The sequence below is a fragment of the Taudactylus pleione genome, unplaced genomic scaffold (genome assembly GCF_031769625.1).
Source record: "Taudactylus pleione unplaced genomic scaffold, aTauple2 ptg000798l, whole genome shotgun sequence".
Taxonomy (NCBI): Eukaryota; Metazoa; Chordata; class Amphibia; order Anura; family Myobatrachidae; genus Taudactylus; species Taudactylus pleione.
The window spans coordinates 209,120-785,835 of NW_028285200.1; the positions used below are offsets into that span (position 1 = coordinate 209,120).

The 576,716-nt window shown below is 45.0% G+C and overlaps 2 protein-coding genes and 1 pseudogene across 3 annotated transcripts; 1 reads left to right on the forward strand and 2 right to left on the reverse strand.

Annotated features, from left to right (window-relative positions):
* Positions 1 to 67,464: 67,464 nt before the first annotated feature.
* LOC148474935 (T-cell leukemia homeobox protein 3-like) lies at positions 67,465 to 386,807 on the reverse strand. The gene is made up of 3 exons (XM_088457970.1): positions 386,429 to 386,807; positions 181,207 to 181,444; positions 67,465 to 67,951 (listed from the first exon to the last, which is right to left on the reverse strand). Exons 1-3 carry the CDS (start codon positions 386,805 to 386,807, stop codon positions 67,762 to 67,764), a joined length of 807 nt encoding a protein of 268 aa, XP_088314096.1. The 3' UTR covers positions 67,465 to 67,761.
* On the forward strand, positions 111,553 to 112,799 carry LOC148474936 (uncharacterized; annotated as a pseudogene).
* An 83,704-nt stretch (positions 386,808 to 470,511) lies between the features above and the next one.
* LOC148474937 (kazal-type serine protease inhibitor domain-containing protein 1-like) lies at positions 470,512 to 537,559 on the reverse strand. Of its 2 annotated transcripts, XM_088457969.1 has the most exons (4): positions 537,115 to 537,559; positions 534,701 to 534,861; positions 520,900 to 521,047; positions 470,512 to 471,215 (listed from the first exon to the last, which is right to left on the reverse strand). In XM_088457969.1, exons 1-4 carry the CDS (start codon positions 537,557 to 537,559, stop codon positions 471,109 to 471,111), a joined length of 861 nt encoding a protein of 286 aa, XP_088314095.1. In that variant the 3' UTR covers positions 470,512 to 471,108. The 2 variants fall into 2 exon arrangements, 1 of the variants encoding a protein (XP_088314095.1); XR_015872812.1 differs by lacking the exons at positions 520,900 to 521,047; positions 534,701 to 534,861; positions 537,115 to 537,559 and adding an exon at positions 491,316 to 491,573 and having other exon boundaries at positions 471,130 to 471,215.
* Between the last annotated feature and the right edge of the window lie 39,157 nt (positions 537,560 to 576,716).

Sequence of the window (576,716 nt, forward strand, 5' to 3'; positions counted from 1 at the left end):
AGCCTGTCCCATTAGTGCTCCAGCGCTCGGTTGTAGTGTTTCCTGCAGCCTGTCCCATTAGTGCTCCAGCGCTCGGTTGTAGTGTTTCCTGCAGCCTGTCCCATTAGTGCTCCAGCGCTCGGTTGTAGTGTTTCCTGCAGCCTGTCCCATTAGTGCTCCAGCGCTCGGTTGTAGTGTTTCCTGCAGCCTGTCCCATTAGTGCTCCAGCGCTCGGTTGTAGTGTTTCCTGCAGCCTGCCCCATTAGTGCTCCAGCGCTCGGTTGTAGTGTTTCCTGCAGCCTGCCCCATTAGTGCTCCAGCGCTCGGTTGTAGTGTTTCCTGCAGCCTGCCCCATTAGTACTCCAGCGCTCGGTTGTAGTGTTTCCTGCAGCCTGCCCCATTAGTGCTCCAGCGCTCGGTTGTAATGTTTCCTGCAGCCTGCCCCATTAGTGCTCCAGCGCTCGGTTGTAGTGTTTCCTGCAGCCTGCCCCATTTGTGCTCCAGCGCTCGGTTGTAGTGTTTCCTGCAGCCTGCCCCATTAGTACTCCAGCGCTCGGTTGTAGTGTTTCCTGCAGCCTGTCCCATTAGTACTCCAGCGCTCGGTTGTAGTGTTTCCTGCAGCCTGTCCCATTAGTGCTCCAGCGCTCGGTTGTAGTGTTTCCTGCAGCCTGTCCCATTAGTGCTCCAGCGCTCGGTTGTAGTGTTTCCTGCAGCCTGTCCCATTAGTGCTCCAGCGCTCGGTTGTAGTGTTTCCTGCAGCCTGTCCCATTAGTGCTCCAGCGCTCGGTTGTAGTGTTTCCTGCAGCCTGTCCCATTAGTGCTCCAGCGCTCGGTTGTAGTGTTTCCTGCAGCCTGTCCCATTAGTGCTCCAGCGCTCGGTTGTAGTGTTTCCTGCAGCCTGTCCCATTAGTACTCCAGCGCTCGGTTGTAGTGTTTCCTGCAGCCTGCCCCATTAGTGCTCCAGCGCTCGGTTGTAGTGTTTCCTGCAGCCTGCCCCATTAGTGCTCCAGCGCTCGGTTGTAGTGTTTCCTGCAGCCTGCCCCATTAGTACTCCAGCGCTCGGTTGTAGTGTTTCCTGCAGCCTGTCCCATTAGTGCTCCAGCGCTCGGTTGTAGTGTTTCCTGCAGCCTGCCCCATTAGTACTCCAGCGCTCGGTTGTAGTGTTTCCTGCAGCCTGCCCCATTAGTACTCCAGCGCTCGGTTGTAGTGTTTCCTGCAGCCTGCCCCATTAGTGCTCCAGCGCTCGGTTGTAGTGTTTCCTGCAGCCTGCCCCATTAGTGCTCCAGCGCTCGGTTGTAGTGTTTCCTGCAGCCTGCCCCATTAGTACTCCAGCGCTCGGTTGTAGTGTTTCCTGCAGCCTGCCCCATTAGTGCTCCAGCGCTCGGTTGTAGTGTTTCCTGCAGCCTGCTTCAGTTGTGCTCCAGGCATCCAGCTCCAGGATAATTGCAGTCTGCTCCGAGAGCCTGCACTTGTTTTCAATATCTTATTTTTTTATTATTTTATTTTATTAACAGTTTCTTATATAGCGCAGCATATTCCGTTGCGCTTTACAATTGGAAACATTTATAGAACAAAACTGGGTAATAACAGACAGACATAGAGGTAAGAGGGCTTCTCTGCTAATCACCCTTCAACATCAGTCCTCTCATACTCCTAGTAACCTGCATGAGGAAAAGCTACTTATCATTTATCTAGCACCTTCTAGAAAATAATAGCTAAAATCTGGTTGCTATGGGCAACAACTGCACTTTAAAAACAGCACTTTTGTAAATATACCTCCTAGAATAAGACTAGAGAGGTCTTCACCTATAGCAACCACTGTTCCCATGGAGTTTAATATTCCCATAGGTCCTTGGATGCCCCAGGACATACTGAAGATAGTTGAAGCTTATGTAAGAACCCAGGTGGCCACAAGGAGAGAGTCAGGAGTAGATAGAGGGTAGCAAGTACCCTTAGTCAGGAGATGAGTATTGCCAGACAGGTACCAGGGTGCAGGCACGGTGGAAGGTCTGGATGTAGAGACCAGACATTAATATACACCAAGGACAGTATCAGAGGCAGGTGAGGACTGTTCCTTGTTTGGTTAGGGAGGTAAGGAGAGCAACCAGAAGAGAAAAAGGATGAATAAAATATCTATAATAGTTAGTGAAACCTAAGAATCTCTGGATTGCTTTTAAATTGGTGGCTAGAACCCAATGAAGAATAGGCTGAAGTTTGCTTGAGACCATAGCAAAGCCACCTGGGATGATGCCATATCTAAGGAAGTACTCCTGTCCAAATGTCAATTTGCATTTTTCTAGTTTAGCAAACAAATGATGCTCCCAGGGTTTCTGGAGTACTTGTCTGACATGGCAGTGATGGAGATCTGTGGACCATGAATAAATACAGATATCCTATAAGTATATGCAGTGGTGGCTCCAGGGGTGGTGCTGCAGTATAGTCCAAAATCCAGACAGGGGAGCCACCCCAACTGCCAGTGAGTCCCGGCCATCTATGTTTGGCAGTGGGTGTGATTTCCCTATTTCAATTTTGGACTGTGCTGCAGCCTCACCTCTGGAGCCGCCACTGAAAGACTGCTGTGGCGTTACAAAGCCCAAAGGGCATGACCAAATGCTCATAGCGACCGGACTTGGTAATAAAAGCTGCTTCTACTCACCCCCCTCCTTGATGCAAATTAGGTTGTAGTCTCCACAGAGAAAGAGAAAATGGAGGCACCCCTAATTTGGTCAAAGAGAACTGAGGTCAAAGGTAAAGGGTAGGTATTTGTGACCCCTGTAGCCAATGCATGGCCACAAACTCCCAACTTTCTTGGACAAATAACCTGCATAGCTTCCCTATCTAACTCCCTTGTAATAGTATACACCTATAACATCTTCTCTCTGTCACATCCTCCTTACCCTAACCTTCATAGCTTCCCTATCTAACTCCCTTCTTATAGTATACACCTATCACATCTTCTCAGTGTCACATCCTCCTGACACTAACCTTCATAGCTTCCCTATCTAACTCCCTTCTTATAGTATACACCTATCACATCTTCTCACTGTCACATCCTCCTTACCCTAACATTCATAGCTTCCCTATCTGACTCCCTTCTTATATTATACACCTATCACATCATCTCACTGTCACATCCTCCTGACACTAACCTTCATAGCTTCCCTATCTGACTCCCTTCTTATAGTATACACCTATCACATCTTCTCACTGTCACATCCTCCTGACCCTAACCTTCATAGCTTCCCTATCTGACTCCCTTCTTATAGTATACACCGATCTCATCTTCTCACCGTCACATCCTCCTGACCCTAACTTTCATAGGTTCCATATCTAACTCCATTCTTATAGTATACACCTATCACATCTTCTCAGTGTCACATCCTCCAGACCCTAACCTTCATAGCTTCCCTATCTAACACCCTTCTTATAGTATACACCTATCACATCTTCTCACTGTCACATCTTCCTTACCCTAACCTTCATAGCTTCCCTATCTAACTCCCTTCTTATAGTATACACCTATCACATCTTCTCACTGTCACATCCTCCTGACCCTAACCTTCATAGCTTCCCTATCTAACACCCTTCTTATAGTATACACCTATCACATCTTCTCACTGTCACATCCTCCTTACCCTAACATTCATAGCTTCCCTATCTGACTCCCTTCTTATATTATACACCTATCACATCATCTCACTGTCACATCCTCCTGACCCTAACCTTCATAGCTTCCCTATCTGACTCCCTTCTTATAGTATACACCTATCACATCTTCTCACTGTCACATCCTCCTGACCCTAACCTTCATAGCTTCCCTATCTGACTCCCTTCTTATAGTATACACCGATCTCATCTTCTCACCGTCACATCCTCCTGACCCTAACTTTCATAGGTTCCATATCTAACTCCATTCTTATAGTATACACCTATCACATCTTCTCAGTGTCACATCCTCCAGACCCTAACCTTCATAGCTTCCCTATCTAACACCCTTCTTATAGTATACACCTATCACATCTTCTCACTGTCACATCCTCCTGACCCTAACCTTCATAGCTTCCCTATCTAACTCCCTTCTTATAGCATACACCTATCACATCTTCTCACCGTCACATCCTCCTGACCCTAACCTTCATAGCTTCCCTATCTAACTCCCTTCTTATAGTATACACCTATCACATCTTCTCACTGTCACATCCTCCTGACCCTAACCTTCATAGCTTCCCTATCTGACTCCCTTCTTATAGTATACACCTATCACATCTTCTCACTGTCACATCCTCCTGACCCTAACCTTCATAGCTTCCCTATCTAACTCCCTTCTTATAGTATACACCTATCACATCTTCTCACTGTCACATCCTCCTGACCCTAACCTTCATAGCTTCCCTATCTGACTCCCTTCTTATAGTATACACCTATCACATCTTCTCACTGTCACATCCTCCTGACCCTAACCTTCATAGCTTCCCTATCTGACTCCCTTCTTATAGTATACACCTATCACATCTTCTCACTGTCACATCCTCCTGACCCTAACCTTCATAGCTTCCCTATCTAACTCCCTTCTTATAGTATACACCTATCACATCTTCTCACTGTCACATCCTCCTGACCCTAACCTTCATAGCTTCCCTATCTGACTCCCTTCTTATAGTATACACCTATCACATCTTCTCACTGTCACATCCTCCTGACCCTAACCTTCATAGCTTCCCTATCTGACTCCCTTCTTCTAGTATACACCTATCACATCTTCTCACTGTCACATCCTCTTTACCCTAGCACCACTTTCCAGTGTGACTGGATCATACTGCCACTAATAATCTCTATATCTGGGCTGGACCAATGTGTAATATGTAGCACCTATCCTTGGGTATCAACACCTAATTCCCTATAGATTGTAAGCTTGTGAGCAGGACCCTCTTACCTTTATGTCTGTCTTTTACAACCCTGTCTTGTTCTATTAATGTTGATACAAATTGTAAAGCGCAATGGAATATGCTGCGCTATATAAGAAAATGTTAATAAATAATAATAATACTAAACCAAAAGGAACCCTGCACCAGTGGGAGATTTGGAGGCCTATTAAACCCTTTTCTGAGGTTCTCTTCAATATATTCCTCCAATGCTTTAGTGTCCAGAGCAGACAAGGCATAGAGTCTACCTTTAGGTAGTCTGGCCCCTGGAATTAAATCAATGGCACAATCGCAGTTCTAGTGTCTGATTCACTGTTAGAGAAGATCATGGTAGTGATGAGGAAGATTGAGACCCCCGGGCTTATCTATACCACATGTTAGTAAGTGACTGAAAATATACCAGCAGCCAATATACAACAAGTGAGGTACAGTATGCCAGTCCTCACAATTACAGAGAAATAGCGCAAAATATGTTATGGCGCTTAGAACTATACACAAACCCTATACACAATTGCATAAAAACAAAGAGTTTATTCACACAAATAAGATACCAGGGGTGTACAGTGAGAACAGTAAACACTTATTTGCTATTAATAATACTACCAAAGGAAATAATTGACAGCAGTATCACATTACAATGTAGCACTACAGCAGTATCACATTACAGCAGTATCACAGTACATCAATATCACAGTACAATGTAGCATTATAGAAGTATCACATTACAGCAGTATCACATTACAATGAAGCACTACCACAGTATCACATTATAATGTAGCACTACAGCAGTATCACATTACAGCAGTATCACAGTACATCAGTATCACAGTACAATGTAGCATTATAGCAGTATCACATTACAGCAATATCACATTACAATGTAGCACTATCGCAGTATCACATTATAATGTAGCACTACAGCAGTATCACATTACAGCAGTATCACAGTACATCAGTATCACAGTACAATGTAGCATTATAGCAGTATCACATTACAGCAGTATCACATTACAATGTAGCACTACAGCAGTATCACATTTCAGCAGTATCACATTACAGCAGTATCACATTATAATGTTGCATTACAGCAGTATCACAGTACATCAGTATCACAGTACAATGTAGCATTATAGCAGTATCACATTACAGCAGTATCATATTACAATGTAGCACTACAGCAGTATCACATTACAGCAGTATCACATTACAACGTAGAACTACAGCCTGAACGGATTGTGTAAACTTCAGTCATCAAAAGACACATTGTTAATATAAGGGCATAGAGTGTAATAGGTTCTCCAGCACTTGAATAGTGGTCAGAAAAGATGAGCAGTATTTTGCAATTAAAATATTTACAGAATGTAACTTGCTTATGTAGTTAGTTCATGGTCCGATAGTGGCATTAGAGAATTCGAAATAAGCAACTATATCCAACTATGCTGGCCGCAAAAAGGGCAATATAAATGCACCCGCTCTACTATAAAGATGTTAAATGGCTTCTTATTAAAGTCTTTCTCACTGCAAAAGAGTCCTCTGATTCCAGCAACATCCAATGTTGTATAGAGCTCTGATACTTCCATAGCTATAAGCGGACAGTAGCCACGGGGATGTATCATCATCGGAGGGGGACCTTTTCTGCTGCAATAGACTAGACAGCGGTAGGTGAATAGAGCTCCGGTATGTATAACAGTCATCACAGTTGGGATATACACTGCTGTAATGAGGCAAACCTCAGCCAATGAAAGGAGTTCCGGTGAATTTATATCTTGCCTAAATATCATTGGTATGGAGAGAGGTGGAGAGTCTTATAGGGAGGGGGAGAAAGTTCCAGAAGGAGCACCAGGGGCAAAATCTTGGAGGCGGGAGTGGGAGGAAGTAATGTACCTTCAACACGTTTCACCATACCAATGACAGCAGGTGTTTAACAAATAGCGCTAAGCCAACATCGGTAGGTGCAATGCGTTGAAGGGACAATCTATGTGCCCTGAGCTGCATTGGCTTGGTGGGATCAACAGCAGCAGAAGATGATATAGCAGATGAGGTAGAAAACAGTAAGTCCTATATCATCTTCTTTTCTTTAAAACATCTCTTGATCTTCAATGTAAGTTGCATGCGCCTCTCCAAAAAATCAGGGTCATCATAAAAATAATGCATCAACAGTCCATAATGCTGGATGGTCTGTGTGAGGATCCCGGGTTTATGGTTTATGCGTGTGTTATTTTTGCCCTTTCGCCGTATACCGCCTTGAGTAAGGCAGAAAGGTTATAGGTCCCTTTCGCACGGTACCCCGGGTCCTTTATGAGTCTCTTTAGATCGCACAGGAAATGACACAATAGCAAAGGTATAATGATACCTTTATATTACACATACACTACTTCTACATGTAACATCAGCAACTACAACTATATACAGTATATATAGAGATGCCAGTAGTATTAGCTAAACCTTGGGGAACCCAGAAATAAGTTCTTATAACAGAGGCCCCGTTAGTGTTAGAAAGGTGGACAGCTACTAGGTCCGCCTTACCCGCCTTGCCTGGGGACACCCCACTTGCGTGCGAGGCTGCTATGTGGCTCCACGCTTCTCCAGGAAATGGCTTCTCCATCCCTGACTTGCAGTTCCCGGTCGCTTGGCCTTATCGTCCTCTGCTCACCAAGAGCAGGGCTTGCAGACCAGTCACTCAGCTCCAGCTGGAACACCAGTCCCACACCACGGGACTGCTCAGGTGGGAGCATACGCTTGGGCAGAATCTCCCGACTCCTGCCCAGTCTGGGTCCTGCCACTTAGGCTAGGACCTCTACTTCCCTCAGGTCTCAGGTCAGAACTCCCTCCAAACCTCAGCACCTGCCATTATGAATCCTCTGATGTTCCCATGGTTAGGTGCCACCCCTGATCCCTAGTATTGGTTGGTTTGAATGCAGGGGCTGGGTACTGAGCATGTCATTCCCTGCTGCCCCCCCTTGTGGATATCGGTGCCGGCCTGTCTTGCAATGGCCACTTTGGTACAAAGGAAACTTAATCATGTTGATAAGAGGCTGGCTCCCCTGGGGCTATAGAAGGAGTCCCTGTTACCCCCTCATAGTCATTTGTGATGTCACATGCCATTCAGCTGACTATAGCTTCCTGTCTAGAGCTTAGAGAGAGGGGGGCTGTGGGGATATCAGCAGGCATACACAGATACCAGGCTTTAGAGATATTACACACTGATAGGCACAAACACTTGTATATACAGTTTCTACATATTACACACAGTAACACAACATGATCAGATGCCTTGATATAAGGTCCTATTTATGTCCAAGACACAGGAAAGCAGAAACAGGCTGTAAAAAGTATACCATTTTGGGATGGGCTGAATAGCAGGCTTGTTTCACGCTGGGGGAGGGGTACATAGGCTGTCACACACCACCCCTACTTTTTCCAGCTGCTGTTTTTAAGTGTCTCTAACATTATTCTACCCAGTTGGTAGAGATCACACCTGGGTCAAACATTTGCAGACTCAATTTGCCATCTGAGCCCACCAGCCCTTTCTCTGGATCTGGGGGAGTTCAGCTCAGCAGTTCACAGTTTTTACAACTCCCTCCAGAGTCCCAGGCCCTGGGTTCAATCACCCTCTTCAGTGGGGTGCATTCCACCTCAGAGATTCATCCTTTCTCCCCCTCTTCTTTCTGGGACCTCACTCCAATCGCCTCTGGCGCATCAGGGAGGATTGTTATCTGGGGCACTTGGCCCATGTCAGGGAGCCTGTCAGGGGTAGGCCATGACTGGGGGTCTCTCTCTGCATCCAATAACAGGGCTGAAGTGCAGGGCAGCAGGGAGCTTTTGCACTTTTTCTCCCTGGGCTCCCTCCTCAAAAACCTCTGTCCCCTTCCTTAGGTATATTACATCTGCTACCCCCTCAGGGATTAATAGTTGGGCCTCACCTGGGGTGTTCTCCATCTTGGTCACTGTTGCTCTCTCCTCCCCAAGCCTGGACGGCTGAGGGACTGGTGGGATCTTATCATGGGGCTGGACTTCTGGCGTCTCCATCACGGCCCTGGATGCTTCATCCCTTTCACTCAGATGCCCAGAGCTGGGAAGCCATGAGTCTTCCTGGGCATCTTGTGGCTGGTTCTGAAAAAACTCCTTTTTCAGTATACTGCCCAGCGGGTCAAAGAATACTGTTATCACTACTCCAATCGCATTTTCCTCTGAGCCTGCTTCACTGATCTGCTCAGGGCTTTTAACAGAGTTGAGTTCTGAGTTCCTCTCTACCAGTGTTATACTGTTCTGAGTCCCGGGGGTCACCCTTGTTGCTGGAGAATATTCCTGGCCTTCCTGCCCCTCATGGGTCACTAGATGAGGGGTTGCCCAGTGGGCCTGGTATGTTCATCCTGCTTCCAGTCCATTATCCTTGCATATCACTAGTCTGTGGTTCCTACACTGTTACTAGTGTACCTAAGCTCCTTTTCCTACCCATGGGCCAAAGTTTCATCAACCCACCTCGTTTCCTATGCACGACAGTCAGACTTAAGGGTCCTGAGCCAGATCTATATAAAACGCAGACTGTGACAGTTTGTTCAAGCCCAATGTATCAGGCAGGAGAACATACCCTAAAGGTAGACACTATGGCCCTCATTCAGAGCCACTCGCTATTTGCGGTCGTTCGTTCTAAAACAAGGGGTGGCTATTCAAATGAACCGCTCACTGTTTACGGTCTGTTCATGCCTCTAGGTCTGAACGAGCGAACAAAACTTGCGTTCATTTTTTGGAAAAATACGCCCACTGGCCGCTCGCATCCTACGTCATGTCCGCTATTTATTAGATTAATCGAGTACATCGAACAGGGTATGAGCTGCTCGCTATTCTTGTGGTTGGTTTTTGCTACCACAATTTTGCGAGCAGTTCTGGCTATAAAAGAACCCAGTGACATGGTCAATGACGCTGCTGTTTTAAATATGCACACCCATAAAACGCCCGTTTTGACCTTTAAGCACGCCTGCGATCGGATCTCCACTCCCCATTTTCAAGCACCTTCCCCTGTTACCACCCACATACGCCTCTTTCTGTCACTCAAATTATCAGGCATTCGCTATTTTGCGAGCACATGAATTTCGGCCGCACTGAGTGGTTCGCGCATGCGTATAACGATCCGTACGCATGCGCAGTTGGGCAAATTTCGCTCGGAGCGAACAAGCAGCCACTTGCGTCCGGCTCTGAATCAGGGCCTATATCTAATTTAACCAATCATGTGAACCGACAGGAAACAGTGCAACAACAGATCATGCAGTATCTTCAGGAGTTATCTGCTCAGATAAAAAATGTTCAGGCTGAAAATCTCAGGACTGTCCGTCCTCCTCCTATGTCCAACCTCGGGTTACCTACTCCCGATAAGTACAATGGTAGCCCTAAAAATTGTCAATGGTTCTCATCCAATGCAGCATTCATTTCAAATTACAAGTTACTAAATTCCCCACTGAAAGGTCTAAGACTGCTCACATCATTTCCCACCTGACGGGTCAAGCTTCATCCTGGGCTTCACCATTGTGGGAGAGGTCGGATCCTATTCTATCAGACATTTCTATCCATGTTGCACAAAATTTTTGATGAACCAGGCAGATCTTCTTCAGCAGCATCTGACATCTTATGTCTGAGCTAGGGTCATCAGTCAGTGGGGCAATATGTTATTAGCTTGATGAAATAATCATCTAAGCTATCGTGGAATTATTTATTTATTCATTGACAGTTTTTTATATAGCACAACATATTCCATTGCGCTTTGCAATTGGAAACATTGAACAAAACTGGGTAATAACAAATGGATATTTAGGTAGATAGGCCCTGCTCACAAGCTTACAATCTATAGGGAAATAGGCATTGATACACAAGGATAGGTGTTATATATCACATTTTGGTCTAGCCAGAATGGAGAGTTTCTTGGTGGGCTGCATGATCCAGTCACACAAGAATGTCAGCCAAATGTCAGGAGGATGTACAAGACAATGTGTGAGGTTTTGTGTGGACTGTGAGAAGGGATGTAATTAGATATGGAAGCTATGAAGGTTATGTGGGAGGTTCTGGAATCTGATAAGCTTGCCTGAAGAGGTGAGTTTTCAGGGAACGCTTGAAGGATTGGAGACTAGAGGAAAGTCTTATTGTGCATGGGAGAGCATTCCACAGAGTGGGTGCAGCCCCAAAAAAGTCCTGTAACTGTGAATGGGAGCAAGTAATGCGTGGGGATGAGAGACGCAGATCTTGTGCTGAGCGGAGAGGTTGGGAGATATTTTGAGATGAGTGAAGAGATGTATGTTGGTGTGGTTTGGTTAATAGCCTTATGTGTAAGTAAAAGTATTTTATATTGAATACTGTATAAAACCGGCAACCGATGGAGGAACTGACAGAGAGGGGCAGCAGACAAAGAACATTTGCCAAGGAAGATAAGCCTCACAGCTGCATTCATAATGGATTGTAATGGCGAGAGCCTGTTTTTGGGAAGACCAGTAAGGAGACTATTGCAATAGTGAATGCGGGAATTAATGAGTGCATGGATTAGAGTTTTTGCAGTGTCTTGTGTGAGATATGGTCGAATTTTGGATATGTTTTTTAGATGTATGTAACATGATTTTGGGACAGATTGAATGTGGGAAACAAAGGACAGTTCAGAGTCAAGGATGACACCAAGGCAGCGAGCATGTGGGTCAGGGTAGAATGTCGAGTTATCAACAGTGATAGAGATATCAGGTTGGTAACTGTTATTGGCTGGTAGAAATATTAATTCTGGTTTAGAAATATTAAGTTTGAGGTGGCGAGATGACATCCAAGATGAAATGGCAGAGAGCCAGTCAGTGACACGGACCAGCACAGATGGTGACAAATCAGGGGAGGATAGACAGATTTGAGTATCATCCACATACAGATGGTACTGAAATCCAAAAGATCTGGTAAGTTTGCTAAGAGAGGTGTTATAGACTGAGAAAAGCAGAGGACCTAAGACTGAGCCTTGAATAATGATGCCCTAGTGGCAGTTTTCTGACAAGGACTATCTGATCCAGTTAAAGATGAACTGGCATCCCTAAAATTACCCACCAACTTGGATGATGTACTGTCATTACCATTTGCAGTCATGTGAATATTCGCTTAAGAGAGAGACAGTTGGAGAGAAATAAACAAGAGCATCCTAAAGTTCAATCCATTTCATGTGGGAGGTCAACGTCCCCTTCAGTAGACTAAGCCATGCAGATTATCATGGCTTGCCTTTATGCTAAAGAACGTGAACAACATGTTAAAGAGAAATTATGCATTTATTGTGCAGCTTCTGATCATTCTTTGAAAAATTGTCCCCATAAGTCGGGAAACGCTTCTTCCTAGAAAATTATGGAAAGATTGATCTAGGAGGTCTATTATTTGGGGACTTTTGGTAAACTTTTTTTTGCGAGTCTGAAACAGACCCTATTACTATTACATTGGGCGAGTTGATTGTTTTCAATGTGAAAACATCTGGATGCGAGTTTGAGAATGGAGAGTTTTAGTAACACTGAAAAATGTGAGTTTTAGTGAACAGACCCCCTATTACATTGGAGAGTTGTGAAAAATTGCGAGTTTAGCACCAAACTTGCAATTTACCAAAACAGACACCCCATTACATTTGGCCCTATATCCTTTTTAGTGATTCCTGAGTCTACTAGTCCAATTGTCCTGAGCTACAGTATCCCTTGTTACAGTATAATAATCCACACATTGACTGGTCATTGGTCCTGAGAGTTTATTGAGACATCAGTCCAAGACAAATATACAGCAACGTTTCGTGCAACCAAGTGCACTTTCTCAATCCTATATTTATTTTTATTCTGGCACCCTATATAAGTTGTTGCTATTGTTTTGAATTTACCCATTTCCCTGAGGCACCAACTGACATTGCTCAGCAAGTTGAACTTCCCTATCTTTAAAAAGGGGCATATTTTGGGCAATTACTAAAAAATGGTAAATTTCTCAATTACATAAACCACAAAAGGCCCTACACTGGAACAAGAGCTACCTAACAAAACAAACCTCACTTCTACCCGTCCATGCCAAATTTCAGCTCAGTATGTCCAATAGCATTTGAGGTGTAGCCCCTTAAACACCCCATCTCAGGAATTCCCTATGGGAGAATTCAATTTTTCAGATTCAGCCTTAATATAAGGGGACGACCCTTATATCTCCATATCCCACTGTGCTCCCCCATCTAACACTATACTCGCTCGTACCTCATCCCACAATGTGCTCTCCTATCCCCCATTGTGCTTCCCAACCCTATCCCACATTTTGTGTTCCCCCCTCCCCCAGGCTGCACTTACCTGCTGGTTCTTTCCTGTCCGTGACATACAGGCAACTTCTGCTGAGTCCGACTCCTGATGGCTGCTGGGTGGGACTGGAGATAATGGAGAGGTAGAGAACTGGGGTGGGGGCGGGGCTTCCTGATGACTCCTCAGATCTCTCAGCCAGTGATCCTAGGAGACAGTTCAACTTCCATCAGACTTTTCCTATCACTGGCTGAGAGATCAGAGGAGTCATCAGGCAGCCCCGCCCTCACCCCAGTGCTGAGCTTCTCCAAGCCCCGGTGGCCAGCAGTGAGTGACACAGACCGGGCTGCACCTGCTGCTCTGTGTATATGCAGCGTGTGGGCTGGCTGGAGATAATTTCTACACAACAGGTGGCAGATGGCTCCCTGCTCCCCCTCCCCCCAGACTGCCAATGGACTTGCTGCAGCAGTAATCAGCAGGGGCCCTGTACATGTCTGCACTCTGCTGATCACAGCGCAGGCAATGGGACACTCCGGGGCCCCTTAGGACCATGGAGCCCGGTAGCTATACCCCTGGGCACCCCTGTCACTGGGCCTGCACCTGTGTACTAACACATTTCTTTTCTTGCCTGTGTAGTAACACATTCCCCTCTCTCATCTCTGTAGTAACACATTCCTTCCCTCACACCTGTACTAACACATTCCCTTCCCTCACCCAATAGTAACACATTCTCCTCCCATAACTATAATTTCCCTCTCTCACCTCTGTAGTAACACTGTTAGGATCTGCAGTTAGCAGATCCTATTGCTTGGACTTCCAGCCTTTGTTGCTACTGAAGCACTGCACTAATTGCTGCCCCTGTGCAGTGTCAGGTGCACTAATTGATTCTCCTCTCTGGACTGCCCAGGTGCAGAGTAATCTGCCATTAAGGGAAAGTTGCTTGGATTGGATTCTGTCTCTGTTAAATTGCACCCAGCCCAGCAATCCATGCCGGTGATAGAAGTTTGTTCGTACTTCCGGTTCCTGTCTCCTGCATGTCAGGCGAGTACCTGTGTCAGTCTTGCTGTGTTTCATGTGAGCCGTTTATTCCATCCAGGCGGCTCCACCTGCATCTCGTCCATATGTGCTGCTTGTACCATCTGGGCAGCACGGAGCACTTCCTACCCCAGAAGCATCTGTCGTCATTTAGTGAATTGTCAGCTCAGCAGCACTAGTCGCAGTTTAGCCTTCCAGGTGGGCAACCTAGCACACCGTCACCACTGTCATCCTGGCGGTGCTGGTAGCAGCTCTGCTTTCCAGGTGCGCAATCCAGCACAACGTCACCAGCGTCATCCCGGCGATGCTGGTAGCAGCTCTGCTTTCCAGGTGCGCAATCCAGCACACCGTCGCCAGTGTCATCCCGGCGGCGCTGGTAGCAGCTCTGTGTTCCAGGTGCGCAACCTAGAATACTGTTGCCAGCGTCATCCCGGCGGCACTGGTAGCAACTCTGCGTTCCAGGTGCGCTATTAAGCACACCGTCACCAGTGTCATCCCGGCGGCACTGGTAGCAGCCACCAAGCCTGCTCCAACAGCCCCAAGACTGCTTCACATCACCAGTCCCTTGGCCACGACTATAAAGGCCACAACCAGCCCTCAAGGCTGCTCCTACTGCCCACAGGTGGCATCTCATATTCTATACTTAGCCCCAACTAGTCAACTGGCAGCAGTCCTCTTACAACTCTTACCTGATTAACCATCCCACCCATAACATTATCACCGGCCAAAAGAAAGTAGGTTAATCATGGAGCCCAGTTAGAATCTGGCGCAAATCCGGGCCACCCAGATTCAGGTGTTAACTCAAAAAGTCCAGGAACTCTCCCTTACAGTTGAGGAGCCACGGTCCGCTCCCCTTCTTGCCAAAGTTTGTGAACCCAAACTTCACTTGCCCGATCTCTTTTCTGGAAGCCGTAAAGACTTTGGCAATTTCAACAGACCTGGGCATTTGGGCTACCTCCCACTTCTTCTGCACTCCAGACGGTGGATGCCATCATAAAGCTGCCTTGGGACTGCTTTATGATGATACTGACAAAACAGCTTTGGCAGAAGCCTGCCTCCGCTCTCTGAAACAGAGAAGCCAGGCAGCAGAGGATTACTGTACAGAGTTCCGGAAGTGGGCCGTGGACTATGGATGGAATGGTCCTGCGCTGCATAGTCAGTTTTGGTGAGGGCTGTATGACCAGATCAAGGATGTCCTTGTCCAACATCCCACCACAAGCACCCTGGATGACCTCATGAGTTTGCCTATCCAGATAGACTGACGTCTCCGGGAGCACAAGCTGGAAAGGAACCTGCCATCGCAAGCTCCTCATTCCTCTCTTCAAATTCCGGCCACCGAACAGGATGAGCCAATGCAACTGGGAGCCTACCGTCTTCCAGCAGAAGAAAAATGGAGAAGGCGCTGCTGGGTCTATGAATGTATTGTGGAGGCAAGGGACATTTGGCCCAACACTGTCCTGTAAAGGCAGGAAACAACAAGGTCTTGATGTTTGTGGAGAGATACATCTGGGCCTTGCATCCATCTCTCCAAAAAATTCAGACCTTTTTCCTGCGTTGCTAAAAACCTCTCATGGCCAGATTCCTGTCTCTGCATTTATTGACAGTGGAGCTGCAGAAAACTTTATGGACCAGTCATTTTTTGAGAAATTGGGTCTACTTCCCGAACCTCTAGATACTCCAGTTGTTGTCATTGGTCTGGATGGGAAGAGTCTGTCTTCAGTCCCTGTTACTTCCCAGATGCCACCTATTCTATTGACAGATAGGTGCCTTGCATCAAGAAGAGCTTTAATTTCTTCTCCTCCAGTGTCCCATGGCTCCCATTGTGTTAGGCTTACCATGGCTGAAGAAGCACAACCCGGTTATTCAGTGGCAGACGGGGGAGATTCTACAGTGGGGTCCTTCTTTTTTTGTCCATTGCCTGTCCCATCCGGTTCGTCTTGCCACTGTCATCTCCATGGACTCCCCTAAGATTCCTGCTCCATACCGTGATCTCGCTGAAGTTTTTTCTAAAAAAAAAGCTTACGTCTTGCCATCTCAATGCCCCTTCGACTGTGCAATCGATCTGCTACCAGATGTCAGACTTCCTAAGGGTAGGCTGTATGCACTATCAATCCCTGAGGATAAGGCAATGCAGGAGTACATTCAAGATGCTCTTGAAAAGGGGTTCATTCGACCATATAAATCCCCAGTGGGTGCAGGGTTCTTCTTTGTTCAGAAGAAGGACAGATCCCTCTGGCCCTGCATTGACTTTCGTTGCCTGAACAAAATATCAGTGAAGAATGCATACCCTCTGCCTCTGATCTCAGTCCATTTTGATCAATTATGGGGGCCTCAATCTTCTCCAAAATTTATTTACGTAGAGCTTACAACCTCATTTGCATCCGCAAAGGAGACGAGTGGAAGACAGCTTTCAACACCAGCTCAGGGCATTTTGAGTACTTGGTGATGCCATTCGGTCTGTCCAATGCCCCTGCTGTCTTCCAAGATTTTATTAATGACGTCCTGAGGGATTTTCTGGGAGTTTTCACTGTGGTATACTTAGATGATATTCTCATTTTTTCTAAGTCCCTGGAGAAACACTGACAGCATGTCAGGCAGGTGTTACAAAGACTCCTGGAGAATAGTCTTATGCCAAATTGGAGAAGTGTGAATTTGAGGTGGAACAGATCTCCTTCTTGGGTTATATTATTTCCTTGTCAGGGTTCTCTGTGGACCCAAGTAAGGAGAAGGCAGTTTTAGACTTTAGACTAAACAACCCACATCTCTCAAGGCCATTCAGCGGTTCCTAGGATTCTCAAATTTTTACCGCCGCTTCATCAAATCATTCTCGACTATTGTATCTCCGATTGTGGAACTTTCTAATAAGGGGCCAGATGTCTGTAATTGGCCTCACAAAGCCATATTGGCTTTCAAACAACTCAAGTCAGCCTTTGTGGGTGCACCCGTCCTTCATCATCCTGAACCTGACCTCCCTTTTGTGGTGGAGGTAGACGCCTCGGAAGTCGGAGTTGGGGCCATTCTTTCTCAGAGAGATCTGAGAGACAACAAACTACATCCTTGTGCCTTCTTCTCTAGGAAATTTCAAGTAGCTGAGAGAAATTTTGATATGGGCAATCGTGAGCTCTTGGCTATTAAGTGGGCATTTGAAGATTAGTGACACTGGTTAGAAGGGGCTAACCATGTAGTGTCTGTCTTGATGGATCATAAAAATCTGGCATACATTGAGTCCGCCAAGAGATTGAATGCCAGGCAGGCATGATGGGCCTTGTTTTTCACGCGGTTTAATTTCAACAACTCTTTTCGGCCTGGGTCTAAGAACATTAAGGCGGATGCTCTGTCCCAAAGCTTCCCCACTGGCCTGTGTTCTTCAGCTAAAGAGGAGACCATCATCCTTTCTACTCAGATCCATTTGGCCATAAAAAGGACCTTGGCAGACTCTCTGAGACAGCATCAGGCTGAAGCTCCTCCGGAAATGCCTAGAGGGTTAATGTTCATTCCTGTAAGGTCCTGCAAGGCAGTCCTTAAGGATTTCCATTCATCCAAAGCTGGGGGTCATCCAGGTGTTGCCAAGACTCTAGATCTTATGTCTTGTTGCGTTTGGTGGCAGTCCATGTCTCGAGATATCTGTGAGTTTGTGGCTGCTTGCGATGTCTGTGCCAGGAATAAGACTCTCCGTACTGCGCCTACAGGTCTATTGTGTCCATTGGACATGACCCTTAAACCATAGACACACATCGTCATGGACTCTGTGGTGGATCTTCCATCTTCTGCTCACTGTACAGTTATCTGGACTATTGTCGACAGATTTTCTAAAATGGTGCATTTCGTCCCTCTCCCCAAATTACCCTCAGACAAAGAATTGTCAAGTCTTTTTGTGCAACATGTCTTCAGAACACATGGACTGCCTTTGGATATCGTTTCTGACCGTGGTACCCAGTTTGTTGCTAGGTTCTGGAGGCGCTTCTGTGCTGATCTGGGTATCAAGGTCAGTCTCTCATCAGGATATCATCCACAGTCCAATGGGCAGACAGAGTGGGCCAATCAGTCTTTGGAGCAGTATCTGAAGTGTTTTATTGCTAAATGCCAGGACAATTGGGTGTCCCTCTTGCCATTTACGGTATTCGCCTACAACAATTCTTGCCATTCCACATCTTCTGTGTCCCCGTTTTTTTGTAATTTTGGAATCCATCCCAAAAGCAATTCTTTTGAGTCTTCATTAAATTCCTTCATCTTCATCTATTTCCAGATTTCGATCCGTCTGGAAGAAAGTGCATCAGTCCCTTCGGCAGGCAGCTGGTCGCTCCAAGGTCTGGGCAGATAGACATTGTAGGCCTTGCAAGCTGAAGGTGGGGGATTTGGTCTGGCTGTCCACCAGGAATATCAATCTGCACCAAAGGTCACAAAAATTGGGTCCCAAGTTCATCAGACCTTTCAGAATTATTGCACAAATGAATCCTGTGGCATTCCGTTTGAAGCTACCCCGGACTCTCAAGATCAATAGTACCTTCCACTGTTCTCTCCTCAAGCCAGTGTACTTCTCCACCAGATACTCTCTCAGACGCTCAATCAAACCACAACCAGTTCTTGTACAGGGACAGGGACAGGGACAACAAGAGTTTGTGGTAGAAAAAATCTTGGATTCAAGAATTTCCAGAGGCTGTCTTCAATTTCTGGCACACTGGAAGGGGTATGGTCCTGAGGAGAGCTCTTGGATTCCGGAAGACTCTTTGCATGCTCCTATCCTGAGGAGGACATTTTTTGTGGACTTTCCAGACACACCTGGGTCTAGGGGTTCCTTAACCCCTCGTCAAGGGGGGGTACTGTTAGGATCTGCAGTTAGCAGGTCCTATTGCTTGGACATCCAGCCTTTGTTGCTACTGAGGCACTGCACCAATTGCTGCCCCTGCGCAGTTTCAAGTACACTAATTGATTCTCCTCTCTGGACACAGCCCAGGTGCACAGTAATCTGCCATTAAGGGAAAGTTGCTTGGATTGGATTCTGTCAAAGCTGGATAATTGGATGAGACAAGATCAGCTTAAAATTAGATCGTAAAGACGCCATCTTACGACAGGCCGCAAGACGCCATTTTAGAAAATGAGATCGCAAGACGCCATTTTGCGAATGGCCGCCTAAGCGCCATTTTAGGTAAACTCACACTTAAGTACATATGGTGATATTGCTATTAGCATCATGCGATTGCATCTTTCACCATTTCTCATACACACAGTAATACGCACAATTGCGCTGTTAACTAGTCGCATATTAGCATAAGATCCTGTATGAAAATGCTGTTTATTAGCTTCATGCGCACGCATCTGCCCCAAGTTAACTAGCATCTTTATATCAAAGTCCAAATACTTACACAGTACATATTCACATAAAAGGTCCCATAAGCTTTAAAGTATAAGACTCAAGTTTGTTCATTTATTATAATTGCTGAGAAATAAAGGTTATTTGGTAGCTAAGGTTTAATACATGATAAGTAAGCCATGTTTGATATTATACTGATCTGCACTCTTTCAACAGCATTTTGATATCGTCAGTGTGAAGATCGCAACATGCATTCTCAACTTATGGACCGCAGAGACTTAAAGCACCAAAATGTACATTATATGACCAACTGTTAGGATGTGCATGAGGCAGGAAACCAGAGACAACCAGTTGTTAGAGGCTGGACTGTGTCTATTTGAATCAACCTGTTAAATGCTCTGCAACAGATGCATCCTCCTTGGGAACCAATGGCATCAGCGACAAGCCTCTCTATTGTGTTGTCTGTTTCTGTGAGAGTATAAATGTGTGTGTTGTGACCCCAGTCTGAGTCTTCTTGCTGATTGCTGATTGATGGGGGTTTCTTGCTGATGCCTACATCTGGTCCAGAGCGCTTGCGTATGTATACTGTACTTGGGTCTGTATAATTCTTTGCGCTAAATTGTACTTAGATCATAGCGTGTAACTGACTGTACTTTTACTTGAAATATCACTTTGAGCGTACACAAAATAGCATCATCCTTAGAGGTGTATAGGCAGGATATTAGAAGGTATAGGCAGGATATTAGAAAGTATAGGCAGGATATTAGAAGGTATAGGCAGGATATTAGAAGGTATAGGCAGGAGTCTATAGAGGTTCTAATTCAATATCCTTAATTCTGTCTCTGTTAAATTGCACCCTGCCCAGCAATCCATGCCGGTGATAGAAGTTTGTTCGTACTTCCGGTTCCTGTCTCCTGCATGTCAGGCGAGTACCTGTGTCAGTCTTGCTGTGTTTCATGTGAGCCATTTATTCCATCCAGGCGGCTCCACCTGCATCTCGTCCATACGTGCTGCTTGTACCATCTGGGCAGCACAGAGCGCTTCTTACCCCAGAAGCATCTGTCATCATCCGGTGAATTGTGTCAGCTCAGCAGCACCAGTCGCAGTTTAGCCTTCCAGGTGCGCAATCCAGCACACCATCGCCAATGTCATCCCGGTGGCACTGGTAGTTACTCTGCGTTCCAGGTGCACAACTTAGCACACCGTTGCCAGTGTCATCCCAGCGGTGCTGGTAGCAGCTCTGCTTTCCAGGTGCGCAATCCAGCACACCGTCGCCAGTGTCATCCTGGCAGCGCTGGTAGCAGCTCTGCGTTCCAGGTGCGTAACCTAGCACACAGTCGCCAACATCACCCCGGTGGCGCTGGTAGCAACTCTGCGTTCCAGGTGCACAACTTAGCACACCATCACCAGTGTCATCCCGGTGGCGCTGGTAGCATCTCTGTGTTCCAGGTGCACTATTAAGCACACCATCGCTAGTGTCATCATGGTGGCACTGGTAGCAGCCACCAAGCCTGCTCCAACAGCCCCAAGGCTGCTTTACAATACCAGTCCCTTGGCCATGACTATAAAGGCCACAACCAGCCCTCAAGGCTGCTTCACATCACCAGTCCATTGGCCACGACTATAAAGGCCACAACCAGCCCTCAAGGCTGCTTCACATCACCAGTCCATTGGCCACGACTATAAAGGCCACAACCAGCCCTCAAGGCTGCTTCACATCACCAGTCCCTTGGCCATGACTATAAAGGCCACAACCAGCCCTCAAGGCTGCTTCACACCACCAGTCCCTTGGCCATGACTATAAAGGCCACAACCAGCCCTCAAGGCTGCTTCACATCACCAGTCCCTTGGCCATGACTATAAAGGCCACAACCAGCCCTCAAGGCTGCTCCTACTGCCCACAGGCAGCATCTCATATTCTATACTTAGCCCCAACTAGTCAACTGGCAGCAGTCCTCTTACAACTCTTACCTGATTAACCATCCAACCCATAACAAACACATCCCTTCCCTCACACCTTTACTAACAAATTTCCCTCCATCACATCTGTAGTAACACATTTCCTTCCCTCATCCTATAGTAACACATTTGACATTGCCCTCCCTCACCTATGTAATAACACATTTGACAATGACCTCCCTTCCCTGTGTAGCAACACATGCACCTCCCTCCCCTGTGTAGTAACACATTCCACCCCTCCCCTGTGTAATAACACATCCCTTCCCTCACACCTGTACACACATTACCCTCCCTCACCTGTGTAGTAATATGTCCCCCTCCCTCTCCTGTGTAGTAACACATTCCTTCCCTCACACCTGTACTAACACATTTCCCTCCCCTGTGTAGTAAAACATTCCCCTCCCGCCCCTGTGTAGTAATACATCCCTTCCCTCACACCTGTACACGCATTACCCTCCCCCACCTGTGTAGTAACACATCCCCCTCTTTCCCCTGTGTAGTAACACATTCCTTGCCTCACACCTGTACTCACATTACCCTCCCTCACCTGTGTAGTAACACATCCACCTCCCTCCCCTGTGTAACACATCCCTTCCCTCACACCTATACACACATTACCCTCCCTCCCCTGTTTAGTAACATGTTCCCCTGCCTCCCCTGTGTAGTAACACATCCCTTCCCTCACACAAGTACACACATTACCCTCCCTCCCCTGTGTAGTAGCATATTCCTTCCCTCACACCTGTACTAACACATTTCCCTCCCCTGTGTAGTAACACATTCCCCTCCCTCCCCTGTGAAGTAACACGATCCCCTCCCCCCCCTGTGTAGTAACACATCCCTTCCCTCACACAAGTACACACATTACCCTCCCTCCCCTGTGTAGTAGCATATTCCTTCCCTCACACCTGTACTAACACATTTCCCTCCCCTGTGTAGTAACACATTCACCTCCCTCCCCACACATTCCTTCCCTCACACCTATACACAAATTACCCTCCCTCCCCTGTGTAGTAACACATTTTTCTCCCTCCCCTGTGTAGGAACACATTCCTTCCCTATTATGGTGTTGTATTTACACTATACACTATGCTAGTAATGTATTCTGCTCTGTACTATATAAAGCAGTAAGATTGCACTGTACTGTATGATAATTTCATAGTATGTAACTCCTGCTGTTACCTACAGCTGCATTCATGGACAATTACTGCTTTCATGTAACTAAATTTGGTTTATTTACATATCTATCTCACAATATTAATAATAATATTTAAGAAGATTTACGTTAATAAATAATAATGTACCTATGATGTAGACCAGGGGTGGGGAACCTTTTTTCTGCCGAGGGCCATTTTATGATATATACATAATATTATTTGCAGGCCCGGTGCAGGCCATACCCCCTCAATGTGATGTCACACAGGGTGGGGCCATGATTGACGGTGATTACTGCCAGGCCTGGTGACAGGGGGGACTAAGGGTACACCCGTAACGGGCACTAAGCGGGCTGCGGAGGGCAACAGCAGCAGAGCGCTGCACATACAGGACGGGCCAGGAGGCAGCAGCTGGCATGCGGTGTATGATGAGACACTGAGCCGCTGCTCCTCCACACTGTCCCACAAACCAGCTCTTCTCTCCACCTATGGGCATCCGCCTCTCACCGCTGGGGATCGGGGTGTTCTCGGTGCTCTATTACGTGTAGTCTGGGGGTCCTGAGTTGGCAGGTTCCCTCCTTCTTGCTGGGGGAGCGGGCGGTGGACACTCCAGACCTGGGGGAATGGGCGGGCAGTACCACGGACCTGCATGAGCTGCTGGCAGTGTCGGTGCAGACTGCAGAGCTGGGTCATCGTGGAGGTGAAGACCGTGTGAGAGAGCACCAAGCTGATTGAGAACCTGTGAATGGGAAGACTAGGGAAGGAGCACCAAGGTGAATGAGAACCTGTGGAGGTGAAGACTGTGTGAGAGAGCACCAAGCTGATCGAGAACCTGTGAATGGGAAGACTAGGGAGGGACTACCAAGCTGAACAAGAACCTGTGAAGGGGAAGACCAGGGAGGGAGCACCAAGCTGAATGAGAACCTGTGAAGGGGAAGACTAGGGAGGGACCACCAAGCTGAACGAGAACCTGTGAAGGGGAAGACCAGGGACGGAGCACCAAGCTGAATGAGAACCTGTGAAGGGGAAGACCAGGGAGGGAGCACCAAGCTGAACGAGAACCTGTAAAGGGGAAGACCAAGGAGGGAGCACCAAGCTGAACGAGAACCTGTGAAGGGGAAGACCAGGCATGGAGCACCAAGCTGAACGAGAACCTGTGAATGCGAAGACCAGGGAGGGAGCACCAAGCTGAATGAGAACCTGTGAAGGGGAAGACCAGGGAGGGAGCACCAAGCTGAATGAGAACCTGTGAAGGGGAAGACCAGGCATGGAGCACCAAGCTGAACGAGAACCTGTGAATGCGAAGACTAGGGAGGGAGTAGATAACTCGAGGGGATCTGCTCTCCAAACAAGAAGATGGGCAATGTCCTCAGGAACACATTCCCTGGGGTCCAAGTGAGTGTACATACATGTAATATGTCTATGCTGTATGTGTACATACAATCCATCTATAGCTGTGCACTGAGTGTGCACATACATGTAATATGTCCATGCAGTGTGTGTATATTCACGACACATGTATGCCTGCAGTAAGTGTGTACATATACAGCATATAAATCTCTGCTGTGAGAGTGTACATGTGTCAAATATATCCTGCTGTGACTGTATACTGTATGTACAGTATGTATGTATATGTGTGTATATATGTGTGAATATATGTGTGTCCGTATGCATATGTGTGTATATATATATATATGTGAGTATATGTATGTATGTATGTATATGTGTGTATATATGTGTGTATGTATATACAGTAAATGTGTGTATATATGTATGTATGCATGTTTGTGTATATATGTGTGTATATACAGTCAGGTGCATAAATATTGGGACATCGACAGAGTTTTCATATTTTGGCCTCTATTCACCACCACAATGGTTTTGAAATGAAACAAACAAGATGTGCTTTACTTGCAGACTTTCAGATTTAATTTGAGGGTAATTACATCCAAATCGGGTGAATGGCGTAGGAATTACAACAGTTTCAATATGTGCCTCCCACTTTTTAAGGGGCCAACAGTAATGGGACTATCAACTCAAAAGATATCTCATGGACAGGTGTGGGCTATTCCCTCGTTATTTCATTATCAATTAAGCATCTAAAAGGTCTGGAGTTGATTCTAGGTGTGACATTTGCATTTGGAATCAGTTGCTGTCGACTCTCAATATGAGATCCAAAGAGCTGTCACTATCAGTGAAGCAAGCCATCATTAGGCTGAAAAATCAAAACAAACCCATCAGAGAGATAGCAAAAATATTAGGTGTGGCCAAATCAACTGTTTGGAACATTCTTAAAAAGAAAGAACGCACTGGAGAGCTCAGCAACACCAAAAGACCCGGATAACAACTGTGGTGGATGACAAAAGAATTATTTCCCTGGTGAAGAAAAACCCCTTCTCAACAGTTGGCCAAATCAAGAACACTCTCCAGGAGGTAGATGTATATGTGTCAAAGTCAACAATCAAGAGAAGACTTCACAAGAGAGAATATAGAGGGTTCACCACAAGATGTAAACCATTGGTGAGCCACAAAAACAGGAAGACCAGATTAGAGTTTGCCAAACAACATCTAAAAACACTATTACAGTTCTGGAACAACATCCTATGGACAGATGAGACAAAGATCAACTTGTACCAGAGTGATGGGAAGGGAAGAGTATGGAGAAGGAAAGGAACTGCTCATGATCCAAAACATACCACCTCATCAGTGAAGCATGGTGGTGGTAGTGTCATGGTGTGGGCATGTATGGCTGCCAATGTAACTGGTTCCCTTGTATTTATTGATGATGTGACTGCTGACAAAAGCAGCAGAATGAATTCTGAAGTGTTTCGGGCAATATTATATGCTCATATTCAGTCAAATGCTTCAGAACTCATTGGACGGCGCTTCACAGTACAGATGGACAATGACCCGAAGCATACTGCAAAAGCAACCAAAGAGTTTTTTAAGGCTAAAAAGTGGAATGTTATGCCATAGCCAAGTCAATCCCCTGACCTGAATCCGATTGAGCATGCATTTCACTTGATGAAGACAAAACTGAAGGGAAAATGCCCCAAGAACAAGCAGGAACTGAAGACATTTGCAGTAGAGGCCTGGCAGAGCATCACCAGGGATGAAACCCAGCATCTGGTGATGTCTATGCATTCCAGACTTCAGGCTGCAATTGCCTGCAAAGGATTTGCAACAAAGTATTAAAAAGTGAAAGTTAGATTTAGGATTGTTTAGTTTGTCCCATTACTTTTGGCCCCTTAAAAAGTGGGAGGCACATATAGAAACCGTTGTAATTCCTACACCGTTCACCTGATTTGGATGTAATTACCCTCAAATTAAATCTGAAAGTCTGCAGTTAAATCACATCTTGTTTGATTCATTTCAAAGCCATTGTGGTGGTGAATAGAGGCCAAAATATGAAAATTCTGTCAATGTCCCAATATTTATGGACCTGACTGTATGTGTATATATATATATATATATATATATATATATATATATATATATATATGGAAACCAACACCAACACTCTGTCCCTAGGAGCAAAGACGCGTAATCAAGCATTGCGGTTGTACACTCTCTGCTGTGCCTGTTGGGCCTGTTCCAATTGCTCTCTCACTATCGGCACCACAGCAGCAATTCTTTCTTGCATTTGGGAAACATGCTCAATAATAGTTTTATACGGACTATCAGGGTCCACGAATTTACCATCAATCACTTTTACATTTTCCCCGGCTTTTACCAGAGTAGGGTCATTTAACTGCTCCATGGCAAGAATTGCTGGGTGGCTACGTGGAGCGGCTGGATAGCCATGGGTAGACGTTGGTAGCTGGGTGGCTATGTGGAGCGGCTGGAGAGCCATGGGTAGACGTTGGTAGCTGAGTGGCTACGTGGAGCTGCTGGATAGCCATGTGTAGACGTTGGTAGCTGGGTGGCTACGTGGAGTGGCTGGATAGCCGTGGGAAGACGTTGGTAGCTGGGTGGCTACATGGAGCGGCTGGATAGCCGTGGGTAGATGTTGGTAGCTGGGTGGCTACGTGGAGCGACTGGATAGCCATGGGTAGACGTTGGTAGCTGGGTGGGTATGTGGAGCGGCTTGATAGCCGTGGGTAGACGTTGGTAGCTGGGTGGCTACATGGAGCGGCTGGATAGCCGTGGGTAGACGTTGGTAGCTGGGTGGCTATGTGGAGCGGCTGGATAGCCGTGGGTAGACGTTGGTAGTTGGGTGGCTACATGGAGCGGCTGGATAGCCGTGGGTAGACGTCGGTAGCTGGGAAGCTACGTGGAGCGACTGGAGCACAGTGGGAAAGCTCACTTGGAAACTAGTTGCACTGGCAACTTGTGTCAGCATTGGGGAACCTTATATAGTGGACGCTGGGAGCTGACAGGCTGAGAGAGAAGGAGAAGACTCCTCATTGGTGGTAGCGTGTCACATCGGCAATCCAAGATGGCCGCGCCCATGGACCGGAGGACAGCACTTCTCAGAAGAAGTCAGCGGGGACCAGCGACCAGCAGGAGCCAGTGTGGGAGCAGCAGAGCAGCGGGACCTTCCAGAGGACAGCGGAGACCGGCCAGAGAGAGAGGGAAGCAGCGCACAGCACGGGAGCCGGAAGACAGCGAGGGTCAGCACACGCAAAGGTAGGTGACGGGGTCTGATTCTGGGGTCTCCAGGGCGGCGTGTGACAGTACCCCCTTCTTCATGAGTGGCCACCGGACACTTCCTTGGTTTATGAGGAAATTTCATATGGAACGCTTTGACCAGACGGGGCGCATGGACATCGGAGGCATTTATCCAGATTCGTTCTTCCGGACCATAATTTTTCCAGTCGATGAGGTATTGAAGACGATTGTATCAACAATGGGAATCTAAGATTCTGTCAACTTCGAACTCCTCTCCTTGTTGTGTTTGAACACTAGAAGCTTTGGGAAGGACCTTCTGAAATCGGTTTAAGACCAGTGGTTTTAGAAGAGAAATATGGAAAGAACTTGGAATGTGAAGAAAAGGAGGAAGTTTTAGCTTGTAGGCCACAGGATTCAATACTTTGACAATTGGGAATGGACCAATGTACCGCGGGGCAAATTTCATTAAGGGAACTTGGAGTCTTAGGTTTCGGGTAGAGAGCCAGATCATATCCCCAGGTTGGAAATTGGGAACCGCTCGTCTTTGGCGTTCAGCAAATCTCTTGTACCAGGCTGAGGTTTTAGTCAGAGAGGAATTAACCTTTTCCCAGATGTTTGAGAACCGTTGAAGAGACATCTTGGCCGCGGGCACATCTAATGGAAATCTGGCACTCAAGGATGATGACCAAAAACTGTAAAAAAAGGAGTTGAGTTGGTGGACGTGTAATAATGATTATTGTGAGCAAATTTGGCCCAAGGAAGAAGGTGAATCCAGTCATCTTGGGAGGAGGAGACAAAAGTGCGCAGGAATTGTTCCAGGTCTTGATTGACCCTTTCGGTCTGACCATTGGTCTGGGGGTGATAAGCGGTAGAAAATTTTAGTTTAATTTGAAGGGCTAAGCAGAGTGACCTCCAGAACTTCGCTACGAACTGTACTCCCCTGTCTGAGATGATCTCTTGAGGAAGGCCGTGGAGCTTGAAGATCTCTTTTATAAAACTCTGGGCGAGTAGAGGTGCAGACGGGAGCCCAGTAAGAGGTACAAAATGAGCCATTTTAGAAAAGCAATCCACGATATCCCAAATGGTGTTGTGGCCCCGAGATGGAGGAAGCTCAGAGATGAAATCCATAGAGAGGTGAGTCCATGGCTTAGATGGAATTGCTAGAGGCTGGAGTTGACTGTGTGGAACCCGCCGAGGTATTTTGTGTTGAGCACATTTGATGCATGATGATATATAAGACCTGACGTCCTTTTTCATTGAAGGCCACCAATAGGATGAATTCAAGGGTTTTATCCATACCCAAGTGTCCAGAGAACCGGGAAGCATGACCCCAATGCAGCAACTTCTTGCGGAGTTCTGGAGTGACGAAGGTCTTCCCAACCGGGGGTATAGAAGATAATTTGGTGGAGGCGAAGAAAGCTGGATTCAGGATTGGTTGGGGCTGTTCCATGGGTAGATCAGGGTCACTTGTCATGGAACGGGAGAGTGCATCTGCTTTGAGGTTTTGTGAGCCAGGGCGATAGGAGAGTTTGAAGTTAAACCTGGAGAAAAACATTGCCCACCGGGCTTGACGAGGGTTCATGCAATTTGCGGATTTAAGATAAAGCAGGTTCTTGTGGTCTGTGAAAATGGTAATGGGGTAATGGGCTGCTTCTAGAAGATATCGCCATTCTTCGAGGGCTAGTTTCATGGTGAGTAACTCTTGATCCCCGATGGTTTAGTTTTTTTCTGCAGGCAAAAACTTCCGTGAAAAGAAACCACAGGGATGAAGTTTTTCATCTTCAAACCGCTGGGAAAGCACAGCACTGACACCTTCGGAGGATGCGTCCACCTCCAGGATAAATGGCCGGGTGGAATCCGGTTGCTTTAAGATGGGAGCGGAGATGAAGGCTTGCTTAAGGAGTTGAAATGCTGAGGTAGCTTCGACGGGCCACTTAGTTGGATCTGCTCCCTTATGGGTGAGAGCTGTAATAGGAGCTACCAGTGTTGAAAAACCTTTCACAAACTTGCGATAATAGTTGGTGAATCCTAGGAACCTTTGTATGGATTTTAAGCAAGAAGGAAGAAACCAATCAAGAATGGCTTGTAGTTTTGAGGAATCCATTTGAAGGCCTGTTCCGGAGATGATGTACCCCAGGAATGGTACACTTGAGACTTCAAACAGACACTTCTCTAATTTGCAAAAAAGTTGATTGGACCGCAATCTCAGAAGGACATCCTTCACCTGGTCTCGATGAGTTTGGAGGTCTTGAGAAAAAATCAAAATGTTGTCCAAGTACACGACCACACTCTTGTACAAAAGATCCTGGAAGATTTCGTTGACGAAAAACTGGAAAACGGCTGGAGCATTACAGAGGCCGAAGGGCATAACGAGATATTTGTAGTGCCCATCCCTGGTGTTGAAGGCCGTTTTCCATTCATCGCCTGGACGAATACGAATTAAATTATAGGCCCCTCTTAGGTCGAGTTTGGTAAAAACTGTGGCTCCCTTGATGCTATCAAATAACTCTGTAATGAGAGGAAGAGGGTAGCGATTCTTAATAGTTATTTAATTAAAACTCCGGTAGTCAATACACGGGCGCAGCCCACCGTCTTTCTTTTTTACGAAGAAAAATCCAGCCCCGGCTGGAGACGTGGAGGGTCATATGAAGCCTTTACTTAAGTTCTCTTTAATGTACTCTGACATAGCTTGAGTCTCAGGGAGAGATAGAGGGTAGGTTTGGCCTCTAGGAGGATTCTTCCCGGGAATCAGATCTATGGGGCAGTCCCAATCACGATGGAGAGGTAATAGGTCGGCACTCTGTTTGCTGAAAATCATCCAAAAACCCACCATAAGCTTTGGGCAGGTCAGTAGAATCCTGTATGACAGAAGATTGGGCAGGTACTACCTGCTGAAGGCAGCCTTTGAAGCAATTGGAACCCCAAGAGGTTATTTGCATGGTGGTCCAATCAATTTGTGGTGAATGTCTCTGTAGCCAGGGTAGTCCAAGGACTAAAGAATGAGAGGCTTTGGGAATCACTAGGAAGGACAGTTGTTCGGTATGGAGCACCCCAATGGTAAGTCAAAGTGGTGCTGTATGATGGGTGATGGTTCCACTAGTAATGCGACTACCATCGATGGCGGTTAAAGTGATGACCCGAGGCAACGCTTCTATGGGGATTTGATGTTTCTGGGCAAAGTCCATAGTGACAAAGTTCTCTGCTGCTCCAGAATCCAGAAGAGCTAATACAGCTTTGGAACCTCGGGGAAGCTTTAAGTGAGCCTGGATGGTGGAATCAGACTTCCTATGTGATTCAATGGCAACTCCTAACTTAACCTCTCTGTCATAAGTTAGGAGGAGGCATTTCCCGGATGAATTGGATAGATGGGACAGGATCTAACTAAGTGTTGAGGAAATCCGCAGTACATACAGAGGTTCTGTCTCTGCCTTTTCTGTCGTTCCTCAGCCGATAGATGAGAGCGGTTGACCTGCATGGGCTCTTTGCCCATAGGAGGAGAGGGTAAATGGGAAGCTGGATGTGGCCTTCCGCGGTCAAGTTTGCCTCTTTCCACGGCACGCTCCCTGTGACGAAGATCCACCTTGTTGCAAAGGGAAATTAAATCATCCAAATTGTTTGAAAGGTCACGGGAAGCTAGGTCGTCTTTGAGTCTTTCTGAAAGACCAATCCAGAAGGCAGCGATGCGAGCATCCTCGTTCCAATTGAGTTCTGAGGCCAGAGTTTGGAACTGGACTATATATTGACCGACGGTCCTGCTACCCTGACGGAGGCATAGAATATCAGCTGATGCGGAAGTGGTTCTTCCAGGTTCGTCAAAGATCTTGCGAAACATGGAAATAAATTCAGGGTAGTTGGAGAGCAAAGGATCCGATTTCTCCCAAAGGGGCGAGACCCAGTCGAGTGCTTGGCCAGAGAGCAGAGAGATGATATATGCCACCCTGGTTCTGGCTGTTGGAAAATTGGCTGATTGTAGCTCGAACTGGATTTCGCATTGGTTTAAAAAACCCCTGCATAATTTGGGGTTGCCATTGAACTTGCTCAGAGGGGAAAGCTGAAGATGAGCAGGAGGTAGAAGCGGGGGAGCAGGTGACACCACAGGAGGAGAGGTGGCTTGGGAGCCAGCGGGAGTGGGATGAGCCAATAGGGACGGAATGTTGTCTAAGCATGACGACATATCTTGGATGAACTGGATCAACTGGGCCTGAGAGGTCTCCTGTCTTTCCAGATGAGATAGTACATCCTGCGAGGGATCTACCCCAGATCCTTGACCACTTGCCGAGTCCATCTGGCCAGTGCAAACTGTCACAATCGTGGGATTTAAAGACTGTGTTCCCGGACTGGGCTTTGGACCTGTATCACTTGGCGCAGACGCCCGCAGGAGGAGACTTGGTTTAATAAAGTTCTTCCGCATGAGAGGAAGCAGTGAACTAATAGGGAATTTGAGTACTGCTAGAAGTGGTGTGGTAGCTTGGAAGCCACTTGGAAAGACTGGATAGCCTTGTGTGGACGTTAGGAGCTGAGAAGCTACGTGGAGCGGCTGGATAGCCGTGGGTAGACGTTGGTAGCTGGGTGACTACGTGGAGCGGCTGGATAGCCATGGGTAGACGTTGGTAGCTGGGTGGCTACGTGGAGCGGCTGGATAGCCGTGGGTAGACGTTGGTAGCTGGGTGGCTACGTGGAGCTGCTGGATAGCCGTGGGTAGACGTTGGTAGCTGGGTGGCTACGTGGAGCGGCTGGATAGCCATTGGTAGACGTTGGTAGCTGGGTGGCTGCGTGGAGCGGCTGGATAGCCTTGGGTAGACGTTGGTAGCTGGGTGGCTACGTGGAGTGGCTGGATAGTCGTGGGTAGACGTTGGTAGCTGGGTGGCTACGTGGAGTGGCTGGATAGCCGTGGGTAGACGTTGGTAGCTGGGTGGCTACGTGGAGAGGCTGGATAGCCGTGGGTAGACGTTGGTAGCTGGGTGGCTATGTGGAGAGGCTGGATAGCCGTGGGTAGACGTCGGTAGCTGGGTGGCTACGTGGAGCGGCTGGATAGCCGTGGGTAGACGTCGGTAGCTGGGTGGCTACATGGAGTGGCTGGATAGCCGTGGGTAGACGTTGGTAGCTGGGTGGCTACATGGAGCGGCTGGATAGCCGTGGGTAGACGGTAGCTGGGTGGCTACGTGGAGCTGCTGGATAGCCGTGGGTAGACGTTGGTAGCTGGGTGGCTACGTGGAGCGGCTGGATAGCCATTGGTAGACGTTGGTTGCTGGGTGGCTACGTGGAGCGGCTGGATAGCCGTGGGTAGACATTGGTAGCTGGGTGGTTACGTGGAGAGGCTGGATAGCCGTGGGTAGACGTTGGTATCTGGGTGGCTACGTGGAGCGGCTGGATAGCCGTGGGTAGACGTTGGTAGCTGGGTGGCTACAAGGAGCGGCTGGATAGCCGTAGGTAGACGTTGGTAGCTGAGTGGCTGGATAGCCGTGGGTAGACGTCGGTAGCTGGAAGCTACATGGAGTGACTGGAGCATAGTGGGAAAGCTCACTAGGAAACTAGTTGCACTGGCAACTTGTGTCAGCATTGGGGAACCTTATATAGTGGACGCTGGGAGCTGACAGGCTGAGAGAGAAGGAGAAGACTCCTCATTGGTGGTAGCGTGTCACATGGGCAATCCAAGATGGCCACGACCATGGACTGGAGCACAGCGCTTCTCAGAAGAAGTCAGCGGGGACCTGCAACCAGCAGGAGCCAGCGTGGGAGCAGCAGAGCAGCAGGACCTTCCAGAGGACATCGGAGACCGGCCAGAGAGAGAGGGAAGCAGCGCACAGCGCGGGAGCCGAAAGACAGCATGGGTCAGCACCCACAAAGGTAGGTGACGGGGTCTGATTCTGGGGCGTGTGACACACCTGAGGGGTTGTTCCAATACAAGATGTTGCCCTTTGGGTTACATGGGGCACCTGCTGCCTTTCAAAGAATGATGGATAGGATTCTAAGGCCCCATAGACAGTATGCTGTCTATCTTAACCCCAGTAGTACCCCTTATACAGTACCCCCAGTATGCAGTTATGGTCCCTCTTATGCAGGCCCATAGTAGTGCCCCTTATACAGTATCCCCAGTAGTGGTCCCCCTTATACAGCCCCCAATTAGTTCCCCTTACTCAGTACCCCCAGTAGTGACCCCCCAAATGGAGTGCCCCATGTAGTGTTCCCCCTTATGCAGTGCCCCCAGTAGCAGTCCACACAATGCAGTGCGCCCAGTAGCGGTATCCCCTTATGCAGTGCCCTTTATATGGTGCCCCCAGTAGTAGTCCCCCCCCTATTCAGTGCCCTTTATATAGGGCCCCCAACAGTAGTACACCATGCAGTTTTCCCAGTAGTGGTCCCCTTATGCAGGCTCCCAGTAGTGATCCCCCCTATCCAGTGCCCCCTGTAGTGGCCCTTCCTATTATTGCCCCCAGTAGTGGTCCCCCGAGTGCAGTGCCTCTAGTAGTAGGCCCCTTTTATAATGCCCCCAGTGGTAGTTCCCCCCCCAAGTAGTAGTCCCCAGTAGAGGTTCCCCCTCCCGATTAAGTGCCCCCAGTAGTAGCCCCCCCAGTAGAGGTCCTCCCAATAATGGTGCCCCCAGTAGTAGCCACCCCTCCCCCATTGTGCCCCCACCCCCAGTAGAGGTCCCCCCAGTAGTAGCCACCCCCCTCCCCCGTTGTGCCCCCAGTAGTGCAGATAGGTTAAAAAAATATAAAAATATACTTACCTGAATCCATGCTGCTGCTGCTCCGGTCCGCACCGCCGCTCCCACCGCCGCCCACCAGTCCTCCTGGGCTGGCACGCTCAGCATTATGGGACAGACGTCATGATGTCATGACGTCTGTCCCATTACCCACTGCAGGAGCTGGATGGAAATCCGGCTCTTGCAGTGGGTGCTGCAGCAGTCAATGAGAGTCTATCTGACTCTCATTGGCTGCTGTTTAACACACGCATCGCTGCCAGCGCTGGCGGCGATGCGTGTGTTATGCACAGCCTGAGCCCACCTCCTGGCGCCATTGGGCAAGCGCTCAGGGGGAGGGAACGGGCTCAGCTGTGCAGCACAGGACCGGCGCTGCAAGCCTAGCGCCGGTCCTGTGTAAATGTGTAGCGCTTACTGTACTCATTGCGGTCGGCGCTACACTGGCTAACTAGGGTGGGCGGGCCAGTACCATGACCGGCGGTGCCCCCCGCACCACCGATCCAACGCCACCCAGGGCACGCACCCGACTCATCCTGCCCTAGTTACGCCACTGCAGCCAACCCAAAAATATGTTGTCTGGGGATGGAGGAAGTAAAGTATCTTGGATACAACATTGGCAAAGGCTTGATAAAGCCACAAATTAAAAAAATTGAGGCAATACAAAACTGGCCACGACCCCTGAATAAGAAGCAGGTGGGAGCCTTCTTAGGGATCACTGGGTATTATAGGAGGTTTATACCCAATTTTGCCACCATTACAGTCCCACTGACTGACCTTACCAAAGGCAAACAGAAAATCATGGTGGAATGGGGTCCTGAAGCAGAGAAGGCTTTCCAGGGGTCAAAAATTGCATTGTGTACCCAACCAGTTCTGATGACCCCTGATTTTGACAGGGAGTTTGTTGGGCAAACTGATGCATCAGATGTAGGTATAGGAGTGATTCTGTCCCAGAGTAAAGAAGGTGAGGAACACCCTATTTGTTACTTAAGCTGGAAGTTGAATGTCCATGAGAAAAACTATGCTACGGTCAAGAAAGAAGCATTGGCCATAAAATGGGCATTAGAAATTCTCAGGTACTACTTGATGGGTAGGAAGTTCAGGCTGATCACTGACCATGCCCCTTTGAAAAGGATGTCAGAGAACAAAGAGAGCAATGGGAGAATAACAAGGTGGTTCTTGGCACTGCAGAACTTTAAGTTTACAGTCAAACACAGGCCACGAAGCCAGCTGGTCAATGCAGGTGCTTTGTCGCGTGTTCATTGTTTGGGGGCTGCAGTTGTTCCACCCTACAGGTTGAAACAAAGGGGGGGGATATGTGATAGAAATACTGGAGAAGTCTGGGATGGCATAAATGTGTGTCCCAGATTCCTATCATATGTGTTTTAAAAACCCCAGGAAAAGTCTGTTATGCCAAACAGAACAGAAGTGTCGGCTTTTGGTAAAAGCCGGATAATGGGTCCTAGGGGTGTGGATGTGAGAAGATAAGGGAGGGCTCCATCAACAGGCCATTCCAGGTGTTGGGCCTTTCAGTCTGAGAGCAGGCTGATTAGTAGTTGCACCTGGAAGTGGCTCAGATAAGCTGTGTTAGGTTTTGGTTCAGTGTCTGACATATCCTGGGGAGAACAGATACTGAGGTTTGTTCAGAGACACTGTGATATTTGAAAGTGCTGTGTTTGTGGTAAGGCAGTAGGCCCTGCCACTTGTAGAGAGGGAATAACCTGTCTAGTTAGTGCCCAGATGAGCTAGGACTTATTTTTATGTTTTGTTTATTTTGTTGTTTATATTGCACAATAAAACTGGTTCCGACCAGCTTACACGAAAACCCTGGATTGGTGTGCTGTTTCCTGGATGCTGTGTGTAAGAAGGTGTCCATCTACACCTACCCCGACTATATCACAGTATACATGTGTGTATATATGTGTTAGTATATGTATGTATGCAGGTGTGAGTATATGTGTGTATATATGTGTGAGTGTATATGTATAAGTCTATGTATGTACTCCTGTGTGTATATATGTGTGAGTATATGTATGTATTCATATGTGTAGACATGTGCGAGTACATGTATGCATGTGTGTGTGTGTGTATATATGTGTGAGTCTATGTATGCATGTGTGCATATATGTGTGAGCATATGTATGTATATGTGTGTGAGTATATGTATGTATGCATGTGTGTGTGTATATGTGTGATTATATGTATATATGTGTGAGTATATGTATGCATGTGTGTGTATATATATGTGTGTGTATATGTATGCATGTGTGAGTATATATGTGTATACTATGTGTATGCTATGTGTATGCTATGTGTATACTATGTGTATGCATTAGGGGTGTGCACCGGCCACTTTTCGTGTTTTGGATCTGGATCTTTCTTCGTGTTTTGGATCTGGATTGGTTTTGCCAAAACCACCCTTCCGTGTTTTGGGTTCTGGGTTTTGTGTTTTGGATCTGTATTTTTTTGAAAAAAAGCATAAAAACAGCTAAAATCACAGAATTTGTAGGTTTTTCTGCTCCTATGCTATTATTAACCTCAATAACCTTAATTTCCACTCATTTCCAGTCTATTCTGAACACCTCACACCTCACAATAGTGTTTTTATGTCCAAAAGGTTGCACCGAGGTAGCTGGATGACTATGCTAAGCGACACGAGTGGGCAGCACAAACACGTGACCCATCTAGGCGTGAAACTGCAGTGGCAGACAGGATGGCAGTTTGAAAAACTAGGCCCCAAACTGTACATAATGCAAAGAAAAAAAAGAAGTGCAAGATGGAATTGTCCTTGGGCCCTCCCACCCACCCTTATGTTGTATAAACAGGACATGCACACTTTAACAAACCAATCATTTCAGCGCCAGGGTCTGCCACACAACTGTGGCTGAAATGATTGGTTCGTTTGGGCCCCCACAAAACAAGCTGGCAATTAATGTGTCCCTGCACAAACTGGCTCTACGGAGGCAAGATGTCATCCTCATCCTCCTCATCCACCGATTCCTCACCCTCTTCAGTGTGTACATCCTCATCCTCACAGAGTATTAATTCATCCCTGCTGGAACCACAGGTCCCTCTGTACGTTCTGGAGGCTGGTCTCCCTGGAAGAGTTGATAATTCATTTTATGAACATCATCTTCTCCACATTTTGTGGAAGCAACCTCCTACGCCTTTCGCTGACAAGGTTCCCGGCTGCACTAAACACTCTTTCGGAGTACACACTGGAGGGGGGGCAACTCAGGTAAAATAGAGCCAGTTTGTACAGGGGCCTCCAAATTGCTTCTTTTTCCTGCCAGTACAGGTATGGACTGTCTGACATGCCTACTTGGATGCTGTCACCGATGTAATCCTTTAACAGACAGACGCACGCTTGTCGCTGCTGCTTTGAGGATTCAAGTGCGGCTACAGCCCACACAATTCACAAAGACAGAAAAAAAAGAACTATTTTAATTGTTTGTGTAGCACACTTTGAGGGTGTCACCACCCTTTAACAGACAGACGCACGCTTGTCGCTGCTGCTTTGAGGATGCTGGTGGAATCTAGACGGGATTTGGAACCGAGGACACACTACCTCCATCAATTGTCTAAATCCCACTGCACTAATGGCGGATACCGGACGCACGTCTAACACCAACATAGCAGTCAAGGCCTCAGTTATACGTTTTGCTTCAGGATGACTGCTGTCGTACTTCATCCTCATCGCTAGGGACTGTTGGAGGGTCAATTATTTAGTAAAAGTAGTGATGTTCCTACTTCCTCTCTGGGATGATGAACAACTCCCAGCAGCAGCAACAGCACTAGGAGGAAGTGGTTCTTGATCTTTCCCTATTTTATTTTTATCGGAGAAAGTTTGGTCCTCCATTTATGTTATATTGATATATACGTGCGGCTAAAGCGCACACAAACACAGAAAATATTTTTTTATTTTTGCTGGAGAGTAGTGCACTTTGTGGGTTACACCACCCTTTAAGAAATGAGCCAGCCGGCTCTTTACTTATGGGACACAGGCGCACGCTTGGCGCTGCTCCTTTGTTGATGCACGTGCAGCCACAGTGCACACAAGTCACAAACACAGAAAATATATATTTTTTTGTTTTGGAGTGTACTTTGGGGGTTACAGAACCCTTTAACCGTCAAGCCAGCCGGCCCTTTACTTATGACACAGGCGCACACTTGGCACTACTTTGTTGATGCACGTGCGGCTACTGCGCACACAATTCACAAACACAGAAAATTAATTTTTTTTTGGTTTGGACTGGAGTGTACTTTGGGGGTTACAGCACCCTTTAACAGTCAAGCCAGCCGGCCCTTTACTTATGACACAGGCGCACGCTTGGCACTACTTTGTTGATGCACGTGCGGCTACTGCACACACAATTCACAAACACAGAAAATATATTATTTTTTTAGCACTTGGGGGAAGCACCCCTGATGGACAGAGCACCCCCTGGACAACACAACAGCACCCCTTTAGGACTGGGACACTGCACAGGACTTTGGAGTGGACACAGCCCCTATAGAGAACTGACTGCACAACACAGTCCAGCCAGCCCCTATGGACTTTGAAGTGGTGGACACAGCCCCTATTAACAACAGCAGCACAGCACAGCACAGCACAACACAGCCAGCCCCTATGGACTTTGAAGTAGTGGACACAGCACCTATGGACAACAGCAGCACAGCGCAGCGCAGCACTACACTACACTACACTACACAGCCCAGCCAGCCCTAACTCCCACCCTCCCTCTTCACTGTCCACAGCCGAGTGAGAAAATGGCGCCGACGCGGGTACCTTATATAGGATCCAAAACCCGCGAGACTCGGAAGGCGGGATGTTGACGTTTTGCCTCGATTTCAGATCCGAGTCAGGCGGGAAAAGTCGAGCCTGACTCGGATCGGACTCGGATCGGGGGGGCTCGGGGGGGTTCGGATTTCAGAAATCCGAACCCGCTCACCCCTAGTATATATGTGTATATATGTGTATGCTATGTGTATATATGTGTAGCTATGTGTATGCTATGTGTATGCTATGTGTATATATGTGTATGTATATTAGGGGTGAGCGGGTTCGGATTTCTGAAATCCGAACCCCCCCGAGCCCCCCCGATCCGAGTCCGATCCGAGTCAGGCTCGACTTTTCCCGCCTGACTCGGATCTGAAATCGAGGCAAAACGTCAACATCCCGCCTTCCGAGTCTCGCGGGTTTTGGATCCTATATAAGGTACCCGCGTCGGCGCCATTTTCTCACTCGGCTGTGGACAGTGAAGAGGGAGGGTGGGAGTTAGGGCTGTGTAGTGTAGTGTAGTGTAGTGCTGCTGTTGTCCACTACTTCAAAGTCCATAGGGGCTGGCTGTGTTGTGCTGTGCTGCTGTTGTTAATAGGGGCTGTGTCCACTACTTCAAAGTCCATAGGGGCTGGCTGGACTGTGTTGTGCAGTCAGTTCTCCATAGGGGCTGTGTCCACTCCAAAGTCCTGTGCAGTGTCCCAGTCCTAAAGGAGTGCTGTAGTGTTGTCCAGGGGGTGTTCTGTCCATCAGGGGTGCTCGCCCCAAGTGCTAAAAAAATAATATATTTTCTGTGTTTGTGAATTGTGTGCGCAGTAGCCGCACGTGCATCAACAAAGTAGTGCCAAGCGTGCGCTTGTGTCATAAGTAAAGGGCCGGCTGGCTTGACCGTTAAAGGGTGCTGTAACCCCCGAAAGTACACTCCAGTCCAAACCAAAAAAAAATTATTTTCTGTGTTTGTGAATTGTGTGCGCAGTAGCCGCACGTGCATCAACAAAGTAGTGCCAAGCGTGCGCCTGTGTCATAAGTAAAGGGCCGGCTGGCTTGACCGTTAAGGGTGCTGTAACCCCCGAAAGTACACTCCAGTCCAAACCAAAAAAAAAATTATTTTCTGTGTTTGTGAATTGTGTGCGCAGTAGCCGCACGTGCATCAACAAAGTAGTGCCAAGCGTGCACCTGTGTCATAAGTAAAGGGCCGGCTGGCTTGACCGTTAAGGGTGCTGTAACCCCCGAAAGTACACTCCAGTCCAAACCAAAAAAAAAATTATTTTCTGTGTTTGTGAATTGTGTGCGCAGTAGCCGCACGTGCATCAACAAAGTAGTGCCAAGCGTGCGCCTGTGTCATAAGTAAAGGGCCGGCTGGCTTGACCGTTAAAGGGTGCTGTAACCCCCAAAGTACACTCCAGTCCAAACCAAAAAAAAATAATATATTTTCTGTGTTTGTGAATTGTGTGCGCAGTAGCCGCACGTGCATCAACAAAGTAGTGCCAAGCGTGCGCCTGTGTCATAAGTAAAGGGCCGGCTGGCTTGACCGTTAAAGGGTGCTGTAACCCCCGAAAGTACACTCCAGTCCAAACCAAAAAAAAATTATTTTCTGTGTTTGTGAATTGTGTGCGCAGTAGCCGCACGTGCATCAACAAAGTAGTGCCAAGCGTGCGCCTGTGTCATAAGTAAAGGGCCAGCTGGCTTGACCGTTAAAGGGTGCTGTAACCCCCGAAAGTACACTCCAGTCCAAACCCAAAAAAAATTATTTTCTGTGTTTGTGAATTGTGTGCGCAGTAGCCGCACGTGCATCAACAAAGTAGTGCCAAGCGTGCACCTGTGTCATAAGTAAAGGGCCGGCTGGCTTGACCGTTAAAGGGTGCTGTAACCCCCGAAGTACACTCCAGTCCAAACCAAAAAAAAATTATTTTCTGTGTTTGTGAATTGTGTGCGCAGTAGCCGCACGTGCATCAACAAAGTAGTGCCAATCGTGCACCTGTGTCATAAGTAAAGGGCCGGCTGGCTTGACCGTTAAGGGTGCTGTAACCCCCGAAAGTACACTCCAGTCCAAACCAAAAAAAAAATTATTTTCTGTGTTTGTGAATTGTGTGCGCAGTAGCCGCACGTGCATCAACAAAGTAGTGCCAAGCGTGCGCCTGTGTCATAAGTAAAGGGCCGGCTGGCTTGACCGTTAAAGGGTGCTGTAACCCCCGAAAGTACACTCCAGTCCAAACCAAAAAAAAAATTATTTTCTGTGTTTGTGAATTGTGTGCGCAGTAGCCGCACGTGCATCAACAAAGTAGTGCCAAGCGTGCGCCTGTGTCATAAGTAAAGGGCCGGCTGGCTTGACCGTTAAGGGTGCTGTAACCCCCGAAAGTACACTCCAGTCCAAACCAAAAAAAAATTATTTTCTGTGTTTGTGAATTGTGTGCGCAGTAGCCGCACGTGCATCAACAAAGTAGTGCCAAGCGTGCGCCTGTGTCATAAGTAAAGGGCCGGCTGGCTTGACCGTTAAAGGGTGCTGTAACCCCCGAAAGTACACTCCAGTCCAAACCCCAAAAAAAAATTATTTTCTGTGTTTGTGAATTGTGTGCGCAGTAGCTGCACGTGCATCAACAAAGTAGTGCCAAGCGTGCGCCTGTGTCATAAGTAAAGGGCCGGCTGGCTTGACCGTTAAGGGTGCTGTAACCCCCGAAAGTACACTCCAGTCCAAACCAAAAAAAAAATTATTTTCTGTGTTTGTGAATTGTGTGCGCAGTAGCCGCACGTGCATCAACAAAGTAGTGCCAAGCGTGCGCCTGTGTCATAAGTAAAGGGCCGGCTGGCTTGACCGTTAAAGGGTGCTGTAACCCCCGAAAGTACACTCCAGTCCAAACCAAAAAAAAATTATTTTCTGTGTTTGTGAATTGTGTGCGCAGTAGCCGCACGTGCATCAACAAAGTAGTGCCAAGCGTGCGCCTGTGTCATAAGTAAAGGGCCGGCTGGCTTGACCGTTAAGGGTGCTGTAACCCCCGAAAGTACACTCCAGTCCAAACCAAAAAAAAAATTATTTTCTGTGTTTGTGAATTGTGTGCGCAGTAGCCGCACGTGCATCAACAAGTAGTGCCAAGCGTGCGCCTGTGTCATAAGTAAAGGGCCGGCTGGCTTGACCGTTAAGGGTGCTGTAACCCCCGAAAGTACACTCCAGTCCAAACCAAAAAAAAAATTATTTTCTGTGTTTAGCCGCACGTATATATCAAATCGATATAACATAAATGGAGGACCAAACTTTCTCCGATAAAAATAAAATAGAGAAAGATCAAGAACCACTTCCTCCTAGTGCTGAAGCTGCTGCCACTAGTCATGACATAGACGATAACATGCCATCAACGTCGTCTGCCAAGGCCGATGCCCAATGTCATAGTAGAGGGCACATACAATCCCAAATGGCAAAGTTCAGGAAAATGACCTTGAAAAAGACATTTAAATCAGCTGAAGAGAAACGTAAACTTGCCAATATGCCATTTACGACACGGAGTGGCAAGGAACGGCTAAGGTCGATCCCTAGTATGTTCATGACTAGTGGTTCAGCTTCACATGACGATGGAAGCCCTCCTCCCACTAAAAAAATCAAAAGAGTTAAGCTGGCAAAAGCACAGCGAAGATCTGTGCTTTCTAAGAAGATATCACAAATCCCCAAGGAGAGTCCAAGTGTGGTGGTGGTTGCGATGCCTGACCTTCCCAGCACTGGACGGGAAGAGGTGGCTCTTTCCACCATTTGCACGCCCCCTGCAAGTGCTGAAAGGAGCACCCACAGTCCACTTGCTGATATGCAAATTGAAGATGTCACTGTTGAAGTACAACAGGATGAGGATACTGGTGTAGCTGGCGCTGAGGAGGAAGTTGGCGAGGAGGATTCTGATGGTGATGTGGTTTGTTTAAATCAGGCTCCGGGGGAGACAGTTGTTGTCCGTGGGATGAAAAAGCCCATCACGGTCATGCCTGGGCAGAAGACCAAACATTCCACCTCTTTGGTCTGGCAATATTTCTATCCAAATCCGGACAACAACTGTCTTGCCATATGTACCATATGTAAAGGTGAAATAAGTAGGGGTAGGGACGTCAACCACCTAGGAACATCCTCCCTTATACGGCACCTGCAGCGCGTTCATAAAAAGTTACCGTCAAGTTCAGAAACTTTGGCTAAGACCGTAAGCAGTCCAGGGACACCTAAATCCCGTTGTCCTGTTGTATCCAAGCGCCTGCAAACCACACGTTCAACTCCCTCCTCGTCAATTTCCTCCTTAGTCAGGATCGGAAGTAGTCCTGCAGGCCATGTCACTGGCATGACTGACTCTCCTATCCGGGATTCCTCTGGAGGATCCTGCATTGCTACGCCTACTGCTGCCGCTGCTGCTGTTGCTGCTGCTGGGAGTCGTTCATCATCCCAGAGAGGAAGTAGGAACACCACTACTTTTACTAAACAATTGACCCTCCAACAGTCCTTAGCGAGGAGGATGAAGTACGACAGCAGTCATCCTGAAGCAAAACGTATAACTGAGGCCTTGACTGCTATGTTGGTGTTAGACGTGCATCCGGTATCCGCCATTAGTGCAGTGGGATTTAGACAATTGATGGAGGTAGTGTGTCCCCGGTTCCAAATCCCGTCTAGATTCCACTTCACTAGGCAGGCGATACCGAGACTGTACAGAAACGTCAGAAAAAGTGTCCTCAGTGTCCTGAAAAATGCCGTTGTACACAATGTCCACTTAACCACGGACATGTGGACAAGTGGAACAGGGCAGACTAAGGACTATATGACTGTGACAGCCCACTGGGTAGATGTATCACCTTACGCAGCAACAGCAGCAGCGTCACCAGTAGCAGCATCTCAGAAACGCCAGCTCGTTACAAGGCAGGCTACGCTGTGTATCACCGGTTTCAGTAAGAGGCACACCGCCGACAACCTCTTAGAGAAACTGAGGGAAATCATCGCCCAGTGGCTTACCCCACTTAGATTTGTGATATCTGACAACGCCACCAATATTGTGCGGGCATTACATCTGGGCAAATTCCAACACGTCCCATGTTTTGCTCACACAATAAACTTGGTGGTGCAGAATTTTCTGAAAAGCGACAGGGGCGTGCAGGAGACGCTTTGGGTGGCCCGAAAAATTTCTGGCCACTTTCGCCATTCAGCGACTGCGTGCCGAAGACTGGAGCGCCAGCAAACACTCTTGAACCTGCCCCGCCATCACCTGAAGCAAGAGGTTGTGACACGGTGGAACTCAACCCTCTATATGCTTCAGAGGATGGAGGAGCAGCAAAAGGCCATACAAGCCTATACATCCACCTATGACATAGGCAAAGGATTGGGTATGCACCTGACTCAAGCGCAGTGGAGAATGATTTCCGTGTTGTGCAAGGTTCTCCAGCCCTTCGAACTTGCCACACGTGAAGTCAGTTCAGACACAGCCAGCTTGAGTCAGGTCATTCCCCTCATCAGGCTTTTGCAGAAGCAGCTGGAGAAAGTGAAGGAGGAGCTAAGATGGAGCGATTCCGCTCGGCATGTGGGACTTGTGGATGAAGCCCTTCATTCGCTTTGCCAGGATTCCAGGGTGGTCAATCTGTTGAAATCAGACCACTACATTTTGGCCACCGTGCTTGATCCTAGGTTTAAAGCCTATGTGGTGTCTCTCTTTCCGGCCGACACAAGCCTGCAGAGGTGCAAAGACCTGCTGGTGAACACACTGTCAGCTGAAGCGGAACGTGACACGTCAACGGCTCCTTCTTCATTTTCTCCCGCAACTGGGGCTGCCAGGAAAAAACTTAGGTATCCTAAGCAACCCGCTGGCGGTGATGCAGGGCAGGCAGGACCAAGTTTGGACATCTGGTCCGGACTGAAGGACCTGGCAACAATTTCTGACATGTCTACTGTCACTGCATATGATACTGTCACCATTGACAGAATGGTGGAGGATTACATCGGTGACAGCATCCAAGTAGGCATGTCAGACAGTCCATACCTGTACTGGCAGGAAAAAGAGGCAATTTGGAGGCCCCTGTACAAGCTGGCTCTATTTTACCTGAGTTGCCCCCCCTCCAGTGTGTACTCCGAAAGAGTGTTTAGTGCAGCCGGGAACCTTGTCAGCGAAAGGCGTAGGAGGTTGCTTCCACAGAATGTGGAGAAGATGATGTTCATCAAAATGAATTATCAGCTCTTCCAGGGAGACCAGCCTCCAGAAGGTACAGAGGGACCTGTGGTGGTGGATTCAAGTGGGGACGAGTTAATACTTTGTGAGGATGAGGATGTACACACTGAAGAGGGTGAGGAATCGGTGGATGAGGAGGATGAGGATGACATCTTGCCTCCGTAGAGCCAGTTTGTGCAGGGACACATTAATTGCCAGCTTGTTTTGTGGGGGCCCAAACGAACCAATCATTTCAGCCATAGTTGTGTGGCAGACCCTGGCACTGAAATGATTGATTTGTTAAAGTGTGCATGTCCTGTTTATACAACATAAGGGTGGGTGGGAGGGCCCAAGGACAATTCCATCTTGCACTTCTTTTTTTTCTTTGCATTATGTACAGTTTGGGGCCTAGTTTTTCAAACTGCCATCCTGTCTGCCACTGCAGTGTCACTCCTAGATGGGTCACGTGTTTGTGCCGCCCACTCGTGTCGCTTAGCATAGTCATTCAGCTACCTCGGTGCAACCTTTTGGACATGAAAACACTATTGTGAGGTGTGAGGTGTTCAGAATAGACTGGAAATGAGTGGAAATTAAGGTTATTGAGGTTAATAATAGCATAGGAGCAGAAAAACCTACAAATTCTGTGATTTTAGCTGTTTTTAAGCTTTTTAAAAAAAAAATACAGATCCAAAACCCAGAACCCAAAACACGGAAGGGTGGTTTTGGCAAAACCAATCCAGATCCAAAACACAAAGAAAGATCCAGATCCAAAACCAAAACACAAAACACGAAAAGTGGCCGGTGCACACCCCTAGTATGTATATATGTGTATGCTATGTGTATATATGTGTATGCTATGTGTATATTAGGGGTGAGCGGGTTCGGATTTCTGAAATCCGAACCCCCCCGAGCCCCCCCGATCCGAGTCCGATCCGAGTCAGGCTCGACTTTTCCCGCCTGACTCGGATCTGACATCGAGGCAAAACGTCATCATCCCGCCTTCCGAGTCTCGCGGGTTTTGGATCCTATATAAGGTACCCGCGTCGGCGCCATTTTCTCACTCGGCTGTGGACAGTGAAGAGGGAGGGTGGGAGTTAGTGCTGTGTAGTGTAGTGTAGTGTAGTGCTGCTGTTGTCCACTACTTCAAAGTCCATAGGGGCTGGCTGTGTTGTGCTGTGCTGCTGTTGTTAATAGGGGCTGTGTCCACTACTTCAAAGTCCATAGGGGCTGGCTGGACTGTGTTGTGCAGTCAGTTCTCCATAGGGGCTGTGTCCACTCCAAAGTCCTGTGCAGTGTCCCAGTCCTAAAGGGGTGCTGTAGTGTTGTCCAGGGGGTGCTCTGTCCATCAGGGGTGCTCCCCCCAAGTGCTAAAAAAATAATATATTTTCTGTGTTTGTGAATTGTGTGCGCAGTAGCCGCACGTGCATCAACAAAGTAGTGCCAAGCGTGCGCCTGTGTCATAAGTAAAGGGCCGGCTGGCTTGACCGTTAAGGGTGCTGTAACCCCCGAAAGTACACTCCAGTCCAAACCAAAAAAAAAATTATTTTCTGTGTTTGTGAATTGTGTGCGCAGTAGCCGCACGTGCATCAACAAAGTAGTGCCAAGCGTGCGCCTGTGTCATAAGTAAAGGGCCGGCTGGCTTGACCGTTAAGGGTGCTGTAACCCCCGAAAGTACACTCCAGTCCAAACCAAAAAAAAAATTATTTTCTGTGTTTGTGAATTGTGTGCGCAGTAGCCGCACGTGCATCAACAAAGTAGTGCCAAGCGTGCGCCTGTGTCATAAGTAAAGGGCCGGCTGGCTTGACCGTTAAGGGTGCTGTAACCCCCGAAAGTACACTCCAGTCCAAACCTAAAAAAAAATTATTTTCTGTGTTTGTGAATTGTGTGCGCAGTAGCCGCACGTGCATCAACAAAGTAGTGCCAAGCGTGCGCCTGTGTCATAAGTAAAGGGCCGGCTGGCTTGACCGTTAAAGGGTGCTGTAACCCCCGAAAGTACACTCCAGTCCAAACCAAAAAAAAATTATTTTCTGTGTTTGTGAATTGTGTGCGCAGTAGCCGCACGTGCATCAACAAAGTAGTGCCAAGCGTGCGCCTGTGTCATAAGTAAAGGGCCGGCTGGCTTGACCGTTAAGGGTGCTGTAACCCCCGAAAGTACACTCCAGTCCAAACCTAAAAAAAAATTATTTTCTGTGTTTGTGAATTGTGTGCGCAGTAGCCGCACGTGCATCAACAAAGTAGTGCCAAGCGTGCGCCTGTGTCATAAGTAAAGGGCCGGCTGGCTTGACCGTTAAGGGTGCTGTAACCCCCGAAAGTACACTCCAGTCCAAACCAAAAAAAAAATTATTTTCTGTGTTTGTGAATTGTGTGCGCAGTAGCCGCACGTGCATCAACAAAGTAGTGCCAAGCGTGCGCCTGTGTCATAAGTAAAGGGCCGGCTGGCTTGACCGTTAAGGGTGCTGTAACCCCCGAAAGTACACTCCAGTCCAAACCAAAAAAAAAATTATTTTCTGTGTTTGTGAATTGTGTGCGCAGTAGCCGCACGTGCATCAACAAAGTAGTGCCAAGCGTGCGCCTGTGTCATAAGTAAAGGGCCGGCTGGCTTGACCGTTAAGGGTGCTGTAACCCCCGAAAGTACACTCCAGTACAAACCTAAAAAAAAATTATTTTCTGTGTTTGTGAATTGTGTGCGCAGTAGCCGCACGTGCATCAACAAAGTAGTGCCAAGCGTGCGCCTGTGTCATAAGTAAAGGGCCGGCTGGCTTGACCGTTAAAGGGTGCTGTAACCCCCGAAAGTACACTCCAGTCCAAACCAAAAAAAAATTATTTTCTGTGTTTGTGAATTGTGTGCGCAGTAGCCGCACGTGCATCAACAAAGTAGTGCCAAGCGTGCGCCTGTGTCATAAGTAAAGGGCCGGCTGGCTTGACCGTTAAGGGTGCTGTAACCCCCGAAAGTACACTCCAGTCCAAACCTAAAAAAAAATTATTTTCTGTGTTTGTGAATTGTGTGCGCAGTAGCCGCACGTGCATCAACAAAGTAGTGCCAAGAGTGCCCCTGTGTCATAAGTAAAGGGCCGGCTGGCTTGACCGTTAAAGGGTGCTGTAACCCCCGAAAGTACACTCCAGTCCAAACCAAAAAAAAATTATTTTCTGTGTTTGTGAATTGTGTGCGCAGTAGCCGCACGTGCATCAACAAAGTAGTGCCAAGCGTGCGCCTGTGTCATAAGTAAAGGGCCGGCTGGCTTGACCGTTAAAGGGTGCTGTAACCCCTGAAAGTACACTCCAGTCCAAACCAAAAAAAAATTATTTTCTGTGTTTGTGAATTGTGTGCGCAGTAGCCGCACGTGCATCAACAAAGTAGTGTCAAGCGTGCGCCTGTGTCATAAGTAAAGGGCCGGCTGGCTTGACCGTTAAGGGTGCTGTAACCCCCGAAAGTACACTCCAGTCCAAACCAAAAAAAAAATTATTTTCTGTGTTTGTGAATTGTGTGCGCAGTAGCCGCACGTGCATCAACAAAGTAGTGCCAAGCGTGCGCCTGTGTCATAAGTAAAGGGCCGGCTGGCTTGACCGTTAAGGGTGCTGTAACCCCCGAAAGTACACTCCAGTCCAAACCAAAAAAAAAATTATTTTCTGTGTTTGTGAATTGTGTGCGCAGTAGCCGCACGTGCATCAACAAAGTAGTGCCAAGCGTGCGCCTGTGTCATAAGTAAAGGGCCGGCTGGCTTGACCGTTAAGGGTGCTGTAACCCCCGAAAGTACACTCCAGTCCAAACCTAAAAAAAAATTATTTTCTGTGTTTGTGAATTGTGTGCGCAGTAGCCGCACGTGCATCAACAAAGTAGTGCCAAGCGTGCGCCTGTGTCATAAGTAAAGGGCCGGCTGGCTTGACCGTTAAAGGGTGCTGTAACCCCCGAAAGTACACTCCAGTCCAAACCAAAAAAAAATTATTTTCTGTGTTTGTGAATTGTGTGCGCAGTAGCCGCACGTGCATCAACAAAGTAGTGCCAAGCGTGCGCCTGTGTCATAAGTAAAGGGCCGGCTGGCTTGACCGTTAAGGGTGCTGTAACCCCCGAAAGTACACTCCAGTCCAAACCAAAAAAAAATTATTTTCTGTGTTTGTGAATTGTGTGCGCAGTAGCCGCACGTGCATCAACAAAGTAGTGCCAAGCGTGCGCCTGTGTCATAAGTAAAGGGCCGGCTGGCTTGACCGTTAAAGGGTGCTGTAACCCCCAAAGTACACTCCAGTCCAAACCAAAAAAAAATTATTTTCTGTGTTTGTGAATTGTGTGCGCAGTAGCCGCACGTGCATCAACAAAGTAGTGCCAAGAGTGCGCCTGTGTCATAAGTAAAGGGCCGGCTGGCTTGACCGTTAAAGGGTGCTGTAACCCACAAAGTACACTCCAGTCCGAACCAAAAAAAAATTTATTTTCTGTGTTTAGCCGCACGTATATATCAAATCGATATAACATAAATGGAGGACCAAACTTTCTCCGATAAAAATAAAATAGAGAAAGATCAAGAACCACTTCCTCCTAGTGCTGAAGCTGCTGCCACTAGTCATGACATAGACGATAACATGCCATCAACGTCGTCTGCCAAGGCCGATGCCCAATGTCATAGTAGAGGGCACATACAATCCCAAATGGCAAAGTTCAGGAAAATGACCTTGAAAAAGACATTTAAATCAGCTGAAGAGAAACGTAAACTTGCCAATATGCCATTTACGACACGGAGTGGCAAGGAACGGCTAAGGTCGATCCCTAGTATGTTCATGACTAGTGGTTCAGCTTCACATGACGATGGAAGCACTCCTCCCACTAAAAAAATCAAAAGAGTTAAGCTGGCAAAAGCACAGCGAAGAACTGTGCTTTCTAAGAAGATATCACAAATCCCCAAAGAGAGTCCAAGTGTGGTGGTGGTTGCGATGCCTGACCTTCCCAGCACTGGACGGGAAGAGGTGGCTCTTTCCACCATTTGCACGCCCCCTGCAAGTGCTGAAAGGAGCACCCACAGTCCACTTGCTGATATGCAAATTGAAGATGTCACTGTTGAAGTACAACAGGATGAGGATACTGGTGTAGCTGGCGCTGAGGAGGAAGTTGGCGAGGAGGATTCTGATGGTGATGTGGTTTGTTTAAATCAGGCTCCGGGGGAGACAGTTGTTGTCCGTGGGATGAAAAAGCCCATCATGGTCATGCCTGGGCAGAAGACCAAACATTCCACCTCTTTGGTCTGGCAATATTTCTATCCAAATCCGGACAACAACTGTCTTGCCATATGTACCATATGTAAAGGTGAAATAAGTAGGGGTAGGGACGTCAACCACCTAGGAACATCCTCCCTTATACGGCACCTGCAGCGCGTTCATAAAAAGTTACTGTCAAGTTCAGAAACTTTGGCTCAGACCGTAAGCAGTCCAGGGACACCTAAATCCCGTTGTCCTGTTGTATCCAAGCGCCTGCAAACCACACCGTCAACTCCCTCCTCGTCAATTTCCTCCTTAGTCAGGATCGGAAGTAGTCCTGCAGGCCATATCACTGGCATGACTGACTCTCCTATCCGGGATTCCTCCGGAGGATCCTGCATTGCTACGCCTACTGCTGCCGCTGCTGCTGTTGCTGCTGCTGCTGGGAGTCGTTCATCATCCCAGAGAGGAAGTAGGAACACCACTACTTTTACTAAACAATTGACCCTCCAACAGTCCTTAGCGAGGAGGATGAAGTACGACAGCAGTCATCCTGAAGCAAAACGTATAACTGAGGCCTTGACTGCTATGTTGGTGTTAGACGTGCGTCCGGTATCCGCCATTAGTGCAGTGGGATTTAGACAATTGATGGAGGTAGTGTGTCCCCGGTTCCAAATCCCATCTAGATTCCACTTCACTAGGCAGGCGATACCGAGACTGTACAGAAACGTCAGAAAAAGTGTCCTCAGTGTCCTGAAAAATGCCGTTGTACACAATGTCCACTTAACCACGGACATGTGGACAAGTGGAACAGGGCAGACTAAGGACTATATGACTGTGACAGCCCACTGGGTAGATGTATCACCTTACGCAGCAACAGCAGCAGCGTCACCAGTAGCAGCATCTCAGAAACGCCAGCTCGTTACAAGGCAGGCTACGCTGTGTATCACCGGTTTCAGTAAGAGGCACACCGCCGACAACCTCTTAGAGAAACTGAGGGAAATCATCGCCCAGTGGCTTACCCCACTTAGACTCTCCTGGGGATTTGTGATATCTGACAACGCCACCAATATTGTGCGGGCATTACATCTGGGCAAATTCCAGCACGTCCCATGTTTTGCTCACACAATAAACTTGGTGGTGCAGAATTTTCTGAAAAGCGACAGGGGCGTGCAGGAGACGCTTTGGGTGGCCCGAAAAATTTCTGGCCACTTTCGCCATTCAGCGACTGCGTGCCGAAGACTGGAGCGCCAGCAAACACTCTTGAACCTGCCCCGCCATCACCTGAAGCAAGAGGTTGTGACGCGGTGGAACTCAACCCTCTATATGCTTCAGAGGATGGAGGAGCAGCAAAAGGCCATACAAGCCTATACATCCACCTATGACATAGGCAAAGGAGGGGGTATGCACCTGACTCAAGCGCAGTGGAGAATGATTTCCGTGTTGTGCAAGGTTCTTCAGCCCTTCGAACTTGCCACACGTGAAGTCAGTTCAGACACTGCCAGCTTGAGTCAGGTCATTCCCCTCATCAGGCTTTTGCAGAAGCAGCTGGAGAAAGTGAAGGAGGAGCTAAGACGGAGCGATTCCGCTCGGCATGTGGGACTTGTGGATGAAGCCCTTCATTCGCTTTGCCAGGATTCCAGGGTGGTCAATCTGTTGAAATCAGACCACTACATTTTGGCCACCGTGCTCGATCCTAGGTTTAAAGCCTATGTGGTGTCTCTCTTTCCGGCCGACACAAGCCTGCAGAGGTGCAAAGACCTGCTGGTGAACACACTGTCAGCTGAAGCGGAACGTGACACGTCAACGGCTCCTTCTTCATTTTCTCCCGCAACTGGGGCTGCCAGGAAAAAACTTAGGTATCCTAAGCAACCCGCTGGCGGTGATGCAGGGCAGGCAGGACCAAGTTTGGACATCTGGTCCGGACTGAAGGACCTGGCAACAATTTCTGACATGTCTACTGTCACTGCATATGATACTGTCACCATTGACAGAATGGTGGAGGATTACATCGGTGACAGCATCCAAGTAGGCATGTCAGACAGTCCATACCTGTACTGGCAGGAAAAAGAGGCAATTTGGAGGCCCCTGTACAAACTGGCTCTATTTTACCTGAGTTGCCCCCCCTCCAGTGTGTACTCCGAAAGAGTGTTTAGTGCAGCCGGGAACCTTGTCAGCGAAAGGCGTAGGAGGTTGCTTCCACAGAATGTGGAGAAGATGATGTTCATCAAAATGAATTATCAGCTCTTCCAGGGAGACCAGCCTCCAGAAGGTACAGAGGGACCTGTGGTGGTGGATTCAAGTGGGGACGAGTTAATACTTTGTGAGGATGAGGATGTACACACTGAAGAGGGTGAGGAATCGGTGGATGAGGAGGATGAGGATGACATCTTGCCTCCGTAGAGCCAGTTTGTGCAGGGACACATTAATTGCCAGCTTGTTTTGTGGGGGCCCAAACGAACCAATCATTTCAGCCACAGTTGTGTGGCAGACCCTGGCGCTGAAATGATTGATTTGTTAAAGTGTGCATGTCCTGTTTATACAACATAAGGGTGGGTGGGAGGGCCCAAGGACAATTCCATCTTGCACCTCTTTTTTTCTTTGCATTATGTACAGTTTGGGGCCTAGTTTTTCTAACTGCCATCCTGCCTGCCACTGCAGTGTCACTCCTAGATGGGTCACGTGTTTGTGCCGCCCACTCGTGTCGCTTAGCATAGTCATCCAGCTACCTCGGTGCAACCTTTTGGACATAAAAACACTATTGTGAGGTGTGAGGTGTTCAGAATAGACTGGAAATGAGTGGAAATTAAGGTTATTGAGGTTAATAATAGCATAGGAGCAGAAAAACCTACAAATTCTGTGATTTTAGCTGTTTTTATGCTTTTTTTCAAAAAAATACAGATCCAAAACACAAAACCCAGAACCCAAAACACGGAAGGGTGGTTTTGGCAAAACCAATCCAGATCCAAAACACGAAGAAAGATCCAGATCCAAAACCAAAACACAAAACACGAAAAGTGGCCGGTGCACACCCCTAGTGTATATATGTGTATATATGTGTATGTAGCTATGTTTATATATGTGTATATATGTGTATGCTATGTGTATGCTATGTGTATGCTATGTGTATACTATGTGTATACTATGTGTATGCTATGTGTATACTATGTGTATGCTATGTGTATATATGTGTATGCTATGTGTATGTAGCTATGTGTAGCTATGTGTATATATGTGTATACTATGTGTATATATGTGTATGCTATGTGTATGCTATGTGTATGCTATGTGTATACTATGTGTATACTATGTGTATGCTATGTGTATACTATGTGTATGCTATGTGTATGCTATGTGTATGTAGCTATGTGTAGCTATGTGTATATATGTGTATACTATGTGTATATATGTGTATATATGTGTATGCTATGTGTATATATATATATATATATATATATATATATATATATGTGTATGCTATGTGTATATATGTGTATATATGTGTATGCTATGTGTATATATGTGTATGCTATGTGTATATATGTGTATATATGTGTATGCTATGTGTATATATGTGTGTATGCTATGTGTATATATGTGTATATATGTGTATATATGTGTGTATGCTATGGGTATATATGTGTATGCTATGTGTATATATGTGTATACTATGTGTATACTATGTGTATATATGTGTATGCTATGTGTATATATGTGTATATATGTGTATATATGTGTATACTATGTGTATATATGTGTATATATGTGTATACTATGTGTATATATGTGTATACTATGTGTATATATGTGTATATATGTGTATATATGTGTATATATGTGTATACTATGTGTATATATGTGTATATATGTGTATATATGTGTATACTATGTGTATACTATGTGTATATATGTGTATATATGTGTATATATGTGTATACTATGTGTATATATTAGGGGTGTGCACCGGCCACTTTTCGTGTTTTGTGTTTTGGTTTTGGATCTGGATCTTTCTTCGTGTTTTGGATCTGGATTGGTTTTGCCAAAACCACCCTTCCGTGTTTTGGGTTCTGGGTTTTGTGTTTTGGATCTGTATTTTTTTGAAAAAAAGCATAAAAACAGCTAAAATCACAGAATTTGTAGGTTTTTCGGCTCCTATGCTATTATTAACCTCAATAACCTTAATTTCCACTCATTTCCAGTCTATTCTGAATACCTCACACCTCACAATAGTGTTTTTATGTCCAAAAGGTTGCACCGAGGTAGCTGGATGACTATGCTAAGCGACACGAGTGGGCGGCACAAACACGTGACCCATCTAGGCGTGAAACTGCAGTGGCAGACAGGATGGCATTGAAAAACTAGGCCCCAAACTGTACATAATGCAAAGAAAAAAAAGAGGTGCAAGATGGAATTGTCCTTGGGCCCTCCCACCCACCCTTATGTTGTATAAACAGGACATGCACACTTTAACAAACCAATCATTTCAGCGCCAGGGTCTGCCACACAACTGTGGCTGAAATGATTGGTTCGTTTGGGCCCCCACAAAACAAGCTGGCAATTTATCTGTCCCTGCACAAACTGGCTCTACGGAGGCAATATGTCATCCTCATCCTCCTCATCCACCGATTCCTCACCCTCTTCAGTGTGTACATCCTCATCCTCACAGAGTATTAATTCATCCCTGCTGGAACCACAGGTCCCTCTGTACGTTCTGGAGGCTGGTCTCCCTGGAAGAGTTGATAATTCATTTTATGAACATCATCTTCTCCACATTTTGTGGAAGCAACCTCCTACGCCTTTCGCTGACAAGGTTCCCGGCTGCACTAAACACTCTTTCGGAGTACACACTGGAGGGGGGGCAACTCAGGTAAAATAGAGCCAGTTTGTACAGGGACCTCCAAATTGCTTCTTTTTCCTGCCAGTACAGGTACGGACTGTCTGACATGCCTACTTGGATGCTGTCACCGATGTAATCCTTTAACAGACAGACGCACGCTTGTCGCTGCTGCTTTGAGGATTCAAGTGCGGCTACAGCCCACACAATTCACAAAGATAGAAAAAAAAAAGAATATTTTTATTGTTTGTGGAGCACACTTTGAGGGTTACACCACCCTTTAACAAACAGACGCACGCTTGTCGCTGCTGCTTTGAGGATGCAAGTGCGGCTACAGCCCACACAATTCACAAAGACAGAAAAAAGAAGAAGAGTATTTTTATTGTTTGTGTAGCACACTTTGAGGGTGTCACCACCCTTTAACAGACAGACGCACGCTTGTCGCTGCTGCTTTAAGGATGCAGGTGCGGCTACAGCCCACACATTTCACAAAGACCGAAAAAAAAAGAACAATATTTTAATTGTTTGTGTAGCACACTTTGAGGGTGTCACCACCCTTTAACAGACAGACGCACGCTTGTCGCTGCTGCTTTAAGGATGCAGGTGCGGCTACAGCCCACACAATTCACAAAGACAGAAAAAAGAAGAATATTTTTATTGTTTGTGTAGCACACTTTGAGGGTGTCACCACCCTTTAACAGACAGACGCACGCTTGTCGCTGCTGCTTTGTGGATGCAAGTGCGGCTACATCGCACACAAGTCACAAACACATTAAAAAAATAGTTTTTTATATTTTGGAGCACTTTGAGAGTTACACCACCCTTTAACAGACAGACACACGCTTGTCGCTGCTGCTTTAAGGATGCAGGTGCGGCTACAGCCCACACATTTCACAAAGACCGAAAAAAAAAGAACAATATTTTAATTGTTTGTGTAGCACACTTTGAGGGTGTCACCACCCTTTAACAGACAGATGCACGCTTGTCGCTGCTGCTTTAAGGATGCAGGTGCGGCTACAGCCCACACATTTCACAAAGACCAAAAAAAAAAGAACAATATTTTAATTGTTTGTGTAGCACACTTTGAGGGTGTCACCACCCTTTAACAGACAGACGCACGCTTGTCGCTGCTGCTTTAAGGATGCAGGTGCGGCTACAGCCCACACAATTCACATAGACAGAAAAAAGAAAAAGAATATTTTTATTGTTTGTGTAGCACACTTTGAGGGTGTCACCACCCTTTAACAGACAGACGCACGCTTGTCGCTGCTGTTTGAGGATGCAAGTGCGGCTACATCGCACACAAGTCACAAACACATAAAAAAATAGTTTTTTATTTTTTGGAGCACTTCGTGAGTTACACCACCCTTTAACAGACAGACGCATGCTTGTCGCTGCTGCTTTAAGGATGCAGGTGCGGCTACAGCCCACACAATTCACAAAGACAGAAAAAAGAAGAAGAATATTTTTATTGTTTGTGTAGCACACTTTGAGGGTGTCACCACCCTTTAACAGACAGACGCACGCTTGTCGCTGCTGCTTTGAGGATGCAAGTGTGGCTACATCGCACACAAGTCACAAACACATTAAAAAAAATTTTTTGATTTTTTGGAGCACTTTGAGAGTTACAACACCCTTTAACAGACAGACGCACGCTTGTCGCTGCTGCTTTGAGGATGCAAGTGCGGCTACAGCCCACACAATTCACAAAGACAGAAAAAAAAAGAACAATATTTTAATTGTTTGTGTAGCACACTTTGAGGGTGTCACCACCCTTTAACAGACAGACGCACGCTTGTCGCTGCTGCTTTAAGGATGCAGGTGCGGCTACAGCCCACACATTTCACAAAGACAGAAAAAAAAAGAACAATATTTTAATTGTTTGTGTAGCACACTTTGAGGGTGTCACCACCCTTTAACAGACAGACGCATGCTTGTCGCTGCTGCTTTGAGGATGCAGGTGGAATCTAGACGGGATTTGGAACCGAGGACACACTACCTCCATCAATTGTCTAAATCCCACTGCACTAATGTCGGATACCGGACGCACGTCTAACACCAACATAGCAGTAAAGGCCTCAGTTATACGTTTTGCTTCAGGATGACTGCTGTCGTACTTCATCCTCATCGCTAGGGACTGTTGGAGGGTCAATTGTTTAGTAAAAGTAGTGATGTTCCTACTTCCTCTCTGGGATGATGAACAACTCCCAGCAGCAGCAACAGCACTAGTAGGAAGTGGTTCTTGATCTTTCCCTATTTTATTTTTATCAGAGAAAGTTTGGTCCTCCATTTATGTTATATTGATATATATACGTGCGGCTAAAGCGCACACAAACACAGAAAATATTTTTTTATTTTTGCTGGAGAGTAGTGCACTTTGTGGGTTACACCACCCTTTAAGAAATGAGCCAGCCGGCTCTTTACTTATGGGACACAGGCGCACGCTTGGCGCTGCTCCTTTGTTGATGCACGTGCAGCCACAGTGCACACAAGTCACAAACACAGAAAATATATATTTTTTTGGTTTGGAGTGTACTTTGGGGGTTACAGAACCCTTTAACGGTCAAGCCAGCCGGCCCTTTACTTATGACACAGGCGCACGCTTGGCACTACTTTGTTGATGCACGTGCGGCTACTGCGCACACAATTCACAAACACAGAAAATAATTTTTTTTTTGGTTTGGACTGGAGTGTACTTTCGGGGGTTACAGCACCCTTAACGGTCAAGCCAGCCGGCCCTTTACTTATGACACAGGCGCACGCTTGGCACTACTTTGTTGATGCACGTGCGGCTACTGTGCACACAATTCACAAACACAGAAAATAATTTTTTTTTTGGTTTGGACTGGAGTGTACTTGCGCTGGTTACAGCACCCTTAACGGTCAAGCCAGCCGGCCCTTTACTTATGACACAGGCACACGCTTGGCACTACTTTGTTGATGCACGTGCGGCTACTGCGCACACAATTCACAAACACAGAAAATAATTTTTTTTTTGGTTTGGACTGGAGTGTACTTTCGGGGGTTACAGCACCCTTAACGGTCAAGCCAGCCGGCCCTTTACTTATGACACAGGCGCACGCTTGGCACTACTTTGTTGATGCACGTGCGGCTACTGCGCACACAATTCACAAACACAGAAAATAATTTTTTTTTTGGTTTGGACTGGAGTGTACTTTCGGGGGTTACAGCACCCTTTAACGGTCAAGCCAGCCGGCCCTTTACTTATGACACAGGCGCACGCTTGGCACTACTTTGTTGATGCACGTGCGGCTACTGCGCACACAATTCACAAACACAGAAAATAATTTTTTTTTTGGTTTGGACTGGAGTGTACTTTGGGGGTTACAGCACCCTTTAACGGTCAAGCCAGCCGGCCCTTTACTTATGACACAGGCGCACGCTTGGCACTACTTTGTTGATGCACGTGCGGCTACTGCGCACACAATTCACAAACACAGAAAATAATTTTTTTTTTGGTTTGGACTGGAGTGTACTTTCGGGGGTTACAGCACCCTTAACGGTCAAGCCAGCCGGCCCTTTACTTATGACACAGGCGCACGCTTGGCACTACTTTGTTGATGCACGTGCGGCTACTGCGCACACAATTCACAAACACAGAAAATAATTTTTTTTTTGGTTTGGACTGGAGTGTACTTTCGGGGGTTACAGCACCCTTTAACGGTCAAGCCAGCCGGCCCTTTACTTATGACACAGGCGCACGCTTGGCACTACTTTGTTGATGCACGTGCGGCTACTGCGCACACAATTCACAAACACAGAAAATAATTTTTTTTTTGGTTTGGACTGGAGTGTACTTTCAGGGGTTACAGCACCCTTAACGGTCAAGCCAGCCGGCCCTTTACTTATGACACAGGCGCACGCTTGGCACTACTTTGTTGATGCACGTGCGGCTACTGCGCACACAATTCACAAACACAGAAAATAATTTTTTTTTTGGTTTGGACTGGAGTGTACTTTCGGGGGTTACAGCACCCTTAACGGTCAAGCCAGCCGGCCCTTTACTTATGACACAGGCGCACGCTTGGCACTACTTTGTTGATGCACGTGCGGCTACTGCGCACACAATTCACAAACACAGAAAATAATTATTTTTTTGGTTTGGACTGGAGTGTACTTTCGGGGGTTACAGCACCCTTAACGGTCAAGCCAGCCGGCCCTTTACTTATGACACAGGCGCACGCTTGGCACTACTTTGTTGATGCACGTGCGGCTACTGCGCACACAATTCACAAACACAGAAAATAATTTTTTTTTGGTTTGGACTGGAGTGTACTTTCGGGGGATACAGCACCCTTTAACGGTCAAGCCAGCCGGCCCTTTACTTATGACACAGGCGCACGCTTGGCACTACTTTGTTGATGCACGTGCGGCTACTGCACACACAATTCACAAACACAGAAAATATATTATTTTTTTAGCACTTGGGGGGAGCACCCCTGATGGACAGAGCACCCCCTGGACAACACTACAGCACCTCTTTAGGACTGGGACACTGCACAGGACTTTGGAGTGGACACAGCCCCTATGGAGAACTGACTGCACAACACAGTCCAGCCAGCCCCTATGGACTTTGAAGTTGTGGACACAGCCCCTATTAACAACAGCAGCACAGCACAACACAGCCAGCCCCTATGGACTTTGAAGTAGTGGACAACAGCAGCACTACACTACACTACACTACACAGCCCTAACTCCCACCCTCCCTCTTCACTGTCCACAGCCGAGTGAGAAAATGGCGCCGACGTGGGTACCTTATATAGGATCCAAAACCCGCGAGACTCGGAAGGCGGGATGATGACGTTTTGCCTCGATTTCAGATCCGAGTCAGGCGGGAAAAGTCGAGCCTGACTCGGATCGGACTCGGATCGGGGGGGCTCGGGGGGGTTCGGATTTCAGAAATCCGAACCCGCTCACCCCTAGTATATATGTGTATATATGTGTATATATGTGTATGCTATGTGTATATATGTGTATACTATGTGTATGCTTTGTCACCATTCCCCTCAGTAATGTATGGCAGTGCTGCTCTCTGGACATTTCTTGATGAAGTTTCCTGGTGAATCATTGCTAATTAGTATCATGCACTACACCTGTCTGCCAGCCTTATATATGGGCATGGAGCGCTGGTCATTGTTTGTTATCCTGGCATTCAGTTCGGGCAGTGCTCCTGTTCTGCCTGTATAAGTCATTGGCATCTCCCTGTCTGTCAGATGAAGGTCTCCCTGTCTGTCAGATGAAGGTCTCCCTGTCTGTCAGATGAAGGTCTCCCTGTCTGTCAGATGAAGGTCTCCCTGCAAGCTCTGTGTGTTCCCAGCACATGGATGTGTCAGGACTTATGTCTATGTGATCCGTTATATCAGTGAGGATTTAGGAACGTGTATGTACCGATTAGTCTGCAGCTTATTCCTCTGCATAGCTCAGGGCTCGTGTCCCTGATAACCAGCCGCGGTCAGTTTGTTTCCGTTCTAGCTCTGGTCCTCTGTATCCTGCTTAGGGCTCTATTTACTATAATCCACATATTAAATGCAGATTGTAGTGTGATATTAACGACTGAATTCGCATTGCGAATATCACAGGGATTTACTACACATCCCTTGCAGGTACAGAGCTTGCAAATCCCCTTCGGAGCCTTATCACGGTATTTTCGCAAATAGCACCGGTCGCTGCTGCTATCCCCCTCCCGGCGCTAAGCCCTGCACCTGGCACTAAGCCCCACCCCCCGCAATCATGGATCCCCCCGCGACCCCTCTCTTCCTTAATTACACTTACCTGCAAGCTCCGGGCTCCGGTGATGTTATCCATTCCTCCAGTCAGGTGATCTCCCATATTGCACAGGGGGCCCGATCAACTGATGACTGGGCAACAGTGCACTATGGGAGACCAGCTGACCAGAGGGGAGACATCACCGGAGGCCCGATCACCGGTCCCTGGAGTCAGGTAAGTACATTTTTTTTTTTACTATTTTTTTTTTCTTTTTTTTACAGTGATCAGCGTGTGGTGTGTGTAGCAGTGATCGGCGTGTGGTGTGTGTAGCAGTGATCGGCATGTGGTCTGTGTGTAGCAGTGATCAGGGTGTGGTGTGTGTAGCAGTGATCAGCGTGTGGTGTGTGTAGCAGTGATCAGCGTGTGATGTGTGTAGCAGTGATCAGCGTGTGATGTGTGTAGCAGTGATCAGCGTGTGGTGTGTGTAGCAGTGATCAGCGTGTGGTGTGTGTAGCAGTGATCGGCGTGTGGTCTGTGTGTAGCAGTGATCAGGGTGTGGTGTGTAGCAGTAATCAGGGTGTGGTGTGTGTAGCAGTGATCAGCGTGTGGTGTGTGTAGCAGTGATCAGCGTGTGGTGTGTGTAGCAGTGATCAGGGTGTGGTGTGTAGCAGTGATCAGCGTGTGGTGTGTGTGTAGCAGTGATCGGCGTGTGGTGTGTGTAGCAGTGATCAGCGTGTGGTGTGTGTAGCAGTGATCAGCGTGTGGTGTGTGTAGCAGTGATCAGGGTGTGGTGTGTAGCAGTAATCAGGGTGTGGTGTGTGTAGCAGTGATCAGGGTGTGGTGTGTGTAGCAGTGATCAGCGTGTGGTGTGTGTAGCAGTGATCAGGGTGTGGTGTGTAGCAGTGATCAGGGTGTGGTGTGTGTAGCAGTGATCAGCGTGTGGTGTGTGTAGCAGTGATCGGCGTGTGGTGTGTGTAGCAGTGATCAGCGTGTGGTGTGTGTAGCAGTGATCAGCGTGTGGTGTGTGTAGCAGTGATCAGGGTGTGGTGTGTAGCAGTAATCAGGGTGTGGTGTGTGTAGCAGTGATCAGGGTGTGGTGTGTGTAGCAGTGATCAGCGTGTGGTGTGTGTAGCAGTGATCAGCGTGTGGTGTGTGTAGCAGTGATCAGCGTGTGGTGTGTGTAGCAGTGATCAGCGTGTGGTGTGGGTGTAGCAGTGATCAGCGTGTGGTGTGTGTGTAGCAGAGATCAGCGTGTGGTGTGTGTAGCAGTGATCAGCATGTGGTGTGTGTAGCAGTGATCAGCGTGTGGTGTGTGTAGCAGTGATCAGCGTGTGGTGTGTGTGTGTAGCAGTGATCAGCGTGTGGAGTGTGTAGCAGTGATCAGCGTGTGGTGTGTGTAGCAGTGATCAGCGTGTGGTGTGTGTGTAGCAGTGATCAGCGTGTGGTGTGTGTAGCAGTGATCAGCGTGTGATGTGTGTAGCAGTGATCAGCGTGTGATGTGTGTAGCAGTGACAGCGTGTGGTGTGTGTAGCAGTGATCAGCGTGTGGTGTGTGTAGCAGTGATCAGCGTGTGGTTTGTGTAGCAGTGATCAGCGTGTGGTGTGTGTAGCAGTGATCGGCGTGTGGTGTGTGTAGTAGTGTGGTGTGTGTAGCAGTGATCGGCGTGTGGTCTGTGTGTAGCAGTGATCAGGGTGTGGTGTGTAGCAGTAATCAGGGTGTGGTGTGTGTAGCAGTGATCAGGGTGTGGTGTGTGTAGCAGTGATCAGCGTGTGGTGTGTGTAGCAGTGATCAGCGTGTGGTGTGTGTGTAGCAGTGATCAGCGTGTGGCGTGTGTAGCAGTGATCAGCGTGTGGTGTGTGTAGCAGTGATCAGCGTGTGGTGTGTGTGTGTAGCAGTGATCAGCGTGTGGTGTGTGTAGCAGTGATCAGCGTGTGGTGTGTGTAGCAGTGATCGGCGTGTGGTGTGTGTAGCAGTGATCAGCGTGTGGTGTGTGTGTGTAGCAGTGATCAGCGTGTGGTGTGTGTAGCAGTGATCAGCGTGTGGTGTGTGTAGCAGTGATCGGTGTGTGGTGTGTGTGTAGCAGTGATCAGCGTGTGGCGTGTGTAGCAGTGATCAGCGTGTGGTGTGTGTAGCAGTGATCAGCGTGTGGTGTGTGTGTGTAGCAGTGATCAGCGTGTGGTGTGTGTAGCAGTGATCAGCGTGTGGTGTGTGTAGCAGTGATCAGCGTGTGGTGTGTGTGTAGCAGTGATCAGCGTGTGGTGTGTGTGTAGCAGGGATCAGTGTGTGGCCTGTTTAGACCACACAGCTGATTACATGGACCGACTCCCGGCTCTGCTCTGCCTGTTAGAGCAGGGCTGGAGTCCGGTAATCGGGGGAGACCCTTTATCACTTTATTTTAGTCAAAATAATGTTAATAAATAGAGCCCTTAGTCATTTTAATATTTCACATTCGTCTGCATTAACCTGCGTCATTTTCCAAATAGACATTTTGTGTTTTACTATTCTATTTCATGACCTTGTGATTCTGCCGTACTGCAGGGGTTTCACCAGGCTGGGGGCTGGGGGGATGTGCACTTGTGTAGGGGGCATTCATGTCTGCCGTTGATGGTTACACAATACTTGCCGACTATCTGGCTGTTCCTTCCAGGAGGGAGCAGCCAGATCGGCAGGGCAGGGGGCATGGCTGGCAAAAGGGGGCGTGGCTTGGTGAGCAGATGTCATTGGCGGGCATGATGGGGCCACGCAACTGCGTCATTTTGGCGACTTCCCCGCTACACAATGCCGATAAAACGCATTGTGTAGCAGGGGGCGGGGCCAATATGATTTGGTTCAGCGTAAATCACGTCACCGCCCCCCCTGCTGAGGGGGTTTAACAGGTACTCGCAGGGGGGGATCAGTGGCAGTCAGGAGGCATGCCTGCCTTTCCAGGGGGTCAGTAGCTGCTCCCGTTTATTGGGAGGGTAGGCAACCCTGGGTTACACATTGATTAGGAGCTTTGGTTTGCTGCTTGTTAGTAAATGTCTGTGTTATATTGTCTTCTATGGAACGTACTTGTGAGTTTGGTTATTATGAATTTGCTAACAGAATTCACTGCCGCGTGTTTGTGCCGCTGCTCTGTCGCTTACTTTAGCCGGCTCACTGCGCCTTTTGGCATAAATTGGTGAAAAGTGGTGAAAACAATATTGTGAGGTGCTTAAAATTGCCTGGAAATAATATATATGAGGTTAATACTGAAGGAACAAAAAAACCCAAATTATGTGATTTCAGCTATTTTCATCAATTTGTCTGCGCACATCGCTACCTTTGATGCCTTTCCAGGGCCGAATTATGGGTGGGGTGGTCATCCTGGGGCCCCCACACCTTTGTGGGCCCACACACAGCAGCAAACATTGCCCCAGAGCTCTGTACCCTCCCTGGCCGGCTCCCGGCAGCATCAGACACAGACACAGCACTGATGGACTTAGTCCCTGCCTCCACAGGGGGGTCCGGCCATGACTAATGATCGAAGCCCCACCCCCTCACTGATCATGCAGTGATTTGCAGGTGTATGGGTAGGGGGCCTAATGTTGTGGTATGCCCGTCCTCATCAGAAACCACCTGATCCTGAAACAGGCAGCCAGGTAGTGTGTGTGTCTGTCTGCGCATTCTCTCTCCCTCTGTCTCTCCCCTCCCTCTTTCTCCCTCTCTCCCTTTCTCTCCCTCTCTCCCTTTCTCTCTCTTTTTCTCTCTCTCCCGCTCTCCCCCTTTCTCTCTCCCTCTCTTCCCCTCTCCCTATCTCCCTTTCTCTCTCTCTTCTCCCTCCCTTTCTCTCCCTGTCTCTCTCCCCCTCTCCCCCTCTCTCCTCTCTCCCTTTCTCTCCCCCTTCTCCCTTTCTCTTTCCCTTCTCCCTCTCTCCTCCCTCTCCCTCTCTCCTTCCTCTCTCCGCCCTCCCTTTCTCTCCCCCTCCCTCTGTCTCCCTGCCCATCTCTCCCCCCTCTCCCTCTCTCCTCCCTCCCTTTCTCTCCCTCCCCATCTCTCCCCCCTCTCTCCTCCCTCCCTTTCTCTCCCTCCCCATCTCTCCTCCCTCCATTTCTCTCCATCCCCATCTCTCCCCCCTCTCCCTCCCCATCTCTCCCCTTTTCCCTCCCCATCTCTCCCTCTCTCCCCCCTTTCTCTCCCCACTCTCCCTCTCTCCCCCCTATCTCTGCCCGCTCTCCCTCTCTCCTCCCTCCCCATCTCTCTCCCCTCTCCCTCTCTCCTCCCTCCCTTTCTCTCCCCCTCCCTCTGTCTCCCTCCCCATCTCTCCCCCCTCTCCCTCTCTCCTCCCTCCCTTTCTCTCCCTCCCCATCTCTCCCCCCATCTCCCTCCCCATCTCTCCCCCCTCTCTCCTCCCTCCCTTTCTCTCCCTCTCCATCTCTCCCCCCTCTGTCCTCCCTCCCTTTCTCTCCCTCCCCATCTCTCCCCCCTTTCCCTCCCCATCTCTCCCCACTCTCTCTCTCTCCCCCTCTCCCCCTCCCCCCACTATCTCTCCCCACTCTCCCTCTCTCCTCCCTCCCCATCTCTCTCCCCTCTCCCTCTCTCCTCCCTCCCTTTCTCTCCCCCTCTCCCTCCCCATCTCTCCCCTCTCTCCCTCTCTCCACCCTTTCTCTTCCCACTCTCCCTCTCGCCCTCTCTCCCCCTCTCCCCGCTATCTCTCCCCGCTCTCCCTCTCACCCCCTCCCCATCTCTCTCCCCTCTCCCTCTCTCCTCCCTCCCCATCTCTCTCCCCTCTCCCTCTGTCTCCATCTCCATCTCTCCCCCTATCTCTCCCCGCTCTCCCTCTCCATCTCTCCCCTCTCTCCCTCTCTCCCCCATCTCCCTCTCTCCTCCCTCCCTTTCTCGCCCCCTCCCTCTTTCTCCCTAGTTCTCAGTTTCCCTGTCTCTCTCGCTTTCTCATCCACCACACTAAACTTGGATACACACGGTACGATGTGTTCCTACCAATGCAACTGATGACCCCAGGGCTGACATATCGGGCGGTCCCTATACACTGAGCGATCTGGTGCCCGACCATCCAATATGCCGCCCCTGCCCCCCGCGCACATACCCGCATGTCATCATCAGTCGCTTCTCCTGATCTCTTGTACATGCAGAAAGATCAGGAGAAGTTATGGATGACATTGTGCATACACACGGGCCCTCATTCAGAAGCGATCGCTCACTCTGAATGAGGGCGGGCACTTCTTGTTTTGAAGTGCTGCCTCCAGGTCGCAAGCTAAGCTGTGGGTTACCACCCACAGCTTAGCTTGCGATCAGGGTGATGGTCACAATGGTCATCACCATGGCGACCATCAGGGCTTACGACCAGACCCTAAGGTTGGGTCTGGGCTCTCGTAAGCCTCAGGGAACTTCCTGCTCTGTTTGAGCAGGAAGTTCCCCACTGACATCATCAATGATGTCAGTGGGACCGCCCCCAAACAGCAAGCGTTCCGACTGGAATGCCTCCGTTTGGCCGGGCACGCCCCCGGCCCGCCCAGCAAACGTGGCGAGCTGTCACTCAACATCAACAGCTCTCCCCATTTGCTACAAGAGCCCTAGCGGCAGAGTGCCCATCGCTAGCCGGGTCTCGCGCATGCGCAAGATGGAGCCGGTTCGGTCATGCGTATGCTCTGTGGGGACCATCGACCCAGTTGTGAGTGCTTCGGCGCTTGTGACCGGGTCTGAATGAGATCCACAGAGCGCTATAGCTGCTATATTGATCCGATCCATCATATCAGCAGATATATCGTTCCGAGTGTCAGGGCCTTAAATCCTGAATTTGCCCCTGACCATGTACTAGATTATGGGGTCTATTTACTAAGCAGTGTTAGGAGACAGAGTGAAAAGTAATAAGAAAGTGATAAGGTGCCAGCCAATCAGCTCCCACCTGCCATTTTTCAAACACAGTCTGTGAGATGACAGTTGGGAGCTGATTGGCTGGTACCTTATCACCATACATGCCTACTCTCCCGGGAATCGCGGGAGGCTCCCGATTTTTCGGGTAACCTCCCGCGATCCCGGAAGAGTAGGCATATCTCCCGCATCCCGCCCACTTCCTAGTGAAGTGGGCAGGATGGGGAGATTTTACCTAAATTTATCGGGTCCGTCGGGAAGGGGCTAGGCTAAATTAGGCAAATCGCGTCATTTAGCCCTGCCCCCTCCTCACGGACCCGCGAATCACGGGGGTTTTCTGTAATGGGGGCGGGGCCTACTGTCATCTATCGTCTGGCCCCGCCCCCCGAAGAGGAGAGCAGCAGGTCCCCTCTTGCTGCTCCCGGAAAGCTGCCCAGCAAAGTAGGTAAGTATGCTTATCACTCTTCACTCCATCTCCTAACACTGCTTAGTAAATAGCCCCCTATGTCCGCAATGCTGCCGGGAGTCGGTTCCTAGTAGTGTCGCAGACGCGATGTAGTTCGCTGCCACCTTGGTCATCTGAGAGCCCAGAGCCAAGGTAAGGGGCATAGGAGTGGCTGCGGGACCCATAGCAATTTTATTGATGGGGCCCCCACAGCTTAGTTGCCCCGGGGCCCCCACAAGCCTTAATCCAGCTCTGTGCTTTTTGAGTAACATCTGGGACCCCCTGTCTGTAAGATGAACATCTATTATGACTATGGAAAGACCCCTAAGACTAGCTGAGAATTTGTAGATGTCCCAATATCGGAGGCAACTAAAATGGGAGAAAAAGAGAAATACTGTATCAAATCCCCAGAATTTATTACAGCAGTTATTACTGGTACAAAGCGTATCTTGTGTCGCCGTCTGACGCTGAGCGTTTGGAGAGGGAATAATAAGCGAGGTACTTCAGCAACTGATAAAATATAAGAACATAATTCAATGTTCCCTCTCTGCGCCATTATCTGTCTCTCGGGTCCATAGAGTCAGTGATGTTCGGGTCCATGTTCCTCATAGTGTTAAATCCAAGAAATCAATATTTATTTAGTCTTTTATTCACCATCATGTGAGAAGTTTCCCAACGAGACCTGAGAACAGGTGACCCCCCCGGTGCAGGTGTCGGCTCTGCGGCCTGAGGGTCTCACCAGTGACTATATACAGCAGTGACTATATACACCAGTGAATATATACAGCAGTGACGGAGAACGTCTGTATATCGCCCTATCCTCTCAGGCCATGTGACCATTGTGCATCTCCATGGAAGCGTCATAAGCTTGGCGTCTCATCCACCCATGGCTGCAGGCTCTGCAGTGCACAGAGCGAGGAATTATGGGTGCAGAGAGCGTCACGTGGCAGAGATTGCGGAAGACTCTTCTGGAAGGCCTCCTGTTGGAGCTGCATCATCATGCGGTTTGTGTGCTGACGCTCCGATTCCCGTTCTTCTGCTGTCTGGCGCCTGTAACCATGGAAGACAGAGACAACGTTATAACCAGACACAAAGGAGCACAGAAAACATGCAACTGAAGATCAGCCACCATCTATGACGCCCCACATGTCACTGCCGGATCTGTGGTGAATGAGCCTTGATAAAGAACATATGGTACGAAACGCGTCGGCTGGCTGAGAACATCGGCACTTTCAGGGCGACCATACCCATACGTTCTGCACATTAAAGGTACTTCTGAACTTTGCTCTGTAACAAGTCCGGACGGTTTACATTTGCGCAGATCTTTACCTCCTCTTACAGCGTTTCCTCTGGTGTTTTGTGATTATATTGTGACCATTAAATGTGGTAATAAATGTATTTTTATGGATATGTTGAATTTTATATGAGTTACTGAGAGATTAAACCTACCCCATACCCTGATGAGAAAGACCATGATGGGAGAAATCGTCATGACCGTGATGTGAGTACGGTACAAAGACCTTTATTGAACATAAAAATATACTTTGTGTTATAACCATCGTGTCTGCGTAGCGTACGCCCCTTCCTATTACATTTCCGCTGGAGGCACCACATGTTGAGGCATTCTTTCTGGTGTACACAGAGAAGCCACCTGTCTGAGCGAGTGTGGTACGTGGTTATTATAGTGTTGTGATAGTGTTGTTATAGTGTTGTTATAGTGTTGTGATAGTGTTGTTATAGTGTTGTTATAGTGTTGTGATAGTGTTGTGTTATGATAGTGTTGTTATAGTGTTGTTACAGTGTTGTTATAGTGTTGTGATAGTGTTGTGTTATGATAGTGTTATGACAGTGTTATGATAGTGTTGTTATAGTGTTATAGTGTTATGACAGTGTTATGACAGTGTTGTGATAGTGTTGTGATAGTGTTGTGTTGTGATAGTGTTGTGATAGTGTTGTTATAGTGTTGTTATAGTGTTGTTATAGTGTTGTGATAGTGTTATGACAGTGTTGTTATAGTGTTGTTATAGTGTTGTGATAGTGTTATGACAGTGTTGTTATAGTGTTGTGATAGTGTTGTGATAGTGTTGTGATAGTGTTATGACAGTGTTATGACAGTGTTGTTATAGTGTTGTTATAGTGTTGTTATAGTGTTATGACAGTGTTGTTATAGTGTTGTGATAGTGTTGTGATAGTGTTGTTATAGTGTTGTTATAGTGTTATGACAGTGTTGTTATAGTGTTGTGATAGTGTTGTGATAGTGTTGTGATAGTGTTGTTATAGTGTTGTTATAGTGTTGTTATAGTGTTGTGATAGTGTTGTTATAGTGTTGTGATAGTGTTGTGATAGTGTTGTGATAGCGTTGTGATAGTGTTGTTATAGTGTTGTTATAGTGTTGTTATAGTGTTGTTATAGTGTTATGACAGTGTTATGACAGTGTTGTTATAGTGTTGTTATAGTGTTGTGATAGTGTTGTTATAGTGTTGTGATAGTGTTGTGATAGTGTTGTGATAGTGTTGTGATAGTGTTGTTATAGTGTTGTTATAGTGTTATGATAGTGTTGTTATAGTGTTGTTATAGTGTTATGATAGTGTTATGATAGTGTTGTTATAGTGTTGTTATAGTGTTGTTATAGTATTATGACAGTGTTATGATAGTGTTGTTATAGTGTTATGATAGTGTTGTTATAGTGTTGTTATAGTGTTGTTATTGTATTATGACAGTGTTATGATAGTGTTGTTATAGTGTTGTTATAGTGTTATGATAGTGTTGTTATAGTGTTGTTATAGTGTTGTTATAGTATTATGACAGTGTTATGATAGTGTTGTTATAGTGTTATGATAGTGTTGTTATAGTGTTGTTATAGTGTTGTTATAGTGTTATGATAGTGTTGTTATAGTGTTATGATAGTGTTGTTATAGTGTTGTTATAGTGTTATGATAGTGTTGTTATAGTGTTATGATAGTGTTGTTATAGTGTTATGACAGTGTTATGACAGTGTTGTTATAGTGTTGTTATAGTGTTGTTATAGTGTTGTTATAGTGTTATGACAGTGTTGTTATAGTGTTGTGATAGTGTTGTGATAGTGTTGTGATAGTGTTGTTATAGTGTTGTTATAGTGTTATGATAGTATTGTTATAGTATTATGACAGTGTTATGATAGTGTTGTTATAGTGTTGTTATAGTATTATGACAGTGTTATGATAGTGTTGTTATAGTGTTATGATAGTGTTGTTATAGTGTTGTTATAGTATTATGACAGTGTTATGATAGTGTTGTGATAGTGTTGTGATAGTGTTGTTATAGTGTTGTGATAGTGTTGTGATAGTGTTGTGATAGTGTTGTTATAGTGTTGTTATAGTATTATGACAGTGTTGTTATAGTGTTGTTATAGTGTTGTTATAGTGTTGTTATAGTGTTATGATAGTGTTGTTATAGTGTTGTTATAGTATTATGACAGTGTTATGATAGTGTTGTTATAGTGTTATGATAGTGTTGTTATAGTGTTATGATAGTGTTGTTATAGTATTATGACAGTGTTGTTATAGTGTTGTTATAGTGTTGTTATAGTGTTATGATAGTGTTGTTATAGTGTTGTTATAGTGTTGTTATAGTGTTATGATAGTGTTATGATAGTGTTGTTATAGTGTTGTTATAGTGTTGTTATAGTGTTGTTATAGTATTATGACAGTGTTATGATAGTGTTGTTATAGTGTTATGATAGTGTTGTTATAGTGTTGTTATAGTGTTATGATAGTGTTGTTATAGTGTTATGATAGGGTTGTTATAGTGTTGTTATAGTGTTGTTATAGTGTTATGATAGTGTTATGATAGTGTTGTTATAGTGTTGTTATAGTGTTATAATAGTGTTGTTATAGTATTATGACAGTGTTATGATAGTGTTGTTATAGTGTTGTTATAGTATTATGACAGTGTTATGATAGTGTTGTTATAGTGTTATGATAGTGTTGTTATAGTGTTATGATAGTGTTGTTATAGTGTTGTTATAGTGTTGTTATAGTATTATGACAGTGTTATGATAGTGTTGTTATAGTGTTGTTATAGTGTTGTTATAGTGTTGTTATAGTGTTGTTATAGTGTTATGATAGTGTTATGATAGTGTTGTGATAGTGTTGTTATAGTGTTGTTATAGTGTTGTTATAGTGTTGTGATAGTGTTGTTATAGTGTTGTTATAGTATTATGATAGTGTTGTTATAGTGTTGTTATAGTGTTGTTATAGTGTTATGATAGTGTTGTGATAGTGTTGTGATAGTGTTGTTATAGTGTTGTGATAGTGTTGTGATAGTGTTGTTATAGTGTTGTTATAGTGTTGTTATAGTATTATGACAGTGTTATGATAGTGTTGTTATAGTGTTATGATAGTGTTGTTATAGTGTTGTTATAGTGTTGTGATAGTGTTGTGATAGTGTTGTGATAGTGTTGTTATAGTGTTGTTATAGTGTTGTTATAGTATTATGACAGTGTTATGATAGTGTTGTTATAGTGTTATGATAGTGTTGTTATAGTGTTATGATAGTGTTGTTATAGTGTTGTTATAGTGTTGTTATAGTATTAGGACAGTGTTATGACAGTGTTGTTATAGTGTTGTTATAGTGTTGTTATAGTGTTGTTATAGTGTTATGATAGTGTTATGATAGTGTTGTTATAGTGTTATGATAGTGTTATGATAGTGTTGTTATAGTGTTATGATAGTGTTATGATAGTGTTGTTATAGTGTTGTGATAGTGTTGTGATAGTGTTGTGATAGTGTTGTTATAGTGTTATGATAGTGTTGTTATAGTGTTATGATAGTGTTGTTATAGTGTTGTTATAGTATTATGACAGTGTTATGATAGTGTTGTTATAGTGTTGTTATAGTGTTGTGATAGTGTTATGATAGTGTTATGATAGTGTTGTTATAGTGTTGTTATAGTGTTGTTATAGTGTTGTTATAGTATTATGACAGTGTTATGATAGTGTTGTTATAGTGTTGTTATAGAGTTATGATAGTGTTATGATAGTGTTGTTATAGTGTTATGATAGTGTTGTTATAGTGTTGTTATAGTGTTGTTATAGTATTATGACAGTGTTGTTATAGTGTTGTTATAGTGTTGTTATAGTGTTGTTATAGTGTTATGATAGTGTTATGATAGTGTTGTTATAGTGTTGTTATAGTGTTGTTATAGTGTTGTTATAGTATTATGACAGTGTTATGATAGTGTTGTTATAGTGTTATGATAGTGTTGTTATAGTGTTGTTATAGTGTTATGATAGTGTTGTTATAGTGTTATGATAGTGTTGTTATAGTGTTGTTATAGTGTTGTTATAGTGTTGTTATAGTGTTATGATAGTGTTGTTATAGTGTTGTTATAGTGTTGTTATAGTGTTGTTATAGTGTTGTTATAGTGTTATGATAGTGTTGTGATAGTGTTGTGATAGTGTTGTTATAGTGTTGTGATAGTATTATGACAGTGTTATGATAGTGTTGTTATAGTGTTGTTATAGTGTTGTTATAGTGTTGTTATAGTGTTATGATAGTGTTGTTATAGTGTTGTTATAGTGTTATGATAGTGTTATGATAGTGTTGTTATAGTGTTGTTATAGTATTATGACAGTGTTATGATAGTGTTGTTATAGTGTTATGATAGTGTTGTTGTAGTGTTGTTATAGTGTTTTTATTGTATTATGACAGTGTTATGATAGTGTTGTTATAGTGTTGTTATAGTGTTGTTATAGTGTTATGATAGTGTTGTTATAGTGTTGTTATAGTGTTGTTATAGTGTTGTTATAGTATTATGACAGTGTTATGATAGTGTTGTTATAGTGTTATGATAGTGTTGTTATAGTGTTGTTATAGTGTTGTTATAGTGTTGTTATAGTGTTGTTATAGTGTTATGATAGTGTTGTTATAGTGTTATGATATTGTTGTTATAGTGTTGTTATAGTGTTATGATAGTGTTGTTATAGTGTTATGATAGTGTTGTTATAGTGTTATGACAGTGTTATGACAGTGTTATGACAGTGTTATGACAGTGTTGTTATAGTGTTGTTATAGTGTTGTTATAGTGTTGATATAGTGTTATGACATTGTTGTTATAGTGTTGTGATAGTGTTGTGATAGTGTTGTGATAGTGTTGTTATAGTGTTGTTATAGTGTTATGATAGTATTGTTATAGTATTATGACAGTGTTATGATAGTGTTGTTATAGTGTTGTTATAGTATTATGACAGTGTTATGACAGTGTTGTTATAGTGTTGTTATAGTGTTGTTATAGTGTTGTTATAGTGTTGATATAGTGTTATGACAGTGTTGTTATAGTGTTGTGATAGTGTTGTGATAGTGTTGTGATAGTGTTGTTATAGTGTTGTTATAGTGTTATGATAGTATTGTTATAGTATTATGACAGTGTTATGATAGTGTTGTTATAGTGTTGTTATAGTATTATGACAGTGTTATGATAGTGTTGTTATAGTGTTATGATAGTGTTGTTATAGTGTTGTTATAGTATTATGACAGTGTTATGATAGTGTTGTGATAGTGTTGTGATAGTGTTGTGATAGTGTTGTGATAGTGTTGTGATAGTGTTGTTATAGTGTTGTGACAGTGTTGTTATAGTGTTGTGATAGTGTTGTGATAGTGTTGTGATAGTGTTGTGATAGTGTTGTTATAGTGTTGTTATAGTGTTGTTATAGTGTTATGATAGTGTTGTTATAGTGTTATGATAGTGTTGTTATAGTGTTGTTATAGTGTTGTTATAGTGTTATGATAGTGTTATGATAGTGTTATGATAGTGTTGTTATAGTGTTGTTATAGTATTATGACAGTGTTATGATAGTGTTGTTATAGTGTTATGATAGTGTTGTTATAGTGTTATGATAGTGTTGTTATAGTATTATGACAGTGTTGTTATAGTGTTATAGTGTTGTGATAGTGTTATGATAGTGTTATGATAGTGTTGTTATAGTGTTGTTATAGTGTTGTTATAGTGTTATGATAGTGTTATGATAGTGTTGTTATAGTGTTGTTATAGTGTTGTTATAGTATTATGACAGTGTTATGATAGTGTTGTTATAGTGTTATGATAGTGTTGTTATAGTGTTGTTATAGTGTTATGATAGTGTTGTTATAGTGTTATGATAGTGTTGTTATAGTGTTGTTATAGTGTTGTTATAGTGTTATGATAGTGTTGTTATAGTATTATGACAGTGTTATGATAGTGTTATGATAGTGTTGTTATAGTGTTATGATAGTGTTGTTATAGTGTTATGATAGTGTTGTTATAGTGTTGTTATAGTATTATGACAGTGTTATGATAGTGTTGTGATAGTGTTGTGATAGTGTTGTTATAGTGTTGTGACAGTGTTGTTATAGTGTTGTGATAGTGTTGTGATAGTGTTGTGATAGTGTTGTTATAGTGTTATGATAGTGTTGTTATAGTGTTGTTATAGTGTTGTTATAGTGTTGTTATAGTGTTATGATAGTGTTATGATAGTGTTATGATAGTGTTGTTATAGTGTTGTTATAGTATTATGACAGTGTTATGATAGTGTTGTTATAGTGTTATGATAGTGTTGTTATAGTGTTATGATAGTGTTGTTATAGTATTATGACAGTGTTGTTATAGTGTTGTTATAGTGTTGTTATAGTGTTATGATAGTGTTGTTATAGTGTTGTTATAGTGTTGTTATAGTGTTATGATAGTGTTATGATAGTGTTGTTATAGTGTTGTTATAGTGTTGTTATAGTGTTGTTATAGTATTATGACAGTGTTATGATAGTGTTATGATAGTGTTGTTATAGTGTTATGATAGTGTTGTTATAGTGTTGTTATAGTGTTATGATAGTGTTGTTATAGTGTTATGATAGTGTTGTTATAGTGTTGTTATAGTGTTGTTATAGTGTTATGATAGTGTTATGATAGTGTTGTTATAGTGTTGTTATAGTGTTATAATAGTGTTGTTATAGTATTATGACAGTGTTATGATAGTGTTGTTATAGTGTTGTTATAGTATTATGACAGTGTTATGATAGTGTTGTTATAGTGTTATGATAGTGTTGTTATAGTGTTATGATAGTGTTGTTATAGTGTTGTTATAGTGTTGTTATAGTATTATGACAGTGTTATGATAGTGTTGTTATAGTGTTGTTATAGTGTTGTTATAGTGTTGTTATAGTGTTGTTATAGTGTTGTTATGATAGTGTTATGATAGTGTTGTGATAGTGTTGTTATAGTGTTGTTATAGTGTTGTTATAGTGTTGTGATAGTGTTGTTATAGTGTTGTTATAGTATTATGACAGTGTTGTTATAGTGTTGTTATAGTGTTGTTATAGTGTTATGATAGTGTCGTGATAGTGTTGTGATAGTGTTGTTATAGTGTTGTGATAGTGTTGTGATAGTGTTGTTATAGTGTTGTTATAGTGTTGTTATAGTATTATGACAGTGTTATGATAGTGTTGTTATAGTGTTATGATAGTGTTGTTATAGTGTTGTTATAGTGTTGTGATAGTGTTGTGATAGTGTTGTGATAGTGTTGTGATAGTGTTGTGATAGTGTTGTTATAGTATTATGACAGTGTTATGATAGTGTTGTTATAGTGTTATGATAGTGTTGTTATAGTGTTATGATAGTGTTGTTATAGTGTTGTTATAGTGTTGTTATAGTATTAGGACAGTGTTATGACAGTGTTGTTATAGTGTTGTTATAGTGTTGTTATAGTGTTGTTATAGTGTTATGATAGTGTTATGATAGTGTTGTTATAGTGTTATGATAGTGTTATGATAGTGTTGTTATAGTGTTATGATAGTGTTATGATAGTGTTGTTATAGTGTTGTGATAGTGTTGTGATAGTGTTGTGATAGTGTTGTTATAGTGTTATGATAGTGTTGTTATAGTGTTATGATAGTGTTGTTATAGTGTTGTTATAGTATTATGACAGTGTTATGATAGTGTTGTTATAGTGTTGTTATAGTGTTGTTATAGTGTTGTGATAGTGTTATGATAGTGTTATGATAGTGTTGTTATAGTGTTGTTATAGTGTTGTTATAGTGTTGTTATAGTATTATGACAGTGTTATGATAGTGTTGTTATAGTGTTGTTATAGAGTTATGATAGTGTTATGATAGTGTTGTTATAGTGTTATGATAGTGTTGTTATAGTGTTGTTATAGTGTTGTTATAGTATTATGACAGTGTTGTTATAGTGTTGTTATAGTGTTGTTATAGTGTTGTTATAGTGTTATGATAGTGTTATGATAGTGTTGTTATAGTGTTGTTATAGTGTTGTTATAGTGTTGTTATAGTATTATGACAGTGTTATGATAGTGTTGTTATAGTGTTATGATAGTGTTGTTATAGTGTTGTTATAGTGTTATGATAGTGTTGTTATAGTGTTATGATAGTGTTGTTATAGTGTTGTTATAGTGTTGTTATAGTGTTGTTATAGTGTTGTTATAGTGTTATGATAGTGTTGTTATAGTGTTGTTATAGTGTTGTTATAGTGTTGTTATAGTGTTGTTATAGTGTTGTGATAGTGTTGTGATAGTGTTGTGATAGTGTTGTTATAGTGTTGTGATAGTATTATGACAGTGTTATGATAGTGTTGTTATAGTGTTGTTATAGTGTTGTTATAGTGTTGTTATAGTGTTATGATAGTGTTGTTATAGTGTTGTTATAGTGTTATGATAGTGTTATGATAGTGTTGTTATAGTGTTGTTATAGTATTATGACAGTGTTATGATAGTGTTGTTATAGTGTTATGATAGTGTTGTTGTAGTGTTGTTATAGTGTTTTTATTGTATTATGACAGTGTTATGATAGTGTTGTTATAGTGTTGTTATAGTGTTGTTATAGTGTTATGATAGTGTTGTTATAGTGTTGTTATAGTGTTGTTATAGTGTTGTTATAGTATTATGACAGTGTTATGATAGTGTTGTTATAGTGTTATGATAGTGTTGTTATAGTGTTGTTATAGTGTTGTTATAGTGTTGTTATAGTGTTATGATAGTGTTGTTATAGTGTTATGATATTGTTGTTATAGTGTTGTTATAGTGTTATGATAGTGTTGTTATAGTGTTATGATAGTGTTGTTATAGTGTTATGACAGTGTTATGACAGTGTTATGACAGTGTTGTTATAGTGTTGTTATAGTGTTGTTATAGTGTTGATATAGTGTTATGACAGTGTTGTTATAGTGTTGTGATAGTGTTGTGATAGTGTTGTGATAGTGTTGTTATAGTGTTGTTATAGTGTTATGATAGTATTGTTATAGTATTATGACAGTGTTATGATAGTGTTGTTATAGTGTTGTTATAGTATTATGACAGTGTTATGACAGTGTTGTTATAGTGTTGTTATAGTGTTGTTATAGTGTTGTTATAGTGTTGATATAGTGTTATGACAGTGTTGTTATAGTGTTGTGATAGTGTTGTGATAGTGTTGTGATAGTGTTGTGATAGTGTTGTTATAGTGTTGTTATAGTGTTATGATAGTATTGTTATAGTATTATGACAGTGTTATGATAGTGTTGTTATAGTGTTGTTATAGTATTATGACAGTGTTATGATAGTGTTGTTATAGTGTTATGATAGTGTTGTTATAGTGTTGTTATAGTATTATGACAGTGTTATGATAGTGTTGTGATAGTGTTGTGATAGTGTTGTGATAGTGTTGTGATAGTGTTGTTATAGTGTTGTGACAGTGTTGTTATAGTGTTGTGATAGTGTTGTGATAGTGTTGTGATAGTGTTGTGATAGTGTTGTTATAGTGTTGTTATAGTGTTATGATAGTGTTGTTATAGTGTTGTTATAGTGTTATGATAGTGTTATGATAGTGTTATGATAGTGTTGTTATAGTGTTGTTATAGTGTTGTTATAGTGTTATGATAGTGTTATGATAGTGTTGTTATAGTGTTGTTATAGTGTTGTTATAGTGTTGTTATAGTATTATGACAGTGTTATGATAGTGTTGTTATAGTGTTATGATAGTGTTGTTATAGTGTTGTTATAGTGTTATGATAGTGTTGTTATAGTGTTATGATAGTGTTGTTATAGTGTTGTTATAGTGTTGTTATAGTGTTATGATAGTGTTGTTATAGTATTATGACAGTGTTATGATAGTGTTATGATAGTGTTGTTATAGTGTTATGATAGTGTTGTTATAGTGTTATGATAGTGTTGTTATAGTGTTGTTATAGTATTATGACAGTGTTATGATAGTGTTGTGATAGTGTTGTGATAGTGTTGTTATAGTGTTGTGACAGTGTTGTTATAGTGTTGTGATAGTGTTGTGATAGTGTTGTGATAGTGTTGTTATAGTGTTATGATAGTGTTGTTATAGTGTTGTTATAGTGTTGTTATAGTGTTGTTATAGTGTTATGATAGTGTTATGATAGTGTTGTTATAGTGTTGTTATAGTGTTGTTATACTGTTGTTATAGTATTATGACAGTGTTATGATAGTGTTGTTATAGTGTTATGATAGTGTTGTTATAGTGTTGTTATAGTGTTATGATAGTGTTGTTATAGTGTTGTTATAGTGTTATGATAGTGTTGTTATAGTGTTATGATAGTGTTGTTATAGTGTTGTTATAGTGTTGTTATAGTGTTATGATAGTGTTGTTATAGTATTATGACAGTGTTATGATAGTGTTATGATAGTGTTGTTATAGTGTTATGATAGTGTTGTTATAGTGTTATGATAGTGTTGTTATAGTGTTGTTATAGTATTATGACAGTGTTATGATAGTGTTGTGATAGTGTTGTGATAGTGTTGTGATAGTGTTGTGATAGTGTTGTTATAGTGTTGTGACAGTGTTGTTATAGTGTTGTGATAGTGTTGTGATAGTGTTGTGATAGTGTTGTTATAGTGTTGTTATAGTGTTATGATAGTGTTGTTATAGTGTTGTTATAGTGTTGTTATAGTGTTATGATAGTGTTATGATAGTGTTATGATAGTGTTGTTATAGTGTTATGATAGTGTTGTTATAGTGTTATGATATTGTTGTTATAGTGTTGTTATAGTGTTATGATAGTGTTGTTATAGTGTTATGATAGTGTTGTTATATTGTTATGACAGTGTTATGACAGTGTTATGACAGTGTTGTTATAGTGTTGTTATAGTGTTGTTATAGTGTTGATATAGTGTTATGACATTGTTGTTATAGTGTTGTGATAGTGTTGTGATAGTGTTGTGATAGTGTTGTTATAGTGTTGTTATAGTGTTATGATAGTATTGTTATAGTATTATGACAGTGTTATGATAGTGTTGTTATAGTGTTGTTATAGTATTATGACAGTGTTATGACAGTGTTGTTATAGTGTTGTTATAGTGTTGTTATAGTGTTGTTATAGTGTTGATATAGTGTTATGACAGTGTTGTTATAGTGTTGTGATAGTGTTGTGATAGTGTTGTGATAGTGTTGTTATAGTGTTGTTATAGTGTTATGATAGTATTGTTATAGTATTATGACAGTGTTATGATAGTGTTGTTATAGTGTTGTTATAGTATTATGACAGTGTTATGATAGTGTTGTTATAGTGTTATGATAGTGTTGTTATAGTGTTGTTATAGTATTATGACAGTGTTATGATAGTGTTGTGATAGTGTTGTGATAGTGTTGTGATAGTGTTGTGATAGTGTTGTGATAGTGTTGTTATAGTGTTGTGACAGTGTTGTTATAGTGTTGTGATAGTGTTGTGATAGTGTTGTGATAGTGTTGTGATAGTGTTGTTATAGTGTTGTTATAGTGTTGTTATAGTGTTATGATAGTGTTGTTATAGTGTTGTTATAGTGTTGTTATAGTGTTATGATAGTGTTATGATAGTGTTATGATAGTGTTGTTATAGTATTATGACAGTGTTATGATAGTGTTGTTATAGTGTTATGATAGTGTTGTTATAGTGTTATGATAGTGTTGTTATAGTATTATGACAGTGTTGTTATAGTGTTATAGTGTTGTGATAGTGTTATGATAGTGTTATGATAGTGTTGTTATAGTGTTGTTATAGTGTTGTTATAGTGTTATGATAGTGTTATGATAGTGTTGTTATAGTGTTGTTATAGTGTTGTTATAGTATTATGACAGTGTTATGATAGTGTTGTTATAGTGTTATGATAGTGTTGTTATAGTGTTGTTATAGTGTTATGATAGTGTTGTTATAGTGTTATGATAGTGTTGTTATAGTGTTGTTATAGTGTTGTTATAGTGTTATGATAGTGTTGTTATAGTATTATGACAGTGTTATGATAGTGTTATGATAGTGTTGTTATAGTGTTATGATAGTGTTGTTATAGTGTTATGATAGTGTTGTTATAGTGTTGTTATAGTATTATGACAGTGTTATGATAGTGTTGTGATAGTGTTGTGATAGTGTTGTGATAGTGTTGTTATAGTGTTGTGACAGTGTTGTTATAGTGTTGTGATAGTGTTGTGATAGTGTTGTTATAGTGTTATGATAGTGTTGTTATAGTGTTGTTATAGTGTTGTTATAGTGTTGTTATAGTGTTATGATAGTGTTATGATAGTGTTATGATAGTGTTGTTATAGTGTTGTTATAGTATTATGACAGTGTTATGATAGTGTTGTTATAGTGTTATGATAGTGTTGTTATAGTGTTATGATAGTGTTGTTATAGTATTATGACAGTGTTGTTATAGTGTTGTTATAGTGTTGTTATAGTGTTATGATAGTGTTGTTATAGTGTTGTTATAGTGTTGTTATAGTGTTATGATAGTGTTATGATAGTGTTGTTATAGTGTTGTTATAGTGTTGTTATAGTGTTGTTATAGTATTATGACAGTGTTATGATAGTGTTGTTATAGTGTTATGATAGTGTTGTTATAGTGTTGTTATAGTGTTATGATAGTGTTGTTATAGTGTTATGATAGTGTTGTTATAGTGTTGTTATAGTGTTGTTATAGTGTTATGATAGTGTTATGATAGTGTTGTTATAGTGTTGTTATAGTGTTATAATAGTGTTGTTATAGTATTATGACAGTGTTATGATAGTGTTGTTATAGTGTTGTTATAGTATTATGACAGTGTTATGATAGTGTTGTTATAGTGTTATGATAGTGTTGTTATAGTGTTATGATAGTGTTGTTATAGTGTTGTTATAGTGTTGTTATAGTATTATGACAGTGTTATGATAGTGTTGTTATAGTGTTGTTATAGTGTTGTTATAGTGTTGTTATAGTGTTGTTATAGTGTTATGATAGTGTTATGATAGTGTTGTGATAGTGTTGTTATAGTGTTGTTATAGTGTTGTTATAGTGTTGTGATAGTGTTGTTATAGTGTTGTTATAGTATTATGACAGTGTTGTTATAGTGTTGTTATAGTGTTGTTATAGTGTTATGATAGTGTTGTGATAGTGTTGTGATAGTGTTGTTATAGTGTTGTGATAGTGTTGTGATAGTGTTGTTATAGTGTTGTTATAGTGTTGTTATAGTATTATGACAGTGTTATGATAGTGTTGTTATAGTGTTATGATAGTGTTGTTATAGTGTTGTTATAGTGTTGTGATAGTGTTGTGATAGTGTTGTGATAGTGTTGTGATAGTGTTGTGATAGTGTTGTTATAGTATTATGACAGTGTTATGATAGTGTTGTTATAGTGTTATGATAGTGTTGTTATAGTGTTATGATAGTGTTGTTATAGTGTTGTTATAGTGTTGTTATAGTATTAGGACAGTGTTATGACAGTGTTGTTATAGTGTTGTTATAGTGTTGTTATAGTGTTGTTATAGTGTTATGATAGTGTTATGATAGTGTTGTTATAGTGTTATGATAGTGTTATGATAGTGTTGTTATAGTGTTATGATAGTGTTATGATAGTGTTGTTATAGTGTTGTGATAGTGTTGTGATAGTGTTGTGATAGTGTTGTTATAGTGTTATGATAGTGTTGTTATAGTGTTATGATAGTGTTGTTATAGTGTTGTTATAGTATTATGACAGTGTTATGATAGTGTTGTTATAGTGTTGTTATAGTGTTGTGATAGTGTTATGATAGTGTTATGATAGTGTTGTTATAGTGTTGTTATAGTGTTGTTATAGTGTTGTTATAGTATTATGACAGTGTTATGATAGTGTTGTTATAGAGTTATGATAGTGTTATGATAGTGTTGTTATAGTGTTATGATAGTGTTGTTATAGTGTTGTTATAGTGTTGTTATAGTATTATGACAGTGTTGTTATAGTGTTGTTATAGTGTTGTTATAGTGTTATGATAGTGTTATGATAGTGTTGTTATAGTGTTGTTATAGTGTTGTTATAGTATTATGACAGTGTTATGATAGTGTTGTTATAGTGTTATGATAGTGTTGTTATAGTGTTGTTATAGTGTTATGATAGTGTTGTTATAGTGTTATGATAGTGTTGTTATAGTGTTGTTATAGTGTTGTTATAGTGTTGTTATAGTGTTGTTATAGTGTTATGATAGTGTTGTTATAGTGTTGTTATAGTGTTGTTATAGTGTTGTTATAGTGTTGTTATAGTGTTATGATAGTGTTGTGATAGTGTTGTGATAGTGTTGTTATAGTGTTGTGATAGTATTATGACAGTGTTATGATAGTGTTGTTATAGTGTTGTTATAGTGTTGTTATAGTGTTGTTATAGTGTTATGATAGTGTTGTTATAGTGTTGTTATAGTGTTATGATAGTGTTATGATAGTGTTGTTATAGTGTTGTTATAGTATTATGACAGTGTTATGATAGTGTTGTTATAGTGTTATGATAGTGTTGTTGTAGTGTTGTTATAGTGTTTTTATTGTATTATGACAGTGTTATGATAGTGTTGTTATAGTGTTGTTATAGTGTTGTTATAGTGTTATGATAGTGTTGTTATAGTGTTGTTATAGTGTTGTTATAGTGTTGTTATAGTATTATGACAGTGTTATGATAGTGTTGTTATAGTGTTATGATAGTGTTGTTATAGTGTTGTTATAGTGTTGTTATAGTGTTGTTATAGTGTTATGATAGTGTTGTTATAGTGTTATGATATTGTTGTTATAGTGTTGTTATAGTGTTATGATAGTGTTGTTATAGTGTTATGATAGTGTTGTTATAGTGTTATGACAGTGTTATGACAGTGTTATGACAGTGTTGTTATAGTGTTGTTATAGTGTTGTTATAGTGTTGATATAGTGTTATGACAGTGTTGTTATAGTGTTGTGATAGTGTTGTGATAGTGTTGTGATAGTGTTGTTATAGTGTTATGATAGTATTGTTATAGTATTATGACAGTGTTATGATAGTGTTGTTATAGTGTTGTTATAGTATTATGACAGTGTTATGACAGTGTTGTTATAGTGTTGTTATAGTGTTGTTATAGTGTTGTTATAGTGTTGATATAGTGTTATGACAGTGTTGTTATAGTGTTGTGATAGTGTTGTGATAGTGTTGTGATAGTGTTGTTATAGTGTTGTTATAGTGTTATGATAGTATTGTTATAGTATTATGACAGTGTTATGATAGTGTTGTTATAGTGTTGTTATAGTATTATGACAGTGTTATGATAGTGTTGTTATAGTGTTATGATAGTGTTGTTATAGTGTTGTTATAGTATTATGACAGTGTTATGATAGTGTTGTGATAGTGTTGTGATAGTGTTGTGATAGTGTTGTGATAGTGTTGTGATAGTGTTGTTATAGTGTTGTGACAGTGTTGTTATAGTGTTGTGATAGTGTTGTGATAGTGTTGTGATAGTGTTGTGATAGTGTTGTTATAGTGTTGTTATAGTGTTATGATAGTGTTGTTATAGTGTTGTTATAGTGTTGTTATAGTGTTATGATAGTGTTATGATAGTGTTATGATAGTGTTGTTATAGTGTTGTTATAGTATTATGACAGTGTTATGATAGTGTTGTTATAGTGTTATGATAGTGTTGTTATAGTGTTATGATAGTGTTGTTATAGTATTATGACAGTGTTGTTATAGTGTTATAGTGTTGTGATAGTGTTATGATAGTGTTATGATAGTGTTGTTATAGTGTTGTTATAGTGTTGTTATAGTGTTATGATAGTGTTATGATAGTGTTGTTATAGTGTTGTTATAGTGTTGTTATAGTGTTGTTATAGTATTATGACAGTGTTATGATAGTGTTGTTATAGTGTTATGATAGTGTTGTTATAGTGTTGTTATAGTGTTATGATAGTGTTGTTATAGTGTTATGATAGTGTTGTTATAGTGTTGTTATAGTGTTGTTATAGTGTTATGATAGTGTTGTTATAGTATTATGACAGTGTTATGATAGTGTTATGATAGTGTTGTTATAGTGTTATGATAGTGTTGTTATAGTGTTATGATAGTGTTGTTATAGTGTTGTTATAGTATTATGACAGTGTTATGATAGTGTTGTGATAGTGTTGTGATAGTGTTGTGATAGTGTTGTTATAGTGTTGTGACAGTGTTGTTATAGTGTTGTGATAGTGTTGTGATAGTGTTGTTATAGTGTTATGATAGTGTTGTTATAGTGTTGTTATAGTGTTGTTATAGTGTTGTTATAGTGTTATGATAGTGTTGTTATAGTGTTGTTATAGTGTTGTTATACTGTTGTTATAGTATTATGACAGTGTTATGATAGTGTTGTTATAGTGTTATGATAGTGTTGTTATAGTGTTGTTATAGTGTTATGATAGTGTTGTTATAGTGTTGTTATAGTGTTATGATAGTGTTGTTATAGTGTTATGATAGTGTTGTTATAGTGTTGTTATAGTGTTGTTATAGTGTTATGATAGTGTTGTTATAGTATTATGACAGTGTTATGATAGTGTTATGATAGTGTTGTTATAGTGTTATGATAGTGTTGTTATAGTGTTATGATAGTGTTGTTATAGTGTTGTTATAGTATTATGACAGTGTTATGATAGTGTTGTGATAGTGTTGTGATAGTGTTGTGATAGTGTTGTGATAGTGTTGTTATAGTGTTGTGACAGTGTTGTTATAGTGTTGTGATAGTGTTGTGATAGTGTTGTGATAGTGTTGTTATAGTGTTGTTATAGTGTTATGATAGTGTTGTTATAGTGTTGTTATAGTGTTGTTATAGTGTTATGATAGTGTTATGATAGTGTTATGATAGTGTTGTTATAGTGTTGTTATAGTATTATGACAGTGTTATGATAGTGTTGTTATAGTGTTATGATAGTGTTGTTATAGTGTTATGATAGGGTTGTTATAGTGTTATGATAGTGTTGTTATAGTATTATGACAGTGTTGTTATAGTGTTGTTATAGTGTTGTTATAGTGTTATGATAGTGTTGTTATAGTGTTGTTATAGTGTTGTTATAGTGTTGTTATAGTGTTATGATAGTGTTATGATAGTGTTGTTATAGTGTTGTTATAGTGTTGTTATAGTGTTGTTATAGTATTATGACAGTGTTATGATAGTGTTGTTATAGTGTTATGATAGTGTTGTTATAGTGTTGTTATAATGTTATGATAGTGTTGTTATAGTGTTATGATAGTGTTGTTATAGTGTTGTTATAGTGTTGTTATAGTGTTATGATAGTGTTATGATAGTGTTATGATAGTGTTGTTATAGTGTTGTTATAGTATTATGACAGTGTTATGATAGTGTTGTTATAGTGTTATGATAGTGTTGTTATAGTGTTATGATAGTGTTGTTATAGTATTATGACAGTGTTGTTATAGTGTTGTTATAGTGTTGTTATAGTGTTATGATAGTGTTGTTATAGTGTTGTTATAGTGTTGTTATAGTGTTATGATAGTGTTATGATAGTGTTGTTATAGTGTTGTTATAGTGTTGTTATAGTGTTGTTATAGTATTATGACAGTGTTATGATAGTGTTGTTATAGTGTTATGATAGTGTTGTTATAGTGTTGTTATAGTGTTATGATAGTGTTGTTATAGTGTTATGATAGTGTTGTTATAGTGTTGTTATAGTGTTGTTATAGTGTTATGATAGTGTTGTTATAGTGTTGATATAGTGTTGTTATAGTGTTATGATAGTGTTGTTATAGTGTTATGACAGTGTTATGATAGTGTTGTTATAGTGTTGTTATAGTATTATGACAGTGTTATGATAGTGTTATGATAGTGTTGTTATAGTGTTATGATAGTGTTGTTATAGTGTTATGATAGTGTTGTTATAGTGTTGTTATAGTGTTGTTATAGTGTGGTTATAGTGTTATGATAGTGTTATGATAGTGTTGTTATAGTGTTGTTATAGTGTTGTTATAGTGTTGTTATAGTATTATGACAGTGTTATGATAGTGTTGTTATAGTGTTATGATAGTGTTGTTATAGTGTTATGATAGTGTTGTTATAGTGTTGTTATAGTGTTATGATAGTGTTGTTATAGTGTTGTTATAGTGTTGTTATAGTGTTATGATAGTGTTGTTATAGTATTATGACAGTGTTATGATAGTGTTGTTATAGTGTTGTTATAGTATTATGACAGTGTTATGATAGTGTTATGATAGTGTTGTTATAGAGTTATGATAGTGTTGTTATAGTGTTGTTATAGTATTATGACAGTGTTATGATAGTGTTGTTATAGTGTTGTTATAGTGTTGTTATAGTGTTATGATAGTGTTATGATAGTGTTGTGATAGTGTTGTTATAGTGTTGTTATAGTGTTGTTATAGTGTTGTGATAGTGTTGTTATAGTGTTGTTATAGTATTATGACAGTGTTGTTATAGTGTTGTTATAGTGTTGTTATAGTGTTATGATAGTGTTGTGATAGTGTTGTGATAGTGTTGTTATAGTGTTGTTATAGTGTTGTGATAGTGTTGTGATAGTGTTGTTATAGTGTTGTTATAGTGTTGTTATAGTATTATGACAGTGTTATGATAGTGTTGTTATAGTGTTATGATAGTGTTGTTATAGTGTTATGATAGTGTTGTTATAGTGTTGTGATAGTGTTGTGATAGTGTTGTTATAGTGTTGTTATAGTATTATGACAGTGTTATGATAGTGTTGTTATAGTGTTATGATAGTGTTGTTATAGTGTTATGATAGTGTTGTTATAGTGTTGTTATAGTGTTGTTATAGTATTATGACAGTGTTATGACAGTGTTGTTATAGTGTTGTTATAGTGTTGTTATAGTGTTATGATAGTGTTATGATAGTGTTGTTATAGTGTTGTTATAGTGTTGTTATAGTGTTGTGATAGTGTTGTGATAGTGTTGTGATAGTGTTGTTATCGTGTTATGATAGTGTTGTTATAGTGTTATGATAGTGTTATGATAGTGTTGTTATAGTGTTGTTATAGTATTATGACAGTGTTATGATAGTGTTGTTATAGTGTTGTTCTAGTGTTGTTATAGTGTTGTGATAGTGTTATGATAGTGTTATGATAGTGTTGTTATAGTGTTGTTATAGTGTTGTTATAGTGTTGTTATAGTATTATGACAGTTATGATAGTGTTGTTATAGTGTTGTTATAGTGTTATGATAGTGTTATGATAGTGTTGTTATAGTGTTATGATAGTGTTGTTATAGTGTTGTTATAGTGTTGTTATAGTATTATGACAGTGTTGTTATAGTGTTATAGTGTTGTTATAGTGTTGTTATAGTGTTATGATAGTGTTGTTATAGTGTTGTTAAAGTGTTGTTATAGTGTTGTTATAGTGTTGTTATAGTATTATGACAGTGTTATGATAGTGTTGTTATAGTGTTATGATAGTGTTGTTATAGTGTTGTTATAGTGTTATGATAGTGTTGTTATAGTGTTATGATAGTGTTGTTATAGTGTTATGATAGTGTTGTTATAGTGTTGTTATAGTGTTGTTATAGTGTTATGATAGTGTTGTTATAGTGTTGTTATAGTGTTGTTATAGTGTTATGATAGTGTTGTTATAGTATTATGACAGTGTTATGATAGTGTTGTTATAGTGTTGTTATAGTGTTGTTATAGTGTTATGATAGTGTTGTTATAGTGTTATGATAGTGTTGTTATAGTGTTATGATAGTGTTGTTATAGTGTTGTTATAGTGTTGTTATAGTGTTGTTATAGTGTTATGATAGTGTTGTTATAGTGTTGTTATAGTGTTGTTATAGTGTTATGATAGTGTTGTTATAGTATTATGACAGTGTTATGATAGTGTTGTTATAGTGTTGTTATAGTATTATGACAGTGTTATGATAGTGTTGTTATAGTGTTATGATAGTGTTGTTATAGTGTTGTTATAGTGTTATGATAGTGTTGTTATAGTATTATGACAGTGTTATGATAGTGTTGTTATAGTGTTGTTATAGTATTATGACAGTGTTATGATAGTGTTGTTATAGTGTTATGATAGTGTTGTTATAGTGTTATGATAGTGTTGTTATAGTGTTGTTATAGTGTTGTTATAGTATTATGACAGTGTTATGATAGTGTTGTTATAGTGTTGTTATAGTGTTGTTATAGTGTTATGATAGTGTTATGATAGTGTTATGATAGTGTTGTGATAGTGTTGTTATAGTGTTGTTATAGTGTTGTTATAGTGTTGTGATAGTGTTGTGATAGTGTTGTTATAGTATTATGACAGTGTTGTTATAGTGTTGTGATAGTGTTGTGATAGTGTTGTGATAGTGTTGTTATAGTGTTGTGATAGTGTTGTGATAGTGTTGTTATAGTGTTGTTATAGTGTTGTTATAGTATTATGACAGTGTTTTGATAGTGTTGTTATAGTGTTATGATAGTGTTGTTATAGTGTTGTTATAGTGTTGTTATAGTGTTGTTATAGTGTTGTGATAGTGTTGTTATAGTGTTGTTATAGTGTTGTTATAGTATTATGACAGTGTTATGATAGTGTTGTTATAGTGTTATGATAGTGTTGTTATAGTGTTGTTATAGTGTTGTTATAGTATTATGACAGTGTTATGACAGTGTTGTTATAGTGTTGTTATAGTGTTGTTATAGTGTTATGATAGTGTTATGATAGTGTTGTTATAGTGTTGTTATAGTGTTGTGATAGTGTTGTGATAGTGTTGTGATATTGTTGTTATAGTGTTATGATAGTGTTGTTATAGTGTTATGATAGTGTTATGATAGTGTTGTTATAGTGTTGTTATAGTATTATGACAGTGTTATGATAGTGTTGTTATAGTGTTGTTATAGTGTTGTTATAGTGTTGTGATAGTGTTATGATAGTGTTATGATAGTGTTATGATAGTGTTGTTATAGTGTTGTTATAGTGTTGTTATAGTATTATGACAGTGTTATTATAGTGTTGTTATAGTGTTATGATAGTGTTATGATAGTGTTATGATAGTGTTGTTATAGTGTTATGATAGTGTTGTTATAGTGTTGTGATAGTGTTGTTATAGTATTATGACAGTGTTGTTATAGTGTTGTTATAGTGTTGTTATAGTGTTGTTATAGTGTTATGATAGTGTTGTTATAGTGTTGTTATAGTGTTGTTATAGTGTTGTTATAGTGTTGTTATAGTATTATGACAGTGTTATGATAGTGTTGTTATAGTGTTATGATAGTGTTGTTATAGTATTGTTATAGTGTTGTTATAGTGTTATGATAGTGTTGTTATAGTGTTATGATAGTGTTGTTATAGTATTGTTATAGTGTTGTTATAGTGTTATGATAGTGTTGTTATAGTGTTATGATAGTGTTGTTATAGTGTTGTTATAGTGTTATGATAGTGTTGTTATAGTGTTGTTAAAGTGTTGTTAAAGTGTTGTTATAGTGTTGTTATAGCGTTGTTATAGTGTTATGATAGTGTTGTTATAGTATTATGACAGTGTTATGATAGTGTTGTTATAGTGTTGTTATAGTATTATGACAGTGTTATGATAGTGTTGTTATAGTGTTGTTATAGTGTTATGATAGTGTTATGATAGTGTTGTTATAGTGTTGTTATAGTGTTGTTATAGTGTTATGATAGTGTTGGGATAGTGTTGGGATAGTGTTGTTATAGTGTTGATATAGTGTTGTTATAGTGTTGTGATAGTGTTGTGATAGTGTTGTTATAGTGTTGTTATAGTATTATGACAGTGTTATGATAGTGTTGTTATAGTGTTATGATAGTGTTGTTATAGTGTTGTTATAGTGTTGTGATAGTGTTGTGATAGTGTTGTTATAGTGTTGTTATAGTGTTGTTATAGTATTATGACAGTGTTATGATAGTGTTGTTATAGTGTTATGATAGTGTTGTTATAGTGTTGTTATAGTATTATGACAGTGTTATGACAGTGTTGTTATAGTGTTGTTATAGTGTTGTTATAGTGTTGTTATAGTGTTATGATAGTGTTATGATAGTGTTGTTATAGTGTTGTGATAGTGTTGTTATAGTGTTATGATAGTGTTATGATAGTGTTGTGATAGTGTTGTGATAGTGTTGTGATAGTGTTGTGATAGTGTTGTGATAGTGTTGTTATAGTGTTGTTATAGTGTTGTTATAGTGTTATGATAGTGTTATGATAGTGTTATGATAGTGTTGTTATAGTGTTGTTATAGTGTTGTTATAGTATTATGACAGTGTTATGATAGTGTTATGATAGTGTTGTTATAGTGTTGTTATAGTGTTGTTATAGTGTTATGATAGTGTTGTTATAGTGTTGTTATAGTATTATGACAGTGTTATGATAGTGTTGTTATAGTGTTGTTATAGTGTTATGATAGTGTTGTTATAGTGTTGTTATAGTGTTATGATAGTGTTGTTATAGTGTTGTAATAGTGTTGTTATAGTATTATGACAGTGTTGTTATAGTGTTGTTATAGTGTTGTGATAGTGTTGTGATAGTGTTATGATAGTGTTGTTATAGTGTTGTTATAGTGTTGTTATAGTGTTATAGTGTTGCTATAGTGTTGTGATAGTGTTGTTATAGTGTTGTTATAGTGTTGTTATAGTATTATGACAGTGTTATGACAGTGTTGTTATAGTGTTGTTATAGTGTTGTTATAGTGTTATGACAGTGTTGTTATAGTGTTGTTATAGTGTTGTGATAGTGTTGTGATAGTGTTGTTATAGTGTTGTGATAGTGTTGTGATAGTGTTGTTATAGTGTTGTTATAGTGTTATGACAGTGTTGTTATAGTGTTGTGATAGTGTTGTTATAGTGTTGTGATAGTGTTGTTATAGTGTTGTTATAGTGTTATGATAGTGTTGTTATAGTGTTGTTATAGTGTTATGATAGTGTTATGATAGTGTTGTTATAGTGTTGTTATAGTATTATGACAGTGTTATGATAGTGTTGTTATAGTGTTGTTATAGTGTTGTTATAGTGTTATGATAGTGTTGTTATAGTGTTGTTATAGTGTTATGACAGTGTTATGATAGTGTTGTTATAGTGTTGTTATAGTGTTGTTATAGTGTTATGATAGTGTTATGATAGTGTTGTTATAGTGTTGTTATAGTGTTATGATAGTGTTATGATAGTGTTGTTATAGTGTTGTTATAGTGTTGTTATAGTATTATGACAGTGTTATGATAGTGTTGTTATAGTGTTATGATAGTGTTGTTATAGTGTTGTTATAGTGTTGTTATAGTGTTATGATAGTGTTATAATAGTGTTGTTATAGTGTTGTTATAGTGTTATGATAGTGTTGTTATAGTGTTATGATAGTGTTGTTATAGTGTTGTTATAGTGTTGTTATAGTGTTGTTATAGTGTTGTTATAGTGTTATGATAGTGTTGTTATAGTATTATGACAGTGTTATGATAGTGTTGTTATAGTGTTGTTATAGTATTATGACAGTGTTATGATAGTGTTGTTATAGTGTTATGATAGTGTTGTTATAGTGTTATGATAGTGTTGTTATAGTGTTATGATAGTGTTGTTATAGTGTTGTTATAGTGTTGTTATAGTATTATGACAGTGTTATGATAGTGTTGTTATAGTGTTATGATAGTGTTGTTATAGTGTTATGATAGTGTTGTTATAGTGTTATGATAGTGTTGTTATAGTGTTATGATAGTGTTGTTATAGTGTTGTTATAGTATTATGACAGTGTTATGATAGTGTTGTTATAGTGTTATGATAGTGTTATGATAGTGTTGTTATAGTGTTATGATAGTGTTGTTATAGTGTTGTGTTGTTATAGTGTTGTGATAGTGTTGTGATAGTGTTGTTATAGTGTTGTTATAGTATTATGACAGTGTTATGATAGTGTTGTTATAGTGTTATGATAGTGTTGTTATAGTGTTATGATAGTGTTGTTATAGTATTATGACAGTGTTATGACAGTGTTGTTATAGTGTTGTTATAGTGTTGTTATAGTGTTATGATAGTGTTATGATAGTGTTGTTATAGTGTTGTTATAGTGTTGTGATAGTGTTGTGATAGTGTTGTGATAGTGTTGTTATAGTGTTGTTATAGTGTTATGATAGTGTTGTTATAGTGTTATGATAGTGTTATGATAGTGTTGTTATAGTGTTGTTATAGTGTTGTTATAGTATTATGACAGTGTTATGATAGTGTTGTTATAGTGTTGTTATAGTGTTATGATAGTGTTGTTATAGTGTTATGATAGTGTTGTTATAGTGTTGCTATAGTGTTGTTATAGTGTTGTTATAGTGTTGTGATAGTGTTATGATAGTGTTGTTATAGTGTTGTTATAGTGTTGCTATAGTGTTGCTATAGTGTTGTGATAGTGTTGTTATAGTGTTGTTATAGTGTTGTTATAGTATTATGACAGTGTTATGATAGTGTTGTTATAGTGTTGTTATAGTGTTGTTATAGTATTATGACAGTGTTATGATAGTGTTGTTATAGTGTTATGATATTGTTGTTATAGTGTTGTTATAGTGTTGTTATAGTGTTATGGTGTTATAGTGTTGTTATAGTGTTATGATAGTGTTATGATAGTGTTGTTATAGTGTTATGATAGTGTTATGATAGTGTTATGATAGTGTTGTTATAGTGTAATGATAGTGTTGTTATAGTGTTGTTATAGTGTTATGATAGTGTTGTTATAGTGTTATGATAGTGTTATGATAGTGTTATGATAGTGTTGTTATAGTGTTATGATAGTGTTATGATAGTGTTATGATAGTGTTGTTATAGTGTTATGATAGTGTTATGATAGTGTTATGATAGTGTTGTTATAGTGTTATGATAGTGTTATGATAGTGTTATGATAGTGTTATGATAGTGTTGTTATAGTGTTATGATAGTGTTATGATAGTGTTATGATAGTGTTGTTATAGTGTTATGATAGTGTTATGATAGTGTTATGATAGTGTTGTTATAGTATTATGATAGTGTTGTTATAGTGTTATGATAGTGTTATGATAGTGTTGTTATAGTGTTATGATAGTGTTATGATAGTGTTATTATAGTGTTATTCTCCAGGTGTGGAGGACGTACTACACTTTGTTTTTTCCTTTTTGTTTATATTCATGGGAATGAAACGAAAGCATCAGAACATCCTGTAATGAAGGGACACACCCTGAGGAACACACCCGTCTCTTTCTATCTTCTGTTTTTGTTATTAGGCCAAGCTCCTTTGATTACCGCTCATCATCTGTATAGTATGTTGCATATGTTTTGGGATGAGTGTGTTGATTGGGCCTCATCCTTTCTTATTGGTGTCAGTTTGTATTTGCACCGGCTGTTACATTGTATCCGTATTACTTGCTGTGTCTGTGCATTAATACAGTCAGAGGGGATCGGTTCAAATCCCGATGCTGGAAGACCGGCAGTGAACATCCCGACAGGTAAGTATTTTAACTATTCACTAACCTAACCCTCCCTTAGGGGTGCCCAAACCTAAGTCACCCGGGAGGGCGCCTAACTCTAACCTCCCCCCGGTGGTCCCTAACCCCCCCTTCCCCTAGCCTAACCCTCCCAGGAAGGGGGTACCTAGCCCTATGCCCCCTCCCCCCCCCGTGGCTGTCCGTGCCCGCCGCCTGGTTTACCTTCGATCGGTATGTCGGGCTCCCGGCTTAGGTAAAATGACAGGCGTCAGGATTTCGATGCCTGTCATTAGACCCCTGCCGGGATTATCAACAGTTGGGAAGCTGGCGGTCGTCATTTCGAACGTCTGCTTCCTGCCTGCATCCCGGTCAGTGGGCGTACTGATATTGCACACAGGATTTCCAATAAGTAACATAGGGCATCTGCTGTTGCAGTCTTGTATCTTGTTAGCCCTGTTGAAGCCAGCACAGAGGTCCCAAGAACAGGCAGCAGCTGCTGTGTTTACACTATGAAAGGGATCAAATTTATTGATTTTCTATTGTTTCCATCTCACTGAGGGCCTGATTCAGACCCGCTCGCTAGGATGCATTCGCACATAGCCTGCCGATTGTGCAATCTGTGAATACGTATAATATGCAGTGCGCAAATCAGTCCATGCGAACGCGAAGTGTTCGCACCCTGTACACAGACACCCCGCTAGAACGAGTGACAGGACGTGCCGTTTGTGGGTGGTGACCAGGGGTGGTCGATGGTAACGGGGGGGTGGTTGTACGAACGCAGGTGTGTCTGTGCGCATGAACGCCATTTCAGGGGCGTGCATAATTAAGACTCAGCGTACACGTCACATGGCTGAATTACACACAGCAGCACTCGCAGTGCTTGCGGTAGGGTATGGTCAGCGTAAGTGCTGCGTATGGGTCCGATGTTACTCGATGTTACCGATTGTCTCATACACTTCCTAGAGATGACAAATGTCCGGCTGGTGGGCGTCTAAATACACACCGCGATCACACAGCAAGACATAGTGGGCATGCTAAGGTCTTGCTAGCGATCGCGGGATTTGCATACTCAGGCTGCTGATGGCTGTGAGCGAACGCATCTAGCGAGCGCGTCTGAATCAGGCCCTGAGATGTATACTGTATACTGTACCTGCTGACGTTCCCACCTGTTATGTGACTATGACCTAATGCTCTCATCATTATCATTGTTACATTACTTGTCCCTCAGAAGTGATTTTCCACTCAGGGAAAGTGCAAATATTAACATAAGAAATATAGCTGTATCCTAGAGGAAAACTCATTTAGCCGTGATTTACTGGTTGCTAATGACAACAGACAGAGTGACAATATACAGAATTATACTGCGTATTAGGAGATACAACCATATAAGGTGAATTTGTGGATATGTGTCATTATGGAGACACGAGTGATATACAGTTACTATCGGAGGGTCCCCGCCGGACAACACAGTCCCAAGTCCCCAGGCAGGGGGCTACCTGGAGACTGGCTGCAGCGTGGAGCCAGGTACTAACCTGCACTTCCACTATGCCTCTGGGACAGCGGGCCGTGGCTGTGCAGCAAACGTCTGGCATCCCAGGGGTTAAATGCAAGCCGGGGGAGCATGCCTTCCCTGTTCACAGCCAGCGCCTCCCCCGCTGCACACAGCCTCTCCACAGCGGTCTGGTCCGTCTGTGTAAGCGCTCCTCCCCCGGGCCCACCTCCCCTCTACTCCTCGATGGCCATCTTCAACAGGACTTGGGAAGCGCTGCTGGAAGCTGAAGTCCGGTGGCATCGCGGTCCGGGTCCCCCTGCATACCTCTCCTCCGCTGTAAGGTCAGTGTATGCAGCGCTGTTTTCTACCAGACTCTGGGCCTGATTCAGAGCCGGACGCTCTTTCAGGGTGCTCACTCTGAATCAGGGCCCTCCCTCTCTTTTATAGAGCGGCCTCCTGGCCGCTCGCATAGCTGTGGGTGACCACCCACAGCTTTAGCGAGCGGCCAGGAAGATGGTCGCGATGGTCAAGACCATCGCGACCATCGGGCTTGCGACGAGACCCTTGTGGTAGGGTCTCGTTGCCGCAAGCCCAAGAGTGCTTTCGGCTCTATCAGAGCTGAAAGCACTCCCACTGACATCATTTGTGATATCAGTGGGGCTGGCCCCAGACGGTAGGCGTTCCCATGGGAACACCTCCGTCTGGGCAGCAACGCCCCCAGCACGCCCACCGAAGGGGGCGTGCTGTCACTCACCATCGACAGCACGCCCCCTTTGTAGCGAGACCCATAGCGACGGCTTGCCCGTTGCTGTGCAGGTCTTACGCATGCACACGATGGAGCTGGCTCCCTCATGCGCATGCGCACTTGGCCAACATCGACCTGCTTGCCGGCACTCAGCGCTCGTGAGCTGGTCTGAATCAGGCCCTCTGTGTCTGTGTAGCTGAGCTCAGCGCTGATAGTGCAGGGATATCTTCTGCATTGTATGTGACTATCTGCTAGCGTTGCTGCTGTACTTTCACTTTCTGACTGTCAGCCATTTTACTATCCCTGTCTTCCTCTGCTAAAGCCCTTGCAGTGCAGTGTTGCAGGGGGCTTATTGCCTCACTATACAAGTATTTGCCTGTCAGGTGTGTCACATACATTCCGTTCATCATGTCTGAGAGTGAACATGACTTTTCTCTCCAGCTAAAGTGTACTACATGTAATATACCAATAGCGGAGGGTGATGGTAACTCGGATTATGTAGGGCGTGTTATTTAATATCGCGCCCAATTTCTGCCACTGCGCCAGTGCAGGAACCACCCTGGGCTTGTTTTGATAAGGCATTTACAACCCTTGTGGGTCAGCTAGCAACGCCCCCTACGTTCCCCCAGGTGGGGTTATCATAGCAGTCAGTTGTATCGTCACCCATGCAGGGGTTCCCCAGACAGTTGATAGTACCCCAGTGTTTCCCACTGTCGCCCCCCCAGGTCTCACAAGAGCCTGCATGGGCAAATTCCTTGTCCACTACGGTGCAACACCTGTCGGACATTTTACAGGGGGAGTCATCTTTGTGGCCGCATAAGCGACCATTAGCGTCTCAGACTGCTCAGTATGAAGATGATGTGTTGTCTGATGACTGAGATATTTGACCTTTCTGACCAGGAGCTCCTCCATACTAAGGAGTCAGAGGCCAAGTCTAAAGTTTATATACCTGGCCTTATACGTGCTGTTCGTACGGCCTTGGTTATTGAGGATGACGATCCCCCCGTGACCAAATCCAAATACGCCTTCTTTAAGGATGTTAAGGGTGATGCCACTGTTTTTCCTCTTTCTGGTCAGCTAGTGGATCATTTAGAGGAGGCGTGGAAAAATCCGGGTAAACGGTACCAGCCTCAAAAACGTTTGGCTTTTGCATATCCATTTGCAGATAATTATTTTTCCAAGTGGGAATCTCCTCCACAAATGGATTCTCATGTGACACGCCTAGTGAGAAGTGCTACTTTGCCCATGCTCTCTATGTCCTCCTTAAAAGATGCTATGGATCGCAAATATGTCTTAAGTCCATTTATTCCCTTGCTGGAGGGGCGGCCAGACCGGCTATGGCTGTGTGTTGTGTGGCCAGAGCCGTGGAACTCTGGGCTGATAGTTTGGAGGCATCTCTGGACTCTGACTCTTCTGTGGAGCAATTTTAGTCAAAAAATGAGTTAAACCAATTTGCGCAAAAAACAATCCTGCAGCTATAGAAAACACAAAATGGAAGTAACACCAAACTTCCAAAACAGAATATTCCAAACAAGAGAGTGTGTCTATTAGCGCTTATTGTAAAAACCTATTAAAATAGGATAATGGATAAATTACCCCCAGTGTGAAAAAACAATCATTTATTACACACTTAATATAAACATGAATAAAAATATGTCACATACAATGTCTTATATACCAATACTGGCACATGAAATAAGGGTTCCAGAAGGAGCCTCTCACCAGAATAAGGTGCTGCGGTGGGCAAGTGCTGATTAATAACAAAGGGTCCCGGGCCTCAATAGCTCGGCACCACCGCAGGGAGCTTCTAACAATACCAGGATGACTGGATTCCCGAATTTCAAGTTCCTTCTTATTCCACAAAACACCTCCTGCAGGGGACCCTTTGTTATTAATCAGCACTTGCCCACCGCAGCACCTTATTCTGGTTTTTACAATAAGCGCTAATAGACACACTCTCTTGTTTGGAATCTTCTGTGGAGCAAACTGAGTTAGTTGGCAATCTCAGAGACTCGCCCACTTATATTAATGAGGCGACCTTGGATATCGGTCTCCTCACCTCCAGAATCTCCTCTGCAGCGGTAGCCGCTCGTCGCACCTTGTGGTTGCGCCCTTGGAAAGTGGATGCAGATTCCAAGAAGGGCTTAGAATGCTTGCCTTTTAATGGACAGGTCCTATTTGGCCCTGATTTAGACAAGATAGTGGCCACGCTGGCAGCGGCCAAGTCTGCGTGTCTCCCATCGGCTACAGTTCCATCAGGAGCAGGTCCTTTCGGCCCTACAGGACCCAGGGTAGGTTCAAAGCACAGTCTTTTCCAAGACAGGCCGGCCCCAAAAAGGCTACCAAGCCAAAGAAACAAAATTAGAGTGCTAGATGCCCTGCCCCTAAGTCGGACGACAAGCCTTCTGCTTGACAGCCCGGGCCTCCCTTTGGGGGATCCCAGAGTGGGAGGCCACCTTCTTTGGTTCACCCAGCATTGGTGTCTGACTACCACAGACACTTGGGAACACAAGGTGGTCTCTCGGGGGTATGCCCTCTCCTTCCGGTGCAGGCCCCCCAGCAGGTTTTTCACCCAGGCCTTCTGTCAGATCAGAACAAAGCCCTGGAACTAAAGATTGTAAGCTTGCGAGCAGGGCCTTCCTACCTATATATCTGTCTGTTATTACCCAGTTTTGTTCTATTAATGTTTACAATTGTAAAGCGCAATGGAATATGCTGCGCTATATAAGAAACTGTTAATGAATAAAATAAATAAACTACAGAAAGTGTTGCACTCTATGCTCCAGGCTGGAGTTATAGTGCCTGTTCCATTCTCCCAGAGGGGCATGGGTTTCTATTCCAATATCTTTTTGGTGCAGAAACCCAATGGGTCTTACCATCCAATCCTCAACCTCACATCCCTCAACAAGTCCTTGAGGGTGCCCCGGTTCCGGATGGAGATCCTCCGTACATCCATGAGAATGGTCTCTTCACCAGGAGGTGTTTCAACTCCTGGTGGACAAGTGGGGCCTTCCAGAAATAGACCTCATGGCTTCCAGACACAACAACAAACTGCCTGTGTATGGGTCAAGAACAAGAGACAAGGAGGCATTTCTGGTAGACGCTCTATCAGTCTGGTGGACCTTCCAGTTTGCGTATCTCTTCGCTCCGTTCTCCCTTCTTCCTCGGGTAATCCAAAAATTCAAACAAGAAGGCAGCATGCTCCTGTTGATAGCTCCGGAGTGGCCCAGACGTCAGTGGTTCCCGGACCTTCGGGCTCTCTCCGTAGATGCTCCACTGAGGTTGCCTCTATGTCCGGACCTGTTGTCACAGGGTCCTTGTCTTTACCCGGACCTGAGTCATCTGTCTTTGACGGCGTGGCTGTTGAGGTTCCATGCTCTGTTAGGGCTCATTCCACTCAGTCTGTGGGTCCTTCGAGGGCAGCTTGATGTGGCACCTCAGCAATTCAGCTGTGCAAGGCAACCACGTGGTCCTCTGTCCATACTTTCGTAAGGTATTATGCTTTTGATACTTTTGCCTCTCAGGATGCTTCCTTCGGGTGGCGGATTCTCCTTACAGCACAGGAGCGTCCCCACCCTTAAAGGATACTGCTTTGGGACATCCCCAAGTTATCCTGTGGATACCTTATGGACCCTGATGTAGAAAATATGAGATATGGTAAGAACTTAACCTTGTTATCTCTATTTCTACAAAGTCCATAGGGTTCCACAGGACTCCCGCCCTGTCACACCTGTACTGCAGATGGGATTTAATCTGGTCACTGGTGTTTCCATCTCCTTCTGGTGAGAATGTGATTCTTGTGTGTTCCAGATCTTTCTTCTCTCTCTTTCCTCTCCTCCTCCGACCTGGGGCTTGTTATGTAACTGATGTGCCTTGGCTCATGGGTGGGGTATAGGAGGGGGACCAGTGCATCCTTGGAGGCTTGAAAACTTAACTCTGTGGAGACCATGCCTGACATCATCACCTATACCCCAAGGTATCCTGTGGAACCCTATGGACTTCGTAGAAATAGAGATAACAAGGGTAACTTCTTACCATATCTCATATTGTGTCATTTTGGAGGCACGAGTGATATACAGTTACTATTAGTATAGAATTGTGGATATATGTGTCATTATGGAGGCACAGAGGCGTCACTAGGGTTGGTGTCACCTTGTGCTGTAATGCGCGGTAACACCCCCACCCCCCCTCCACCAAAAAAATAAAACAAATCAGGACCAAAGTGCTCAGCTCCGTGAACTCTTCCACCTTATCAGTCCAGCAGTCACACTTTGCTCCTCACAGAATGCCAGGTGCACCCAGCAGGCGTGACTATGCCACGCCTGATATTCTGGGTAGCAGTTCTTAAAGTGGTCCTAGAGATGTGGTGGAATGACCTCCCACTCCCCCAGTGATTTATCAATAAAAGGACAGTGTGCGCCTAAGGTGTGTGGCACAAAAAAGGGGCGTGATCTTGAAAGAAAGCGACATGATCATACAATACTATTCCCAATTCAAATTACGCCACACAGTAGCACAATCTTATCCACATAACACCGGGCATAGGGCCTGATTCAGACTTGGAAATAGTGGGCCTGATTCAGAGCCAGACGCTTTGACAGAGCGCTCGCTCTGAATCAAGGCCGGCCTGGTCGTCGCTATCCGGGTCTCGCGCATGCACACGACGGAGCCGGCTCCGTCGTACGCATGTGCTCTGGGCCAACATTGACCTGCTTGTGAGCACTCAGCGCTCGCAAGTGGGTCTGAATCAGGCTAAGTGTGAGATCTCTCTCTCTCAGCTGATCATCTTGCTGACACCAGGCTGCACTGGAGGGGGGGCAGATGTACAATGTGCAGACAGAGTTAGATTTGGGAGGAGTGTTTCCAAACTGACATCCAAATTGTAGAGTAATAATAAAGCTGTGCAGTATTTGTGAGCTACATGTAAATGCAGCCAGTATTTACCCCACATGTAAAAATATGTGTGTATGTAATTACACCCCTTCCATTACAATATGGTTTGTTCAGGTTCACAGTTGAAAAAGATATCTCACTCTATTCCCAAGTCTGAATCAGGCCCATAGTGCCCCTGATTCACATTGCACCATAAAGTAGTGTCCCTTATTTGTTCTGACACACAATAGTGCCCATTTTACACAATGACCACATTACTGACCCTTACACACAATGCCCACAGTAGTAGTGCCCCTTATTCAATGCACCCAGTAGTAGTGCCCATTATGCAGTTCCCCCTTTAGTAGTACCCCTTTATGCATTGCCCCCTGTAGTTGCGCCCAATATGCAATTCTTCCTGTATTATAGCCCTATATGCATTGCCTCCTATATTAGAACCCCTTACGCTGTGCCCCCAGTAGTGTTCCTTATACAATACCCCCAGTAGTGCCCGTTATGCAGTGCCTCCTATAGTGCCCCTTATACAGTACCCCCAGTAGTGCCCCTAACACAGTACCCCCAGTAGTGCCCCTTATACAGTACCCCCAGGAGCTCCCCTTATACAGTACCCCCAGAAGGCTCCCCTTATGCAGTGCCCCCAGACAGTAGTGCCCCATATGCTGTGCCCTCAGTAATGCCCTTATGCTGTGCCCCCTCTACAGTACCCCCAGTAGTGCCCCTTATAAAATACCCCCAGGAGCTACCCTTATGCAGTGCCCCCTATAGTGCCCTTATACAATACCCTAGTAGTGCCCCTTATACAGTAGCGCCCCTTATACAGTGCCCCATATAGTACCCTTATACAGTACCCCAGTAGTGCCCATTATACAGTGCCCCATATAGTGCCCGTATACATTACCCCTAGGAGCTCCCCTTATGCAGTGCCCCCAGACAGTAGTGCCCCATATACTGTGCCCCCTATGCAGTGGCCCCAGAACGCCCCCAGTAATGCCCCTTATGCTGTGCCCCTCCCCTGTGCAATACTACTTACCTATCTTCAGGATGTCCAGGCTGGACTCCACTAGAAGTGTCCGGGCGCGCACCTCCTTATTCCTCTGTCATGCCACATGCGTGATGATGTCACTGCTGCTGGTGTCCAAAGCAACACACAGGCACAGAGAGATGCTCTGTGTCTGTGTGTGGCTCTGGACGCCGGCCACGGTGAGAGAATCAAGTGATCCCCGGCAGCGGCGTGCAGGGCCTTGGGGTCGTCGGTGGTGCTGGGGAAGGTGGTGTGCTGGCAGCAGGTGCGGCCCGCGGGTCTGTATGCTGCTCCTTTTGGTGTCACCCCCTTGAAGGGGGGGGTTTGTGTGTGTGTGTGTGTGTGTAAAATATATATACTGTATATATTTCCTCAATGTAGGCACATTGGGCCTGATTCAGAGCCGGACGCTCTGACCAGAGTGCTCGCTCTGAATCAGGGCCCTCCTCCATTAAAATGGAGCATCCTCCTGGATGCTCGTACAGCTGTGGGTCACCACCCACAGCATATACGAGCGTGCAAAAGATGGTCGCGATGGTCTTGACCATCGTGACCATCGGACTTGCGAAGGAAACCCTGCAGTCCGGTTTTCCAGCCACAAGCCCTGGAGTGATTTTGGCTCTATCAGAGCCAAAATCACTCCCACTGACATCACTAGTGATGTCAGTGGGGCCGGCTTCAGACCTTAGGCGTTCCCATGGGAACACCTCCATCTGGCAGGCACGCCCCCGGCACGCCCACCAAAGGGGGCGTGCTGTCAATCAACTCCCTCCGTCGTGCGCATGTGCAGTGGGGAACATTGACCCACTTGCGAGCGTACTGCCGCTCGCGAGTGGGTCCGAATGACCCCCATTGTATGCATACACTAACATATGATCTGTGAGCCTGATACTGTACGGATCACAGCAGCAATTATGCACGCCTAACATAAGGACGCCCACCTTACCGTACACACATCTGTAATACTTAGCAAGACTGTGCAACCATCGGTAACTACACAGCCTCACACACAACCTCTGACCTTACTCTGGAATTACTAACCTCATCACACACAGTGATTACACAAGACTGAGACACCATCAGTAACATGGAGTACCATCACAGCCTCACACACACTTACACAGGCTCTGACCTTACTCAGGAATTACTAACCTCATCACACGCAGTGATTACACAAGACCGAGATACCATCAGTAACATGGAGTACCATGAAAGCCTCACACACACTTACTCAGGCTCTGACCTTACTCAGGAATTTCTAACCTCATGACACACAGTGATTACACAAGACTGAGATACCATCAGTAACATGGAGTACCATCACAGCCTCACACACACTTACACAGGCTCTGACCTTACTCAGGAATTACTACCCTCATCACACACAGTGATTACACAAGACTGAGATACCATCAGTAACATGGAGTACCATCACAGCCTCACACACACTTACACAGGGTCTGACATTACTCAGGAATTAATAACCTCATCACACACAGTGATTACACAAGACTGAGACACCATCAGTAACATGGAGTACCATCACAGCCTCAGACACACTTACACAGGCTCTGACCTTACTCAGGAATTACTAACCTTATCACACACAGTGATTACACAAGACTGAGATACCATCAGTAACATGGAGTACCATCATATCCTCACACACACTTACACAGGCTCTGACCTTACTCAGGAATTACTAACCTCATGACACACAGTGATTACACAAGACTGAGAGACCATCAGTAATATGGAGTACCATAACAGCCTCACACACACTTACACAGGCTCTAACTTTACTCAGGACTTATTAACCTCATCACACGCAGTGAATACACAAGACTGAGAAACCATCAGTAACATGGAGTACCAACACATCTCACACACACTTACACAGACTTTGACCTTACTCAGGAATTACTAACCTCATCACACACAGTGATTACACAAGACTGAGATACCATCACTAACATGGAGAACCATCATATCATCACACACACTTACATAGGCTCTGACCTTACTCAGGAATTACTAACCTCACCATACACAGTGACTACAGAGAAACCATCAGTAACATGGAGTACCATCACAGCCTCACACACACTTACACAGGCTCTGACCTTACTCAGGAATTACTAACCTCATCACACAGTGATTACACAAGACTGAGATACCATCAGTAACATGGAGTACCATGAAAGCCTCACACACACTTACACAGGCTCTGACCTTACTCAGGAATTACTAATCTTATCACACGCAGTGATTACACAAGACTGAGATACCATCAGTAACATGGAGTTCCATCACAGCCTCACACACACTTACACAGGCTATGACATTACTCAGGAATTACTAACCTCAACACACACAATGATTACACAAGACTGAGAGACCATCAGTAACATGGAGTACCACCATAGCCTCACACACACTTACACAGGCTCTGACCTTACTCAGGAATAACTAACCTCATGACACACAGTGATTACACAAGACTGAGATACCATCAGTAACATGGAGTACCATCATATCCTCACACACACTTACACAGGCTCTGACCTTACTCAGGAATAACTAACCTCATGACACACAGTGATTACACAAGACTGAGAGACCATCAGTAACATGGAGTACCATAACAGCCTCACACACACTTACAAAGGCTCTGACCTTACACAGGAATTACTACCCTCATCACGCACAGTGATTACACAAGACTGAGATACCATCAGTAACATGGAGTACCATCACAGCCTCACACACACTTACACAGGCTCTGACATTACTCAGGAATTACTAACCTCATCACACACAGTGACTACAGAGAAACCATCAGTAACATGGAGTACCATCACAGCCTCACACACACTTACACAGGCTCTGACCTTACTCAGGAATTACTAACCTCATCACACGCAGTGATTACACAAGACTGAGATACCATCAGTAACATGGAGTACCATCACATCCTCACACACACTTACACAGGCTCTGACCTTACTCAGGAATTACTAACCTCATCACACGCAGTAACTACACAAGACTGAGATACCATCAGAAACATGGAGTACCATCACAGCCTCACACACACTTACACAGGCTCTGGCCTTACTCAGGAATTACTAACCTCATCACACACAGTGATTATACAAGACTCAGACACCATCAGTAACATGGAGGATCTTCACAGCCTCACACACACTTACACAGGCTCTGACCCTACTCAGGAATTACTAACCTCATCACACACAGTGATTACACAAGACTGAGATACCATTAGTAGCATGGAGTACCATCACAGTCTCACACACACTTACACAGGCTCTGACCTTACTCAGGAATTACTAAACTCATCACACACAGTGATTACACAAGACTGAGATACCATCAGTAACATGGAGAACCATCATATCCTCACACACACTTACACAGGCTCTGACCTTACTCAGGAATTACTAACCTCACCACACACAGTGACTACAGAGAAACCATCAGTAACATGGAGTACCATCACAGCCTCACACACACTTACACAGGCTCTAACTTTACTCAGGACTTACTAACCTCATCACACGCAGTGATTACACAAGACTGAGATACCATCAGTAACATGGAGTACCTTCATATCCTCACACACACTTACACAGGCTCTGACCTTACTCAGGAATTACTAACCTCATGACACACAGTGATTACACAAGACTGAGAGACCTTCAGTAACATGGAGTATACCATCACAGCCTCACACACACTTACACAGGCTCTGACATTACTCAGGAATTAATAACCTCATCACACACAGTGATTACACAAGACTGAGACACCATCAGTAACATGGAGTACCATCACAGCCTCACACACACTTACACAGGCTCTGACCTTACTCAGGAATTAATAACCTCATCAAAGACAGTGATTACACAAGACTGAGACACCATCAGTAACATGGAGTACCATCACAGCCTCACACACACTTACACAGGCTCTGACCTTACTCAGGAATTACCAACCTCATCACACAGTGATTACACAAGACTGAGATACCATCAGTAACATGGAGTACCATCATATCCTCACACACACTTACACAGGCTCTGACCTTACTCAGGAATTACTAACCTCATGACACACAGTGATTACACAAGACTGAGAGACCATCAGTAATATGGAGTACCATAACAGCCTCACACAAACTTACACAGGCTCTAACTTTACTCAGGACTTACTAACCTCATCACACGCAGTGATTACACAAGACTGAGAAACCATCAGTAACATGGAGAACCATCATATCCTCACACACACTTACACAGGCTCTGACCTTACTCTGGAATTACTAACCTCATCACACACAGAGACTACAGAGAAACCATCAGTAACATGGAGAACCATCACAGCCTCACACAAACTTACACAGGCTCTGACCTTACTCAGGAATTACTAACCTCCTCACACTCAGTGATTACACAAGACTGAGATACCATCAGTAACATGGAGTACCATCACAGTCTCACACACACTTACACAGGCTCTGACCTTACTCAGGAATTACTAACCTCATCACACACAGTGATTACACAAGACAGAGAAACCATCAGTAACAGGGAGTACCAACACATCTCACACACACTTACACAGACTTTGACCTTACTCAGGAATTACTAACCTCATGACACACAGTGATTACACAAGACTGTGAGACCATCAGTAACATGGAGTACCATAACAGCCTCACACACACTTCCACAGGCTCTGACATTACTCAGGAATTACTAACCTCATCACACACAGTGATTACACAAGACTGAGAGACCATCAGTAACATGGAGTACCAACACAGCCTCACACACACTTACACAGTCTCTGATCTTACTCAGGAATTACTAACCTCATCACACACAGTGATTACACAAGACTGAAATACCATCAGTAACATGGAGTAACATCACAGCCTCACACACACTTACACAGGCTCTGACCTTACTCAGGAATTACTAACCTCATCACACACAGTGACTACAGAGAAACCATCAGTAACATGGAGTACCATCACAGCCTCACACACACTTACACAGGCTCTGACCTTACTCAGGAATTACTAACCTCATCACACACATTGATTACACAAGACAGATACCATCAGTAACATGGAGTACCATCAGATCCTCACACACACTTACACAGGCTCTGACCTTACTCAGGAATTACTAACCTCATCACACGCAGTGACTACACAAGACTGAGATACCATCAGTAACAGGGAGTACCATAACAGCCTCACACACACTTACACAGGCTCTGACCTTACTCTGGAATTACTAACCTTATCACATGCAGAGTTTACACAAGACTGAGATACCATCAGTAACATGGAGTACCATCATATCCTCACACACACTTACACAGGCTCTGACCTTACTCAGGAATTACTAACCTCATGACACACAGTGATTACACAAGACTGAGATACCATCAGTAACATGGAGTACCATCACAGCCTCACACACATTTACACAGTCTCTGAACTTACTCAGGAATTACTACCCTCATCACACACAGTGATTACACAAGACTGAGATACCATCAGTAACATGGAGAACCATCATATCCTCACACACACTTACACAGGCTCTGACCTTACTCTGGAATTACTAACCTCATCACACACAGAGACTACAGAGAAACCATCAGTAACATGGAGAACCATCACAGCCTCACACAAACTTACACAGGCTCTGACCTTACTCAGGAATTACTAACCTCCTCACACGCAGTGATTACACAAGACTGAGATACCATCAGTAACATGGAGTACCATCACAATCTCACACACAATTACACAGGCTCTGACCTTACTCAGGAATTACTAACCTCATCACACACAGTGATTACACAAGACAGAGAAACCATCAGTAACAGGGAGTACCAACACATCTCACACACACTTACACAGACTTTGACCTTACTCAGGAATTACTAACCTCATCACACACAGAGACTACAGAGAAACCATCAGTAACATGGAGAACCAACACATCTCACACACACTTACACAGACTTTGACCTTACTCAGGAATTACTAACCTCATCACACAGTGATTACACAAGACTGCGACACCATCAGTAACATGGAATACCATGAAAGCCTCACACACACTTACACAGGCTCTGACCTTACTCAGGAATTACTAACCTTATCACACGCAGTGATTACACAAGACTGAGATACCATCAGTAACATGGAGTTCCATCACAGCCTCACACACACTTACACAGGCTCTGACCTTACTCAGGAATTACTAACCTCATTACACACAGTGATTACACAAGACTGAGACACCATCAGTAACATGGAGTACCATGAAAGCCTCACACACCCATACACAGGCTCTGACCTTACTCAGGAATTACTAACCTTATCACATGCAGAGTTTACACAAGACTGAGATACCATCAGTAACATGGAAAAACATCACAGCCTCACACACACACAGGCTCTGACCTTACTCAGGAATTACTAACCTCCTCACATGCAGTGATTACACAAGACTGAGATACCATCAGTAACATGGAGTACCAACACAGCCTCACACACACTTACACAGGCTCTGACCTTACTCAGGAATTACTAACCTCATCACACAGTGATTACACAAGACTGAGATACCATCAGTAACATGGAGTACCATCACAGCCTCACACATACTTACACAGTCTCTGAACTTACTCAGGAATTACTAACCTCATCACACACAGTGATTACACAAGACTGAGACACCATCAGTAACATGGAGTACCATGAAAGTCTCACACACACTTACACAGGCTCTGACATTACTCAGGAATTACTAACCTCATCACACACAGAGACTACAGAGAAACCATCAGTAACATGGAGTACCATCATATCCTCACACACACTTACACAGGCTCTGACCTTACACAGGAATTACTAACCTCATGACAAACAGTGATTACACAAGACTGAGAGACCATCAGTAACATGGAGTACCATAACAGCCTCACACACACTTACAAAGGCTCTGACCTTACTCAGGAATTACTACCCTCATCACACACAGTGATTACACAAGACTGAGATAACCTCAGTAACATGGAGTTCCATCACAGCCTCACACACACTTACACAGGCTCTGACCTTACTCAGGAATTACTAACCTCATCACACACAGTGATTACACAAGACTGAGATACCATCAGTAACATGGAGTACCATCACAGCCTCACACACACTTACACAGTCTCTGAACTTACTCAGGAATTACTAACCTCATCACACACAGTGATTACACAAGACTGAGACACCATCAGTAACATGGAGTACCATGAAAGTCTCACACACACTTACACAGGCTCTGACATTACTCAGGAATTACTAACCTCATCACACACAGTGACTACAGAGAAACCATCAGTAACATGGAGTACCATCATATCCTCACACACACTTACACAGGCTGTGACCTTACTCAGGAATTACTAACCTCCTCACACGCAGTGATTACACAAGACTGAGATACCATCAGTAACATGGAGTACCATCATAGCCTCACACACACTTACACAGGCTCTGACCTTACTCAGGAATTACTAACCTCATCACACTCAGTGATTACACAAGACTGAGTTACCATCAGTAACATGGAGTACCATCACAGCCTCACACACACTTACACAGGCTCTGACATTACTCAGGAATTACTAACCTCATCACACACAGTGATTACACAAGACTGAGAGACCATCAGTAACATGGAGTACCATCACAGCCTCACACACACTTACACATGCTCTGACCTTACTCAGGAATTACTAACCTCATCACACACAGTGACTACACAAGACTGAGACACCATCGGTAACATGGAGTACCATCACAGCCTCACACACACTTACACAGGCTCTGACCTTACTCAGGAATTACTAACCTCATCACACACAGTGATTACACAAGACTTAGAGATCATCAGTAACATGGAGTACCATCACAGCCTCACACACACTTACACAGGCTCTGACCTTACTCAGGAATTACTAACCTCATCACACACAGTGATTACACAAGACTGAGATACCATCAGTAACATGCAGTACCATCACAGCCTTACACACACTTACACAGGCTCTGACCTTACTCAGGAATTACTAACCTCATCACACACAGTGATTACACAAGACTGAGACACCATCAGTAACATGGAGTATCATCACAGCCTCACACACTTACACAGGCTCTGACCTTACTCTGGAATTACTAACCTCATCACACACAGTGATTACACGAGACTGAGAAACCATCAGTAACATGGAGTACCAACACATCCTCACACACACTTACACAGCTCTGACCTTACTCAGGAATTACTAACCTCATCACACGCAGTGATTACACAAGACTGAGAAACCATCAGTAACAGGACTTACTCAGGAATTTGTGTGAGGCTGCATGAAGGGGGCTACTACTGGGATCACTGTATTATGGGTCTGCTACTGGGGGCACTGTATAATGGGGGCTGCTGCTGGGGGCACTGTATAATGGGGCTGCTACTGGGGGCACTGTATAATGGGGCTGCTTCTGGGGGCACTGTATAATGGGGCTGCTACTGCATGCACTGTATAAATGGGGCTGCTACTGTGTTCACTGTATCGTGGGGCTGCTACTGCAGGCACTGTATCATGTGGCTGCTACTGCGGGCACTGTATCATGGGGCTGCTACTGCAGGCACTGTATAAAGGGGGCTGCTACTGGGGGCATTGTATAAAGTGGGTTGCTACTGGGGGCACTGTATAAAGGGGGCTGCTACTGGGGGCACTGTATAATGGGGCTGCTACTGGGGGCACTGTATAAAGGGGGCTTCTACTGAGGGCACTGTATAAAGGGGCTGCTACTGGGGGCACTGTATAAAGGGGGCTGCTACTTGTGGCACTGTATAAAGAGTGCTGCTACTGGGGGGACTGTATAAAGGGGCTGCTACTGGGGGCACTGTAGAGGGGTGCTGTTGCTGGAGGCACTGTATAGGGGGCTGCTAATGGGGACACTGTATAAAGGGGGCTGCTAATGGGGGTGTGAGGACGCAATGGAAAAGGACTTCAAGGACTTGCCTGCATGTTGAAAAGAGTTAACCCCATGACCCATTTCTGTGTTCTTAAATTGAAGCCCTCAGTCTGCATGTCTCATACAGGAAGTTTGTGAGCAGCAGACAGCAAGGGAGTGTTTCTGTTACAAATTCCTCCTCCTTCCTCTCCGGAAAGACTGACACCAAGGCCCACCAATGAGAGAGAGAGGGAAGTAGGGTGGTGCAGCAAGGGGAATTGTGGGATAGTGTGTGAGTACAGTGTGACCCTGGAGGTTGGAGTGTTATCCCCTCTCAGTGTCTTTAGATATATAGCAGCTCTGTGTGCCTTGCTACAGCTGCCATTGCTGTCCTGGTTGGGAGGAGATATATAGCAGCTCTGTGTGTCCTGCTACAGCTGCCATTGCTGTCCTGGTTGGGAGGAGATATATAGCAGCTTTGTGTGCCCTGCTACAGCTGCCATTGCTGGCCAGGTAGGGAGGAGATATACAGCAGCTCTGTGTGCTCTGCTACAGCTGCCATTGCTTTCCAGGTAGGGAGGAGATATTGAGCAGCTGGAAAAGACTTTGCTGAACTCTGATTGGACTGTAATGATATAACCCTGCTTACTGTTTGCTGGATTTCTGTGTCTCCATGAATAAAGTTCATCTTGCCTTCATTATAACCTGCTCCACTGTGTGATCCTTGAACCCCAGGATACCCAGGTCACCCTGTATCCTCACATTTGTTGGCAGCGGTGGGATGTCACACAGTTCCTGCAGTAATTACAGGGGAGTGAGTAGAAGCAATGCTAACACCAGACAATATCAGCATGGAGAGTCAGTCAGGAGTTGCAACCGGTGGCCAAATTGAAAACGTTATGAGAGAGCAGGAGAAGTTTTACAGGAGAGCCCAGAAACCGCAACTGCAAGGATTTTGCTGGATGAAGGGAATTGTGTATAATGGGACTGACACCCAGGAGATTCTGGTACTGTGGTTGTTGGAGTGGGATCATGCACACCCAGAGGATCCTCACCACCTGAGTGATGATGAAGGACCGACAGGCAGTGGAAGCATTTCTTCCAGTCGGTTACCTAAGTCAACCACCGCTACTCCCGTCCTACTACAGAGCTGGCTGGGGGTGCAAGGTGAAAGCGCAACTACACAAGAGAGAGCTGGAGTGATCCAAGTGATATTAGGGGTACAAATCCCTACTAGCAGCAGAACTGGGCTGTCGCCCAGAGGGGCTGAACATGAGAAGGGGTGCTTGGGATTTAAGGATGTTCCCACATTTTGAGAGAATGAAATCGACATTGACACTCACCTCCAGATCTTTGAGAATCTCATGGGAGTGCATGGGATAGAGCCAGCTGAATGGCCCAAGTACTTGGCGCCTAGTCTCACCAGTAGGGCTCTGGAAGCCTATAGGGCAATAACTCCCCAGGAATGTGGAGTCTACACCTGTATAATTGTATAAAGAAGGCAATGCTGGCTAAGTTTCAGATCACTGCAAAATCTTATTGTCTCAAATTCAGGACACTGAGCAAAAGTGGGACTGCTTCCTACCAAAAGTTTGCCAGTCAGCTACAGCAAGCTTGTGGAAAATGGCTTGAGGGTAGACAGGCCTTTACTGTGGAGCAGATCGTCAACCTAATCGTGGTAGAACAACTAATGATTAAGATGGCACCAGAGGTACGGGAGTGGGTCGCAGAACGGAAGCTCAGCACACCTGAGCAAACTGCAGAATGGGCTGATGAATATATAGCTAACCGTCCCCAATGGAGAGTCTTCAGTGCAACAGGTGGTACAAGAACCCCACGAGTGGAGAAGCTCCGTGACAGAGAACCGCGCATCAATGATAGTAGTAAAGGAGGCCCTATCAAAAATATTTCTTATCAACCACCCAGATTCAAAGTTGCTAACCCAGAACCTCGGAAGTGTTACCACTACAATCAACCAGGACACTTGTTGAGGGACTGTCCATGCACGCGAGGGCCATTCCCTGGGGCTAGACTGGCCCCAGTCTCTGTGGTATGTTACCCCATGGAGGATTATTGCGAGTCAGTCAACCAGTGAGATGCAGTTGAGATATTGGATGTGGTGTATATTGTAGACCTGGTTCTGGGACTGGTGACACGATTCGTTCAAGTGGTGACCCGGAGCCAAACCCAAAGAGCAGTCACCCAGGTGACAGATTATGAATCACAGAACCAACCTACCCCGGCCACAATAGTGAGCGATTCCAGTCCCTTGTCCAGTACTTCAGAGATAGACTTGGGGGAGGTGGACCAGAGCGAGTTCGACAGGCCCAACGGACAGACCCTTCTCGAAGTAAATTAAGGAGCACAGCTGACCTGGAATTGGAAACAGCCGATGGGAGCAAGACAGTTTGAGAAGAGGAATTGCTGTACCGAGTGGTCGTTTCTCAGTCTGGATAACAGTGATGCCCACTAAACAGTTGGTGGTACCTACACCATACAGAGCACAATTACTAGCCCTTGCTTATGACATTCCACTGGGCGGGCATTTTGGCATGCGTAAAACACTGGCCCGACTGTTGCGGAATTTCTTCTGGACACGGATCTCAAGAGACATTAAACAGTATCGAGACACCTGCGATACCTGCCGGAGACTGAGGAAGCCCCAGCGAAAAGTTCCTCTGCACCCATTACCTATTATAGGGGAGCCCTTTGCCCATGTTGCCATAGACCTAGTCAGACCATTAGCTATTCCCAGTCATATGGGAAAAAAGTACATTCTAATGCTGGTGGACTTTGCTACACGTTATCCTGAGGCTGTGGCCCTATCATCTATTGACACAGAACATGTTGCGCTAGCATTGACAGACATATTCAGTCGGCTTGGATACCTGCAGGAAGTCGTCACCAGATCAAGAACCCCAATTCCAAGATGAACTAATGCAAACCCTGTGGGGAAAGTGGGGGGTTCGACCTCTTCGGACCACAACTTATCATCCGCAGATGAACAGACTCTGTGAATGTTTCAATGGAATGCTAAAAAGACTTCTACAAGCTTACATGCAGTCCAAAGGGAGGGATTGGGAGAGAGCCCTGCAACAGCTTCTATTCGCTTATCGGGAAGTCCCACAGGCTTCTACTAGATATTCCCCATTTGAACTTTTGTACAGCTGGAAAGTGCGGGGGCCTCTAGACCTGGTCAAAGAGAGCTGGGAGGGAACTTTCCAAGAACACCTGCAGCCCATTTTACAATATGTAGAGAATATGCGGAACCGCATGAGAAGATTGCTACAGTTAACCCAAGAGCATCTCAGGGATTCACAAGAGAGACAAAAGGAATGGTATGACGCCCATGCTCAAGACCAAGAGTTGCATCCAGGGCAAAAAGTAATGGTGGTTATCCCAGTGCGAAAAAACAAACTGCACGCTACGTGGGAAGGACCGTATACTGTGGTAAGGCGCACCGGACCGGTCAATTAATTGATTGCACTGGATAAGGGAGGGAAGTGCCTATGCACCTGCCATGTAAATCGAATTAAGGCCCTCATTCAGAGCCGCTCGTAAGCGGCAGTACGCTCGCTCCGAGTGATGTTCGCACTTCTGCGCATGCGTACGGTTTATAATACGCATGCGCGAACCAGTCAGTGCGGCCAAAAATCGTTTGTTCGCTATATAGCGAATGCCTGCTACTTTGAGTGACAGGATGAGGCGTATGTGGGTGGTAACAGGGGAAGGTGCTTGAAAACGGGGAGTGGAATTAAGAACACAGGCGTGCTTAAAGGTCAAAACGGGCATTTTATGGGTGTGCATAATTAATACAGCATCGTCATTGACCACGTCACCTGGTTGTTTTATAGTAAAAACTGCTCGCAATATAGTGGTAGGAAAAACCAACCACAAGAATAGCGAACAGTTCATAAGCTGATCGATGTACTCAATTAATCTAATAAATAGTGCACATGACGTATGATGCGAGCAGCCAGGGGGCGTATTTTTCAAAAAAACGTCCGCAAGTTTTGTTCGCTCGTTCAGACATGGAGGTGTCAACAGACCGCAAAGAGCGAACGGTTCATTTGAATAGCCACCACCTTTTTCTGAACGAGCGAGCGCTAATTGCGTCCGGCTCTGAATCAGGCCCTAAGGCCTATCGTGATCGTCAAGTAGTGACAATGGCGGTATGATGTCCTCCGATGGAGACACCAGAAACTGATCCATTGCTTGACCTTTTGGGAGCTGCTAAAGAGAAGAAAGGAGTGTAATCAGTCCAGATGGGACAACAGTTGAATGCAGCCCAGCAGCAGGAGATGTGAAGGATCTTAGAGGCTGAACAGGCCCAGTATTCTTATATACCTAGTTGAACTCGTCTGACCATGCACCATGTGGACACTGGGAGTGCTAGGCCCATCCAACAAGTCGCTTACCGGATGACTCCAGGTGTCATGAGGCAGGTATAGGCTGAGATCGAGGAGATGCTAGCTTTGGGGGTCATAGTGCCATCTAAAGCCCATGGGCTCCTGGGGTTGTGTTGGTTCCCAAGAAAGATTGAACCACACGGTTTTGTGTGGACTATTGCAAATTGAATGAAGTCACCACCACTGACGCTTACCCTATGCCCCGTGTTGATGAGCTACTGGATCGGATTGGAGGGGTTGAGTTTGTCTCAACACTGGTAAGTGGGATTTGCCAGTAGCCTTTGCTCAAGTCCAAAGAGGCACAGGAGCGTTCTGCCTTCATCACATCGGAAGGACTCTGAGTGGACTACCATGCCTTTTGGGATGAAGAATACCCCAGCCACATTCCAGCGAATGGTTAATGACCTCCTGAAGGGGAGTCAAGACTTTTCCCAAGCCTACCTAGAAGACATTGCCATCTTCAGCCATACCTGGGAGGAGCATTTAATTCAGGTGACAAAAGTGCTCAAGAGGATTAGACAGGCTGGACTCACCATTTGCCCAGATAAGTGTCAGATGGGGATGGCTGAGGTTCAATACCTAGGACATCGAGTCAGAGGAGATGCTAACAGACCTGATCCGGCAAAGGTGGAGACTATTGCCAATTGGCCCCAACCTGTCAACCAGAAACAAGTGCGGGCATTCCTTGGAGTCGCTGGCTATTACAGGAAATTTATACCACATTACAGCACCATGGCCAAGGCTCTGATGGACTTGACCAAAAAGAGGTATGCTCGAAATATTGAATGGACTGTTGAGTGTGAGCAAGCTTTCAACACCTTAAAAGACTTGCAGACTCGAGCCCCAGTGTTGGCTGCCACTGACTACAACAGAAAGTTTATTGTGCAGACAGATGCATCAGGGTGTGGACTTGGGGCAGTGTTGAGTCAAGTGGGAGAAGACGGTAGGGAACAACCAATTGTGTATCTATCCCGTAAACTAGCTGACCAAGAGAGAGCCTATGCCACTATCGAAAAAGAATGTCTAGCCATTGTCTGGGCCTTAAAGAAGCTACAACCATATCTTTATGGGAAAGAATTTACTGTTGTCACTGACCATAACCCATTGAATTGGCTAAACAGAACCTCGGGGGAAAATGGGAGGTTGCTGAGGTGGAGTCTGGCGTTACAAAGTTTCAACTTTTCCATTTCTCGCAAAAAGGGACAAGAACATTACAATGCTGACTGGCTATCCAGATGTGAGGAAACAAATATCAAGCTTCGCAGACCCTCGGGCCGAATCGACAGTCAGGACTCCAACATTGGGACCATGTCTGTCTCCTCAATTTAAGAAGGGGGAGGTATGTGAGGAGGCAAGGGAAAAGGACTTCTAGGACTTGCCTGCATGTTGAAAAAAGTTAACTCCATGACCCATTTCTGTGTTCTTAAATTGAAGCCCTCAGTCTGCAATAGTCTCATACAGGAAGTTTGCCAGCAGCAGACAGCAAGGGAGTGTTCCTTTTACAAAGCCCTCCTCCTTCCTCTCAGGAAAGACTGACACCAGGGCCCACCAATGAGAGAGAGAGAGAGGGAAGTAGGGTGGTGCAGCAAGGGGAATTGTGGGATAGTGTGTGAGTACAGTGTGACTCTAGAGGTTGGGGTGTTGTCCCCTCTCAGTGTCTTTAGATATAGAGCAGCTCTGTGTGCTCAGCTATAGCTGCCATTGCTGACCAGGTTGGGAGAAGATATATAGCAGCTCTGTGTGCTCAGCTACAGCTGCCATTGCTGACCAGGTTCGGAGAAGATATATAGCAGATCTGTGTGCTCAGCTACAGCTGCCATTGCTGACCAGGTAGGGAGGAGATATATAGCAGCTCTGTGTGCTCAGCTACAGCTGCCATTGCTGACCAGGTAGGGAGATATATAGCATCTCTGTGTGCTCAGCTACAGCTGCCATTGCTGACCAGGTAGGGAGGAGATATATATAGAGCAGCTCTGTGTGCCCTGCTACAGCTGCCATTGCTGGCCAGGTAGGGAGGAGATATATAGCATCTCTGTGTGCCCTGCTACAGCTGCCATTGCTGGCCAGGTAGGAAGGAGATATATAGCAGCTCTGTGTGCCCTGTTATAGCTGTCATTGCTGGCCAGGTAGGGAGGAGATTTAGAGCAGCTGGAAAAGACTTTGCTAAACTCTGAGTGGACTGTAATGATATAACCCTGCTTACTGTTTGCTGGATTTCTGTGTCTACATGAATACTGTTCATCTTGCCTTCATTATAACCTGCTCCACTGTGTGATCCCTGAACCCCAGGTCCCCCGGTATCCTCACAGTCTATATACCAGTATACCACATGCCCAAGGGCTAGAAGCTACAAGGAGACTATAGATCAATAATCCCCATGACACGGGCCCGGATATCTCGTTCTTTATTGGAATTATTTCTTACCCGATGGCAACCATTATCTCCAATTATCATATTGTGACCTGGGATCGTGCGTAGTTCCAACGTACACAAATTCACTTATGTTCACTATTGAGAGAGACCTGTTTTTCTGCAGACCTGTTACTATTCATGAGATACATAGATGACATCCTGACAGGAACGGAAGCTTAATTAATGGAATCCCTGGAGTACGTTAACGTATCAGATGCCAATATCAAGTTTACATACAACTTCAGTAATGCAGTAATTCATTTGCTGGATGCTCAGATAGAAAGTGTATATACAGTAACCGGCAATATGAGCTCCTGTACTGCGTATATACAGTAACCGGCAATATGAGCTCCTGCACCGTGTGTATATACAGTAACCGGCAATATGAGCTCCTGTACCATGTGTATATACAGTAACCAGCAATATGAGCTCCTGTACCGTGTGTATATACAGTAACCGGCAATATGAGCTCCTATACCGTGTATATACAGTAACTGGTAATATGAGCTCCTGTACCGTGTATAAACAGTAACTGGTAATATGAGCTCCTGTACCGTGTGTATAAACAGTAACTGGTAATATGAGCTCCTGTACCGTGTAAATACAGTAACCGGCAATATGAGCTCGTATACCGTGTATGTACAGTAACTGGTAATATGAGCTCCTGTACCGTGTATATACAGTAACCGGCAATATGAGCTCCTGTACCGTGTATATACAGTAACCAGCAATATGAGCTCCTGTACCGTGTATATACAGTAACCGGCAATATGAGCTCCTGTACCGTGTATATACAGTAACCGGCAATATGAGCTCCTGTACCGTGTATATACAGTAACCGGCAATGTGAGCTCCTGTACCGTGTATATACAGTAACCGGCAATGTGAGCTCCTGTACCGTGTGTATATACAGTAACTGGTAATATGAGCTCCTGTACCATGTGTATATACAGTAACCTGCAATATGAGCTCCTGTACCGCGTATATACAGTAACCTAAAATATGAGCTCCTGTACCGTGTGTATATACAGTAACCGGCAATATGAGCTCCTGTACCTCGTATATACAGTAACCGGCAATATGAGCTCCTGTACCGCGTATATACAGTAACCAGCAATATGAGCTCCTGTACAGTATGTATATACAGTAACCGGCAATATGAGCTCCAGTACCGCATATATATAGTAACTGGCAATATAAGCTCCTGTACCGTGTATATATAGTAACCGGTAATATGAGCTCCTGTACCGCGTTTATACAGTAACCGGCAATATGAGCTCCTGTACCGTGTATATACAGTAACCAGCAATATGAGCTCCTGTACAGCATATATACAGTAACTGGCAATATGAGCTCCTGTACCGTCTATATACAGTAACTGGTAATATGAGCTCCTGTACCGCATATATACAGTAACCGGCAATATGAGCTCCTGCATCGTGTGTATATACAGTAACCAGCAATATGAGCGCCTGTACCGTGTATATACAGTAACCGGCAACATGAGCTCCTGTACCGCGTATATACAGTAACCGGCAATATGAGCTCCTGTACCGCGTATATACAGTAACCAACAATATGAGCTCCTGTACCGCGTATATACAGTAACCGGCAATATGAGCTCCTGTACGTGTGTATATACAGTAACCAGCAATATGATCTCCTGTACCGCGTATATACAGTAACCGGCAAAATGAGCTCCTGTACCGTGTATATACAGTAACCAGCAATATGAGCTCCTGTACCGCATATATACAGTAACCGGCAATATGAGCTCCTGCATCGTGTGTATACACAGTAACCAGCAATATGAGCTCCTGTACCGTGTATATGCAGTAACCGACAACATGAGCTCCTGTACCATGTGTAGGGGAGCAGGAGAGCCGCCCTGCGGAACGGGAGCAGGAGAGCCGCCCTGAGGCTGGAGAGCAGGAGACCTGCCCTGAGGCTGGAGAGCAGGAGAGCCAACCGGAGAGAAGGAGAGCCACCCTGAGGCAGGGGAGCAAAAGTGCCGCCCTGAGGCAGGAGTGCTGCTCTGAGGCAGGGGAGCAGGAGAGAGAGCCACCCTGAGGCAGGAGAGCAGGAGATAGAGATGCCCTGAGGCAGGAGAGCTGCCCTGAGGCAGGGGAGCAGGAGAGAGAGCCAACCTGAGGCAGGGGAGCAGGAGAAAGAGACGCCGTGAGGCAGGGGAGCAGGAGAGAGAGCTGACCTGAGGCAGGGGAGCAGGAGAAAGAGACGCCCTGAGGCAGGTGAGCAGGTGAGAGAGCCGTCCTGAGGCAGGGGAGCAGGAGAGAGAGCCGTCCTGAGGCACGGGAGCCGCCCTGAGGCAGGGGCGCAGCAGAGAGAGCTGCCCTGAGGCAAGGGAGCAGGAGAGAGAGCTGCCCTGAGGCAGGGAAGCAGGAGAGAGAGCCGACCTGAGGCAGGGGAGCAGGAGAAAGAACCACCCTGAGGCAGGAGAGCAGGTGAGAGAGAAGCCCTTAGGCAGGGGAGCAGGAGAGAGAGCAGCCCTGAGGCAGAGGAGCAGGAGAGAGAGCAGCCCTGAGGCAGAGGAGCAGGAGAGAGAGCCGCCCTGAGGCAGAGGAGCAGGAGAGAGAGCTGCCCAGAGGCAGGAGAGCTGCCCTGAGGCAGGAGAGCCGTCCTGAGGCAGGAGAGCCGGAGAGCCGCCCTGAGGCAGGAGTGCCGCCCTGAGGCAGGGGAGCAGGAGAGAGAGCTGACCTGAGGCAGGGGAGCAGGAGAAAGAGATGCCCTGAGGCAGGTGAGCAGGTGAGAGAGCCGCCCTTAGGCAGGAGAGCAGGAGAGAGAGCAGCCCTGAGGCAGAGGAGCAGGAGAGAGAGCTGTCCTGAGGCAGGGGAGCAGGAGAAAGAGCCGTCCTGAGGCACGGGAGCTGCCCTGAGGCAGGGGCGCAGCAGAGAGAGCTGCCCTGAGGCAAGGGAGCAGGAGAGAGAGCTGCCCTGAGGCAGGGAAGCAGGAGAGAGCCGCCCTGAGGCAGGGGAGCAGGAGAGAGAGCCGCTCTCAGATGGCAGGAGAGCAGGAGAGAGAGCCGCCCTGAGGAAGAGGAGCAGAAGAGAGAGCCGCCCTGAGGCAGGGGAGCAGGAGAGAGAGCCGACCTGAGGCAGGGGAGCAGGAGAAAGAACCACCCTGAGGCAGGTGAGCAGGTGAGAGAGAAGCCCTTAGGCAGGGGAGCAGGAGAGAGAGCAGCCCTGAGGCAGGGGAGCAGGAGAGAGCCGCCCTGAGGCAGGGGAGCCGCCCTGAGGCAGGGGCGCAGGAAAGAGAGCTGCCCTGAGGCAAGGTAGCAGGAGAGAGAGCTGCCCTGAGGCAGGGGAGCAGGAGAGAGAGCCGCCCTGAAGCAGGAAAGCAGGAGAGAGAGCCGCCCTGAGGCCGAGGAGCAGGAGAGAGAGCCGCCCTGAGGCAGAGGAGCAGGATAGAGAGCTGCCCTTAGGCAGGAGAGCTGCCCTGAGGCAGGGGCGCTGGAGAGAGAGCCACCCTGAGGCAGGGTAGCAGGAGAGAGCCACCCTGAGGCAGGGGAGCAGGAGAGCTGACCTGAGGCAGGGGAGCAGGAGAGTCACCCTGAGGCAGGGGAGCAGAAAAGAGAGCCGCCCTGAGGTACGAGAGCCACCCTGAGGCAGGGGAGCAGGAAAGCCGCCCTGAGGCAGGGGAGCCACCCTGAGACAGGGGAGCCACCCTGAGGCAGGAGAGCCAGAGAGCCGCCCTGAGGTTGGAGAGCCGGAGAGCCACCCTGAGGCAGGAGAGCCACCCTGAGGCCCGGAGAGCCGCCCTGAGGCAGAAGAGCCGGAAAGCCGCCCTGAGGCAAGGGAGCAGGAGAGAGAGCAGCCCAGAGGCAAGAAAGCAGGAGAGAGAGCAGCCCTGAGGCAAGAGAGCAGGAGAGTGGCAGGGGAGCAGGAGAGTCACCCTGAGGCAGGGGAGCAGAAAAGAGAGCCGCCCTGAGGTACGAAAGCCACCCTGAGGCAGGGGAGCAGGAAAGCGGCCCTGAGGCAGAGGAGCCACCCTGAGACAGGGGAGCCACCCTGAGGCAGGAGAGCCAGAGAGCTGCCCTGAGGCAGGAGAGCCTGAGAGCCGCCCTGAGGCAGGGGGGCCACCCTGAGGCAGGAGAGCCACCCTGAGGCAGGAGAGCCACACAGAGGCAGGAAAACCGGAGAGCCACCCTGAGGCCCGGAGAGCCGCCCTGAGGCAGGAGAGCCGGAAAGCCGCCCTGAGGCAGGAGAGCCGTCCTGAGGCAGGAGAGCAGGAGAGAGAGCAGCCCTGAGGCAGAGGAGCAGGAGAGAGAGCCGCTCTGAGGCAGGAGAGCTGGAGAGCCGCCCTGAGGCAGGAGAGCTGGAGAGCCACCATGAGGCAGGAGAGCCGTCCTGAGGCAGGGGAGCCGCCCTGAGGCAGAGGAGCAGGAGAGACAGCTGCCAGAGAGCCGCCCTGAGGTAGGAGAGCCGGAGAGCCACCCTGAGGCAGGAGAGCCACCCTGAGGCAGGAGAGCCACCCAGAGGCAGGAAAACCGGAGAGCCACCCTGAGGCCCGGAGAGCCGCCCTGAGGCAGGAGAGCCGGAAAGCCGCCATGAGGCAGGGGAGCAGGAGAGGGAGCAGCCTAGAGGCAAGAGAGCAGCCCTGAGGCAAGAGAGCAGGAGAGAGAGCCGCCCTGAGGAAGAGGAGCAGAAGAGAGAGCCGCCCTGAGGCAGGGGAGCAGGAGAGAGAGCCGACCTGAGGCAGGGCAGCAGGAGAAAGAACCACCCTGAGGCAGGTGAGCAGGTGAGAGAGAAGCCCTTAGGCAGGGAGCAGGAGAGAGAGCAGCCCTGAGGCAGGGGAGCAGGAGAGAGCCGCCCTGAGGCAAGGGAGCAGGAGAGAGAGCTGCCCTGAGGCAGGGGAGCAGGAGAGAGAGCCGCCCTGAGGCAGGAGAGCAGGAGAGAGAGCCGCCCTGAGGCAGAGGAGCAGAAGAGAGAGCCGCCCTGAGGCAGAGGAGCAGGAGAGAGAGCTGCCCTGAGGCAGGAGAGCTGCCCTGAGGCAGGGGCACAGGAGAGAGAGCCACCCTGAGGCAGGGTAGCAGGAGAGAGAGCAACCCTGAGGCAGGGGAGCAGGAGAGCTGACCTGAGGCAGGGGAGCAGGAGAGTCACCCTGAGGCAGGGGAGCAGAAAAGAGAGCCGCCCTGAGGTACGAGAGCCACCCTGAGGCAGGGGAGCAGGAAAGCCACCCTGAGGCAGGGGAGCACCCTGAGACAGGGAAGCCACCCTGAGGCAGGAGAGCCAGAGAGCTGCCCTGAGGCAGGAGAGCCTGAGAGCCGCCCTGAGGCAGGGGGGCCACCCTGAGGCAGGGGAGCCGCCCTGAGGCAGGAAAGCCAGAGAGCCGCCCAGAGGTAGGAGAGCCGGAGAGCCACCCTGAGGCAGGAGAGCCACCCTGAGGCAGGAGAGCCACCCAGAGGCAGGAAAACCGGAGAGCCACCCTGAGGCCCGGAGAGCCGCCCTGAGGCCCGGAGAGCCGCCCTGAGGCAGGAGAGCCGGAAAGCCGCCCTGAGGCAGGGGAGCAGGAGAGAGAGCAGCCCTGAGGCAGAGGAGCAGGAGAGAGCCGCCCTGAGGCAGGGGAGCCGCCCTGAGGCAAAGGCGCAGGAAAGAGAGCTGCCCTGAGGCAAGAGAGCAGGAGAGAGAGCTGCCCTGAGGCAGGGGAGCAGGAGAGAGAGCCACCCTGAGGCAGGGTAGCAGGAGAGAGAGCCACCCTGAGGCAGGGGAGCAGGAGAGCTGACCTGAGGCAGGGGAGCAGGATAGTCACCCTGAGGCAGGGGAGCAGAAAAGAGAGCCGCCCTGAGGTACGAGAGCCACCCTGAGGCAGGGGAGCAGGAAAGCCGCCCTGAGGCAGGGGAGCCACCCTGAGACAGGGGAGCCACCCTGAGGCAGGAGAGCCAGAGAGCTGCCCTGAGGCAGGAGAGCCTGAGAGCCGCCCTGAGGCAGGGGGGCCACCCTGAGGCAAGGGAGCCGCCCTGAGGCAGGAAAGCCAGAGAGCCAGCCTGATGCAGGGTAGCAGGAGAGAGAGCCACCCTGAGGCAGGGGAGCAGGAGAGCTGACCTGAGGCAGGGGAGCAGGAGAGTCACCCTGAGGCAGGGGAGCAGAAAAGAGAGCCGCCCTGAGGTACGAGAGCCACCCTGAGGCAGGGGAGCAGGAAAGCCGCCCTGAGGCAGGGGAGCCACCCTGAGACAGGGGAGCCACCCTGTGGCAGGAGAGCAAGAGAGATGCCCTGAGGCTGGGGAGCAGGAGAGCCGCCCTGAGGTAGGGGAGCAGGGGAGCCGACCTGAGGCAGGGGAGCAGGAGACAGAGACGCCCTGAGGCAGGTGAGCAGGTGAGAGAGCCACCCTTAGGCAGGAGAACAGGAGAGAGAGCAGCCCTGAAGCAGAGGAGCAGGAGAGAGAGCCGTCCTGAGGCAGGGGAGCAGGAGAGAGCCGCCCTGAGGCAGGAGAGCCATCCTGAGGCAGGACAGCTGGAGAGCCGCCCTGAGACAGGAGAGCCGGAGAGCCGCCCTGAGGCAGGAGAGCCGTCCTGAGGTAGGAGAGCTGGAGAGCCACCCTGAGGCTGGGGAGCCGCCCTGAGGCAGAGGAGCAGGAGAGAGAGCCGCCCTGAGGCAGGAGAGCCGGAGAGCCACCCTGAGGCAGGAGAGCTATGCTGAGGCAGAGGAGCAGGAGAGAGAGCCACCCTGAGGCAGCAGAGCTGGAGAGATGCCCTGAGGCAGGAGAGCCATCCTGAGGCAGGAGAGCCGAAGAGCCGCACTGAGGCAGGAGAGCCGGAGAGCCGCTAAGGCAGGAGAGCCGTCCTGAGGCAGGAGAGCTGGAGAGCCGCCCTGAGGCAGGGGAGCTGCCCTGACGCAGAGGAGCAGGAGAGAGAGCCGCCCTGAGGCAGGAGAGCCGTCCTGAGGCAGGAGAGCTGGAGAGCAGTCCTGAGGCAGGAGAGCCGTCCTGAGGCAGGAGAGCCGGAGAGCCGCCCTGAGGCAGGAGAGCTGTCCTGAGGCAGGAGAGCCGGAGAGCCGCCCTGAGGCAGGAGAGCCGTCTTGAGGCAGGAGAGCCGGAGAGCCGCCCTGAGGCAGGAGAGCCATCCTGAGGTAGGAGAGCTGCCCTGACGCAGAGGAGCAGGACAGAGAGCCGCCCTGAGGCAGGAGAGCCGCCCTGAGGCAGGGGAGCAGGAGAGTTGTCCTGAGGCCAGGGAGCAGGAGAGCCGCCCTGAGGCAGGTGAGCAGAAGAGAGAGCTGCCCTGAGGCAGGAGAGCCGCCCTGAGGCAGGGGAGCAGGAGAGTTGTCCTGAGGCCAGGGAGCAGGAGAGCCGCCCTGAGGCAGGTGAGCAGAAGAGAGAGCTGCCCTGAGGCAGGAGAGCCGCCCTGAGGCAGGGGAGCAAGAGAGCCGCCCTGAGGTAGGGGAGCAGGAGAGCCGTCCTGGGGCCAGGGAGCAGGAGAGCTGCCCTGAGGCAGGTGAGCAGAAGAGAGAGCTGCCCTGAGGCAGGAGAGCCGTCCTGATGCAGGGGAGCAAGAGAGCCACCCTGAGGCTGGGGAGCAGGAGAGCCGCCCTGAGGCAGGGGAGCAGGGGAGCCGCCCTGAGGCAGGAGAGCAGGAGAGAGAGCCGCCCTGAGGCAGGGGAGCAGGAGAGCCGCCCTGAGGAAGGAGAGCAGGAGAGAGAGCTGCCCTAAGGCAAGGGAGCAGGAGAGCCGCCCTGAGGCAGGGGAGCAGGGGAGCCGCCCTGAGGCAGGAGAGCAGGACAGAGAGCCACCCTGAGGCAGGGGAGCCGCCCTGAGGCAGGAGAGCAGGAGACAGAGCCGCCCTGAGACAGGAGAGCCGCCCTGAGGCAGGGGAGCAGGAGAGTCGTCCTGAGGCCAGGGAGCATGAGAGACACCCTGAGGCAGGTGAGCAGAAGAGAGAGCTGCCCTGAGGCAGGAGAGCCGCCCTGAGGCAGGGGAGCAAGAGAGCCGCCCTGAGGTAGGGGAGCAGGAGAGCCGTCCTGGGGCCAGGGAGCAGGAGAGCCGCCCTGAGGCAGGTGAGCAGAAGAGAGAGAGCTGCCCTGAGGCAGGAGAGCTGCCCTAAGGCAGGGGAGCAGGAGAGAGAGCTGCCCTAAGGCAGGGGAGCAGGAGAGCCGCCCTGAGGCAGGGGAGCAGGGGAGCCGCCCTGAGGCAGGAGAGCAGGAGAGAGAGCTGCCCTGAGGCAGGGGAGCAGGAGACCCGCCCTGAGGAAGGAGAGCAGGAGAGAGAGCTGCCCTAAGGCAAGGGAGCAGGAGAGCCACCCTGAGGCAGGAGAGCAGGAGAGAGAGCCGCCCTGAGGCAGGGGAGCCGCCCTGAGGCAGGAGAGCAGGAGACAGAGCCGCCCTGGGACAGGAGAGCCGCCCTGAGGCAGGGGAGCAGGGGAGCCGCCCTGAGGCAGGGGAGCAGGGAACCCGCCCTGAGGCAGGAGAGCAGCCCTGAGCTGCAGTGCACAGGCTCAGAGTGTTTATTTTTAAAGGGTGTATAATATATATTAAATCTATGTATTTTAAATGTATAAATGGCTCTGTTTGGGTTGCTGGATTCCCCCAGGCACTTCCAGGGAAACAGGCTGCCCTCTCATGCAACCTCATGCCAGAAAGTGGTATGGAGAGGTGCATGTGGAGCTGGCCAGTGCAGCCAGCTAATTTTGTTTTCAGGGAGCTCCAAAAAGCTTCCCCTTCATGGCCAGGAAACCGTGCCTGGGGACTCTGCTTGCCAACCTCTGAAGCTCAGACGCGAGCTAGAGGTTGCAGGCTTGGTCCAGTAGCAGATTCCTGGTAGTACATTTTGGAGGGAACAATTTGTTCATTCCAGACGTGACTGAGGCTGTGCGTCACTGAGCCCTGTGGGTGGGCTTAGGAACAGGGGATTGACCACTACCCACAGTCCAAGGGGGCATTCAAGGTACATGCACTTAAGTTGATTGGGTAAAAACCACAGCGTGAACTTACTCCCTACGGTAATGTGCATTGGAGTGGCATGAAAGGAGGTCTGCGTGCCTTGTTATATATATATTTCTTCTTGGAATATCCAGAAGGATTGTACTGCTGTGACATGTGTATGCTGTAACATCTCTGTACTGCTGTGACATCTCTATGCTATGACCTCTGTATGCAGTAACATCTGTATGCTGTGACATCTCTGTATGCTGTGACATCTCTGTATGCTGTGACCTCTGTATGCTGTGACCTCTGTATGCTGTGACATATCTGTATGCTGTGACCTCTCTGTATGCTGTGACCTCTGTATTGCAGTGACCTCTGTATTGCTGTGACCTCTCTGTATGCTGTCACATATCTGTACTTCTGTGACCTCTCTGTATGCTGTGACCTCTGTATGCTGAGACATCTCTGTATGCTGTGACATCTCTGTATGCTGTGACCTCTGTATGCTGTGACATCTCTGTATGCTGTGACATTTCTGTACTGCTGTGACATCTCTGTATGCTGTGACATCTCTGTATGCTGTGACCTCTGTATGCTGTGACATCTCTGTACTGCTGTGACATTTCTGTATGCTGTGACATCTGTATGCTGTGACATCTGTATATGCTGTGACATATCTGTACTGCTGTGACATATCTGTATGCTGTGACATCTCTGTACTGCTGTGACATTTCTGTATGCTGTGACATCTGTATGCTGTGACCTCTCTGTATGCTGTGACATCTGTATGCTGTGACATCTCTGTACTACTGTGACCTCTGTATGCAGTAACATCTGTTTGCTGTGACATATCTGTATGCTGTGACATCTGTATATGCTGTGACATATATTTTTGCTGTGACATCTCTGTACTGCTGTGACATATCTGTATGCTGTGACATCTCTGTATGCTGTGACATCTCTGTACACTGACATCTCTGTATGCTGTGACATCTCTGTATGCTGTGACATATCTGAATGATGTGACATCTCTGTATGCTGTGACATATCTGTATTCTGTGACATCTGTGTATGCTTTGACATCTCTGTATGCTGTGACATCTCTGTACGCTGTGACATCTCTGTACGCTGTGACATCTCTGTATGCTGTGACATCTGTGTATGTTGTGACATCTCTGAATGCTGTGACATCTCTGTACTGCTGTGAAATCTCTGTATGCTGTGACCTCTGTATGCTGTGACATCTCTGTACGCTGTGACATCTGTATGCTGTGACAACTCTGTACGCTGTGACATCTCTGTATGCTGTGACCTCTCTGTATGCTGTGACCGCTCTGTATGCTATAACCTCTGTATGCTGTGACCTCTGTATGCTGTGACACCTCTGTATGCTGTGACCTCTCTGTATGCTGTAATATCTGTATGCTGTGACATATCTGTACTACTGTGACCTCTGTATGCAGTAACATCTGTTTGCTGTGACATATCTGTATACTGTGACATCTGTATATGCTGTGACATCTCTGAACTGCTGTGACATATCTGTATGCTGTGACATCTCTGTACTGCTGTGACATCTCTGTACTGCTGTGACATCTGTATGCTGTGACATCTGTATGCTGTGACATCTCTGTATGCTGTGACATCTCTGTATGCTGCAACATCTGTATGCTGTGACATCTCTGTACTACTGTGACCTCTGTATGCAGTAACATCTGTTTGCTGTGACATATCTGTATGCTGTGACATCTCTGTACTGCTGTGACATATCTGTATGCTGTGACATCTCTGTACTGCTGTGACATCTGTATGCTGTGACATATCTGTATTGCTGTGACATCTCTGTATGCTGTGACATCTCTGTATGCGGTGACATCTCTGTATGCTGTGACCTCTGTATGCTGTGACATCTCTGTATGCTATGACCTCTGTATGCTGTGACATTTCTGTATGCTGTGACCTCTGTATGCTGTGACATCTCTGTATGCTGTGACATCTCTGTACTGCTGTGACATTTCTGTATGCTGTGACATCTGTATGCTGTGACATCTCTATACTGCTGTGACATCTCTATACTGCTGTGACATATCTGTATGCTGTGACATCTCTGTACTGTTGTGAAATTTCTGTATGCTGTGACATCTGTATGCTGTGACCTCTCTGTATGCTGTGACATCTGTATGCTGGGACATCTCTGTACTACTGTGACCTCTGTATGCAGTAACATCTGTTTGCTGTGACATATCCGTATGCTGTGACATCTGTATATGCTGTGACATATATTTATGCTGTGACATCTCTGTACTGCTGTGACATCTCTGTATGCTGTGACATCTCTGTACTTTTGTGACATCTCTGTATACTGTGACATCTCTGAATGCTGTGACATCTCTGTATGCTGTGACATCTCTGTATGCTGTGACATATCTGTATTCTGTGACATCTGTGTACGCTTTGACATCTCTGTACGCTGTGACATCTCTGTACGCTGTGACATCTCTGTACGTTGTGACATCTGTGTATGCTGTGACATCTCTGTATGCTGTGACATCTCTGTACTGCTGTGAAACCTCTGTACGCTGTGACATCTGTATGCTGTGACATCTCTGTATGCTATAACCTCTGTACTGCTGTGACATATCTGTAGACTATGACATCTCTGTACTGCTGTGACATTTCTGTATGCTGTGACATATGTTTGCTGTGACATCTCTGTATGCTGTGACATCTCTGTACTACTGTGACCTCTGTATGCAGTAACATCTGTTTTCTGTGACATATCTGTATGCTGTGACATCTGTGTATGCTGTGACATCTCTGTACTGCTGTGACATTTCTGTATGCTGTGACATATCTGTATGCTGTGACATATCTGTATGCTGTGACCTCTGTATTGCTGTGACCTCTGTATTGCTGTGACCTCTGTATGCTGTGACATCTCTGTATGCTGTGACAACTCTGTATGCTGTGACATCTGTATGCTGTGACATCTCTGTATGCTGTGACATCTCTGTATGCTGTGACCTCTGCATGCTGTGACCTCTCTGTGCTGTGACCTCTCTATGCTGTGACCTCTGTATGCTGTGACCTCTGTATGCTGTGACATATCTGTATGCTGTGACCTCTCTGTATGCTGTGACCTCTGTATGCTGTGACCTCTGTATGCTGTGATCTCTGTATGCTGTGACCTCTGTATGCTGTGACATCTCTGTATGCTGTGACCTCTGTATGCTGTGACCTCTGTATGCTGTGACATCTCTGTATGCTGGGACATCTCTGTATGCTGTGACCTCTGTATGCTGTGACATCTCTGAATGCTGTGACGTCTGTACTGCTGTGACCTCTGTATGCTGTGACATATCTGTATCCTGTGACATCTCTGTATGCTGTGACATCTCTGTATACTGTGACATATCTGTATGCTGTGAACTGTATGCTCTGACATATCTGTATCCTGTGACATCTCTGTATGCTGTGACATCTCTGTATGCTGTGAACTGTATGCTGTGACATATTTGTATGCTGTGACCTCTGTATGCTGTGACCTCTGTATGCTGTGACATCTGTACTGCTGTGACCTCTGTATGCTGTGACATATCTGTAGCCTGTGACATATCTGTAGCCTGTGACATCTCTGTATGCTGTGACATCTCTGTATGCTGTGACAAATCTGTATGCTGTGAAGTGTATGCTGTGACATATCTGTATACTGTGACCTCTGTATGCTGTGATTTCTGTATGCTGTGATCTCTGTATGCTGTGATCTCTGTATGCTGTGACCTCTCTGTATGCTGTGAACTCTCTGTATGCTGTGACATCTCTGTATACTTTGACCTCTGTATGCAGTGAACTCTGTATGCTGTGACATCTGAATTGCTGTGACCTCTCTGTACTTCTGTGACCTCTCTGTACTTCTGTGACATCTGTGTAAGTGGTGAACTCTGTGTATGCTGTGACATCTGTATCCTGTGACATCTCTGTATGCTGTGACATCTCTCTGTATGTTGTGACCTCTCTGTATGCTGTGACCTCTCTATGCTGTGACATATCTGTAAGCTGTGACATCTCGGTATGCTGTGACATCTCTGTATGCTGTAACATCTGTATGCTGTGACATCTCTGTACTACTGTGACCTCTGTATGCAGTAACATCTGTTTGCTGTGACCTATCTGTATGCTGTGACATCTCTGTACTGCTGTGACATATCTGTATGCTGTGACATCTCTGTACTGCTGTGACATCTGTATGCTGTGACATATCTGTATTGCTGTGACATCTCTGTATGCTGTGACATCTCTGTATGCGGTGACATCTCTGTATGCTGTGACCTCTGTATGCTGTGACATCTCTGTATGCTATGACCTCTGTATGCTGTGACATCTCTGTATGCTGTGACCTCTGTATGCTGTGACATCTCTGTATGCTGTGACATCTCTGTACTGCTGTGACATTTCTGTATGCTGTGACATCTGTATGCTGTGACATCTGTATATGCTGTGACATCTCTATACTGCTGTGACATATCTGTATGCTGTGACATCTCTGTACTGTTGTGACATTTCTGTATGCTGTGACATCTGTATGCTGTGACCTCTCTGTATGCTGTGACATCTGTATGCTGGGACATCTCTGTACTACTGTGACCTCTGTATGCAGTAACATCTGTTTGCTGTGACATATCCGTATGCTGTGACATCTGTATATGCTGTGACATATATTTATGCTGTGACATCTCTGTACTGCTGTGACATCTCTGTATGCTGTGACATCTCTGTACTTTTGTGACATCTCTGTATACTGTGACATCTCTGTATGCTGTGACATATCTGAATGCTGTGACATCTCTGTATGCTGTGACATCTCTGTATGCTGTGACATATCTGTATTCTGTGACATCTGTGTACGCTTTGACATCTCTGTACGCTGTGACATCTCTGTACGCTGTGACATCTCTGTACGTTGTGACATCTGTGTATGCTGTGACATCTCTGTATGCTGTGACATCTCTGTACTGCTGTGAAACCTCTGTACGCTGTGACATCTGTATGCTGTGACATCTCTGTATGCTATAACCTCTGTACTGCTGTGACATATCTGTATACTATGACATCTCTGTACTGCTGTGACATTTCTGTATGCTGTGACATATGTTTGCTGTGACATCTCTGTATGCTGTGACATCTCTGTACTACTGTGACCTCTGTATGCAGTAACATCTGTTTTCTGTGACATATCTGTATGCTGTGACATCTGTGTATGCTGTGACATCTCTGTACTGCTGTGACATTTCTGTATGCTGTGACATATCTGTATGCTGTGACATATCTGTATGCTGTGACCTCTGTATTGCTGTGACCTCTGTATGCTGTGACATCTCTGTATGCTGTGACAACTCTGTATGCTGTGACATCTGTATGCTGTGACATCTCTGTATGCTGTGACATCTCTGTATGCTGTGACCTCTGCATGCTGTGACCTCTCTATGCTGTGACCTCTGTATGCTGTGACCTCTGTATGCTGTGACCTCTGTATGCTGTGACATATCTGTATGCTGTGACCTCTCTGTATGCTGTGACCTCTGTACTGCTGTGACATCTCTGTATGCTGTGACCTCTGTATGCTGTGACATCTCTGTATGCTGGGACATCTCTGTATGCTGTGACCTCTGTATGCTGTGACCTCTGTATGCTGTGACCTCTGTATGCTGTGACATCTCTGTATGCTGTGACATCTCTGTACTTCTGTGACATCTCTGTATGCTGTGACCTCTGTATACTGTGACATCTCTGTATGCTGTGACCTCTGTATGCTATGACATCTCTGTAAGCTGTGACATCTGTGTATGCTGTGACATCTGTGTATGCTGTAACATATGTGTATGCTGTGACATCTGTGTATGCTGTAACATCTGTGTATGCTGTGATATCTCTGTACTTCTGTAACATATCTGTATTCTGTGACCTCTCTGTATACTGTGACTTATCTGTATGCTGTGACCTCTCTGTATTCTGTGACATATCTGTATGCTGTGACATTTCTGTATACTGTGACATATCTGTATGCTGTGACCTCTCTGTATGCTGTGACATATCTATATGCTGTGACATTTCTGTATGCTGTGACATATCTGTATGCTGTGACCTCTGTATGCTATGACCTCTGTATTGCTGTGACCTCTGTGCATGCTGTGACCTCTGTGTATTGCTGTGACCTCTGTATGCTGTGACTTCTCGGTACATCTGTGACCTATCTGTATGCTGTGACCTATCTGTATTTCTGTGACATCTCTGTATGCTGTGACATCTCTGTATGCTGTGAACTCTGTATGCTGTGACATATCTGTATGCTGTGACCTCTCTCTATGCTGTGACCTCTCTCTATGCTGTGACCTCTCTCTATGCTGTGACCTCTGTATGCTGTGACATCTCTCTATGCTGTGACATCTCTGTATGCTGTGACATCTCTGTATGCTGTGACCTCTGTATGCTGTGACATCTCTCTATGCTGTGACATCTCTCTATGCTGTGACATCTCTCTATGCTGTGACCTCTCCGTATGCTGTGACACCTCTTTATGCTGTGACACCTCTGTATGCTGTGACATCTCTGTATGCTGTAATCTCTGTATGCTGTGATATCTCTGTATTCTGTGTCCTCTGTATGCTGTGACATCTCTGTATGCTGTGACATCTCTGTATGCTGTGATATCTCTGTATGCTGTGATATCTCTGTATGCTGTGACACCTCTGTATGCTGTGACACCTCTGTATGCTGTGACACCTCTGTATGCTGTGACCTCTGTGTATGCTGTGACCTCTCTGTATGCTGTGACATCTCTGTATGCTGTGACATCTCTGTATGCTGTCATATCTCTGTATGCTGTGACATATCTGTATGCTGTGACATATCTGTATGCTGCGACCTCTGTATGCTGCGACCTCTGTATGCTGCGACCTCTGTATGCTGTGACCTCTCTGTATGCTGTGACATCTCTCTGTATGCTGTGACATCTCTCTGTATGCTGTGACATCTCTCTGTATGCTGTGACCTCTCTGTATGCTGTGACCTCTCTGTATGCTGTGACATCTCTGTATGCTGTGACATCTCGGTATGCTGTGACCTCTGTATGCTGTGACATCTATGTATGCAGTGACCTCTGTATGCTGTGAAATCTCTGTATGCTGTGACCTCTGTATGCTGTGACATCTCTGTACGCTGTGACATCTCTGTACGCTGTGATATCTGTATGCTGTGACATCTCTGTATGCTGTGACATCTGTGTATGCTGTGACATCTGTATGCTGTGACATCTCTGTATGCTGTGACATCTCTCTGTATGTTGTGACCTCTCTGTATGCTGTGACCTCTCTGTATGCTGTGACCTCTCTATATGCTGTGACATCTCTGTATGCTGTGACCTCTATATGCTGTGACATATCTGTATGCTGTGACATCTCGGTATTCTGTGACATCTATGTATGCAGTGACCTCTGTATGCTGTGAAATCTCTGTATGCTGTGACCTCTGTATGCTGTGACAACTCTGTACGCTGTGACATCTCTGTATGCTGTGACATCTCTGTATGCTGTGACATCTGTATGCTGTGACATCTCTGTATGCTGTGATATCTGTGTATGCTGTGACATCTGTATGCTGTGACATCTCTGTATGCTGTGACATCTCTGTATGCTGTGAACTGTATACTGTGACATATCTGTATCCTGTGACATCTCTGTATGGTGCGACATCTCTGTATGCTGTGACATAACTGTATGCTGTGAACTATATGCTGTGACATATCTGTACGCTGTGACCTCTGTAAGCTGTGATTTCTGTATGCTGTGATTTCTGTATGCTGTGATCTCTGTATGCTGTGACCTCTCTGTATGCTGTGACATCTGTATGCTGTGACATCTGTATGCTGTGACCTCTCTGTATGCTGTGACATCTGTATGCTGTGACCTCTGTATGCTGTGACCTCTCTGTATGCTGTGCCATCTCTGTATGCTGTGCCATCTCTGTATGCTTTGACTTCTGTATGCTGTGACATCTGTATGCTGTGACATCTCTGGACTGCTGTGACATTACTGTATGCTGTGACCTCTCTGTACTTCTGTGACATCTCTGTACTGCTGTGACATCTCTGTATGCTATGACATCTCTGTATGCTGTGACCTCTGTATGCTGTGACATCTCTGTATGCTGTGACATCTGTGTATGCGGTGACATCTGTATGCTGTGACATCTCTGTATGCTGTGACATATCTGTATGCTGTGACATATCTGTATGCTGTGAACTGTATGCTGTGGCATATCTGTATCCTGTGACATCTCTGTATGCTGTGAACTGTATGCTGTGACATATCTGTATCCTGTGACATCTCTGTATGCTGTGAACTGTATGCTGTGACATATCTGTATGCTGTGACATCTCTGTACTGCTATGACATTTCTGTATGCTGTGACCTCTGTATGCTGTGACATCTGTATGCTGTGCCATCTCTGTATGCTGTGACACCTCTGTATGCTGTGACATCTGTGTATGCGGTGACATCTGTATGCTGTGACATCTCTGTATGCTGTGACATATCTGTAGGCTGTGAACTGTATGCTGTGGCATATCTGTATCCTGTGACATCTCTGTATGCTGTGAACTGTATGCTGTGACATATCTGTATCCAGTGACATGTCTGTATGCTGTGAACTGTATGCTGTGACATATCTGTATGCTGTGACATCTCTGTACAGCTATGACATTTCTGTATGCTGTGACCTCTGTATGCTCTGACCTGTGTATGCTGTGACATCTCTATATGCTGTGACATCTCTGTATTCTGTGACATCTCTGTATTCTGTGACCTCTGTATGCTGTGACCTCTGTATGCTGTGACCTCTGTATGCTGTGACGTCTATGTATGCTGTGACCTCTGTATACTATGACATCTCTGTATGCTGTGACCTCTGTATGCTGTGACATCTCTGTATGCTGTGACCTCTGTCTGCTGTGACCTCTGTATACTGTGACCTCTCTGTATGATGTGACATCTCTGTATACTGTGACCTCTCTGTATGCTGTGACATCTCTGTATGCTGTGATATCTCTGTATGCTGTGACATCTGTATGCTGTGACATATCTGTATGCTGTGATATCTCTGTATGCTGTGACCACTGTATGCTGTGACATATCTGTATGCTATGACAACTCTGTATGCTGTGACCTCCGTATGCTGTGACATCTCCATATGCTGTGACATCTGTATGCTGTAACCTCTCTGTATGCTGTAACCTCTGTATGCTGTGATATCTCTGTATGCTGTGACCTCTGTATGCTGTGACATCTGTATGCTGTGACATCTGTATGCTGTAACCTCTCTGTATGCTGTGACCTCTGTTTGCTGTGACATCTGTATGCTGCGACATCTGTATGCTGTGATATCTCTGTATGCTGTGACATCTCTGTATGCTGTGACATCTGTATGCTGTGACCTCTCCGTATGCTGTGACATCTGTATGCTGTGACATCTCTGTATGCTGTGACACCTCTGTATGCTGTGACATCTGTGTATGCTGTGACATCTGTACGCTGTGACATCTCTGTATGCTGTGACATATCTGTATGCTGTGAACTGTATGCTGTGACATTTCTGTATGCTGTGAACTGTATGCTGTGACATCTCTGTACTACTGTGACCTCTGTATGCAGTAACATCTGTATGCTGTGACATATCTGTATGCTGTGACATCTGTATATGCTGTGACATCTCTGTACTACTGTGACCTCTGTATGCAGTAACATCTGTATGCTGTGACATATCTGTATGCTGTGACATCTGTATATGCTGTGACAATTCTCTGTGCTGTGACATATCTGTACTGCTATGACATCTCTGTATTCTGTGACATCTCTATATTCTGTGACATCTCTGTATACTGTGACCTCTGTATGGTGTGACCTCTGTATGCTGTGACCTCTGTATACTGTGACATCTCTGTATGCTGTGACCTCTGTATGCTGTGACATCTTTGTATGCTATGACCTCTGTATACTGTAACATCTATATGCTGTGACATATGTGTATGCTGTGACATCTGTATGCAGTAATATCTATATGCTGTGACATATCTGTATGCTGTGACATATCTGTATGCTGTGACATCTCTGTATGCTGTGACCTCTGTATACTGTGACATATCTGTATGCTGTGACATCTGTATGCAGTAATATCTATATGCTGTGACATATCTGTATGCTGTGACATCTGTATGCAGTAATATCTATATGCTGTGACATATCTGTATGCTGTGACCTCTCTGCATGCTGTGACCTCTCTGTATGCTGTGACATCTCTGTATACTGTGACATCTTTTTATGCTGTAACACCTGTACTGCTGTGACCTCTGTATGCTGTGACATCTGTATGCTGTGATCTCTCTGTATGCTGTGACATATCTGTATGCTGCGACCTCTCTGTATGCTGTGACCTCTCTGTATGCTGTGACCTCTGTATGCTGTGACCTCTCTGTATGCTGTGACCTCTCTGTATGCTGTGACCTCTCTGTATACTGTGACATCTCTGTATGCTATGACATATCTGTATGCTTTGACCTCTGTATGCTGTGACATATCTGCATGCTGTGACATCTGTGTATGCTGTGACCTCTGTATGCTGTGACATCTATGTATGAAGTGACCTCTGTATGCTGTGAAATCTCTGTATGCTGTGACCTCTGTATGCTGTGACATCTCTGTACGCGGTGATATCTGTATGCTGTGACATCTGTGTATGCTGTGACATCTGTGTATGCTGTGACATCTGTATGCTGTGAAATCTGTATGCTGTGACATCTCTGTATGCTGTGACATCTCTGTATGCTGTGAACTGTATACAGTGACATATCTGTATCCTGTGACATCTCTGTATGCTGTGACATAACTGTATGCTGTGAACTATATGCTGTGACATATCTGTATGCTGTGACCTCTGTATGCTGAGATTTCTGTATGCTGTGATTTCTGTATGCTGTGATCTCTGTATGCTGTGACCTCTGTATGCTGTGACATCTGTATGCTGTGACTTCTGTATGCTGTGACTTCTGTATGCTGTGACCTCTCTGTATGCTGTGACCTCTGAATGCTGTGACCTCTCTGTATGCTGTGACCTCTCTGTATGCTGTGACATCTCTGTATGCTGTGACATCTGTATGCTGTGACATCTCTGGACTGCTGTGACATCTCTGGACTGCTGTGACATTACTGTATGCTGTGACCTGTCTGTACTTCTGTGACATCTCTGTTCTTCTGTGACATCTCTGTACTGCTGTGACATCTCTGTATGCTGTGACCTCTGTATGCTGTGACATCTCTGTATGCTGTGACATCTCTGTACTTCTGTGACATCTCTGTATGCTGTGACCTCTGTATACTGTGACATCTCTGTATGCTGTGACCTCTGTATGCTGTGACATCTCTGTAAGCTGTGACATCTGTGTATGCTGTGACATCTGTGTATGCTGTAACATATGTGTATGCTGTGACATCTGTGTATGCTGTGACATCTGTGTATGCTGTAATATCTCTGTATGCTGTGACATCTCTGTATACTGTGACATATCTGTATGCTGTGACCTCTCTGTATTCTGTGACATATCTGTATGCTGTGACATTTCTGTATGCTGTGACATATCTGTATGCTGTGACCTCTCTGTATGCTGTGACATATCTATATGCTGTGACATTTCTGTATGCTGTGACATATCTGTATGCTGTGACCTCTGTATTGCTGTGACCTCTGTGCATGCTGTGACCTCTGTGTATTGCTGTGACCTCTGTATGCTGTGACCTATCTGTACTTCTGTGACATCTCTGTATGCTGTGACATCTCTGTATGCTGTGAACTCTGTATGCTGTGACATATCTGTATGCTGTGACCTCTCTCTATGCTGTGACCTCTGTATGCTGTGACATCTCTCTATGCTGTGACATCTCTGTATGCTGTGACCTCTGTATGCTGTGACATCTGTCTATGCTGTGACATCTCTCTATGCTGTGACATCTCTCTATGCTGTGACCTCTCCGTATGCTGTGACCTCTTTATGCTGTGACACCTCTGTATGCTGTGACACCTCTGTATGCTGTGACATCTCTGTATGCTGTAATCTCTGTATGCTGTGATATCTCTGTATTCTGTGACATCTCTGTATGCTGTGATATCTCTGTATGCTGTGACCTCTCTGTATGCTGTGACCTCTCTGTATGCTGTGACCTCTGTATGCTGTGACATCTCTCTGTATGCTGTGACATCTCTGTATGCTGTGACCTCTCTGTATGCTGTGACATCTCTGTATGCTGTGACATCTCTGTATGCTGTGACATCTCGGTATGCTGTGACCTCTGTATGCTGTGACATCTATGTATGCAGTGACCTCTGTATGCTGTGAAATCTCTGTATGCTGTGACATCTGTATGCTGTGACATCTGTATGCTGTGACATCTCTGGACTGCTGTGACATTACTGTATGCTGTGACCTCTCTGTACTTCTGTGACATCTCTGTACTGCTGTGACATCTCTGTATGCTGTGACCTCTGTATGCTGTGACATCTGTGTATGCGGTGACATCTGTATGCTGTGACATCTCTGTATGCTGTGACATATCTGTATGCTGTGAACTGTATGCTGTGGCATATCTGTATCCTGTGACATCTCTGTATGCTGTGAACTGTATGCTGTGACATATCTGTATCCTGTGACATCTCTGTATGCTGTGAACTGTATGCTGTGACATATCTGTATGCTGTGACATCTCTGTACTGCTATGACCTCTCTGTATGCTGTGACCTCTGTATGCTGTGACCTCTCTGTATGCTGTGACCTCTCTGTATGCTGTGACATCTCTGTATGCTGTGACTTCTGTATGCTGAGACTTCTGTATACTGTGACATTACTGTATGCTGTGACCTCTCTGTACTTCTGTGACATCTCTGTACTTATGTGACATCTCTGTACTGCTGTGACATCTCTGTATGCTGTGACCTCTGTATGCTGTGACATCTCTGTATGCTGTGACATCTCTGTACTTCTGTGACATCTCTGTACTGCTGTGACATCTGTGTATGCTGTGACATCTGTGTATGCTGTAATATCTGTGTATGCTGTGACATCTCTGTATTCTGTGACATCTCTGTTTACTGTAACTTATCTATATGCTGTGACCTCTCTGTATGCTGTGACCTCTCTGTTTACTGTGACTTATCTGTATGCTTTGACATTTCTGTATGCTGTGACATTTCTGTATGCTGTGATATATCTGTATGCTGTGACATATCTGTATGCTGTGACCTCTGTATGCTGTGACCTCTGTGCATGCTGTGACCTCTGTGCATGCTGTGACCTCTGTGTATTGCTGTGACCTCTGTATGCTGTGACATCTCTGTACTTCTGTGACATCTCTGTATGCTGTGACATCTCTCTATGCTGTGACATCTCTGTATGCTGTGACCTCTGTATGCTGTGATATCTCTCTATGCTGTGACATCTCTCTATGCTGTGACATCTCTCTACGCTGTGACCTCTGTATGCTGTGACATCTATGTATGCTGTGACCTCTGTATGCTGTGACCTCTCCGTATGCTATGATCTCTGTATGCTGTGATATCTCTGTATGCTGTGATATCTCTGTATGCTGTGACCTCTGTATGCTGTGACCTCTGTATGCTGTGACCTCTCTGTATGCTGTGACATCTCTGTATGCTGTGACATCTCTGTATGCTGTGACTTCTGTATGCTGAGACTTCTGTATACTGTGACATTACTGTATGCTGTGACCTCTCTGTACTTCTGTGACATCTCTGTACTTATGTGACATCTCTGTACTGCTGTGACATCTCTGTATGCTGTGACCTCTGTATGCTGTGACCTCTGTATGCTGTGACCTCTCTGTATGCTGTGACCTCTCTGTATGCTGTGACCTCTCTGTATACTGTGACATCTCTGTATGCTATGACATATCTGTATGCTTTGACCTCTGTATGCTGTGACATATCTGCATGCTGTGACATCTGTGTATGCTGTGACCTCTGTATGCTGTGACATCTATGTATGAAGTGACCTCTGTATGCTGTGAAATCTCTGTATGCTGTGACCTCTGTATGCTGTGACATCTCTGTACGCGGTGATATCTGTATGCTGTGACATCTGTGTATGCTGTGACATCTGTGTATGCTGTGACATCTGTATGCTGTGAAATCTGTATGCTGTGACATCTCTGTATGCTGTGACATCTCTGTATGCTGTGAACTGTATACAGTGACATATCTGTATCCTGTGACATCTCTGTATGCTGTGACATAACTGTATGCTGTGAACTATATGCTGTGACATATCTGTATGCTGTGACCTCTGTATGCTGAGATTTCTGTATGCTGTGATTTCTGTATGCTGTGATCTCTGTATGCTGTGACCTCTGTATGCTGTGACATCTGTATGCTGTGACTTCTGTATGCTGTGACTTCTGTATGCTGTGACCTCTCTGTATGCTGTGACCTCTGAATGCTGTGACCTCTCTGTATGCTGTGACCTCTCTGTATGCTGTGACATCTCTGTATGCTGTGACATCTGTATGCTGTGACATCTCTGGACTGCTGTGACATCTCTGGACTGCTGTGACATTACTGTATGCTGTGACCTGTCTGTACTTCTGTGACATCTCTGTTCTTCTGTGACATCTCTGTACTGCTGTGACATCTCTGTATGCTGTGACCTCTGTATGCTGTGACATCTCTGTATGCTGTGACATCTCTGTACTTCTGTGACATCTCTGTATGCTGTGACCTCTGTATACTGTGACATCTCTGTATGCTGTGACCTCTGTATGCTGTGACATCTCTGTAAGCTGTGACATCTGTGTATGCTGTGACATCTGTGTATGCTGTAACATATGTGTATGCTGTGACATCTGTGTATGCTGTGACATCTGTGTATGCTGTAATATCTCTGTATGCTGTGACATCTCTGTATACTGTGACATATCTGTATGCTGTGACCTCTCTGTATTCTGTGACATATCTGTATGCTGTGACATTTCTGTATGCTGTGACATATCTGTATGCTGTGACCTCTCTGTATGCTGTGACATATCTATATGCTGTGACATTTCTGTATGCTGTGACATATCTGTATGCTGTGACCTCTGTATTGCTGTGACCTCTGTGCATGCTGTGACCTCTGTGTATTGCTGTGACCTCTGTATGCTGTGACCTATCTGTACTTCTGTGACATCTCTGTATGCTGTGACATCTCTGTATGCTGTGAACTCTGTATGCTGTGACATATCTGTATGCTGTGACCTCTCTCTATGCTGTGACCTCTGTATGCTGTGACATCTCTCTATGCTGTGACATCTCTGTATGCTGTGACCTCTGTATGCTGTGACATCTGTCTATGCTGTGACATCTCTCTATGCTGTGACATCTCTCTATGCTGTGACCTCTCCGTATGCTGTGACCTCTTTATGCTGTGACACCTCTGTATGCTGTGACACCTCTGTATGCTGTGACATCTCTGTATGCTGTAATCTCTGTATGCTGTGATATCTCTGTATTCTGTGACATCTCTGTATGCTGTGATATCTCTGTATGCTGTGACCTCTCTGTATGCTGTGACCTCTCTGTATGCTGTGACCTCTGTATGCTGTGACATCTCTCTGTATGCTGTGACATCTCTGTATGCTGTGACCTCTCTGTATGCTGTGACATCTCTGTATGCTGTGACATCTCTGTATGCTGTGACATCTCGGTATGCTGTGACCTCTGTATGCTGTGACATCTATGTATGCAGTGACCTCTGTATGCTGTGAAATCTCTGTATGCTGTGACATCTGTATGCTGTGACATCTGTATGCTGTGACATCTCTGGACTGCTGTGACATTACTGTATGCTGTGACCTCTCTGTACTTCTGTGACATCTCTGTACTGCTGTGACATCTCTGTATGCTGTGACCTCTGTATGCTGTGACATCTGTGTATGCGGTGACATCTGTATGCTGTGACATCTCTGTATGCTGTGACATATCTGTATGCTGTGAACTGTATGCTGTGGCATATCTGTATCCTGTGACATCTCTGTATGCTGTGAACTGTATGCTGTGACATATCTGTATCCTGTGACATCTCTGTATGCTGTGAACTGTATGCTGTGACATATCTGTATGCTGTGACATCTCTGTACTGCTATGACATTTCTGTATGCTGTGACCTCTGTATGCTGTGACCTGTGTATGCTGTGACATCTCTATATGCTGTGACATCTCTGTATTCTGTGACATCTCTGTATGCTGTGACCTCTGTATGCTGTGACCTCTGTATGCTGTGACGTCTCTGTATGCTGTGACCTCTGTATACTGTGACATCTCTGAATGCTGTGACCTCTGTATGCTGTGACATCTCTGTATGCTGTGACCTCTGTCTGCTGTGACCTCTGTATACTGTGACCTCTCTGTATGATGTGACATCTCTGTATACTGTGACCTCTCTGTATGCTGTGACATCTCTGTATGCTGTGATATCTCTGTATGCTGTGACATCTGTATGCTGTGACATCTCTGTATGCTGTGATATCTCTGTATGCTGTGACCTCTGTATGCTGTGACATATCTGTATGCTGTGAACTCTCTGTATGCTATGACCACTCTGTATGCTGTGACCTCCGTATGCTGTGACATCTCCGTATGCTGTGACATCTGTATGCTGTAACCTCTCTGTATGCTGTGACCTCTGTTTGCTGTGACATCTGTATGCTGTGACATCTGTATGCTGTGATATCTCTGTATGCTGTGACATCTGTATGCTGTGACATCTGTATGCTGTGACATCTCTGTATGCTGTGATATCTCTGTATGCTGTGACACCTCTGTATGCTGTGACATCTGTGTATGCTGTGACATCTGTACGCTGTGACATCTCTGTATGCTGTGACATATCTGTATGCTGTGAACTGTATGCTGTGACATTTCTGTATGCTGTGAACTGTATGCTGTGACATCTCTGTACTACTGTGACCTCTGTATGCAGTAACATCTGTATGCTGTGACATCTGTATATGCTGTGACATCTCTGTACTACTGTGACCTCTGTATGCAGTAACATCTGTATGCTGTGACATATCTGTATGCTGTGACATCTGTATATGCTGTGACAATTCTCTGTGCTGTGACATATCTGTACTGCTATGACATCTCTGTATTCTGTGACATCTCTATATTCTGTGACATCTCTGTATGCTGTGACCTCTGTATGCTGTGACCTGTGTATGCTGTGACATCTCTATATGCTGTGACATCTCTGTATTCTGTGACATCTCTGTATGCTGTGACCTCTGTATGCTGTGACGTCTCTGTATGCTGTGACCTCTGTATACTATGACATCTCTGAATGCTGTGACCTCTGTATGCTGTGACATCTCTGTATGCTGTGACCTCTGTCTGCTGTGACCTCTGTATACTGTGACCTCTCTGTATGATGTGACATCTCTGTATACTGTGACCTCTCTGTATGCTGTGACATCTCTGTATGCTGTGACATCTGTATGCTGTGACATCTCTGTATGCTGTGATATCTCTGTATGCTGTGACCTCTGTATGCTGTGACATATCTGTATGCTGTGAACTCTCTGTATGCTATGACCACTCTGTATGCTGTGACCTCCGTATGCTGTGACATCTCCGTATGCTGTGACATCTGTATGCTGTAACCTCTGTATGCTGTAACCTCTGTATGCTGTAACCTCTGTATGCTGTGATATCTCTGTATGCTGTGACATCTGTATGCTGTAACCTCTCTGTATGCTGTGACCTCTGTTTGCTGTGACATCTGTATGCTGTGACATCTGTATGCTGTGATATCTCTGTATGCTGTGACATCTCTGTATGCTGTGACACCTCTGTATGCTGTGACATATGTGTATGCTGTGACATCTGTACGCTGTGACATCTCTGTATGCTGTGACATATCTGTATGCTGTGAACTGTATGCTGTGACATTTCTGTATGCTGTGAACTGTATGCTGTGACATCTCTGTACTACTGCGACCTCTGTATGCAGTAACATCTGTATGCTGTGACATATCTGTATGCTGTGACATCTGTATATGCTGTGACATCTCTGTACTACTGTGACCTCTGTATGCAGTAACATCTGTATGCTGTGACATATCTGTATGCTGTGACATCTGTATATGCTGTGACAATTCTCTGTGCTGTGACATATCTGTACTGCTATGACATCTCTGTATTCTGTGACATCTCTATATTCTGTGACATCTCTGTATGCTGTGACCGCTGTATGCTGTGATCTCTATGAATGCTGTGACCTCTCTGTATACTGTGACCTCTGTATGGTGTGACCTCTGTATGTTGTGACCCCTGTATACTGTGACATCTCTGTATGCTGTGACCTCTGTCTGCTGTGACCTCTGTATACTGTAACATCTATATGCTGTGACATATCTGTATGCTGTGACATCTGTATGCAGTAATATCTATATGCTGTGACATATCTGTATGCTGTGACATCTCTGTATGCTGTGACCTCTCTGTATGCTGTGACATCTCTGTATACTGTGACATTTCTTTATGCTGTAACACCTGTACTGCTGTGACCTCTGTATGCAGTAACATCTATATGCTGTGACATCTGTATGCTGTGACCTCTCTGTATGCTGTGACCTCTGTATGCTGTGACATCTCTCTGTATGCTGTGACCTCTCTGTATGCTGTGACCTCTCTGTATGCTGTGACATCTCTGTATGCTGTGACCTCTGTATGCTGTGACATATCTGCATGCTGTGACATCTCGGTATGCTGTGACCTCTGTATGCTGTGACATCTATGTATGAAGTGACCTCTGTACGCTGTGAAATCTCTGTATGCTGTGACCTCTGTATGCTGTGACATCTCTGTACGCTGTGACATCTCTGTATGCGGTGATATCTGTATGCTGTGACATCTCTGTATGCTGTGACATCTGTGTATGCTGTGACATCTGTATGCTGTGACATCTCTGTATGCTGCGACATCTCTGTATGCTGTGAACTTTATACTGTGACATATCTGTATCCTGTGACGTCTCTGTATGCTGTGACCTCTCTGTATGCTTTGACTTCTGCATGCTGTGACATCTGTATGCTGTGACATCTCTGGACTGCTGTGACATCTCTGGACTGCTGTGACATTACTGTATGCTGTGACCTGTCTGTACTTCTGTGACATCTCTGTACTTTTGTGACATCTCTGTACTGCTGTGACCTCTGTATACTGTGACATCTCTGTATGCTATGACCTCTGTATGCTGTGACATCTCTGTATGCTGTGACATCTCTGTACTAATGTGACATCTCTGTATGCTGTGACCTCTGTATACTGTGACATCTCTGTATGCTGTGACATCTGTGTATGCTGTAACATATGTGTATGCTGTGACATCTGTGTATGCTGTAACATCTGTTAATGCTGTGATATCTCTGTACTTCTGTAACATATCTGTATTCTGTGACATCTCTGTATACTGTGACATATCTGTATGCTGTGACCTCTCTGTATGCTGTGATATCTGTATGCTGTGACCTCTGTATGCTGTGACATCTCTGAATGCTATGACCTCTATATGCTGTGACCTCTGTATGCTGTGACCTCTCTGTATGCTGTGACATCTCTCTATGCTGTGACCTCTCCGTATGCTGTGACCTCTTTATGCTGTGACACCTCTGTATGCTGTGACATCTCTGTATGTTGTGACATCTCTGTATGCTGTGACCTCTGTATGCTGTGGCATCTCTGTATGCTGTCATATCTCTGTATGCTGTGATACCTCTGTATGCTGTGACATCTGTGTATGCTGTGATATCTCTGTATGCTGTGATATCTCTGTATGCTGTAATCTCTGTATGCTGTGACACCTCGGTGTGCTGTGACACCTCTGTATGCTGTGACACCTCTGTATGCTGTGACCTCTGTATGCTGTGACATCTCTATATGCTGTGACCTCTCTGTATGCTGTGACATCTCTGTATGCTGTGACCTCTGTATGCTGTGACATATCTGTATGCTGTGACATCTCGGTATGCTGTGACCTCTGTATGCTGTGACATATCTGTATGCTGTGACATCTCGGTATGCTGTGACCTCTGTATGCTGTGACATCTATGTATGCAGTGACCTCTGTATGCTGTGAAATCTCTGTATGCTGTGACCTCTGTACGCTGTGACATCTCTGTACGCTGTGACATCTCTGTATGCTGTGAGATCTGTATGCTGTGACATCTCTGTATGCTGTGACATCTGTGTATGCTGTGACATCTCTGTATGCTGTGACATCTCTGTATGCTGTGACATCTCTCTGTATGCTGTGACCTCTCTGTATGCTGTGACCTCTCTGTATGCTGTGACCTCTCTATATGCTGTGACCTCTGTATGCTGTGATTTCTGTATGCTGTGATCTCTGTATGCTGTGACCTCTCTGTATGCTGTGACATCTGTATGCTGTGACCTCTCTGTATGCTGTGACCTCTCTGTATGCTGTGATCTCTGTATGCTGTGACCTCTCTGTATGCTGTGACATCTCTGTATGCTGTGACATCTCTGTATGCTGTGACTTCTGTATGCTGAGACTTCTGTATACTGTGACATTACTGTATGCTGTGACCTCTCTGTACTTCTGTGACATCTCTGTACTTATGTGACATCTCTGTACTGCTGTGACATCTCTGTATGCTGTGACCTCTGTATGCTGTGACATCTCTGTATGCTGTGACATCTCTGTACTTCTGTGACATCTCTGTACTGCTGTGACATCTGTGTATGCTGTGACATCTGTGTATGCTGTAATATCTGTGTATGCTGTGACATCTCTGTATTCTGTGACATCTCTGTTTACTGTAACTTATCTATATGCTGTGACCTCTCTGTATGCTGTGACCTCTCTGTTTACTGTGACTTATCTGTATGCTTTGACATTTCTGTATGCTGTGACATTTCTGTATGCTGTGATATATCTGTATGCTGTGACATATCTGTATGCTGTGACCTCTGTATGCTGTGACCTCTGTGCATGCTGTGACCTCTGTGCATGCTGTGACCTCTGTGTATTGCTGTGACCTCTGTATGCTGTGACATCTCTGTACTTCTGTGACATCTCTGTATGCTGTGACATCTCTCTATGCTGTGACATCTCTGTATGCTGTGACCTCTGTATGCTGTGATATCTCTCTATGCTGTGACATCTCTCTATGCTGTGACATCTCTCTACGCTGTGACCTCTGTATGCTGTGACATCTATGTATGCTGTGACCTCTGTATGCTGTGACCTCTCCGTATGCTATGATCTCTGTATGCTGTGATATCTCTGTATGCTGTGATATCTCTGTATGCTGTGACCTCTGTATGCTGTGACCTCTGTATGCTGTGACCTCTCTGTATGCTGTGACATCTCTGTATGCTGTGACATCTCTGTATGCTGTGACTTCTGTATGCTGAGACTTCTGTATACTGTGACATTACTGTATGCTGTGACCTCTCTGTACTTCTGTGACATCTCTGTACTTATGTGACATCTCTGTACTGCTGTGACATCTCTGTATGCTGTGACCTCTGTATGCTGTGACATCTCTGTATGCTGTGACATCTCTGTACTTCTGTGACATCTCTGTACTGCTGTGACATCTGTGTATGCTGTGACATCTGTGTATGCTGTAATATCTGTGTATGCTGTGACATCTCTGTATTCTGTGACATCTCTGTTTACTGTGACTTATCTATATGCTGTGACCTCTCTGTATGCTGTGACCTCTCTGTTTACTGTGACTTATCTGTATGCTTTGACATTTCTGTATGCTGTGACATTTCTGTATGCTGTGACATTTCTGTATGCTGTGATATATCTGTATGCTGTGACATATCTGTATGCTGTGACCTCTGTATGCTGTGACCTCTGTGCATGCTGTGACCTCTGTGCATGCTGTGACCTCTGTGTATTGCTGTGACCTCTGTATGCTGTGACATCTCTGTACTTCTGTGACATCTCTGTATGCTGTGACATCTCTCTATGCTGTGACATCTCTGTATGCTGTGACCTCTGTATGCTGTGATATCTCTCTATGCTGTGACATCTCTCTATGCTGTGACATCTCTCTACGCTGTGACCTCTGTATGCTGTGACATCTATGTATGCTGTGACCTCTGTATGCTGTGACCTCTCCGTATGCTATGATCTCTGTATGCTGTGATATCTCTGTATGCTGTGATATCTCTGTATGCTGTGACCTCTGTATGCTGTGACCTCTGTATGCTGTGACATCTCTGTATGCTGTCATATCTCTGTATGCTGTGACCTCTGTATGCTGTGACATCTCTGTATGCTGTCATATCTCTGTATGCTGTGACACATCTAAATGCTGTGACATCTCTGTATGCTGTAATCTCTGTATGCTGTAATCTCTGTATGCTGTGACCTCTGTATGCTGTGACCTCTGTATGCTGTGACATCTCTGTATGCTGTGACATCTCTGTATGCTGTAATCTCTGTATGCTGTGACACCTCTGTATGCTGTGACACCTCTGTATGCTGTGACACCTCTGTATGCTGTGACATCTCTGTATGCTGTGACACCTCTGTATGCTGTGATATCTGTGTATACTGTGACATCTCTGTATGCTGTCATATCTCTGTATGCTGTGATATCTGTGTATGCTGTGATATCTGTGTATGCTGTGACATCTCTGTATGCTGTGACATCTCTGTATGCTGTAATCTCTGTATGCTGTGACATCTGTATGCTGTGACATCTCAGTATGCTGTCATATCTCTATATGCTGTGACATCTATGTATGCTGTGACCTCTATATTCTGTGACATCTCTGTATGCTGTGACCTCTTTATGCTGTGACCTCTTTATGCTGTGACACCTCTGTATGCTGTGACATCTCGGTATGCTGTGACATCTCTGTATGCTGTGATCTCTGTATGCTGTGATCTCTGAATGCTGTGACCTCTGTATGCTGTGATCTCTGTATGCTGTGACACCTCTGTATGCTGTGACACCTCTGTATGCTGTGATATCTGTATGCTGTGACATCTCTGTATGCTGTGACCTCTTTATGCTGTGACACCTCTGTATGCTGTGACATCTCTGTATGCTGTGAAATCTGTATGCTGTGACATCTCTGTATGCTGTGACATCTCTGTATGATGTGACATCTCTGTATGCTGTGACTTCTCTATATGCTGTGACATCTCTATATGCTGTGATATCTGTATGCTGTGATCTCTGTATGCTGTGACATCTCTGTATGCTGTTATCTCTGTATGCTGTGATATCTCTGTATGCTGTGACATCTCTGTACTGCTGTGACATCTCTGTATGCTGTGATATCTCTGTATGCTTTGACATCTCTGTATGCTGTGACATCTCTGTATGATGTGACATCTCTGTATGCTGTGACTTCTCTATATGCTGTGACATCTCTATATGCTGTGACATCTGTATGCTGTGACCTCTGTATGCTGTGATATCTCTGTATGCTGTGACATCTCTGTATGCTGTGACATCTCTGTATGCTGTTATCTCTGTATGCTGTGACATCTCTGTATGCTGTGACATCTCTGTATGCTGTGACCTCTTTATGCTGTGACCTCTTTATGCTGTGACACCTCTGTATGCTGTGACATCTCGGTATGCTGTGACATCTCTGTATGCTGTGATCTCTGTATGCTGTGATCTCTGAATGCTGTGACCTCTGTATGCTGTGATCTCTGTATGCTGTGACACCTCTGTATGCTGTGACACCTCTGTATGCTGTGATATCTGTATGCTGTGACCTCTTTATGCTGTGACACCTCTGTATGCTGTGACATCTCTGTATGCTGTGAAATCTCTATATGCTGTGATCTCTGTATGCTGTGAAATCTCTATATGCTGTGACCTCTGTATGCTGTCATATCTCTGTATGCTGTATACTTTATGCTGTGACCTCTGTATGCTGTGAAATCTCTGCATGCTGTGACATCTCTGCATGCTGTGACATCTCTGTATGCTGCGACATCTGTATGCTGTGACATCTCTGTATGCTGTGACATCTCTGTATGCTGTGACCTCTGCATGCTGTGACATCTCTGCATGCTGTGACATCTCTGTATGCTGTGACCTCTGTATGCTGTGACATCTCTGTATGCTGTGACCTCTGTATGCTGTGACACCTCTGTATGCTGTGACATCTCTGCATGCTGTGACATCTCTGTATGCTGTGATATCTCTGTATGCTGTGACCTCTGTATGCTGTGACCTCTGTATGCTGTGATATCTCTGTATGCTGTGACATCTGTATGCTGTGACATCTGTATGCTTTGACATCTCTGTATGCTGTGACATCTGTATGCTGTGACATCTCTGTTTGCTGTGACATCTCTGTATGCTGTGACCTCTGTATGCTGTGACCTCTGTGTGCTGTGACATCTCTGCATGCTGTGACATCTCTGCATGCTGTGACATCTCTGTATGCTGTAATCTCTGTATGCTGTGACATCTCTGTATGCTGTGATATCTGTATGCTGTGACATCTCTGTATGCTGTGACCTCTGTATGCTGTGACATATCTGTATGCTGTGACATCTCGGTATGCTGTGACCTCTGTATGCTGTGACATCTATGTATGCAGTGACCTCTGTATGCTGTGAAATCTCTGTATGATGTGACCTCTGTATGCTGTGACATCTCTGTATGCTGTGATATCTGTATGCTGTGACATCTCTGTATGCTGTGACATCAGTGTATGCTGTGACATCTGTATGCTGTGACATCTCTGTATGCTGTGACATCTCTGTATGCTGTGAACTGTATACTGTGACATATCTGTATCCTGTGACATCTCTGTATGCTGCGACATAACTGTATGCTGTGATCTCTGTATGCTGTGATTTCTGTATGCTGTGACCTCTCTGTATGCTGTGACCTCTCTGTATGCTGTGACCTCTCTGTATGCTGTGACCTCTCTCTATGCTGTGACATCTCTGTATGCTGTGACTTCTGTATGCTGTGACATCTGTATGCTGTGACATCTCTGGACTGCTGTGACATTACTGTATGCTGTGACCTCTCTGTACTTCTGTGACATCTCTGTACTTCTGGGACATCTCTGTACTGCTGTGACATCTCTGTATGCTGTGACATCTCTGTATGCTGTGACATCTCTGTATGCTGTGACCTCTGTATGCTGTGACATCTCTGTATGCTGTGACATCTGTGTATGCTGTAACATCTGTGTATGCTGTGACATCTGTGTATGCTGTAACATCTGTTTATGCTGTGATATCTCTGTACTTCTGTAACATATCTGTATTCTGTGACATCTCTGTATACTGTGACATATCTGTATGCTGTGACCTCTCTGTATTCTGTGACATATCTGTATGCTGTGACATTTCTGTATACTGTGACATATCTGTATGCTGTGACCTCTCTGAATGCTGTGACATATCTATATGCTGTGACATATCTGTATGCTGTGCCATATCTGTATGCTGTGACATCTCTGAATGCTGTGACCTCTGTATGCTGTGACCTCTGTGTATGCTGTGACCTATGTGTATTGCTGTGACCTCTCTGTATTCTGTGACATATCTGTATGCTGTGACATTTCTGTATACTGTGACATATCTGTATGCTGTGACCTCTCTGAATGCTGTGACATATCTATATGCTGTGACATTTCTGTATGCTGTGACATATCTGTATGCTGTGACATATCTATATGCTGTGACATTTCTGTATGCTGTGACATATCTGTATGCTGTGCCATATCTGTATGCTGTGACCTCTGTATGCTGTGACATCTCTGAATGCTGTGACCTCTGTGCATGCTGTGACCTATGTGTATTGCTGTGACCTCTGTATGCTGTGACATCTCTGTACATCTGTGACATATCTGTATGCTGTGACCTATCTGTTCTTCTGTGACATCTCTGTATGCTGTGACATCTCTGTATGCTGTGAACTCTGTATGCTGTGACATCTGTATGCTGTGACATCTCTGTATGCTGTGACATCTCTCTATGCTGTGACATCTCTGTATGCTGTGACATCTCTCTATGCTGTGACATATCTGTATGCCGTGACCTCTCTCTATGCTGTGACATCTCTGTATGCTGTGACATCTCTCTATGCTGTGACCTCTGTATGCTGTGACATCTCTCTATGCTGTGCCATCTCTCTATGCTGTGACCTCTGTATGCTGTGACATCTCTCTATGCTGTGACATCTCTCTATGCTATGACCTCTGTATGCTGTGATATCTCTGTATGCTGTGACATCTCTGTATGCTGTAATCTCTGTATGCTGTAATCTCTGTATGCTGTAATCTCTGTATGCTGTGACATCTCTGTATGCTGTGACCTCTGTATGCTGTGACATCTCTGTATGCTTTCATATCTCTGTATGCTGTGACACATCTGTATGCTGTGATATCTCTGTATGCTGTGATATCTCGGTATGCTGTGACCTCTGTATGCTGTGACATCTCTGTATGCTGTGACATCTCTGTATGCTGTAATCTCTGTATGCTGTGACATCTCTGTATGCTGTAATCTCTGTATGCTGTGACATCTCTGTATGCTGTCACACCTCTGTATGCTGTGACATCTCTGTATGCTGTGACATCTCTGTATGCTGTGACATCTCTGTATGCTGTAATCTCTGTATGCTGTGACATCTCTGTATGCTGTGACACCTCTGTATGCTGTGATATCTGTGTATGCTGTGACCTCTGTATGCTGTTACATCTCTGTATGCTGTCATATCTCTGTATGCTGTGATATCTCTGTATGCTGTAATCTCTGTATGCTGTGACATCTCTGTATGCTGTGCCCTCTGAATGCTGTGACATATCTGTATGCTGTAATCACTGTATGCTGTGACATCTCTGTATGCTGTGACATCTATGTATGCTGTGACCTCTGTATGCTGTGACATCTCAGTATGCTGTCATATCTCTAAATGCTGTGACATCTATGTATGCTGTGACCTCTGTATGCTGTGACATCTCTGTATGCTGTGACATCTGTATCCTGTGACATCTCTGTATGCTGTGACTTCTCTATATGCTGTGACATCTCTGTATGCTGTGATCTCTGTATGCTGTGACATCTCTGTATGCTGTTATCTCTGTATTCTGTGATATCTCTGTATGCTGTGACATCTCTGTACTGCTGTGACATCTCTGTATGCTGTGATATCTCTGTATGCTGTGACCTCTGTGTCCTGTGACACCTCTGTATGCTGTGACATCTCTATATGCTGTTACATCTTTATTCTGTAACCTCTGTATGCTGTCATATCTCTGTATGCTGTGACATCTCTGTATGCTGTGACATCTCTGTATGCTGTGACCTCTGTATGCTGTGACCTCTGTATGCTGTCATATCTCTGTATGCTGTGACCTCTTTATGCTGTGACCTCTGTATGCTGTGACATCTCTGCATGCTGTGACATCTCTGCATGCTGCGACATCTCTGCATGCTGTGACCTCTGTATGCTGCGACATCTCTGTATGCTGCGACATCTGTATGCTGTGACATCTCTGCATGCTGTGACATCTCTGCATGCTGTGACATCTCTGCATGCTGTGACATCTCTGTATGCTGTGACATCTCTGTATGCTGTGACCTCTGTATGCTGCGACATCTCTGTATGCTGCGACATCTGTATGCTGTGACATCTCTGTATGCTGTGACATCTCTGCATGCTGTGACATCTCTGTATGCTGTGACCTCTGTATGCTGTGACACCTCTGTATGCTGTGACATCTCTGCATGCTGTGACATCTCTGTATGCTGTGATATCTCTGTATGCTGTGACCTCTGTATGCTGTGATATCTCTGTATGCTGTGATATCTCTGTATGCTGTGACATCTGTATGCTTTGACATCTCTGTATGCTGTGACATCTGTATGCTGTGACATCTCTGTATGCTGTGTCATCTCTGTTTGCTGTGACATCTCTGTTTGCTGTGACATCTCTGTATGCTGTGACCTCTGCGTGCTGTGACATCTCTGCATGCTGTGACATCTCTGTATGCTGTAATCTCTGTATGCTGTGACATCTCTGTATGCTGTGATATCTGTATGCTGTGACATCTCTGTATGCTGTGACCTCTGTATGCTGTGACATATCTGTATGCTGTGACATCTCGGTATGCTGTGACCTCTGTATGCTGTGACATCTCTGCATGCTGTGACATCTCTGTATGCTGTGATATCTCTGTATGCTGTGACCTCTGTATGCTGTGACCTCTGTATGCTGTGACCTCTGTATGTTGTGACCTCTGTATGCTGTGATATCTCTGTATGCTGTGACATCTGTATGCTGTGACATCTGTATGCTGTGACATCTGTATGCTTTGACATCTCTGTATGCTGTGACATCTGTATGCTGTGACATCTCTGTTTGCTGTGACATCTCTGTATGCTGTGACCTCTGTATGCTGTGACCTCTGCGTGCTGTGACCTCTCTGTATGCTGTGACATCTCTGTATGCTGTGACATCTCTGTATGCTATGAGATCTGTATGCTGAGACATCTCTGTATGCTGTGATATCTCTGTATGATGTGACATTTCTGTATGCTGTGACCTCTCTGTATGCTGTGACATCTCTATATGCTGTGATCTCTGTATGCTGTGATCTCTGTATGCTGTGATCTCTGTATGCTGTGACCTCTCAGTATGCTGTGACATCTCTGTATTCTGTGACATCTCTCTATGCTGTGACATCTCTGTATGCTGTGACATCTGTATGCTGTGACATCTCTGTAGGCTGTGAACTGTATACTGTGACATATCTGTATCCTGTGACATCTCTGTATGCTGCGACATCTCTGTATGCTGTGACATAACTGTATGCTGTGAACTATATGCTGTGACATATCTGTATGCTGTGACCTCTGTATGCTGTGATTTCTGTATGCTGTGATCTCTGTATGCTGTGATCTCTGTATGCTGTGACAACTCTCTATGCTGTGACCTCTGTATGCTGTGACATCTCTCTATGCTGTGACATCTCTGTATGCTGTGACACCTCTGTATGCTGTGACATCTCTGTATGCTGTCATATCTCTGTATGCTGTGACATCTCTCTATGCTGTGACCTCTGTATGCTGTGACATCTCTGTATGCTGTGACATCTCTCTATGCTGTGACATCTCTATATGATGTGATATCTGTATGCTGTGACCTCTGTATGCTGTGATATCTCTGTATGCTGTGACTTCTCTGTATGCTGTGACCTCTGTATGCTGTCATATCTCTGTATGCTGTGACCTCTTTATGCTGTGACCTCTGTATGCTGTGAGATCTCTGTATGCTGTGAGATCTCTGCATGCTGTGACATCTCTGCATGCTGTGACATCTCTGCATGCTGTGACATCTCTGTATGCTGCGACTTCTGTATGCTGTGACATCTCTGTATGCTGTGAGATCTCTGCATGCTGTGACATCTCTGTATGCTGTGACATCTCTGTATGCTGTGACCTCTGTATGCTGTGACACCTCTGTATGATGTGACATCTATGTATGCTGTGACCTCTGTATGCTGTGACATCTCAGTATGCTGTCATATCTCTAAATGCTGTGACATCTATGTATGCTGTGACCTCTGTATGCTGTGACATCTCTGTATGCTGTGACATCTCTGTATGCTGTGACATCTGTATCCTGTGACATCTCTGTATGATGTGACATCTCTGTATGCTGTGACTTCTCTATATGCTGTGATATCTGTATGCTGTGATCTCTGTATGCTGTGACATCCCTGTATGCTGTTATCTCTGTATGCTGTGATATCTCTGTATGCTGTGACATCTCTGTATGCTGTGATATCTCTGTATGCTGTGACCTCTTTATGCTGTGACCTCTTTATGCTGTGACACCTCTGTATGCTGTGACATCTCGGTATGCTGTGATCTCTGTATGCTGTGATCTCTGTATGCTGTGACAGCTCTGTATGCTGTGATATCTGTATGCTGTGACCTCTTTATGCTGTGACACCTCTGTATGCTGTGACATCTCTATATGCTGTGACATCTGTATGCTGTTACATATTTATGCTGTGACCTCTGTATGCTGTCATATCTCTGTATGCTGTGACATCTGTATGCTGTGACATCTCTGTATGCTGTGATATCTCTGTATGCTGTGACCTCTGTATGCTGTGACCTCTTTATGCTGTGACATCTCTGCATGCTGTGACATCTCTGTATGCTGCGACATCTGTATGCTGTGACATCTCTGTATGCTGTGACATCTCTGTATGCTGTGACCTCTGCATGCTGTGACATCTCTGCATGCTGTGACATCTCTGTATGCTGTGACATCTCTGTATGCTGTGACCTCTGTATGCTGTGACATCTCTGTATGCTGTGACCTCTGTATGCTGTGATACCTCTGTATGCTGTGATACCTCTGTATGCTGTGACATCTCTGTATGCTGTGATATCTCTGTATGCTGTGACCTCTGTATGCTGTGACCTCTGTATGCTGTGACCTCTGTATGCTGTGATATCTCTGTATGCTGTGACATCTGTATGCTGTGACATCTGTATGCTTTGACATCTCTGTATGCTGTGACATCTGTATGCTGTGACATCTCTTTTTGCTGTGACATCTCTGTTTGCTGTGACATCTCTGTATGCTGTGACCTCTGTATGCTGTGACCTCTGCGTGCTGTGACATATCTGTATGCTGTGATATCTCTATGCTGTGACATCTCGGTATGCTGTGACCTCTGTATGCTGTGACATCTATGTATGCAGTGACCTCTGTATGCTGTGAAATCTCTGTATGCTGTGACCTCTGTATGCTGTGACATCTCTGTATGCTGTGATATCTGTATGCTGTGACATCTCTGTATGCTGTGACATCAGTGTATGCTGTGACATCTGTATGCTGTGACATCTCTGTATGCTGTGACATCTCTGTATGCTGTGAACTGTATACTGTGACATATCTGTATCCTGTGACATCTCTGTATCCTGTGACATCTCTGTATGCTGCGACATCTCTGTATGCTGTGACATAACTGTATGCTGTGAACTATATGCTGTGACATATCTGTATGCTGTGACCTCTGTAGGCTGTGATTTCTGTATGCTGTGATTTCTGTATGCTGTGACATCTCTGTATGCTGTGACATCTCTGTATGCTGTGACATCTGTATGCTGTGACCTCTCTGTATGCTGTGACATCTCTGTACTTCTGGGACATCTCTGTACTGCTGTGACATCTCTGTATGCTGTGACCTCTGTATGCTGTGACATCTCTGTATGCTGTGACATCTCTGTACTGCTGTGACATCTCTGTATGCTTTGACCTCTGTATGCTGTGACATCTCTGTATGCTGTGACATCTGTGTATGCTGTAACATCTGTGTATGCTGTGACATCTGTGTATGCTGTCACATCTGTTTATGCTGTGATATCTCTGTACTTCTGTAACATATCTGTATTCTGTGACATCTCTGTATACTGTGACATATCTGTATGCTGTGACCTCTCTGTATTCTGTGACATATCTGTATGCGGTGACATTTCTGTATACTGTGACATATCTGTATGCTGTGACCTCTCTGAATGCTGTGACATATCTATATGCTGTGACATTTCTTTATGCTGTGACATATCTGTATGCTGTGCCATATCTGTATGCTGTGACCTCTGTATGCTGTGACCTCTGTATTGCTGTGACCTCTGTATGCTGTGACATCTCTGTACATCTGTGACATATCTGTATGCTGTGACCTATCTGTACTTCTGTGACATCTCTGTATGCTGTGACATCTCTGTATGCTGTGAACTCTGTATGCTGTGACATCTCTCTATGCTGTGCCATCTCTCTATGCTGTGACAACTCTCTATGCTGTGACCTCTGTATGCTGTGACATCTCTGTATGCTGTGACATCTCTGTATGCTGTGACCTCTGTATGCTGTGACCTCTTTATGCTGTGACACCTCTGTATGCTGTGACACCTCTGTATGCTGTGACACTTCTGTATGCTGTAATCTCTGTATGCTAGACCTCTGTATGCTGTGACCTCTCTCTATGCTGTGACATTCTCTGTATGCTGTGACATCTCTCTATGCTGGGACCTCTGTATGCTGTGACATCTCTCTATGCTGTGACATCTCTCTATGCTGTGACATCTCTCTATGCTGTGACCTCTGTATGCTGTGACACCTCTGTATGCTGTGACATCTGTGTATGCTGTGATATCTCTGTATGCTGTGATATCTCTGTATGTTGTAATCTCTGTATGCTGTAAACTCTGTATGCTGTGACATCTGTGTATGCTGTGATATCTGTATGCTGTGATCTCTGTATGCTGTGACACCTCTGTATGCTGTGACATCTGTGTATGCTGTGATATCTGTATGCTGTGACCTCTGTTTGCTGTGACACCTCTGTATGCTGTGACATCTGTGTATGCTGTGACATCTGTGTATGCTGTAACATCTGTGTATGCTGTGACATCTGTGTATGCTGTCACATCTGTTTATGCTGTGATATCTCTGTACTTCTGTAACATATCTGTATTCTGTGACATCTCTGTATACTGTGACATATCTGTATGCTGTGACCTCTCTGTATTCTGTGACATATCTGTATGCGGTGACATCTCTGTACTTCTGGGACATCTCTGTACTGCTGTGACATCTCTGTATGCTGTGACCTCTGTATGCTGTGACATCTCTGTATGCTGTGACATCTCTGTACTGCTGTGACATCTCTGTATGCTTTGACCTCTGTATGCTGTGACATCTCTGTATGCTGTGACATCTGTGTATGCTGTAACATCTGTGTATGCTGTGACATCTGTGTATGCTGTCACATCTGTTTATGCTGTGATATCTCTGTACTTCTGTAACATATCTGTATTCTGTGACATCTCTGTATACTGTGACACATCTGTATGCTGTGACCTCTCTGTATTCTGTGACATATCTGTATGCGGTGACATTTCTGTATACTGTGACATATCTGTATGCTGTGACCTCTCTGAATGCTGTGACATATCTATATGCTGTGACATTTCTTTATGCTGTGACATATCTGTATGCTGTGCCATATCTGTATGCTGTGACCTCTGTATGCTGTGACCTCTGTATTGCTGTGACCTCTGTATGCTGTGACATCTCTGTACATCTGTGACATATCTGTATGCTGTGACCTATCTGTACTTCTGTGACATCTCTGTATGCTGTGACATCTCTGTATGCTGTGAACTCTGTATGCTGTGACATCTCTCTATGCTGTGCCATCTCTCTATGCTGTGACAACTCTCTATGCTGTGACCTCTGTATGCTGTGACATCTCTGTATGCTGTGACATCTCTGTATGCTGTGACCTCTGTATGCTGTGACCTCTTTATGCTGTGACACCTCTGTATGCTGTGACACCTCTGTATGCTGTGACACTTCTGTATGCTGTAATCTCTGTATGCTAGACCTCTGTATGCTGTGACCTCTCTCTATGCTGTGACATTCTCTGTATGCTGTGACATCTCTCTATGCTGGGACCTCTGTATGCTGTGACATCTCTCTATGCTGTGACATCTCTCTATGCTGTGACATCTCTCTATGCTGTGACCTCTGTATGCTGTGACACCTCTGTATGCTGTGACATCTGTGTATGCTGTGATATCTCTGTATGCTGTGATATCTCTGTATGTTGTAATCTCTGTATGCTGTAAACTCTGTATGCTCTGACATCTGTGTATGCTGTGATATCTGTATGCTGTGATCTCTGTATGCTGTGACACCTCTGTATGCTGTGACATCTGTGTATGCTGTGATATCTGTATGCTGTGACCTCTGTTTGCTGTGACACCTCTGTATGCTGTGACATCTCTGTATGCTGTGATATCTGTATGCTGTGACCTCTTTATGCTGTGACACCTCTGTATGCTGTGACATCTCTATATGCTGTGACATCTGTATGCTGTGAAATCTCTATATGCTGTGATATCTTTATGCTGTGACCTCTGTATGCTGTCATATCTCTGTATGCTGTCATATCTCTGTATGCTGTGACATCTGTATGCTGTGATATCTCTGTATGCTGTGACATCTCTGTATGCTGTGACATCTCTGTATGCTGTGATCTCTGTATGCTGTGACCTCTGTATGCTGTGACCTCTGTATGCTGTGACCTCTGTATGCTATGACATCTGTATGCTGTGACCTCTCTGTATGCTGTGACCTCTCTGTATGCTGTGACCTCTGTATGCTGTGACATCTCTGTATGCTATGAGATCTGTATGCTGTGACATCTCTGTATGCTGTGATATCTCTGTATGATGTGACATTTCTGTATGCTGTGACCTCTCTGTATGCTGTGACCTCTGTATGCTGTGATATCTCTGTATACTGTGACCTCTGTATGCTGTCATATCTCAGTATGCTGTGACCTCTGTATGCTGTGACATCTCTGTATGCTATGAGATCTGTATGCTGTGACATCTCTGTATGCTGTGATATCTCTGTATGATGTGACATTTCTGTATGCTGTGACCTCTCTGTATGCTGTGACATCTCTATATGCTGTGATCTCTGTATGCTGTGATCTCTGTATGCTGTGACCTCTCTGTATGCTGTGACCTCTCTGTATGCTGTGACATCTATATATGCTGTGATCTCTGTATGCTGTGATCTCTATGCTGTAACATCTCTGTATGCTGTGATATCTCTGTATGCTGTGATCTCTGTATGCTGTGATCTCTGTATTCTGTGACATCTCTATATGCTGTGACATCTCTGTATGCTGTGACCTCTCTCTATGCTGTGACATCTCTGTATGCTGTGACATCTCTCTATGCTGTGACATCTCTCTATGCTGTGACCTCTGTATGCTGTGACATCTCTGTATGCTGTCACATCTCTCTATGCTGTAAACTCTGTATGCTGTGACATCTGTGTATGCTGTGATATCTCTGTATGCTGTGATATCTGTATGCTGTGACCTCTTTATGCTGTGACACCTCTGTATGCTGTGACATCTCTATATGTTGTGATATCTGTATGCTGTGAAATCTCTATATGCTGTGATATCTGTATGCTGTGACCTCTGTATGCTGTCATATCTCAGTATGCTGTGACCTCTGTGTGCTGTGACCTCTGTATGCTGTGACATCTCTGTATGCTATGATATCTGTATGCTGTGACCTCTCTGTATGCTGTGACCTCTGTATGCTGTGACCTCTCTGTATGCTGTGACCTCTGTATGCTGTGACCTCTGTATGCTGTGACATCTCTGTATGCTGTGACATCTCTGTATGCTATGAGATCTGTATGCTGTGACCTCTCTGTATGCTGTGACCTCTCTGTATGCTGTGACATCTCTGTATGCTGTGAAATCTCTGTATGCTGTGACATCTCTGTATGCTGTGACATCTCTGTATGCTGTGATATCTCTGTATGCTGTGACATCTCTGTATGCTGTGACATCTCTGCATGCTGTGACTTCTCTGCATGCTGTAATCTCTGTATGCTGTGACATCTCTGTATGCTGTGACATCTCTGTATGCTGTGACATCTCTGTATGCCGTGATATCTCTGTATGCTGTGACATCTCTGTATGCTGTGACATCTCAGCATGCTGTGACATCTCTGTATGATGTGACATCTGTATGCTGTGACATCTCTGTATGCTGTAATCTCTGTATGCTGTGACATCTCTGTATGCTGTGACATCTCTGTATGCTGATATCTCTGTATGCTGTGACCTCTGTATGCTGTGACATCTCTGTATGCTGTGATCTCTGTATGCTGTGATCTCTGTATGCTGTGACCTCTCTGTATGCTGTGACCTCTCTCTATGCTGTGACATCTCTGTATGCTGTGACATCTCTCTATGCTGTGACCTCTGTATGCTGTGACATCTCTGTATGCTGTGACATCTCTCTATGCTGTGACATCTCTGTATGCTGTGACCTCTGTATGCTGTCATATCTCAGTATGCTGTGACCTCTGTATGCTGTGACCTCTGTATGCTGTGACATCTCTGTATGCTATGATATCTGTATGCTGTGACATCTCTGTATGCTGTGACCTCTCTGTATGCTGTGACCTCTGTATGCTGTGACCTCTCTGTATGCTGTGACCTCTGTATGCTGTGACCTCTGTATGCTGTGACATCTCTGTATGCTATGAGATCTGTATGCTGTGACCTCTCTGTATGCTGTGACATCTCTGTATGCTGTGACATCTCTGCATGCTGTGACATCTCTGTATGCTGTGATATCTCTGTATGCTGTGACATCTCTGCATGCTGTGACATCTCTGCATGCTGTGACTGCTCTGCATGCTGTAATCTCTATATGCTGTAATCTCTGTATGCTGTGACATCTCTGTATGCTGTGACATCTCTGCATGCTGTGACATCTCTGCATGCTGTGACATCTCTGTATGCTGTGACATCTGTATGCTGTGACATCTCTGTATGCTGTGACATCTCTGTATGCTGTGACATCTCTGTATGCTGTGACCTCTGTATGCTGTGATCTCTGTATGCTGTAACATCTCTGTATGCTGTGATCTCTGTATGCTGTGATCTCTGTATTTTGTGACATCTCCATATGCTGTGACCTCTCTGTATGCTGTGACCTCTCTCTATGCTGTGACATCTCTGTATGCTGTGACATCTCTCTATGCTGTGACCTCTGTATGCTGTGACATCTCTCTATGCTGTGACATCTCTCTATGCTGTGACCTCTGTATGCTGTGACATATCTGTATGCTGTGACATCTCTCTATGCTGTGACATCTCTGTATGCTGTGACCTCTGTATGCTGTGACCTCTTTATGCTGTGACACCTCTGTATGCTGTGACACCTCTGTATGCTGTAATCTCTGTATGCTGTGACCTCTGTATGCTGTGACCTCTCTCTATGCTGTGACATTCTCTGTATGCTGTGACATCTCTCTATGTTGTGACCTCTGTATGCTGTGACATCTCTCTATGCTGTGACATCTCTCTATGCTGTGACATCTCTCTATGCTGTGGCATCTCTGTATGCTGTGACCTCTGTATGCTGTGACATCTCTGTATGCTGTCATATCTCTGTATGCTGTGACACCTCTGTATGCTGTGACATCTGTATATGCTGTGATATCTCTGTATGCTGTGATATCTCTGTATGCTGTAATCTCTGTATGCTGTAAACTCTGTATGCTGTGACATCTCTGTATGCTGTGACATCTCTGTATGCTGTGATCTCTGTATGCTGTGACCTCTTTATGCTGTGACACCTCTGTATGCTGTGACATCTCTATATGCTGTGATATCTGTATGCTGTGAAATCTCTATATGCTGTGACATCTCTGTATGCTGTGACCTCTCTCTATGCTGTGACCTCTCTGTATGCTGTGACATCTCTCTATGCTGTGCCATCTCTGTATGCTGTGACATCTCTCTATGCTGTGACATCTCTGTATGCTATGATATCTGTATGCTGTGACCTCTCTGTATGCTGTGACCTCTGTATGCTGTGACCTCTCTGTATGCTGTGACCTCTGTATGCTGTGACCTCTGTATGCTGTGACATCTCTGTATGCTATGAGATCTGTATGCTGTGACCTCTCTGTATGCTGTGACCTCTCTGTATGCTGTGACATCTCTGTATGCTGTGATATCTCTGTATGCTGTGACATCTCTGTATGCTGTGACATCTCTGCATGCTGTGACTTCTCTGCATGCTGTAATCTCTGTATGCTGTGACATATCTGTATGCTGTGACATCTCTGTATGCTGTGACATCTCTGTATGCCGTGATATCTCTGTATGCTGTGACATCTCTGTATGCTGTGACATCTCAGCATGCTGTGACATCTCTGTATGATGTGACATCTGTATGCTGTGACATCTCTGTATGCTGTGACATCTCTGTATGCTGTAATCTCTGTATGCTGTGACATCTCTGTATGCTGTGACATCTCTGTATGCTGATATCTCTGTATGCTGTGACCTCTGTATGCTGTGACATCTCTGTATGCTGTGACATCTCTGTATGCTGTGATCTCTGTATGCTGTGATCTCTGTATTCTGTGACTTCTCTATATGCTGTGACCTCTCTGTATGCTGTGACCTCTCTCTATGCTGTGACATCTCTGTATGCTGTGACATCTCTCTATGCTGTGACCTCTGTATGCTGTGACATCTCTGTATGCTGTGACATCTCTCTATGCTGTGACATCTCTGTATGCTGTGACCTCTGTATGCTGTCATATCTCAGTATGCTGTGACCTCTGTATGCTGTGACCTCTGTATGCTGTGACATCTCTGTATGCTATGATATCTGTATGCTGTGACCTCTCTGTATGCTGTGACCTCTCTGTATGCTGTGACCTCTGTATGCTGTGACCTCTCTGTATGCTGTGACCTCTGTATGCTGTGACCTCTGTATGCTGTGACATCTCTGTATGCTATGAGATCTGTATGCTGTGACCTCTCTGTATGCTGTGACATCTCTGTATGCTGTGACATCTCTGCATGCTGTGACATCTCTGTATGCTGTGATATCTCTGTATGCTGTGATATCTCTGTATGCTGTGACATCTCTGCATGCTGTGACATCTCTGCATGCTGTGACTGCTCTGCATGCTGTAATCTCTATATGCTGTAATCTCTGTATGCTGTGACATCTCTGTATGCTGTGACATCTCTGCATGCTGTGACATCTCTGCATGCTGTGACATCTCTGTATGCTGTGACATCTCTGTATGCTGTGACATCTCTGTATGCTGTGACCTCTGTATGCTGTGATCTCTGTATGCTGTAACATCTCTGTATGCTGTGATCTCTGTATGCTGTGATCTCTGTATTTTGTGACATCTCCATATGCTGTGACCTCTCTGTATGCTGTGACCTCTCTCTATGCTGTGACATCTCTGTATGCTGTGACATCTCTCTATGCTGTGACCTCTGTATGCTGTGACCTCTCTCTATGCTGTGACATCTCTGTATGCTGTGACATCTCTCTATGCTGTGACCTCTGTATGCTGTGACATCTCTCTATGCTGTGACATCTCTCTATGCTGTGACCTCTGTATGCTGTGACATATCTGTATGCTGTGACATCTCTCTATGCTGTGACATCTCTGTATGCTGTGACCTCTGTATGCTGTGACCTCTTTATGCTGTGACACCTCTGTATGCTGTGACACCTCTGTATGCTGTAATCTCTGTATGCTGTGACCTCTGTATGCTGTGACCTCTCTCTATGCTGTGACATTCTCTGTATGCTGTGACATCTCTCTATGCTGTGACCTCTGTATGCTGTGACATCTCTCTATGCTGTGACATCTCTCTATGCTGTGACATCTCTCTATGCTGTGGCATCTCTGTATGCTGTGACCTCTGTATGCTGTGACATCTCTGTATGCTGTCATATCTCTGTATGCTGTGACACCTCTGTATGCTGTGACATCTGTGTATGCTGTGATATCTCTGTATGCTGTGATATATCTGTATGCTGTAATCTCTGTATGCTGTAAACTCTGTATGCTGTGACATCTCTGTATGCTGTGACATCTCTGTATGCTGTGATCTCTGTATGCTGTGACCTCTTTATGCTGTGACACCTCTGTATGCTGTGACATCTCTATATGCTGTGATATCTGTATGCTGTGAAATCTCTATATGCTGTGATAACAAGAGATATGGTAAGAACTTACCTTTGTTATCTCTGTTTCTACGAAGTCCATAGGGTCCACAGGGTTGACCTTGGGGTATAGGTTGGGAACCAAATCCGGGCACCACGCAGTTAAAGCTTTTAGCTCCCAGGATGCACTGGGTCCACTCTCCCTATAACCCCACCCCCAAGCCAGAGGCACCTCAGTTTGTAAGTAGCCAAAGGCCGGAGGAGGAGAGAAAAAGAGAGAGAAAACTGGAACACTCAATAACCATACTCACCGAAATGGGAGACGGAAAACCGGTGACCAGCCACACAGCCCATATGAAGCCAGGTGCGTCAGGGCGGGCGCCCTGTGGACCCTATGGACTTCGTAGAAACAGAGATAACAAAGGTAAGTTCTTACCATATCTCTTGTTTTCTACTTCAGGGTCCATAGGGGGTCCACAGGGTTGACCTTGGGGATGTCCCAAAGCAGTTCAACCAAGGGTGGGGACGCTCCTGTGCTGAGAGGAGAATCCGTCGCCAAAAAGGAAGCATCCTGAGAGGCAAAGGAAACCAATGCCTAGAACCTTAAAAAGGTGTGGACAGAAGACCACGTGGCCACCTAGTAAGGCAAAACAGCCGAGGCGCCACAGCGAGCCGCACACGAGGGTCACATGGCCCGAGAAAAAACAAGCATCAACAACAGGAAGGCCTACCCATGGGTAGGCCCCTGAGGAAGACCTACGAGGCCATCTAAGTCAACATTTGGTTATAGGCCGGCCATCCTTTCCTGTGGAAACCAGAAATCTCAGACCACCAATAAGGAGTCCGATTTCCGTAAGGAACCTGAACGGATCACATAAATCCAAAGAGGCCAGACCACAGTCAATGAGGCCACACCAGCCGAGAGGACTGGGGACAGAATGGCCGTACCATAAGTTCCAGAATAATATGGAACCTGAAAACCACTAAGAAGAAACACAGGGCGAGAGCAACTCCCACCCTGACATGATGCCCTCCAGAAGAGGGAGCTACATGAGAACGCTCCCAATTCAGACACTCTCCTGGTTGATATAAACACCCTGAGAGAAAGAGAGAGCCTAAGCAATAGACCATGTAATGGCTATCACAACCAGCGGTTCCATTGACTGTCCCCGGAGGTAACGAAGAACCACTACTTACTCCCAAGGAGTCCCTAGGGAGGACAAATGGAGGCATAATCAAGAAAACACTCCAAAGGATGAACTGGATACCAGAGTGAAGCAATTCCATATCTTAACCATACTGACAGTGTAGAGATCCGCACTGTCAGGAAGACCAGGCCAAGTGTGAAACCCAAGCCAGCCGGAAGGAATGCCAGAATATCTGGAAATCCTGGACACCGGAGGATTGTATCGACAGGTACAATACCATAAGATTTATGGCTGCCACAGTTTGTGGTAGGTCCCAGCAAAAGCTGATCCATGTGCTCTAATCATTCCAACGATGACAAAGCCAGGGAAGCCGTAAGACCACTGTAAGGACACAGTCAAAGACAAACGACCCAGGTCCAAGGCAAAACCAAGGACCCTGAGACAACAGGTCCGGGCAGTGAAGCATCAGGGATGGAGTATCGATGTAGAGACTCCGAAGATCCAAGTACCCCTGACATCTGGGGCAATCAGGAGCCACCAGCAGGAAAGCATCTCCGTCTCAATTGAAAACACTTCCAAAGACCTCGAGGAAGAAGGGAGACCGGAGAACACAGGTACACAAAGTGGAAGGACCACTTCACCGACAAAGAGTCGCTGAAGTTTGCTTCAGAATCCCCAGAGCTGAACTGTAACACCCTAGTGTGATAAAGTCAGAAGGCCATGAGGGTCACCTCAGGGGGGCCCCCCCTGCTCACCAGGAGATGAAACCTCTCTTGGGGAAGAGACTAGTCCCCGGGATGCACGTCGTGACGGCTGAGGACTCCCGCTTCCCAATGGAGAGCTCCTGAAATGAACGCTGCCGAGATGGTCGGGAGGAGACCCTCGGACTATGTCCGAATATGTGACATACCTGTCATTGCCACCCAACGAACAGTGTTGCTAAAAAGGAAGCCACTGTCCTGACCCTGTCGGACTGAACCTTTTCAGGTTCACCGGGAAACAAGAGTTATGCCAGAGTAAGTTAATTGACAGGGTGGAATCGACAGACGTCCAACTGCACTGAAAAGGATTCGGTCCAGACACTGTCCCTAGCAAAGAAAACCCTGGACGAGATGGCCATAGCCACCCGGACAGGGACCGACTTGCCTCCGGAGAGAGCATCATCGTTTGAACAGTTATCCGACAGAAAAAACTCATTCCATCTGGAGATGAGCCAATTATGGAAAGGCCTGGAATGGAACTGAGCCCATTCCACCATGCATCCCAGAGTGTAAAGACATCTGTCGACTGCGCAGACAACCATGTACTCCTAATGGAAGAGAGGAGATTCCGTCTTACGCCAGAAGAATTCTCAGATTCTGAGAATCCAGCAGGGATCCTAGATGAAGAATACCCAGAGAGGGATGCAGGGAGGACTTTTTCCCCGTTGATTAAACGTCTGCACCCTGAAGAAGCCACAGTCATCCTGACCTGGCCGTAAAGTACCCCGGTGATCCCGCTAAGAGCAGGAGGCCGTCCAGGTACAGGAGCATTGGGATATACTGAACAGAAGAACTGTCAGAAAATCCAAAACGCTGGTAAACCCCTGTGGGGCTGAGGACAGTCCCAACAGGCAGAGCTCGAAAAATTGTAAGTGTTGCTGTGATACAGCAAACCTCAGCCCATGCTGAGGAAAGGTCTCTGTAAGTACCCGTAGGCACGCGTCCTGTATATCCAGTGATACCCTAAAGTCCCCAGGTTCCAAACATCGTATGATGGAGCATAGGGATTTCCTCCTGAGCCCAGGTAGCTTTAGGAACTGGTTCAGGGAATTGAGACAGAGAACAGGCCAAAGAGGACCATTCAGCCACCGCACCAGAAAGAAAACAGAACAACCAGTCCCTCACTGAGATAGTGGGGATGGCCCAATTAGCTCCGCTTACCGCAACAACTGCATAGCTTTCTGGATCTGTAAGGCCCTTGTAAAGAGGGCGTACCCTCCTACCCACGTAGCCGCGGCAACTTGACACTAATACCGGGCGAACTGAGAAAATCGGTATCTCCCAGTTGTAGGCCTGTCCCGTCAGACTGAAGAGATATCCGTAGGTTCAGAAGCAGGATCGGCTGGCAGTCCAGGCCTGCTCGGTACTGGATATGTCGGCCCTTGTAGATGCCGACAGTCTACGAAGAAACAGACCTTTAGGCTGACCGAGAGGACAAAAAAGACTTAACAGACTTAGTCTGAGGCCTTGTAGTGTGCATAGCTGAAAGCGGTAAACTTGTCGTTAGTAATACTGCCAATGTTACTACAATCTTGTCAAGGTCAGGACCAAACAATATCAACCCTAAAGATGGTATCTGCACCTCTGCATTCTCAGAGCGCAGCCATAGGGTATTACGGAGGATACAGTCGCAGCCGGAACTCTGAAAGTTAGGAGACTGGTATCCAATATAGGCATGTCCACCTATGACAACTGCATATATTACATGAGCGACCAAATACATTTGAACCCCCGACGTGTTGGAGGGGAAAAAACGTTACAAATGCATCAACCCAATATGCAATAGTATTAACCAACCATGCTATAGCCATGGTAGGATGGGTAACAACTCCCGAAAGCAAGTATACTGATTTCAGGCAGAGTTACCACCTACGGATCCGAAGAATCCGACCACGCAGGAATGGGAGGCGTAGTAACGTCTGTAATCAGACGAGTAACACGCCCATCCCCCCCAGGAGGGGCTCGTGATGACCCTCAGGGAATTTGGGACAGGAGGCCAAACACTGTTGTAACACCTCCTATCTGGCAACAGCCAGAGTCCCGCTATGTGATCCACCCGCTAGTCAGCAACAGGTAACCCGAAGGCACGCAATACTGAGGGTGTATGATACAGGTGCAGGTCAACATTCACTCTAACCAGAATGGACCTGCTACCAGCCCTAAAGCAGGGATAATAATACCTGAAATAGGCTTCCCCCCGTGTAAGAGGGAAAGAGCCCCGAACAGTACCCAGTTCACGGCAGAGCCAACTGGGAAGTAACCACAGGGCGTCAACCACGCCAATTAGCGTTTCGTAGAAAACGACATCCACCCAGGGTGGCTGTTGTGGTAATCCCTGCAAGGGGAATGACAGACTATTGTGGCACCAGGGGGAATTTATATACTGCAAAAAACCCCTGCAGGGAGCGGTAGTCTGTGTCACAGGGGAAGAGTGCAAGAAGCTGCGAGATACCCTGAGATGAAAAGGGCAGTATGGTGAAGTAACCCCAAGTGAGGTACAACAATGGGGCCCGCCCGGCGATCCGCAATTGAGAGGATCCCGAGAAAACAAACCGCCCAAGGGGGTCGTGAAAGAGGCCGGCACCAGATGACGCCACATACAGAACCCTTTATGAGTCAAATCCTCCGCACTAACACCTGCAGCACATGACTTGCAGGATAGTAAAAATGGGTGCAGTATAACGCTCTATCTCCTGGTCAGACATATCTGACCCATCTTGGCGGAAATATTAAGCAGCACTATACTGGTCCTGACTGATGCCAAAAATAGCTGCAGGGACCCATTTTCAGCGTATGCAACACACAGTTCCATCTAAAATATGGCAACGTGCAGCACGCAACAGTATGTGACAAACCACACAAATATTAACAAGTATATAAATGTGAGGTCTCAGAACCACCCTAAGTACAGCTGTATTAGGGCAGATAAAGAAAAGGGATAGATATACACTGACAGGTGAGAGAATAAAGTACAGTCAGCACTAGCATAAGTCACATACAATGCAGATATATACATATATACATAAACATGTCATATAATATACTGCACTATTACACTGCATTCAACTGCCCAGATTCAGTGTCTGGGAAGGCTACAGCGCTGTGTACACTGACCTGATGGTGATGTACGCAGGGGGACTGGACTCACTGCCATCCTGAGAGATTTCTGCTGCACCACAGAGATAAAATGGCCGCTGGAGACCTCAGAGGAAGCGTGGCCCGCGGAGGAAGCAGCTCAGCGACGCCAGACTATGGATACTGAAAGGCGCGCTGAGCTGAGGGGAGGAGCCGCTGTAACAGGGAAGGCTGCCTCCCCTGGCCGGCTATTAACCCCCGGGACGCCGGCTCCCTGCACCGATCGTTAAGTCCCTGGTGGTCTAGTGGACACACGGGGTATGGGGGGCCCGCCGCCACTGCCGGCGCCTCCGGTCTGTCCCCTGAGACCGGAGGCACAGGACTGCATTTGAAATGCGCGGATCACCGCAAGCGGTGATCCGCGACCTTACCTGCTCCCCGTGGATCCGGCAGCAGTCCTGGGCGCCCGCAGAGTCCGGCTAGTACAGACTCTGGGGTCCCGCTGAGATCCCCAGATCTGTACTGGCGTCTCAGCGCCAGCGGGGTGACGGAGCGGCAGCTTAGACGTCCTATGGACAGTCCGACGCTGCCGCTCTGAAGAGTCCAAAGTCCATGAAAAAACTTTGTCCCTAAAAAAATAAAATAAGCTTAGGGGCTGCTAATCAGCTCCCCCTGCGCTAACGGTGACCCGACTCCGGCCGGGCACCAACTTAAACTGAGGTGCCTCTGGCTTGGGGGTGGGGTTATAGGGAGAGTGGACCCAGTGCATCCTGGGAGCTAAAAGCTTTAACTGCGTGGTGCCCGGATTTGGTTCCCAACCTATACCCCAAGGTCAACCCTGTGGACCCCCTATGGACCCTGAAGTAGAAATCTGTATGCTGTGACATCTTTATGCTGTGACCTCTGTATGCTGTGACATCTCTGTATGCTGTGACCTCTGTATGCTGTCATATCTCTGTATGCTGTGACCTCTGTATGCTGTGACATCTCTGTATGCTGTAATCTCTGTATGCTGTGATCTCTGTATGCTGTAACATCTCTGTATGCTGTGACATCTCTGTATGCTGTGACATCTCTGTATGCTGTGACCTCTGTTTGCTGTGATCTCTGTATGCTGTAACATCTCTGTATGCTGTGATCTCTGTATGCTGTGATCTCTGTATTCTGTGACATCTCTATATGCTGTGACATCTCTGTATGCTGTGACCTCTCTCTATGCTGTGACATCTCTGTATGCTGTGACATCTCTGTATGCTGTGACCTCTCTGTATGCTGTGACCTCTGTTTGCTGTGATCTCTGTATGCTGTGATCTCTGTATGCTGTGATCTCTGTATGCTGTGATCTCTGTATTCTGTGACATCTCTATATGCTGTGACATCTCTGTATGCTGTGACCTCTCTCTATGCTGTGACATCTCTGTATGCTGTGACATCTCTCTATGCTGTGCCATCTCTGTATGCTGTGACATCTCTCTATGCTGTGACATCTCTGTATGCTGTGACATCTCTGTATGCTGTGATCTCTGTATGCTGTGATCTCTGTATTCTGTGACATCTCTATATGCTGTGACATCTCTGTATGCTGTGATCTCTGTATTCTGTGACATCTCTGTATGCTGTGACCTCTCTCTATGCTGTGACATCTCTGTATGCTGTGACATCTCTCTATGCTGTGCCATCTCTCTATGCTGTGCCATCTCTGTATGCTGTGACCTCTGTATGCTGTGACCTCTGTATGCTGTGACATCTCTGTATGCTATGATATCTGTATGCTGTGACATCTCTGTATGCTGTGACCTCTCAGTATGATGTAATATCTGTATGCTGTGACACCTCTGTATGCTGTGACACCTCTTTATGCTGTGACATCTCTATATGCTGTGATATCTGTATGCTGTGAAATCTCTATATGCTGTTATATCTGTATGCTGTGACATCTTTATGCTGTGACCTCTGTATGCTGTCATATCTCTGTATGCTGTCATATCTCTGTATGCTGTGACATCTGTATGCTGTGACATCTCTGTATGCTGTGATATCTCTGTATGCTGTGACATCTCTGTATGCTGTGACCTCTGTATGCTGTCATATCTCTGTATGCTGTGACCTCTGTATGCTGTGACCTCTGTATGCTGTGACATCTCTGTATGCTGTGACCTCTGTATGCTGTGACCTCTGTATGCTGTGACATCTCTGTATGCTGTGACCTCTGTATGCTGTGACATCTCTGTATGCTGTGATATCTCTCTATGCTGTGACATCTCTGTATGCTGTGACATCTCTGTATGCTATGAGATCTGTATGCTGTGACCTCTCTGTATGCTGTGACATCTCTGTATGCTGTGACATCTCTGTATGCTGTGATATCTCTGTATGCTGTGACCTCTGTATGCTGTGACATCTCTGTATGCTGTGACATCTCTGTATGCTGTGACATCTCTGTATGCTGTGATATCTCTGTATGCTGTGACATCTCTGTATGCTGTGACCTCTGTATGCTGTCATATCTCTGTATGCTGTGACCTCTGTATGCTGTGACCTCTGTATGCTGTGACATCTCTGTATGCTGTGACCTCTGTATGCTGTGACCTCTGTATGCTGTGACATCTCTGTATGCTGTGACCTCTGTATGCTGTGACATCTCTCTATGCTGTGACATCTCTGTATGCTATGATATCTGTATGCTGTGACATCTCTGTATGCTGTGACCTCTCTGTATGCTGTGATATCTGTATGCTGTGACACCTCTGTATGCTGTGACACCTCTTTATGCTGTGACATCTCTATATGCTGTGATATCTGTATGCTGTGAAATCTCTATATGCTGTTATATCTGTATGCTGTGACATCTTTATGCTGTGACCTCTGTATGCTGTCATATCTCTGTATGCTGTCATATCTCTGTATGCTGTGACATCTGTATGCTGTGACATCTCTGTATGCTGTGATATCTCTGTATGCTGTGACATCTCTGTATGCTGTGACCTCTGTATGCTGTCATATCTCTGTATGCTGTGACCTCTGTATGCTGTGACCTCTGTATGCTGTGACATCTCTGTATGCTGTGACCTCTGTATGCTGTGACCTCTGTATGCTGTGACATCTCTGTATGCTGTGACCTCTGTATGCTGTGACATCTCTGTATGCTGTGATATCTCTGTATACTGTGACATCTCTGTATGCTGTGACATCTCTGTATGCTATGAGATCTGTATGCTGTGACCTCTCTGTATGCTGTGACATCTCTGTATGCTGTGACATCTCTGTATGCTGTGATATCTCTGTATGCTGTGACCTCTGTATGCTGTGACATCTCTGTATGCTGTGACATCTCTGTATGCTATGAGATCTGTATGCTGTGACATCTCTGTATGCTGTGACATCTCTGTATGCTGTGATCTCTGTATGCTGTGACCTCTCTGTATGCTGTGACCTCTCTGTATGCTGTGACCTCTGTATGCTCTGATCTCTGTATGCTGTAACATCTCTGTATGCTGTGATCTCTGTATGCTGTGATCTCTGTATGCTGTGATCTCTGTATGCTGTGATCTCTGTATTCTGTGACATCTCTGTATTCTGTGACATCTCTCTATGCTGTGACATCTCTGTATGCTGTGACATCTCTCTATGCTGTGACATTTCTCTATGCTGTGACATCTCTGTATGCTGTGACCTCTGTATGATGTGACATCTCTGTATGCTGTCATATCTCTGTATGCTGTGACATCTGTGTATGCTGTGACATCTCTATATGCTGTGATATCTGTATGCTGTGAAATCTCTATATGCTGTGACATCTTTATGCTGTGACATCTGTATGCTGTGACATCTCTGTATGCTGTGATATCTCTGTATGCTGTGACATCTCTGTATGCTGTGACCTCTGTATGCTGTGACATCTCTGTATGCTGTGACATCTCTGTATGCTATGAGATCTGTAAGCTGTGACCTCTCTGTATGCTGTGACCTCTCTGTATGCTGTGACCTCTGTATGATGTGACCTCTCTGTATGCTGTGACCTCTCTGTATGCTGTGACCTCTGTATGCTGTGACATCTCTGTATGCTGTGACATCTCTGTATGCTATGAGATCTGTTTGCTGTGACATCTCTGTATGATGTGACATTTCTGTATGCTGTGACCTCTCTGTATGCTGTGACCTCTCTGTATGCTGTGATATCTCTGTATGCTGTGACCTCTGTATGCTGTGACATCTCTGTATGCTGTGACATCTCTGCATGCTGTGACTTCTCTGCATGCTGTAATCTCTGTATGCTGTGACATCTCTGTATGCTGTAATCTCTGTATGCTGTGACATCTCTGTATGCTGTGACATCTCTGTATGCTGTGATATCTCTGTATGCTGTGACATCTCTGTATGCTGTGACATCTCTGCATGCTGTGACATCTCTGTATGCTGTGACATCTGTATGCTGTGACATCTCTGTATGCTGTGACATCTCTGTATGCTGTGACATCTGTATGCTGTGACATCTCTGTATGCAGTAATCTCTGTATGCTGTGACATCTCTGTATGCTGTGACATCTCTGTAATCTGTGATATCTCTGTATGCTGTGACCTCTGTATGCTGTGACATCTCTGTATGCTGTGACATCTCTGTATGCTGTGATATCTCTGTATGCTGTGACCTCTGTATGCTGTGGCATCTCTGTATGCTGTGACATCTCTGTATGCTGTAACATCTCTGTATGCTGTGATATCTCTGCATGCTGTGACATCTCTGTATGCTGTGACACCTCTGTATGCTGTGACATCTCTCTATGCTGTGCCATCTCTCTATGCTGTGACCTCTGTATGCTGTGACATCTCTGTATGCTGTGACATCTCTCTATGCTGTGACATCTCTGTATGCTGTGACCTCTGTATGCTGTCATATCTCAGTATGCTGTGACCTCTGTATGCTGTGACATCTCTGTATGCTGTGATATCTGTATGCTGTGACCTCTCTGTATGCTGTGACCTCTCTGTATGCTGTGACTTCTGTATGCTGTGACCTCTGTATGCTGTGACATCTCTGTATGCTGTGACATCTCTGTATGCTATGAGATCTGTATGCTGTGACCTCTCTGTATGCTGTGACATCTCTGTATGCTGTGACATCTCTGTATGCTGTGATATCTCTGTATGCTGTGACATCTCTGCATGCTGTGACATCTCTGCATGCTGTGACTTCTCTGCATGCTGTAATCTCTGTATGCTGTGACATCTCTGTATGCTGTAATCTCTGTATGCTGTAATCTCTGTATGCTGTGACATCTCTGTATGCTGTGATATCTCTGTATGCTGTGACATCTCTGTATGCTGTGACATCTCTGCATGCTGTGACATCTCTGTATGCTGTGACATCTGTATGCTGTGACATCTCTGTATGCTGTGACATCTCTGTATGCTGTAATCTCTGTATGCTGTGACATCTCTGTATGCTGTGATATCTCTGTATGCTGTGACCTCTGAATGCTGTGACATCTCTGTATGCTGTGACATCTCTGTATGCTGTGACCTCTGTATGCTGTGATCTCTGTATGCTGTGATCTCTGTATGCTGTAACATCTCTGTATGCTGTGATCTCTGTATGCTGTGATCTCTGTATTCTGTGACATCTCTATATGCTGTGACATCTCTGTATGCTGTGACCTCTCTCTATGCTGTGACATCTCTGTATGCTGTGACATCTCTCTATGCTGTGACATCTCTCTATGCTGTGACCTCTGTATGCTGTGACATCTCTCTATGCTGTGACCTCTGTATGCTGTGACATATCTGTATGCTGTGACATCTCTCTATGCTGTGACATCTCTGTATGCTGTGACCTCTGTATGCTGTGACCTCTTTTTGCTGTGACACCTCTGTATGCTGTGACACCTCTGTATGCTGTAATCTCTGTATGCTGTGACCTCTGTATGCTGTGACCTCTCTCTATGCTGTGACATTCTCTGTATGCTGTGACATCTCTCTATGCTGTGACCTCTGTATGCTGTGACATCTCTCTATGCTGTGACATCTCTCTATGCTGTGACATCTCTGTATGCTGTGACCTCTGTATGCTGTGACCTCTGTATGCTGTGACATCTCTGTATGCTGTCATATCTCTGTATGCTGTGACACCTCTGTATGCTGTGACATCTGTGTATGCTGTGATATCTCTGTATGCTGTGATACCTCTGTATGCTGTAATCTCTGTATGCTGTAATCTCTGTATGCTGTGACATCTGTGTATGCTGTGATATCTGTATGCTGTGACCTCTGTATGCTGTGACACCTCTGTATGCTGTGACATCTCTGTATGCTGTGATATCTGTATGCTGTGACCTCTGTATGCTGTGATATCTCTATATGCTGTGATATCTGTATGCTGTGAAATCTCTATATGCTGTGATATCTGTATGCTGTGACATCTTTATGCTGTGACCTCTGTATGCTGTCATATCTCTGTATGCTGTCATATCTCTGTATGCTGTGACATCTCTGTATGCTGTAACATCTCTGTATGCTGTGACATCTGTATGCTGTGACATCTCTGTATGCTGTGACATCTCTGTATGCTCTGACATCTCTGTATGCTGTGACCTCTGTATGCTGTCATATCTCTGTATGCTGTGACCTCTGTATGCTGTGACCTCTGTATGCTGTGACATCTCTGTATGCTGTGACATCTGTATGCTGTGACATCTCTGTATGCTGTGACCTCTCTGTATGCTGTGACCTCTGTATGCTGTGACATCTCTGTATGCTGTGACATCTGTGTATGCTGTGACATCTCTATATGCTGTGATATCTGTATGCTGTGAAATCTCTATATGCTGTGACATCTTTATGCTGTGACATCTGTATGCTGTGACATCTGTATGCTGTGACATCTGTATGCTGTGACATCTCTGTATGCTGTGATATCTCTGTATACTGTGACCTCTGTATGCTGTCATATCTCAGTATGCTGTGACCTCTGTATGCTGTGACATCTCTGTATGCTATGAGATCTGTATGCTGTGACATCTCTGTATGCTATGATATCTGTATGCTGTGACATCTCTGTATGCTGTGACCTCTCTGTATGCTGTGACCTCTCTGTATGCTGTGACCTCTCTGTATGCTGTGACCTCTGTATGCTGTGACCTCTGTATGCTGTGACATCTCTGTATGCTATGAGATCTGTTTGCTGTGACATCTCTGTATGATGTGACATTTCTGTATGCTGTGACCTCTCTGTATGCTGTGACCTCTCTGTATGCTGTGACCTCTCTGTATGCTGTGATATCTCTGTATGCTGTGATATCTCTGTATGCTGTGACATCTCTGTATGCTGTGATATCTGTATGCTGTGACCTTTGTATGCTGTGATCTCTGTATTCTGTGACATCTCTGTATGCTGTGATATCTGTATACTGTGACATCTCTGTATGCTGTAATCTCTGTATGCTGTGAAATCTCTGTATGCTGTGACATCTCTCTATGCTGTGACCTCTCTGTATGCTGTGACCTCTCTGTATGCTGTGATATCTGTATACTGTGACATCTCTGTATGCTGTAATCTCTCTATGCTGTGACATCTCTCTATGCTGTGACATCTCTCTATGCTGTGACCTCTCTGTATGCTGTGACCTCTCTGTATGCTGTGACATCTCTGTATGCTGTGATATCTGTATGCTGTGACCTTTGTATGCTGTGATCTCTGTATTCTGTGACATCTCTGTATGCTGTGATATCTGTATACTGTGACATCTCTGTATGCTGTAATCTCTGTATGCTGTGAAATCTCTGTATGATGTAATCTCTGTATGCTGTGACCTCTCTGTATGCTGTGACCTCTCTGTATGCTGTGATATCTGTATACTGTGACATCTCTGTATGCTGTAATCTCTCTATGCTGTGACATCTCTGTATGCTGTGACATCTCTGTATGCTGTGACATCTCTGTATGCTGTGACATCTCTGTATGCTGTGACCTCTGTATGCTGTGACACCTCTGTATGCTGTGACACCTCTGTATGCTGTGATATCTGTATGCTGTGACATCTTTGTATGCTGTGACCTCTCTGTATGCTGTGATATCTGTATGCTGTGACCTCTCTGTATGCTGTGACCTCTCTGTATGCTGTGACATCTCTGTATGCTGTGACCTCTGTATGCTGTGACATTTCTGTATGCTGTGACATCTCTGTATGCTGTGACCTCTGCATGCTGTAATCTCTGTATGCTGTGACCTATGTATGCTGTGATATCTCTGTATGCTGTGACATCTCTGTATGCTGTGACATCTCTGTATGCTGTGACATCTCTGTATGCTGTGACTTCTGTATGCTGTGACCTCTGCATGCTGTGATATCTGCATGCTGTAATCTCTGTATGCTGTGATATCTGTATGCTGTGACCTCTCTGTATGCTGTGACCTCTCTGTATGCTGTGACATCTCTGTATGCTGTGACATCTCTGTATGCTGTGACATCTCTGTATGCTGTGACATCTCAGTATGCTGTGACATCTCTGTATGCTGTGATATCTGTATGCTGTGACATCTCTGTATGCTGTGATATCTCTGTATGCTGTGACATCTCTGTATGCTGTGACATCTCTGTATGCTGTGACATCTCTGTATGCTGTGACATCTGTATGCTGTGACATCTCTGTATGCTGTGATATCTCTGTATGCTGTGATATCTGTATGCTGTGACATCTCAGTATGCTGTGACATCTCTGTATGCTGTGATATCTGTATGCTGTGACCTCTGTATGCTGTGACATCTCTGTATGCTGTGACATCTCTGTATGCTGTGACCTCTGTATGCTGTGACCTCTGTATGCTGTGACCTCTCTGTATGCTGTGACCTCTGTATGCTGTGACATCTCTGTATGCTGTGACATCTCTGTATGATGTGACATTTCTGTATGATGTGACATTTCTGTATGCTGTGACATCTCTGTATACTGTGACATCTCTGTATACTGTGATATCTCTGTATACTGTGATATCTGTATGCTGTGACATCTCTGTATGCTGTGACATCTCTGTATGCTGTGACATCTCTGTATGATGTGACATCTCTGTATACTGTGATATCTCTGTATACTGTGATATCTGTATGCTGTGACATCTCTGTATGCTGTGACATCTCTGTATGCTGTGATATCTGTATGCTGTTACCTCTGTATGCTGTGACATCTCTGTATGCTGTGACATCTCTGTATGCTGTGACATCTCTGTATGCTGTGACATCTCTGTATACTGTGATATCTCTGTATACTGTGATATCTGTATTCTGACTCCCCTTAAACTGAGGGGAAGATTATTTTTTAAGACTTTGAGCAATAAACATCTTTGCTTTTACCAAGAGATCATCTGAGTTCTGTGACCAAGCTGTATTCTGTTCTGGATTGAGCCCAGTGTCTCCAAGCTCATGCCCTCTGCCAGCTACCGTGCAGGCATGGTCTAATGCGAGGGATCAGGTGGAATCAGCCATCACCAGTCAGGATGTGTGGCCGCAGTTTGTCAATGCATATGCAGCAGAAGCGGTTCCAGGTGCCGGCGGTAGGAGCCTGGGTGTACATAAGCGGTTCCAAACACCGATGGTAGAAGTTTGGTGGCAGCAACATACCCACCCACTGCGCAGTTGGTGGAGTCAGTGACAGGCGGTTACTGACAGTAAGAGGAAATCCCTCATACCCTAATATTCAGTTGTGATCAAAACTAAATCGTGAGGTCATCCGGTGACAGTTACTTTGTTGTATGATATATTCTGTATCATGTTCTCCCTACATCCTATGGGGTCACTCCTATTATATGCGTTGCACTCACGGGTACCAGTCATCCGACAATGGACGCACTTGACAGCAGCCTGAACTCGCTCAGAGCTATGTGCAGCCCCATGGTCCAAGTCCAGCCTGAAAGAGGGGCTGCGAGGGGCGCAAGATGCGGTGCCATTGCCGACGTTTCAACTCCATGGCAATGGCAAAACGCACCCAATTCACACCCCTCATGACTAATTGGTTTGCCCCCTATATGTACCCAAGGTGCAGACTTGAAGGAACTTTCATTTGCCCAAGACCCGGCCCCATCACATGCCAATCACCCCCTACTCTCATGCAGCTAACATTGGTCATTTTCATGTGTGCGCTGTCACCTGACCTCCACTTGGTCCTGCGGTTCTGAAACCAGGTTTTGACTTGAGAGTCGCTCATGCGCAGCGATTTGGCGAGAGAAGCCCTCTCTGCGGACGCCAGGTATTTCTGCTGGTGGAATCTCTTCTCCAGCTCACAGATCTGCAGTCGGCTGAATGAGGTCCTCGGTTTCTTCCTCTTTGGGGGTGTGCGGTTCTGATAAGGGTGCCCAATCCGGCGTGACACAGAGAAGGGCGGTAGAGCGGCTGGAATACAACAACAAGAAATAGGGTTACATGGAGTCCCAATCCGAGTGTTCATAAATATAGAACAATATTCACTCTGCCATCGTTCTGTCCTCCTACTGCTATCTGTACGTTATCAGCTCAGATCAATAGCGTTTCCCCACCAGGGAGATGAGAATGAGGCCCAATGAGGATGTGCAGCGCACAACACTCCCTTAACAAGCCCACAAGATGGATCTTTCTGTGGTCACTTCAGGGCACCTCCAAGCGTTTCCGTACACAGTGCGCATTTGTGCATACACTCAGGGTAACGCATGCGCCATTGGGGTTTCCAGAACTATTTGTGTATGCACAGTAGTAAATCGCCTTATGGTACATACACACGGTCAGATTTTTCTTCACATCTGAATCATAACTATTTAAAAAAATTGTTCAATCACTCATATCTGAAGGAAAATCTGACATATCTGACATCTGATGTGTGTGCAGTCAGATTTGGACGATTCCATTCATTTTAATGCAGTCAAAAATCGTTCAATCGTTCATCTGACCCTGTGTATGCGCCATAAGTACGTAAACATTGGCATTGGGTGCAGTTAGTGAGCTCCTCTGATTAATGCCTTATTGTACCGTATGTATCTATAACTCTGTGGCCAGCAGATGGCACCAAATCACTATATAAACCAGGAGTAGAAGCTTCACCTAACATGCAGTATTCAATAATTACTTTTATTTTATATCCACATATATAATCATAGTGCACCTCTCTCTACAGTCACTGTAAGGAGCACTGCTATACCAGGTAATAAGGAGGGGAATGTTATACACACAGGTATAATCATAGTGCACCTCTCTCTACAGTCACTGTAAGGAGCACTGCTATACCAGGTAATAAGGAGAGGAATGTTATATACACATATATAATCATAGGGCTCCTCTCTCTACAGTCACTGTAAGGAGCACTGCTATACCAGGTAATAAGGAGAGGAATGTTATATACACATATATAATCATAGTGCACCTCTCTCTACAGTCACTGTAAGGAGCACTGCTATACCAGGTAATAAGGAGGAGAATGTTATATACACAGATATAATCATAGTGCACCTCTCTCTACAGTCACTGTAAGGAGCACTGCTATACCAGGTAATAAGGAGAGGAATGTTATATACACATATATAATCATAGTGCACCTCTCTCTACAGTCACTGTAAGGAGCACTGCTATACCAGGTAATAAGGAGGAGAATGTTATATACACAGATATAATCATAGTGCACCTCTCTACAGTCACTGTAAGGAGCACTGCTATACCAGGTAATAAGGAGAGGAATATTATATACACAGGTATAATCATAGTGCACCTCTCTCTACAGTCACTGTAAGGAGCACTGCTATACCAGGTAATAAGGAGAGGAATGTTATATACACAGATATAATCATAGTGCACCTCTCTCTACAGTCACTGTAAGGAGCACTGCTATACCAGGTAATAAGGAGAGGAAAGTTATATTCACCTATATAATCATAGTGCACATCCTTCTGCAGTCACTGTAAGGAGCACTGCTATACCAGGTAATAAGGAGGGGAAAGTTATATACACATATATAATCATAGTGCACCTCTCTCTACAGTCACTGTAAGGAGCACTGCTATACCAGGTAATAAGGAGGGGAATGTTATATACACATATATAATCATAGGGCTCCTCTCTCTACAGTCACTGTAAGGAGCACTGCTATACCAGGTAATAAGGAGAGGAATGTTATATACACAGATATAATCATAGTGCACCTCTCTCTACAGTCACTGTAAGGAGCACTGCTATACCAGGTAATAAGGAGGGGAATGTTATATACACAGATATAATCATAGTGCACCTCCCTCTACAGTCACTGTAAGGAGCACTGCTATACCCGGTAATAAGGAGGGGAATGTTATATACACATATATAATCATAGGGCACCTCCTTCTACAGTCACTGTAAGGAGCACTGCTATACCCGGTAATAAGGAGGGGAATGTTATATACACATATATAATCATAGGGCACCTCCTTCTACAGTCACTGTAAGGAGCACTGCTATACCAGGTAATAAGGAGGGGAATGTTATATACACAGGTATAATAATAGTGCACCTCCCTCTACAGTCACTGTAAGGAGCACTGCTATACCAGGTAATAAGGAGAGGAATGTTATATACACATATATAATCATAGTGCACCTCTCTCTACAGTCACTGTAAGGAGCACTGCTATACCAGGTAATAAGGAGGAGAATGTTATATACACAGATATAATCATAGTGCACCTCTCTCTACAGTCACTGTAAGGAGCACTGCTATACCAGGTAATAAGGAGAGGAATGTTATATACACATATATAATCATAGTGCACCTCTCTCTACAGTCACAGTAAGGAGCACTGCTATACCAGGTAATAAGGAGGAGAATGTTATATACACAGATATAATCATAGTGCACCTCTCTACAGTCACTGTAAGGAGCACTGCTATACCAGGTAATAAGGAGAGGAATATTATATACACAGGTATAATCATAGTGCACCTCTCTCTACAGTCACTGTAAGGAGCACTGCTATACCAGGTAATAAGGAGAGGAATGTTATATACACAGATATAATCATAGTGCACCTCTCTCTACAGTCACTGTAAGGAGCACTGATATACCAGGTAATAAGGAGGGGAAAGTTATATACACATATATAATCATAGTGCACCTCTCTCTACAGTCACTGTAAGGAGCACTGCTATACCAGGTAATAAGGAGGGGAATGTTATATACACATATATAATCATAGTGCACCTCCCTCTACAGTCACTGTAAGGGGAACTGCTATACCAGGTAATAAGGCGGGGAAAGTTATATACACAGGTATAATCATAGTGCACCTCTCTCTACAGTCACTGTAAGGAGCACTGCTATACCAGGTAATATGGAGAGGAATGTTATATACACAGGTATAATCATAGTGCACCTCTCTCTACAGTCACTGTAAGGAGCACTGCTTTACCAGGTAATAAGGGGGGGAATGTTATATACACAGATATAATCACAGTGCACCTGTCTCTACAGTCACTGTAAGGAGCACTGCTATACCAGGTAATAAGGAGAGGAATGTTATATACACATATATAATCATAGTGCACCTCTCTCTACAGTCACTGTAAGGAGCACTGCTATACCAGGTAATAAGGAGAGGAATGTTATATACACAGGTATAATCATAGTGCACCTCTCTACAGTCACTGTAAGGAGCACTGCTATACCAGGTAATAAGGAGGAGAATGTTATATACACAGATATAATCATAGTGCACCTCTCTCTACAGTCACTGTAAGGAGCACTGCTATACCAGGTAATAAGGAGAGGAATGTTATATACACATATATAATCATAGTGCACCTCTCTCTACAGTCACTGTAAGGAGCACTGCTATACCAGGTAATAAGGAGGAGAATGTTATATACACAGATATAATCATAGTGCACCTCTCTACAGTCACTGTAAGGAGCACTGCTATACCAGGTAATAAGGAGAGGAATATTATATACACAGGTATAATCATAGTGCACCTCTCTCTACAGTCACTGTAAGGAGCACTGCTATACCAGGTAATAAGGAGAGGAATGTTATATACACAGATATAATCATAGTGCACCTCTCTCTACAGTCACTGTAAGGAGCACTGCTATACCAGGTAATAAGGAGGGGAAAGTTATATACACATATATAATCATAGTGCACCTCTCTCTACAGTCACTGTAAGGAGCACTGCTATACCAGGTAATAAGGAGGGGAATGTTATATACACATATATAATCATAGTGCACCTCCCTCTACAGTCACTGTAAGGGGAACTGCTATACCAGGTAATAAGGCGGGGAAAGTTATATACACAGGTATAATCATAGTGCACCTCTCTCTACAGTCACTGTAAGGAGCACTGCTATACCAGGTAATATGGAGAGGAATGTTATATACACAGGTATAATCATAGTGCACCTCTCTCTACAGTCACTGTAAGGAGCACTGCTTTACCAGGTAATAAGGGGGGGAATGTTATATACACAGATATAATCACAGTGCACCTGTCTCTACAGTCACTGTAAGGAGCACTGCTATACCAGGTAATAAGGAGAGGAATGTTATATACACATATATAATCATAGTGCACCTCTCTCTACAGTCACTGTAAGGAGCACTGCTATACCAGGTAATAAGGAGAGGAATGTTATATACACAGGTATAATCATAGTGCACCTCTCTCTACAGTCACTGTAAGGAGCACTGCTATACCCGGTAATAAGGAGGGGAATGTTATATACACATATATAATCATAGGGCACCTCCTTCTACAGTCACTGTAAGGAGCACTGCTATACCAGGTAATAAGGAGGGGAATGTTATATACACAGGTATAATCATAGTGCACCTCCCTCTACAGTCACTGTAAGGAGCACTGTTATACCAGGTAATAAGGAGAGGAATGTTATATACACATATATAATCATAGTGCACCTCTCTCTACAGTCACTGTAAGGAGCACTGCTATACCAGGTAATAAGGAGGAGAATGTTATATACACAGATATAATCATAGTGCACCTCTCTCTACAGTCACTGTAAGAAGCACTGCTATACCCGGTAATAAGGAGGGGAATGTTATATACACATATATAATCATAGGGCACCTCCTTCTACAGTCACTGTAAGGAGCACTGCTATACCAGGTAATAAGGAGGGGAATGTTATATACACAGGTATAATCATAGTGCACCTCCCTCTACAGTCACTGTAAGGAGCACTGCTATACCAGGTAATAAGGAGAGGAATGTTATATACACATATATAATCATAGTGCACCTCTCTCTACAGTCACTGTAAGGAGCACTGCTATACCAGGTAATAAGGAGGAGAATGTTATATACACAGATATAATCATAGTGCACCTCTCTCTACAGTCACTGTAAGGAGCACTGCTATACCAGGTAATAAGGAGAGGAATGTTATATACACATATATAATCATAGTGCACCTCTCTCTACAGTCACTGTAAGGAGCACTGCTATACCAGGTAATAAGGAGGAGAATGTTATATACACAGATATAATCATAGTGCACCTCTCTACAGTCACTGTAAGGAGCACTGCTATACCAGGTAATAAGGAGAGGAATATTATATACACAGGTATAATCATAGTGCACCTCTCTCTACAGTCACTGTAAGGAGCACTGCTATACCAGGTAATAAGGAGAGGAATGTTATATACACAGATATAATCATAGTGCACCTCTCTCTACAGTCACTGTAAGGAGCACTGCTATACCAGGTAATAAGGAGGGGAAAGTTATATACACATATATAATCATAGTGCACCTCTCTCTACAGTCACTGTAAGGAGCACTGCTATACCAGGTAATAAGGAGGGGAATGTTATATACACATATATAATCATAGTGCACCTCCCTCTACAGTCACTGTAAGGGGAACTGCTATACCAGGTAATAAGGCGGGTAAAGTTATATACACAGGTATAATCATAGTGCACCTCTCTATACAGTCACTGTAAGGAGCACTGCTATACCAGGTAATATGGAGAGGAATGTTATATACACAGGTATAATCATAGTGCACCTCTCTCTACAGTCACTGTAAGGAGCACTGCTTTACCAGGTAATAAGGGGGGGAATGTTATATACACAGATATAATCACAGTGCACCTGTCTCTACAGTCACTGTAAGGAGCACTGCTATACCAGGTAATAAGGAGGGGAAAGTTATATACACATATATAATCATAGTGCACCTCTCTCTACAGTCACTGTAAGGAGCACTGCTATACCAGGTAATAAGGAGGGGAATGTTATATACACATATATAATCATAGTGCACCTCCCTCTACAGTCACTGTAAGGGGAACTGCTATACCAGGTAATAAGGCGGGGAAAGTTATATACACAGGTATAATCATAGTGCACCTCTCTCTACAGTCACTGTAAGGAGCACTGCTATACCAGGTAATATGGAGAGGAATGTTATATACACAGGTATAATCATAGTGCACCTCTCTCTACAGTCATTGTAAGGAGCACTGCTTTACCAGGTAATAAGGGGGGGAATGTTATATACACAGATATAATCACAGTGCACCTGTCTCTACAGTCACTGTAAGGAGCACTGCTATACCAGGTAATAAGGAGAGGAATGTTATATACACATATATAATCATAGTGCACCTCTCTCTACAGTCACTGTAAGGAGCACTGCTATACCAGGTAATAAGGAGAGGAATGTTATATACACAGGTATAATCATAGTGCACCTCTCTCTACAGTCACTGTAAGGAGCACTGCTATACCCGGTAATAAGGAGGGGAATGTTATATACACATATATAATCATAGGGCACCTCCTTCTACAGTCACTGTAAGGAGCACTGCTATACCAGGTAATAAGGAGGGGAATGTTATATACACAGGTATAATCATAGTGCACCTCCCTCTACAGTCACTGTAAGGAGCACTGCTATACCAGGTAATAAGGAGGGGAATGTTATATACACATATATAATCATAGTGCACCTCTCTCTACAGTCACTGTAAGGAGCACTGCTATACCAGGTAATAAGGAGGAGAATGTTATATACACAGATATAATCATAGTGCACCTCTCTCTACAGTCACTGTAAGGAGCACTGCTATACCAGGTAATAAGGAGGGGAATGTTATATACACAGGTATAATCATAGTGCACCTCCCTCTACAGTCACTGTAAGGAGCACTGCTATACCAGGTAATAAGGAGAGGAATGTTATATACACATATATAATCATAGTGCACCTCTCTCTACAGTCACTGTAAGGAGCACTGCTATACCAGGTAATAAGGAGGAGAATGTTATATACACAGATATAATCATAGTGCACCTCTCTCTACAGTCACTGTAAGAAGCACTGCTATACCCGGTAATAAGGAGGGGAATGTTATATACACATTTATAATCATAGGGCACCTCCTTCTACAGTCACTGTAAGGAGCACTGCTATACCAGGTAATAAGGAGGGGAATGTTATATACACAGGTATAATCATAGTGCACCTCCCTCTACAGTCACTGTAAGGAGCACTGCTATACCAGGTAATAAGGAGAGGAATGTTATATACACATATATAATCATAGTGCACCTCTCTCTACAGTCACTGTAAGGAGCACTGCTATACCAGGTAATAAGGAGGAGAATGTTATATACACAGATATAATCATAGTGCACCTCTCTCTACAGTCACTGTAAGGAGCACTGCTATACCAGGTAATAAGGAGAGGAATGTTATATACACATATATAATCATAGTGCACCTCTCTCTACAGTCACTGTAAGGAGCACTGCTATACCAGGTAATAAGGAGGAGAATGTTATATACACAGATATAATCATAGTGCACCTCTCTACAGTCACTGTAAGGAGCACTGCTATACCAGGTAATAAGGAGAGGAATATTATATACACAGGTATAATCATAGTGCACCTCTCTCTACAGTCACTGTAAGGAGCACTGCTATACCAGGTAATAAGGAGAGGAATGTTATATACACAGATATAATCATAGTGCACCTCTCTCTACAGTCACTGTAAGGAGCACTGCTATACCAGGTAATAAGGAGGGGAAAGTTATATACACATATATAATCATAGTGCACCTCTCTCTACAGTCACTGTAAGGAGCACTGCTATACCAGGTAATAAGGAGGGGAATGTTATATACACATATATAATCATAGTGCACCTCCCTCTACAGTCACTGTAAGGGGAACTGCTATACCAGGTAATAAGGCGGGGAAAGTTATATACACAGGTATAATCATAGTGCACCTCTCTATACAGTCACTGTAAGGAGCACTGCTATACCAGGTAATATGGAGAGGAATGTTATATACACAGGTATAATCATAGTGCACCTCTCTCTACAGTCACTGTAAGGAGCACTGCTTTACCAGGTAATAAGGGGGGGAATGTTATATACACAGATATAATCACAGTGCACCTGTCTCTACAGTCACTGTAAGGAGCACTGCTATACCAGGTAATAAGGAGAGGAATGTTATATACACATATATAATCATAGTGCACCTCTCTCTACAGTCACTGTAAGGAGCACTGCTATACCAGGTAATAAGGAGAGGAATGTTATATACACAGGTATAATCATAGTGCACCTCTCTCTACAGTCACTGTAAGGAGCACTGCTATACCAGGTAATAAGGAGAGGAATGTTATATACACAGGTATAATCATAGTGCACCTCTCTCTACAGTCACTGTAAGGAGCACTGCTATACCAGGTAATAAGGAGAGGAATGTTATATACACAGGTATAATCATAGTGCACCTCTCTCTACAGTCACTGTAAGGAGCACTGCTATACCAGGTAATAAGGAGGGGAATGTTATATACACATATATAATCATAGTGCACCTCCCTCTACAGTCACTGTAAGGGGAACTGCTATACCAGGTAATAAGGCGGGGAAAGTTATATACACAGGTATAATCATAGTGCACCTCTCTCTACAGTCACTGTAAGGAGCACTGCTATACCAGGTAATATGGAGAGGAATGTTATATACACAGGTATAATCATAGTGCACCTCTCTCTACAGTCACTGTAAGGAGCACTGCTTTACCAGGTAATAAGGGGGGGAATGTTATATACACAGATATAATCACAGTGCACCTGTCTCTACAGTCACTGTAAGGAGCACTGCTATACCAGGTAATAAGGAGAGGAATGTTATATACACAGGTATAATCATAGTGCACCTCTCTCTACAGTCACTGTAAGTAGCACTGCTATACCAGGTAATAAGGAGGGGAATGTTATATACACAGATATAATCATAGTGCACCTCTCTCTACAGTCACTGTAAGGAGCACTGCTATACCAGGTAATAAGGAGGGGAATGTTATATACACAGATATAATCATAGTGCACCTCTCTCTACAGTCACTGTAAGGAGCACTGCTATACCAGGTAATAAGGAGGGGAATGTTATACACACAGGTATAATCATAGTGCACCTCTCTCTACAGTCACTGTAAGGGGAACTGCTATACCAGGTAATAAGGAGGGGAATGTTATATACACAGGTATAATCATAGTGCACCTCTCTCTACAGTCACTGTAAGGAGCACTGCTATACCAGGTAATAAGGGGGGGAATGTTATATACACAGATATAATCATAGTGCACCTCTCTCTACAGTCACTGTAAGGAGCACTGCTATACCAGGTAATAAGGAGGGGAAAGTTATATACACAGGTATAATCATAGTGCACCTCTCTCTACAGTCACTGGAAGGAGCACTGCTATACCCGGTAATAAGGAGGGGAATGTTATATACACATATATAATCATAGGGCACCTCCTTCTACAGTCACTGTAAGGAGCACTGCTATACCAGGTAATAAGGAGGGGAATGTTATATACACAGGTATAATCATAGTGCACCTCCCTCTACAGTCACTGTAAGGAGCACTGCTATACCAGGTAATAAGGAGAGGAATGTTATATACACATATATAATCATAGTGCACCTCTCTCTACAGTCACTGTAAGGAGCACTGCTATACCAGGTAATAAGGAGGAGAATGTTATATACACAGATATAATCATAGTGCACCTCTCTCTACAGTCACTGTAAGGAGCACTGCTATACCAGGTAATAAGGAGAGGAATGTTATATACACATATATAATCATAGTGCACCTCTCTCTACAGTCACTGTAAGGAGCACTGCTATACCAGGTAATAAGGAGGAGAAAGTTATATACACAGATATAATCATAGTGCACCTCTCTACAGTCACTGTAAGGAGCACTGCTATACCAGGTAATAAGGAGAGGAATATTATATACACAGGTATAATCATAGTGCACCTCTCTCTACAGTCACTGTAAGGAGCACTGCTATACCAGGTAATAAGGAGAGGAATGTTATATACACAGATATAATCATAGTGCACCTCTCTCTACAGTCACTGTAAGGAGCACTGCTATACCAGGTAATAAGGAGGGGAAAGTTATATACACATATATAATCATAGTGCACCTCTCTCTACAGTCACTGTAAGGAGCACTGCTATACCAGGTAATAAGGAGGGGAATGTTATATACACATATATAATCATAGTGCACCTCCCTCTACAGTCACTGTAAGGAGCACTGCTATACCAGGTAATAAGGCGGGGAAAGTTATATACACAGGTATAATCATAGTGCACCTCTCTATACAGTCACTGTAAGGAGCACTGCTATACCAGGTAATATGGAGAGGAATGTTATATACACAGGTATAATCATAGTGCACCTCTCTCTACAGTCACTGTAAGGAGCACTGCTTTACCAGGTAATAAGGGGGGGAATGTTATATACACAGATATAATCACAGTGCACCTGTCTCTACAGTCACTGTAAGGAGCACTGCTATACCAGGTAATAAGGAGAGGAATGTTATATACACATATATAATCATAGTGCACCTCTCTCTACAGTCACTGTAAGGAGCACTGCTATACCAGGTAATAAGGAGAGGAATGTTATATACACAGGTATAATCATAGTGCACCTCTCTCTACAGTCACTGTAAGGAGCACTGCTATACCAGGTAATAAGGAGAGGAATGTTATATACACAGGTATAATCATAGTGCACCTCTCTCTACAGTCACTGTAAGGAGCACTGCTATACCAGGTAATAAGGAGAGGAATGTTATATACACAGGTATAATCATAGTGCACCTCTCTCTACAGTCACTGTAAGGAGCACTGCTATACCAGGTAATAAGGAGGGGAATGTTATATACACATATATAATCATAGTGCACCTCCCTCTACAGTCACTGTAAGGGGAACTGCTATACCAGGTAATAAGGCGGGGAAAGTTATATACACAGGTATAATCACAGTGCACCTCTCTCTACAGTCACTGTAAGGAGCACTGCTATACCAGGTAATATGGAGAGGAATGTTATATACACAGGTATAATCATAGTGCACCTCTCTCTACAGTCACTGTAAGGAGCACTGCTTTACCAGGTAATAAGGGGGGGAATGTTATATACACAGATATAATCACAGTGCACCTGTCTCTACAGTCACTGTAAGGAGCACTGCTATACCAGGTAATAAGGAGAGGAATGTTATATACACAGGTATAATCATAGTGCACCTCTCTCTACAGTCATTGTAAGTAGCACTGCTATACCAGGTAATAAGGAGGGGAATGTTATATACACAGATATAATCATAGTGCACCTCTCTCTACAGTCACTGTAAGGAGCACTGCTATACCAGGTAATAAGGAGGGGAATGTTATATACACAGATATAATCATAGTGCACCTCTCTCTACAGTCACTGTAAGGAGCACTGCTATACCAGGTAATAAGGAGGGGAATGTTATACACACAGGTATAATCATAGTGCACCTCTCTCTACAGTCACTGTAAGGGGAACTGCTATACCAGGTAATAAGGAGGGGAATGTTATATACACAGGTATAATCATAGTGCACCTCTCTCTACAGTCACTGTAAGGAGCACTGCTATACCAGGTAATAAGGGGGGGAATGTTATATACACAGATATAATCATAGTGCACCTCTCTCTACAGTCACTGTAAGGAGCACTGCTATACCAGGTAATAAGGAGGGGAAAGTTATATACACAGGTATAATCATAGTGCACCTCTCTCTACAGTCACTGGAAGGAGCACTGCTATACCAGGTAATAAGGAGAGGAATGTTATATACACAGATATAATCATAGTGCACCTCTCTCTACAGTCACTGTAAGGAGCACTGCTATACCAGGTAATAAGGAGGGGAATGTTATATACACAGATGTAATCATAGGGCACCTCTCTCTACAGTCACTGTAAGGAGCACTGCTATACCAGGTAATAAGGAGGGGAATGTTATATACACATATATAATCATAGTGCACCTGTCTCTACAGTCACTGTAAGGGGCACTGCTATACCAGGTAATAAGGAGGGGAATGTTATATACACATATATAATCATAGTGCACCTCTCTCTACAGTCACTGTAAGGAGCACTGCTATACCAGGTAATAAGGAGGAGAATGTTATATACACCTTTTTAATCATGGTGCACCGCCTTCTACAGTCACTGTAAGGAGCAATGCTATACCAGGATATAAGGAGGGGAATGTTATATACACAGATATAATCATAGGGCACCTCTCTCTACAGTCACTGTAAGGAGCACTGCAATACCAGGTAATAAGGAGGGGAATGTTATATACACAGATATAATCATAGTGCACCTCTCTCTACAGTCACTGTAAGGGGCACTGCTATACCAGGTAATAAGGAGAGGATTGTTATATACACAGATATAATCATAGTGCACCTCTCTCTACAGTCACTGTAAGGAGCACTGCTATACCAGGTAATAAGGAGGGGAATGTTATATACACAGATATAATCATAGGGCACCTCTCTCTACAGTCATTGTAAGGAGCACTGCTATACCAGGTAATAAGGAGAGGAATGTTATATACACATATATAATCATAGTGCACCTCCCTCTACAGTCACTGTAAGGAGCACTGCTATACCAGGTAATAAGGAGAGGAATGTTATATACACAGATATAATCATAGGGCACCTCTCTCTACAGTCACTGTAAGGGGCACTGCTATACCAGGTAATAAGGAGAGGAATATTATATACACAGATAAAATCATAGTGCACCTCTCTCTACAGTCACTGTAAGGAGCACTGCTATACCAGGTAATAAGGAGAGGAATGTTATATACACAGGTATAATCATAGTGCACCTCTCTCTACAGTCACTGTAAGGGGCACTGCTATACCAGGTAACAAGGAGGGGAAAGTTATATACACAGGTATAATCATAGGGCACCTCTCTCTACAGTCACTGTAAGGAGCACTGCAATACCAGGTAATAAGGAGGGGAATGTTATATACACAGATATAATCATAGGGTACCTCTCTCTACAGTCACTGTAAGGGGCACTGCTATACCAGGTAATAAGGAGAGGATTGTTATATACACAGATATAATCATAGTGCACCTCTCTCTACAGTCACTGTAAGGGGCACTGCTATACCAGGTAATAAGGAGGGGAATGTTATATACACAGATATAATCATAGGGCACCTCTCTCTACAGTCACTGTAAGGAGCACTGCTATACCAGGTAATAAGGAGAGGAATGTTATATACACAGATATAATCATAGGGCACCTCTCTCTACAGTCACTGTAAGGGGCACTGCTATACCAGGTAATAAGGAGAGGAATATTATATACACAGATAAAATCATAGTGCACCTCCTTCTACAGTCACTGTATGGAGCACTGCTATACCAGGTAATAAGGCGGGGAAAGTTATATACACAGGTATATTCATAGTGCACCTCTCTCTACAGTCACTGTAAGGAGCACTGCTATACCAGGTAATAAGGAGAGGAAAGTTATATACACAGATATAATCATAGTGCACCTCTCTCTACAATCACTGTAAGGGGCACTGCTATACCAGGTAATAAGGAGGGGAAAGTTATATACACATGTATAATCATATTGCACCTCTCTCTACAGTCACTGTAAGGAGCACTGCTATACCAGGTAATAAGGAGGGGAATGTTATATACACAGATATAATCATAGTGCACCTCTCTCTACAGTCACTGTAAGGAGCACTGCTATACCAGGTAATATGGAGAGGAATGTTATATACACAGGTATAATCATAGTGCACCTCTCTCTACAGTCACTGTAAGGGGCACTGCTATACCAGGTAATAAGGAGGGGAAAGTTATATACACAGGTATAATCATAGTGCACCTCTCTCTACAGTCACTGTAAGGAGCACTGCTATACCAGGTAATAAGGAGAGGAAAGTTATATACACAGATATAATCATAGTGCACCTCTCTCTACAGTCACTGTAAGGAGCACTGCTATACCAGGTAATAAGGAGGGGAATGTTATATACACATATATAATCATAGTGCACCTCCATCTGCAGTCACTGTAAGGAGCACTGCTATACCAGGTAATAAGGAGGGGAATGTTATATACACAGGTATAATCATAGGGCACCTCTCTCTACAGTCACTGTAAGGAGCACTGCTATACCAGGTAATAAGGAGGGGAATGTTATATACACATATAATCATAGTGCACCTCTCTCTACAGTCACTGTAAGGAGCACTGCTATACCAGGTAAAAAGGAGGGGAATGTTATATACACATATATAATCATAGTGCACCTCTCTCTACAGTCACTGTAAGGAGCACTGCTATACCAGGTAATAAGGAGGGGAATGTTATATACACATATATAATCATAGTGCACCTCTCTCTACAGTCACTGTAAGGAGCACTGCTATACCAGGTAATAAGGAGGGGAATGTTATACACACAGATATAATCATAGGGCACCTGTCTCTACCGTCACTGTAAGGAGCACTGCTATACCAGGTAATAAGGAGGGGAATGTTATATACACATATATAATCATAGTGCACCTCTCTCTACAGTCACTGTAAGGGGCAATGCTATACCAGGTAATAAGGAGGGGAATGTTATATACACAGATATTATCATAGTGCACCTCCTTCAACGGTCACTCTAAGGAGCACTGCTATACCAGGTAATAAGGAGAGGAATGTTATATACACAGATATAATCATAGGGCACCTCCTTGTACAGTAACTGTATGAGCACTGCTATACCAGGTAATAAGGAGATAATATGTTATATACACAGATATAATCATAGTGCACCTCTCTCTACAGTCACTGTAAGGAGCACTGCTATACCAGGTAATAAGGAGAGGAATGTTATATACACAGATATAATCATAGTGCACCTCTCTCTACAGTCACTGTAAGGAGCACTGCTATACCAGGTAATAAGGGGGGGAATGTTATATACACAGATATAATCATAGTGCACCTCCTTCTACAGTCACTGTAAGGAGCACTACTATACCAGGTAATAAGGGGGGGAATGTTATATACACAGATATAAACATAGGGCACCTCCTTCTACAGTCACTGTAAGGAGCACTACTATACCAGGTAATAAGGAGAGGAATGTTATATACACAGATATAATCATAGTGCACCTCTCTCTACAGTCACTGTAAGGAGCACTGCTATACCAGGTAATAAGGAGAGGAATGTTATATACACAGATATAATCATAGTGCACCTCCTTCTACAGTCACTGTAAGGAGCACTGCTATACCAGGTAATAAGGAGGGGAATGTTATATACACATATATAATCATAGTGCACCTCCTTCTACAGTCACTGTAAGGAGCACTGCTATACAAGGTAATAAGGAGAGGAATGTTATATACACAGATATAATCATAGTGCACCTCCCTCTACAGTCACTGTAAGGAGCACTGCTATACCAGGTAATAAGGAGAGGAATGTTATATACACAGATATAATCATAGTGCACCTCTTTCTACAGTCACTGTAAGGAGCACTGCTATACAAGGTAATAAGGAGGGGAATGTTATATACACATATATAATCATAGTGCACCTGTCTCTACAGTCACTGTAAGGGGCACTGCTATACCAGATAATAAGGTGGAGAATGTTATATACACAGATATAATCATAGTGCAACTCCCTCTACAGTAACTGTATGAGCACTGCTATACAAGGTAATAAGGAGGGGAATGTTATATACACAGATATAATCATAGTGCACCTGTCTCTACAGTCACTGTAAGGAGCACTGCTATACCAGGTAATAAGGAGAGGAATATTATATACACAGATATAATCATAGTGCACCTCTCTCTGCAGTCACTGTAAGGAGCACTGCTATACCAGGTAATAAGGAGGGGAATGTTATATACACAGATATAATCATATTGCACCTCTCTCTACAGTCACTGTAAGGAGCACTGCTATACCAGGTAATAAGGAGGGAAATGTTATATACACAGGTATAATCATAGTGCACCTGTCTCTACAGTCACTGTAAGGGGCACTGCTAAACCAGGTAATAAGCAGAGGAATGTTATATACACAGATATAATCATAGTGCACCTCCCTCTACAGTCACTGTAAGGAGCACTGCTATACCAGGTAATAAGGAGGGGAATGTTATATACACAGATATAATCATAGTGCACCTCCCTCTACAGTCACTGTAAGGAGCACTGCTATACCAGGTAATAAGGAGGGGAATGTTATATACACATATATAATCATAGGGCACCTCCTTCTACAGTCACTGTAAGGAGCACTGCTATACCAGGTAATAAGGGGGGAATGTTATATACACAGATATAATCATAGTGCACCTCCCTCTACAGTCACTGTAAGGAGCACTGCTATACCAGGTAATAAGGGGGGAATGTTATATACACAGATATAATCATAGTGCACCTCCCTCTACAGTCACTGTAAGGAGCACTGCTATACCAGGTAATAAGGGGGGAATGTTATATACACAGATATAATCATAGTACACCTCCCTCTACAGTCACTGTAAGGAGCACTGCTATACCAGGTAATAAGAAAAGAAATGTTACATACACAGATATAATCATAGTGCACCTCCTTCTACAGTCACTGTAAGGAGCACTGCTATACCAGGTAATAAGGAGGGGAATGTTATATACACAGATATAATCATAGTGCACCTGTCTCTACAGTCACTGTAAGGAGCACTGCTATACCAGGTAATAAGGAGGGGAATGTCTTATACACAGATATAATCATAGTGCACCTGTCTCTAAAGTCACTGTAAGGAGCACTGCTATACCAGGTAATAAGGAGGGGAATGTTATATACACAGATATAATCATAGTGCACCACTCTCTACAGTCACTGTAAGGAGCACTGCTATACCAGGTAATAAGGAGGGGAATGTTATATACACAGATATAATCATAGTGCCCCTGTCTCTACAGTCACTGTAAGAAGCACTGCTATACCAGGTAATAAGGAGGGGAATGTTATATACACAGATATAATCATAGTGCACCTCTATCTAGTCACTGTAAGGAGCACTGCTATACCAGGAAATAAGGAGGGGAATGCTATACAAATATATAATCATAGTGCACCTTCTTCTACAGTCACTGTAAGGAGCACTGCTATACCAGGTAATAAGGAGAGGAATGTTATATACACAGGTATAATCATAGTGCACCTCCTTCTACAGTCACTGTAAGGAGCACTGCTATACCAGGTAATAAGGAGGGGAATGTTATATACACATATATAATCATAGGGCACCTCTCTCTACAGTCACTGTAAGTAGCACTGCTATACCAGGTAATAAGGAGGGGAATGTTATATACACATATATAATCATAGGGCACCTCTCTCTACAGTCACTGTAAGGAGCACTGCTAAACCAGGTAATAAGGAGGGGAATGTTATATACAAAGATATAATCATAGTGCACCTGTCTCTACAGTCACTGTAAGGAGCACTGCTATACCAGGTAATAAGGAGGGGAATGTTATATACACAGATATAATCATAGTGCACCTGTCTCTACAGTCACTGTAAGGAGCACTGCTATACCAGGTAATAAGGAGGGGAATGTTATATACACAGATATAATCATAGTGCACCTGTCTCTACAGTCACTGTAAGGAGCACTGCTATACCAGGTAATAAGGAGGGGAATGTTATACACACAGATATAATCATAGTGCACCTCTCTCTACAGTCACTGTAAGGAGAACTGCTATACCAGGTAATAAGGAGGGGAATGTTATATACACAGATATAATCATAGTGCACCTCTCTCTACAGTCACTGTAAGGAGCACTGCTATACCAGGTAATAAGGAGAGGAATGTTATATACACAGGTATAATCATAGTGCACCTCTCTCTACAGTCACTGTAAGTAGCACTGCTATACCAGGTAATAAGGGGGGGAATGTTATATACACATATATAATCATAGTGCACCTGTCTCTACAGTCACTGTAAGGAGCACTGCTATACCAGGTAATAAGGAGGGGAATGTTATACACACAGATATAATCATAGTGCACCTCTCTCTACAGTCACTGTAAGGAGCACTGCTATACCAGGTAATAAGGAGGGGAATGTTATATACACAGATATAATCATAGTGCACCTCTCTCTACAGTCACTGTAAGGAGCACTGCTATACCAGGTAATAAGGAGGGGAATGTTATACACACAGGTATAATCATAGTGCACCTCTCTCTACAGTCACTGTAAGGGGAACTGCTATACCAGGTAATAAGGAGGGGAATGTTATATACACAGGTATAATCATAGTGCACCTCTCTCTACAGTCACTGTAAGGAGCACTGCTATACCAGGTAATAAGGGGGGGAATGTTATATACACAGATATAATCATAGTGCACCTCTCTCTACAGTCACTGTAAGGAGCACTGCTATACCAGGTAATAAGGAGGGGAAAGTTATATACACAGGTATAATCATAGTGCACCTCTCTCTACAGTCACTGGAAGGAGCACTGCTATACCAGGTAATAAGGAGAGGAATGTTATATACACAGATATAATCATAGTGCACCTCTCTCTACAGTCACTGTAAGGAGCACTGCTATACCAGGTAATAAGGAGGGGAATGTTATATACACAGATGTAATCATAGGGCACCTCTCTCTACAGTCACTGTAAGGAGCACTGCTATACCAGGTAATAAGGAGGGGAATGTTATATACACATATATAATCATAGTGCACCTGTCTCTACAGTCACTGTAAGGGGCACTGCTATACCAGGTAATAAGGAGGGGAATGTTATATACACATATATAATCATAGTGCACCTCTCTCTACAGTCACTGTAAGGAGCACTGCTATACCAGGTAATAAGGAGGAGAATGTTATATACACCTTTTTAATCATGGTGCACCGCCTTCTACAGTCACTGTAAGGAGCAATGCTATACCAGGATATAAGGAGGGGAATGTTATATACACAGATATAATCATAGGGCACCTCTCTCTACAGTCACTGTAAGGAGCACTGCAATACCAGGTAATAAGGAGGGGAATGTTATATACACAGATATAATCATAGTGCACCTCTCTCTACAGTCACTGTAAGGGGCACTGCTATACCAGGTAATAAGGAGAGGATTGTTATATACACAGATATAATCATAGTGCACCTCTCTCTACAGTCACTGTAAGGAGCACTGCTATACCAGGTAATAAGGAGGGGAATGTTATATACACAGATATAATCATAGGGCACCTCTCTCTACAGTCATTGTAAGGAGCACTGCTATACCAGGTAATAAGGAGAGGAATGTTATATACACATATATAATCATAGTGCACCTCCCTCTACAGTCACTGTAAGGAGCACTGCTATACCAGGTAATAAGGAGAGGAATGTTATATACACAGATATAATCATAGGGCACCTCTCTCTACAGTCACTGTAAGGGGCACTGCTATACCAGGTAATAAGGAGAGGAATATTATATACACAGATAAAATCATAGTGCACCTCTCTCTACAGTCACTGTAAGGAGCACTGCTATACCAGGTAATAAGGAGAGGAATGTTATATACACAGGTATAATCATAGTGCACCTCTCTCTACAGTCACTGTAAGGGGCACTGCTATACCAGGTAACAAGGAGGGGAAAGTTATATACACAGGTATAATCATAGGGCACCTCTCTCTACAGTCACTGTAAGGAGCACTGCAATACCAGGTAATAAGGAGGGGAATGTTATATACACAGATATAATCATAGGGTACCTCTCTCTACAGTCACTGTAAGGGGCACTGCTATACCAGGTAATAAGGAGAGGATTGTTATATACACAGATATAATCATAGTGCACCTCTCTCTACAGTCACTGTAAGGGGCACTGCTATACCAGGTAATAAGGAGGGGAATGTTATATACACAGATATAATCATAGGGCACCTCTCTCTACAGTCACTGTAAGGAGCACTGCTATACCAGGTAATAAGGAGAGGAATGTTATATACACAGATATAATCATAGGGCACCTCTCTCTACAGTCACTGTAAGGGGCACTGCTATACCAGGTAATAAGGAGAGGAATATTATATACACAGATAAAATCATAGTGCACCTCCTTCTACAGTCACTGTATGGAGCACTGCTATACCAGGTAATAAGGCGGGGAAAGTTATATACACAGGTATATTCATAGTGCACCTCTCTCTACAGTCACTGTAAGGAGCACTGCTATACCAGGTAATAAGGAGAGGAAAGTTATATACACAGATATAATCATAGTGCACCTCTCTCTACAATCACTGTAAGGGGCACTGCTATACCAGGTAATAAGGAGGGGAAAGTTATATACACATGTATAATCATATTGCACCTCTCTCTACAGTCACTGTAAGGAGCACTGCTATACCAGGTAATAAGGAGGGGAATGTTATATACACAGATATAATCATAGTGCACCTCTCTCTACAGTCACTGTAAGGAGCACTGCTATACCAGGTAATATGGAGAGGAATGTTATATACACAGGTATAATCATAGTGCACCTCTCTCTACAGTCACTGTAAGGGGCACTGCTATACCAGGTAATAAGGAGGGGAAAGTTATATACACAGGTATAATCATAGTGCACCTCTCTCTACAGTCACTGTAAGGAGCACTGCTATACCAGGTAATAAGGAGAGGAAAGTTATATACACAGATATAATCATAGTGCACCTCTCTCTACAGTCACTGTAAGGAGCACTGCTATACCAGGTAATAAGGAGGGGAATGTTATATACACATATATAATCATAGTGCACCTCCATCTGCAGTCACTGTAAGGAGCACTGCTATACCAGGTAATAAGGAGGGGAATGTTATATACACAGGTATAATCATAGGGCACCTCTCTCTACAGTCACTGTAAGGAGCACTGCTATACCAGGTAATAAGGAGGGGAATGTTATATACACATATAATCATAGTGCACCTCTCTCTACAGTCACTGTAAGGAGCACTGCTATACCAGGTAAAAAGGAGGGGAATGTTATATACACATATATAATCATAGTGCACCTCTCTCTACAGTCACTGTAAGGAGCACTGCTATACCAGGTAATAAGGAGGGGAATGTTATATACACATATATAATCATAGTGCACCTCTCTCTACAGTCACTGTAAGGAGCACTGCTATACCAGGTAATAAGGAGGGGAATGTTATACACACAGATATAATCATAGGGCACCTGTCTCTACCGTCACTGTAAGGAGCACTGCTATACCAGGTAATAAGGAGGGGAATGTTATATACACATATATAATCATAGTGCACCTCTCTCTACAGTCACTGTAAGGGGCAATGCTATACCAGGTAATAAGGAGGGGAATGTTATATACACAGATATTATCATAGTGCACCTCCTTCAACGGTCACTCTAAGGAGCACTGCTATACCAGGTAATAAGGAGAGGAATGTTATATACACAGATATAATCATAGGGCACCTCCTTGTACAGTAACTGTATGAGCACTGCTATACCAGGTAATAAGGAGATAATATGTTATATACACAGATATAATCATAGTGCACCTCTCTCTACAGTCACTGTAAGGAGCACTGCTATACCAGGTAATAAGGAGAGGAATGTTATATACACAGATATAATCATAGTGCACCTCTCTCTACAGTCACTGTAAGGAGCACTGCTATACCAGGTAATAAGGGGGGGAATGTTATATACACAGATATAATCATAGTGCACCTCCTTCTACAGTCACTGTAAGGAGCACTACTATACCAGGTAATAAGGGGGGGAATGTTATATACACAGATATAAACATAGGGCACCTCCTTCTACAGTCACTGTAAGGAGCACTACTATACCAGGTAATAAGGAGAGGAATGTTATATACACAGATATAATCATAGTGCACCTCTCTCTACAGTCACTGTAAGGAGCACTGCTATACCAGGTAATAAGGAGAGGAATGTTATATACACAGATATAATCATAGTGCACCTCCTTCTACAGTCACTGTAAGGAGCACTGCTATACCAGGTAATAAGGAGGGGAATGTTATATACACATATATAATCATAGTGCACCTCTCTCTACAGTCACTGTAAGGAGCACTGCTATACCAGGTAATAAGGAGAGGAATGTTATATACACAGATATAATCATAGTGCACCTCCCTCTACAGTCACTGTAAGGAGCACTGCTATACCAGGTAATAAGGAGAGGAATGTTATATACACAGATATAATCATAGTGCACCTCTTTCTACAGTCACTGTAAGGAGCACTGCTATACAAGGTAATAAGGAGGGGAATGTTATATACACATATATAATCATAGTGCACCTGTCTCTACAGTCACTGTAAGGGGCACTGCTATACCAGATAATAAGGTGGAGAATGTTATATACACAGATATAATCATAGTGCAACTCCCTCTACAGTAACTGTATGAGCACTGCTATACAAGGTAATAAGGAGGGGAATGTTATATACACAGATATAATCATAGTGCACCTGTCTCTACAGTCACTGTAAGGAGCACTGCTATACCAGGTAATAAGGAGAGGAATATTATATACACAGATATAATCATAGTGCACCTCTCTCTGCAGTCACTGTAAGGAGCACTGCTATACCAGGTAATAAGGAGGGGAATGTTATATACACAGATATAATCATATTGCACCTCTCTCTACAGTCACTGTAAGGAGCACTGCTATACCAGGTAATAAGGAGGGAAATGTTATATACACAGGTATAATCATAGTGCACCTGTCTCTACAGTCACTGTAAGGGGCACTGCTAAACCAGGTAATAAGCAGAGGAATGTTATATACACAGATATAATCATAGTGCACCTCCCTCTACAGTCACTGTAAGGAGCACTGCTATACCAGGTAATAAGGAGGGGAATGTTATATACACAGATATAATCATAGTGCACCTCCCTCTACAGTCACTGTAAGGAGCACTGCTATACCAGGTAATAAGGAGGGGAATGTTATATACACATATATAATCATAGGGCACCTCCTTCTACAGTCACTGTAAGGAGCACTGCTATACCAGGTAATAAGGGGGGAATGTTATATACACAGATATAATCATAGTGCACCTCCCTCTACAGTCACTGTAAGGAGCACTGCTATACCAGGTAATAAGGGGGGAATGTTATATACACAGATATAATCATAGTGCACCTCCCTCTACAGTCACTGTAAGGAGCACTGCTATACCAGGTAATAAGGGGGGAATGTTATATACACAGATATAATCATAGTACACCTCCCTCTACAGTCACTGTAAGGAGCACTGCTATACCAGGTAATAAGAAAAGAAATGTTACATACACAGATATAATCATAGTGCACCTCCTTCTACAGTCACTGTAAGGAGCACTGCTATACCAGGTAATAAGGAGGGGAATGTTATATACACAGATATAATCATAGTGCACCTGTCTCTACAGTCACTGTAAGGAGCACTGCTATACCAGGTAATAAGGAGGGGAATGTCTTATACACAGATATAATCATAGTGCACCTGTCTCTAAAGTCACTGTAAGGAGCACTGCTATACCAGGTAATAAGGAGGGGAATGTTATATACACAGATATAATCATAGTGCACCACTCTCTACAGTCACTGTAAGGAGCACTGCTATACCAGGTAATAAGGAGGGGAATGTTATATACACAGATATAATCATAGTGCACCTGTCTCTACAGTCACTGTAAGAAGCACTGCTATACCAGGTAATAAGGAGGGGAATGTTATATACACAGATATAATCATAGTGCACCTCTATCTAGTCACTGTAAGGAGCACTGCTATACCAGGAAATAAGGAGGGGAATGCTATACAAATATATAATCATAGTGCACCTTCTTCTACAGTCACTGTAAGGAGCACTGCTATACCAGGTAATAAGGAGAGGAATGTTATATACACAGGTATAATCATAGTGCACCTCCTTCTACAGTCACTGTAAGGAGCACTGCTATACCAGGTAATAAGGAGGGGAATGTTATATACACATATATAATCATAGGGCACCTCTCTCTACAGTCACTGTAAGTAGCACTGCTATACCAGGTAATAAGGAGGGGAATGTTATATACACATATATAATCATAGGGCACCTCTCTCTACAGTCACTGTAAGGAGCACTGCTAAACCAGGTAATAAGGAGGGGAATGTTATATACAAAGATATAATCATAGTGCACCTGTCTCTACAGTCACTGTAAGGAGCACTGCTATACCAGGTAATAAGGAGGGGAATGTTATATACACAGATATAATCATAGTGCACCTGTCTCTACAGTCACTGTAAGGAGCACTGCTATACCAGGTAATAAGGAGGGGAATGTTATATACACAGATATAATCATAGTGCACCTGTCTCTACAGTCACTGTAAGGAGCACTGCTATACCAGGTAATAAGGAGGGGAATGTTATACACACAGATATAATCATAGTGCACCTCTCTCTACAGTCACTGTAAGGAGAACTGCTATACCAGGTAATAAGGAGGGGAATGTTATATACACAGATATAATCATAGTGCACCTCTCTCTACAGTCACTGTAAGGAGCACTGCTATACCAGGTAATAAGGAGAGGAATGTTATATACACAGGTATAATCATAGTGCACCTCTCTCTACAGTCACTGTAAGTAGCACTGCTATACCAGGTAATAAGGGGGGGAATGTTATATACACATATATAATCATAGTGCACCTGTCTCTACAGTCACTGTAAGGAGCACTGCTATACCAGGTAATAAGGAGGGGAATGTTATACACACAGATATAATCATAGTGCACCTCTCTCTACAGTCACTGTAAGGAGCACTGCTATACCAGGTAATAAGGAGGGGAATGTTATATACACAGATATAATCATAGTGCACCTCTCTCTACAGTCACTGTAAGGAGCACTGCTATACCAGGTAATAAGGAGGGGAATGTTATATACACAGATATAATCACAGTGCACCTCTCTCTGCAGTCACTGTAAGGAGCACTGCTATACCAGGTAATAAGGAGAGGAATGTTATATACACATATATAATCATACTGCACCTCTCTCTACAGTCACTGTAAGGAGCACTGCTATACCAGGTAATAAGGAGGGGAATGTTATATACACAGATATAATTACAGTGCACCTCTCTCTACAGTCACTGTAAGGAGCACTGCTATACCAGGTAATAAGGAGGTTAATGTTATATACACAGATATAATCATAGCGCACCTCTCTCTACAGTCACTGTAAGGAGCACTGCTATACCAGGTAATAAGGAGAGGAATGTTATATACACAGATATAATCATAGTGCACCTGTCTCTACAGTCACTGTAAGGAGCACTGCTATACCAGGTAATAAGGAGGGGAATGTTATATACACAGATATAATCATAGTGCACCTGTCTCTACAGTCACTGTAAGGAGCACTGCTATACCAGGTAATAAGGAGGGGAATGTCATATACACAGATATAATCATAGTGCACCTGTCTCTAAAGTCACTGTAAGGAGCACTGCTATACCAGGTAATAAGGAGGGGAATGTTATATACACAGATATAATCATAGTGCACCACTCTCTACAGTCACTGTAAGGAGCACTGCTATACCAGGTAATAAGGAGAGGAATGTTATATACACAGATATAATCATAGTGCACCTCCTTCTACAGTCACTGTAAGGAGCACTGCTATACCAGGTAATAAGGAGGGGAATGTTATATACACAGGTATAATCATAGTGCACCTCCTTCTACAGTCACTGTAAGGAGCACTGCTATACCAGGTAATAAGGAGAGGAATATTATATACACAGATATAATCATAGTGCACCTGTCTCTACAGTCACTGTAAGGAGCACTGCTATACCAGGTAATAAGGAGGGGAATGTTATATACACAGATATAATCATAGTGCACCTGTCTCTACAGTCACTGTAAGAAGCACTGCTATACCAGGTAATAAGGAGGGGAATGTTATATACACAGATATAATCATAGTGCACCTCTCTCTAGTCACTGTAAGGAGCACTGCTATACCAGGTAATAAGGAGGGGAATGTTATATACACATATATAATCATAGTGCACCTTCTTCTACAGTCACTGTAAGGAGCACTGCTATACCAGGTAATAAGGAGAGGAATGATATATACACAGGTATAATCATAGTGCACCACTCTCTACAGTCACTGTAAGGAGCACTGCTATACCAGGTAATAAGGAGGGGAATGTTATATACACATATATAATCATAGGGCACCTCCTTCTACAGTCACTGTAAGGAGCACTGCTATACCAGATAATAAGGAGTGGAATGTTATATACACATATATAATCATAGTGCACCTGTCTCTACAGTCACTGAAAGGAGCACTGCTATACCAGGTAATAAGGAGGGGAATGTTATATACACAGATATAATCATAGTGCACCTGTCTCTACAGTCACTGTAAGGAGCACTGCTATACCAGGTAATAAGGAGGGGAATGTTATATACACAGATATAATCATAGTGCACTTGTCTCTACAGTCACTGTAAGGAGCACTGCTATACCAGGTAATAAGGAGGGGAATGTTATATACACAGATATAATCATAGTGCACCACTCTCTACAGTCACTGTAAGGAGCACTGCTATACCAGGTAATAAGGAGGGGAATGTTATATACACAGACATAATCATAGTGCACCTCTCTCTACAGTCACTGTAAGGAGCACTGCTATACCAGGTAATAAGGAGAGGAATGTTATATACACAGATATAATCATAGGGCACCTCCTTCTACAGTCACTGTAAGGAGCACTACTATACCAGGTAATATGGAGGGGAATGTTATATACACATATATAATCATAGTGCACCTGTCTCTACAGTCACTGTAAGGAGCACTGCTATACCAGGTAATAAGGAGGGGAATGTTATATACACAGATATAATCATAGTGCACCTGTCTCTACAGTCACTGTAAGGAGCACTGCTATACCAGGTAATAAGGAGGGGAATGTTATATACACAGATATAATCATAGTGCACCTGTCTCTACAGTCACTGTAAGGAGCACTGCTATACCAGGTAATAAGGAGGGGAATGTTATATACACAGATATAATCATAGTGCACCTGTCTCTACAGTCACTGTAAGGAGCACTGCTATACCAGGTAATAAGGAGGGGAATGTTATATACACAGATATAATCATTGTGCACCTGTCTCTACAGTCACTGTAAGGAGCACTGCTATACCAGGTAATAAGGAGGGGAATATTATATACACAGATATAATCATAGTGCACCACTCTCTACAGTCACTGTAAGGAGCACTGCTATACCAGGTAATAAGGAGGGGAATGTTATATACACAGATATAATCATAGTGCACCTCTCTCTACAGTCACTGTAAGGAGCACTGCTATACCAGGTAATAAGGAGAGGAATGTTATATACACAGGTATAATCAGAGTGCACCTCCCTCTACAGCCACTGTAAGGAGCACTGCTATACCAGGTAATAAGGAGGGGAAAGTTATATACAGATATAATCATAGTGCACCTCCTTCAACAGTCACTGTAAGGAGCACTGCTATACCAGGTAATAAGGAGAGGAATGTTTTATACACAGATGTAATCATAGTGCACCACTCTCTACAGTCACTGTAAGGAGCACTGCTATACCAGGTAATAAGGAGAGGAATGTTATATACACAGATATAATCATAGTGTACCTCCCTCTACAGTCACTGTAAGGAGCACTGCTATACCAGGTAATAAGGAGGGGAATGTTATATACACAGATATAATCATAGCGCACCTCCCTCTACAGTCACTGTAAGGAGCACTGCTATACCAGGTAATAAGGAGGGGAATGTTATATACACAGATATAATCATAGTGCACCTCCCTCTACTGTCACTGTAAGGAGCACTGCTATACCAGGTAATAAGGAGGGGATTGTTATATACACAGATATAATCATAGTGCACCTCCCTCTTCAGTCACTGTAAGGGGCACTGCTATACCAGGTAATAAGGAGGGGAATGTTATATACAAAGATATAATCATAGTGCACCACTCTCTACAGTCACTGTAAGGAGCACTGCTATACCAGGTAATAAGGAGAGGAATGTTATATACACAGATATAATCATAGTGCACCTCTCTCTACAGTCACTGTAAGGAGCACTGCTATACCAGGTAATAAGGAGAGGAATGTTATATACAAAGATATAATCATAGTGCACCACTCTCTACAGTCACTGTAAGGAGCACTGCTATACCAGGTAATAAGGAGAGGAATGTTATATACACAGATATAATCATAGTGCACCTCTCTCTACAGTCACTGTAAGGAGCACTGCTATACCAGGTAATAAGGAGGGGAATGTTATATACACAGATATAATCATAGTGCACCTCTCTCTACAGTCACTGTAAGGAGCACTGCTATACCAGGTAATAAGGAGAGGAATGTTATATACACAGATATAATCATAGTGCACCTGTCTCTACAGTCACTGTAAGTAGCACTGCTATACCAGGTAATAAGGAGAGGAATGTTATATACACAGATATAATCATAGTGCACCTCTCTCTACAGTCACTGTAAGGAGCACTGCTATACCAGGTAATAAGGGGGGGAATGTTATATACACAGATATAATCATAGTGCACCTCTCTCTACAGTCACTGTAAGGGGCACTGCTATACCAGGTAATAAGGAGAGGAATGTTATACACACAGGTATAATCATAGGGCACCTCTCTCTACAGTCACTGTAAGGAGCACTGCTATACCAGGTAATAAGGAGGGGAATGTTATATACACAGATATAATCATAGTGCACCTCTCTCTACAGTCACTGTAAGTAGCACTGCTATACCAGGTAATAAGGAGAGGAATGTTATATACACAGATATAATCATAGTGCACCTCTCTCTACAGTCACTGTAAGGAGCACTGCTATACCAGGTAATAAGGAGGGGAATGTTATATACACAGATATAATCATAGTGCACCTCCCTCTACAGTCACTGTAAGGAGCACTGCTATACCAGGTAAGAAGGAGGGGAATGTTATATACACATATATAATCATAGTGCACCTCTCTCTACAGTCACTGTAAGGTGCACTGCTATACCAGGTAATAAGGAGGGGAATGTTATATACACAGATATAATCATAGTGCACCTGTCTCTACAGTCACTGTAAGGAGCACTGCTATACCAGGTAATAAGGAGGGGAATGTTATATACACAGATATAATCATAGTGCACCTCTCTCTACAGTCACTGTAAGGGGAACTGCTATACCAGGTAATAAGGAGGGGAATGTTATATACACATATGTAATCATAGTGCACCTCTCTCTACAGTCACTGTAAGGAGCACTGCTATACCAGGTAATAAGGAGAGTAATGTTATATACACAGATATAATCATAGTGCACCTCTCTCTACAGTCACTGTAAGGGGCACTGCTATACCAGGTAATAACGAGGGGAATGTTATATACACAGGTATAATCATAGGGCACCTCTCTCTACAGTCACTGTAAGGGGCACTGCTATACCAGGTAATAAGGAGGGGAATGTTATATACACAGATATTATCATAGTGCACCTCCTTCTACAGTCCCTGTAAGGAGCACTGCTATACCTGGTAATAAGGAGAGGAATGTTATATACACAGATATAATCATAGTGCACCTCCCTCTACAGTCACTGTAAGGAGCACTGCTATATCAGGTAATAAGGAGGGGAATGTTATATACACATATAATCATAGTGCACCTCTCTCTACAGTCACTGTAAGGAGCACTGCTATACCAGGTAATAAGGAGGGGAATGCTATATACACAGGTATAATCATAGGGCACCTCTCTCTACAGTCACTGTAAGGGGAACTGCTATACCAGGTAATAAGGGGGGGAATGTTATATACACAGATATAATCATAGGGCACCTCTCTCTACTGTCACTGTAAGGAGCACTGCTATACCAGGTAATAAGGAGAGGAATGTTATATACACAGATATAATCATAGTGCACCTGTCTCTACAGTCACTGTAAGGAGCACTGCTATACCAGGTAATAAGGGGGGGAATGTTATATACACAGATATAATCGTAGGGCACCTCCTTCTACAGTCACTATAAGGAGCACTGCTATACCAGGTAATAAGGAGAGGAATGTTATATACACAGATAAAATCATAGTGCACCTCTCTCTACAGTTACTATAAGGAGCACTGCTATACCAGGTAATAAGGAGGGGAATGTTATATACACAGATATAATCATAGTGCACCTCTCTCAACAGTCACTGTAAGGAGCACTGCTATACCAGGTAATAAGGAGGGGAATGTTATATACACATATATAATCATAGTGCACCTCCTTCTATAGTCACTGTAAGGAGCACTGCTATACCAGGTAATAAGGAGAGGAATGTTATATACACATATATAATCATAGGGCACCTCCTTCTACAGTCACTGTAAGGAGCACTGCTATACCAGGTAATAAGGAGGGGAATGTTATATACACAGATATAATCATAGTGCACCTGTCTCTACAGTCACCGTAAGGAGCACTGCTATACCAGGTAATAAGGGGGGGAATGTTATATACACAGATATAATCATAGGGCACCTCCTTCTACAGTCACTATAAGGAGCACTGCTATACCAGGTAATAAGGAGAGGAATGTTATATACACAGATAAAATCATAGTGCACCTCTCTCTACAGTTACTATAAGGAGCACTGCTATACCAGGTAATAAGGAGGGGAATGTTATATACACAGATATAATCATAGTGCACCTCTCTCTACAGTCACTGTAAGGAGCACTGCTATACCAGGTAATAAGGAAGGGAATGTTATATACACATATATAATCATAGTGCACCTCTCTCTACAGTCACTGTAAGGAGCACTGCTATACCAGGTAATAAGGAGGGGAATGTTATATACACAGATATAATCATAGTGCACCTCTCTCTACAGTCACTGTAAGGAGCACTGCTATACCAGGTAATAAGGAGAGGAATGTTATATACACAGATATAATCATAGTGCACCTGTCTCTACAGTCACTGTAAGGAGCACTGCTATACCAGGTAATAAGGAGGGGAATGTTATATACACAGATATAATCATAGTGCACCTGTCTCTACAGTCACTGTAAGAAGCACTGCTATACCAGGTAATAAGGAGGGGAATGTTATATACACAGATATAATCATAGTGCACCTCTCTCTAGTCACTGTAAGGAGCACTGCTATACCAGGTAATAAGGAGGGGAATGTTATATACACATATATAATCATAGTGCACCTTCTTCTACAGTCACTGTAAGGAGCACTGCTATACCAGGTAATAAGGAGAGGAATGTTATATACACAGATATAATCATAGTGCACCTGTCTCTACAGTCACTGTAAGGAGCACTGCTATACCAGGTAATAAGGAGGGGAATGTTATATACACAGATATAATCATAGTGCACCTGTCTCTACAGTCACTGTAAGAAGCACTGCTATACCAGGTAATAAGGAGAGGAATGTTATATACACAGATATAATCATAGTTCACCTCTCTCTAGTCACTGTAAGGAGCACTGCTATACCAGGTAATAAGGAGGGGAATGTTATATACACATATATAATCATAGTGCACCTTCTTCTACAGTCACTGTAAGGAGCACTGCTATACCAGGTAATAAGGAGAGGAATGTTATATACACAGATATAATCATAGTGCACCTCCCTCTACAGTCACTGTAAGGAGCACTGCTATACCAGGTAATAAGGAGGGGAATGTTATATACACATATAATCATAGTGCACCTCTCTCTACAGTCACTGTAAGGAGCACTGCTATACCAGGTAATAAGGAGGGGAATGCTATATACACAGGTATAATCATAGGGCACCTCTCTCTACAGTCACTGTAAGGGGAACTGCTATACCAGGTAATAAGGGGGGGAATGTTATATACACAGATATAATCATAGGGCACCTCTCTCTACTGTCACTGTAAGAAGCACTGCTATACCAGGTAATAAGGAGAGGAATGTTATATACACAGATATAATCATAGTGCACCTGTCTCTACAGTCACTGTAAGGAGCACTGCTATACCAGGTAATAAGGGGGGGAATGTTATATACACAGATATAATCATAGGGCACCTCCTTCTACAGTCACTGTATGGAGCACTGCTATACCAGGTAATAAGGAGAGGAATGTTATATACACAGATAAAATCATAGTGCACCTCTCTCTACAGTTACTATAAGGAGCACTGCTATACCAGGTAATAAGGAGAGGAATGTTATATACACAGATATAATCATAGTGCACCTGTCTCTACAGTCACTGTAAGGAGCACTGCTATACCAGGTAATAAGGGGGGGAATGTTATATACACAGATATAATCATAGGGCACCTCCTTCTACAGTCACTATAAGGAGCACTGCTATACCAGGTAATAAGGAGAGGAATGTTATATACACAGATAAAATCATAGTGCACCTCTCTCTACAGTTACTATAAGGAGCACTGCTATACCAGGTAATAAGGAGGGGAATGTTATATACACAGATATAATCATAGTGCACCTCTCTCAACAGTCACTGTAAGGGGCACTGCTATACCAGGTAATAAGGAGAGGAATGTTATATACACATATATAATCATAGGGCACCTCCTTCTACAGTCACTGTAAGGAGCACTGCTATACCAGGTAATAAGGAGGGGAATGTTATATACACATATATAATCATAGTGCACCTCTCTCTACAGTCACTGTAAGGAGCACTGCTATACCAGGTAATAAGGAGGGGAATGTTATATACACAGATATAATCATAGTGCACCTCTCTCTACAGTCACTGTAAGGAGCACTGCTATACCAGGTAATAAGGAGAGGAATGTTATATACACAGATATAATCATAGTGCACCTGTCTCTACAGTCACTGTAAGGAGCACTGCTATACCAGGTAATAAGGAGGGGAATGTTATATACACAGATATAATCATAGTGCACCTGTCTCTACAGTCACTGTAAAAAGCACTGCTATACCAGGTAATAAGGAGGGGAATGTTATATACACAGATATAATCATAGTGCACCTCTCTCTAGTCACTGTAAGGAGCACTGCTATACCAGGTAATAAGGAGGGGAATGTTATATACACATATATAATCATAGTGCACCTTCTTCTACAGTCACTGTAAGGAGCACTGCTATACCAGGTAATAAGGAGAGGAATGTTATATACACAGGTATAATCATAGTGCACCTCCTTCTACAGTCACTGTAAGGAGCACTGCTATACCAGGTAATAAGGAGAGGAATGTTATATACACAGATATAATCATAGTGCACCTGTCTCTACAGTCACTGTAAGGAGCACTGCTATACCAGGTAATAAGGAGGGGAATGTTATATACACAGATATAATCATAGTGCACCTGTCTCTACAGTCACTGTAAGAAGCACTGCTATACCAGGTAATAAAGAGGGGAATGTTATATACACAGATATAATCATAGTTCACCTCTCTCTAGTCACTGTAAGGAGCACTGCTATACCAGGTAATAAGGAGGGGAATGTTATATACACATATATAATCATAGTGCACCTTCTTCTACAGTCACTGTAAGGAGCACTGCTATACCAGGTAATAAGGAGAGGAATGTTATATACACAGGTATAATCATAGTGCACCTCTCTCTACAGTCACTGTAAGGAGCACTGCTATACCAGGTAATAAGGAGGGGAATGTTATATACACATATATAATCATAGTGCACCTCTCTCTACAGTCACTGTAAGTAGCACTGCTATACCATGTAATAAGGAGGGGAATGTTATATACACCTATATAATCATAGGGCACCTCCTTCTACAGTCACTGTAAGGAGCACTGCTATACCAGGTAATAAGGAGTGGAATGTTATATACACATATATAATCATAGTGCACCTGTCTCTACAGTCACTGAAAGGAGCACTGCTATACCAGGTAATAAGGAGGGGAATGTTATATACACAGATATAATCATAGTGCACCTGTCTCTACAGTCACTGTAAGGAGCACTGCTATACCAGGTAATAAGGAGGGGAATGTTATATACACAGATATAATCATAGTGCACTTGTCTCTACAGTCACTGTAAGGAGCACTGCTATACCAGGTAATAAGGAGGGGAATGTTATATACACAGATATAATCATAGTGCACCACTCCCTACAGTCACTGTAAGGAGCACTGCTATACCAGGTAATAAGGAGGGGAATGTTATATACACAGATATAATCATAGTGCACCTCTCTCTACAGTCACTGTAAGGAGCACTGCTATACCAGGTAATAAGGAGAGGAATGTTATATACACAGGTATAATCATAGTGCACCTCTCTCTACAGTCACTGTAAGGAGCACTGCTATACCAGGTAATAAGGAGAGTAATGTTATATACACATATATAATCATAGGGCACCTCCTTCTACAGTCACTGTAAGGAGCACTGCTATACCAGGTAATATGGAGGGGAATGTTATATACATATATATAATCATAGTGCACCTGTCTCTACAGTCACTGTAAGGAGCACTGCTATACCAGGTAATAAGGAGGGGAATGTTATATACACAGATATAATCATAGTGCACCTGTCTCTACAGTCACTGTAAGGAGCACTGCTATACCAGGTAATAAGGAGGGGAATGTTATATACACAGATATAATCATAGTGCACCACTCTCTACAGTCACTGTAAGGAGCACTGCTATACCAGGTAATAAGGAGGGGAATGTTATATACACATATATAATCATAGTGCACCTGTCTCTACAGTCACTGTAAGGAGCACTGCTATACCAGGTAATAAGGAGGAGAATGTTATATACACAGATATAATCATAGTGCACTTGGCTCTACAGTCACTGTAAGGAGCACTGCTATACCAGGTAATAAGGAGGGGAATGTTATATACACAGATATAATCATAGTGCACCTCTCTCTACAGTCACTGTAAGGAGCACTGCTATACCAGGTAATAAGGAGAGGAATGTTATATACACAGGTATAATCAGAGTGCACCTCCCTCTACAGCCACTGTAAGGAGCACTGCTATACCAGGTAATAAGGAGGGGAATGTTATATACAGATATAATCATAGTGCACCTCCTTCTACAGTCACTGTAAGGAGCACTGCTATACCAGGTAATAAGGAGAGGAATGTTATATACACAGATATAATCATAGTGCACCACTCTCTACAGTCACTGAAAGGAGCACTGCTATACCAGGTAATAAGGAGAGGAATGTTATATACACAGATATAATCATAGTGCACCTCCCTCTACAGTCACTGTAAGGAGCACTGCTATACCAGGTAATAAGGAGGGGAATGTTATATACACAGATATAATCATAGTGCACCTCCCTCTACAGTCACTGTAAGGAGCACTGCTATACCAGGTAATAAGGAGGGGAATGTTATATACACAGATATAATCATAGTGCACCTCCCTCTACTGTCACTGTAAGGAGCACTGTTATACCAGGTAATAAGGAGGGGATTGTTATATACACAGATATAATCATAGTGCACCTCCCTCTACAGTCACTGTAAGGAGCACTGCTATACCAGGTAATAAGGAGGGGAATGTTATATACAAAGATATAATCATAGTGCACCACTCTCTACAGTCACTGTAAGGAGCACTGCTATACCAGGTAATAAGGAGAGGAATGTTATATACACAGATATAATCATAGTGCACCTCCCTCTACAGTCACTGTAAGGAGCACTGCTATACCAGGTAATAAGGAGGGGAATGTTATATACAAAGATATAATCATAGTGCACCACTCTCTACAGTCACTGTAAGGAGCACTGCTATACCAGGTAATAAGGAGAGGAATGTTATATACACAGATATAATCATAGTGCACCTCCTTCTACAGTCACTGTAAGGAGCACTGCTATACCAGGTAATAAGGAGGGGAATGTTATATACACATATATAATCATAGGGCACCTCCCTCCACAGTCACTGTAAGTAGCACTGCTATACCAGGTAATAAGGAGAGGAATGTTATATACACAGATATAATCATAGGGCACCTCCCTCTACAGTCACTGTAAGTAGCACTGCTATACCAGGTAATAAGGAGAGGAATGTTATATACACAGATATAATCATAGTGCACTTCTTCTACAGTCACTGTAAGGAGCACTGCTATACCAGGTAATAAGGAGAGGAATGTTATATACACAGATATAATCATAGTGCACGTCCTTCAACAGTCACTGTAAGGAGCACTGCTATACCAGGTAATAAGGAGGGGAATGTTATATACACATATATAATCATAGTGCACCTCTCTCTACAGTCACTGTAAGGAGCACTGCTATACCAGGGAATAAGGGGGGGAATGTTATATACACAGATATAATCATAGTGCACCTCCCTCTACAGTCACTGTAAAGAGCACTGCTATACCAGGTAATAAGGAGGGGAATGTTATATACGCAGATATAATCATAGTGCACCTCCCTCTACAGTCACTGTAAGGAGCACTGCTATACCAGGTAAGAAGGAGGAGTATGTTATATACACATATATAATCATAGAGCACCTCTCAATACAGTCACTGTAAGGAGCACTGCTATACCAGGTAATAAGGAGGGGAATGTTATATACACATATATAATCATAGTGCACCTCTCTCTACAGTCACTGTAAGGGGCACTGCTATACCAGGTAATAAGGGGGGGAATGTTATATACACATATATAATCATAGTGCACCTCTCTCTACAGTCACTGTAAGGAGCACTGCTATACCAGGTAACAAGGAGAGGAATGTTATATACACAGATATAATCATAGTGCACCTCCTTCTACAGTCACTGTAAGGGGCACTGCTATACCAGGTAATAAGGAGGGGAATGTTATATACACATGTATAATCATAGTGCACCTCCTTCTACAGTCACTGTAAGGAGCACTGCTATACCAGGTAATAAGGAGGGGAATGTTATATACACAGATATAATCATAGTGCACCTCCTTCTACAGTCACTGTAAGGAGCACTGCTATACCAGGTAATAAGGAGGAGAATGTTATATACACATATATAATCATAGTGCACCTCTCTCTACAGTCACTGTAAGGAGCACTGCTATACCAGGTAATAAGGAGGGGATTGTTATATACACAGATATAATCATAGTGCACCTTCTTCTACAGTCACTGTAAGGGGCACTACTATACCAGGTAATAAGGAGGGGAATGTTATATACACAGATATAATCATAGTGCACCTCCCTCTACAGTCACTGTAAGGGGCACTACTATACCAGGTAATAAGGAGAGGAATGTTATATACACAGATATAATCATAGTGCACCTCTCTCTACAGTCACTGTAAGGAGCACTGCTATACCAGGTAATAAGGAGGGGAATGTTATATACACAGATATAATAATAGTGCACCTCTCTCTACAGTCACTGTAAGGGGCACTGCTATACCAGGTAATAAGGAAGGGAATATTATATACACAGATATAATCATAGTGCACCTCTCTCTACAGTCACTGTAAGGAGCACTGCTATACCAGGTAATAAGGAAGGGAATATTATATACACAGATATAATCATAGTGCACCACCTTCTACAGTCACTGTAAGGGGCACTGCTATACCAGGTAATAAGGAGGGGAATGTTATATACACAGATATAATCATAGGGCACCTCTCTCTACAGTCACTGTAAGGAGCACTGCTATACCAGGTAATAAGGAGGGGAAAGTTATATACACATATATAATCATAGTGCACCTCTCTCTACAGTCACTGTAAGGAGCACTGCTATACCAGGTAATAAGGAGGGGAATGTTATATACACAGGTATAATCATAGTGCACCTCTCTCTACAGTCACTGTAAGGGGCACTGCTATACCAGGTAATAAGGAGGGGAAAGTTATATACACATATATAATCATAGTGCACCTCTCTCTACAGTCACTGTAAGGAGCACTGCTATACCAGGTAATAAGGAGGGGAATGTTATATACACAGGTATAATCATAGTGCACCTCTCTCTACAGTCACTGTAAGGAGCACTGCTATACCAGGTAATAAGGATAGGAATGTTATATACACAGGTATAATCATAGTGCACCTCCCTCTACAGTCACTGTAAGGAGCACTGCTATACCAGGTAATAAGGAGGGGAATGTTATACACACAGATATAATCATAGTGCACCACCTTCTACAGTCAATGTAAGGAGCACTGCTATACCAGGTAATAAGGAGAGGAATGTTATATACACATATATAATCATAGTGCACCTCTCTCTACAGTCACTGTAAGGAGCACTGCTATACCAGGTAATAAGGAGGGGAATGTTATATACACAGGTATAATCATAGTGCACCTCTCTCTACAGTCACTGTAAGGGGCACTGCTATACCAGGTAATAAGGAGGGGAATGTTATATACACATATATAATCATAGTGCACCTCTCTCTACAGTCACTGTAAGGAGCACTGCTATACCAGGTAATAAGGAGAGGAATGTTATATACACAGGTATAATCATAGTGCACCTCCCTCTACAGTCACTGTAAGGAGCACTGCTATACCAGGTAATAAGGAGGGGAATGTTATATACACCTAAATAATCATAGTGCACCTCCTTCTACAGTAACTGTATGAGCACTGCTATACCAGGTAATAAGGAGGGGAATGTTATATACACATATATAATCATAGTGCACCTCCCTCTACAGTCACTGTAAGGAGCACTGCTATACCAGGTAATAAGGAGAGGAATATTATACACAGATATAATCATAGTGCACCTCCCTCTACAGTCACTGTAAAGAGCACTGCAATACCAGGTAATAAGGAGGGGAATATTATACACACAGATATTATCATAGGGCACCTCTCTCTACAGTCACTGTAAGGAGCACTGCTATACCAGGTAATAAGGAGAGGAATGTTATATACACAGACATAATCATAGTGCACCTCTCTCTACAGTCACTGTAAGGAGCACTGCTATACCAGGTAATAAGGGGGGGAATGTTATATACACAGATATTATCATAGGGCACCTCTCTCTACAGTCACTGTAAGGAGCACTGCTATACCAGGTAATAAGGAGAGGAATGTTATATACACAGACATAATCATAGTGCACCTCTCTCTACAGTCACTGTAAGGAGCACTGCTATACCAGGTAATAAGGAGGGGAATATTATACACAGATATAATCATAGTGCACCTCTCTCTAGTGTCACTGTAAGTAGCACTGCTATACCAGGTAATAAGGAGAGGAATGTTATATACACAGATATAATCATAGTGCACCTCTCTCTACAGTCACTGTAAGGAGCACTGCTATACCAGGTACTAAGGAGAGGAATGTTATATACACAGATATAATCATAGTGCACCTCTCTCTACAGTCACTGTAAGGGGCACTGCTATACCAGGTAATAAGGGGGGAATGTTATATACACAGATATAATCATAGGGCACCTCTCTTTACAGTCACTGTAAGGAGCACTGCTATACCAGGTAATAAGGAGAGGAATGTTATATACACAGATATAATCATAGTGCACCTCTCTCTACAGTCACTGTAAGGAGCACTGCTATACCAGGTAATAAGGAGAGGAATGTTATATACACATATATAATCATAGTGCACCTCCCTCTACAGTCACTGTAAGGAGCACTGCTATACCAGGTAATAAGGAGGGGAATATTATACACAGATATAATCATAGTGCACCTCCCTCTACAGTCACTGTAAAGAGCACTGCTATACCAGGTAATAAGGAGGGGAATGTTATATACACAGATATAATCATAATGCACCTGTCTCAACAGTCACTGTAAGAAGCACTGCTATACCAGGTAATAAGGAGGAGAATGTTATATACACATATATAATCATAGTGCACCTCTCTCTACAGTCACTGTATGGAACACTGCTATACCAGGTAATAAGGAGGGGAATGTTATATACACAGGTATAATCATAGTGCACCTGTCTCTACAGTCACTGTAAGGAGCACTGCTATACCAGGTAATAAGGAGAGGAATGATATATACACAGGTATAATCATAGTGCACCTGTCTCTACAGTCACTGTAAGGAGCACTGCTATACCAGGTAATAAGGAGGGGAATGTTATATACACATATATAATCATAGTGCACCTCTCTCTCCAGTCACTGTGAGGAGCACTGCTATACCAGGTAATAAGGAGGGGAATGTTATATACACAGATATAATCATAGTGCACCTCTCTCTACAGTCACTGTAAGGAGCACTGCTATACCAGGTAATAAGGAGGGGAATGTTATATACAAAGATATAATCATAGTGCAACTCTCTCTACAGTCACTGTAAGGAGCACTGCTATACCAGGTAATAAGGAGGGGAATGTTATTTACACATATATAATCATAGTGCACCTCTCTCTACAGTCACTGTATGGAGCACTGCTATACCAGGTAATAAGGAGGGGAATGTTATATACACAGATATAATCATAGTGCACCTCTCTCTACAGTCACTGTAAGGAGCACTGCTATACCAGGTAATAAGGAGAGGAATGTTATATACACAGATATAATCATAGTGCACCTGTCTCTACAGTCACTGTAAGGAGCACTGCTATACCAGGTAATAAGGAGGGGAATGTTATATACACATATATAATCATAGCGCACCTCTCTCTACAGTCACTGTAAGGGGCACTGCTATACCAGGTAATAAGGAGGGGAATGTTATATACACATATATAATCATAGTGCACCTCTCTCTAGTCACTGTAAGGGGCACTGCTATACCAGGTAATAAGGGGGGAATGTTATATACACAGATATAATCATAGGGCACCTCTCTTTACAGTCACTGTAAGGAGCACTGCTATACCAGGTAATAAGGAGAGGAATGTTATATACACAGATATAATCATAGTGCACCTCTCTCTACAGTCACTGTAAGGAGCACTGCTATACCAGGTAATAAGGAGAGGAATGTTATATACACATATATAATCATAGTGCACCTCCCTCTACAGTCACTGTAAGGAGCACTGCTATACCAGGTAATAAGGAGGGGAATATTATACACAGATATAATCATAGTGCACCTCCCTCTACAGTCACTGTAAAGAGCACTGCTATACCAGGTAATAAGGAGGGGAATGTTATATACACAGATATAATCATAATGCACCTGTCTCAACAGTCACTGTAAGAAGCACTGCTATACCAGGTAATAAGGAGGAGAATGTTATATACACATATATAATCATAGTGCACCTCTCTCTACAGTCACTGTATGGAACACTGCTATACCAGGTAATAAGGAGGGGAATGTTATATACACAGGTATAATCATAGTGCACCTGTCTCTACAGTCACTGTAAGGAGCACTGCTATACCAGGTAATAAGGAGAGGAATGATATATACACAGGTATAATCATAGTGCACCTGTCTCTACAGTCACTGTAAGGAGCACTGCTATACCAGGTAATAAGGAGGGGAATGTTATATACACATATATAATCATAGTGCACCTCTCTCTCCAGTCACTGTGAGGAGCACTGCTATACCAGGTAATAAGGAGGGGAATGTTATATACACAGATATAATCATAGTGCACCTCTCTCTACAGTCACTGTAAGGAGCACTGCTATACCAGGTAATAAGGAGGGGAATGTTATATACAAAGATATAATCATAGTGCAACTCTCTCTACAGTCACTGTAAGGAGCACTGCTATACCAGGTAATAAGGAGGGGAATGTTATTTACACATATATAATCATAGTGCACCTCTCTCTACAGTCACTGTATGGAGCACTGCTATACCAGGTAATAAGGAGGGGAATGTTATATACACAGATATAATCATAGTGCACCTCTCTCTACAGTCACTGTAAGGAGCACTGCTATACCAGGTAATAAGGAGAGGAATGTTATATACACAGATATAATCATAGTGCACCTGTCTCTACAGTCACTGTAAGGAGCACTGCTATACCAGGTAATAAGGAGGGGAATGTTATATACACATATATAATCATAGCGCACCTCTCTCTACAGTCACTGTAAGGGGCACTGCTATACCAGGTAATAAGGAGGGGAATGTTATATACACATATATAATCATAGTGCACCTCTCTCTAGTCACTGTAAGGAGCACTGCTATACCAGGTAATAAGGAGAGGAATGTTATATACACAGATATAATCATAGTGCACCTCTCTCTAGTCACTGTAAGGAGCACTGCTATACCAGGTAATAAGGAGGGGAATGTTATATACAAAGATATAATCATAGTGCAACTCTCTCTACAGTCACTGTAAGGAGCACTGCTATACCAGGTAATAAGGAGAGGAATGTTATATACACAGGTATAATCATAGTGCACCTCCTTCTACAGTCACTGTAAGGAGCACTGCTATACCAGGTAATAAGGAGGGGAATGTTATATACACAGATATAATCATAGTGCACCTGTCTCTACAGTCACTGTATGGAGCACTGCTATGCCAGGTAATAAGGAGGGGAATGTCATATACACAGATATAATCATAGTGCACCTCTCTCTACAGTCACTGTAAGGGGCACTGCTATACCAGGTAATAAGGAGGGGAATGTTATATACACATATATAATCATAGTGCACCTCTCTCTAGTCACTGTAAGGAGCACTGCTATACCAGGTAATAAGGAGAGGAATGTTATATACACAGGTATAATCATAGTGCACCTTCTTCTACAGTCCCTGTAAGGAGCACTGCTATACCAGGTAATAAGGAGAGGAATGTTATATACACAGGTATAATCATAGTGCACCTCCTTCTACAGTCACTGTAAGGAGCACTGCTATACCAGGTAATAAGGAGGGGAATGTTATATACACATATATAATCATAGTGCACCTCTCTCTACAGTCACTGTAAGTAGCACTGCTATACCAGGTAATAAGGAGGGGAATATTATACACAGATATAATCATAGTGCACCTCCCTCTACAGTCACTGTAAAGAGCACTGCTATACCAGGTAATAAGGAGGGGAATGTTATATACACAGATATAATCATAATGCACCTGTCTCAACAGTCACTGTAAGAAGCACTGCTATACCAGGTAATAAGGAGGAGAATGTTATATACACATATATAATCATAGTGCACCTCTCTCTACAGTCACTGTATGGAACACTGCTATACCAGGTAATAAGGAGGGGAATGTTATATACACAGGTATAATCATAGTGCACCTGTCTCTACAGTCACTGTAAGGAGCACTGCTATACCAGGTAATAAGGAGAGGAATGACATATACACAGGTATAATCATAGTGCACCTGTCTCTACAGTCACTGTAAGGAGCACTGCTATACCAGGTAATAAGGAGGGGAATGTTATATACACATATATAATCATAGTGCACCTCTCTCTCCAGTCACTGTGAGGAGCACTGCTATACCAGGTAATAAGGAGGGGAATGTTATATACACAGATATAATCATAGTGCACCTCTCTCTACAGTCACTGTAAGGAGCACTGCTATACCAGGTAATAAGGAGGGGAATGTTATATACAAAGATATAATCATAGTGCAACTCTCTCTACAGTCACTGTAAGGAGCACTGCTATACCAGGTAATAAGGAGGGGAATGTTATTTACACATATATAATCATAGTGCACCTCTCTCTACAGTCACTGTATGGAGCACTGCTATACCAGGTAATAAGGAGGGGAATGTTATATACACAGATATAATCATAGTGCACTTCTCTCTACAGTCACTGTAAGGAGCACTGCTATACCAGGTAATAAGGAGAGGAATGTTATATACACAGATATAATCATAGTGCACCTCTCTCTACAGTCACTGTATGGAGCACTGCTATACCAGGTAATAAGGAGAGGAATGTTATATACACAGATATAGTCATAGTGCACCTGTCTCTACAGTCACTGTAAGGAGCACTGCTATACCAGGTAATAAGGAGGGGAATGTTATATACACATATATAATCATAGCGCACCTCTCTCTACAGTCACTGTAAGGGGCACTGCTATACCAGGTAATAAGGAGGGGAATGTTATATACACATATATAATCATAGTGCACCTCTCTCTAGTCACTGTAAGGAGCACTGCTATACCAGGTAATAAGGAGAGGAATGTTATATACACAGGTATAATCATAGTGCACCTCCTTCTACAGTCACTGTAAGGAGCACTGCTATACCAGGTAATAAGGAGGAGTATGTTATATACACATATATAATCATAGTGCACCTGTCTCTACAGTCACTGTAAGGGGCACTGCTATACCAGGTAATAAGGGGGGAATGTTATATACACAGATATAATCATAGTGCACCTGTCTCTACAGTCACTGTAAGGGGCACTGCTATACCAGGTAATAAGGGGGGAATGTTATATACACAGATATAATCATAGGGCACCTCTCTTTACAGTCACTGTAAGGAGCACTGCTATACCAGGTAATAAGGAGAGGAATGTTATATACACAGATATAATCATAGTGCACCTCTCTCTACAGTCACTGTAAGGAGCACTGCTATACCAGGTAATAAGGAGAGGAATGTTATATACACATATATAATCATAGTGCACCTCCCTCTACAGTCACTGTAAGGAGCACTGCTATACCAGGTAATAAGGAGGGGAATATTATACACAGATATAATCATAGTGCACCTCCCTCTACAGTCACTGTAAAGAGCACTGCTATACCAGGTAATAAGGAGGGGAATGTTATATACACAGATATAATCATAATGCACCTGTCTCAACAGTCACTGTAAGAAGCACTGCTATACCAGGTAATAAGGAGGAGAATGTTATATACACATATATAATCATAGTGCACCTCTCTCTACAGTCACTGTATGGAACACTGCTATACCAGGTAATAAGGAGGGGAATGTTATATACACAGGTATAATCATAGTGCACCTGTCTCTACAGTCACTGTAAGGAGCACTGCTATACCAGGTAATAAGGAGAGGAATGATATATACACAGGTATAATCATAGTGCACCTGTCTCTACAGTCACTGTAAGGAGCACTGCTATACCAGGTAATAAGGAGGGGAATGTTATATACACATATATAATCATAGTGCACCTCTCTCTCCAGTCACTGTGAGGAGCACTGCTATACCAGGTAATAAGGAGGGGAATGTTATATACACAGATATAATCATAGTGCACCTCTCTCTACAGTCACTGTAAGGAGCACTGCTATACCAGGTAATAAGGAGGGGAATGTTATATACAAAGATATAATCATAGTGCAACTCTCTCTACAGTCACTGTAAGGAGCACTGCTATACCAGGTAATAAGGAGGGGAATGTTATTTACACATATATAATCATAGTGCACCTCTCTCTACAGTCACTGTATGGAGCACTGCTATAAAAGGTAATAAGGAGGGGAATGTTATATACACAGATATAATCATAGTGCACCTCTCTCTACAGTCACTGTAAGGAGCACTGCTATACCAGGTAATAAGGAGAGGAATGTTATATACACATATATAATCATAGTGCACCTCCCTCTACAGTCACTGTAAGGAGCACTGCTATACCAGGTAATAAGGAGGGGAATGTTATATACACAGATATAATCATAATGCACCTGTCTCAACAGTCACTGTAAGAAGCACTGCTATACCAGGTAATAAGGAGGAGAATGTTATATACACATATATAATCATAGTGCACCTCTCTCTACAGTCACTGTATGGAACACTGCTATACCAGGTAATAAGGAGGGGAATGTTATATACACAGGTATAATCATAGTGCACCTGTCTCTACAGTCACTGTAAGGAGCACTGCTATACCAGGTAATAAGGAGAGGAATGATATATACACAGGTATAATCATAGTGCACCTGTCTCTACAGTCACTGTAAGGAGCACTGCTATACCAGGTAATAAGGAGGGGAATGTTATATACACATATATAATCATAGTGCACCTCTCTCTCCAGTCACTGTGAGGAGCACTGCTATACCAGGTAATAAGGAGGGGAATGTTATATACACAGATATAATCATAGTGCACCTCTCTCTACAGTCACTGTAAGGAGCACTGCTATACCAGGTAATAAGGAGGGGAATGTTATATACAAAGATATAATCATAGTGCAACTCTCTCTACAGTCACTGTAAGGAGCACTGCTATACCAGGTAATAAGGAGGGGAATGTTATTTACACATATATAATCATAGTGCACCTCTCTCTACAGTCACTGTATGGAGCACTGCTATACCAGGTAATAAGGAGGGGAATGTTATATACACAGATATAATCATAGTGCACCTCTCTCTACAGTCACTGTAAGGAGCACTGCTATACCAGGTAATAAGGAGGGGAATGTTATATACACAGATATAATCATAATGCACCTGTCTCAACAGTCACTGTAAGAAGCACTGCTATACCAGGTAATAAGGAGGAGAATGTTATATACACATATATAATCATAGTGCACCTCTCTCTACAGTCACTGTATGGAACACTGCTATACCAGGTAATAAGGAGGGGAATGTTATATACACAGGTATAATCATAGTGCACCTGTCTCTACAGTCACTGTAAGGAGCACTGCTATACCAGGTAATAAGGAGAGGAATGATATATACACAGGTATAATCATAGTGCACCTGTCTCTACAGTCACTGTAAGGAGCACTGCTATACCAGGTAATAAGGAGGGGAATGTTATATACACATATATAATCATAGTGCACCTCTCTCTCCAGTCACTGTGAGGAGCACTGCTATACCAGGTAATAAGGAGGGGAATGTTATATACACAGATATAATCATAGTGCACCTCTCTCTACAGTCACTGTAAGGAGCACTGCTATACCAGGTAATAAGGAGGGGAATGTTATATACAAAGATATAATCATAGTGCAACTCTCTCTACAGTCACTGTAAGGAGCACTGCTATACCAGGTAATAAGGAGGGGAATGTTATTTACACATATATAATCATAGTGCACCTCTCTCTACAGTCACTGTATGGAGCACTGCTATACCAGGTAATAAGGAGGGAATGTTATATACACAGATATAATCATAGGGCACCTCTCTTTACAGTCACTGTAAGGAGCACTGCTATACCAGGTAATAAGGAGAGGAATGTTATATACACAGATATAATCATAGTGCACCTCTCTCTACAGTCACTGTAAGGAGCACTGCTATACCAGGTAATAAGGAGAGGAATGTTATATACACATATATAATCATAGTGCACCTCCCTCTACAGTCACTGTAAGGAGCACTGCTATACCAGGTAATAAGGAGGGGAATATTATACACAGATATAATCATAGTGCACCTCCCTCTACAGTCACTGTAAAGAGCACTGCTATACCAGGTAATAAGGAGGGGAATGTTATATACACAGATATAATCATAATGCACCTGTCTCAACAGTCACTGTAAGAAGCACTGCTATACCAGGTAATAAGGAGGAGAATGTTATATACACATATATAATCATAGTGCACCTCTCTCTACAGTCACTGTATGGAACACTGCTATACCAGGTAATAAGGAGGGGAATGTTATATACACAGGTATAATCATAGTGCACCTGTCTCTACAGTCACTGTAAGGAGCACTGCTATACCAGGTAATAAGGAGAGGAATGATATATACACAGGTATAATCATAGTGCACCTGTCTCTACAGTCACTGTAAGGAGCACTGCTATACCAGGTAATAAGGAGGGGAATGTTATATACACATATATAATCATAGTGCACCTCTCTCTCCAGTCACTGTGAGGAGCACTGCTATACCAGGTAATAAGGAGGGGAATGTTATATACACAGATATAATCATAGTGCACCTCTCTCTACAGTCACTGTAAGGAGCACTGCTATACCAGGTAATAAGGAGGGGAATGTTATATACAAAGATATAATCATAGTGCAACTCTCTCTACAGTCACTGTAAGGAGCACTGCTATACCAGGTAATAAGGAGGGGAATGTTATTTACACATATATAATCATAGTGCACCTCTCTCTACAGTCACTGTATGGAGCACTGCTATACCAGGTAATAAGGAGGGGAATGTTATATACACAGATATAATCATAGTGCACCTCTCTCTACAGTCACTGTAAGGAGCACTGCTATACCAGGTAATAAGGAGAGGAATGTTATATACACAGATATAATCATAGTGCACCTGTCTCTACAGTCACTGTAAGGAGCACTGCTATACCAGGTAATAAGGAGGGGAATGTTATATACACATATATAATCATAGCGCACCTCTCTCTACAGTCACTGTAAGGGGCACTGCTATACCAGGTAATAAGGAGGGGAATGTTATATACACATATATAATCATAGTGCACCTCTCTCTAGTCACTGTAAGGAGCACTGCTATACCAGGTAATAAGGAGAGGAATGTTATATACACAGATATAATCATAGTGCACCTCTCTCTAGTCACTGTAAGGAGCACTGCTATACCAGGTAATAAGGAGGGGAATGTTATATACAAAGATATAATCATAGTGCAACTCTCTCTACAGTCACTGTAAGGAGCACTGCTATACCAGGTAATAAGGAGAGGAATGTTATATACACAGGTATAATCATAGTGCACCTCCTTCTACAGTCACTGTAAGGAGCACTGCTATACCAGGTAATAAGGAGGGGAATGTTATATACACAGATATAATCATAGTGCACCTGTCTCTACAGTCACTGTATGGAGCACTGCTATGCCAGGTAATAAGGAGGGGAATGTCATATACACAGATATAATCATAGTGCACCTCTCTCTACAGTCACTGTAAGGGGCACTGCTATACCAGGTAATAAGGAGGGGAATGTTATATACACATATATAATCATAGTGCACCTCTCTCTAGTCACTGTAAGGAGCACTGCTATACCAGGTAATAAGGAGAGGAATGTTATATACACAGGTATAATCATAGTGCACCTCCTTCTACAGTCACTGTAAGGAGCACTGCTATACCAGGTAATAAGGAGGGGAATGTTATATACACATATATAATCATAGTGCAGCTCTCTCTAGTCACTGTAAGGAGCACTGCTATACCAGGTAATAAGGAGGGGCATGTTATATACACATATATAATCATAGTGCACCTTCTTCTACAGTCCCTGTAAGGAGCACTGCTATACCAGGTAATAAGGAGAGGAATGTTATATACACAGGTATAATCATAGTGCACCTCCTTCTACAGTCACTGTAAGGAGCACTGCTATACCAGGTAATAAGGAGGGGAATGTTATATACACATATATAATCATAGTGCACCTCTCTCTACAGTCACTGTAAGTAGCACTGCTATACCAGGTAATAAGGAGGGGAATATTATACACAGATATAATCATAGTGCACCTCCCTCTACAGTCACTGTAAAGAGCACTGCTATACCAGGTAATAAGGAGGGGAATGTTATATACACAGATATAATCATAATGCACCTGTCTCAACAGTCACTGTAAGAAGCACTGCTATACCAGGTAATAAGGAGGAGAATGTTATATACACATATATAATCATAGTGCACCTCTCTCTACAGTCACTGTATGGAACACTGCTATACCAGGTAATAAGGAGGGGAATGTTATATACACAGGTATAATCATAGTGCACCTGTCTCTACAGTCACTGTAAGGAGCACTGCTATACCAGGTAATAAGGAGAGGAATGATATATACACAGGTATAATCATAGTGCACCTGTCTCTACAGTCACTGTAAGGAGCACTGCTATACCAGGTAATAAGGAGGGGAATGTTATATACACATATATAATCATAGTGCACCTCTCTCTCCAGTCACTGTGAGGAGCACTGCTATACCAGGTAATAAGGAGGGGAATGTTATATACACAGATATAATCATAGTGCACCTCTCTCTACAGTCACTGTAAGGAGCACTGCTATACCAGGTAATAAGGAGGGGAATGTTATATACAAAGATATAATCATAGTGCAACTCTCTCTACAGTCACTGTAAGGAGCACTGCTATACCAGGTAATAAGGAGGGGAATGTTATTTACACATATATAATCATAGTGCACCTCTCTCTACAGTCACTGTATGGAGCACTGCTATACCAGGTAATAAGGAGGGGAATGTTATATACACAGATATAATCATAGTGCACTTCTCTCTACAGTCACTGTAAGGAGCACTGCTATACCAGGTAATAAGGAGAGGAATGTTATATACACAGATATAGTCATAGTGCACCTGTCTCTACAGTCACTGTAAGGAGCACTGCTATACCAGGTAATAAGGAGGGGAATGTTATATACACATATATAATCATAGCGCACCTCTCTCTACAGTCACTGTAAGGGGCACTGCTATACCAGGTAATAAGGAGGGGAATGTTATATACACATATATAATCATAGTGCACCTCTCTCTAGTCACTGTAAGGAGCACTGCTATACCAGGTAATAAGGAGAGGAATGTTATATACACAGGTATAATCATAGTGCACCTCCTTCTACAGTCACTGTAAGGAGCACTGCTATACCAGGTAATAAGGAGGGGAATGTTATATACACAGATATAATCATAGTGCACCTGTCTCTACAGTCACTGTATGGAGCACTGCTATGCCAGGTAATAAGGAGGGGAATGTCATATACACAGATATAATCATAGTGCACCTCTCTCTACAGTCACTGTAAGGGGCACTGCTATACCAGGTAATAAGGAGGGGAATGTTATATACACATATATAATCATAGTGCACCTCTCTCTAGTCACTGTAAGGAGCACTGCTATACCAGGTAATAAGGAGAGGAATGTTATATACACAGGTATAATCATAGTGCACCTCCTTCTACAGTCACTGTAAGGAGCACTGCTATACCAGGTAATAAGGAGGGGAATGTTATATACACATATATAATCATAGTGCAGCTCTCTCTAGTCACTGTAAGGAGCACTGCTATGCCAGGTAATAAGGAGGGGAATGTCATATACACAGATATAATCATAGTGCACCTCTCTCTACAGTCACTGTAAGGGGCACTGCTATACCAGGTAATAAGGAGGGGAATGTTATATACACATATATAATCATAGTGCACCTCTCTCTACAGTCACTGTAAGTAGCACTGCTATACCAGGTAATAAGGAGAGGAATGTTATATACACATATATAATCATAGGGTACCTCCTTCTACAGTCACTGTAAGGAGCACTGCTATACCAGGTAATAAGGAGGGGAATGTTATATACACATATATAATCATAGTGCACCTCCCTCTACTGTCACTGTAAAGAGCACTGCTATACCAGGTAATAAGGAGAGGAATGTTATATACACATATATAATCATAGGGTACCTCCTTCTACAGTCACTGTAAGGAGCACTGCTATACCAGGTAATAAGGAGGGGAATGTTATATACACATATATAATCATAGTGCACCTCTCTCTACAGTCACTGTAAGGAGCACTGCTAAACCAGGTAATAAGGAGAGCAATGTTATATACACAGATATAATCATAGTGCACCTCTCTCTACAGTCACTGTAAGGAGCACTGCTATACCAGGTAATAAGGAGGGGAATGTTATATACACAGATATAATCATAGTGCATCACTCTCTACAGTCACTGTAAGGAGCACTGCTATACCAGGTAATAAGGAGGGGAATGTTATATACACAGATATAATCATAGTGCACCTCTCTCTACAGTCACTGTAAGGAGCACTGCTATACCAGGTAATAAGGAGAGGAATGTTATATACACAGGTATAATCATAGTGCACCTCTCTCTACAGTCACTGTAAGTAGCACTGCTATACCAGGTAATAAGGAGAGGAATGTTATATACACAGATATAATCATAGTGCACCTGTCTCTACAGTCACTGTAAGGAGCACTGCTATACCAGGTAATAAGGAGGGGAATGTTATATACACAGATATAATCATAGTGCACCACTCTCTACAGTCACTGTAAGGAGCACTGCTATAACAGGTAATAAGGAGGGGAATGTTATATACACAGATATAATCATAGTGCACCTCTCTCTACAGTCACTGTAAGGAGCACTGCTATACCAGGTAATAAGGAGGGGAATGTTATATACACAGATATAATCATAGTGCACCTCTCTCTACAGTCACTGTAAGGAGCACTGCTATACCAGGTAATAAGGAGAGGAATGTTATATACACAGATATAATCATAGTGCACCTGTCTCTACTGTCACTGTAAGGAGCACTGCTATACCAGGTAATAAGGAGGGGAATGTTATATACACAGATATAATCATAGTGCACCTGTCTCTACAGTCACTGTAAGAAGCACTGCTATACCAAGTAATAAGGAGGGAATGTTATATACACAGATATAATCATAGTGCACCTCTCTCTAGTCACTGTAAGGAGCACTGCTATACCAGGTAATAAGGAGGGGCATGTTATATACACATATATAATCATAGTGCACCTTCTTCTACAGTCACTGTAAGGAGCACTGCTATACCAGGTAATAAGGAGAGGAATGTTATATACACAGGTATAATCATAGTGCACCTCCTTCTACAGTCACTGTAAGGAGCACTGCTATACCAGGTAATAAGGAGGGGAATGTTATATACACATATATAATCATAGTGCACCTCTCTCTACAGTCAATGTAAGGAGCACTGCTATACCAGGTAATAAGGAGAGGAATGTTATATACACATATATAATCATAGGGCACCTCCTTCTACAGTCACTGTAAGGAGCACTGCTATACCAGGTAATAAGGAGGGGAATGTTATATACACATATATAATCATAGTGCACCTCTCTCTACAGTCACTGTAAGGAGCACTGCTATACCAGGTAATAAGGAGGGGAATGTTATATACACAGATATAATCATAGTGCACCTCTCTCTACAGTCCCTGTAAGGAGCACTGCTATACCAGGTAATAAGGAGAGGAATGTTATATACACAGGTATAATCATAGTGCACCTCTCTCTACAGTCACTGTTAGGAGCACTGCTAAACCAGGTTATAAGGAGGGGAATGTTATATACAAAGATATAATCATAGTGCACCTGTCTCTATAGTCACTGTAAGGAGCACTGCTATACCAGGTAATAAGGAGGGGAATGTTATATACACAGATATAATCATAGTGCACCTGTCTCTACAGTCACTGTAAGGAGCACTGCTATACCAGGTAATAAGGAGGGGAATGTTATATACACAGATATAATCATAGTTCACCTGTCTCTACAGTCACTGTAAGGAGCACTGCTATACCATATAATAAGGAGGGGAATGTTATATACACAGATATAATCATAGTGCACCACTCTCTACAGTCACTGTAAGGAGCACTGCTATACCAGGTAATAAGGAAGGGGATGTTATATACACTGATATAATCATAGTGCACCTCTCTCTACAGTCACTGTAAGGAGCACTGCTATACCAGGTAATAAGGAGAGGAATGTTATATACACAGGTATAATCATAGTGCACCTCTCTCTACAGTCAGTGTAAGTAGCACTGCTATACCAGGTAATAAGGAGGTTAATGTTATATACACAGATATAATCATAGTGCACCTCTCTCTACAGTCACTGTAAGGAGCACTGCTATACCAGGTAATAAGGAGAGGAATGTTATATACACAGGTATAATCATAGTGCACCTCTCTCTACAGTCACTGTAAGTAGTACTGCTATACCAGGTAATAAGGAGGGGAATGTTATATACACAGATATAATCATAGTGCACCTCTCTCTACAGTCACTGTAAGGAGCACTGCTATACCAGGTAATAAGGAGAGGAATGTTATATACACATATATAATCACAGTGCACCTCTCTCTACAGTCACTGTAAGGAGCACTGCTATACCAGGTAATAAGGAGGTTAATGTTATATACACAGATATAATCATAGCGCACCTCTCTCTACAGTCACTGTAAGGAGCACTGCTATACCAGGTAATAAGGAGAGGAATGTTATATACACAGATATAATCATAGTGCACCTGTCTCTACAGTCACTGTAAGGAGCACTGCTATACCAGGTAATAAGGAGGGGAATGTTATATACACAGATATAATCATAGTGCACCTGTCTCTACAGTCACTGTAAGGAGCACTGCTATACCAGGTAATAAGGAGGGGAATGTCATATACACAGATATAATCATAGTGCACCTGTCTCTACAGTCACTGTAAGGAGCACTGCTATACCAGGTAATAAGGAGGGGAATGTTATATACACAGATATAATCATAGTGCACCACTCTCTACAGTCACTGTAAGGAGCACTGCTATACCAGGTAATAAGGAGGGGAATGTTATATACACAGATATAATCATAGTGCACCTCTCTCTACAGTCACTGTAAGGAGCACTGCTATACCAGGTAATAAGGAGAGGAATGTTATATACACAGATATAATCATAGTGCACCACTCTCTACAGTCACTGTAAGGAGCACTGCTATACCAGGTAATAAGGAGGGGAATGTTATATACACAGATATAATCATAGTGCACCTGTCTCTACAGTCACTGTAAGGAGCACTGCTATACCAGGTAATAAGGAGGGGAATGTTATATACACAGATATAATCATAGTGCACCTGGCTCTACAGTCACTGTAAGGAGCACTGCTATACCAGGTAATAAGGAGGGGAATGTTATATACACAGATATAATCATAGTGCACCACTCTCTACAGTCACTGTAAGGAGCACTGCTATACCAGGTAATAAGGAGGGGAATGTTATATACACAGATATAATCATAGTGCACCTCTCTCTACAGTCACTGTAAGGAGCACTGCTATACCAGGTAATAAGGAGGGGAATGTTATATACACAGATATAATCATAGTGCACCTCTCTCTACAGTCACTGTAAGGAGCACTGCTATACCAGGTAATAAGGAGGGGAATGTTATATACACAGATATAATCATAGTGCACCTCTCTCTACAGTCACTGTAAGGAGCACTGCTATACCAGGTAATAAGGAGAGGAATGTTATATACACAGATATAATCATAGTGCACCACTCTCTACAGTCACTGTAAGGAGCACTGCTATACCAGGTAATAAGGAAGGGAATGTTATATACACAGATATAATCATAGTGCACCTGTCTCTACAGTCACTGTAAGGAGCACTGCTATACCACGTAATAAGGAGGGGAATGTTATATACACAGATATAATCATAGTGCACCTGTCTCTACAGTCACTGTAAGGAGCACTGCTATACCAGGTAATAAGGAGGGGAATGTTATATACACAGATATAATCATAGTGCACCACTCTCTACAGTCACTGTAAGGAGCACTGCTATACCAGGTAATAAGGAGGGGAATGTTATATACACAGATATAATCATAGTGCACCTGTCTCTACAGTCACTGTAAGGAGCACTACTATACCAGGTAATAAGGAGGGGAATGTCATATACACAGATATAATCATAGTGCACCTGTCTCTACAGTCACTGTAAGGAGCACTGCTATACCAGGTAATAAGGAGGGGAATGTTATATACACAAATATAATCATAGTGCACCACTCTCTACAGTCACTGTAAGGAGCACTGCTATACCAGGTAATAAGGAGGGGAATGTTATATACACAGATATAATCATAGTGCACCTCTCTCTACAGTCACTGTAAGGAGCACTGCTATACCAGGTAATAAGGAGGGGAATGTTATATACACAGATATAATCATAGTGCACCACTCTCTACAGTCACTGTAAGGAGCACTGCTATACCAGGTAATAAGGAGGGGAATGTTATATACACAGATATAATCATAGTGCACCTCTCTCTACAGTCACTGTAAGGAGCACTGCTATACCAGGTAATAAAGAGAGGAATGTTATATACACAGGTATAATCATAGTGCACCTCTCTCTACAGTCACTGTAAGTAGCACTGCTATACCAGATAATAAGGAGAGGAATGTTATATACACATATATATAATCATAGGGCACCTCCTTCTACAGTCACTGTAAGGAGCACTGCTATACCAGGTAATAAGGAGGGGAATGTTATATACACATATATAATCATAGTGCACCTCTCTCTACAGTCACTGTAAGGAGCACTGCTATACCAGGTAATAAGGAGGGGAATGTTATATACACAGATATAATCATAGTGCACCTCTCTCTACAGTCACTGTAAGGAGCACTGCTATACCAGGTAATAAGGAGGGGAATGTTATATACACAGATATAATCATAGTGCACCTCTCTCTACAGTCACTGTAAGGGGCACTGCTATACCAGGTAATAAGGAGAGGAATGTTATATACACATATATAATCATAGTGCACCTCTCTCTACAGTCACTGTAAGGAGCACTGCTATACCAGGTAATAAGGAGAGGAATGTTATATACACAGATATAATCATAGTGCACCTGTCTCTACAGTCACTGTAAGAAGCACTGCTATACCAGGTAATAAGGAGGGGAATGTTATATACACAGATATAATCATAGTGCACCTCTCTCTAGTCACTGTAAGGAGCACTGCTATACCAGGTAATAAGGAGGGGAATGTTATATACACATATATAATCATAGTGCACCTTCTTCTACAGTCACTGTAAGGAGCACTGCTATACCAGGTAATAAGGAGAGGAATTTTATATACACAGGTATAATCATAGTGCACCTCCTTCTACAGTCACTGTAAGGAGCACTGCTATACCAGGTAATAAGGAGGGGAATGTTATATACACATATATAATCATAGTGCACCTCTCTCTACAGTCACTGTAAGTAGCACTGCTATACCAGGTAATAAGGAGAGGAATGTTATGTACACATATATAATCATAGGGCACCTCCTTCTACAGTCACTGTAAGGAGCACTGCTATACCAGGTAATAAGGAGTGGAATGTTATATACACATATATAATCATAGTGCACCTGTCTCTACAGTCACTGAAAGGAGCACTGCTATACCAGGTAATAAGGAGGGGAATGTTATATACACAGATATAATCATAGTGCACTTGTCTCTACAGTCACTGTAAGGAGCACTGCTATACCAGGTAATAAGGAGGGGAATGTTATATACACAGATATAATCATAGTGCACCACTCTCTATAGTCACTGTAAGGAGCACTGCTATACCAGGTAATAAGGAGGGAATGTTATATACACAGATATAATCATAGTGCACCTCTCTCTACAGTCACTGTAAGGAGCACTGCTATACCAGGTAAAAAGGAGAGTAATGTTATATACACATATATAATCATAGGGCACCTCCTTCTACAGTCACTGTAAGGAGCACTGCTATACCAGGTAATATGGAGGGGAATGTTATATACATATATATAATCATAGTGCACCTGTCTCTACAGTCACTGTAAGGAGCACTGCTATACCAGGTAATAAGGAGGGGAATGTTATATACACAGATATAATCATAGTGCACCTGTCTCTACAGTCACTGTAAGGAGCACTGCTATACCAGGTAATAAGGAGGGGAATGTTATATACACAGATATAATCATAGTGCACCTGTCTCTACAGTCACTGTAAGGAGCACTGCTATACCAGGTAATAAGGAGGGGAATGTTATATACACAGATATAATCATAGTGCACCTGTCTCTACAGTCACTGTAAGGAGCACTGCTATACCAGGTAATAAGGAGGGGAATGTTATCTACACAGATATAATCATAGTGCACCTCTCTCTACAGTCACTGTAAGGAACACTGCTATACCAGGTAATAAGGAGAGGAATGTTATATACACAGATATAATCATAGTGCACCTGTCTCTACAGTCACTGTAAGGGGAACTGCTATACCAGGTAATAAGGGGGGGAATGTTATATACACAGATATAATCAAAGTGCACCTCCTTCTACAGTCACTGTAAGGAGCACTGCTATACCAGGTAATAAGGAGAGGAATGTTATATACACAGATATAATCATAGTGCACCAATCTCTACAGTCACTGTAAGGAGCACTGCTATACCAGGTAATAAGGAGGGGAATATTATATACACAGGTATAATCATAGTGCACCTCCCTCTATAGTCACTGTAAGGAGCACTGCTACACCAGGTAATAAGGAGAGGAATGTTATATACACAGATATAATCATAGTGCACCTCCTTCTACAGTCACTGTAAGGAGCACTGCTATACCAGGTAATAAGGAGGGGAATGTTATATACACATATATAATCATAGTGCACCTCTCTCTACAGTCACTGTAAGGAGCACTGCTATACCAGGTAATAAGGAGGGGAATGTTATATACACAGATATAATCATAGTGCACCTTCCTCTATAGTCACTGTAAGGAGCACTGCTATACCAGGTAATAAGGAGAGGAATGTTATATACACAGATATAATCATAGTGCACCTCCTTCTACAGTCACTGTAAGGAGCACTGCTATACCAGGTAATAAGGACGGGAAAGTTATATACACATATATAATCATAGTGCACCTCTCTCTACAGTCACTGTAAGGTGCACTGCTATACCAGGTAATAAGGGGGGGAATGTTATATACACATATATAATCATAGTGCACCTCTCTCTACTGTCACTGTAAGGAGCACTGCTATACCATGTAATAAGGGGGGAATGTTATATACACAGATATAATCATAGGGCACCTCTCTCTACAGTCACTGTAAGGAGCACTGCTATACCAGGTAATAAGGAGTGGAATGTTATATACACAGATATAATCATAGTGCACCTCTCTCTACTGTCACTGTAAGGAGCACTGCTATACCAGGTAATGAGGGGAATGTTATATACACAGATATAATCATAGTGCACCTCTCTCTACAGTCACTGTAAGGAGCACTGCTATACCAGGAAATAAGGGGGGGGATGTTATATACACATATATAATCATAGTGCACCTCTCTCTACAGTCACTGTAAGGAGCACTGCTATACCAGGTAATAAGGAGGGGAATGTTATATACACAGATATAATCATAGTGCACCTCTCTTTACAGTCACTGTAAGGAGCACTGCTATACCAGGTAATAAGGAGGGGAATGTTATATACACATATATAATCATAGTGCACCTCTCTCTACAGTCACTGTAAGGAGCACTGCTATACCAGGTAATAAGGAGGGGAATGTTATATACACAGATATAATCATAGTGCACCTCCTTCTACAGTCACTGTAAGGAGCACTGCTATACCAGGTAATAAGGAGGGGAATGTTATATACACATATATAATCATAGTGCACCTCCCTCTACAGACACTGTAAGGGGCACTGCTATACCAGGTAATAAGGAGGGGAATGTTATATACACATATATAATCATAGTGCACCTCCCTCTACAGACACTGTAAGGGGCACTGCTATACCAGGTAATAAGGAGGGGAATTTTATATACACAGATATAATTATAGTGCACCTCCCTCTACAGTCACTGTAAGGAGCACTGCTATACCAGGTAATAAGGAGGGGAATGTTATATACACAGATATAATCATAGTGCACCTCCTTCTACAGTCACTGTAAGGAGCACTGCTATACCAGGTAATAAGGAGGGGAATGTTATATACACATATATAATCATAGTGCACCTCTCTCTACAGTCACTGTAAGGAGCACTGCTATACCAGGTAATAAGGAGGGGAATGTTATATACACAGATATAATCATAGTGCACCTCTCTCTACAGTCACTGTAAGGAGCACTGCTATACCAGGTAATAAGGAGGGGAATGTTATATACACAGATATAATCATAGTGCACCTGTCTCTACAGTCACTGTAAGGAGCACTGCTATACCAGGTAATAAGGAGGGGAATGTTATATACACATATATAATCATAGTGCACCTTCTTCTACAGTCACTGTAAGGAGCACTGCTATACCAGGTAATAAGGAGAGGAATGTTATATACACATATATAATCATAGAGCACCTCTCTCTACAGTCACTGTATGAGCACTGCTATACCAGGTAATGAGGAGGGGAATGTTATATACACAGGTATAATCATAGTGCACCTCCTTCTACAGTCACTGTAAGGAGCACTGCTATACCCGGTAATAAGGAGGGGAATGTTATATACACAGATATAATCATAGTGCACCTGTCTCTACAGTCACTGTAAGGAGCACTGCTATACCAGGTAATAAGGAGGGGAATGTTATATACACAGATATAATCATAGTGCACCTGTCTCTACAGTCACTGTAAGGAGCACTGCTATACCAGGTAATAAGGAGAGGAATGTTATATACACATATATAATCATAGAGCACCTCTCTCTACAGTCACTGTATGAGCACTGCTATACCAGGTAATAAGGAGGGGAATGTTATATACACAGGTATAATCATAGTGCACCTCCTTCTACAGTCACTGTAAGGAGCACTGCTATACCAAGTAATAAGGAGGTGAATGTTATATACACATATATAATCATAGTGCACCTCTCTCTACAGTCACTGTAAGGAGCACTGCTATACCAGGTAATAAGGAGAGGAATGTTATATACACATATATAATCATAGGGCTCCTCCTTCTACAGTCACTGTAAGGAGCACTGCTATACCAGGTAATAAGGAGGGGAATGTTATATACACATATATAATCATAGTGCACCTGTCTCTACAGTCACTGTAAGGAGCACTGCTATACAAGGTAATAAGGGGGGGAATGTTATATACACATATATAATCATAGTGCACCTTCTTCTACAGTCACTGTAAGGAGCACTGCTATACCAGGTAATAAGGAGGGGAATGTTATATACACAGATATAATCATAGTGCACCTGTCTCTACAGTCACTGAAAGGAGCACTGCTATACCAGGTAATAAGGAGGGGAATGTTATATACACAGGTATTATCATAGTGCACCTCTCTCTACAGTCACTGTAAGTAGCACTGCTATACCAGGTAATAAGGAGAGGAATGTTATATACACATATATAATCATAGGGCTCCTCCTTCTACAGTCACTGTAAGGAGCACTGCTATACCAGGTAATAAGGAGGGGAATGTTATATACACAGATATAATCACAGTGCACCTGTCTCTACAGTCACTGTAAAGAGCACTGCTATACCAGGTAATAAGGAGGGGAATGTTATATACACAGATATAATCATAGTGCACCTCTCTCTACAGTCACTGTAAAGAGCACTGCTATACCAGGTAATAAGGAGGGGAATGTTATATACACAGATATAATCACAGTGCACCTGTCTCTACAGTCACTGTAAAGAGCACTGCTATACCAGGTAATAAGGAGGGGAATGTTATATACACAGATATAATCATAGTGCACCTCTCTCTACAGTCACTGTACGGGGCACTGCTATACCAGGTAATAAGGAGGGGAATGTTATATACACATATATAATCATAGGGCACCTCTCTCTACAGTCACTGTAATGGGCACTGCTATACCAGGTAATAAGGAGGGGATTGTTATATACACAGATATAATAATAGTGCACCTCCTTCTACAGTCACTGTAAGGGGCACTGCTATACCAGGTAATAAGGAGGGGATTGTTATATACACAGATATAATAATAGTGCACCTCCTTCTACAGTCACTGTAATGGGCACTGCTATACCAGGTAATAAGGAGGGGAATGTTATATACACAGATATAATCATAGTGCACCTCTCTCTGCAGTCACTGTAAGGAGCACTGCTATACCAGGTAATAAGGTGGGGAATGTTATATACACAGATATAATCATAGTGCACCTCTCTCTACAGTCACTGTAAGGAGCACTGCTATACCAGGTAATAAGGTGGGGAATGTTATATACACAGATATAATCATAGTGCACCTCTCTCTACAGTCACTGTAAGGAGCACTGCTATACCAGGTACTAGGGAGAGGAATGTTATATACACAGGTATAATCATAGTGCACCTCCTTCTACAGTCACTGTAAGGAGCACTGCTATACCAGGTAATGAGGGGAATGTTATATACACAGATATAATCATAGTGCACCTCTCTCTACAGTCACTGTAAGGAGCACTGCTATACCAGGAAATAAGGGGGGGGGGATGTTATATACACATATATAATCATAGTGCACCTCTCTCTACAGTCACTGTAAGGAGCACTGCTATACCAGGTAATAAGGAGGGGAATGTTATATACACAGATATAATCATAGTGCACCTCTCTTTACAGTCACTGTAAGGAGCACTGCTATACCAGGTAATAAGGAGGGGAATGTTATATACACATATATAATCATAGTGCACCTCTCTCTACAGTCACTGTAAGGAGCACTGCTATACCAGGTAATAAGGAGGGGAATGTTATATACACAGATATAATCATAGTGCACCTCCTTCTACAGTCACTGTAAGGAGCACTGCTATACCAGGTAATAAGGAGGGGAATGTTATATACACATATATAATCATAGTGCACCTCCCTCTACAGACACTGTAAGGGGCACTGCTATACCAGGTAATAAGGAGGGGAATGTTATATACACATATATAATCATAGTGCACCTCCCTCTACAGACACTGTAAGGGGCACTGCTATACCAGGTAATAAGGAGGGGAATGTTATATACACAGATATAATCATAGTGCACCTCCCTCTACAGTCACTGTAAGGAGCACTGCTATACCAGGTAATAAGGAGGGGAATGTTATATACACAGATATAATCATAGTGCACCTCCTTCTACAGTCACTGTAAGGAGCACTGCTATACCAGGTAATAAGGAGGGGAATGTTATATACACATATATAATCATAGTGCACCTCTCTCTACAGTCACTGTAAGGAGCACTGCTATACCAGGTAATAAGGAGGGGAATGTTATATACACAGATATAATCATAGTGCACCTCTCTCTACAGTCACTGTAAGGAGCACTGCTATACCAGGTAATAAGGAGGGGAATGTTATATACACAGATATAATCATAGTGCACCTGTCTCTACAGTCACTGTAAGGAGCACTGCTATACCAGGTAATAAGGAGGGGAATGTTATATACACAGATATAATCATAGTGCACCTGTCTCTACAGTCACTGTAAGGAGCACTGCTATACCAGGTAATAAGGAGGGGAATGTTATATACACATATATAATCATAGTGCACCTTCTTCTACAGTCACTGTAAGGAGCACTGCTATACCAGGTAATAAGGAGAGGAATGTTATATACACATATATAATCATAGAGCACCTCTCTCTACAGTCACTGTATGAGCACTGCTATACCAGGTAATAAGGAGGGGAATGTTATATACACAGATATAATCATAGTGCACCTGTCTCTACAGTCACTGTAAGGAGCACTGCTATACCAGGTAATAAGGAGGGGAATGTTATATACACAGATATAATCATAGTGCACCTGTCTCTACAGTCACTGTAAGGAGCACTGCTATACCAGGTAATAAGGAGAGGAATGTTATATACACATATATAATCATAGAGCACCTCTCTCTACAGTCACTGTATGAGCACTGCTATACCAGGTAATAAGGAGGGGAATGTTATATACACAGGTATAATCATAGTGCACCTCCTTCTACAGTCACTGTAAGGAGCACTACTATACCAAGTAATAAGGAGGTGAATGTTATATACACATATATAATCATAGTGCACCTCTCTCTACAGTCACTGTAAGGAGCACTGCTATACCAGGTAATAAGGAGAGGAATGTTATATACACATATATAATCATAGGGCTCCTCCTTCTACAGTCACTGTAAGGAGCACTGCTATACCAGGTAATAAGGAGGGGAATGTTATATACACATATATAATCATAGTGCACCTGTCTCTACAGTCACTGTAAGGAGCACTGCTATACAAGGTAATAAGGGGGGGAATGTTATATACACATATATAATCATAGTGCACCTTCTTCTACAGTCACTGTAAGGAGCACTGCTATACCAGGTAATAAGGAGGGGAATGTTATATACACAGATATAATCATAGTGCACCTGTCTCTACAGTCACTGAAAGGAGCACTGCTATACCAGGTAATAAGGAGGGGAATGTTATATACACAGATATAATCACAGTGCACCTGTCTCTACAGTCACTGTAAAGAGCACTGCTATACCAGGTAATAAGGAGGGGAATGTTATATACACAGATATAATCATAGTGCACCTGTCTCTACAGTCACTGTAAAGAGCACTGCTATACCAGGTAATAAGGAGGGGAATGTTATATACACAGATATAATCATAGTGCACCTCTCTCTACAGTCACTGTACGGGGCACTGCTATACCAGGTAATAAGGAGGGGATTGTTATATACACAGATATAATAATAGTGCACCTCCTTCTACAGTCACTGTAAGGGGCACTGCTATACCAGGTAATAAGGAGGGGATTGTTATATACACAGATATAATAATAGTGCACCTCCTTCTACAGTCACTGTAATGGGCACTGCTATACCAGGTAATAAGGAGGGGAATGTTATATACACATATATAATCATAGAGCACCTCTCTCTACAGTCACTGTATGACCACTGCTATACCAGGTAATAAGGAGAGGAATGTTATATACACAGATATAATCATAGTGCACCTCTCTCTGCAGTCACTGTAAGGAGCACTGCTATAACAGGTAATAAGGAGGGGAATGTTATATACACAGATATAATCATAGTGCACCTCTCTCTACAGTCACTGTAAGGAGCACTGCTATACCAGGTAATAAGGAGAGGAATGTTATATACACCTATATAATCATAGTGCACCTCTCTCTACAGTCACTGTAAGGAGCACTGCTATACCAGGAAATAAGGGGGGGGAATGTTATATACACATATATAATCATAGTGCACCTGTCTCTACAGTCACTGTAAGGAGCACTGCTATACCAGGTAATAAGGAGGGGAATGTTATATACACAGATATAATCATAGTGCACCTGTCTCTACAGTCACTGTAAGAGCACTGCTATACCAGGTAATAAGGAGGGGAATGTTATATACACATATATAATCATAGTGCACCTTCTTCTACAGTCACTGTAAGGAGCACTGCTATACCAGGTAATAAGGAGAGGAATGTTATATACACATATATAATCATAGAGCACCTCTCTCTACAGTCACTGTATGAGCACTGCTATACCAGGTAATAAGGAGGGGAATGTTATATACACAGGTATAATCATAGTGCACCTCCTTCTACAGTCACTGTAAGGAGCACTGCTATACCAGGTAATAAGGAGGGGAATGTTATATACACATATATAATCATAGTGCACCTTCTTCTACAGTCACTGTAAGGAGCACTGCTATACCAGGTAATAAGGAGAGGAATGTTATATACACATATATAATCATAGAGCACCTCTCTCTACAGTCACTGTATGACCACTGCTATACCAGGTAATAAGGAGAGGAATGTTATATACACAGGTATAATCATAGTGCACCTCCTTCTACAGTCACTGTAAGGAGCACTGCTATACCAGGTAATAAGGAGGGGAATGTTATATACACATATATAATCATAGTGCACCTCTCTCTACAGTCACTGTAAGGAGCACTGCTATACCAGGTAATAAGGAGGGGAATGTTATATACACAGATATAATCATAGTGCACCTCTCTCTACAGTCACTGTAAGGAGCACTGCTATACCAGGTAATAAGGAGGGGATTGTTATATACACAGATATAATCATAGTGCACCTTCTTCTACAGTCACTGTAAGGAGCACTGCTATACCAGGTAATATGGAGAGGAATGTTATATACACATATATAATCATAGAGCACCTCTCTCTACAGTCACTGTATGAGCACTGCTATACCAGGTAATAAGGAGGGGAATGTTATATACACAGGTATAATCATAGTGCACCTCCTTCTACAGTCACTGTAAGGAGCACTGCTATACCCGGTAATAAGGAGGGGAATGTTATATACACATATATAATCATAGTGCACCTCTCTCTACAGTCACTGTAAGGAGAACTGCTATACCAAGTAATAAGGAGGGGAATGTTATATACACATATATAATCATAGTGCACCTCTCTCTACAGTCACTGTAAGTAGCACTGCTATACCAGGTAATAAGGAGAGGAATGTTATATACACATATATAATCATAGGGCTCCTCCTTCTACAGTCACTGTAAGGAGCACTGCTATACCAGGTAATAAGGAGGGGAATGTTATATACACATATATAATCATAGTGCACCTCTCTCTACAGTCACTGTAAGGAGCACTGCTATACCAGGTAATAAGGAGGGGAATGTTATATACACAGATATAATCATAGTGCACCTGTGTCTACAGTCACTGAAAGGAGCACTGCTATACCAGGTAATAAGGAGGGGAATGTTATATACACAGGTATTATCATAGTGCACCTCTCTCTACAGTCACTGTAAGGAGCACTGCTATACCAGGTAATAAGGAGAGGAATGTTATATACACAGATATAATAATAGTGCACCTCTCTCTACAGTCACTGTAATGGGCACTGCTATACCAGGTAATAAGGAGAGGAATGTTATATACACAGATATAATCATATTGCACCTCTCTCTACAGTCACTGTAAGGAGCACTGCTATACCAGGTAATAAGGAGAGGAATGTTATATACACAGATATAATCATAGTGCACCTCTCTCTACAGTCACTGTAAGGGGCACTGCTATACCAGGTAATAAGGAGGGGAATGTTATATACACAGATATAATCATAGTGCACCTCTCTCTACAGTCACTGTAAGTAGCACTGCTATACCAGGTAATAAGGAGGGGAATGTTATATACACAGATATAATCATAGTGCACCTCTCTCTACAGTCACTGTAAGGAGCACTGCTATACCAGGTAATAAGGAGGGGAATGTTATATACACATATATAATCATAGTGCACCTCTCTCTACAGTCACTGTAAGGAGCACTGCTATACCAGGTAATAAGGAGGGGAATGTTATATACACAGATATAATCATAGTGCACCTCTCTCTACAGTCACTGTAAGGAGCACTGCTATACCAGGTAATAAGGGGGGGAATGTTATATACACATATATAATCATAGTGCACCTCTCTCTACAGTCACTGTAAGGAGCACTGCTATACCAGGTAATAAGGAGGGGAATGTTATATACACAGATATAATCATAGTGCACCTCTCTCTACAGTCACTGTAAGGGGCACTGCTATACCAGGTAATAAGGGGGGGAATGTTATATACACAGATATAATCATAGTGCACCTCTCTCTACAGTCACTGTAAGGAGCACTGCTATACAAGGTAATAAGGAGGGGAATGTTATATACACAGATATAATCATAGTGCACCTCCTTCTACAGTCACTGTAAGGAGCACTGCTATACCAGGTAATAAGGAGGGGAATGTTATATACACAGATATAATCATAGTGCACCTCTCTCTACAGTCACTGTAAGGAGCACTGCTATACCAGGTAATAAGGAGGGGAATGTTATATACACAGATATAATCATAGTGCACCTCCTTCTACAGTCACTGTAAGGAGCACTGCTATACCAGGTAATAAGGAGAGGAATGTTATATACACAGGTATAATCATAGTGCACCTCCTTCTACAGTCACTGTAAGGAGCACTGCTATACCAGGTAATAAGGAGGGGAATGTTATATACACATATATAATCATAGTGCACCTCTCTCTACAGTCACTGTAAGGAGCACTGCTATACCAGGTAATAAGGAGGGGAATGTTATATACACAGATATGATCATAGTGCACCTCTCTCTACAGTCACTGTAAGGAGCACTGCTATACCAGGTAATAAGGAGAGGAATGTTATATACACAGATATAATCATAGTGCACCTGTCTCTACACTCACTGTAAGGAGCACTGCTATACCAGGTAATAAGGAGGGGAATGTTACATACACAGATATAATCATAGTGCACCTGTCTCTACAGACACTGTAAGGAGCACTGCTATACCAGGTAATAAGGAGAGGAATGTTATATACACATATATAATCATAGTGCACCTCCCTCTACAGTCACTGTAAGGAGCACTGCTATACCAGGTAATAAGGAAAGGAATGTTATATACACAGATATAATCATAGTGCACCTGTCTCTACAGTCACTGTAAGGAGCACTGCTATACCAGGTAATAATGAGAGGAATGTTATATACACATATATAATCATAGTGCACCTCTCTCTACAGTCACTGTAAGGGGCACTGCTATACCAGGTAAAAAGGAGAGGAATGTTATAAACACATATATAATCATAGTGCACCTCTCTCTAGTCACTGTAAGGAGCACTGCTATACCAGGTAATAAGGAGGGGAATGTTATATACACAGGTATAATCATAGTGCACCTCTCTCTACAGTCACTGTAAGGAGAACTGCTATACCAGGTAATAAGGAGGGGAATGTTATATACACATATATAATCATAGTGCACCTCTCTCTACAGTCACTGTAAGGAGCACTGCTATACCAGGTAATAAGGAGAGGAATGTTATATACACATATATAATCATAGTGCACCTCTCTCTACAGTCACTGTAAGGAGCACTGCTATACCAGGTAATAAGGAGAGGAATGTTATATACACAGGTATAATCATAGTGCACCTCCTTCTACAGTCACTGTAAGGAGCACTGCTATACCAGGTAATAAGGAGGGGAATGTTATATACACAGATATAATCATAGTGCACCTCTCTCTACAGTCACTGTAAGGAGCACTGCTATACCAGGTAATAAGGAGGGGAATGTTATATACACAGGTATAATCATAGTGCACCTCCTTCTACAGTCACTGTAAGGAGCACTGCTATACCCGGTAATAAGGAGGGGAATGTTATATACACATATATAATCATAGTGCACCTCTCTCTACAGTCACTGTAAGGAGAACTGCTATACCAAGTAATAAGGAGGGGAATGTTATATACACATATATAATCATAGTGCACCTCTCTCTACAGTCACTGTAAGTAGCACTGCTATACCAGGTAATAAGGAGAGGAATGTTATATACACATATATAATCATAGTGCACCTCCCTCTACAGTCACTGTAAGGAGCACTGCTATACCAGGTAATAAGGAGGGGAATGTTATATACACATATATAATCATAGTGCACCTGTCTCTACAGTCACTGTAAGGAGCACTGCTATACCAGGTAATAAGGAGGGGAATGTTATATACACAGATATAATCATAGTGCACCTGTGTCTACAGTCACTGAAAGGAGCACTGCTATACCAGGTAATAAGGAGGGGAATGTTATATACACAGGTATTATCATAGTGCACCTCTCTCTACAGTCACTGTAAGGAGCACTGCTATACCAGGTAATAAGGAGGGGAATGTTATATACACAGGTATAATCATAGTGCACCTCCTTCTGCAGTCACTGTAAGGAGCACTGCTATACCAGGTAATAAGGAGGGGAATGTTATATACACAGATATAATCACAGTGCACCTGTCTCTACAGTCACTGTAAAGAGCACTGCTATACCAGGTAATAAGGAGGGGAATGTTATATACACAGATATAATCACAGTGCACCTGTCTCTACAGTCACTGTAAAGAGCACTGCTATACCAGGTAATAAGGAGGGGAATGTTATATACACATATATAATCATAGTGCACCTCTCTCTACAGTCACTGTAAGTAGCACTGCTATACCAGGTAATAAGGAGGGGAATGTTATATACACAGATATAATCATAGTGCACCTCTCTCTACAGTCACTGTAAGGAGCACTGCTATACCAGGTAATAAGGAGGGGAATGTTATATACACAGATATAATCATAGTGCACCTCTCTCTACAGTCACTGTACGGGGCACTGCTATACCAGGTAATAAGAAGAGGAATGTTATATACACATATATAATCATAGTGCACCTCCTTCTACAGTCACTGTAATGGGCACTGCTATACCAGGTAATAAGGAGGGGATTGTTATATACACATATATAATCATAGTGCACCTCCTTCTACAGTCACTGTAATGGGCACTGCTATACCAGGTAATAAGGAGGGGATTGTTATATACACAGATATAATAATAGTGCACCTCTCTCTACAGTCACTGTAATGGGCACTGCTATACCAGGTAATAAGGAGAGGAATGTTATATACACAGATATAATCATAGTGCACCTCTCTCTACAGTCACTGTAAGGGGCACTGCTATACCAGGTAATAAGGAGGGGAATGTTATATACACAGATATAATCATAGTGCACCTCTCTCTACAGTCACTGTAAGTAGCACTGCTATACCAGGTAATAAGGAGGGGAATGTTATATACACAGATATAATCATAGTGCACCTCTCTCTACAGTCACTGTAAGGAGCACTGCTATACCAGGTAAGAAGGAGAGGAATGTTATATACACAGATATAATCATAGTGCACCTCCTTCTACAGTCACTGTAAGGAGCACTGCTATACCAGGTAATAAGGAGAGGAATGTTATATACACAGGTATAATCATAGTGCACCTCCTTCTACAGTCACTGTAAGGAGCACTGCTATACCAGGTAATAAGGAGGGGAATGTTATATACACATATATAATCATAGTGCACCTCTCTCTACAGTCACTGTAAGGAGCACTGCTATACCAGGTAATAAGGAGGGGAATGTTATATACACAGATATAATCATAGTGCACCTCTCTCTACAGTCACTGTAAGGAGCACTGCTATACCAGGTAATAAGGAGAGGAATGTTATATACACAGATATAATCATAGTGCACCTGTCTCTACAGTCACTGTAAGGAGCACTGCTATACCAGGTAATAAGGAGGGGAATGTTACATACACAGATATAATCATAGTGCACCTGTCTCTACAGTCACTGTAAGGAGCACTGCTATACCAGGTAATAAGGAGAGGAATGTTATATACACATATATAATCATAGTGCACCTCCCTCTACAGTCACTGTAAGGAGCACTGCTATACCAGGTAATAAGGAAAGGAATGTTATATACACAGATATAATCATAGTGCACCTGTCTCTACAGTCACTGTAAGGAGCACTGCTATACCAGGTAATAATGAGAGGAATGTTATATACACATATATAATCATAGTGCACCTCTCTCTACAGTCACTGTAAGGGGCACTGCTATACCAGGTAAAAAGGAGAGGAATGTTATAAACACATATATAATCATAGTGCACCTCTCTCTAGTCACTGTAAGGAGCACTGCTATACCAGGTAATAAGGAGGGGAATGTTATATACACAGGTATAATCATAGTGCATCTCCTTCTACAGTCACTGTAAGGAGCACTGCTATACCAGGTAATAAGGAGGGGAATGTTATATACACATATATAATCATAGTGCACCTCGCTCTAGTCACTGTAAGGAGCACTGCTATACCAGGTAATAAGGAGGGGAATGTTATATACACATATATAATCAGAGTGCACCATCTTCTACAGTCACTGTAAGGAGCACTGCTATACCAGGTAATAAGGAGAGGAATGTTATATACACAGGTATAATCATAGTGCACCTCCTTCTACAGTCACTGTAAGGAGCACTGCTATACCAGGTAATAAGGAGGGGAATGTTATATACACATATATAATCATAGTGCACCTCTCTCTACAGTCACTGTAAGGAGAACTGCTATACCAGGTAATAAGGAGGGGAATGTTATATACACATATATAATCATAGTGCACCTCTCTCTACAGTCACTGTAAGGAGCACTGCTATACCAGGTAATAAGGAGAGGAATGTTATATACACATATATAATCATAGGGCTCCTCCTTCTACCGTCACTGTAAGGAGCACTGCTATACCAGGTAATAAGGAGGGGAATGTTATATACACAGATATAATCATAGTGCACCTCTCTCTACAGTCACTGTAAGGAGCACTGCTATACCAGGTAATAAGGAGGGGAATGTTATATACACAGATATAATCATAGTGCACCTGTCTCTACAGTCACTGTAAGGAGCACTGCTATACCAGGTAATAAGGAGGGGAATGTTATATACACAGATAAAATCATAGTGCACCTCTCTCTACAGTCACTGTAAGGAGCACTGCTATACCAGGTAATAAGGGGGGGAATGTTATATACACAGATATAATCATAGTGCACCTCCTTCTACAGTCACTGTAAGGAGCACTGCTATACCAGGTAATAAGGAGGGGAATGTTATATACACAGGTATAATCATAGTGAACCTCCCTCTATAGTCACTGTAAGGAGCACTGCTATACCAGGTAATAAGGAGAGGAATGTTATATACACATATATAATCATAGTGCACCTCTCTCTACAGTCACTGTAAGGAGCACTGCTATACCAGGTAATAAGGAGGGGAATGTTATATACACAGATATAATCATAGTGCACCTCTCTCTATAGTCACTGTAAGGAGCACTGCTATACCTGGTAATAAGGGGGGGAATGTTATATACACATATATAATCATAGTGCACCTCTCTCTACAGTCACTGTAAGGAGCACTGCTATACCAGGTAATAAGGAGGGGAATGTTATATACACAGATATAATCATAGTGCACTTCCCTCTACAGTCACTGTAAGTAGCACTGCTATACCAGGTAATAAGGAGGGGAATGTTATATACACATATATAATCATAGTGCACCTCCTTCTACAGTCACTGTAAGTAGCACTGCTATACCAGGTAATAAGGGGGGGAATGTTATATACACAGATATAATCATAGTGCACCTCCCTCTACAGTCACTGTAAGGAACACTGCTATATCAGGTAATAAGGGGGGGAATGTTATATACACAGATATAATCATAGTGCACCTCCCTCTACAGTCACTGTAAGGAGCACTGCTATATCAGGTAATAAGGGGGGGAATGTTATATACACAGATATGATCATAGTGCACCACTCTCTACAGTCACTGTAAGGGGCACTGCTATACCAGGTAATAAGGAGGGGAATGTTATATACACAGATATAATCATAGGGCACCTGTCTCTGCAGTCACTGTAAGGAGCACTGCTATACCAGGTAATAAGGGGGGGAATGTTATATACACAGATATAATCATAGTGCACCTCTCTCTACAGTCACTGTAAGGAGCACTGCTATACCAGGTAATAAGGGGGGGAATGTTATATACACAGATATAATCATAGTGCACCTCTCTCTACAGTCACTGTATGGGGCACTGCTATACCTGGTAATAAGGAGGGGAATGTTATACACACAGATATTATCATAGTGCACTTCCTTCTACAGTCACTGTAAGGAGCACTGCTATACCAGGTAATAAGGAGAGGAATGTTATATACACAGATATAATCATAGTGCACCTCTCTCTACAGTCACTGTAAGGAGCACTGCTATACCAGGTAATAAGGAGAGGAATGTTATATACAAAGGTATAATCATAGTGCACCTCCCTCTATAGTCACTGTAAGGAGCACTGCTATACCAGGTAATAAGGAGAGGAATGTTATATACACAGATATAATCATAGTGCACCTCCTTCTACAGTCACTGGAAGGAGCACTGCTATACCAGGTAATAAGGAGGGGAATGTTATATACACATATATAATCATAGTGCACCTCTCTCTACAGTCACTGTAAGGAGAACTGCTATACCAGGTAATAAGGAGGGGAATGTTATATACACATATATAATCATAGTGCACCTCTCTCTACAGTCACTGTAAGTAGCACTGCTATACCAGGTAATAAGGAGAGGAATGTTATATACACATATATAATCATAGGGCTCCTCCTTCTACAGTCACTGTAAGGAGCACTGCTATACCAGGTAATAAGGAGGGGAATGTTATATACACATATATAATCATAGTGCACCTCTCTCTACAGTCACTGTAAGAAGCACTGCTATACCAGGTAATAAGGAGGGGAATGTTATATACACAGATATAATCATAGTGCACCTCTCTTTACAGTCACTGTATGGAGCACTGCTATACCAGGTAATAAGGAGAGGAATGTTATATACACAGATATAATCATAGTGCACCTGTCTCTACAGTCACTGTAAGGAGCACTGCTATACCAGGTAATAAGGAGGGGAATGTTATATACACAGATATAATCATAGTGCTCCTGTCTCTACAGTCACTGTAAGGAGCACTGCTATACCAGGTAATAAGGAGGGGAATGTTATATACACAGATATAATCATAGTGCACCTCCTTCTACAGTCACTGTAAGGAGCACTGCTATACCAGGTAATAAGGAGGGGAATGTTATATACACAGATATAATCATAGTGCACCTCTCTCTACAGTCACTGTAAGGAGCACTGCTATACAAGTTAATAAGGAGGGGAATGTTATATACACAGATACAATCATAGTGCACCTCCTTCTACATTCACTGTAAGGAGCACTGCTATACCAGGTAATAAGGAGGGGAATGTTATATACACAGATATAATCATAGTGCACCTCTCTCTACAGTCACTGTAAGGAGCACTGCTATACCAGGTAATAAGGAGGGGAATGTTATATACACATATATAATCATAGTGCACCTCTCTCTACAGTCACTGTAAGGAGCACTGCTATACCAGGTACTAAGGAGAGGAATGTTATATACACAGATATAATCATAGTGCACCTCCCTCTACAGTCACTGTAAGGAGCACTGCTATTCCAGGTAATAAGGAGGGGATTGTTATATACACAGATATAATCATAGTGCACATCCCTCTACAGTCACTGTAAGGAGCACTGCTATACCAGGTAATAAGGGGAGGAATTTTATATACACAGATATAATCATAGTGCACCTCTCTCTACAGTCACTGTAAGGGGCACTGCTATACCAGGTAATAAGGAGAGGAATGTTATATACACAGATATAATCATAGGGCACCTCCCTCTACAGTCACTGTAAGGGGCACTGCTATACCAGGTAATAAGGAGAAGAATGTTATATACACAGATATAATCATAGTGCACCTCTCTCTACAGTCACTGTAAGGAGCACTGCCATACCAGGTAATAAGAAGGGGAATGTTATATACACAGATATAATCATAGTGCACCTCTCTCTACAGTCACTGTAAGGAGCACTGCTATACCAGGTAATAAGGAGGGGAATGTTATATACACAGATACAATCATAGTGCACCTCCTTCTACAGTCACTGTAAGGAGCACTGCTATACCAGGTAATAAGGAGGGGAATGTTATATACACAGATATAATCATAGTGCACCTCTCTCTACAGTCACTGTAAGGAGCACTGCTATACAAGGTAATAAGGAGGGGAATGTTATATACACAGATACAATCATAGTGCACCTCCTTCTACAGTCACTGTAAGGAGCACTGCTATACCAGATAATAAGGAGGGGAATGTTATATACACAGATATAATCATAGTGCACCTCTCTCTACAGTCACTGTAAGGAGCACTGCTATACCAGGTAATAAGGAGGGGAATGTTATATACACATATATAATCATAGTGCACCTCTCTCTACAGTCACTGTAAGGAGCACTGCTATACCAGGTAATAAGGAGGGGAATGTTATATACACAGGTGTAATCATAGGGGACCTCTCTCTACAGTCACTGTAAGGAGCACTGCTATACCAGGTAATAAGGAGGGGAATGTTATATACACATATATAATCATAGTGCACCTCTCTCTACAGTCACTGTAAGGAGCACTGCTATACCAGGTAATAAGGAGGGGAATGTTATATACACATATATAATCATAGTGCACCTCTCTCTACAGTCACTGTAAGGAGCACTGCTATACCAGGTAATAAGGAGGGGAATGTTATATACACATATATAATCATAGTGCACCTCTCTCTACAGTCACTGTAAGGAGCACTGCTATACCAGGTACTAAGGAGAGGAATGTTATATACACAGATATAATCATAGTGCACCTCCCTCTACAGTCACTGTAAGGAGCACTGCTATTCCAGGTAATAAGGAGGGGATTGTTATATACACAGATATAATCATAGTGCACATCCCTCTACAGTCACTGTAAGGAGCACTGCTATACCAGGTAATAAGGAGGGGAATGTTATATACACAGATATAATCATAGTGCACCTCCCTCTACAGTCACTGTAAGGGGCACTGCTATACCAGGTAATAAGGAGGAGAATGTTATATACACAGATATAATCATAGTGCACCTCTCTCTACAGTCACTGTAAGGAGCACTGCCATACCAGGTAATAAGAAGGGGAATGTTATATACACAGATATAATCATAGTGCACCTCTCTCTACAGTCACTGTAAGGAGCACTGCTATACAAGTTAATAAGGAGGGGAATGTTATATACACAGATACAATCATAGTGCACCTCCTTCTACATTCACTGTAAGGAGCACTGCTATACCAGGTAATAAGGAGGGGAATGTTATATACACAGATATAATCATAGTGCACCTCTCTCTACAGTCACTGTAAGGAGCACTGCTATACAAGGTAATAAGGAGGGGAATGTTATATACACAGATACAATCATAGTGCACCTCCTTCTACAGTCACTGTAAGGAGCACTGCTATACCAGGTAATAAGGAGGGGAATGTTATATACACAGATATAATCATAGTGCACCTCTCTCTACAGTCACTGTAAGGAGCACTGCTATACCAGGTAATAAGGAGGGGAATGTTATATACACATATATAATCATAGTGCACCTCTCTCTACAGTCACTGTAAGGAGCACTGCTATACCAGGTACTAAGGAGAGGAATGTTATATACACAGATATAATCATAGTGCACCTCCCTCTACAGTCACTGTAAGGAGCACTGCTATTCCAGGTAATAAGGAGGGGATTGTTATATACACAGATATAATCATAGTGCACCTCCCTCTACAGTCACTGTAAGGAGCACTGCTATTCCAGGTAATAAGGAGGGGATTGTTATATACACAGATATAATCATAGTGCACCTCCTTCTACAGTCACTGTAAGGAGCACTGCTATACCAGGTAATAAGGAGGGGAATGTTATATACACAGATATAATCATAGTGCACCTCTCTCTACAGTCACTGTAAGGAGCACTGCTATACCAGGTAATAAGGAGGGGAATGTTATATACACATATGTAATCATAGTGCACCTCTCTCTACAGTCACTGTAAGGAGCACTGCTATACCAGGTAATAAGGAGGGGAATGCTATATTCACATATATAATCATAGTGCACCTCTCTCTACAGTCACTGTAAGGGGCACTGCTATACCAGGTAATAAGGAGGGGAATGTTATATACACAGATATAATCACAGTGCACCTGTCTCTACAGTCACTGTAAGGAACACTGCTATACCAGGTAATAAGGAGGGGAATGTTATATACACAGATATAATCATAGTGCACCTCTCTCTACCGTCACTGCAAGGAGCACTGCTATACCAGGTAATAAGGAGGGGAATATTATATACACAGATATAATCATAGTGCACCTCTCTCTACAGTCACTGTAAGGAGCACTGCTATACCAGGTAATAAGGAGGGGAATGTTATATACACAGATATAATCATAGTGCACCTCTCTCTACAGTCACTGTAAGGAGCACTGCTATACCAGGTAATAAGGAGAGGAATGTTATATACACATATATAATCATAGTGCACCTCTCTCTACTGTCACTGTAAGGAGCACTGCTATACCAGGTAATAAGGAGAGGAATGTTATATACACATATATAATCATAGGGCACCTCTCTCTACAGTCACTGTAAGGAGCACTGCTATACCAGGTAATAAGGAGGGGAATGTTATATACACAGGTGTAATCATAGGGGACCTCTCTCTACAGTCACTGTAAGGAGCACTGCTATACCAGGTAATAAGGAGGGGAATGCTATATACACATATATAATCATAGTGCACCTCTCTCTACAGTCACTGTAAGTAGCACTGCTATACCAGGTACTAAGGAGAGGAATGTTATATACACAGATATAATCATAGTGCACCTCCCTCTACAGTCACTGTAAGGAGCACTGCTATACCAGGTAATAAGGAGGGGATTGTTATATACACAGATATAATCATAGTGCACATCCCTCTACAGTCACTGTAAGGAGCACTGCTATACCAGGTAATAAGGAGGGGAATGTTATATACACAGATATAATCATAGTGCACCTCCCTCTACAGTCACTGTAAGGGGCACTGCTATACCAGGTAATAAGGAGGAGAATGTTATATACACCTATATAATCATAGTGCACCTCTCTCTACAGTCACTGTAAGGAGCACTGCTATACCAGGTAATAAGGAGGGGAATGTTATATACACAGGTATAATCATAGGGCACCTCTCTCTACAGTCACTGTAAGGAGCACTGCTATACCAGGTAATAAGGAGTAGAATGTTATATACTGATATAATCATAGTGCACCTGTCTCTACAGTCACTGTAAGGAGCACTGCTATACCAGGTACTAAGGAGAGGAATGTTATATACACAGATACAATCATAGTGCACCTCCTTCTACAGTCACTGTAAGGAGCACTGCTATACAAGGTAATAAGGAGGGGAATGTTATATACACATATATAATCATAGTGCACCTCTCTCTACAGTCACTGTAAGGGGCACAGCTATACCAGGTAATAAGGAGGAGAATGTTATATACACATATATTATCATAGTGCACCTCCCTCTACAGTCACTGTAAGGAGCACTGCTATACCAGGTAATAAGGAGGGGAATGTTATATACAAAGATATAATCATAGTGCACCTCTCTCTACAGTCACTGTAAGGAGCACTGCTATACCAGGTAATAAGGAAAGGAATGTTATATACACAGGTATAATCATAGTGCACCTCTCTCTACAGTCACTGTAAGGGGCACTGCTATACCAGGTAATAAGGAGGGGAATGTTATATACACAGATATAATCATAGTGCACCTCTCTCTACAGTCACTGTAAGGAGCACTGCTAAACAAGGTAATAAGGAGGGGAATGTTATATACACAGATACAATCATAGTGCACCTCCTTCTACAGTCACTGTAAGGAGCACTGCTATACAAGGTAATAAGGAGGGGAATGTTATATACACAGATATAATCATAGTGCACCTCTCTCTACAGTCACTGTAAGGGGCACTGCTATACCAGGTAATAAGGGGGGGAATGTTATATACACAGATATAATCATAGTGCACCTCTCTCTACAATCACTGTAAGGAGCACTGCTATACCAGGTAATAAGGAGACGAATGTTATATACACATATATAATCATAGTGCACCTCTCTCTACAGACACTGTAAGGAGCACTGCTATACCAGGTAATAAGGAGGGGAATGTTATATACACATGTATAATCATAGTGCACCTCTCTCTACAATCACTGTAAGGAGCACTGCTATACCAGGTAATAAGGAGGGGAATGTTATATACACATATATAATCATAGTGCACCTCTCTCTACAGTCACTGTAAGGAGCACTGCTATACCAGGTAATAAGGAGGGGAATGTTATATACACATGTATAATCATAGTGCACCTCTCTCTACAGTCACTGTAAGGAGCACTGCTATACCAGGTAATAAGGAGGGGAATGTTATATACACAGGTATAATCATAGGGCACCTCTCTCTACAGTCACTGTAAGGAGCACTGCAATAACAGGTAATAAGGAGGGAAATGTTATATACACAGGTATAATCATAGTGCACCTCTCTCTACAGTCACTGTAAGGAGCACTGCTATACCAGGTAATAAGGAGGGGAATGTTATATACACAGATATAATCATAGTGCACCTCTCTCTACAGTCACTGTAAGGAGCACTGCTATACCAGGTAATAAGGGGGGAATGTTATATACACAGATATAATCATAGTGCACTTCTCTCTACAGTCACTGTAAGGAGCACTGCTATACCTGGTAATAAGGAGAGGAATGTTATATACACAGATATAATCATAGTGCACCTCCTTCTCTCTACAGTCACTGTAAGGAGCACTGCTATACCAGGTAATAAGGAGGGGAATATTATATACACAGATATAATCATAGTGCACCTCTCTCTACAGTCACTGTAAGGAGCACTGCTATACCAGGTAATAAGGAGAGGAATGTTATATACACAGGTATAATCATAGGGCACCTCTCTCTACAGTCACTGTAAGGAGCACTGCTATACCAGGTAATAAGGAGGGGAATGTTATATACACAGGTATAATCATAGTGCACCTCTCTCTACAGTCACTGTAAGGAGCACTGCTATACCAGGTAATAAGGAGGGGAATGATATATACACAGATATAATCATAGTGCACCTCTCTCTACAGTCACTGTAAGGGGCACTGCAAAACCAGGAAATAAGGGGGGGAATGTTATATACACAGATATAATCATAGTGCACCTCTCTCTACAGTCACTGTAAGGAGCACTGCTATACCAGGTAATAGGGAGGGGAATGTTATATACACATATATAATCATAGTGCACCTCTCTCTACAGTCACTGTAAGGAGCACTGCTATACCAGGTAATAAGGAGGGGAATGTTATATACACATATATAATCATAGTGCACCTCTCTCTACAGTCACTGTAAGGAGCACTGCTATACCAGGTAATAAGGAGGGGAATGTTATATACACATATATAATCATAGTGCACCTCTCTCTACAGTCACTGTAAGGAGCACTGCTTTACCAGGTAATAAGGAGGGGAATGTTATATACACATATATAATCATAGTGCACCTCTCTCTACAGTCACTGTAAGGAGCACTGCTATACCAGGTAATAAGGAGGGGAATGTTATATACACAGATATAATCATAGTGCACCTCCCTCTACAGTCACTGTAAGGAGCACTGCTATTCCAGGTAATAAGGAGGGGATTGTTATATACACAGGTGTAATCATAGGGGACCTCTCTCTACAGTCACTGTAAGGAGCACTGCTATACCAGGTAATAAGGAGGGGAATGTTATATACACATATATAATCATAGTGCACCTCTCTCTACAGTCACTGTAAGGAGCACTGCTATACCAGGTAATAAGGAGGGGAATGTTATATACACATATATAATCATAGTGCACCTCTCTCTACAGTCACTGTAAGGAGCACTGCTATACCAGGTAATAAGGAGGGGAATGCTATATACACATATTTAATCATAGTGCACCTTTCTCTACAGTCACTGAAAGGGGCACTGCTATACCAGGTAATAAGGAGGGGAATGATATATACACATATATAATCATAGTGCACCTCTCTCTACAGTCACTGTAAGGAGCACTGCTATAACAGGTAATAAGGAGGGGAATGTTATATACACATATATAATCATAGTGCACCTCTCTCTACAGTCACTGTAAGGAGCACTGCTATACCAGGTAATAAGGAGGGGATTGTTATATACACAGATATAATCATAGTGCACATCCCTCTACAGTCACTGTAAGGGGCACTGCAATACCAGGTAATAAGGAGGAGAATGTTATATACACCTATATAATCATAGTGCACCTCTCTCTACAGTCACTGTAAGGAGCACTGCTATACCAGGTAATAAGGAGGGGAATGTTATATACACAGGTATAATCATAGGGCACCTCTCTCTACAGTCACTGTAAGGAGCACTGCTATACCAGGTAATAAGGAGGAGAATGTTATATACACCTATATAATCATAGTGCACCTCTCTCTACAGTCACTGTAAGGAGCACTGCTATACCAGGTAATAAGGAGGGGAATGTTAAATACACAGGTATAATCATAGGGCACCTCTCTCTACAGTCACTGTAAGGAGCACTGCTATACCAGGTAATAAGGAGTAGAATGTTATATACTGATATAATCATAGTGCACCTGTCTCTACAGTCACTGTAAGGAGCACTGCTATACCAGGTACTAAGGAGAGGAATGTTATATACACAGATACAATCATAGTGCACCTCCTTCTACAGTCACTGTAAGGAGCACTGCTATACAAGGTAATAAGGAGGGGAATGTTATATACACATATATAATCATAGTGCACCTCTCTCTACAGTCACTGTAAGGGGCACAGCTATACCAGGTAATAAGGAGGAGAATGTTATATACACCTATATAATCATAGTGCACCTCTCTCTACAGTCACTGTAAGGAGCACTGCTATACCAGGTAATAAGGAAAGGAATGTTATATACACAGGTATAATCATAGTGCACCTCTCTCTACAGTCACTGTAAGGAGCACTGCTATACCAGGTAATAAGGAGGGGAATGTTATATACACAGATATAATCATAGTGCACCTGTCTCTACAGTCACTGTAAGGAGCACTGCTAAACAAGGTAATAAGGAGGGGAATGTTATATACACAGATACAATCATAGTGCACCTCCTTCTACAGTCACTGTAAGGAGCACTGCTATACAAGGTAATAAGGAGGGGAATGTTATATACACAGATATAATCATAGTGCACCTCTCTCTACAGTCACTGTAAGGGGCACTGCTATACCAGGTAATAAGGGGGGGAATGTTATATACACAGATATAATCATAGTGCACCTCTCTCTACAATCACTGTAAGGAGCACTGCTATACCAGGTAATAAGGAGGGGAATGTTATATACACATATATAATCATAGTGCACCTCTCTCTACAGTCACTGTAAGGAGCACTGCTATACCAGGTAATAAGGAGGGGAATGTTATATACACATATATAATCATAGTGCACCTCTCTCTACAGTCACTGTAAGGAGCACTGCTATACCAGGTAATAAGGGGGGAATGTTATATACACAGATATAATCATAGTGCACCTACCACTACAGTCACTGTAAGGAGCACTGCTATACCAGGTAATAAGGAGGGGAATGTTATATACACAGATATAATCATAGTGCACCTCTCTCTACAGTCACTGTAAGGAGCACTGCTATACCAGGTAATAAGGAGGAGAATGTTATATACACAGATATAATCATAGGGCAGCTCTCTCTACAGTCACTGTAAGTAGCACTGCTATACCAGGTAATAAGGAGGGGAATGTTATATACACAGATATAATCATAGTGCACCTCTCTCTACAGTCACTGTAAGGAGCACTGCTATACCAGGTAATAAGGAGGAGAATGTTATATACACAGATATAATCATAGGGCACCTCTCTCTACAGTCACTGTAAGGGGCACTGCTATACCAGGTAATAAGGAGGAGAATGTTATATACACAGATATAATCATAGTGCACCTCTCTCTACAGTCACTGTAAGGAGCACTGCTATACCAGGTAATAAGGAGGAGAATGTTATATACACAGATATAATCATAGGGCACCTCTCTCTACAGTCACTGTAAGGGGCACTGCTATACCAGGTAATAAGGAGGAGAATGTTATATACACATATATAATCATAGTGCACCTCTCTCTACAGTCACTGTAAGGAGCACTGCTATACCAGGTAATAAGGAGGGGAATGTTATATACACAGGTATAATCATAGGGCACCTCTCTCTACAGTCACTGTAAGGAGCACTGCAATAACAGGTAATAAGGAGGGAAATGTTATATACACAGGTATAATCATAGTGCACCTCTCTCTACAGTCACTGTAAGGAGCACTGCTATACCAGGTAATAAGGAGGGGAATGTTATATACACAGATATAATCATAGTGCACCTCTCTCTACAGTAACTGTAAGGAGCACTGCTATACCAGGTAATAAGGGGGGAATGTTATATACACAGATATAATCATAGTGCACTTCTCTCTACAGTCACTGTAAGGAGCACTGCTATACCAGGTAATAAGGAGAGGAATGTTATATACACAGATATAATCATAGTGCACCTCCTTCTCTCTACAGTCACTGTAAGGAGCACTGCTATACCAGGTAATAAGGAGGGGAATATTATATACACAGATATAATCATAGTGCACCTCTCTCTACAGTCACTGTAAGGAGCACTGCTATACCAGGTAATAAGGAGAGGAATGTTATATACACAGGTATAATCATAGGGCACCTCTCTCTACAGTCACTGTAAGGAGCACTGCTATACCAGGTAATAAGGAGGAGAATGTTATATACACAGATATAATCATAGGGCACCTCTCTCTACAATCACTGTAAGGGGCACTGCTATACCAGGTAATAAGGAGGGGAATGTTATATACACATATATAATCATAGTGCACCTCTCTCTACAGTCACTGTAAGGAGCACTGCTATACCAGGTAATAAGGAGGGGAATGCTATATACACATATATAATCATAGTGCACCTCTCTCTACAGTCACTGTAAGGGGCATTGCTATAACAGGTAATAAGGAGGGGAATGTTATATACACATATATAATCATAGTGCACCTCTCTCTACAGTCACTGTAAGGAACACTGCTATACCAGGTACTAAGGAGAGGAATGTTATATACACAGATATAATCATAGTGCACCTCTCTCTGCAGTCACTGTAAGGAGCACTGCTATACCAGGTAATAAGGAGGGGATTGTTATATACACAGATATAATCATAGTGCACATCCCTCTACAGTCACTGTAAGGAGCACTGCTATACCAGGTAATAAGGAGGGGAATGTTATATACACAGGTATAATCATAGGGCACCTCTCTCTACAGTCACTGTAAGGAGCACTGCTATACCAGGTAATAAGGAGGGGAATGTTATATACACAGATATAATCATAGGGCACCTCTCTCTACAGTCACTGTAAGGAGCACTGCTATACCAGGTAATAAGGAGGAGAATGTTATATACACCTATATAATCATAGTGCACCTCTCTCTACAGTCACTGTAAGGAGCACTGCTATACCAGGTAATAAGGAGGGGAATGTTATATACACAGGTATAATCATAGTGCACCTCTCTCTACAGTCACTGTAAGGAGCACTGCTATACCAGGTAATAAGGAGGGGAATGTTATATACACAGGTATAATCATAGTGCACCTCTCTCTACAGTCACTGTAAGGAGCACTGCTATACCAGGTAATAAGGAGGGGAATGACATATACACAGGTGTAATCATAGGGGACCTCTCTCTACAGTCACTGTAAGGAGCACTGCAAAACCAGGAAATAAGGGGGGGAATGTTATATACACATATATAATCATAGTGCACCTCTCTCTACAGTCACTGTAAGGAGCACTGCTATACCAGGTAATAAGGAGGGGAATGTTATATACACATATATAATCATAGTGCACCTCTCTCTACAGTCACTGTAAGGAGCACTGCTATACCAGGTAATAAGGAGGGGAATGCTATATACACATATATAATCATAGTGCACCTCTCTCTACAGTCACTGTAAGTGGCATTGCTATAACAGGTAATAAGGAGGGGAATGTTATATACACATATATAATCATAGTGCACCTCTCTCTACAGTCACTGTAAGGAGCACTGCTATACCAGGTAATAAGGAGGGGAATGTTATATACACAGGTATAATCATAGGGCACCTCTCTCTGCAGTCACTGTAAGTGGCATTGCTATAACAGGTACTAAGGAGAGGAATGTTATATACACAGATATAATCATAGTGCACCTCTCTCTGCAGTCACTGTAAGGGGCATTGCTATACCAGGTAATAAGGAGGAGAATGTTATATACACCTATATAATCATAGTGCACCTCTCTCTACAGTCACTGTAAGGAGCACTGCTATACCAGGTAATAAGGAGGGGAATGTTATATACACAGGTATAATCATAGGGCACCTCTCTCTACAGTCACTGTACGGGGCACTGCTATACCAGGTAATAAGGAGGGGAATGTTATATACACAGATATAATCATAGTGCACCTCTCTCTACAGTCACTGTAAGGAGCACTGCTATACCAGGTAATAAGGAGAGGAATGTTATATACTGATATAATCATAGTGCACCTGTCTCTACAGTCACTGTAAGGAGCACTGCTATACCAGGTACTAAGGAGAGGAATGTTATATACACAGATATAATCATAGTGCACCTCTCTACAGTCACTGTAAGGAGCACTGCTATACCAGGTAATAAGGAGTAGAATGTTATATACTGATATAATCATAGTGCACCTGTCTCTACAGTCACTGTAAGGAGCACTGCTATACCAGGTACTAAGGAGAGGAATGTTATATACACAGATATAATCATAGTGCACCTCCCTCTACAGTCACTGTAAGGAGCACTGCTATACCAGGTAATAAGGAGGGGAATGTTATATACACAGATACAATCATAGTGCACCTCCTTCTACAGTCACTGTAAGGAGCACTGCTATACCAGGTAATAAGGAGGAGAATGTTATATACACCTATATAATCATAGTGCACCTCTCTCTACAGTCACTGTAAGGAGCACTGCTATACCAGGTAATAAGGAAAGGAATGTTATATACACAGGTATAATCATAGTGCACCTCTCTCTACAGTCACTGTAAGGAGCACTGCTATACCAGGTAATAAGGAGGGGAATGTTATATACACAGATATAATCATAGTGCACCTGTCTCTACAGTCACTGTAAGGAGCACTGCTAAACAAGGTAATAAGGAGGGGAATGTTATATACACATATATAATCATAGTGCACCTCTCTCTACAGTCACTGTAAGGGGCACTGCTATACCAGGTAATAAGGAGGAGAATGTTATATACACCTATATAATCATAGTGCACCTCTCTCTACAGTCACTGTAAGGAGCACTGCTATACCAGGTAATAAGGGGGGGAATGTTATATACACAGGTATAATCATTGTGCACCTCTCTCTACAGTCACTGTAAGGAGCACTGCTATACCAGGTAATAAGGAGGGGAATGTTATATACACAGGTATAATCATAGTGCACCTCTCTCTACAGTCACTGTAAGGAGCACTGCTATACCAGGTAATAAGGAGGGGAATGACATATACACAGGTGTAATCATAGGGGACCTCTCTCTACAGTCACTGTAAGGAGCACTGCAAAACCAGGAAATAAGGGGGGGAATGTTATATACACATATATAATCATAGTGCACCTCTCTCTACAGTCACTGTAAGGAGCACTGCTATAACAGGTAATAAGGAGGGGAATGTTATATACACATATATAATCATAGTGCACCTCTCTCTACAGTCACTGTAAGGGGCATTGCTATAACAGGTAATAAGGACGGGAATGTTATATACACATATATAATCATAGTGCACCTCTCTCTACAGTCACTGTAAGGAACACTGCTATACCAGGTACTAAGGAGAGGAATGTTATATACACAGATATAATCATAGTGCACCTCTCTCTGCAGTCACTGTAAGGGGCATTGCTATACCAGGTAATAAGGAGGAGAATGTTATATACACCTATATAATCATAGTGCACCTCTCTCTACAGTCACTGTAAGGAGCACTGCTATACCAGGTAATAAGGAGGGGAATGTTATATACACAGGTATAATCATAGGGCACCTCTCTCTACAGTCACTGTAAGGAGCACTGCTATACCAGGTAATAAGGAGGAGAATGTTATATACACCTATATAATCATAGTGCACCTCTCTCTACAGTCACTGTAAGGAGCACTGCTATACCAGGTAATAAGGAGGGGAATGTTATATACACAGGTATAATCATAGGGCACCTCTCTCTACAGTCACTGTACGGGGCACTGCTATACCAGGTAATAAGGAGGGGAATGTTATATACACAGATATAATCATAGTGCACCTCTCTCTACAGTCACTGTAAGGAGCACTGCTATACCAGGTAATAAGGAGTAGAATGTTATATACTGATATAATCATAGTGCACCTGTCTCTACAGTCACTGTAAGGAGCACTGCTATACCAGGTACTAAGGAGAGGAATGTTATATACACAGATACAATCATAGTGCACCTCCTTCTACAGTCACTGTAAGGAGCACTGCTATACAAGGTAATAAGGAGGGGAATGTTATATACACAGATATAATCATAGTGCACCTCTCTCTACAGTCACTGTAAGGGGCACAGCTATACCAGGTAATAAGGAGGAGAATGTTATATACACCTATATAATCATAGTGCACCTCTCTCTACAGTCACTGTAAGGAGCACTGCTATACCAGGTAATAAGGAAAGGAATGTTATATACACAGGTATAATCATAGTGCACCTCTCTCTACAGTCACTGTAAGGAGCACTGCTATACCAGGTAATAAGGAGGGGAATGTTATATACACAGATATAATCATAGTGCACCTGTCTCTACAGTCACTGTAAGGAGCACTGCTAAACAAGGTAATAAGGAGGGGAATGTTATATACACATATATAATCATAGTGCACCTCCTTCTACAGTCACTGTAAGGGGCACTGCTATACCAGGTAATAAGGAGGGGAATGTTATATACACAGGTATAATCATAGTGCACCACTCTCTACAGTCACTGTAAGGGGCACTGCTATACCAGGTAATAAGGAGGAGAATGTTATATACACCTATATAATCATAGTGCACCTCTCTCTACAGTCACTGTAAGGGGCACTGCTATACCAGGTAATAAGGGGGGGAATGTTATATACACAGATATAATCATAGTGCACCTCTCTCTACAATCACTGTAAGGAGCACTGCTATACCAGGTAATAAGGAGGGGAATGTTATATACACATATATAATCATAGTGCACCTCTCTCTACAGTCACTGTAAGGAGCACTGCTATACCAGGTAATAAGGAGGGGAATGCTATATACACATATATAATCATAGTGCACCTCTCTCTACAGTCACTGTAAGGAGCACTGCTATACCAGGTAATAAGGAGGGGAATGTTATATACACAGGTATAATCATAGGGCACCTCTCTCTACAGTCACTGTAAGGAGCACTGCAGTAACAGGTAATAAGGAGGGGAATGTTATATACACAGGTATAATTATAGTGCACCTCTCTCTACAGTCACTGTAAGGAGCACTGCTATACCAGGTAATAAGGAGGGGAATGTTATATACACAGATATAATCATAGTGCACCTCTCTCTACAGTCACTGTAAGGGGCATTGCTATACCAGGTAATAAGGAGGAGAATGTTATATACACCTATATAATCATAGTGCACCTCTCTCTACAGTCACTGTAAGGAGCACTGCTATACCAGGTAATAAGGAGGGGAATGTTATATACACATATATAATCATAGTGCACCTTCTTCTACAGTCACTGTAAGGAGCACTGCTATACCAGGTAATAAGGAGAGGAATGTTATATACACAGGTATAATCATAGTGCACCTCCTTCTACAGTCACTGTAAGGAGCACTGCTATACCAGGTAATAAGGAGAGGAATGTTATATACACAGATATAATCATAGTGCACCTGTCTCTACAGTCACTGTAAGAAGCACTGCTATACCAGGTAATAAGGAGGGGAATGTTATATACACAGATATAATCATAGTGCACCTCTCTCTAGTCACTGTAAGGAGCACTGCTATACCAGGTAATAAGGAGGGGAATGTTATATACACATATATAATCATAGTGCACCTTCTTCTACAGTCACTGTAAGGAGCACTGCTATACCAGGTAATAAGGAGAGGAATGTTATATACACAGGTATAATCATAGTGCACCTCTCTCTACAGTCACTGTAAGGAGCACTGCTATACCAGGTAATAAGGAGGGGAATGTTATATACACATATATAATCATAGTGCACCTCTCTCTACAGTCACTGTAAGTAGCACTGCTATACCAGGTAATAAGGAGGGGAATGTTATATACACAGATATAATCATAGTGCACCTCTCTCTACAGTCACTGTAAAGAGCACTGCTATACCAGGTAATAAGGAGGGGAATGTTATATACACAGATATAATCATAGTGCACCTGTCTCTACAGTCACTGAAAGGAGCACTGCTATACCAGGTAATAAGTAGGGGAATGTTATATACACAGATATAATCATAGTGCACCTGTCTCTACAGTCACTGTAAGGAGCACTGCTATACCAGGTAATAAGGAGGGGAATGTTATATACACAGATATAATCATAGTGCACTTGTCTCTACAGTCACTGTAAGGAGCACTGCTATACCAGGTAATAAGGAGGGGAATGTTATATACACAGTTATAATCATAGTGCACCACTCTCTACAGTCACTGTAAGGAGCACTGCTATACCAGGTAATAAGGAGGGGAATGTTATATACACAGATATAATCATAGTGCACCTCTCTCTACAGTCACTGTAAGGAGCACTGCTATACCAGGTAATAAGGAGAGTAATGTTATATACACATATATAATCATAGGGCACCTCCTTCTACAGTCACTGTAAGGAGCACTGCTATACCAGGTAATATGGAGGGGAATGTTATATACACATATATAATCATAGTGCACCTGTCTCTACAGTCACTGTAAGGAGCACTGCTATACCAGGTAATAAAGAGGGGAATGTTATATACACAGATATAATCATAGTGCACCTGTCTGTACAGTCACTGTAAGGAGCACTGCTATACCAGGTAATAAGGAGGGGAATGTTATATACACAGATATAATCATAGTGCACCTGTCTCTACAGTCACTGTAAGGAGCACTGCTATACCAGGTAATAAGGAGGGGAATGTTATATACACAGATATAATCATAGTGCACCTGTCTCTACAGTCACTGTAAGGAGCACTGCTATACCAGGTAATAAGGAGGGGAATGTTATATATACAGATATAATCATTGTGCACCTGTCTCTACAGTCACTGTAAGGAGCACTGCTATACCAGGTAATAAGGAGGGGAATGTTATATACACAGATATAATCATAGTGCACCAATCTCTACAGTCACTGTAAGGAGCACTGCTATACCAGGTAATAAGGAGGGGAATGTTATATACACAGATATAATCATAGTGCACCTCTCTCTACAGTCACTGTAAGGAGCACTGCTATACCAGGTAATAAGGAGAGGAATGTTATATACACAGGTATAATCAGAGTGCACCTCCCTCTACAGTCACTGTAAGGAGCACTGCTATACCAGGTAATAAGGAGGGGAATGTTATATATACAGATATAATCATTGTGCACCTGTCTCTACAGTCACTGTAAGGAGCACTGCTATACCAGGTAATAAGGAGGGGAATGTTATATACACAGATATAATCATAGTGCACCAATCTCTACAGTCACTGTAAGGAGCACTGCTATACCAGGTAATAAGGAGGGGAATGTTATATACACAGATATAATCATAGTGCACCTCTCTCTACAGTCACTGTAAGGAGCACTGCTATACCAGGTAATAAGGAGAGGAATGTTATATACACAGGTATAATCAGAGTGCACCTCCCTCTACAGCCACTGTAAGGAGCACTGCTATACCAGGTAATAAGGAGGGGAATGTTATATACAGATATAATCATAGTGCACCTCCTTCTACAGTCACTGTAAGGAGCACTGCTATACCAGGTAATAAGGAGAGGAATGTTATATACACAGATATAATCATAGTGCACCACTCTCTACAGTCACTGTAAGGAGCACTGCTATACCAGGTAATAAGGAGAGGAATGTTATATACACAGATATAATCATAGTGCACCTCCCTCTACAGTCACTGTAAGGAGCACTGCTATACCAGGTAATAAGGAGGGGAATGTTATATACAGATATAATCATAGTGCACCTCCTTCTACAGTCACTGTAAGGAGCACTGCTATACCAGGTAATAAGGAGAGGAATGTTATATACACAGATATAATCATAGTGCACCACTCTCTACAGTCACTGTAAGGAGCACTGCTATACCAGGTAATAAGGAGAGGAATGTTATATACACAGATATAATCATAATGCACCTCCCTCTACAGTCACTGTAAGGAGCACTGCTATACCAGGTAATAAGGAGGGGAATGTTATATACACAGATATAATCATAGTGCACCTCCCTCTACAGTCACTGTAAGGAGCACTGCTATACCAGGTAATAAGGAGGGGAATGATATATACACAGATATAATCATAGTGCACCTCCCTCTACTGTCACTGTAAGGAGCACTGCTATACCAGGTAATAAGGAGGGGATTGTTATATACACAGATATAATCATAGTGCACCTCCCTCTTCAGTCACTGTAAGGGGCACTGCTATACCAGGTAATAAGGAGGGGAATGTTATATACACATATATAATCATAGTGCACCTCTCTCTACAGTCACTGTAAGGAGCACTGCTATACCAGGTAATAAGGAGGGGAATGTTATATACAAAGATATAATCATAGTGCACCACTCTCTACAGTCACTGTAAGGAGCACTGCTATACCAGGTAATAAGGAGAGGAATGTTATATACACAGATATAATCATAGTGCACCTCTCTCTACAGTCACTGTAAGGAGCACTGCTATACCAGGTAATAAGGAGAGGAATGTTATATACACAGATAAAATCATAGTGCACCTCTCTCTACAGTCACTGTAAGGAGCACTGCTTTACCAGGTAATAAGGAGAGGAATGTTATATACACAGATATAATCATAGTGCACCTACCACTACAGTCACTGTAAGGAGCACTGCTATACCAGGTAATAAGGAGGGGAATGTTATATACACAGATATAATCATATTGCACCTCTCTCTGCAGTCACTGTAAGGAGCACTGCTATACCAGGTAATAACAAGGGGAATGTTATATACACAGATATAATCATAGAGCACCTCCTTCTACAGTCACTGTAAGGAGCACTGCTATACCATGTAATAAGGAGAGGAATGTTATATACACAGATATAATCATAGTGCACCTCTCTCTACAGTCACTGTAAGGAGCACTGCTATACCAGGTAATAGGGAGAGGAATGTTACATACACATTATAATCATAGTGCACCACTCTCTACAGTCACTGTATGGAACTCTGCTATACCAGGTAATAAGGAGGGGAATGTTATATACACAGATATAATCATAGTGCACCTCTCTCTACCGTCACTGTAAGGAGCACTGCTATAACAGGTAATAAGGAGAGGAATATTATATACACAGATATAATCATAGTGCACCTCCCTCTACAGTCACTGTAAGGAGCACTGCTATACCAGGTAATAAGGAGAGGAATGTTATATACACAGATATAATCATAGTGCACCTCCCTCTACAGTCACTGTAAGGAGCACTGCTATACCAGGTAATAAGGAGAGGAATGTTATATACAAAGATATAATCATAGTGCACCTCCCTCTACAGTCACTGTAAGGAGCACTGCTATACCAGGTAATAAGGAGAGGAATGTTATATACACATATATAATCATAGTGCACCTCTCTCTATAGCCACTGTAAGGAGCACTGCTATACCAGGTAATAAGGAGAGGAATGTTATATACACAGATATAATCATAGTGCACCTCCTTCTACAGTCACTGTAAGGAGCACTGCTATACCAGGTAATAAGGAGAGGAATGTTATATACACAGATATAATCATAGTGCACCTCCTTCTACAGTCACTGTAAGGAGCACTGCTATACCAGGTAATAAGGAGGGGAATGTTATATACACAGATATAATCATAGTGCACCTCTCTCTACCATCACTGTAAGGAGCACTGCTATACCAGGTAATAAGGAGGGGAATGTTATATACACAGATATAATCATAGTGCACCTCTCTCTACAGTCACTGTAAGGAGCACTGCTATACCAGGTAATAAGGAGGGGAATGTTATATACACAGATATAATCATAGTGCACCTCTCTCTCCAGTCACTGTAAGGAGCACTGCTATACCAGGTAATAAGGAGGGGAATGTTATATACACAGATATAATAATAGTGCACCTCTCTCTACCATCACTGTAAGGAGCACTGCTATACCAGGTAATAAGGAGGGGAATGTTATATACACAGATATAATCATAGTGCACCTCTCTCTACAGTCACTGTAAGGAGCACTGCTATTCCAGGTAATAAGGAGGGGAATGTTCTATACACATATATAATCATAGTGCACCTCCCTCTACAGTCACTGTAAGGAGGACTGCTATACCAGGTAATAAGGGGGGGAATGTTATATACACAGATATAATCATAGTGCACCTCCCTCTACAGTCACTGTAAGGAGCACTGCTATACCAGGTAATAAGGAGAGGAATGTTATATACAAAGATATAATCATAGTGCACCTCCCTCTACAGTCACTGTAAGGAGCACTGCTATACCAGGTAATAAGGAGAGGAATGTTATATACACAGATATAATCATAGTGCACCTCCCTCTACACTCACTGAAAGGAGCACTGCTATACCAGGTAATAAGGAAAGAAATGTTACATACACATTATCATCATAGTGCACCACTCTCTACAGTCTCGGTATGGAGCACTTCTATACCAGGTAATAGGGAGAGGAATGTTATATACACAGATTTAATCATAGTGCACCTGTCTCTACAGTCACTTTATGGAGCACTGCTATACCAGGTAATAAGGAGAGCAATGTTATATACACAGATATAATCATAGTGCACCTCCTTCTACAGTCACTGTAAGGAGCACTGCTATACCAGGTAATAAGGAGGGGAATGTTATATACAGGTATAATCATAGGGCACCTCTCTCTACAGTCACTGTAAGGAGCACTGCTATACCAGGTAATAAGGAGAGGAATGTTATATACACAGATATAATCATAGGGCACCTGTCTCTACAGTCACTGTAAGGAGCACTGCTATACCAGGTAATAAGGAGAGGAATGTTATATACACAGATATAATCATAGTGCACCTCTCTCTGCAGTCACTGTAAGGAGAACTGCTATACCAGGTAATAAGGAGAGGAATGTTATATACACAGAAATAATCATAGTGCACCTCCCTCTACAGTCACTGTAAGGAGCACTGCTATACCAGGTAATAAAGAGGGGAATGTTATATACCCAGATATAATCATAGTTTACCTCTTCCACAGTCACTGGAAGGAGCACTGCTATACCATGTAATAAGGAGAGGAATGTTATATACACAGATATAATCATATTGCACCTCTCTCTGCAGTCACTGTAAGGAGCACTGCTATACCAGGTAATAAGGAGGGGAATGTTATATACACAGATATAATCATAGTGCACCTCTCTCTGCAGTCACTGTAAGGAGCACTGCTATACCATGTAAATAAGGAGAGGAATGTTATATACACAGATATAATCATAGTGCACCTCCTTCTACGGTCACTGTAAGGAGCACTGCTATACCAGGTAATAAGGAGGAGAATGTTATATACACAGATATAATCATAGTGCACCTCTCTCTAAAGTCACTGTAAGGAGCACTGCTATACCAGATAATAAGGAGAGGAATGTTATATACACATATATAATCATAGTACACCTCCTTCTACAGTCACTGTAAGGAGCACTGCTATACCAGGTAATAAGGAGGGGAATGTTATATACACAGGTATAATCATAGGGCACCTCTCTCTACAGTCACTGTAAGGGGCACTGCTATACCAGGTAATAAGGGGGGGAATGTTATATACACAGATATAATCATAGGGCACCTGTCTCTACAGTCACTGTAAGGAGCACTGCTATACCAGGTAATAAGGAGAGGAATGTTATATACACAGATATAATCATAGTGCACCTCTCTCTGCAGTCACTGTAAGGAGCACTGCTATACCAGGTAATAAGGAGAGGAATGTTATATACACAGATAAAATCATAGTGCACCTCTCTCTACAGTCACTGTAAGGAGCACTGCTATACCAGGTAATAAGGAGGGGAATGTTATATACACATATATAATCATAGTGCACCTCTCTCTACAGTCACTGTAAGGAGCACTGCTATACCAGGTAATAAGGAGGGGAATGTTATATACACATATATAATCATAGTGCACCTCTCTCTACAGTCACTGAAAGGAGCACTGCTATACCAGGTAATAAGGAGGGGAATGTTATATACACAGATATAATCATAGTGCACCTCTCTCTGCAGTCACTGTAAGGAGCACTGCTATACCAGGTAATAAGGAGAGGAATGTTATATACACAGATAAAATCATAGTGCACCTCTCTCTACAGTCACTGTAAGGAGCACTGCTATACCAGGTAATAAGGAGGGGAATGTTATATACACATATATAATCATAGTGCACCTCTCTCTACAGTCACTGTAAGGAGCACTGCTATACCAGGTAATAAGGGGGGGAATGTTATATACACAGATATAATCATAGTGCACCTGTCTCTACAGTCACTGTAAGGAGCACTGCTATACCAGGTAATAAGGAGAGGAATGTTATATACACAGATATAATCATAGTGCACCTACCTCTACAGTCACTGTAAGGAGCACTGCTATACCAGGTAATAAGGAGGGGAATGTTATATACACAGATATAATCATATTGCACCTCTCTCTGCAGTCACTGTAAGGAGCACTGCTATACCAGGTAATAAGGAGGGGAATGTTATATTCCCAGATATAATCATAGTGCACCTCCTTCCACAGTCACTGTAAGGAGCACTGCTATACCAGGTAATAAGGAGGGGAATGTTATATACCCAGATATAATCATAGTTTACCTCTTCCACAGTCACTGGAAGGAGCACTGCTATACCATGTAATAAGGAGAGGAATGTTATATACACAGATATAATCATATTGCACCTCTCTCTGCAGTCACTGTAAGGAGCACTGCTATACCAGGTAATAAGGAGGGGAATGTTATATTCCCAGATATAATCATAGTGCACCTCCTTCCACAGTCACTGTAAGGAGCACTGCTATACCAGGTAATAAGGAGGGGAATGTTATATACCCAGATATAATCATAGTTTACCTCTTCCACAGTCACTGGAAGGAGCACTGCTATACCATGTAATAAGGAGAGGAATGTTATATACACAGATATAATCATATTGCACCTCTCTCTGCAGTCACTGTAAGGAGCACTGCTATACCAGGTAATAAGGAGGGGAATGTTATATACACAGATATAATCATAGTGCACCTCTCTCTGCAGTCACTGTAAGGAGCACTGCTATACCATGTAAATAAGGAGAGGAATGTTATATACACAGATATAATCATAGTGCACCTCCTTCTACGGTCACTGTAAGGAGCACTGCTATACCAGGTAATAAGGAGGAGAATGTTATATACACAGATATAATCATAGTGCACCTCTCTCTAAAGTCACTGTAAGGAGCACTGCTATACCAGATAATAAGGAGAGGAATGTTATATACACATATATAATCATAGTACACCTCCTTCTACAGTCACTGTAAGGAGCACTGCTATACCAGGTAATAAGGAGGGGAATGTTATATACACAGGTATAATCATAGGGCACCTCTCTCTACAGTCACTGTAAGGGGCACTGCTATACCAGGTAATAAGGGGGGGAATGTTATATACACAGATATAATCATAGGGCACCTGTCTCTACAGTCACTGTAAGGAGCACTGCTATACCAGGTAATAAGGAGAGGAATGTTATATACACAGATATAATCATAGTGCACCTCTCTCTGCAGTCACTGTAAGGAGCACTGCTATACCAGGTAATAAGGAGAGGAATGTTATATACACAGATAAAATCATAGTGCACCTCTCTCTACAGTCACTGTAAGGAGCACTGCTATACCAGGTAATAAGGAGGGGAATGTTATATACACATATATAATCATAGTGCACCTCTCTCTACAGTCACTGTAAGGAGCACTGCTATACCAGGTAATAAGGAGGGGAATGTTATATACACATATATAATCATAGTGCACCTCTCTCTACAGTCACTGAAAGGAGCACTGCTATACCAGGTAATAAGGAGGGGAATGTTATATACACAGATATAATCATAGTGCACCTCTCTCTGCAGTCACTGTAAGGAGCACTGCTATACCAGGTAATAAGGAGAGGAATGTTATATACACAGATAAAATCATAGTGCACCTCTCTCTACAGTCACTGTAAGGAGCACTGCTATACCAGGTAATAAGGAGGGGAATGTTATATACACATATATAATCATAGTGCACCTCTCTCTACAGTCACTGTAAGGAGCACTGCTATACCAGGTAATAAGGGGGGGAATGTTATATACACAGATATAATCATAGTGCACCTGTCTCTACAGTCACTGTAAGGAGCACTGCTATACCAGGTAATAAGGAGAGGAATGTTATATACACAGATATAATCATAGTGCACCTACCTCTACAGTCACTGTAAGGAGCACTGCTATACCAGGTAATAAGGAGGGGAATGTTATATACACAGATATAATCATATTGCACCTCTCTCTGCAGTCACTGTAAGGAGCACTGCTATACCAGGTAATAAGGAGGGGAATGTTATATACACAGATAAAATCATAGTGCACCTCTCTCTGCAGTCACTGTAAGGAGCACTGCTATACCAGGTAATAAGGAGGGGAATGTTATATACACATATATAATCATAGTGCACCTCTCTCTACAGTCACTGTAAGGAGCACTGCTATACCAGGTAATAAGGAGGGGAATGTTATATACACAGGTATAATCATAGGGCACCTCTCTCTACAGTCACTGTAAGGAGCACTGCAGTAACAGGTAATAAGGAGGGGAATGTTATATACACAGGTATAATTATAGTGCACCTCTCTCTACAGTCACTGTAAGGAGCACTGCTATACCAGGTAATAAGGAGGGGAATGTTATATACACAGATATAATCATAGTGCACCTCTCTCTACAGTCACTGTAAGGGGCATTGCTATACCAGGTAATAAGGAGGAGAATGTTATATACACCTATATAATCATAGTGCACCTCTCTCTACAGTCACTGTAAGGAGCACTGCTATACCAGGTAATAAGGAGGGGAATGTTATATACACATATATAATCATAGTGCACCTTCTTCTACAGTCACTGTAAGGAGCACTGCTATACCAGGTAATAAGGAGAGGAATGTTATATACACAGGTATAATCATAGTGCACCTCCTTCTACAGTCACTGTAAGGAGCACTGCTATACCAGGTAATAAGGAGAGGAATGTTATATACACAGATATAATCATAGTGCACCTGTCTCTACAGTCACTGTAAGAAGCACTGCTATACCAGGTAATAAGGAGGGGAATGTTATATACACAGATATAATCATAGTGCACCTCTCTCTAGTCACTGTAAGGAGCACTGCTATACCAGGTAATAAGGAGGGGAATGTTATATACACATATATAATCATAGTGCACCTTCTTCTACAGTCACTGTAAGGAGCACTGCTATACCAGGTAATAAGGAGAGGAATGTTATATACACAGGTATAATCATAGTGCACCTCTCTCTACAGTCACTGTAAGGAGCACTGCTATACCAGGTAATAAGGAGGGGAATGTTATATACACATATATAATCATAGTGCACCTCTCTCTACAGTCACTGTAAGTAGCACTGCTATACCAGGTAATAAGGAGGGGAATGTTATATACACAGATATAATCATAGTGCACCTCTCTCTACAGTCACTGTAAAGAGCACTGCTATACCAGGTAATAAGGAGAGGAATGTTATGTACACATATATAATCATAGGGCACCTCCTTCTACAGTCACTGTAAGGAGCACTGCTATACCAGGTAATAAGGAGTGGAATGTTATATACACATATATAATCATAGTGCACCTGTCTCTACAGTCACTGAAAGGAGCACTGCTATACCAGGTAATAAGGAGGGGAATGTTATATACACAGATATAATCATAGTGCACCTGTCTCTACAGTCACTGTAAGGAGCACTGCTATACCAGGTAATAAGGAGGGGAATGTTATATACACAGATATAATCATAGTGCACTTGTCTCTACAGTCACTGTAAGGAGCACTGCTATACCAGGTAATAAGGAGGGGAATGTTATATACACAGTTATAATCATAGTGCACCACTCTCTACAGTCACTGTAAGGAGCACTGCTATACCAGGTAATAAGGAGGGGAATGTTATATACACAGATATAATCATAGTGCACCTCTCTCTACAGTCACTGTAAGGAGCACTGCTATACCAGGTAATAAGGAGAGTAATGTTATATACACATATATAATCATAGGGCACCTCCTTCTACAGTCACTGTAAGGAGCACTGCTATACCAGGTAATATGGAGGGGAATGTTATATACACATATATAATCATAGTGCACCTGTCTCTACAGTCACTGTAAGGAGCACTGCTATACCAGGTAATAAAGAGGGGAATGTTATATACACAGATATAATCATAGTGCACCTGTCTGTACAGTCACTGTAAGGAGCACTGCTATACCAGGTAATAAGGAGGGGAATGTTATATACACAGATATAATCATAGTGCACCTGTCTCTACAGTCACTGTAAGGAGCACTGCTATACCAGGTAATAAGGAGGGGAATGTTATATACACAGATATAATCATAGTGCACCTGTCTCTACAGTCACTGTAAGGAGCACTGCTATACCAGGTAATAAGGAGGGGAATGTTATATATACAGATATAATCATTGTGCACCTGTCTCTACAGTCACTGTAAGGAGCACTGCTATACCAGGTAATAAGGAGGGGAATGTTATATACACAGATATAATCATAGTGCACCAATCTCTACAGTCACTGTAAGGAGCACTGCTATACCAGGTAATAAGGAGGGGAATGTTATATACACAGATATAATCATAGTGCACCTCTCTCTACAGTCACTGTAAGGAGCACTGCTATACCAGGTAATAAGGAGAGGAATGTTATATACACAGGTATAATCAGAGTGCACCTCCCTCTACAGTCACTGTAAGGAGCACTGCTATACCAGGTAATAAGGAGGGGAATGTTATATATACAGATATAATCATTGTGCACCTGTCTCTACAGTCACTGTAAGGAGCACTGCTATACCAGGTAATAAGGAGGGGAATGTTATATACACAGATATAATCATAGTGCACCAATCTCTACAGTCACTGTAAGGAGCACTGCTATACCAGGTAATAAGGAGGGGAATGTTATATACACAGATATAATCATAGTGCACCTCTCTCTACAGTCACTGTAAGGAGCACTGCTATACCAGGTAATAAGGAGAGGACTGTTATATACACAGGTATAATCAGAGTGCACCTCCCTCTACAGCCACTGTAAGGAGCACTGCTATACCAGGTAATAAGGAGGGGAATGTTATATACAGATATAATCATAGTGCACCTCCTTCTACAGTCACTGTAAGGAGCACTGCTATACCAGGTAATAAGGAGAGGAATGTTATATACACAGATATAATCATAGTGCACCACTCTCTACAGTCACTGTAAGGAGCACTGCTATACCAGGTAATAAGGAGAGGAATGTTATATACACAGATATAATCATAGTGCACCTCCCTCTACAGTCACTGTAAGGAGCACTGCTATACCAGGTAATAAGGAGGGGAATGTTATATACAGATATAATCATAGTGCACCTCCTTCTACAGTCACTGTAAGGAGCACTGCTATACCAGGTAATAAGGAGAGGAATGTTATATACACAGATATAATCATAGTGCACCACTCTCTACAGTCACTGTAAGGAGCACTGCTATACCAGGTAATAAGGAGAGGAATGTTATATACACAGATATAATCATAATGCACCTCCCTCTACAGTCACTGTAAGGAGCACTGCTATACCAGGTAATAAGGAGGGGAATGTTATATACACAGATATAATCATAGTGCACCTCCCTCTACAGTCACTGTAAGGAGCACTGCTATACCAGGTAATAAGGAGGGGAATGATATATACACAGATATAATCATAGTGCACCTCCCTCTACTGTCACTGTAAGGAGCACTGCTATACCAGGTAATAAGGAGGGGATTGTTATATACACAGATATAATCATAGTGCACCTCCCTCTTCAGTCACTGTAAGGGGCACTGCTATACCAGGTAATAAGGAGGGGAATGTTATATACACATATATAATCATAGTGCACCTCTCTCTACAGTCACTGTAAGGAGCACTGCTATACCAGGTAATAAGGAGGGGAATGTTATATACAAAGATATAATCATAGTGCACCACTCTCTACAGTCACTGTAAGGAGCACTGCTATACCAGGTAATAAGGAGAGGAATGTTATATACACAGATATAATCATAGTGCACCTCTCTCTACAGTCACTGTAAGGAGCACTGCTATACCAGGTAATAAGGAGAGGAATGTTATTTACACAGATAAAATCATAGTGCACCTCTCTCTACAGTCACTGTAAGGAGCACTGCTTTACCAGGTAATAAGGAGAGGAATGTTATATACACAGATATAATCATAGTGCACCTACCACTACAGTCACTGTAAGGAGCACTGCTATACCAGGTAATAAGGAGGGGAATGTTATATACACAGATATAATCATATTGCACCTCTCTCTGCAGTCACTGTAAGGAGCACTGCTATACCAGGTAATAACAAGGGGAATGTTATATACACAGATATAATCATAGAGCACCTCCTTCTACAGTCACTGTAAGGAGCACTGCTATACCATGTAATAAGGAGAGGAATGTTATATACACAGATATAATCATAGTGCACCTCTCTCTACAGTCACTGTAAGGAGCACTGCTATACCAGGTAATAGGGAGAGGAATGTTATATACACAGATATAATCATAGTGCACCACTCTCTACAGTCACTGTATGGAACTCTGCTATACCAGGTAATAAGGAGGGGAATGTTATATACACAGATATAATCATAGTGCACCTCTCTCTACCGTCACTGTAAGGAGCACTGCTATAACAGGTAATAAGGAGAGGAATGTTATATACACAGATATAATCATAGTGCACCTCCCTCTACAGTCACTGTAAGGAGCACTGCTATACCAGGTAATAAGGAGAGGAATGTTATATACACAGATATAATCATAGTGCACCTCCCTCTACAGTCACTGTAAGGAGCACTGCTATACCAGGTAATAAGGAGAGGAATGTTATATACAAAGATATAATCATAGTGCACCTCCCTCTACAGTCACTGTAAGGAGCACTGCTATACCAGGTAATAAGGAGAGGAATGTTATATACACAGATATAATCATAGTGCACCTCCTTCTACAGTCACTGTAAGGAGCACTGCTATACCAGGTAATAAGGAGAGGAATGTTATATACACAGATATAATCATAGTGCACCTCCTTCTACAGTCACTGTAAGGAGCACTGCTATACCAGGTAATAAGGAGGGGAATGTTATATACACAGATATAATCATAGTGCACCTCTCTCTACCATCACTGTAAGGAGCACTGCTATACCAGGTAATAAGGAGGGGAATGTTATATACACAGATATAATCATAGTGCACCTCTCTCTACAGTCACTGTAAGGAGCACTGCTATACCAGGTAATAAGGAGGGGAATGTTATATACACAGATATAATCATAGTGCACCTCTCTCTCCAGTCACTGTAAGGAGCACTGCTATACCAGGTAATAAGGAGGGGAATGTTATATACACAGATATAATCATAGTGCACCTCTCTCTACCATCACTGTAAGGAGCACTGCTATACCAGGTAATAAGGAGGGGAATGTTATATACACAGATATAATCATAGTGCACCTCTCTCTACAGTCACTGTAAGGAGCACTGCTATTCCAGGTAATAAGGAGGGGAATGTTCTATACACATATATAATCATAGTGCACCTCCCTCTACAGTCACTGTAAGGAGGACTGCTATACCAGGTAATAAGGGGGGGAATGTTATATACACAGATATAATCATAGTGCACCTCCCTCTACAGTCACTGTAAGGAGCACTGCTATACCAGGTAATAAGGAGAGGAATGTTATATACAAAGATATAATCATAGTGCACCTCCCTCTACAGTCACTGTAAGGAGCACTGCTATACCAGGTAATAAGGAGAGGAATGTTATATACACAGATATAATCATAGTGCACCTCCCTCTACACTCACTGAAAGGAGCACTGCTATACCAGGTAATAAGGAAAGAAATGTTACATACACATTATCATCATAGTGCACCACTCTCTACAGTCTCGGTATGGAGCACTTCTATACCAGGTAATAGGGAGAGGAATGTTATATACACAGATTTAATCATAGTGCACCTGTCTCTACAGTCACTTTATGGAGCACTGCTATACCAGGTAATAAGGAGAGCAATGTTATATACACAGATATAATCATAGTGCACCTCCTTCTACAGTCACTGTAAGGAGCACTGCTATACCAGGTAATAAGGAGGGGAATGTTATATACAGGTATAATCATAGGGCACCTCTCTCTACAGTCACTGTAAGGAGCACTGCTATACCAGGTAATAAGGAGAGGAATGTTATATACACAGATATAATCATAGGGCACCTGTCTCTACAGTCACTGTAAGGAGCACTGCTATACCAGGTAATAAGGAGAGGAATGTTATATACACAGATATAATCATAGTGCACCTCTCTCTGCAGTCACTGTAAGGAGAACTGCTATACCAGGTAATAAGGAGAGGAATGTTATATACACAGAAATAATCATAGTGCACCTCCCTCTACAGTCACTGTAAGGAGCACTGCTATACCAGGTAATAAGGAGGGGAATGTTATATACCCAGATATAATCATAGTTTACCTCTTCCACAGTCACTGGAAGGAGCACTGCTATACCATGTAATAAGGAGAGGAATGTTATATACACAGATATAATCATATTGCACCTCTCTCTGCAGTCACTGTAAGGAGCACTGCTATACCAGGTAATAAGGAGGGGAATGTTATATACACAGATATAATCATAGTGCACCTCTCTCTGCAGTCACTGTAAGGAGCACTGCTATACCATGTAAATAAGGAGAGGAATGTTATATACACAGATATAATCATAGTGCACCTCCTTCTACGGTCACTGTAAGGAGCACTGCTATACCAGGTAATAAGGAGGAGAATGTTATATACACAGATATAATCATAGTGCACCTCTCTCTAAAGTCACTGTAAGGAGCACTGCTATACCAGATAATAAGGAGAGGAATGTTATATACACATATATAATCATAGTACACCTCCTTCTACAGTCACTGTAAGGAGCACTGCTATACCAGGTAATAAGGAGGGGAATGTTATATACACAGGTATAATCATAGGGCACCTCTCTCTACAGTCACTGTAAGGGGCACTGCTATACCAGGTAATAAGGGGGGGAATGTTATATACACAGATATAATCATAGGGCACCTGTCTCTACAGTCACTGTAAGGAGCACTGCTATACCAGGTAATAAGGAGAGGAATGTTATATACACAGATATAATCATAGTGCACCTCTCTCTGCAGTCACTGTAAGGAGCACTGCTATACCAGGTAATAAGGAGAGGAATGTTATATACACAGATAAAATCATAGTGCACCTCTCTCTACAGTCACTGTAAGGAGCACTGCTATACCAGGTAATAAGGAGGGGAATGTTATATACACATATATAATCATAGTGCACCTCTCTCTACAGTCACTGTAAGGAGCACTGCTATACCAGGTAATAAGGAGGGGAATGTTATATACACATATATAATCATAGTGCACCTCTCTCTACAGTCACTGAAAGGAGCACTGCTATACCAGGTAATAAGGAGGGGAATGTTATATACACAGATATAATCATAGTGCACCTCTCTCTGCAGTCACTGTAAGGAGCACTGCTATACCAGGTAATAAGGAGAGGAATGTTATATACACAGATAAAATCATAGTGCACCTCTCTCTACAGTCACTGTAAGGAGCACTGCTATACCAGGTAATAAGGAGGGGAATGTTATATACACATATATAATCATAGTGCACCTCTCTCTACAGTCACTGAAAGGAGCACTGCTATACCAGGTAATAAGGGGGGGAATGTTATATACACAGATATAATCATAGTGCACCTGTCTCTACAGTCACTGTAAGGAGCACTGCTATACCAGGTAATAAGGAGAGGAATGTTATATACACAGATATAATCATAGTGCACCTACCTCTACAGTCACTGTAAGGAGCACTGCTATACCAGGTAATAAGGAGGGGAATGTTATATACACAGATATAATCATATTGCACCTCTCTCTGCAGTCACTGTAAGGAGCACTGCTATACCAGGTAATAAGGAGGGGAATGTTATATTCCCAGATATAATCATAGTGCACCTCCTTCCACAGTCACTGTAAGGAGCACTGCTATACCAGGTAATAAGGAGGGGAATGTTATATACCCAGATATAATCATAGTTTACCTCTTCCACAGTCACTGGAAGGAGCACTGCTATACCATGTAATAAGGAGAGGAATGTTATATACACAGATATAATCATATTGCACCTCTCTCTGCAGTCACTGTAAGGAGCACTGCTATACCAGGTAATAAGGAGGGGAATGTTATATTCCCAGATATAATCATAGTGCACCTCCTTCCACAGTCACTGTAAGGAGCACTGCTATACCAGGTAATAAGGAGGGGAATGTTATATACCCAGATATAATCATAGTGTACCTCTTCCACAGTCACTGGAAGGAGCACTGCTATACCAGGTAATAAGGAGAGGAATGTTATATACACAGATATAATCATAGTGCACCTACCTCTACAGTCACTGTAAGGAGCACTGCTATACCAGGTAATAAGGAGGGGAATGTTATATACACAGATATAATCATAGTGCACCTCTCTCTGCAGTCACTGTAAGGAGCACTGCTATACCAGGTAATAAGGAGACGAATGTTATATACACAGATAAAATCATAGTGCACCTCTCTCAACAGTCACTGTAAGGAGCACTGCTATACCAGGTAATAAGGAGAGGAATGTTATATACACAGATAAAATCATAGTGCACCTCTCTCTACAGTCACTGTAAGGAGCACTGCTATACCAGGTAATAAGGAGAGGAATGTTATATACACAGATATAATCATAGTGCACCTACCTCTACAGTCACTGTAAGGAGCACTGCTATACCAGGTAATAAGGAGGGGAATGTTACATACACAGATATAATCATACTGCACCTCTCTCTGCAGTCACTGTAAGGAGCACTGCTATACCAGGTAATAAGGAGATGAATGTTATATACACATATATAATCATAGTGCACCTCTCTCTGCAGTCACTGTAAGGAGCACTGCTATACCAGGTAATAAGGAGAGGAATGTTATATACACAGATAAAATCATAGTGCACCTACCTCTACAGTCACTGTAAGGAGCACTGCTATACCAGGTAATAAGGAGAGGAATGTTATATACACAGATATAATCATAGTGCACCTACCTCTACAGTCACTGTAAGGAGCACTGCTATACCAGGTAATAAGGAGGGGAATGTTATATACACAGATATAATCATATTGCACCTCTCTCTGCAGTCACTGTAAGGAGCACTGCTATACCAGGTAATAAGGAGGGGAATGTTATATACACAGGTATAATCATAGTGCACCTCTCTCTGCAGTCACTGTTAGGAGCACTGCTATACCAAGTAATAAGGAGAGGAATGTTATATACACAGATAAAATCATAGTGCACCTCTCTCTACAGTCACTGTAAGGAGCACTGCTATACCAGGTAATAAGGAGAGGAATGTTATATACACAGATATAATCATAGTGCACCTCTCTCTACAGTCACTGTTAGGAGCACTGCTATACCAGGTAATAAGGAGAGGAATGTTATATACACAGATATAATCATAGTGCACCTCTCTCTGCAGTCACTGTTAGGAGCACTGCTATACCAGGTAATAAGGAGGGGAATGTTATATACACATATATAATCATAGTGCACCTCTCTCTGCAGTCACTGTAAGGAGCACTGCTATACCAGGTAATAAGGAGGGGAATGTTATATACACAGATATAATCATAGTGCACCTCTCTCTGCAGTCACTGTAAGGAGCACTGCTATACCAGGTAATAAGGAGGGGAATGTTATATACACAGATATAATCATAGTGCACCTCTCTCTACAGTCACTGTAAGGAGCACTGCTATACCAGGTAATAAGGAGGGGAATATTATATACACAGGTATAATCATAGTGCACCTCCTTCTACAGTCACTGTAAGGGGCACTGCTATACCAGGTAATAAGGAGGGGAATGTTATATACACAGGTATAATCATAGTGCACCTCTCTCTACAGTCACTGTAAGGAGCACTGCTATACCAGGCAATAAGGAGGGGAATGTTATATACACATATATAATCATAGTGCACCTCTCTCTACAGTCACTGTAAGGAGCACTGCTATACCAGGTAATAAGGAGGGGAATGTTATATACACAGATATAATCATAGTGCACCTCTCTCTACAGTCACTGTAAGGAGCACTGCTATACCAGGTAAGAAGGAGGGGAATGTTATATACACATATATAATCATAGTGCACCTCTCTCTACAGTCACTGTAAGGAGCACTGCTATACCAGGTAATAAGGAGGGGAATGTTATATACACATATATAATCATAGTGCACCTCTCTCTACAGTCACTGTAAGGAGCACTGCTATACCAGGTAATAAGGAGGGGAATGTTATATACACAGATATAATCATAGTGCACCTCTCTCTACAGTCACTGTAAGGAGCACTGCTATACCAGGTAATAAGGAGAGGAATGTTATATACACATATATAATCATAGTGCACCTCTCTCTACAGTCACTGTAAGGAGCACTGCTATACCAGGCAATAAGGAGGGGAATGTTATATACACATATATAATCATAGTGCACCTCTCTCTACAGTCACTGTAAGGAGCACTGCTATACCAGGCAATAAGGAGGGGAATGTTATATACACATATATAATCATAGTGCACCTCTCTCTACAGTCACTGTAAGGAGCACTGCTATACCAGGTAATAAGGAGGGGAATGTTATATACACAGATATAATCATAGGGCACCTCTCTCTACAGTCACTGTAAGGAGCACTGCTATACCAGGTAATAAGGAGGGGAAAGTTATATACACATATATAATCATAGTGCACCTCTCTCTACAGTCACTGTAAGGAGCACTGCTATACCAGGTAATAAGGAGGGGAATGTTATATACACATATATAATCATAGTGCACCTCTCTCTACAGTCACTGTAAAGAGCACTGCTATACCAGGTAATAAGGAGGGGAATGTTATATACACAGATATAATCATAGTGCACCTCTCTCTACAGTCACTGTAAGGAGCACTGCTATACCAGGTAATAAGGAGGGGAATGTTATATACACAGATATAATCATAGTGCACCTCTCTCTAGTGTCACTGTAAGGAGCACTGCTATACCAGGTAATAAGGAGAGGAATGTTATATACACAGATATAATCATTGTGCACCTCTCTCTACAGTCACTGTAAGGAGCACTGCTATACCAGGTAATAAACTTTCTATCGTCAGATGATAGATGTGACCCATAAACTTAAACTAAACTTAACTAAAATAAACACAGGAGACCAAGTTTTGCCGTTTAAATTAATTGGTCAGCTTTATTTGGTTACAAGGTAGACATGGTGGCAGGAGAAAGAATGGCAACTAACCCGCGTCCGCTTGTCTTAGGCCGGAAGTAAATCACAACTTGTGAGGGCCAACTATCCCTTTCAGAGCAAGTGATGCGGCCCCAACACCCATGCCAATGCACCATTCATCCTGCTCGGTCGAGAGGTGCCGCTGACCCCAATAGGGTGAAATCAGCCTATCAGTGCATTGAAGGGGTGCGCACCGCTATTACTGCTGCAAGATGGACACTTCAATATTGCCGGTCTCTCCCGCCACAGCGGCTCTCAGGAGAGAAGCAGCCCGCCACCATGCTAACCAACCAAACCCTTAAAAACTGCAAAAATATCTTCTAGAAACAAAAAATTACCCTCCTCAGTAAGATGAACTCCATACCTGTGGAAAAGGTGGGCATCCTGAATCCGAATTAAAGGATGGTGCACCACTAGCCCTCCCATTTCCAGCACGTGCCTAGCCACCCATTTGTTAACCTTCCTCCTGGACCTGTCCAAAGCCACACTATGATAGCAATAGCGCCAGGAAAGCCTGGCGATGATAGGGGACCACACCAAAAGGCAGTTAGGCAATAACCGAACCACCTCTCTCAAGTCACGAACAATCGCATGGCGCAACTCTAAGGACGTTTGCTGACCCAAATCGTTGCCCCCGAGATGGATAATTAACACTAAAGGGGGACCAAATTCAGCTACTGCCCTGTGCAAGTTGCGCAACAAAGCTTCCCACAGCATGCCCCTCTGCCCCAACCACCTAACACTCTCCCGACGTGGGAACACGGAGGCATCTTCAGCAAAGCGCGACTGCCCGGCCCAAAAAATAAAAGAGTGACCAATCAACCAAATGGGCCTAGCGTCCTGGAAACCTGCAAATATACAGAAATATAATAGATAAGTATATATGCAACATGTAAATCACGAAGGAGGAGTGGGAGGGGGGGAGGGAGACTTGACCCGAGGTGAAAACCTACAAAAAACCTGCTGGATCTTTTCTATATTTCATTCGTTCACATTAATATTATTTTAAGCTAAACGATCAATGTCCAAAGCAGGGCAAAAAACAGGGCAAAATCTCTCGGGACCCCCACCGGAAAGGCAGCGAGTTGGCCAAGGCACTCAAGTCCAAACGAATAAAGTATAACAATTTATGATTCCAGACGAACATAATTTCTGTAGGCATTGGACTTCCATCTTCCGAGAGCCTGGATCTCCTGTGAAGAAAGACCCGAGGAGGCCGCAAAAGTGGCGGCACCTATTCTAAAAGAATGGGTGACGTAATCCGAAGGGGAAAGCCCGAGGTGCCGTATGCAGCGATGGAAGACCGATCTAAATTGGAATTTAGTCAAAGGACTTCCGTCCTCGTGCATAAGCCAAGCCCCCGGCCGCATTGGCCTGCAAAGAGTATATTGGGAGGCTAAGTGAACCGGACAAATCCCGTCATCAGGACAGGACTTCAGGGACACCCAGCGACCTCTACCCATCTGATCGGTCTTGGAACGCCGAACAAGGCACAGCAGAGGGGGCTGAGTGCGGCGCGAAGACGCTACCAGCTCGCTGATGCGAAACGCCCCATGAAAGGCCATCGCAAAAGCGAGTCGTAATAACAGAACCTCAAATTGCGAAGAACAAATGCCCGTCAAACTTTCACCTAGACGTGCTAACAAATCAGGACCAATAGGACGACGTCGGTCATCCGCGGCAGGCCTGACGCGAGACCAACCCCTAAGGGCCCTTTGTATTAAAAAACCCTTAGTTATGTCCCTCCGCCCCGCTAGGCGCAAAAAGAACGAAATCCCAGCAAGCCTCTGGGCAACATAAGCCCGCGACCTGCCGGAATCGAACAAGAAACAAACAAAAGCAACCATGTTAGTATCACGAGATTTACCTGACGAACTCCGCCCTTGCAAAAACTTCTCCCACTGTTGCCAAGATGTCTGGTAGGCCGTCAACATCCGTGGGGCCACGGACCGACGTGCGAGATCTTCCATTCTGGTTTGATGATCTGCCAGCAATGAAATGGACAAAGCTCACCTTTTAATGCCGCGTACGGGGCCAATTCACGGATCCGTCGCCAATCCTGTCTGGAGAGCGCATCAGCAATGGAATTATCAGTACCCGGCACATGACGAGCTGTGAACAATATGTTAAACTGCAAAGCGCGCAGAACCAGCCAAGCAAGAAGCCGCAACACTGGCAGCGATGACGATCTTTGGTTATTGATCGCCTGTACTACCCCCAGGTTATCGCACCAAAAAACTATGGAACGGTCGCACAACCGCTGACACCATAGCTCTAATGCCACCACTATGGGAAACAGCTCCAGTAGGAGCAGGTTCTTGGTCAATCCTGCCTGCACCCATTCCGCCGGCCAAACTGAAAAACACCAATCTCCTCCCAAAAAAGATCCGAAACCTGATGATCCAGCAGCATCCGTGAAGAGCTGCAGGCAAGCATTAGGCTGAGGATCCGCAGGCCAGACGCGCACTCCATTAAAATCGACCAAAAAAACGTCCCAAACCGCCAGGTCCAGCTTTAGCTCAGACGACAGTCGCAGAAAATGGTGCGGGTGACACAGCCCTACCAAAGCCCTCTGTAGCTTCCGACAGAAAATCTTCCCCATCGGGATAACTCGACACGCGAAGTTAAACAGCCCGAGCAGGGATTGACCTTGACGAAGAGTTACCTTTCCTCCTGCCAACGCTAGGAGGATAGCATCCTGCAAGCGACGAATCTTGTCCGGCGGCAGCCGGCAAAGACCCTCCAAGGTATCAATTTCAATACCCAAGAAAACCAGCTTAGTGTGGGCCCTCAGTTTTATCTTGCGCAATAGGTACTCCAAATTCCGAGAAGAGTGCTTGCAATGAAAAAAGGAGACGATTGCAGCGACGCGAGCCAGCTGGACCTACGCACAAGAAGTCATCCAAGTAATGGGCTATGCTCGTCTCCCCAGACCCCACCGCGACACACCAATGGAGAAAGGAACTGAAACGCTCGAAGAACGCGCAGGAAATAGAACAACCCATCGGAAGACATTTGTCCAGGTAATAGCCATCCGTCAACCGAAACCCCATGAAACGAAATGATTCAGGATGCAGGGGCAACAATCTGAAGGCGGACTCAATGTCCACTTTCGCCATGAAAGAACCCGGACCCGCTGCGCGAACCAAGGCTAACGCAGATTCGAATGACTGGTACTGTACGCGGCAGACCTCAACATCTATGGCGTCGTTAACCGAAGTGCCTGACGGATGTGACAGGTGCTGAATTAAACGGTAACTCCCGGGGGCCTTCTTGGGGACAACACCCACAGGGGAAAGGACCAGATCGGGTATCGGAGGCTGCGGGAAAGGTCCAATCATGCGACCCAGCCCTACCTCCTTCATAACCTTATCCTTTAGTACGTGAGGTAAATCGCAAGCCGAGTGTAAATTCCTAGGGGACCCGGAACTGACAGGCCGTATTATTGGAAGCGAAAATCCTTCTGCAAAACCCTTACGCAAAAAGGCGGCGGCGTCCCGCACAGGATACCAGTCTAACCATTTTGCCATTGCATCTAGATGAATGGGGGTCAACGCTTTACTTTGAAGTCCCGGCCCCTGACCGTTTGGCAGAGGGTACTGCAGGGGAGGCCTGAGCTCCTCCTGGACCGCGGGAGCAGTCCTTACTGGGGTGTGCCGCACCGCAGCGGAGGCACTGGTGTCGAAAGCGACACCTGTTACCAAGGGTACAATTCCCATTGTTGTATGCGTAACACTTCCGCTTGTTTTGCCCTCCATTGGCTGTCCTTGGTGCCGAGGGGGACGAGGGTTGAACTGGCCGCCCAGGGGACTGATCAGCAAGGACGCGTGTAGGCTGTGTCACCTCCATCCACACTTCAACATCTTTACAACCCAATTCCATGACCTTAACCCGATCTTGCTTCCGACGAAACTCTTCGTCGTATTGGCGCCACGCCGTACTGCGTGAGGCCTTGAATAGGCCATGTATCAGGTGTAAATATCGTATAACATTAAGGTACTCGGAAGGCCTGGTTTTTAGATAGCAAGTTGAGAACACGCAGAACCCAGATAGCCAATTCGTGTAAGACTTAAAGGCCTCCAGACCAATACCCCCTTTTGTCTTTGCGGTCGCAGCAGCTTTCTTCGCCGTAGCTGTAAGGGTGAACATATCTACGTAGCGCCCTTTTTTGATCCGCTGCTTAACCCTGGTACGCATACCTCGAGTGACAGCTGTATTAGCGCAGTGTACAACATCCTCCGGACCTGCTCCGCGATCTACACTGGTACTACTGCCAGAGGACCGTTCGCTAGAATGCCTATGACGACGTGAGCGACGTCTGCGAGACCTCCTTGCCCTTTTACGCCTAGCCTTCTGAGAACTATCGCTTGAAGAGGAGGAGGAAATGGAAGTAGACCCGCAGTCAGATGTACTGTCACACTCACCAGAAGCACTGGCAAGGGCATTGGTAACTCCAGCGCCTGCGTTAGCTCCGACTTCCGCCGTCGCACTTCTGGTCGGGGCTGCGACCACTGTTAACTCCTCCAGACTGTCGTCTGTAAAAGAAGAGACTGAGGCGGCATCGTGCGCATTGTCTGTGTCTGTAGCCTGAGTGGGCTGAGGAAGGGAGATGGCAGAGGGAGAGAAAGAAACGGAAGGAGCTGCGGGCATGGGAGCGAGGGAAAGACCGCAAATCCTGCCTAATTGCTGCACCAGAGGGCCAAGTTGCGTCTGCACGGCGGACGCCGCCAACGCAGAAGGGCCTCCAGTGTCAGTGTTTCCAGGCTGCTGGGTCAAAAGCGGCGTCAATGCACCCACCACAGAGACCAGCAGTCCGGCAATGGCACCAGCGTCAAACGAGGGAACACTCCCTGTCGACGCAGACCCTGCAGGTGTAGAGACTGCCTGTGCTGCTGCCACCCCTGCAGGCCTGAAAGAACTGGCCACTACAGACATGGGGGAACCCATGTCTGAGTCACCATTATACACAGAGGGGAGCAGAATAGGAGGAGGACCAACCTGCCTGTCACTGTGCAGGCGCTGGCTCCTCCCCCTTCGTCTCCGCCCCCCGCCTGTGCTTATAGTATCGTGCGTGCAGGCCAGCGCCATGACAGACACCCGGCCTGCACGCTTATGCCCTCTTTTTCGCCGCCCCTCCGCCCGCACAGTGGCCGACTCAATCTGAGCGGCCACCGTGGGAGAAGAGACAGGCGGCGTTACAGCCCGCTGCCACCCGCGGGAAAGGCCAGAGCACGCGCCCGTGACTCTCGCGGGTGCTGTAGCACGCTCGGCCTCCCCCGATCCCCGCCTGCCCTGGTCCCCGGCCGCGCTAGTACTGGCGACCAGAGGGGAACCAGAGGCAGGCGGAGGCAGAGCAGCTGATGTCTCGCGGCACCGCCGCGGCCGCGCGCCCGCCCCGCTTCCCAACTGCAAGGAGGGCACGCCTGACCCTCCCGAACGCCGGGAGGGCAGGCCTTGAGAGAGGGGGGGATAAAGCGCACCGGACCCGACACCGTCTGACAGACGGGCGGGTACCGAGCGCGCACGTTGGGGACGGCTCATGCTGCTCCAACAGTGAGCAAGGGAAAGAAGAAGAAAAAATAAAAATAACAAAAAATTAAAAATTAGAAAATAAGAAAAGAGAGTGTAGATATAGGGAAAGTATGGAGAAGAGAGTAGGGAAAGATATAACGTAGGGAAAGAGAAAGTAGGGATGAATAAAGAACTTTAATTCACAACAGACAGATCTGCTAAGAAGGAACTGTACTTCCCTGGTCGCAGATCAATTCAAAGAGGCAGATTTTACCACAGTAGATTCTCTACACCCTCTCACTAACTCCGCCCCTAACCCAACGTCCTATCACTACACCCTCTCACTAACTCCGCCCCTAACCCAACGTCCTATCACTACACCCTCTCACTAACTCCGCCCCTAACCCAACGTCCTATCACTACACCCTCTCACTAACTCCGCCCCTAACCCAACGTCCTATCACTACACCCTCTCACTAACTCCGCCCCTAACCCAACGTCCTATCACTACACCCTCTCACTAACTCCGCCCCTAACCCAACGTCCTATCACTACAACCTCTCACTAACTCCGCCCCTAACCCAACGTCCTATCGCATCTGCCTATAACTGTAAACAAACATTTTTAACTTTATTAACCCCTCTATCCCTGACTAGAAGTTTATGTGCCGTCGGCTCTATTCCTAACCTCCGTTATATTATTGCACCTCTCTCTACAGTCACTGTAAGGAGCACTGCTATACCAGGTAATAAGGAGGGGAATGTTATATACACAGATATAATCATAGGGCTCCTCTCTCTATAGCCACTGTAAGGAGCACTGCTATACCAGGTAATAAGGAGGGGAATGTTATATACACATATATAATCATAGTGCACCTCTCTCTACAGTCACTGTAAGGAGCACTGCTATACCAGGTAATAAGGAGGGGAATGTTATATACACAGATATAATCATAGTGCACCTCCCTCTACAGTCACTGTAAGGAGCACTGCTATACCAGGTAATAAGGAGAGGAATGTTATATACACAGATAAAATCATAGTGCACCTCTCTCTACAGTCACTGTAAGGAGCACTGCTATACCAGGTAATAAGGAGGGGAATGTTATATACACATATATAATCATAGTGCACCTCTCTCTACAGTCACTGTAAGGAGCACTGCTATACCAGGTAATAAGGAGGGGAATGTTATATACACAGATATAATCATAGTGCACCTCTCTCTACAGTCACTGTAAGGAGCACTGCTATACCAGGTAATAAGGAGGGGAATGTTATATACACATATATAATCATAGTGCACCTCTCTCTACAGTCACTGTAAGGAGCACTGCTATACCAGGTAATAAGGAGGGGAATGTTATATACACATATATAATCATAGTGCACCTCTCTCTACAGTCACTGTAAGGAGCACTGCTATACCAGGTAATAAGGAGGGGAATGTTATATACACAGATAAAATCATAGTGCACCTCTCTCTACAGTCACTGTAAGGAGCACTGCTATACCAGGTAATAGGGAGAGGAATGTTATATACACAGATATAATCATAGTGCACCTCTCTCTACAGTCACTGTAAGGAGCACTGCTATACCAGGTAATAAGGAGGGGAATGTTATATACACAGATATAATCATATTGCACCTCTCTCTGCAGTCACTGTAAGGAGCACTGCTATACCAGGTAATAAGGGGGGGAATGTTATATACACAGATATAATCATAGTGCATCTCTCTCTGCAGTCACTGTAAGGAGCACTGCTATACCAGGTAATAAGGGGGGAATGTTATATACACATATATAATCATAGTGCACCTCTCTCTACAGTCACTGTAAGGAGAACTGCTATACCAGGTAATAAGGAGGGGAATGTTATATACACATATATAATCATAGTGCACCTTCTTCTACAGTCACTGTAAGGAGCACTGCTATACCAGGTAATAAGGGGGGAATGTTACATACACAGATAAAATCATAGTGCACCTCTCTCTACAGTCACTGTAAGGAGCACTGCTATACCAGGTAATAAGGAGGGGAATGTTATATACACAGATATAATCATATTGCACCTCTCTCTGCAGTCACTGTAAGGAGCACTGCTATACCAGGTAATAAGGGGGGGAATGTTATATACACATATATAATCATAGTGCACCTCTCTCTACAGTCACTGTAAGGAGCACTGCTATACCAGGTAATAAGGAGAGGAATGTTATATACACAGATATAATCATAGTGCACCTCCTTCTACAGTCACTGTAAGGAGCACTGCTATACCAGGTAATAAGGAGGGGAATGTTATATACACAGATATAATCATAGTGCACCTCCCTCTACAGTCACTGTAAGGAGCACTGCTATACCAGGTAATAAGGAGGGGAATGTTATATACACAGATATAATCATAGTGCACCTCTCTCTAGTGTCACTGTAAGGAGCACTGCTATACCAGGTAATAAGGAGATGAATGTTATATACACATATATAATCATAGTGCACCTCTCTCTGCAGTCACTGTAAGGAGCACTGCTATACCAGGTAATAAGGAGAGGAATGTTATATACACAGATATAATCATAGTGCACCTACCTCTACAGTCACTGTAAGGAGCACTGCTATACCAGGTAATAAGGAGGGGAATGTTATATACACAGATATAATCATATTGCACCTCTCTCTGCAGTCACTGTAAGGAGCACTGCTATACCAGGTAATAAGGAGGGGAATGTTATATACACAGATATAATCATAGTGCACCTCTCTCTGCAGTCACTGTTAGGAGCACTGCTATACCAAGTAATAAGGAGAGGAATGTTATATACACAGATAAAATCATAGTGCACCTCTCTCTACAGTCACTGTAAGGAGCACTGCTATACCAGGTAATAAGGAGAGGAATGTTATATACACAGATATAATCATAGTGCACCTCTCTCTACAGTCACTGTTAGGAGCACTGCTATACCAGGTAATAAGGAGGGGAATGTTATATACACATATATAATCATAGTGCACCTCTCTCTACAGTCACTGTATGGAGCACTGCTATACCAGGTAATAAGGAGAGGAATGTTATATACACAGATATAATCATAGTGCACCTCTCTCTGCAGTCACTGTTAGGAGCACTGCTATACCAGGTAATAAGGAGGGGAATGTTATATACACATATATAATCATAGTGCACCTCTCTCTGCAGTCACTGTAAGGAGCACTGCTATACCAGGTAATAAGGAGGGGAATGTTATATACACAGATATAATCATAGTGCACCTCTCTCTGCAGTCACTGTAAGGAGCACTGCTATACCAGGTAATAAGGAGGGGAATATTATATACACAGGTATAATCATAGTGCACCTCCTTCTACAGTCACTGTAAGGGGCACTGCTATACCAGGTAATAAGGAGGGGAATGTTATATACACAGGTATAATCATAGTGCACCTCTCTCTACAGTCACTGTAAGGAGCACTGCTATACCAGGCAATAAGGAGGGGAATGTTATATACACATATATAATCATAGTGCACCTCTCTCTACAGTCACTGTAAGGAGCACTGCTATACCAGGTAATAAGGAGGGGAATGTTATATACACAGATATAATCATAGTGCACCTCTCTCTACAGTCACTGTAAGGAGCACTGCTATACCAGGTAAGAAGGAGGGGAATGTTATATACACATATATAATCATAGTGCACCTCTCTCTACAGTCACTGTAAGGAGCACTGCTATACCAGGTAATAAGGAGGGGAATGTTATATACACATATATAATCATAGTGCACCTCTCTCTACAGTCACTGTAAGGAGCACTGCTATACCAGGTAATAAGGAGGGGAATGTTATATACACAGATATAATCATAGTGCACCTCTCTCTACAGTCACTGTAAGGAGCACTGCTATACCAGGTAATAAGGAGAGGAATGTTATATACACATATATAATCATAGTGCACCTCTCTCTACAGTCACTGTAAGGAGCACTGCTATACCAGGCAATAAGGAGGGGAATGTTATATACACATATATAATCATAGTGCACCTCTCTCTACAGTCACTGTAAGGAGCACTGCTATACCAGGCAATAAGGAGGGGAATGTTATATACACATATATAATCATAGTGCACCTCTCTCTACAGTCACTGTAAGGAGCACTGCTATACCAGGTAATAAGGAGGGGAATGTTATATACACAGATATAATCATAGTGCACCTCTCTCTACAGTCACTGTAAGGAGCACTGCTATACCAGGTAATAAGGAGGGGAATGTTATATACACAGATATAATCATAGTGCACCTCTCTCTAGTGTCACTGTAAGGAGCACTGCTATACCAGGTAATAAGGAGGGGAATGTTATATACACAGATATAATCATAGTGCACCTCTCTCTACAGTCACTGTAAGGAGCACTGCTATACCAGGTAATAAGGAGGGGAATGTTATATACACAGATATAATCATAGTGCACCTCTCTCTAGTGTCACTGTAAGGAGCACTGCTATACCAGGTAATAAGGAGGGGAATGTTATATACACATATATAATCATAGTGCACCTCTCTCTGCAGTCACTGTAAGGAGCACTGCTATACCAGGTAATAAGGAGGGGAATGTTATATACACAGATATAATCATAGTGCACCTCTCTCTAGTGTCACTGTAAGGAGCACTGCTATACCAGGTAATAAGGAGAGGAATGTTATATACACAGATATAATCATTGTGCACCTCTCTCTACAGTCACTGTAAGGAGCACTGCTATACCAGGTAATAAGGAGAGGAATGTTATATACACAGGTATAATCATAGGGCACCTCTCTCTACAGTCACTGTAAGGAGCACTGCTATACCAGGTAATAAGGAGAGGAATGTTATATACACAGATATAATCATTGTGCACCTCTCTCTACAGTCACTGTAAGGAGCACTGCTATACCAGGTAATAAACTTTCTATCGTCAGATGATAGATGTGACCCATAAACTTAAACTAAACTTAACTAAAATAAACACAGGAGACCAAGTTTTGCCGTTTAAATTAATTGGTCAGCTTTATTTGGTTACAAGGTAGACATGGTGGCAGGAGAAAGAATGGCAACTAACCCGCGTCCGCTTGTCTTAGGCCGGAAGTAAATCACAACTTGTGAGGGCCAACTATCCCTTTCAGAGCAAGTGATGCGGCCCCAACACCCATGCCAATGCACCATTCATCCTGCTCGGTCGAGAGGTGCCGCTGACCCCAATAGGGTGAAATCAGCCTATCAGTGCATTGAAGGGGTGCGCACCGCTATTACTGCTGCAAGATGGACACTTCAATATTGCCGGTCTCTCCCGCCACAGCGGCTCTCAGGAGAGAAGCAGCCCGCCACCATGCTAACCAACCAAACCCTTAAAAACTGCAAAAATATCTTCTAGAAACAAAAAATTACCCTCCTCAGTAAGATGAACTCCATACCTGTGGAAAAGGTGGGCATCCTGAATCCGAATTAAAGGATGGTGCACCACTAGCCCTCCCATTTCCAGCACGTGCCTAGCCACCCATTTGTTAACCTTCCTCCTGGACCTGTCCAAAGCCACACTATGATAGCAATAGCGCCAGGAAAGCCTGGCGATGATAGGGGACCACACCAAAAGGCAGTTAGGCAATAACCGAACCACCTCTCTCAAGTCACGAACAATCGCATGGCGCAACTCTAAGGACGTTTGCTGACCCAAATCGTTGCCCCCGAGATGGATAATTAACACTAAAGGGGGACCAAATTCAGCTACTGCCCTGTGCAAGTTGCGCAACAAAGCTTCCCACAGCATGCCCCTCTGCCCCAACCACCTAACACTCTCCCGACGTGGGAACACGGAGGCATCTTCAGCAAAGCGCGACTGCCCGGCCCAAAAAATAAAAGAGTGACCAATCAACCAAATGGGCCTAGCGTCCTGGAAACCTGCAAATATACAGAAATATAATAGATAAGTATATATGCAACATGTAAATCACGAAGGAGGAGTGGGAGGGGGGGAGGGAGACTTGACCCGAGGTGAAAACCTACAAAAAACCTGCTGGATCTTTTCTATATTTCATTCGTTCACATTAATATTATTTTAAGCTAAACGATCAATGTCCAAAGCAGGGCAAAAAACAGGGCAAAATCTCTCGGGACCCCCACCGGAAAGGCAGCGAGTTGGCCAAGGCACTCAAGTCCAAACGAATAAAGTATAACAATTTATGATTCCAGACGAACATAATTTCTGTAGGCATTGGACTTCCATCTTCCGAGAGCCTGGATCTCCTGTGAAGAAAGACCCGAGGAGGCCGCAAAAGTGGCGGCACCTATTCTAAAAGAATGGGTGACGTAATCCGAAGGGGAAAGCCCGAGGTGCCGTATGCAGCGATGGAAGACCGATCTAAATTGGAATTTAGTCAAAGGACTTCCGTCCTCGTGCATAAGCCAAGCCCCCGGCAGCATTGGCCTGCAAAGAGTATATTGGGAGGCTAAGTGAACCGGACAAATCCCGTCATCAGGACAGGACTTCAGGGACACCCAGCGACCTCTACCCATCTGATCGGTCTTGGAACGCCGAACAAGGCACAGCAGAGGGGGCTGAGTGCGGCGCGAAGACGCTACCAGCTCGCTGATGCGAAACGCCCCATGAAAGGCCATCGCAAAAGCGAGTCGTAATAACAGAACCTCAAATTGCGAAGAACAAATGCCCGTCAAACTTTCACCTAGACGTGCTAACAAATCAGGACCAATAGGACGACGTCGGTCATCCGCGGCAGGCCTGACGCGAGACCAACCCCTAAGGGCCCTTTGTATTAAAAAACCCTTAGTTATGTCCCTCCGCCCCGCTAGGCGCAAAAAGAACGAAATCCCAGCAAGCCTCTGGGCAACATAAGCCCGCGACCTGCCGGAATCGAACAAGAAACAAACAAAAGCAACCATGTTAGTATCACGAGATTTACCTGACGAACTCCGCCCTTGCAAAAACTTCTCCCACTGTTGCCAAGATGTCTGGTAGGCCGTCAACATCCGTGGGGCCACGGACCGACGTGCGAGATCTTCCATTCTGGTTTGATGATCTGCCAGCAATGAAATGGACAAAGCTCACCTTTTAATGCCGCGTACGGGGCCAATTCACGGATCCGTCGCCAATCCTGTCTGGAGAGCGCATCAGCAATGGAATTATCAGTACCCGGCACATGACGAGCTGTGAACAATATGTTAAACTGCAAAGCGCGCAGAACCAGCCAAGCAAGAAGCCGCAACACTGGCAGCGATGACGATCTTTGGTTATTGATCGCCTGTACTACCCCCAGGTTATCGCACCAAAAAACTATGGAACGGTCGCACAACCGCTGACACCATAGCTCTAATGCCACCACTATGGGAAACAGCTCCAGTAGGAGCAAGTTCTTGGTCAATCCTGCCTGCACCCATTCCGCCGGCCAAACTGAAAAACACCAATCTCCTCCCAAAAAAGATCCGAAACCTGATGATCCAGCAGCATCCGTGAAGAGCTGCAGGCAAGCATTAGGCTGAGGATCCGCAGGCCAGACGCGCACTCCATTAAAATCGACCAAAAAAACGTCCCAAACCGCCAGGTCCAGCTTTAGCTCAGACGACAGTCGCAGAAAATGGTGCGGGTGACACAGCCCTACCAAAGCCCTCTGTAGCTTCCGACAGAAAATCTTCCCCATCGGGATAACTCGACACGCGAAGTTAAACAGCCCGAGCAGGGATTGACCTTGACGAAGAGTTACCTTTCCTCCTGCCAACGCTAGGAGGATAGCATCCTGCAAGCGACGAATCTTGTCCGGCGGCAGCCGGCAAAGACCCTCCAAGGTATCAATTTCAATACCCAAGAAAACCAGCTTAGTGTGGGCCCTCAGTTTTATCTTGCGCAATAGGTACTCCAAATTCCGAGAAGAGTGCTTGCAATGAAAAAAGGAGACGATTGCAGCGACGCGAGCCAGCTGGACCTACGCACAAGAAGTCATCCAAGTAATGGGCTATGCTCGTCTCCCCAGACCCCACCGCGACACACCAATGGAGAAAGGAACTGAAACGCTCGAAGAACGCGCAGGAAATAGAACAACCCATCGGAAGACATTTGTCCAGGTAATAGCCATCCGTCAACCGAAACCCCATGAAACGAAATGATTCAGGATGCAGGGGCAACAATCTGAAGGCGGACTCAATGTCCACTTTCGCCATGAAAGAACCCGGACCCGCTGCGCGAACCAAGGCTAACGCAGATTCGAATGACTGGTACTGTACGCGGCAGACCTCAACATCTATGGCGTCGTTAACCGACGTGCCTGACGGATGTGACAGGTGCTGAATTAAACGGTAACTCCCGGGGGCCTTCTTGGGGACAACACCCACAGGGGAAAGGACCAGATTGGGTATCGGAGGCTGCGGGAAAGGTCCAATCATGCGACCCAGCCCTACCTCCTTCATAACCTTATCCTTTAGTACGTGAGGTAAATCGCAAGCCGAGTGTAAATTCCTAGGGGACCCGGAACTGACAGGCCGTATTATTGGAAGCGAAAATCCTTCTGCAAAACCCTTACGCAAAAAGGCGGCGGCGTCCCGCACAGGATACCAGTCTAACCATTTTGCCATTGCATCTAGATGAATGGGGGTCAACGCTTTACTTTGAAGTCCCGGCCCCTGACCGTTTGGCAGAGGGTACTGCAGGGGAGGCCTGAGCTCCTCCTGGACCGCGGGAGCAGTCCTTACTGGGGTGTGCCGCACCGCAGCGGAGGCACTGGTGTCGAAAGCGACACCTGTTACCAAGGGTACAATTCCCATTGTTGTATGCGTAACACTTCCGCTTGTTTTGCCCTCCATTGGCTGTCCTTGGTGCCGAGGGGGACGAGGGTTGAACTGGCCGCCCAGGGGACTGATCAGCAAGGACGCGTGTAGGCTGTGTCACCTCCATCCACACTTCAACATCTTTACAACCCAATTCCATGACCTTAACCCGATCTTGCTTCCGACGAAACTCTTCGTCGTATTGGCGCCACGCCGTACTGCGTGAGGCCTTGAATAGGCCATGTATCAGGTGTAAATATCGTATAACATTAAGGTACTCGGAAGGCCTGGTTTTTAGATAGCAAGTTGAGAACACGCAGAACCCAGATAGCCAATTCGTGTAAGACTTAAAGGCCTCCAGACCAATACCCCCTTTTGTCTTTGCGGTCGCAGCAGCTTTCTTCGCCGTAGCTGTAAGGGTGAACATATCTACGTAGCGCCCTTTTTTGATCCGCTGCTTAACCCTGGTACGCATACCTCGAGTGACAGCTGTATTAGCGCAGTGTACAACATCCTCCGGACCTGCTCCGCGATCTACACTGGTACTACTGCCAGAGGACCGTTCGCTAGAATGCCTATGACGACGTGAGACCTCCTTGCCCTTTTACGCCTAGCCTTCTGAGAACTATCGCTTGAAGAGGAGGAGGAAATGGAAGTAGACCCGCAGTCAGATGTACTGTCACACTCACCAGAAGCACTGGCAAGGGCATTGGTAACTCCAGCGCCTGCGTTAGCTCCGACTTCCGCCGTCGCACTTCTGGTCGGGGCTGCGACCACTGTTAACTCCTCCAGACTGTCGTCTGTAAAAGAAGAGACTGAGGCGGCATCGTGCGCATTGTCTGTGTCTGTAGCCTGAGTGGGCTGAGGAAGGGAGATGGCAGAGGGAGAGAAAGAAACGGAAGGAGCTGCGGGCATGGGAGCGAGGGAAAGACCGCAAATCCTGCCTAATTGCTGCACCAGAGGGCCAAGTTGCGTCTGCACGGCGGACGCCGCCAACGCAGAAGGGCCTCCAGTGTCAGTGTTTCCAGGCTGCTGGGTCAAAAGCGGCGTCAATGCACCCACCACAGAGACCAGCAGTCCGGCAATGGCACCAGCGTCAAACGAGGGAACACTCCCTGTCGACGCAGACCCTGCAGGTGTAGAGACTGCCTGTGCTGCTGCCACCCCTGCAGGCCTGAAAGAACTGGCCACTACAGACATGGGGGAACCCATGTCTGAGTCACCATTATACACAGAGGGGAGCAGAATAGGAGGAGGACCAACCTGCCTGTCACTGTGCAGGCGCTGGCTCCTCCCCCTTCGTCTCCGCCCCCCGCCTGTGCTTATAGTATCGTGCGTGCAGGCCAGCGCCATGACAGACACCCGGCCTGCATGCTTATGCCCTCTTTTTCGCCGCCCCTCCGCCCGCACAGTGGCCGACTCAATCTGAGCGGCCACCGTGGGAGAAGAGACAGGCGGCGTTACAGCCCGCTGCCACCCGCGGGAAAGGCCAGAGCACGCGCCCGTGACTCTCGCGGGTGCTGTAGCACGCTCGGCCTCCCCCGATCCCCGCCTGCCCTGGTCCCCGGCCGCGCTAGTACTGGCGACCAGAGGGGAACCAGAGGCAGGCGGAGGCAGAGCAGCTGATGTCTCGCGGCACCGCCGCGGCCGCGCGCCCGCCCCGCTTCCCAACTGCAAGGAGGGCACGCCTGACCCTCCCGAACGCCGGGAGGGCAGGCCTTGAGAGAGGGGGGGATAAAGCGCACCGGACCCGACACCGTCTGACAGACGGGCGGGTACCGAGCGCGCACGTTGGGGACGGCTCATGCTGCTCCAACAGTGAGCAAGGGAAAGAAGAAGAAAAAATAAAAATAACAAAAAATTAAAAATTAGAAAATAAGAAAAGAGAGTGTAGATATAGGGAAAGTATGGAGAAGAGAGTAGGGAAAGATATAACGTAGGGAAAGAGAAAGTAGGGATGAATAAAGAACTTTAATTCACAACAGACAGATCTGCTAAGAAGGAACTGTACTTCCCTGGTCGCAGATCAATTCAAAGAGGCAGATTTTACCACAGTAGATTCTCTACACCCTCTCACTAACTCCGCCCCTAACCCAACGTCCTATCACTACACCCTCTCACTAACTCCGCCCCTAACCCAACGTCCTATCACTACACCCTCTCACTAACTCCGCCCCTAACCCAACGTCCTATCACTACACCCTCTCACTAACTCCGCCCCTAACCCAACGTCCTATCACTACACCCTCTCACTAACTCCGCCCCTAACCCAACGTCCTATCACTACACCCTCTCACTAACTCCGCCCCTAACCCAACGTCCTATCACTACACCCTCTCACTAACTCCGCCCCTAACCCAACGTCCTATCACTACACCCTCTCACTAACTCCGCCCCTAACCCAACGTCCTATCACTACACCCTCTCACTAACTCCGCCCCTAACCCAACGTCCTATCACTACACCCTCTCACTAACTCCGCCCCTAACCCAACGTCCTATCACTACAACCTCTCACTAACTCCGCCCCTAACCCAACGTCCTATCGCATCTGCCTATAACTGTAAACAAACATTTTTAACTTTATTAACCCCTCTATCCCTGACTAGAAGTTTATGTGCCGTCGGCTCTATTCCTAACCTCCGTTATATTATTGCACCTCTCTCTACAGTCACTGTAAGGAGCACTGCTATACCAGGTAATAAGGAGAGGAATGTTATATACACAGATATAATCATAGGGCTCCTCTCTCTATAGCCACTGTAAGGAGCACTGCTATACCAGGTAATAAGGAGGGGAATGTTATATACACATATATAATCATAGTGCACCTCCCTCTACAGCCACTGTAAGGAGCACTGCTATACCAGGTAATAAGGAGGGGAATGTTATATACACATATATAATCATAGTGCACCTCTCTCTACAGTCACTGTAAGGAGCACTGCTATACCAGGTAATAAGGAGGGGAATGTTATATACACAGATAAAATCATAGTGCACCTCTCTCTACAGTCACTGTAAGGAGCACTGCTATACCAGGTAATAAGGAGGGGAATGTTATATACACAGATATAATCATAGTGCACCTCCCTCTACAGTCACTGTAAGGAGCACTGCTATACCAGGTAATAAGGAGAGGAATGTTATATACACATATATAATCATAGTGCACCTCTCTCTACAGTCACTGTAAGGAGCACTGCTATACCAGGTAATAAGGAGGGGAATGTTATATACACAGATATAATCATAGTGCACCTCCCTCTACAGTCACTGTAAGGAGCACTGCTATACCAGGTAATAAGGAGAGGAATGTTATATACACAGATAAAATCATAGTGCACCTCTCTCTACAGTCACTGTAAGGAGCACTGCTATACCAGGTAATAGGGAGAGGAATGTTATATACACAGATATAATCATAGGGCACCTCTCTCTACAGTCACTGTAAGGAGCACTGCTATACCAGGTAATAAGGAGGGGAATGTTATATACACAGATATAATCATAGTGCACCTCTCTCTACAGTCACTGTAAGGAGCACTGCTGTACCAGGTAATAAGGAGGGGAATGTTATATACACAGATATAATCATAGTGCACCTCCCTCTACAGTCACTGTAAGGAGCACTGCTATACCAGGTAATAAGGAGAGGAATGTTATATACACAGATAAAATCATAGTGCACCTCTCTCTACAGTCACTGTAAGGAGCACTGCTATACCAGGTAATAAGGAGGGGAATGTTATATACACATATATAATCATAGTGATCCTCTCTCTACAGTCACTGTAAGGAGCACTGCTATACCAGGTAATAAGGAGGGGAATGTTATATACACAGATATAATCATAGTGCACCTCTCTCTACAGTCACTGTAAGGAGCACTGCTATACCAGGTAATAAGGAGGGGAATGTTATATACACATATATAATCATAGTGCACCTCTCTCTACAGTCACTGTAAGGAGCACTGCTATACCAGGTAATAAGGAGGGGACTGTTATATACACAGATATAATCATAGTGCACCTCCCTCTACAGTCACTGTAAGGAGCACTGCTATACCAGGTAATAAGGAGGGGAATGTTATATACACATATATAATCATAGTGCACCTCTCTCTACAGTCACTGTAAGGAGCACTGCTATACCAGGTAATAAGGAGGGGAATGTTATATACACAGATAAAATCATAGTGCACCTCTCTCTACAGTCACTGTAAGGAGCACTGCTATACCAGGTAATAGGGAGAGGAATGTTATATACACAGATATAATCATAGTGCACCTCTCTCTACAGTCACTGTAAGGAGCACTGCTATACCAGGTAATAAGGAGGGGAATGTTATATACACAGATATAATCATAGTGCAACTCTCTCTGCAGTCACTGTAAGGAGCACTGCTATACCAGGTAATAAGGGGGGAATGTTATATACACAGATATAATCATAGTGCACCTCTCTCTACAGTCACTGTAAGGAGCACTGCTGTACCAGGTAATAAGGAGGGGAATGTTATATACACAGATATAATCATAGTGCACCTCCCTCTACAGTCACTGTAAGGAGCACTGCTATACCAGGTAATAAGGAGAGGAATGTTATATACACAGATAAAATCATAGTGCACCTCTCTCTACAGTCACTGTAAGGAGCACTGCTATACCAGGTAATAGGGAGAGGAATGTTATATACACAGATATAATCATAGTGCACCTCTCTCTACAGTCACTGTAAGGAGCACTGCTATACCAGGTAATAAGGAGGGGAATGTTATATACACAGATATAATCATAGTGCACCTCTCTCTACAGTCACTGTAAGGAGCACGCTGTACCAGGTAATAAGGAGGGGAATGTTATATACACAGATATAATCATAGTGCACCTCCCTCTACAGTCACTGTAAGGAGCACTGCTATACCAGGTAATAAGGAGAGGAATGTTATATACACAGATAAAATCATAGTGCACCTCTCTCTACAGTCACTGTAAGGAGCACTGCTATACCAGGTAATAAGGAGGGGAATGTTATATACACATATATAATCATAGTGCACCTCTCTCTACAGTCACTGTAAGGAGCACTGCTATACCAGGTAATAAGGAGGGGAATGTTATATACACAGATATAATCATAGTGCACCTCTCTCTACAGTCACTGTAAGGAGCACTGCTATACCAGGTAATAAGGAGGGGAATGTTATATACACATATATAATCATAGTGCACCTCTCTCTACAGTCACTGTAAGGAGCACTGCTATACCAGGTAATAAGGATGGGAATGTTATATACACAGATATAATCATAGTGCACCTCTCTCTACAGTCACTGTAAGGAGCACTGCTATACCAGGTAATAAGGAGGGGAATGTTATATACACATATATAATCATAGTGCACCTCTCTCTACAGTCACTGTAAGGACCACTGCTATACCAGGTAATAAGGAGGGGAATGTTATATACACAGATATAATCATAGTGCACCTCCTTCTACAGTCACTGTACGGGGCACTGCTATACCAGGTAATAAGGAGAGGAATGTTATATACACAGATATAATCATAGTGCACCTCCTTCTACAGTCACTGTAAGGAGCACTGCTATACCAGGTAATAAGGAGAGGAATGTTATATACACAGATAAAATCATAGTGCACCTCTCTCTACAGTCACTGTAAGGAGCACTGCTATACCAGGTAATAAGGAGGGGAATGTTATATACACAGATATAATCATATTGCACCTCTCTCTGCAGTCACTGTAAGGAGCACTGCTATACCAGGTAATAAGGAGAGGAATGTTATATACACAGATATAATCATAGTGCACCTCCTTCTACAGTCACTGTAAGGAGCACTGCTATACCAGGTAATAAGGAGGGGAATGTTATATACACAGATATAATCATAGTGCACCTCCCTCTACAGTCACTGTAAGGAGCACTGCTATACCAGGTAATAAGGAGAGGAATGTTATATACACAGATAAAATCATAGTGCACCTCTCTCTACAGTCACTGTAAGGAGCACTGCTATACCAGGTAATAAGGAGGGGAATGTTATATACACAGATATAATCATAGTGCACCTCTCTCTACAGTCACTGTAAGGAGCACTGCTATACCAGGTAATAAGGAGGGGAATGTTATATACACATATATAATCATAGTGCACCTCTCTCTACAGTCACTGTAAGGAGCACTGCTATACCAGGTAATAAGGAGGGGAATGTTATATACACATATATAATCATAGTGCACCTCTCTCTACAGTCACTGTAAGGAGCACTGCTATACCAGGTAATAAGGAGAGGAATGTTATATACACAGATATAATCATAGTGCACCACTCTCTGCAGTCACTGTAAGGAGCACTGCTATACCAGGTAATAGGGAGAGGAATGTTATATACACAGATATAATCATAGTGCACCTCTCTCTACAGTCACTGTAAGGAGCACTGCTATACCAGGTAATAAGGAGGGAAATGTTATATACACAGATATAATCATATTGCACCTCTCTCTGCAGTCACTGTAAGGAGCACTGCTATACCAGGTAATAAGGGGGGGAATGTTATTTACACATATATAATCATAGTGCACCTCTCTCTACAGTCACTGTAAGGAGAACTGCTATACCAGGTAATAAGGAGGGGAATGTTATATACACATATATAATCATAGTGCACCTTCTTCTACAGTCACTGTAAGGAGCACTGCTATACCAGGTAATAAGGGGGGAATGTTACATACACAGATATAATCATATTGCACCTCTCTCTGCAGTCACTGTAAGGAGCACTGCTATACCAGGTAATAAGGGGGGGAATGTTATATACACATATATAATCATAGTGCACCTCTCTCTACAGTCACTGTAAGGAGAACTGCTATACCAGGTAATAAGGAGGGGAATGTTATATACACATATATAATCATAGTGCACCTCTCTCTACAGTCACTGTAAGGAGCACTGCTATACCAGGTAATAAGGAGAGGAATGTTATATACACAGATATAATCATAGGGCTCCTCCTTCTACAGTCACTGTAAGGAGCACTGCTATACAAGGTAATAAGGAGGGGAATGTTATATACACAGATATAATCATAGGGCACCTCTCTCTACAGTCACTGTAAGGAGCACTGCTATACCAGGTAATAAGGAGAGGAATGTTATATACACATATATAATCATAGTGCACCTCTCTCTACAGTCACTGTAAGGAGCACTGCTATACCAGGTAATAAGGAGGGGAATGTTATATACACAGATATAATCATAGTGCACCTCTCTCTACAGTCACTGTAAGGAGCACTGCTATACCAGGTAAGAAGGAGGGGAATGTTATATACACATATATAATCATAGTGCACCTCTCTCTACAGTCACTGTAAGGAGCACTGCTATACCAGGTAATAAGGAGGGGAATGTTATATACACATATATAATCATAGTGCACCTCTCTCTACAGTCACTGTAAGGAGCACTGCTATACCAGGTAATAAGGAGGGGAATGTTATATACACAGATATAATCATAGTGCACCTCTCTCTACAGTCACTGTAAGGAGCACTGCTATACCAGGTAAGAAGGAGGGGAATGTTATATACACATATATAATCATAGTGCACCTCTCTCTACAGTCACTGTAAGGAGCACTGCTATACCAGGCAATAAGGAGGGGAATGTTATATACACATATATAATCATAGTGCACCTCTCTCTACAGTCACTGTAAGGAGCACTGCTATACCAGGTAATAAGGAGGGGAATGTTATATACACAGATATAATCATAGTGCACCTCTCTCTACAGTCACTGTAAGGAGCACTGCTATACCAGGTAATAAGGAGGGGAATGTTATATACACAGATATAATCATAGTGCACCTCTCTCTAGTGTCACTGTAAGGAGCACTGCTATACCAGGTAATAAGGAGGGGAATGTTATATACACAGATATAATCATAGTGCACCTCTCTCTACAGTCACTGTAAGGAGCACTGCTATACCAGGTAATAAGGAGGGGAATGTTATATACACAGATATAATCATAGTGCACCTCTCTCTAGTGTCACTGTAAGGAGCACTGCTATACCAGGTAATAAGGAGGGGAATGTTATATACACATATATAATCATAGTGCACCTCTCTCTGCAGTCACTGTAAGGAGCACTGCTATACCAGGTAATAAGGAGGGGAATGTTATATACACAGATATAATCATAGTGCACCTCTCTCTAGTGTCACTGTAAGGAGCACTGCTATACCAGGTAATAAGGAGAGGAATGTTATATACACAGATATAATCATTGTGCACCTCTCTCTACAGTCACTGTAAGGAGCACTGCTATACCAGGTAATAAGGAGAGGAATGTTATATACACAGGTATAATCATAGGGCACCTCTCTCTACAGTCACTGTAAGGAGCACTGCTATACCAGGTAATAAGGAGAGGAATGTTATATACACAGATATAATCATTGTGCACCTCTCTCTACAGTCACTGTAAGGAGCACTGCTATACCAGGTAATAAACTTTCTATCGTCAGATGATAGATGTGACCCATAAACTTAAACTAAACTTAACTAAAATAAACACAGGAGACCAAGTTTTGCCGTTTAAATTAATTGGTCAGCTTTATTTGGTTACAAGGTAGACATGGTGGCAGGAGAAAGAATGGCAACTAACCCGCGTCCGCTTGTCTTAGGCCGGAAGTAAATCACAACTTGTGAGGGCCAACTATCCCTTTCAGAGCAAGTGATGCGGCCCCAACACCCATGCCAATGCACCATTCATCCTGCTCGGTCGAGAGGTGCCGCTGACCCCAATAGGGTGAAATCAGCCTATCAGTGCATTGAAGGGGTGCGCACCGCTATTACTGCTGCAAGATGGACACTTCAATATTGCCGGTCTCTCCCGCCACAGCGGCTCTCAGGAGAGAAGCAGCCCGCCACCATGCTAACCAACCAAACCCTTAAAAACTGCAAAAATATCTTCTAGAAACAAAAAATTACCCTCCTCAGTAAGATGAACTCCATACCTGTGGAAAAGGTGGGCATCCTGAATCCGAATTAAAGGATGGTGCACCACTAGCCCTCCCATTTCCAGCACGTGCCTAGCCACCCATTTGTTAACCTTCCTCCTGGACCTGTCCAAAGCCACACTATGATAGCAATAGCGCCAGGAAAGCCTGGCGATGATAGGGGACCACACCAAAAGGCAGTTAGGCAATAACCGAACCACCTCTCTCAAGTCACGAACAATCGCATGGCGCAACTCTAAGGACGTTTGCTGACCCAAATCGTTGCCCCCGAGATGGATAATTAACACTAAAGGGGGACCAAATTCAGCTACTGCCCTGTGCAAGTTGCGCAACAAAGCTTCCCACAGCATGCCCCTCTGCCCCAACCACCTAACACTCTCCCGACGTGGGAACACGGAGGCATCTTCAGCAAAGCGCGACTGCCCGGCCCAAAAAATAAAAGAGTGACCAATCAACCAAATGGGCCTAGCGTCCTGGAAACCTGCAAATATACAGAAATATAATAGATAAGTATATATGCAACATGTAAATCACGAAGGAGGAGTGGGAGGGGGGGAGGGAGACTTGACCCGAGGTGAAAACCTACAAAAAACCTGCTGGATCTTTTCTATATTTCATTCGTTCACATTAATATTATTTTAAGCTAAACGATCAATGTCCAAAGCAGGGCAAAAAACAGGGCAAAATCTCTCGGGACCCCCACCGGAAAGGCAGCGAGTTGGCCAAGGCACTCAAGTCCAAACGAATAAAGTATAACAATTTATGATTCCAGACGAACATAATTTCTGTAGGCATTGGACTTCCATCTTCCGAGAGCCTGGATCTCCTGTGAAGAAAGACCCGAGGAGGCCGCAAAAGTGGCGGCACCTATTCTAAAAGAATGGGTGACGTAATCCGAAGGGGAAAGCCCGAGGTGCCGTATGCAGCGATGGAAGACCGATCTAAATTGGAATTTAGTCAAAGGACTTCCGTCCTCGTGCATAAGCCAAGCCCCCGGCAGCATTGGCCTGCAAAGAGTATATTGGGAGGCTAAGTGAACCGGACAAATCCCGTCATCAGGACAGGACTTCAGGGACACCCAGCGACCTCTACCCATCTGATCGGTCTTGGAACGCCGAACAAGGCACAGCAGAGGGGGCTGAGTGCGGCGCGAAGACGCTACCAGCTCGCTGATGCGAAACGCCCCATGAAAGGCCATCGCAAAAGCGAGTCGTAATAACAGAACCTCAAATTGCGAAGAACAAATGCCCGTCAAACTTTCACCTAGACGTGCTAACAAATCAGGACCAATAGGACGACGTCGGTCATCCGCGGCAGGCCTGACGCGAGACCAACCCCTAAGGGCCCTTTGTATTAAAAAACCCTTAGTTATGTCCCTCCGCCCCGCTAGGCGCAAAAAGAACGAAATCCCAGCAAGCCTCTGGGCAACATAAGCCCGCGACCTGCCGGAATCGAACAAGAAACAAACAAAAGCAACCATGTTAGTATCACGAGATTTACCTGACGAACTCCGCCCTTGCAAAAACTTCTCCCACTGTTGCCAAGATGTCTGGTAGGCCGTCAACATCCGTGGGGCCACGGACCGACGTGCGAGATCTTCCATTCTGGTTTGATGATCTGCCAGCAATGAAATGGACAAAGCTCACCTTTTAATGCCGCGTACGGGGCCAATTCACGGATCCGTCGCCAATCCTGTCTGGAGAGCGCATCAGCAATGGAATTATCAGTACCCGGCACATGACGAGCTGTGAACAATATGTTAAACTGCAAAGCGCGCAGAACCAGCCAAGCAAGAAGCCGCAACACTGGCAGCGATGACGATCTTTGGTTATTGATCGCCTGTACTACCCCCAGGTTATCGCACCAAAAAACTATGGAACGGTCGCACAACCGCTGACACCATAGCTCTAATGCCACCACTATGGGAAACAGCTCCAGTAGGAGCAAGTTCTTGGTCAATCCTGCCTGCACCCATTCCGCCGGCCAAACTGAAAAACACCAATCTCCTCCCAAAAAAGATCCGAAACCTGATGATCCAGCAGCATCCGTGAAGAGCTGCAGGCAAGCATTAGGCTGAGGATCCGCAGGCCAGACGCGCACTCCATTAAAATCGACCAAAAAAACGTCCCAAACCGCCAGGTCCAGCTTTAGCTCAGACGACAGTCGCAGAAAATGGTGCGGGTGACACAGCCCTACCAAAGCCCTCTGTAGCTTCCGACAGAAAATCTTCCCCATCGGGATAACTCGACACGCGAAGTTAAACAGCCCGAGCAGGGATTGACCTTGACGAAGAGTTACCTTTCCTCCTGCCAACGCTAGGAGGATAGCATCCTGCAAGCGACGAATCTTGTCCGGCGGCAGCCGGCAAAGACCCTCCAAGGTATCAATTTCAATACCCAAGAAAACCAGCTTAGTGTGGGCCCTCAGTTTTATCTTGCGCAATAGGTACTCCAAATTCCGAGAAGAGTGCTTGCAATGAAAAAAGGAGACGATTGCAGCGACGCGAGCCAGCTGGACCTACGCACAAGAAGTCATCCAAGTAATGGGCTATGCTCGTCTCCCCAGACCCCACCGCGACACACCAATGGAGAAAGGAACTGAAACGCTCGAAGAACGCGCAGGAAATAGAACAACCCATCGGAAGACATTTGTCCAGGTAATAGCCATCCGTCAACCGAAACCCCATGAAACGAAATGATTCAGGATGCAGGGGCAACAATCTGAAGGCGGACTCAATGTCCACTTTCGCCATGAAAGAACCCGGACCCGCTGCGCGAACCAAGGCTAACGCAGATTCGAATGACTGGTACTGTACGCGGCAGACCTCAACATCTATGGCGTCGTTAACCGACGTGCCTGACGGATGTGACAGGTGCTGAATTAAACGGTAACTCCCGGGGGCCTTCTTGGGGACAACACCCACAGGGGAAAGGACCAGATTGGGTATCGGAGGCTGCGGGAAAGGTCCAATCATGCGACCCAGCCCTACCTCCTTCATAACCTTATCCTTTAGTACGTGAGGTAAATCGCAAGCCGAGTGTAAATTCCTAGGGGACCCGGAACTGACAGGCCGTATTATTGGAAGCGAAAATCCTTCTGCAAAACCCTTACGCAAAAAGGCGGCGGCGTCCCGCACAGGATACCAGTCTAACCATTTTGCCATTGCATCTAGATGAATGGGGGTCAACGCTTTACTTTGAAGTCCCGGCCCCTGACCGTTTGGCAGAGGGTACTGCAGGGGAGGCCTGAGCTCCTCCTGGACCGCGGGAGCAGTCCTTACTGGGGTGTGCCGCACCGCAGCGGAGGCACTGGTGTCGAAAGCGACACCTGTTACCAAGGGTACAATTCCCATTGTTGTATGCGTAACACTTCCGCTTGTTTTGCCCTCCATTGGCTGTCCTTGGTGCCGAGGGGGACGAGGGTTGAACTGGCCGCCCAGGGGACTGATCAGCAAGGACGCGTGTAGGCTGTGTCACCTCCATCCACACTTCAACATCTTTACAACCCAATTCCATGACCTTAACCCGATCTTGCTTCCGACGAAACTCTTCGTCGTATTGGCGCCACGCCGTACTGCGTGAGGCCTTGAATAGGCCATGTATCAGGTGTAAATATCGTATAACATTAAGGTACTCGGAAGGCCTGGTTTTTAGATAGCAAGTTGAGAACACGCAGAACCCAGATAGCCAATTCGTGTAAGACTTAAAGGCCTCCAGACCAATACCCCCTTTTGTCTTTGCGGTCGCAGCAGCTTTCTTCGCCGTAGCTGTAAGGGTGAACATATCTACGTAGCGCCCTTTTTTGATCCGCTGCTTAACCCTGGTACGCATACCTCGAGTGACAGCTGTATTAGCGCAGTGTACAACATCCTCCGGACCTGCTCCGCGATCTACACTGGTACTACTGCCAGAGGACCGTTCGCTAGAATGCCTATGACGACGTGAGCGACGTCTGCGAGACCTCCTTGCCCTTTTACGCCTAGCCTTCTGAGAACTATCGCTTGAAGAGGAGGAGGAAATGGAAGTAGACCCGCAGTCAGATGTACTGTCACACTCACCAGAAGCACTGGCAAGGGCATTGGTAACTCCAGCGCCTGCGTTAGCTCCGACTTCCGCCGTCGCACTTCTGGTCGGGGCTGCGACCACTGTTAACTCCTCCAGACTGTCGTCTGTAAAAGAAGAGACTGAGGCGGCATCGTGCGCATTGTCTGTGTCTGTAGCCTGAGTGGGCTGAGGAAGGGAGATGGCAGAGGGAGAGAAAGAAACGGAAGGAGCTGCGGGCATGGGAGCGAGGGGAAGACCGCAAATCCTGCCTAATTGCTGCACCAGAGGGCCAAGTTGCGTCTGCACAGCGGACGCCGCCAACGCAGAAGGGCCTCCAGTGTCAGTGTTTCCAGGCTGCTGGGTCAAAAGCGGCGTCAATGCACCCACCACAGAGACCAGCAGTCCGGCAATGGCACCAGCGTCAAACGAGGGAACACTCCCTGTCGACGCAGACCCTGCAGGTGTAGAGACTGCCTGTGCTGCTGCCACCCCTGCAGGCCTGAAAGAACTGGCCACTACAGACATGGGGGAACCCATGTCTGAGTCACCATTATACACAGAGGGGAGCAGAATAGGAGGAGGACCAACCTGCCTGTCACTGTGCAGGCGCTGGCTCCTCCCCCTTCGTCTCCGCCCCCCGCCTGTGCTTATAGTATCGTGCGTGCAGGCCAGCGCCATGACAGACACCCGGCCTGCATGCTTATGCCCTCTTTTTCGCCGCCCCTCCGCCCGCACAGTGGCCGACTCAATCTGAGCGGCCACCGTGGGAGAAGAGACAGGCGGCGTTACAGCCCGCTGCCACCCGCGGGAAAGGCCAGAGCACGCGCCCGTGACTCTCGCGGGTGCTGTAGCACGCTCGGCCTCCCCCGATCCCCGCCTGCCCTGGTCCCCGGCCGCGCTAGTACTGGCGACCAGAGGGGAACCAGAGGCAGGCGGAGGCAGAGCAGCTGATGTCTCGCGGCACCGCCGCGGCCGCGCGCCCGCCCCGCTTCCCAACTGCAAGGAGGGCACGCCTGACCCTCCCGAACGCCGGGAGGGCAGGCCTTGAGAGAGGGGGGGATAAAGCGCACCGGACCCGACACCGTCTGACAGACGGGCGGGTACCGAGCGCGCACGTTGGGGACGGCTCATGCTGCTCCAACAGTGAGCAAGGGAAAGAAGAAGAAAAAATAAAAATAACAAAAAATTAAAAATTAGAAAATAAGAAAAGAGAGTGTAGATATAGGGAAAGTATGGAGAAGAGAGTAGGGAAAGATATAACGTAGGGAAAGAGAAAGTAGGGATGAATAAAGAACTTTAATTCACAACAGACAGATCTGCTAAGAAGGAACTGTACTTCCCTGGTCGCAGATCAATTCAAAGAGGCAGATTTTACCACAGTAGATTCTCTACACCCTCTCACTAACTCCGCCCCTAACCCAACGTCCTATCACTACACCCTCTCACTAACTCCGCCCCTAACCCAACGTCCTATCACTACACCCTCTCACTAACTCCGCCCCTAACCCAACGTCCTATCACTACACCCTCTCACTAACTCCGCCCCTAACCCAACGTCCTATCACTACACCCTCTCACTAACTCCGCCCCTAACCCAACGTCCTATCACTACACCCTCTCACTAACTCCGCCCCTAACCCAACGTCCTATCACTACAACCTCTCACTAACTCCGCCCCTAACCCAACGTCCTATCGCATCTGCCTATAACTGTAAACAAACATTTTTAACTTTATTAACCCCTCTATCCCTGACTAGAAGTTTATGTGCCGTCGGCTCTATTCCTAACCTCCGTTATATTATTGCACCTCTCTCTACAGTCACTGTAAGGAGCACTGCTATACCAGGTAATAAGGAGGGGAATGTTATATACACAGATATAATCATAGGGCTCCTCTCTCTATAGCCACTGTAAGGAGCACTGCTATACCAGGTAATAAGGAGGGGAATGTTATATACACATATATAATCATAGTGCACCTCTCTCTACAGTCACTGTAAGGAGCACTGCTATACCAGGTAATAAGGAGGGGAATGTTATATACACAGATATAATCATAGTGCACCTCCCTCTACAGTCACTGTAAGGAGCACTGCTATACCAGGTAATAAGGAGAGGAATGTTATATACACAGATAAAATCATAGTGCACCTCTCTCTACAGTCACTGTAAGGAGCACTGCTATACCAGGTAATAGGGAGAGGAATGTTATATACACAGATATAATCATAGTGCACCTCTCTCTACAGTCACTGTAAGGAGCACTGCTATACCAGGTAATAAGGAGGGGAATGTTATATACACAGATATAATCATAGTGCACCTCTCTCTACAGTCACTGTAAGGAGCACTGCTGTACCAGGTAATAAGGAGGGGAATGTTATATACACAGATATAATCATAGTGCACCTCCCTCTACAGTCACTGTAAGGAGCACTGCTATACCAGGTAATAAGGAGAGGAATGTTATATACACAGATAAAATCATAGTGCACCTCTCTCTACAGTCACTGTAAGGAGCACTGCTATACCAGGTAATAAGGAGGGGAATGTTATATACACATATATAATCATAGTGCACCTCTCTCTACAGTCACTGTAAGGAGCACTGCTATACCAGGTAATAAGGAGGGGAATGTTATATACACAGATATAATCATAGTGCACCTCTCTCTACAGTCACTGTAAGGAGCACTGCTATACCAGGTAATAAGGAGGGGAATGTTATATACACAGATAAAATCATAGTGCACCTCTCTCTACAGTCACTGTAAGGAGCACTGCTATACCAGGTAATAAGGAGGGGAATGTTATATACACAGATATAATCATAGTGCACCTCCCTCTACAGTCACTGTAAGGAGCACTGCTATACCAGGTAATAAGGAGAGGAATGTTATATACACATATATAATCATAGTGCACCTCTCTCTACAGTCACTGTAAGGAGCACTGCTATACCAGGTAATAAGGAGGGGAATGTTATATACACAGATATAATCATAGGGCTCCTCTCTCTATAGCCACTGTAAGGAGCACTGCTATACCAGGTAATAAGGAGGGGAATGTTATATACACATATATAATCATAGTGCACCTCTCTCTACAGTCACTGTAAGGAGCACTGCTATACCAGGTAATAAGGAGGGGAATGTTATATACACAGATATAATCATAGTGCACCTCCCTCTACAGTCACTGTAAGGAGCACTGCTATACCAGGTAATAAGGAGAGGAATGTTATATACACAGATAAAATCATAGTGCACCTCTCTCTACAGTCACTGTAAGGAGCACTGCTATACCAGGTAATAGGGAGAGGAATGTTATATACACAGATATAATCATAGTGCACCTCTCTCTACAGTCACTGTAAGGAGCACTGCTATACCAGGTAATAAGGAGGGGAATGTTATATACACAGATATAATCATAGTGCACCTCTCTCTACAGTCACTGTAAGGAGCACTGCTGTACCAGGTAATAAGGAGGGGAATGTTATATACACAGATATAATCATAGTGCACCTCCCTCTACAGTCACTGTAAGGAGCACTGCTATACCAGGTAATAAGGAGAGGAATGTTATATACACAGATATAATCATAGGGCTCCTCTCTCTATAGCCACTGTAAGGAGCACTGCTATACCAGGTAATAAGGAGGGGAATGTTATATACACATATATAATCATAGTGCACCTCTCTCTACAGTCACTGTAAGGAGCACTGCTATACCAGGTAATAAGGAGGGGAATGTTATATACACAGATAAAATCATAGTGCACCTCTCTCTACAGTCACTGTAAGGAGCACTGCTATACCAGGTAATAAGGAGGGGAATGTTATATACACAGATATAATCATAGTGCACCTCTCTCTACAGTCACTGTAAGGAGCACTGCTATACCAGGTAATAAGGAGGGGAATGTTATATACACAGATATAATCATAGTGCACCTCCCTCTACAGTCACTGTAAGGAGCACTGCTATACCAGGTAATAAGGAGGGGAATGTTATATACACAGATATAATCATAGTGCACCTCTCTCTACAGTCACTGTAAGGAGCACTGCTATACCAGGTAATAAGGAGGGGAATGTTATATACACAGATATAATCATAGTGCACCTCTCTCTACAGTCACTGTAAGGAGCACTGCTGTACCAGGTAATAAGGAGGGGAATGTTATATACACAGATATAATCATAGTGCACCTCCCTCTACAGTCACTGTAAGGAGCACTGCTATACCAGGTAATAAGGAGAGGAATGTTATATACACATATATAATCATAGTGCACCTCTCTCTACAGTCACTGTAAGGAGCACTGCTATACCAGGTAATAAGGAGGGGAATGTTATATACACAGATATAATCATAGTGCACCTCCCTCTACAGTCACTGTAAGGAGCACTGCTATACCAGGTAATAAGGAGAGGAATGTTATATACACAGATAAAATCATAGTGCACCTCTCTCTACAGTCACTGTAAGGAGCACTGCTATACCAGGTAATAGGGAGAGGAATGTTATATACACAGATATAATCATAGTGCACCTCTCTCTACAGTCACTGTAAGGAGCACTGCTATACCAGGTAATAAGGAGGGGAATGTTATATACACAGATATAATCATAGTGCACCTCTCTCTACAGTCACTGTAAGGAGCACTGCTGTACCAGGTAATAAGGAGGGGAATGTTATATACACAGATATAATCATAGTGCACCTCCCTCTACAGTCACTGTAAGGAGCACTGCTATACCAGGTAATAAGGAGAGGAATGTTATATACACAGATAAAATCATAGTGCACCTCTCTCTACAGTCACTGTAAGGAGCACTGCTATACCAGGTAATAAGGAGGGGAATGTTTTATACACATATATAATCATAGTGCACCTCTCTCTACAGTCACTGTAAGGAGCACTGCTATACCAGGTAATAAGGAGGGGAATGTTATATACACAGATATAATCATAGTGCACCTCTCTCTACAGTCACTGTAAGGAGCACTGCTATACCAGGTAATAAGGAGGGGAATGTTATATACACATATATAATCATAGTGCACCTCTCTCTACAGTCACTGTAAGGAGCACTGCTATACCAGGTAATAAGGAGGGGAATGTTATATACACATATATAATCATAGTGCACCTCTCTCTACAGTCACTGTAAGGAGCACTGCTATACCAGGTAATAAGGAGGGGAATGTTATATACACATATATAATCATAGTGCACCTCCCTCTACTGTCACTGTAAGGGGCACTGCTATACCAGGTAATAAGGAGGGGAATGTTATATACACATATATAATCATAGTGCACCTCTCTCTACAGTCACTGTAAGGAGCACTGCTATACCAGGTAATAAGGAGGGGAATGTTATATACACAGATAAAATCATAGTGCACCTCTCTCTACAGTCACTGTAAGGAGCACTGCTATACCAGGTAATAGGGAGAGGAATGTTATATACACAGATATAATCATAGTGCACCTCTCTCTACAGTCACTGTAAGGAGCACTGCTATACCAGGTAATAAGGAGGGGAATGTTATATACACAGATATAATCATATTGCACCTCTCTCTGCAGTCACTGTAAGGAGCACTGCTATACCAGGTAATAAGGGGGGGAATGTTATATACACAGATATAATCATAGTGCACCTCTCTCTGCAGTCACTGTAAGGAGCACTGCTATACCAGGTAATAAGGGGGGAATGTTATATACACATATATAATCATAGTGCACCTCTCTCTACAGTCACTGTAAGGAGAACTGCTATACCAGGTAATAAGGAGGGGAATGTTATATACACATATATAATCATAGTGCACCTTCTTCTACAGTCACTGTAAGGAGCACTGCTATACCAGGTAATAAGGGGGGAATGTTACATACACAGATATAATCATATTGCACCTCTCTCTGCAGTCACTGTAAGGAGCACTGCTATACCAGGTAATAAGGGGGGGAATGTTATATACACATATATAATCATAGTGCACCTCTCTCTACAGTCACTGTAAGGAGCACTGCTATACCAGGTAATAAGGAGAGGAATGTTATATACACAGATATAATCATAGTGCACCTCCTTCTACAGTCACTGTACGGGGCACTGCTATACCAGGTAATAAGGAGAGGAATGTTATATACACAGATATAATCATAGTGCACCTCCCTCTACAGTCACTGTAAGGAGCACTGCTATACCAGGTAATAAGGAGAGGAATGTTATATACACAGATACAATCATAGTGCACCTCCTTCTACAGTCACTGTAAGGAGCACTGCTATACCAGGTAATAAGGAGAGGAATGTTATATACACAGATAAAATCATAGTGCACCTCTCTCTACAGTCACTGTAAGGAGCACTGCTATACCAGGTAATAGGGAGAGGAATGTTATATACACAGATATAATCATAGTGCACCTCTCTCTACAGTCACTGTAAGGAGCACTGCTATACCAGGTAATAAGGAGGGGAATGTTATATACACAGATACAATCATAGTGCACCTCCTTCTACAGTCACTGTAAGGAGCACTGCTATACCAGGTAATAAGGAGAGGAATGTTATATACACAGATAAAATCATAGTGCACCTCTCTCTACAGTCACTGTAAGGAGCACTGCTATACCAGGTAATAGGGAGAGGAATGTTATATACACAGATATAATCATAGTGCACCTCTCTCTACAGTCACTGTAAGGAGCACTGCTATACCAGGTAATAAGGAGGGGAATGTTATATACACAGATATAATCATAGTGCACCTCTCTCTACAGTCACTGTAAGGAGCACTGCTGTACCAGGTAATAAGGAGGGGAATGTTATATACACAGATATAATCATAGTGCACCTCCCTCTACAGTCACTGTAAGGAGCACTGCTATACCAGGTAATAAGGAGAGGAATGTTATATACACAGATAAAATCATAGTGCACCTCTCTCTACAGTCACTGTAAGGAGCACTGCTATACCAGGTAATAAGGAGGGGAATGTTATATACACATATATAATCATAGTGCACCTCTCTCTACAGTCACTGTAAGGAGCACTGCTATACCAGGTAATAAGGAGGGGAATGTTATATACACAGATATAATCATAGTGCACCTCTCTCTACAGTCACTGTAAGGAGCACTGCTATACCAGGTAATAAGGAGGGGAATGTTATATACACATATATAATCATAGTGCACCTCTCTCTACAGTCACTGTAAGGAGCACTGCTATACCAGGTAATAAGGAGAGGAATGTTATATACACAGATATAATCATAGTGCACCTCTCTCTACAGTCACTGTAAGGAGCACTGCTATACCAGGTAATAAGGAGGGGAATGTTATATACACATATATAATCATAGTGCACCTCTCTCTACAGTCACTGTAAGGAGCACTGCTATACCAGGTAATAAGGAGGGGAATGTTATATACACATATATAATCATAGTGCACCTCCCTCTACTGTCACTGTAAGGGGCACTGCTATACCAGGTAATAAGGAGGGGAATGTTATATACACATATATAATCATAGTGCACCTCTCTCTACAGTCACTGTAAGGAGCACTGCTATACCAGGTAATAAGGAGGGGAATGTTATATACACAGATAAAATCATAGTGCACCTCTCTCTACAGTCACTGTAAGGAGCACTGCTATACCAGGTAATAGGGAGAGGAATGTTATATACACAGATATAATCATAGTGCACCTCTCTCTACAGTCACTGTAAGGAGCACTGCTATACCAGGTAATAAGGAGGGGAATGTTATATACACAGATATAATCATATTGCACCTCTCTCTGCAGTCACTGTAAGGAGCACTGCTATACCAGGTAATAAGGGGGGGAATGTTATATACACAGATATAATCATAGTGCACCTCTCTCTGCAGTCACTGTAAGGAGCACTGCTATACCAGGTAATAAGGGGGGAATGTTATATACACATATATAATCATAGTGCACCTCTCTCTACAGTCACTGTAAGGAGAACTGCTATACCAGGTAATAAGGAGGGGAATGTTATATACACATATATAATCATAGTGCACCTTCTTCTACAGTCACTGTAAGGAGCACTGCTATACCAGGTAATAAGGGGGGAATGTTACATACACAGATATAATCATATTGCACCTCTCTCTGCAGTCACTGTAAGGAGCACTGCTATACCAGGTAATAAGGGGGGGAATGTTATATACACATATATAATCATAGTGCACCTCTCTCTACAGTCACTGTAAGGAGCACTGCTATACCAGGTAATAAGGAGAGGAATGTTATATACACAGATATAATCATAGTGCACCTCCTTCTACAGTCACTGTACGGGGCACTGCTATACCAGGTAATAAGGAGAGGAATGTTATATACACAGATATAATCATAGTGCACCTCCCTCTACAGTCACTGTAAGGAGCACTGCTATACCAGGTAATAAGGAGAGGAATGTTATATACACAGATACAATCATAGTGCACCTCCTTCTACAGTCACTGTAAGGAGCACTGCTATACCAGGTAATAAGGAGAGGAATGTTATATACACAGATAAAATCATAGTGCACCTCTCTCTACAGTCACTGTAAGGAGCACTGCTATACCAGGTAATAAGGGGGGGAATGTTATATACACATATATAATCATAGTGCACCTCCTTCTACAGTCACTGTAAGGAGCACTGCTATACCAGGTAATAAGGAGAGGAATGTTATATACACAGATATAATCATAGTGCACCTCCTTCTACAGTCACTGTAAGGAGCACTGCTATACCAGGTAATAAGGAGGGGAATGTTATATACACAGATATAATCATAGTGCACCTCCCTCTACAGTCACTGTAAGGAGCACTGCTATACCAGGTAATAAGGAGGGGAATGTTATATACACAGATATAATCATAGTGCACCTCTCTCTAGTGTCACTGTAAGGAGCACTGCTATACCAGGTAATAAGGAGGGGAATGTTATATACACATATATAATCATAGTGCACCTCCTTCTACAGTCACTGTAAGGAGCACTGCTATACCAGGTAATAAGGAGGGGAATGTTATATACACATATATAATCATAGTGCACCTCCCTCTACCGTCACTGTAAGGAGCACTGCTATACCAGGTAATAAGGAGAGGAATGTTATATACACAGATATAATCATTGTGCACCTCCCTCTACAGTCACTGTAAGGAGCACTGCTATACCAGGTAATAAACTTTCTATCGTCAGATGATAGATGTGACCCATAAACTTAAACTAAACTTAACTAAAATAAACACAGGAGACCAAGTTTTGCCGTTTAAATTAATTGGTCAGCTTTATTTGGTTACAAGGTAGACATGGTGGCAGGAGAAAGAATGGCAACTAACCCGCGTCCGCTTGTCTTAGGCCGGAAGTAAATCACAACTTGTGAGGGCCAACTATCCCTTTCAGAGCAAGTGATGCGGCCCCAACACCCATGCCAATGCACCATTCATCCTGCTCGGTCGAGAGGTGCCGCTGACCCCAATAGGGTGAAATCAGCCTATCAGTGCATTGAAGGGGTGCGCACCGCTATTACTGCTGCAAGATGGACACTTCAATATTGCCGGTCTCTCCCGCCACAGCGGCTGTCAGGAGAGAAGCAGCCCGCCACCATGCTAACCAACCAAACCCTTAAAAACTGCAAAAATATCTTCTAGAAACAAAAAATTACCCTCCTCAGTAAGATGAACTCCATACCTGTGGAAAAGGTGGGCATCCTGAATCCGAATTAAAGGATGGTGCACCACTAGCCCTCCCATTTCCAGCACGTGCCTAGCCACCCATTTGTTAACCTTCCTCCTGGACCTGTCCAAAGCCACACTATGATAGCAATAGCGCCAGGAAAGCCTGGCGATGATAGGGGACCACACCAAAAGGCAGTTAGGCAATAACCGAACCACCTCTCTCAAGTCACGAACAATCGCATGGCGCAACTCTAAGGACGTTTGCTGACCCAAATCGTTGCCCCCGAGATGGATAATTAACACTAAAGGGGGACCAAATTCAGCTACTGCCCTGTGCAAGTTGCGCAACAAAGCTTCCCACAGCATGCCCCTCTGCCCCAACCACCTAACACTCTCCCGACGTGGGAACACGGAGGCATCTTCAGCAAAGCGCGACTGCCCGGCCCAAAAAATAAAAGAGTGACCAATCAACCAAATGGGCCTAGCGTCCTGGAAACCTGCAAATATACAGAAATATAATAGATAAGTATATATGCAACATGTAAATCACGAAGGAGGAGTGGGAGGGGGGGAGGGAGACTTGACCCGAGGTGAAAACCTACAAAAAACCTGCTGGATCTTTTCTATATTTCATTCGTTCACATTAATATTATTTTAAGCTAAACGATCAATGTCCAAAGCAGGGCAAAAAACAGGGCAAAATCTCTCGGGACCCCCACCGGAAAGGCAGCGAGTTGGCCAAGGCACTCAAGTCCAAACGAATAAAGTATAACAATTTATGATTCCAGACGAACATAATTTCTGTAGGCATTGGACTTCCATCTTCCGAGAGCCTGGATCTCCTGTGAAGAAAGACCCGAGGAGGCCGCAAAAGTGGCGGCACCTATTCTAAAAGAATGGGTGACGTAATCCGAAGGGGAAAGCCCGAGGTGCCGTATGCAGCGATGGAAGACCGATCTAAATTGGAATTTAGTCAAAGGACTTCCGTCCTCGTGCATAAGCCAAGCCCCCGGCCGCATTGGCCTGCAAAGAGTATATTGGGAGGCTAAGTGAACCGGACAAATCCCGTCATCAGGACAGGACTTCAGGGACACCCAGCGACCTCTACCCATCTGATCGGTCTTGGAACGCCGAACAAGGCACAGCAGAGGGGGCTGAGTGCGGCGCGAAGACGCTACCAGCTCGCTGATGCGAAACGCCCCATGAAAGGCCATCGCAAAAGCGAGTCGTAATAACAGAACCTCAAATTGCGAAGAACAAATGCCCGTCAAACTTTCACCTAGACGTGCTAACAAATCAGGACCAATAGGACGACGTCGGTCATCCGCGGCAGGCCTGACGCGAGACCAACCCCTAAGGGCCCTTTGTATTAAAAAACCCTTAGTTATGTCCCTCCGCCCCGCTAGGCGCAAAAAGAACGAAATCCCAGCAAGCCTCTGGGCAACATAAGCCCGCGACCTGCCGGAATCGAACAAGAAACAAACAAAAGCAACCATGTTAGTATCACGAGATTTACCTGACGAACTCCGCCCTTGCAAAAACTTCTCCCACTGTTGCCAAGATGTCTGGTAGGCCGTCAACATCCGTGGGGCCACGGACCGACGTGCGAGATCTTCCATTCTGGTTTGATGATCTGCCAGCAATGAAATGGACAAAGCTCACCTTTTAATGCCGCGTACGGGGCCAATTCACGGATCCGTCGCCAATCCTGTCTGGAGAGCGCATCAGCAATGGAATTATCAGTACCCGGCACATGACGAGCTGTGAACAATATGTTAAACTGCAAAGCGCGCAGAACCAGCCAAGCAAGAAGCCGCAACACTGGCAGCGATGACGATCTTTGGTTATTGATCGCCTGTACTACCCCCAGGTTATCGCACCAAAAAACTATGGAACGGTCGCACAACCGCTGACACCATAGCTCTAATGCCACCACTATGGGAAACAGCTCCAGTAGGAGCAAGTTCTTGGTCAATCCTGCCTGCACCCATTCCGCCGGCCAAACTGAAAAACACCAATCTCCTCCCAAAAAAGATCCGAAACCTGATGATCCAGCAGCATCCGTGAAGAGCTGCAGGCAAGCATTAGGCTGAGGATCCGCAGGCCAGACGCGCACTCCATTAAAATCGACCAAAAAAACGTCCCAAACCGCCAGGTCCAGCTTTAGCTCAGACGACAGTCGCAGAAAATGGTGCGGGTGACACAGCCCTACCAAAGCCCTCTGTAGCTTCCGACAGAAAATCTTCCCCATCGGGATAACTCGACACGCGAAGTTAAACAGCCCGAGCAGGGATTGACCTTGACGAAGAGTTACCTTTCCTCCTGCCAACGCTAGGAGGATAGCATCCTGCAAGCGACGAATCTTGTCCGGCGGCAGCCGGCAAAGACCCTCCAAGGTATCAATTTCAATACCCAAGAAAACCAGCTTAGTGTGGGCCCTCAGTTTTATCTTGCGCAATAGGTACTCCAAATTCCGAGAAGAGTGCTTGCAATGAAAAAAGGAGACGATTGCAGCGACGCGAGCCAGCTGGACCTACGCACAAGAAGTCATCCAAGTAATGGGCTATGCTCGTCTCCCCAGACCCCACCGCGACACACCAATGGAGAAAGGAACTGAAACGCTCGAAGAACGCGCAGGAAATAGAACAACCCATCGGAAGACATTTGTCCAGGTAATAGCCATCCGTCAACCGAAACCCCATGAAACGAAATGATTCAGGATGCAGGGGCAACAATCTGAAGGCGGACTCAATGTCCACTTTCGCCATGAAAGAACCCGGACCCGCTGCGCGAACCAAGGCTAACGCAGATTCGAATGACTGGTACTGTACGCGGCAGACCTCAACATCTATGGCGTCGTTAACCGACGTGCCTGACGGATGTGACAGGTGCTGAATTAAACGGTAACTCCCGGGGGCCTTCTTGGGGACAACACCCACAGGGGAAAGGACCAGATTGGGTATCGGAGGCTGCGGGAAAGGTCCAATCATGCGACCCAGCCCTACCTCCTTCATAACCTTATCCTTTAGTACGTGAGGTAAATCGCAAGCCGAGTGTAAATTCCTAGGGGACCCGGAACTGACAGGCCGTATTATTGGAAGCGAAAATCCTTCTGCAAAACCCTTACGCAAAAAGGCGGCGGCGGCCCGCACAGGATACCAGTCTAACCATTTTGCCATTGCATCTAGATGAATGGGGGTCAACGCTTTACTTTGAAGTCCCGGCCCCTGACCGTTTGGCAGAGGGTACTGCAGGGGAGGCCTGAGCTCCTCCTGGACCGCGGGAGCAGTCCTTACTGGGGTGTGCCGCACCGCAGCGGAGGCACTGGTGTCGAAAGCGACACCTGTTACCAAGGGTACAATTCCCATTGTTGTATGCGTAACACTTCCGCTTGTTTTGCCCTCCATTGGCTGTCCTTGGTGCCGAGGGGGACGAGGGTTGAACTGGCCGCCCAGGGGACTGATCAGCAAGGACGCGTGTAGGCTGTGTCACCTCCATCCACACTTCAACATCTTTACAACCCAATTCCATGACCTTAACCCGATCTTGCTTCCGACGAAACTCTTCGTCGTATTGGCGCCACGCCGTACTGCGTGAGGCCTTGAATAGGCCATGTATCAGGTGTAAATATCGTATAACATTAAGGTACTCGGAAGGCCTGGTTTTTAGATAGCAAGTTGAGAACACGCAGAACCCAGATAGCCAATTCGTGTAAGACTTAAAGGCCTCCAGACCAATACCCCCTTTTGTCTTTGCGGTCGCAGCAGCTTTCTTCGCCGTAGCTGTAAGGGTGAACATATCTACGTAGCGCCCTTTTTTGATCCGCTGCTTAACCCTGGTACGCATACCTCGAGTGACAGCTGTATTAGCGCAGTGTACAACATCCTCCGGACCTGCTCCGCGATCTACACTGGTACTACTGCCAGAGGACCGTTCGCTAGAATGCCTATGACGACGTGAGCGACGTCTGCGAGACCTCCTTGCCCTTTTACGCCTAGCCTTCTGAGAACTATCGCTTGAAGAGGAGGAGGAAATGGAAGTAGACCCGCAGTCAGATGTACTGTCACACTCACCAGAAGCACTGGCAAGGGCATTGGTAACTCCAGCGCCTGCGTTAGCTCCGACTTCCGCCGTCGCACTTCTGGTCGGGGCTGCGACCACTGTTAACTCCTCCAGACTGTCGTCTGTAAAAGAAGAGACTGAGGCGGCATCGTGCGCATTGTCTGTGTCTGTAGCCTGAGTGGGCTGAGGAAGGGAGATGGCAGAGGGAGAGAAAGAAACGGAAGGAGCTGCGGGCATGGGAGCGAGGGGAAGACCGCAAATCCTGCCTAATTGCTGCACCAGAGGGCCAAGTTGCGTCTGCACAGCGGACGCCGCCAACGCAGAAGGGCCTCCAGTGTCAGTGTTTCCAGGCTGCTGGGTCAAAAGCGGCGTCAATGCACCCACCACAGAGACCAGCAGTCCGGCAATGGCACCAGCGTCAAACGAGGGAACACTCCCTGTCGACGCAGACCCTGCAGGTGTAGAGACTGCCTGTGCTGCTGCCACCCCTGCAGGCCTGAAAGAACTGGCCACTACAGACATGGGGGAACCCATGTCTGAGTCACCATTATACACAGAGGGGAGCAGAATAGGAGGAGGACCAACCTGCCTGTCACTGTGCAGGCGCTGGCTCCTCCCCCTTCGTCTCCGCCCCCCGCCTGTGCTTATAGTATCGTGCGTGCAGGCCAGCGCCATGACAGACACCCGGCCTGCACGCTTATGCCCTCTTTTTCGCCGCCCCTCCGCCCGCACAGTGGCCGACTCAATCTGAGCGGCCACCGTGGGAGAAGAGACAGGCGGCGTTACAGCCCGCTGCCACCCGCGGGAAAGGCCAGAGCACGCGCCCGTGACTCTCGCGGGTGCTGTAGCACGCTCGGCCTCCCCCGATCCCCGCCTGCCCTGGTCCCCGGCCGCGCTAGTACTGGCGACCAGAGGGGAACCAGAGGCAGGCGGAGGCAGAGCAGCTGATGTCTCGCGGCACCGCCGCGGCCGCGCGCCCGCCCCGCTTCCCAACTGCAAGGAGGGCACGCCTGACCCTCCCGAACGCCGGGAGGGCAGGCCTTGAGAGAGGGGGGGATAAAGCGCACCGGACCCGACACCGTCTGACAGACGGGCGGGTACCGAGCGCGCACGTTGGGGACGGCTCATGCTGCTCCAACAGTGAGCAAGGGAAAGAAGAAGAAAAAATAAAAATAACAAAAAATTAAAAATTAGAAAATAAGAAAAGAGAGTGTAGATATAGGGAAAGTATGGAGAAGAGAGTAGGGAAAGATATAACGTAGGGAAAGAGAAAGTAGGGATGAATAAAGAACTTTAATTCACAACAGACAGATCTGCTAAGAAGGAACTGTACTTCCCTGGTCGCAGATCAATTCAAAGAGGCAGATTTTACCACAGTAGATTCTCTACACCCTCTCACTAACTCCGCCCCTAACCCAACGTCCTATCACTACACCCTCTCACTAACTCCGCCCCTAACCCAACGTCCTATCACTACACCCTCTCACTAACTCCGCCCCTAACCCAACGTCCTATCACTACACCCTCTCACTAACTCCGCCCCTAACCCAACGTCCTATCACTACACCCTCTCACTAACTCCGCCCCTAACCCAACGTCCTATCACTACACCCTCTCACTAACTCCGCCCCTAACCCAACGTCCTATCACTACACCCTCTCACTAACTCCGCCCCTAACCCAACGTCCTATCGCATCTGCCTATAACTGTAAACAAACATTTTTAACTTTATTAACCCCTCTATCCCTGACTAGAAGTTTATGTGCCGTCGGCTCTATTCCTAACCTCCGTTATATTATTGCACCTCTCTCTACAGTCACTGTAAGGAGCACTGCTATACCAGGTAATAAGGAGAGGAATGTTATATACACAGATATAATCATAGGGCTCCTCTCTCTATAGCCACTGTAAGGAGCACTGCTATACCAGGTAATAAGGAGGGGAATGTTATATACACATATATAATCATAGTGCACCTCTCTCTACAGTCACTGTAAGGAGCACTGCTATACCAGGTAATAAGGAGGGGAATGTTATATACACAGATAAAATCATAGTGCACCTCTCTCTACAGTCACTGTAAGGAGCACTGCTATACCAGGTAATAAGGAGGGGAATGTTATATACACAGATATAATCATAGTGCACCTCCCTCTACAGTCACTGTAAGGAGCACTGCTATACCAGGTAATAAGGAGAGGAATGTTATATACACATATATAATCATAGTGCACCTCTCTCTACAGTCACTGTAAGGAGCACTGCTATACCAGGTAATAAGGAGGGGAATGTTATATACACAGATATAATCATAGTGCACCTCCCTCTACAGTCACTGTAAGGAGCACTGCTATACCAGGTAATAAGGAGAGGAATGTTATATACACAGATAAAATCATAGTGCACCTCTCTCTACAGTCACTGTAAGGAGCACTGCTATACCAGGTAATAGGGAGAGGAATGTTATATACACAGATATAATCATAGTGCACCTCTCTCTACAGTCACTGTAAGGAGCACTGCTATACCAGGTAATAAGGAGGGGAATGTTATATACACAGATATAATCATAGTGCACCTCTCTCTACAGTCACTGTAAGGAGCACTGCTGTACCAGGTAATAAGGAGGGGAATGTTATATACACAGATATAATCATAGTGCACCTCCCTCTACAGTCACTGTAAGGAGCACTGCTATACCAGGTAATAAGGAGAGGAATGTTATATACACAGATAAAATCATAGTGCACCTCTCTCTACAGTCACTGTAAGGAGCACTGCTATACCAGGTAATAAGGAGGGGAATGTTATATACACATATATAATCATAGTGATCCTCTCTCTACAGTCACTGTAAGGAGCACTGCTATACCAGGTAATAAGGAGGGGAATGTTATATACACAGATATAATCATAGTGCACCTCTCTCTACAGTCACTGTAAGGAGCACTGCTATACCAGGTAATAAGGAGGGGAATGTTATATACACATATATAATCATAGTGCACCTCTCTCTACAGTCACTGTAAGGAGCACTGCTATACCAGGTAATAAGGAGGGGAATGTTATATACACAGATATAATCATAGTGCACCTCCCTCTACAGTCACTGTAAGGAGCACTGCTATACCAGGTAATAAGGAGGGGAATGTTATATACACATATATAATCATAGTGCACCTCTCTCTACAGTCACTGTAAGGAGCACTGCTATACCAGGTAATAAGGAGGGGAATGTTATATACACAGATAAAATCATAGTGCACCTCTCTCTACAGTCACTGTAAGGAGCACTGCTATACCAGGTAATAGGGAGAGGAATGTTATATACACAGATATAATCATAGTGCACCTCTCTCTACAGTCACTGTAAGGAGCACTGCTATACCAGGTAATAAGGAGGGGAATGTTATATACACAGATATAATCATAGTGCACCTCTCTCTGCAGTCACTGTAAGGAGCACTGCTATACCAGGTAATAAGGGGGGAATGTTATATACACAGATATAATCATAGTGCACCTCTCTCTACAGTCACTGTAAGGAGCACTGCTGTACCAGGTAATAAGGAGGGGAATGTTATATACACAGATATAATCATAGTGCACCTCTCTCTACAGTCACTGTAAGGAGCACTGCTATACCAGGTAATAAGGAGAGGAATGTTATATACACAGATAAAATCATAGTGCACCTCTCTCTACAGTCACTGTAAGGAGCACTGCTATACCAGGTAATAGGGAGAGGAATGTTATATACACAGATATAATCATAGTGCACCTCTCTCTACAGTCACTGTAAGGAGCACTGCTATACCAGGTAATAAGGAGGGGAATGTTATATACACAGATATAATCATAGTGCACCTCTCTCTACAGTCACTGTAAGGAGCACTGCTGTACCAGGTAATAAGGAGGGGAATGTTATATACACAGATATAATCATAGTGCACCTCCCTCTACAGTCACTGTAAGGAGCACTGCTATACCAGGTAATAAGGAGAGGAATGTTATATACACAGATAAAATCATAGTGCACCTCTCTCTACAGTCACTGTAAGGAGCACTGCTATACCAGGTAATAAGGAGGGGAATGTTATATACACATATATAATCATAGTGCACCTCTCTCTACAGTCACTGTAAGGAGCACTGCTATACCAGGTAATAAGGAGGGGAATGTTATATACACAGATATAATCATAGTGCACCTCTCTCTACAGTCACTGTAAGGAGCACTGCTATACCAGGTAATAAGGAGGGGAATGTTATATACACATATATAATCATAGTGCACCTCTCTCTACAGTCACTGTAAGGAGCACTGCTATACCAGGTAATAAGGATGGGAATGTTATATACACAGATATAATCATAGTGCACCTCTCTCTACAGTCACTGTAAGGAGCACTGCTATACCAGGTAATAAGGAGGGGAATGTTATATACACATATATAATCATAGTGCACCTCTCTCTACAGTCACTGTAAGGAGCACTGCTATACCAGGTAATAAGGAGGGGAATGTTATATACACAGATATAATCATAGTGCACCTCCTTCTACAGTCACTGTACGGGGCACTGCTATACCAGGTAATAAGGAGAGGAATGTTATATACACAGATATAATCATAGTGCACCTCCTTCTACAGTCACTGTAAGGAGCACTGCTATACCAGGTAATAAGGAGAGGAATGTTATATACACAGATAAAATCATAGTGCACCTCTCTCTACAGTCACTGTAAGGAGCACTGCTATACCAGGTAATAAGGAGGGGAATGTTATATACACAGATATAATCATATTGCACCTCTCTCTGCAGTCACTGTAAGGAGCACTGCTATACCAGGTAATAAGGAGAGGAATGTTATATACACAGATATAATCATAGTGCACCTCCTTCTACAGTCACTGTAAGGAGCACTGCTATACCAGGTAATAAGGAGGGGAATGTTATATACACAGATATAATCATAGTGCACCTCCCTCTACAGTCACTGTAAGGAGCACTGCTATACCAGGTAATAAGGAGAGGAATGTTATATACACAGATAAAATCATAGTGCACCTCTCTCTACAGTCACTGTAAGGAGCACTGCTATACCAGGTAATAAGGAGGGGAATGTTATATACACAGATATAATCATAGTGCACCTCTCTCTACAGTCACTGTAAGGAGCACTGCTATACCAGGTAATAAGGAGGGGAATGTTATATACACATATATAATCATAGTGCACCTCTCTCTACAGTCACTGTAAGGAGCACTGCTATACCAGGTAATAAGGAGGGGAATGTTATATACACATATATAATCATAGTGCACCTCTCTCTACAGTCACTGTAAGGAGCACTGCTATACCAGGTAATAGGGAGAGGAATGTTATATACACAGATATAATCATAGTGCACCTCTCTCTACAGTCACTGTAAGGAGCACTGCTATACCAGGTAATAAGGAGGGAAATGTTATATACACAGATATAATCATATTGCACCTCTCTCTGCAGTCACTGTAAGGAGCACTGCTATACCAGGTAATAAGGGGGGGAATGTTATTTACACATATATAATCATAGTGCACCTCTCTCTACAGTCACTGTAAGGAGAACTGCTATACCAGGTAATAAGGAGGGGAATGTTATATACACATATATAATCATAGTGCACCTTCTTCTACAGTCACTGTAAGGAGCACTGCTATACCAGGTAATAAGGGGGGAATGTTACATACACAGATATAATCATATTGCACCTCTCTCTGCAGTCACTGTAAGGAGCACTGCTATACCAGGTAATAAGGGGGGGAATGTTATATACACATATATAATCATAGTGCACCTCTCTCTACAGTCACTGTAAGGAGAACTGCTATACCAGGTAATAAGGAGGGGAATGTTATATACACATATATAATCATAGTGCACCTCTCTCTACAGTCACTGTAAGGAGCACTGCTATACCAGGTAATAAGGAGAGGAATGTTATATACACAGATATAATCATAGGGCTCCTCCTTCTACAGTCACTGTAAGGAGCACTGCTATACAAGGTAATAAGGAGGGGAATGTTATATACACAGATATAATCATAGGGCACCTCTCTCTACAGTCACTGTAAGGAGCACTGCTATACCAGGTAATAAGGAGAGGAATGTTATATACACATATATAATCATAGTGCACCTCTCTCTACAGTCACTGTAAGGAGCACTGCTATACCAGGTAATAAGGAGGGGAATGTTATATACACATATATAATCATAGTGCACCTTCTTCTACAGTCACTGTAAGGAGCACTGCTATACCAGGTAATAAGGGGGGAATGTTACATACACAGATATAATCATATTGCACCTCTCTCTGCAGTCACTGTAAGGAGCACTGCTATACCAGGTAATAAGGGGGGGAATGTTATATACACATATATAATCATAGTGCACCTCTCTCTACAGTCACTGTAAGGAGAACTGCTATACCAGGTAATAAGGAGGGGAATGTTATATACACATATATAATCATAGTGCACCTCTCTCTACAGTCACTGTAAGGAGCACTGCTATACCAGGTAATAAGGAGAGGAATGTTATATACACAGATATAATCATAGGGCTCCTCCTTCTACAGTCACTGTAAGGAGCACTGCTATACCAGGTAATAAGGAGGGGAATGTTATATACACATATATAATCATAGTGCACCTCTCTCTACAGTCACTGTAAGGAGCACTGCTATACCAGGTAATAAGGAGGGGAATGTTATATACACAGATATAATCATAGTGCACCTCCTTCTACAGTCACTGTACGGGGCACTGCTATACCAGGTAATAAGGAGAGGAATGTTATATACACAGATATAATCATAGTGCACCTCCTTCTACAGTCACTGTAAGGAGCACTGCTATACCAGGTAATAAGGAGAGGAATGTTATATACACAGATAAAATCATAGTGCACCTCTCTCTACAGTCACTGTAAGGAGCACTGCTATACCAGGTAATAAGGAGGGGAATGTTATATACACAGATATAATCATATTGCACCTCTCTCTGCAGTCACTGTAAGGAGCACTGCTATACCAGGTAATAAGGAGAGGAATGTTATATACACAGATATAATCATAGTGCACCTCCTTCTACAGTCACTGTAAGGAGCACTGCTATACCAGGTAATAAGGAGGGGAATGTTATATACACAGATATAATCATAGTGCACCTCCCTCTACAGTCACTGTAAGGAGCACTGCTATACCAGGTAATAAGGAGAGGAATGTTATATACACAGATAAAATCATAGTGCACCTCTCTCTACAGTCACTGTAAGGAGCACTGCTATACCAGGTAATAAGGAGGGGAATGTTATATACACAGATATAATCATAGTGCACCTCTCTCTACAGTCACTGTAAGGAGCACTGCTATACCAGGTAATAAGGAGGGGAATGTTATATACACATATATAATCATAGTGCACCTCTCTCTACAGTCACTGTAAGGAGCACTGCTATACCAGGTAATAAGGAGGGGAATGTTATATACACATATATAATCATAGTGCACCTCTCTCTACAGTCACTGTAAGGAGCACTGCTATACCAGGTAATAGGGAGAGGAATGTTATATACACAGATATAATCATAGTGCACCTCTCTCTACAGTCACTGTAAGGAGCACTGCTATACCAGGTAATAAGGAGGGAAATGTTATATACACAGATATAATCATATTGCACCTCTCTCTGCAGTCACTGTAAGGAGCACTGCTATACCAGGTAATAAGGGGGGGAATGTTATTTACACATATATAATCATAGTGCACCTCTCTCTACAGTCACTGTAAGGAGAACTGCTATACCAGGTAATAAGGAGGGGAATGTTATATACACATATATAATCATAGTGCACCTTCTTCTACAGTCACTGTAAGGAGCACTGCTATACCAGGTAATAAGGGGGGAATGTTACATACACAGATATAATCATATTGCACCTCTCTCTGCAGTCACTGTAAGGAGCACTGCTATACCAGGTAATAAGGGGGGGAATGTTATATACACATATATAATCATAGTGCACCTCTCTCTACAGTCACTGTAAGGAGAACTGCTATACCAGGTAATAAGGAGGGGAATGTTATATACACATATATAATCATAGTGCACCTCTCTCTACAGTCACTGTAAGGAGCACTGCTATACCAGGTAATAAGGAGAGGAATGTTATATACACAGATATAATCATAGGGCTCCTCCTTCTACAGTCACTGTAAGGAGCACTGCTATACAAGGTAATAAGGAGGGGAATGTTATATACACAGATATAATCATAGGGCACCTCTCTCTACAGTCACTGTAAGGAGCACTGCTATACCAGGTAATAAGGAGAGGAATGTTATATACACATATATAATCATAGTGCACCTCTCTCTACAGTCACTGTAAGGAGCACTGCTATACCAGGTAATAAGGAGGGGAATGTTATATACACATATATAATCATAGTGCACCTTCTTCTACAGTCACTGTAAGGAGCACTGCTATACCAGGTAATAAGGGGGGAATGTTACATACACAGATATAATCATATTGCACCTCTCTCTGCAGTCACTGTAAGGAGCACTGCTATACCAGGTAATAAGGGGGGGAATGTTATATACACATATATAATCATAGTGCACCTCTCTCTACAGTCACTGTAAGGAGAACTGCTATACCAGGTAATAAGGAGGGGAATGTTATATACACATATATAATCATAGTGCACCTCTCTCTACAGTCACTGTAAGGAGCACTGCTATACCAGGTAATAAGGAGAGGAATGTTATATACACAGATATAATCATAGGGCTCCTCCTTCTACAGTCACTGTAAGGAGCACTGCTATACAAGGTAATAAGGAGGGGAATGTTATATACACAGATATAATCATAGGGCACCTCTCTCTACAGTCACTGTAAGGAGCACTGCTATACCAGGTAATAAGGAGAGGAATGTTATATACACATATATAATCATAGTGCACCTCTCTCTACAGTCACTGTAAGGAGCACTGCTATACCAGGTAATAAGGAGAGGAATGTTATATACACAGATAAAATCATAATGCACCTCCTTCTACAGTCACTGTAAGGGGCACTGCTATACCAGGTAATAAGGAGAGGAATGTTATATACACAGATATAATCATAGTGCACCTCTCTCTACAGTCACTGTAAGGAGCACTGCTATATCAGGTAATAAGGGGGGGAATGTTATATACACAGATATAATCATAGTGCACCTCTCTCTACAGTCACTGTATGGAGCACTGCTATACCAGGTAATAAGGAGGGGAATGTTATATACACATATATAATCATAGTGCACCTCTCTCTACAGTCACTGTAAGGAGCACTGCTATACCAGGTAATAAGGAGAGGAATGTTATATACACAGATAAAATCATAGTGCACCTCTCTCTACAGTCACTGTAAGGAGCACTGCTATACCAGGTAATAGGGAGAGGAATGTTATATACACAGATATAATCATAGTGCACCTACCTCTACAGTCACTGTAAGGAGCACTGCTATACCATGTAATAAGGAGGGGAATGTTATATACACAGATATAATCATATTGCACCTCTCTCTGCAGTCACTGTAAGGAGCACTGCTATACCAGGTAATAAGGGGGGGAATGTTATATACACATATATAATCATAGTGCACCTCTCTCTACAGTCACTGTAAGGAGCACTGCTATACCAGGTAATAAGGAGAGGAATGTTATATACACAGATAAAATCATAGTGCACCTCTCTCTACAGTCACTGTATGGAGCACTGCTATACCAGGTAATAAGGGGGGGAATGTTATATACACAGATAAAATCATAGTTCACCTCTCTCTACAGTCACTGTATGGAGCACTGCTATACCAGGTAATAAGGGGGGGAATGTTATATACACAGGTATAATCATAGTGCACCTCTCTCTACAGTCACTGTAAGGAGCACTGCTATACCCGGTAATAAGGAGGGGAATGTTATATACACAGATATAATCATAGTGCACCTCTCTCTACAGTCACTGTAAGGAGCACTGCTATACCAGGTAATAAAGAGGGGAATGTTATATACACAGATATAATCATAGTGCACATCTCTCTACAGTCACTGTAAGGAGCACTGCTATACCAGTGTCACGGCCAGGGTATTTCAGCATGGCGCTAGGCGAGTATTACCTGTGAGGTCATTGTGGTGCGGGCTGTCTGGTGGCGGAGCTGGTGTCTGGCGGGGGGCTTTGGCTGCGTACATTGTCGTGCGGGCCTGTTGTCACTCTGTGCTGGTAAGGCCTGGCGGCGTCTCCGTTCCATTTGGCATGGGCGCCGCCATCTTGCCTTCTCGCCATGTGATGCGGCTGGCCAATCCTGTTGAGTCACATGTTCCCTCCGGCCAGTAACAGCACGGCATGGGGTATTTAGGAAGGGTCAGTGCCTTCCTTCTTTGCCAGTGCAACGTGTATCTCAGCCTAGCTGAGAGGGAGTTCTCTGTGCTTTCCTGTTCCTGTGAATCCGCTGTCTGCCAGTCTGCCTGTCAGCTCCTAGTTCCCATTGGACTACCCCGCTTCCTCCATCACCCTTGCCCATACCTGAGTGCCTGAGCCTGCTGACATCCTGCGCTTCAGTTCACTACCTGCAAACCTGGCTTGTTTATTTTCAGTTCACTATCTGCAAACCTGGACAGCTCTAATTGTTTCTACTTGGACATTAACCCTTTTACTCCCACCACAGAACTCTTGTGCACATTTATATATTCCTGGACTTTTATTTACTGCCACATTATATGTCTACTCAAGCACTTATTAAAGAACCTAGGGCCTGATTCAGACCCACTCGCGAGCGGCTGTCCGCTCGCAAGTGGGTCGATGTTCTGGACTGAGCATGCACACGACAGAGGGAGCTCCGTCGTGCGCATGCGCCAGACGCGACGAGCGAAGGAAAGTCCTTCGCTCGTTGTGTCTGATCAAAGGGGGCGTGCTGTCGATGTTGATTGACAGCACGCCCCCTTTGGTAGGCGTGCCGGGGGCGTGCCTCCCTGACGGGGGCGTTCCCACGGGAACGCCTCCCGTCAGAAGCCGGCCCACTGACATCACTAGTGATGTCAGTGGGAGTGATTTTGGTTCTTATAGAGCCAAAATCACTCCGGAGCTTGCGGTTGAAAACCTCAACCGCTGGCTCCGGCTCGCAGTTTCGATGGTCGCGATGGTCAAGACCATCGCGGCCATCAAACTGCACGCTCGTATAGCCTGTGGGTGGTCACTCACAGCTATACGAGTGTCCAGTAGGACGCTCCATTTTCATGGAGGCCGGCCCTCATTCAGAGCGTGCGCTCTGCTCAGAGCGTACGGCTCTGAATGAGGGCCCTAGTTTTATTTTCAAATCTGCTTCTGTGATCGCTCCTGCTACCACCCCGGGTCCACAAACAACCCAGAACATCACAGTTTGCACTGGCCACATGGAGCCGGCCACGGATCAGGAGTCAGGAGTGGATTTGTTCCGGTGCATTTCTGGTCGTTTAGAAAATCTGGAAAACATGCAGCATCAGATGGCTATATTTTTGCAAGAGATATCCAAGCGACAGCATAGTTTGCAAACTTCCCTTTCTACCCCTGATGTACCAGCATCTACATCCGCATCAGCGTCTGGGAATACAGGAGGCAGATCATCTCCCCGCTTACGTCTTCCTTTACCAAGTAAATTTGACGGCAATCCTAAACTCTGCCGAGGATTCCTAAATCAGTGTGACATACATTTTACCCTGCAGCCTGACAACTTTCCAACTGCAAGAACTAAAGTGGCTTATATAGTCTCTCTGTTATCCGGCCAGGCCTTGGAATGGGTTTCCCCACTCTGGGAGCGCTCAGATCCGCTGCTGGATAATTACGCAGGCTTTGTGTCATCCTTCAGGAGGATTTTCGAAGAACCTGGGCGTACTGTATCAGCATCATCAAACATCATGACACTGAGACAAGGGGTCCGTCCTGTCAGTCAATATGCCGTGCAATTTCAAATTTTAGCATCAGAGCTCAAATGGAATGAGGAAGCCCTCACCTCGGCCTTCTGGCATGGGTTGTCAGACCGACTAAAGGATGATCTAGTCACTCGAGAGCTTTCTACTAATCTGAACAACATGATTTCATTGTGTATCAAAGTTGACCTACGCTTCAGGGAACGTCAGGCTGAAAAAAGCAGAACTGACTGGCAAAGGTCATTTACCCCCTCCATTTCTACCCGACCCATTCCTTCTCCTACTGAAGAGGAGCCTATGCAGGTGAATCATACACACCTCTTCAAAGAAGAACGTCAGAGAAGAATGCAAAAGAACCTCTGTCTGTACTGCGGAGAGTCCGGTCACCTGCTGATCTCCTGCCCCCGTAAACCGGGAAATGCCAAATCCTAACTGACCCTGGAGACATCAAGTTAGGAGTTATGAACCCGTCTCCAAAGATTAAAGATTTCCCGATTACCCTAGCCTTTGATCTTAAACCCAAACCTGTCTTTGCTACTGCTCTACTTGACTCGAGAGCAGCCGGAAATTTCATAACGTCTAGTTTCAGAGATAAATTTCAGATTCCTTGTTTGTCTCTCAATCATGCCATCTCTCTGACTTCTATAGACAGACGTCCTCTAACTAACGGGATAGTCACCAAAGAGACTCAACCAGTATTGGTCCGAATTGGAGCACTTCATTCTGAGTCCTTAAAATTCCTGGTGATATCAGAGGCCTCTCAAGAAGTGGTTCTTGGTCTACCCTGGTTACGTCAACATAATCCCAGGATTGATTGGAGCTCTATGCAGATTCTGTCATGGGGTATGGACTGTCAGAAATCCTGTCTTCCAAAAATTCGACCTGTGAGAAAGACAGTTCCATTCGTTTCTTCTGCCATTCCCAAGGAATATCAGATGTTCGCCGATGTGTTCTCTGAGCAACAAGCAAATATCTTACCCCCTCATAGGGAATGGGACTGTCCAATTGAATTGATACCTGATAAGATACCACCTCGTGGTCGTACCTATCTGCTGTCCTTGCCTGAGACTCAAGCCATGACCGAGTACATCCGGGACAACTTGGCAAAGGGGTTCATTCGCCCCTCTACTTCACCTGCCGGAGCTGGGTTTTTCTTCGTTGGCAAGAAGGACGGTGGTCTAAGACCATGTATCGATTATCGAGGCCTTAATGACATTACTGTAAAGAATCGATACCCTCTTCCCCTGATTACTGAGTTGTTTGATAGGGTCAAGGGCTCTGTCATTTTTTCTAAATTAGATCTGAGAGGGGCTTACAACCTCATTCGTATCCGAGCTGGCGATGAATGGAAGACCGCTTTTAATACCAGAGATGGACATTTTGAGTATTTAGTAATGTTTGGATTGTGTAACGCCCCTGCTGTCTTTCAAAGTTTCGTTAATGAGATTTTCTGGGATCTGTTATATGTTTTGGTTGTTGTCTATCTGGATGACATTCTGATTTTTTCACCCTCTGTGGCTAAACATCAAGAACATGTTAAAGAAGTTCTGACCCGTTTGAGAGAAAACCACCTTTACTGCAAACTGGAGAAGTGCGTCCTTGGAGTGCCCAGTGTACCTTTTCTCGGCTATGTAATATCTGGGTCCAGTTTAGAAATGGACCCCAAGAAGGTACAGGCAATTCTGGATTGGACCCGACCTCAGACACTGAAGGCCATCCAGAGATTGTTGGGCTTCGCCAATTATTATAGACGCTTCATTAAGGGATTTTCTACACTGCTGGCTCCCATTTCAGCCTTGACCCGCAAAGGTGCTAATCCTGCCCAATGGTCAACTGAGGCAGAGTCTGCCTTTCATCTTCTAAAACAGGCCTTTATCTCAGCACCAGTTCTTCGACAACCAGATCTGGACAGGCCTTTTTTGTTGGAAGTGGAAGCATCAACTGAAGCTGTGGGAGCAGTCTTGTCTCAACATTATGAGGACAACCGAGTCCATCCGTGTGGGTTCTTTTCTAAAAAATTCTCACCTGCCGAAAGGAACTACGCCATAGGTGAGCAAGAACTACTAGCTGTAAAGTTGGCGTTGAAGGAATGGAGATATTTGCTAGAAGGAGCCAAGTTTCCATTTACTGTATTTATGGACCATAGAAATCTCCTATTTCTCAAAAACCTCCAATGTGTGAGTCCTCGTTTGGCCCGCTGGGCAATATTCTTTGCCAGATTTCAGTTCACCCTGACCTTCCGGTCTGGAGCACTTAATCAGAAGGCTGATGCCCTATCGAGATCTCTCCTCTGTGATGATCAATCTGAAAATCAAAGCAATACCCCTGTCTTGGAATCAAGAGTTTTTGCCTCATTACAAGTTCAGCCTCCTACAGGAAAATCATTTGTGGCCCCGGAATTAAGGAAGCAGCTTCTCACTTGGGCACATTCCTCTCGCTTCGCAGGGCACTCAGGCACTCGGAAGACCTTGGAGTTCCTGAAAAGACACTATTGGTGGCCTTCTATGAAGGCAGATATAATGGAGTTCATCTCTTCCTGCTCCTCCTGTGCCCAGCATAAATCATCACGACAAGCTCCAGCTGGGGAATTGCTTCCATTACCTACTCCATCACGTCCATGGACGCATCTCTCCATGGATTTCGTCACAGACCTGCCAGTCTCTCAAGGTTTCAACACTATCTGGGTTGTAATAGACCGATTTTCTAAGATGGTCCACTATATACCGTTGAAGAAGTTACCTTCTGCTCCTGACCTGGCACAGTTGTTTGTCCAACACATATTTCGTCTACATGGCCTTCCTGCTGAAATTGTCTCTGACCGTGGTGTGCAGTTTACTGCAAAATTCTGGAGGGCTTTGTGTTCTGTTCTTCAAGTGAAGTTAAACTTTTCCACGGCCTACCATCCGCAAAGCAACGGCTCCACCGAGAGAGTTAATCAAGATCTAGAGACTTTCTTAAGAATTTTTATGTCATCTTCCCAGGACAATTGGGCTGCCTTGCTGCCGTGGGCTGAGTTTGCACATAATGCTTCCTACCACTCGTCAACTAACCAAACGCCATTTTAGGTTGTATATGGCCTTCATCCTCGTGTTCCCGAATTTCGAAGCCTGCCTGTTTTCGATGTTCCGGCCGAGGATTACACGGTGCGGAATTTTGCTGCCATCTGGACTCAAGTACGGTCTGATTTGTTGAAGACATCCTCTCGCTATAAGACCTAGGCCGACATGAAGCATAGAATAGTTCCACGCATGCAAGTTGGAAGCCAGGTCTGGTTATCCACCCGGAATCTTCATCTGAGGGTTCCTTCTATGAAATTTGCACCACGCTTCATCGGTCCCTTCTCCATAACAGAAGTCATTAATCCAGTGGCCTATCATCTACAGTTACCCCCATACCTAAAAATCCCTAATTCCTTCCATATTTCCTTATTGAAGCCCCTGGTCCTGAATAAATTCCATAGTGCTCTACCTGCTTCTCCTCGAGTCCAGACTGAGAGAGGAGTTGAGTTTGAGGTCGCCCAGATCTTGGACTCTTGTCTACGCAGAGGTCATCTACAGTATTTGCTGGACTGGAAAGGTTACGGTCCAGAGGAACGTTGCTGGACCGATGCTCGTAATGTCCACGCTCCCACGCTCATCAGGAGATTCCATTCTGCCCATCCGGAGAAGCCTGGTGAGTGTCCTGAGGCCACCTCAAAAGGGGGGGTACTGTCACGGCCAGGGTATTTCAGCATGGAGCTAGGCGAGTGTTACCTGTGAGGTCATTGTGGCGCGGGCTGTCTGGTGGCGGAGCTGGTGTCTGGCGGGGGGCTTTGGCTGCGCGTGTTGTTGTGTGGGCCTGTTGTCACTCTGCGCTGGTAAGGCCTGGCGGCGTCTCCGTTCCATTTGGCATGGGCGCCGCCATCTTGCCTTCTGGCCATGTGATGCGGCTGGCCAATCCTGGTGAGTCACATGTTCCCTCCGGCCAGTAACAGCACGGCATGGGGTATTTAGGAAGGGTCAGTGCCTTCCTTCTTTGCCAGTGCAACGTGTATCTCAGCCTAGCTGAGAGGGAGTTCTCTGTGCTTTCCTGTTTCTGTGAATTCGCTGTCTGCCAGTCTGCCTGTCAGCTCCTAGCTCCCACTGGACAACCCCGCTTCCTCCATCACCCTTGCCCATACCTGAGTGCCTGAGCCTGCTGACATCCTGCGCTTCAGTTCACTACCTGCAAACCTGGCTTGTTTATTTTCAGTTCACTATCTGCAAACCTGGACAGCTCTAATTGTTTCTACTTGGACATTAACCCTTTTGCTCCCACCACAGAACTCTTGTGCACATTTATATATTCCTGGACTTTTATTTACTGCCACATTATATGTCTACTCAAGCACTTATTAAAAATCCTAGTTTTATTTTCAATTCTGCTTCTGTGATCGCTCCTGCTACCACCCCGGGTCCACAAACAACCCAGAACATAACAACCAGGTAATAAGGAGAGGAATGTTATATACACAGATATAATCAAAGTACACCTCTCTCTACAGTCACTGTAAGGGGCACTGCTATACCAGGTTATAAGGAGGGGAATGTTATATACACAGATATAATCATAGTGCACCTCCTTCTACAGTCACTGTAAGGAGCTCTGCTATACCAGGTAATAAGGAGGGGAATGTTATATACACATATATAGGCATATAGACATACATACAGACATATAGACATACATATATACATACAGGCATATAGACATACATTCATACAGGCATATAGACATACATACTGTGATAGGATCACTGGTAAAGTGGTCTGTGACAGGGACATTTATCCCAGATTCCTGTCTTATGTGTTTTAAAACCCGAAGGAGAAAGTCTGCAGTGTAGCAGGCTTGAGTCTCGGCTTTTGAAAAGCCGGTTTGGGACCTGGGGGTTGTGGGTGAGAGGAGAGGGAGGGCTCCACCCATGGCCACTCCAGTTTTTGGTTCTCACAGCCTGGTAACAGGCTTGTTAGGGTTTCCACCTGAGAGTGGCCAATATAAGCCTAGTGTGTTTAGGGCTGAGTGTCTCACCTGGGAGAGCAGGCAAGGAGTTTGCTCAGAGACACTTGAAAACCTAACTGGGAGTGTTGTGCTGTGCCTTTGTTGCTGGTGAGGGCATTAGGCCCTGCCAGGTTCTGGTAGTGAGGGAACCACCTGTGAAGTTAGTGCCCCGACAGGGCTAGGATTTATGTTTTGTTTTCTTTATGTTATTTCTGACATTGTACAATAAAGACTGGCGCCGACCAGCTTGTACTCGAATCCAGTCTGGCGTACTGTTTCCCAGCTGCTGTGTGTGTAAGGAAGGAGTCCTCTACCCAGGAGAGGGAGCCCCTAACCTGACTGTGTCACAATATGGTGGAGAATGCGGGCAGCCACACACACTGAAGTTGCAGCGAGAGGAAAATGTTCCGTTTAAAAATTAAAGGGACAGACACCCAATTTGTGAGTGTGGAAATAACACTGTGTCCTTGGAGTCCCATAGAGGAGGCGTCAGCCAATGCTCAGAGAGGCAAGGTTCAGCTTCCAACCTTCACCCCAGGACAAAATGGAGGACATTATTAAGGCCTTGCTCCAAGCTACAGCAGCTCAGCAGGAGACAAACAAACTTCAGCAGGAATCTACCAGAGCTCAGCAGGAATCCACCAGAGTGCAACTGTTGGCCTTGGAGACAGCCCAGAGGCAACAACAGGTCGCCATTGAGGAAACCTGCCAGGCCATAAAAGAGGTGGTACAGCACCTGGTTGCCAAGCCCAGAGATGTTACTACTGGTCCTCCCACCACCACTCACTCCGTACGAGCCAGTCACTTCCTCCAAAAGATGACTTCGGGCGATGATGTGGAGGCCTATCTCGCCGCATTTGAAAGAACGGCCGAAAGGGAGAGTTGGTCCAAGGAGCAGTGGGCATGTCTGGTGGCACCTTTTTTGTCTGGGGAGCCACAAAAAGCATATTTCAACTTATGCCTGGCTGATGCCAAGGACTATAAAAAACTAAAACAAGAGATCCTAACTCGCTTGGGAGTCACCACCTTTGTTCGTGCCCAACGGGTCCACCGCTGGGAGTTCCATATGGACAAGCCTCCACATTCACAGATGCATGACCTCGTCCATCTGTCCTCAAAATGGCTACAGCCCAAGACGCTGATGGGACCACAGATCGTGGAAAGGGTCGTGATGGACCGGTACCTGCGATCATTACCTGTGACTCTGCGCAAGTGGGTGAGCCATGCAGATCCTAAGTCCGTGGACCAGTTGGTCGAGCTGGTGGAGAGGTACATGGCGGCTGAGGAGCTGATGAGTATGCCCCACCGAGCCCTGATGGCGCACCGGCGAACTCCCACAGACACTGGTAAGACTGTTCCAGGGGAGAAGGGTGCTGGGCGGTGGAATGTACCTAAGACTGAGGGTGTAGAACCTGGAGACAGGCCTGCCAGGCCAGGAAGGTTCTTGCCCCGTAAACGACTAGACATTAATATGATTCAGTGTTTCCGGTGTGGTGGCTTCGGCCATATTGCCGCTAATTGTTGACTTACAACTGAACCTATGCAATGTGATACTGCTCATGTCTACTGCAGGGTGTCTTTCTTTGCACAGACAGCCTGTACGGCTGACCGTCAGGCTGAGACTGATAAGCACATGTGTGTACTCACTGTAGATGGCAACCAGGTAGAGGCACTGTTAGACTCTGGTAGCTTGGTGACACTTATGAAAGCTGAGCTGGTGAACCCCTTGAGGCGTAAGGGGAAAACTGTTGGTGTGACCTACATACATGGGGATAATCGATATTATGTTACTGCCGAGGTGAACATCGAGACACCATGTGGCTCTGCTATAGTTTCTGTGGGTTTGGTGCATGGTCTGATGTACGATGCAATATTGGGGAGAGACTTTGCTCACTTCTGGAAGTTGTGGGAAAGCCGTTTTGATCCAGAAGTGAACAACCCCAGTCCACTTGAGAAGGTTGTCGATGTAGTGGAGGAGGGAGTTTCTTCTGAGTCAGAGTTATTCCCTTTTCCTACTATGGTTGGCGAACTAGAGAATGCGGAGCGTGACGGTGGCCCGCCAACTGATGTGCCTCCCATTGAGGTGGGAAGTGTTGTTGGGCCAGTTGATCATCTGCCTGATTTAGAGGTCAGAAGAGAGGTCTTTGCCATGGAGCAGTTGTATGACCCTACTTTGGTAAAAGCCAGGGAGAATGTAAAAGTAGTTGATGGTAAACCCGTAGACCCTGATAGTCCTTTGTCCTATCCCCACATGGTAATGTGTCAGGATTTGTTATATCAGGTGACTAAGAAGGGGGAAGATATTGTGGAACAACTAATAATTCCCAAAGCCTACAGAAGAGCAGTGTTGGATCTGGCCCATGGTCATATAACGGCAGGCCATCTAGGGGTAGAGAAAACCACTGAGCGAATAATGCAGAGGTTTTTCTGGCCCGGGCTTCATAAAGAGGTATCTGACTTTTGCGCATCCTGCCCTGAGTGTCAGTATCATGCTCCCAGACCACATTTTAAGGGTCCACTAGTTCCGTTGCCTATTATAGAGGTGCCGATAGTGAGAGAGCACCTGGAACAGGCTCAACAGGCACAGCAGAGTGTATACAACCGCAATGCTCGGTTACGCAGCTTTTCTCCTGGGGACAGAGTGTTAGTGTTGGTTCCCACTGTGGAAAATAAACTTTTGGCTAAATGGCAAGGGCCCTTTGAAATCTTAGAAAGAGTGGGACAGGTCAATTACAAAGTTTACCAGCCGGGGAAAAGAAAGCCGGAACAGATATACCATATAAATCTGTTAAAGCCCTGGAAAGATAGAACGTTACTGTCGGCCGTCTGAGCCCCTCCAGTAAATCCAGGGCCCTTAGTTCCCGAAGTGACAGTGGCAAAAACTATGTCGGCAATTCAACAACAAGAGGTCAAGGAGTTTCTGATCAGAAATAGGGTGCTGTTCTCTGACGTACCTGGGAAAACCTCGGTCACTAAACATGACATAATCACTGACCCAGGGGTTAAAGTTAATCTAAAGCCCTATAGGTTACCAGTAGCACAAAGAGAATCTGTGTCAAAAGAAATGTAAAATATGCTAGAGTTAGGGGTTATTGAAGAATCACATAGTGAATGGTCAAGTCCCATTGTGTTGATTCCAAAGCCCGACGGGAGTGTGCGTTTCTGCAATGACTTCCGAAAGTTGAACAGTGTTTCAAAATTCGGTGCCTACTCGGTGCCACAGTGGAGAAGGAGGCATTGGCCATAAAGTGGGCGTTAGAGGCTCTCAGGTACTACTTGGTTGGAAGAAAGTTCAAATTGATCACTGACCATGCCCCTTTGAAGTGGATGTCCGAAAATAAGAACAGTAATGCGAGAATTACGAGATGGTTCTTGGCGTTACAAACCTTTACATTTTCAGTGGAACACAGGCCAGGGGGCCTGTTGTCTAAAGCAGACGCGTTGTCACGCATTCATTGTTTGGGGGCTTCAGTTGTTCCGCCCCATAGGTCGAAACAAAGGGGGGGGATATGTGATAGGATCACTGGTAAAGTGGTCTGTGACAGGGACATTTATCCCAGATTCCTGTCTTATGTGTTTTAAAACCCCCAGGAGAAAGTCTGCAGTGTAGCAGGCTTGAGTCTCGGCTTTTTGAAAAGCCGGTTTGGGACCTGGGGGTTGTGGGTGAGAGTAGAGGGAGGGCTCCACCCACGGCCACTCCAGGTTTTGGTTCTCGCAGCCTGGTAACAGGCTTGTTAGGGTTTCCACCTGAGAGTGGCCAATATAAGCCTAGTGTGTTTAGGGCTGAGTGTCTCACCTGGGAGAGCAGCCACGGAGTTTGCTCAGAGACACTTGAAAACCTGTGAGTGTTGTGCTGTGCCTTTGTTGCTGGTGAGGGCATTAGGCCCTGCCAGGTTCTGGTAGTGAGGGAACCACCTGTGAAGTTAGTGCCCCGACAGGGCAAGGATTTATGTTTTGTTTTCTTTATGTTATTTCTGACATTGTACAATAAAGACTGGCGCCAACCAGCTTGTACTCGAATCCAGTCTGGCGTACTGTTTCCCAGCTGCTGTGTGTGTAAGGAAGGAGTCCTCTACCCAGGAGAGGGACCCCCTAACCTGACTGTGTCACAATACATACATACAGGCATATATACATACATACAGGCATATAGACATACATATATACATACAGGCATATAGACATACATACATACAGGCATATAGACATACATACATACATACAGGCATATAGACATACATACAGACATACATACATACCGGCATATAGATATATATATACAGGTATATAGACATACATACATACAGGCATATAGACACACATACGTACAGGCATATAGACACACATACAGACATATAGGCATACATACATGCAGGCATATAGACATACATATATACATACAGGCATAAAGTCATACATATATACATACAGGCATATAGACATACATACATACAAGCATATATACATACATACAGGCATATAGACATACATACATACAGGCATATTGACATACATACAGGCATATAGACATACATATATACATATAGGCATACATACATGCAGGCATATAGACATACATATATACATACAGGCATATAGACATACATACATACAGGCATATAGACATACATATATACATACAGGCATATAGACATACATACATACAGGCATATATACATACATACAGGCATATAGACATACATACATACAGGCATATATACATACATTTATACATACAGGCATATAGACATACATACATACAGGCATATATACATACATACAGGCATATAGACATACATATATACATACAGGCATATAGACATACATACAGACATACATACAGGTATATAGACATACATACATACATACATACATACATACAGACATATAGACACACATACAGGCTTATAGACATACAGGCATATAGACATACATACAGGCATATAGACATACATACATACAGGCATATAGACATACATACATACAGGCATATAGGCATGCATACATACAGGCATATTGACATGCATATAGACATACATACATGCAGGCATATAGACACACGTACGTACAGACATACATACAGGCATACAGACATACATATAGACATACAGGCATATAGACATACATACAGGCATATAGACATACATACATACAGGCATATAGACATACATACATACATACATACAGGCATATAGACATACATACATACATACATACATACATACATACATACATACAGACATATAAACATACAGGCATATAGACATACATACAGGCATATAGACATACATACATACATACATACATACATACAGGCATATAGACATACATACATACATACCGGCATATAGATATATATATATACAGGTGTATAGACATACAGGCATATTGACACACATACGTACGTACAGACATACATACAGGCATATAGACATACATACATACAGGCATATAGACATACATACAGGCATATACACATACATACATACAGGCATATAGACATACATACAGGCATATAGACATACATATAGACATACAGGCATATAGACATACATACATACAGGCGTATAGACATACATACATACAGACATATAGACATACATACAGGCATATAGACATACATACATACAGGCATATAGACATACATACAGACGTATAGACATACATATATACATACAGGCATATAGACATACATACATACAGGCATATATACATACATACAGGCATATAGACATACATACATACAGGCATAGAGACGTACATACAGGCATATAGACATACATACATACATACAGGCATATAGACATACATACATACATACAGGCATATAGACATACATACATACAGGCATATAGACATACATACATACAGGCATATAGACATACATACATACATACATACCGGCATATAGACGTACATACAGGCATATAGACATACATACATACAGGCATATAGACGTACATACAGGCATATAGACATACATACATACATACAGGCATATAGACATACATACAGGCATATAGACATACATACATACATACATACAGGCATATAGACATACATACAGGCTTATAGACATACATACATACAGGCATATAGACGTACATACAGGCATATAGACATACATACATACATACAGGCATATAGACATACATACAGGCATATAGACATACATACATACATACATACATACAGGCATATAGACATACATACAGGCTTATAGACATACATACATACAGGCATATAGACATACATACATACAGGCATACATACATACAGGCATATAGACATACATACATACATACAGACAGACAGACATACATACATACATACATACAGGCATATAGGCATACATACATACATACATACATACAGGCATACATACATACAGGCATATAGACATACATATATACATACAGGCATATAGACATACATACAGACATACATACAGGTATATAGACATACATACATACATACATACATACAGACATATAGACACACATACAGGCTTATAGACATACAGGCATATAGACATACATACAGGCATATAGACATACATACATACAGGCATATAGACATACATACATACAGGCATATAGGCATGCATACATACAGGCATATAGACATGCATATAGACATACATACATACAGGCATATAGACACACGTACGTACAGACATACATACAGGCATACAGACATACATATAGACATACAGGCATATAGACATACATACAGGCATATAGACACACATACATACAGGCATATAGACATATATACAGACATACATACAGGCATATAGACATACATACATACAGGCATATAGACATATATACATACATACATACATACATACAGGCATATATACATACATAAAGGCATATAGACATACATATATACATACAGGCATATAGACATACATACAGGCATATAGACATACATACATACAGGCATATAGACATACATACATACATACATACAGGCATATAGACATACATACATACATACATACATACATACAGGCATATAGACATATATACATACATACATACATACAGGCATATATACATACATAAAGGCATATAGACATACATATATACATACAGGCATATAGACATACATACAGGCATATAGACATACATACATACAGGCATATAGACATACATACATACATACATACAGGCATATAGACATACATACATACATACAGACATATAGACATACATACAGGCATATAGACATACAGGCATATAGACATACATACAGGCATATAGACATACATACATACATACATACATACAGGCATATAGACATACATACATACATACATACCGGCATATAGATATATATATATACAGGTGTATAGACATACAGGCATATAGACACACATACGTACGTACAGACATACATACAGGCATATAGACATACATACATACAGGCATATAGACATACATACAGGCATATAGACATACATACATACAGGCATATAGACATACATACAGGCATATAGACATACATATAGACATACAGGCATATAGACATACATACATACAGGCATATAGACATACATACATACAGACATATAGACATACATACAGGCATATAGACATACATACATACATACAGGCATATAGACATACATACAGGCGTATAGACATACATACATACAGACATACATACATACATACATACATACAGGCATATAGACATAACAGTTTGTTATTGATAAATACAGAAAAAATAAATGATCAAGTAAATTGTGCTTACTGTACCTGTCATCCTTAGGTTCACTTATGTGCTTCTATTTGTCCTCATATTTATATTACATTCACTAAATAATTTTATTTGGTGCTACACCACCAACCTGAGGCACCCCTGCAAGTGTCCCGAGGCGCCCCAAGGTGCCTCTGCACACAGTGTGGGAACCACTGGCCTAGTGCCATTGCCAACAAGCTGGAGCTGTCTGTCTGTTTCTAGATTTACTTACAAAAAGTTATTTTGTGTATCTTTATTTCCTGTGTTATGTTACTGACATGTGTATCTTTATTTCCTATGTGTTATGTTACTGACGTGTGTACCTTTATTTCCTATGTGTTATGTTACTGACGTGTGTACCTTTATTTCCTATGTGTTATGTTACTGACGTGTGTATCTTTATTTCCTGTGTTATGTTACTTACGTGTGTATCTTTATTTCCTATGTGTTATGTTACTGACGTGTATATCTTTATTTCCTATGTGTTATGTTACTGACGTGTGTATCTTTATTTCCTATGTGTTATGTTACTGACGTGTATATCTTTATTTCCTATGTGTTATGTTACTGACGTGTGTATCTTTATTTCCTATGTGTTATGTTACTGACGTGTGTATCTTTATTTCCTATGTGTTATGTTACTGACGTGTGTAGCTTTATTTCCTATGTGTTATGTTACTGACGTGTGTATCTTTATTTCCTATGTGTTATGTTACTGACGTGTATATCTTTATTTCCTATGTGTTATGTTACTGACATGTATATCTTTATTTCCTATGTGTTATGTTACTGACGTGTGTATCTTTATTTCCTATGTGTTATGTTACTGACGTGTATATCTTTATTTCCTATGTGTTATGTTACTGACATGTATATCTTTATTTCCTATGTGTTATGTTACTGACGTGTGTAGCTTTATTTCCTATGTGTTATGTTACTGACGTGTGTATCTTTATTTCCTATGTGTTATGTTACTGACGTGTATATCTTTATTTCCTATGTGTTATGTTACTGACGTGTGTATCTTTATTTCCTATGTGTTATGTTACTGACGTGTATATCTTTATTTCCTATGTGTTATGTTACTGACGTGTGTATCTTTATTTCCTATGTGTTATGTTACTGACGTGTATATCTTTATTTCCTATGTGTTATGTTACTGACATGTATATCTTTATTTCCTATGTGTTATGTTACTGACGTGTGTAGCTTTATTTCCTATGTGTTATGTTACTGACGTGTGTATCTTTATTTCCTATGTGTTATGTTACTGACGTGTGTATCTTTATTTCCTATCTGTTATGTTACTAATGTGTATATCTTTATTTCCTGTGTTATGTTACTGACGTGTGTATCTTTATTTCCTATGTGTTATGTTACTGACGTGTGTATCTTTATTTCCTATGTGTTATGTTACTGACGTGTGTATATTTATTTCCTGTGTTATGTTACTGACGTGTGTATCTTTATTTCCTATGTGTTATGTTACTGACGTGTGTATCTTTATTTCCTATGTGTTATGTTACTGACATGTATATATTTATTTATTTGTGTTATGTTACTGACGTGTGTATCTTTATTTCCTATGTGTTATGTTACTGATGTGTGTATCTTTCTTTCCTATGTGTTATGTTACTGACGTGTGTACCTTTATTTCCTATGTGTTATGTTACTGACGTGTGTACCTTTATTTCCTATGTGTTATGTTACTGATGTGTGTATCTTTAATTCCTATGTGTTATGTTACTGACGTGTGTATCTTTATTTCCTATGTGTTATGTTACTGACATGTATATCTTTATTTCCTATGTGTTATGTTACTGACGTGTATATCTTTATTTCCTATGTGTTATGTTACTGACGTGTGTATCTTTATTTCCTATGTGTTATGTTACTGACGTGTGTATCTTTATTTCCTATCTGTTATGTTACTAATGTGTATATCTTTATTTCCTGTGTTATGTTACTGACGTGTGTATCTTTATTTCCTATGTGTTATGTTACTGACGTGTGTATCTTTATTTCCTATGTGTTATGTTACTGACGTGTGTACCTTTATTTCCTGTGTTATGTTACTGACGTGTGTATCTTTATTTCCTATGTGTTATGTTACTGACGTGTGTATATTTATTTCCTTTGTGTTATGTTACTGACGTGTGTACCTTTATTTCCTATGTGTTATGTTACTGACGTGTGTATCTTTATTTCCTATGTGTTATGTTACTGACATGTATATCTTTATTTCCTATGTGTTATGTTACTGACGTGTGTAGCTTTATTTCCTATGTGTTATGTTACTGACGTGTGTATCTTTATTTCCTATGTGTTATGTTACTGACGTGTGTATCTTTATTTCCTATCTGTTATGTTACTAACGTGTATATCTTTATTTCCTGTGTTATGTTACTGACGTGTGTATCTTTATTTCCTATGTTATGTTACTGACGAGTGTATCTTTATTTCCTATGTGTTATGTTACTGACGTGTGTATCTTTATTTCCTATCTGTTATGTTACTAATGTGTATATCTTTATTTCCTGTGTTATGTTACTGACGTGTGTATCTTTATTTCCTGTGTTATGTTACTGACGTGTGTATCTTTATTTCCTATGTGTTATGTTACTGACGTGTGTATCTTTTTTTCCTATGTGTTATGTTACTGACGTGTGTATCTTTATTTCCTATGTGTTATGTTACTGACGTGTGTATCTTTATTTCCTGTGTTATGTTACTGACGTGTGTATCTTTATTTCCTATGTGTTATGTTACTGACGTGTGTATCTTTATTTCCTATGTGTTATGTTACTGACGTGTGTATCTTTATTTCCTGTGTTATGTTACTGACGTGTGTATCTTTATTTCCTGTGTTATGTTACTGACGTGTGTATCTTTATTTCCTGTGTTATGTTACTGACGTGTGTATCTTTATTTCCTATGTGTTATGTTACTGACGTGTGTATCTTTATTTCCAATGTGTTATGTTACTGACGTGTGTATCTTTATTTCCTATGTGTTATGTTACTGACGTGTGTATCTTTATTTCCTACGTGTTATGTTACTGACGTGTGTATCTTTATTTCCTATGTGTTATGTTACTGACGTGTGTATCTTTATTTCCTATGTGGTATGTTTCTGACGTGTGTATCTTTATTTCCTATGTGTTATGTTACTGACGTGTGTATCTTTATTTCCTATCTGTTATGTTACTAACGTGTGTATCTTTATTTCCTATGTGTTATGTTACTGACGTGTGTATCTTTATTTCCTATGTGTTATGTTACTGACGTGTGTAGCTTTATTTCCTATGTGTTATGTTACTGACGTGTGTATCTTTATTTCCTATGTGTTATGTTACTGACGTGTGTATCATTATTTCCTTTGTGTTATGTTACTGACGTGTGTATCTTTATTTCCTATGTGTTATGTTACTGATGTGTGTATCTTTCCTTCCTATGTGTTATGTTACTGACGTGTGTACCTTTATTTCCTATGTGTTATGTTACTGACGTGTGTATCTTTATTTCCTATGTGTTATGTTACTGACGTGTGTATCTTTATTTCCTATGTGTTATGTTACTGACGTGTGTATCTTTATTTCCTATGTGTTATGTTACTGACGTGTGTATCTTTATTTCCTATGTGTTATGTTCCTGACGTGTGTATCTTTATTCCTATGTGTTATGTTACTGACGTGTGTATCTTTATTTCCTATGTGTTATGTTACTGACGTGTGTATCGTTATTTCCTATGTGTTATGTTACTGACGTGTGTATCTTTATTTCCTATGTGTTATGTTACTGACGTGTATATCTTTATATCCTATGTGTTATGTTACTGACGTGTGTATCTTTATTTCCTTTGTGTTATGTTACTGACGTGTGTATCTTTATTTCCTATGTGTTATGTTACTGATGTGTGTATCTTTATTTCCTATCTTTTATGTTACTGACGTGTGTATCTTTATTTCCTATGTGTTATGTTACTGACGTGTGTATCTTTATTTCCTATGTGTTATGTTACTGACATTTGTATCTTTATTCCCTGTGTTATGTTACTGACGTGTGTATCTTTATTTCCTATGTGTTATGTTACTGATGTGTGTGTCTTAATTTCCTATGTGTTATGTTACTGACATTTGTATCTTTATTCCCTGTGTTATGTTACTGACGTGTGTATCTTTATTTCCTATGTGTTATGTTACTGACGTGTGTATCTTTATTTCCTATGTGTTATGTTACTGACGTTTTATTTCCTATGTGTTATGTTACTGACGTGTGTATCGTTATTTCCTATGTGTTATGTTACTGACGTGTGTATCTTTATTTCCTATGTGTTATGTTACTGACGTGTGTATCTTTATTTCCTATGTGTTATGTTACTGACGTGTGTATCGTTATTTCCTATGTGTTATGTTACTGACGTGTGTATCTTTATTTCCTATGTGTTATGTTACTGACGTGTGTATCTTTATTATTTGATTAGTGGGGCATTTGTGCTCAGCTGTAGAATGTCTTAATCAGACTTACTTTAAATTTAGAATCAGTCTAGAGGCAGCCGTTTATTATAAGTAGAGATTTGCACATACCCCCGTGTTTTGGTTTTGGATTTGGATCTCCCTTGGTTTTGGATCTGAATCTGTTTTGCATTTTTTTCCTTGGTGTTTTTGTTTTTTGGTTTTGGTTTTGGATCTGTATTTTTTCCAAAAAATGATATAAGCAGCTAAAACCATATAATTTGAGCCTGTTTTTGTTCCTACAGTATTATTAACCCTAATAACAATGATTTTCAGGCATTTCTAACCACCTCACAGCTCCCAAATTTGATTTCACTATTTTTCACCAATAATGGCCAAAGGCTGCAGCGAGCTGGCTGGCTAATGTAAGCGTCAGAGCATCGGCACAAACACACAGCAATTTAATATAATATAGGACATCTATGAAACATTACCACACAGCAGTGGCAGACAGGATGGCAGCTTAATAAACTATAGTAATGTCAGTCGGCAATGCCCCAAATTGTGCCAAATGTAAAGGAAAGAGGTGCAAGATGGAATTGTCCCTCCCACCCACTCTTATGTGGGATATTATAAAGGACATGCACAGTGTAACAAACCAAACACTTTAGCCACTAGGACTGACACTTTCGTGGCTGAACTCCTTGGTTTGTTTGGGCCTCACAAAACATTTTTTGGAAGGACTACCTTCAATTATTAAAGAGGAGGTTGATGATGAGAGTGTTTGGTGGTGGAGATTGCATGTGCTGGTCCAAACTGCTGGTAGCTGATACTTGACTGCTTGTTATTCATTTACACATTATAATTTTGTTAAACAATTTGCATGAACTCGATGCAAATGACGTAACAGGGAGGAGGTGCCTAGATGGTTAACGTCCCTTCCTTTGCTAACTTTGGCTTTGCAAATGGAACGGATGCCTTCACAACTGTTGTCAGAATTTAGATTAAAATAATTCCACACCTAAGACGTGGCTTTTCTGGCTTTCTTTTTATCATTAGCAAGAACTGCTGCCACTGGTGGCTGATTTACGCAAACCACATCCTTATCATCAACAACCACATTAGTGTCAGATAGGACACAAATTTCCCCCTCTTCCTCCTTTTGCTCTTCCTCCACACTATCAGCCTCATTTTTTATTATTTCACATCTAATACTAGCACAGCCATCATGGCGTCAGTGATCCGCTGTGAAACTGGGTGACAGCTGTTATACTTACTTCCTCTATCAAAGGACTGTTTAATAGTCAATTGTTTTTTAAAATTACTTCCGATCACGAATGAGGATGTTGATGATGATGCAGGTGTTGGTGTTGGAGATCGAAGGAGCTTGTATCCCACAGAGAGGAAGCAGGTAGGTGGCACTGGACTTGTTACGTTTAGAGTTTTGGAGCTTGGTGACATACACTTTGATATTTAATGAATGCGCTCCAAGTGACGTAACAAGGAGGAGGTTCCTAGGTGGTATAAGTCCCTCCCTCTACTCACTCTTTCACGGCAATGGTCACATATGGCTTGACAACTGTTGTCCGGATCGGGGTGGAATTAATTCCACATGAGAAGTAGATTTTTTTGTCTTTTGCCCCGGCATGAGAACAATGGGCTTTGGCATTTTCAATCCATGGGCAACAGCTGTTGCCTTACTTACACAAAGGACATCCTCAGCATCAACATCCTCATCACCAACATCTTCATCATCAACATCCTCATCAGCCTTATGCCTTCAACTACCAAAATATCCTCCTCCATGTGCAATTCCACAGAAGCATCCTCAATGACTACATATGCAAGATGTTGACTGCCCTTCCCCACATTTACAGAGGGCACACAAATGTTGGAACTTGGGGGATCCTCCAGTACACTAGTATTTAGGTCTGGCTCACACATGGCAACCGCGGACACACTTGCACTCTCCTTGGGGATTTGTGATTTCGATTTCTCAGGGCACACAGTTTTTTCTCCGAAGGGCTATCAGATTCAGAATCAGCAGTCTTCCTAAAGAAAGGCCAAGGCCTTATCCTCTCCTGGTCACTTTGTGTAGAGAATGGCATATTGCCACTTTTTTGTTTATCTTAAGGCAAATTTCCTTTCAATTTTTTTTTCTTAACTTCAGTACAAGTAGCTTTACCATATCGATGGTGTGACTTAAGCCCTGGGGCATGGGTCTTGATAGAGGATGAGGAAGTTCACGGCCTTGCACTGCTGGCGGCAGCTACATGTGGTTCTTGGCCTTGCTCTCCTGTCATGTGACAGCCCTCCATATTTTCTGCAGTCTAGAAGCAGTGTCACAAGCACCAATAGTGTAGCCAAGGTGCGGTTACAAAATTCACACACGTGCAGTCGTGCGCACACACAAAAATATTAGACAAAAAAAAGACAATTGATTTATATTTTTTTTATGCTCAAGAACTTGGTAACAGAGCAATGATTGATCACGACTGGAGTGGGGCAGCACTAGGTTGCAACTTGCATTGCTGGCTGGCTCTTGTGCGGTTAAGCCTAACACGCACGCGCACACACACACAGACACTAAAAGATAAAAAAAAGACAATTGATTTTTATTTTTTTTCAGCTCCAGAACTTGGGCCCAGAGCACAGATTGATCACGACTGGAGTCGGGCAGCACTAGGTTGCGTTGCCGACTTGCTAGATCTTGTGCGGCTAAGCCTAAAATGCACAGACACACAGAAAAATATAAAAGACACTTTGATTTTATTTTATTGTTTAGCACGACTGGAGTCGGGCAGCAGCACTACTTGTGTTGCTGGCTGGAACTAGTGCGGTACTGCGGTAAAACCTAACATGCACGCACGTGCACTCACACACACAGAAAGATGTAAAAGACACTGATTTTTTTTTGACTATATATATATATAATTTTTTTTTCTTTTTTATTGAGTCCAGAACTTGGGCCCAGATGGACACAGCACCAGCCAAGATGTATCTGCAGTTCTGCACCAGTCCAGATGGACACAGCAGACAGCAAAGCACCAGCCCAGAATGGATCAGCAACAGCCCCGGACACAGCAGACAACACAGTCCCCCAGCCCTACACTACCCACCCTCCCTGTTCAGTCTCCACAGCTAGAGTGAAATGGCGTTTGCTGTGTGGTCCCTTATATACTACGTCGATCATAGAGACGAAAGCTCGCGAACCGCGAGATTTCAGACTCTATAGTTTTGCCTCGATCAGAGTCAGGTGGGAAAAATCGAGCCTGCTTGGGTCCGACTCGGATCTGCTCAATTCGGGTGGATTCGTATCTCAGAGATCTGAACCCGCTCATCTCTAATTATAAGCACTAAGTGTATTATAACACGAAGTGTAATTTATGTAACAGTTAAAAAAACAGTTGAACAAACGTTGAACCAGTGGCGTAAATTCACCCCAGACGCCCGGAGGGAAGTTATAATTTGGTGCCCCCCCCCCCCCCCCTGGTCACAGCCGCTGACACTGTAATGTAGCAATTTGCTTGCAGACCAGCTATAGATAGATGAAGGCAGCAGCTGATGGTCTGACATGGAGCTCTGCACTAGTGTATGGGGGCTTCTCAGGTGCTGGGATGGGTGCCATGTATTGGGCGGTCGTGACGGTACACTCCGGGTACATAGTTACAGCCCTAAGTGGGGTGAATATGTTGTGGACAATGGAGGAGGTGCCCCTTCAGATCTGGAGCCCAGCAGCAGGCGACTCCATTGTCTCCCATAGTTCTGCGTCTCCCATAGTTCTGCCCCTGCGTTGAACAACATCTAAGACCAGGTAATTACAATATCATTACTTAACAGTAGTTATGTGTTTTGTATATTTTTGAATGTTTAGAAAAAGAAAAGAAAATGTATCAAAAACTTCTGTTAATAATCTCACTCCATGGAATCATCTCCAAGGCTACTACATCCTTTACTCTCCCTGCAGCTCACCCTTCTGTACATATTGCTGCCTCATTAATCTACTCTCCTCTTATAAACACACATGAGCTTTTACCTTATCTATGCTAGAGATGAGCAGGTTCATATCTAAGAGATCCGAACCCACCCGAACTAAGGAGATCCGAGTTGGATCCAAGCAGGCTCGGATTGTTCCCGCCGACTCGAATCTCCAAATCGAGGCAAAACTATAGAGATGAAATCTCAAAGCTCACAAGCTTTCGTCTCTTCTATATATAAGGGACGCGGCGGGCGCCATTTCACTCCAGCTGTGGAGACTGAAAAGGGAGGGTGGGTAGTGTAGGGCTGGGGAGAGGTGCTGGTGCTGCTGATCCATTCTGGGCTGGTGTTATGTAACTTGTGTTGTGCTGTCTGCTGTGTCCATCTGGGCTGGTTCTGATCCATCTCGGCTGGTGCTGTCTGCTGTGTCCATCTGGGCCCAAGTTCTGGACCCAAATAAAGTTTTTTTTGTGTAATATATACTTGTCTGTGTGCGAGTTAGGCTTAATCGCACAAAATACAGCAAGTCAGCAACGCAACCTAGTGCTGCCCGACTCCAGCTCAAAGTTCTGGAGCAGAAAAAATAAAAAAAATTAGTCTTTTTTTTCTAATAACTGTCTGTGCGTGTTAGGCTTAGCTGCACAAGATCTATCAAGTCAGCAACGCAAACTAGTGCTGCCCGACTCCAGTCGTGATCAGTCTGTGCTCTGGACCCAAGTTCTGGAACTGAAAAAAAATTAAAATCAATTGTCTTTTTTTCTAATAATTGTCTGTGTGTCTGTGCGTGTTAGGCTTAGCTGCACAAGATCTATCAAGTCAGCAACGCAAGCTGGTGCTGCTCTGGACCCAAGTTCTGGAGCATAAAAAAAATAAAAATATAGTCTTTTTTAAAAAGAAAAAAAAATTTGTCTGCATGTCAGCCACACCTGGCTGTCACTGTCATCGGCGTAGGTGCACCGGGGTGCTGCCCAAAATAATAAATAAACTATTTTTATTGTGTGCATGTCTGCCACACCTGTCATCGGCATAGGTGCGCAGGGGTGCTGTGCTGCTGTCTGTCAAGGGGCTGCATGAATATTGCAATGAAAACTTTTTTCTTAAAGTTATTGGGTTGCAAAAAGTTTTTTTTTTTAATCTTAAACATAGCAGAAATGTTATCCTAACAGCTTATAAAGTTATATGCTCTAAAAAACTAAAGCCTATATTTATTTGCAAACCTATATAGAGTAGACATCCTAAATTCTAAAACTGTTCTATTCAAAAACATAAACAAAAGTCAGGAGAGGCCTCAGAGAACATGAAAAAGGATGCTGTAGGTGCTGAACTTCAAGGGATTTCTCCATCATGTTCTGCAGTTCAAAGTTACAGCATTCATAGTGTCTGGCTATAACACCCACCTTTGCCAGGAATTACCAAAGATTATTACAAACAAAGAATTCATCTGTCCGGAATTTGTCTGGGAATTCATGGATCGTATTTGGCCTGAATGCACTAAGACATCCAGTGATTCTGTCACTGTGTTCTGTAGCCCACTTTATTCCTACCTGAATCGGAAACTGATATACAGAATAGTAAGCACAGACAACATGGAGGCCTTTGTTATTCCGCTGACTGCATGCCAACCAATACCTCCCAGACAACACCCACTGGGGGACCAGGTCTTGATAATGACCATCCCCATCTGTTGCTAGGCCTTCTTCTTCCAAACCACCCACCCTGGACTTCCTGTCCAAAGAGGGTGAGCAGGGTACAGAAAGATGAGCTAGATGTCCCCGATGACATTTTTTTTTCATCTATTACAGATGATGTGGAGAGATAAGACCTTCAGATGTTGGAACAGGGGCTCCCACCTATTTGACTTCCCTCCAGAGAACAGCTCTGTTCCTCAGGAAGTGTTTATGCCTGAGCTGATTGGTAGGTAGTCTCTGTCTGTTGGTAAACACCCTTCAGGAGATGGCAACCCAAAATAATAACAACTATAATAATGTGTCCACTGAGGAAAACCAGCCTGATCCCTTAACAGCAATATACCCCATATGGCCACCTCATAACATGACACCCAGTTTGCAGCCTCATCTTCCTTATGACACTAATCCAGTCACCATGGTTGATCAATCAACCATGTGTGGTCCACACAAATTTTTGGCCTTCTACATTCTAACATTCACATATCTAAGAAGTGGACAGTGGAAACAAAGGCAATTTGAAGGCCACTAACTTACTGTTTTTTTAATGTTCCTGTACAGGTTGGGAAATTCCGTTATAGAACAGAAGGTTTGCAAAGGATTATTTAAGTCAATTGTTTATTTATTTTTGGAAAGCACGCTTCCTGGTCCCCTTCCAGGATGAAAAAAAAATCAACTCCTAGCAAGCAGGCATGGCGCTCAAGAAAAAATTCCCAAGAAAGACACAACGTAAGACTTAAACCTTAAGTCTGAAATGTTGCATTTGCTGCTCTGTTCCGCTTGTTCACATATCTCATATGGTTAAGTGGACAGTGGGAACAATGGCAGTTTGAAGGCCACTAACTATGTTTTTTTTTATGTCCCTGTACATGTTGGGAAATGCCTTTATAGAAGATTTGCAAAGGATTATTTAAGTCAATTGTTTATTTATTTTTGGAAAGCATGCTTCCTGGTCCCCTTCTGGGATGAAAAATATCAACTCCCAGCAGCAGCAGCCATGCTCAAGGATTCTTCTGTGGCAAGGACTGATGTAAATATACTGTATCATATTTTTTTGTAAATGCCTCCTCCCCCACCTTCTACCTCATAAATTTTCTTTGGAATCAAAAAATGAAATTAAATTTACTACCAATCAACCCTTCATGTCCATGCCCTACCTTCAACTACATACATACTCCAACTCCCTCAGGCCTCTCTTGAATAATAATAGTGTTTCCTGATGTGCCATGTTTGAATTTGAACTGCCATGTGTTTGTGCCACCCACTGCTGCAGCTTAGCTTAGTCAGCCAGCTATCTTGGTGCAAATTTTGGGCCTAAACTAGACAAACAAATCAATTTTGTGAGCTGTGAGGTGGTCAAAATTGACTGGAAACGAGTGGAAATAAATGTTATTGAGGTTAGTAATACTGTAGGAACAAAAAAAGGCCAATTTTATATGATTTTAGCAGTTTTTCTTTCTTTTTTAAGAGAAAATCCAGATCCAAAACCAAAACACGGAGGTGAGGTTTTGGCAAAACCAATCCAGATACAAAACCAGGGGAGATCCAGATCCAAAACCAAAACATGGGGGTTGGCGCACATCTCTAATAATAACCCAACTCCCAGAGATCACACCAACATATTCATATAGGAGATATAAAAACCCAACTCCCAGATATCACACCGATATATTCATATAGGAGATATAATAACCCAACTCCCAGATATCACACCGATATATTCATATAGGAGATATAATAACCCAACTCCCAGAGATCACGCCAATATATTCATATAGGAGATATGATAACCCGGAATCGGTATGAATTATCGCCGGACCCATGTCCGGCGGTTGGAATCCCGACAGCGGCATCCCGGCAGAGGAGGAAATCCTGATTGTCCAAGGTAAGTATACTCTAACCTAATTCTACCCCCTAACCCTCCATTAACGTGCCCACACACATACCGATGTGCTCACGATCCAAATTTTTTTGTGCAATTTCCTCATGAACTTTCACGGTAGCTCCCTTGCCGTCGTGATCACGATTTTGGAAAAAGACACCCAATCTGCTTTACGATCTCATGATCTATCGGATCATATGCATCGTGAGATTGGCCATAACAAATTGTGAGTTTAAAAAAAAAAAAAACAGGCTCTTGACTATTGGTGGGAAATTTAAATAGCCATAACAATGGGAGGGGCTATCTAGGGAGTATAAAAGCATGCACCCTTTAAACTCTGCGTACATTCTGCTCTGCTACTAGATGAGGCTAGGTGTATTCCTGCTGAATCCTGTACATTGCTACTGTGCTCTTTTGTGAAGACAGATTGGTGGCTACCCTGAGGTACCTGGCTACAGGAAGGTCATTTGAAGACCTGAAGTTTGGGACACTCATCTCACCTCAGTCCTTGGGCGTCATCATTCCGGAGACCTGCAAAGCCATTGTTAAAGTGCTACAGTACCACTATTGCAAGGTAAGTAAAAAAAACACACCACACATTGGTTTCTTGTGTAATGAAAATTGTATTTTTTTTTCTCACTATAAAGCAAAAACTAGCCTTCATTTAGTACAATGTGCACTGACCTGCAGGCAACTGAAAGTGTGCACTAAACTGTGTGCAATATCCTTTATTTGTAACAAGTTCACAAAAGAACATTATCACCAAATTTTATGAATCCCAATAGGTAGCCGGCTGTATGTGATAGGGTGGGTCAGATGCCAATTTGAACAGGCCAATACACACATGGCACAAGTATACATTGTGGCCCCGGCTTCCAGCAATGTGTACTTGTGCCATGTGTGTAGTGACCTTGTCCAAATGGCGTCATCACCACCCTATCAGATGCAGCAAGCACCGATTGGAATTCATAAAATTTGGTGATATTAAAAGCAAGAAAAAATTTACTTCTCTGTATATCGCTGCATCCAGCAGAGCATTATACAAGGTGGTGCTGGTGCTTGGGGAGCTTGGTGGGGGAGTAATATCTAAGTGGGCAGGGGGGGATGGACATACCTATTTGGGGCAGGGGAAATCGCATTGGATCTGCAATGTATGTAGAATTTGAGATATTTTTGCTCATACAGCGACTCAACAGGTCGTGGGTTAACCTTAGAAAATTTCTTTGGATATCTGTATCCATATTTCTCAATGTGCTGTTCACATGAGCTGTGAAATCATCTATTGCATCTGGGGGTTTCTGCAGCAGTCGTTCTGCGTTTTGTAAAAAATGGTCCTCACGTTCAATAAGATTCTCCTTTCTCCCTTGTTTTTTTCTCTTTTTTGGGGGTTGTTGAGAAGATGAGGGTCCAGGTGGAACTTGAGTTTCCACTTGTGTGGTATTCTCCAGCTCACTGTCACCACTGAGCAGACTGAGGTCCAGTGTGAATGCTAGATCAGGGTCTTGGGTGGGAGCCTATATAGGGAAAAAAGATATAAAAAATATTATAGTCATGTTTTAACCCCTTTTTTTTACTGTTTTTACAGTTTCTTAACACCATGGAGGAGTGGACCAGCATCACGGAAGATTTTGAACAATGTTGGAATTTCCCTAACTGCGGAGGAGCCATTGATGGGAAACACATCCGCATCAACCCACCTGCCAACACCGGATCATATTACTACAACTACAAAGGATTCTTCAGCATCGTTCTCATGGCAGTGGTGAATGCCAACTACGAATTTCTGTTTGTGGATGTCGGCAAGAATGGCTGTGCTTCGGATGGTGGGTCCTTCAAAAAGACGGTTTTCTAACAGAGACTCACCAACAAAACCCTCAACTTGCAGTCACTGGACCAGACAAAGCATGTTTTCATCACAGACGAGGCTTTTGCATTACATGAACATGTTATGAAGCCATTTGCACACAGGGGCCTGACCAGAGAGAAAAGGATATACAACTACCGTCTATCCCGGGCACGGCGCATTGTGGAAAATGCGTTTGGAATAATGAGCAACTGCTTCCGCATTTTCCACACCATCATCAATCTACATGTGGAGAAGATAGACTGGGTCGTGATGGTGTGCTGTGTGCTGCACAACTTTCTGTGAAGAAAATCTACTCAACGAGGACCAGTCCCAGCTAGACCAGAAGATGTAGGACTCCTGGAGGACATTGAACATTTGACATCTGTGTCTGCACCACCAACTACAACAACATCCACCGCACATGCCAAAGAAGTGAGGGAGGAGTACATGACCTATTTCAATGGACCAGATGCTGTGCCATGGTAGGAGGACTGTCTGTGAACTACTGACTAAATTGGACATTTGGGATTTAACAACTAAAAAACATTAAGGATTTTGGTTTAAACTGTGTCACTACTTACCAAGACTTCTGCAACCTCCTCATCTCCCTCACGCTCAGACATCAAGATGATAGATTCCCTTTGACGCTCTTGATCACTGATGAATGACATCATATGGTAGTACCACAGTGCAGGACTACGGTATATATTTCATCTGTGGCCGCTCTTGATTTTTTGGAGTCATCCACCTTCTTTTTTTCTTTGATGTACACTGTCCTGAGATTTTGAATCTTTTGCCGTATAGTTTTCAGGTCTGCATCAGAAATGTATTTTTTCGTATGCACCAAAAGTTCCTCTAGTGCGGCCAACTTGTGCGACTTGTCGTGGTACTTGTCGTGGTACTTCCGAGAACTGATCTTCCACAGACACTCTTTCGAGTGCAAGATTTCAATGAATCCTGTAACGAATTCACGTTCAGAATCCATGGACATTATCTATGAAAAAGAAAAAAAAGGTCATTTAAATATTTGTGTATATAGTTTTGTTAAATGTAATGTTGTTATAGTTCACATTTTTAATGTTTTAATATTTTCTTTTTTACAGGTTTTTAATGGTTTGTTATTGTATTCTAATCATGTTTTCTTTTACAGGAATGTTATGTGTTTATTGCTTGGTAATGTAACGTTTTTATTTGTTTGACAGCATGGGTCTTCCACCTTTGGGCCTGTCGCTGTTGTAGAACTACAGATCCCAGGATGCCCTAAAAACAGTTTTAACATGCTGTTATTTTCCAAAGGTGGGTGGCAGGTCATCCTGGGATCTGTAGTTCCACAACAGCTGGAGACCGAAAGGTAGAACACCCCCAGCTTTAAATAATGTGTGCTTTTAAATGTAATGTATGGTGATTATTTTGTAAAATACGTATTTATTTATTTTTGTTATATTACTTAAAATGTATATTTATTTTATCTGTATTGAATTGATGTTTAAACATGTTTATTATTAATATAATATGTTATTTCAATATGAATAATCTTCCTGGAATGTATTTGTTTATCTTGATTAAATATTTTTGTCTATTTAATAAAAAAAAAAATTGATTGGTTTTCTAAATAATTATTAGGTGGCCTCATGACGTGGTTAGGTAAGAGGGCACACATTGGTGGGCAGTGGGAGCTTAAATGCATGACCCAGTCACTGCCCACCTCATTCCAGCGGGCGGTGGCTGGGTCATGCATTTATTACCTGGGGGCACACATTGGTGGGCAGTGGGAGCTTAATGCATGACCCAGCCACTGCCCGCCTCATTCCAGCGGGCGGTGGCTGGGTCATGCATTTATTACCTGGGGGCACACATTGGTGGGCAGTGGGAGCTTAATGCATGACCCAGCCACTGCCCGCCTCATTCCAGCGGGCGGTGGCTGGGTCATGCATTTATTACCTGGGGGCACACATTGGTGGGCAGTGGGAGCTCAATGCATGACCCAGTCACTGCCCACCTCAATACAGTGGGTGGTGGCTGGGTCATGTATTTATTACCTGGGGGCACACATTGGTGGGCAGTGGGAGCTTAATGCATGACCCAGCCACTGCCCGCCTCATTCCAGCGGGCGGTGGCTGGGTCATGCATTTATTGCCTGGGTGCACAAATTGGTGGGCAGTGGGGTGCACATATTGGTGGTCAGTGTGGTTGTATTTAAACTGTACCAATACTCACCAAAAATTGTCCAAAACAAGAATCCAATGTGCAGGCTCCTCAATGTGCGACTGTCTTGCTCCATACACGATGCTGCACAAGATGGCGATGGGGCGTGTCCAGGCTTCTGTCAGTCAAATTCTGCGTTGTGTGATTAATCGTACAATTCGTCATGAGGGAAAAAAACCCTCATGATCGGCTTCCATCATGTTCACGGTTGGCTAATCAGCCCTCCAGCACGGCAGATCAGATGATGCGATGTACGACGAGTGGGGACGTGCATCGGCATCATGCTCGTGAGTATAAACTCATGATTTGTACTTTTTTACCCTATTCGTCATCACGATTCGTCGAAATCGGCCTAATTGGTATGTGTGTGGGCACCTTTAGGGGTGCCTAACCCTAACCTTCCCTCACAGTGCCTAAACCTAAACCCCCTTCCCCGCCACCTAAACCTAAGTCCCCCAGGGGTGAGCCTAACCCCCCCCTTCCTCTAGCCTAACCCTAACCTCCCTGGGGGTGCCTAACCCTAAGTCCACCCCGGGAACCCTAAACCTAACACTCCCCCCTCCCCACGGCTATCCACGCTCGGCACCCGGCATCCCTTCGATCGGGATGCCAGGCGCCGGTCTCCCGGCGTCGGTAAAATGACAGGCGTCTAGATTTAGACGCCTGTCATGTAACCCTCGTCGGGATAAAGCAGTCGGGAAGCCGGCTGTCAGGATTAGGTCCGTCAGCTTCTCGACTGCATACCAATAACCCAACTCCCAGAGATCACGCCGATATATTCATATAGGAGATATAATAACCCAACTCCCAGAAATCACAGTGATATGTTCATATAGGAGATATAATAACCCAACTCCCAGAGATCACGCCGATATATTCATATCGGAGATATAATAACCCAACTCCCAGAGATCACGCCGATATATTCATATAGGAGATATAATAACCCAACTCCCAGAGATCACACAGATATATTCATATAGGAGATATAATAACCTAACTCCCAGATATCACACCGATATATTCATATAGGAGATATAATAACCCAACTCCCAGATATCACGCCGATATATTCATATAGGAGATATAATAACCTAACTCCCAGATATCACAGTGATATATTCATATAGGAGATATAATAACCCAACTCTCAGAGATCACAGTGATATATTCATATAGGAAATATAATAACCCAACTCCCAGATATCACAGTGATATATTCATATAGGAGATATAATAACCCAACTCCCAGAGATCACGCCGATATATTCATATAGGAGATATAATAATTCAACTCCCAGAGATCACACCGATATATTCATATAGGAGATATAATAACCCAACTCCCAGAGATCACGCCAATATATTCATATAGGAGATATAATAACCCAACTCCCAGAGATCACGCCGATATATTCAGATAGGAGATATAATAACCCAATTCTCAGAGATCACGCCGATATATTCATATAGGAGATATAATAACCCAACTCCCAAAGATCACGCCAATATATTTATATAGGAGATATAATAACCCAACTCCCAGATATCACACCGATATATTCATATAGGATATAATAACCCAACTCCCAGAGATCACAGTGATATATTCATGTAGGAGAAATAATAACCCAACTCCCAGAGATCACGCCGATATATTCATATAGGAAATATAATAACCCAACTCCCAGAGTGATTACCTCAAGAATGCGCCATTATAAAGATAGGGCTTTTCAACTTGTTGCGCAGCCTCAGTATGTGCCTCCAGCAGGTGTAGTCATAGTGGCATCACTTGGGTGCAGCAAGATGGCCATCATTTGCGGGCAATAGAGGGCGCTGGATAGCGGGCAATGGTAATGGCAGCGGGGACACGGATGCGGCGGTGGGGACATCAGCTGTGGCGGGGACATCGGCGGCGGTGGCACGTGGGTGGTGGCGACGGAGGGTCCGGTGGAGGTGAGGGCATTGGCGTTGGGCCTGGATTCGAGAGGATCTAGTCCCCGCCAGTCATTCTGCTGAAAACGGCAGCGGCACCCATTTCAAAAGGGGTGCCTCAGCGCCATTTTTGAAATTCAAAGATGGCCACCGCGAGCCAAAGATGGCTTGCGGTGGCCATCTTCGAATTTCAATAAAGGCGCTGAGGTGCCATTTTTTAAATGGGCGCCGCTGCAATACTCAGCAGAATGGCTGGTGGGGACTGGATCCTCTCCGATCCAGGCCAACCACCAACACCTGAACAGGCACCCGTCCCACCGACAATGACGTCATGAGCCGTGATTGGCTCACAGCGGCCATCTTTGATTTTCAAAGATTGCCGCCGTGAGCCAATCACGATTTGTGATGTTATTGGAGGTGGGACCAGCACCTGTTCAGGGGTTGGTGGCGGGCATGGATACGATAGGCTATAGGTGAAGACGCCAGAAGCCCTGGCGGGTGGGTGCCCACCAGACAAAGACGCCGATGCTCTGGCAGATTGGCGCCCCCCAGGTAAAGCCACGAAGCCCTGGCGGGTTGGTGCCCACCAGGCGAGATGCCAAAGTCCTGGAGGGTTGGTGCCCACCAGACGAAGTCGCCATAAGTCCTAGTGGGCGGCAGCCATGATAAAGAGCTGACACAGGCTGTCACCCACTAGTTGAAGACGTCGAAGCCCTGGTGGGTCGGTGCCCGCCAGGTGAAGACGCCGAAGCCTTGGTGGGTTGGCGTCCACCAGGCAAAGACACCAGAGGTCCTAGTGGGAGGCAACCATGAAAAAGAGCTAACACAGGCTGCCGCCCACTAGGCAAAGACACGCAAGCCCTGGTGGGCTGGTGCCCACCAGGTGAAGACACCAGAAGTCCTAGTGGGTGACAGCCAAGAAAAAGAGCTGACACAGGCTGCCACCCACTAGGTGAAGATATCGAAGCCCCGCCAGGTGACACCGAAGCCCTAGCAGGTTGGTGCCCGCCAGATGAAGACACCAGAAATCCTAGTGGGAAGCAGCCATGTAAAAGAGCTAACACAGGCTGCCGCCCACTAGGCAAAGACAACAAAGCCCTGACGGGTTCGCGCTGGAAGTCCTAGTGGGTGGCAGCCATTAAAAAGAGCTGACTCAGGATGTTGCCCACTAGATGGAGATGTCAAAGCCCTGGTGGGTTGGTGCCCGCCATTTGAAGATGCCAAAGCCCTGGCGGGTTGGCACCCACTAGGCGGATATCCTAGACCAGATATCCTAGTGGGAGGCAGCCATGAAAAAGACTAACACAGGCTGCCACCCACTAGTCGAAGACACCGAAGCCATGGCGGGTTGGCGCCCGCCAAGCTAAGAGTCCGGAAGTCCCAGTGGGCGGCAGCCACAAAAAAGAGCTGACACAGGCTGCTGCCCACTAGGTGAAGACGTTGAAGCCCTGGTGGGTTGGTGCCCACCAGATGAATACGCCGAAGCCCTGGTGTGTTGGCATCTGCCAGACGAAGATGCCGAAGATCTGGCAGGTTGGTGCCTGCCAGGCGAAGTCACCGAAGCCCTGGTGGGTTGGCGCCAACCAGGCAAAGAAGCCTAAACCTTGCGGTGGTGGTGGCTATGTAAAAGAGCTTCAAGGCTGCCGTCCCCCAGGTGAAGACATGTAAAATAATATATTACAATATTAAAGTGTGTTGTGTTATTTTAATATTTTTTTACAGGTGGACTACAGGTGGCAGTGGGCCCTAATGCCCAGCATGCTGGTACTTTTGTTTTTCCAAGTACCAGCATGCAGGGAGGCATGCTGGGACCTATAGTTCACCTGCAAGAGAAAATATTCTTTGAAATGCACCACATCACACAATCAACCTATCATCCACCACCCAGGGGTGCTGGGGATAGCCCCGGGCTATCAGCCTAGGCCTGGGGTGCCCTGAGGAGGGGGACCCCTTTATTGGGGGGGTCCCCAGCTCCTCAGGGATCCCCGGCTTGGACTGACTAGCAGTCAAGGCTGATGCTGTGGCTGGGGGGCTCGGTGAAAGGGCTCCCCTGGCAGTGGCATCAGCCACCCATTAGAAATAGTCCAGTGCTGGTACTGGAGAATACAGGGGGACCCTACTCATTTTTTCCCCTGTATTTCCAGAACCAGGACTGGATCAGAGCCCAGTGCTGGTTGCACAACTTATGGGGGACCCCTACATCATTTGTTCCCTGTATTTTGGCAACCAGGGCTGGTTCTGACTAGCCCGGTGCTGGTTGTACTTAAATACGGGGGACCCCTATGTTATTTGTCCCCTGCATTTAAGCACAACCAGGACTGGCTGCCTGTGTTTAAAAAAATAAATAAATGGCGTGGCCCCACCCCCCAAAAACAACCAGCACCGGGCTTTGGAGCCCCAGTTCTGGTTGTGCTAAATACAGGGGACAAACAATGTAGGGGTCCACCATATTAAGCACAACCAGCACCAGGCTTTTCAGAACCTGTGCTGGTTGGCAAAATACAGGGGACTAATGTCGTAGGGATCAGCCCTGGCTGGGGATCCCTAGGGAGTTGGGGACCCCCCCAATAAAGGGGTCCCCCTCCTCAGGGCACCCCAAGTTGATAGCCCGGGGCTATCCCCAGCACCCCTGGGCAGTGGGTGCTGGGTTGATTATGTAAAGTGTGATGCATTTTTATTGGCTTTTGCTGTGGAACTACAGTTCCCAGCAAGCCTCCCCCTCATGCTGGTACTTGGAGAACCACAGGAACCAGCATGCGGGGCATTACAGGCATGCTGGTAGCTGTAGTTCCACAACAAAAGCAATATTAAAAAAACACAACACACACCGTAGAAAAGTAAAATTTTATTAAAACACACATGTACTCACACATGTACACACTATCTCACATACTCACCTAGGGCCTGATTCAGACCCACTCGCGAGCGGCTGTCCACTCGCAAGTGGGTCGATGGTGTGCACTGAGCATGCGCACGACGGAGGGAGCTCCGTTGTGCGCATGCGTGAGACGCGACGAGCGAAGGACTTTCCTTCGCTCGTTGTGTCTGATCAAAGGGGGCGTGCTGTCAATGTTGATTGACAGCACGCCCCTTTTGGTGGGTGTGCCTCCCTGACGGGGGCGTTCCCAAGGGAACGCCTACCGTCAGAAGCCGGCCCACTGACATCACTAGTGATGTCAGTGGGAGTGATTTTGGCTCTGATAGAGCCAAAATCACTCCGGGCCTTGCGGTTGAAAAACTCAACCGCAGGCTCCGGCTCGCAGTGGCGATGGTCGCTATGGTCAAGACCATCGCGGCCATCAAACTGCACGCTCGTATAGGCTGTGGGTGGTGACCCACAGCTATACAAGCGTCCAGGAGGACGCTCCATAATTATGGAGGACGGCCCTCATTCAGAGCGTGCGCTCTGCTCAGAGCGTACGGCTCTGAATGAGGGCCCTAGTATCCCTGAAGCCAATCTGTCCTCTTCAACAGTAGACAATCCAATGGTTTACCTGTAATAAAAATTCCATACTCACCTCCTCCTACATGTAGATCTGTCCTCTTCATTCCAAAGTAGGCAAATCCTGCCTACTTTGGAAAAAAAAATTAAAAAATTACCCGAGCCCATGGACATTAGTAGTGTCCTCTAAGAACACTACTACCCGAATGACAGCTCTGCTGCGGAACTTCAGTCCAGAAATCCCGGTGCGGAGCGCCCATTGGCTGAGAGAGGTGAGCCTTCTGCCTCTCAGCCAATGATTGGCTCTCATGAATGAATGCAATGGTGAGAACCGAGTGTGCCCTTTTCCAAAATGGCACCTCAGCGCCATTTTGGAAATTCAAAGATGGGCGCTGTGAGCCAATCACGGCTCGCGACGACATCGCCATGCCCCAGCACTAGTTGGCGTGCACTCAGTCGGCGGCGGGGAGGCACCAGAGAAGAGCTGCCGAAGACAGAAGATAGAAGATGCCGCGGAAGCCCTGGATGGGCGATAGTGGAAAAAGAGCTTAAAGGCAGTCGCCCTCCAGGTGAAGACACCATAGAAGTCCTGGGGGAGCGGCTGCCATGTAAAAGAGCTTAAGGCTGCCGCCCCCCAGGTGAAGGTCCCGCTAAATAAAATATTTTTAAAAACGGTGTCTGTTTTATTTGAATATTTCTTTTGCAGGGGAACTATATGCACCAGCAGGCCCTTAGTGTCCTGCCTGCTGATACTTGTGGTTCTCCAAATGCCAGAATGCAGGGGATGCCTGCTGGGACTTATAGTACTACTGCAAAAGACTATATATATATATTAGGGGTGTGCACCGGCCACTTTTCGTGTTTTGTGTTTTGGTTTTGGATCTGGATCTTTCTTCGTGTTTTGGATCTGGATTGGTTTTGCCAAAACCACCCTTCCGTGTTTTGGGTTCTGGGTTTTGTGTTTTGGATCTGTATTTTTTTTAAAAAAAGCATAAAAACAGCTAAAATCACAGAATTTGTAGGTTTTTCTGCTCCTATGCTATTATTAACCTCAATAACCTTAATTTCCACTCATTTCCAGTCTATTCTGAACACCTCACACCTCACAATAGTGTTTTTATGTCCAAAACGTTGCACCGAGGTAGCTGGATGACTATGCTAAGCGACACGAGTGGGCGGCACAAACACGTGACCCATCTAGGCGTGAAACTGCAGTGGCAGACAGGATGGCAGTTTGAAAAACTAGGCCCCAAACTGTACATAATGCAAAGAAAAAAAAGAGGTGCAAGATGGAATTGTCCTTGGGCCCTCCCACCCACCCTTATGTTGTATAAACAGGACATGCACACTTTAACAAACCAATCATTTCAGCGCCAGGGTCTGCCACACAACTGTGGCTGAAATGATTGGTTCGTTTGGGCCCCCACAAAACAAGCTGGCAATTAATGTGTCCCTGCACAAACTGGCTCTATGGAGGCAAGATGTCATCCTCATCCTCCTCATCCACCGATTCCTCACCTCTTCAGTGTGTACATCCTCATCCTCACAAAGTATTAACTCGTCCCCACTTGAATCCACCACCACAGGTCCCTCTGTACCTTCTGGAGGCTGGTCTCCCTGGAAGAGCTGATAATTCATTTTGATGAACATCATCTTCTCCACATTCTGTGGAAGCAACCTCCTACGCCTTTCGCTGACAAGGTTCCCGGCTGCACTAAACACTCTTTCGGAGTACACACTGGAGGGGGGGCAACTCAGGTAAAATAGAGCCAGTTTGTACAGGGGCCTCCAAATTGCCTCTTTTTCCTGCCAGTACAGGTATGGACTGTCTGCCATGCCTACTTGGATGCTGTCACCGATGTAATCCTCCACCATTCTGTCAATGGTGACAGTATCATATGCAGTGACAGTAGACATGTCAGAAATTGTTGCCAGGTCCTTCAGTCCGGACCAGATGTCCAAACTTTGTCCTGCCTGCCCTGCATCACCGCCAGCGGGTTGCTTAGGATACCTAAGTTTTTTCCTGGCAGCCCCAGTTGCAGGAGAAAATGAAGAAGGAGCCGTTGACGTGTCACGTTCCGCTTCAGCTGACAGTGTGTTCACCAGCAGGTCTTTGCACCTCTGCAGGCTTGTGTCGGCCGGAAAGAGAGACACCACATAGGCTTTAAACCTAGGATCGAGCACGGTGGCCAAAACGTAGTGGTCTGATTTCAACAGATTGACCACCCTGGAATCCTGGCAAAGCGAATGAAGGGCTTCATCCACAAGTCCCACATGCCGAGCGGAATCGCTCCGTCTTAGCTCCTCCTTCACTTTCTCCAGCTGCTTCTGCAAAAGCCTGATGAGGGGAATGACCTGACTCAAGCTGGCAGTGTCTGAACTGACTTCACGTGTGGCAAGTTCGAAGGGCTGGAGAACCTTGCACAACACGGAAATCATTCTCCACTGCGCTTGAGTCAGGTGCATACCCCCTCCTTTGCCTATGTCATAGGTGGATGTATAGGCTTGTATGGCCTTTTGCTGCTCCTCCATCCTCTGAAGCATATAGAGGGTTGAGTTCCACCGCGTCACAACCTCTTGCTTCAGGTGATGGCGGGGCAGGTTCAAGAGTGTTTGCTGGTGCTCCAGTCTTCGGCACGCAGTCGCTGAATGGCGAAAGTTGCCAAAGTAATGCAGTTGGGTGTAAAACAGTGGTGCGGATGGGGGGAAACAGAGTGGCACAGTTTGGGGGGACAGCGACATGGATGGGGGAAGAGAGTGGCATGGACATGGGAAGACAGAGCAGTGCAGATGGGCAAAGACAGATTGGTGTGGATAAGGGAATAAAGACTAGCACAAATAGGAGAAAGCACAACAGTAGGGATTGGGGAAGACAGATTAGTGTGGATGGGGAGGAAGACAGAGTAGTGCAGGTGGGGGGAGGAGACAGAGTTTTCAGTTGGGGGGGACAGAGTGGTGCAGATGGAGGAAGAAAGAGTGCCACAGAGGAAAGGAAGACAGCGACATGGCTTAGGGGAAGGCAGTGGTGCAGATGGAAACATAGTGGCACGGATGCAGGGCGGTGCAGATGGAGAAAGATAGATTGGTGCAGATGAGAGAACACAGACTACCATAGTTCAGAGACCACACAGCAGTAGGGATTGGGGAAGGCAGATTGGTGTGGATGGGGAGGAAGACAGCGTGGTGCGGGTGGTGGGGGAGACAGAGTTGCACGGTTAGGGGATCAGAGTAGTGCAGATGGAGAAAGAAAGAGTGCCACAGATGAGAGAGAGACAGTAACGTGGCTGTGGAGAAGGCACGGATGCAGGGCGGTGCAGCTGGGGAAAAACATTGGTGCGGATGAGGGAACACAGACAATAACAGTTGGGAGACCACACAGCAGTAGGGAATGGGGAATATATAGCAGCATGGATGCATATAGGGGAAGATAGTGTACATGCATAGACAGAGTATGATAGTTTTAAAAATAAGAGAACTGAAGGTATATTCTAAATGAGATAAATGTATGCAGTGAGAAGGATGTTGGAACCCAGTGGGATTGTTGTGGTGATCCAATGGGAAGATTGTGGGCACGGAGTGGGATGCGGGAGCCACATAACTGCTTTGACCTCAGTTGCATAGACTGCATGTGTGTCTTCCAATGAGCACACAATTCTGTGATTTAGCAGCTCCACCATTTGTGAGTAACAGCAATCTCATTCTGTGAGAGTTCTGAATCTGCAGTTAACCACAGGGTGTGATGGCATACCATATCTATATTGCGCAAGGAACACGTCCATTAAGGCGTCAGCCTTAATGATCATAATTTCAATGCTTTTTGAAGTTTGAGTGGCAGAAAATCAATAGGTTTTGTGAATTTGCAGATCATATCTAAGCAGCCGTAATGGGACATATGAAACCGTTATATTCAAATAGGAGATATAATAACCCAACTCCCAGAGATCACAGTGATATATTCATATAGGAGATATAATAACCCAAGGTCCAGAGATCACACAGATATATTCATATAGGAGATATAATAACCCAACTCCCAGAGATCACACCGATATATTCAAATAGGAGATATAATAAGCCAACTCCCAGATATCACACCAATATATTCATATAGGAGATATAATAACCCAGCTTTCAGATATCACACCAATATTTTCATATAGGAGATATAATAACCCAACTCTCAAAGATCAAACCGATATATTCATATAGGAGATATAATAACCCAACTCCCAGAGATCACAGTGATATATTCATATAGGAGATATAATAACCCAGCTCCCAGAGATCACACCGATATATTCATATAGGAGATATAATAACCCAACTCCCAGGGATCACACCGATATATTCATATAGGAGATATAATAACCCAACTCCCAGAGATCACACCGATATATTCATATAGGAGATATAATAACCCAACTCCCAGAGATCACAGTGATATATTCATATAGGAGATATAATAACCCAACTCCCAGAGATCACACCGATATATTCAAATAGCAGATAACAGATCACACTGATATACTGATATAGGAGATATAATAACCCAACTCCCAGATATCACACCGATATATTCATACAGGAGACATAATAACCCAACTCCCAGAGATCACACCAATATATTCATATAGGAGATATAATAACCCAGCTTTCAGATATCACACCAATATTTTCATATAGGAGATATAATAACCCAACTCTCAAAGATCAAACCGATATATTCATATAGGAGATATAATAACCCAACTCCCAGAGATCACAGTGATATATTCATATAGGAGATATAATAACCCAGCTCCCAGAGATCACACCGATATATTCATATAGGAGATATAATAACCCAACTCCCAGGGATCACACCGATATATTCATATAGGAGATATAATAACCCAACTCCCAGAGATCACACCGATATATTCATATAGGAGATATAATAACCCAACTCCCAGAGATCACAGTGATATATTCATATAGGAGATATAATAACCCAACTCCCAGAGATCACACCGATATATTCAAATAGCAGATAACAGATCACACTGATATACTGATATAGGAGATATAATAACCCAACTCCCAGATATCACACCGATATATTCATACAGGAGACATAATAACCCAACTCCCAGAGATCACACCGATATATTCATATAGGAGATATAATAACCCAACTCCCAGATATCACACCGATATAATCATATAGGAGATATAATAACCCAACTCCCAGAGATCACACCGATTTATTCATATAGGAGATATAATAACCCAACTCCCAGAGATCACACTGATATAATCATAAAGGAGATATAATAACCCAGCTCCCAGAGATCACACCGATATATTCATATAGGAGATATAATAACCCAACTCCCAGGGATCACACCGATATATTCATATAGGAGATATAATAACCCAACTCCCAGAGATCACACCGATATATTCATATAGGAGATATAATAACCCAACTCCCAGAGATCACAGTGATATATTCATATAGGAGATATAATAACCCAACTCCCAGAGATCACACCGATATATTCATATAGGAGATATAATAACCCAACTCCCAGAGATCACACTGATATATTCATATAGGAGATATAATAACCCAACTCCCAGAGATCACACTGATATATTCAAATAGGAGATCACAGATCACGATTCACACATTCATATAGGAGATATAATAACCCAAATCCCAGAGATCACACCGATATATTCAAATAGGAGTGCAGAAAACCTTTATCTCTCTCAGGAGATATAATAAGCCAACTCCCAGATATCACACCAATAAATTCATATAGGAGATATAATAACCCAACTCTCAAAGATCACACCGATATATTAATATAGGAGATATAATAACCCAACTCCCAGAGATCACAGTGATATATTCATATAGGAGATATAATAACCCAATGTCCAGAGATCACACCGATATATTCATATAGGAGATATAATAACCCAACTCCCAGAGATCACACCGATATATTCAAATAGGAGATCACAGATCTCACTGATATACTCATATACGAGATATAATAACCCAACTCCCAGATATCACACCGATATATTCATATAGTAGATATAATAACCCAACTCCCAGAGATCACACTGATATATATTCAAATAGGAGATATAATAACCCAACTCCCAGAGAGCGCACCAATATATTCATATAGGAGATATAATTACCCAACTCCCACAGATCACACCGATATATTCATGTAGAAGATATAATAACCCAACTCTCAGAAATCACACCGATATTTTCATATAGGAGATATAATAACTCAACTCCCAGATATCACACCGATATATTCATATAGGAGATATAATAACCCAAATCCCAGATATCACACCGATATAATCATATAGGAAATATGATAACCCAACTCCCAGAGATCACACCGATATAATCATATAGGAGATATAATACCCCTACTCCCAGATATCACACAGATATATTCATATAGGAGATATAATAACCCAACTCTCAGAGATCACATCGATATATTCATATACGAGATATGATAACCCAACGTCCAGAGATGACACCGATATATTCATATAGGAGATATAATAAACCAATGTCCAGAGATCACAGTGATATATTCATATAGGAGATATAATAAGCCAATGTCCAGAGATCACACCGATATATTCATACAGGAGATATAATAACCCAACTCCCAGAGATCACACTGATATATTCAAATAGGATTTATAATACGCCAATTCCCAGAGATCACACCGATATATTCATATAGGAGATATAATAACCCAACTTTCATATAGGAGATATAATAACCCAACTTTCAAAGATCACACCGATATATTCATATACGAGATATAAAAACCCAACTCCCAGAGATCACAGTGATATATTCATATAGGAGATATAATAACCCAGCTCCCAGAGATCACACCGATATATTCATATAGGAGATATAATAACCCAACTCCCAGGGATCACACCGATATATTCATATAGGAGATATAATAACCCAACTCCCAGAGATCACACCGATATATTCATATAGGAGATATAATAACCCAACTCCCAGAGATCACAGTGATATATTCATATAGGAGATATAATAACCCAACTCCCAGAGATCACACCGATATATTCAAATAGCAGATAACAGATCACACTGATATACTGATATAGGAGATATAATAACCCAACTCCCAGATATCACACCGATATATTCATACAGGAGACATAATAACCCAACTCCCAGAGATCACACCAATATATTCATATAGGAGATATAATAACCCAGCTTTCAGATATCACACCAATATTTTCATATAGGAGATATAATAACCCAACTCTCAAAGATCAAACCGATATATTCATATAGGAGATATAATAACCCAACTCCCAGAGATCACAGTGATATATTCATATAGGAGATATAATAACCCAACTCTCAAAGATCACAACGATATTTTCATATACGAGATATAATAACCCAACTCCCAGAGATCACACCGATTTATTCATATAGGAGATATAATAACCCAACTCTCAGAGATCACGCCGATATATTCATATAAGAGATATAATAACCCAACTCCCAGAGATCACACCGATTTATTCATATAAGAGATATAATAACCCAACTCTCAGAGATCACACCGATATATTGATAAACAACATATAATAACCCAAATCTTGGAAATATGTCTAGAAGATATAGTAACGTATCTCTAAGATTATTATATATTTTCTATCTAATAATACTCTCATCCTGTTTCCGGGATTTATGCACCCCATTGTCACCTGTCATTCTGTCCTTGGCTGTCCGTCTACTGCTCTCCATCCAGGGGAAGCTGAGCCCAGGAATTATTCTGCCCATGTTGGGTAGTGTTGTGACTCCCGGAGTGGGCTGTGGAAGAGGCCTGTGAGCGGGCACTCGGATAACCCCAGCTGGCCGGACATTGACGTTCATGCTTACATCCATCCTCATATTCAGACTGTATGAGGAGCTAGCTGGGCTGTACATGGCACAGTAGGTACTGGCTCCTTGGTGCTCTTGCTCACCACTTCTTGTATATGAGTAGCCCGCAGTCTGCTCTGGACTGTTCAAGATCTGGTCGATGCCAAAGCTGATGGGTTCCTGGTGGTTTGTCGTGTCCTGGGCCATCTCAAAGTGGTCCATTTGGCATGGGTGTTCTGCGGAGCTCTTAGCATGTAGGATGTGATGTGTAGACTAAATGTCTCTCAGTTCTAAGCGTGTTTCCAATGTAATCAGCACAATTAGTGCCTTGGGAGTTAGGTGTAGAGAATATAATTGCACTGGGATCTGGTTGAGGAAGTTTTAGTTGTACTGGGGCACTCGGCATACGGTCTTAGGGAGCAATGGAGACACAGGTTAGTTTGCCAGGAATTAGGCCAAATAAGTTATGTACATTGCCCATAAACAGTAACAAAGATATTGAAATGAACAATGTTTAGGGGTGCAGAGGTTTAAGCTTTAGCACTTTTGGGGTGCAAGACATGTATAATCATTTGACTAGGTTTATGGTGTTGAGTACAAAGAACATAAATCTGTATTGAGATGCTGAGATTGTTGTAGGGGTGCTGTCTTGGAATACTAATCCAGGGGTGCTGTTCTGGTACACTATTACAGGGGTGCTGTTCTGTGACACTATTACAGAGGTGCTGTTCTGTGACACTATTACAGGGGTGCTGTTCTATAACACTATTACAGGGGTGCTGTTATGTAACACTATTCCAGGGATGCTGTTCTGTAACACTATTACAGGGGTGCTGTTCTGTAACACTATTACAGGGGTGCTGTTCTGTGACACTATTACAGGGGTGCTGTTCTGTGACACTATTACAGGGGTGCTGTTTTATAACACTATTACAGGGGTGCTGTTATGTAACACTATTCCAGGGATGCTGTTCTGTAACACTATTACAGGGGTGCTGTTCTGTGACACTATTCCAGGGGTGCTGTTCTGTAACACTATTACAGGGGTGCTGTTATGTAACACTATTCCAAGGATGCTGTTCTGTAACACTATTACAGGGGTGCTGTTCTGTGACACTATTACAGGGGTGCTGTCCTGTAACACTATTCCAGGGGTGCTGTTCTGTAACATTATTCCAGGGGTGCTGTCCTGTAACACATTTCCAGGGGTGCTGTTCTGTAACACTATGCCAGGGGTGCTGTTCTGTAACACATTTCCAGGGGTGCTGTTCTGTAACACTATGCCAGGGGTGCTGTTCTGTAACACATTTCCAGGGGTGCTGTTCTGTAACACTATTACAGGGGTGCTGTTCTGTAACACATTTCCAGGGGTGCTGTTCTATAACACTATTACAGGGGTGCTGTTCTGTAACACATTTCCAGGGGTGCTGTTCTGTAACACTATTCCAGGAGTGCTGCCCTGTAACACTATTACAGGGGTGCTGTCCTGTAACACTATTCCAGGGGTGCTGTCCTGTAACACAATTCCAGGGGTGCTGTCCTGTAACACTATTACAGGGGTGCTGTCCTGTAACACTATTACAGGGGTGCTGTCCTGTAACACTATTACAGGGGTGCTGTCCTGTAACACTATTCCAGGAGTGCTGTCCTGTAACACTATGCCACGGGTGCTGTCCTGTAACACAATTCCAGGGGTGCTGTCCTGTAACACTCTTCCAGGGGTGCTGTCCTCTAACACTATTACAGGGGTGCTGTCCTGTAACACTATTCCAGGGGTGCTGTCCTGTAACACAATTCCAGGGGTGCTGTCCTGTAACACTATTACAGGGGTGCTGTCCTGTAACACTATTCCAGGAGTGCTGTCCTGTAACACTATGCCACGGGTGCTGTCCTGTAACACTATTACAAGGGTGCTGTCCTGTAACACTATTACAGGGGTGCTGTCCTGTAACACTATTCCAGGAGTTTTGTTCTGTAACACTAGTCCAGGGCTGCTGTCCTGTAACACTATTTCAGGGGTGCTGTCCTGTAACACAATTCCAGGGGTGCTGTCCTGTTACACTATTACAGGGGTGCTGTCCTGTAACACTATTACAGGGGTGCTGTCCTGTAACACTATTCCAGGAGTTTTGTTCTGTAACACTAGTCCAGGGGTGCTGTCCTGTAACACAATTCCAGGGGTGCTCTTCTGTAACACAATTCCAGGGGTGCTGTCCTGTAACACTATTCCAGAGGTGCTCTTCTGTAACACAATTCCAGGGGTGCAGCGCTGAGACAGCTGTATTGAAGCGATTGCAGAATGAGGACAGCAATATTGGCACTGAATGCTAGATGGAAGTTAGAGGCTCTGCACTGGATTGAGGTATGTGTTATGTTTTGCTCCCCAATATGTCCCATTCACCCCACTTCGCCATTTATTAATCCATGCCAGAAGGCTTCCTCCTCAGGTCACTGTTTGTTCATGTAGCTGGCGATCCTTATGGAGCATAGGCTGAGCTCGGGCATCTGTTAGGGGGTGATACCTGGAGGAGACTGGGGTCAGCAGGTAGATCATATCCTCAGTGTTTGTGTCAGACACATTGGGCTGAAAGCCTGTCCACTCTCATACGGATCCACCATGGTCCATGCAGGACTCTCTCAGGTAGTTCTTACCCAGCGGATCAGATAACTCCCTGGCACAATAGGTGGGTCATCAGACAGGTCCTGATATTCTTCTTATAGAGCAGGATCAGCTAATGACATCCTCACATACTAATTCCGGGATCATTTCCAGTCATACAATTGATCTTCTGGCCATTGATCAGTTTGTGGAGCTCTATGCCTGATAGTTCTCCATAACCTGCCCTTCTTATTCCCACTCTTAGAACTTCACTGGCACCAAGGACAGGTCCTGACAACGTTCTCCTCATATAAAGTCCTGCCATATGATTCCTCTGCCAGCCATGGCTTGTGCTCCTCTATGTCAGATGGTGTAAGACACAGTACAGATCAGGATGGGCCCAGCTCATGTAATTATCCTCTTCATTCTCAGATGACTTCATCGTCCTGCAAATCAGTCACCAATTAGGAGGCCCCCACTCAGCCGCGCAACTTCCAGTTTAACCCACATTCAGCTGGACAGGACAGAGATGGACCATAATGATATGAGTATACATGATAATGATGTAAATGGTGTCATATAAATGCTGTAATACATAGTAATATAAATGGTGTAATATGCAGTAATATAAATGGTGTAATACATAATGATGTAAATGGTGTCATATAAATGCTGTAATACATAGTAATATAAATGGTGCAATATAAATGCTGTAATACATAGTAATATAAATGGTGTAATACATAGTAATATAAATGGTGTAATACATAATGATGTAAATGGTGTCATATAAATGCTGTAATACATAGTAATATAAATGGTGCAATATAAATGCTGTAATACATAGTAATATAAATGGTGCAATATAAATGGTGTAATACATAGTAATATAAATGGTGTATTACATAGTAATATAAATGGTGTAATACATAGTAATATAAATGGTGCAATATAAATGGTGTAATACATAGTAATATAAATGGTGTAATACATAATAATGTAAATGGTGTCATATAAATGGTGTAATACATAGTAATATAAATGGTGCAATATAAATGGTGTAATACATAGTAATATAAATGGTGTAATACATAGTAATATAAATGGTGCAATATAAATGGTGTAATACATAGTAATATAAATGGTGTAATACATAATGATGTAAATGGTGTCATATAAATGCTGTAATACATAGTAATATAAATGGTGCAATATAAATGGTGTAATACATAGTAATATAATTGGTGCAATATAAATGCTGTAATACATAGTAATATAAATGCTGTAATACATAGTAATATAAATGGTGTAATACATAGTAATATAAATGGTGTAATATAAATAGTGTAATACATAGTAATATAAATGGTGCAATATAAATGGTGTAATACATAGTAATATAAATGGTGTAATACATAGTAATATAAATGGTGCAATATAAATGGTGTAATACATAGTAATATAAATGGTGTAATACATAATGATGTAAATGGTGTCATATAAATGCTGTAATACATAGTAATATAAATGGTGCAATATAAATGGTGTAATACATAGTAATATAAATGGTGTAATACATAATGATGTAAATGGTGTCATATAAATGCTGTAATACATAGTAATATAAATGGTGCAATATAAATGGTGTAATACATAGTAATATAAATGGTGTAATACATAATGATGTAAATGGTGTCATATAAATGGTGTAATATAAAGTAATAGAAATGGTGTAATATAAATGGTGTAATACATAGTAATATAAATGGTGCAATATAAATGGTGTAATACATAGTAATATAAATGGTGCAATATATAGTAATAGAAATGGTGTAATATAAATGGTTTAATACATAGTAATATAAATGGTGCAATACACTGTAATATAAATGGTGTAATATATAGTAATAGAAATGGTGTAATATATAGTAATATAAATGGTGTAATATGCAGTAATATAAATGGTGTAATACATAGTAATATAAATGGTGCAATACACTGTAATATAAATGGTGTAATATATAGTAATAGAAATGGTGTAATACAAATGGTTTAATACATAGTAATAGAAATGGTGCAATATATAGTAATATAAATTTTGTAATATGCAGTAATATTAACGGTGTAATACATAGTAATATAAATGGTGCAATATAAATGGTGTAATACATAGTAATATAAATGGTGCAATGTAAATGGTGTAATACATAGTAATATAAATGGTGTAATACATAATGATGTAAATGGTGTCATATAAATGCTGTAATACATAGTAATATAAATGGTGCAATATAAATGCAGTAATACATAGTAATATAAATGCTGTAATACATAGTAATATAAATGGTGCAATATTAATGGTGTAATATGCAGTAATATAAATGGTGTAATACATAATGATGTAAATGGTGTCATATAAATGCAGTAATACATAGTAATATAAATGGTGCAATATAAATGGTGTAATACATAGTAATATAAATGGTGTCATATAAATGCTGTAATACATAGTAATATAAATGGTGCAATATAAATGCAGTAATACATAGTAATATAAATGGTGTAATACATAGTAATATAAATGGTGCAATATAAATGGTGTAATACATAGTAATATAAATGGTGTAATACATAGTAATATAAATGGTGCAATATAAATGGTGTAATACATAGTAATATAAATGGTGCAATATAAATGGTGTAATACATAGTAATATAAATGGTGCAATATAAATGGTGTAATACATAGTAATATAAATGGTGTAATACATAGTAATATAAATGGTGCAATATAAATGGTGTAATACATAGTAATATAAATGGTGTAATACATAGTAATATAAATGGTGTATTACATAGTAATATAAATGGTGTAATACATAGTAATATAAATGGTGCAATATAAATGGTGTAATACATAGTAATATAAATGGTGTAATACATAATAATGTAAATGGTGTCATATAAATGGTGTAATACATAGTAATATAAATGGTGCAATATAAATGGTGTAATACATAGTAATATAAATGGTGTAATACATAGTAATATAAATGGTGCAATATAAATGGTGTAATACATAGTAATATAAATGGTGTAATACATAATGATGTAAATGGTGTCATATAAATGCTGTAATACATAGTAATATAAATGGTGCAATATAAATGGTGTAATACATAGTAATATAATTGGTGCAATATAAATGCTGTAATACATAGTAATATAAATGCTGTAATACATAGTAATATAAATGGTGTAATACATAGTAATATAAATGGTGTAATATAAATAGTGTAATACATAGTAATATAAATGGTGCAATATAAATGGTGTAATACATAGTAATATAAATGGTGTAATACATAGTAATATAAATGGTGCAATATAAATGGTGTAATACATAGTAATATAAATGGTGTAATACATAATGATGTAAATGGTGTCATATAAATGCTGTAATACATAGTAATATAAATGGTGCAATATAAATGGTGTAATACATAGTAATATAAATGGTGTAATACATAATGATGTAAATGGTGTCATATAAATGCTGTAATACATAGTAATATAAATGGTGCAATATAAATGGTGTAATACATAGTAATATAAATGGTGTAATACATAATGATGTAAATGGTGTCATATAAATGGTGTAATATAAAGTAATAGAAATGGTGTAATATAAATGGTGTAATACATAGTAATATAAATGGTGCAATATAAATGGTGTAATACATAGTAATATAAATGGTGCAATATATAGTAATAGAAATGGTGTAATATAAATGGTTTAATACATAGTAATATAAATGGTGCAATACACTGTAATATAAATGGTGTAATATATAGTAATAGAAATGGTGTAATATATAGTAATATAAATGGTGTAATATGCAGTAATATAAATGGTGTAATACATAGTAATATAAATGGTGCAATACACTGTAATATAAATGGTGTAATATATAGTAATAGAAATGGTGTAATACAAATGGTTTAATACATAGTAATAGAAATGGTGCAATATATAGTAATATAAATTTTGTAATATGCAGTAATATTAACGGTGTAATACATAGTAATATAAATGGTGCAATATAAATGGTGTAATACATAGTAATATAAATGGTGCAATGTAAATGGTGTAATACATAGTAATATAAATGGTGTAATACATAATGATGTAAATGGTGTCATATAAATGCTGTAATACATAGTAATATAAATGGTGCAATATAAATGCAGTAATACATAGTAATATAAATGCTGTAATACATAGTAATATAAATGGTGCAATATTAATGGTGTAATATGCAGTAATATAAATGGTGTAATACATAATGATGTAAATGGTGTCATATAAATGCAGTAATACATAGTAATATAAATGGTGCAATATAAATGGTGTAATACATAGTAATATAAATGGTGTCATATAAATGCTGTAATACATAGTAATATAAATGGTGCAATATAAATGCAGTAATACATAGTAATATAAATGGTGTAATACATAGTAATATAAATGGTGCAATATAAATGGTGTAATACATAGTAATATAAATGGTGTAATACATAGTAATATAAATGGTGCAATATAAATGGTGTAATACATAGTAATATAAATGGTGCAATATAAATGGTGTAATACATAGTAATATAAATGGTGCAATATAAATGGTGTAATACATAGTAATATAAATGGTGTAATACATAGTAATATAAATGGTGCAATATAAATGGTGTAATACATAGTAATATAAATGGTGTAATACATAGTAATATAAATGGTGTAATATATAGTAATATAAATGGTGTAATACATAGTAATATAAATGGTGCAATATAAATGGTGTAATACATAGTAATATAAATGGTGTAATACATAATGGTGTAAATGGTGTCATATAATTGCTGTAATACATAGTAATATAAATGGTGCAATATAAATGGTGCAATACATAGTAATATAAATGGTGCAATATAAATGGTGTAATACATAGTAATATAAATGGTGCAATATAAATGGTGTAATACATAGTAATATAAATGGTGCAATATAAATGGTGTAATACATAGTAATATAAATGGTGTAATACATAATGATGTAAATGGTGTCATATAAATGCTGTAATACATAGTAATATAAATGGTGCAATATAAATGGTGTAATACATAGTAATATAAATGGTGCAATATAAATGGTGTAATACATAGTAATATAAATGGTGCAATATAAATGGTGTAATACATAGTAATATAAATGGTGTCATATAAATGCAGTAATACATAGTAATAGAAATGGTGTAATATAAATGGTGTAATACATAGTAATATAAATGGTGCAATATATAGTAATAGAAATGGTGTAATATAAATGGTGTAATACATAGTAATATAAATGGTGCAATATAAATGGTGTAATACATAGTAATATAAATGGTGTAATATAAATGGTGTAATATATAGTAATAGAAATGGTGTAATATATAGTAATATAAATGGTGTAATATGCAGTAATATAAATGGTGTAATACATAATGATGTAAATTGTGTCATATAAATGCTGTAATACATAGTAATATAAATGGTGCAATATAAATGCTGTAATACATAGTAATATAAATGGTGCAATACACTGTAATATAAATGGTGTAATATATAGTAATAGAAATGGTGTAATACAAATGGTTTAATAGATAGTAATAGAAATGGTGCAATACACTGTAATATAAATGGTGTAATATGCAGTAATATTAATGGTGTAATAATATGCAGTAATATAAATGATGCAATAATATGCAGTAATATAAATGGTGTAATAATAAACAGCAAAATAAATGATGTAATAATACACAGTAATATAAATGGTGTAATATGCAGTAATATAAATGGTGTAATATGCAGCAATATAAATGGTGTAATATGTAGTAAAATAAATATTGTAATAATAAATGATGTAATAATATGCAGTAATATAAATGGTGTAATAATATGAAGTAATATAAATGGTGTAATACACAGTAATATAAATGATGTAATAATATGCAGTAATATAAATGGTGTAATATATAGTAATATAAATGGTGTATTAAAAAATGATGTAATAATATGCAGTAATATAAATGGTGTAATAATACACAGTAATATAAATGGTGTAATACACAGTAATATAACTGATGTAGTAATACACAGTAATATAAATGGTGTAATTATAAACAGTCATGTAAATTATGTAATACACAGTAATATAATTGGTGTAATACAAGTAATATAAGTGATGTAATGATGTACAGTAATATAAATGGAGTAATAATAAACAGTAATATAAATTATGTCATAATATGCAATAAAATAAATGGTGCAATATAAATGGTGTAATATGCAGTAATTTAAATGGTGTAATACAAAGTAACATAAATTATGTAATAATACACAATCATATAAATGGTGTAATATGCAGTAATATAAATGGTGTAATAATATGCAGTAATATAAATGGTATAATAATATGCAGTAATATAAATGGTGTAATATGCAGTAATATAAATGGTGTAATACAGTAATACGAAGTAATATAAATTGTGTAATATGCAGTAAAATAAATGGTGTAATAAGACACAGTAATATAAATGATGTAATACGCAGTAATGTAAATGATGTAACAGACAATTATGTAAATGGTGTAATACGCAGTAATATATAAACAGTGTAATATAAGTGGCATAATACGTAGTAATATACAGTAAATGGTGTAATATGCAGTAATATAAATGGTGTAATATGCAGTAAAATAAATGGTGTAAAACGCAGCAATATATATGGTGTAATATGCAGTAAAATGGAGTAATATGCAGCAATATAAATGGGGTAATATGAACTAATATAAATGATGATAAGTGTTTGGGTTAGGGGGCAGGGTTACGCTCTGGGTGGGAGGGCTAGGTTTATTCTGTGGGGGGTTAGGGTTAGGCCACAGGGGGAGGGTTAGGGTTAGGCTGTGGGGGGAGGGTTAGGCTGTGGGGGGAAGATTAGGGTTAGGCTGTGGGGGGAAGGTTAGGGTTAGGCTGTGGGGAGAGAGTTAGGATTAGACTGTGAGGGGAGGGTTGGGATTAGGCTGTGGGGGGAGGGTTAGGCTGCCGGGGGGAGGGTTAGGCGTTAGGCTGCCGGGGGGAGAGTTAGGCGTTAGGCTGTGGGGGGAGGGTTAGGGTTAGGCTGTGGGGGAGAGGGTTAGGCATTAGGCTGTGGGTGGGAGGGTTAGGGTTAGTCTGTGGGGGAGAGGATTAGGCATTAGGCTGTGGGGGGAGGGTTAGGCTGTGGGGGGAGGGGGTTAGGCTGTGAGGGGAGGGTTAGGCTGTGGGAGGGAGGGTTAGGATTAGGCTGTGGGGGTATGGTAAGTCTGCTTTAGGCTGTGGGGGAGGGTTAGAATTAGGCTGCAGGTGGTTTGATTAGGCTATAGGGGAGAGTTAGGGTTAAGCTGTGGAGGAGGATTAGGGTTAACCTGTGGTGGGGGAGGGTTAGGGTTAGGCTGCGGGGGGGAGGGTTAGGATTAGGCTGTGAGAGGTAGGGTTAGGATTAGGCTGTGGATGGAGGATTAGGCTGTGAGGGGAGGGTTAGGCATTAGGCTGTGGGGGGAGAGCTAGGCTGTGGGGGAAGGGTTAGGAATAGGCTATGGGGGATGGTTTGGATTAGGCTATGGGGGAGAGTTAGGGTTAGGCTGTGGGAGGGAGGGTTAGGATTTGGCTGTGGGGGGGAAGGTTAGGCTGTGGGGAAAGGGTTAGGATTAGGCTATGGGGAGAGGGTTAGGCTGTGGGGGAAGGGTTAGGATTAGGCTGTGGTGGGAGGGTTAGGATTAGGCTGTGGTGGGAGGGTTAGGGTTAGGCTGTGGGGGGTGGGTTAGGCTGTAGGGGGAGGGTTAGGATTAGGCTATGGGGGGAGGGTTAGGCATGGGGGGAGGGTTAGGTTAGGCTGTGGGGGAGGGTTAGGCTGTAGGGGAAGGGATAGGATTAGGCTGTGGAGGGATGGTTAGGTTAGGCTGTGGGGGGAGAGTTAGGATTAAACTGTGGGGGGATGGTTAGGCTGCGGGAGGGAGGGTTAGGCATTAGGCTGTGTTGGGGAGAGTTAGGGTTAGGCTGCGGAGGGGAGAGTTAGGGTTAGGTTGTAGGGGAAGGGTTAGGAATAGGCTATGGGGGGAGGGTTAGGCTGTGGAAGGGAGGGTTAGGCTATTGGGGAGAGTTAGGCATTAGGCTGTGGGGAGAGGGTTAGGCTGTGGGGGGATAGTTAGGATTAGGATGTGGGGGGAGGGTTAGGATTAGGCTGTGGGGGGAGGGTTAGGCTAGGCTGTGTGGGAGGGATAGGCTGTAGGGAAAGGGATAGGATTAGACTGTGGAAGGATGGTTAGGTAAGGCTGTGGGGGGAGAGTTAGGATTAAAATGTGGGGGGATGGTTAGGCTGCGGGAGGGAGGGTTAGGCTGTGGTGGGGAGAGTTAGGGTTAGGCTGTGGAGGGGAGAGTTAGGGTTAGGTTGTAGGGGAAGGGTTAGGAATAGGCTGTGGGGGGAGGGTTAGGCTGTGGGAGGGAGGGTTAGGCTATTGGGGAGAGTTAGGCATTAGGCTGTGGGGAGAGGGTTAGGCTGTGGGAGGATAGTTAGGATTAGGATGTGGGGGAGGGTTAGGCTGTAGGGAGAGTGTTAGGCATTAGACTGCGGGGGGGAGGGTTAGGGTTAGGCTGTGGGGGAGAGGGTTAGGCATTAGGCTGTGGGTGGGAGGGTTAGGGTTAGGCTGTGGGGGAGAGGATTAGGCATTAGGCTGTGTGGGGAGAGTTAGGCTGTGGGGGGTTAGGGTTAGGCTGTGAGGGGAGGGTTAGGCTGTGGGAGGGAGGGTTAGGATTAGGCTGTGGGGGGAGGGTAATTCTGCATTAGGCTGTGGGGGAGGGTTAGAATTAGGCTGCAGGTGGTTTGATTAGGCTATGGGGGAGAGTTAGGGTTAAACTGTGGAGGAGGATTAGGGTTAACCTGTGATGGGGAGGGTTAGGGTTAGGCTGCGGGGGGAGGGTTAGTATTAGGCTGTGAGAGGTAGGGTTAGGATTAGGCTGTGGATGGAGGGTTAGGCTGTGAGGGGAGGGTTAGGCATTATGCTGTGGGGGGAGAGCTAGGCTGTGGTGAAAGGGTTAGGATTAGGCTATGGGGGAGAGATAGGGTTAGGCTGTGGGAGGGAGGGTTAGGATTTGGCTGTGGGGGGGAAGGTTAGGCTGTGGGGAAAGGGTTAGGATTAGGCTATGGGGAGAGGTTTAGGCTGTGGGGGAAGGGTTAGGATTAGGCTGTGGGGGGAGGGTTAGGATTAGGCTGTGGTGGGAGGGTTAGGGTTAGGCTGTTGGGGGAGGGTTAGGCTGTAGGGGGGAGGGTTAGGATTAGGCTATGGGGGGAGGGTTAGGATTAGGCTGTGGGGGGAGGGTTAGGATTAGGATATGGGGGAGGGTTAGGATTAGGCTGTGGGGGGAGGGTTAGGTTAGGCTGTGGGGGAGGGTTAGGCTGTAGGGGAAGGGATAGGATTAGGCTATGGGGAGAGGGTTAGGCTGTGGGGGAAGGGTTAGTATTAGGCTGTGGGGGGAGGGTTAAGATTAGGCTGTGGTTGGAGGGTTAGGGTTAGCTGTTGGGGGAGGGTTAGGCTGTAGGGGGGAGGGTTAGGATTAGGATATGGGGGAGGGTTAGGATTAGGCTGTGGGGGGAGGGTTAGGTTAGGCTGTGGGGGAGGGTTAGGCTGTAGGGGAAGGGATAGGATTAAGCTGTGGAGGGATGTTTAGGTTAGGCTGTGGGGGGAGAGTTAGGATTAAACTGTGGGGGGATGGTTAGGCTGCGGGAGGGAGGGTTAGGCATTAGGCTGTAGTGGGGAGAGCTAGGGTTTGGCTACGGAGGGGAGAGTTAGGGTTAGATTGTAGGGGAAGGGTTAGGAATAGGCTGTGGGGGGAGGGTTAGGCTGTGGGAGGGAGGGTTAGGCTATTGGGGAGAGTTAGGCATTAGGCTGTGGGGGGATAGTTAGGATTAGGATGTGGGGGGAGGGTTAGGCTGTGGGGGGAGTGTTAGGCATTAGGCTATGGGGGGGATGGTTAGGATTAGGCTGTGGGGGGAGGGTTAGGCTGAGGGGGGAGGGTTAGGCATTAGGCTGTGGGTGGAGGGTTAGGATTAGGCTGCAGGGGGATGATTAGGCTGTGGGGAGAGTTATGGTTAGCCTGTGGAGGGAGGGTTAGGTATAGGCTGTGGGAGGAGGGTTAGGGTTAGGCTGTGGTGGGAGAGTTAGGGTTAGGCTGTGGGGGGAGGGTTAGGCTGTAGGGGGGAGGGTTAGGATTAGGCTATGGGGGGAGGGTTAGGATTAGGCTGTGGGAGGAGGGTTAGGATTAGGATATGGGGGATGGTTAGGATTAGGCTGTGGGGGGAGGGTTAGGTTAGTCTGTGGGGGAGGGTTGTTACGTTCTGGGTTATCTGTGGACCCGGGGTGGTAGCAGGAGCGATCACAGAAGCAGATTTGTAAATAAAACTAGGATTTTTAATAAGTGCTCGAGTGGACATATAATGTGGCAGTAAATAAAAGTCCAGGAAAATATAAATGTGCACAAGTGTTCTGTGGTGGGAGCAAAAGGGTTAATGTCCAGGTAGAAACAATTAGAGCAGTCCAGGTGTGCAGGTAGTGAAACTGAAAATAAACAAGCCAGGTTTGCAGATAGTGAACTGAAGTGCAGGATGTTAGCAGGCTCAGGCACTCAGGTATGGGCAAGGGTGATGGAGGTAGCGGGGTAGTCCAATGGGAACTAGGAGCTGACAGGCAGACTGGCAGACAGCGGATTCACAGGAACAGGAAAGCACAGAGAACTCCCTCTCAGCTAGGTTGAGATACACGTTGCACTGGCAAAGAAGGAAAGCACTGACCCTTCCTAAATACCCCATGCCGTGCTGTTACTGGCCGGAGGGAACATGTGACTCACCAGGATTGGCCAGCTGCATCACATGGTCAGAAGGCAAGATGGCAGCGCCCATGCCAAACGGAATGGAGACACCGCCAGGCCTTACCAGCGCAGAGTGACAACAGGCCCGCACAACAACGCGTGCAGCCAAAGCCCGCCGCCAGACACCAGCTCCGCCACCAGACAGCCCGCGCCACAATGACCTCACAGGTAACACTCGCCTAGCACCATGCTGAAATACCCTGGCCGTGACAAGGGTTAGGCTGTAGGGGAAGGGATAGGATTAGGCTGTGGGGAGAGAGTTAGGATTAAACTGTGGGGGGATGGTTAGGCTGTGGGAGGGAGGGTTAGGCATTAGGCTGTGGTGCGGAGAGTTAGGGTTAGGCTGCGGAGGGGAGAGTTAGGGTTAGGTTGTAGGGGAAGGGTTAGGCTGTGGGAAGGAGGGTTCGGCTATTGGGGAGAGTTAGGCATTAGGCTGTGGGGGGATAGTTAGGATTAGGCTGAGGGGGGAGGTTAGGCTGCGGGAGGGAAAGTTAGGATTAGGCTGTGGGGGGAGGGTTAGGCTGTTGAGGGAGGGTTAGGCTGTTGGAGGGAAGGTTAGGGTTAGGCTGTGGGGGAGGGTTAGAATTAGGCTGCAGGGGGATGATTAGGCTATGGGGAGCCTGTGGAGGGATTGTTAGGTTTAGGCTATGGGAGGAGGGTTAGAGTTAGGCTGTGGGGGAATGGTTAGGATTAGGCTGTGGGGGAGGGTTAGGGATTAACTGTGGGGGGAAGGTTAGGGTTAGGCTGTGAGGGGAGGGTTAGGATTAGGCTGTGGGGGGAAAGTTAGGATTAGGCTATGTGGGGAGAGTTAGGGTTAGGCAGTGGGAGGAAGGGTTAGGATTAGGCTGTGGGGGGAGGGTTAGGCTGTGGGGGACGAGTTAGGATTAGGCTGTGGAGGAGGGTTATGCTATGGGGGAAGGGTTAGGATTAGGCTGTGGGGGAGGGTTAGGATTAGGCTGTGGTGGGAGGGTTAGGGTTAAACTGTGGGGAGAGGGTTAGGCTGTGGGGAAAGTGTTAGGATTAGGCTGTGGGTGGAGGGTTAGGATTAGGCTGTGGTGGGAGGGATAGCATTAGGCTGTGGGGGGAGGGTTAGGCTGTGGGGGAAGGGTTAGCATTAACCCTTCCCCCACAGCCTAACCCTAGCATTAGGCTGTGGGTGGAGGGTTAGGATTAGGCTGCGGTGGGAGGGTTAGCATTAGGCTGTGGGGGAGGGTTAGGCTGTGGGGGGAGGGTTAGGATTAGGCTGTGGGGGGAGGGATAGGGTTAAGCTGTGGGGGGAGGGTTAGGCTGTATGGGAAGGGTTAGTTTTAGGCTGAGGGAGGAGGGTTAGATTCGGCTGTGGGTGGAGGGTTAGATTAGGCTGTGGGAGGATGGATAGGTTAGGCTGTGGGGGGAGATTTAGGATTAGGATGTTGTGGGAGTGTTAGCATTAGGCTGTGGGGGAGGGTTAGGCTGTAGGGGGAGGGTTAGGATTAGGCTTTGGGGCGAGGGTCAGGATTAGGCTGTGGGGGGAGGGTTAGGGTTAGGCTGTGGGGGGAGGGTTAGGCTGTGGGGGAAGGGTTAGGATTAGGCTGTGGTGGGAGGGTTAGCATTAGGCTGTGGGGGGAGGGAAAGGCTGTGGGGGGAGAGTTAGGCTGTGGGGGGAGGGGTAGGATTAGGCTGTGGGGGGAGGGTTAGGGTTAGGCTGTGGGGGGAGGGTTAGGCTGTAGGGGAAGGGTTAGGTTTAGGCTGTGGGAGGAGGGTTAGCATTAGGCTGTGGGGGGAGCGTAAGGCTGTGGGGGGAGAGTTAGGCTGTGGGCGGAGGGTTAGGATTCGGCTGTGGGGGGAGGGTTAGGGTTAGGCTGTGGGTGGAGGGTTAGGCTGTAGGGGAAGAGTTAGGATTAGGCTGTGGGGGGAGGGTTAGATTAGGCTTTGGGTGGATGGATAGGTTAGGCTGTGGGTGGAGAGTTAGGATTAAGCTGTGGGGAGACGGTTAGGCTGCGGGAGGTAGGGTTAGGATTAGGCTGTGGGGGGAGGGTTAGGCTGTGGGGGAAGGGTTATGATTAGGCTGTGGGTGGAGAGTTAGGATTAGGCTGTGGTGGGAGTGGTATCATTAGGCTGTGGGGGAGGGTTAGGCTGTAGGAGTAGGGTTAGGATTAGGCTATGGGGGAGGGTCCGGATTAGGCTGTGGGGGGAGGGTTAGGGTTAGGCTGTGGGGGAGGGTTAGGCTGTGTGGGAAGGGTTAGGATTAGGCTGTGGGGGAGGGTTAGGCTATGGGGGAAGGGTTAGGATTAGGCTGTGGTGGGAGGGTTAGCATTAGGCTGTGGGGGAGGGTAAGGCTGTGGGGGGAGGGTTAGGCATTAGGCTGTGGGGAAAGAGCTAGGCTGTGGGGGAAGGGTTAGGATTAGGCTGTGGGGGAAGGATTAGGGATAATCTGTGGGGAGGAATGTTATGGATAGGCTCTGTGGGGGGAGGTTTAGGATTAGGCTCTGGGGGACAGTTAGGATTAGGCTATGGGGGAGAGTTAGGGTTAGGCTGTGGGAAGGAGGGTTAGGATTTGGCTGTTGGGGGGAGGTTAGGCTGTGGGGAAAGGGTTAGGATTAGGCTGTGGGGAGAGGGTTAGGCTGTGGGGGAAGGTTTAGGATTAGACTGTGGGGGGAGGGTTAGGATTAGGCTGTGGTGGACGGGTTAGGGTTAGGCTGTGGGGGGAGGGTTAGCCTGTAGGGGGAGGGTTAGGATTAGCCTATGGGGGGAGGGTTAGGATTAGGCTGTGGGGGGAGGGTTAGGGTTAGGCAGTGGGGGGAGGTTTAGGCTGTAGGGGAAGGGTTTGGATTAGGCTGTTGTGGTAGGGTTAGATTAGGCTGTGGGTGGAGGGTTAGGATTAGGCTGTGGTGGGAGGGTTAGATTTAGGCTGTGGGGGGAGGGTTAGACTGGAGGGGAAGGGTTAGGATTAGGCTGAGAAGGGAGGGTTAGGATTAGGCTGTGGGTGGAGGGTTTTGCTGTGGGGGAGGGTTAGGCTGTATGGGGGAGGGTTAGGATTAGGTTATGGGGAGAGGGTTAGGATTAGGCTGTGGGGGGAGGGTTAGGATTAGGCTATGGGGGAGCGTTAGGACTAGGCTGTGGGGGAGGGTTAGGTTAGGCTGTGGGGGGAGGGTTAGGCTGTAGATGAAGGGTTAGGATAATGCTGTAGAGGGATAGTTAAGTTAGGCTGTGGGGGAGAGTTAGGATTAAGCTGTGGGGGGATGGTTAGGCTGCGGGAGGGAGGGTTAGGATTAGGCTGTGGGGGGAGGGTTAGGTAAATAGGCTGTGTTGGGAGGAGTTAGGGTTAGGCTGCGGAGGGGAGAGTTAGGGATAGGTTGTAGGGGAAGGGTTAGGAATAGGCTGTGGGGGGATGGTTAGGCTGTGGGAGGGAGGGTTAGGTTATTGGGGAGTGTTAGGCATTAGGCTGTGGGAGGGAGGGTTAGGATTAGGCTGTGGGGAGAGTGTTAGGCTGTGGGGGGATGGTTAGGGGAGGATGTGGGGGGAGGGTTCGGCTGTGGGGGGAGTGTTAGGCATTAAGATATGGGGGGATGGTTAGAATTAGGCTCTGGTGGGAGGGTTAGGCTGTGGGGGAGGGTTAGGCATTAGGCTGGGGGGGAGGGTTAGTTATTAATCTATGGGGGGAGAGTTTGGGTTAGGCTGTGGGTGGAAGGGTTAGGATTTGGCTGTGGGGCAATGGTTAGGCTGTGGGGGAAGGGTTAGGATTTGGCTGTGGGTGTAGGGTTAGGACTAGGCTGTGGTGGGAGAGTTAGGCTGTGGGGAGAGGGTTAGGATGTAGGGGAAAGGTTAGGATTAGGCTGTGGGAGGAGGGTTAGATTTGGCTGTGGGGGGAGGGTTATGCTGTGGGGGAAGGTTTAGGATTAGGCTGTGGGGGAGGGTTAGGCTGTGAGGGAAGGTTTAGGATTAGGCTGTGGGGGAGGGTTAGGATTAGCTGTGGAGGGAGGGTTAGGGTTAGGCTTTGGGGAGAGGGTTAGGCTGCAGGGGAAGGGCTAGGATTAGGCTGTGGGAGGAGGGTTAGGATTAGGCGGTGGTGGGAGGGTTAGCATTAGGCTGTTGGGGAGGGTTAGACTTTGGGGGAAGGGTTAGCATTAGGCTGTGGGTGGAGTGTTAGATTAGGCTATGGGTGGAGTGTTAGGTTAGGCTGTGGGGGGAGAGTTAGGATTAACCTGTGTGGAGACATTTAGTCTGCGGGAGGTAGGGTTAGGTTTAGGCTGTGGGGGGAGGGCTAGGCTGTTGGGAAAGGGTTAGGGTTAAGCTGTGGGGAGAGGTTTAGGCTGTAGGGGGAGGGTTAGGATTAGGCTGTGGGGGGAGGTTTAGGATTAGGCTGTGGTGGGAGGGTTAGAATTAGTCTGTGGGGGATGGTTAGGCTGTAGGGGGAGGGTTAAGATTAGGCTATGGGGGAGGGTTAGGATTAGGCTGTGGGGGGAGGGTTAGGGTTAGGCTGTTTGGGGAGGGTTAGGCTGTAGGGGAAGGGTTAGGATTAGGCTATGGTGGTAGGATTATATTAGGCTGTGGGTGGAGGGATTGGATTAGGCTGTGGTGGGAGGGTTAGCGTTAGGCTGTGGGGGGAGGGTTAGGCTGTAGAGGAAGGGTTAGGATTAGGCTGTGGAGGGAGGGTTCGGATTAGGCTGTGGGGGGAGTGTTATGATTAGGCTATGGGGGTTGGTTTAGGATTAGGCTGTGGGGGGAGGGTTAGGATTAGGCTATGGGTGGAGGGTTAGGATTAGGCTGTGGGGGGAGGGTTAGGCTAGGATGTGTGGGGAGGGTTAGGCTGTAGGGGAAGGGTTAGGATTAGGCAGTGGAGGGAAGGTTAGGTTAGGCTGTGGGGGGAGAGTTAGGATTAATATGTGGGGGGATGGTTAGGCTCCGGGAGAGAGGGTTAGGATTTGGCTGTGGGGGGTGGGTTAGGTTAGGCTGTGGGGGGAGAGTTAGGATTAAGCTGTGGGGAGACGGTAAAGCTGCGGGAGGTAGGGTTAGGTTTAGGCTGTGGGGGGAGGGCTAGGCTTTTGGGAAATGGTTAGCGTTAGGCTGTGGGGAGATGTTTAGGCTGAGGGAGAAGGGTTAGGATTAGGCTGTGGGTGAGGGTTAGGATTAGGCTGTGGTGGGAGGTTTAGCATTAGCCTGTGGGGGAGGCTTAGGCTGTAGGTGGAGGGTTGAGATTAGGCTATATTGGGGGAGGGTTAGGATTAGGCTGTGGGGGGAGGGTTAGGGTTAGGCTGTGGGGGAGGGTTAGGCTTTAGGGGAAGGGTTTGGATTAGGCTATGGTGGTAGGGTAAGATTAGGCTGTGGGTGGAGTTATAGTATTAGGCTGTGGTGGGAGGGTTATGGTTAGGCTGTGGTGGAGTGTTAGGCTGTAGGGGAAGGGTTAGGATTAGGCTGTGGGGGGAGGGTTAGGGTTAGGCTGTGGGGGGAGGGTTAGTCTGTAGGGGAAGGGTTAGGTTTAGGCTGTGGGAGGAGGGTTAGCATTAGGCTGTGGGGGGAGCGTAAGGCTGTGGGGGGAGAGTTAGGCTGTGGGCGGAGGGTTAGGATTCGGCTGTGGGGGGAGGGTTAGGGTTAGGCTGTGGGTGGAGGGTTAGGCTGTAGGGGAAGAGTTAGGATTAGGCTGTGGGGGGAGGGTTAGATTAGGCTTTGGGTGGATGGATAGGTTAGGCTGTGGGTGGAGAGTTAGGATTAAGCTGTGGGGAGACGGTTAGGCTGCGGGAGGTAGGGTTAGGATTAGGCTGTGGGGGGAGGGTTAGGCTGTGGGGGAAGGGTTATGATTAGGCTGTGGGTGGAGAGTTAGGATTAGGCTGTGGTGGGAGTGGTATCATTAGGCTGTGGGGGAGGGTTAGGCTGTAGGAGGAGGGTTAGGATTAGGCTATGGGGGAGGGTCCGGATTAGGCTGTGGGGGGAGGGTTAGGGTTAGGCTGTGGGGGAGGGTTAGGCTGTGTGGGAAGGGTTAGGATTAGGCTGTGGGGGAGGGTTAGGCTATGGGGGAAGGGTTAGGATTAGGCTGTGGTGGGAGGGTTAGCATTAGGCTGTGGGGGAGGGTAAGGCTGTGGGGGGAGGGTTAGGCATTAGGCTGTGGGGAAAGAGCTAGGCTGTGGGGGAAGGGTTAGGATTAGGCTGTGGGGGAAGGATTAGGGATAATCTGTGGGGAGGAATGTTATGGATAGGCTCTGTGAGGGGAGGTTTAGGATTAGGCTCTGGGGGACAGTTAGGATTAGGCTATGGGGGGAGAGTTAGGGTTAGGCTGTGGGAAGGAGGGTTAGGATTTGGCTGTTGGGGGGAGGTTAGGCTGTGGGGAAAGGGTTAGGATTAGGCTGTGGGGAGAGGGTTAGGCTGTGGGGGAAGGTTTAGGATTAGACTGTGGGGGGAGGGTTAGGATTAGGCTGTGGTGGACGGGTTAGGGTTAGGCTGTGGGGGGAGGGTTAGCCTGTAGGGGGAGGGTTAGGATTAGCCTATGGGGGGAGGGTTAGGATTAGGCTGTGGGGGAAGGGTTAGGGTTAGGCAGTGGGGGGAGGTTTAGGCTGTAGGGGAAGGGTTTGGATTAGGCTGTTGTGGTAGGGTTAGATTAGGCTGTGGGTGGAGGGTTAGGATTAGGCTGTGGTGGGAGGGTTAGATTTAGGCTGTGGGGGGAGGGTTAGACTGGAGGGGAAGGGTTAGGATTAGGCTGAGAAGGGAGGGTTAGGATTAGGCTGTGGGTGGAGGGTTTTGCTGTGGGGGAGGGTTAGGCTGTATGGGGGAGGGTTAGGATTAGGTTATGGGGAGAGGGTTAGGATTAGGCTGTGGGGGGAGGGTTAGGATTAGGCTATGGGGGAGCGTTAGGACTAGGCTGTGGGGGGAGGGTTAGGTTAGGCTGTGGGGGGAGGGTTAGGCTGTAGATGAAGGGTTAGGATAATGCTGTAGAGGGATAGTTAGGTTAGGCTGTGGGGGAGAGTTAGGATTAAGCTGTGGGGGGATGGTTAGGCTGCGGGAGGGAGGGTTAGGATTAGGCTGTGGGGGGAGGGTTAGGTATTAGGCTGTGTTGGGAGGAGTTAGGGTTAGGCTGCGGAGGGGAGAGTTAGGGATAGGCTGTAGGGGAAGGGTTAGGAATAGGCTGTGGGGGGATGGTTAGGCTGTGGGAGGGAGGGTTAGGTTATTGGGGAGTGTTAGGCGTTAGGCTGTGGGACGGAGGGTTAGGATTAGGCTGTGGGGAGAGTGTTAGGCTGTGGGGGGATGGTTAGGGGAGGATGTGGGGGGAGGGTTCGGCTGTGGGGGGAGTGTTAGGCATTAAGATATGGGGGGATGGTTAGGATTAGGCTCTGGTGGGAGGGTTAGGCTGTGGGGGAGGGTTAGGCATTAGGCTGGGGGGGAGGGTTAGTTATTAATCTATGGGGGGAGAGTTTGGGTTAGGCTGTGGGTGGAAGGGTTAGGATTTGGCTGTGGGGCAATGGTTAGGCTGTGGGGGAAGGGTTAGGATTTGGCTGTGGGTGTAGGGTTAGGACTAGGCTGTGGTGGGAGAGTTAGGCTGTGGGGAGAGGGTTAGGATGTAGGGGAAAGGTTAGGATTAGGCTGTGGGAGGAGGGTTAGATTTGGCTGTGGGGGGAGGGTTATGCTGTGGGGGAAGGTTTAGGATTAGGCTGTGGGGGAGGGTTAGGCTGTGAGGGAAGGTTTAGGATTAGGCTGTGGGGGAGGGTTAGGATTAGCTGTGGAGGGAGGGTTAGGGTTAGGCTTTGGGGAGAGGGTTAGGCTGCAGGGGAAGGGCTAGGATTAGGCTGTGGGAGGAGGGTTAGGATTAGGCGGTGGTGGGAGGGTTAGCATTAGGCTGTTGGGGAGGGTTAGACTTTGGGGGAAGGGTTAGCATTAGGCTGTGGGTGGAGTGTTAGATTAGGCTATGGGTGGAGTGTTAGGTTAGGCTGTGGGGGGAGAGTTAGGATTAACCTGTGTGGAGACATTTAGTCTGCGGGAGGTAGGGTTAGGTTTAGGCTGTGGGGGGAGGGCTAGGCTGTTGGGAAAGGGTTAGGGTTAAGCTGTGGGGAGAGGTTTAGGCTGTAGGGGAAGGGTTAGGATTAGGCTGTGGGGGGAGGTTTAGGATTAGGCTGTGGTGGGAGGGTTAGAATTAGTCTGTGGGGGATGGTTAGGCTGTAGGGGGAGGGTTAAGATTAGGCTATGGGGGAGGGTTAGGATTAGGCTGTGGGGGGAGGGTTAGGGTTAGGCTGTTTGGGGAGGGTTAGGCTGTAGGGGAAGGGTTAGGATTAGGCTATGGTGGTAGGTTTATATTAGGCTGTGGGTGGAGGGATTGGATTAGGCTGTGGTGGGAGGGTTAGCGTTAGGCTGTGGGGGGAGGGTTAGGCTGTAGAGGAAGGGTTAGGATTAGGCTGTGGAGGGAGGGTTCGGATTAGGCTGTGGGGGGAGTGTTATGATTAGGCTATGGGGGTTGGTTTAGGATTAGGCTGTGGGGGGAGGGTTAGGATTAGGCTATGGGTGGAGGGTTAGGATTAGGCTGTGGGGGGAGTGTTAGGCTAGGATGTGTGGGGAGGGTTAGGCTGTAGGGGAAGGGTTAGGATTAGGCAGTGGAGGGAAGGTTAGGTTAGGCTGTGGGGGGAGAGTTAGGATTAATATGTGGGGGGATGGTTAGGCTCCGGGAGGGAGGGTTAGGATTTGGCTGTGGGGGGTGGGTTAGGTTAGGCTGTGGGGGGAGAGTTAGGATTAAGCTGTGGGGAGACGGTAAAGCTGCGGGAGGTAGGGTTAGGTTTAGGCTGTGGGGGGAGGGCTAGGCTTTTGGGAAAGGGTTAGCGTTAGGCTGTGGGGAGATGTTTAGGCTGAGGGAGAAGGGTTAGGATTAGGCTGTGGGTGAGGGTTAGGATTAGGCTGTGGTGGGAGGTTTAGCATTAGCCTGTGGGGGAGGCTTAGGCTGTAGGGGGAGGGTTGAGATTAGGCTATATTGGGGGAGGGTTAGGATTAGGCTGTGGGGGGAGGGTTAGGGTTAGGCTGTGGGGGAGGGTTAGGCTTTAGGGGAAGGGTTTGGATTAGGCTATGGTGGTAGGGTAAGATTAGGCTGTGGGTGGAGTGATAGTATTAGGCTGTGGTGGGAGGGTTATGGTTAGGCTGTGGTGGAGGGTTAGGCTGTAGGGGAAGGGTTAGGATTAGGCTGTGGAGGGAGGGTTAGGATTAGGCTGTGGGGGGAGGGTTAGGACTAGGCTATAGTGGGAGGTTTAGGATTAGGCTGTGGGGGTAGGGTTAGGATTAGGCTGTGGGGGAGGGTTAGTTTAGGCTGTAGGGGAAGGGTTAGGTTTAGGCTGTGGAGGGATGGTTAGTTTTGGCTGTGGGGGGAGAGTTACGATTAAAATGTGGAGAGATGTTTAGGCTGCGGGAGGGAGGGTTAGGAATAAGCTGTGTGGGGGAGGGTTAGGCATTAGGCTGTGTTGGGGAGAGTTAGGGTTAGGCTTTAGGGGAAGGGTTAGGAATAGGCTGTGGGGGGAGGGTTAGGCTGTGGGTGGGAGGTTTATGCTTTGGTGGAGAGTTAGGCATTAGGCAGTGGGAGCGAGGGATATCATTAGGCTGTGGGGAGAGCGTTAGGCTGTGGGGGGATGGTTAGAATTAGGATATTAGGGGAGGGTTAGACTATGGGGGGAGTGTTAGGCATTAGGCTATGGGGGGATGGTTAGGATTAGGCTGTAGGAGGAGGGTTAGGCTGTGGGCGGATGGTTAGGCATTAGGCTGTGGGAGCAGGGTTAGGATTAGGCTGTGGGGGGAGAGTTAGGATGTGGGGAGTTAGGGTTAGGCTGTGGGGGGAGGTTATGCTGTGGGAGGGAAAGTTAGGATTAGGCTGTGGGGGGAGGGTTAGGCTGTTGGAGTGAAGGTTAGGATTAGGCTGTGGGGGATAGGGTTAAGCTGTTGGGGGAGGGTTAGGTTTAGGCTGTGGGAGGAGGGTTAGGGATAGGCTATGTGGGAAGGTCAGGATTAGGCTTTGCGGTGAGAGTTAGGGTTAGGCTGTGGGAGGAAGGGTTTGGATTAGCCTGTGGGGCAAGGGTTAGGCTGTGGGGGAAGGGTTAGGATTAGGCTGTTGGTGTAGTGTTAGGATTAGGCTGTGGTGGGAGGTTTAGGGTTAGGCTGTTGGGGGAGGGTTAGGCTGTAGGGGAAGGGTCAGGATTAGGCTGTGGGAGGAGGGTTATATTAGGCTGCAGGGGGAGGGTTAGGCTTTGGGGGGAGGGTTAGGATTAGGCTGTGGGAGGAGGGTTAGATTAGGCTGTGGGAGGAGGGTAAGGCTGTAGGGGAAGGGTTAGGATTAGTCTTTGGGGGGAGGGTTAGATTAGGCTGTGGGGGGAGAGTTAGGATTAAGCTGTGGGGAGACGGTTCGGCTGCGAGAGGTAGGGTTAGGTTTAGGCTGTAGGGGAGGGGTTAGGGTTAGGCTGTGGGGGGAGGGTTAGGATTAGGCTGTGGTGGGAGGGTTAGCATTAGGCTGTGGGGGGAGGGTTAGGCTGTAGGGGAAGGGTTAGGACTATGCTGTGGAGGGAGGGTTAGGATTTGGCTGTGGGGGGAGGGTTAGGGTTAGGCTGTGGGGGGAGGTTTAGGCAGTGGGGGAAGGGTTAGGATTAGGCTGTGGTGGTAGGGTTAGGCTGTAGGGGAAGGGTTAGGATCAGGCTGTGGGGTGAGGTTTAGATTAGCCTGTGGGGGGAGGATTAGGCTGTAGGGGAAGGGTTAGGACTAGGCTGTGGAGGGATGATTAGGTTAGACTGTGGGGGGAGAGTTAGGATTAAGCTGTGGGAGATGGTTAGGCTGTGGGTGGTAGGGTTAGGATTAGGCTGTGGGGGGAGGGTTAGACATTAGGCTGTGTTGGGGAGAGTTAGGAATAGGCTGTGGATGGAATAGTTAGGGTAAGTCTGTAGGGGAAGGGTTAGGATTAGGCTGTTGGGGGGAGAGTTAGGATTAGGCTGTGGATGGAGGGTTAGGCTGTGGGGGGAGAGTTAGGATTAGGCTGTGGGGTTAGGCTGTGGGTGGAGGGTTAGGATTAGGCCGTCAGTGGAGGGTTAGGATTAGGCCGTGGGGGGAGAGTTAGGATTAGGCTGTGGGGGGAGGGTTAGGTTAGGCTGTGGGTGGAGAGTTAGGATTAGGCTGTGGGTGGAGGGCTAGGATTACACTGTGAAGGGAGGATTAGTGTTAGGCTGCGAGGGAAAGGGTTATGCATTAGGTTGTGGGAGGGAGGGTTAGGATTAGGCTGCTGGGGGGGGAGGGTTAGGTTATTGGGGAGTGTTAGGCGTTAGGCTGTGTGAGGGAGGGTTAGGATTAGGCTGTGGGGAGAGGGTTAGGCTGTGGGGGGATTGTTAGGGGAGGATGTGGGGGGAGGGTTCGGCTGTGGGGGGAGTGTTAGGCATTAAAATATGGGGGGATGGTTAGGATTAGGCTCTGGTGGGAGGGTTAGGCTGTGGGGGAGGGTTAGGCATTAGGCTGGGGGGGAGGGTTAGTTATTAATCTATGGGGGGAGAGTTAGGGTTAGGCTGTGGGTGGAAGGGTTAGGATTTGGCTGTGGGGCAATGGTTAGGCTGTGGGGGAAGGGTTAGGATTTGGCTGTGGGTGTAGGGTTTGGACTAGGCTGTGGTGGGAGAGTTAGGCTGTGGGGAGAGGGTTAGGATGTAGGGGAAAGGTTAGGATTAGGCTGTGGGAGGAGGGTTAGATTTGGCTGTGGGGGGAGGGTTATGCTGTGGGGGAAGGTTTAGGATTAGGCTGTGGGGGAGGGTTAGGATTAGCTGTGGAGGGAGGGTTAGGGTTAGGCGGTGGTGGGAGGGTTAGCATTAGGCTGTTGGGGAGGGTTAGGCTTTGGGGGAAGGGTTAGCATTAGGCTGTGGGTGGAGTGTTAGATTAGGCTATGGGTGGAGTGTTAGGTTAGGCTGTGGGGGGAGAGTTAGGATTAACCTGTGTGGAGACGTTTAGTCTGCGGGAGGTAGGGTTAGGTTTAGGCTGTGGGGGGAGGGCTAGGCTGTTGGGAAAGGGTTATGGTTAAGCTGTGGGGAGAGGTTTAGGCTGTGGGGGAAGGGTTAGGATTAGGCTGTGGGGGGAGGTTTAGGATTAGGCTGTGGTGGGAGGGTTAGAATTAGTCTGTGGGGGATGGTTAGGCTGTAGGGGGAGGGTTAAGATTAGGCTATGGGGGAGGGTTAGGATTAGGCTGTGGGGGGAGGATTAGGGTTAGGCTGTTTGGGGAGGGTTAGGCTGTAGGGGAAGGGTTAGGATTAGGCTATGGTGGTAGGGTTATATTAGGCTGTGGGTGGAGGGATTGGATTAGGCTGTGGTGGGAGGGTTAGCGTTAGGCTGTGGGGGGAGGGTTAGGCTGTAGAGGAAGGGTTAGGATTAGGCTGTGGAGGGAGGGTTCGGATTAGGCTGTGGGGGGAGGGTTATGATTAGGCTATGTGGGTTGGTTTAGGATTAGGCTGTGGGGGGAGGGTTAGGATTAGGCTATGGGTGGAGGGTTAGGATTAGGCTGTGGGGGGAGGGTTAGGTTAGGATGTGTGGGGAGGGTTAGGCTGTAGGGGAAGGGTTAGGATTAGGCAGTGGAGGGAAGGTTAGGTTAGGCTGTGGGGGGAGAGTTAGGATTAATATGTGGGGGGATGGTTAGGGTGCGGGAGGGAGGGTTAGGATTTGGCTGTGGGGGGTGGGTTAGGTTAGGCTGTGGGGGGAGAGTTAGGATTAAGCTGTGGGGAGACGGTAAAGCTGCGGGAGGTAGGGTTAGGTTTAGGCTGTGGGGGGAGGGCTAGGCTTTTGGGAAAGGGTTAGCGTTAGGCTGTGGGGAGAGGTTTAAACTGAGGGAGAAGGGTTAGGATTAGGCTGTGGGTGAGGGTTAGGATTAGGCTGTGGTGGGAGGTTTAGCATTAGCCTGTGGGGGAGGCTTAGGCTGTAGGGGGAGGGTTGAGATTAGGCTATATTGGGGGAGGGTTAGGATTAGGCTGTGGGGGGAGGGTTAGGGTTAGGCTGTGGGGGAGGGTTAGGCTTTAGGGGAAGGGTTTGGATTAGGCTATGGCGGTAGGGTAAGATTAGGCTGTGGGTGGAGTGATAGTATTAGGCTGTGGTGGGAGGGTTATGGTTAGGCTGTGGTGGAGGGTTAGGCTGTAGGGGAAGGGTTAGGATTAGGCTGTGGAGGGAGGGTTAGGATTAGGCTGTGGGGGGAGGGTTAGAACTAGGCTATAGTGGGAGGTTTACGATTAGGCTGTGGGGGTAGGGTTAGGATTAGGCTGTGGGGGAGGGTTAGTTTAGGCTGTAGGGGAAGGGTTAGGTTTAGGCTGTGGAGGGATGGTTAGTTTTGGCTGTGGGGGGAGAGTTACGATTAAAATGTGGAGAGATGTTTAGGCTGCGGGAGGGAGGGTTAGGAATAAGCTGTGTGGGGGAGGTTTAGGCATTAGGCTGTGTTGGGGAGAGTTAGGGTTAGGCTTTAGGGGAAGGGTTAGGAATAGGCTGTGGGGGGAGGGTTAGGCTGTGGGAGGGAGGTTTATGCTTTGGGGGAGAGTTAGGCATTAGGCAGTGGGAGCGAGGGTTATCATTAGGCTGTGGGGAGAGCGTTAGGCTGTGGGGGGATGGTTAGAATTAGGATATGAGGGGAGGGTTAGGCTATGGGGGGAGTGTTAGGCATTAGGCTATGGGGGGATGGTTAGGATTAGGCTGTAGGAGGAGGGTTAGGCTGTGGGCGGATGGTTAGGCATTAGGCTGTGGGGGCAGGGTTAGGATTAGGCTGTGGGGGGAGAGTTAGGCTGTGGGTAGTTAGGGTTAGGCTGTGGGGGGAGGTTATGCTGTGGGAGGGAAAGTTAGGATTAGGCTGTGGGGGGAGGGTTAGGCTGTTGGAGTGAAGGTTAGGATTAGGCTGTGGGGGATAGGGTTAGGCTGTTGGGGGAGGGTTAGGTTTAGGCTGTGGGAGGAGGGTTAGGGTTAGGCTATGTGGGAAGGTCAGGATTAGGCTTTGCGGTGAGAGTTAGGGTTAGGCTGTGGGAGGAAGGGTTTGAATTAGGCTGTGGGGCAAGGGTTAGACTGTGGGGGAAGGGTTAGGATTAGGCTGTTGGTGTAGTGTTAGGATTAGGCTGTGGTGGGAGGTTTAGGGTTAGGCTGTGGGGGGAGGGTTAGGCTGTAGGGGAAGGGTCAGGATTAGGCTGTGGGAGGAGGGTTATATTAGGCTGCAGGGGGAGGGTTAGGCTGTGGGGGGAGGGTTAGGATTAGGCTGTGGGAGGAGGGTTAGATTAGGCTGTGGGAGGAGGGTAAGGCTGTAGGGGAAGGATTAAGAGTTAGGATTAAGCTGTGGGGAGACGGTTAGGCTGCGAGAGGTAGGGTTAGGATTAGGCTGTAGAGGAAGGGTTAGGGTTAGGCTGTGGGGGGAGGGTTAGGATTAGGCTGTGGTGGGAGGGTTAGCATTAGGCTGTGGGGGGAGGGTTAGGCTGTAGGGGAAGGGTTAGGACTATGCTGTGGAGGGAGGGTTAGGATTTGGCTGTGGGGGGAGGGTTAGGGTTAGGCTGTGGGGGGAGGTTTAGGCTGTGGGGGAAGGGTTAGGATTAGGCTGTGGTGGTAGGGTTAGGCTGTTGGGGAAGGGTTAGGATCAGGCTGTGGGGTGAGGTTTAAATTAGCCTGTGGGGGAGGATTAGGCTGTAGGGGAAGGGTTAGGACTAGGCTGTGGAGGGATGATTAGGTTAGACTGTGGGGGGAGAGTTAGGATTAAGCTGTGGGAGATGGTTAGGCTGTGGGTGGTAGGGTTAGGCATTAAGCTGTGTTGGGTAGAGTTAGTAATAGGCTGTGGAGGGAATGGTTAGGGTTAGTCTGTAGGGGAAGGGTTAGGATTAGGCTGTGGCGGGAGGGTTAGGCTGTGGGGGGAGAGTTAGGATTAGGCTGTGGGTGGAGGGTTAGGCTGTGGGGGGAGAGTTAGGATTACCCTGTGGGTGGAGGGCTAGGATTAGGCTGTGAAGCGAGGATTAGGGTTAGGCTGTGAGGGAAAGGGTTAGGTGTTAGATTGTGCGAAGGAGGGTTAGGATTAGGCTGTGGGGGGACGGTTAGGTTTGGCTAATGAGGGGAGAGTTAGGATTAGGCTGTAGGGGTAGGGTTAGAATTAGACTGTGGGGGGAGGGTTAGGTTAGGCTGTGGGGGGAGTTAGGATTAGGCTGTGGGTGGAGGGCTAGGATTAGGCTGTGAAGGGAGGATTAGGGTTAGGCTGTGAGGGAAAGAGTTAGGCATTAGGTTGTGGGAGGGAGGGTTAGGAGAAGGCTGTGGGGGAGGGGTAGGTTAGGCTGCGGAGGGGAGAGTTAGGGTTAGGTTCGAGGGGAAGGGATAGAATTAGGCTGTTGCGGGAGGGTTAGGTTAGGCTGTGGGGGTGAGATTTAGGATTAAGCTGTGGGGAGACGGTTATGCTGCGGGAGGTAGGGTTAGGATTAGTTTGTGGGTGGAAGGGTTAGACATTAGGCTATGTTGGGGAGAGTTAGGAATAGGCTGTGGATGGAATAGTTAGGGTAAGTCTGTAGGGGAAGGGTTAGGATTAGGCTGTTGGGGGGAGAGTTAGGATTAGGCTGTGGATGGAGGGTTAGGCTGTGGGGGGAGAGTTAGGATTAGGCTGTGGGGTTAGGCTGTGGGTGGAGGGTTAGGATTAGGCCGTCGGTGGAGGGTTAGGATTAGGCTGTGGGGGGAGAGTTAGGATTAGTCTGTGGGGGGAGGGTTAGGTTAGGCTGTGGGGGGAGAGTTAGGATTAGGCTGTGGGTGGAGGGCTAGGATTACACTGTGAAGGGAGGATTAGTGTTAGGCTGCGAGGGAAAGCGTTATGCATTAGGTTGTGGGAGGGAGGGTTAGGATTAGGCTGTGGGGGGAGGGTTAGGTTAGGCTGCGGAGGGGAGAGTTAGGGTTAGGCTGTTGGGCGAGAGTTAGGATTAGGCTGTGGGTGGAGGGTTAGGATTAGGTTAGGATTAGGCTGTGAAGGCAGGATTAGGGATAGGCTGCGAGGGAAAGGGTAAGGCATAAGGTTGTGGGAGGGATGGTTATTATTAGGCTGTGGGGGGAGGGTTAGGTTAGGCTGTGGAGGGGAGCATTAGGGTTAGGCTATGGGGGGAAGATTAGGATTTTGCTATGCGGGGAGAGTTAGGGTTAGGCTGTGGGAGGAAGGGTTAGGATTAGGCTGTGGGGCAAGGGTTAGGCTGTGGGGGAAGGGTTAGGATTAGGCTGTGGGGGAGGGTTAGGATTAGACTGTGGTGGGAGGTTTAGGGTTAGTCCGTGGGGAGAGGGTTAGGCTGTGGTGGAAGGGTTAGGATTAGGCTGTTTGTGGAGGGTTAGGAATAGCCTGTGGTCGCAGGGTTAGCATTAGGCTGTGGGCGGAGGGTTAGGCTGTGGGGAAAGGGTTAGCATTAGGCTGTGGGTGTAGGGTTAGGATTAGGCTGTTGTGGGAGGGTTAGGGTTAGTCTGTGGGGGGAGGGTAAGGCTATAGGGGAAGGGTTAGGATTAGGATGTGGGAGGAGGGTTAGATTAGGCTGTGGGGGGAGGGTTAGGATTAGGCTGTGGGAGGAGGGTTAGATTAGGCTGTGGGTGGAGGGTTAGGCTGCGGGAGGTAGGGTTAGGATTAGGCTGTGGGGGGAGGGTTAGGCTGTAGGGAAAGGGTTACTGTTAGGTTGTTGGGAGAGGGTCAGGCTGTGGGGGAATGGTTAGGATTAGGCTGTGGGGGGAGGGTTAGGATTAGGCTGTGGTGGGAGGGTTACCATTAGGCTGTGGGGGAGGGTTAGGCTGTAGAGGGAGGGTTAAGATTAGGCTATGGGGGAGGGTTAGGATTTGGCTGTGGGTGGAGGGTTAGGGATAGGCTGTTGTGGGAGGGTTAGGCTGTAGGGGGAGGGTTAGGCATTAGGCTGTGTTGGGGAGAGTTAGGAATAGGCTGCGGAGGGGATAGTTAGGGTTAGTCTGTAGGGGAAGGGTTAAGATTTGGCTGTTGTGGGAGGGTTAGGCTGTGGGGGGAGAGTTAGGATTAGGCTGTGGGTAGACTGCTAGGATTAGGCTGTGAAGGGAGGATTAGGGTTAGGCTGCGAGGGAAAGGGTTAGGTGTTAGATTGTGGGAGGGAGGGTTAGGATTACGCTGTGAGGGGAGGGTTAGGTTTGGCTAATGAGGGGAGAGTTAGGATTAGGCTGTAGGGGTAGGGTTAGAATTAGACTGTGGGGGGAGGGTTAGGTTAGGCTGTGGGGGGAGAGTTAGGATTAACCTGTGTGGAGACGTTTAGTCTGCAGGAGGTAGGGTTAGGTTTAGGCTGTGGGGGGAGGGCTAGGCTGTTGGGAAAGGGTTAGGGTTAAGCTGTGGGGAGAGGTTTAGGCTGTGGGGGAAGGGTTAGGATTAGTCTGTGGGGGATGGTTAGGCTGTAGGGGGAGGGTTAAGATTAGGCTATGGGGGAGGGTTAGGATTAGGCTGTGGGGGGAGGGTTAGGGTTAGGCTGTTTGGGGAGGGTTAGGCTGTAGGGGAAGGGTTTAGGTTTAGGCTATGGTGGTAGGGTTATATTAGGCTGTGGGTGGAGGGATTGGATTAGGCTGTGGTGGGAGGGTTAGCGTTAGGCTGTGGGGGGAGGGTTAGGCTGTAGAGGAAGGGTTAGGATTAGGCTGTGGAGGGAGGGTTCGGATTAGGCTGTGGGGGGAGGGTTATGATTAGGCTATGGGGGTTGATTTAGGATTAGGCTGTGGGGGGAGGGTTAGGATTAGGCTATGGGTGGAGGGTTAGGATTAGGCTGTGGGGGGAGGGTTAGGTTAGGATGTGTGGGGAGGGTTAGGCTGTAGGGGAAGGGTTAGGATTAGGCAGTGGAGGGATGGTTAGGTTAGGCAGTGGGGGGAGAGTTAGGATTAATATGTGGGGGGATGGTTAGGCTGCGGGAGGGAGGGTTAGGATTTGGCTGTGGGGGGTGGGTTAGGTTAGGCTGTGGGGGGAGAGTTAGGATTAAGCTGTGGGGAGATGGTAAAGCTGCGGGAGGTAGGGTTAGGTTTAGGCTGTTGGGGGAGGGCTAGGCTTTTGGGAAAGGGTTAGCGTTAGGCTGTGGGGAGAGGTTTAGGCTGAGGGAGAAGGGTTAGGATTAGGCTGTGGGTGAGGGTTAGGATTAAGCTGTGGTGGGAGTTTTAGCATTAGCCTGTGGGGGAGGCTTAGGCTGTAGGGGGAGGGTTGAGATTAGGCTATATTGGGGGAGGGTTAGGATTAGGCTGTGGGGGGAGGGTTAGGGTTAGGCTGTGGGTGAGGGTTATGCTTTAGGGGAAGGGTTAGGATTAGGCTATGGTGGTAGGGTAAGATTAGGCTGTGGGTGGAGTGATAGTATTAGGCTGTGGTGGGAGGGTTATGGTTAGGCTGTGGTGGAGGGTTAGGCTGTAGGGGTAGGGTTAGGATTAGGCTGTGGAGGGAGGGTTAGGATTAGGCTGTGGGGGGAGGGTTAGGACTAGGCTATAGTGGGAGGTTTAGGATTAGGCTGTGGAGGTAGGGTTAGGATTAGGCTGTGGGGGAGGGTTAGTTTAGGCTGTAGGGGAAGGGTTAGGTTTAGGCTGTGGAGGGATGGTTAGTTTTGGCTGTGGGGGGAGAGTTACGATTAAAATGTGGAGAGATGTTTAGGCTGCGGGAGGGAGGGTTAGAAATAAGCTGTGTGGGGGAGGGTTAGGCATTAGGCTGTGTTGGGGAGAGTTAGGGTTAGGCTTTAGGGGAAGGGTTAGGAATAGGCTGTGGGGGGAGGGTTAGGCTGTGGGAGGGAGGTTTATGCTTTGGGGGAGAGTTAGGCATTAGGCTGTGGGAGCGAGGGTTATCATTAGGCTGTGGGGAGAGCGTTAGGCTGTGGGGAGTTAGGGTTAGGCTGTGGGGGGAGGTTATGCTGTTGGAGTGAAGGATGGTTAGAATTAGGATATGAGGGGAGGGTTAGGCTGTGGGGGGAGTGTTAGGCATTAGGCTATGGGGGGATGTTTAGGATTAGGCTGTAGGAGGAGGGTTAGGCTGTGGGCGGATGGTTAGGCATTCGGCTGTGGGGGCAGGGTTAGGATTAGGCTATGGGGGGAGAGTTAGGCTGTGGGGAGTTAGGGTTAGGCTGTGGGGGGAGGTTATGCTGTTGGAGTGAAGGTTAGGATTAGGCTGTGGGGGATAGGGTTAGGCTGTTGGGGGAGGGTTAGGTTTAGGCTGTGGGAGGAGGGTTAGGGTTAGGCTATGTGGGAAGGTCAGGATTAGGCTATGCGGTGAGAGTTAGGGTTATGCTGTGGGAGGAAGGGTTTGGATTAGGCTGTGGGGCAAGGGTTAGGCTGTGGGGGAAGGGTTAGGATTAGGCTGTTGGTGTAGTGTTAGGATTAGGCTGTGGTGGGAGGTTTAGGGTTAGGCTGTGGGGGGAGGGTTAGGCTGTAGGGGAAGGGTCAGGATTAGGCTGTGGGAGGAGGGTTATATTAGGCTGCAGGGGGAGGGTTAGGCTGTGGGGGGAGGGTTAGGATTAGGCTGTGGGAGGAGGGTTAGATTAGGCTGTGGGAGGAGGGTAAGGCTGTAGGGGAAGGGTTAGGATTAGTCTTTGGGGGGAGGGTTAGATTAGGCTGTGGGGGGAGAGTTAGGATTAAGCTGTGGGGAGATGGTTAGGCTGCGAGAGGTAGGGTTAGGATTAGGCTGTAGGGGAAGGGTTAGGATTAGGCTGTGGGGGGAGGGTTAGGATTAGGCTGTGGTGGGAGGGTTAGCATTAGGCTGTGGGGGGAGGGTTAGGCTGTAGGGGAAGGGTTAGGACTATGCTGTGGAGGGAGGGTTAGGATTTGGCTGTGGGGGGAGGGTTAGGGTTAGGCTGTGGGGGGAGGTTTAGGCTGTGGGGGAAGGGTTAGGATTAGGCTGTGGTGGTAGGGTTAGGCTGTAGGGGAAGGGTTAGGATCAGGCTGTGGGGTGAGGTTTAGATTAGCCTGTGGGGGGAGGATTAGGCTGTAGGGGAAGGGTTAGAACTAGGCTGTGGAGGGATGATTAGGTTAGACTGTGGGGGGAGAGTTAGGATTAAGCTGTGGGAGATGGTTAGGCTGTGGGTGGTAGGGTTAGGCATTAAGCTGTGTTGGGTAGAGTCAGTAATAGGCTGTGGAGGGAATGGTTAGGGTTAGTCTGTAGGGGAAGGGTTAGGATTAGGCTGTGGGGGGAGGGTTAGGCTGTGGGGGGAGAGTTAGGATTAGGCTGTGGGTGGAGGGTTAGGCTGTGGGGGGAGAGTTAGGATTACCCTGTGGGTGGAGGGCTAGGATTAGGCTGTGAAGCGAGGATTAGGGTTAGGCTGTGAGGGAAAGGTTTAGGTGTTAGATTGTGCGAGGGAGGGTTAGGATTAGGCTGTGGGGGGATGGTTAGGTTTGTCTAATGAGGGGAGAGTTAGGATTAGGCTGTAGGGGTAGGGTTAGAATTAGACTGTGGGGGGAGGGTTAGGTTAGGCTGTGGGGGGAGAGTTAGGATTAGGCTGTGGGTGGAGGGCTAGGATTAGGCTGTGAAGGGAGGATTAGGGTTAGGCTGTGAGGGAAAGAGTTAGGCATTAGGTTGTGGGAGGGAGGGTTAGGAGAAGGCTGTGGGGGAGGGGTAGGTTAGGCTGCGGAGGGGAGAGTTAGGGTTAGGCTCAAAGGGAAGGGATAGAATTAGGCTGTTGGGGGAGGGTTAGGTTAGGCTGTGGGGGGAGAGTTAGGAGTAAGCTGTGGGGAGACGGTTAGGCTGCGGGAGGTAGGGTTAGGATTAGGCTGTCGGGGGAGGTTTAGACATTTGGCTGTGTTGGGGAGAGTTAGGAATAGGCTGTGGATGGAATAGTTAGGGTAAGTCTGTAGGGGAAGGGTTAGGATTAGGCTGTTGGGGGGAGAGTTAGGATTAGGCTGTGGATGGAGGGTTAGACTGTGGGGGGAGAGTTAGGATTAGGCTGTGGGGTTAGGCTGTGGGTGGAGGGTTAGGATTAGGCCGTCGGTGGAGGGTTAGGATTAGGCTGTGGGGGGAGAGTTAGGATTAGGCTGTGGGGGGAGGGTTAGGTTAGGCTGTGGGGGGAGAATTAGGATTAGGCTGTGGGTGGAGGGCTAGGATTACACTGTGAAGGGAGGATTAGTGTTAGGCTGCGAGGGAAAGGGTTATGCATTAGGTTGTGGGAGGGAGGGTTAGGATTAGGCTGTGGGGGGAGGGTTAGGTTAGGCTGCGGAGGGGAGAGTTAGGGTTAGGCTGTAGGGGAAGGGTTAGAATTAGGCTGTGTGGGGAGGGTTAGGTTAGGCTGTTGGGGGAGAGTTAGGATTAGGCTGTGGGTGGAGGGTTAGGATTAGGATTAGGTTAGGATTAGGCTGTGAAGGCAGGATTAGGGATAGGCTGTGAGGGAAAGGGTAAGGCATAAGGTTGTGGGAGGGATGGTTATTATTAGGCTGTGGGGGGAGGGTTAGGTTAGGCTGCGGAGGGGAGCATTAGGGTTAGGCTATGGGGGGAAGATTAGGATTTTGCTATGCGGGGAGAGTTAGGGTTAGGCTGTGGGAGGAAGGGTTAGGATTAGGCTGTGGGGCAAGGGTTAGGCTGTGGGGGAAGGGTTAGGATTAGGCTGTGGGAGAGGGTTAGGATTAGGCTGTGGTGGGAGGTTTAGGGTTAGTCTGTGGGGAGAGGGTTAGGCTGTGGTGGAAGGGTTAGGATTAGGCTGTTTGTGGAGGGTTAGGAATAGCCTGTGGTCGCAGGGTTAGCATTAGGCTGTGGGCGGAGGGTTAGGCTGTGGGGAAAGGGTTAGCATTAGGCTGTGGGTGTAGGGTTAGGATTAGGCTGTGGGGGGAGGGTTAGGATTAGGCTGTGGGAGGAGGGTAAGGCTGTAGGGGAAGGGTTAGGATTAGTCTTTGGGGGGAGGGTTAGATTAGGCTGTGGGTGGAGGGTTAGGCTGCGGGAGGTAGGGTTAGGATTAGGCTGTGGGGGGAGGGTTAGGCTGTGGGGAAAGGGTTAGTGTTAGGTTGTTGGGAGAGGGTTAGGCTGTGGGGGAATGGTTAGGATTAGGCTGTGGGGGGAGGGTTAGGATTAGGCTGTGGTGGGAGGGTTACCATTAGGCTGTGGGGGAGGGTTAGGCTGTAGAGGGAGGGTTAAGATTAGGCTATGGGGGAGGGTTAGGATTTGGCTGTGGGTGGAGTGTTAGGGATAGGCTGTTGTGGAAGGGTTAGGCTGTAGGGGGAGGGTTAGGCATTAGGCTGTGTTGGGGAGAGTTAGGAATAGGCTGCGGAGGGGATAGTTAGGGTTAGTCTGTAGGGGAAGGGTTAAGATTTGGCTGTTGTGGGAGGGTTAGGCTGTGGGGGGAGAGTTAGGATTAGGCTGTGGGTAGACTGCTAGGATTAGGCTGTGAAGGGAGGATTAGGGTTAGGCTGCGAGGGAAAGGGTTAGGTGTTAGATTGTGGGAGGGAGGGTTAGGATTACGCTGTGAGGGGAGGGTTAGGTTTGGCTAATGAGGGGAGAGTTAGGATTAGGCTGTAGGGGTAGGGTTAGAATTAGACTGTTGGGGGAGGGTTAGGTTAGGCTGTGGGGGGAGAGTTAGGATTAAGCTGTGGGGAGACGGTTAGGCTGCAGGAGGTAGGGTTAGGATTAGGCTGTGGGGGGAGGGTTAGGCATTAGGCTGTGTTGGGGAGAGTTAGGAATAGGCTGTGGATGGAATAGTTAGGGTAAGTCTGTAGGGGATGGATTAGGATTAGGCTGTCGGGGGGAGAGTTAGGATTAGGCTGTGGATGGAGGGTTAGGCTGTGGGGGGAGAGTTAGGATTAGGCTGTGGTTGGAGGGCTAGGATTACACTGTGAAGGGAGGATTAGTGTTAGGCTGCGAGGGAAAGTGTTATGCATTAGGTTGTGGGATTGAGGGTTAGGATTAGGCTGTGGGGGGAGGGTTAGGTTAGGCTGCAGAGGGGAGAGTTAGGGTTAGGCTGTAGGGGAAGGGTTAGAATTAGGCTGTGTGGGGAGGGTTAGGTTAGGCTGTTGGGGGAGAGTTAGGATTAGGCTGTGGGTGGAGGGTTAGAATTAGGTTAGGATTAGGCTGTGAAGGCAGGATTAGGGATAGGCTGCGAGGGAAAGGGTAAGGCATAAGGTTGTGGGAGGGATGGTTATTATTAGGCTGTGGGGGGAGGGTTAGGTTAGGCTGCGGAGGGGAGCATTAGGGTTAGGCTATGGGGGAAGGTTAGGATTATGCTATGCAGGGAGAGTTAGGGTTAGGCTGTGGGAGGAAGGGTTAGGATTAGGCTGTGGGGCAAGGGTTAGGCTGTGGGGGAAGGGTTAGGATTAGGCTGTGGGGGAGGGTTAGGATTAGGCTGTGGTGGGAGGTTTAGGGTTAGTCCGTGGGGAGAGGGTTAGGCTGTGGTGGAAGGGTTAGGATTAGGCTGTTTGTGGAGGGTTAGGAATAGCCTGTGGTCGCAGGGTTAGCATAAGGCTGTGGGAGGAGGGTTAGGCTGTGGGGAAAGGGTTAGCATTAGGCTGTGGGTGTAGGGTTACTATTAGGCTGTTGTGGGAGGGTTAGGGTTAGGCTGTGGGGGGAGGGTTAGGCTATAAGGGAAGGGTTAGGATTAGGATGTGGGAGGAGGGTTAGATTAGGCTGTGGGGGGAGGGTTAGGCTGTGGGGGGAGGGTTAGGATTAGGCTGTGGGTGGAGGGTTAGATTAGGCTGTGGGTGGAGGGTTAGGCTGCGGGAGGTAGGGTTAGGATTAGGCTGTGGGGGGGGGTTAGGCTGTGGGGAAAGGGTTAGTGTTAGGCTGTTGGGAGAGGGTTAGGCTGTGGGGGAATGGTTAGGATTAGGCTGTGGGGGGAGGGTTAGGATTAGGCTGTGGTGGGAGGGTTACCATTAGGCTGTGGGGGAGGGTTAGGCTGTAGGGGGATGGTTAGGATTAGGCTATGGGGGAGGGTTAGGATTTGGCTGTGGGTGGAGGGTTAGGGATAGCCTGTTGTGGGAGGGTTAGGCTGTAGGGGGAGCATTAGGCTGTGTTGGGGAGAGTTAAGAATAGGCTGCGGAGGGGATAGTTAGGGTTAGTCTGTAGGGGAAGGGTTAAGATTTGGCTGTTGTGGGAAGGTTAGGCTGTGGGGGGAGGGTTAGGCTGTGGGGGGAGAGTTAGGATTAGGCTGTGGGTAGACTGCTAGGATTAGGCTGTGACGGGAGGATTAGGGTTAGGCTGCGAGGGAAAGGGTTAGGTGTTAGATTGTGGGAGGGAGGGTTAGGATTAGGCTGTGAGGGGAGGGTTAGGTTTGGCTGAGGAGGGGAGGGTTAGGATTAGGCTGTGGTGGGAGGGTTACCATTAGGCTGTGGGGGAGGGTTAGGCTGTAGGGGGATGGTTAGGATTAGGCTATGGGGGAGGGTTAGGATTTGGCTTTGGGTGGAGGGTTAGGGATAGGCTGTTGTGGGAGGGTTAGGCTGTAGGGGGAGGGTTAGGCATTAGGCTGTGTTGGGGAGAGTTAAGAATAGGCTGCGGAGGGGATAGTTAGGGTTAGTCTGTAGGGGAAGGGTTAAGATTTGGCTGTTGTGGGAGGGTTAGGCTGTGGGGGGAGGGTTAGGCTGTGGGGGGAGAGTTAGGACTAGGCTGTGGGTGGAGGGCTAGGATTAGGCTGTCAAGGTAGGTTTAAGTTTAGGCTGCAAGGGTAAGGGTTAGGCATTAGGTTGTGGGAGGGATGGTTAGGATTACACTGTGGGGGGAGGGTTAGGTTAGGCTGCAGAGGGGAGAGTTAGCGTTAGGCTGTAGTGGAAGGGTTAGAATTAGGCTGTGGGGGGAGGGTTAGGTTAGGCTGTGGGGGAGAGTAAGGATTAGGCTGTGGGTGGAGGGTTAGGCTGTGGGGGGAGAGTTAGGATTAGGCTGTGGGTGGAGGGCTTGGATTAGGCTGTGAAAGGAGGATTAGGGTTAGGCTGCGAGGGAAAGAGTTAGGCTTTAGTTTGTGGGAGGGAGTGTTAGGATTAGGCTATGGGGGGATGGTTATGTTAGGCTGCAGAGGGGAGAGTTAGGGTTAGGCTGTAGGGGAAGGGTTAGAATTAGGCTGTGGGGGGAGGGTTGGGTTAGGCTGTGTGGGGAGAGTAAGGATTAAGCTGTGGGGAGACGGTTAGGCTGCGGGAAGTAGTGTTAGGATTAGTCTGTGGGCGGAGGGTTAGGCATTAGGCTGTGTTGGGGAGAGTTAGGAATAGGCTGTGGAGGGGATAGTTAGGGTTAGCCTGTAGGGGAAGGGTTAGGATTAGGCTGTGGAGGGAAGGTTAAGCTGTGGGGGGAGAGTGATGATTAGGCTGTGGATGGAGGGTTAGGCTGTGTGGGGAGAGTTAGAATAAGGCTGTGGGTGGAGGGCTAGGATTACACTTTGATGAGAGGATTAGGGTTAGGCTGCAAGGGAAAGGGTTAGGCATTTGGTTGTGGGAGGGAGGGTTAGGATTAGGCTGTGGGGGGAGGGTCAGGTTAGGCTGTGGAGGGGAGAGTTAGGGTTAGGCTGTAGGGGAAGGGTTAGAATTAGGCTGTGTGGGGAGGGTTATGTTAGGCTGTGGGGTAGAGTTAGGATTAGGCTGTGGGTGGAGGGTTAGGATTAGGCTGTAGGGGGAGGGTTAGGATTAGGCTGTGGGTGAAGGGTTAGGATTAGGCTGTGGGTGGAGGGTTAGGATTAGGCCGTGGGGGGAGAGTTAGGATTAGGCTGTGGGGGGAGGGTTAGGTTAGGCTGTGGGGGGAGATGTAGGATTAGGCTGTGGGTGGAGGGCTAGGATTACACTGTGATGGGAGGATTAGTGTTAGGCTGCGAGGGAAAGGGTTAGGCATTAGGTTGTGGGAGGGAGGGTTAGGATTAGGCTGTGGGGGGAGGGTTAGGTTAGGCTGCGGAGGGGAGAGTTAGGGTTAGGCTGTAGGGGAAGGGTTAGAATTAGGCTGTGTGGGGAGGGTTTGGTTAGGCTGTTGGGGGAGAGTTAGGATTAATCTGTGGGTGGAGGGTTAGGATTAGGTTAGGATTAGGCTGTGAAGGCAGGATTAGGGATAGGCTGCGAGGGAAAGGGTAAGGCATAAAGTTGTGGGAGGGATGGTTATTATTAGGCTGTGGGGGGAGGGTTAGGTTAGGCTGTGGAGGGGAGCATTAGGGTTAGGCTATGGGGGGAAGATTAGGATTATGCTATGCGGGGAGAGTTAGGGTTAGGCTGTGGGAGGAAGGGTTAGGATTAGGCTGTGGGGCAAGGGTTAGGCTGTGGGGGAAGGGTTAGGATTAGGCTGTGGGGGAGGGTTAGGATTAGGCTGTGGTGGGAGGTTTAGGGTTAGTACGTGGGGAGAGGGTTAGCCTGTGGTGGAAGGGTTAGGATTAGGCTGTTTGTGGAGGGTTAGGAATAGCCTGTGGTCGCAAGGTTAGCATTAGGCTTTGGGCGGAGGGTTAGGCTGTGGGGAAAGGGTTAGCATTAGGCTGTGGGTGTAGGGTTAGGATTAGGCTGTTGTGGGAGGGTTAGGGTTAGGCTGTGGGGGGAGGGTTAGGCTATAGGGGAAGGGTTAGGATTAGGATGTGGGAGGAGGGTTAGATTAGGCTGTGGGGGGAGGGTTAGGATTAGGCTGTGGGAGGAGGGTTAGATTAGGCTGTGGGTGGAGGGTTAGGCTGCGGGAGGTAGGGTTAGGATTAAGCTGTGGGGGGAGGGTTAGGCTGTGGGGAAAGGGTTAGTGTTAGGCTGTTGGGAGAGGGTTAGCCTGTGGGGGAATGGTTAGGATTAGGCTGTGGGGGGAGGGTTAGGATTTGGCTGTTGTGGGAGGGTTAGGCTGTGGGGGGAGGGTTAGGCTGTGGGGGGAGAGTTAGGATTAGGCTGTGGGTAGACTGCTAGGATTAGGCTGTGAAAGGAGGATTAGGGTTAGACTGCGAGGGAAAGGGTTAGGTGTTAGATTGTGGGAGGGAGGGTTAGGATTAGGCTGTGAGGGGAGGGTTAGGTTTGGCTGAGGAGGGGAGAGTTAGGGTTAGGCTGTAGGGGTAGGGTTAGGATTAGGCTGTGGTGGGACGGTTACCATTAGGCTGTGGGGGAGGGTTAGGTTGTAGGGGGAGGGTTAGGATTAGGCTGTGGGTGGAGGGTTAGGGATAGGCTGTAGTGGGAGGGTTAGGCTGTAGGGGGAGGGTTAGGCATTAGGCTGTGTTGGGGAGAGTTGGGAATAGGCTGCGTAGGGGTTAGTTAGGGTTAGTCTGTAGGGGAAGGGTTAGGATTTGGCTGTTGTGGGAGGGTTAGGCTGTGGGCGGAGGGTTAGGCTGTGGGGGGAGAGTTAGGATTAGGCTGTGGGTAGACTGCTAAGGGAGGATGTGAAGGAAGGATTAGGGTTAGGCTGCGAGGGAAAGGGTTAGGTGTTAGATTGTTGGAGGGAGGGTTAGGATTAGGCCATGAGGGGAGGGTTAGGTTTGGCTGAGGAGGGGAGAGTTAGGGTTAGGATGTAGGGGTAGGGTTAGAATTAGGCTGTGGGGGGAGGGTTAGGCTGTGGGGGGAGAGTTAAGATTAAGCTCTGGGGGGAGGGTTAGGCTGTGGGGGGAGAGTTAGGACTAGGCTGTGGGTGGAGGGCTAGGATTAGGCTGTCAAGGTAGGATTAAGTTTAGGCTGCAAGGGTAAGGGTTAGGCATTAGGTTGTGGGAGGGATGGTTAGGATTACACTGTGGGTGGAGGGTTAGGTTAGGCTGCAGAGGGGAGAGTTAGCGTTAGGCTGTAGGGGAAGGGTTAGAATTAGGCTGTAGGGGGAGGGTTAGGTTAGGCTGTGGGGGAGAGTAAGGATTAGGCTGTGGGTGGAGGGCTTGGATTAGGCTGTGAAAGGAGGATCAGGGTTAGGCTGCGAGGGAAAGAGTTAGGCATTAGTTTGTGGGAGGGAGGGTTTGGATTAGGCAATGGGGGGATGGTTATGTTAGGCTGCAGAGGGGAGAGTTAGGGTTAGGCTGTAGGGGAAGGGTTAGAATTAGGCTGTGGGGGGAGGGTTGGGTTAGGCTGTGTGGGGAGAGTTAGGATTAAGCTGTGGGGAGACGGTTAGACTGCGGGAAGTAGTGTTAGGATTAGTCTGTGGGGGGAGGGTTAGGCATTAGGCTGTGTTGGGGAGAGTTAGGAATAGGCTGTGGAGGGGATAGTTAGGGTTAGGCTGTAGGGGAAGGGTTAGGATTAGGCTTTGGGGGAAGGTTAGGCTGTGGGGGGAGAGTAATGATTAGGCTGTGGATGGAGGGTTAGGCTGTGTGGGGAGAGTTAGAATTAGGCTGTGGGTGGAGGGCTAGGATTACACTTTGAAGAGAGGATTAGGGTTAGGCTGCAAGGGAAAGGGTTAGGCATTTGGTTGAGGGAGGGAGGGTTAGGATTAGGCTGTGGGGGGAGGGTCAGGTTAGGCTGTGGAGGGGAGAGTTAGGGTTAGGCTGTAGGGGAAGGGTTAGAATTAGGCTGTGTGGGGAGGGTTAGGTTAGGCTGTGGGGATAGAGTTAGGATTAGGCTGTGGGTGGAGGGTTAGGATTAGGTTGTAGGGGGAGGGTTAGGATTAGGCTGTGGGTGAAGGGTTAGGATTAGGCTGTGGGTGGAGGGTTAGGATTAGGCCGTGGGGGGAGAGTTAGGATTAGGCTGTGGGGGGAGGGTTAGGTTAGGCTGTGGGTGGAGGGTTAGGCTGTGGGGGGAGAGTTAGGATTAGGCTGTCGGTGTGGGTTAGGCTGTGGGGGGAGGGTTAGGTTAGGCTGTGGGGGGAGAGTTAGGATTAGGCTGTGGGTGGATGGTTAGGCTGTGGGTGGAGAGTTAGGATTAGGCTGTGAAGGGAGGGTTAGGATTAGGCTGTGGTGGGAGAGTTAGGATTAGGCTGTGGGGTTATGATTAGGCTGTGGGGGGAGGGTTAGGTTAGGCTGTGGGGGGAGAGTTAGGATAAGGCTGTGGGTGGAGGGTTAGGATTAGGCTGTGGGGGGAGGGTTAGGTTAGGCTGTGGGGGGAGAGTTAGGATTAGGCTGTGGGTGGAGGGTTAGGCTGTGGGGGGAGAGTTAGAATTAGGCTGTGGGGGGAGGATTAGGGATAGGCTTTCTCATTGTTATTCTTATTTTTTTTGTAATTCTGATGAATATTGGGATCGTTTCTATTAATTGTATGATCTTTTATTCATGAAATTCTTACATTATGCTGTACTTTAAAGGGAATCAGAAGATAAACTTGGCTCTGTCCATGTGAGCTTACACTCTAGGAGGTGTATGAAGCATTAGATACATAACAGTTGTAGCTGCAGCAGAGGAAAATGTGATTGTGGAGGAAGAGTGTAATAATTACCTTGTATGGTTTTATCATCACCTGTCCCTTACTATAATGCAACATAAAGCACCAGCAGTGTGGGGTCTATTCATGTGTAACATCGCTACTGGTAATAATTACAACTATGTATCGCATCATATCAATGCAGTGTACAGCCATGGCCAAAAGTTCTGAGAATTACACAAGTATTGGTATCCTAACATTATCTAAGTTTCCTGCTTCATTGTTATTAGACCTTTTTGTCAGATGTTACTAAGGTATACTGAGGTAACATTACAGCATGACATAAGTGTCAGATGTTACTATGGTATACTGAGGTAACATTACAGCATGACATAAGTGTCAGATGTTACTATGGTATACTGAGGTAACATTACAGCATTACATAAGTATATGGGAAAGATTTCTGGACCGCACACCCTGAATATATATATATAATGGGAGGTGCTACCTGATGAGACAAATTGCAGGCACAAAAACAGACAAATCTCAGGTGCACAACTCCAGATTATTAATAATATATAAATGCAATACAATTTTGCAATCAATAGAGGTTTATAGCATAATCTTGGCCAAGGTTATGGGCCTACCCACCATATCCAGGTAACCTCTGTAGGGTAGGTCCCTAACATACTACAATTCAAATCCAGAGTGCAGGACACCCCCAAACTAGCCCAGCTAAGCCACCCCAGGGCACCGCCATAGTAAGAAAAGTGCAGTGTGAAAGAGATAGTTAGGAGCAGCTACTGCTGCATATAAAGAATGAAAATAAAAAGTGAGGTACATATATAATAAACAAACAGTGAAGGGTTAAAATGTGTTATAAAAGAAAAATGTGTTATAATGCGGTGCCCTGAAACAGATCAACAAAGGCAATCCAGGGGGACCCACGCCCCAAAAATGAACCAAAGTTGCACTACAGTATATAAAACTTGTAGGACTTACCTAGAATTGTGCCTATTACTTGTGTGCATATTCATTACAAGACTCCATGCTTTTAAAAAAATAAGGTAGGGGTACTAATCCAGACTGAGGGCATCTCCTTTCCCTCAGGTGTGCAATAAAGCACATTAAATAGAGTATATGGGAAAGATTTCTGGACTGCACACCCTGAATATATATATATATATATATATATATAATGGGAGGTGCTACCTGATGAGACAAATTGCAGGCACAAAAACAGACAAATCTCAGGTGCACAACTCCAGATTATTAATAATATATAAATGCAATACAATTTTGCAATCAATAGAGGTAACATTACATAAGTGTCAGATGTTACTATGGTATACTGAGGTAACATTAAATAAGTGTCAGATGTTACTATGGTATACTGAGGTAACATTACAGCATTACATAAGTGTCAGATGTTACTATGGTATACTGAGGTAACATTACAGCATTACATAAGTGTCAGATGTTACTATGGTATACTGATGTAACATTACAGCTATATACATAAGTGTCAGATGTTACTATGCTATACTGACGTAACATTACAGCATTACATAAGTGTCAGATGTTACTATGGTATACTGAGGTAACATTACAGCATTGCATAAGTGTCAGATGTTACTATGGTATACTGAGGTAACATTACAGCATTACATAAGTGTCAGATGTTACTATGGTATACTGAGGTAACATTACAGCATTACATAAGTGTCAGATGTTACAATGGTATACTGAAGTAACATTACAGCATTACATAAGTGTCAGATGTTACTATGGTATACTGAGGTAACATTACAGCATTACATAAGTGTCAGATGTTACTATGGTATACTGAGGTAACATTACAGCATTACATAAGTGTCAGATGTTACTATGGTATACTGAGGTAATATTACAGCATTACATAAGTGTCAGATGTTACTATGGTATACTGAGATAACATTACAGCATTACATAAGTGTCAGATGTTACTATGGTATACTGATGTAACATTACAGCATTACATAAGTGTCAGATGTTACTATGGTATACTGAGGAAACATTACAGCATTACATAAGTGTCAGATGTTACTATGGTATACTGAGATAACATTACAGCATTACATAAGTGTCAGATGTTACTATGGTATACTGAGGTAACATTACAGCGTTACATAAGTGTCAGATGTTACTATGGTATACTGAGGTAACATTACAGCATTACATAAGTGTCAGATGTAACTATTCTATACTTAGGTAACATTACAGCATTACATAAGTGTCAGATGTTACTATGGTATACTGAGGTAACATTACAGCATTACATAAGTGTCAGATGTTACTATGGTATACTGAAGTAACATTACAGCATTACATAAGTGTCAGATGTTACTATGGTATACTGAGGTAACATTACAGCATTACATAAGTGTCAGATGTTACTATGGTATACTGAGGTAACATTACAGCATTACATAAGTGTCAGATGTTAGTATAGTATACTGAGGTAACATTACAGCATTACATAAGTGTCAGATGTTACTATGGTATACTGAGGTAACATTACAGCATTACATAAGTGTCAGATGTTACTATGGTATACTGAGATAACATTACAGCATTACATAAGTGTCAGATGTTACTATGGTATACTGAGGTAACATTACAGCATTACATAAGTGTCAGATGTTACTATGGTATACTGAGGTAACATTACAGCATTACATAAGTGTCAGATGTAACTATTCTATACTTAGGTAACATTACAGCATTACATAAGTGTCGGATGTTACTATGGTATACTGAGGTAACATTACAGCATTACATAAGAGTTAGATGTTACTATGGTATACTGAAGTAACATTACAGCATTACATAAGTGTCAGATGTTACTATGGTATACTGAGTTAATTATATAGCATTACATAAGTGTCAGTTGTTACTATGGAATACTGAGGTAACATTACAGCATTACATAAGTGTCAGATGTTACTATGGTATACTGAGGTAACATTACAGCATTACATAAGTGTCAGATGTTACTATGGTATACTGAGGTAACATTACAGCATTACATAAGTGTCAGATGTTACTATGGTATACTGAGGTAACATTACATAAGTGTCCGATGTTACTATGGTATACTGCTGTAACACTACAGCATTACATAAGTGTCAGATGTGACTATGGTATACTGAGGTAAAATTACAGCATGACATAAGTGTCAGATGTTACTATGGTATACTGAGGTAACATTACAGCATTACATAAGTTTCAGATGTTACTATGGTATTCTGAGGTAACATTACAGCATTACATAAGTGTCAGATGTTACTATGGTATACTGCGGTAACATTACAGCATTACATAAGTATATGGGAAAGATTTCTGGACCGCACACCCTGAATATATATATATAATGGGAGGTGCTACCTGATGAGACAAATTGCAGGCACAAAAACAGACAAATCTCAGGTGCACAACTCCAGATTATTAATAATATATAAATGCAATACAATTTTGCAATCAATAGAGGTTTATAGCATAATCTTGGCCAAGGTTATGGGCCTACCCACCATATCCAGGTAACCTCTGTAGGGTAGGTCCCTAACATACTACAATTCAAATCCAGAGTGCAGGACACCCCCAAACTAGCCCAGCTAAGCCACCCCAGGGCACCGCCATAGTAAGAAAAGTGCAGTGTGAAAGAGATAGTTAGGAGCAGCTACTGCTGCATATAAAGAATGAAAATAAAAAGTGAGGTACATATATAATAAACAAACAGTGAAGGGTTAAAATGTGTTATAAAAGAAAAATGTGTTATAATGCGGTGCCCTGAAACAGATCAACAAAGGCAATCCAGGGGGACCCACGCCCCAAAAATGAACCAAAGTTGCACTACAGTATATAAAACTTGTAGGACTTACCTAGAATTGTGCCTATTACTTGTGTGCATATTCATTACAAGACTCCATGCTTTTAAAAAAATAAGGTAGGGGTACTAATCCAGACTGAGGGCATCTCCTTTCCCTCAGGTGTGCAATAAAGCACATTAAATAGAGTATATGGGAAAGATTTCTGGACTGCACACCCTGAATATATATATATATATATATAATGGGAGGTGCTACCTGATGAGACAAATTGCAGGCACAAAAACAGACAAATCTCAGGTGCACAACTCCAGATTATTAATAATATATAAATGCAATACAATTTTGCAATCAATAGAGGTAACATTACATAAGTGTCAGATGTTACTATGGTATACTGATGTAACATTAAATAAGTGTCAGATGTTACTATGGTATACTGAGGTAACATTACAGCATTACATAAGTGTCAGATGTTACTATGGTATACTGAGGTAACATTACAGCATTACATAAGTGTCAGATGTTACTATGGTATACTGATGTAACATTACAGCATTACATAAGTGTCAGATGTTACTATGGTATACTGAGGTAGCATTACATAAGTGTCAGATGTTACTATGGTATACTGAGGTAACATTACAGCATTACATAAGTGTCAGATGTTACTATGGTATACTGAGGTAACATTACAGCATTACATAAGTGTCAGATGTTACTATGGTATACTGAGGTAACATTACAGCATTACATAAGTGTCAGATGTTACTATGGTATACTGATGTAACATTACAGCTATATACATAAGTGTCAGATGTTACTATGCTATACTGACGTAACATTACAGCATTACATAAGTGTCAGATGTTACTATGGTATACTGAGGTAACATTACAGCATTGCATAAGTGTCAGATGTTACTATGGTATACTGAGGTAACATTACAGCATTACATAAGTGTCAGATGTTACTATGGTATACTGAGGTAACATTACAGCATTACATAAGTGTCAGATGTTACAATGGTATACTGAAGTAACATTACAGCATTACATAAGTGTCAGATGTTACTATGGTATACTGAGGTAACATTACAGCATTACATAAGTGTCAGATGTTACTATGGTATACTGAGGTAACATTACAGCATTACATAAGTGTCAGATGTTACTATGGTATACTGAGGTAATATTACAGCATTACATAAGTGTCAGATGTTACTATGGTATACTGAGATAACATTACAGCATTACATAAGTGTCAGATGTTACTATGGTATACTGATGTAACATTACAGCATTACATAAGTGTCAGATGTTACTATGGTATACTGAGGTAACATTACAGCATTACATAAGTGTCAGATGTTACTATGGTATACTGAGATAACATTACAGCATTACATAAGTGTCAGATGTTACTATGGTATACTGAGGTAACATTATAGCGTTACATAAGTGTCAGATGTTACTATGGTATACTGAGGTAACATTACAGCATTACATAAGTGTCAGATGTAACTATTCTATACTTAGTTAACATTACAGCATTACATAAGTGTCAGATGTTACTATGGTATACTGAGGTAACATTACAGCATTACATAAGTGTCAGATGTTACTATGGTATACTGAAGTAACATTACAGCATTACATAAGTGTCAGATGTTACTATGGTATACTGAGGTAACATTACAGCATTACATAAGTGTCAGATGTTACTATGGTATACTGAGGTAACATTACAGCATTACATAAGTGTCAGATGTTAGTATAGTATACTGAGGTAACATTACAGCATTACATAAGTGTCAGATGTTACTATGGTATACTGAGGTAACATTACAGCATTACATAAGTGTCAGATGTTACTATGGTATACTGAGATAACATTACAGCATTACATAAGTGTCAGATGTTACTATGGTATACTGAGGTAACATTACAGCATTACATAAGTGTCAGATGTTACTATGGTATACTGAGGTAACATTACAGCATTACATAAGTGTCAGATGTAACTATTCTATACTTAGGTAACATTACAGCATTACATAAGTGTCGGATGTTACTATGGTATACTGAGGTAACATTACAGCATTACATAAGAGTTAGATGTTACTATGGTATACTGAAGTAACATTACAGCATTACATAAGTGTCAGATGTTACTATGGTATACTGAGTTAATTATATAGCATTACATAAGTGTCAGTTGTTACTATGGAATACTGAGGTAACATTACAGCATTACATAAGTGTCAGATGTTACTATGGTATACTGAGGTAACATTACAGCATTACATAAGTGTCAGATGTTACTATGGTATACTGAGGTAACATTACAGCATTACATAAGTGTCAGATGTTACTATGGTATACTGATGTAATATTACAAACATTTCATAAGTGTCAAAGGCTTCTATTGCCAATTACTTTAAGTTTATGCAAAGAGACAATATTTGCTGTGTTGATCCTTCTTTTTCAAGACCTCTGCAATTCGCCCTGGCATGCTGTCACTCACCTTCTTGGCCACATACTGACTATTGGCCGCCCATTCTTGCCTAATCAATACTTGTAGTTTGTCAGAATGTGGGTCTTTGTTTGTACACCCGCCTCTTGAAGATTAACAACAAGTTCTCAATGGGATTAAGGTCTGGGGAGTTTCCTGGTCATGAACCCAAAATTTCGATGTTTTGTTCCCCGAGCCACTTAGTTATCACTTTTGCATTATGGCACGGTGCTCCATCATGCTGGAAAAGGCATTGTTCATCACCAAACTGTTCTTGGATGGTTGGGAGAAGTTTCTCTTGGAGGATGTTTCGGTACCATTCTTTATTCATGGCTGTGTTATTAGGCAAAATTGTGAGTGAGCCCACTCCCTTGGCTGAGAATTAACCCCACACATGAATGGTCTCAGGATGCTTTACTGTTGGCATGACACAGGACTGATGGTAGCACTCACCTTTCCTTCCCTGGAAAAGCATTTTTCCAAATGCCCCAAACAATCTGAAAGGGGATTCATCAGAGAAAATAACTTTACCCCAGTCCTCAGCAGTCCAGGGATTGGACTGCTGAGGACTGGGGTAAAGTTATTTTCTCCCAACCATCCAAGAATATCAGTCTGGCACTGATGTTTTCCTGGAGAGAAGTGGCTTCTTTGCTGCCCTTCTTGACACCAGACCATCCTCCAAAAGTCTTTGCCTCACTGTGCGTGAAGATGCACTCACACCTGCCTGCTGCCATTCCTGAGCGAGCTCTGCACTGGTGGTGCCCCGATCCCACAGCTGAATCAACTTTAGGAGACGGTACTGGTGCTTGCTGGATGTACTTGGGCACCCTGAAGCCTTCTTCACAACTATTGAACCTCTCCTTGAAGTTCTTGATGATACATTAAATAGTTGATTTTGGTGCAATCTTACTAACAGCAATATATCCTTACCTGTGATGCCCTTTTTGTGCAAAGCAATGATGACTGCACGTGTTTCCTTGCAGGTAACCATGGTTAACAGAGGAAGAACAATGATTTCAAGCTCCACCCTCTTTTTAAAGCTTCCAGTCTTTTATTCTAACTGAATCAGCATGACAGAGTGATCTCCAGCCTTGTCCTCGTCAACACTCTCACCTGAGTTACGAGAGAATCACTGACATGATCTCAGCTGATGCTTTTGTGGCAGAGATGAAATGCAGTGGAAATGTTGTTTTTGGGATTAAGGACCTCATTCAGACCCGCTTGCTAGATCCGTTCGCTCGCTCGATGCATATGCAAATTTGGGAAGGCAGGAGATGGCACGGCAAGGCATTAGCATGCCCACTATGTCTTGGCGTGCAATCGCATTGTGTATGCAGATGCCCTCCAGCCTTGTCTTGTGCACATCATCTCCAGGAAGTGTATGCAACCAATGGTACCATCGAGTACTATCAGATACGATCGCAGCACTTGTGGCTGATAATACCCTACTGCAAGCACTGGGTGCACTTCAGTGTAAAATCCAGCCAGGAGACGTGTATTATGATGCTGCCTCTGAAACGGCGTTGAGACGCTCAGGCACGCCTGCATTCATACCTTCACTCCCCTATTATTAATGGCCAGCCCGTCACCACCCACAAATGGCTTCTCCTGTCACTCACTCTGCTGGACGGTCTTTGCGCACAATGCAAACCATCGGCAGCTACGAGCAAACGCATCCTAGCGAGCGGGTCTGAATCAGGTCCTAAGTTCATTGTCATGGCAAAGAGGGGACTTTGTAATTCAACTGATCGCTCTTCATGACATTCTGCAGTATATCCAAATTACCATCATAAACACTGAAGCAGCAGACTCTGTGATACCCAAAACTTGTGTCATTCTCAGAACGTTTGGCCATGGCTGTATATATACTGTATGTATGTCTGTATATATTAGGGGTGTGCACCGGCCACTTTTCGTGTTTTGTGTTTTGGTTTTGGATCTGGATCTTTCTTTGTGTTTTGGATCTGGATTGGTTTTGCCAAAACCACCCTTCCGTGTTTTGGGTTCTGGGTTTTGTGTTTTGGATCTGTATTTTTTTGAAAAAAAGCATAAAAACAGCTAAAATCACAGAATTTGTAGGTTTTTCTGCTCCTATGCTATTATTAACCTCAATAACCTTAATTTCCACTCATTTCCAGTCTATTCTGAATACCTCACACCTCACAATAGTGTTTTTATGTCCAAAAGGTTGCACCGAGGTAGCTGGATGACTATGCTAAGCGACACGAGTGGGCGGCACAAACACGTGACCCATCTAGGCGTGAAACTGCAGTGGCAGACAGGATGGCATTGAAAAACTAGGCCCCAAACTGTACATAATGCAAAGAAAAAAAAGAAGTGCAAGATGGAATTGTCCTTGGGCCCTCCCACCCACCCTTATGTTGTATAAACAGGACATGCACACTTTAACAAACCAATCATTTCAGCGCCAGGGTCTGCCACACAACTGTGGCTGAAATGATTGGTTCGTTTGGGCCCCCACAAAACAAGCTGGCAATTAATCTGTCCCTGCACAAACTGGCTCTACGGAGGCAAGAAGTCGTCCTCATCCTCCTCATCCACAGATTCCTCACCCTCTTCAGTGTTATGTACATCCTCATCCTCACAGAGTATTAATTCGTCCCTGCTGGAACCACAGGTCCCTCTGTACGTTCTGGAGGCTGGTCTCCCTGGAAGAGTTGATCATTCATTTTATGAACCTCATCTTCTCCACATTTTGTGGAAGCAACCTCCTACGCCTTTCGCTAACAAGGTTCCCGGCTGCACTAAACACTCTTTCGGAGTACACACTGGAGGGGGGGCAACTCAGGTAAAATAGAGCCAGTTTGTACAGGGACCTCCAAATTGCTTCTTTTTCCTGCCAGTACAGGTACGGACTGTCTGACATGCCTACTTGGATGCTGTCACCGATGTAATCCTTTAACAGACAGATGCACGCTTGTCGCTGCTGCTTTGAGGATTCAAGTGCGGCTACAGCCCACACAATTCACAAAGACAGAAAAAAAAAAAGAATATTTTAATTGTTTGTGTAGCACACTTTGAGGGTTACACCACCCTCTAACAGACAGACGCACGCTTGTCGCTGCTGCTTTGAGGATGCAAGTGCGGCTACAGCCCACACAATTCACAAAGACAGAAAAAAGAAGAAGAATATTTTTATTCTTTGTGTAGCACACTTTGAGGGTGTCACCACCCTTTAACAGACAGACGCACGCTTGTCGCTGCTGCTTTAAGGATGCAGGTGCGGCTACAGCCCACACAATTCACAAAGACAGAAAAAAGAAGAATATTTTTATTGTTTGTGTAGCACACTTTGAGGGTGTCACCACCCTTTAACAGACAGACGCACGCTTGTCGCTGCTGCTTTGAGGATGCAAGTGCGGCTACATCGCACACAAGTCACAAACACATTAAAAAAATAGTTTTTTATTTTTTGGAGCACTTCGTGAGTTACACCACCCTTTAACAGACAGACGCAAGCTTGTCGCTGCTGCTTTAAGGATGCAGGTGCGGCTACAGCCCACACAATTCACAAAGACAGAAAAAAGAAGAAGAATATTTTTATTGTTTGTGTAGCACACTTTGAGGGTGTCACCACCCTTTAACAGACAGACGCACGCTTGTCGCTGCTGCTTTGAGGATGCAAGTGTGGCTACATCGCACACAAGTCACAAACACATTAAAAAAAATTTTTTGATTTTTTGGAGCACTTTGAGAGTTACAACACCCTTTAACAGACAGACGCACGCTTGTCGCTGCTGCTTTGAGGATGCAAGTGCGGCTACAGCCCACACAATTCACAAAGACAGAAAAAAAAAGAACAATATTTTAATTGTTTGTGTAGCACACTTTGAGGGTGTCACCACCCTTTAACAGACAGACGCACGCTTGTCGCTGCTGCTTTAAGGATGCAGGTGCGGCTACAGCCCACACATTTCACAAAGACAGAAAAAAAAAGAACAATATTTTAATTGTTTGTGTAGCACACTTTGAGGGTGTCACCACCCTTTAACAGACAGACGCACGCTTGTCGCTGCTGCTTTGAGGATGCAGGTGGAATCTAGACGGGATTTGGAACCGAGGACACACTACCTCCATCAATTGTCTAAATCCCACTGCACTAATGGCGGATACCGGACGCACGTCTAACACCAACATAGCAGTCAAGGCCTCAGTTATACGTTTTGCTTCAGGATGACTGCTGTCGTACTTCATCCTCATCGCTAGGGACTGTTGGAGGGTCAATTGTTTAGTAAAAGTAGTGATGTTCCTACTTCCTCTCTGGGATGATGAACAACTCCCAGCAGCAGCAACAGCACTAGTAGGAAGTGGTTCTTGATCTTTCCCTATTTTATTTTTATCAGAGAAAGTTTGGTCCTCCATTTATGTTATATTGATATATACGTGCGGCTAAAGCGCACACAAACACAGAAAATATTTTTTTATTTTTGCTGGAGAGTAGTGCACTTTGTGGGTTACACCACCCTTTAAGAAATGAGCCAGCCGGCTCTTTACTTATGGGACACAGGCGCACGCTTGGCGCTGCTCCTTTGTTGATGCACGTGCAGCCACAGTGCACACAAGTCACAAACACAGAAAATATATATTTTTTTGGTTTGGACTGTACTTTGGGGGTTACAGAACCCTTTAACGGTCAAGCCAGCCGGCCCTTTACTTATGACACAGGCGCACGCTTGGCACTACTTTGTTGATGCACGTGCGGCTACTGCGCACACAATTCACAAACACAGAAAATAATTTTTTTTTTGGTTTGGACTGGAGTGTACTTTCGGGGGTTACAGCACCCTTTAACGGTCAAGCCAGCCGGCCCTTTACTTATGACACAGGCGCACACTTGGCACTACTTTGTTGATGCACGTGCGGCTACTGCGCACACAATTCATAAACACAGAAAATAATTTTTTTTCGGTTTGGACTGGAGTGTACTTTGGGGGTTACAGCACCCTTTAACGGTCAAGCCAGCCGGCCCTTTACTTATGACACAGGCGCACGCTTGGCACTACTTTGTTGATGCACGTGCGGCTACTGCGCACACAATTCACAAACACAGAAAATAATTTTTTTTTTGGTTTGGACTGGAGTGTACTTTCGGGGGTTACAGCACCCTTTAACGGTCAAGCCAGCCGGCCCTTTACTTATGACACAGGCGCACGCTTGGCACTACTTTGTTGATGCACGTGCGGCTACTGCGCACACAATTCACAAACACAGAAAATAATTTTTTTTTTGGTTTGGACTGGAGTGTACTTTCGGCGGTTACAGCACCCTTAACGGTCAAGCCAGCTGGCCCTTTACTTATGACACAGGCGCACGCTTGGCACTACTTTGTTGATGCACGTGCGGCTACTGCGCACACAATTCACAAACACAGAAAATAATTTTTTTTTTGGTTTGGACTGGAGTGTACTTTCGGGGGTTACAGCACCCTTAACGGTCAAGCCAGCCGGCCCTTTACTTATGACACAGGCGCACGCTTGGCACTACTTTGTTGATGCACGTGCGGCTACTGCGCACACAATTCACAAACACAGAAAATAATTTTTTTTTTGGTTTGGACTGGAGTGTACTTTCGGGGGTTACAGCACCCTTAACGGTCAAGCCAGCCGTCCCTTTACTTATGACACAGGCGCACGCTTGGCACTACTTTGTTGATGCACGTGCGGCTACTGCGCACACAATTCACAAACACAGAAAATAATTTTTTTTGGGTTTGGACTGGAGTGTACTTTCGGGGGTTACAGCACCCTTAACGGTCAAGCCAGCCGGCCCTTTACTTATGACACAGGCGCACGCTTGGCACTACTTTGTTGATGCACGTGCGGCTACTGCGCACACAATTCACAAACACAGAAAATATTTTTTTTTTTTGGCACTTGGGGGGAGCACCCCTGATGGACAGAGCACCCCCTGGACAACACTACAGCACCTCTTTAGGACTGGGACACTGCACAGGACTTTGGAGTGGACACAGCCCCTATGGAGAACTGACTGCACAACACAGTCCAGCCAGCCCCTATGGACTTTGAAGTAGTGGACACAGCCCCTATTAACAACAGCAGCACAGCACAACACAGCCAGCCCCTATGGACTTTGAAGTAGTGGACAACAGCAGCACTACACTACACTACACTACACAGCCCTAACTCCCACCCTCCCTCTTCACTGTCCACAGCCGAGTGAGAAAATGGCGCCGACGTGGGTACCTTATATAGGATCCAAAACCCGCGAGACTCGGAAGGCGGGATGATGACGTTTTGCCTCGATTTCAGATCCGAGTCAGGCGGGAAAAGTCGAGCCTGATTCGGATCGGACTCGGATCGGGGGGGCTCGGGGGGGTTCGGATTTCAGAAATCCGAACCCGCTCACCCCTAGTATATATATATATATATAAACACTGAAGCAGCAGACTCTGTGATACCCAAAACTTGTGTCATTCTCAGAACGTTTGGCCATGGCTGTATATATATATATATTAGGGGTGTGCACCGGCCACTTTTCGTGTTTTGTGTTTTGGTTTTGGATCTGGATCTTTCTTCGTGTTTTGGATCTGGATTGGTTTTGCCAAAAGCACCCTTCCGTGTTTTGGGTTCTGGGTTTTGTGTTTTGGATCTGTATTTTTTTTTAAAAAAGCATAAAAACAGCTAAAATCACAGAATTTGTAGGTTTTTCTGCTCCTATGCTATTATTAACCTCAATAACCTTAATTTCCACTCATTTCCAGTCTATTCTGAACACCTCACACCTCACAATAGTGTTTTTATGTCCAAAACGTTGCACCGAGGTAGCTGGATGACTATGCTAAGCGACACGAGTGGGCGGCACAAACACGTGACCCATCTAGGAGTGGCACTGCAGTGGCAGACAGGATGGCAGTTTGAAAAACTAGGCCCCAAACTGTACATAATGCAAAGAAAAAAAAGAGGTGCAAGATGGAATTGTCCTTGGGCCCTCCCACCCACCCTTATGTTGTATAAACAGGACATGCACACTTTAACAAACCAATCATTTCAGCGCCAGGGTCTGCCACACAACTGTGGCTGAAATGATTGGTTCGTTTGGGCCCCCACAAAACAAGCTGGCAATTAATGTGTCCCTGCACAAACTGGCTCTATGGAGGCAAGATGTCATCCTCATCCTCCTCATCCACCGATTCCTCACCCTCTTCAGTGTGTACATCCTCATCCTCACAAAGTATTAACTCGTCCCCACTTGAATCCACCACCACAGGTCCCTCTGTACCTTCTGGAGGCTGGTCTCCCTGGAAGAGCTGATAATTCATTTTGATGAACATCATCTTCTCCACATTCTGTGGAAGCAACCTCCTACGCCTTTCGCTGACAAGGTTCCCGGCTGCACTAAACACTCTTTCGGAGTACACACTGGAGGGGGGGCAACTCAGGTAAAATAGAGCCAGTTTGTACAGGGGCCTCCAAATTGCCTCTTTTTCCTGCCAGTACAGGTATGGACTGTCTGCCATGTCTACTTGGATGCTGTCACCGATGTAATCCTCCACCATTCTGTCAATGGTGACAGTATCATATGCAGTGACAGTAGACATGTCAGAAATTGTTGCCAGGTCCTTCAGTCCGGACCAGATGTCCAAACTTGGTCCTGCCTGCCCTGCATCACCGCCAGCGGGTTGCTTAGGATACCTAAGTTTTTTCCTGGCAGCCCCAGTTGCAGGAGAAAATGAAGAAGGAGCCGTTGACGTGTCACGTTCCGCTTCAGCTGACAGTGTGTTCACCAGCAGGTCTTTGCACCTCTGCAGGCTTGTGTCGGCCGGAAAGAGAGACACCACATAGGCTTTAAACCTAGGATCGAGCACGGTGGCCAAAACGTAGTGGTCTGATTTCAACAGATTGACCACCCTGGAATCCTGGCAAAGCGAATGAAGGGCTTCATCCACAAGTCCCACATGCCGAGCGGAATCGCTCCATCTTAGCTCCTCCTTCACTTTCTCCAGCTGCTTCTGCAAAAGCCTGATGAGGGGAATGACCTGACTCAAGCTGGCAGTGTCTGAACTGACTTCACGTGTGGCAAGTTCGAAGGGCTGGAGAACCTTGCACAACACGGAAATCATTCTCCACTGCGCTTGAGTCAGGTGCATACCCCCTCCTTTGCCTATGTCATAGGTGGATGTATAGGCTTGTATGGCCTTTTGCTGCTCCTCCATCCTCTGAAGCATATAGAGGGTTGAGTTCCACCGCGTCACAACCTCTTGCTTCAGGTGATGGCGGGGCAGGTTCAAGAGTGTTTGCTGGCGCTCCAGTCTTCGGCACGCAGTCGCTGAATGGCGAAAGTGGCCAGAAATTTTTCGGGCCACCCAAAGCGTCTCCTGCACGCCCCTGTCGCTTTTCAGAAAATTCTGCACCACCAAGTTTATTGTGTGAGCAAAACATGGGACGTGCTGGAATTTGCCCAGATGTAATGCCCGCACAATATTGGTGGCGTTGTCAGATATCACAAATCCCCAGGAGAGTCTAAGTGGGGTAAGCCACTGGGCGATGATTTCCCTCAGTTTCTCTAAGAGGTTGTCGGCGGTGTGCCTCTTACTGAAACCGGTGATACACAGCGTAGCCTGCCTTGTAACGAGCTGGCATTTCTGAGATGCTGCTACTGGTGACGCTGCTGCTGTTGCTGCGTAAGGTGATACATCTACCCAGTGGGCTGTCACAGTCATATAGTCCTTAGTCTGCCCTGTTCCACTTGTCCACATGTCCGTGGTTAAGTGGACATTGTGTACAACGGCATTTTTCAGGACACTGAGGACACTTTTTCTGACGTTTCTGTACAGTCTCGGTATCGCCTGCCTAGTGAAGTGGAATCTAGACGGGATTTGGAACCGGGGACACACTACCTCCATCAATTGTCTAAATCCCACTGCACTAATGGCGGATACCGGACGCACGTCTAACACCAACATAGCAGTCAAGGCCTCAGTTATATGTTTTGCTTCAGGATGACTGCTGTCGTACTTCATCCTCCTCGCTAAGGACTGTTGGAGGGTCAATTGTTTAGTAAAAGTAGTGGTGTTCCTACTTCCTCTCTGGGATGATGAACGACTCCCAGCAGCAGCAACAGCAGCAGCGGCAGCAGGAGGCGTAGCAATGCAGGATCCTCCGGAGGAATCCCGGATAGGAGAGTCAGTCATGCCAGTGACATGGCCTGCAGGACTACTTCCGATCCTAACTAAGGAGGAAATTGACGAGGAGGGAGTTGACGGTGTGGTTTGCAGGCGCTTGGATACAACAGGACAACGGGATTTAGGTGTCCCTGGACTGCTTACGGTCTTAGCCAAAGTTTCTGAACTTGACAGTAACTTTTTATGAACGCGCTGCAGGATTTCTGAAATCCGAACCCCCCCGAGCCCCCCCGATCCGAGTCAGATCCGAGTCAGGCTCGACTTTTCCCGCCTGACTCAGATCTGAAATCGAGGCAAAACGTCATCATCCCGCCTTCCGGGTCTCACGGGTTTTGGATCCTATATAAGGTAACCGCGTCGGCGCCATTTTCTCACTCGGCTGTGGACAGTGAAGAGGGAGGGTGGGAGTTAGGGCTGTGTAGTGTAGTGTAGTGCTGCTGTTGTCCACTACTTCAAAGTCCATAGGGGCTGGCTGTGTTGTGCTGTGCTGCTGTTGTTAATAGGGGCTGTGTCCACTACTTCAAAGTCCATAGGGGCTGGCTGGACTGTGTTGTGCAGTCAGTTGTCCATAGGGGCTGTGTCCACTCCAAAGTCCTGTGCAGTGTCCCAGTCCTAAAGGGGTGCTGTAGTGTTGTCCAGGGGGTGCTCTGTCCATCAGGGGTGCTCCCCCCAAGTGCTAAAAAAATATATATTTTCTGTGTTTGTGAATTGTGTGCGCAGTAGCCGCACGTGCATCAACAAAGTAGTGCCAAGCGTGCGCCTGTGTCATAAGTAAAGGGCCGGCTGCCTTGACCGTTAAAGGGTGCTGTAACCCCCAAAGTACACTCCAGTCCAAACCAAAAAAAAAATTATTTTCTGTGTTTGTGAATTATGTGCGCAGTAGCCGCACGTGCATCAACAAAGTAGTGCCAAGCGTGCGCCTGTGTCATAAGTAAGGGGCAGGCTGGCTTGACCGTTAAAGGGTGCTGTAACCCCCAAAGTACACTCCAGTCCAAACCAAAAAAAAATTATTTTCTGTGTTTGTGAATTGTGTGCGCAGTAGCCGCACGTGCATCAACAAAGTAGTGCCAAACGTGCGCCTGTGTCATAAGTAAAGGGCCGGCTGGCTTGACCGTTAAGGGTGCTGTAACCCCCAAAGTACACTCCAGTTCAAACCAAAAAAATAATATTTTTTGTGTGTTTGTGAATTGTGTGCGCAGTAGCCGCACGTGCATCAACAAAGTAGTGCCAAGCGTGCGCCTGTGTCATAAGTAAAGGGCCGGCTGGCTTGACCGTTAAGGGTGCTGTAACCCCCAAAGTACACTCCAGTCCAAACCAAAAAAATATATATTTTCTGTGTTTGTGAATTGTGTGCGCTGTAGCCGCACGTGCATCAACAAAGTAGTGCCAAGCGTGCGCCTGTGTCATAAGTAAAGGGCCGGCTGGCTTGACCGTTAAGGGTGCTGTAACCCCCAAAGTACACTCCAGTTCAAACCAAAAAAATAATATTTTTTGTGTGTTTGTGAATTGTGTGCGCAGTAGCCGCACGTGCATCAACAAAGTAGTGCCAAGCGTGCGCCTGTGTCATAAGTAAAGGGCCGGCTGGCTTGACCGTTAAGGGTGCTGTAACCCCCAAAGTACACTCCAGTCCAAACCAAAAAAATATATATTTTCTGTGTTTGTGAATTGTGTGCGCTGTAGCCGCACGTGCATCAACAAAGTAGTGCCAAGCGTGCGCCTGTGTCATAAGTAAAGGGCCGGCTGGCTTGACCGTTAAAGGGTGCTGTAACCCCCAAAGTACACTCCAGTTCAAACCAAAAAAATAATATTTTTTGTGTGTTTGTGAATTGTGTGCGCAGTAGCCGCACGTGCATCAACAAAGTAGTGCCAAGCGTGCGCCTGTGTCATAAGTAAAGGGCCGGCTGGCTTGACCGTTAAGGGTGCTGTAACCCCCAAAGTACACTCCAGTCCAAACCAAAAAAATATATATTTTCTGTGTTTGTGAATTGTGTGCGCTGTAGCCGCACGTGCATCAACAAAGTAGTGCCAAGCGTGCGCCTGTGTCATAAGTAAAGGGCCGGCTGGCTTGACCGTTAAAGGGTGCTGTAACCCCCAAAGTACACTCCAGTTCAAACCAAAAAAATAATATTTTTTGTGTGTTTGTGAATTGTGTGCGCAGTAGCCGCACGTGCATCAACAAAGTAGTGCCAAGCGTGCGCCTGTGTCATAAGTAAAGGGCCGGCTGGCTTGACCGTTAAAGGGTGCTGTAACCCCCAAAGTACACTCCAGTTCAAACCAAAAAAATAATATTTTTTGTGTGTTTGTGAATTGTGTGCGCAGTAGCCGCACGTGCATCAACAAAGTAGTGCCAAGCGTGCGCCTGTGTCATAAGTAAAGGGCCGGCTGGCTTGACCGTTAAAGGGTGCTGTAACCCCCAAAGTACACTCCAGTCCAAACCAAAAAAATATATATTTTCTGTGTTTGTGAATTGTGTGCGCTGTAGCCGCACGTGCATCAACAAAGTAGTGCCAAGCGTGCGCCTGTGTCATAAGTAAAGGGCCGGCTGGCTTGACCGTTAAGGGTGCTGTAACCCCCAAAGTACACTCCAGTTCAAACCAAAAAAATAATATTTTTTGTGTGTTTGTGAATTGTGTGCGCAGTAGCCGCACGTGCATCAACAAAGTAGTGCCAAGCATGCGCCTGTGTCATAAGTAAAGGGCCAGCTGGCTTGACCGTTAAGGGTGCTGTAACCCCCAAAGTACACTCCAGTCCAAACCAAAAAAAAATTATTTTCTGTGTTTGTGAATTGTGTGCGCAGTAGCCGCACGTGCATCAACAAAGTAGTGCCAAGCGTGCGCCTGTGTCATAAGTAAAGGGCCGGCTGGCTTGACCGTTAAGGGTGCTGTAACCCCCGAAAGTACACTCCAGTCCAAACCAAAAAAAAAATTATTTTCTGTGTTTGTGAATTGTGTGCGCAGTAGCCGCACGTGCATCAACAAAGTAGTGCCAAGCGTGCGCCTGTGTCATAAGTAAAGGGCCGGCTGGCTTGACCGTTAAAGGGTGCTGTAACCCACAAAGTACACTCCAGTCCAAACCCAAAAAAAAATTATTTTCTGTGTTTAGCCGCACGTATATATCAAATCGATATAACATAAATGGAGGACCAAACTTTCTCCGATAAAAATAAAATAGAGAAAGATCAAGAACCACTTCCTCCTAGTGCTGAAGCTGCTGCCACTAGTCATGACATAGACGATAACATGCCATCAACGTCGTCTGCCAAGGCCGATGCCCAATGTCATAGTAGAGGGCACATACAATCCCAAATGACAAAGTTCAGGAAAATGACCTTGAAAAAAACATTTATATCAGCTGAAGAGAAACGTAAACTTGCCAATATGCCATTTACGACACGGAGTGTCAAGGAACGGCTAAAGTCGATCCCTATGTTCATGACTAGTGGTTCAGCTTCACATGACGATGGATGCCCTCCTCCCACTAAAAAAATCAAAAGAGTTAAGCTGGCAAAAGCACAGCGAAGAACTGTGCTTTCTAAGAAGATATCACAAATCCCCAAGGAGAGTCCAAGTGTGGTGGTGGTTGCGATGCCTGACCTTCCCAGCACTGGACGGGAAGAGGTGGCTCTTTCCACCATTTGCACGCCCCCTGCAAGTGCTGAAAGGAGCACCCACAGTCCACTTGCTGATATGCAAATTGAAGATGTCACTGTTGAAGTACAACAGGATGAGGATACTGGTGTAGCTGGCGCTGAGGAGGAAGTTGGGAGGAGGATTCTGATGGTGATGTGGTTTGTTTAAATCAGGCTCCGGGGGAGACAGTTGTTGTCCGTGGGATGAAAAAGCCCATCACGGTCATGCCTGGGCAGAAGACCAAACATTCCACCTCTTTGGTCTGGCAATATTTCTATCCAAATCCGGACAACAACTGTCTTGCCATATGTACCTTATGTAAAGGTGGAATAAGTAGGGGTAGGGACGTTAACCACCTAGGAACATCCTCACTTATACGGCACCTGCAGCGCATTCATAATTAGTTACTGTCAAGTTCAGAAACTTTGGCTAAGACCATAAGCAGTCCAGGGACACCTAAATCCCGTTGTCCTGTTGTATCCAAGCGCCTGCAAACCACACCGTCAACTCCCTCCTCGTCAATTTCCTCCTTAGTCAGGATCGGAAGTAGTCCTGCAGGCCATGTCACTGGCATGACTGACTCTCCTATCCGGGATTCCTCCGGAGGATCCTGCATTGCTACGCCTCCTGCTGCCGCTGCTGCTGTTGCTGCTGCTGGGAGTCGTTCATCATCCCAGAGAGGAAGTAGGAACACCACTACTTTTACTAAACAATTGACCCTCCAACAGTCCTTAGCGAGGAGGATGAAGTACGACAGCAGTCATCCTGAAGCAAAACGTATAACTGAGGCCTTGACTGCTATGTTGGTGTTAGACGTGCGTCCGGTATCCGCCATTAGTGCAGTGGGATTTAGACAATTGATGGAGGTAGTGTGTCCCCGGTTCCAAATCCCGTCTAGATTCCACTTCACTAGGCAGGCGATACCGAGACTGTACAGAAACGTCAGAAAAAGTGTCCTCAGTGTCCTGAAAAATGCCATTGTACCCAATGTCCACTTAACCACGGACATGTGGACAAGTGGAACAGGGCAGACTAAGGACTATATGACTGAGACAGTCCACTGGGTAGATGTATCACCTTACGCAGCAACAGCAGCAGCGTCACCAGTCGCAGCATCTCAGAAACGCCAGCTCGTTCCAAGGCAGGCTACGCTGTGTATCACCGGTTTCAGTAAGAGGCACACCGCCGACAACCTCTTAGAGAAACTGAGGGAAATCATCGCCCAGTGGCTTACCCCACTTAGACTCTCCTGGGGATTTGTGATATCTGACAACGCCACCAATATTGTGCGGGCATTACATCTGGGCAAATTCCAGCATGTCCCATGTTTTGCTCACACAATAAACTTGGTGGTGCAGAATTTTCCGAAAAGCGACAGGGGCGTGCAGGAGACGCTTTGGGTGGCCCGAAAAATTTCAGGCCACTTTCGCCATTCAGCGACTGCGTGCCGAAGACTGGAGCGCCAGCAAACACTCTTGAACCTGCCCCGCCATCACCTGAAGCAAGAGGTTGTGACGCGGTGGAACTCAACCCTCTATATGCTTCAGAGGATGGAGGAGCAGCAAAAGGCCATTCAAGCCTATACATCCACCTATGACATAGGCAAAGGAGGGGGTATGCACCTGACTCAAGCGCAGTGGAGAATGATTTCCGTGTTGTGCAAGGTTCTCCAGCCCTTCGAACTTGCCACACGTGAAGTCAGTTCAGACACTGCCAGCTTGAGTCAGGTCATTCCCCTCATCAGGCTCTGCAGAAGCAGCTGGAGAAAGTGAAGGAGGAGCTAAGATGGAGCGATTCCGCTCGGCATGTGGGACTTGTGGATGAAGCCCTTCATTCGCTTTGCCAGGATTCCAGGGTGGTCAATCTGTTGAAATCAGACCACTACATTTTGGCCACCGTGCTCGATCCTAGGTTTAAAGCCTATGTGGTGTCTCTCTTTCCGGCCGACACAAGCCTGCAGAGGTGCAAAGACCTGCTGGTGAACACACTGTCAGCTGAAGCGGAACGTGACACGTCAACAGCTCCTTCTTCATTTTCTCCCGCAATTGGGGCTGCCAGGAAAAAACTTAGGTATCCTAAGCAACCCGCTGGCGGTGATGCAGGGCAGGCAGGACCAAGTTTGGACATCTGGTCCGGACTGAAGGACCTGGCAACAATTTCTGACATGTCTACTGTCACTGCATATGATACTGTCACCATTGACAGAATGGTGGAGGATTACATCGGTGACAGCATCCAAGTAGGCATGTCAGACAGTCCATACCTGTACTGGCAGGAAAAAGAGGCAATTTGGAGGCCCCTGTACAAACTGGCTCTATTTTACCTGAGTTGCCCCCCTCCAGTGTGTACTCCGAAAGAGTGTTTAGTGCAGCCGGGAACCTTGTCAGCGAAAGGCGTAGGAGGTTGCTTCCACAGAATGTGGAGAAGATGATGTTCATCAAAATGAATTATCAGCTCTTCCAGGGAGACCAGCCTCCAGAACGTACAGAGGGACCTGTGGTGGTGGATTCAAGTGGGGACGAGTTAATACTTTGTGAGGATGAGGATGTACACACTGAAGAGGGTGAGGAATCGGTGGATGAGGAGGATGAGGATGACATCTTGCCTCCGTAGAGCCAGTTTGTGCAGGGACACATTAATTGCCAGCTTGTTTTGTGGGGGCCCAAACGAACCAATCATTTCAGCCACAGTTGTGTGGCAGACCCTGGCGCTGAAATGATTGATTTGTTAAAGTGTGCATGTCCTGTTTATACAACATAAGGGTGGGTGGGAGGGCCCAAGGACAATTCCATCTTGCACTTCTTTTTTTTCTTTGCATTATGTACAGTTTGGGGCCTAGTTTTTCTAACTGCCATCCTGTCTGCCACTGCAGTGTCACTCCTAGATGGGTCACGTGTTTGTGCCGCCCACTCGTGTCGCTTAGCATAGTCATCCAGCTACCTCGGTGCAACCTTTTGGACATAAAAACACTATTGTGAGGTGTGAGGTGTTCAGAATAGACTGGAAATTAGTGGAAATTAAGGTTATTGAGGTTAATAATAGCATAGGAGCAGAAAAACCTACAAATTCTGTGATTTTAGCTGTTTTTATGCTTTTTTTAAAAAAAATACAGATCCAAAACACAAAACCCAGAACCCAAAACACGGAAGGGTGGTTTTGGCAAAACCAATCCAGATCCAAAACACGAAGAAAGATCCAGATCCAAAACCAAAACACAAAACACGAAAAGTGGCCGGTGCACACCCCTAATATATATATATATATATAGATCTGTATATATACTGTATGTATGGCTGTATATATACTGTATGTATGTCTGTATATATATATATATATATATAACACTGAAGCAGCAGACTCTGTGACACCTAATACTTGTGCCATTCTCAGAACGTTTGGCCATGGCTGTATATATACTGTATGTATGGCTGTATATATATATATATTTACATTTATACACATACCTTCCCACCTTTCCTAGGCGGCTCAGCCTCTGCACTCGCAGCTCTGACTCTTGTTCAGTGGCGTCACAAGGGGGGTGCGGTGGGTGCGGGCCGCACCGGGTGTCACCCTCCAAGGGGGTGACACCAAAATCCGACTCATCCCCACCCCCCGCTCAGCAGGTCCTGCATCGCAGGGAGACGCCAGGCTGGAGAGGCGCTCTCCCTGTAGCAGCTGCTGAGACAGTTTTTGCTTCTGCCGGCTGCCGCTGCGCCTGTCAGTGAGTGCGGCTGAGCTCCTCATACAGTCCCCTCCATGTGGGGCAGGGGTGCGAGCGCTAGAGGACAGGGGGCTGATTACTGATCAGCCTGGCTGAAGCCGCTGGGGTGGGTGGATGGCAGCTGAGCTTCTGCTCCTCGCTGCTGTCTGATAGATCGTCACGCTGGGAAGAAGCAGGGACAGTCTACAAAACATTTTTCCAGTGTTCAAGTGTATTCAGACACTGTTGATTACACTTGAATACTGACAAATAGATTGTACACGGTCCCTGCTTCTTCCCAGCGTGACCCTCTGACCTCCCAGTCAGCTAGGATGAGAAGGAACTGGGAGACAGCACAGTGACCATGGTGTAATGGGATGTAAATAATTCAATGAGGGAGGAGGGGGGGCATTACCTGTCATTGTGTGTGTGTTATGTTAGACCTGTGCCTGCAGGGGCTGTGTTGTCCCTGTCCTTTATTTCCTACTCCATACCCCTAACCATAACCCCTAACTCTCCCTCCCCAATGCCTGAACCTAACCTCCCCCTCCCCGCACCCTAAACCTCCCCCCTAGTGCCTATCCCAAACCCCCCCAGTGCCTAACCCTCCCCCTCTCCATACCCCTAACCATAACCCCTAACCCTCCCTCCCCAGTGCCTAAACCTAACCTCCTCCTCCCTGCACCCTAACCCTCCCCTCCTTGTGCCTAACCCTAACCTCCCCCTTCCCACACCTTAATACTCTCCCCTAGTGCCTATCCCTAATCCTCTCCCCTAGTGCCTATCCCTAATCCTCTCCCCTAGTGCCTATCCCTAATCCTCTCCCCTAGTGCCTATCCCTAATCCTCTCCCCTAGTGCCTAACCCTAACCCTCTCGTCTAGTGCCTATCCCTAATCCTCTCCCCTAGTGCCTAACCCTAACCCTCTCGTCTAGTGCCTATCCCTAATCCTCTCCCCTAGTGCCTATCCCTAATCCTCTCCCCTAGTGCCTAACCCTAATCCTCTCCCCTAGTGCCTATCCCTAATCCTCTCCCCTAGTGCCTATCCCTAATCCTCTCCCCTAGTGCCTAACCCTAACCCTCTCGTCTAGTGCCTATCCCTAATCCTCTCCCCTAGTGCCTAACCCTAACCCTCTCCCCTAGTGCCTATCCCTAATCCTCTCCCCTAGTGCCTATCCCTAACCCTCTCGTCTAGTGCCTATCCCTAATCCTCTCCCCTAGTGCCTATCCCTAATCCTCTCCCCTAGTGCCTATCCCTAACCCTCTCGTCTAGTGCCTATCCCTAATCCTCTCCCCTAGTGCCTATCCCTAACCCTCTCGTCTAGTGCCTATCCCTAATCCTCTCCCCTAGTGCCTATCCCTAACCCTCTCGTCTAGTGCCTATCCCTAATCCTCTCCCCTAGTGCCTATCCCTAACCCTCTCGTCTAGTGCCTATCCCTAATCCTCTCCCCTAGTGCCTAACCCTAACCCTCTCGTCTAGTGCCTATCCCTAATCCTCTCCCCTAGTGCCTATCCCTAACCCTCTCGTCTAGTGCCTATCCCTAATCCTCTCCCCTAGTGCCTATCCCTAATCCTCTCCCCTAGTGCCTATCCCTAACCCTCTCGTCTAGTGCCTATCCCTAATCCTCTCCCCTAGTGCCTATCCCTAACCCTCTCGTCTAGTGCCTATCCCTAATCCTCTCCCCTAGTGCCTATCCCTAACCCTCTCGTCTAGTGCCTATCCCTAATCCTCTCCCCTAGTGCCTATCCCTAACCCTCTCGTCTAGTGCCTATCCCTAATCCTCTCCCCTAGTGCCTAACCCTAACCCTCTCGTCTAGTGCCTATCCCTAATCCTCTCCCCTAGTGCCTATCCCTAACCCTCTCGTCTAGTACCTATCCCTAATCCTCTCCCCTAGTGCCTATCCCTAATCCTCTCCCCTAGTGCCTATCCCTAACCCTCTCGTCTAGTGCCTATCCCTAATCCTCTCCCCTAGTGCCTAACCCTAACCCTCTCGTGTAGTGCCTATCCCTAATCCTCTCCCCTAGTGCCTATCCCTAACCCTCTCGTCTAGTGCCTATCCCTAATCCTCTCCCCTAGTGCCTAACCCTAACCCTCTCGTGTAGTGCCTAACCCTTTCACCTCTAGTGCATAACCCTATCCCTCCCCCCTGGTGCTTAAACCTAACCTCCCCTCCCTAAACCTAATGCCAGGTACACACTAGAAGATATGTACATATCGGGCATATCGGCCAGTGTGTACCCGCTATGTCAATGACGAGGGTTGCTCCCACGTTTCGTCAGCGACATTGCCCATCAGACCTAGGGGGATGATATACTTATTCAATGGGGGAGGGTGTATTTGTTTTTAACTTGGGGAGGTAATACTGTCTATGCTGGGGATGGTGATTAATGTATGTGCGTGGGTATAATTATTGTGTTTCTGTGTGTATAAGGGGTGTATTCATATTATGTGTTATATGTGGGTCAATGATGGTCTCTGCATTATCTGGCGGTTAATACGACGCTCTCTGTATTATCTGGCGGTCACTGCAATCTACGGGGCACCACTATTGGGGGCATTGTGTAAGTGTGATTGCTGGACTGGTATTTGGGGAGAGTTCGTGGAGCTGCATATCAAATTTTTTTTTTTGGAGGGGGGGGTGTCACCAAGAGTTATAGCATCGGGTGACACCAGCCCTAGTGACACCTCTGCTCTTGTTATGATATTAGTGCCCGGTGATTGATTGGTGAATGAGTGTGCACTGGCCGGGGCTTCAGAGGATGACACAGGAAGCTTCAGGTGACCGGGGAACACATGGACAGCTGCCTGTGGGTGAACCAGGGGGCGGAGTTAAACATATCTAGAGACAGCATCGGCCAGTATGTAGGTGGGGCTTCATGCTTGAGGGGGTGGAGCTATGGACGGCCCGCGGTCGGTGGGGTTTCAGACACTGGCAGTGGTTGTGTAAAGTAAATGGGCAATGCTTCAGGCGGCCCATACTCAGGTGGTTACAGGACTTTTTTTTTCCTGTCAGCACAGTACTGTATTCATCCATGGGCCTATTTTCATGGGTGGCCTGGAGCTGTAGCTCCATCCGCCCCATTGATAATCCGGCCCTGGTGATCCCCAACCGTTTACATCTGCTAAGAGCCAAACAGGATAATCAGTGTAAAATACAGCGCCCTTGTAGAATAGCCGCAGAAGTGATAGACAGGACTGACTCATAAATGAGATAGCGTCACGCTGCCAACCATCATTGATGTCTAGCCCACTGAGTAGTTGACATTTGGAAGTAACCAAGTTCCAGTAACAAGGGACCTAGGGCCTCATTCAGAGGTGGTCGTTAGATGCAAGCGGTCGCTCTGAATCAGGGCGGCCACTTGTATCCTGAACCTCCGCCTCCTTGTTGATCGTTAAGTTGTGGGTTAACACCCACGGCTCTAACGACCGACATGGGTGATGGTTGCGATGGTCAAGACTATCACGACCATCGGGGCTTACACAGTTATAGGAGACCACTTAACGAACACTGACTGAGGAAGAAGCATAATTTTATTCTTAAATCCCTAAGACAGATGTAAGAGAGAAATAATCTACAAAGGGAGCAGAGTATTAATGACAGCTAATAACATAGATACTTCAAATCTTTCAGCATTGCAACAGGGGAGTAAATTTTAGGGTATTCAGCATTAACCCCTCACAGCCTACAAATATTGAAATACTCAGTAAACACATAGCTTCTGCTCCGGCTCTGCACCAATATCCACAGGAGATTATAATTTATTACAGGAAAGGTGCGTCTTTTTATCCTATGAGCAAGTCTTGCTTGGAAAATACCTTGATAAATCCGAGACTTTCCTACAGTTAGTGGGAGCCTAATTGAGACTCTTTATATTTCCATATTAGTTGTTATAAGGTATAACGGGACATTTAAGAAGAGACATTCCTTACAAAATACTTCTGGACTTAAACAGCGAAGGGACTCTACATATGTTTTGATGAAAGTACGATTATAACACTTTATGTGATATTGTATTACAAGTGTATTCTATCCTTGTATGTTATTTAACTATTCAACCTATAAAAGTTCTGAAGTAGTAACCATTATAGTTGAGTAATACTTACCTTGTGGATATTCGGGGAAGTACCCGGAAAGTGATCTCCTGAAAAAAAAGAGACGACTCTGGTGGTAAAATCTAAAATATAAGTATTGCTTTATATTATATGCATTTTGAATGACTGTACACCTACACTATACATTGCATGTGACCAGACAACCTATAATAGTTTGGGTGGAGGCACTGATACCCGATTGAGTAGCCTATATCTGTTTGAAGTATTGAGGGTTACAAGTTGGCATGAGAGGCGGCCGGCGTGTATTAGTTGAGCAGTAGATTATTTACCTGCCATAAACTTTACCAGGAAAGTGACAGACAATAAACAGAAAGTAGGGAGGAATTTAGGGATTTCTGACTATCTTAAATGAATCAACCAAGGGATCCCCAACTTATAGTGCTCACTACTAACTGTGACTGTGCTTCAACCCGGGCAACGATCAGTATACGGTTCTCTACTACTACTTTGGGACTTAATTAAAATATGTTATTCTAGACTAAACGTTTGAAAACTGTATTAGTAAAGAGGGTAATTGAGGGGTTACATTGTATCAGAGTTATATGTATAAATTAGAGATGTTTGGTTACTAACCTTAGAAGTCCGCAGGTACTGTACCCCTTAGAGTGAGGCGCAGTCAGATACCATCAAGTTCCTGAAAAATCAAAAGAAATAATATTGTTGTTGTTTCATAGAAAAGTGTTTTCTGAACAAATTGTATTATAGAAATTGTCCTGTATAATCCTTCTACTATCTGACTTATTGTGGAATAAATAAAATAATGTATCATTGGCTACACTCCAAACCTTTCCTAATACAATCTGACTGGGAGTGTTACATTACTAACTCATCCCCCCCCTAACCCTCCCTTAGGGGTGCCTATCCCTACCCTCCCCCCCTAGTGCCTAACCCTAGCCCCCCTTCCTCTAGCCTAATACTAGCCCTCCCGGGGGGTGCCTAACCCTAAGTCCCCTCGGAAGCCCCTAACCTAAAAGCAGCTTTCCGCGCCCGCTGCCCGGCTCACCTTTTTTCAGTATGCTGGGCATCGGGCTCCCGGCCAAGGGCTAATGATAGGCATCGGGATTCTTATATTGTTGGGCAGGCGCCCAAGGACCCAAAGCTTCTAGGGCCCCGCCATCCCACCCCCCTGCAGCCACGGCCAGTTGGTAAGTTAGTGATATTTTTAAAAGCTGGGCACCGGCACACTGTAGACCTCCACTCTGCTCCACCTCCCCCCCGTGACGAGTACTCACCTCCATCCATGAGCGCGGCATTTGGCTCTGTCCCCACCAGATTGTCACTTTCTCCAGGCTCCGGCTGGGTTGCGCTTGGCTCCACCCCCTACTTCCCATAGTCTGTCAGTCACTCTGTCTGCAGGCTCCGATTGGACAAAGTTTGGCCACGCCGGTATTTGGCTCCACCCCCCACCTCCAACAGTCTCCCCTCTGCTACACTGACCCATGTATAGGAGGTGAGGTGAGTATGGAATTTATTTTTACAGGTACTCGTAGATTATCTACTTGGAGAAGGGGACGTGATTGGCTTCAGGAATACATAGGTGCATATGTGAGTGTGCATGTGTGTGTGCATATGTGAGTGTGCATGTCTGTGTGTGCATATGTGAGTGTGCATATGTGTGTGTGCATGTGTGTGTGCATATGTGAGTGTGCATGTGAGTGTGCATGTGTGTGTGCATATGTGAGTGTGCATGTGTGTGTGCATATGTGAGTGTGCATGTGTGTGTGCATATGTGAGTGTGCATGTGTGTGTGCATATGTGAGTGTGCATGTGTGTGTGCATATGTGAGTGTGCATGTGTGTGTGCATATGTGTGTGTGCATATGTGAGTGTGCATGTGTGTGTGCATATGTGAGTGTGCATGTGTGTGTGCATATGTGAGTGTGCATGTGTGTGTGCATATGTGAGTGTGCATGTGTGTGTGCATATGTGAGTGTGCATGAGTGTGTGCATATGTGAGTGTGCATGTATGTTTTAATAAACTTTTACTGTCACAGTGTGTTTGTCTTGTCATTTTTTAAAATATTTTTTTTGCAGGTGAACTACAGGTACCAGCAGGTCCATAATGCCCTGCATTATGGTACTTGTGGTTCTCCAAGCACCAGCATGTGGGGGAGGCTTGCTGGGACCTGTAGTTCTACTGCAAAAGACAATATTTTTATTCTTTCAAATACACCACATTTTACACAATCATCCCGGCACTCACCGCTCCAGGGCTGCCGGGATAGCTATCAGAGTAGGCCTGGGGGGCCCTGGAGGGGGCGACTCCTTTATTGGGGGGGTCCCCAACTCCCCAGGGATTCCCGTCCTAGGCTGACTAGTGGTCAGGGGTAATGCTTTGGCTGGGGGACCCAGTAAAAGGGTTTCCCTGGCTGTGGCGTTACTCCCCCGCTAGAAAGGGTCTGGTGCTGGTTATGGATAATACAGGGGACCCCTACGCTTTTTGCTGGTTGTGCTCTACAGGGGACCGCTACATCTTTTGTCACCTGTATTTTGACAACCAGGACTGGCTTGGAAAAGCCTTGTGCTGGTTGTGCAAAATACAGGGGACCCCTACGTCGTTTGACCCTTGTATTTAGCACAACCAGGACCGGCTGTGAAAAGCCCGGGGCTGGTTGTGCTTTGGGGGGGGGCAAGCCGGTTTTTTTTTATTTTTTCAGTTTGTTTACATTTTATATAACAGATGCATGGACGGGTCTCACTAATCTGTCCCTCATCTGTGTCTTCTATCACAGGTGTTTTCCGCGTGGATCTCACCGGTCCGTGCGGACATCTGTGTCTTGATGCATCTATCACAGATATCCCTGATCCATGCATGCAGCATCATGCAGATCCGGATGACATATAATCCAGGCATACACACTGAACGATATGCCACCAGATCGTGGACGTTACCAACAGATCTTTCCTGCAGCAGGAAAGATCTGACGAGACGATGAATGTCCAGTGGCCACCCAGCATCTGCCACGTCCTGGACACGGAGGATCCATCCTGGTCTCTGGGCCTGATTCAGAGCCGCTCGTAAGCGGCCGCTCGTTCGCTCCGAGCGATGTTCGCTCAACTGCGCATGCGTATGGGTCATAATGCGCATTCGCCAACTAGTCATTGCGGTCAGAAATCGAGCGCTCGCAAAATAGCGAGGGGCTGCTAATTTGAGTGAGAGGATGAGGTGTTTGTGGGTGATAACAGGGGAAGGTGCTTGAAAACAGGGAGTGGAGAACAGAACGCAGGCGTGCCAAACGGTCAAAACGGGCGTTTTAAGGGTGTGCATAATTAACAAAGCAGCGTCATCGGTCATGTCACTTGGTTGTCTTTAAGCCTGAACTGCTCGCATGATTGCGGTAGGAAAATGCTACCACAAGAATAGCGAGCAGTTCAGACGCCTTTCAATGTACTCGATTAATCTAATAAATAGCGGAGATGATGTAGGATGCGAGCGGCCAGGGGGCGTCTTTACAAAATAGTGAGCGCATGTTTCATTTGCTCGCTCAGACATAGAGGCGTCAACAGACCGCAAAGAGCGAGCGCTCAATTTAAATAGCTGGACCCTTTTTCTGAACGAGCGAGCGCAAATAGCGTCCGGCTCTGAATCAGGCCCTCTGTCTCCTCAGAGGAGACTCCTTTGCCACTGCCTCTGTCCCAACTCGGACTCCCGACCAGGCCACAGGCGCACCCCAAAGGTAAGTGCTGCGCTGCGGCTGAGTAATAAGCCCCGGGGCAGTGTGAGAGACAACGGCAGCCTATCTCCAGTGCTGCTGTGGTATATTTATTTATTTGTGGGGACAAAAACATTGCAGGTACTTGATTTGACTGCAAGGGATGGCTTCTCAGTTCCAACTCCACCCCTCTGGTTACCAGGAGCAACCACCAGCGCCTACGTTTTATATATAAGTCATTTTGAGAAGATTGCACAACTTTTCTTTTTTGGGCAGCTGCAGCTAATCAATTACCCAGACACAGTATATACTACTAAATCTAAATGTTTCATTTATATTTTTTTGTCCCGTGAATGGGTGGGTAGGGGCCCCAGTGCATTGCTTTGTCCAGGGCCCACACTGCTGTTAATACAGCCCTGACTTGGGAGGGAGAGCAACCGAACGAGGCAGCAGCCTCTTGATAAATGACACTGGCAGCACAGCACTCCTGCGCACCCACATTGCTGATACATGTGGCTAACGTGCGCACACGAAAAAATTTTTGGTGGTGTGGCTAAATTTTATTTAATTTTTTTATTCCAAAGTAAATTTATGAGGGAGAAAAATATTTTACTCATTTACATCAGTCCTTGCCCCAGAAGAATCCTTGAGCGCCATCCCTAAAGATTGTAAGCTTGCGAGCAGGGCCTTCCTACCTATATCTGTCTGTTATTACCCTGTTTTGTTTTATTAATGCTTCCAATTGTAAAGCGCAACGGAATATGCTGCGCTATATAAGAAACCATTAATAAATAACTAAATTAATGCCGGCTGCTGGGAGTGGATTTTCATCTCAGAAGGGATGAAGACATTATTTTTTCTTCCCAACGGACACAGATCTGAAGAGATGTAAATAACTACTGGCAGGAAAAGAGGCAATTTGGAGGCCCTTACACAAACCTGCCTTTGCTTTACCTGAGCTGTTCACCCTCCAGCGTGTACTCAGAAATAGTTTTCAGCACAGCCGGGAACCTGGTCAGTGATCGGCCTGAGACTACTTCCCCAAAACATGGAAAAGATGATGTCCATCAAAATGAACTACAAATTCTATGAGAAAGATCTTTACCGTCAATTACATGCAAAAATTACACCTGTAATGGTGGATTCCAGCGGGGACAAAAATAATATTGTGTGAAGAAGATGACCCTAGTGTGTATGTGTGTGAGCATGTGATAGGGAACATAGATTGTAAGCTCCACTGGGGCAGGGACTGATGTGAAAAGGCCAACTATTCTCTGTAAAGCGCTGCGGAATATGTGTGCGCTATATAAATAACTGGTAATAAATAATAAATGATGTATACATCACCCCAGATTATTCCATCACCCAAGCCTATATCGTCATCCCATCCTGTGTTGTGTATAAATTACAGCTGCGCTCCCTGTTAGATTGGGGATTCATTGTCCACTTTAGTGGATGTGAGCTCCATTCTAGTCCATATCACCACACCCCATACACATCTTCTGACCTGGGCTACAGGACGAGCAACTGCACTCTGGAATATGGTTGCATGGAGTTGCCCCTCTGCCTTGATGAAATTCAGAGGCCATGTGTAGGGACTGGGAGTAGGGACACTATAATCAGAGAACGCAGTTTTAGCTGCTTTATTCCATTTTTTCAACCATATCTTCTATTTTCACCTTTGAAAATGTTTATACAAATCTCAGCAGAGGCGTTTGTGATGTCATAGCTGATGCGCACACACACACACAGAAAAAAACATTGATTGATTGGATTCATTTTTGGGGGGCACTTGGGATAGAGAGCACCCCTGAATGAGGCAGCAGCCCCTTGATAAATGACACAGGCAGCACCCCTGTGCAGCTACATTGCTGGTGATAAGTGTGGCTAACGCACACACACACGCACACAAAAAACCCACATTGATTAATTGATCGATTGGATACATTTTTAGGGCACTTGGGAGGCAGAGCACCTGAACAAGACAGCAGCCTCTTGATAAACAACACAGGCAGCGCTGTCTCCTGCGCACCTACTTTGCTGATAAGTGTGGCTAATGCGCACACAGAATAAAATACTTTTTTTTTGCACTGGGGGGAGAGCACCCCTGAACAACGCAGCAGCCCCTTGATAAACACAGGCAGCACCCCTGCACAGCTCACACACAGAAAAAAAGTCTTTATTATATTTACACCCCTGATGGACAGAGCACCCCCTGGACAGCACAGCAGCACCCCTTATGGACTGCAGTGACACAGCAACCACTCAAGCCACCCCCTTCTGTATGCAGCACAGATCCTAGTATAGTAGATAGAGAAACACAGGCACAGCACAGCAGCCAGCCCTAGTATGTAGTGGACAACAGCCAGCCAGACAGCCCCTATGACAAGTGTGACAACAGTAGCCAGCCCCTTAAACACAGTCAGCAACAGCACAGACCCCTCCTTCCTCTTCACTCTCCACAGCCAGAATGAAAATGGTGGTGATCACGGGACCTTTTATACAATCCAAAACTCGCAAGAATTCAGTAGTGGGATGGGCAGCACAGACAGTGTAATGGTTAGCATTACTGCCTCACAGCACTGAGGTCATGGGTTCGATTCCAACCACAGCCCTACCTGTGCAGAGTTTGTATATTTTCCCTGTGCTTGGGTGGGTTTCCTCCCCGTACTCCGGTTTCCTCCCACCCTCCTAAAATATACTGGTAGGTTAATTGGCTCCCAACACAAATTAACCCTAATGTGTATGTGTGTGCATGTGGTAGGGAATATAGAGTGTAAGCTCCACTGGGGCAGGGACTGATGTGAATGACCAAATATTCTCTGTAAAGCGCTGCGGAATATGTGTGCGCTATATAAATAACTGGTAATAAATAAATAAATAATAATGTTTTGCCTCGCTTTGAGATCCGAGTCAGGTGGGAAAACTCGAGCTGACTCGGATCTGCCTTGTATTTCCTAAGTTTCGGTGGGTTCAGATCTCTGAAATCCGAACCCGTTCATCTCTAGTTTTAAAGCCAGCTGATATAGATTGCTGGGATTTCTGGCTTGCAAAAGAGAATTTATAAAGCCTGCTAAATTTGTTCATAAAGGGATAAAGCGGTGTAATATGTAGGAATTGATGAAACTGCTGAATTGGCTGTAGGGCAGCAAGCTTTGGCCGCTGGGCAACAAACTAAAGTTCAGATGTTACATGCAGAGTTAATTGAAGTGAGGAAAGGTGAGCAGGAGCAAGAGGTGTTACAGAAGCTTCCTCCATTTGATGACATTGGAGCTTTTCTGTGCACCTTTGAGCATAATGCTGCACATTTAAAATGGCCTGAGAAGGAGTGGGCTGCCAGACTTGCTCCCTGTCTCACAGGGGAACCTCAGAGAGCATATGTTGATTAAAACGTGACTGAGGCAAACTCCTATCCGCACTTGAAAAAGGCCATATTAAGCAGAGTTGGAGTGACTGGACTTAGCAAAGCTCAGGAGTTTCAGGAATGGTGGCTAAACCCATCTGAAGCTCCAAGGGTCCAGGTGGCCAAATTAGCCAGGCTGGGTAAGGCGTGGTTGCAGCAGGATAAGAACTCTGCTCAGTGTTTTGTAGAGATGGTGGCTTTGGACCATGCTGTGTGGGTACTAGATTGTTTGGTGCAAGAATGGGCTCTACAGGCTGATCATCAAACGTTTGAGGAGTTAGCGGTGGTGATTGAATGGTACCTGACTCTTGGGAAGTTAAACAAAGCCAAACAGGGATTCCAGCCAGTTCCCAAGCCTAGAACCCAGGTACCAGTTGTTAAAGCCAACAACCCACCTCCAGCTGTGTGTTTTGAGTGTGGCGAACCCAATCATTTGCACCGGTACTGCCCAAAGCAGGGCGAGCTGATTGACTGTAGTGCTGGAAAAACAACTCGACCAGTGGTCTGCATGGCTGCTGGAAGCAATTCTCCATTGCAAACAATCTTGTTTCGTTTGATGGCACCAGTGGAAGGCTGGGAGGTCTGGGCCTTAGTGGATACTGGCAGCAAATTAACCATCATCCCAGCCCCAGGAGGAACCAGGTTGGCAGATCAGGTGCTGCCCCGGGTAAAGATTATATGTGTACATGGGGATGTAGAAGAATGCCCCCCAATAGTGAGCAAAGGTGATCCCTGAATATGATAGATGCAGTAGCCGCCAGGCCACCCTACCCATTGATCCTAGGTTGGGACTTTCTGTTGTTACAAGAAGTGGTTACATGGCATGATGACAGCAGAAGGTCCACAACAGAGGTGTCCCAGGAGCCAAGCTTTTCCCAAAGTTTGGTGGTTGTAATGCCCTCATTGGCCAGTGAGCAACCAGAGGGGAGAGAGACCGTGGCAAATTGGGTTCCCATTGGCAAGGAAGTGTCCTGGCAGTACTTTGGCCAAGACCAACAGAATGATGGGAACTTGATAAATGCATTTGAAAATGTTATAGAAGTAAATGGTAGAGTAATCATGGCTGTACCAGCAGATGTAACATACTTTGCATTGAAAAATGATTTGTTATATCGTATAACCTATTTGCAGGGTAAGAGAGTAGACCAATTGTTGGTTCCCCGGAAACATGAGCAGTTGGTGTTGAGGGCGGCTCATACACACCTGTGGGGGGCCATTTGGGGGAGAACAAAACTCTCCAGCGTATTCAGTTAAGATTCTTCTGGCCCGGTATTCCTGCAGCAGTAATAAAGTATTGTCAGGAATGTCCAGTCTGTCAGAAGACAGCACCCCGGCCAGGGATTCGGGCACCCTTGGTTCCCCTCCCTGTCATTTTTGTACCTTTTGAGAGAATTGTTATGGATCTGATAGGGCCGTGGAAAAATCTGCTTGTGGGCATCAAAACATATTAGTGGTGGTAGATTATGCCACAAGGTACCCGGAGGCCATACCGCTACGTAATATGAAATCTAGCACTATTGCCGGGAATTGTTGAGGCTATATACCCACTTGGGAATACCAAAGGATATCTTAATGGACCATGGTACCCCTTTGGTCTCTAAACTAATGAAAGATATGTGCCGACTGTTAAAGGTGGATGATTACTATCTCAGTTTACCACCCACAAACAGATGGGAATATTGAACGCTTTAACCCAGACCCTTAAACAAATGATTAAAAAACGCGGTGTCTGAGGAAAAGCAAAATTGGGAATTACTCCTGCCCTATATAATGTTTACAATGCAAGAGGTACCCCAATCCTCTATGGGATTTAGGACCTCATTCAGAGTCGGTCATTGCGGCCGCTCGGTAGTAAAGTAAAAGGGGCCAGATATGCAAATGAAGCGATCGCAAGTTGCGTCGTTAAGATGTAAGACTAAAAATACGCCCCTTTCTCATTCCCATTACACGTCATCTCCAGGCATATAAGGATTAATCGAGACCATCGGTAACCATCGGAACTGGTTGTAGAGCTAAAGGTTGACCATACCCTCTCTTAAGCACTACGATCAGGTCAGTGTAAAAACCTCCCATGTCACATGTGCCATGACACTACTTTGTTAATTATGCACTCCCATAAAACGCTGTTTGCATAATTAGGCACGCCTGCGTTCGGATCTCCACTCCCCCGTTCACAAGCACCTTCCCCTGTTACCACCCACAAACACCTCATCCTGTCAGTCAAACTAACGACCTGGCTGTGTTCAAGGAGAGAGAAATTTCTGATCGTAATAGCTAGTTTGCGCACGTGCATTGCGAATTTTACGCATGTGCAGTTTAGCGAACATCGGTGGCGTACGACCGAGCGGCCACAACAACCGTCTCTGAATGAGGTCCTTAGTCCCTTTGATCTCCTCTATGGGATTTAGTCCATGTGACTGTTCTATGGGAGGCAGCCTAGAGGGATTTAGATCTGTTGAAAGAAGGGTGGGAACAGCCATGCCAAGAGCCTAAATTCAGTTTGTGACCCAATTGTATGGCCGATTAAGGCAAATTGCGCCACTCATGAACGAGCACATGGATAGGGCACAACAGCATCAAAAACGTTGATATGATGTGTCCACGGTTAATCGTTCTTTTAAACTGAGAGACAAGGTACTGGTTCTGGTGCCCACCACTGAAAGCAAAATGAATGCCCAGTGGAGAGGCCCTATGAAGTTATAGGCAGTGGGACCTGTTAATTATAAGGTTCGACAGGAGGGTAGAAGGAAAGAAGTGCAAATCTACCATGTGAACCTGATAAAACCCTGGAAAGAGAGCGCTGGTCAGCCCTCATTGGTTGCCAAGAAAACCCGGAATGTCAGGTACCCATTGAAGTTACCCTTAGTCCCCGCCAGAAACAGGAGGCGATGAGTTTAGTAGCGCGTCACCAAGATGTGTTCTCTGCCATTCCAGAGAAAACACAAATTATCCAGCATGATATAGTTACTCCTCCCGTAGTGGTAATAAAACAGAGGCCATACCCTATACCCGAAGCAGAGCGGGCAGCGGCTAAACAGGAAGTAGAGGAAATGCTGCGCCTAGGGGTCATAGAGGAATCAAACAGCGAATGGAATAACTCCATAGTGTTAGTGCCTAAGCCTTCAGGTGCTTTAAGATTCTGTAACGATTTTCACAAATTAAATAAAGTGTCACAGTTTGATTCCTATCCGATGCCCGGGGTGGACGAGCTGGTGGAGAATTAGCAAACATCCAGTATCTCACCCCTAGATTTGACAAAAGGGTATTAGCAGATTCCTTTAACTGAGACAGCTAAGGCCAAAACAGCCTTCTCTACCCCAGGAGGTTTGTATCAGTATAAAATGCTGCCGTTTGGTTTCCATGGGGCTCCGGCAACTTTCCAGAGGTCTATGAACATGTTGCTGTGACCTCACAAGGAATATGCAGCTGCATATGTAGAGGACATGGTCATCTTTAGCCCCGAGTCACACCTACCAAGAGTAGAAGCAGTGTTACAATCTTTATGGGCACATGGGTTTACTGCCAATCCTGAGAAATGTGCCATTGGAATGGTGGAGGCAAAATATTTGGGATATATTGTAGGCAGAGGGCAGGTAAAACCTCAGCCCAGAGAGGTGGAGGCAGTCCTCACATGAATGAGATGTGTGAGCCACATAACTGCTCAGACCTCAGTTGCATAGACTGCATAAGTTTATTCCAATGAGCACACAATTCTGTGAATTAGCAGCACCACCATTTTGTGAGTACAGCAATTCTCACCATGTGAGAGTGCTAAATCTGCAGTTAACCACTGGGTGTGATGGCGTACTATATCTGTATTGCGCAAGGAATACGTCCATTAAGGTGTCTGCCGTAATGATCATAATTTCATTGCTTTTTGCAGTTTGAGTGTCCTGAAATCAATATGTTTTGTGAATGTTCAGATCATGTCTAAGCAGCTTTATTGGGACATATGAGACTGTAAGTTTTTTTGTCTATGAAATTTCATTGCTTTTTTTAAAATGTATTAACTATCATGGTGTGGCGGAGCAAACCGGGCTACCTGCAGGGGGGAAAGGCAACAAATAGGTACATTAGCGCAGGTGTAGGAAGGCCGGCACACAGGAGGTGTTTTGGGGATGCACAGGGAGAGACGGCTGTGGGGGCGGGCTTCAGGAGTGCGGGGCAGCGGCAGCAGCAAGGTGAGGACCAGTGGCAGCAATGCACAGGGTCATCAGCAGGTGACAGAGGGACTCACTCAGTGAGATCCATCTATGCATCTGTGTTAAAATTTGAATTTGTGTAAAATAAAAATTAAAAAAAGGAACAAAACACAACCAGCCCCGGTCCTGGTTATGAAAATACAGGGGACAAACAAGGGGTGTTGGGGATAGTCCTGGGGTGCCCAGGACTGGGCCGACTTGCAGTCAGGGTTAATGCTTTGGCAGGGGGGTCCGGAGAAAGGGCTCCCCTGGCTGTGGCATCAGCCTCCTGCTAGAAAAAGTCTGGTGCTGGTTCTGGAAAATACAGGGGAACCATACGCACTTTTTTCCCTTGTATTTCCAGAACCAGGACCGGCTCAGAGTCCAGTGCTGGTTGCGCTGAATATGGGGGACCCCTATATCATTTGTCCTCTGTATTTTGGCAACCAGGACTGGGTCACTAAAAGTCCGGTACTGGTTGCTCTTTGGGGGGAGATACTAAATATGCCCCCTACCCTCAGTTATGCCTTCCCAAAAATCCCCCATAGAGAACAGCAGAAAAGTGGTCCTAACTGAGAGTGTCACAAAAAAGTGACAGTTGGAAATCTGGTTTACTCCCAAATTCTTATTTTTTGTTTTTTCCTGAAATTTGGCATGCAGCACCGAGCAACAGTTCTACCTGCCCATGCCAAATTTCAGCTCAGTAATTCCTATAGCTTCTGAGGTGTAGCCCCTTAAACACCATGCCCCGCCTCCGGAATTCTCTATGGAGATTTCCTTTTTTTTCTATTCATCCTTAATATAAGGGCACGATATAATGGCACAGTGATATATATATATATATATATATATATATTATACACCACTGTGCCATTATTATATTTGCTTGCAGTAATATTTGTATCACTTGCCAGACTCTGATTAAACAGACTTAGTTAATATCCGAACGGATATTCCCAATGGATACTTTGATTCTTTATTTGGTCACTCCTTATGGATATACCTATTAGTAGCAATGTCAGTTTTTAGTTACAATATTAGTTGATTACAGGACTTACTTCATTTCTAATGAGTGTTTCATTTGTTCCTGAGGCACAATATTATATACTGTATATTAGTTGTAATCAATCTCATTGGAATTTTAATGCTTTTCTATTATTAGTGTTTTCAATGTCTCTGATTTGTTTTGCTTTATAGTTATATTTAATCAAGTCCTAGGGCTGATTCAGCATGGAGCGCAAATATGCTACTGCCAAAGCTCAACCGGCATGAAGACGACCGTTGCCGCCTTCTCACATCTGTCCAATGTCGCTCTTCTGTGTAAACATTGGTACCATCGACACATATAGGCCAGTCATGCAGCACTTACAGCAGGTCTGATCAGCTACGATCGCTGCAAGTCTCCTCGCACGCAGATGGCTCTAATGCTGCATATGCAATCGCAGTGGCTAATTTATGTACGCTTATGAAAAGGCATTTATATGGATAGGCATGCCAATGTTCTTCCGACCACTACCCCGTCACTACCCACCGCCATAATTGCAGTGTGATTGCAGCGCATGAGAATTGTGGCTTATACGCATGGGCAATGGCAAACAATTACTCATTCTGTGTCCGTATAGCATCATATAGTTTATATTAAACTGCCATCCTGTCTGCTACTGCAGTGCCACTAGTTTCCTATATGTGCTATATTATTTTTTTAAACTGCCTTGTGTCTGTGCTCACTGCAGACTTTGACCAATATAGGTGAAAATTATATTATGAGCTGTGAGGTTACTGTATTACATGATCACCCTGTATGTTATGTAATTAAGATACCGGAATCGGTATGTAATGCCGGCGGCTGATTAGCCTCCAGATGAAATACCGATGCCAGAAGCCCAAATGCTCTACTTCCATACTGGGGCTGGTAAGTACCCTAACCCTCCCCTGTCCCCCCCCTAACCTGAACTCTCCCTTATTGGTGCCTAAACCTAAAATCCCCCTGGGGATGCCCAACTCTAACCTCCCGCTGGTGGTGCCTAACCCTAGCCCCCCCTTCCCGCACCCTAAGCTTAACCCTCCTGGGGAATGCCTATCCATAACCTTGCCCTGGTGGTGCCTAATCCCTAACCCCACCCTTTCCCTAGACTAACCCCTATCCTCTCGGGGGATGCCTAACCCTAATCTCCCCCGAGGTTCCCTAAACCTAACCCTCCCCTCTGCGGCTAACACCTAACATACACCACTTACCTTCATTTGATATGGCAGCTGTTGGGATCTCAGCGTTGGGCTAAAGATAGGCATTCCGGACGCCAGTAAGTTAACTACATCTTAAGATACCATTGTATCCTTGCAATTGTCCGTACCTGTGGGAGCTATGAATCTATAAAGGTGTCAGAGCACCATGGCACCTATACACATATATCCTTGTCAGCGGCCAAAGTGCACAGGTAAACCCAGCCTATGTAACAGGCCATCAGGCGATGCGTGACAATTTGTAAAACACAAAATCAATTGTTAGTGTATGAAGTTGGTTTCATTACATAAAAAAGCAGCAGTACAATTATGCCACATAGTGGGATCCACAATAGCAGCTGCAGATATATGAAGTGTTTGATAATATAGTCAATGTTCCCAATTTATATAATAATGGACACTTCATACATAATTTTTAAGAGATAATGGGGCCCATTTATCAATGAGTTTTATCATAGGCAACGAGTGGTAAAACTGGCTGCATATGGTAAATGTTGCTCCAGCCAATCAGCTCCCAACTATCATTTATCAAACAGGTGACAGTAGGGAGCTGATTGGCTGGAGCACCATTATCATAAGTAACGAGTTTTAAAACTTGTTGCATATGATAAAACTCATTGATAAATGGGCACCAGTTATACGTAAACACAATTATTTTAATAGAAACATTGCCTATAAATTCCATGGGACCGCGATGGGAACATCTGTAGTTTCATTTATATTTTCATCATCCATTTGTGTTCAAAACATGATAAAGTTCCACAAATTCAGAACCTGAAATATAATCTTAGAATTTAATGTTCATGTATATTAGATATTCCTTCATAAGTCACCAACAAAATTTAATATAGGCTCCAAGGATAAAGAAGTTTCTAGCAGAGAATAGCGAGGACTAAAGTAAGGACATACTGTAGATTGCAGCACTCACCAGTAAAAGAATCAGAAGAACCATTTAGAGAGCAATAAATAAGTCTACAAATGTTCTGTTTCGTTTAATATTTACACAATGTTAATAAAACTATAAAGCAGTCAATTCAAACAAAATGATCTGATTAGTAGGAGACTCTAACAAAAAAATTTCATTCGTTTTCTTCAATGGCCACTTTGTGACCTGAAAAGTTCAGTTTGTCCTATCAGTCCACATTGCTTTGGGAAGTCCACCAAAAGTCCTATTACTCTTCCAGTAATGTTGGCGTAGAGTAAACACCTCATTCATCTTCATTATAGTGGAATCAAAGTTCTGTCCTAAGAGCTTTTCCATTCTCTGTTACTGTGACAGACGGACATGCATCCCCAAGACTTCTCATTCATGTATGTTTCCAAGTGTAGGATACCGGGAATGGCAGATCCGCCTGATATAAGATCAGTTTAAAGGGTTCATATTCTACAAATGGAGCTTAGTTGTCCAGCCTCACTCATGTGACCCAGAGGCATCTTCTCGTGACAGTTCATCTTCATCATCTGTCACATCAAACACCCCAACAAGGTGATTAGAGACTTCCAAGGCAAGTGAGGAGTCTACAGATGGAGTAAGAAGACACAACAAACTCAGGACAGTGTATACAGAGAGGTCATAAGAAGGACAATAGACAATAAGAGGATGAGTTATATGGAGTATATGGGAGGCGTTATGACTAGAGATTATAGGGAGCAATAGGATGTGATATGTGTAGGAGCTACAGTATATGTAGTAATATGAGAGGTTACAGGGACGAGTACTATGGAGTAATGGGAGGAGAGTTATTAGTAGAGGTTATAGAGCAAAACAGGATGGGATATGTGGAGGAGCTATATGTAGTAATATGGGAGATTAGAGGAAGGAGTTATATGTAGTAATATAGGAGGTTAAGCAGAGGAGCTACTGTATATTATGTAGTAATATGGGAGGTTAGAGGGAGGAGCTTTATATGTAGAAATATGGGATGTTAGAGGGAGGAGTTATCAGTAGAGATTATAGGGAGGAATAGGATGGGAGATGTGGAGGAGCTATATGTAGTAATAAGGGAGGTTAGAGGGAGGAGTTATATGGAGTAATGGGAGGAGTTATCAGTAGAGGTTATAGGGAGGAATAAGATGGGATCTGTAGAAGATCTATATGTAGTAAAATAGTAGGTTAGAGGGAGGAGTTATATGGAGTAATGGGAGGAGTTATATGGAGTAATGGGAGGAGTTATCAGTAGAGGATATAGGGAGGAATAGGATGGGATATGGGGAGGAGCTATATGGTTTAATGGGAGGAGTTATTAGTAGAAATTATAGGGAGGAATAGGATGGGTTTTGTGGAGGAGCTATATGTAGTAATATAGGAGGTTAGAGGGAGGAGCTATATGTAGTAATATAGGAGGTTAGAGGGAGGAGTTATATGTAGTAATATAGGAGGTTAGAGGGAGGAGTTATATGTAGTAATATAGGAGGTTAGAGGGAGGAGTTATATGTAGTAATATAGGAGGTTAGAGGGAGGAGTTATATGTAGTAATATAGGAGGTTAGAGGGAGGAGTTATATGGAGTAATGGGAGGAGTTATAAGTAGAGGTTATAGGGAGGAATAGGATTGGGAGATGTGGAGGCGCTATATGTAGTAATAAGGGAGGTTAGAGGGAGGAGTTAAAGGGAGTAATGGGAGGAGTTATCAGTAGAGGTTATAGGGAGGAATAGGATGGGATATATGTAGGAGCTATATGTAGTGATAGAGGAGGTTAGAGGGAGGAGTTATATGGAGTAATGGGAGGAGTTATCAGTAGAGGTTATAGGGAGGAATAGGATGGGATATATGTAGGAGCTATATGTAGTAATATAGGAGGTTAGAGGGAGGAGTTATAGGGAGTAATGGGAGGAGTTATTAGTAGAGGTTATAGGGAGGAATAGGATGGGATATATGTAGGAGCTATATGTAGTAATATAGGAGGTTAGAGGGAGGAGTTATATGGAGTAATGGGAGGAGTTATCAGTAGAGGTTATAGGGAGGAATAGGATGGGATATATGTAGGAGCTATATGTAGTAATATAGGAGGTTAGAGGGAGGAGTTATAGGGAGTAATGGGAGGAGTTATTGGTAGAGATTATAGGGAGGAATAGGATGGGATATGACAAGAGCTGTATGTAGTAATATAGGAGGTTAGAGGGAGGAGTTATAGGGAGTAATGGGAGGAGTTATCAGTAGAGGTTATAGGGAGGAATAGGATGGGATATATGTAGGAGCTATATGTAGTGATAGAGGAGGTTAGAGGGAGGAGTTATATGGAGTAATGGGAGGAGTTATCAGTAGAGGTTATAGGGAGGAATAGGATGGGATATATGTAGTATTATAGGAGGTTAGAGGGAGGAGTTATATGGAGTAATGGGAGGAGTTATCAGTAGAGGTTATAGGGAGGAATAGGATGGGATATATGTAGGAGCTATGGCCCTCATTCAGAGCCGTACGCTCTGAGCAGAGCGCACGCTCTGAATGAGGGCCGGGCTCCATTTTCATGGAGCATCCTCCTGGACGCTCGTATAGCTGTGGGTCACCACCCACAGGCTATACGAGCGTGCATTGTGATGGTCGCGATGGTCGAAACCATCGCGACCATCGAATTTGCGAGCCGGAGCCTGCGGTTGAGGTTTTCAACCGCAAGCTCCGGAGTGATTTTGGCTCTATCAGAGCCAAAATCACTCCCACTGACATCACTAGTGATGTCAGTGGGCCGGCTTTTGATGGGAGGCGTTCCCGTGGGAACGCCCCCGTCAGGGAGGCACGCCCCTGGCACGCCCACCAAAGGGGGCGTGCTGTCAATCAACATTGACAGCACGCCCCCTCTGATCGGACACAATGAGCGAAGGACTTTCCTTCGCTCATCGCGTCTGGCGCATGCGCACGGCGGAGCTCCCTCCGTCGTGCGCATGCTCAGTCCATAACATCGACCCACTTGCGAGCGGACAGCCGCTCGCGAGTGGGTCTGAATCAGGCCCTATATGTAGTAATATGGGAGGATAGAGGGAGGAGTTATATGGAGTAATGGGAGGAGTTATCAGTAGAGGTTATAGGGAGGAATAGGATGGGATATATGTAGGAGGTATATGTAGTAATATGGGAGGTTAGAGGAAGGAGTTATAGGGAGTAATGGGAGGAGTTATCAGTAGAGGTTATAGGGAGGAAAAGGATGGGATATGTGGAGGAGCTATATGTAGTAATATAGGAGGTTAGAGGGAGGAGCTATATGTAGTAATATAGGAGGTTAGAGGGAGGAGATATATGGTGTAATGGGAGGAGTTATATGTAGTAATATAGGAGGTTAGAGGGAGGAGTTATATGGAGTAATGGGAGGAGTTATAGACCCCATAGACTCTGTAGTGAGGGCCGGACTGGTCTGCTGTGGGCCGAGTGACATGTGGCCCCATTACATAGATGTGTATATTAGATACAATGTATCACTGCTCCCAGATACACAGGAAGCCCCAACACATAGGTGCCCATTTATCATTAAATATTTGCAGTTTATTCCCTGAAAATACTAAATATTTAGTATCCCCCGAATGTATGACAGAGGGACGGCAGCAGATATCTCCGATACCTGATGTGATCCCTCCATTCCCGCAGGCAGTGGCCTCCCCTATAGGTTGCTATCAGGGATGCGATGCTGCCAAATTTACCAATATCCCAATATTGGCCCTGCCCCTAGCGCCATATGAAGATGACACTAGCCTGTTCTAGCCTATGGGCTACACATCGCAACACTTACCGGGAGAGAGCTCCATAGATACCTTCCCCCAGCATGCGCAGTAGCCCCGACAGCACTCTGGGCACATTGCAGGGACGGGCGGAGCCCCTGTCCTTACGTGTGATGGATATTACTTTCCGGCACTATGATCTTACAAAGCGATCATGGACAGTGATAGCATGGCCACATCACATTGCAGGGACGGGGGTGGATATTACTTTCCTGCGATCATGGACGGTCATAGCATGGCCTCATCACATTGCAGGGAAGGGGGTGGATATTACTTTCCAGCGGTCATGGACGGTAATAGCATGGCCTCATCACATTGCAGGGATGGGGGTGGATATTACTTTCCTGCGGTCATGGACGGTCATAGCATGGCCTCATCACATTGCAGGGAAGGGGGTGGATATAACTTTCCAGCGGTCATGGGCGTTAATAGCATGGCCACATCACATTGCAGGGAAGGGGGAGGATATTACTTTCCTGCGATCATGGACGGTAATAGCATGGCCACATCACATTGCAGGGACGGGGGTGGATATTACTTTCCTGCGATCATGGGCGGTAATAGCATGGCCACATCACATTGCAGGGACGGGGGTGGATATTACTTTCCTGCGATCATGGACGGTAATAGCATGGCCTCATCACATTGCAGGGACGGGGGTGGATATTACTTTCCTGCGATCATGGGCGGTAATAGCATGGCCACATCACATTGCAGGGACGGGGATGGATATTACTTTCCTGCGATCATGGGCGGTAATAGCATGGCCACATCACATTGCAGGGACGGGGATGGATATTACTTTCCTGCGATCATGGGCGGTAATAGCATGGCCACATCACATTGCAGGGACGGGGATGGATATTACTTTCCTGCGATCATGGGCGGTAATAGCATGGCCACATCACATTGCAGGGACGGGGGTGGATATTACATTCCTGCGATCATGGACGGTAATAGCATGGCCACATCACATTGCAGGGACGGGGATGGATATTACTTTCCTGCGATCATGGACGGTAATAGCATGGCCACATCACATTGCAGGGAAGGGGGAGGATATTACTTTCCTGCGATCATGGACGGTAATAGCATGGCCACATCACATTGCAGGGACGGGGGGGATAATACTTTCCTGCGATCATGGACGTTAATAGCATGGCCTCATTACATTGCAGGGACGGGGGTGGATATTACTTTCCTGCGATCTTGAACGGTAATAGCATGCCCACATCACATTGCAGGGACGGGGTGGATATTACTTTCCTGCGATCATGGGCGGTAATAGCATGGCCACATCACATTGCAGGGACGGGGATGGATATTACTTTCCTGCGATCATGGGCGGTAATAGCATGGCCACATCACATTGCAGGGACGGGGATGGATATTACTTTCCTGCGATCATGGGCGGTAATAGCATGGCCACATCACATTGCAGGGACGGGGATGGATATTACTTTCCTGCGATCATGGGCGGTAATAGCATGGCCACATCACATTGCAGGGACGGGGATGGATATTACTTTCCTGCGATCATGGGCGGTAATAGCATGGCCACATCACATTGCAGGGACGGGCGTGGATATTACATTCCTGCGATCATGGACGGTAATAGCATGGCCACATCACATTGCAGGGACGGGGATGGATATTACTTTCCTGCGATCATGGACGGTAATAGCATGGCCACATCACATTGCAGGGAAGGGGGAGGATATTACTTTCCTGCGATCATGGACGGTAATAGCATGGCCACATCACATTGCAGGGATGGGGGGGATAATACTTTCCTGCGATCATGGACGTTAATAGCATGGCCTCATTACATTGCAGGGACGGGGGTGGATATTACTTTCCTGCGATCTTGAACGGTAATAGCATGCCCACATCACATTGCAGGGACGGGGGTGGATATTACCTGTGATCATGGACGGTAATAGCATGTCCACATCACACTGCAGGGACGGGGGTGGATATTACCTGCGATCATGGACAGTAATAGCATGGCCTCATCACATTGCAGGAACGGGGGTGGATATTACTTTCCTGCGATCATGGACGGTAATAGCATGCCCACATCACATTGCAGGGACGGGGGTGGATATTACTTTCAGGCGGTCATGAACGGTAATAGCATGGCCTCATCACATTGCAGGAACGGGGGTGGATATTACTTTCAGGCGGTCATGGACGGTAATATCATGCCCACATCACATTGCAGGGACGGGGGTGGATATTACTTTCCTGCGATCATGGACGGTAATAGCATGCTCACATCACATTGCAGGGACGGGGGTGGATATTACTTTCCTGCGATCATGGACGGTAAAAGCATGGCCTCATCACATTGCAGGAACGGGGGTGGATATTACTTTCCTGCGATCATGGACGGTAATAGCATGCCCACATCACATTGCAGGGACGGGGGTGGATATTACTTTCAGGCGGTCATGGACGGTAATAGCATGGCCTCATCACATTGCAGGAACGGGGGTGGATATTACTTTCAGGCGGTCATGGACGGTAATATCATGCCCACATCACATTGCAGGGACGGGGGTGGATATTACTTTCCTGCGATCATGGACGGTAATAGCATGCTCACATCACATTGCAGGGACGGGGGTGGATATTACTTAACTGCGGTCATGGACGGTAATAGCATGTCCACATCAAATTGCAGGGACCGGGGTGGATATTACTTTCCTGCGATCATGGACGGTAATAGCATGCCCACATCACATTGCAGGGACGGGGGTGGATATTACTTTCCTGCCATCATCGACGGTAATAGCATGGCCTCATCACATTGCAGGGACGGGGGTGGATATTACTTTCCTGCGATCATGGACGGTAATAGCATGCCCACATCACACTGCAGGGATGGGGGTGGATATTACTTTCCTGCGATCATGGACGGTAATAGCATGCCCAGATCACATTGCAGGGACGGGGGTGGATATTACTTTCCTGCGATCATGGACGGTAATAGCATGGCCTCATCACATTGCAGGGACGGGGGTGGATATTACTTTCCTGCGATCATGGACGGTAATAGCATGGCCTCATCACATTGCAGGGACGGGGGTGGATATTACTTTCCTGCGATCATGGACGGTAATAGCATGGCCACATCACATTGCAGGGAAGGGGGTTGATATTACTTTCCTGCGGTCATGGACGGTAATAGCATGGCCTCATCACATTGCAGGGACGTGGGTGGATATTACTTTCCTGCGATCATGGACGGTAATAGCATGCCCACATCACATTGCAGGAACGGGGTGGATATTACTTTCCTGCGATCATGGACGGTAATAGCATGGCCACATCACACTGCAGGAACGGGGTGGATATTACTTTCCTGCGATCATGGACGGTAATAGCATGCCCACATCACATTGCAGGACCGGGGTGGATATTACTTTCCTGCGATCATGGAGGGTAATAGCATGCCCACATCACACTGCAGGAACGGGGTGGATAATTACTTTCCTGCGATCATGGACGGTAATAGCATGGCCACATCACACTGCAGGAACGGGTGGATATTACTTTCCTGCGTTCATGGACGGTAATAGCATGGCCACATCACATTGCAGGGAAGGGGGTGGATATTACTTTCCTGCGATCATGGACGGTAATAGCATGGCCACATCACATTGCAGGGACGGGTGTGGATATTACTTTCCTGCGATCATGGACGGTAATAGCATGGCCACATCACATTGCAGGGAAGGGGGTTGATATTACTTTCCTGCGGTCATGGACGGTAATAGCATGGCCTCATCACATTGCAGGGACGGGGGTGGATATTACTTTCCTGCGATCATGGACGGTAATAGCATGGCCACATCACATTGCAGGGACGGGGTTGGATATTACTTTCCTGCCATCATGGACGGTAAATGCATGCCCACATCACATTGCAGGGCGGGGGTGGATATTACTTTCCTGCGATCATGGATGGTAATAGCATGGCCACATCACATTGCAGGGACGGGGGTGGATATTACTTTCCTGCCATCATGGACGGTAATAGCATGGCCTCATCACATTGCAGGGACGGGGGTGGATATTACTTTCCTGCGATCATGGACGGTCATAGCATGGCCTCATCACATTGCAGGGAAGGGGGTGGATATTACTTTCCAGCGGTCATGGACGGTAATAGCATGGCCACATCACATTGCAGGGAAGGGGGTGGATATTACTTTCCTGCGGTCATGGACGGTAATAGCATGGCCACATCACATTGCAGGGACGGGGGTGGATATTACTATCCTGCGGTCATGGACGGTAATAGCATGGCCACATCACATTGCAGGGACGGGGGTGGATATTACTTTCCTGCGATCATGGGCGGTAATAGCATGGCCACATCACATTGCAGGGACGGGGGTGGATATTACTTTCCTGCGGTCATGGACGGTCATAGCATGGCCTCATCACATTGCAGGGAAGGGGGTGGATATTACTTTCCAGCGGTCATGGGCGGTAATAGCATGGCCACATCACATTGCAGGGAAGGGGGAGGATATTACTTTCCTGCGATCATGGACGGTAATAGCATGGCCACATCACATTGCAGGGACGGGGGTGGATATTACTTTCCTGCGGTCATGGACGGTCATAGCATGGCCTCATCACATTGCAGGGAAGGGGGTGGATATAACTTTCCAGCGGTCATGGGCGGTAATAGCATGGCCACATCACATTGCAGGGAAGGGGGAGGATATTACTTTCCTGCGATCATGGACGGTAATAGCATGGCCACATCACATTGCAGGGACGGGGGTGGATATTACTTTCCTGCGATCATGGACGGTAATAGCATGGCCTCATCACATTGCAGGGACGGGGGTGGATATTACTTTCCTGCGATCATGGGCGGTAATAGCATGGCCACATCACATTGCAGGGACGGGGATGGATATTACTTTCCTGCGATCATGGGCGGTAATAGCATGGCCACATCACATTGCAGGGACGGGGATGGATATTACTTTCCTGCGATCATGGGCGGTAATAGCATGGCCACATCACATTGCAGGGACGGGGATGGATATTACTTTCCTGCGATCATGGGCGGTAATAGCATGGCCACATCACATTGCAGGGACGGGGATGGATATTACTTTCCTGCGATCATGGACGGTAATAGCATGGCCACATCACATTGCAGGGAAGGGGGAGGATATTACTTTCCTGCGATCATGGACGGTAATAGCATGGCCACATCACATTGCAGGGACGGGGGGGATAATACTTTCCTGCGATCATGGACGTTAATAGCATGGCCTCATTACATTGCAGGGACGGGGGTGGATATTACTTTCCTGCGATCTTGAACGGTAATAGCATGCCCACATCACATTGCAGGGACGGGGGTGGATATTACCTGTGATCATGGACGGTAATAGCATGTCCACATCACACTGCAGGGACGGGGGTGGATATTACCTGCGATCATGGACAGTAATAGCATGGCCTCATCACATTGCAGGGAAGGGGGTGGATATTACTTTCCTGCGATCTTGGACGGTAATAGCATGGCCTCATCACATTGCAGGGACGGGGGTGGATATTACTTTCAGGCGGTCAAGGACGGTAATATCATGCCCACATCACATTGCAGGGACGGGGGTGGATATTACTTTCCTGCGATCATGGACGGTAATAGCATGGCCTCATCACATTGCAGGGACGGGGGTGGATATTACTTTCAGGCGGTCAAGGACGGTAATATCATGCCCACATCACATTGCAGGGACGGGGGTGGATATTACTTTCCTGCGATCATGGACGGTAATAGCATGGCCTCATCACATTGCAGGAACGGGGGTGGATATTACTTTCCTGCGATCATGGACGGTAATAGCATGCCCATATCACATTGCAGGGAAGGGGGTGGATATTACTTTCCTGCGGTCATGGACGGTAATAGCATGGCCTCATCACATTGCAGGAACGGGGGTGGATATTACTTTCAGGCGGTCATGGACGGTAATATCATGCCCACATCACATTGCAGGGACGGGGGTGGATATTACTTTCCTGCGATCATGGACGGTAATAGCATGCTCACATCACATTGCAGGGACGGGGGTGGATATTACTTTCAGGCGGTCATGGACGGTAATAGCATGGCCTCATCACATTGCAGGGACGGGGGTGGATATTACTTTCCTGCGATCATGGACGGTAATAGCATGGCCTCATCACATTGCAGGGACGGGGGTGGATATTACTTTCCTGCGATCATGGACGGTCATAGCATGGCCACATCACATTGCAGGGACGGGGGTGGATATTACTTTCCTGCGATCAAGGACGGTAACAGCATGCCCACATCACATTGCAGGGACGGGGGTGGATATTACTTTCCTGCGATCTTGGACGGTAATAGCATGGCCACATCACATTGCAGGGACGGGGGTGGATATTACTTTCCTGCGATCATGGACGGTAATAGCATGGCCACATCACATTGCAGGGACGGGGGTGGATATTACTTAACTGCGGTCATGGACGGTAATAGCATGTCCACATCAAATTGCAGGGACCGGGGTGGATATTACTTTCCTGCGATCATGGACGGTAATAGCATGGCCACATCACATTGCAGGGAAGGGGGTTGATATTACTTTCCTGCGGTCATGGACGGTAATAGCATGGCCTCATCACATTGCAGGAACGGGGTGGATATTACTTTCCTGCGATCATGGACGGTAATAGCATGGCCTCATCACATTGCAGGGACGGGGTGGATATTACTTTCCTGCGATCATGGACGGTAATAGCATGCCCACATCACACTGCAGGAACGGGTGGATATTACTTTCCTGCGTTCATGGACGGTAATAGCATGGCCACATCACATTGCAGGGAAGGGGGTGGATATTACTTTCCTGCGATCATGGACGGTAATAGCATGCCCACATCACATTGCAGGAACGGGGTGGATATTACTTTCCTGCGATCATGGACGGTAATAGCATGCCCACATCACACTGCAGGAACGGGTGGATATTACTTTCCTGCGTTCATGGACGGTAATAGCATGGCCACATCACATTGCAGGGAAGGGGGTGGATATTACTTTCCTGCGATCATGGACGGTAATAGCATGGCCACATCACATTGCAGGAACGGGGGTGGATATTACTTTCCTGCGGTCATGGACGGTAATAGCATGGCCTCATCACATTGCAGGGACGGGGGTGGATATTACTTTCCTGCGATCATGGACGGTAATAGCATGGCCACATCACATTGCAGGGACGGGGTTGGATATTACTTTCCTGCCATCATGGACGGTAAATGCATGCCCACATCACATTGCAGGGCGGGGGTGGATATTACTTTCCTGCGATCATGGATGGTAATAGCATGGCCACATCACACTGCAGGGACGGGGGTGGATATTACTTTCCTGCCATCATGGACGGTAATAGCATGGCCTCATCACATTGCAGGGACGGGGGTGGATATTACTTTCCTGCGATCATGGACGGTAATAGCTTGGCCACATCACATTGCAGGGAAGGGGGTGGATATTACTTTCCTGCGATCATGGACGGTAATAGCATGGCCACATCACATTGCAGGGACGGGGTTGGATATTACTTTCCTGCCATCATGGACGGTAAATGCATGCCCACATCACATTGCAGGGCGGGGGTGGATATTACTTTCCTGCGATCATGGATGGTAATAGCATGGCCACATCACATTGCAGGGACGGGGGTGGATATTACTTTCCTGCCATCATGGACGGTAATAGCATGGCCTCATCACATTGCAGGGACGGGGGTGGATATTACTTTCCTGCGATCATGGACGGTCATAGCATGGCCTCATCACATTGCAGGGAAGGGGGTGGATATTACTTTCCAGCGGTCATGGACGGTAATAGCATGGCCTCATCACATTGCAGGGACGGGGGTGGATATTACTTTCCTGCGGTCATGGACGGTAATAGCATGGCCACATCACATTGCAGGGAAGGGGGAGGATATTACTTTCCTGCGATCATGGACGGTAATAGCATGGCCACATCACATTGCAGGGACGGGGGTGGATATTACTTTCCTGCGATCATGGACGGTAATAGCATGGCCTCATCACATTGCAGGGACGGGGGTGGATATTACTTTCCTGCGATCATGGGCGGTAATAGCATGGCCACATCACATTGCAGGGACGGGGATGGATATTACTTTCCTGCGATCATGGGCGGTAATAGCATGGCCACATCACATTGCAGGGACGGGGATGGATATTACTTTCCTGCGATCATGGGCGGTAATAGCATGGCCACATCACATTGCAGGGACGGGGATGGATATTACTTTCCTGCGATCATGGGCGGTAATAGCATGGCCACATCACATTGCAGGGACGGGGGTGGATATTACATTCCTGCGATCATGGACGGTAATAGCATGGCCACATCACATTGCAGGGACGGGGATGGATATTACTTTCCTGCGATCATGGACGGTAATAGCATGGCCACATCACATTGCAGGGAAGGGGGAGGATATTACTTTCCTGCGATCATGGACGGTAATAGCATGGCCACATCACATTGCAGGGACGGGGGGGATAATACTTTCCTGCGATCATGGACGTTAATAGCATGGCCTCATTACATTGCAGGGACGGGGGTGGATATTACTTTCCTGCGATCTTGAACGGTAATAGCATGCCCACATCACATTGCAGGGACGGGGGTGGATATTACCTGCGATCATGGACAGTAATAGCATGGCTTCATCACATTGCAGGGAAGGGGGTGGATATTACTTTCCTGCGATCTTGGACGGTAATAGCATGCCCACATCACATTGCAGGGACGGGGGTGGATATTACTTTCCTGCGATCATGGACGGTAATAGCATGCTCACATCACATTGCAGGGACGGGGGTGGATATTACTTTCAGGCGGTCATGGACGGTAATAGCATGGCCTCATCACATTGCAGGGACGGGGGTGGATATTACTTTCCTGCGATCATGGACGGTCATAGCATGGCCACATCACATTGCAGGGACGGGGGTGGATATTACTTTCCTGCGATCAAGGACGGTAACAGCATGCCCACATCACATTGCAGGGACGGGGGTGGATATTACTTTCCTGCGATCTTGGACGGTAATAGCATGGCCACATCACATTGCAGGGACGGGGGTGGATATTACTTTCCTGCGATCATGGACGGTAATAGCATGGCCACATCACATTGCAGGGACGGGGGTGGATATTACTTAACTGCGGTCATGGACGGTAATAGCATGGCCACATCACATTGCAGGGACGGGGGTGGATATTACTTTCCTGCCATCATCGACGGTAATAGCATGGCCTCATCACATTGCAGGGACGGGGGTGGATATTACTTTCCTGCGATCATGGACGGTAATAGCATGCCCACATCACACTGCAGGGATGGGGGTGGATATTACTTTCCTGCGATCATGGACGGTAATAGCATGGCCTCATCACATTGCAGGGACGGGGGAGGATATTACTTTCCTGCGATCATGGACGGTAATAGCATGGCCTCATCACATTGCAGGGACGGGGGTGGATATTACTTTCCTGCGATCTTGGACGGTAATAGCATGGCCACATCACATTGCAGGGAAGGGGGTTGATATTACTTTCCTGCGGTCATGGACGGTAATAGCATGGCCTCATCACATTGCAGGGACGTGGGTGGATATTACTTTCCTGCGATCATGGACGGTAATAGCATGCCCACATCACATTGCAGGAACGGGGTGGATATTACTTTCCTGCGATCATGGACTGTAATAGCATGGCCACATCACATTGCAGGGACGGGGGTGGATATTACTTTCCTGCGATCATGGATGGTAATAGCATGGCCACATCACATTGCAGGGACGGGGGTGGATATTACTTTCCTGCGATCATGGACGGTAATAGCATGTCCACATCACATTGCAGGGACGGGGTGGATATTACTTTCCTGCGATCATGGACGGTAATAGTATGGCCACATCACATTGCAGGGACGGGGTTGGATATTACTTTCCTGCGATCATGGACGGTAATAGCATGGCCACATCACACTGCAGGGACGGGGGTGGATATTACTTTCCTGCGATCATGGACGGTAATAGCATGCCCACATCACATTGTAGGGACGGGGGTGGATATTACTTTCCTGCGATCATGGACGGTAATAGCATGGCCACATCACACTGCAGGGACGGGGGTGGATATTACTTTCCTGCGATCATGGACGGTAATAGCATGGCCACATCACACTGCAGGGACGGGGGTGGATATTACTTTCCTGCGATCATGGACGGTAATAGCATGCCCACATCACATTGCAGGGACGGGGGTGGATATTACTTTCCTGCGATCATGGACGGTAATAGCATGGCCACATCACACTGCAGGGACGTGGGTGGATATTACTTTCCTGCGATCATGGACGGTAATAGCATGGCCACATCACATTGCAGGGAAGGGGGTGGATATTACTTTCCTGCGATCATGGATGGTAATAGCATGGCCACATCACATTGCAGGGACGGGGGTGGATATTACTTTCCTGCGATCCTGGACGGTAATAGCATGGCCAGATCACATTTCAGGGAGGGGGTGGATATTACTTTCCTGCGATCATGGACGGTAATAGCATGGCCACATCACACTGCAGGGACGGGGGTGGACATTACTTTCCTGCGATCATGGACGGTAATAGCATGCCCACATCACATTGCAGGGACGGGGGTGGATATTACTTTCCTGCGATCATGGACGATAATAGCATGCCCACATCACATTGCAGGGAAGGGGGTTGATATTACTTTCCTGCGGTCATGGACGGTAATAGCATGGCCTCATCACATTGCAGGGACGGGGGTGGATATTACTTTCCTGCGGTCATGGACGGTAATAGCATGGCCTCATCACATTGCAGGGACGGGGGTGGATATTACTTTCCTGCGATCATGGACGGTAATAGCATGGCCACATCACATTGCACATTGCAGGGACGGGGTTGGATATTACTTTCCTGCCATCATGGACGGTAAATGCATGCCCACATCACATTGCAGGGCGGGGGTGGATATTACTTTCCTGCGATCATGGATGGTAATAGCATGGCCACATCACACTGCAGGGACGGGGGTGGATATTACTTTCCTGCCATCATGGACGGTAATAGCATGGCCTCATCACATTGCAGGGACGGGGGTGGATATTACTTTCCTGCGATCATGGACGGTAATAGCTTGGCCACATCACATTGCAGGGAAGGGGGTGGATATTACTTTCCTGCGATCATGGACGGTAATAGCATGGCCACATCACATTGCAGGGACGGGGGTGGATATTACTTTCCTGCGATCATGGACGGTAATAGCATGGCCACATCATATTGCAGGGACGGGTGTGGATATTACTTTCCTTCGGTCATGGACGGTAATAGCATGGCCTCATCACATTGCAGGGACGGGGGTGGATATTACTTTCCTGCGATCAGGGACGGTAATAGCATGGCCACATCACATTGCAGGGACGGGGGTGGATATTACTTTCCTGCGATCATGGACGGTAATAGCATGGCCACATCACATTGCAGGGACGGGGGTGGATATTACTTTCCGGCGTTCATGGGCGGTAATAGCATGTCCACATCACATTGCAGGGATGGGGGTGGATATTACTTTCCTGCGATCATGGATGGCAATAGCATGGCCTCATCACATTGCAGGGACGGGGTTGGATATTACTTTCCTGCGATCATGGACGGTAATAGCATGTCCACATCACATTGCAGGGACGGTGAGTGGATATTACTTTCCTGCGATCATGGACGGTAATAGCATGTCCACGTCACATTGAAGGGACGGTGGGTGGATATTACTTTCCTGCGATCATGGACGGTAATAGCATGGCCACATCACACTGCAGGGACGGGGGTGGATATTACTTTCCTGCGATCATGGACGGTAATAGCATGCCCACATCACATTGCAGGGACGGGGGTGGATATTACTTTCCTGCGATCATGGACGGTAATAGCATGGCCACATCACACTGCAGGGACGGGGGTGGATATTACTTTCCTGCGATCATGGATGGTAATAGCATGGCCACATCACATTGCAGGGAAGGGGGTGGATATTACTTTCCTGCGATCATGGATGGTAATAGCATGGCCACATCACATTGCAGGGACGGGGGTGGATATTACTTTCCTGCGATCATGGACGGTAATAGCATGTCCACATCACATTGCAGGGACGGGGTGGATATTACTTTCCTGCGATCATGGACGGTAATAGTATGGCCACATCACATTGCAGGGACGGGGTTGGATATTACTTTCCTGCGATCATGGACGGTAATAGCATGGCCACATCACACTGCAGGGACGGGGGTGGATATTACTTTCCTGCGATCATGGACGGTAATAGCATGCCCACATCACATTGCAGGGACGGGGGTGGATATTACTTTCCTGCGATCATGGACGGTAATAGCATGGCCACATCACACTGCAGGGACGGGGGTGGATATTACTTTCCTGCGATCATGGACGGTAATAGCATGGCCACATCACACTGCAGGGACGGGGGTGGATATTACTTTCCTGCGATCATGGACGGTAATAGCATGCCCACATCACATTGCAGGGACGGGGGTGGATATTACTTTCCTGCGATCATGGACGGTAATAGCATGGCCACATCACACTGCAGGGACGGGGGTGGATATTACTTTCCTGCGATCATGGACGGTAATAGCATGGCCACATCACATTGCAGGGAAGGGGGTGGATATTACTTTCCTGCGATCATGGATGGTAATAGCATGGCCACATCACATTGCAGGGACGGGGGTGGATATTACTTTCCTGCGATCCTGGACGGTAATAGCATGGCCACATCACATTTCAGGGAGGGGGTGGATATTACTTTCCTGCGATCATGGACGGTAATAGCATGGCCACATCACATTGCAGGGACGGGGGTGGATATTACTTTCCTGCGATCCTGGACGGTAATAGCATGGCCACATCACATTTCAGGGAGGGGGTGGATATTACTTTCCTGCGATCATGGACGGTAATAGCATGGCCACATCACACTGCAGTGACGGGGGTGGACATTACTTTCCTGCGATCATGGACGGTAATAGCATGCCCACATCACATTGCAGGGACGGGGGTGGATATTACTTTCCTGCGATCATGGACGATAATAGCATGGCCTCATCACATTGCAGGGACGGGGGTGGATATTACTTTCGTGCGATCATGGACTGTAATAGCATGGCCTCATCACATTGCAGGGACGGGGGTGGATATTACTTTCCTGCGGTCATGGACGGTAATAGCATGCCCACATCACATTGCAGGGAAGGGGGTGGATATTACTTTCCTGCGGTCATGGACGGTAATAGCATGGCCTCATCACATTGCATGGACGGGGGTGGATATTACTTTCGTGCGATCATGGACTGTAATAGCATGGCCTCATCACTTTGCAGGGACGGGGGTGGATATTACTTTCCTGCGATCATGGACGGTAATAGCATGGCCACATCACATTGCAGGGACGGGGGTGGATATTACTTTCCTTCGATCATGGATGGTAATAGCATGGCCACTTCACATTGCAGGGAAGGCGGTGGATATTACTTTCCTTCGATCATGGATGGTAATAGCATGTCCACATCACATTGCAGGGACGGGGGTGGATATTACTTTCCTGCGATCATGGACGGTAATAGCATGTCCACATCACATTGCAGGGACGGGGTGGATATTACTTTCCTGCGATCATGGACGGTAATAATATGGCCACATCACATTGCAGGGACGGGGGAGGATATTACTTTCCTGCGATCATGGTCAGTAATAGCATGGCCACATCACACTGCAGGGACGGGGGTGGATATTACTTTCCTGCGATCATGGACGGTAATAGCATGCCCACATCACATTGCAGGGATGGGGGTGGATATTACTTTCCTGCGATCATGGACGGTAATAGCATGGCCACATCACACTGCAGGGACGGGGGTGGATATTACTTTCCTGCGATCATGGACGATAATAGCATGGCCACATCACACTGCAGGGACGGGGGTGGATATTACTTTCCTGCGATCATGGACGGTAATAGCATGCCCACATCACATTGCAGGGACGGGGGTGGATATTTCTTTCCTGCGATCATGGATGGTAATAGCATGGCCACATCACATTGCAGGGACGGGGGTGGATATTACTTTCCTGCGATCGTGGACGGTAATAGCATGGCCACATCACATTGCAGGGACGGGGGTGGATATTACTTTCCTGCGATCATGGACGGTAATAGCATGGCCACATCACACTGCAGGGACGGGGGTGGATATTACTTTCCTGCGATCATCGACGGTAATAGCATGGCCTCATCACATTGCAGGGCGGGGGTGGATATTACTTACCTGCGGTCTTGGACTTTAATAGCATGGCCTCATCACATTGCAGGGACGGGGGTGGATATTACTTTCCTGCCGTCATGGACGGTAATAGCATGGCCACATCACATTGCAGGGACGGGGGTGTATATTACTTTCCTGCGATCATGGATGGTAATAGCATGGCCACATCACATTGCAGGGACGGGGGTGGATATTACTTTCCTGCCGTCATGGACGGTAATAGCATGGCCACATCACATTGCAGGGACGGGGGTGTATATTACTTTCCTGCGATCATGGACGGTAATAGCATGCCCACATCACATTGCAGGGACGGGGGTGGATATTACTTTCCTGCGATCATGGATGGTAATAGCATGGCCTCATCACATTGCAGGGACGGGGGTGGATATTACTTTCCTGCGATCATGGATGGTAATAGCATGGCCACATCACATTGCAGGGACGGGGGTGGATATTACTTTCCTGCTATCATGGACGGTAATAGCATGGCCTCATCACATTGCAGGGACGGGGGTGGATATTACTTTCCTGCGGTCATGGACGGTAATAGCATGGCCTCATCACATTGCAGGGACGGGGGTGGATATTACTTTCCTGCGGTCATGGACGGTAATAGCATGGCCACATCACATTGCAGGGACGGGGGTGGATATTACTTTCCTGCTATTATGGACGGTAATAGCATGGCCACATCACATTGCAGGGACAGGGGTGGATATTACTTTCCTGCTATCATGGACGGTAATAGCATGGCCTCATCACATTGCAGGGACGGGGGTGGATATTACTTTCCTGCGATCATGGACGGTAATAGCATGGCCACATCACATTGCAGGGACGGGGGTGGATATTACTTTCCTGCTATCATGGACGGTAATAGCATGGCCTCATCACATTGCAGGGACGGGGGTGGATATTACTTTCCTGCGGTCATGGACGGTAATAGCATGGCCTCATCACATTGCAGGGACGGGGGTGGATATTACTTTCCTGCGGTCATGGACGGTAATAGCATGGCCACATCACATTGCAGGGACGGGGGTGGATATTACTTTCCTGCGATCATGGACGGTAATAGCATGGCCTCATCACATTGCAGGGACAGGGGTGGATATTACTTTCCTGCTATCATGGACGGTAATAGCATGGCCACATCACATTGCAGGGACGGGGGTGGATATTACTTTCCTGCTATCATGGACGGTAATAGCATGGCCTCATCACACTGCAGGGACGGGGGTGGATATTACTTTCCTGCGATCATGGACGGTAATAGCATGGCCTCATCACATTGCAGGGACGGGGGTGGATATTACTTTCCTGCTATCATGGACGGTAATAGCATGTCCACATCACATTGCAGGGACGGGGGTGGATATTACTTTCCTGCTATCATTGACGGTAATAGCATGTCCACATCACATTGCAGGGACGGGGGTGGATATTACTTTCCTGCTATCATGGACGGTAATAGCATGGCCACATCACATTGCAGGGACGGGGGTGGATATTACTTTCCTGCTATCATGGACGGTAATAGCATGGCCTCATCACACTGCAGGGACGGGGGTGGATATTACTTTCCTGCGATCATGGACGGTAATAGCATGGCCTCATCACATTGCAGGGACGGAGGTGGATATTACTTTCCTGCTATCATGGACGGTAATAGCATGTCCACATCACATTGCAGGGACGGGGGTGGATATTACTTTCCTGCTATCATTGACGGTAATAGCATGTCCACATCACATTGCAGGGACGGGGGTGGATATTACTTTCCTGCTATCATGGACGGTAATAGCATGGCCTCATCACATTGCAGGGACGGGGGTGGATATTACTTTCCTGCTATCATGGACGGTAATAGCATGTCCACATCACATTGCAGGGATGGGGGTGGATATTACTTTCCTGCTATCATTGACGGTAATAGCATGTCCACATCACATTGCAGGGACGGGGGTGGATATTACTTTCCTGCTATCATGGACGGTAATAGCATGGCCTCATCACATTGCAGGGACGGGGGTGGATATTACTTTCCTGCTATCATGGACGGTAATAGCATGTCCACATCACATTGCAGGGACGGGGGTGGATATTACTTTCCTGCTATCATGGACGGTAATAGCATGGCCACATCACATTGCAGGGACGGGGGTGGATATTACTTTCCTGCGATCATGGACGGTAATAGCATGTCCACATCACATTGCAGGGACGGGGGTGGATATTACTTTCCTGCTATCATGGACGGTAATAGCATGGCCACATCACATTGCAGGGACGGGGGTGGATATTACTTTCCTGCTATCATGGACGGTAATAGCATGTCCACATCACATTGCAAATGCAACAATTAATCAATAAGCCCCAATGAGTCTCAGACCAGAGTAACAGAGTACAGATCTCACCTAGTACTGATCTGTCTCCTGCTTCAGTGAGGGTCACCTCATTCTGTGTCCGATTACACAGGCCTGCACACCTCCCAACATGACCCGTTCCATCAGGTACACAATGCTCTGCTCCTGGGCTTCCCACCTCATGTATGACTGCAGCCTCCTGTGACAGGTGCTTCAGCACAGGTGGCTGCAATCATTTCCAAGCAGAGCATTTTGTCCCTCCTGGAATTGGTCATGCTGGGATCTGGGGGTCTGCAGACAGTTTACAACAATGTGATCTGGCTGCTGTGTAGAGTATGATGGGAGACTCGAGGTCTAACTGATATACTGTATGTGACTATGGGCTCTAGGTAAGGGAGTGGTATATGCACAAGGCTGTGATCTGCTGTATCTAACAGAGCTCTGCACCTATACTGATTGTGTATAACAAGCTCTGCACCTATACTGACTGTGTCTAACAGCTCTGCACCTATACTGACTGTGTATAACAGCTCTGCACCTATACTGACTGTGTATAACAGCTCTGCACCTATACTGACTGTGTCTAACAGCTCTGCACCTGTACTGACTGCGCATAACAAGCTCTGCACCTGTACTGACTGTGTGTAACAGCTCTGCACCTATACTGACTGTGTATAACAGCTCTGCACCTATACTGACTGGGTATAACAGCTCTGCACCTATACTGACTGTGTATAACAGCTCTGCACCTATACTGACTGGGTATAACAGCTCTGCACCTGTACTGACTGTGTATAACAGCTCTGCACCTATACTGACTGTGTATAACACGCTCTGCACCTGTACAGACTGTGTATAACACGCTCTGCACCTGTACTGACTGTGTATAACACGCTCTGCACCTGTACTGACTGTGTATAACAGCTCTGCACCTGTACTGACTGTGTATAACAAGCTCTACACCTATACTGACTGTGTATAACAGCTCTGCACCTATACTGACTGTGTATAACAGCTCTGCACCTGTACTGACTGTGTATAACAGCTCTGCACCTGTACTGACTGTGTATAACAGCTCTGCACCTGTACTGACTGTGTATAACAGCTCTGCACCTGTACTGACTGTGTATAACAGCTCTGCACCTGTACTGACTGTGTATAACAGCTCTGCACCTGTACTGACTGTGTATAACAGCTCTGCATCTATATTTGTATGTGCTGCACCTGACTAAGCTCTGCGCCTGTACTGACTGTGTATAACAGCTCTGCACCTGTACTGACTGTGTATAACAGCTCTGCACCTATACTGAATGTGTATAACAAGCTCTGCACCTATACTGACTGTGTACAACAGCTCTGCACCTATACTGACTGTGTATAACAAGCTCTGCACCTGTACTGACTGTGTATAACAGCTCTACACCTATACTGACTGTGTATAAAAGCTCTGCACCTATACTGACTGTGTATAACAGCTCTGCGCCTGTACTGACTGTGTATAACAAAGCTCTGCACCTATACTGACTGTGTCTAACAGCTCTGCACCTATACTGACTGTGTATAACAGCTCTGCACTTATACTGACTGTGTATAACAGCTCTGCACTTATGCTGACTGAGTATAACAGCTCTGCACCTTTACTGACTGTGTATAACAAAGCTCTGCACCTATACTGACTGTGTATAACAGCTCTGCACCTATACTGACTGTGTATAACAAAGCTCTGCACCTGTACTGACTGTGTATAACAGCTCTGCACCTGTACTGACTGTGTATAACAAGCTCTGCACCTGTACTGACTGTGTATAACAGCTCTGCTTCTATACTGACTGTGTATAGCAAGCTCTGCACCTATACTGACTATGTATGGAAGCTCTGCACCTATACTGACTGTGTATAACAGCTCTGCACCTGTACTGACTGTGTATAACAGAGCTCTGCACCTGTACTGACTGTGTATAACAGCTCTGCACCTGTACTGACTGTGTATAACAGCTCTGCACCTGTACTGACTGTGTATAACAGCTCTGCACCTGTACTGACTGTGTATATCAGCTCTGCACCTGTACTGACTGTGTATAACAGCTCTGCACCTGTACTGACTGTGTATAACAGCTCTGCACCTGTACTGACTGTGTATAACAGCTCTGCACCTGTACTGACTGTGTATAACAGCTCTGCACCTGTACTGACTGTGTATAACAGCTCTGCACCTATACTGACTGTGTATAACAAAGCTCTGCACCTATACTGACTGTGTATAACAGCTCTGCATCTTTATTTGTATGTGCAGCATCTGACTAAGCTCTGCGCCTGTACTGACTGTGTATAACAAAGCTCTGCACCTATACTGACTGTGTATAACAGCTCTGCATCTTTATTTGTATGTGCAGCATCTGACTAAGCTCTGCGCCTGTACTGACTGTGTATAACAGCTCTGCCCCTATACTGACAGTGTATAACAGCTCTGCACCTGTACTGACTGTGTATAACAGCTCTGCACCTGTACTGACTGTGTATAACAGCTCTGCACCTATACTGACTGTGTATAACAAGCTCTGCACCTATACTGACTGTGTATAACAGCTCTGCACCTATAATGACTGTGTATAACAAACTCTGCACCTGTACTGACTGTGTATAACAGCTCTACACCTATACTGACTGTGTATAACAGCTCTGCACCTATACTGACTGTGTATAACAAAGCTCTGCACCTGTACTGACTGTGTATAACAAGCTCTGCTCCTATGCTGACTGTGTATAACAAGCTCTGCACCTGTACTGACTGTGTATAACAAGCTCTGCACCTGTGCTGACTGTGCATAACAAGCTCTGCACCTGTACTGACTGTGTATAACAGCTCTACACCTATACTGACTGTGTATAACAGCTCTGCACCTATACTGACTGTGTATAACAAAGCTCTTCACCTGTACTGACTGTGTATAACAAGCTCTGCTCCTATGCTGACTGTGTATAACAAGCTCTGCTCCTATACTGACTGTGCATAACAAGCTCTGCACCTGTGCTGACTGTGCATAACAAGCTCTGCACCTGTACTGACTGTGTATAACAGCTCTGCACCTGTACTGACTGTGTATAACAGCTCTGCATCTATACTGATTGTGTATATCAGCTCTACACTTATACTGACTGTGTATAACAGCTCTGCACCTTTACTGACTGTGAATAACAGCTCTGCACCTTTACTGACTGTGTATAACAAAGCTCTGCACCTATACTGACTGTGCATAACAGCTCTGCACATATACTGACTGTGTATAACAGCTCTGCACCTATACTGACTGTGTATAACAAAGCTCTGCACCTGTACTGACTGTGTATAACAGCTCTGCACCTATACTGACTGTGTATAACAAGCTCTGCACCTATACTGACTGTGTATAACAGCTCTGCAACTGTACTGACTGAGTATAACAAGCTCTGCACCTGTACTGACTGTGTATAACAGCTCTGCACCTGTACTGTCTGTGTATAACAGCTCTGCACCTATACTGACTGTGTATAACAGCTCTGCACCTGTACTGACTGTGTATAACAACTCTGCACCTGTACTGACTGTGTATAACAAGCTCTGCTCATATACTGACTGTGTATAACAGCTCTGCACCTGTACTGAATGTGTCTAACACGCTCTGCACCTATACTGACTGTGTATAACAGCTCTGCACCTATACTGACTGTGTATAACAGAGCTCTGCACCTATACTGACTGTGTATAACAGCTCTGCACCTATACTGACTGTGTATAACATCTCTGCACCTATACTGACTGTGTATAACAGCTCTGCATCTATATATGTATGTGCTGCAACTGACTAAGCTCTGCGCCTATACTGACTGTGTATAACAAAGCTTTGCACCTATACTGACTGTGTATAACAGCTCTGCACCTATACTGACTGTGTATAACAAGCTCTGCTCCTATACTGACTGTGTATAACAGCTCTGCACCTATACTGACTGTGTATAACAGCTCTGCACCTGTACTGACTGTGTATAACAGCTCTGCACCTGTACTGACTGTGTATAACAGCTCTGCACTTATACTGACTGTGTATAACAGCTCTGCACCTATACTGACTGTGTATAACAGCTCTGCATCTATATTTGTATGTGCTGCATCTGACTAAGCTCTGCGCCTGTACTGACTGTGTATAACAAAGCTCTGCACCTATACTGACTGTGTATAACAGCTCTGCTCCTATACTGACTGTGTATAACAGCTCTGCACCTATACTGACTGTGTCTAACACGCTCTGCACCTATACTGACTGTGTATAACAAAGCTCTGCACCTGTACTGACTGTGTATAACAGCTCTGCACCTGTACTGACTGTGTATAACAGCTCTGCACCTGTACTGACTGTGTATAACAGCTCTGCACCTATACTGACTGTGTATAACAGCTCTGCACTTATACTGACTGTGTATAACAGCTCTGCACCTTTACTGACTGTATATAACAGCTCTGCTCCTATACTGACTGTGTATAACAAGCTCTGCACCTGTACTGACTGTGTATACCAGCTCTGCTCCTATACTGACTGTGTATAACAAGCTGTGCACCTGTACTGACTGTGTATAACAAGCTCTGCACCTGTACTGACTGTGTATAACAGCTCTGCACCTGTACTGACTGTGTATAACAGCTCTGCACCTATACTGACTGTGTATAACACGCTCTGCACCTGTACTGACTGTGTATAACACGCTCTGCACCTGTACTGACTGTGTATAACACGCTCTGCACCTGTACTGACTGTGTATAACAAGCTCTACACCTGTACTGACTGTGTATAACAGCTCTGCACCTATACTGACTGTGTATAACAGCTCTGCACCTGTACTGACTGTGTATAACAGCTCTGCACCTGTACTGACTGTGTATAACAGCTCTGCACCTGTACTGACTGTGTATAACAGCTCTGCTTCTATACAGACTGTGTATAGCAAGCTCTGCACCTATACTGACTGTGTATGCAAGCTCTGCACCTATACTGACTGTGTATAACAGCTCTGCACCTGTACTGACTGTGTATAACAGAGCTCTGCACCTGTACTGACTGTGTATAACAGCTCTGCACCTGTACTGACTGTGTATAACAAGCTCTACACCTGTACTGACTGTGTATAACAGCTCTGCACCTATACTGACTGTGTATAACAGCTCTGCACCTGTACTGACTGTGTAAATCAGCTCTGCACCTGTACTGACTGTGTATAACAGCTCTGCACCTGTACTGACTGTGTATAACAGCTCTGCACCTGTACTGACTGTGTATAAAAGCTCTGCACCTGTACTGACTGTGTATAACAGCTCTGCACCTATACTGACTGTGTATAACAGCTCTGCACCTATACTGACTGTGTATAACAAATCTCTGCACCTATACTGACTGTGTATAACAGCTCTGCATCTATATTTGAATGTGCTGCATCTGACTAAGCTCTGTGCCTGTACGGACTGTGTATAACAGCTCTGCCCCTGTTCTGACTGTGTATAACAGCTCTGCCCCTTTACTGACTGTGTATAACAGCTCTGCACCTGTACTGACTGTGTATAACAGCTCTGCACCTGTACTGACTGTGTATAACAGCTCTGCACCTGTACTGACTGTGCATAACAGCTCTGCACCTGTACTGACTGTGTATAACAGAGCTCTGCACCTATACTGACTGTGTATAACAGAGCTCTGCACCTATACTGACTGTGTATAACAGCTCAACACCTATACTGACTGTGTATAACAGCTCTGCAACTGTACTGACTGAGTATAACAAGCTCTGCACCTGTACTGACTGTGTATAACAGCTCTGCACCTATACTGTCTGTGTATAACAGCTCTGCACCTATACTGACTGTGTATAACAGCTCTGCACCTGTACTGACTGTGTATAACAACTCTGCACCTGCACTGACTGTGTATAACAAGCTCTGCTCATATACTGACTGTGTATAACAGCTCTGCACCTGTACTGACTGTGTCTAACACGCTCTGCACCTATACTGACTGTGTATAACAGCTCTGCACCTATACTGACTGTGTATAACAGAGCTCTGCACCTATACTGACTGTGTATAACAGCTCTGCACCTATACTGACAGTGTATAACATCTCTGCACCTATACTGACTGTGTATAACAGCTCTGCATCTATATTTGTATGTGCTGCATCTGACTAAGCTCTGCGCCTATACTGACTGTGTATAACAAAGCTCTGCACCTATACTGACTGTGTATAACAGCTCTGCACCTATACTGACTGTGTATAACAAGCTCTGCTCCTATACTGACTGTGTATAACAGCTCTGCACCTATACTGACTGTGTATAACAGCTCTGCACCTATACTGACTGTGTATAACAGCTCTGCACCTGTACTGACTGTGTATAACAGCTCTGCACTTATACAGACTGTGTATAACAGCTCTGCACCTATACTGACTGTGTATAACAGCTCTGCATCTATATTTGTATGTGCTGCATCTGACTAAGCTCTGCGCCTGTACTGTGTATAACAAAGCTCTGCATCTATACTGACTGTGTATAACAGCTCTGCTCCTATACTGACTGTGTATAACAAGCTCTGCTCATATACTGACTGTGTATAACAGCTCTGCACCTGTACTGACTGTGACTAACACGCTCTGCACCTATACTGACTGTGTATAACAGCTCTGCACCTATACTGACTGTGTATAACAGAGCTCTGCACCTATACTGACTGTGTATAACAGCTCTGCACCTATACTGACTGTGTATAACAGCTCTGCACCTATACTGACTGTGTATAACAGCTCTGCATCTATATATGTATGTGCTGCATCTGACTAAGCTCTGCGCCTATACTGACTGTGTATAACAAAGCTTTGCACCTATACTGACTGTGTATAACAGCTCTGCACCTATACTGACTGTGTATAACAAGCTCTGCTCCTATACTGACTGTGTATAACAGCTCTGCACCTATACTGACTGTGTATAACAGCTCTGCACCTGTACTGACTGTGTATAACAGCTCTGCACTTATACTGACTGTGTATATCAGCTCTGCACCTATACTGACTGTGTATAACAGCTCTGCATCTATATTTGTATGTGCTGCATCTGACTAAGCTCTGCGCCTGTACTGACTGTGTATAACAAAGCTCTGCACCTATACTGACTGTGTATAACAGCTCTGCTCCTATACTGACTGTGTATAACAGCTCTGCACCTATACTGACTGTGTCTAACACGCTCTGCACCTATACTGACTGTGTATAACAAAGCTCTGCACCTGTACTGACTGTGTATAACAGCTCTGCACCTGTACTGACTGTGTATAACAGCTCTGCACCTGTACTGACTGTGTATAACAGCTCTGCACCTATACTGACTGTGTATAACAGCTCTGCACTTATACTGACTGTGTATAACAGCTCTGCACCTTTACTGACTGTATATAACAGCTCTGCACCTATACTGACTGTGTCTAACAAAGCTCTGCACCTATACTGACTGTGTATAACAGCTCTGCACCTATACTGACTGTGTATAACAGAGCTCTGCACCTATACTGACTGTGTATAACAGCTCTGCACCTATACTGACTGTGTATAACATCTCTGCACCTATACTGACTGTGTATAACAGCTCTGCATCTATATATGTATGTGCTGCAACTGACTAAGCTCTGCGCCTATACTGACTATGTATAACAAAGCTTTGCACCTATACTGACTGTGTATAACAGCTCTGCACCTATACTGACTGTGTATAACAAGCTCTGCTCCTATACTGACTGTGTATAACAGCTCTGCACTTATACTGACTGTGTATAACAGCTCTGCACCTGTACTGACTGTGTATAACAGCTCTGCACCTGTACTGACTGTGTATAACAGCTCTGCACTTATACTGACTGTGTATAACAGCTCTGCACCTATACTGACTGTGTATAACAGCTCTGCATCTATATTTGTATGTGCTGCATCTGACTAAGCTCTGCGCCTGTACTGACTGTGTATAACAAAGCTCTGCACCTATACTGACTGTGTATAACAGCTCTGCTCCTATACTGACTGTGTATAACAGCTCTGCACCTATACTGACTGTGTCTAACACGCTCTGCACCTATACTGACTGTGTATAACAAAGCTCTGCACCTGTACTGACTGTGTATAACAGCTCTGCACCTGTACTGACTGTGTATAACAGCTCTGCACCTGTACTGACTGTGTATAACAGCTCTGCACCTATACTGACTGTGTATAACAGCTCTGCACTTATACTGACTGTGTATAACAGCTCTGCACCTTTACTGACTGTATATAACAGCTCTGCTCCTATACTGACTGTGTATAACAAGCTCTGCACCTGTACTGACTGTGTATACCAGCTCTGCTCCTATACTGACTGTGTATAACAAGCTGTGCACCTGTACTGACTGTGTATAACAAGCTCTGCACCTGTACTGACTGTGTATAACAGCTCTGCACCTGTACTGACTGTGTATAACAGCTCTGCACCTATACTGACTGTGTATAACACGCTCTGCACCTGTACTGACTGTGTATAACACGCTCTGCACCTGTACTGACTGTGTATAACACGCTCTGCACCTGTACTGACTGTGTATAACAAGCTCTACACCTGTACTGACTGTGTATAACAGCTCTGCACCTATACTGACTGTGTATAACAGCTCTGCACCTGTACTGACTGTGTATAACAGCTCTGCACCTGTACTGACTGTGTATAACAGCTCTGCACCTGTACTGACTGTGTATAACAGCTCTGCTTCTATACAGACTGTGTATAGCAAGCTCTGCACCTATACTGACTGTGTATGCAAGCTCTGCACCTATACTGACTGTGTATAACAGCTCTGCACCTGTACTGACTGTGTATAACAGAGCTCTGCACCTGTACTGACTGTGTATAACAGCTCTGCACCTGTACTGACTGTGTATAACAAGCTCTACACCTGTACTGACTGTGTATAACAGCTCTGCACCTATACTGACTGTGTATAACAGCTCTGCACCTGTACTGACTGTGTAAATCAGCTCTGCACCTGTACTGACTGTGTATAACAGCTCTGCACCTGTACTGACTGTGTATAACAGCTCTGCACCTGTACTGACTGTGTATAAAAGCTCTGCACCTGTACTGACTGTGTATAACAGCTCTGCACCTATACTGACTGTGTATAACAGCTCTGCACCTATACTGACTGTGTATAACAAATCTCTGCACCTATACTGACTGTGTATAACAGCTCTGCATCTATATTTGAATGTGCTGCATCTGACTAAGCTCTGTGCCTGTACGGACTGTGTATAACAGCTCTGCCCCTGTTCTGACTGTGTATAACAGCTCTGCCCCTTTACTGACTGTGTATAACAGCTCTGCACCTGTACTGACTGTGTATAACAGCTCTGCACCTGTACTGACTGTGTATAACAGCTCTGCACCTGTACTGACTGTGCATAACAGCTCTGCACCTGTACTGACTGTGTATAACAGAGCTCTGCACCTATACTGACTGTGTATAACAGAGCTCTGCACCTATACTGACTGTGTATAACAGCTCAACACCTATACTGACTGTGTATAACAGCTCTGCAACTGTACTGACTGAGTATAACAAGCTCTGCACCTGTACTGACTGTGTATAACAGCTCTGCACCTATACTGTCTGTGTATAACAGCTCTGCACCTATACTGACTGTGTATAACAGCTCTGCACCTGTACTGACTGTGTATAACAACTCTGCACCTGCACTGACTGTGTATAACAAGCTCTGCTCATATACTGACTGTGTATAACAGCTCTGCACCTGTACTGACTGTGTCTAACACGCTCTGCACCTATACTGACTGTGTATAACAGCTCTGCACCTATACTGACTGTGTATAACAGAGCTCTGCACCTATACTGACTGTGTATAACAGCTCTGCACCTATACTGACAGTGTATAACATCTCTGCACCTATACTGACTGTGTATAACAGCTCTGCATCTATATTTGTATGTGCTGCATCTGACTAAGCTCTGCGCCTATACTGACTGTGTATAACAAAGCTCTGCACCTATACTGACTGTGTATAACAGCTCTGCACCTATACTGACTGTGTATAACAAGCTCTGCTCCTATACTGACTGTGTATAACAGCTCTGCACCTATACTGACTGTGTATAACAGCTCTGCACCTATACTGACTGTGTATAACAGCTCTGCACCTGTACTGACTGTGTATAACAGCTCTGCACTTATACAGACTGTGTATAACAGCTCTGCACCTATACTGACTGTGTATAACAGCTCTGCATCTATATTTGTATGTGCTGCATCTGACTAAGCTCTGCGCCTGTACTGACTGTGTATAACAAAGCTCTGCATCTATACTGACTGTGTATAACAGCTCTGCTCCTATACTGACTGTGTATAACAAGCTCTGCTCATATACTGACTGTGTATAACAGCTCTGCACCTGTACTGACTGTGACTAACACGCTCTGCACCTATACTGACTGTGTATAACAGCTCTGCACCTATACTGACTGTGTATAACAGAGCTCTGCACCTATACTGACTGTGTATAACAGCTCTGCACCTATACTGACTGTGTATAACAGCTCTGCACCTATACTGACTGTGTATAACAGCTCTGCATCTATATATGTATGTGCTGCATCTGACTAAGCTCTGCGCCTATACTGACTGTGTATAACAAAGCTTTGCACCTATACTGACTGTGTATAACAGCTCTGCACCTATACTGACTGTGTATAACAAGCTCTGCTCCTATACTGACTGTGTATAACAGCTCTGCACCTATACTGACTGTGTATAACAGCTCTGCACCTGTACTGACTGTGTATAACAGCTCTGCACTTATACTGACTGTGTATATCAGCTCTGCACCTATACTGACTGTGTATAACAGCTCTGCATCTATATTTGTATGTGCTGCATCTGACTAAGCTCTGCGCCTGTACTGACTGTGTATAACAAAGCTCTGCACCTATACTGACTGTGTATAACAGCTCTGCTCCTATACTGACTGTGTATAACAGCTCTGCACCTATACTGACTGTGTCTAACACGCTCTGCACCTATACTGACTGTGTATAACAAAGCTCTGCACCTGTACTGACTGTGTATAACAGCTCTGCACCTGTACTGACTGTGTATAACAGCTCTGCACCTGTACTGACTGTGTATAACAGCTCTGCACCTATACTGACTGTGTATAACAGCTCTGCACTTATACTGACTGTGTATAACAGCTCTGCACCTTTACTGACTGTATATAACAGCTCTGCACCTATACTGACTGTGTCTAACAAAGCTCTGCACCTATACTGACTGTGTATAACAGCTCTGCTCCTATACTGACTGTGTATAACAAGCTCTCCACCTGTACTGACTGTGTATACCAGCTCTGCTCCTATACTGACTGTGTATAACAAGCTGTGCACCTGTACTTACTGTGTATAACAAGCTCTGCACCTGTACTGACTGTGTATAACAGCTCTGCACCTGTACTGACTGTGTCTAACAGCTCTGCATCTATATTGACTGTGTATAACAGCTCTGCACTTATACTGTGTATAACAGCTCTGCACCTTTACTGACTGTGTATAACAGCTCTGAACCTATACTGACTGTGTATAACAGCTCTGCACCTATACTGACTGTGTATAACAGCTCTGCACCTATACTGACTGTGTATAACAAGCTCTGCACCTGTACTGACTGTGTCTAACAGCTCTGCACCTGTACTGACTGTGTCTAACAGCTCTGCACCTGTACTGACTGTGTACAACAGAGCTCTGCACCTGTACTGACTGTGTATAACAGCTCTGCACCTGTACTGACTGTGTATAACAGCTCTGCACCTGTACTGACTGTGTATAACAGCTTTGCACCTATACTGACTGTGTATAACAGCTCTGCACTTATACTGACTGTGTATAACAGCTCTGCTCCTTTATTGACTGTATATAACAGCTCTGCACCTATACTGACTGTGTATAACAAAGCTCTGCACCTATACTGACTGTGTATAACAGCTCTGCTCCTATACTGACTGTGTATAACAAGCTCTGCACCTGTACTGACTGTGTATAACAGCTCTGCTCCTATACTGACTGTGTATAACAAGCTCTGCACCTGTACTGACTGTGCATAACAAGCTCTGCACCTGTACTGACTGTGTATAACAACTCTGTACCTGTACTGACTGTGTATAACAGCTCTGCATCTATACTGATTGTGTATAACAGCTCTGCACTTATACTGACTGTGTATAACAGCTCTGCACCTTTACTGACTGTGTATAACAAAGCTCTGCACCTATACTGACTGTGTATAACAAAGCTCTGCACCTATACTGACTGTGTATAACAGCTCTGCACCTATACTGACTGTGTATAACAGCTCTGCACCTATACTGACTGTGTATAACAAAGCTCTGCCCCTGTACTGACTGTATAACAGCTCTGCACCTGTACTGACTGTGTATAACAAGCTCTGCACCTATACTGACTGTGTATAACAGCTCTGCAACTATACTGACTGTGTATAACAGCTCTGCACGTGTACTGACTGTGTATAACAAAGCTCTGCACCTGTACTGACTGTGTATTACAGCTCTGCTCCTATGCTGACTGTGTATAACAAGCTCTGCACCTGTACTGACTGTGTATAACAGCTCTGCTCCTATACTGACTGTGTATAACAAGCTCTGCACCTGTACTGACTGTGCATAACAAGCTCTGCACCTGTACTGACTGTGCATAACAAGCTCTGCACCTGTACTGACTGTGTATAACAGCTCTGCACCTTTACTGACTGTGTATAACAAAGCTCTGCACCTATACTGACTGTGTATAACAGCTCTGCACCTATACTGACTGTGTATAACAAGCTCTGCACAAATACTGACTGTGTATAACAGCTCTGCACCTGTACTGACTGTGTATAACAGAGCTCTGCACCTGTACTGACTGTGTATAACAGCTCTGCACCTGTACTGACTGTGTATAACAGCTCTGCACCTGTACTGACTGTGTATAAAAGCTCTGCACCTATACAGGCTGTGTATAACAAGCTCTGCACCTGTACTGACTGTGTATAACAAGCTCTGCACCTGTACTGACTGTGTATAACAGCTCTGCACCTGTACTGACTGTGTATAACAGCTCTGCACCTGTACTGACTGTGTATAACAGCTCTGCACCTGTACTGACTGTGTATAACAGCTCTGCACCTATACTGACTGTGTATAACAGCTCTGCACCTATAATGACTGTGTATAACAGAGCTCTGCACCTATACTGACTGTGTATAACAGCTCTGCACCTATACTGACTGTGTATAACAGCTCTGCACCTATACTGACTGTGTATAACAGCTCTGCATCTTTATTTGTATGTGCTGCATCTGACTAAGCTCTGCGCCTATACTGACTGTGTATAACAAAGCTCTGCACCTATACTGACTGTGTATAACAGCTCTACACCTATACTGACTGTGTATAACAAGCTCTGCTCCTATACTGACTGTGTATAACAGCTCTGCACCTATACTGACTGTGTATAACAGCTCTGCACTTATACTGACTGTGTATAACAGCTCTGCACCTATACTGACTGTGTATAACAGCTCTGCACCTGTACTGACTGTGTATAACAGCTCTGCACTTATACTGACTGTGTATAACAGCTCTGCACCTTTACTGACTGTATATAACAGCTCTGCACCTATACTGACTGTGTGTAACAAAGCTCTGCACCTATACTGACTGTGTATAACATCTCTGCACCTGTACTGACTGTGTATAAAAGCTCTGCACCTATACAGGCTGTGTATAACAAGCTCTGCACCTGTACTGACTGTGTATAACAAGCTCTGCACCTGTACTGACTGTGTATAACAGCTCTGCACCTGTACTGACTGTGTATAACAGCTCTGCACCTGTACTGACTGTGTATAACAGCTCTGCACCTGTACTGACTGTGTATAACAGCTCTGCACCTATACTGACTGTGTATAACAGAGCTCTGCACCTATACTGACTGTGTATAACAGCTCTGCACCTATACTGACTGTGTATAACAGCTCTGCACCTATACTGACTGTGTATAACAGCTCTGCATCTTTATTTGTATGTGCTGCATCTGACTAAGCTCTGCGCCTATACTGACTGTGTATAACAGCTCTACACCTATACTGACTGTGTATAACAAGCTCTGCTCCTATACTGACTGTGTATAACAGCTCTGCACCTATACTGACTGTGTATAACAGCTCTGCACTTATACTGACTGTGTATAACAGCTCTGCACCTATACTGACTGTGTATAACAGCTCTGCACCTGTACTGACTGTGTATAACAGCTCTGCACTTATACTGACTGTGTATAACAGCTCTGCACCTTTACTGACTGTATATAACAGCTCTGCACCTATACTGACTGTGTGTAACAAAGCTCTGCACCTATACTGACTGTGTATAACAGCTCTGCATCTATATTGACTGTGTATAACAGCTCTGCACATATACTGACTGTGTATAACAGCTCTGCACCTTTACTGACTGTGTATAACAGCTCTGAACCTATACTGACTGTGTATAACAGCTCCGCACCTATACTGACTGTGTATAACAAAGCTCTGCACCTGTACTGACTGTGTATAACAGCTCTGCACCTATACTGACTGTGTATAACAAGCTCTGCACCTGTACTGACTGTGTCTAACAGCTCTGCACCTGTACTGACTGTGTCTAACAGCTCTGCACCTGTTCTGACTGTGTATATCAAGCTCTGCACCTGTACTGACTGTGTATAACAGCTCTGCTCCTATACTGACTGTGTATAACAAGCTCTGCACCTATACTGACTGTGTATAACAGCTCTACACCTTTACTGACTGTATATAACAGCTCTGCACCTATACTGACTGTGTGTAACAAAGCTCTGCACCTATACTGACTGTGTATAACAGCTCTGCTCCTATACTGACTGTGTATAACAAGCTCTGCACCTGTACTGACTGTGTATAACAGCTCTGCTCCTATACTGACTGTGTATAACAAGCTCTGCACCTGTACTGACTGTGTATAACAAGCTCTGCACCTTTACTGACTGTGTATAACAGCTCTGCACCTATACTGACTGTGTATAACAGCTCTGCACCTTTACTGACTGTGTATAACAGCTCTGATCCTATACTGACTGTGTATAACAGCTCTGCACCTATACTGACTGTGTATAACAAAGCTCTGCACCTGTACTGACTGTGTATAACAGCTCTGCACCTATACTGACTGTGTATAACAAGCTCTGCACCTATACTGACTGTGTATAACAGCTCTGCAACTATACTGACTGTGTATAACAGCTCTGCACGTGTACTGACTGTGTCTAACAGAGCTCTGCACCTGTACTGACTGTGTATAACAGCTCTGCACTTATACTGACTTTGTATAACAGCTCTGCACCTGTACTGACTGTGTATAACAGCTCTGCACTTATACTGACTTTGTATAACAGCTCTCCACCTATGCTGACTGTGTATAACAGCTCTGCATCTATATTTGTATGTGCTGCATCTGACTTAGCTCTGCGACTGTACTGACTGTGTATAACAGCTCTGCTCCTATACTGACTGTGTATAACAGCTCTGCACCTATACTGACTGTGTCTAACACGCTCTGCACCTATACTGACTGTGTATAACAAAGCTCTGCACCTGTACAGACTGTGTATAACTGCTCTGCACCTATACTGACAGTGTATAACTGCTCTGCACCTATACTGACTGTTTATAACAGCTCTGCACTTATACTGACTGTGTATAACAGCTCTGCACCTATACTAACTGTGTATAAGAGCTCTGCACTTATACTGACTGTGTATAACAGCTCTTCACCTTTACTGACTGTATATAACAGCTCTGCACCTATTCTGACTGTGTATAACAAGCTCTGCACCTGTACTGACTGTGTATAACAGCTCTGCTCCTGTATTGACTGTGTATAACAGCTCTGCACCTATTCTGACTGTGTATAACAGCTCTGCATCTATATTGACTGTGTATAACAGCTCTGCTCCTATACTGACTGTGTATAACAAGCTCTGCATCTGTACTGACTGTGTATAACAAGCTCTGCACCTGTACTGACTGTGTATAACAGCTCTGCATCTATATTGACTGTGTATAACAGCTCTGCACTTATACTGACTGTGTATAACAGCTCTGCACCTTTACTGACTGTGTATAACAGCTCTGATCCTATACTGACTGTGTATAACAGCTCTGCACCTATACTGACTGTGTATAACAAAGCTCTGCACCTGTACTGACTGTGTATAACAGCTCTGCACTTATACTGACTGTGTATAACAAGCTCTGCACCTGTACTGACTGTGTATAACAGCTCTGCACCTATACTGACTGTGTCTAACAGCTCTGCACCTGTACTGACTGTGTATAACAAGCTCTACACTTGTACAGACTGTGTATAACAGCTCTGCTCCTATACTGACTGTGTATAACAAGATCTGCACCTATACTGACTGTGTGTAACAGCTCTGCAACTATACTGACTGTGTATAACAGCTCTGCACCTGTACTGACTGTGTGTAACAGAGCTCTGCACCTGTACTGACTGTGTATAACAGCTCTGCACCTGTACTGACTGTGTATAACAGCTCTGCACCTGTACTGACTGTGTATAACAGCTCTGCAACTATACTGACTGTGTATAACAGCTCTGCACCTATACTGGCTGTCTATAACAAGCTCTGCACCTGTACTGACTGTGTATAACAAGCTCTGCACCTATACTGACTGTGTATAACAGCTCTGCACCTATACTGACTGTGTATAACAGAGCTCTGCACCTATACTGACTGTATAACAGCTCTGCACCTGTACTGACTGTGTATAACAGCTCTGCACCTGTACTGACTGTGTATAACAGCTCTGCACCTATACTGACTGTGTATAACAAGCTCTGCTCATATACTGACTGTGTATAACAGAGCTCTGCACCTGTACTGACTGTGTATAACAGCTCCGCACCTATACTGACTGTGTATAACAGCTCCGCACCTATACTGACTGTGTATAACAGCTCCGCACCTATACTGACTGTGTATAACAAAGCTCTGCACCTGTACTGACTGTGTATAACAGCTCTGCACCTGTACTGACTGTGTATAACAAGCTCTGCACCTGTACTGACTGTGTCTAACAGCTCTGCACCTGTACTGACTGTGTCTAACAGCTCTGCACCTGTTCTGACTGTGTATAACAAGCTCTGCACCTGTACTGACTGTGTATAACAGCTCTGCTCCTATACTGACTGTGTATAACAAGCTCTGCACCTATACTGACTGTGTATAACAGCTCTACACCTTTACTGACTGTATATAACAGCTCTGCACCTATACTGACTGTGTGTAACAAAGCTCTGCACCTATACTGACTGTGTATAACAGCTCTGCTCCTATACTGACTGTGTATAACAAGCTCTGCACCTGTACTGACTGTGTATAACAAGCTCTGCGCCTGTACTGACTGTGTATAACAGCTCTGCACCTGTACTGACTGTGTATCACAAGCTCTGCACCTATACTGACTGTGTATAACAGCTCTGCAACTATACTGACTGTGTATAACAGCTCAGCACGTGTACTGACTGTGTCTAACAGAGCTCTGCACCTGTACTGACTGTGTATAACAGCTCTGCACCTGTACTGACTGTGTATAACAGAGCTCTGCACCTGTACTGACTGTGTATAACAGCTCTGCACTTATACTGACTGTGTATAACAGCTCTGCACCTATGCTGACTGTGTATAACAGCTCTGCATCTATATTTGTATGTGCTGCATCTGACTAAGCTCTGCGACTGTACTGACTGTGTATAACAGCTCTGCTCCTATACTGACTGTGTATAACAGCTCTGCACCTATACTGACTGTGTCTAACACGCTCTGCACCTATACTGACTGTGTATAACAATGCTCTGCACCTGTACTGACTGTGTATAACTGCTCTGCACCTATACTGACTGTGTATAACAAGCTCTGCACCTGTACTGACTGTGTATAACAAGCTCGGCACCTGTACTGACTGTGTATAACAGCTCTGCATCAATAGTGACTGTGTATAACAAGCTCTGCACTTATACTGACTGTGTATAACAGCTCTGCACCTTTACTGACTGTGTATAACAGCTCTGATCCTATACTGACTGTGTATAACAGCTCTGCACCTATACTGACTGTGTATAACAAAGCTCTGCACCTGTACTGACTGTGTATAACAGCTCTGCACCTATACTGACTGTGTATAACAAGCTCTGCACCTATACTGACTGTGTATAACAGCTCTGCAACTATACTGACTGTGTATAACAGCTCTGCACGTGTACTGACTGTGTCTAACAGAGCTCTGCACCTGTACTGACTGTGTATAACAGCTCTGCACCTGTACTGACTGTGTATAACAGAGCTCTGCACCTGTACTGACTGTGTATAACAGCTCTGCACTTATACTGACTTTGTATAACAGCTCTCCACCTATGCTGACTGTGTATAACAGCTCTGCATCTATATTTGTATGTGCTGCATCTGACTAAGCTCTGCGACTGTACTGACTGTGTATAACAGCTCTGCTCCTATACTGACTGTGTATAACAGCTCTGCACCTATACTGACTGTGTATAACACGCTCTGCACCTATACTGACTGTGTATAACAAAGCTCTGCACCTGTACAGACTGTGTATAACTGCTCTGCACCTATACTGACTGTGTATAACAGCTCTGCACCTATACTGACTGTGTATAACAGCTCTGCACCTATACTGACTGTGTATAACAGCTCTGCACCTATACTGACTGTGTATAACAGCTCTGCACTTATACTGACTGTGTATAACAGCTCTGCATCTATATTGACTGTGTATAACAGCTCTGCTCCTATACTGACTGTGTATAACAAGCACTGCACCTGTACTGACTGTGTATAACAAGCTCTGCACCTGTACTGACTGTGTATAACAGCTCTGCATCTATATTGACTGTGTATAACAGCTCTGCACTTATACTGACTGTGTATAACAGCTCTGCACCTTTACTGATTGTGTATAACAGCTCTGATCTTATACTGACTGTGTATAACAGCTCTGCACCTATACTGACTGTGTATAACAAAGCTCTGCACCTGTACTGACTGTGTATAACAGCTCTGCACCTATACTGACTGTGTATAACAGCTCTGCTCCTATACTGACTGTGTATAACAAGCTCTGCACCTGTACTGACTGTGTATAACAGCTCTGCACCTATACTGACTGTGTCTAACAGCTCTGCACCTGTACTGACTGTGTATAACAAGCTCTACACTTGTACTGACTGTGTATAACAGCTCTGCTCCTATACTGACTCTGTATAACAAGCTCTGCACCTATACTGACTGTGTATAACAGCTCTGCAACTATACTGACTGTGTATAACAGCTCTGCACCTGTACTGACTGTGTGAAACAGAGCTCTGCACCTGTACTGACTGTGTATAACAGCTCTGCACCTGTACTGACTGTGTATAACAGCTCTGCACCTATACTGACTGTGTATAACAGCTCTGCACCTATACTGACTGTGTATAACAGCTCTGCACCTATACTGGCTGTCTATAACAAGCTCTGCACGTGTACTGACTGTGTATAACAAAGCTCTGCACCTGTACTGACTGTGTATTACAGCTCTGCTCCTATGCTGACTGTGTATAACAAGCTCTGCACCTGTACTGACTGTGTATAACAGCTCTGCTCCTATACTGACTGTGTATAACAAGCTCTGCACCTGTACTGACTGTGCATAACAAGCTCTGCACCTGTACTGACTGTGCATAACAAGCTCTGCACCTGTACTGACTGTGTATAACAGCTCTGCACCTTTACTGACTGTGTATAACAAAGCTCTGCACCTATACTGACTGTGTATAACAGCTCTGCACCTATACTGACTGTGTATAACAAGCTCTGCACAAATACTGACTGTGTATAACAGCTCTGCACCTGTACTGACTGTGTATAACAGAGCTCTGCACCTGTACTGACTGTGTATAACAGCTCTGCACCTGTACTGACTGTGTATAACAGCTCTGCACCTGTACTGACTGTGTATAAAAGCTCTGCACCTATACAGGCTGTGTATAACAAGCTCTGCACCTGTACTGACTGTGTATAACAAGCTCTGCACCTGTACTGACTGTGTATAACAGCTCTGCACCTGTACTGACTGTGTATAACAGCTCTGCACCTGTACTGACTGTGTATAACAGCTCTGCACCTGTACTGACTGTGTATAACAGCTCTGCACCTGTACTGACTGTGTATAACAGCTCTGCACCTATACTGACTGTGTATAACAGCTCTGCACCTATAATGACTGTGTATAACAGAGCTCTGCACCTATACTGACTGTGTATAACAGCTCTGCACCTATACTGACTGTGTATAACAGCTCTGCACCTATACTGACTGTGTATAACAGCTCTGCATCTTTATTTGTATGTGCTGCATCTGACTAAGCTCTGCGCCTATACTGACTGTGTATAACAAAGCTCTGCACCTATACTGACTGTGTATAACAGCTCTACACCTATACTGACTGTGTATAACAAGCTCTGCTCCTATACTGACTGTGTATAACAGCTCTGCACCTATACTGACTGTGTATAACAGCTCTGCACTTATACTGACTGTGTATAACAGCTCTGCACCTATACTGACTGTGTATAACAGCTCTGCACCTGTACTGACTGTGTATAACAGCTCTGCACTTATACTGACTGTGTATAACAGCTCTGCACCTTTACTGACTGTATATAACAGCTCTGCACCTATACTGACTGTGTGTAACAAAGCTCTGCACCTATACTGACTGTGTATAACATCTCTGCACCTGTACTGACTGTGTATAAAAGCTCTGCACCTATACAGGCTGTGTATAACAAGCTCTGCACCTGTACTGACTGTGTATAACAAGCTCTGCACCTGTACTGACTGTGTATAACAGCTCTGCACCTGTACTGACTGTGTATAACAGCTCTGCACCTGTACTGACTGTGTATAACAGCTCTGCACCTGTACTGACTGTGTATAACAGCTCTGCACCTATACTGACTGTGTATAACAGCTCTGCACCTATACTGACTGTGTATAACAGAGCTCTGCACCTATACTGACTGTGTATAACAGCTCTGCACCTATACTGACTGTGTATAACAGCTCTGCACCTATACTGACTGTGTATAACAGCTCTGCATCTTTATTTGTATGTGCTGCATCTGACTAAGCTCTGCGCCTATACTGACTGTGTATAACAGCTCTACACCTATACTGACTGTGTATAACAAGCTCTGCTCCTATACTGACTGTGTATAACAGCTCTGCACCCATACTGACTGTGTATAACAGCTCTGCACTTATACTGACTGTGTATAACAGCTCTGCACCTATACTGACTGTGTATAACAGCTCTGCACCTGTACTGACTGTGTATAACAGCTCTGCACTTATACTGACTGTGTATAACAGCTCTGCACCTTTACTGACTGTATATAACAGCTCTGCACCTATACTGACTGTGTGTAACAAAGCTCTGCACCTATACTGACTGTGTATAACAGCTCTGCATCTATATTGACTGTGTATAACAGCTCTGCACTTATACTGACTGTGTATAACAGCTCTGCACCTTTACTGACTGTGTATAACAGCTCTGAACCTATACTGACTGTGTATAACAGCTCCGCACCTATACTGACTGTGTATAACAAAGCTCTGCACCTGTACTGACTGTGTATAACAGCTCTGCACCTATACTGACTGTGTATAACAAGCTCTGCACCTGTACTGACTGTGTCTAACAGCTCTGCACCTGTACTGACTGTGTCTAACAGCTCTGCACCTGTTCTGACTGTGTATAACAAGCTCTGCACCTGTACTGACTGTGTATAACAGCTCTGCTCCTATACTGACTGTGTATAACAAGCTCTGCACCTATACTGACTGTGTATAACAGCTCTACACCTTTACTGACTGTATATAACAGCTCTGCACCTATACTGACTGTGTGTAACAAAGCTCTGCACCTATACTGACTGTGTATAACAGCTCTGCTCCTATACTGACTGTGTATAACAAGCTCTGCACCTGTACTGACTGTGTATAACAGCTCTGCTCCTATACTGACTGTGTATAACAAGCTCTGCACCTGTACTGACTGTGTATAACAAGCTCTGCACCTTTACTGACTGTGTATAACAGCTCTGCACCTATACTGACTGTGTATAACAGCTCTGCACCTTTACTGACTGTGTATAACAGCTCTGATCCTATACTGACTGTGTATAACAGCTCTGCACCTATACTGACTGTGTATAACAAAGCTCTGCACCTGTACTGACTGTGTATAACAGCTCTGCACCTATACTGACTGTGTATAACAAGCTCTGCACCTATACTGACTGTGTATAACAGCTCTGCAACTATACTGACTGTGTATAACAGCTCTGCACGTGTACTGACTGTGTCTAACAGAGCTCTGCACCTGTACTGACTATGTATAACAGCTCTGCACTTATACTGACTGTGTATAACAGCTCTGCACCTGTACTGACTATGTATAACAGCTCTGAACCTATACTGACTGTGTATAACAGCTCCGCACCTATACTGACTGTGTATAACAAAGCTCTGCACCTGTACTGACTGTGTATAACAGCTCTGCACCTATACTGACTGTGTATAACAGCTCTGCACCTATACTGACTGTGTATAACAAGCTCTGCTCATATACTGACTGTGTATAACAGCTCTGCACCTGTTCTGACTGTGTATAACAGAGCTCTGCACCTGTACTGACTGTGTATAACAGCTCTGCACCTATACTGACTGTGTATAACAGCTCTGCAACTATACTGACTGTGTATAACAGCTCTGCACCATTACTGACTGTGTATAACAGCTCTGCACCTATACTGACTGTGTGTAACAAAGCTCTGCACCTATACTGACTGTGTATAACAGCTCTGCTCCTATACTGACTGTGTATAACAAGCTCTGCACCTGTACTGACTGTGTATAACAGCTCTGCTCCTATACTGACTGTGTATAACAAGCTCTGCACCTGTACTGACTGTGTATAACAAGCTCTGCACCTGTACTGACTGTGTATAACAGCTCTGCACCTGTACTGACTGTGTATAACAAGCTCTGCACCTATACTGACTGTGTATAACAGCTCTGCAACTATACTGACTGTGTATAACAGCTCTGCACGTGTACTGACTTTGTATAACAGAGCTCTGCACCTGTACTGACTGTGTATAACAGCTCTGCACCTGTACTGACTGTGTATAACAGAGCTCTGCACCTGTACTGACTATGTATAACAGCTCTGCACTTATACTGACTGTGTATAACAGCTCTGCACCTATACTGACTGTGTATAACAGCTCTGCATCTATATTTGTATGTGCTGCATCTGACTAAGCTCTGCGCCTGTACTGACTGTGTATAACAGCTGTGCTCCTATACTGACTGTGTATAACAGCTCTGCACCTATACTGACTGTGTCTAACAAAGCTCTGCAACTGTACTGACTGTGTATAACAGCTCTGCACCTATACTGACTGTATATAACAGCTCTGCACCTATACTGACTGTGTATAACAGCTCTGCACCTATACTGACAGTGTATAACAGCTCTGCTCCTATACTGACTGTGTATAACAAGCTCTGCACCTGTACTGACTGTGTATAACAGCTCTGCTCCTATACTGACTGTGTATAACAAGCTCTGCACCTGTACTGACTGTGTATAACAGCTCTGCACCTATACTGACTGTGTCTAACAGCTCTGCACCTGTACTGACTGTGTATAACAAGCTCTGCACCTGTACTGACTGTGTATAACAGCTCTGCACCTGTACTGACTGTGTATAACAGCTCTGCACCTATACTGACTGTGTATAACAGCTCTGCACCTATACTGACTGTGTATAACAAAGCTCTGCACCTATACTGACTGTGTATAACAGCTCTGCACCTATACTGACTGTGTATAACAGCTCTGCTCCTATACTGACTGTGTATAACAAGCTCTGCTCCTATACTGACTGGGTATAACAAGCTCTGCTCCTATACTGACTGTGTATAACAGCTCTGCACCTATACTGACTGTGTATAACAGCTCTGCACCTATACTGACTGTGTATAACAGAGCTCTGCACATATACTGACTGGTTATAACAGCTCTGCTCCTATACTGACTATGTATAACAAGCTCTGCTCCTATACTGACTGTGTATAACAGCTCTGCACCTATATTTATATATGGCGTGTCTGCCAAAGCTCTGCATCTTTATATTGTGTATAATAAAGCTCTGCAGTCTGTACTAATATAATGTGTCTAACAGCTCTGCATTTATATTAGGGATGTGCAGGCTCGGATAGATTCGTGTTTCCATGCCGAGTTCGGAATTTTCCCTCCAAAAAACCGGAACTCAGAAAGAGGCAAAACGTCATCTTGCATGGACTTTAATGGGATAATATGGAGTCATTGGTAGCGTTATAGGGAGGAGATAATGGGCGGGATGATATGGAGTCATTGGTAGCGTTATAGGGAGGAGATAATGGGCGGGATGATATGGAGTCATTGGTAGCGTTATAGGGAGGAGATAATGGGTGGAATAATATGGAGTCATTGGTAGCGTTATAGGGAGGAGACAATGGGCGGGATGATATGGAGTCATTGGTAGCGTTATAGGGAAGAGACAATGGGTGGAATAATATGGAGTCATTGGTAGCATTATAGGGAGGAGACAATGGGCGGAATAATATGGAGTCATTGGTAGCGTTATAGGGAGGCGACAATGGGCGGGATAATAAGGAGTCATTGATAGCGTTATAGGGAGGAGACAATGGGCGGGATGATATGGAGTCATTGGTAGCGTTATAGGGAGGAGATAAAGGGCGGGATGATATGGAGTCATTTGTAGCGTTATAGGGAGGAGATAATGGGCGGGATGATATGGAGTCATTGGTAGCGTTATAGGGAGGAGATAATGGGCGGGATGATATGGAGTCATTGGTAGCGTTATAGGGAGGAGATAATGGGCGGGATGATATGGAGTCATTGGTAGCGTTATAGGGAGGAGAAAATGGGCGGGATGATATGGAGTCATTGGTAGCGTTATAGGGAGGAGATAATGGGCGGGATGATATGGAGTCATTGGTAGCGTTATAGGGAGGAGATAATGGTCGGGACGATATGGAGTCATTGGTAGCGTTATAGGGAGGAGAAAATGGGCGGGAGGATATGGAGTCATTGGTAGCGTTATAGGGAGGAGACAATGGGCGGGATGATATGGACTCATTGGTAGCGTTATAGGGAGGAGACAATGGGCGGGATGATATGGAGTCATTGGTAGCGTTATAGGGAGGAGACAATGGGCGGGATGATATGAACTCATTGGTAGCGTTATAGGGAGGAGCCAATGGGCGGGATGATATGGAGTCATTGGTAGCGTTATAGGGAGGAGATAATGGGCGGGATGATATGGAGTCATTGGTAGCGTTATAGGGAGGAGATAATGGGCGGGATGATATGGAGTCATTGGTAGCGTTATAGGGAGGAGATAATGGGCGGGATGATATGGAGTCATTGGTAGCGTTATATGGAGGAGATAATGGGCGGGATGATATGGAGTCATTGGTAGCGTTATAGGGAGGAGACAATGGGCGGGATGATATGGAGTCATTGGTAGCGTTCTAGGGAGGAGATAATGGGCGGGATGATATGGAGTCATTGGTAGAGTTATAGGGAGGAGATAATGGGCGGGATGATATGGAGTCATTGGTAGAGTTATAGGGAGGAGATAATGGACGGGATGATATGGAGTCATTGATAGCGTTATAGGGAGGAGATAATGGGCGGGATGATATGGAGTCATTGGTAGATTTATAGGGAGGAGATAATGGGCGGGATGATATGGAGTCATTGGTAGATTTATAGGGAGGAGATAATGGGCGGGATGATATGGATTCATTGGTAGCGTTATAGGGAGGAGATAATGGGCGGGATGATATGGATTCATTGGTAGCGTTATAGGGAGGAGATAATGGGCGGGATGATATGGAGTCATTGGTAGCGTTATAGGGAGGAGATAATGGACGGGATGATATGGAGTCATTGGTAGCGTTATAGGGAGGAGATAATGGGCGGGATGATATGAAGTCATTGGTAGCGTTATAGGGAGGAGATAATGAGCGGTATGATATGGAGTCATTGGTAGCGTTATAGGGAGGAGATAATGGGCGGGATGATATGGAGTCATTGGTAGCGTTATAGGGAGGAGATAATGGGCGTGATGATATGGAGTCATTGGTAGCGTTATAGGGAGGAGATAATGGGAGGGATGATATGGAGTCATTGGTAGCGTTATAGGGAGGAGATAATGGGCGGGATGATATGGAGTCACTGGTAGCGTTATAGGGAGGAGATAATGGGTGGGATGATATGGAGTCATTGGTAGCGTTATAGGGAGGAGATAATGAGCGGTATGATATGGAGTCATTGGTAGCGTTTAGGGAGGGGATAATGGGCGGGATGATATGGAGTCATTGGTAGCGTTATAGGGAGGAGATAATGGGCGGGATGATATGGAGTCATTGGTAGCGTTATAGGGAGGAGATAAGGGCGGGATGATATGGAGTCATTGGTAGCGTTATAGGGAGGAGATAATGGGCGGGATGATATGGAGTCATTGGTAGCGTTATAGGGAGGAGATAATGGGCGGGATGATATGGAGTCATTGGTAGCATTATAGGGAGGAGATAATGGGCGGGATGATATGGAGTCATTGGTAGCGTTATAGGGAGGAGATAATGGGCGGGATGATATGGAGTCATTGGTAGCGTTATAGGGAGGAGATAATGGGCGGGATGATATGGAGTCATTGGTAGCGTTATAGGGAGGAGATAATGAGCGGTATGATATGGAGTCATTGGTAGCGTTATAGGGAGGAGATAATGGGCGGGATGATATGGAGTCATTGGTAGCGTTATAGGGAGGAGATAATGGGCGGGATGATATGGAGTCATTGGTAGCGTTATAGGGAGGAGACAATGGGCGGGATGATATGGAGTCATTGGTAGCGTTATAGGGAGGAGATAATGGGCGGGATGATATGGAGTCATTGGTAGAGTTATAGGGAGGAGATAATGGGCGGGATGATATGGAGTCATTGGTAGAGTTATAGGGAGGAGATAATGGACGGGATGATATGGAGTCATTGATAGCGTTATAGGGAGGAGATAATGGGCGGGATGATATGGAGTCATTGGTAGATTTATAGGGAGGAGATAATGGGCGGGATGATATGGAGTCATTGGTAGATTTATAGGGAGGAGATAATGGGCGGGATGATATGGATTCATTGGTAGCGTTATAGGGAGGAGATAATGGGCGGGATGATATGGATTCATTGGTAGCGTTATAGGGAGGAGATAATGGGCGGGATGATATGGAGTCATTGGTAGCGTTATAGGGAGGAGATAATGGACGGGATGATATGGAGTCATTGGTAGCGTTATAGGGAGGAGATAATGGGCGGGATGATATGAAGTCATTGGTAGCGTTATAGGGAGGAGATAATGAGCGGTATGATATGGAGTCATTGGTAGCGTTATAGGGAGGAGATAATGGGCGGGATGATATGGAGTCATTGGTAGCGTTATAGGGAGGAGATAATGGGCGTGATGATATGGAGTCATTGGTAGCGTTATAGGGAGGAGATAATGGGAGGGATGATATGGAGTCATTGGTAGCGTTATAGGGAGGAGATAATGGGCGGGATGATATGGAGTCATTGGTAGCGTTATAGGGAGGAGATAATGGGTGGGATGATATGGAGTCATTGGTAGCGTTATAGGGAGGAGATAATGAGCGGTATGATATGGAGTCATTGGTAGCGTTTAGGGAGGAGATAATGGGCGGGATGATATGGAGTCATTGGTAGCGTTATAGGGAGGAGATAATGGGCGGGATGATATGGAGTCATTGGTAGCGTTATAGGGAGGAGATAATGGGCGGGATGATATGGAGTCATTGGTAGCGTTATAGGGAGGAGATAATGGGCGGGATGATATGGAGTCATTGGTAGCGTTATAGGGAGGAGATAATGGGCGGGATGATATGGAGTCATTGGTAGCATTATAGGGAGGAGATAATGGGCGGGATGATATGGAGTCATTGGTAGCGTTATAGGGTGGAGATAATGGGCGGGATGATATGGAGTCATTGGTAGCGTTATAGGGAGGAGATAATGGGCGGGATGATATGGAGTCATTGGTAGCGTTATAGGGAGGAGATAATGAGCGGTATGATATGGAGTCATTGGTAGCGTTATAGGGAGGAGATAATGGGCGGGATGATATGGAGTCATTGGTAGCGTTATAGGGAGGAGATAATGGGCGGGATGATATGGAGTCATTGGTAGCGTTATAGGGAGGAGATAATGGGCGGGATGATATGGAGTCATTGGTAGCGTTATAGGGAGGAGATAATGGGCGGTATGATATGGAGTCATTGGTAGCGTTATAGGGAGGAGATAATGGGCGGGATGATATGGAGTCATTGGTAGCGTTATAGGGAGGCGATAATGGGCGGGATGATATGGAGTCATTGGTAGCGTTATAGGGAGGAGGTAATTGACGGGATGATATGGAGTCATTGTTAGCGTTATAGGGAGGAGATAATGGGCGGGATGATATGTAGTCATTGGTAGCGTTATAGGGAGGAGATAATGAGCGGTATGATATGGAGTCATTGGTAGCGTTATAGGGAGGAGATAATAGGCGGGATGATATGGAGTCATTGGTAGCGTTATAGGGAGGAGATAATGGGAGGGATGATATGGAGTCATTGGTAGCGTTATAGGGAGGAGATAATGGGAGGGATGATATGGAGTCATTGGTAGCGTTATAGGGAGGAGATAATTGGTGGGATGATATGGAGTCATTGGTAGCATTATAGGGAGGAGATAATGAGCGGTATGATATGGAGTCATTGGTAGCGTTATAGGGAGGAGATAATGGGCGGGATGATATGGAGTCATTGGTAGCGTTATAGGGAGGAGATAATGGGCGGGATGATATGGAGTCATAGGTAGCGTTATAGGGAGGAGATAATGGGCGGGATGATATGGAGTCATTGGTAGCGTTATAGGGAGGAGATAATGGTAGGGATTATATGGAATCATTGGTAGCGTTATAGGGAGGAGATAATGGGCGGTATGATATGGAGTCATTGGTAGCGTTATAGGGAGGAGATAATGGGCGGGATGATATGGAGTCATTGGTAGCGTTATATGGAGGAGATAATGGGCGGGATGATATGGAGTCATTGGTAGCGTTATAGGGAGGAGATAATGGGCGGGATGATATGGAGTCATTGGTAGCGTTATAGAGAGGAGATAATGGGCGGGATGATATGGAGTTATTGGTAGCGTTATAGGGATCTCTTACCGGGCGCAATCACGCGCAGTCTGGCTGACGCGGATACTTCTCCAAACATGTTCCAGGCATGACAGGTATAGGACCCTGCATCCCGCAGCGTAACACGGGTTATCTGCAGCCAGCCGGTCACCTGGTGTCTCTCCGGGCCCCCACGGGACTAAGACCAAATGAGGAAATGTTATTGGTATTATTAAGTTTTATGCTTTATCAGCGGCACACAGGAAATATACAGTGATGGATACATAGATAATATACACAGTGATGGATACATAGATAATATACACAGTGATGGATACATAGATAATATACACAGTGATGGATACATAGATATTATACAAAGCAACATATTCATCTATTCATAGATCCCAGTGTGTGTGCAGCAATACAGAGGTCACTGGTGTTACTGTGTGTGTGCAGCAATACAGAGGTCACTGGTGTTACTGTGTATGTGCAGCAATACAGAGGTCACTGGTGTTACTGTGTATGTGCAGCAATACAGAGGTCACTGTGGTGTTACTGTGTATGTGCAGCAATACAGAGGTCACTGTGGTGTTACTGTGTATGTGCAGCAATACAGAGGTCACTGTGGTGTTACTGTGTATGTGCAGCAATAGAGAGGTCACTGTGGTGTTACTGTGTATGTGCAGCAATAGAGAGGTCACTGTGGTGTTAGTGTATGTGCAGCAATACAGAGGATGTACTTAGCAGTACTCATGTGGTGTATGTACTGTAGAGATCGGTACGCTGATGGGGTGTATGTACTGTAGAGGTCGGTATAATGATGGGGTGTATGTACTGTAGAGGTCAGTATACTGATGGGGTGTATGTACTGTAGAGGTCGGTATACTGATGTGGTGTATGTACTGTAGAGGTCGGTATACTGATGTGGTGTATGTACTGTAGAGGTCGGTATACTGATGGGGTGTATGTACTGTAGAGGTCGGTATACTGATGGGGTGTATGTACTGTAGAGGTCGGTATACTGATGTGGTGTATGTACTGTAGAGGTCGGTATACTGATGTGGTGTATGTACTGTAGAGGTCGGTATAATGATGTGGTGTATGTACTGTAGAGGTCGGTATACTGATGGGGTGTATGTACTGTAGAGGTCGGTATACTGATGTGGTGTATGTACTGTAGAGGTCGGTATACTGATGGGGTGTATGTACTGTAGAGGTCGGTATAATGATGGGGTGTATGTACTGTAGAGGTCGGTATACTGATGGGGTGTATGTACTGTAGAGGTCGGTATAATGATGGGGTGTATGTACTGTAGAGGTCGGTATACTGATGTGGTGTATGTACTGTAGAGGTCGGTATACTGATGTGGTGTATGTACTGTAGAGGTCGGTATACTGATGGGGTGTATGTACTGTAGAGGTCGGTATAATGATGTGGTGTATGTACTGTAGAGGTCGGTATAATGATGGGGTGTATGTACTGTAGAGGTCGGTATAATGATGGGGTGTATGTACTGTAGAGGTCGTTATGCTGATGGGGTGTATGTACTGTAGAGGTCGGTAGGCTGATGGGGTGTATGTACTGTAGAGGTCGGTATAATGATGTGGTGTATGTACTGTAGAGGTCGGTATACTGATGTGGTGTATGTACTGTAGAGGTCGGTATACTGATGTGGTGTATGTACTGTAGAGGTCGGCATGCTGATGGGGTATATGTACTGTAGAGGTCGGTACGCTGATGGGGTGTATGTACTGTAGAGGTCGGTACACTGATGGGGTGTATGTACTGTAGAGGTCGGTATACTGATGGGGTGTATGTACTGTAGAGGTCGGTATACTGATGTGGTGTATGTACTGTAGAGGTCGGTATACTGATGGGGTGTATGTACTGTAGAGGTCGGTATACTGATGTGGTGTATGTACTGTAGAGGTCGGTATACTGATGGGGTGTATGTACTGTAGAGGTCGGTATACTGATGGGGTGTATGTACTGTAGAGGTCGGTATACTGATGTGGTGTATGTACTGTAGAGGTCGGTATAATGATGTGGTGTATGTACTGTAGAGGTCGGTATACTGATGGGGTGTATGTACTGTAGAGGTCGGTATACTGATGTGGTGTATGTACTGTAGAGGTCGGTATACTGATGGGGTGTATGTACTGTAGAGGTCGGTATAATGATGGGGTGTATGTACTGTAGAGGTCGGTATACTGATGTGGTGTATGTACTGTAGAGGTCGGTATACTGATGTGGTGTATGTACTGTAGAGGTCGGTACACTGATGTGGTGTATGTACTGTAGAGGTCGGTATACTGATGGGGTGTATGTACTGTAGAGGTCGGTATAATGATGTGGTGTATGTACTGTAGAGGTCGGTATGCTGATGTGGTGTATGTACTGTAGAGGTCGGTATACTGATGGGGTGTATGTACTGTAGAGGTCGGTATAATGATGGGGTGTATGTAGTGTAGAGGTCGGTATAATGATGTGGTGTATGTACTGTAGAGGTCGGTATACTGATGGGGTGTATGTACTGTAGAGGTCGGTATACTGATGGGGTGTATGTACTGTAGAGGTCGGTATACTGATGGGGTGTATGTACTGTAGAGGTCGGTATACTGATGGGGTGTATGTACTGTAGAGGTCGGTATACTGATGGGGTGTATGTACTGTAGAGGTCGGTATACTGATGGGGTGTATGTACTGTAGAGGTCGGTACACTGATGTGGTGTATGTACTGTAGAGGTCGGTATACTGATGGGGTGTATGTACTGTAGAGGTCGGTATACTGATGGGGTGTATGTACTGTAGAGGTCGGTATACTGATGGGGTGTATGTACTGTAGAGGTCGGTATACTGATGGGGTGTATGTACTGTAGAGGTCGGTACACTGATGTGGTGTATGTACTGTAGAGGTCGGTACACTGATGTGGTGTATGTACTGTAGAGGTCGGTATAATGATGTGGTGTATGTACTGTAGAGGTCGGTATACTGATGTGGTGTATGTACTGTAGAGGTCGGTATACTGATGGGGTGTAAGTACTGTAGAGGTCGGTATACTGATGGGGTGTATGTACTGTAGAGGTCGGTATAATGATGTGGTGTATGTACTGTAGAGGTCGGTATACTGATGTGGTGTATGTACTGTAGAGGTCGGTATACTGATGTGGTGTATGTACTGTAGAGGTCGGTATACTGATGTGGTGTATGTACTGTAGAGGTCGGTATACTGATGGGGTGTATGTACTGTAGAGGTCGGTATACTGATGGGGTGTATGTACTGTAGAGGTCGGTATACTGATGGGGTGTATGTACTGTAGAGGTCGGTATACTGATGGGGTGTATGTACTGTAGAGGTCGGTACACTGATGTGGTGTATGTACTGTAGTGGTCGGTACACTGATGTGGTGTATGTACTGTAGAGGTCGGTACACTGATGTGGTGTATGTACTGTAGAGGTCGGTATAATGATGTGGTGTATGTACTGTAGAGGTCGGTATACTGATGGGGTGTATGTACTGTAGAGGTCGGTGTGGTGTTTGTACTGTAGAGGTCGGTATACTGATGTGGTGTATGTACTGTAGAGGTCGGTATACTGATGGGGTGTATGTACTGTACAGGTCGGTATACTGATGTGGTGTATGTACTGTAGAGGTCGGTATAATGATGGGGTGTATGTACTGTAGAGGTCGGTATAATGATGTGGTGTATGTACTGTAGAGGTCGGTATACTGATGTGGTGTATGTACTGTAGAGGTCGGTATACTGATGTGGTGTATGTACTGTAGAGGTCGGTATAATGATGGGGTGTATGTACTGTAGAGGTCGGTATACTGATGGGGTGTATGTACTGTAGAGGTCGGTATACTGATGGGGTGTATGTACTGTAGAGGTCGGTATAATGATGTGGTGTATGTACTGTAGAGGTCGGTATACTGATGTGGTGTATGTACTGTAGAGGTCGGTATACTGATGGGGTGTATGTACTGTAGAGGTCGGTATAATGATGGGGTGTATGTACTGTAGAGGTCGGTATAATGATGTGGTGTATGTACTGTAGAGGTCGGTATACTGATGTGGTGTATGTACTGTAGAGGTCGGTATAATGATGTGGTGTAAGTACTGTAGAGGTCGGTATACTGATGTGGTGTATGTACTGTAGAGGTCGGTATAATGATGGGGTGTATGTACTGTAGAGGTCGGTATACTGATGTGGTGTATGTACTGTAGAGGTCGGTATACTGATGTGGTGTATGTACTGTAGAGGTCGGTACGCTGATCTGGTGTATGTACTGTAGAGGTCGGTATACTGATGTGGTGTATGTACTGTAGAGGTCGGTATAATGATGTGGTGTATGTACTGTAGAGGTCGGTATACTGATGGGGTGTATGTACTGTAGAGGTCGGTATACTGATGGGGTGTATGTACTGTAGAGGTCGGTATAATGATGTGGTGTATGTACTGTAGAGGTCGGTATACTGATGTGGTGTATGTACTGTAGAGGTCGGTATACTGATGTGGTGTATGTACTGTAGAGGTCGGTACACTGATGGGGTGTATGTACTGTAGAGGTCGGTATACTGATGGGGTGTATGTACTGTAGAGGTCGGTATACTGATGGGGTGTATGTACTGTAGAGGTCGGTATGCTGATGGGGTGTATGTACTGTAGAGGTCGGTATACTGATGTGGTGTATGTACTGTAGAGGTCGGTATAATGATGTGGTGTATGTACTGTAGAGGTCGGTATAATGATGTGGTGTATGTACTGTAGAGGTCGGTATACTGATGTGGTGTATGTACTGTAGAGGTCGGTATACTGATGTGGTGTATGTACTGTAGAGGTCGGTAGGCTGATGGGGTGTATGTACTGTAGAGGTCGGTATACTGATGTGGTGTATGTACTGTAGAGGTCGGTATACTGATGGGGTGTATGTACTGTAGAGGTCGGTATACTGATGGGGTGTATGTACTGTAGAGGTCGGTATACTGATGTGGTGTATGTACTGTAGAGGTCGGTATACTGATGGGGTGTATGTACTGTAGAGGTCGGTACACTGATGTGGTCTATGTACTGTAGAGGTCGGTACACTGATGGGGTGTATGTACTGTAGAGGTCGGTATACTGATGTGGTGTATGTACTGTAGAGGTCGGTATACTGATGTGGTGTATGTACTGTAGAGGTCGGTATAATGATGTGGTGTATGTACTGTAGAGGTCGGTATACTGATGGGGTGTATGTACTGTAGAGGTCGGTATACTGATGGGGTGTATGTACTGTAGAGGTCGGTACACTGATGTGGTGTATGTACTGTAGAGGTCGGTATACTGATGGGGTGTATGTACTGTAGAGGTCGGTATACTGATGGGGTGTATGTACTGTAGAGGTCGGTATACTGAGGTGGTGTATGTACTGTAGAGGTCGGTATAATGATGTGGTGTATGTACTGTAGAGGTCGGTATAATGATGTGGTGTATGTACTGTAGAGGTCGGTATACTGATGGGGTGTATGTACTGTAGAGGTCGGTATACTGATGTGGTGTATGTACTGTAGAGGTCGGTATACTGATGTGGTGTATGTACTGTAGAGGTCGGTATACTGATGTGGTGTATGTACTGTAGAGGTCGGTATACTGATGGGGTGTATGTACTGTAGAGGTCGGTATACTGATGGGGTGTATGTACTGTAGAGGTCGGTATACTGAGGTGGTGTATGTACTGTAGAGGTCGGTATAATGATGTGGTGTATGTACTGTATAGGTCGGTATACTGATGGGGTGTATGTACTGTAGAGGTCGGTATACTGATGTGGTGTATGTACTGTAGAGGACGGTACACTGATGGGGTGTATGTACTGTAGAGGTCGGTATACTGATGGGGTGTATGTACTGTAGAGGTCGGTATACTGATGTGGTGTATGTACTGTAGAGGTCGGTATACTGATGGGGTGTATGTACTGTAGAGGTCGGTACGCTGATGGGGTGTATGTACTGTAGAGGTCGGTATACTGATGGGGTGTATGTACTGTAGAGGTCGGTATGCTGATGGGTGTATGTACTGTAGAGGTCGGTATACTGATGTGGTGTATGTATTGTAGAGGTCGGTATACTGATGTGGTGTATGTACTGTAGAGGTCGGTATACTGATGGGGTGTATGTACTGTAGAGGTCGGTACGCTGATGTGGTGTATGTACTGTAGAGGTCGGTATGCTGATGTGGTGTATGTACTGTAGAGGTCGGTATACTGATGGGGTGTATGTACTGTAGAGGTCGGTATACTGATGTGGTGTATGTACTGTAGAGGTCGGTATACTGATGTGGTGTATGTACTGTAGAGGTCGGTATACTGATGTGGTGTATGTACTGTAGAGGTCGGTATACTGATGGGGTGTATGTACTGTAGAGGTCGGTACGCTGATGGGGTGTATGTACTGTAGAGGTCGGTACGCTGATGGGTGTATGTACTGTAGAGGTCGGTATGCTGATGGGGTGTATGTACTGTAGAGGTCGGTATACTGATGTGGTGTATGTACTGTAGAGGTCGGTATACTGATGTGGTGTATGTACTGTAGAGGTCGGTATACTGATGGGGTGTATGTACTGTAGAGGTCGGTATAATGATGGGGTGTATGTACTGTAGAGGTCGGTATACTGATGGGGTGTATGTACTGTAGAGGTCGGTATGCTGATGTGGTGTATGTACTGTAGAGGTCGGTATACTGATGTGGTGTATGTACTGTAGAGGTCGGTATACTGATGGGGTGTATGTACTGTAGAGGTCGGTATACTGATGTGGTGTATGTACTGTAGAGGTCGGTATACTGATGTGGTGTATGTACTGTAGAGGTCGGTACACTGATGTGGTGTATGTACTGTAGAGGTCGGTATACTGATGGGGTGTATGTACTGTAGAGGTCGGTATACTGATGTGGTGTATGTACTGTAGAGGTCGGTATACTGATGGGGTGTATGTACTGTAGAGGTCGGTACACTGATGGGGTGTATGTACTGTAGAGGTCGGTATAATGATGTGGTGTATGTACTGTAGAGGTCGGTATACTGATGTGGTGAATGTACTGTAGAGGTCGGTATACTGATGTGGTGTATGTACTGTAGAGGTCGGTATAATGATGTGGTGTATGTACTGTAGAGGTCGGTATAATGATGTGGTGTATGTACTGTAGAGGTCGGTATACTGATGTGGTGTATGTACTGTAGAGGTCGGTATACTGATGTAGTGTATGTACTGTAGAGGTCGGTATACTGATGTGGTGTATGTACTGTAGAGGTCGGTATACTGATGGGGTGTATATACTGTAGAGGTCGGTATACTGATGTGGTGTATGTACTGTAGAGGTCGGTATACTGATGTGGTGTATGTACTGTAGAGGTCGGTATACTGATGGGGTGTATGTACTGTAGAGGTCGGTATAATGATGGGGTGTATGTACTGTAGAGGTCGGTATACTGATGGGGTGTATGTACTGTAGAGGACGGTACACTGATGGGGTGTATGTACTGTAGAGGTCGGTATACTGATGTGGTGTATGTACTGTAGAGGTCGGTATACTGATGGGGTGTATGTACTGTAGAGGTCGGTATACTGATGTGGTGTATGTACTGTAGAGGTCGGTATACTGATGGGGTGTATGTACTGTAGAGGTCGGTACACTGATGTGGTGTATGTACTGTAGAGGTCGGTATACTGATGTGGTGTATGTACTGTAGAGGTCGGTATACTGATGTGGTGTATGTACTGTAGAGGTCGGTATACTGATGTGGTGTATGTACTGTAGAGGTCGGTATACTGATGTGGTGTATGTACTGTAGAGGTCGGTATGCTGATGTGGTGTATGTACTGTAGAGGTCGGTATACTGATGGGGTGTATGTACTGTAGAGGTCGGTATACTGATGTGGTGTATGTACTGTAGAGGTCGGTATAATGATGTGGTGTATGTACTGTAGAGGTCGGTATACTGATGTGGTGTATGTACTGTAGAGGACGGTATACTGATGTGGTGTATGTACTATAGAGGTCGGTATACTGATGGGGTGTATGTACTATAGAGGTCGGTATACTGATGTGGTGTATGTACTGTAGAGGTCGGTATACTGATGGGGTGTATGTACTGTAGAGGTCGGTATACTGATGTGGTGTATGTACTGTAGAGGTCGGTATACTGATGGGGTGTATGTACTGTAGATGTCGGTATAATGATGTGGTGTATGTACTGTAGAGGTCGGTATAATGATGTGGTGTATGTACTGTAGAGGTCGGTATACTGATGTGGTGTATGTACTGTAGAGGTCGGTACACTGATGGGGTGTATGTACTGTAGAGGTCGGTACACTGATGTGGTGTATGTACTGTAGAGGACGGTATACTGATGTGGTGTATGTACTGTAGAGGTCGGTATACTGATGGGGTGTATGTACTGTAGAGGTCGGTATACTGATGGGGTGTATGTACTGTAGAGGTCGGTATACTGATGTGGTGTATGTACTGTAGAGGTCGGTATAATGATGTGGTGTATGTACTGTAGAGGTCGGTATAATGATGTGGTGTATGTACTGTAGAGGTCGGTATACTGATGTGGTGTATGTACTGTAGAGGTCGGTATACTGATGGGGTGTATGTACTGTAGAGGTCGGTATACTGATGTGGTGTATGTACTGTAGAGGTCGGTATACTGATGTGGTGTATGTACTGTAGAGGTCGGTATAATGATGTGGTGTATGTACTGTAGAGGTCGGTATAATGATGTGGTGTATGTACTGTAGAGGTCGGTATACTGATGTGGTGTATGTACTGTAGAGGTCGGTATACTGATGTGGTGTATGTACTGTAGAGGTCGGTATACTGATGGGGTGTATGTACTGTAGAGGTCGGTATACTGATGGGGTGTATGTACTGTAGAGGTCGGTATAATGATGGGGTGTATGTACTGTAGAGGTCGGTATACTGATGTGGTGTATGTACTGTAGAGGTCGGTATACTGATGGGGTGTATGTACTGTAGAGGTCGGTATAATGATGTGGTGTATGTACTGTAGAGGTCGGTATACTGATGGGGTGTATGTACTGTAGAGGTCGGTATACTGATGTGGTGTATGTACTGTAGAGGTCGGTATGCTGATGGGGTGTATGTACTGTAGAGGTCGGTACGCTGATGTGGTGTATGTACTGTAGAGGTCGGTATGCTGATGTGGTGTATGTACTGTAGAGGTCGGTATACTGATGGGGTGTATGTACTGTAGAGGTCGGTATACTGATGTGGTGTATGTACTGTAGAGGTCGGTATACTGATGTGGTGTATGTACTGTAGAGTTCGGTACACTGATGGGGTGTATGTACTGTAGAGGTCGGTACACTGATGGGGAGTATGTACTGTAGAGGTCGGTATACTGATGTGGTGTATGTACTGTAGAGGTCGGTATACTGATGTGGTGTATGTACTGTAGAGGTCGGTATACTGATGGGGTGTATGTACTGTAGAGGTCGGTATACTGATGTGGTGTATGTACTGTAGAGGTCGGTATACTGATGTGGTGTATGTACTGTAGAGGTCGGTATACTGATGGGGTGTATGTACTGTAGAGGTCGGTACACTGATGGGGTGTATGTACTGTAGAGGTCGGTATAATGATGTGGTGTATGTACTGTAGAGGTCGGTATACTGATGTGGTGTATGTACTGTAGAGGTCGGTATACTGATGTGGTGTATGTACTGTAGAGGTCGGTATAATGATGTGGTGTATGTACTGTAGAGGTCGGTATACTGATGTGGTGTATGTACTGTAGAGGTCGGTATACTGATGTGGTGTATGTACTGTAGAGGTCGGTATACTGATGTGGTGTATGTACTGTAGAGGTCGGTATACTGATGGGGTGTATGTACTGTAGAGGTCGGTATACTGATGTGGTGTATGTACTGTAGAGGTCGGTATACTGATGTGGTGTATGTACTGTAGAGGTCGGTATACTGATGTGGTGTATGTACTGTAGAGGTCGGTATAATGATGTGGTGTATGTACTGTAGAGGTCGGTATACTGATGGGGTGTATGTACTGTAGAGGTCGGTATAATGATGGGGTGTATGTACTGTAGAGGTCGGTATACTGATGGGGTGTATGTACTGTAGAGGACGGTACACTGATGGGGTGTATGTACTGTAGAGGTCGGTATACTGATGTGGTGTATGTACTGTAGAGGTCGGTATACTGATGTGGTGTATGTACTGTAGAGGTCGGTATACTGATGTGGTGTATGTACTGTAGAGGTCGGTATACTGATGGGGTGTATGTACTGTAGAGGTCGGTACACTGATGTGGTGTATGTACTGTAGAGGTCGGTATACTGATGTGGTGTATGTACTGTAGAGGTCGGTATACTGATGTGGTGTATGTACTGTAGAGGTCGGTATACTGATGTGGTGTATGTACTGTAGAGGTCGGTATGCTGATGTGGTGTATGTACTGTAGAGGTCGGTATACTGATGGGGTGTATGTACTGTAGAGGACGGTATACTGATGTGGTGTATGTACTGTAGAGGTCGGTATACTGATGGGGTGTATGTACTGTAGAGGTCGGTATACTGATGTGGTGTATGTACTGTAGAGGTCGGTATACTGATGGGGTGTATGTACTGTAGAGGTCGGTATACTGATGTGGTGTATGTACTGTAGAGGTCGGTATACTGATGGGGTGTATGTACTGTAGAGGTCGGTATACTGATGGGGTGTATGTACTGTAGAGGTCGTTATGCTGATGTGGTGTATGTACTGTAGAGGTCGGTATACTGATGGGGTGTATGTACTGTAGAGGTCGGTATACTGATGTGGTGTATGTACTGTAGAGGTCGGTATACTGATGTGGTGTATGTACTGTAGAGGTCGGTATACTGATGTGGTGTATGTACTGTAGAGGTCGGTATACTGATGTGGTGTATGTACTGTAGAGGTCGGTATACTGATGTGGTGTATGTACTGTAGAGGTCGGTATACTGATGTGGTGTATGTACTGTAGAGGTCGGTATACTGATGTGGTGTATGTACTGTAGAGGTCGGTATACTGATGTGGTGTATGTACTGTAGAGGTCGGTATACTGATGTGGTGTATGTACTGTAGAGGTCGGTATAATGATGGGGTGTATGTACTGTAGAGGTCGGTATGCTGATGTGGTGTATGTACTGTAGAGGTCGGTATACTGATGGGGTGTATGTACTGTAGAGGTCGGTATACTGATGTGGTGTATGTACTGTAGAGGTCGGTATACTGATGTGGTGTATGTACTGTAGAGGTCGGTATACTGATGGGGTGTATGTAGTGTAGAGGTCGGTATACTGATGGGGTGTATGTACTGTAGAGGTCGGTACACTGATGTGGTGTATGTACTGTAGAGGTCGGTATACTGATGGGGTGTATGTACTGTAGAGGTCGGTATACTGATGGGGTGTATGTACTGTAGAGGTCGGTATACTGATGGGGTGTATGTACTGTAGAGGTCGGTATAATGATGTGGTGTATGTACTGTAGAGGTCGGTATAATGATGTGGTGTATGTACTGTAGAGGTCGGTATACTGATGTGGTGTATGTACTGTAGAGGTCGGTATACTGATGTGGTGTATGTACTGTAGAGGTCGGTATACTGATGTGGTGTATGTACTGTAGAGGTCGGTATAATGATGTGGTGTATGTACTGTAGAGGTCGGTATAATGATGTGGTGTATGTACTGTAGAGGTCGGTATAATGATGGGGTGTATGTACTGTATAGGTCGGTATACTGATGGGGTGTATGTACTGTATAGGTCGGTATACTGATGGGGTGTATGTACTGTAGAGGTCGGTATAATGATGTGGTGTATGTACTGTAGAGGTCGGTATAATGATGGGGTGTATGTACTGTATAGGTCGGTATAATGATGGGGTGTATGTACTGTATAGGTCGGTATACTGATGGGGTGTATGTACTGTAGAGGTCGGTATACTGATGTGGTGTATGTACTGTAGAGGTCGGTATACTGATGGGGAGTATGTACTGTAGAGGTCGGTATACTGATGGGGTGTATGTACTGTAGAGGTCGGTATACTGATGTGGTGTATGTACTGTAGAGGTCGGTATACTGATGTGGTGTATGTACTGTAGAGGTCGGTATACTGATGTGGTGTATGTACTGTAGAGGTCGGTATACTGATGGGGAGTATGTACTGTAGAGGTCGGTATACTGATGGGGTGTATGTACTGTAGAGGTCGGTATACTGATGTGGTGTATGTACTGTAGAGGTCGGTACGCTGATGGGGTGTATGTACTGTAGAGGTCGGTATGCTGATGGGGTGTATGTACTGTAGAGGTCGGTATACTGATGTGGTGTATGTACTGTAGAGGTCGGTACGCTGATGGGGTGTATGTACTGTAGAGGTCGGTATGCTGATGTGGTGTATGTACTGTAGAGGTAGGTACACTGATGGGGTGTATGTACTGTAGAGGTCGGTACGCTGATGTGATGTATGTACTGTAGAGGTCGGTATACTGATGTGGTGTATGTACTGTAGAGGTCGGTATACTGATGTGGTGTATGTACTGTAGAGGTCGGTATACTGATGTGGTGTATGTACTGTAGAGGTCGGTACGCTGATGGGGTGTATGTACTGTAGAGGTCGGTATACTGATGTGGTGTATGTACTGTAGAGGTCGGTACGCTGATGGGGTGTATGTACTGTAGAGGTCGGTATACTGATGTGGTGTATGTACTGTAGAGGTCGGTATACTGATGTGGTGTATGTACTGTAGAGGTCGGTACACTGATGGGGTGTATGTACAGTAGAGGTCGGTATACTGATGGGGTGTATGTACTGTAGAGGTCGGTATAATGATGTGGTGTATGTACTGTAGAGGTCGGTATACTGATGTGGTGTATGTACTGTAGAGGTCGGTACGCTGATGTGGTGTATGTACTGTAGAGGTCGGTACGCTGATGGGGTGTATGTACTGTAGAGGTCGGTATAATGATGTGGTGTATGTACTGTAGAGGTCGGTATAATGATGGGGTGTATGTACTGTAGAGGTCGGTATACTGATGGGGTGTATGTACTGTAGAGGTCGGTACACTGATGGGGTGTATGTACTGTAGAGGTCGGTATACTGATGTGGTGTATGTACTGTAGAGGTCGGTATACTGATGTGGTGTATGTACTGTAGAGGTCGGTATACTGATGGGGTGTATGTACTGTAGAGGTCGGTATACTGATGTGGTGTATGTACTGTAGAGGTCGGTATAATGATGTGGTGTATGTACTGTAGAGGTCGGTATACTGAGGTGGTGTATGTACTGTAGAGGTCGGTATACTGATGTGGTGTATGTACTGTAGAGGTCGGTATACTGATGGGGTGTATGTACTGTAGAGGTCGGTATACTGATGGGGTGTATGTACTGTAGAGGTCGGTACACTGATGGGGTGTATGTACTGTAGAGGTCGGTACACTGATGTGGTGTATGTACTGTAGAGGTCGGTATACTGATGGGGTGTATGTACTGTAGAGGTCGGTACACTGATGTGGTGTATGTACTGTAGAGGTCGGTATACTGATGGGGTGTATGTACTGTAGAGGTCGGTACACTGATGGGGTGTATGTACTGTATAGGTCGGTATACTGATGGGGTGTATGTAGTGTAGAGGTCGGTATACTGATGGGGTGTATGTACTGTAGAGGTCGGTACGCTGATGGGGTGTATGTACTGTAGAGGTCGGTACGCTGATGGGGTGTATGTACTGTAGAGGTCGGTACGCTGATGGGGTGTATGTACTGTAGAGGTCGGTATATGTATATAAAGTGATATTACCTGTACAGTGATATGCCGGTTATCCCCCGGTAGTGGTCTCTCTGTCCCGTCCTTCTTCCACTGCAACTGAGCAATTGGTTGTGCAGAAACCTCACAGCCCAGAATCACACTCTGACCGGCTACCGCTACAGCGTCCCGAGGGGAACTGAGGAGGACGGGAGCTGGGGGGAGAGTAAGAGATGAGCAAGGAGCAAGTAACCCGCACACTGACCTCTCCCCTCCTCCTAGTACACAGACATGAGGGGGGACACTGACCTCTCCCCTCCTCCTAATACACAGACATGAGGGGGGACACTGACCTCTCCCCTCCTCCTAGTACACAGACATGAGGGGGGACACTGACCTCTCCCCTCCTCCTAATACACAGACATGAGGGGGGACACTGACCTCTCCCCTCCTCCTAATACACAGACATGAGGGGGGACACTGACCTCTCCCCTCCTCCTAATACACAGACATGAGGGGGGACACTGACCTCTCCCCTCCTCCTAATACACAGACATGAGGGGGGACACTGACCTCTCCCCTCCTCCTAATACACAGACATGAGGGGGGACACTGACCTCTCCCCTCCTCCTAATACACAGACATGAGGGGGGACACTGACCTCTCCCCTCCTCCTAATACACAGACATGAGGGGGGACACTGACCTCTCCCCTCCTCCTAATACACAGACATGAGGGGGGACACTGACCTCTCCCCTCCTCCTAATACACAGACATGAGGGGGGACACTGACCTCTCCCCTCCTCCTAATACACAGACATGAGGGGGGACACTGACCTCTCCCCTCCTCCTAATACACAGACATGAGGGGGGACACTGACCTCTCCCCTCCTCCTAATACACAGACATGAGGGGGACACTGACCTCTCCCCTCCTCCTAATACACAGACATGAGGGGGACACTGACCTCTCCCCTCCTCCTAATACACAGACATGAGGGGGACACTGACCTTTCCCCTCCTCCTAATACACAGACTTTGGGGGACACTGACCTCTCCCCTCCTCCTAATACACAGACATTGGGGGACACTGACCTCTCCCCTCCTCCTAATACACAGACATGAGGGGGGACACTGACCTCTCCCCTCCTCCTAATACACAGACATGAGGGGGGACACTGACCTCTCCCCTCCTCCTAATACACAGACATGAGGGGGGACACTGACCTCTCCCCTCCTCCTAATACACAGACATGAGGGGGGACACTGACCTCTCCCCTCCTCCTAATACACAGACATGAGGGGGGACACTGACCTCTCCCCTCCTCCTAATACACAGACATGAGGGGGGACACTGACCTCTCCCCTCCTCCTAATACACAGACATGAGGGGGGACACTGACCTCTCCCCTCCTCCTAATACACAGACATGAGGGGGGACACTGACCTCTCCCCTCCTCCTAATACACAGACATGAGGGGGGACACTGACCTCTCCCCTCCTCCTAATACACAGACATGAGGGGGGACACTGACCTCTCCCCTCCTCCTAATACACAGACATGAGGGGGACACTGACCTTTCCCCTCCTCCTAATACACAGACATCGGGGGACACTGACCTCTCCCCTCCTCCTAATACACAGACTTTGGGGGACACTGACCTCTCCCCTCCTCCTAATACACAGACATGAGGGGGGACACTGACCTCTCCCCTCCTCCTAATACACAGACATGAGGGGGGACACTGACCTCTCCCCTCCTCCTAATACACAGACATGAGGGGGGACACTGACCTCTCCCCTCCTCCTAATACACAGACATGAGGGGGGACACTGACCTCTCCCCCTACTCCTAATACACAGACATGAGGGGGGACACTGACCTCTCCCCTCCTCCTAATACACAGACATGAGGGTGGACACTGACCTCTCCCTAGTAGTACGGCTATTGTGGGTGTCTAAGTAAATACAGAGGCAGCACTATACACCCGTTCTGCCAAACGCGGGCTCGGGGAATCGGGTATATCCAACATTTTCATAAGTCTCGATTTTCCGATCCTGACCCGAAAATGGTTGGAGTTGGCGAGTTCGGGATTTTTTACATGTTGAATTTCCCGGATCCGCCGATGGATTGCCGACCATCAGACCGGGTCAGAACGGGCAATCAGGGCCGTAGATGTATGGGCCCCTTAGCGCTCTGTTGTATTTGCCGGCACTACGGTTTCTTACTACTAGTGATAACTCAGCCGCGCAGAACGAGAGTCGCAGCGCCTGTCTGCGCGGAGCTCATCTTAATGACTTGTGTTTTCTGGTTACAAAGAGGTGACAATCGCACACGTATGTGTTATCCCCGACCTTAGCGTGCCTCCTGCCGCGGTATCTCAGCGCCCTGTCCCCTCGGGTGTAGAGCAGGACATGGGGATTAGGCCTCACTGTGGTTCAGAATTGTTCCGTTATGTAGGGACTTACCTTCCTGGCAGGGGCCCCTGTGTGCCAGGCCCAGCATCGTCCGTCTCTTCAGCCTGGCAGCCTCTTGTAAGCGGCAGATATTTTTGTAGGTCCTGCGGTCAGTCCCACACACGCTCTCCTGACTGGAGCAGACACACTGGGGCTCCTCGCTGTGCCCAAACTTCACCTGGCATTGCAGCTCCTCTCCGCAAGTCCCCAAACTGTGTCTCTCCCAGGGCAGATCACACATCTGCCCCTCCACGTTGGCACACTGCCAGCAGCAGCCACAGTGATCCCTTACCCTGCCAGCTGGGCAGCGCTGGGGAGCTGGAGGGCAGCGTTCCACCTGGCACAGAGGACAGTTCTCATTGGACCAACCTTTCATGGGTAGGAACCTGGGCAGAGCTGCTGAGGGGAAAGACCAAAGTGATGATGCCATCATCAGAAGCTGGAGAGCTGCTGGCATGTGAGGGGGCATGGTGAGGAGATGTGTCTGTGAGATGCCTGAACTGGTCACTGTGGTTATATAGAGGGCAGCGGGGGGGGGGGGGGTAACATTAACTCCTTCTCACCTGGGGGAGGCTCTTGTCCATTAGCAGTTCTGTCCTATGACTTCCAGCACGGAAAAGGTTAATCTCCCTGCCCCCTACCTCTCTATTGTCCTGGCCTTCTGCAGGCTACCTGTGGGCTCCTCATATGCACAAACTTTATGACAGAGGAGGGGTGAGGAATTCAATGCACAAGAGCTAGCACTCCAAATATTCTTACAAGTGGACTAAAGAGAATAACAGCAAATATAGGAGAAAACCCCAAAGTGCTGGAGACGATGGAGGCGCCCCGTTCCTCTGCTCTAAGGGGAAGAGCTGCTCTGCAAATGGGACTGAAGGATATCTGGAAGGGATGGCCTGCACCTCTCCACTGCAGAAGTCAATGGGTTATAGATATTCTGCGGCCGATAAAGAGATAAAGCAGAACCCAGTAACTCCATGGTAGGGACTGACTGAGGGAATGGGCGCGGTACAGGCGTTACTATACGCTGAGCGGCCATGGTGAGACGGAGACTCTGCGTCTGATTCAGACCTGCGGCCAGATGTACTAAGCTCTGAAAAGTGATAAACCAGCAGCCAATCAGCTCCCAACTGTCATTTTTCAAACACCGCCTGTGAGATGACAGTTGGGAGCTGAGTGGCTGCTGGTTTATCACTCTCCACTTTATCACTTTTCAGAGCTTAGTAAATCTGGACCCCAGTCGTAAGCACTAAGCGCTCGCAACCAGGTCGATGGTGGCCCAGAGCGCATGCGCACGACGGAGCCGGCTCCGTCGTGCACATGCACGAGACTTGGATAGCGACGGGCTATCCGTCGCTCCGGGTCTCGCACCAAAGGGGGGCGTACTGTCGATGTTGAGTGACAGCACGCGCCCTTTGGTGGGCGGGCCGGGGGAGTGGCTGCCCAGACAGAGGCGTTCCCATGAGAACGCCTACTGTCTGGGGGCGGCCCCACTGACATCACCAGTGATGTCAGTGGAAGAGCTTTCGGCTCTGTTTGAGCCGAAAGCTCTCTGGGGCTTGCAGCCATGAGACCCACCATAAGGGTCTCGTCGCAAGCCCGATGGTCTTGACCATCACGACTATCATCCTGGCTACTCTTATTAGCTGTGGGTGGTAACCCATAGCAATGCGAGTGGTCAGGAGGCCGCTCCATAAAACAAAAAAAAACGCGCTGATTCAGGGCCTCTGCACCTGCCATAGGCTTAATATAAGTACGGCTGGTGCGCTGATACCTGTGCTGGTGCGCTGATACCTGTGCTGGTGCGCTGATACCTGTGCTGGTGCGCTGATACCTGTGCATCATGGAGGTCCTAAACATAGCGATAACCGATCAAGAGCATTTCATAAAATGCTTATTTATTAATGCTCCTAGATTGTAAGCTCCTAGGAGCAGGGTCCTCCTCCCCAATGTCTCACAGCCTCTTATCTAGCACTTGTATGACAGCCTTCACCTTCCCAGCTGTACTGTGTATGGAGAATTGTGTTACTAATTGTTACTTGTGCTCTGTTATATTTTGGTTACTGTATTTTAATGTAATGTTCTGTGTACCCTGTACTGTATGTACGGCGCTGCGGACCTCTTGTGGCGCCCTATAAATATGTAATGATAATGATGCATAGTAATTTTTTTTTATCTTTTTGTTAATAAGTTAAATATAATTTTAAATTTTTTTTTTTTTTTTTTTCTTTTTCTTTTTTTTTTTTTCCCCCCATTTCCAAATCTGGGTTTTCAGCTCCTCTGCGCATAACCCTCCTCACCCCAATGATGTACTGCGTTACCCTCCTCACCCCAATGATGTACTGCGTTACCCTCCTCACCCCAATGATGTACTGCGTTACCCTCCTCACCCCAATGATGTACTGCGTTACCCTCCTCACCCCAATGATGTACTGCGTTACCCTCCTCACCCCAATGATGTACTGCGTTACCCTCCTCACCCCAATGATGTACTGCGTTACCCTCCTCACCCCAATGATGTACTGCGTTACCCTCCTCACCCCAATGATGTACTACGTTACCCTCCTCACCCCAATGATGTCCTGCGTTACCCTCCTCACCCCAATGATGTACTGCGTTACCCTCCTCACCCCAATAACTGCTGCATTACCCTCCTCACCCCAATAACTGCTGCATTACCCTCCTCACCCCAATGATGTGCTGCGTTACCCTCCTCACCCCAATGATGTGCTGCGTTACCCTCCTCACCCCAATGATGTACTGCGTTACCCTCCTCACCCCAATGATGTCCTGCGTTACCCTCCTCACCCCAATGATGACCTGCGTTACCCTCCTCACCCCAATGATGTACTGCGTTACCCTCCTCACCCCAATGATGTACTGCGTTACCCTCCTCACCCCAATAACTGCTGCATTACCCTCCTCACCCCAATAACTGCTGCATTACCCTCCTCACCCCAATGATGTGCTGCGTTACCCTCCTCACCCCAATGATGTGCTGCGTTACCCTCCTCACCCCAATGATGTACTGCGTTACCCTCCTCACCCCAATGATGTACTGCGTTACTCTCCTCACCCCAATGAAGTGCTGTGTTACCCTCCTCACCCCAATGATGTACTGCATTACCCTCCTCACCCCAATAACTGCTGCGTTACCCTCCTCACCCCAATGATGTACTACTTTACCCTCCTCACCCCAATGATGTACTGCGTTACCCTCCTCACCCCAATGATGTCCTGCGTTACCCTCCTCACCCCAATGATGACCTGCGTTACCCTCCTCACCCCAATGATGTACTGCGTTACCCTCCTCACCCCAATGATGTACTGCGTTACCCTCCTCACCCCAATAACTGCTGCATTACCCTCCTCACCCCAATAACTGCTGCATTACCCTCCTCACCCCAATGATGTGCTGCGTTACCCTCCTCACCCCAATGATGTGCTGCGTTACCCTCCTCACCCCAATGATGTACTGCGTTACCCTCCTCACCCCAATGATGTACTGCGTTACTCTCCTCACCCCAATGAAGTGCTGTGTTACCCTCCTCACCCCAATGATGTACTGCATTACCCTCCTCACCCCAATAACTGCTGCGTTACCCTCCTCACCCCAATGATGTACTACTTTACCCTCCTCACCCCAATGATGTGCTGCGTTACCCTCCTCACCCCAATAACTGCTGCGTTACCCTCCTCACCCCAATGACGTGCTGCGCTAGACTCCTCACACTTGCGGTATTGATCCATTATTGCTGATTGGTGTGATTGTGATAAGCAGAGATTACGTCAGTTAGATCTCATTAATGAGTATTTGTTAATAACCTGTAGGATCTGTATCATTATATGTATAGATAAAACATTGCGCTCTATGGCAACTTTAGAACAAGAGTGAGCGGATTAGTACCTCCAGCCATTTCTTGTCCCATCTGTGTAGATTGCAAGCTCTGTGGGACAATGTCCCTGCCATATAGCACTTATTGTGTGTGTACAATGCAGGAATACAGCCATGGGGGGGGCTGCTCCATGGGGGGCCAGAAACAAAGAGTGCCAATAAAACAATATATTTACATTCCTCTGAGAGGGCTGATTGGAGAGTACATGATGTCTTCTCTCACCCGGAGGGGGCTGCAGATAAAGAGGGGCCGGCGGGAGCTGGGAGAGGGGCTCCTACACTGTAAACAGAGCACAATAGTGGGAGGGGACGCTGAATAGTGATCCTGTTATCTGCTTAATAAGATCCCATTATTCTCTTACATTACTCGTCCCAAACTCAGGAGGCCTGATGGTGAGCCCGTTATATGACACAATGGCATCGCCCCTCGGGCCGCTCTCACCGATTGTCATCATTTATTATCACTTATTTATAGTATGCTGCACTATACACAGACTGTCCCCTGGAGCTTACAGTCTAACCTGTCTACCATACACAAATACTGGTTATTAATAAGAGAGATGAACACTGAGTCCTGGTTACTCCTCTTTTATGGGCCTATTTATATTTACATGGCGATAGAGCAGGTGAGAGATCGCTACTTATATAATATATAGATAAGCGAGCCAGTACACACAGTCCCAGTGTCCCCTCACTATCAGGACACATGTAATACAGACAGTCCCAGTGTCCCCTCACTCTCAGGACACATGTAATACAGACAGTCCCGGTGTCCCCTCACTCTCAGGACACATGTAATACAGACAGTCCCGGTGTCCCCTCACTCTCAGGACACATGTAATACAGACAGTCCCGGTGTCCCCTCACTATCAGGACACATGTAATACAGACAGTCCCGGTGTCCCCTCACTCTCAGGACACATGTAATACAGACAGTCCCGGAGTCCCCTCACTCTCAGGACACATGTAATACAGACAGTCCCGGTGTCCCCTCACTCTCAGGACACATGTAATACAGACAGTCCCGGAGTCCCCTCACTCTCAGGACACATGTAATACAGACAGTCCCGGTGTCCCCTCACTCTCAGGACACATGTAATACAGACAGTCCTGGTGTACCCTCACTCTAAGTACACATGTAATACAGACAGTCCTGGTGTCCCCTCACTCTAAGTACACATGTAATACAGACAGTCCCGGTGTCACCTCACTCTCAGGACACATGTAATACAGACAGTCCCAGTGTCCCCTCACTCTCAGGACACATGTAATACAGACAGTCCTGGTGTCCCCTCACTCTCAGGACACATGTAATACAGACAGTCCTGGTGTCCCGTCACTCTCAGGACACATGTAATACAGACAGTCCCGGAGTCCCCTCACTCTCAGGACACATGTAATACAGACAGTCCCGGTGTCCCCTCACTCTCAGGACACATGTAATACAGACAGTCCCGGTGTCCCCTCACTCTCAGTACACATGTAATACAGACAGTCCCAGTGTCCCCTCACTCTCAGGACACATGTAATACAGACAGTCCCGGTGTCCCCTCACTCTCAGGACACATGTAATACAGACAGTCCCGGTGTCCCCTCACTCTCAGTACACATGTAATACAGACAGTCCCGGTGTCCCCTCACTCTCAGGACACATGTAATACAGACAGTCCAGGTGTCCCCTCACTCTCAGGACACATGTAATACAGACAGTCCCGGTGTCGCCTCACTCTCAGGACACATGTAATACATACAGTCCCGGTGTCCCCTCACTCTCAGGACACATGTAAAACATACAGTCCCGGTGTCCCCTCACTCTCAGGACACATGTAATACAGACAGTCCCGGTGTCACCTCACTCTCAGGACACATGTAATACAGACAGTCCCGGTGTCACCTCACTCTCAGGACACATGTAATACAGACAGTCCCGGTGTCCCCTCACTCTCAGGACACATGTAATACAGACAGTCCCGGTGTCCCCTCACTCTCAGGACACATGTAATACAGTCAGTCCCGATGTCCCCTCACTCTCAGGATACATGTAATACAGTCAGTCCCAGTGTCCCCTCACTCTCAGGACACATGTAATACAGTCAGTCCCAGTGTCCCCTCACTCTCAAGACACATGTAATACAGTCAGTCCCAGTGTCCCCTCACTCTCAGGACACATGTAATACAGTCAGTCCCAGTGTCCCCTCACTCTCAGGACACATGTAATACACACAGTCCCGGGGTCCCCTCACTCTCAGGAGACATGTAATACAGACACTCCCGGTGTCCTCTCACTCTCAGGACACATGTAATACAGTCAGTCCCGGTGTCCTCTCACTCTCAGGACACATGTAATACAGTCAGTCCCGGTGTCCCCTCACTCTCAGGACACATGTAATACAGTCAGTCCCGGTGTCCCCTCACTCTCAGGACACATGTAATACAGTCAGTCCCGGTGTCCTCTCACTCTCAGGACACATGTAATACAGACAGTCCAGATGTCCCCTCACTCTCAGGATACATGTAATACAGTCAGTCCCGATGTCCCCTCACTCTCAGGACACATGTAATACAGACAGTCCTGGTGTCCCTTCACTCTCAGGACACATGTAATACAGTCAGTCCCAGTGTCCCCTCACTCTCAGGACACATGTAATACAGACAGTAAGGTAGAGCACTGATTACAGCTGGGGTAAAGTAGAGTGCTGATTACAGCTGCGGTAAGGTGGAGCGCTGATTACAGCTGGGGTAAGGTAGAGCGCTGATTACAGCTGGGGTAAGGTAGAGCGCTGATTACAGCTGGGGTAAGGTAGAGCTCTGATTACAGCTGGGGTAAGGTGGAGCGCTGATTACAGCTGGGGTAAGGTGGAGCGCTGATTACAGCTGGGGTAAGGTGGAGCGCTGATTACAGCTGGGGTAAGGTGGAGCGCTGATTACAGCTGGGGTAAGGTGGAGCGCTGATTACAGCTGGGGTAAGGTAGAGCTCTGATTACAGCTGGGGTAAGGTAGAGGACTGAGGGCCTGATTCAGAGCCGCACGTAAGCGGCCGATCGTTCGCTCCGAGCAATGTTCGCACATCTGCGTATGGGTCGTAATGCGCATGCGCCAACCAGTCAGTGCGGTCGGAAATCGTGTGTTCGCAAAATTGCGAGTGCCTGCTAATTTGAGGGACAGGATGAGGTGTTTGTGGGTGGTAACAGGGGAAGGTGCTTGAAAGCGGGGAGTGGAGATCCGAATGCAGGCGTGCCAAACTGAGTACAGCTTGGGGTAAGGTAGAGGGCTGAGTACAGCTTGGGGTAAGGTAGAGGGCTGAGTACAGCTTGGTGTAAGGTAGAGGGCTGAGTACAGCTTGGGGTAAGGTAGAGGGCTGAGTACAGCTTGGGGTAAGGTAGAGGGCTGAGTACAGCTTGGGGTAAGGTAGAGGGTTGAGTACAGCTTGGTGTAAGGTAGAGGGCTGAGTACAGCTTGGGGTAAGGTAGAGGGCTGAGTACAGCTTGGGGTAAGGTAGAGGGCTGAGTACAGCTTGGGGTAAGGTAGAGGGCTGAGTACAGCTTGGGGTAAGGTAGAGGGCTGAGTACAGCTTGGGGTAAGGTAGAGGGCTGAGTACAGCTTGGGGTAAGGTAGAGGGCTGAGTACAGCTTGGTGTAAGGTAGAAGGCTGAGTACAGCTTGGTGTAAGGTAGAGGGCTGAGTACAGCTTGGGGTAAGGTAGAGGGCTGAGTACAGCTTGGGGTAAGGTAGAGGGCTGAGTACAGCTTGGGGTAAGGTAGAGGGCTGAGTACAGGTTGGTGTAAGGTAGAGGGCTGAGTACAGGTTGGTGTAAGGTAGAGGGCTGAGTACAGCTTGGGGTAAGGTAGAGGGCTGAGTACAGCTTGGGGTAAGGTAGAGGGCTGAGTACAGCTTGGTGTAAGGTAGAGGTCTGAGTACAGCTTGGGGTAAGGTAGAGGGCTGAGTACAGCTTGGGGTAAGGTAGAGGGCTGAGTACAGCTTGGGGTAAGGTAGAGGGCTGAGTACAGCTTGGGGTAAGGTAGAGGGCTGAGTACAGCTTGTGGTAAGGTAGAGGGCTGAGTACAGCTTGGGGTAAGGTAGAGGGCTGAGTACAGCTTGGTGTAAGGTAGAGGGCTGAGTACAGCTTGGGGTAAGGTAGAGGGCTGAGTACAGCTTGGTGTAAGGTAGAGGGCTGAGTACAGCTTGGGGTAAGGTAGAGGGCTGAGTACAGCTTGGGGTAAGGTAGAGGGCTGAGTACAGCTTGGGGTAAGGTTGAGGGCTGAGTACAGCTTGGGGTAAGGTAGAGGGCTGAGTACAGCTTGGGGTAAGGTAGAGGGCTGAGTACAGCTTGGGGTAAGGTAGAGGGCTGAGTACAGCTTGGGTTAAGGTAGAGGGCTGAGTACAGCTTGGGGTAAGGTAGAGGGCTGAGTACAGCTTGGGGTAAGGTAGAGGGCTGAGTACAGCTTGGGGTAAGGTAGAGGGCTGAGTACAGCTTGGGGAAAGGTAGAGGGCTGAGTACAGCTTGGGGTAAGGTAGAGGGCTGAGTACAGCTTGGGGTAAGGTAGAGGGCTGAGTACAGCTTGGGGTAAGGTAGAGGGCTGAGTACAGCTTGGGGTAAGGTAGAGGGCTGAGTACAGCTTGGGGTAAGGTAGAGGGCTGAGTACAGCTTGGGGTAAGGTAGAGGGCTGAGTACAGCTTGGGGTAAGGTAGAGGGCTGAGTACAGCTTGGGGTAAGGTAGAGGGCTGAGTACAGCTTGGGGTAAGGTAGAGGGCTGAGTACAGCTTGGGGTAAGGTAGAGGGCTGAGTACAGCTTGGGGTAAGGTAGAGGGCTGAGTACAGCTTGGGGTAAGGTAGAGGGCTGAGTACAGCTTGGGGTAAGGTTGAGGGCTGAGTACAGCTTGGGGTAAGGTAGAGGGCTGAGTACAGCTTGGGGTAAGGTAGAGGGCTGAGTACAGCTTGGGGTAAGGTAGAGGGCTGAGTACAGCTTGGGGTAAGGTAGAGGGCTGAGTACAGCTTGGGGTAAGGTAGAGGGCTGAGTACAGCTTGGGGTAAGGTAGAGGGCTGAGTACAGCTTGGGGTAAGGTAGAGGGCTGAGTACAGCTTGGGGTAAGGTAGAGGGCTGAGTACAGCTTGGGGTAAGGTAGAGGGCTGAGTACAGCTTGGGGTAAGGTAGAGGACTGAGAGCCAAACAGCGTTAAGCCCATTGAAAACACTACAAAGGAAGGAAAAAAAATGACGGCGCCCGCTTTCCCTGCCGCCTGACACCGCCAGCACCCCCCGCTGCCGACACCGCCAGCACCCCCACTGGCAGCATCTCCCGCTGCCGACACCACCGCTGCCGACACTCCTGCACTGCTGCCCAACGTACTGAGGACACCGTCAGCGACCCCCACACTGCTGACACACCCTCACTGAGGACACCACCAGCACCCCTGCACTGCCAACAGTCAGCAAACCTGCACAAAGGACACCACTGGCACCCCCGCTCTGCCGACACCCCGCATTGAGAACACCCCTGCACTGCCGACAGTCAGCAAACCTGCAATGAGGGCACCGCTGGCACCCCTGCTATGCCGACACCGCCGGTACTCTTCACTGAGAACACTGTCAGCACTGCCATTCCATGTACTAAGGACACCGCCAGCAACCCCCGCACTGCTGACACAGTCAGCAAACCTGAAATGTGGATAACGCTGGCACCCCCGCACTGCCGACACAGCCAGCAAACCTGCACGAAAGACACCACTGGCACCCCCGCACTGCCGACACAGCCAGCAAACCGGCACTAAGACACCGCTGGCACCCCTGCACTGCCGACACAGCCAGCAAACCTGCACGAAAGACACCGCTGGCACCCCCGCACTGCCGACACAGCCAGCAAACCTGCACTAACACACCGCTGGCACCCCCACACTGCCGATACAGCCAGCAAACCTGCACTAACACACCGCTGGCACCCCTGCACTGCCGACACAGCCAGCAAACCTGCACGAAAGACACCACTGGCACCCCCGCACTGCCGACACAGCCAGCAAACCTGCACTAAGACACCGCTGGCACCCCCGCACTGCCGATACAGCCAGCAAACCTGCACTAAGACACCGCTGGCACCCCTGCACTGCCATTCCATGTACTGAGGACACCGCTGGCACCCCTGCACTGCCGACACAGCCAGCAAACCTGCACGAAAGACACCGCTGGCACCCCCGTACTGCCGACACAGCCAGCAAACCTGCACTAAGACACCGCTGGCACCCCCGCACTGCCGATACAGCCAGCAAACCTGCACTAAGACAGCGCTGGCGCCCCCGCACTGCTGACACAGCCAGCAAACCTGCACTAACACACCGCTGGCACCCCTGCACTGCCATTCCATGTACTGAGGACACCGCTGGCACCCCCGCACTGCCGACACAGCCAGCAAACCTGCACGAAAGACACCGCTGGCACCCCCGCACTGCCGACACAGCCAGCAAACCTGCACTAAGACACCGCTGGCACCCCCGCACTGCCGATACAGCCAGCAAACCTGCACTAAAACACTGCTGGCACCCCCGCACTGCCGATACTGCCAGCAAACCTGCACTAAGACACCGCTGGCACCCCCGCACTGCTGACACAGCCAGCAAACCTGCACTAACACACCGCTGGCACCCCTGCACTGCCATTCCATGTACTGAGGACACCGCTGGCACCCCCGCACTGCCGACACAGCCAGCAAACCTGCACTAAAGACACCACTGGCACCCCTGCACTGCCGACATCACCGGTACCGCTTCAATGAGGACACAACCAGTACCGCAGCACTGCCGTTCCATGTACTGAGGACACAGTCAGCAATCCCGCTCTGCCGACACTGCTGTCACAGTAAGTGCACTATTGGTGTATCCAACCCACACTGTATAACACACTGTATCCATGTTGGAAATTAGAAGCTGAACTGCCACATGTTAGTGCCGCCCACTGTATCACTTAGCTTAGTCAGCCAGCTAGCTGGATGCAACCTTTTGGCCTTAACTAGATGAACGAAATACTATTGTGAGGTGGTCAAAATTGATTGGAAATTACTGGAAATAAATGTTATTGAGGTTAATTATACTGTAGGAACAAACACAGGCTCATTTTATGTGATTTTAGCTGTTTTTATGATTTTTTTAAAGAAAATATCCAGATCCAAAACCAAAACACGTGGATCAGCGCACATCTCTAGTGGTAAGGTAGTGTAGACAGGGAAAAACTATCTATTTCCCGAAAAGCTGTCATCGCAAAAATGACAGCTACCGGAATAGATGGTTATGGGGAGGTGGAATGATGAATCCTCCTGTAATTAGGTAGAACTCCATGCCAGCTCTAACCCTAATTACCTTCGGGGAAACTTTAGTTATAATGAATAGGCCCCTAAGTGTCTTCATGAATACTAAAAAAATGGTGATTAAGGAAAATGTCATTATATCGTTATTTTAGTGCTGATGAATAGGCCCCTAAAGCTGAAGGAGAGAAGCAGGAATATGAGTCTCTCACAGACTCCGGTGATTGCGCGCAATTCTAATCAGCCGCCTATGTGTCTCTGGTGCCAGCAGATCATCCGAGGGGACGGTTTCTGGGGCTCCAATATGGCAGACATGATAATCAGTGCGTTCCTGATTCAGAGATGTACACTATTTCGATAGTTACGCAGTCAGGTCGCACTGCGCACATGCCATGGTACTTTTGCGATGCTGCTCGCTGTGAGGATTTGATTGCAAAGTGTTTCACAGTTGGGTCCTATTTAGGGGCAGTAACGGGGAGAAGCGCCAAGCAGCGCAGGAGTGTCCCAGCCGTTAATGAGGCATGTCATAGCCCAATCCCGTACGCAGATAAGGTGGTTCCGCTGTTTCAGTTCAGGCGGCCATTCTGCATGACCCCTAGGCATGCTTGCCGACATTTAGCTCTCTCCTTCCGGGAGGGAGCTGTCGGCTTACAGGGCTGGGGGCGTGACGCGGCCAAAGGGGGCGGGGCCCGGCACATGACGCGGCATTGGGGACGGAGCATGAGGGCGTGACAGCACGACCGCGTCATCGTGGCTCCGCCCCCTCTTTACAATGCCGTGATTAATGGCATTGTGCAGCCGGGGGCGGAGCCACGATGATGCGATTCAGCGCAAATCACGTCACCGGCCCCCCTGCTGCCGGGGTTTGTACTTAAAAGCACAGGGGGGTGCGGGCACATCGCCGGGGGCCTGGAGGATTGCCTATCTTCCTGGGAGGTCGGGAGCGGCACCCGATTTTCGGGAGGCAGAGAAAAAAGTAGACTGCGCTACTATGACTGGATACTAGCATGTGCTTGATTGATAAAATGAATAACACTTTAGCCTCTTTGAATCAAGAAATATTCAACAACATTTATTAAACACACAATAAAAATATATAAAATGTAACTCTATAATGAGAGTATAAATCATAATAATATAGTTGTTGCAACAACTCTTATAGCCATTTAAAAGTATCCGATTGTAGATCTTTTACTTAATATAGAATAGTACTTTGTTGTAAGTTCAATCAATGACAAATAACGGGTTAAATGCTCACCGTTAATCACATACACAAGATAAAGGTATTCGGCAAAGGCTTGATGTAAATGAATTTCCAGTTGGTATTTGTAGTGCACCGGAATGTGCTTGAAATAATTATCGTTGGAAATAAAGTATTTGCAAGGCAGGAAAGCCTTCAGTAATACCAAAGCCGTGAAATGCCACCTGGCGATGAAATAAAGTGGCGGCTATACTGGGACTGATGTCCGCTCTGTATCACAGTCCCGGGTGTATCCCCCGTTGCCGTCAGGCAATATGCTGAACATAGCCGTCAATGGTAACGGAGCCGTAAGTGGTCACTTAGAGGAGATGATAGTGTAGCGGCTGTGTTGGGACTGGCGTTCGTCCTACGCCGCAGACCCAGGTCACTCCCCTGTAACGGCAAACAATGTGTAGAGCGGTGTACACCAGTACGTATGCCGCCAGCCTGATGTAATCCGATAAATGGGAACTCCCGTCTCTCCGTGCCTCGTGGATAATGGTGGTGGGTGGTGGTGGAGGCTCCCGACCAAATCGGGAGGGTAGGAAAGTATGCCCCTAGGGCTGCTCCGATGTGCGATTATGGAATAATCTCCCGCGGCGGCGGCTGCGTACATATGTACATCTCAATACATTTCCAGCCGGCTCCATCATCCGCATACTATCGCACAGTAGCTGCACGCGAGATCTCAGCTGTGGATGTAGAATTAGGCCCCTCATGCTCTCCTGTAACCGGCCTGTTACATTCTGGCTGGGAATGGTTCAGTCCTACAGTATCAGCCGTATCAGCCGTACCAGCAGTATCAGCAGTACCAGCCGTACCAGCCGTACCAGCAGTATCAGCCGTACCAGCAGTACCAGCAGTATCAGCCATATCAGCCGTATCAGCCGTACCAGCGGTATCAGCCGTACCAGCGGTATCAGCAGTACCAGCGGTATCAGCCGTACCAGCAGTATCAGCCGTACCAACAGTATCAGCCGTACCAGCAGTATCAGCCGTACCAGCAGTATCAGCCGTACCAGCAGGTAACCAACAAGCTGCATTGATTAAGCTGTAATAAGAGTATATTGTGCATTAAGGGTCTGATTCAGCGCGGATCATACGGCTGCAAAATGATGCTAATGAATGTTATCACACGGCAACCGCAGCTCTATACTAAGACGCCCATCACTGTATAAAGCCGCCCACTTCCTATGACACGCATCCGCAAGTCAGCGAAAACATCGGTAACATCGGAACCATTCGCACAGTTGTGGTTGACCTGACCCCACCTCACAAACTGCTAAACTTCATGTCACCATCTAGACCTCTGTAACGGCGTTCCGCCTGCCAGCCCCCTCTCCACACCTAAACGGTCACTTCATGTCAATCATTATACTGTTGGACTGCGTGCACACTGCGAACGCTTGCCAATCGCAGCTGCCGGTTCGAGCACCATACAATCCATACGTATGCGCAGAGAACAAACATCGACCGGCTGTAGGCGAACGCAGTTATTAGTGGCTGGTGGTGAATTGTCTGCTCCGCACATGGTGCTGACTTTCCACCATACCGAGGTATAACGCCGGATCCTCACAGCGCTGATCCCAAAAGGGCGGATTTCCTTTGTGAGGTGATTCTGAGTCAGACGCATCGGTTATCGCCAGGGTCACACAAATCGTAAATTCATGGGTGGTAACAGGAGGGCGTGGCTACCAGTCACGGGCATGTATGTGGCAGGCCGCACTGGCAGCCATGGTGCGTTGTCCGATGGCCAGGCCGATGGTCCGCTGATAGTGCGTCTTTGTAGGCACATTGGCGAAAATGCTCCTCAGCCAGTGGGCATCTCAGTAGACTGCCCATTGGTAACGGCATCACCATAGAGACACATTACCAGCTGCGCAAACAGATTCAACGCAGAATCACCCCCTGTATCTTTTTTTGTTTCCATCACATCTCACATTGCACGTGGCCAGGAAAGGGTTAACTGCGGCAGTGATCAGCTCGATGGTTCTCCCCAGGCAGCACTTGCTGGGTAATTACAGCCGTAATAATGATCTCTCTGCACAGTCTCCTCTTATAATGACATTGGGACTCATTATCCTGGCTCCAACCTGACGCCAAGCTGCACCATCATCACAGGAGATCACTGCCGGCAGCCACGTACAGCAAGTCATTCTAATATACTGGTGCACTACAATTCCCAGCAAGTCATCTTACTGAATGTCAGTATAACATAATATTTATTTAATAATAGAATGGTAATAGGTCAGACCAGTATAATAAACATATACATGGCTCCTGCAGTAATGGGAATGTTATTGTGTAATTACAGTTATACGGGAATATAGGGAATCGCCAGGAAATGACAAGTCTGTAAAAGCTGGGACTGCTGCCGACAATCAGGGACAATAGGCAACTGTGCTGTAACCCATTCCCTGCCATATCACTGATGTCACCACTCCAAATCTGTGCCCCCATAACCTGTAAGCTGTGCCCTGTACCCCATTACTGCCCTGTACCCCTATATCCTGCCATCACTGCCCTGTACCCCCATATCCTGTCATCACAGCCCTTTACCCCCATATCCGGTCATCTCTGCCCTGTACCCCTATATCCTGCCATCACTGCCCTGTACCCCCATATCCTGCCATCACTGCCCTGTATCCCCATATCCTGCCATCACTGCCCTGTACCCCCATATCCTGCCATCACTGCCCTGTACCCCTATATCCTGCCATCACTGCCCTGTACCCCTATATCCTGTCATCTCTGTCCTGTACCCCCATATCCTGCCATCACTGCCCTGTACCCCCATATACTGCCATCACTGTCCTGTACCCCCATATCCTGCCATCACTGCCTTGTACCCCTATATCCTGCCATCACTGCCCTGTACCCCCATATCCTGCCATCACTGCCCTGTACCCCCATATCCTGCCATCACTGCCCTGTACCCCCATATCCTGCCATCACTGCCCTGTACCCCTATATCCTGTCATCTCTGCCCTGTACCCCCATATCCTGTCATCACTGCCCTGTACCCCCATATCCTGCCATCACTGCCCTGTACCCCTATATCCTGCCATCACTGCCATGTACCCCTATATCCTGTCATCTCTGTCCTGTACCCCCATATCCTGCCATCACTGCCCTGTACCCCCATATACTGCCATCACTGCCCTGTACCCCCATATCCTGCCATCACTGCCCTGTACCCCCATATCCTGCCATTACTGCCCTGTACCCCCATATCCTGCCATCACTGCCCTGTACCCCCATATCCTGCCATCTCTGCCCTGTACCCCCATATCCTGTCATTACTGCCCTGTACCCCCATATAATGCCATCACTGTCCAATGCCCCCATATCCTGCCATCACTGACATTGATATAGGTAGCTGAGTCACGTATCTTGCCCACCAGGGACAGCTGGTCCTCTGAAGCATCAGGAGACAGATCTGCCCGGGGTTCCACGGCCCTGGCTACCTAAGAGATAGCCATAGACGGTCTGGCCACTGCTCCTGACCAGGAGTAAATGGACTTTAGGCAGTTTTCCACCTTCCGGTCAGTCGAGTCCTTTAAGGACGCAATGGAAGGCATAGGTAAGGTCGCACTTCTGACCAAGCGTGGTACATGGGAGTCCACTACAGGGGGTGAGACCCATTTCTAGAAGTACTCCTCAGGAAAGGGGTATGCATTGACCAGATGCTTTTGCAGCTGGAACCGCCTCGCCGTAGCCTTTCACGCCTCCTCCAGATGATCCCCTAGCTGATCTGACAGAGGGAAAATGGCTGTAGAACTTTTAACCCTCTTAAACAAGGGGTGTTTAGATTCAACAGCCGGAGGGGCTTCTTCCTCCTCAATGACCAACACCTCGTATACTGCTCGGACCAGGCCCGGAATGTAAACACTCTGGAAACACCCCATCGTCCTCAGATGACCCGTCATCCTCGTCCACATAGGGATGGCGAGGAGACACAGAGGGCCTTTTTGCCAGCACCCTAGGGGTCCTAGATAGTGAATCAGGGTCAGAGCCCGCAGACAGGTTGACCTGAGACCCGTGTGGTACATTAACCACCTGCGCTGCCAACTGGATCTGTGGCATAGGAGCCAGAACCAGCGGATGCTGTGCAGACCCCACTTGGGGCAGCATAGGGGGCACAGCCTTGCGAACCATAAGCGTCTGCAGTGCCTGAGCAAATATCGCCCACGGGGGTTCTTGCGCAGTCCCTAGGACTGAAGAGGGACCTGGAGGGATATAACACCAGCCGCATAAACCCTCACGCAGCACATCAGTCTCCCCAATGCCCGCAGCACAACGCACACAGGACTGCAAGGCGGCATAGACACCCGGGTATTATCCTCACCGCTGGACATGGTGACAGGAGATATAGGAGTATACACCAAAACTGTTTGTGACCTAACCCGACCTGGACAGTAAGTCAGAGGTTAAACGGAAAATCAGTGTACAGCAATAGTTATAGTAGAGAGTAAAGCAGAGACATTCAGATGTTGGCAACAGTCACAGACAATGCAGGAGAATAACTCCGCACTACCTGGCACTTTACATCAACCTCAAAGTCACTGAAGACTGAAATTGTTAAAAGTGCTGCAAATCAACTTCACAACCAATAGGGTTAATGATGGCCGCACCTACATACCGGACCCGGGAACAAGAGTATGTAGGGGGACACAGGACGCCAGCTACTCACCGCTGCCTGGGGACAATGGCCACCAAACGCTTGCTGGGGGGTGGTGCCTATAGGTGGAGTCCACTACAGCATGGCCTGAGAGCGGGGCAAAGGCGCACTGAGTGGGAGGGAGGGGCTGGCATGCCATCTCCCCCAACCAGGCTGAAAACTGCCGGGGACCCGGGCCCTTCCTCCTCCAGAACCCGGCGGTTGTCCCTGGTGGCCTAGTGGACACCGGGGTATGGGGGGCCGAGCGCCGCTGCTGACTGGTGCCGGGCATGCGGGTATGGAGGGAGACCAGTGCATCCTGGGGGAAAGAAATTAACAGCATGGTGCCCGATGCCTACGTCATCCACCTATACCCCAAGGTCACCTGTGGACCCTAAGGAACCTGAAGTAGAAACCTATATATGCATACCTCCCAACATTTGGAAGCACGCATTTGAAAAGGGGCGTGGCCTAAGTAAAAAGGGGTGGAACCTATTGAAAACGGGGCTCAGCTTTGCGTCTTCCCCCGTTTTTGTCACTTTGGGGGCGTGCCCAGCACTCTGCGAGATGCTGGGCAGCCCCCAGGCAGTCCGTTCACGGCATCTGTTTTCCTCCTGCACACCCCAACGGAATGTGCTCTCCCCAATTTCCCCCCCACCGCGGGACAGCGAGACAGTCCCTGAAAAACGGGACTGTCCCGCTGAATGCGGGACAGTTGGAAGGTATGTATATGTACACTGCGGTAGGGGAGGTATGTATATGTACATTACGGTAGGGGAGGTATGTGTATGTACTAGGGGTGTGCACCGGCCACTTTTCGTGTTTTGTGTTTTGGTTTTGGATCTGGATCTTTCTTCGTGTTTTGGATCTGGATTGGTTTTGCCAAAACCACCCTTCCGTGTTTTGGGTTCTGGGTTTTGTGTTTTGGATCTGTATTTTTTTGAAAAAAAGCATAAAAACAGCTAAAATCACAGAATTTGTAGCTTTTTCTGCTCCTATGCTATTATTAACCTCAATAACCTTAATTTCCACTCATTTCCAGTCTATTCTGAATACCTCACACCTCACAATAGTGTTTTTATGTCCAAAAGGTTGCACCGAGGTAGCTGGATGACTATGCTAAGCGACACGAGTGGGCGGCACAACCACGTGACCCATCTAGGCGTGAAACTGCAGTGGCAGACAGGATGGCATTGAAAAACTAGGCCCCAAACTGTACATAATGCAAAGAAAAAAAAGAGGTGCAAGATGGAATTGTCCTTGGGCCCTCCCACCCACCCATATGTTGTATAAACAGGACATGCACACTTTAACAAACCAATCATTTCAGCGCCAGGGTCTGCCACACAACTGTGGCTGAAATGATTGGTTCGTTTGGACCCCCACAAAACAAGCTGGCAATTTATCTGTCCCTGCACAAACTGGCTCTACGGAGGCAAGATGTCATCCTCATCCTCCACATCCACCGATTCCTCACCCTCTTCAGTGTTATGTACATCCTCATCCTCACAGAGTATTAATTCGTCCCTGCAGGAACCACAGGTCCCTCTGTACGTTCTGGAGGCTGGTCTCCCTGGAAGAGTTGATAATTCATTTTATGAACATCATCTTCTCCACATTTTGTGGAAGCAACCTCCTACGCCTTTCGCTGACAAGGTTCCCGGCTGCACTAAACACTCTTTCGGAGTACACACTGGAGGGGGGGCAACTCAGGTAAAATAGAGCCAGTTTGTACAGGGACCTCCAAATTGCTTCTTTTTCCTGCCAGTACAGGTACGGACTGTCTGACATGCCTACTTGGATGCTGTCACCGATGTAATCCTTTAACAGACAGACGCACACGCTTGTCGCTGCTGCTTTGAGGATTCAAGTGCGGCTACAGCCCACACAATTCACAAAGACAGAAAAAAAAAAAGAATATTTTTATTGTTTGTGGAGCACACTTTGAGGGTTACACCACCCTTTAACAGACAGACGCACGCTTGTTGCTGCTGCTTTGAGGATGCAAGTGCGGCTACATCGCACACAAGTCACAAACACATTAAAAAAATAGTTTTTTATTTTTTGGAGCACTTTGAGAGTTACACCACCCTTTAACAGACAGACGCACGCTTGTCGCTGCTGCTTTAAGGATGCAGGTGCGGCTACAGCCAACACATTTCACAAAGACCGAAAAAAAAGAACAATATTTTAATTGTTTGTGTAGAACACTTTGAGGTGTCACCACCCTTTAACAGACAGACGCACGCTTGTCGCTGCTGCTTTAAGGATGCAGGTGCGGCTACAGCCCACACAAGTCACATAGACAGAAAAAAGAAGAAGAATATTTTTATTGTTTGTGTAGCACACTTTGAGGGTGTCACCACCCTTTAACAGACAGACGCACGCTTGTCGCTGCTGCTTTAAGGATGCAGGTGCGGCTACAGCCCACACAATTCACATAGACAGAAAAAAGAAGATGAATATTTTTATTGTTTGTGTAGAACACTTTGAGGGTGTCACCACCCTTTAACAGACAGACGCACGCTTGTCACTGCTGCTTTGAGGATGCAAGTGCGGCTACATCGCACACAAGTCACAAACACATTAAAAAAATAGTTTTTTATTTTTTGGAGCACTTTGAGAGTTACACCACCCTTTAACAGACAGATGCACGCTTGTCGCTGCTGCTTTAAGGATGCAGGTGCGGCTACAGCCCACACAATTCACAAAGACAGAAAAAAAAAGAACAATATTTTAATTGTTTGTGTAGCACACTTTGAGGGTGTCACCACCCTTTAACAGACAGACGCACGCTTGTCGCTGCTGCTTTGAGGATGCAGGTGGAATCTAGACGGGATTTGGAACCGAGGACACACTACCTCCATCAATTGTCTAAATCCCACTGCACTAATGTCGGATACCGGACGCACGTCTAACACCAACATAGCAGTCAAGGCCTCAGTTATACGTTTTGCTTCAGGATGACTGCTGTCGTACTTCATCCTCATCGCTAGGGACTGTTGGAGGGTCAATTGTTTAGTAAAAGTAGTAATGTTCCTACTTCCTCTCTGGGATGATGAACAACTCCCAGCAGCAGCAACAGCACTAGTAGGAAGTGGTTCTTGATCTTTCCCTATTTTATTTTTATCGGAGAAAGTTTGGTCCTCCATTTATGTTATATTGATATATATACGTGCGGCTAAAGCGCACACAAACACAGAAAATATTTTTTTATTTTTGCTGGAGAGTAGTGCACTTTGTGGGTTACACCACCCTTTAAGAAATGAGCCAGCCGGCTCTTTACTTATGGGACACAGGCGCACGCTTGGCGCTGCTCCTTTGTTGATGCACGTGCAGCCACAGTGCACACAAGTCACAAACACAGAAAATATATATTTTTTTGGTTTGGAGTGTACTTTGGGCGTTACAGCACCCTTTAACGGTCAAGCCAGCCGGCCCTTTACTTATGACACAGGCGCACGCTTGGCACTACTTTGTTGATGCACGTGCGGCTACTGCGCACACAATTCACAAACACAGAAAATAATTTTTTTTTTGGTTTGGACTGGAGTGTACTTTGGGGGTTACAGCACCCTTTAACGGTCAAGCCAGCCGGCCCTTTACTTATGACACAGGCGCACGCTTGGCACTACTTTGTTGATGCACGTGCGGCTACTGCGCACACAATTCACAAACACAGAAAATAGTTTTTTTTTTGGTTTGGACTGGAGTGTACTTTGGGGGTTACAGCACCCTTTAACGGTCAAGCCAGCCGGCCCTTTACTTATGACACAGGCGCACGCTTGGCACTACTTTTTGTTGATGCACATGCGGCTACTGCGCACACAATTCACAAACACAGAAAATAATTTTTTTTTTGGTTTGGACTGGAGTGTACTTTCGGGGGTTACAGCACCCTTAACGGTCAAGCCAGCCGGCCCTTTACTTATGACACAGGCGCACGCTTGGCACTACTTTGTTGATGCACGTGCGGCTACTGCGCACACAATTCACAAACACAGAAAATAATTTTTTTTTTGGTTTGGACTGGACTGTACTTTCGGGGGTTACAGCACCCTTTAACGGTCAAGCCAGCCGGCCCTTTACTTATGACACAGGCGCACGCTTGGCACTACTTTGTTGATGCACGTGCGGCTACTGCGCACACAATTCACAAACACAGAAAATAAATTTTTTTTTGGTTTGGACTGGAGTGTACTTTCGGGGGTTACAGCACCCTTTAACGGTCAAGCCAGCCGGCCCTTTACTTATGACACAGGCGCACGCTTGGCACTACTTTGTTGATGCACGTGCGGCTACTGCGCACACAATTCACAAACACAGAAAATAATTTTTTTTTTGGTTTGGACTGGAGTGTACTTTCGGGGGTTACAGCACCCTTTAACGGTCAAGCCAGCCGGCCCTTTACTTATGACACAGGCGCACGCTTGGCACTACTTTGTTGATGCATGTGCTGCTACTGCGCACACAATTCACAAACACAGAAAATATATTATTTTTTTAGCACTTGGGGGGAGCACCCCTGATGGACAGAGCACCCCCTGGACAACACTACAGCACCCCTTTAGGACTGGGACACTGCACAGGACTTTGGAGTGGACACAGCCCCTATGGAGAACTGACTGCACAACACAGTCCAGCCAGCCCCTATGGACTTTGAAGTAGTGGACACAGCCCCTATTAACAACAGCAGCACAGCACAACACAGCCAGCCCCTAAGGACTTTGAAGTAGTGGACAACAGCAGCACTACACTACACTACACTACACAGCCCTAACTCCCACCCTCCCTCTTCACTGTCCACAGCCGTGTGAGAAAATGGCGCCGACGCGGGTACCTTATATAGGATCCAAAACCCGCGAGACTCGGAAGGCGGGATGATGACGTTTTGCCTCGATTTCAGATCCGAGTCAGGCGGGAAAAGTTGAGCCTGATTCGGATCGGACTCGGATCGGGGGGGCTCGGGGGGGTTCGGATTTCAGAAATCCGAACCCGCTCACCCCTAGTATGTACACTGCGGGAGGGGAGGTATGTGTATGTAGTACACTGCGGTAGGGGAGGTATGTGTATGTAGTATACTGCGGTAGGGGAGGTATGTGTATGTACACTGCGGTAGGGGAGGTATGTGTATGTACACTGCGGTAGGGGAGGTATGTGTATGTACACTGCGGTAGGGGAGGTATGTGTATGTAGTACATTGCGGTAGGGGAGGTATGTGTATGTACACTGCGGTAGGGGAGGTATATGTATGTAGTACACTGCGGTAGGGGAGGTATGTGTATGTACACTGCGGTAGGGGAGGTATATGTATGTACACTGCGGTAGGGGAGGTATGTGTATGTACACTGCGGTAGGGGAGGTATGTGTATATACACTGCGGTCGGGGAGGTATGTGTATGTATACTGCGGTAGGGGAGGTATGTGTATGTACACTGCGGTAGGGGAGGTATGTGTATGTACACTGCGGTAGGGGAGGTATGAGGTATGTGTATGTACACTGCGGTAGGGGAGGTATGTGTATGTACACTGCGGTAGGGGAGGTATATGTAGTACACTGTGGTAGGGGAGGTATGTGTATGTAGTACACTGCGGTAGGGGAGGTATGTATATGTACGCTGCGGTAGGGGAGGTATATGTAGTACACTGCGGTAGGGGAGGTATGTGTATGTACACTGCGGTAGGGGAGGTATGTATATGTACACTGCGGTAGGGGAGGTATATGTAGTACACTGTGGTAGGGGAGGTATGTGTATATAGTACACTGCGGTAGGGGAGGTATGTATATGTACGCTGCGGTAGGGGAGGTATATGTAGTACACTGCGGTAGGGGAGGTATGTGTATGTACGCTGCGGTAGGGGAGGTATGTGTATGTAGTACACTGCGGTAGGGGAGGTATGTATATGTATGCTGCGGTAGGGGAGGTATATGTAGTACACTGCGGTAGGGGAGGTATATGTAGTACACTGCGGTAGGGGAGGTATGTGTATGCAGAACACTGCGGTAGGGGAGGTATGTGTATGCAGTACACTGCGGTAGGGGAGGTATGTGTATGTACACTGCGGTAGGGGAGGTATATGTATGTACACTGCGGTAGGGGAGGTATGTGTATGTACACTGCGGTAGGGGAGGTATGTGTATGTAGTACACTACGGTAGGGGAGGTATATGTAGTACACTGCGGTAGGGGAGGTATGTGTATGTAGTACACTGTGGTAGGGGAGGTATGTATATGTACGCTGTGGTAGGGGAGGTATATGTAGTACACTGCGGTAGGGGAGGTATGTGTATGTACACTGCGGTAGGGGAGGTATGTGTATGTAGTACATTGCGGTAGGGGAGGTATATGTAGTACACTGCTGTAGGGGAGGTATGTGTATGTAGTACACTGCGGTAGGGGAGGTATGTATATGTACGCTGTGGTAGGGGAGGTATATGTAGTACACTGCAGTAGGGGAGGTATGTGTATGTAGTACACTGCGGTAGGGGAGGTATGTGTATGTAGTACACTGCGGTAGGGGAGGTATGTGTATGTAGTACACTGTGGTAGGGGAGGTATGTATATGTACGCTGTGGTAGGGGAGGTATATGTAGTACACTGCGGTAGGGGAGGTATGTGTATGTAGTACACTGCGGTAGGGGAGGTATGTGTATGTAGTACACTGCGGTAGGGGAGGTATGTGTATGTACACTGCGGTAGGGGAGGTATGTATATGTACACTGCGGTAGGGGAGGTATGTGTATGTACACTGCGGTAGGGGAGGTATGTGTATGTAGTACATTGCGGTAGGGGAGGTATGTGTATGTACACTGCGGAAGGGGAGGTATATGTATGTAGTACACTGCGGTAGGGGAGGTATGTGTATGTACACTGCGGTAGGGGAGGTATGTGTATGTACACTGCGGTAGGGGAGGTATGTGTATGTACACTGCGGTAGGGGAGGTATGTGTATGTACACTGCGGTAGGGGAGGTATGTGTATGTACACTGCGGTAGGGGAGGTATGTGTATGAACTCTGCGGTAGGGGAGGTATGTGTATGTACACTGCGGTAGGGGAGGTATGTGTATGTACACTGCGGTAGGGGAGGTATGTGTATGTACACTGCGGTAGGGGAGGTATGTGTATGTACACTGCGGTAGGGGAGGTATGTCTATGTACAATGCGGTAGGGAAGGTATATCTATGTACACTGCGGTAGGGGAGGTATGTGTATGTACACTGTGGTAGGGGAGGTAGGTGTATGTAGTACACTACGGTAGGGGAGGTATGTGTATCTAGTACACTGCGGTAGGGGAGGTATGTGTATCTAATACACTGCGGTAGGGGAGGTATGTGTATCTAGTACACTGCGGTAGGGGAGGTATGTGTATGTACACTGCGGTAGGGGAGGTATGTGTATGTACACTGCGGTAGGGGAGGTATGTATATGTAGTACACTGCGGTAGGGGATGTATGTGTATGTACACTGCGGTAGGGGAGGTATATGTAGTACACTGCAGTAGGGGAGGTATGTATATGTACACTGCGGTAGGGGAGGTATGTATATGTACGCTGCGGTAGGGGAGGTATGTGTATGTACACTGCGGTAGGGGAGGTATGTATATGAACGTTGCGGTAGGGGAGGTATGTGTATGTAGTATGCTGCGGCAGGGGAGGTATGTGTATGTACACTGCGGTAGGGGAGGTATGTGTATGTACACTGCGGTAGGGGAGGTATGTATATGTACACTGCGGTAGCGGAGGTATGTGTATGTACACTGCGGTAGGGGAGGTATATATATGTACGCTGCGGTAGGGGAGGTATGTGTATGTAGTATGCTGCGGCAGGGAAGGTATGTGTATGTACACTGCGGTAGGGGAGGTATGTGTATGTACACTGCGGTAGGGGAGGTATGTATATGTACGCTGCGGTAGGGGAGGTATGTATATGTACACTGCGGTAGGGGAGGTATGTGTATGTAGTATGCTGCGGTAGGGGAGGTATGTGTATGTACACTGCGGTAGGGGAGGTATGTGTATGTACACTGCGGTAGGGGAGGTATGTATATGTACGCTGCGGTAGGGGAGGTATGTATATGTACGCTGCGGTAGGGGAGGTATGTGTATGTACACTGCGGTAGGGGAGGTATGTGTATGTACACTGCGGTAGGGGAGGTATGTGTATGTACACTGCGGTAGGGGAGGTATGTGTATGTACACTGCGGTAGGGGAGGTATGTGTATGTATACTGCGGTAGGGGAGGTATGTGTATGTAGTACACTGCGGTAGGGGAGGTATGTGTATGTACACTGTGGTAGGGGAGGTATGAGGTATGTGTATGTACACTGCGGTAGGGGAGGTATGTGTATGTACACTGCGGTAGGGGAGGTATATGTATGTACACTGCGGTAGGGGAGGTATGTGTATGTACACTGCGGTAGGGGAGGTATGTATATGTACACTGCGGTAGGGGAGGTATGTGTATGTATACTGCGGTAGGGGAGGTATGTGTATGTATACTGCGGTAGGGGAGGTATGTGTATGTACACTGCGGTAGGGGAGGTATGTGTGTGTAGTACACTGCGGTAGGGGAGGTATGTGTATGTACACTGCGGTAGGGGAGGTATGTGTATGTACACTGCGGTAGGGGAGGTATGAGGTATGTACACTGCGGTAGGGGAGGTATGTGTATGTACACTGCGGTAGGGGAGGTATATGTAGTTCACTGTGGTAGGGGAGGTATGTGTATGTAGTACACTGCGGTAGGGGAGGTATATGTAGTACCCTGCGGTAGCGGAGGTATGTGTATGTAGTACATTGCGGTAGGGGAGGTATGTATATGTACACTGCGGTAGGGGAGGTATGTATATGTACGCTGCGGTAGGCGAGGTATATGTAGTAAACTGCGGTAGGGGAGGTATGTGTATGTACGCTGCGGTAGGGGAGGTATGTGTTTGTAGTACACTGCGGTAGGGAAGTATGTATATGTACGCTGCGGTAGGGGAGGTATATGTAGTACACTGCGGTAGGGGAGGTATATGTAGTACACTGCGGTAGGGGAGGTATGTGTATGCAGTACACTGCGGTAGGGGAGGTATGTGTATGCAGTACTCTGCGGTAGGGGAGGTATGTGTATGTACACTGCGGTAGGGGAGGTATGTGTATGTACACTGCGGTAGGGGAGGTATATGTATGTATACTGCGGTAGGGGAGGTATGTGTATGTAGTACACTGCGGTAGGGGAGGTATGTGTATGTACACTGCAGTAGGGGAGGTATGAGGTATGTGTATGTACACTGCGGTAGTGGAGGTATGTGTATGTACACTGCGGTAGGGGAGGTATGTGTATGTACACTGCGGTAGGGGAGGTATATGTATGTACACTGCGGTAGGGGAGGTATGTGTATGTACACTGCGGTAGGGGAGGTATGTATATGTACCCTGCGGTAGGGGAGGTATGTGTATGTATACTGCGGTAGGGGAGGTATGTGAATGTACACTGCGGTAGGGGAGGTATGTGTATGTAGTACACTGCGGTAGGGGAGGTATGTGTATGTACACTGTGGTAGGGGAGGTATGAGGTATGTGTATGTACACTGCGGTAGGGGAGGTATGTGTATGTACACTGTGGTAGGGGAGGTATATGTAGTTCACTGTGGTAGGGGAGGTATGTGTATGTAGTACACTGCGGTAGGGGAGGTATGTATATGTACGCTGCGGTAGGGGAGGTATATGTAGTACACTGCGGTAGGGGAGGTATGTGTATGTAGTACACTGCGGTAGGGGAGGTATGTATTTGTACACTGCGGTAGGGGAGGTATATGTAGTACACTGTGGTAGGGGAGGTATGTGTATATAGTACACTGCGGTAGGGGAGGTATGTATATGTACGCTGCGGTAGGGGAGGTATATGTAGTAGACTGCGGTAGGGGAGGTATGTGTATGTACGCTGCGGTAGGGGAGGTGTGTGTATGTAGTACACTGCGGTAGGGGAGGTATGTATATGTACGCTGCGGTAGGGGAGGTATATGTAGTACACTGCGGTAGGGGAGGTATATGTAGTACACTGCGGTAGGGGAGGTATGTATATGCAGTACACTGCGGTAGGGGAGGTATGTGTATGTACACTGCGGTAGGGGAGGTTTATGTATGTTCACTGCGGTAGGGGAGGTATGTGTATGTACACTGCGGTAGTGGAGGTATGTGTATGTAGTACACTGCGGTAGGGGAGGTATGTGTACGTAGTACACTGCGGTAGGGGAGGTATGTATATGTACGCTGTGGTAGGGGAGGTATATGTAGTACACTGCGGTAGGGGAGGTATGTGTATGTACACTGCGGTAGGGGAGGTATGTGTATGTACACTGCAGTAGGGGAGGTATGTGTATGTAGTACACTGCGGTAGGGGAGGTATATGTAGTACACTGCGGTAGGGGAGGTATGTGTATGTAGTACACTGCGGTAGGGGAGGTATGTATATGTACGCTGTGGTAGGGGAGGTATATGTAGTACACTGCGGTAGGGGAGGTATGTGTATGTAGTACACTGCGGTAGGGGAGGTATGTGTATGTTGTACACTGCGGTAGGGGAGGTAAGTGTATGTAGTACACTGCGGTAGGGGAGGTATGTATATGTACGCTGTGGTAGGGGAGGTATATGTAGTACACTGCGGTAGGGGAGGTATGTGTATGTAGTACACTGCGGTAGGGGAGGTATGTGTATGTAGTACACTGCGGTAGGGGAGGTATGTGTATGTAGTACACTGCGGTAGGGGAGGTATGTGTATGTATGTACACTGCGGTAGGGGAGGTGGTATATGAAGTAAATGAGTCTGTGTGATGTGAAATCCGTCTCACTAGAGAAATGACCTGAATTCAGCTGACTTCGGGCATCTCAGAAACCGTAGGGAAACGTTTTTCCTTAAATTGATTATCAGAATCTTTTATCGTTCAAAATAAATAAGTATATAGTTACCCCTTGTATATATATAATCCCTGCAAGCTTTAAACTCAGCTAATGATTAGCGCTGTACATCAAGGTTATGACCTGATCTCTGCTGAAAGTGAATTATTCTGCTCACAGATTATCCGTCTCTACATATGATAATGTATTTTATTTGCTGTATCTTCATTTCCCTGCACATCATTACTTAGGATGATAAAGTTGCGGACATAGACGTCCTCAGTAAGCAGCCTGTAGTGTCATCTCTGCTATATACACAGTCACCGCTGAACAGTGGGGTAAGTTCATCCCAGACGCCCGGAGGAAAGTTATAATCTGGTGCCCCCCCCCCCCCCCCGTTCACAGCCGCTGACACTGTAATGTAGTAATACGCATACATCCAAGCTATAGATAGATGGAGGCAGCAGCCGATGGTCTGACATGGAGCTCTGCACTACTGTATGGGGGCTTCTCAGGTGCCGGGGAGGGGTGCCATGTATAGGGCGGCCGTGACGGTACAATTCCGGGTACATAGTTATAGCCCTAAGTGGGGTGAATATGTTGTGGAGAATGGAGGAGGTGCCCCTTCAGAGCTGGCGCCTGGCAGCAGGCGCCTCCATTATCTCCCATAGTTCTTCCCCTGCCGCTGACTATATCGTAGTCAGGAATTCGCGGTGTATAGGAAGAGCGTTACATTGTCTCTCTAGGTCACACTGTGTAATGTTACTGCTATCGTGTTATTGGTACATTCCTAGATACGCAGCCTCAATAGTGTATAATAAGAAGATATTTCTTACTGTTTCTATATAGATTATTATCCTGATGATTACATTAGACGTACACTGGGCCTGATTCAGGGCCGGACGCAATTAGCGCTCGCTCGTCCAGAAAATAGGGGTGGCTATTCAAATGAACCGTTTGCTGTTTGCGGTCTGTTCACGCCTCTAAGTCTGAACAAGCGAACAAAACTTGCGGTCGTTTTTTGGGAAACTACGCCCCCTGGCCGCTCGCGTCCTACGTCATGTCCGCTATTTATTAGATTAATCGAGTACATCGACCAGGGTATGAACTGCTCGCTATTCTTGTGGTCGGTTTTTGCTACCACAATTTTGCGAGCAGTTCTGGCTATAAAAGAACCCAGTGACTTGGTCAATGACGCTGCTGTATTAATTATGCACACCCATAAAACGCCCGTTTTGACCTTTAAGCACGCCTGCGTTCTGATTTCCACTCCCCGTTTTCAAGCACCTTCCCCTGTTACCACCCACATACGCCTCTTTCTGTCACTGAAAATAGCAGGCATTCGCTATTTTGCGGGCACATGAATTTCGACCGCACTGACTGGTTCGCGCATGCGTATAACGATCCGTACGCATGCGCAGTTGGCCAAACATCACTCGGAGCGAACGAGCTGCCGCTTACGAGTAGCTCTGAATCAGGCCCATAGTCCATTAAGACCAGAGTATTTGTCTGTAGCTAAATGGTTATCTGTAATGTCAGCTGGTAAATGTGTATTATACCCCGAATGTCCTAGATATACATTCAGTATACATATCTCAGAGCCATTCACAAGCCACCTATATTCCTGTACTGCGGGTATACAGCTCTCCCGGATACTTAGTAACCATTGAATAGAGGGCCTGATTCAAACGCGCTCGCTAGATGCGTTCGCAGCCAAGGTATGCAAATCCCGCGATCGCTAGCAAGACCTTAGGACGCCCACTATGTCTTGGCATGCGATCACGGTATGTATTTAGACACCCACCAGCCGGACACAAGATGCCCGCTTTCCCTTAGTAACATACGTCATCTCCAGGAAGTGTATTACACAATCGGTAACATCGAGTAACATCGGAGCCATAAGCAGCACTTACGCTGACCATACCCTACCGCAAGCACTGCGAGCGCTGCTGTGTGTAATTCAGCCATGTGACGTGTACGCTGATGCTGCGTCTTAATTATGCACGCCCCTGAAACGGCGTTCCAATACACAGAAACGCCTGCGTTCGCACAACCACACTCCTGTCACCATCGACCACCCTGTCACCACCCACAAACGGCACGTCCTGTCACTCATTCTAGTGGGGCGTCTGTGTACAGGGTGCGAACGCTTCCCGATCGCATGGACTAGTTCGCGCACTGCGTATAATACGCGTGCGCAGATTGCGACCACTGGCAGGTTCCGTGCGAACGCCACTTAGCGAGCGGGTCTGAATCAGGCCCAGAGTCACTGCCCCATAGCGTTTATTAGGAGAAGGGGGTATTGTATAATATGGCCAGTGGTTGCGGCTTATCGGTTGCTGCCAGCCCCTGTAGCCCTCATTATTGTGTTAGCGCTTTGAAGAATAGCGTGTAAATAAGCGGTCGCGGTGTGTACTTTTTAGTCACTATTGCAATCTCCACCTAGTCCCTCTCTGCCGCGGGGAGTGTCGGCTCAAACGCAGGCGTGACCCAACCATCATGGTGGCGTGCCACAGACCGCGGCCCGTATGCAGATAATATTGCTCCGCTGTCTCCGCTGCCATTCTGCGTAGGGTTACTCTGATAGGTGACTGATCGGCGTCCGATACTGCGCCTTTGTGCGTGGGGAGCGTCATTTGCAGGGCCACTGCGTATGAATCTGCAGCAATGGCGGCATTAGCGTCCATCTCTCTATCAATCCCACGGTACGGGACTAGCGTGAGACAGGCTCCATACACAGAGACTCAGGATGAAGGGCTGACATCACAGAGACTCCGCACACAGACACAATCCAATTACCTCGCTCAGCTGATTCAATAATGTACATGTGGATGGAGCGAGCTGGCGAGACGGCCATAATGAGGCCCTTAATCACTGCAAATTATCCCTCTTACCAGCAGCAGTTACAGGGATGACCCATAATAATGGTCTCACCCAGATGACATGTATTATTATCCTTTATATCTATGGCGCCCCTTACATAGTACAGGAACAGTATGACCGAGACCCAGAGACCCTGCAGGACACATCGCTGCATCAGCTGCCACACCCCACATATGTACAGGGGCACTGATCCCAAAGGCTTGTGTGTCACTAGCTACAGGCAGATCCTATAGGTGCCAGCAGGGTGTAATGGCGGGCAGTCCACACGATGAACAACTTCACCAGTATTGGTTTATTAACCAGCGAGGTGCATAAATATTGGGACATTGACTCCAGACCTTTTACCTGCTTATTTGATAATGAAATAACGAGGGAATAGCCCACACCTGTCCATGAAATAGCTTTTGAGTTGATAGTCCCATTACTTTTGGCCCCTTAAAAAGTGGGAGGCACATATAGAAACCGTTGTAATTCCTACACCGTTCACCCGATTTGGATGTAATTACCCTCAGATTAAATCTGAAAGTCTGCAGGTAAAGCACATCTTGTTTGTTTCATTTCAAAGCCATTGTGGTGGTGACTAGAGGCCAAAATATGAAAATTCTGTCACTGTCCCAATATTTATGCACCTGACTGTATATGTGTATATATATATATATATATATATATACAGGGCCGTTTTTAGGGGCAGGTGACCCGTGCAATCGCACGGGGCGCGCCGCCTCCTACCCCTGCTGCAGAAACAGCCTGTTAACTGCCAGACGCCCGCTGAGATTCAGTTACCAGCGGGTGCCCGGCAGAGCAGAGCAGCCAGAGACGGAGATGGAGACAGAGGCTCCGGCTTCCGGCTCCTGGTTCCCCCAATGTGCACTATGGGAGGACGTCATGACGTCTTCCCATAGTGCAGAGAGAGGAGCAGCCGAGCGGACGCCGGAGCGGGGCTGAAGGTAAGTATTACTGTTTTTTTATTGTGCAGGCAGCCTGGACAATACTTGGGGGGAGGCACTACCACTGGGGGCACCTGGGCACTACTACTAGGGACATTACTCTGGGGGCACTTCTACTGGGGGAGACACTACTACTGGGGGCACCCGGGCACAGCTACTAGGGACATTACTCAGGGGGCACTTCTACTGGGAGAGACACTACTACTGGGGGCAACCGGGCACTAGTACTAGGGACATTACTCAGGGGGCACTTCTACTGGGGTCATTGCTTAGGAGTCACCACTACTGGGTGCATTACTCAGGGGCCAGGGGCACTTCTACTGGGGGCACTACTACAAAGGGAGCATTACTATTGGGGGCACTAATACAGGGACATTAATACTGGGGAATTTATACTGGGGACACTACTACAGGGGGCATTACTATTGGGGGCACTAATACAGGGGCATTAATACTGGGGAATTTATACTGGGGCACTACAACAGGGACCATTACTATTGGGGACATTACTGATGGGGGCATGACTACAGGGGGCACTACTAATGGGGGCTCTGCATAAGTTGCACTACCACTGTGGACACTGCATAAGGGGCACAAATACAGGGGGCACTGCATAAGGGGCATAAATACAGGGGGCACTGCATATGGGGACAACTACAGGGGGCACTGCATAAGGGGACAAATACAGGGGGCACTGCATAATGGGCACTTTTGCCTGAGAGCCAGTGGGGGGGGAAGCCTAAGACCTGTCGGGCTGGAATGGTAAGGGAGGGGGATGGAATGGTAAGGGAGGGGGCTGGAATGGTAAGGGAAGGGGCTGGAATGAAGTGTGTATTATGTGAATCATGTTTTTCAATGTGTTTTATGTGGTTCTGGATTTAATAATGTATTTGAAGTGGATGTGGTTTTAAAACGTAGTTTATGTGCCTCTGGCTTTTCCAATATATTATGTGGAAGTGGTTTGTTTCAGTATATTATATGTGGATCTGGCTTATTACAGTGTATTATATGTGGATCTGGCTTATTACAGTGTATTATATGTGGATCTGGCTTATTACAGTGTATTATATGTGGATCTGGCTTATTACAGTGTATTTTATGTGGATCTGGCTTATTACAGTGTATTATATGTGGATCTGGCTTATTACAGTGTATTATATGTGGATCTGGCTTATTACAGTGTATTATATGTGGATCTGGCTTATTACAGTGTATTTTATGTGGATCTGGCTTATTACAGTGTATTTTATGTGGATCTGGCTTATTACAGTGTATTTTATGTGGATCTGGCTTATTACAGTGTATTTTATGTGGACGTGGCTTATTACAGTGTATTTTATGTGGATCTGGCTTATTACAGTGTATTTTATGTGGATCTGGCTTATTACAGTGTATTTTATGTGGATCTGGCTTATTACAGTGTATTTTATGTGGACGTGGCTTATTACAGTGTATTTTATGTGGATCTGGCTTATTACAGTGTATTTTATGTGGACGTGGCTTATTACAGTGTATTATATGTGGATCTGGCTTATTACAGTGTATTTTATGTGGACGTGGCTTATTACAGTGTATTATATGTGGATCTGGCTTATTACAGTGTATTTTATGTGGATCTGGCTTATTACAGTGTATTTTATGTGGACGTGGCTTATTACAGTGTATTATATGTGGATCTGGCTTATTACAGTGTATTATATGTGGATCTGGCTTATTACAGTGTATTATATGTGGATCTGGCTTATTACAGTGTATTTTATGTGGATCTGGCTTATTACAGTGTATTATATGTGGATCTGGCTTATTACAGTGTATTTTATGTGGATCTGGCTTATTACAGTGTATTATATGTGGATCTGGCTTATTACAGTGTATTATATGTGGATCTGGCTTATTACAGTGTATTATATGTGGATCTGGCTTATTACAGTGTATTTTATGTGGATCTGGCTTATTACAGTGTATTTTATGTGGATCTGGCTTATTACAGTGTATTTTATGTGGATCTGGCTTATTACAGTGTATTTTATGTGGACGTGGCTTATTACAGTGTATTTTATGTGGATCTGGCTTATTACAGTGTATTTTATGTGGATCTGGCTTATTACAGTGTATTTTATGTGGATCTGGCTTATTACAGTGTATTTTATGTGGACGTGGCTTATTACAGTGTATTTTATGTGGATCTGGCTTATTACAGTGTATTTTATGTGGACGTGGCTTATTACAGTGTATTATATGTGGATCTGGCTTATTACAGTGTATTTTATGTGGACGTGGCTTATTACAGTGTATTATATGTGGATCTGGCTTATTACAGTGTATTTTATGTGGATCTGGCTTATTACAGTGTATTTTATGTGGACGTGGCTTATTACAGTGTATTATATGTGGATCTGGCTTATTACAGTGTATTATATGTGGATCTGGCTTATTACAGTGTATTATATGTGGATCTGGCTTATTACAGTGTATTTTATGTGGATCTGGCTTATTACAGTGTATTATATGTGGATCTGGCTTATTACAGTGTATTATATGTGGATCTGGCTTATTACAGTGTATTATATGTGGATCTGGCTTATTACAGTGTATTTTATGTGGATCTGGCTTATTACAGTGTATTTTATGTGGATCTGGCTTATTACAGTGTATTTTATGTGGATCTGGCTTATTACAGTGTATTTTATGTGGACGTGGCTTATTACAGTGTATTTTATGTGGATCTGGCTTATTACAGTGTATTTTATGTGGATCTGGCTTATTACAGTGTATTTTATGTGGATCTGGCTTATTACAGTGTATTTTATGTGGACGTGGCTTGTATTTTCAATGTGCTGGGCTCGCTCCCAACGCGACTAAAACCTGGTGTGATGCAAGGTCATACTTCTGCAAATGTCACACCACAGGCATGCACACAGACATGCGGCGTGGGCTTGTGACAGCTAGGCCACACCCCATTTTTTGCTGTCTGTCTTTTGTTTAGCTACATATATTTTTCAGCACTTTGCCTCTGACAGGTTAGACACCCCTGTACTCAGTAGTCACAGTGGCTGACATTCTGTGGTCTTTCTAGATCACGCTCCCTTACTGTGATACCACACCCCCTCATGATGAGGCCATGCCCACTCCACAATATAACTGCTTCGAGGGGGGGGCGCATTTTGACTGCTCGCACTGGGAGCCGCAGACCCTAGAAACTGCCGTGTGTATGTGTGTGTGTGTGTGTGTGTGTATATATATATATATATATATATATATCGATCGATCGATCTTGTGACACAGTTGGGATAGGGGTCCCCCTCCTTGGGTAGACTGACTCCCTCTTTACACACACCGCAGCCGGAGAAACAGGACACAATTCTGGGGTTCTCAAACAAGCTGGTCAGAGCCAGTCTTTATTGTACCAGGTACATAAATAAAACAAAACATAAACAAAATCCTAACCCGTCTGGGCTCTAACTAGACAGTAGGTTCCCTCACTATCAGAACACTATAAACAAGTCCACGTCCACAGTACGTACAGGTATGTATCAAAACAATGTCTCAGAGCAAGCTAGCCTGCGGGCCTGCTCTCCCAGGTGTGAGACACTCAGCCAGAACTAAAAGCCCCCGTACATCAGAGATTGATTGCAGCAATCGTGCAATTTGCAATCGATTGTGTATAAAAAATCTTTCCCTTTTTCAATCGATTGCAGATTGCAGAATTGCCACAATCAATTGAAAAAGGGAAAGATTTTTATACACAATCGATTGCAAATTGCACGATTGCTGCAATCAATCTCTGATGTATAGGGGCCTTAAATCCAGCTTATATCAGCCATTTCCAGGTGCAAGCCCTAATGAGCCTGCTACCATGCTGAAAGGCCCAACAACCGGAGTGGCCTGTGGATGGAGCCCTCCCTCTTCTCACATCCACACCCCTAGGACCCATTCCGGCTTTTCACCAAAGCCGTCATTCCAATTTGTTCAGCAGAACAGACTTTTCCTGGGGGTTTAAAAGACATATGTGAGAAATCTGGGACACACATATATGCCATCCACAACTTTTCCAGTGCTTCTATCACATATTCCCCCCCCTTTGTTTCAACCTGTAGGGCGGAACAACTGCAGCCCCCAAACAATGAACGCGTGACAAAGCATCTGCATTGGCCAGCTGGCTTCCTGGCCTGTGTTCTACCAAAAATATTTGTAGTGCCAAGAACCACCTAGTTATTCTCCCATTGCTCTCTTTGTTCTCTGACATCCACTTCAACGGGGCATGGTCAGTGATCAGCCTGAATTTCCTTCCCACCAAATAGTACCTGAGAGTTTCCAATGCCCATTTTATGGCCAACGCTTCTTTCTCAACTGTAGCATAGTTTCTCTATTGTACATTTAATTTCCTGCTTAAGTAACAAATAGGGTGTTCCTCACCTTCTTTACTCTGGGACAGAATCACTCCTATACCTACTTCTGATGCATCAGTTTGCACAACAAACTCCCTGTCAAAATCAGGAGTCATCAGAACTGGTTGGGAACACAACGCTATTTTCAACTCCTGAAAAGCCTTCTCTGCTTCATGACTCCATTCCACCATGACTTTCTGTTTGCCTTTGGTAAGGTCAGTCAGTGGGACTGCAATGGTGGCAAAATTGGGTATAAACCTCCTATAATACCCAGTAATCCCTAAGAAGGCTCCCACCTGCTTCTTATTCAGGGGTCGTGGCCATATTTGTATTGCCTCTTAGTAAGCTGTGGCTTTATCAAACCTCTGCCAATGGTGTACCCAAGATACTTTACTTCTTCCATCCCCAGACAACACTTTTTTGGGTTGGCTGTCAAACCTGCCTTACAGATGGAGTCCAACACTGCTTGTACTCTGGGCAAGTGAGACTGCCAATCAGGTCTATGAATGACCACATCATCCAGATAAGCAGCAGCATACTGTCTATGGGGCCTTTGAATCCTATCCATCATTCTTTGAAAGGTAGCAGGTGCCCCATGCAGCCCAAAGGGCAACATCTTGTATTGAAACAACCCCTCAGGTGCAGAAAAAGCGGTCTTTTCTTTGGCGTTCTCAGTTAAAGGCACCTGCCAATACCCTTTGGTTAAGTCAAGAGTGGTTAAATATCTGGCTGTCCCCAGCCTTTCAATTAGTTCATCCACCCTAGACATTGGGTAGGCATCGAACTTTGACACACTGTTCAATTTCCGGAAGTCATTGCAGAATCGCACACTCCCGTCGGGCTTTGGAATGAGCACAATGGGACTTGACCACTCACTATGCGATTCTTCAATTACACCCAACTCTAACATTTTTTTAATTTCTTTCGATACTGATTCTCTTTGGGCTTCTGGTAATGTATAGAGCTTTAGGTTAACTTTAACCCCTGGGTCAGTGATTGTCATGTTTAACGACCATGTTTTTTCCCTGGTATGTCACAAAACAGCACCCTATTTCTGATCAGAAATTCCTTAACTTACTGCTGTTGAACTGCTGACAGGGTTTTTGCCACAGTCAATTCGGGAACCAAGGGCCCTGGGTTTACTGGAGGGGCTCGGACGGCTGACAGTGCTACTCTATCCTTCCAGGGTTTTATAACATTTACATGATATATCTGTTCTGGCTTTCTTTTCCCAGGCTGGTAGACCTGCCCCACTTTTTCTAAAATTTCAAATGGTCCTTGCCACTTAGCCAAAAGTTTACTTTCTACTGTGGGAACCAACACCAACACTCTGTCCCCAGGAGCAAAGACGCGTATCCGAGCATTGTGGTTGTATACCCTCTGCTGTGCCTGTTGGGCCCGTTCCAAGTGCTCCCTCACTATCGGCACTACAGCAGCAAATGCTTCTTGCATTTGGGAAACATGCTCAATAACGGTTTTATACGGACTGGACAGCCCCTCCCACTTCTCTTTGGCAATGTCTAGTAACCCCCTTGGGTGTCTCCCATATAACAAATTGAAAGGTGAAAACCCGGTGGAGGATTGAGGAATTTCTCTTATGGCCAACAACAAATAAGGCAACAAGTAATCCCAATCTCTACCATCTTTGTTGTCTACTTTTCTGAGAATATGTTTTAACATCTTGTTAAACCTTTCGGCCAACCCATCGGTTTGGGGGTGATAAACCGAAGTCCTTCAGACCAAGGCAGGGTGTCAAAACATATATAGTGGTCCTCTAATCCGGATAAGGAACACCTCAATGTAATACCTCCTTCTCCCTGTTCGACTGCCCACACTTCCACGATTCTCCCCAGTCACCCTAACGCGTTTTGGCAGGTTGCCTTTGTCAAAGTGTGACAAGCTAAGGAACTTAAATAGTTCTCGAACAGGAAGAAGGAGGTATTACATTGAGGTGTTCCTTATCCTGATTAGGGGACCACTATATATGTTTTGACACCCTGCCTTGGTCTGAAGGCCCATTCTGGTACGGAGGCATTTTTATGTGTTTTTAGATATTTATCAATAAAGTATTGATGGTATTACACTATGGTATCTCCCTCTGTATAAATATTTTTGAGGTATAAGCGGCCAGGGAAGCACTGTTTATGCAGGAGAATCCATTGGGATATATAAGAGTAAAGACGGACACCCTTTTCCTAGATGTAAGTAGGGATATATGATTCCACTTGAAGTATTGGGCATTTACTGAATGGTGTATCTTTTCTTCTCTTGGAGGAACATATCAAAAAGAACTGGTCTCAAAGGGAAGACTCAGGATACATGTGGACTATTTGATAGTTGTTATTGTGTTTTGTGGACACTTATAGATAGATAAGTACCCCAAAAAGAATAGTGCGCTTAGTTTATGTATTTTTCTGCTAAAGACATGGACTAACTCTCTCTAGCAATGGTCTTGAAGTATTGGGCAATGGTATTGCTTCCGGGTACCTGGTAGCATAATCCATTATCACCAGAATATATTGATGGCCCCGGGCAGACTTCATTAAGGGTCCAACCAAATCCATAGCTATTCTTTCAAATGGCACCTCAATAATGGGTAATGGGACTAGTGGACTTTTAAAATTTGGTCTCGGAGCATGATACTGACATTCAGGATAGGACGCACAATAGTCAGAGACCTCTTTATGGACCCCGGGCCAGAAAACCTCTGCAAGATTCGCTCAGTGGTCTTCTCTACCCCTAGGTGACCTGCCGTTATATGACCATGAGCCAGATCTAACACTGTTCTTCTGTATGCTTTGGAACTATTAATTGTTCCACAATATCTTCCCCTTTCTTAGTCACCTGATACAAAAAATCTGGACATACTGCCATGTGAGGATATGACAAAGGACTATCTGGGTCTATGGGTTTACCAATAATCACCTTGACATTCTGCCTGGATTTTACCAGAGAAGGGTCATTCAACTGCTCCACGGCAAAGACCTCTAAATCTGGCAGACAATCAACTGGCTCAACAACACTTCCCACCTCAATGGGAGGCACATCAGTTGGCAAGCCACCATCACGCTCCGCATTCTCTAGTTCGTCCATCATACTAGAGAAAGGGAACATATCTGACTCTGAAGAAACTTCCTCTGCTACTACACCAGTAACCTTCTCAAATGGGTCAGGGTGATTTTACCTCTGTGCAAAATCAGCTTTCCCACAACTTCTTGAAGTGAGCAAAGTCTCTGCCCAATATTACATCATACATTAAGCCATGTACCAAACCCACAGAGACTATCACGGAACCACATGGTGTCTTGATGTTCACATTTGCAGTAATATAATACCTAGTATCCCCATGTATGCAGGTCACACTAACAGTTTTCCCCTTATGCTTCAAGGGGTTCACCAGTTCAGCTTTCATAAGTGTAACCAGGCTACCA

What these genes read in the sequence shown, in the direction of transcription:
- LOC148474935 (XM_088457970.1), bottom strand. Translation starts at nt 386,807, where the DNA reads ATGGACCACTTTGAGATGGCCCAGGACACGACAAACCACCAGGAACCC. An exon ending in AGCCAAGGACAGAATGACAG is followed by an intron (nt 181,445 to 386,428) that starts GTGACAATGGGG and finishes GTTGTATTCCAG; the next exon opens with CCGCTCTACCGCCCTTCTCT. An exon ending in AACCGCAGGACCAAGTGGAG is followed by an intron (nt 67,952 to 181,206) that starts GTCAGGTGACAG and finishes CCATGGTTACAG; the next exon opens with GCGCCAGACAGCAGAAGAAC.
- LOC148474937 (XM_088457969.1), bottom strand. Translation starts at nt 537,559, where the DNA reads ATGCCAGCAGCTCTCCAGCTTCTGATGATGGCATCATCACTTTGGTCT. An exon ending in ACCGGCATATCACTGTACAG is followed by an intron (nt 521,048 to 534,700) that starts GTAATATCACTT and finishes ATTTGGTCTTAG; the next exon opens with TCCCGTGGGGGCCCGGAGAG. An exon ending in ACTGCGCGTGATTGCGCCCG is followed by an intron (nt 471,216 to 520,899) that starts GTAAGAGATCCC and finishes CTCCATCTGTAG; the next exon opens with ACTCCTCACTTGCCTTGGAA.